The 576,716-nt window shown below is 46.8% G+C and overlaps 1 protein-coding gene across 1 annotated transcript in view; it reads left to right on the top strand.

Annotated features, from left to right (window-relative positions):
• Positions 1-5,213, top strand: part of CCL28 (C-C motif chemokine ligand 28) — a 17,531-nt gene extending 12,318 nt beyond the window's left edge. The window contains exon 3 of the mRNA XM_085631215.1: positions 4,642-5,213. Within this exon, the coding sequence (XP_085487341.1) occupies positions 4,642-4,831 (190 nt within the window). The 3' untranslated portion in view covers positions 4,832-5,213. The remainder of the gene's footprint in view (positions 1-4,641) is intronic.
• Positions 5,214-576,716: the final 571,503 nt, after the last annotated feature.

The raw sequence follows: 576,716 nt of genomic DNA, 5'->3' as shown, positions 1-576,716 counted from the left end.
TATCTTGATTGTTATTTTTTGTTCAGAAATGCAAGGTTGACCAATGTTTTAAAGGTAATCACACTTGCCTTTATAACATTTTGTGTTTAGCTATTGTGACCGATTTTACCGTTTGGCTCCCATACCATGTCTTCTATAAGCTAGTACACAATCTCAGTGTTACTGTATTAATACAGTCTTGCAACACATTCTTCTATATACAATATCATTGACCCTTAACAATTGAACTTTTCATACCATATGTGGGGCAGATTTACAAGAAAGTGAAGCATCGGTAGAGATGCGTCACTTTCCCTGCACCACCCTGAGAAACCCTTGCGCCACAGTGGATGCACCGTATTTACAATAGGGGGCACCATGGCGCAAGAATTAACAGATGCATCAGAAAATCTGACGCATCTGCTGGCGCAAAAGCCACTCATTGCTGGAGTTGTGTCGCAAGCACAACGGAACTCCAGCAATGCATGGGGAGGCCTATTCTCATTGTGCTGCGTCACTCCTTGCGCCTGCTGCAAGCAGGCGTAAGGTTTTGACGCAGTGGCATCCTAGAAGTGGCCCAGTGAAATCATGTAGATTTCACTTTGTCACTTTTACGAGGCTCTTTATGTGAGAATGCCCACACTGCATACATTATACCTGACGTAGGTATAATGTGACGCAGGGCTTTACAACGTGACGCAACTCCCTAGATGTGTCACGTTGTAAAGGGGCCGCATTTTTACGCCGCCGCTGTGTCAAAAAAAGTGACGCAACGGCGACCCTAAAATGACGCAAGGGGCTTGTAAATCTGTCCCAGAGTTTTTGTCACGTAGTGGGTGTTGCAGTTCATCTTGTTTTCTGACCTCCATGCCATGCGTGATGCAGGAATCCTGGCCTGTAGGGTGTACCTCCTGCCTGAGGTCTGGACTCAGGCGGTTCTGACACACATTTATCCTGTTTTTTGAGCTATGCTCATCACCTGTCTTATAGACTAAGGGGCATATTATCAAGACAGGCGATAAAATTATCGCTGCTTTAGCGGCAGAAAACTGCCGCTAAAACGGCGATAATGGGCTTGATAATATGCTCTATGGAATTCCAATTGAAGCTCAGGTTAGATGTCCTTCACATCTAACATGGGCTTCAATTGGAATTCCATAGAGCATATTGTCAAGCCCATTATCGCCGTTTTAGCGGCCATAATTTTATCTCCTGTCTTGACAAAATATGCCCCTAATATCTTTACTGTTTCACAGACCTGAGGAGCGACAGTAGCGCCACGCTTCCATCTCACCTGTCTTCAGTTGTGCCGTCTGACCGCCACTTATCACAACTGGACTCATGTTTTTGCACTGTGGCCCAAGGCAAACACCTCAATTCTATTACATGACACTTCCCCACCACACTTCACTGATACTATCTGACATGTACCTCAAGCTCCTTTGCACATTTCTCTACACCACAAATGCAAGACCCCATGGTACTAAAAACACACCTAGTAAACCACAATTCCACATATACATTTTGATAGTGATTTAGTGTTATGCGTACATTCGAAATCATGTTAATATAGCAACCATCAATAATCCTTTTAATGCAGGAAGCTGTACCCACCTCCTCCCACGTGTGCGGCTGTACTCTGTGCCTTCACATACGTATCAGCAGTTTCCTGGTTGTCGTTGTAGCTCGCTCGCTTTTGCAGCTGCCAGTAATACCGCCTTTCCTGCCAAAGAACACACCTGATCTCCGTGTTCTCAACAAAACTTTCCACTCCCTCCTCCTGGACAGGGAAGTTCTTGCTGATTTTATTTCTGTGTAGAGCAGACACTGTCATCAGTAAACACATAACTCTTTAAAGTGGCAGCCCTTTTTTGACTGCTACATATGAATTCATGGAACAGTGCTGTGTCACTCACTCAAGACAGTCAATATTCGTATCAGACCAGGCAGTCACTGTACTAGAGATTCTTCAGTCATAGGGGGCATGGAACAACCCATTTTGTTTGTGTGTGAGTAATATTAAAGATGAGAGGGCTTGTGTACCGAGGTTGTGTTAGAAAGGGGGCAGGTATAGAGGGGGCGTACAACAGTTCAAGTGTTTACATGCTCACATATTCAGATTGCAGGTTAAATGATGTAGCAAAGCCACGCATACATAGAGCTCTACTACTTTTCACAACAGAGCAGACTGACCATTAAGAGTCGTGGGGGCATATCAGCAACAGACGGCGATAAATATCGCAAAGCGCGCTTAGTGCTTTAATATTTATCGTTGTCGTTCTCTGGAATTTATCGCCCGGTTAGCGCGCTATCATCAACGCGTATCACTGAGGCGATCAAAAATCCTGCAAAAGCGGCAATATGCGGGAATATCGCTGGAAATCCAGCTATATTCCCGCAGCGATAGGGGAAAGCTTGATGATAGGGAGATGTGGATTCAGCCATAGAATCCACCTCCCATGATATGCATAGCTAAGTCAGTTTTTTTGCAGACGTTAGCTCACGGCAGTAATCGTGGTTGCCTGGACGCAACGCGGGCATTGGTAATAGGGAGAACTTGTCTTTGCAACTCTTTCCCTTTACTGTTAGTGAGGAACGCCTACTTTGCATGTCATTAGCGATAAATATCACTGACATGCAAAGCGCCATGAAAACGGGCGCTATTGCCAGTGAACTGTCGCTAACAACTGTTAGCGACAGCTTGCTAATAGGGCGATAAAAATATTGCTGCTTTAGCGGCAAAAAGTGCCGCTAAAGCTGCAATATTGCCCTTGATAATATGCCCCCACATTGGTGCAGTTAAGGGTCTCCTAGCAGTGAATGGCTCAATAGTAAGCGCACATTCAGGTGTCCACTGTTGCTGGTTTTTGACTGGACATTTTTTTTTTTATTCAACGATAAATGGAAGCAAATTAAAGGGCACATTTACAAAGTTCTAAAGATCCAAAAAGGGGGGAAGACAGCCAATGAACTGCACATGAAATGTGATCTGCTTGGTTTGTATGGCTGTCCCTGGACCATATTTAGCTTGCCTGGGAGAACCACACGAAACACCCACAATCCACATATTTTTCTGGTTCACTGGCAGAGCGAGTTAGGGGGGCATATTATCTAGGGCAGGCGATAATTATCGCCGAGCGCGCTTAGCGCGCTTTTCTTTATCGCAGGCTATCGCTGGAATATCTCGCCAAGCTAGCGCTGCATTACCAATGCTCAGCACTATGGCGATAAATATTCCAGCGATAGCGGGGCAAATGGCCAAACATCACCTACAAAACGGCGATGATCTTGGTGATAAGGCCCTGTGGCCTTAACCCCATAATCCACCTCCCATGTGAGGTATACCTAACACAGGAATTTAGCAGACGTTAAATTCCTGCGTTAGGCCAGAGGTAGCGTGATTATTATCATCGCTACCTTTCCTTGCTAATATCATGAAGCTGCCTTCGCGATATTTTCCCATGTTGTTTCTGTCAACCACGCCTACTTTGCATCTCATTATCGATGTGTAGCGAGTGGTGACAGAAACGGGAGATAAATCAAGGATACACGTGCTAGCGTGTCCTTGTTTATAATGCGATAGAATTATCACCGCTTTTCATCCGAAAACGGGCGCTAAAATCTATTGCCAGCCCTAGACAATATGCCCCAGGGTGTCTTCTAAAGCCCAATTGCACTCCACAGGTGGAAGGAAAAAATGGCAAATTTCACCTGTTTTCCGATTCCAAATGTTTTTTAGCTCAACTCCAACTGCGCTCACAAGCCACCATCTTTCAGCAGTCTGCCCTTGTCCCCCTCTCTGTCCAGCTTCCTCCCTCTGATTACACTCCATGGACCCTAGCCCAAATCCATTCTTTGTCTCCCAAACAGAATTCATGCGGCAGAATTCCAGTTCAATTGTACCTTCTTCAACACTAATCAGACCCACAAAAAAACAGTAATACGTTCATTTAATTATTATAGAGCAGTAATTGATCCTGTTCTTGATCAATTACTGCTCTATCAGTTATGGACTGATCACTTTGCTGTCCGTCAGTCCTAGAGGCAACTATAACGCCAGTGAACATTAGCAATATACCTAGGTAACAATTACAACCAAATAAGTCACAACTGACCACGGCGCCTGGTCACAATTCAAACACTTACCCCAAATATTCCAGGAGAGGTGCTGGAATAGTAATTAATTGAATAATGGAATGTTAGGATGAAAGGAGTAAAGAAACACAAATACACACGCACACACACATATTTTGTTTTAGCGTTTGAAAGAAAAGAAGATACAGTTTATTACAGGCTAAATATCCTGTGGACATGATTGCAGGCCACCCATATCACCTGGATCTACCCATCCATTCTATTGCTGCTTTTCTCCCCACTGTCCTATCAAGTGCTGGCAGCCTTATGAATGCCTGAATTACTACTATGCGCCCTGGATGATTGGGAAGACGGATTCCCCCTGAATGAGTAGATGAGACAGATTCCTCACATGAATGAGTCCTTTACAAATTATAATTTGTTGGCGAATGACCAAAAACTATTAGAACAGAGGATTTATGGCGACACCTATTACTGGTACTCCCTCAGATGACGCAATACAGTTGATCCAATGGAAGGTTTCCAGAATGATATATGGTCGATAACACTGTGTTTTGTATTTCACAGGCTACACACAAAGTACAAAAGTCTGTGCGCAAATCCAAACAACAAAAATGTCAAGAGATGGATGAAAAAGAAATGCAAAGGTGACAAGATAAATAACCACAGCGCTTCGAAAAATGGTAAAAAGAGAAGAAAGAATGGAAGGAAAGTAAAACGTGTTGGGAAGAAAAGAAGACGTTGCTGTAGGCAGTAGGACTGCTGGTCATGAACACTGTCCGGGACAAGACGTGTTTGCCGCACAAATAATAGGTCTGCGAATTGGTCAGGACAACCAGCTGTGGGATTCTGTTCGTATACTGTTCCAAATATAGAGATTTTGGTCATACTTTTTTTTTTTTAAAAACACAGGTGTCTGCTCTATTCTGCTAAGGTGTCGTAAATTGGTCAGCACAACCAGCTGTGGGATTCTGTTCGTATACTGTTCCAAATATAGAGATTTTTGTCATACTTTTTTTTAAAAAAAACACAGGTGTCTGCTCTATTCTGCTAAGGTGTCGTAAATTGGTCAGCACAACCAGCTGTGGAATTATGTTCGTATACTGTTCCAAATATATAGATTTTTGTCATACAAAAAGCACAGGTGTCTGCTCTATTCTGCTGAGGTGTCGTCTATATTTTCATGTGTGCTTGGTTGTAGAGGAACACAGACACTTCGATCACCATCCACAATGGAGTATCCGATTGGCTGCTTCTATTTGCTGTCATTTGACACCCTTTCACCATCATGCCACCTCATTGGCCAGTTTGAGTAGCTACTTCTCTTCTATGGATGAATACACGTGTGAAGTGTGAACCTAGCTGCAAAGCAATAGAGCCCTGTATATGTGTGTGGAAGAGGGAAACAAAGCCAACATAGCGGAAGTGGGGTGTCTCTTCAAGCATCATAAGAGTCTGGGGTGTAGCAAAGCTATATATATATGCAAAGTGTTTCATAAAAGCTCCCAAGATGCTACAGACGAGCCTATTTTAAAAAATATATCACAATGGACATAACGTTGCTACGAATCAAGGGGTGTAGCTTGGTCATTAAAACATTTTTTGGGAGTGAGGGGCATCAGATTTCCCGGCAATCATGCTGGTAAATAATGTTTAAATACATTATACGACAAGCAGGGTGCATGGGAGAGGCTTAAGCAGGGCACAAGTCCGAAAAAAAGAAGTGGAGTGACGGACCAAGTTAGGCAGTATGCAAGTGACATCATGACGCGTGCCATCAAAGCACATGACAAAAGAGAAAGGACAGGGGAACCCTACTCACTAACGGAACCAGGGTAATGGTTATATAAAGGGAAACAACGGTTCCTGTGGACTCATAAAAAATGATTCAAGCAATATAATTTGCACAATCGCAATAAAAAGAGGGTAGAATAACGTCAGAGGGCAAGGAACCACCAACACATTTGTACAATTATGACTTGCTTTATAAACACAACAGACTTATTATATACATTGTTTAAATTTACAATAGAACAGATATTTGTGCACTGTGTCCCAAAGTGAAAAATGGAACCTAATCGTAAGTGACAGGGTGTATATTTATATACAAGATTTCCATAAATCTTAAAAGGCGACCATTCTTGTATAATTTCTTTGCAAACAGCAACTGTATATAATAATACGCGCTGGGCAATGGTTCGCTCTTTCGGCTTGTCGACGGCGTTTCGACCCTCTATCAGTACGGGGTCTCCTCAGGACTAGTGATGCAGGGACATCTGGATTGCTTAATGCGCAGCCTTGTGAACTAGTGATGTGCCACAAGTGAGAAGTGAAAGGGTATTACTCACAAGAGGACCCGTCCGGGTACTCAGTGTGAGGAAAGGCTGGCAGTCAGGGGTACGGTTTGGCCGACCGGCTCTTTACATCAACTCGCTATAGCCATAGCGGTATGGTAAATCCCTGGTAAATTCTGGAAACAGTGACAACGCACTGTGTAGGTCTGGATGATATTCTGTGCGCGAAGAATCACAGCATATATTCAACAAAATATGCCTAAAAAAAAGTTGTCTCCTGCAAAGCATATCATGTAACCTGCAGATCACAGATTTTTATTTTATGTAGATAGGTGAGTGGATTACTGCTTTGAACACGGAGATCCTTTTGTGACTTGCAGTTAATAAATTGTAATCCTTCTAGTAGACCACAGTGAGCTATAAAGGGTATTTGACTTCTACACCTTGTAACCCTGATTGTCTCATGTAACACATCTTGCACATTGATTTACACAGTTACATGATTTATTTGGAATGGATAAAGTGTATGTTATGTAAAGCGCTTTAACACTCCGCATTGGGATGAGCAGCGCTATAAAATAAATAAAATAGTGCTATTTAAATTGTTATTTGTGTAAATACGGGGACAGACCAACCCATCTGACTTTCTTACAGTGCATGCATCTCCTATATACAGGGACTGAACAAAGTCAAAAGCATGCCTCCCTTAAGTACCAGTGATGAGTTAAGCTGTGTGCTTTTGTTTCCTTGCCAGTGCATTTGCATTTGTGAGGTTCCAGGACACCTCCAGTCCCATACTAGATCAAAGGAGGCCTGATGGCCCCTTAACTTCTGCCTTTATCTTTGCCTAGCTGCAGCTGGGGGTGAAACAAAAGCTCCCTGACTGCCTGCACGTTGCTGCTGGGAATGGAAAGCAGACAATGTGCAGGCGCTGCTGAACGTGTCCCGGTGTCAGAAAATTACACCGGGGCAAGTTCAGCATATTTCTGGGCCCAACTTCTTGGCAGGGTACACAGCATTCACCCTGTGAAAATAGTGGGTGGATGACGTGTACCTGCGTGTACCCCCGACTCGTACCCTGGGCTTAAGGGACAGTGGAAAGAGAGAGGAATGCAAACCGGTAGAAGTACTAAGTGAGAGAAACAATATTTTATAAAATAACATATTTTAGGACTTTCAAAACAGAGATGAGAGAGTGTGTGATTTTGACAGAGTGCTTATGCAAAAATCTGACGTGAAATCTGACCGACACCTCAACATACCAGTCTGAGAGCAACTGTACCCAACTATTCATCAGAAAATGCATTTAAGGGGGGGTTTAACACCCCAAACACCCCCCTGAAGCTATGCCCCTGTGCAAATCATCCCTACCACATGAATATCAAATGAACTGTTAACGAAAAACAGCCCTAATTCACTCTCACTTGAACATGCAACATAACTACTGCTCTTAAATGAGTCTTAATAAGCAACCTAGGGTCCATATTTACTAAGGCTTGCAAAATTGCTGAGAGTATTAAAAAAATATTTACTTTACAGGACAAAATGTATTTTGCACTGGGAAGGGTACGCTTCCACTACAAAAACCATGCTGGATAGCGCACACTGAACTGTGCTCGGCTGTGCGTCATGGAAGGCATCCTCTTAGAGCACCAGCATGGGGGTGAGGGGGTGACGGCAGCAGCATCACTTATTAGTAAATATGGTGCTGCAAGGTGTTTTCTTCCTTGTGCAACACAGTGCAGCAAGTTTAGTTGCTGCACTCCGCTGGACTGCATGAATAAATGGTAAATCTGCCCCCTTTCTGCAATGCAATAATCCGCATTATGGGACGGGTGTTGGATTGCGTCAAGAAATACTAAAGGCAGCCTCAGTTGTTTTCATCTCTCCGCCAGTCTAGTGCACTGGGTAACTGGATCAGCTTCCCAGTCACCATTAAAAGGCTTCTGTCTTGATGGAGTGCACATGCTCTTGTTCTTTGGTACGTTTTCCAGAGTTTTGCTTACTTGACAGTGAAGTTCTACCCATTGCAAGGCACATAGGGGCAGTGGCGGTTGGTGAACTTTCAAATAGGTGAGCCATAAATGCGTACACGGAATGGTCCGGAGCGAGCATAGCAACGTGAGTTTGGGGTGCCTTCTCCCCTAAGAAAGTAGATGCCACACAGCGCATTTATGCCTTTTTAAAATAAATTATTTAACACCTCTAGGAATTAACAAATGGGTCTACGGAAGAACCGCCCAGACTGCAAGATCTGAAACTGTGCTTGTGACTGGCTTGTCCATCATAAAATAGAGCTAACAGAGGTAATTCAACTGCTAGTAGAGGGCAGTGTCTGTGTTGCAGCCTTTTGACGTTTTGAAAATGTGCCTGTGCAGTGTCAGTAGCGGCTGCTTGATCTTTGTCCGTGCACAATGAGGAGGGACGGAGAATATTAGAAGGTGCATCCAGTTCATGCCCTGTGCATACAGGACCACAATGTTTCCCTGATTTACAGAACACAAATGCGCAGTGGCTCAGAAGGGCCACCCTCCGCCCTGATGTAAGCAAGAACATGGAGCCTCCCAGCCATGGAATGAAGAGGCCAGCTCACACTCAAAGGCAGCGGTGCCCTGTTGCACTATTGTTAGCTTCTCCCATTATGTAGAAGCAGAGCGCCAAAGTTTCCCATTTCCAGCTTGTCTGTTTCATAGTAATTACTTCGCATTCCGATATTTGTGTTGATGATTTCACAACAGATCGAGCACAAATGCCTAATAGGAAAAAAAAGCCAGTCACGCAACTATCGGAAAATGTGAAAGCTCTTTAAATAATGCAGCTGTTTCATCGGTTTAGCAGGCTCCACACGTGCAGCGTAGTCTCTGGAGTGTTTGGGCCTCAGGCCCACATGCAGACAAATGATGGACACAGACGCTGGCTTGATAGTTAGTTAACTGGCCCAGAGCACGTGCGCTTGGCCCCTTTTATTGCCAGGGTCACCTGACTGGTGACACCTGTGGTGGGTGGGTGTTCAGTGTGTCTTACTGATCGGAGGATCACTACATCCCTCCCAAACTTTAATAAAGGTCAAAAGACAAAGAAGTCCGAACCTGTGGGAGGGAACACAAATTATAAACAAAATATAAGTCAGTGATAATGACTTCCACGTAGTCTCTTCGCTGATGGTCAACTGCCGGCGAGGGTATCCTTGCGGCCAGGACCACTCTGTCTCCTTGGCACGATGTCCGGGTGTTCCGTGGATGTGCTCTTTTGGACTTGCACCGTGGAAGTGTGCTTTACAGTCTCTTTCTTCCTGTACTGCCGTCAGTGAAAAGTGTAGATGGACTGATGGTGGATCATTGGTGTGTTACTTTCCACTGTATGGTCCTGGTAGAGGTGTTTTCTCCAACTGGTGGTTGTCTTCTAACAGAATTCACAGTTGCAGGATATCCCTCTCACGGATACCACTCTCTCGTGGGTGTCCCCTCTCACTGGACGACCCGGAGGCCCTTTGTTGCCAGGCTTCCACTGGACCGGTGGACTGCCGCCTTGTCGCTCCAACCGCGTTAGAGGAGTCACTACGGGTCCTCTCTCCGTGTCCGAAGCTCCACCTGAAAAGGGTGTTGTGGCACTTGGCCCTTCGCGCGCTACCTCTGTTCTCTCAGGATCTCCAGAGCAAGCTTCAACAGTCCATCTCTCGTTTCGGGACCCGCTGACACCAGTGTCCCTGAGGCCTCTGCCCCTTGGATATCCACGGTCCTATGTCCGTTCCATCCCAGAGGTGGTTGTTACCAACGGACCGGCCTGCTCGCCTCTGTCGTCCCCGGGTGACCTTCGGGTTTGCACATAGACGTGTACTCCCAGTGGTGCTGAGGTTTTCCAGGTACTGTGTTCGAATGTCCATGCACCTTCTCACTTTCCTCTTTGGGTGTTCCCCTTCCGGTGTGTGTTGTGTTGACCTGTCACGCACACCTCTTTGCTCTTCTCCTTTCCTCTTCGTTTATTCCCCTTCTGGTGTGTGTTGTGTTGATCTGTCACGCACACCTCTTTGCTCTTCTCCTCTCCTTCTCTTCTTCCTTCATCGTGGCGTCGTGCCACTCAGGATCTGTCTTTTCCTTTCTTTGCAACGGGGTCCAGTCTTGTCACCTTCTTGCTCGTCTTTACCAGGCTTCTCCGTGTAGCGTGCACTCTACACGTTTCCCTCTGGTCTTCTCCCAGCACTAGGACACTGTCTTCTTTTCACTCTGTGACTGGACCGGTTGTCGCGACCTTCTTTCTCACGATTACTTCTGATTTCAAAGTGATGTTGTTGGACCTCTCGTCCGTTTGTTTCTGGTCCTCTTCGCGGACCTCTCCTGGGGTCCTCTTCATTGACGTCCCCTCAGTCTTCCTCGTCACTCCCGGTCTGACCTCTTGACAGGTCAGTGTGCTCTCTGACCTCTTGTAGGTCGGCAACCTCCTTGCGACCATCTGACAGGTCGACTTCTTCCTTGCGACCAACTGGCTGGTCGGCTTCTTCCTTGCGACCATCTGGTTGGTCGGCTTCTCCTTTGCGACCAACGGGCTGGTCGGCTTCTTCCTTGCGACCATCTGGCTGGTCGGCGTCTTCCTTGCGACCATCTGATTGGTCGGCTTCTTCCTCCTTGCGACCAACGTTCACTTTTGAGACTTGCAGCTTTGGGCTGTTGTCTTGGCTTCTGCTCAGTGTCTGCGTGCAGTGCTCTACTGTCCTCCTTCCTGCTGCAGGGATCATTTCCCGCCAGTGGGCATCACTGCATTCCTTCACGCTTGTCTCAATGTCCTCTACCTCCAATGTTCCTTGCTTGCCAGTGTCCTGCACACTCCTCGCTGGGGTGGGTGCAATATTGCTTTCAGGGTTCCTTTGCTGCGTTGGGGTATCTGGCTCTCTCGCTCTTAACCTTGAAACTGGTGCAGCATGCAGGCAGTCTTTCTGGGCATCATCCTTTTGTAATGACTTATGCCTGGGTAATCTTCCTTATTTATATAGACAAAACTGTTTCTTTTGTGTCTTTCCCTGCTGCTGCAGCGACAACCTGTGGCCACCAGGTACCTTCTGTCTCCGCTATGTTCAGGGCTCCCTTCTCGCTGTTGGTGAGTTCTGCAGCTCCTTTTCCTGCGCTGCCTTTCATCTTGGACGCTCTTCAGGGTTCTCGTGACACCATGAGCGTGCTCTCTTTCTCTTTTCCTCTCCTGGAGGGAATTGGTTGCTTCTACCCTCAGGCAGGCTGCAGTTCCCTTGTTGCAGGCCTGTGCTTTCATTCCGCTGTCACCTTGTGCGGCTCCTCTTTTTTCCTGGCACACTTTTGGGCTGCAGCAGTTACCCCTGTGCTGCATCCCTTTTTTCTTTTTCTGGTATACTGTTGCCTACTAGCTTATACGATTTAGTGCAGTCCTTGCTGTATACTATTTCTGTTACCCTGTCTTTTGTGTAATATTGTCAGTGGTTGCCATATTTTCCCTTATCTTTATTTTACCTACTGACTGTCTATATGTGCCACTTTCTTTGCTCTGGAAAAACACGAGACTTGCTGCCTCACTCCCTCTTGCATGTCTGTCCATGATGGCAATTACTGTCATTTAATAGTGCAGTACCGCCACAGAAGGCCACTAGATGGCAGTGTAATACTTATATCCACATTCCAGCAGTTTTGCAACATGCTGGGGCCCTCGCGCTGTCTCTTTTTTTCCTGAGTGTGCTGGCATCAGGATTGTCTGTGACCTCGGCTGCTCCTCATGACTGTCCCCACAGGGCACAGGCACACTTAAACCAGGTGGGCTCTTTTCACACTTTGTCCATTCTCTGTTTAGTTTGTGGAAATGCCATTTGTTTGTGTCCACACGATCGGGGCACTTCTCTTCTGCAATTGCTCACAGGCACTGCAGTGCTCCTATCGGTCAGGGTAGCTTCCACCGCTGCTGGCCTCCCTTTATCGTCTCTTGGTGAGTGTCTGCAGTAAAGGCCGTTATTTCTACTGCCGGGGCTGCATGAGATCCGGGCAATCTTCTAGCGCGGCCCCTGGGAATAATGCCACACTTCCGTAGCTCTCCGCCCCACACTCCAGGTGTCTCTTCGCTCCTCAGCAGCGCTGGCCGCATATCGCCATTTAGTCTCCTCCGCCCCTCGCAGCAGGCCCTCTCTCCCCATGGGCTGTGTGGGGGCTAGACACTGGAGACTGCGGGGTCTCTGGCGGGCACAGCCTGTCTTTCTTTCCCCTTATCACCCTCACCGCAGCGGCCTCCTATTGTTCACACACTGCGTGGGGTTGGTGGGGGGCAGGAGCGATCACCGGACTCTGGGCAGCGTGGTTACGGGACACTGTCCCCCTTTTAGTTGCGGGTAGGCTACACTTCACTAACGGCCTCGGTGGGTCAATGGCAGATGCATGCCACGGCTCTTTGGCTTCCTTTCCACGCCCCAGAGTCGCTCACCTTCGGCCCGGCTGGAGCTCTCTTTCACGCAGGACGGCTCCGCTTGTCTCTTCCACGCCCCCGGGACTCTTCACATGCCCGCAGACTTTCGGGCGTACAGCGCCTCGTCCCAAGGGGAAAAGCGCATTTTGCCACAGGCGCTTCAGGAGCGGGGTGGGCTCCCGAACACCTTCACACGCTGGGAGCTCTTCATCTGCCCCACGGGCTTTCGGGCGCGTTCCGCGCAGGCTTCAGGGGGTGCCCTCGACACGGACAGCTCTCTCCCCCTTTTCACCGCTGCTGCACGCATGGCCAGCTCTCCCCCTCACCACCTTCCAAAAGGCGGCTGCACATGCGGGATTAGCCCGCTCGTCGCCATTGTAGTGTTTGGGCCTCAGGCCCACATGCAGACAAATGATGAATGCAGACCCTGGCTTGATAGTTAGTTAACTGGCCCAGAGCACGTGCGCTCGGCCCCTTTTATTGCCAGGGTCACTTGTCTGGTGACACCTGTGGTGGGTGGGTGTTCAGTGTGTCTTACAGCATGCTGGAACACTATACTGCTGATCGGAGGATCACTACATCCTCCGTATGTCTTTCACTCGCACAGAGGCAGAGCTGTATCTAAGCAGAGCAAGGAGCCTTCCATCTATCAATGCATCCTTTTCTACACTATTATCCACACAAGCACTTTGAAAGCTGCTGAACAGAAACCCGATGATTTTTCAGTCACAGCGACTGACTTTACGATGAAAATGGAGAGCCATCACTTTGGCCATGGTGTGGTTCGGATGAGTTGCCCTACTAGTTTTGCCTTTTCCACGGCAAACAGCTATTTTGGAAGAGGATCGGGTATTGCCTCTTCTTGGCACTCTGGCTCTTGTCCCAACACCCCCCACCCCACAGGCCTTCAGATTACAAATGTATTAATAGAAACATACATACACTCCCAGGCACCCATACAGAGACATTAACACTGACATTCATGCACAGTCCCAGGCACGCAGACACACATGCACACACACACTCCTCCAAAACGAGACTGTGGAAGACATCTCACCTGGGCCAGGCCTCTTGGATGTGAGCTGGCATGTGCTTTGAGAAAAGCCTACGATTACCCTAACTCGGGCAAGCAGCCAGGCCCAAGAGCTTACACCCAATCAGTCTGTCACGGCCGGCATGACTTGCGGGTGTGGGGATCGGGGGGGAATGGGGGTAATTTTAAATAAATAAAAACTTACCTTTGGCGATCCAGTCCCGCGTCGGTCCTTCTTGTAGGAAGCAGCTGCAGGTAGCCTCCCTCCCCTCCCCTAAGCCAATCACAACGCTGCCATTGCAGCGTTGTGATTGGCTAGGACACCTGCACAGACATCTATGGGGAGGCCGTTTTCTCCATGCAGGCTGCATGCAGCCTACATCGAGAAAACGGGAGAGTGTTCATGACAGGTTTGGACGGCCCCGGGGCCAACCAAACAGTCAGCGTCCACAACATTGGGCAAGCGACTCCTCCTGAACCCAACCAACAAAACCCTTCTTCTGCTTCCTCGCAGTGTGAAAAGCGGAAACATAAAATGGCAGCTATACCATTTTATGTTTCTGCTTCTCGCACTGCGAGAAAGCAGTGGGGCGATGCTCAGACGCCTCTGTGGAGGAGCTGTCCCTGCATAGGGGCATATTTACAAGGAGTTAACGCCACAAGAACGTAACTTTATCCAACGTTCTGGTGGCATTAACTACTTCGCCTTATTTACAAGGCAGCATTAACCCACTTTACGAGGCTTAACGCCGTTTTGTAATTATTGCCCCTGTTCATGCAGCACTTAGCGTGAAAGAGGCGTGAAATGGGTGTTGCATTGGGCATTCCGCTGCTACACCCATTGCTTTTTGATGCTACCCCAGATTTACAAGGTCTGGGGGAGCACCAAAAATACAGCCAGGGAATATCTGGTCTTTAGAAGGCAATATAAGAAGAAATGCTTTATTTCTCCTCGTACTTTGCTCTTTCCACAGGTGTTCCTTCCTGCACATAAACAATTGCCCCTGCAGAACAGGCACCCTAGCAAAATGCCGCTACGGTGCCTGCACTGGCGCTAGGCAGCTTTTTTACCACTAGCGCTATTGTTAACACAGGAGTGCGCTGTATTCTTGTGAATATGGTGCATCCCTGCATTTTGAAACTGACGGAGTGCGGCGTTACCAAATTTGGTGTAACACCCCGCTCCGCCAGTTTCTTGTAAATATGCCCCATAATCTGTGTGAACATTTTCAACCTAATGCCAACACTCACTGTGCAGGTTAGATGGGCTGATGGCAGGGTACACAGCAGGGGCTAATCTCCAAGCATGTTGTGGCTGCAGCTTCAAAATTGTAAGAACCTATTTATTAAGCGACTTTGCACCAAATCACAGCGTGATTCTCTGTTGAGTGTATGACAGTATTTATGCCATGTTGGTTGGTATCTGTGGAATATCGAGGCAAGCAAAAAGCATGAAAAGAACAGCCTTTTCCCATAATCAAACAGGACAAACACGAAGTGAAGTACCCGGGCTCTCGATTACTATGAGTGAAATAGATCAGGCGTACTTTTTAGGTCTCGCCTGACCCAGCGCATGCGCTGGTCTGGCGAGACTTATTGAGAGGGCTCCAAAAAGTGCTACCAGGCCAGCCTAGAGCTACAGTGCCGCTTTGATGTTTGATCGCAATCACTTTCACTTTCGCATAGCCAATAGATCTCGCTTTTGGGACCTTATAAGTATTTAGTTATGCAACTGTGGCATGGCTAAACACTTATAAGGTCCCAAAGGAAGGCGAGACCTATTGGCTATGCCAATGCTTGTTTCGATTGTATGCAGAGTCAGAGTAAGGTAACAGCCACGTATGCTTGTTGAACACCAGTTTGGGAATGCACCTAATGCTTTGGCTGCTTCCTCAATGGAGTCACATGACAAGAAAGCACTGTATTGTTCGCAGTGTGAGACAATCTTGGCATTCTTACAGAAGAATGCCACAGCGCCATGAGCATGGAATAGGGGGGATTTACAGCCAGGCCAAGTCTTTCCCTGGCAAAAGCCTGATACAAGAGACAGTTATAGCTCTCCTTAGTGCCTAGAGAGGTCAGTGAATATGAGGATGAGTAGGAGCTACTTGGAGATCCAAGTGAGTGATTACAAATTGTGTTGATGTCCATGGCTGGGTCTATCGACGCAGACATGTCAGGTTGACAAACTGAAGAGGGGTCTGTCACAGAAAGAGGGCTGCATCAAAGTTTATAAAAACACCCTGTAGGGGCAGGAGGAATTTGAGGGAACCAGCTTTTGGGGCCAGGTTGTGGCATTAGCTGTGATAAATACCTCTTCTTTGAAAAATGGGACAGCTGTGCATTAAAATCTATAGATAAATGTTGCAGCACGTGTGCGAGCTCTGAAAAGTGTGGGGCCCGGAGAATCGTGAGCTCTCTGTACCCCATCCCTTCTGGCGGGCCTACTTCGACTCACCAAATAGTAAATTCCTCTTTCTCTGCCCTCTACGAGTGTCTCAAAACTAAGACCCAAGCGCGACTCGCTTTAGGAATCCACTCTTGGTGTCAGTTACATCAACACAGATGTCCAGCGTATAACTTGCATTAAAAGTCCATAATTTTAAGGGTACTGTATGATTATTTGGTACCTTAAGAAACCGCTTAAGTATGTAAGGCGAAAATGACCTATTTCTTTGGGTTCCGCCCACCTAAAGTACCTCAAGCGACAAAAACACCTCTTCTATCACGCTCCGGTCCAAGTAAAACTTCTCACGGGGATAATATGGGTATGAAATTCCAGTCTTCCGAATGCTGGAAAACAACGCGCGGGGTGTATGCCTCCGGCGAAAGATAAATATGGCCAAGTCTGAACTGGGGTGGCGGAGTGAGCTAAAGAATGATGATGGATTAAACCCAGATCAGTTGACTGGGGGTGAGTGCTTGCAATGTTCAACACTCCGTCCATCATCCCCTTTGGTTATGCTTTTCATTGGCATCCTAGCCAACCCCCTCATGCGTATTCTAATTAATCCAGACCAAGTGATATTTATCCTGCATAGACAGTGCAGGGACAATATTATATATAGATATAGATACGGTCAAGCGCTCTAAGGGGGAAGTATGCTCCTAGTGGTCAACACGAAGAAAGCGTTTGGCATGGTGCATTGGCCCTATCTTGCAGCGGCTTTGAAGCAATTTGGATTCAGAAGCAGATTTAGTGGATGGATACTGAGCGGATATGAGGCCCCGTGGGCCATGGTGAAGGTTAATGGAGTCTGATTAGATCTCTTTGCAGGAGGACACGGCAGGGTATCTATTGTCCTCCATGCTGTTTGCACCCTATTTGAACCCCTTTGCACTACCAGTGCACAATGATCTGAACATTACAGGGATACATTTGCAAGTGCTCCCTGTGAAAAGTGTAATGGTAATTGGTTGTCCATGATTGGTATGTTTGCCTTACTAGTAAAGTCCCTAGTAAAGTGCACTATGTGTGCCAGGGCTGGTAATGCAAATGCTACTAGTGGGCCTGCAGCACTAATTGTGCTACCCACACAAGTAGCCTTAAAGAGAGAACTCAGGCCTGCCATTGCAGTGCCTGTGCGCAGTTTGTTAAACTGCCATGTTGTCCTGACAAGTGCACCCACTTTCCAGGCCTTCCTCTTCCCTTTCTATGCACATCAGACACCCATATGGTAGGTCCAAGGTACTCCCCTGGGCAGGATGCAGTGCATGTGAAAGGTAGGACATGTACTAAGGTGTGTGTCATGTCCTGACAGTGAAATAATCTCCATTTAGTTTTTCACTGTTGAGAGGCCATCTTGCCTATAGGATAGAATGGGGAGGCTGTGTAATATGCTTTCCAGCTTATCTTCCCAAAGGCTTAGGATGGAGAGGTGAAGTTTAGTGTGCCTGAACTCACAATGTAATAACACATCTTTTTATGAGGCTGGTTTTTGCATTGTGTGTTTAGAAGCCACACTTTTAGAAGTGGCTGAGTTTTTTGTTCTAACATTTCTGTGTGTCTCTGCCTGGTTGTGGATTGACTGTCTGGATTTGAAAGTGAAAGGATCTGGGGAATGTCTTGACCCAGGGGAGGAGGTGAGACACCAACAGGCTGACCTGCATCTGGAGTGTAGGGGGGAGGAGTAGTCCCTAGAGGTGAAGAGGCCTGGGTTGCTGCCATAAAACAATGGTCCCATCTCCTGCTGAATGATTGAGAATCCAGACCCCCACTAATCAAAGGAAGAAGGTGTCATTTGCAGAGAGGCACCCATAAGTGGTTTGAACAGGGGTCTGTGCCCCCCTGAACACAAAGACTTCAGAGACATTTAGGGGTATAACCATGAGAGCTGAAGCCCCTGAACTTTGGAGAAATGGATTGATCAAGACTGTAAAGGATTGAACCTACTTCCTGGTCAAGAGGAACCTCTGCCAAGGAAGAAACAGCTGAAGAGACTGAAGGAAAGGACTGACCCTTGCTGTGTGCTCTGGTGGGGCTGGCCTGCAGTTTGCTGCTTTAACCAAGGAGAGGCTAAAGGGACTTTGCTGTGTGCTGTGTCCCCCTGCTTCAAATGACTTTGCTGTGTGCTGTGTCTGGAAGTAACTTATCCCTAAGGGTCCGAGATGAGCTGGCTCCCTGTTGCCAAAACTCAGGAACACTAATGTTTCCAGGAGAGTCTCAGAGGCGCTGTGTGCATGTGCTTTTTGCAGCCTGAGACCCTCGTAAGAATTGCCCTGTGATCGTGGGCACCTGGAGTCCAAGCGAGTCTCAGCGATGCTGTGTGAGTGTGCTTTTTGCAGCCTAAACCCTTTGTGAGGATTGTCCTGTGATCGTGCACCCGGAGTCCGAGTGAGTCTCAGTGACGCTGTGTACATGTGCTATGTGCAGCCTCAGACCTTCATGAGGATTGCCCTGTTATCGTGCACCCGGAGTTCAAATGAGTCTCAGCGACGCTGTCTGTGTGTGCTTCGTTCACACTCAGACCTTTGTGAGGAGTGCCCTGTGACCGTGAACAACCAAAGCTCAAGTGAGTCTCAGCGACGCTGTGTGCGTGTGCCCTGTTGCAGCCTGAGATCTTCGTAGCACCAGCGGCCCGGACCGGCAGCCCCAGAGGAGCTGAGCTGCCAGCCCGAGCTCGCGGTTGCCAGAGCAGGACCCCAAACCAACCCCATCGAGGGAGGGCCTGAGTTCCACCTGCCCAGAAGCCACATTGATTGCATCGGAGGCCCAAGTCACGGGAAGAGGAGAGGAGAGCGAGGTCACACCCCCCAGGTAACGTGTGTCACCACCTGGGGCGGGGTGCGGGCTCGGAGAGAGACGCTCTCGGCCTCTCCCATTCCTGCAGCACGAGCCTCTGCTTCGGCTCGTATCGCAGCCCGTACTTGCCAAGGAGTGGCAGTCCCGGGCCGGAGTGCTGAGCTGCTCTTTGGTTTACGCCATACCTGTGTGGGGGCATTGTTAGAACTGGGGGTCTCTAATTGGCAGAGGTAGGTACCTTTGACCAAATAGGGATCCTTGCTTCTAAGTCAGTGAAAGGGGATTACACTACTGGATAACCCCTGCTCACGCCCTTGGTAGCTTGGCACAAGCAGACAGGCTTATCTCAGAAGCAGTGTGTTAAGCATTTGTGAACACATACAGTAATACAGTGAAACCACTACAGATGGACATCACACAGGTTTTATAAAAATATGTATTTTTTATATAGACTTAACACAAGACCACAAACGACAAAAATCCACAATATTGTACTCAAAATTGACTTAAAAGATGGTAGAAGTAACTTAGTTCAAGTTGATGGTAAAGGCGACACAGTTCTCACAAAAGTACCTGGATGCGTAACGCAAAATAAACAAAAGGCTCGCAGCGTTGGAGATGCGTTGGTTCCTTGCTTCGGGGGAGACGATGCGTCACGCCTCAATGCTTGCGCAGAGTGGGGGATGCGTCTTGATCCTTACCGGAGAGTAGGTGATGCTGCAGCCCGGTTGCGATGCGGCAAGATGGCGTCTCGATGCGATGCGACAATCCGGTGCGATAAGATGGTGCCCTTGATGCAACGATGTTGAGACGATGTGGGCACGCCCTGGCAGCCTTCCTGCGACTCTGTACTCTGGAGCCGAGACAGGCCCTGCGACACGCTTCTCCGATGATGCAACGGCGACCCTCGCGGTTGCAACGCACTTCTCCGGTGAAGCGACAGCAGAAAGCTGCGACGAAGGCACGCTTCTGGGAGATGCAGCGGCGGCACGCTTCTCTGGCGATGCGATGACTACAGCTGCATCGGCGACACGCTTCTTCTTGTTGCGTCACGCTTCCAGCTCCCAGTGACACGCAGGCTTCTGCAGATAGAATTCCCAGCAAGGAAATTCAGGGGGGAGCTGGTGGTGAAGTCTGTTGTCCCTGAGACTTCAGCAGGAGGCAAGCACAAGTTCAAACCCGTGGAGAAATATTCTGCAAGATGATGAAGTACACACAAAAGTTTCTTCTCCTCTCCTTGGCACTGAAGACACCACTGTAGGCCAACCCAGCAACACAGCACATTGGCAGGGGGGCAGTCCACTCCTACAGCTTTCTTTGGTTCTTCTCCTTGGCAGAGGTTTCTTCTTGTTGTTCCAGAAGTGATCTAAAGTCTTGGGGTCTGGGTCCCCATATTTATGCTACTTTTCTCTTTGTTCTCTGAAGGCAGAGAGGCCTTTGCCTAGTCCAAACCAGTTCTGGTCAGTCCTGGAGAACTTTGTCGACAATGCTCCTTCTTTCCTTTCAGGGTGCAGGGCAGAAACATCAGACACACCACAGGAGGTAGAGCCAGCATTGTGGAGGGAAGGCACAGCCCTATTCAGGTCCCAGGTGCAACACCTCCCACCCATCTACATGCAGATCTTTCTATTCAGCCCTGTTCTAACTCACCCTCTCTCCTGGAATCCCCCAGCCCCCGTCACTCACAGAACCAGACACACAATACACAACCTAGCAGAGGCAGCTTGGATAGATAAGCAAGAAAATACCTACTTTCTAAAAGTGGTATTTTCAAACACAGAATGTTAAAACCAACTTCACTAAAAGATGTATTTTATCATTCTGAGTTCAGGCATGCTAAACTCGAATTTCTACCTAGTTCCCTGAGTCATTTAGGATTATAAGATGTAATAATCAAACTGCCCATTCTGGCCTATGGGGAACAGGTAGCCTTGCAATAGTGAAAAAACGAAAATGGCTGTAATTCACTATTAGGACATGCCACACACACTAGGGCAAGTCCTACCTTATACGTACAATGCACCCTGCCCTAGGGCCTACCATAGGGGTGTCTGATATGAAGATAAGGGAAGATTTAGGGACTGGCAAGTGGGTGCACTTGGTCAGTCAGCATGGCAGTACCAGACTGCACATAGGCTCTGCAATGGCAGACCTGAGACACAGTTTACAAGCTGCTTCTGTGGGTGGCACGACCAGTGCTGCAAGCCCACCAGCAGCATTTGACTTACAAGCCCTGGGCACACATGGTGCACCGTTCTAGGGTCTGACAAGTAAATCAAATAACCCAATCATGGAGTCACTATCAATACATCAATTTAACATAGGGAGCACTTTAGCACTGTGGCACTGAATAGCAGTGGCACAGTGCCCAAAGCATCTAAACAAGCAAAACATATCAAAAACAGAGGAGGCAATCAGAAAAAATGGAAGGGAGACTCACACCAATGGTACCAGGTCTAACAGGCATCTATTGACAGAAGCTGACCGCGAGTCAGTACGAGTGGCGGAGAGACCGCCTAAGGCACCATGATCGGTGCATTGCATTGTATTATTTCCGCATTACGAACTACCTGATTGTCGTATTACGCATTGCATTATTTCTGCATTACGAACTACCTGATTATTGCATTACGCATTGCATTATTTCTGCATTACGAACTGCCTGATTGTTGCATTACGCATTGCACTATTTTTGCATAACGAACGACCTGATTGTTGCATTACGCATTGCGTTAGGTTGCATAATGAACGACCTGATTGTTGCGTTACTCATTGCATTATTTTGGCATTACGAGCTGCTTGATTATTGCATAACGAACTACATTATTTTTACATAGCAAAGTGCTTGATTGTTGCATAACGAACTGCATTATTTTTACATTACAAAGTGCCCGATTATAGCATAACTAAGTGCATTATTTTTACATTGCAAAGTGCCTGATTCCAGCATTACGAACTGCATAGCATTGCATTAGGACTGCAGTGGATCATTTAGAATTGCTTATTAATATTGCCAGAACTTACAAGGGCTGGCTGGCCTAACAACTGGCCAGGAGGAATATTAAAAATATACATATGTTCGATTTATATCGTGTGGTCTCATCATATATCTTTGTATATAAATGTATACTCGTTTTTATGAAACTCGTGTGGAATCCATTTGTGGTGTCATCATTGGGTTACTGAGAGCATGGTTGCAAATACTTTACACACTTGCCTTGAAGATAAGTCAGGCTGCTTGTGCCAACCCAGGGTGTGAGTGGGGGCTATCTGAGAAGGTGTCCTTCCTTTCTCCGACGTGGAAGCAAGGGTCCCTATTTGGCCTAAGGTACCTACCTCAGCCAACTAGCGACCCCCAGGTCTAACAAAGAATAATGCAATCCTCAATGCTAGTAATCAGGCAGTTAGTAATGCAAGAATAATGCAATCCTCAATGCACGTAATCAGGCAGTTCGTAATGCAAGAATATTACAATCCTCAATGTACGTAATCAGGCAGTTCGTAATGCAAGTAAAACGCACTCCTTAATGCAAATAATAAGGCAGTTCGTAATGCGAGAATAATTCAATCCTCAATGCACTTAATCAGGCAGTTCATAATGCAAGTATAGCACAATCCCTAATGCAAGTCATAAGGCAGTTCGTACTGCAGGACTAATACCAGGCAAATCGACGCAATTAGCGTGAGCACCACTAGGCCCCAACCACAGACAACAGTCCTGACCTCCTGAGGGTGGCCCCGGTACTGCCGGGCAGGTCCAGGCCGCTCGAGGACTCAGCGCGCCTAACGTGATGCCGCGGGAGAGAGACGGGAGCACTCCTGTACTCCTCCTGCACGCCTCCCCAGGCCATACACGCTTGAGGCTCCCGACCGGAATCCAAGCCTTACCTGGGGGATGTGCTGCCTCACTCTCTCTTTCTCCCTGCACGTCGGACGTCCTGCTGGGCGCTCCCGATGACGACGCAGCTCCGATGCAAGGCGACTCTGTAGCCGGACAGGTTACAATGCTGCCTTCTCGATTGCTGGCAATCTTGGGCAGATTCCTCTTGCAAACAACGATCACGATTACCTCATGACTTCCTTGGCTGTACGAAATCCTTTAGCACGTTTTGGCTCAAACCAGTGGCGGCTATCTTGATCCGTAGCCTCAGTTACGATGACAGTTCGGGCCACAAACAGCTACACAGCAGCATGGACGATGATTCGCGTTGCGGGGGCACTGCAGTCACAGGGCACTTTCCAACCAGCACCAAGGACCCCACGGCAGTCTCAGGCTGCACACACACACACACACACAAAGCATCACTGAGACTCGGTTGGGCTTCGGGCCACACAGTCCCCGGGCAATGCTTACGAAGGTCTCAGGCTTCAAAAAGCACACGCACACAGCGTCGCTGAGACACACTTGGAAACTTTGATGTTCCTGAGTTTCCACAACAGGGAGCCAGCTCTCCTCGGGCCCTTGGAGACAAGTTACTGTGGGATACAGCACACAGTAAAGTCCTTTCAAGCAGGGGGACACATCACACAGCAAAGTCCCTTAGCCTCTTCTTAGTTAAATCAGCAAACTGCAGGCCAGCCCCACAACACACAGCAAGGGTCAGTCCTTCTCTTCAGACTCTTCAGCTGTTCTTCCTTGGCAGAGGTTCCTGTTGACCACAAAGTAGTTTCAATCCTTTTCAGTCCACCAATCAGGGGTTTCAGCTCTCATAGTTATACCCCTAAATCTCTTTGAAGTCTTTGTGTTCAGGAGGCACTGACCCCTGTCCAAACCAGTTCTGGGTGTCTCCCTGCCAGTGACACCATCTTCCTTTGACAGTGGGGTTCTGGTTCTTCAATCACTCAGCAGGATGTGGAGCCATTCTTTTATGGCATCAGCCCAGGCCTCTTCACATCCAGGGGGCTACTCCCCCCCCCTACACTCAAAATGCAGGTCAGCCTGCTGCTGTCTCACCTACTCCTCCCCTGGGTCAAGACATTATCCAGATCCTATCACATTCAAATCCAGACAGTCAATCCACAACCAGGCAGAGACACACAGAATTGTTAGAACAAAAAACCCAGCTACTTCTAAAAGTGTGGTTTCTAAACACAGAATTCAAAAACCACCTTCACAAAAAGATGTGTTATTAAATTGTGAGTTCAGGCACACTAAACTTCACCTCTCCATCTTAAGCCTATGGGAAGATAGGCTGGAAACATATTACACAGCCTTCCCCATTCGGACTATGGGCAAGATGGCCTTGCAACAGTGACAAACGAAATGGAGAGTATTTCACTGTTAGGACATTGTACACACCTCAGTGCATGTCCTACCTTTCACAGACACTGTACCCTGCCCAGGGGGGTACCTTGGGCCTACTATAGGGGTGTCTGATGTGCATGGAAAGGGAAGGGTAAGGCCTGGCAAGTGGGTGCACTTGTCAGGACAACATGGCAGTTAGCAAACTGCACACAGGCACTGCAGTGCCAGGCCTGAGTTCTCTCTTTAGGGCTACTTGTGTGGATGGCACAATTAGTGCTGCAGGCCCACTAGTAGCATTTGCATTACCAGCCCTGGCACACATAGTGCACTTTACAAGGGACTTTACCAGTAAGACAAACATACCAATTTTGGACAACCAATTACCATAACACTTTATACAGGGAGCACTTGCACTTTGACACTGATCAGCAGTGGCAAAGTGCCCAAAGCATCTAAGCCAGTAAAAAGCAATCCATCACAGCATCAAAAATAGAGAAGGCAGAGGCAAAAAGTCAGGGGTACCCAGGCCAAGAAATGCCAGGTCTAACACTCAAAAAAGGAACAAGGAGACCCTGAAGGTCTAAAAGGACCAAGGGTGGACGTATGCTAAAGAAAACAGTGGTCCCATACAAGTTAAATTAATACAATATCACAATTTAGTAATCTTGAAACACTGGCCCACACTCAATGTAGGCAGCCTAAATTTAGTGTGGGCTGCCTACATTCAGTGTGGGCCAGTGTTTCAAGATGCATATCTCTCTTGTTTGGCCTCTACCTTGCCCCGAGCGTAATATATCACACTGTCATGCCTCTTGCGTTATTTTCTATCATAAACTGCAATTTTCTCCAATCTGGCACCCTACACCTCGGTAACCAAATTGTTACCCTTTTTAACCATGCATGAGCTTGCCTCCCTGTTATACTTTGTAATCCTATACTTTTTAATCTAATTCCTTGCTCCTTTTTCTCCACACCCTTTTCCCCAATACCTTCCTTACCTTTATGCTTATCCAGGCAACTTCCCAGGCACTTGTTTTATCGCTTAATCCTGATGAGATCCCTACACCTAAATTGGGATCGAAACGTCGTTGACACATACATCTTCAACTCTACACTATAATTTGTATCTAATTGTGGAGTATGAGATGTAACTCTAATTGTGACTTTTTGTTTACCTACATTTTCACAAATTGAAAAGTCACTTTATAAGTCACTTGCCTGCGGTAAGGAAATCGGCTGATTTACCTTTACCTTCTCACCTCTTGCTCACTCACTTTTTTTGTATATTATCTCTGCGTTGAACTTAATTGTTAATTAAACTCTTTATTTTTCATTGATACATTCGTAATGCCAATTTTGATTACTAAATTGTGATATTGTATTAATTTAACTTGTATGGGATCACTGTTCTCTTTAGGTCTAACACTCAACCATGCAGAAATTCTCAATTACCGCTCCCTTTTACTCCAGATGAAGTCCGACCTCTCTCAATGGATGAACTTTAGCCTTTCCTGACTTGACTGCATAGCGGCACTGAAAATGACAATACTCCCCAGAGTCCTTTACCTATTCCAAGCCCTCCCACTCATGTCCCCACCAGGCATACTCAAGCAGTTGCATGCCCAGCTCTTCCACTTTGTGTGGAATGGTAAATGACCACTCATGCTCTGCACTCTAGTCTGCTGACCAGCAGTAGACGGGAGACTGGGGGTCCCAAACCTTCTCCGGTACTTTCAATCCACACATCTTTGTTTCCTGATGGAGTGGCATCGGAGCGAATTGGAGAAGCATTGGTGCTACATGGGCAGGGCGGTATCTTGAGTGCCCATGCGGAAACTCCTGTGGCTGCCACGAAAGCAGCCTTTTTTGCGGCCTGTTGCACACAGATTAATTACCCCCTTTGAGAAGTGGCTTCTCATGAAAGACAGTGAGAAACAACTAGTATCCAAGATTTTTACCATCCTCGGCCAGGCCACTTCAGAAGAAAAATCCTCAGCACAACTGCTCTGGAAGCGAGAACTGGGGCACCCTTGAAGAAAGAAAAATCTTTTTAGGGGCTCACTGATACACCTGGTCCTATAACCCAACAAAGAAGAGATTAGCACGGAAGCTGTAATATCAAAAAGAAGTATTTATTAACCTCACATGAGGGAGACTGCGTCAATACGGTACCCTCAGGCCACTGTAGGAGGCAGTCTAAGGAGTGCAGAGAACAGGGGCCTTTTATACCCACACAGGGGCTCAAAAGGAGGCGGTACAAGTACACATGGGAAGAGTTACACACATAGATGGTCATACAGAAAATGCACAGTCAACAAGTAGGAGGAGTAATGAGTTGCTGACATCAGCTAGAACTGCCTGACAGTTACAGTTTAAGGCAGGTGCAGGAGCAGCTACAGACTCTTCTGAGCATGTGCAAGGCTCTGGCTCAGTGCTGAAAGAGTTAACTAAACTAGATGACACAAGCAGAATACAAGGGCAGTCAACAGTGAAGAGGGAGAAAGCACATGGCGAGCACATGGCCAACTAAAATGGCAGCCACAAACAAAATGGCTTCAGCAGATGCTAAAAGCTATTGCAGCTAGTTTCCACACCCTGTTATTCCACAGGAATGGAGAGATATACATTATCGAGCACAACACAAAGCGTGCAATGCAGCTAGCAATGAAACGGCCATAAAAATAGCCACATACTGCTATCTCACACCCGCCAGACTGTATCAAAGCAATCGGGCACGCGGTGCGACCTGCTGTACGGGATGTGGAGCCACAGGCACTTTATTACACATACTATGGTCTTGCCCCAAACTGTTTTGTTATTGGGAGGAAGTCTTGATGGACATTGACACACACATGGACACACAGCGACCCCGTTTTCCCACATACATTGTGCTTGGTCTCCTCAATCCTTTAACCTACACACTGAAATCCAAACCTGGGCGTCAAACAAGCTTAGCTTTGGGGACGAATCTCCAGGCCATTCTCTCTTACTGGGGGACAGACAAAATCCTTACACATACCTACTGGTTGCACAGATGATGGCTGGTCCTAGGCATGGAAAAAACTAATGCTGCCAGTAGACACCACCCTGACTCGTATCAGGAATTGTAGGGCTCATTTATTTCACTCCTATCCAAGGAATTCAATGAGTTGACCTATCCTTAAGATAGCGAGTCCTACGCTTAATCCCTGAGGGGTGCGCAGATGCAACGTGGGAGGCCTCCGGGGTTGCACTCTCTACGAGCGAACCACGCACCTAAATAAGCTTTCTAATGGGCCATAATTAACCCATGAGCGAGTACAAGGGGAGGGGGAAGGGGTAGGATATGTTTGTACTTTGTTTTGTAAAGTTCCTTTTTTTTGTTTTCCTCATGAAGTTGTTCTATGCATGGGGTCAGCATACTTCTTTTGTGATGTGCTCTAAAGCAATAAAAACAGAATTGAACCATAAAACAAAGCGCTTGCTCTGTGTGTATGGCTCTTGCTTTGTGCGTTTCTTCATGTTTGCGGTTTCACAAAGTAAGACATGCAAAAATAATTGTAGATATATAACAATGTTTAATTTTTTTGTATAATTATGTATGTTGAGTTTGGTATTGTAAGAGGCTTTTTAAATAACACTAGCAACAGTAAATATTTTAACTAGAACAGTTACTGGTCACCCATCTCTGCAGCACGAGTGGATGGTTTAATAAGGGGCTTCTGATGGTCCAACACTTCATAGTTCTCTCTCAAAGGATGGCTTCCCTCAATCCACAGTTTATTGCATTCTCATGCAAAACAGAGCTTTTGGAAGGAATTCCGCAAATATATAGGGCAAATAGTTCCACTGTGAACCCAATGCTGTTTATTTAATAGCAAGTAGATTGGGGTTCAGAGTACTGTATGGAAACTGCTGGAATCCTTTCGCTCTAACAGAACCCAAACTGTCGCCATGGGAGAATTCTCCTCCAGACCTTTCGCCCTGCCATGTGGAGTGCCTCAGGTCTCCTCGTTGAGCGCGACGCTCTTTAATACTAATGTATCATCACCGGCCCCTCTTATTGAATCCTTTGGTTTCTCCTTAACCTCCTATGCCGATGACACCCAAATTGTGGTTTCATTATTGCCAGGGATGTTGATGGAAACAGCAATACGTCATAATGAGTGCATGTCAGCTGTAGGGGGCTGGATGGCTCAGAACTGTCTTAAGTTAAATTCCGGTAAAACTGAAGTGGTATTATTTGGTAACGACCCTAATTTTTGGACGCCGGCCTGGTGGCCGGTTTCTCTGGGCCCCATTCCTGCCCCGTGGAATAAAGCAAAAAACCTAGGGGTTTGGATTGACAACAATTTTAAAGACCAGGTGAACGCGGTTATATCTTCCACCTCCTACACGCTCAGGGCATGCAGGAAAATAATACCCTTTTTACCCAAAGACAGTATACAAACAGTAATTACTTCACTAGCCTTGTCAAGGCTAAACGGGGAACAACCTTTACAACGCAACTTTTACAACGCACTACACTTACAACGCATTTTTTATAACGCTAAATCCATTACAACGCACTACACTTACAACGCATGACACTACAACGCATTTTTAAAAACTACCTTTACAACGCATTCCATTACAACGCCTACCATTACAACGCATAATATTACACTACACTATCCAACACTTATCCTACTGTTGCACCCCCTGGAGATAGAATAGTAATTTTTACCCCTATACTATCCAACACTTACCCTACTGTTGCACCCCCTGGAGTTAGAATAGTAATTTTTACCCCTATACTATCCAACACTTACCCTACTGTTGCACCCCCTGGAGTTAGAATAGCAATTTTTACCCCTATACTATCCAACACTTACCCTACTGTTGCACCCCCTGGAGTTAGAATAGTAATTTTTACCCCTATACTATCCAACACTTACCCTACTGTTGCACCCCCTGGAGTTAGAATAGTAATTTTTACCCCTATACTATCCAACACTTACCCTACTGTTGCACCCCCTGGAGTTAGAATAGTAATTTTTACCCCTATACTATCCAACACTTACCCTACTGTTGCACCCCCTGGAGTTAGAATAGTAATTTTTACCCCTATACTATCCAACACTTACCCTACTGTTGCACCCCCTGGAGTTAGAATAGTAATTTTTACCCCTATACTATCCAACACTTACCCTACTGTTGCACCCCCTGGAGTTAGAATAGCAATTTTTACCCCTATACTATCCAACACTTACCCTACTGTTGCACCCCCTGGAGTTAGAATAGCAATTTTTACCCCTATACTATCCAACACTTACCCTACTGTTGCACCCCCTGGAGTTAGAATAGTAATTTTTACCCCTATACTATCCAACACTTACCCTACTGTTGCACCCCCTGGAGTTAGAATAGTAATTTTTACCCCTATACTATCTAATACTTACCTTAAATGCAATTTAATATTATGCGTTGTAATGGTATGCGTTGTAAAGGTAGTTTTTAAAAATGCGTTGTAGTGTCATGCGTTGTAAGTGTAGTGCGTTGTAATAGATTTTGCGTTGTAAAAAATGCGTTGTAAGTGCATGCGTTGTAAAAGTGTGCGTTGTAACGTCATACATCCAGGCTAAACTACTGAAACGGGCTATATCTTTCCCTGGAAGAGGGCCTCCTGCACAAACTACAACTTCTTCAAAATGCAGCTGCTAGACTGCTCACCGGTACATCAAAATTTGCCTCCATATCAGCCCAGATCAAAAAACTCCACTGGCTGCCAATTCGAAAGAGGATACAGTTCAAGGCTCTGTGCATTGTTCACAAAGCCCTACAGGGAACTGGCGCAGTGTTCTTGAAAAATAAATTTTAATGGTATATACCAAAAAGAGTGCTGCGGTTATCGGAAGCAAAACTAATATTAGTACCCAAAGTGCGCAGGGCCAGTTGGGGAGGCAGAAGCTTTGTAGCACGTGCAACGGAGGCATGTAATGACCTGCCGCTGCAGCTTAGGTCCATGACAAATCTACTCTATTTCAGAAAGGCTTTAAAAACACTTGGCTCTTTTCCGCCTAAATATCTGCGTACCATCCTCTCCTCTCAGGCCTCAAAAGGACTTTGCAGCGCCAGGACACCTATGGATAACAGTGCGCTCTATAATTAGCAATAACATAACATAAGACGTCATTGCAATTTCCCCAGCTCTATGATGGCTTCATTGTATTATGGAATGTTTGGTATCTAAACAGGGCCAGCTTTAACACTGGTGGAGCCCTGTGCAACAATGTCTGTTAGCGCCCCCCATGCCCACCTCTGCCATGGATTCCCACACTAGCACACTTTTTACAGTGCACCTCAAATCTCCAAAACCACTGTCTCTGTCTCTCAGATTCATTTAGTTTTATAGCACCACTCATACCGGTTTAAGGTGTCCGAGCACTTTACATCACACACACATTGCACAGAGACAATCATATGGGTGTAAATCGGTGTATAGGAAATTTGACATCAGACAGGACTACAAGGTGTAGTGTAGGAGTGACATGCCATCGATACTCATAGGCAATATAGTTTAAGAGTCCTCATTCTGGAAAAGCGCATATTCAGAATTTAAAACATAACACCATTGTTAAGGGTTCTCTTTAATAATAAGAATTGTTTTTCCCCCAAATGAACTCTTTTGGGAAGATTAGGATAATAACAGACTGTGCAAAAAAACATATAGCTCTAACAGATACCTTGCAGTTTGCATGCAGCTCTTTGATAACAGTTAATAACTTAATGTTCTATATTAGGATTTTGACTTATAAACTACAACTAACAAAAAGAGCTTTTTTACTGAAGCAGTAACTCACTGACCTATTTACATTATATGCACTTTGTGATCTGCATGGTACACCTTCTTAGCAGCAGGCATTATAACCCTCTGTGCAACCTTAGGATGAGTCAAAACTTCCAGTAGACAAACCTGCGGTCTCTTTTCAGGAAGATGATTAATCACTGGAGTTATCTTGAGATTTTAATTGATGCCTGAACATTGCTGGAGGCAAGGAATGCAGCAGCAGGTGCTTTTTAAATGTTAATATACTTGTAAAAATGATGCCCCACCCCCTAACTAACTGTTAGTAGGTTTCAGGGGACTCCCTAAAACCTACTAACAGTTAGTGTGGTCCCAACTGGTCTAAGGCAGCCTGTCACCACCAGACAGAGTTCCGAACTCAAGGGGTGAGCACCAGCGCGTTTAGAGGTTGAGAACAAAGCCTGTCCTGGGCAAACGTGTTCACACACCCCCCCGGTCAGGAAGTGCCATCTGTGGCGGCAAGCTTCAAATGCTTTGCCGCCTTTGAAATGCAACACTGGCCTCTCCTGTTAAAAGAAGCAGGCCCCCCTCTTGTCCTCACCCCTTTTGGCGGGAAAAACAAGTGAAAACACCAAGTTAGAATAGGAAGTGTTCACCCCCTGCCAACTCCACCCCTCAGGTGTTGGAGTCGAGGTGAAGCACATTTTTCAGTGTCCACCATCTTGAGGATGGTGGGACTTCACCAATCAAGGCTAGGGCTATGTCCCCCTTCCCACAGGAGGTGGGCATAATAGAGGGTGTGGACACCCCAGGCAAGGGGCCCGTTGGCCACTACCCTTCACTCCCTCACAAATGCCCCTAAATTTAGTATCTAGGTGGCATCCCCGGACCCTGAACTTAGATTCCATGAACACAACAAAAAGATGACTGAAGAAACGCTGTTAGACTGAGAATTGCAGACCTTGTGGTGGACTTTTGGGCGCAAACTCCTGCCTGCTGCCACAGAACTCAACGACTCCGACGACGGAGGCTGACTTCGGTGGTCCTCCTTGATCGTATTCCATGACTTTGGATTAATTGTGAGGCTGACTACAACGGCCTCATTTACAACAGACAAAAGAGGATTCTCGAGCTCTACTAAAATAGATAAACATCTTTAACACGGATTGTCGTGTATTCTCTACATTACGGACGTCAATAGTACACATTACGCCAATAAGACTGTCCCCCCCACTTCCCCTCACAGGGTGCCCGGCTGGACCCCATGTGAGTACCTCTCTCAGAATACACTTCCTTGTAGTGTGCACTTTACACTCTGACAGTTCACTCACACTTTTCATGTGTCCTTCCATGTTAGGTCCTGAAGAGACGGTGGGGTCGAAATGCTGTCGTCAACATTTTTAAAAAGAACCATTACCCAGCCACTGCCATTGTACTAGAAGGCTGTGACTAACTATTAAATATTTATGCTATGGTCGTTTTTGTATTCTTGAAACCTATTTTTATGTCAAAAATTGTCACTAATTTGATATGTAGGTTCTATGTTCACTTGGGACACCACACACCTTTCTTGATTAATTTGATTATGCATTTACATAAACAGCTAATACTCGTGTTTTGTTGTATATGGTTTCTTTTTTCTCTATCCGACATCTCTTTACCCATGAATACTGCCATTGAGCTAACTACTACCATATATTACTCACATTGTCCACAGGAGCCACTGTTCCTGGTTATATGTTGAGGGAGTTGAGGCCTTTGCGTCGTAGACATTTAAAGGAGCAGAGAGTAGATATGGCGTGAGTGAAAAAGAGACATGCTGGTGGGCCATTTAACATTTTAAGAAGTATGTATGGGACACTACTTTTGAGCTTAGAGTAGGCCACACACCATTGGTTGATATTTGCTCCACGAAGGGAGGTAGAAGTGCCACGCCCAGATTAGTCAAGTGGTCTTACTACCTGCAGGAATTTTTATTCTCCTTGAACGTTCATGGCAATAAAACATGAATTAATGCCTCTTGTTTCCCTCATATACTCATCAGTGAGGAAGAAGATATTGGTAATGAAATGGTAGAAATTGCCAATTAGTTGGTTCCAAATGAAGATGCCTATTGCCATGGGGTGATTGACGAAGATGAATGGAGAGAAAATGTCAATCAGGATGTGGTGTTGAGGGAGGTTATTGTGTAAGTAATGGGTGCCCTAAGTGGTGTTAAATAATGACAAGTCAATTTGGCGGGGGGGGGGGGGGGGGTTAACGGTAAACCGGTGTGTGTTGTAACATAGAGGCAAATTACTTTCAGGGGACCTCAGTGAAAGGTTAGTGAAATGGATGCATGAGGGTCAAGTAAGCCTTTGTCTGCCATGACAAGGAAGGCAGGATGCAATTTCTGGGGCCAGCATTAGACTGGTGATCAAAAGGTGTGTTCAAAAGGGTTTGTCTTGCACCATATGCGATAACATAACACCAATAAATCACAGGAGACACCTATTTTGGCAAGTAAATGTCCTCAGAGTACCTGGCAAATGGCTGGTTTGAATATCTGTGGAGCATTTGATGATCGAGGAGTGAATGTTAAGTGTGCGTTAGTAATGGTGGATTACATTTGCGAGTGAACGCTATATCTTCAGAATCTGTGAAAGAGTTCCTCCACTTCACACGAGGTAGAAGAGTTTCTTTTGGAACATGGAGAGTGCCATGCTCAAATATTGCTCTGGATGGATGATCAGGGATGACTAGAAAGGTCACGATCTGTACGAGTTGAATGAGAGGGTGCATCATCACCAGGAGAAATATTGCTGTAGACATAAGGAACAACTGGGTATGGATGAGCAGATTCGATGCGAATGACTGGGTGAGAACCACATTGGGCAAGTTCGCCGGGAAATGGTAATCCAAGTGCTGTAGACCTAAGGAGTATCAGGTTGATGGGGAAACCTGTTGTACTCGAAAATGGTAGTGTTTGAAATGCTGGCAAAGTCACGCAATGTAACCCGAAACAGTTGAGTGGGGAGATGAAGGATTAGTTAAATTAGTTGTATCGTCGTAGTGTTATGTAATCAGTACACCACATGCTGAATACATGATCATGTTCTGTTTTTTTATTAATGTATTTACCTAGCTGTAAAGGTGGGTGGGTTGTGTTTATAATGACATGTTCTTCATTTGATTTCATCTGACATAGTCTAGGATAGTATGGTGAGGGGATGGAAAATTCTAAAGGTGGCTGTTGCTGCTGGCTGGTAAGGGGATGGATGAACATGAGGTATGTTCTTGAATAAAAACAGCTTTTAGAAACCCCCAAGGCATGGAGTACCTCATTAAGATGCCTTTGAGAGCAAGGACATTCCAGAGCCGTTTGATTCTGCTATATGAGAGGTATTTGGGTCTTTAGCATATATGATATAAGTCCTCAAGCTTCCTCTTCCAAAACCTTAGAAATGGTTTGAACGTCATGGATAGTAAGTCCAATCCCATGCAATAGGAACGAATGTATGTCGTCATCCCGCAGTCTTTTTCCCCGCAGGGAATCACAACGAAGTCGTTACAACGACCGCGTTGTGATTCCGCATACCATTTGTCCGCAAGTCGGAACAACGACTTGCGGAGGGGGGGCGCTGGATGTTGGAATAGTATAATTTACTATTCCAACTCCAGTCTGTACGGACACTAGGGAAGGTGTTGGATTTTCAATCTAACACCTTCCCCCCACCTCCGCAAGCCGTTGTTCCGACTTGCGGAGTAATGGTATGAGGAATCACAACGAGGTTGTAACAACCGCGTTGTGATTCCCAGCGGGGAAAAAGATTTGTGGTAAACGTTGTTTACTATTGGGAACAGGATGGCAAAGATATTGGCAGTTTCTAAGATAGGTCAGGTAGTCTTTTAGGGCCAGGACGTCTGTTGGGAGGGTGATGCATGGCAGGGAGAGGGTAGTTGGGGTAATAGATTCCTGACCAGTTTCTGGGCCGGGCCTAGATTCTAGAAAGAAAGTTCTGTACTGTTGGATGGGATGACTGCAGTAATACAGGTCTCGTGAGGGTACCTGGAATGAATAGTCTTCCTCTGCACCAGGTAAGGTGTTGAGGCATGCCACACTTACTTTTGCCTACAAAGACACTGCCATTTCCGGGTTCACAAGCCATGCCACGATTAGTGTTAGCATGATGGATGGCAGCAAGCTCTGAATGGGGAGGTGGAAGCCAGTATTTTTAAGGGGTCTCAGGAAAGTAACATTGTCACTCTCATTCTGGACTTTTACTGGCGGACTGGGATATGGATCCACTCACTGAGGTAGCGATAATGGCAGGCTTCAGTAAGGCACTCCAGCATGGATGTAAGAGCATGGGAACAGAAACTGCTGAGATAGCAAATCAATTGGCTGCAGTACTGTAGAACCACATCATCATTCAGAGGCAATTCAAGAGCCGCAGGAGAGACAGGAGGGTTCGGGAACAACACTTAGGCAAATTAATAAAGGCCCTCTGTCGACAGATGAATGGACCCCAGAGAGATGGGAAGGCAGCAGGAGAGCTCTCAGTGCGTTTTTCAATACTGGTGGCTCAGCATTTGGCACAGGACTGACACATTTGCTGGGCAGCTGAGGGAAAGAAGGGAGCAAACCAATCAGTTGCTGTATTATGTTAAAAATTCCTTTAACATAAGCATGACCATGATACAAACATGCAAGGTTGAGGAGAACACATTTTGGAGCCATCACTCGCCCTGTTTTGTCTCGCCACAGTCAGTCAGGGGCACTTATAGAATCCTGCTTGATCCCTGCATGGCTGTTTTCATTCTCAGGTGCCTGTACCCGCAACACAGATAATCTATAGGTGTAGGGACAGGGAAAACAACAGTTCATACTACGTTCACAGCAATTTTATGTTTCGGAGACTGTGGAACTGATAAGGCCGGATTCTTGCCTACCTGGTTATCTCCAAGAATCCTCCCAGGTCGCCAGGATATTTTTATCTGCCAAATAGCGTAGAGGGGATAAACACAATTATCAAAATATATCTACCACAATTAGACCTCATTTGGAAAAGACCACTGACTCTGAATCTAAAACTTGTAAGATTTTATTACAACCAAAAATAACTGAACATACAAACACCTCAAAACAAGGTGCAAAAGATAAATGGGCACCAGTACAAAAGCGAGCCTACGCAAAATTCTCATTCGGCTTAACACAAAGAGAATCACCGACTCCAAAATCATCAAAAAGGCAATTGTAAGGCCAATGTCTAAATTGGGAATCATTAGTCAAGAAGGAAAAGAAAAACGTTAATCTGTCCCTACACTAATTCTAAGGTGACATCCCTACTTAGCATTCCCATCCCAGGCAAGAGAATCAAGGAAATTGTGTCAGAAGTGAAGACTCCCTTAAGAAGTACATTCACTTAGTCAGGGCTCGTTCTCAGATGCTCCTTCTAGCTTCCCGTCTGAACCTCATCTGCTCAACCCACGGGGCACTGTCCCTAATACAAAACCCCAAAATCACAGAACACGCCCTTCGGCACACCTCTTCAGCCAGGTCTTCTCTCAGTAGTTTTCCACAAAGTTGTCTTGCATCCAACGACGGTTAGCTTGACCTTGGGTCCCAGGCACATTGCGCAGCAAATGTATCTATCTCACATTCCAATGCACTCCCCTGTTGGCTTCTCACAGCATCCTAACTCCTAAAACAAAGATCTATTCTCTCTAACAAGCTAAATGTCCTTGCACCTGCAACAGAAACATGGGAACGAGAAAAGCCATTTCACATCTTTAAGATTTTACATTTCCCTGCAACCCAAAGCCTTTACCAAGGGAATCATTTTCGGCCTACAACATTAGCTAACATAAGGAATGCACAGGCCTTCTCTTTTGACATATATGTGATCAGGCCTTTACACATTAAACACTCTATTAAAACACACTCTAAACATTCGTTCATTATTTTCATATACGTGAATAAGCAACCTACATGTAAAACTTTAACATGGCACACGTGTTGCAGCGTGGAACATCAAATTCCCCCTTCGCCACAGACCAAATATCTCAACAGCAAATTCACTCAAAGACATTCATTGGTGGAGCCCATGACACCAATACTCACACTCAGTTGATCTGTTTTCCTAGAGGAATAAGCTTCCAAACGCTGACATGAAAGGAATATCTATACCTTACTCTAAATACATTGACTTCAACCTTAAGATATTCCTCTCATAAGGAGATGAATCATTTAGTTGTTCTCTATGGTTTAGTGATAATCATTTATCTACACTTTACATACTAAACTAAATACTCTTCTTTAAATAATCAACACAACACATTTGTCAATTAATCAAATATTCTTTATCTAAGAAATATTGCAAAAATCGTTAGAAATCATCACCAGCATTGCAGAAAATCATATTTACCTAATCTGGCTAAAAGTCGTCTTCTAAGTCAGTCAGGTCGAGGAAATAATTTTTCAGCAAAGTTAGGCCGCAATTCAGTCTCTCAAAGATTCAGGATAACAGCTGTCCAGCAGTGTCACCGTCCTCTCCGTCAGCATAACGTCAGGAAATCGAGTTTGTCAAAGAAGAGCGTTAGCGTTAGCAATTTGTTCAATTCCCTACCTACTGTTATAATAAAAATAATGTCAAAAAGTATCAAGATCGGGGTTTAGGAAGTCCTGATTGGTCGACTTGGGGTCGTGAGGTGAAGTTCTCAGGGTGTCTGTGAGATTAACTCATCGCACTTGCTGGTTCCGGGTTTTAAATCGGTCATTGTCTTTGGTACTGGCAACGTTCCCCGAGAGACCTTGAAGGGTACATGTTCTCCCGGGGTCAGGTCCAGGCCACTGCTGCTGCCGGTGACGCATGCGCACTTCACCAAGAACCTCGTGTTTGTCAGGGCAGTCACGTTCAACGTCTCGTTCAGCCATCTTGTCTAGGCCGAAATGGTCAACTTAAGCAAAAGAAACACAAAAAACGTAATTAAAACATAGAAATGGCTAATAAAATGTTATCCCTTTGCTAATACCCATATGTGTGTGTATTTATCTAGCAGAAAGCAACACTCAAAGCGGTTTATACTCACTTAATAAAGCACAAATCACAAATACATCACCAAAGCAACATATATCATGCAATTTTCTAATGTTCTACTATTAGTATGCGTACACAAGTTAGTTTAAAATTAATATAGCCATACAAATTGCAATTCCCACGTGCAATTCTTTTGTTAGTATGATTGATAAGTCTTTCACTGCAAACCAATTAATAAAATTACTATTAGTAAATTATTCAGATTAATATAAACATGCAGAATGGGGGGGGGTATACAAAATTTTGAACTACCCGCTCCATCAATCCCCCCTTTAGTGATTATATCACCACACTAAACAAAAATGTTGTATCCCTTTTACGGAATTCTAAATTGATTTCTTGTTTCATTCATATTTCAGTTTCCCCTGTTTCTTCTCTTTTTGCTGTTTTATACATGCTATCCTTGAACTCTTCTAGTTCTATTTCTTCAAATTCTCTTTCTTGTCTCTTATCCCTTCTCCTTAAGTTTTCTCTTTTTATTCTTTTCTGGTTTTTATTCTTTCTACAACAAATACAACCTAGTCTAATTATTAATACTAAGGAAATCACACATGTTAATGGAAATAATATTTTGTCTATAAATGTACTACCAAGTTTTACTACAAAGTCTTTAATAGCTGATATTTTCTTACCAATCTTCTCCCAGACACCTTCAACCTCCAGTGGTACAATTTCGTCATGCAATTCTGTAATATTTTTTATATACATTTTCAAATCCCTACTTTCGTCAGGAATGTAAGTACAACAGTGTTGAACTTTCAGCATTCCACAAACTCCACCCTCTTTTGCCAATAAAATATCAAGGACAAGTCGATTTTGCATTAACATAGCACGCATGGCAACCATTTCAGTATTTACCAATAAGAATCCTCCAGCGGTACTTGTTGACAAGCGATCCACTACTGTTGAAAGTTTTCTAATTTTATTTGCATTCAGAGATATTCCCACTGCGGGTATCAGTGCTCCAAAAATGTCGCCCACAATTTCAGTCCAAGATTCTCTTTTACCACGCGCTAAATAACTACCTAAGCTATGTACACCATCTTCTCCTCTATCCATGTGAAAAATCTTTGGAAAAACAAGGCCAACATAACATGTGCCATACCAATGGTCTGGGAAATGATAATATGCCCTGTTCCCACAAATGAAATACAGTCCTGGAAAGACTGGATCTCTTCCACCTTTAAATCCCCATCCTCCCATGATTCGGTATGTATCATGGCACTCACTATTCCCTACAAAATAATTGTCATACGTCGTCTGATTCCTTCTTATACACAACTTTCCTTTCTGAGGCCAATCTAAAGCCATAGTTGTACTCATTTCTCCTTTCAAGTGTTTCTCCGTTTCTACATCCCAAACCGTTTTCTCCACTTTCCCTTCTGAAACCTTTCTTTGCATTTTCAATCTCCTTTCTTCAACCATATCCAAAAAATTTCTTCTTTTCTTTCTTTAAACTGCAAGTCAAGTTATTTCTAAAAATATATTCTAATGTTAGTTCTTTAGTTTCTAAGAAAAAATCACCTAATACCTTTGCAGGTTTTACCTTGTTTAGTTTGTTAATTGCTGGAACTTGTGAAAATATAGTATCTACATCTCAAAAATAATACTCTAATTTACCTGTTTGATAAAATAAGCTAGCTATTACACTACATGTTATTCCATAGGTTACTGGAAGGTGATGATAAGTCACTCCTTCAGATACAGATGCAGGTAATTGCATACATACGTAGCAATCCCTTACGTCCATAGTCTTTACATATTCATACAACAATTTAGAAAATACATTGTTAGAAAAAAATCTGTTATTGACCTGTCTTTATGTAAATAGTTCTTATCTATTCTAGTTGGAACTACCTTTTGATTTTCCCTATATTAGTTATGTTATCACTATGTCCTTCTAATGTATCTACAGTAACTTTAAATGAAATTAGTAGAGCGAGAATACTCCAAAGAAGCATTAATAATCCTGTACAACAGCAACACATTTTGCACCATTTTCTAAGGAGGGTACATCTACTTTTGCTACTTTCTTTCTTTGCCATCTTAACTAAATGAGCCGTGTCTTTTGATTTAGCCTCTTCTACTTCCCAACTAGTTTCTAACCCAAGGCTTCTAAACACCTACGTGGTTCTACCAGTTTTTGTCTTTTTCAATGTTTTATTATCTTTCCATCAGTAATTTTCTTGTCTCATTCAGTTTGGCATCTCATCATCTTTCACCTTCCCTTCGTTTTCAGCATACAGGTTGTCCTAAACATCCGCTTCTTCTCCAATATCGGACAAGCTAACTCTCAGGATTTCAGATTCTTCGTCCTCCTCAACCACTTCCGGTACAACCACCTCTGGATTTCCTTGGCTATCCGCCTCTTCTTTTACTTCAGGCAGGGCCACCTATGTCCATTCCGGTGATTTCTACTTCTGGTTAGGTTTCCTTATTCTTTTGCTTTCTTTAACCACGGTTTGTTCTTCTCCTTTCGATTTCTCCTGACTCGTTACTTCATTCACCTGTTCAGCCCTTGGCGAATTTACACGTGTCAATCGATATCTCAGTCTTTTTATTTGGTCACACCTCATCCTTTGCTGTTCTTTTCAATTTACTCCCTTTATCATTCTTTTCAGTTCTCCAAGCTTTCTTTCCCAGAACTCGGCCTTATGGTATTTCATCTTCGCTTTCTGTTATATTGCATTATTGTTATATGCACGGGCTATAACCAGCGCGTGGCAGCTGATGCCCACGAGCTCTCCTGCGCGAGAGCATCCTTGTTCTTTCCCCACTCCTATTGGCTGCCCCAACATTCCACCTTCCCTTGTGTTTTCTGCCCCAACTCCCAACGGACATTTTGTGATCGTGCTTCCATGATTGGCACACCGCACATCGTGTGGGGCTGTTATGATTAAAGCTTATGAACCTACATGTACGACTCTGCCTCCTTGTAACACTTTCCTCCGAAACTGTTTCAACTTGCTTTTTGCCTTCGACAATTTCTTTTTCCACCACTTCTTTTGTTTTCCCTACTTCTGTCCCTCCTCGGATCTCCGACACGCAATCTTCCTGCTGACTACTTGTCCCTGCTTCTAACTGGATGTTGGAGTTCCCTACACCACCTCGGGGTTCTTCCGCAATAATCTTTCCCTCTCTCTCTGTATCTGGCACCTGTCCATCTAAAGGTGTTGTTTCAGGTGGAATTGCTCTCAATCTTTCATCTGGCACTTCTTCTCATGGATTTCTTTTATTGTCTTTCTAATGTCCTTTTCTTTGTTCTTCCCTTGTTTTTTCTTGGAAGAGTGTGCTCTTTATTCTGTCTCTGAGTCTGAACTGGTATCAGAAATCTGTAACCTTCTCCTCAGGGAATTACTTCTGGGGACCAAAGTTAAACTCGGCTCTGTCTCCCCCCTTTCAGGGTTTTCTTTTTCTTTGTCTTTTGGCTCTCCGTCATCCGACTCAGTACTGGATTCAGATTCATCAAAATACTCCTTTTCTTTACAGTCAACTGGATTTGGAATTCTCAAAGTATGACTTGCATGGATCCAGTTCTTTAATCCTGCACACTTCACAGCGGTTGTTGTGGTCAAGATGACTTGCCTTGGTTTTCCCGACCTAGGAACCAAACAGTTTCTTCTTCTGTGTACTTTTATCCTTACCCAGTCCCCTGGGCTTAGATCATGGGCTGGCTTCTTTTCAAGGGTGGTGGCATCCGCTCCAACCTGATGAAACACAGAATGAACTGCGTCAGCCAGGCTTTTAAAGTATTCCAACACCATGTCATCAGTTATTGTCATCAGCTTGTTGACTGGTATAAACACATGTCGCATGGCACGTCCCATGATGATCTCATGCGGACTTAAACCAGTGCTTCTGTCTGGAATTGATCTAATAGTCATGAGTACTAGAGGCAAGACATCGGGCCATTTCATACCAGTGGCTAAACACATTTTCCCTATCCTGTTTTTGATAGTACCATTCATTTGTTCGACTACACCAGAAGCCTCTGGTCGGTAGGCACAATGCAGTTTTTGTCGTACATTCAATGCTTCACAAATCAGTTTTATGATCTCATTATGAAAATGTCCTCCTCTGTCTGATTCAATTGTTACTGGAAACCCAAATCTAGGGATAAATTCCCTCAACAGTAATTTTGCCACTGTCATTCCATCATTTCTTCTTGTTGGGAACGCCTCTACCCACCTGGAGAATAGGCATACCATCACCAAAACATACCTCAACCTGTTACAAGGAGGCATCTCAATGAAATCTACTTGCATTCTGGTGAAAGGCCCTCCCTCTCGACCTATTGTTCCTAGACTTACTACTGTCTTTCTTCCTGGATTGTACTGCTGAAAAATTAAACATCTTTGACAAATACTCTCTGCTACAAGTCTGAACTTGGCATTATACCAGGTTTGTTTAAAGGACCTAATCATGGCGTCTCTCCCTATATGTCCCTGTCCATGATACATCCGTGCCATAGCAGACATCATGCTATCAGGCATAACTGGTCTTCTATCTCGATAGACCCACACATGATCCTTCTCTCTTGGTGCACATCCTGCTTTTACCCACTGTTTTATTTCTTCCTCTCCTGCTTCTTTCTGCAATTGTCTTACTTCTTCCCGCAATTGTCTTACTTCTTCCCATGTTCCCACAGTGTTAGTAAACATTGGGAAACAAGAAATCAATTCCCTTTCCTTTGCCCGATTGATTGAATTCTGATTTCATGCACAGTATTGCGCCATATCGTTCGCGAACTTATTTCCAGTGGCAATGTAATCACCACTGCGACTATGGGCAGCACATTTCACCACAGCCAATTGCCTAGGCAACTGTATTGCCTCAAGCAACTTTCCAACCACTTCAGCATTCTTAATAGGAGTTCCACTTGAGGTTAGGAAACCTCTTTGCAGCCAAATTTGGCCAAAATCAAGGACCACTCCATAGCCGTACTGGCTATCAGTTATCACAGTCACTCTCACACTTTTCCCAATCTTACATGCTCTGGTCAGGGCTACAAGTTCAGCTACTTGGGCCGATCTTACTCCTTTCAAGTAGGATGCTTCCATCACTGCTGCAACTGTACATACCGCATATGCTGCACTCAACACTCCATCATCTGTCCTCAAACAAGATCCATCAACAAACATGACATAATCACTTTCTGGCAAGGGTTCATATTTTATGTCAGGTCGTGGTTTTGTACAGAAATCAAGTACATCCAAACAATCATGATCTGCTTCATCTCTTACCTCCACATGCTCTACATCTGGCAACAGCGTTGAAGGATTCACATTCACACATCTCACAAGATTCACATTTGTTGCACCCAAAATGACCTTTTCATACTTAGTCAGTTGGCTGTGCGTCATATACTGAGTACGACTCCTTGTTAAAAGAATCGCCACATCATGAGGTACAAACACTTTCACTGGATATCCCATCACAATTCCCTCACTCTGTTTCAAACTTCGACATGTAGCAGCTACTGCTTTCAGACACCCAGGAAGGGCTACAGCTACTGGGTCCAACATGGATGAAAAATACGCAATTGGTTTCCTCAGTTTTCCATCCTTCTGTACTAGAACAGAAAGTGCACATCCATTTCTCTCACTGCAATACAACTCAAACTCCTTGTCATAGTCAGGCATTCCTAATGCAGGTGCTTCACACAATCCTTCTCGCAATCTTTTGAATGCTGCCAACTCCTCTTTGTTCAAATCAATTGGATCTCTCACATCACTTCTTGTCAATCGTACCAAAGGCTTTGCAATCAAGGAAAAGTTGCTTATCCACTGACGACAATATCCAACCATTCCCAGAAACATTCTCACTCCTCTTTGGGTCATTGGTGTACTCATTTTTTTTTATGATCCTGATTCTGTCTATGGTTATTTTCCTGTGTCCTTTCTCAATGCTATGTCCCAAATATTGGACCTCTTTCTTGCAAAATTGTAATTTTGATGGTGACACTTTTAGTTCTCCTTCTGCCAAATGATTCAGCAAGGCTACTGTGTCGACCTCACAAGCTTCACGAGTTTTCGATGCCACAAGCAGGTCATCGATATATTGTACTAGTACTGAGTTCTCAGGCATTTCTAGACTTTCCAAAGACCTTTTCAATAGCTGATTAAATATTGAGGGGCTTTCTGTATACCCCTGTGGAATTCGGCACCACGCCAAAATACGCTCACCGAACGAAATGCAAAAATTTGGTGACTGTCATGGTGCAATGGAATAGAAAAGAAAGCATGGCACAGATCAATCACTGTATACCATTCTGCGTCATGAGGGATCTGATATAAAATCACAGATGGATTCGGTACAATGTGACAACATGGTACAACAATTTTGTTTATCTTTCTCAGATCTTGTACTATCCTAAACTTCCCAATAGGCTTCTTTAGTCCCATTATTGGTGAATTACATGGGCTACTCATTATTTCTCTCAAAATTCCTTGTTTTATCATTTTCTCGATCACTGGAGTAACTCTTTCAATTATTTCAGGTGTCAATTTATACTGTGGGATATTTGGATAACATACTCCTTCTTTTACAGTTATTTTTACTGGATCTACATTACTCATCAATCCTATGTCTTCTCCTGTGAAATCCCATACTTCTGCTTTTACAGATTGTTTTCATTCTTTTGGTTATTCGCCAGGGTTAAATACAGCATAGGTTCCTGTAACCTCTTTCTCTCTGTTTGCCGTTGTCATTTTATACAGCACACCGTCATCTGGTGTTTCAAAAGCTATTCCATCTGGAGTACAAAATATGGTGCAATTCATCTTGCACAATAAATCTCTACCTAACAAGTTCACAGGACTGGTATCGCACACTACGAATCGGTGCATTTCAGAAAATTTCCCTATACTAACTTTCACTGGTTCTGTGTAAGGTAAGTTTTAATCTGTCTGTTGGATACAACAACTACTTGGATCGTTTCATCCGAGAGAGGAAGATTCTTGACATCAGCTGATCTGACAGTCGATCGAGTAGCACCAGTATCAACTAGGAAAGTAATATTTTCATTATTAACTTTTCCATCTACAAATGGGCCTGTCTGGTCTACTTCTAGAGTTGCGCCAAGTACGCACTCTTCTTCCTCCCTTCGGCACCGCCAATAACCCTTTTCTGAATCACTTTTATCGCGTTGCAGCCAATACTGCGAAGCAGCGCTAGCGCGTTGCGGCTTATTTACCTGTTCTTCGTTGTAGAATCCATTCTCCTTACTATACTTCTGGCAATTTTTGTTCTGTGGAAAAGGTGGTTTTGGCACCTGATTCTGTTGTGTTACACCCTGCTGTTGTCGTTGCTGTTGACCACTCACCTCATTCTGCACCTGTGGACTCAATGATGTATTTTGATCGTTAGTACTTGGAGGAAAATTTACACTCAGATTTCCAATGCCCTATCCTACCGCAATTATGACACGGAAATTTCTTTTTAGCTTCCTCAATATTCCCTTTATTTTTCCCAGGATTAAATTTCTGTTTTGACCCAGCTTGTTCCGCTAATTGTGCTTCCTGTCTCTCTGCTACCTTTACTTGTCCCCACATAGCCTTCAATTTCATCACTGAAATATTAAGCATGTCTCAATACTTCATCTATTTTCTTATTTTGCCAATCTACTGTATGCTGTTTTATCATTTCACTAATTTCTGGACGAAGACCATATACAAATCTGTATAAGAAATGACTCAAATCCTTGTCACTTAAATTTTCATCTCCACTGAATTGTTTAAAGGCTCAAATTAACCTCTCATAATAGGCATGTACTGACTCTTTGTTTTCCTGATGTGTTCTGTCAATTTTTACCCAATCTGTCTCTTTAGGAGGTACCGTGTTTTTCAAAAATGCCATATTTCTTCATTACCTCGGGGTCTGGAGCTCCTTTTTTTGGATCCCTGGTACTATTATGTCGAACAAGCTATTCAGACCAATCCACAATACTTTGGATAGTTTCACAAATCTGTCGACTTGTCTATACCACTCGACGGGTTTTTCACGCAGTCGAGGGAAGTCATTCGTAAATGACAAACTATCCTGTCTAGTCCATGGGACATGAACATATCCTCCTCCTGGAATCTCTCTCATAGGGCATTCTGTCACAAGTTTCTCTTTTTCTCTCACAGGGTAAACTGAAAACGTTTTGTCTGAAACTTTGTCTCGTTTACGATACCATCTGCTTTTCCATTTGTCCACATCTCCCCATTTTCTCAACAAAATAATTATCTCTTTTATCTGACCTATTCGTCCTGTGGTATTCATGTTTTCAATGTCAATACCCATTTCATTTGCCACTTCTTCTAGTCTTTCATGAAGACTTTTTGCTCTCCATGTTACGCTTTTACACATAAATAACAACTCCTCATCTTGGTAAGTTTTTTACTTTTCTGTCGGGATAGTGCCTACTATTAATTCTTCCAGTACCATTCGTAATTTGGCTACATCTATTGACTGGGATTCTATGTCTTTCTTTTGCAAGCTTCTCAACGATTCACTCAACTCCTCTGTAGATGGTCCGACTGGCTTTTCTACATTTCCTTGTCTAAAATCTTTCTGCGTTTCTGTCATTTTCTCTATCATCGTCATGCGCTTTTCTGCACAATTTTGACTTAAACACGGGTTATTTGAAAAATGTGTTCAATCATACTCATTGTCTGTCTCCACGGATTCTCATTCTGACTCATTCTTGGTTGTTCAACCGGTTTGTTACCTTTATAACAATGTTTGCTATCTTTCTGTTTATCAAAAATGGGCATTACTGGACCTATTGTTACTGGAACAGTAACCGCTTCCAGATGTTTAGTCAATTCTCTTATTTTCTCGGTTAATTCTAGGGTTGTTTTTGCTAGTTCTGCTGAATTTTCTCCATCTAATTTACCTCCGGACTTCTTTTCTACCTCTCTGATGGAATTGTTTCTTCCCAAATCTTGGAACTCTGGTTCCGATTTTATGATTCGTACTGTTTCTTTCATTGGGGCACTTGGGGTTAATATTTCTGGTTCTGGTCGATATGGTGGTGGATTCTTATAGAACTTATCATCAAGAACATCATCCTCTGATTCATTCATTCCATACCCTCTTGATTCCACATTATGCCTCTTTTCTACACATTTTGTTCTTACGGGAAACAAACCCTCAGCCATACTCGCATTCCGCCATCTTCTCATTCGATCATCATGCCATTTCTCTGTCGTTCTCGGTCATGCATCTCGTCTTCCCACTCCGTCAATGCCTCAAATTGTGTTGGTCTAGGTCTTGGTTCTAAATTCATCATTTTCTCTCTCAAATTTCTCAAAACTAAATTAAGTGAACCATGCTCTGGAAAAGCCAACACTCCGTCTTTCTCAGTATACTTGACCCAGTTATCCAACCAAATACAAGTGTGATATCCATATTTCCCAACCATAAAGGATGCAGGGGTTTTCTGTGGAGGAAGTAACTGTCCTTCCCTAATTACAATTGTCTTGTCCTTCTTAAACCATTCCTTAATTCTACCAAACCATGACTTTTTCTCCTTTTCTGGTGGATCGTAATACATTTTCCCTTCTTTCGTGTCTCACTAGTCTCTCCTTACAACTGTACCACTATTCTGTCCAATCGTAGCGCGACTCACACTAACGCACCAATCCAGAGCGTTTACGTCACTGTCACAATTCTCAAATTCCAGCGCGACTCACACTAACGCATCAATAGGGAGCGTTTACGTCACCCTGTATTTCTCCACTCCTAGCGCGGCGCACACTAACGCACCAATCCGGAGCGTTTTATGGTTCTGACCGACTGTCCAATCCCAGCGCGGTCGTTCTGACGTCAGCAGCCGCTGTGGCAGCTCCTGCTCCTGTCTACCCCTCCTAAACAAAATCCGCTCTGTAAGTTTTGTTTCGAAATTCTACAATTCTGTTAGTAACAACATAAAAACGCCACCATTGTCCGCTTCGCTAACCAAAGGATTGCAATAGACCTTTCTCACGAGAATTCCGTCTTTCCCGAGAGCAGCGCTTACCTCTGACCTACTACAGAATCGTTACTTCCGTTGATAAAGAAGCACACTCTCTACCTTACCCTTCTAACAAGCATTAGCTAACCGTTTCTCCAGAATTAAGACACATAGTTGGAGACCAAATGCTCCTGAGAAATAAAACTAGAGTTTAACAATTAACCCGAATGCCCTTACATTCACGCACATTCACACCAGAAAATGTAGTACATTCACACAAAATCCTGTCTTTCCCGAGAACAGCGAACAGTCTGTCCTACTACAGAATTATGACATTCGTTAACAAAGCAGCGCTTCCCTCTCCTTTGTCCTTCTAACAAGCTCAGAGAATACCTATTACCTTTCCAGTGATAAGCGTTATCGGAATGCCATTTGGATCCCTGGTACCTAAGACCAGAATTTCACAGGTAACCTTCCCTATCATACACACTTCTCTCACACAGAAAAGGTCTCTAATGGCAACACACGGCGATGTCACCGAATCGAACCCAGACAATGCGTCGTACAACTTCAATTGTCACACGTTTCTCCTGTGTACCTACAGGATAACAACAATTCTGTCTTTCCCGAGAGCGGCGCTTTCCTCTGCTCTACTACGGAACCGTTACAAACTTCCGACTTCCTACATCCCAGAAGCCGTGCAAACAACATAAAACTCAACACGACTCAACATAGAGTGTTAGTACATAAACCAATATCAATATTCAATAATCAATAAGCTATTTACAAGCAATAATCACCGACCAAAACAATAAAAACCATCATACTGCTACCAGAAAAACTGTTGCAGCGTGGAACATAAAATTCCCCCTTCGCCACAGACCAAATATCTCAACAGCAAATTCACTCAAAGACATTCATTGGTGGGGCCCATGACACCAATACTCACACTCAGTTGATCTGTTTTCCTAGAGGAATAAGCTTCCAAACGCTGACATGAAAGGAATATCTATACCTTACTCTAAATACATTGACTTCAACCTTAAGATATTCCTCTCATAAGGAGATGAATCATTTAGTTGTTCTCTATGGTTTAGTGATAATCATTTATCTACACTTTACATACTAAACTAAATACTCTTCTTTAGATAATCAACACAACACATTTGTCAATTAATCAAATATTCTTTATCTAAGAAATATTGCAAAAATCGTTAGAAATCATCACCAGCATTGCAGAACATCATATTTACCTAATCTGGCTAAAAGGCGTCTTCTAAGTCAGTCAGGTCGAGGAAATAATTTTTCAGCAAAATTAGGCCGCAATTCAGTCTCTCAAAGATTCAGGATAACAGCTGTCCAGCAGTGTCACCGTCCTCTCCGTCAGCATAACGTCAGGAAATCGAGTTTGTCAAAGAAGAGCGTTAGCATTAGCAATTTGTTCAATTCCCTACCTAAAAATAATGTCAAAAAGTATCAAGATCGGGGTTTAGGAAGTCCTGATTGGTCGACTTGGGGTCGTGAGGTGAAGTTCTCAGGGTGTCTGTGAGATGAACTCATGGCACTTGCTGGTTCCGGGTTTTAAATCGGTAATTGTCTTTGGTACTGGCGACGTTCACGGAGAGCCACTGCTGGTGGCGGTGACGCATGCGCACTTCACAAAGAACCCCCTTTTTTTGTCAGTGCAGTCACGTTCAACGTCTCGTTCGGCCATCTTGTCTAGGCCGAAATGGTCAACTTAAGCAAAAGAAACACAAAAACGTAATTAAAACATAGAAATGGCTAATAAAATGTTATCCCTTCGCTAATACCCATATGTGTGTGTATTTATCTAGCAGAAAGCAACACTCAAAGCGGTTTATACTCACTTAATAAAGCACAAATCACAAATACATAACCAAAGCAACATATATCATGCAATTTTCTAATTTTCTACTATTAGTATGCGTCCACAGGTTAGTTTAGAATTAATATAGCCATGCAAATTGCAATACCCACCTGTAATTCTTTTGTTAGTATGATTGATAAGTCTTTCACTGCAAACCAATTAATAAAATTACTATTAGTAAATTATTCAGATTAATATAAACATGCAGAATGGGGGGTATACAAAATTTTGAACTACCCGCTCCATCACACGTTTAGCCTAATACATTGCATTGTACGAAAACTAATGATTATTCATTGTGTTGAATACATTAACTTGCAACGTTGATCCTCACAAAAGCATTATTACATTTCTAATCACCTCTAGGTTAAACGATTACATCAATACATTTCTATGACACTTCTAAACATACATTGATTAATATGCGGGTGCTGGCTAACGGTGAATATGATGCACCCCTACAAATTTCAGAATCTTATGATGCTCTATCAGTTCCCCCCTTTGATGACAAATGTCATCACACCATCACAACCACATTCCCTTGGAGAAAGAACCAACCTAAACAGTGCTTGTTGCCATTCTACTCTGTCGGAACCTCTCCATTCTCTTAAGATTTTGATATTGACTGTCCTGCAGTCTAGCCATTCGCCTCTCACTCGCTCTAAGAGCTCTTTCAACTCTGTTTCCTCTGTACCACTTACAGGCTCTAATGAGACCCCACAAGCAGATCACACAAACCACAACAATAATAAGAGGCTTCAAAACAAATGCAAGGAATCCTTTTCCCAAGCTCGCAAACCAACTTCCCACACGACCGAATCCTTTACCAATCTTCTCCCACACACCCTCTTCAGTCAAATCCGCAATCTCTTGGTGAATCGTGGTAATGTTCTCAACATATTTCTCCAGATCCTTGCTGTTATTTGGAATGTACGTGCAACATTCCTGAACTTTCAACAATTTACAGACTCCACCCTCTTTTGCCAATAAAACGTCTAAAGCAAGACGATTTTGCAAAACCATAGTTCTTATCGACAACATCTCTCCATCTACCAACAACAAAGACCTTGCCGTATTCATTGACAACTCATCAACCACAGTCGCCAACTTTCCTATCTTCACATCATTCAAAACCACACCCAAACTTGGTATCATTGCTCCAAAGATATCACCGATCACTGTTCCTGCACTTGCAGCTCTCCGCACTTTAGAATGATGCCCAGCCTCCAAAAGATTTAAGTCTTCTGTATGATAAATCTTCGGAAAAATAATAGCCAAGTAACATGTACCATACCAATTCACAGGCAACCTCACATAGGCATTCCTTCCGCACACAAAATACAAAGTTGGAATCACTTGCACCAGACCATGCAAAAAGTTCTTAGCTGAGTCCTCCATGGTAAAGATATGATCGCAAGTACTCTGTCCTACCGGGACTTTTTCATAATAAGTCTGAGGACGTCTCACACACAACTTCCCCTTTTGCGTCTGATCTAGCGCTATGGGTCCATAACTCCCCTTAGATCTATGCGATCTCTCCTCATCAGTCCAATCTACTGGACTCTCTCCTGTATTCCGTGTCTGGGTTAGTTTTCTATATCTATCCTCTATCTGGCCAATAAACTTCTTTTCCGTTTCCGACAATAAACACGTTAGATTATATCGGTGAGCATAAACCGCATCCAAACTCAAAGTCGGTATGAAATACTTCCGAAGTCTGTCCTCTGACTTATAATAGTCGTACTTATTCAAATGCTTATATGCCGGTACTTCAGGAAGTATTGCATCATAATTGGAAAAGAAATATTTAAATTGTCTTCTCTCATAAAAGATGCTAAGCAATAAGCTGCAAGAAATCCCATAGGTTAATGGAAGGTGATGGTATCTAATACCCTCATCTACGGAAGAAGGTAGCTGCATGCACACATAGCAATCTTTCGCATCCATTGCATCAACATACTCATACAACAGCTTCGCATAGGCATTAAGCTTAAAGTCACTTCTAGACAAATCTATATGAAACCTACGACTCTCTTCAAGTATCAAAGCTCTTTGAGCTCCTATAGTAACCTCTTTCTGGCTAGAGGTGGTAGGTGTAGGTGTCCCTTGTACCACCCTCTCCTGCTCATGAGAAACGATATATGAGGCTACCACTATCACAACTATAGCAGCTATCACTACCCCTAAAAGTGTACCTATCACTAATTTAGCTCTACGATGGGTTTTTCCAGCATCTGCCATCTTTGCAAAGTTCTCAGAATTTCAGTTCAACAGCAACATGTAAAAGTCTCTTTTCTCATTCGAGTATTGCTTGTCAAACCAGTTCACACAACGCCTTGAAGCTGGAAGTCCCCTAGCAATTTTCAGTTCCTTATTTACACAGTCCACAAAAAGACTTCCTTAGCCCTCTTTCAGTGTCCTGACGGAAAGTCCCTAAATTTATTCTTCTTCCACTCGGGCCTAGGTTATCTTCTTCTTTTGGACCTTTATTTACAACAAAGGGTTTTACTTTTAGTCCAGAATGATATTCGCTCCCAACAGCTCTAAAACTCCCTGCAAAATCTCAAGACGAAGGATAACCAACTCCTGATGTGGTGGTACAATAGCAAAAGTTGGAAAAACCAGCGTCTCCAGAATCAACTCATGAACTTTACTCAGAAGCGGTGGATTCGGAATATTGAGGGTCAGTATTCCTTCGATTTCCAATCCAGGAACTCTCAGCAACACTTCTATTTTCAAGTTCGGAGAATTGCTGATCAACGTCAGGGATCTCAGCCTCCCTGTGCTCGGTATGCCTGGCATCAGTCACAGCGTATGTCCACTCTGGTGAGGCGTACCTTTGACACAGCACTCTTGCTCTCCTGGACCTTCTCAGATGAACTCGAGCTTGCTCTTCATCACTTTTTCAGACGTTTCAGAAACTGGGGAAAGATCTCTTCCCGGTGCCAATCTCAAGTTTACCCGTCTCTGGTTCATGGGCCAAACTCTCTCTGCTTCAGTGGCACTTCTGCTCTCCCTTCAAGTACCCTGTGCACTACTTCCTTCTTCAGCAGAATTTGACTCTACTCCACCCACAGCAACACTTTCTCCGTCTGAGACAAATTCGGGGCTTCGATTTGCACAACCCCTTTCAGCTCGGTCTAGTGCACAACCAACTGCATCAGCAACCCTCGCAGCTTGGCTTGCCCTCTCAGATGGCTCTGCCACCTCAGCTGGATTTTCATTCACAAGAGGGGCTGTATCTTCCAAGGGTGCTGGAACTCTGCGGGTATGGGAGGCATGCACCCAGTTCGGCAGTCCCCCACACTTCACTGCCGTGTTCGTAACCAGTATTACCTGGTACGGACCACGCCAACGAGCATCCAGCCAACTCTTCCTTACGTGTTTATGCACAAGTACCCAATCCCCTGGGCATAGGTCGTGGCACAGGTCACTCGCGGCTGGAACAACTGCTGATTGCAACTGCTGAGACACAGAACGGACTACGTCAGCCAGGCCCTTACAGTAGTCGAGAATCAAGTCATCAGTGATGTTAATCATAGCAGTAGCAGGTATTGCTGGTAATCGCATTGCTCTCTCCATGAGTATCTCATGAGGTGACAACCCAGTCCTCCTATCGGGAACACTACGGCGGCTCATGAGAACTAAGGGTAGTGCGTCAGGCCATTTCAGTGATGTCGAAGAACACACTTTTGCCATCCGTGCTTTCAAAGTCCCATTAACTTGTTCAACAATCCCAGAAGCCTCTGGTCGATAACTGCAATGCAATCTCTGATCCACATTTAAGGCAGCACAGAGCAACTTCATGATCTCACTATGGAAATGAGTCCCTCTGTCTGACTCCAAAGAGGTCGGAAAACCAAACCTCGGGATAAGCTCTCTGAGTAACAGTTTAGCTGCAGTGAGTGTGTTACATCTATGTGTTGGGTAAGCCTCCACCCATCTTGAAAAGACACATACCACAACTAAGATGAACCTCAGCCCATTGCACTTTGGCATCTCAATGAAATCAAACTGCATCCTATTGAAAGGCCCTCCTGACCTCCCAATGTGGCCCAAAGTCACAGCAGTTCTCTTTCCTGCATTCATCTGCTGGCATGTAACACACCTCTGACACACAGCTTCAGCTACTGCACGGAACTTCGGATTGTACCAGGTCTGTCGAAACACTTGCATCATCGCGTCTCTGCCAAGATGTACAGCACCATGTTTCAGTTGTGCCATTGGGTTCAACAAATATTCTGGCAACACAGCTCGTCCATCGTTCGAAATCCATACATCCACATCTCCCTTTTCACATCCAGCTCGTATCCAACTGTCTCGCTCCTGATCAGTAACTTCATCCTGCACCCGTTTTAGCTCCTCCCATGTATCAGCCATGGTCAACATCATGCTGAGATCGGTTCTTTCTTGGCTCTTTTCTACAAGCCCTTCAGTAAATATACATTCATATTCTGCACAAAACTGGGCAACTTCATCCGTGTAGCTATTACCCCGCGACATAAAATCGTTCCCCTTGCTGTGCGCAGAATATTTGACAACCGCGATTTCCTCTGGACATTGCAATGCTTCCAACAACTGTCTCACATATTCCCCATTTCTGATGGGCGAACCAGAAGATGTCATGAACCCTCTCTGTGACGATAACTGCCCAAAATCATGAACGACACCAAACCCATACTGGCTATCGGTGTAGATCGTTACCCGAATCTGATCAGCAGCCAAACAGGCACGGGTCAAAGCAATAAGTTCAGTCACCTGTGCGGAGTGTACTCCTTCTAGACAAGCGGCTTCAACCACTCCTGTGATGGTACATACAGCAAACGCTGCTCTCAGTCGACCAGCACTGTCTCTTAAACATGAACCGTCCACGAAGAAAATTACATCAGGGTCTGTGAGCGGCTCATCAACAATGTCTGGTCTCGGTTTGGTGCACAATTCAGTCACATCGAGACAATTATGGTCCTCACAATCTTCATCATCTACCTTTGGAATATGCAATAACATAGCAGGATTTAAAACAGAACACCTCTTCAAAGTCACGTTCTCTGTGCAAGTATAACTTGCTCGTAATGAGTCAATCGATTGTTTGTGAGGTGCTGTGTTTTAGTCCTTGTCATCAACAGTTCAACAGAATGTGGTACATAGACTGTAAGCGGATGACCCATTACAATGCTCTCACATCTTTCAATACTGACACCTGTTGCCGCAACAGATTTGAGACATCCGGGCAATGCAGACGCTACTGGATCCAAAGTAGCTGAGAAGTAGGCAACTGGTCTACGGACACCTCCATGACTCTGAGTCAAGACTGCCAATGCGCAACCTTCCCTTTCACAGCAGAATAAGGCAAATGCCTTATTGTAATCAGGCATCCCCAAAGCTTGGACACAGCACAAGTCTTCTCTCAGCCTCAAAAAGGATCTCAAACAGTCTTCGTCCCATGGTACCGGATCACTGACATCCTTACGCGTCAGCCGTTGTAAAGGCTTTGCTCCGAAGGAGAAATTGGGAATCCATTGGCGACAGTAGCCAACCATCTCCAAGAACATTCTGACTTCTCTCTGAGTGGTAGGCACAGGCATGTTCATAATAGCCTCAATACGGTCTGGTGACACCTTTCTCCTGCCTTTCTAAATTCTGTGACCCAAATACTGCACTTCACTCAGGCAGTACTGTAGTTTGCTCGGAGATACCTTGTGTCCATTCTCTGCCAGATAAATCGGTAGGGCAATTGTATAGATCCTGCAAGCGTCTTCAGTCTCCGACGCAACGAGCAGATCGTCGATGTATTGCACCAGAACAGAGTTCTGCGGCAACACAAGACCTTCAAGATTCTTCTTCAAGATCTGATTGAAGATAGCTGGGCTCTCCGTATACCCCTGTGGGATACGACACCACGTTAACACATGATTCTCCAGCCAAAAAGCAAAAAGAAATTGGCTTTCCTCATGTAGAGGAATCGAGAAGAAGGCTTGACACAAGTCAATCACTGTGAACCATTCAGCTTCACATGGGATCTGAAACAGAATCACAGACGGATTCGGTACCACTGGACAACATGGAACGACTATCTCGTTAATCTTTCGCAGGTCTTGTATGATCCTGAACTTCCCACTTGGTTTCTGCAGTCCCATGATAGGTGAATTGCATGGGCTACCCATGATCTCCTTTAGAATTCCCTGCTTGATCATCGACTTGATTACAGGTTTGATCCCTGCAATAGTTTCAGGTGACAAATTATATTGGGGCGTCCTAGGGAACTCTACATTTGGCTTAACCTGGATTTTCACTGGGTCTACACCCTTGACCAATCCGATCTCTTCTCCACTGAGGTCCCAAACATCAATTGACACGGAATCCCTCAAGTCTAGTGGGAGTTCTTCCACTGTCAATGCTGGATACATCTCTATGCACACACGCTGATTCGCAACTTTGAAGGTCGCATCATCATCCCTCGTCTGTTCTTCTACTCCCTTTGGGGTACAATAAATGGTGCAATTCAGCTTGCACAACAGATCTCTACCTAACAGGCAAACTGGACTGGAGTCGCACACCACAAACTGGTGCTGATCTCTGAAATGTCCTATCTTCACTGGAACTAGCTCGGTCAATGGGCTAGTCATTTTCTTATTTGCTACACCAACGACTTGGATTGATTGTCCAGAGAGGGGTAGGTCAGGGACGACTGCAGATCGTACAGTAGACCGAATAGCACCGGTGTCAACCAAAAAGGTTGTAGGGTGACCATCAATGTCTGCTTCCACAAATGGTTCCCTCTGATCTACTTCTAAGACTGCTCCAAGCGCGCAGTCCTCTTCCCCTCTCAAGCACGGTCGTGCCAACGGATCTGGGCTGTATTCCTCACTCCCTTCAAACATGGGCATCTGTAGGTAAGTTCGGACTCCCTGTTGCATATTCGGTATCCTAGGTGGTTGAGGAACCTGCATCTGCGGAACACCAGACACCCCCTTTGACCATCTTCGGTCGAGTCACTGTAGGGACCATGTCCACCACAGGAACCTGAACTACCTCCCCTTCTTGCTGTATCTGATTTAACGGGTTCAAAGGACACTCTAGTGTCCGATCTGGTGACAAAGATGACACGCAGTGGTCTTTTTCAATATCGCCACATCCATTCCTGCCTTAGGATCAATTGACTTTGGTCTTCCCTGACCTTGAGCATTCTGATTTCCTCCTTGATGGTTTCCCTGTTTTCTTCCTAAAGTCCCTCCATTAGGCTGTCCCTGGGCTGTTTGCATCTGAACAAGCATCAATTTGTCTTTCAACTTCCTGTGTTTTGATTCTATCTCATCACTACAGTACCTAGCATACCGTAGAATCTCATCCACTGGCTTATTCTGCCAACAAATCAAATGCTGCTGTATCATGAGACTAACTTCTGGCCTCAATCCCAACACAAATTTCGAAACAAACTTTCCCATGTCCTTCGTGTCTAGCACGTCTAATCCACTGTACTGTTTAAACGTCTGCAAAAGTCTCTCATAAAACTCATGCACCGTCTCTTTTGGTTCTTGCATCGTTCGATCTATCTTCACCCAATCAATGTCCTGAGGTGAGATTTTCGACTTTAACCATGTAATCACCTGCTCAAACTTTTTCATTACTATGGGCGACGGACCGTTAGAGATTGGGTCCCTGTCAGGCTCCAAGGTTGGCCACTCAACAGCAATTTTACATGCTGACCATAAATCACTCAGAACCACAATGTCAAATAATGTGTTCAAATCAACCCACAACACCTTTGAGATTTTGACAAACCGATCAACTTGCTTGTACCATTCCAAGGGCTTTTCCCTTAACTGGGGAAAGTCATTTGTAAATGCAGCCAAATCACCCCTACTCTACGGTACATGCACATATCCCCAATTCTGTACCTCTCGTAACGGGAAATTCCCTATCTCCGTCATCCCTCCACCTGGGGGTGGTGTCTCTCCTATCGTTCTCCTCGAACTTTTCTTCTTGGACCATCTTTCTTCCCACTTATCAAGCATGATCCATGCACGCATTGCTATGATCAAATCCTTGATATGAGTTCTCAAACCCATGATTCTCTTTTCTTCCAATTCCTGATCACTATACTGCAATCTATGACTTCCTTGCAATGATTTCGTTTTGGACAAGTCCACATCATACCTTTTGGCCAATTCTGACAACTTCTCATGTGCAGTTGGTGCCTTGCGAGTCACATCCTTCGCTACAAAGAGTAACTCATCTTGTTCGTACATACATGTTCTCTCAAGAGGCAAATTCCCACATATGATCTCATCTACCTCTGCCTTTAGCCTCACAAGATCTAACTTTTTCCCCTTCAGGGCTCCCTTCAGTACTTCCCTACAAGCTGCATCATCCCTTTCATCTTAATCACCTTCCCGTTCCTGAGATCTACTCTCTTCTGATATACTCATAGGAACTGAACGATTCACTATTGTGCCTCGTTTACTTTCTGCTGTTCTCACACTCTGATTCTGATTCCTCACCGGTGGTGCCCACATCCGCAAATCTTATCTTGACTCGGCCAAAGACCCCGGCCTCACTAGTCTCGCCTCTGCCTCTCCCCTAGAGGAGACTGCTGTAGCTGACAATGGCGTACTCCATTCTATATCATTCTTGATCTGGGTCGTAAACAGAAACAATGGGTCCGATGGTGACCGGTACCTTCAGAGCATCCTGTAACCGCGCACTTCTCCCAACCTCTGTGCTGGCTACAGGCTGGTTTCTAGTACTCTCAGCTCCTATCGAGATCTTCCCTTCTATTCTCACTTCCGATTGAGTCAGTACTCCACTATTCCCTTCTGACTGAGCCGATTTTCCTTCGCAAAGATCGGGATTGTATGGAGGTGGTCTCTCAGACAACAGCCTCTCTAGTAGACTATCATCTGTATCACTGTCATCATCATCATCTACACTCTTTACCTTTGAGCCATCAGTTTTCACCAGTAAGGGATATAACCTTTCTCCCTCTATTGTTTGCACTCTCCACCTTTTCTCTTCTGCATCCCATCTTGCATCCTGAAATGCCTTAATTGACTTTTTCACCCTCTCCTGACCATGATCTCTTTTCCTATCATGCGCTGCTCTAATCCATGCATGCAATGCTTCAAATTGGGTTGGTCTCGGCAAGGGTCGTAATGCCGCCATCACAGGTTTCAACTGATACAATACTTCCAATCTAAATGAGCCATATCGCGGGAAAGCTAACTCTCCTTCATTCTGGGTAATTTTCTGCCAATTTTCAAGCCAAATTATAGTATGCAACCCTACATTTCTTGCCATAAAATGCACTGGAGTATCTTCGGGAGGGGCCTCTTCTCTCCCACGAGTAACCACATGTTTGTCACCTCTGCACAATTCTCGGAAAACTTTAAAAAACTTCATGATGAACGAATTTCAATCGCACACAATGTTTTCGTTTACTTCCTGATGTCAAAACCCACCAATAACAGCGCGACTCACACCAACCGACCTATCGCAGCGCGGCACCTTCTGACGTCACTCTTCCTCCGCTCGCAGCAGTTCCCCTCCTTCACAGCTCACGTCTCACCCTTGCATTTGTCCCATTCATATCATACGCTGAAATAACCGTTTGTCCCAAACAAGTTACTTCTCTGACTGTCCGTCCACAGTCTCTCGAAGTTGTCGACCTCGGTTGGCAACTGTCTGTCCACGTCTGGCCAGACGATCACCTCTGATAGGTTACAAATACTCAAATTCCACGTACAACAACCCACGACCAGCGTCGGTTTCTCACACACTCACACATTCGCTCCCCCTATCTCGGTCCAGGTGATCGATGACGTCTCAGGATCCCCTTTCAGTGGTCAACAAAATCTACCTTGGGTGTCTTCTACACCACAATCGCTTAAGCTACTCGTCGAGCATAAGACTTTCCCGGGCTGCGCGCGCTCACAGCCTGATCTCACAATCACTCAACATTCACCCCAACTCCGCAAGACATCACACAACAAAACAACACCGCAATCTACAAGCGTCTCACCCTATTCATACTCACTCCTCCACAAACTGCTGCTTTCCGCCGCACCGCTACTCTCCATCAATCTCCATCAGCCGCCGTTGTCCGCTGCTCGCCATCCGATGAGTCACCATCACTTGACTTCTATGGGCCTCAAGGATCTCTTATCTTCCTGATCTAGATCTCCCCTCGCTATCGGAAATAACCATCCTACTCTGCTACCAACTGATTAGGCCGGATTCTTGCCTACCTGGTTATCTCCAAGAATCCTCCCAGGTCGCCAGGATCTTTTTATCTGCCAAATAGCATAGAGGGGATAAACACAATTATCAAAATATATCTACCACATTTAGACCTCATTTGGAAAAGACCACTGACTCCGAATCTAAAATTTTTAAGATTTTATTACAACCAAAAACATACAAACACCTCAACACAAGGTGCAAAAGATAAATGGGCACTAGTACAAAAGCGAGCCTACGCAAAATTCTAATTCGGCTTAACACAAAGAGAATCACCGACTCGAAAATCATCAAAAAGGCAATTGTAAGGCCAATGTCTAAATTGGGAATCATTAGTCAAGAAGGAAAAGAAAAACGTTAATCTGTCCCTACACTAATTCTAAGGTGACATCCCTACTTAGCATTCCCATCCCAGGCAAGAGAATCAAGGAAAAGGTGTCAGAAGTGAAGACTCCCTTAAGAAGTACATTCACTTAGTCAGGGCTCGTTCTCAGATGTCCTTCTAGCTTCCCGTCTGAACCTCATCTGCTCAACCCACGGGGCACTGTCCCTAATACAAAACTCCAAAATCACAGAACACGCCCTTCGGCACACCTCTTCAGCCAGGTCTTCTCTCGGTAGTTTTCCACAAAGTTGTCTTGCATCCAACGACGGTTAGCTTGACCTTGGGTCCCAGGCACCTTGCGCAGCAAATGTATCTATCTCACATTCCAATGCACTCCCTGTTAGAATCCGGGTTCTCTGGTTGGCACAGGTAGGTACTTGTGTCACGCAGGGAACCTTTCCTCTAGTCAGGGTAAGGGGGTACACTCCTAAAATAACCCCTGCTCACCCTCTAGGTAGCTTGGCGCGAGCAGACAAGGCTTATCTCAGAGCGTTATAGGTTAAGCATTTGTGAACACATACAGTAACCCAGTGACAACACTACAAATGGACACCACACAGGTTTTATATTAAAAATAAGGATTCTTTATATAGAGTTACCACAAGACCATTAAACGACAAATATACACAATACTGTTACTTTAGATGGTAGAATTTTGCTTAGTTCTCTTAAGTTCTTAAATGCGACACTTTAAGTCAATGTACCTTTTAGATGCGACACGCAGGGCAACGAAAGTGTTGCAACTATGTTGATGCAATGTTGATGCGATTAAGTTTTTGGTGCAAAGAAATAAAGACGTGAAGATCTTCCAGATGCGTTACGCTTCTCCGATGTTGCGAGAAGACTCGACTCGATGCGTCAGCTACAGCGGCGTCACCCTTTACGCGATGCGACGACAGCGGCCTTGGCAGCGGCACTCTTCTCCGACGTTTGCGAGACGCTTTTGCTCGATGCGATGTTTGCAGCGGCGACACCCCTTTACGCAATGCGATGACAGCAGCTCCTACAGTGGCACGCTTCTCCGGGGATGCGAGGCGCTTTTCTTGAAGCGGTGCAATGCGACAGCTACGATGGCTGCGATGGCGACACGCTTCTTCCTCGATGCGAGACTCTTCTCTTGATGCAGTGCGATGCGTCAGCTACGATGGCTGTGATGGCGACACGCTTCTTCGGCGTTTCGAGACACTTCCTGGATGATGCGAGACGCTTCCGCTCGATGCGATGCTGCAGCGGCGACACACTTTACGAGATGCGACGACGACAGCTCCGACGGCGCCACGCTTCTCCTCCTTGAGTCGCGCTTCCAGCTCCTTGCGACACGCAGTCCCTCAGAAGGCCCAACAACAGCAGCAGGCACTTCCGAAGAACTCTGGGGAGCTGGGGGGTAAAGTCTGTTGTTCCTGAGACTTCAGCAGGAGGCAAGCTCTATTCCAAGTCCTTGGAGATCTTTTTAAGCACAAGTTGAAATAAAGTCTTTTGTAGTCTTTCTCCTCTCCTTCAGCAGCAAGGCAACCACTGCAGGCCAATCCCCCTGGTCAGGGACAGTACTCCTCCTTACAGCTTTCCCAGTTCCTTCCCCTCAGGCAGAGGTTCTTCTTGTCAAGCAGGATCTAATTTCTTGGGAGCAGGGTCCCAATACTTATACCCCTAATTCCTTTGTTCCTCTGGGGTAGAGGGGCTTTGCCCAGTCCAAACCAGTTCCTGAGCACTTTGTTGACATGACTCTGACTTTCTATTCAGGGTGCAGGACAGAGACATCAGCCACTCCACAGGAGGTGGAGCCAGCATTGTGGTGGCAGAGCACTGCCCTATTCAGAGTCCAGGTGCACTCCTCCCACCCATCTGGATGTCAATCTCTCTATTCACCACCAGGCTACCTAGCCCTGCCCCTCTGGGTTTTCCCAGCCCTCTCACTCACACAAACTAGACAGGCAGATACACATCATAGCAGAGGCGGGCTGAAATGGTTAGGCAAGCAAATATCAACTTTCTAAAAGTGGTATTTGCAAACACAGAATATTAAAATAAACTTTACTAAAAGATTCATTTTATTATTCTGAGTTCAGGCATACTAAACTCGATTTTCTACCATGTTCCCTGGGTCTGTTAGGATCATAGGATGTAACAATTCTAACAGCCCATTCTGGCCTATGGGAACAGGTAGCCTTGCAATAGTGAAAAATGAAAATGGCTGTAATTCACTATTAGGACATGCCACACACATCAGGGCTTGTCCTACCTAATGCTTACAATGCACCCTGCCCTTGGGCCTACCATAGGGGTGACTAATATGAAGTTAAGGGAAGGTTTAGGGACTGGGAAGTGGGTGCACTTGCCCAGTCAGCATGACAGTACCAGACTGCACGCAGGTTCTGCAATGGCAGACCTTAGACACATTTTACTAGGCCGCTTCTGTGGGTGGCACAACCAGTGCTGCAAGCCCACCAGCAGCATTTGTATTTACAAGCCCTGGGCATTCCTGGTGCACTTTACTGGGGTCTGACAGTAAACCAAATAAGCCAATCATGGAATCCAACCAACATATACATTTTAAATAGGGAGCACTTGCACTGTGGCACTGGTTGGCAGTGGCACAGTGCTCTGAGCAGCTAACACCAGCAAAACACATGAGGCACAGCGACAAAAAGTGGAAGGGAGACTCACGCCAAGGTGCCAGGTCTAACACGTTTCCCCTCCAGCTGAAATGTGGGGAGAACTACCCTACCCCAGGGAGTTCCTCATCACTAAGGCGGAAAAATCTGGACAGACCGTCAGCATTGGCGTGATCTGTACCAGGGCGATGTTCCACCGTGAAATCCATACCCTGTAGGGAAATGGACCACCTCAACAGCTTTGGATTCTCACCCCTCATATGCATCAACCATCTGAGGGGCCTGTGGTCTGTCTGAACCCGGAAGTGAGACCCAAACAGGTAGGATCTTAGCTTCTTCAGCGCCCAGACCACAGCAAATGCCTCACGCTCAATAGCACTCCATCCCTGTTCCCGTGGAAGTAACCTCCTGCTAAGGAAGGCTACAGGTTGATCTAGGCCTTCTTCATTAATCTGTGAAAGAACAGCGCCCACACCATGCTCTGAAGCGTCTGTCTGAACGATAAACTCTTTGGAGAAGTTGGGAGCCAAGAGCACGGCGCCGTGCACATAGCAGCATTCAGGGCCTCAAAAGCTTTCTGACAGGTGTCAGTCCAAACCACTTTTCTGGGCTGCTTCCTAGAAGTCAGCGCTGTCAAGGGGGCAACAATGTTGCCATACCCCTTGACAAACCTCCTGTAGTACCCGGTGAGACCTAGGAAGGCTCTCACCGCTGTCTGGCATTTTGGGCGACTCCCAATTCAGGATGGTTTCTATCTTGGGTTTAAGGGGCGCCACCTGGCCGCTCCCAACCTGGTGCCCCAAGTACACCACAGAACCCTGTCCGATCTGGCACTTACTCGCCTTGATCGTGAGGCCTGCCCTCCGCAGCGCCATCAACACTTCCCAGAGGTGACGCAGGTGTTCTTCCCAAGTGGAGCTGAACACTGCGATGTCATCCAGGTAGGCAGCACTGAACAAATCCAGTCCAGCTAACACCTGGTTGTCCAACCTCTGGAAGGTGGCAGGGGCATTCTTCATCCCAAAGGGCATAACCCGGAACTGGTAGTGCCCATCTGGGGTGGAAAATGCTGACCTCTCTTTGACCCCATCGGTCAAGGCGATCTGCCAGTACCCAGACGTTAAATCAAACGTGCTGAGGTAGTTGGCAGCCCCTAGCCGATCTATGAGCTCACCAGCTCTGGGGATGGGGTGTGCATCAGTCCTGGTGACTGAATTGAGTCCACACAGAACCGGAGTTTGGGTGTGGCTCCCGGCGCTGCAGCCTTTGGGACCAAGACCACTGGGCTGGCCCAAGGACTGCTGGAGGACTCAATTACCCGAGTGCAAACATCTTGGAGACCTCCTCCTTGATGCATGCCCTCACCCTGTCAGTCACCCTGTAGGCCTTGTGCCTCACAGGTGTACTATCCCCAGTGTCCACATCATGGATGCACCAATCAGTGACACCGGGAACCAGGGAAAACAGATCAGAAAATTGTCCCAGCAGCTGGCGACAATCATACTGTTGCTCAGGGGTCAGGGCGGAAGAGAGGATGACACCATCCACTGACCCATCTTGCTCCTGGGCTGACAGGAGGTCAGGAAGAGGCTCGGTCTCCTCTTCCATCCCAGTATCTGTTGCCAAGAGCATGCCCACTTGGGACCTCTCCAAGTGGGGCTCGAGGCGGTTGACATGAAGGACCCATAAGGGGATCCTTGGAGACTGCAAGTCCACCAAATAGGTAACTGGACTCTTGCGCTCCACAACCTCAAAGGGACCGGTCCACTTACCCTGGAGTGCACAAGGCTCCACAGGGGCCAAGACCCACACCTTTTGTCCAGGCTGAAGCTCTACCAGAGTGGCATTCTGGTCGTACCATCGCTTCATCTCCTCCTGGCTGGCTTCCAGATTTGCCTCAGCAAGTTGCCTGAATCGCCTAGTCTGATTCCTGAAGGCCAGCATGTAGCTATATACATTCTGGGGAGGTTTCCTGGGAGATTGCTCCCAGCCTTCCTTGACCAGACTTAGAGGTCCTCTCACTGGGTGGCCATACAGGAGCTCAAAGGGGCTGAACCCTAGAACCTTCTGTGGCACCTCACGGTACGCAAAGAGAAGGCATGGCAAGAGGACGTCCCACTTACGCCTCATGGGTTCTTCCAGACCCATTATCATGCCCTTGTGGGTATGGTTGAATCTCTCAACCAACCCGTTTCCTTGGGGGTGGTAAGGTGTGGTGAACTTGTAGGTTACACCACACTCTTGCCAAAGGGATTTCATATATTTGGATATGAAATTGGTACCCCAGTCAGACACCACCTCTAGAGGGAATCCAACTCTGGAGAAAATTCCCATCAATGCACGTCCCACCACGGGGGCCGTCACTGTCCTCAGAGGGATGGCTTCTGGGTACTGGGTGGCATGGTCCACCAGGACCAGGATAAACCTGTTGCCCATGGCTGTCCGGGGGTCCAGTGGCCCCACAATGTCAATCCCCACTCACTGGAATGGGGTACCGACCACAGGGAATGGCTGGAGAGGAGCCTTCTGCATCCTCCCACTCTTTCCACTTGCCTGGCAAGTCTGACAGGTCCTGCAGTGAGTGTCTGAACTCCTGCGCATTTGAGGCCAATACAAAGTGGGTGACAAGCCTTTCAAAGGTCTTGTCCTGCCCCAAATGAGCTGCCAATGGCACATCGTGAGCCAGCCCCAGTAGGAAGGCTCTGAAGTCCTGGGGTACCACCAGCGCACGGGCTGACCCAGGCTCAGCAACCTTAGGCTCTGTATATAGGAGGTCGTTCTCCCAGTAAATGAAATATGACCCAGACTGATCACCTGCGGCCTGGTCTGCAGCCTGCTGCCGCATACCCACAAGAGAAGGGCATTCTTTCTGTGCCTTACAAAAGTCCTCCCTGGAGGGGCCTCCTTCCTGTTGCCAATGGGTCAGCTCAGGCAGGTCCCCCAGTTAAGCTATCTGTACCCCGGTAGGCTCCAGGGCATCCCCCTCAAGGTCTGCTTCCTCCTGGGCCATGGGAACTTCAGGGGCCGGTTTCCCGCGCCCCCTGCCTCTTCTCTCTAAGGCCGGTCCCTGGGCCTCCCTCTCAGGCTCCAGGACCTCTTGAGCACCTCTACTTGCTGCCATGGACCGTGTGGTGACACACGCCCAATCCGGCATACCCAACATCTCCAGGTGAGCACTCCGCTCCACCTTTGCCCAAGGTGAGCTCTCCAAGTTGTTCCCTAACAGACAGTCTACAGGCATGCCGGGCCTCACATCTACCTGAAGTGTACCAGAGCCCCCCCCCCCACACTCAAAGGGAACCTGAGCCACCTTGCAGTGACTCTCTGTGTTGTCAGTGGCAACAACTGGATAGAATGCTCCTGGGACCACATGCTCTTGAGACACCAGGTGACACTTGACAGCTGTCACACTGGCTCCAGTATCTCTGAGAGCTTCCACCCTACGGCCATTAATGGTCACCCACTGCCTGTATTTCTTAGTGTTATCAGGCAGATGGGTTTGGGGGACCATCTCACAGTCTCCTAACGAGACAAGGGACATCTCTGCGGGACCCCACCCACCTTGGACTGCCATCTCCTCCCCCAAGGCTACAGTAGCCATCTACCGGGGCGGAGCACCAGTGGGTGCTGGTTTACCATACAAAGGACACTTTAAATCAGAGGAAAAATGCCCTATGGTACCACACTTGTAACATTTTATGGGCCCCTTTTGAACAGGTGGACCTGTCGGGCCCCGGTCGGTTTCTGGGGTGGGGGAGGCTGAGAACCTTTCCCTTGGTTCCCTTGGGGATTACTTTGGGGCCTCCTTGGGAACTCCCTCTGTTTACCCTTGTCCCCCCCACTCTTCTGCTGGGGACCCTGCCCACCTTTAGCGGAGTCTCCCACTGGACCCTTGTGGACCCTGGTACTGACCCAGCGGTCTGCCTCCTCAGCAAGCTTCCTAGGGTTAGTCAGCCTACTATCAATCAGGTGCTGGCGTAGCTCAGGAAAACAATTACTGGACAAGTGCTCCCATGCCATTAAATCAAGCAGCCCTTGAAAATCATCAACCTTGCTACCCTTCACCCAACCATCCAGTGCTCTGCAAAAAAAGTTACATACTCAACATACGTACTGTTTGGAATCTTGGTGCAAGCCCTGAACCTTTGCCTATACAACTCAGGGGTCAACCCATACCTAGTCATCAAAGCTGCCTTCATATGGGGATAAGAATTATAATCATCTGAAGGCAAGTCTAGCTGTGTGTCCCGCCCCTCACTAAGGAACCGTCCCCACAACCCCGCTCCCCAATTCTTCTCAGGGACCCGGTGGGAAGGCACGGCTACTTCATAGGCTTTGAACCACTGTCCTATGTCATCATTTAAAAAAAAATCTTTTACCACATCTTTGGGTATGTACACCCTTGATTCTACCTGCACTGACGGTGTGCCGCCACCAGAGGGAGCAATTTCTAAACTCTGGGCTTTCAGCTCCAACTCCCTCAAAACCTTTTCATGTTCATACTGTAGCTTTTTTTCTTCTAGGGCTAACTTTCTACTTTGCATTTCAAATTCTAACTGCCCACTTAACTTGAGCTTGGTCAGCTCCAATCCATGCATCCTACACTCTTTTCTATCTGCCAGTTCTTCTGGAGATAGACTTTTACCAGAAACACTGCTACCGGCAGGGGAAGGGGTTCTCCTTCCTCTTGGACCCACTGGCCGATCCAGCTGCTCCTCTGCATTATCATTATCAGTGGCATTCCTTGCTTCTACCCAGGCCCTCAGCGCCTTGTAGAACTCTGCCTTATGTTTGCATCCAGTAGTAGAAACATTAAATTTCTTGCAGAAGAATTTCAGCTGCCTGGCAGTGTAGCTATCCAATTTCTCTTCTTCCCATTCAAATTCAGTATTAACAGAGACTATGGATGCTGCTTTCTCCGCCATGGTTAAGCTTGGCAGTACTCAAAAATAGAAAGTCCCAAAAAGAATCTACCAACAAGTATTGGTTGCGTTAAGGTCTGCACTCACTAAGTAGTGTTCACCAATCACTGTACATGAGTCACAAATGCAAGTCCAGAATTCTCACCGCTGACCACCAATGTTAGAATCCGGGTTCTCTGGTTGGCACAGGTAGGTACTTGTGTCACGCAGGGAACCTTTCCTCTAGTCAGGGTAAGGGGGTACACTCCTAAAATAACCCCTGCTCACCCTCTAGGTAGCTTGGCGCGAGCAGACAAGGCTTATCTCAGAGCGTTATAGGTTAAGCATTTGCGAACACATACAGTAACTCAGTGACAACACTACAAATGGACACCACACAGGTTTTATATTAAAAATAAGGATTCTTTATATAGAGTTACCACAAGACCATTAAACGACAAAAATACACAATACTGTTACTTTAGATGGTAGAATTTTGCTTAGTTCTCTTAGGTTCTTAAATGCGACACTTTAAGCCAATGTACCCTTTAGATGCGACACGCAGGGCAAGTGTTGCAACGATGTTGATGCGATGAAGTTTTTGGTGCAAAGAAATAAAGACGTGAAGATCTTCCAGTTTCGTTGCGCTTCTCCGATGTTGCGAGAAGACTCGACTCGATGTGTCAGCTACAGCGGCGTCACCCTTTACGCGATGCGACGACAGAGGCTCCGACGGCGGCACGATTCTCCGGGGATGCGAGGCGCTTTTCTTGATGCGGTGGAATGCGACAGCTACGATGGCTGCGATGGCGACACGCTTCTTCCTCGATGCGAGACTCTTCTCTTGATGCGGTGCGATGCGTCAGCTACGATGGCTGCGATGGCGACACGCTTCTTCGGTGTTGCGAGACACTTCATGGAGGATGCGAGACGCTTCCGCTCGATGCGATGCTGCAGCGGCGACACACTTTATGAGATGCGACGACAACAGCTCCGACGGCGGCACGCTTCTCCTCCTTGAGTCGCGCTTCCTGCTCCTTGCGACACGCAGTCCCTCAGAAGGCCCAACAACAGGAGCAGGCACTTCCGAAGAACTCTGGGGAGCTGGGGGGTGAAGTCTGTTGTTCCTGAGACTTCAGCAGGAGGCAAGCTCTATTCCAAGCCCTTGGAGATCTTTTTAAGCACAAGTTGAAATAAAGTCTTTTGTAGTCTTTCTCCTCTCCATCAGCAGCAAGGCAACCACTGCAGGCCAATCCCCCTGGTCAGGGACAGTACTCCTCCTTACAGCTTTCCCAGTTCCTTCTCCTCAGGCAGAGGTTCTTCTTGTCAAGCAGGATCTAATTTCTTGGGAGCAGGGTCCCAATACTTATACCCCTAATTCCTCTGGGGTAGAGGGACCTTTACCCAGTCCAAACCAGTTCCTGAGCACTTTGTTGACATGACTCTGACTTTCTATTCAGGGTGCAGGGCAGAGACATCAGCCGCTCCACAGGAGGTGGAGCCAGCATTGTGGTGGCAGAGCACAGCCCTATTCAGAGTCCAGGTGCACTCCTCCCACCCATCTGGATGTCAATCTCTCTATTCACCACCAGGCTACCTAGCCCTGCCCCTCTGGGTTTCCCCTGCCCTGTCACTCACACAAACCAGACAGGCAGATACACATCATAGCAGAGGCGGGCTGAAATCGTTAGGCAAGCAAATATCAACTTTCTAAAAGTGGTATTTGCAAACACAGAATATTAAAATAAACTTTACTAAAAGATGTATTTTATTATTCTGAGTTCAGGCATACTAAACTCGATTTTCTACCATGTTCCCTGGGTCTGTTAGGATCATAGGATGTAACAATTCTAACAGCCCATTCTGGCCTATGGGAACAGGTAGCCTTGCAATAGTGAAAAACGAAAATGGCTGTAATTCACTATTAGGACATGCCACACACATCAGGGTTTGTCCTACCTTATGCTTACAATGCACCCTGTCCTTGGGCCTACCATAGGGGTGACTAATATGAAGTTAAGGGAAGGTTTAGGGACTGGGAAGTGGGTGCACTTGCCCAGTCAGCATGACAGTACCAGACTACACGCAGGTTCTGCAATGGCAGACCTTAGACACATTTTACTAGGCCGCTTCTGTGGGTGGCACAACCAGTGCTGCAAGCCCACCAGCAGCATTTGTATTTACAAGCCCTGGCACTCCTGGTGCACTTTACTGGGGTCTGACAGTAAACCAAATAAGCCAATCATGGAATCCAACCAACATATACATTTTAAATAGGGAGCACTTGCACTGCAGCACTGGTTGCCAGTGGCACAGTGCTCTGAGCAGCTAACACCAGCAAAACACATGAGGCACAGCGACAAAAAGTGGAAGGGAGACTCACGCCAAGGTGCCAGGTCTAATACTCCCCTGTTGGCTTCTCACAGCATCCTAACTCCTAAAACAAAGATCTATTCTCTCTAACAAGCTAAATGTCCTTGCACCTGCAACAGAAACATGGGAACGAGAAAAGCCATTTCACATCTTTAAGATTTTACATTTCCCTGCAACCCAAAGCCTTTACCAAGGCAATCATTTTCAGCCTACAACATTAGCTAACATAAGGAATGAACAGGCCTTCTCTTTTGACATATATGTGATCAGGTCTTTACACATTAAACACTCTATTAAAACACACTCTAAGCATTAGTTCATTATTTTCATATACGTGAATAAGCAACCTACACGTAAAACTTTAACCTGGCACACGTTTAGCCTAATACATTGCATTGTACGAAAACTAATGATTATTCATTGTGTTGAATACATTCACGATAACTTGCAACGTTGATCTTCACAAAAGCATTATTACATTTCTAATCACCTCTAGGTTAAACGATTACATCAATACATTTCTATGACACTTCTAAACATACATTGATTAATATGCGGGTGCTGGCTAACAGTGAATATGATGCACCCCTACAAATTTCAGAATCTTATGACGCTCTATCAGAGCTGTCTTACCCAACTCACCAGCAAATGCATTACCTCAGGATATTTCACCATGGGATGAATGGTAGGCATTACAATTAACAATGGCAATTTTACATGTCAACATAAGAGCTTCTAACAAGTTTTTCACATGCACCCTATACTTTATAGGAGTTTTGGCAGAAGTAGGGAAAACCCTCTGAGTCCAAAATAGTCCACAATCATGGGTCAAGGCAAGAACATATTTAGCATTAGTAAAAACAGTGGCAATTTTATGGAAAAGCCAAAATACATGCATGTTTGACAACAACAAGATTGGCTACTTGAACAGAGCGGACATGAGGCGATTGCCAGCTCTCTATCACAATGTAAAAACAGCATATCCAGCAACAATGATTTGAACATCATTTCTGAGGCAGGATCCATCCATTATTGAGAATACTGTATAGGGGCATTGGAGAGATCAATCCTGGGTTTAGTGGCATGTTCGGTAACAAGTAAACAATCATGAGGTTCACAGTCCTTGACATTGCACATCAGAGAAGCTGGGTACAATCCCGGGCATCGGACTAGTGTAACGCGACAGGCAGAGATTAACAGTATTTAAAATTGGGACAGTCATGCAGTAGAGAAATGCTGAGCTTTAGTGATAATCCGCAGAATCCTGTAGTGGCTTAACCAGAGTTACAAGCTCCAAAATGTTGTCTATAACATAGAACTGTGACCAACTGCCTACACGCTCATGTGAGAGAGTTGACACAGAGCAGGAAGTGGTGATGGTGCGCGACGCAGGCGCAGATGACAAGGGTAACAGAGCTGCAACAACAAGGCAGTGTAGAGGGTCGCAGAAGCAGCTGGGGTGCATGTGCTCCCTCAAGGCACAGACCCGCAAGGACTATGACCTAGGTGCTAGGCTGCTGTCTCCACTCTCTGACCTCTCCACTTTAACCCTTGTGAAGCTTCAGGCGTCATGGATTGGGTGCCACTGGTGAGGTTGGGGATGCAACAGTGACTGCTTAGGGTGAGTTTAGAGGCTGCGGCCCTGTATGGTGGAAGTCCCAGGTGGCCTTTAAGGTGTGGTGGTCCTAGTGGGGCTTGCTGCTTTATCAGCCTGCACCAGGAGCTCTTTTGTAGGTCCTTTGGAATCCTTGATAGCCGCTAACAAACTTTGTAATGGGGGCTCTCCTTGCCTTGAGAATGTCAGCGGAGTGTGTCTGCGTAGCTGGGGTGCCCTGGTGGCAAGGATTACCATGAGCTCCAATTAAGTTAATTTGTTTTTGAAGGTATCTTTGTGGCTTTCACCTGTAAAGAGCAATGTATAAGTAAGGTGTTTCTAAAGAGTTCTAAATGTTGACAGAACGCAAGCCCCTTCAAAACCATTATAGTGAGTGAGAGTGCATGCTCGCTGTTATCTTGTTCTGTGTGAATTAGCGTAGGAGAACTTCAAGGCAGTTTACTTCAATATTAATCAGAGGCTCGTGAGGATGTACCTTACTTATTGTTTGATATTGACATAAGGAAAACTTGCTACTTACAAAGTTCTTGGCCACACATAGTGGTTTATCAGTCTTTTGGTTGCTTCTACTGAAGAGTTAACAGCAGAATAAAAGAACTATAATATCATGGTCAAACAGAACAAAAAAGAATATGCAACCATGAAAGCAACATTCTGGAAAACAATAAAGGGCCTCTTTATGAGCCCTTGCGTCACTTTTGCGACGCCAGTACATCAATTTTTGTGACGTACCAGCTGCATAAAAACTACACCTATTTACAAAGTGACGCATCTAGGTAGATGCGTCACTTTGTAAACCCCTGCGCCACATTATACCTGCGCCAGGAATAATGTATGCAGGGTGGGCGTTCCGACGCAAGTAACCCTCGTAGAAGTGACGCAGTGAATTATATGAGATTTCACTGCGCCACTTCTAAGACGCAAATGCATCAATATCCTACACCTGCCTCACAGCAGGCGTAAGACTGACGCAGGCACATTTGAAGCGACTTGCCATTGTGAAATGACCCATTGCTGGATTTGCATCACTTTTGTGGCACACTCCAGCAATGTGTCATTTTTGCGCCTACAGATACGTCAGAAATACTAACTCCTTGCGACATGATGCGTCATACTGTAAATATGATGCATCCAGCATGTCGCAAGGAGGGCGCAATGAAAAGTGACGCATCACTGTTTTCACGCAGCGACGCGTCACTTTTTATAAATGAGGCCCTAACTCTCTGGCAGAGCCTTTTCAGGAAACAAATTATAAAAGGAATGCCTGGATGGAAGTATTATAAGGACCCTGAGGTCAAAGATCATCGAAAGGAAATCAAGTAAGAATGAAAAAAGAAATTGAGAAGCAGGCTATTATGCATTTTATTTAATTTATTTTATTTTTATTTCGCCAGTTTTATATAGCGCGAACAAGACCCTTGCGGGTATCAGAGCACTTTACAGGGCAAATACAGGTGATTGACATATACATGTAAATACAATGAATAATGTCCATACAGTACTGGTAACTATTAGAGACTAGCATGTGTGTACAAGAGTGTATAAGAAAGTTCAGGTGAATTTGGACGAATCGATTTCACTTCTGTTTTTTAAAAAGGCCGCAGACGGATTGAGTCTCGTTTCTGGGGGCAAGGCGTTCCAAATCCTAGGAGCCATTCCTGAGAAGGTACAATTGTATGTTTTCTTCTTGGAGAAACATTGTGGTTTAAGTAGCAGATTATGCAAACTCCTCGTAGATCTGTTACCACCCGATAGTACTAGTTTCTCCACTAGGTATCTCTGGGTTTTTTGGTGCAATGACTTATGTGTTATACAGGTGATTTTCAAATGGATTCTGGCCTCGAAAGGTAACCATTTGAGGGCACGAAGGTCTGGAGAAATGTGGCAGTTTCTTTTGGAGCCAATGATGAGTTTAGCGGATGTATTGATTGAGGCTCTTAGAGGAGCGGTCGTTGATCTGGGATGGCCGCAGAGAGCGATACTTCCATAGTCCAATCTGGGAATTACTAGAGTTTGAACTGCCTGTTTAAAGTAATTTGCAGCTATGAAGGGTTTCAGTCTTCTCAGGGTACTCACCTGAAAATGTGCTCCTTTAGTTGCAGCGCTGATGTGCTTCTGCATATTTAGCACATTGTCCAGGGTCATTCCTAGAGATTTAGCGGAATCAATGATGAGCGGTTGACCGTCGAGTGCAGTTAGGTGCTTCATCCACTCGCGGATAATGGTTGTTTGGTTGGGGGGAGCGATTAAGAGGAATTCTGTTTTTAGTGTGTTTAGTTTCAAATGGTTCTTTGCCAGCCAGGTCTGTGTTTTTTGGAGCGTTGAGTTAAGGGACTTGATGTCTTCAAGAGAGTGGACCTTAATGTAGAGTTGTGTGTCGTCGGCATACATGCGATATTGGATATTTGAGGAGTTGAGAAGTTCCGTGAGTGGTTCCATAAACAGATTGAAGAGTGTTGGGGAGAGGGAAGATCCCTGGGGTACTCCCAAAGTGACTAGGGGTGCGGTTAGCTAAAGATTGGTTGATTTTGAATCTTTGAGTTCAATTTTGGAGGAAGGAAGTGAACCAGTTTAACACCGTTCCAGATAGACCCATTCTATGCTTCAAGAGGTCTAGTAGGTTGTCGTCTTTGACTGTATCGAAGGCTGAGGATAAGTCAAGTTGGATTAGCAAACAGGCTTTTTATTTATTCAATATTTGGAGGGCGTCATCTATTATGTGGGTCATGGCTGATTTGGTACTGTGCCCTGATCGAAAGCCTGATTGGAATTGATCGAGCATGTTGAAGTGATCTATGTGGTTACTAAGCTGCATGTGGACACATTTTTCGAGTAGCTTGGCCAGGGTCGGGGTGTTAGATATTGGGCGATAGTTATTCAGGTCTGACGGATCTGCTGATGGTTTCTTTAAGATGGGGGATACCTGACCAGCTTTGGGGATGTCTGGGATGGTTCCTTGCTGAAGAGAGGTATTAATAATCCTGGTCCATAGGGGCACTAGCAGTGGAATGAAGTCCTTTAAGTGTGTTGCTGGGAGAGGGTCTGTAAAATGATTGGCGGGATTCAGAGCCATGAGCGTGTTTAAGATAGTTTCTTCGCTGTAGAAGTTGAAGGTGGACCAGGAAGCGCTGTTCTTGAGGTCGAGCTTTGCATAGCAGTTAAGCGGGGTCCCTGTAGTGGTCAGTGAGGAGTTCATGTATGGGTCGGTCTGTGATAATAGATCGTTAAGTAGGTCTGTCTTTAAGTTTTCAGTCTTTGTTGTGAAAAAGGAGGCAAGTTCCTCGCAATTGGGGAGTATTTCAGGATTACCTTGGGGGGAGTGGGAGACACTCTTAGATTGAGCTTTGATTATTTCAAATAGTTTTTTGGGGCAATTCTTAGCTTGGTCTAATTGTTTAGATGTGAAGTCAGCGTTTGATCGTCTAATCTTTCTGTAATAGAAATTTCTGGTGCTTCTTAGTAATTTGAGGTGGGCAGCGGATGGAGCAGCTCTCCATTGTCTTTCAATTGCTCTCAATGATCTTCTGTCTTCATTAAGCCTACCACCATACCAGGGGTTTGAGTCTTTTGTGGTGAATCTTTTCATTTGTAGGGGAGCTAAGTTGTCAAGTACTCCGTTCATAGAGTGGAAGTAGTGATTGGTTAGATGATGTACATGGTTCAATCCATCCGGTAGGGGCGTGAAGATGTGGCTAGCGGTTGCGAGTGCGGCAGGATTGATGTTTTCTAGGTTGCTCTTCCAGATTTTTGTTCTTGTAGGTTGGACAGAGAGTGGTTTAACTATTTCCTTGATTAGGAAAGTGATTATGTGATGGTTGGACCAGTCGCAGGGCAGAATCGATTCCAGCTTGGTAGAGTCTGCTTTGGAAATTACTAGATCAAGGGTTGAACCTTTTTTGTGGGTGGGGCTATCACAGATTTGGGACAAGTTGAGGTCGAACAGGAAAGCTTTGAGGCTATTGACCTCTGCATATCAGAAAAAGCATTAATGAACAAGAGCATGGCTGTGATCAATGAAGGTATTAGGTGTGAAAGAAGTATAAGGTCGATAGCTGGTAGCACTCTAGTAAATGTATTTCAGAGGATGGAAATAAATAGAGAAAAATTGCTTGAGAACAATGTTGATCAAGGAATTAGAATTGATTCTGTAACAAGTACTAACACAACAATTATTAAGAATTCATCTTGGTCCCGTTCCCAGAAAATAATTGGTAACGAGAAAATGTAATGTAACTCAGAAACTCTTATGACAAGCTATTGCTGGCAACAGTAACAATATTACAAAGAGCCTTATACAAAAAGCAGAATATGTTGTGAGATCAGTCTGAAAGAAATTAGGGAGACCCTGAGGAGCACCCTTTCTTACCTCCTAATGCGCCATTGTCCTCCTCCGAACCTTCCTGTGTTCCCGATGGACCTGTAAAAGACATAAAAAGAAACTAAGATCTCGAAACTAAAAACAGACTATCCTTATCCTCCGCAGGCGGGAGGAGGAGTTGAGTCAGGTAGATAATCCCGCGGTCCTCGAGGAGGAGAAAATGAGCCCACCAGTCGCAGAGAAGAGGGGCTGGAAGTCCAGGATCGTTGCAACTGCGAGGTGAACCTGGAAGACACGGAAAGCGAGGATCCTGTGGTCGAGTGGCTGGATTCGCCAAAAAGCAACTTCCACGGCAAGCAAAGGACAGAAGATACCGGCCTGATGAGACTCCTGAGGAATGGAGTGAGTAAGGGTGAACCCGTACAAGCCCGCCGCAACGCTGGAGAGTTGCTGCAGATGCTGTATGTGGGCCAGGGAAGGAGCCAAACGGGGGTGGGTCGTGTTGATCACGGTAAAGCTTGGAGGTCAGGGAGGGGTCGAAGTCTTTCTCTCTGTTTCTCTTTTTCTTTTCGTATTTTTTCTTATATTTCAACACCCTATTTATCAACCTCTAAACTTGTGAGTATAGGCATGCTCTAAGAGAAATTCCTTTCTGCTAAAAAATGTGATTACTTTTGTGTAAACGCCACCAGGGAAATGGTTATACCTGAAATTAAGGGTGGTGACAGAAATTGGTTGACCATAGCTACGGCTAATTAGACGTACCTATATACCCTATATAAAAGGTTGTTACATTACGATATTATTTCTCTTAAATGGGAATGATCCCAGTATGAAATAGGGAATAAGTGAACAGGGATTTTCTCTGTAATACTCTTTCTTTTCCTTGACCTACGCCCCTTCTTAATCTTAGGTTAAGACTCACTAAACGGCAAACAGTCAGAGCCCCACAATCCCACGGGTGTGCTGAAGGTACCGGTCTTTACAAAGGCTGAAGGAAGTACTTTTCACTTACCGCTCCTTTGTTTTCTTATTTTTTTAGCCTTTGTGTGATACCCTCCAGGGCGAAGTAGATGACCTAGAAGAGAGAGAAGAAAGGAGAATTGAAGGAGACTACCTCCCATAAAAATGGATATCTAGAAAATATCAGTGTTGTCCTGTTTAAACGGTCCCACAAATAAAATACACCATCATTAAGAAACACATTTAGCCTCCTCACTTCTTTTTCCACCCATCCCTCCTACAATCAGTAAAAGAACTATCAGAAATAAAGAAGGGTTTAAACTTTCCAGGGAATATAGGCTCAAGGACAGAAGAATGAGTGGCAGAATGTTGTCTGACAGACTTAAGGAAGTCACAAATATGTAATCAAGATTAAACGACCCATGAAGATGAAAGCAATTTAAGGGAAAAGGACTAGACAGATTCTGAAGCCTGGCCTATGAGTGGAAAGAATTTCATTGCACAAGCAGTAATACATTCAAACAGAAAGGATCGTTTAGTCCCCTTCAATATAAACTCAAAATATCAATTTAAGAATGATCCCCGCAAAATTAAGAAAAAGGAATGAGAGGTTCTACATATTTGGAGGTATTGAATAGTGCAAATGGTGAGAGAACTCTTCTAAAAAACATGGCAGTGCGACACCTGAACCAAACTTTGATTATAATAGAGTCAATGACAAATCATTCTTGGAAATTAATTCAGGTGAGTTATCTAGAAAAAGAACCACTCGAGATGCATTTCTGTTCAATAGCTTTACAGAAAGTAGAACTCTTTGGAAAAAAAGTCAGCTCCAGCCCTGTAGCAATTTATAATATCAGGATGACAACTCTTCAAAATATATCACTACCAAACCAAGGATTCATTTCTCTCCCCTATTATTCTGAATCACTTGTTGAAAATTGTTATACATCTTTGAAATGTATAAGATCTCCTATACCCAATAGAGAATCTGTAAAAGAAATGATTAGTCATCTCAAGCTATAATTAAACCATTCATTGGGTTTTCAATGTTGTTGACAATTTAAAATATACTAAGATCTATATTGAAACATCTGAGTAGAACAGTGAATAATTCTGACAATAACATCTATTTTCTAACATCAATATTTAGTAGATCTTTTGCAGTGTTGGTTGTGTCTTAGGTTGGAGATTTTCAGGTATCTCAGTCAGCGACTGACTGATCAATGGTGATTTCCCATGAATAGATGTGCTTACCGCTATAGGTTCTAATCCTGTGTGCAATCTCAGTGCGGGCTGTGGGATGATAACTTGCGCTGAAGGGGCATGCACATGGGCAGAGATGGGTGTCGTTTTCTGTCCCTGCATATCCTGCGCACCCTGTAAGTGCATTTCACCTTCCACTCTTCCTGATTTGGCTGCGGCGTGCTAGTAGGTTTTCCCCTTATCGTGGGGGGCCTACCGAAGAGAGGATATTGTTTTGAACTTGCCAAACTATCATTCTCTCTGCTCGGTACATGTTCTACTCCACCTCTTTCTTCCCCAACCACAGCCAACATACTTAAATCGGCCGAGAGGTCAGATAGGGTCTCCTCATCTTCATCATCCTCCTCCAACGTTTTATCAAAGTCACTCTGGTCAGGTACTTTATTTTTCTCAGCCAATGCTAGCGCTTTAACTTTTAAGTCCATTCTCTGCTGGGCATTCCTTCTTCCCCTCTTAGCACCTTTAGCTGGCATTGATGGTGATTGCAATGGTGATTGGCCAGTTTTAAAAAAAATCCTTTCCTGACCCAGCCTTAGGTTGTTTACTCCGCAATTTTGCCGCTGCTTTTAAGACTACCGACATTCTCTTCTATTTTCCTTAGGCCGCAGCAAAGAGTAAAGTAGATGACTATGAGCAGCAGACTGCACGCACGTAGCACGCACGTAGCAATGGGCACAAGGCACAAGGCAATAACAAGCAACAGTGCAATAAGGTGTGTCAAAAATTATAGAACTACTAATAGTCGGCGTAGGAGATTAACAAATGAGAGTCTCTCTTTTCTTCCTTTGGGCACTACTAGATATAATGTCCAGGTAACAGCTGGGGGACGAGTGGGTCTTTGGGGGGTTTTAAATGCTTTGTCTCCCCTTGTTTTCCCTTAAATCTTGGGGGTGTATATTGGTATACACCGGCGTATTTGGTGTGCTGGGCTGGCCTTAAGCTGAGTCTCTCTTATCCTCCAGTAAAATATTCAGGGCAGCCAGTCAGTCAGTCAATCACAAGCACACGCAGATCACTTGGCACACCGTTGGCACTGTGTATCGGTGACGCTTACCGCCTGCTGCTCGTTTTTCACCACTTCAAATGTACACGAGCTCCGCTCTGCTCTGCTCGGTACCGGCACCGGTGTCTCACAGTTGCCTTTCCCCCATACCTCACTTCGTCCCCCAGCTCGTCCCATCTTCCGTACTCCGTTTTTTTCCCCCCTCTTGCCTCTCATGCGCCTCTCACGCGCTCGTTCGCGTTAGTGGGCTTGACAACCCAAGAGCGCTTCGGTAATCGGAGCACAACAGCGTAACAACACTATTGCGGCCATTCCTCTCCTCTCCTCTCATGGGCGTGGGCGGGGCATCAGTGAATCAGGTGACGGCGGCGCGTGTGGGTCACGTCCGTCTCCGCATCACCCAATCTCCCCATCAACCAACACTGCAAAAGACATCGCAAATGGAAGCTGGTAAAGAGATATGTTTAGTTGAGGGCAACTCTATGACTGAAGAATTACAATCAGAGCCGGAAAGGGAAGTAGAAAAAGAAAAGGGGGTGCTCCTTGCCTCAAGAGTTAACACAACCCTGGGTAAAAGAGTAGAGCAAGACACTTTAATACAAGAAATGCTCACAACTATTTTACAGGAAATATGAGACCTCAAGGCTTCACAAGCATTTGAAATATCTCAGCTGCATAATAAGCTAACAAAGATGGAGGAAAGTCTAGGTAGTTTACCAAGAAGGGTTACTGAGGTGGAGGTTCGTATCTCAGCCCTGGAAGACAACATCGTCACTATGCAAAAAGATCTCCAGGTGTTGAATAAGAGCAAGAGCCAGATGGAATTGAAGCTTCAAGATTTAGAGAATTATAACAGGAGATCTAACCTGCGCCTAGTGGGGATAGCGGAGGGATTGGAAGGTACGGAAGTGGTGAAATGGACTGAATCCCTGTTGAAAAAGGTAATACCTGATCTACAAGGAGACCTCACAATTACGAGAGCTCATAGGGTACCTGCACATAAACCCGTAAATCCTAAATACCCTCGAACTATCCTAATAAATTTCTCTGATTATAGAATAAAAGAACAGATCTTAAATACGGCAATATCAAGGAGATCATTCAATACCAATGACATTAAAAGTTTTAAAATCTTCTCTGACATGTCAGCAGCTTCTGCTCATAGACGTAAGGATTTTGTCAAAATGATTGACTCTTTTAAAGCTAAAGGAGCACAGGCGACGATTGTGCAGCAATCCAAATTGAAAGTCATAGCCGAAGGAAAACTGATTATCTTCACCGAGATACTTGAAGCTCAAAATCTTTTGGATGATCTCACAATTGCATGAAGGGGAAATATTTATATATATATATTTTTTTTTGAGGGGTGGGTGTGAAGTGAATCAGGGGACGCAACAGGATGCAACAAGATGCCATCCAATAGGAAGGGGGAGGAAGAGGGAAGGATAGTGGGACGGGTTAGGGTTCCTCTTTTTGTGGGAAGGGTGGGATGGGGGGAGGGTGATGGGGGTGAAGCAGCCAGAAAAAGAGAGTTCATGGACGGAATTTTTTTTTTTATGATTTGATTTTTTGAATACATTTAGGAAAAGGATACATAATTCTGTTAGGAAATGATGCTGTTTTATATAGCTGTTATGTTGCACATATTGCACATATTGCACATTGGATATTGGACTTGATTGCACTTTAGTGTTATATTACACATATTGCACATACTGCGCATATTGCACATTGGATACTGGACTTTATTGCACTTTATCGCACTTTAGGGTTTTCTATAATTGATATAATCGTGCTGTACTATATTATATTGTTTTGAGTAGTCTAATAGCTACCTGATTTGCATTTTAATAGCCTTTTGCACAATTGTTACAAGTGTTACAAGTGTTACAAACTGTACTGTAATATGCAGTCTTAGATGTGCGATTTGCACTTTATTGTATGATTTACACAATGGCATAATTGCACAATCCTTATATTAGATATGGCAGACTTACGTAATTTGCACTATTTAATGACTTATTTAAATGACCTGTAGTTTTGCATATAACTTAGCCTATTTTGGTTTTATCAGGAGAAGAGAGCTAACGATTAAGCAGTTATTTATTGATGTAGCTGGCATATTTTTATTACAATTTTTGTTTAGAAAAGTATTTTCTGTACATATAGTGCATATCACACTTTAGTTGAGATTTCATCGGACGCATGGATAAAGCAGGCTACATTATGAATAGGAATAAACTGTCAGTTTTATCATTGAATGTCAATGGTTTAAATAATAGGCGTAAAACTGGTGCTATAGAAATTTGGTTAAAAAGTCATCACCCAGATGTAATTTTTTTACAAGAGACACATTTTCGAACTTCAGTAGATGCTAGTAAGATGTTTAAAAACTGGGCAGGTTTCTATTGCTCGGCTGTGTCAGGGACAGCTCAGAAGGGTGTGAGCATCTATATAGGCAAGCATGTTCAATTTCATATTGAAGCATCTCATTCGGATATGAGTAGCAGATGGACATTTTTACATGGGAAAATAAATCACACAAGCGTGATACTTGCTACAATCTATGCACCAGTTGTAGATGATCCACTCCCCATTTTACAGTTAAAACAAGCATTGACAGGTATACCTGGTCAGATTATATGGGGTGGGGATTTTAATTATTTGCAAAACCCTGTGGTGGATTCTACTAAAAAAGATCGAAGGCAGAATAAACCACAAGTATGTACTGCATTATTGAGTTGTAAAACAGATTTAGATATTTTAGACCATTGGCGTTTTAATAATTCGAGTAAACGCGAGTACTCTTGCTACTCAGCAAGGTATAACTCATCATCAAGGCTTGATTTCTTTCTAACCTCCCATAATCTGGAAGTTAGTAAATACGAGCATATAGCAAATGCCTTCTCAGATCACGTACTCATTAAAATGGAAGTTCTTCTAGGGAAGAAAGATGAACAAGTATTAAAAAGGTGGTATTTTAATAAATTTAACTCAGCAGATGAGCAATGGTGTGCAGATTTAGGGAAAGAGATTGGCTCGTTCTTCTCTATAAATAAAGATTCTGCCCCAATCAATATAATATGGGATGCTTTTAAGGCTACATTGAGAGGCATAATTACCTCAAAGGAGATACCAAAACAAAAAGCTAAGAAGGAGGAGAGCATGGCAATAGAAAATAGTCTAGCGTATGCAAATCAGGAATACTTTAGAAATAGGACTTTAAATAATAGGCAAGAAGTACAAAATGCAAAAACAAGAATGAGGGAATTTTATTATGACTTAGGGGATAGGGCAAGCAGGCTATATCTTCAGACAAGCTATGAAGATAGTGAGTATACGGGAAGACTGCTAGCTTGGCAAGTAAAAGAAGAACAAGTTCGAAACAGAATCGAATGTATTCAGGACAAAATAACTAAAACTTGCGTAAAAACTACGCCATTAATAGGCGAGGTGTTTCTCAGACATTATAAAGACATATATCAGACAACTCAGCAGGTCTCCTCAGAGATAATTGAAGAATTTCTGCGGGAACTCCCAATTCCAACGTTGGAAAATAATTTTAAAGAGCTGCTGCTAGCCGAATTTACAAAGGAAGAACTAGACGCGGTTATCAGCTCTTTGCCTAATTGCAAAGCCACTGGAGAGGACGGCATCCCTGCAGAATTTTTTAAAGCATTTTCTACTGTACTTTGCCCCGAATTTTTAAAACTTGCAAATTATTTATTACAAGGGGGTGACCCACCTGCATCTTTTCGTACGGCAGTAGTGGTCAGTATTCTAAAAAAAGATAAAGATAGTGAAAATGTGAACTCCTATAGACCGATAAGTCTTTTAAATACTGATTATAAAATGTTTACTAAACTCCTTGCTAATAGGTTAAATAAGATGGTGGGATCACTTATTGGGACAGATCAGTGCAGCTTTGTAGCAGGGAGACAGCTGTATAATAATACAAACTTTTTATTAGAGGCACTAGATATTTTTAATATTAATAAGGTTAAAGCACAGATTTGGTTTTTAGACGCCGAAAAGGCATTCGATCTAGTTTCTTGGAATTGTCTTTTTACAATTTTAGAAAATGTTGGCTTCCCAAATGAGATTATTTTTCTATTGAAACAACTTTATACAAATTCTCAGGCCCAAATTTTAATCAACTCTGTTAATATAGGGATATGCCAAATAAATAGAGGCACCAGACAGGGTTGTCCCCTCTCCCTAATTTTATTCGCCCTATTCATAGAACCATTAGCAATTGCAATCAGGGAAAAAAGAGCCCATACGGTTCCGGTTCAAGGAATGACAAACATAAAATTGTATGCTGATGACATTGTCCTCTTCCTGAACCCAAAGATAAATACCCAGATGGAAGTTATGAGTATCTTTGCAGAGTTTGAAAAGATAGGGGGCTATAAAATTAATAAGTCTAAAACTGAAATTATATTATGTAATTGTGAAGTGAATTCTCTTTTATTGGAATTTAGACAGATATATAATACCCGTCCAAAGAGTTACTTAGGAATTTATGTAACTCAGCGAGTAGAAGATCTTTACTCCCTAAATTATATTCCATTGTTAGAAAAGGTACAGTCTCACTTAAAACGATGGAATCAGTTGCCATTGTCAATAATCGGGCGAGTCGCACTGATTAGAATGTCTATTCTTCCACTTTTCAATTTTCTTTTTAGTGCGGCTCCCTGTGCAATACAGAACACTTTTTTTAGAGAGATAGACAGTATGTTTTCCACTTTTCTATGGATAAATAAGGTGCCAAGATTAGCTCTTGGCACTTTAAATTCCCCTTTCGCTGATGGAAGTTTATCCCTTCCAAATATTAGAAATTATTATTATGCGACATTTGCACATCACAGTTTTAGATTTTTCTTTTTAGATCCTCAAGAGGTGGATAATTTATTTATGAATAAGATCCTAAGGGACTGCAATATAATAGATCCAACAAGAGTGACTAAATATCCTAAAAAAGTCCGGTATAAGACCCTACAATGGCTATTTAGACAAAAAACCCAGCTATTAACACATTACGATATTTTACGAATTAATATTTCAACTAGGCTTTCAAACATACACATGGGGGAAACACGTCTTTTAGAGAATAATATACTAAAACTCTGGGAAGAAAACGGATATGTCCAAATCCAGGATTTTATTCGGGGGAATTGTTGGAAAAACTGGGTGGAAATCGAAGCAGGTCTCCAACATTCAAATACAATTTTGAAATGGTCATTTATTAAATTGAAATCCATATTGGAAAACTTAGATATGAATAGCTTGTGTTATAAAATAAGTATTAGTGAAGCCCTTAATTCCCCCACACAACGGAAAATTAGCAATTGGATTAAGATCTTTGATGATAATAAATCTCTATCACTATACGAAAAAGTTAGGGATAGATGGAAGAAAAGAGAAGATATGCAGATTCTTAAATCAACCTGGAATAGGCTTAACAAACTTAATACAGCCATTTTCAGAGGAGCAAACTTTAAACGCATGCAATATTATACGAAATGGTTGATATATAGAACGCCCTCTTTTCTTCATAAAATATACCCGCAAATAGAAGATAAATGCTTTCGTTGTACAGAGAAAGGAACCTGGACACATATCATCTGAGAATGCCCCAAAATCCAGAGTTTTTGGGAGGAGATCGAGAAATATCTTAAATTTATAATCGACCCGGGTATTCTATTTGACAAATCGACAGTGGTTTTGGGCTGCTCTCCCGATACCTCTGTGCATGAGGAAGGTTTGTTTGTTGCAGTTTCAATAGCAAGATCTCTAATTCTGCAAGCATGGAGAACAGAGAAGATACCAACTTTTAATGCATGGAGGGCAAAGCTGTCTAGAATACAAAAACTGGAAAAAAAATATGCATAAAGATCAGGAACTGTAAGAAAATATAAGAAATATTGGAGTATGTCTGAGACATAGAATAACATCTTGTAGGGGATATAAAAGGAGAGAATATATATTCGAGTATATGTTCGGTCACAGCACTCTGCACTTTAGATTATGTTGATTTTTTGCACTATTGCACTTTAAATTACTAGGTCCTTTTCCTGTATTATTGACGTATTGTGACTGCATTATTGAGTATTTTTTTTTTCCTATATGAATATTTATCATAATGTAATACATTGAATTTTGGATTCAATTAATTTTCAGTTTTTTCTTCTCAATATTTTGAAATATGTATTGATATATGATGTTATTGTATGTTGATTAAGTCTATGAACTCTCAATAAAAATATATTTAAAAAAATAAATAAAATACTTAGTAGATCTTAAGTATCAAAATCTGAATGAAGAAGTTGACCATCGAAGGTCTGATGTATATGAGAGAGAATGTAGAACTGAGATTCCAGTAAAGGGTTGTGGAGAATCTCATATTCTAGGGATTAATGAGAGTGTGAGCAATTCTCCAGAGGGATTAATGGACAATAAGGTTCGGGAGAAAGCTAATGCAACAAAGAGATACATGAGCTAATGGACAGTGATTTCAGTGGGAAATAGTAGAAAAATATAAAATTTTATTTAAGAAAACAAGACTGTGTGCAGAGAAGAGGAACAAGCAGTTTCAACATGGGCAAAGAAAATCTCCAAGGGCTCTTACTCTAAGGCATAAAATAAGAGCAAAAATTGATAAGAATATCAGAGAAGCATTCGTATTTTAAAAGGTTGAAAGAGACTCCCTTAAAAAGACATAGGAAGCAATATAGGCAAGCAATAAGGTGGTTGAATTAGGAACCAAAAGATAGAAAATGGTCTGAAGGTATTAGCGCTCTCAGGGAAAGAAATTGAAAGCATTTTGGATCTGATAGGAAAACGCTGGTAAATAGAAAAAGAGTGGATGCTAATCCAGTTGATAAGGAGACTGGGATAAAATATATTTCTAGAATATACAGTATAAATTCATGCTCAATTTATATGGATCTCAAAGTAGTATCAGCCCAAAGAGAGAAAATCAAAATATTTGTTTACAATAAGTTCTCTTTCCATTAATCAAATAAATTGAGGATATTATCACGAATCACAAATCCTCAAGAGTACAAGGTCCAGTTGGCCTCTCATCAAATATTCTGAAGGCTAACCCTAAGTGATGGGTCCAAGTATTGGCACCTTTGTATGAGGCAGTGATGAGACTACATAAAAGACCAGACTCATGGAGAGGCAGTATTAGAGTCTCAATATATAAAAAGTAGACAGGGTACAACCAAACAGTTATCAAAGGATGGCATTGATGGATCTGCATGGGAAAATTTAAGAAAAAATCTACTAAATCATCTGGAAGAACTGATCAAAAGGTCTAAATTATCACAACAACCCAAATGTGATTTTGGAAAGATCATTCAACTACTTACTGTCGAAAAGTGGGTTTCTGTTGCAGTAACCCCCCACTTTTTGCCAGACTACTGATGCACTTTTTCTTGGTGTGCCTTGGGTGCCTGCCAATCAGGTTCCCAGGGCCTGTGTTCTTTCCCCAAAACTAACCCAATTGGCAACTCTGGCCACAGGTCAGCCCCTGGTAAATGGTACCAGAGGTACCCAGGGCACTGTGACCAGGGAAGATCTCCAAGGGCTGCAGCACTTTTTGTGCCACCCTTACAGGCCCTGTACCTTTACACACACACACTGCCTTTGCAGGCTGCGTATTTTGGTGCAGAACAAAGTGAAGAGTCGACGTGGCATACATCCCTGTGTGCCATGCCTACAACCACTGTCCTGGAATAGATCAGTCACCCCTCTAGCTGGGTGCCCTATGCCAGTGGTGAGGGTACAGGTGCATGAGCCCTGTACCCCTACAGTGTCTAAGTCCATTCTTAGACATTGTAAGTGCAGTGCTGCAAGTAAGAGTATATGGTGCTGGGAGCTTGTCATTACGAACTCCACAGCACCATAATGGCTACACTGAAAACTGAGAAGTTTGGTATCAAACTTCTCAGCACATTAAACCCACACTGATGCCAGTGTGGGATTTAATGAAAAATGCACACAGAGGGCATCTCAGAGATGCCCCCTGAAAACTAACCCACCACTAGTGTCCAGGCTGAGTAGCTGCTTTCAGCTGCCACCTCCAGACAAGTTTCTGGACCCCTGCGTCGAGAGCCTGCTGTTCTCTGGGGCCTGAAACAATGCACATCCTGGGATGAGGTGCCGAGCCTCCTCCCCCAGGATGGGCAGGGTTCACGAAGGGGAAGCTTCAAAGGCATGCCGCCTTTGTGAGCCTCCCCAGACCATTTGCTGCTTTCAGCAACTGGTCCCCACTGGTTCTACCCCCCACTTTGGGCGGGAGAACCGGCGGGAAAAATAAGTGAGGGAGAGAGGAGTGCCCACCTCTGCAAACTCCACCCCTCAGGTGGGGGAGGCGAGGTGAAGCACAACTCCGAGTCCCTGCCACCTTGAGGACGGGGGACCCAACCAACCAGGGACAGGCTCCTGCACCCCTCCCACTGGAGGTTGGCACAATAGGGGGTGTACCCACCCCAGGGAAGGGACCCCTTGGTCCCTGCCCTTTACCTACTTGTAATGCCCCTAAATTTAGTATTTAGGGGGCACCCTGAACCTTGCTTCCTCAGATTGAGAAATGACAAGAAGAAAAGAATAAGAAGGACAGAACAGCTGTACAGCCAGCTAATAAGAGGAAGACGCCCACTGACATGGCCCCAGCCCTACAGGCCTGCCTATCCTCGAACCTGCTCCAACAAAATCCCGCTGTGTCCTGCAGACAGCAACCTCGAAAACCCCGGAGGACCTGCCTGTCATCACTTCCAAAGACTGCTTCTCCCGTGAACACCGGATTTGTTCAACTGCAACCTCTGGCAGCAGCCGGAGACCGCAAATCCAGCCCACTCTGTGCTGCCGAACCTGGCCCTAACTCGAGTGGACAAACACCACGAGGAGGTCACCCCGGTGATCCTAAACTAAGATCCGGCGGCCCCTGACCTGCCTCAAGCCTCCAGCCGACGCTTGCAGACTAAATCCAGAAGGCCCCCCTGACTGGGACCCAGAGCTGGTAAGAAGATACGACCCCAAAAAGCACCCCTGCACCCGACGCCCCACAGCCTTGTGTGCCCAAACCAATGGTGCCTAACCACCCCTAACTTACCTCTCGAAGTGGTGGTCGCACCCAGAAGTCCTTCGTCTCCCTGCCTGTAGTGCTTTTGCAAACAGGAGGTTCTCTATTGAAAAAAACAGGGCACCCGACCTCGAAACAGCACCCTGGACCCGCCCGCCCTAGTGCCGCTGAGGGTGCACCTTTTGTGCTACTTTGTTTCCCCATTTGCCCTGACCTAAACCCTAGGAGCTTTGCTCCCGCAACCCAGTGGCCTGCTTGCCAGCAGCCACCAACCAGAGGCCCCCTGTCCCCCACTGGATAACATTGGGCCTTAACACTCTGCACCTGGCCTCCCTAGTGCCGCTGAGGGTGTAACAAGAGTGCATCACTGACCCTGGGGGACCCCTGAGTCTAACCCCAGAACCTTAAGTCCCACAGTCGAAAACTTACCTGTGAACCGATAACCTGTTTTTCCTTCATAGGATAACATTGACAATTTTCTTGTGGAACTTTCTTTCAAAATCGCACGAATAACAAAACGTATTTAATTACCTGTTTGCAGGAAATGTCCCAGTGTTGAATCTAGGTATCCAGCACTTAGTTAGAAAAGTAACGTAAAAAGTAACTTACCTGTAATTTACTGGAAAAGCCGATTCATTTCAATGTACTGTATTCGCTAAGTATTGCAACCTACTGCATCCTCTGTAAATCAAACAAAGTACAATTCGTATTGCATTTTTAAACTTTTCTACATTCAGCAACTAATACTGTAAAGTATTTAACGCTTACCTGTGCCAGGCTTGCTTGGTTCTAAAATAAAATAAAACAACAGTATATATTTTTATACAAAAACAATTGGCCTAGAGTTCAGTTCTTGAATGTGTGAATTCATTTGCATCAAATGCTTAACACTGTCCTCTGATACTGCCTTACGACTCGACCACTCTACCACAAATAGAGAGTAAGGTTCTATCTAACTTTAACCTCTGCCTACCTCTGGGGTCACCTGGACTCTATACACACTATACCTCATTTTGGTGTAGTATATATAGAGCGAGTTTTCTACACTTACAAATGCATTTTTTTAAACTACTCACAGAGAAATATGCCATAACCGTAGGAAAAGATTATGGGGAAAAATTGACTAGTGGGGGATACCAACAGACCTGCTGAAACTGATGCGAATCCAATTTGGTAGTAACAGTACATTATCAAAGAAAATCCCAAAGGGTTCAAATAAGGATGTATCCTTGCTCCTTTACTATTTTCTATATAAATCTACTGCTGATTCTCCTCAAATATCAAATAGAACCACTAATTTTCTCTAAAACCAGGCGATGAAAGTGTACCTAGGACTATTTGATACAGGTTACACTACTTTAATAAATCTTAAACCCTTAGATTTGCAAAGAGTGTTATATGAATTACAAAGTACTGTAAAATGAATGACTTTACAATAAATATATATCTAAAATGAAAGTTATTATTTTCATGAAAAATATATATATTTTTTTTAAACTGAGTGGACACTCAACTCGCAGAATCTGAAAACTGTCAATGGATATAAATATCTGGGGGGGATTTTTAGAAGCGATCTCAATTTTAAGAAAAGTACAGATGTGGTAGAGATGGGGAAAAATCAGTAGTAGAAGCACTAAAAAGGATGGATTATGAGCTTGGAGGTAGATCCATGTAGGTACTTAAGGAAACCTACAACCTGAGAATTGAAAACCTGCTTTTATATAGAAGTGAGTTCCTGGAAAAAATAAGATCTCACTCAAAACTAGTCCATTGAAAAGGGTGTTTGGAAGGAGTGGTTAGAGCTCCTAGCGGACTCTGTGAATTGCCCTTTAAGATGCATACTAAGCTTGCCGAATCTATTACATAAATATCATCAAAGAGCAGTGAATTATTGGTACCCCATTACAAGAGATAGCAAGGGATGGTTGAGGTATATGATCAAAGTCTTCCTACATAATTCCAATCATGTTCTGTGGTACAACAACATAAAACCAAAACAAAGTATTCTGATACTAGATTCTGTAGGCTCAGCAAGCCCAAGTTCTTTTCCAACAGTAAATTGGAGGAAATTTGTAATGTGTTTGATAAAAGTAAATTGTGTGGAAAAAGATTGATAGAGATGTGTGATTTCACCAAAATAAGCCCACACTATCACCACAAAATATAATGGTAACTTGCAACTATATTTGAAACACATAGATTCGAGACTCTAGAAGGTGGATGATAAGATTAAGATTGGGACAAGTTCTCACAAACGTTAAATGGAAGATGAAAAAAACCTTGTAATAATGATATGCCAGATGCTTGTCTATCTTGCTCGTTCTGGAATTCTGCTGTTATTACATTGCTGCACTTGATAGTATTTTGCACACATTTGTCTAAGGCTAGGAAAGTATTAAAACTTATAGTTTTGAGATGTTAGCAGATACTCAAAGTCAACCAAATGATTTGTATTATTATGTGATGTGAACCATTTGCATTACGTTATAAATTGGGGACATTTTTAAATATTGTAATATAAAGATTCTCAGAATAATAATTTTAATTTGAATAATGAATTCTCAAAGTACTTAATGTTTGTATTGCCTGATTAGCATAAATTAAAACAATAAATCAAAACTTGAAACATTGTCTTAATATCTTGCCATCCTCAAGAAAGCGCATATCAGAGAAATGGTATTTGGGCATGGTAACATACGAATGGCTTTGATGAGATCTTCAGACAGATCGCAGAGATTGTATGACCTAAGTATCAAACATGGAGGAAAAAAACGATATTTTCATTTTCAAAGTATGTCAGCTTTTAGCCAGTTCACTGGGCACATATATGGACTAGAGTGTTGAGATCTGTTTTAATGGCTTGGGAAAAAATGCAAGGAAAGTCTAAAGCCCGTGGGGAGTGTATACCATGTTATCTGGTCTCAGCTGCGTTGGAATACAAAGAGATTTCAAATCTCTTCACTGATGGGAATGGAGAAGACAATGGTGCATAAGTAAACAACTTTAAATCATTTTGCGGAGATTGAAATACATGATAGGATAATAGCAGGCTTAAGTACTACGAGGAAACTGGGTATTACAACACTCTTTATCACCTGTAGATCTTGTATGAAGTGATAACAACCTTTCAACGACACCTTTTGTATCAAGGGAATTGAGGTGTTACATGTTTAGAGTAAACACTCATACTCTTTGTTTAATTAGCGCTATATTGACGGGTCGAATTCCAGCTATGGGGTCCATGAAGAAGAGGATATTGTGGAATGCAAGATAATTTCTTCATGAGATTAACCTTAATTTATACAGGGTCAGCAGAGACTACACAACCAACATCACTTTCATTTTCGGACTATAAAAATCATTTTGTATCACACAATTCTATATGTCCACCATCATTGTCTGATTCACACAGAACAGCCAATTCTCTATTTTCATTGTAGGCACATTACGGTACACCCCGTCACTGGAACAATAAACCGTACAATTCAATTTGCATAACAGATCTCAACCTAGGAGGTTTGAAGTCAAAGTTGGGCTTAAATGTTGAAGAATTAAAGATCTAAAATTGAATGAAACAGGGTCAAGAACTTGATGGAGAACCTTCATAATGGAAATGCCAACTGCTTCAATAGACAAGACCACAAGAGGCAAGGAAGCGACTTCATGGGTTTGCAGTGCTGACCACCTGGCACCGGTCTCAGTACGACAGAAGGTGGATTTACTATTTGTGAGAAAGGGCCTCTTTTTGCATGGTCACCCCCATTTTTGTGTGAACTGACACTGCTGATATTTTAATACTGACAATGCTAACCAAGCTCTAGTGCATATGCCGTGACCCCTAAAACATGTCAAAAGTGGCTTACTTCTAATAATTTAACTTTCCTATAAGTCCATAGTATACGGTGCCCAAAATACAACTCATAGCATTGAAAGTTAAATTTCACCTATGAACCCCCGCTGTGTCATGCACAAATGTGACCAGGCAAACATGACTCCAGGGCCGCCACTGCAGCCTGCCAGCTGCAATTTAAACTTGCACCCTGTCCTGTCAAATAAACCTTTTTGACAGGAGAAAACCTTCCTTTAAGATATGAATAAGTCATCTCTACGTAGGCCTTGCAGCCTGCAAGGTGGGTCTATAGTAATGAAAAGTAACACATGTAGAAATATAAACTTAATGTGCTACTTCTTTATCGTCCTCAGGGTCCCAGAGCTGGGTTTTTTGAAACAATAGGCACCCTCCATGAAGAAGGCATGTGTTCAGAAACATTTGTGGTTCTAGGGGATTTTAATTTTTTCCTGGAGGACTCCAGGGACCTGGGCACGTTCAACCTCGAAAAAGTAATGGAGACTGGGGAATTGAAACAACAGGTGGAAGGTCCTACGCATCATAAGGGGCATACCCTGGATGGGATATATTCTAATAACCCCGATCTGTCTAGATATGAGGTTCTTCCTTTGACCTGGTCAGACCACAGGACTGTTATCTTTGAGTTGCATGACACAAAAGCCCTTAAATCTAGTCCTATGCCCACTAAGACATTGGAAAAAAGATCATGGAAGGACTTAGATGAGGCCCTGCTTGAAGATGAACTTAAGAGTTCTTTCCTTCCACTCCCGTCGGATATAGACAAAGCCGTGTTGGGGTATTCAGACTTGCTAGACAAAGCCTGTACAAAACTAGTCCCTGTAAAAAGGTGGACTCCCAGGCGAGCTAAACCCTCATCTCCCTGGTATTTCGATAAACTTAAAACCCAGAAGCTGGCATGTAAAAAACTTGAACGGGTTTAGAGGAAGGAATATAAAAACTCGGATAAAGCAATTTATAAACATAGTCTTAAATGTTATAAAGAACTGGTGCTGGAATCGAAAAATAATTTCTACCCCTGCAAAATCCTTCAAGCAAAGTCCAATGCAAAATAATTATTTAAAATGGTCAAAAAATTGGCTCTACCAAACACTCCTAAGATTACAAGTAGCCCAGATTTGTGCAATAAACTGGCAACTTGTTTCCAACAGAAGGTAGAGGGCATCTATTCCACTTTTTCGGCAGGCCGGAATGGAATTGGGACCCCTTCTCACAGTGACAGTCAGTTAGGACTCAATACTGGGCCTATCTTCGATCAGTTTCTCCCCTTAGAAAGCTCAGAAATTCTTTAGCTTTTGAACTCCATCAGCTCAGGTTCTCCTATAGACCCTTGCCCGGTCTCGATTGCGAAAACAGTCCCGGAGGTTAAAGTATCTGCTTTACACCCTCTGATCAATAACATCTTGGTCTCGGGGTGTTTTCCTAAGGAATAGCTTCTATTCTCCCCTTATTGAAAAAGCACACTATGGACCCCACAGACCCTAGTAATTATAGGCCTATCTCGCGGCTTCCAATGCCAACGAAAATTATTGAGAAGGCTAAGAACATCCAGCTTAGCTCCTATCTTCGAACTAATCAAATACTTGATCCAACACAATATGGTTTTAGAGCTGAACATAATACAGAATTGGCTCTAATTAAGTCCATAGATGAAGTTAGGGAGGCATTGGATGGTGGTGGGAAGGCTGTATTGATCTTGCTAGATCTGTCGGCAACCTTTCACACGGTCCACCATATGGTTTTGATGGACCGTTTGTCGGAGGTGGGAGTACAAGGTGTGGCTTGGAAATTGCTACATTCCTTTCTCTCCGATAGATCCCAGACCGTCGATCTGGACAACTATAAATCTAACCCCTTCTGCCTTCCTTGTGGGGTCCCTCAGGGGTCCTCACTGAGCCTCACCCTTTTCAATATTTATATGATATCGCTGGCAGGCCTTATAAAATCTCATGGCTTTCAGCTAACCTCATATGCGGATGACACTCAAATAGTGTTATCATTTAAGGACGGTGAGGAAAAAGAAACGGAAGTGCGCTTTCAGGACTGTATGAAAGAGATAGCTGGATGGATGGCCTCAAATTGCGTAAATCTAAGTTCCTCCAAAACCGAGATTATTGTCTTTGGAAATAATCCCCATGTCTGGACAACTGACTGTTGGCCAGCAGACCTGGGCAACTGCCCCTCCCCTTCGCCGAAAGCTAAGAACTTGGGAGTTACTGTTGACTGCAGATTGATATTCTGTGATCTTATAAGCACCGTGGTATCCGCCTGTTTCCTGTGGTTACGAATTTTAAGGAAAATTAAACCTTACCTTTCAGAAGGAAATTTCAGGACGGTGGTCACTGTGCTTGTTATGTCAAGATTGGATTACTGTAATGGCATTCTTTTGAATGCCCGCAAACATCTGGTCAACATGGCTGCAGATGGCTCAAAATGCGGCTGCTAGGCTGTTGTCTGGCATCCCTAAATTTGTCTCGGTGAAAAAAGAATTAACTAGGTTACATTGGCTTCCCGTGAAGCATAGGGTATGCTTTAAGCCCCTATGCACAGTTTTTAAGGCCCTCAATGGGATAGGTCAACAACACTTGAAGGACAAGCTCAAGTGGTACGTCCCTCTGGGTCCTGACGCCCTTGGTTAAAAAGGCCAGCTGGGGTGGCAGGAGCTTTATTACATGTGCATCTAAGGCATGGAATGATCTGCCTTTCCACTTGAGAAATGCCTCTAGTCTTCTTCTTTTTAGGAAGGGTCTGAAGACCTGGCTATTTACCCAATGACCTCCTCCCTCTTCCGGCTAGGCAGTACATAGCGCCAGGACACCCCAGGGTAACCGTCGCGATCAACAAATTTTATTAATATAACATAACATAGTGACTGGCACCCAAAAGTTAGTTTTGCTGTTGCCAGGCTGGTTGGCCCAATACAGGGAAGCAGAATTCAACATTAGTTCTGCTATTTCTGGATTGAGACCAGATAGAAATATAATAAAACCACTATTTATAATATTTATTAAAAGCTCAACTCATTGGCAAGGTTGGATTTTTGATAAATATTAAGGAAACATACCTTTTAGAAAGTTACCTTTTATCTGCCTGAGCTCCTAGAGGCTAATTTACATTAGTTCTCTAGTAGTGGTCTAGTGGGTGCTTAGTCCCAATGAGGTATGAAACTTGCTCCCAGAGAAGAGACAATGGGCTGGGTGTATGGATGTGTTTTGTACCACTGGCAGGAAGACCAGTTTGGCTGTGCTTTACTTCAAAGGGACCTCCCTTTTCATATCAGCACAAGCCCGTTCATTTGTCCTCCCAGTCAGACAGACACCAAACCCAGTGAGGGGAAAAATGCCCCCTGGACTAGTTAGGAGTGACCACAAAGGACTGGACCTCTGGGTAGGCACATACACTCTGCACAAGGAGAGAAGGGTTTCTCCTTATTGGATGTAGTGAGTGACCAGCACTGTGGGATGGTTTGCAATAGGGCACATGGGAACTGCTATAACTGTTGTCCTAGGGAACATCTACCCTATCTGTTAGGGAGGGGACCACAAGCTAGCGCCAGGCATAAACATGGCACAGCAAAACACCCTCTTCAGAGCACTGCTGGACCAGAGGAAGATCTGAAAAGGACTAGACCTGCTGTCTGTGTCTTGAGGGGAGCCCTACAGGACTGGATATACTCCCTCTTGTACCCAAGATAAAAATGTAGACTTCAACTGTCACTTGGCCGGCCTCATGTTTGACTATAGGGACACAAAAAGCTACAAGAGACCTTTTCCTGCAAACTACAGCTGACCAGTACCTATTGGACCTGACCTGGACCCAGCTGGGGGCTTGGTTGGAGGGAGATTTGACTCCCAAGTGCTGTTTCTGAGGCCCTGGGATCTTTGGCTGGATCTAACTGGATGTCTCCTAACAACTCTGAAAACCTTGGACTTCAAGATCTCCTGAGTACCAGGACCAACTTACCAAGAAGATACATCCAAGACGCGACCTTCCTGGCCTGAAGACACAGATTTCCCCCACTCAGAACTTCTCAGCAGCAAATCCATTTGAGCAGTACCTCAGCAAGATTGTATCCAGCCTCGTTGACACAGCCTGCAGCCTTTGCTCGCTGGAGGATTCCAAGCTCCGAAAAAGAAACTAAGTCCAAAGTTAGAAATCATGACTAGGTGAAAGTGCCAAAAGTATCTGGACAGAGAGAAGACATCCCTGGGCGCAAAGATCAATAGCTTCACTGGGACCTCGTCCTGGTTTAGGGATTACATTTTAATTTTCCCTTCTGACTTAGCATCTTTCCAAGGTAGTGGTTTGAAGATATTTATCACTAACACGATAAAATGCAATAAACACATTTAATATAGTGATGGAGCAGGTAAAGCAAAATGTTGTATACCTCCTCTATTTTGCATGAAAATACTAATCACTTAACCAACTTATAGAATCATTTGAATTAACGGCTTGATGTGATTATATTAATCAACCATTTGCACTTTTAGAAAACAACAATTACACGTGGGGCTCATTGCTATTTGCATGGCAGAATAAAACTAATGACTACGCCTATTAATAATAGTACGTGTGGTAATAGGATACCGCATGATTTATGTCGCTTTTGTGATGTTTGCATTCCCGATTTGGACCGAAGGGTGAGTTTATTGCTTTAAATGTCGCTAAAAGCTAGGAAAATACTAATATATAAAGGGATTAGTGAGGGTTTAACATTAGAATCTTAATTTCTGTGTATTAATTACTCTTTTGTGTTTGTTTTGCTTTTGTTGGCATTTGGGCCTACCCAAAACATGGCATCCAAAATGGAGTTCAGAAGTGACCACCGTCTCGTGAGCGCGATGTCTACTGCGCAGACTCGGATGGCTCCGTAGACCTCCAGGCAACCTCAAGTCAGAGCACAGTGTTCCTGGTCAAGGATAGGAACATGGAGGACTGCCAAACTTCAGTCAGTAAAAAACTGGTCTAAATGAACAATAGTCACATACAAGCAAGATTCTACAATGTTGCATGAGGATGACATGGACAGAGGAAGTGAACCAGCAAAATCTATGAGAACCCAAGCTAATGGGAAAATTCGACGATATTGCAAACTTCATCAAATGGACCAATCACATGCTTCCTTAGTCTAAGAAATGTTTCCTGTTATCCCAAATGTTATTATAAAAAGGGTAGTAGAATAGGGAGGAGCTAGCTACCTTCTTTCTCTCGATGACCGCACACCCCTATCGACCCCACAGGAGATGACAGATGCTTGCACGATTCCTGGTCCTTTGGAGATCTTTGGGACTGTGACGTGCTGAGCAAAGAACTTTCCGGACTTTGATCCTTGGCCTGCTTTATTTGGACAATTGAACAGCTAAATTCGGTTTATGCAGAGTCAATTGAATTAGAAAAGACCCGCTAGCAAGAATAGGTAAATATAAAATGTCATGCGATTTGTACTGATTGATTAAAATTCTAAACTTCGATTGACCAAAATGCTAATATTAATTGCAAACAATATTTAGATAAACAAATAATTGATTAACAGAAATTACGAGTTTGTGGTTTTTCAGAAAAAAGAGATTAGAGGATTCTGAAGCTTAAATGTGTTTTAGCTGGTTCTAAATCACCAACAACCAGTCCAACTAATTGGTCCGTCGACCAAGTGGTGGAGTGCCTTGATGTTAAGTTTAGGATCCTATAGGAAGTGATGCAAATGTATATTCTGTAATATAAATTTTCGTCCCTGTTGGTAATAAGGTACTCCCCACATGTCCAGCGCGTAATTATCATCCCCCCTGTGTGCAGACTCGTGAGAGAAAAGTATGAGTGTTGGTGTTATGGGCCCCACCAATGACTGCGTGTGTGAATGAGTTAGAGTGACTTCGGGTCTGCGACGCAGGGAGGATAGTTGTAAATTTGCCCTTTCCCGGTTTTGCGCTGGATCAGATTTTCTGGTAGCAAATTAATGGTTATTTATTGTTAGTTTGGTGATTATTGCTTATTCGATTTTCGATTTTTGATTATTGATTGTAGATGTTTGGATGAGTATTTATTTATGTACTAACATTCTATGTTGAGTCGCGTTGCGTTCTATGTTGTTTTGAATACTTCTGGTATGTAGGAAGTCACATGGTGAATTGTTTGTTGCCCTGTAGGTACACGGGGAAAACGTGTGACGATTGGAGTTGCACGACGCATTGTCTGGGTTCGATTTGGTAACATCGCCGTGTGTTATCAGTAGGGACATTTCGTATGAAAGAGGTGTATGGGTAGCGAAGGCCACCTGTGAAATTTTGGTCTTAAGTAACAGGAGTCCATTGTGAGCTCTGATTACGCTTATCACTGGAAAGGTAATAGGTGTTCCCTAAGCTTGTAAGAAGGATAAAGTAGAGGGAAGTGCTACTTTATTAACAAATGAAATAATTCTGTAGTAGGGCAGAGGTAAGCGCTGCTCTCGGGAAAGACAGGATTCTGTGTGAATGAACTACAATTTCCGTATGAATGTGTGTAAATGAAATAGCATTCGGCTTAATTGTGAAACTCTGGTCTTAATTATCAGGAGCAGCGTAGTCTCCAACAGGTGTTTTATCTCCAGAGAAACGGTTAGCTAATGCTTGCTAGAAGGGAAAGGTAGAGGGAAGTGCTACTTTATCGGCGAATGTAATAATTCCGTAGTAGGGCAGAGGTAAGCGCTGTTCTCGTGAAAGACGAATTCTTGTGAAAAAGGTCAAGACTATCTCTTTTGTTAGTGAAACAGATAATGGTGGTGTTTTATGCCGTTACTAACAGATTTTGAGTAAAGAAAGTGTAAGAGAAAGTTTGCTAATAAATTTTGCCAAGGAGTGTCAGCAGAAGCAGTAGCGAGAAAAGCTGACCGCGCTGGGATTGGCCAGCCATTAAAGTGACATGGACGCTCCGGATTGGTGCGTTAGTGTACGCCGCGCTAGGAGTGGAGAATTTCAGGGTGACGAAAATGCTCCGGATTGGTGCGTTAGTGTAAATCGCACTGGGATTGGAGATTAGCAAAAGTGACATAGACGCTCCGAATTGGTGCGTTAGTGTGAGTCGCGCTACGATTGGATAAGACAACAGAAAAGTCGTCAGAAAAATCTAGCGATACTAAGAAGAAGAAAATTATGTATTACAATCCAGCAGAGAAAGGGAAAAAGTCCTGGTTCGGAAAGATTAAGAATTTATTTAAGAAGGACAAACCGATTGTGACTAGAGAGGGACAGTTGCTTCTTCCACCGAAATCGCCCGCATCCTTCATGGTTGCGAAATATGGGTATCATACATGTATTTGGCTAGACAATTGGGCAAAGTATACAAAAGATGATGCAGTTTTAGCATTTCCAGAACATGGTTCATTCAAGTTAGCGGTATTAAGGAATTTAAGAGAAAGAATGATGAGATTAGAACCGAGACCTAGACCTACTCAATTTGAAGCATTGACAGAATGGGAAGATGAGATGTATGAAAGAGAACGACAGCGGAGTGGCTGAAGGTATAAATTCATGTTTGGTAGACCATGTGGACAAGAGAATCATGATGACAGAATGAGGAGATGGCGAAGTGCAAATATGACTGATGGGATGTTCCCTATGAGAAATGTTGAAGAAACTAGTAGTAGAAAATGTACAGAGAAGAAAAATAATACAGGATCAGAAGGTAACAAGTATGGTGTACATGAGTCGGAGGATGATGTACTGGAGGACATGTTTTATAAAAATCCTCCCCCGTATCAACCTAATTCCATGTTATTGACACCAAGTGCCCCAATAAAAGAGACCCCACAAAATATAAAATTTGAGTCAATGCCACTTGAGGTAGGGAGGAATAATCCCTTTAGAGAATCAGAAAAATACAACCTGGTAAAATGACAAATGAAAACTCAGCTGAATTAGCCAGAACCACTTTAGAGTTAACTGAAAAAATTAGAAAATTGACTAAAAATATGGAAGCTGTAACTGTTCCTGTAACAATAGGACCCTTAATGCCTATTTTTGATAAGCAGAAGGATAGTGAGCATTGTCTAACGATCCCTTACAACAGTAATAAGCAAGCTGGATCAGAAAAAAGAGATTCAGGAGAGAATCCATGGACACAAGTGACAGGAACTTCTTGGTTAAGTACTCCTAAAAATATGACAGTGAATCAGAGCCTAGCAAATAAAGCAATAATGACGACAGAGTCAGTACCAGGATCACCGAGAAGTGAAACAATTCCTGTAGGTCCCACTTCTGATGAATTAAGCGAATGGTTAATAAGCTTACAGCAAAAAGATGCAGAACCTCGACCTTTAGATGTGGCAAAATTAAAAATAGTCTTAGAAGAGTTAATAGTAGGGACTATTCCCACAGAAAAATTAAAAGCATATCAGGATGAAGAACTAATGTTTCTATGCAAAAGTATAACATGGAGAGTAAGAAATGTACATGAAAAATTGGAAGAAGTAGCAAGTTAAATGGGTATTGACTTTGAAAAAATAAAGTCATTACAGAAACCATACAGAGTAGACTTTGCTGAAAAGGACATTGAGAATCTGAATACAGCAAGAAGAATAACTCAAATTAAAGAAGTAATTGTTTCACTGAGAAAATGGGGCGATGTAGACAAATGGAAAAGTAGGTGGTTTCGGAAACGAGACGATGCAACAGACAAAACGTTTGCAGCTTTCCCAGTAAGAGAAAAAGAAAAGGTGGTAACTGAATGTCCCATGAGGGAGATTCCAGGGAGAGGCTATGTACATGTCCCCTGGACCAGACAACACATTTTATCATTCACCAATGACTTTCCTCGCTTGCGCGAGAAGCCGGTTGAATGGTACAGGCAGGTAGACAGGTTTGTAAAATTATCAAAAGTACTATGGATTGATTTGAATAGTTTATTTGACATAATTGTGCCAGCAGACCTATGGGCAGAATGTAAAATTACAATAGGTTGGCCTACTCAAGAATACACTAGGGGTCCAAAAACAGGTGCTCCTGATCCAGAAGTAATGAGAAAATATGAACAGGTAGTTACCTTTCTGAAAAATAAAGTGCCTCCTAAAGAAACTGATTGGGTAAAAATTGATAGAACTCACCAAGAAGTAAAAGAATCTATACATGCCTATTATGAAAGATTATTGTTGGCTTTTAAACAACACAGTGGTGATGAAAATTTGAGTGAGAAGGATTTGAGTCATTTTGTATATCGATTTGTGTATGGGTTGCGTCCTGAAGTAAGCGAAATGATTAAGCAGCATACAGTGGATTTGCAAAATAAAAAGATAGATGAAGTACTGAGACATGCTAAATATTTTAGTTATGAAGATTGAAGCCAAGCAGCGTAAATTAAAAGAAAAAGCCATGTGGGCTCAAGTAAAAGTGGCAGAAAGACAGGAAGCCCAACTGATTGAACAAGCAAATAGTACGAGCATGAAACAAAAACCCAATATTGGGAAAGGGAAAGGACAGATTAGTATAGAAGAAGCCAAAAAGAAGTGGCCATGTCATAATTGCGGAAGGCTAGGACATTGGAGAACCAAGTGTAAATTTCCCCCAAGTGCTAATGGCGATAATGCATCATTGAATGCACAAGGGCAGAATGAGGTGAGTTGTAAACCGCAGCGACAGCAGCAGGTTGTTGCCCAACAGTGTCAGGTGCCAATACCGCTTTTTCCACAGAGTGTAAATACTCAGAAATACAGTAATGAGACAGGATTCTACAACGAAAAACAGGTAACTAAGCTGCCGCGCGCTAGTGCTGTTTTGCAGTATTGGCTACAACGCGATGAGAGTGAGTCAGAAGATAGCTATTGGCGGTGCCGAGGGTAGGAAGAAGAGTGCGTACTTGGCGCAACTCTGGAAGTAGACCAGACAGGCCCTTTTGTGGATGGAAAGATAAATGATGAAAACATTACTTTCCTAGTAGATACTGGTGCTACTCGTTCAACTGTTAGGTCAGCTGATGTCAAAAATCTTCCTCTCTCGGATGAAACAATCCAAGTAGTTAGAGTATCCAACAGACAGATAAAAACGTATCTTACTGAACCAGTTAAGGTTAAAATAGGGACATTTTCCGAAATGCACCGTTTTGTCGTGGGCAAGTCAAGCCCTGTAAATTTGTTAGGGAGAGACTTGCTGTGCAAAATGAACTGCACAATTTTCTGTACTCCTGATGGCATAGCTTTTGAGACTCCTGATGAGGATGTATTGTATAAAATGACTATAGCTAATATGGAACCTGAAATTACTGAGGCATTTGCTGTATTTAACCCAGAGGAATTGCCTCAAGAATTGAAGAAAACAGTGAAAACGGAGGTATGGGTTTTCACAGGAGAAGATGTAGGATTAATGAAAAATGTAGATCCCGTAAAAATTTCTGTAAAAGAAGGAGTAAGTTACCCAAATATTCGACAATACAAATTGACACCCGAAATAATTGCAGGAGTTACCCCTATAATAGACAGAATGATTGAACAAGGTATTTTGAGGGAAATAATGAGCAGTCCATGTAACTCACCAATTATGGGTCTGAAAAAGCCTAACGGAACTTTCAGGATAGTACAAGACCTGAGGAAAGTGAATAAAATCGTTGTATCATGCTGTCCCATTGTACCAAATCCTTCTATGATTTTATATCAGATTCCTCATGATGCAGAATGGTACACAGTGATTGATTTGTGTCATGCTTTCTTTTCCATTCCTTTGCACCCTGACAGCCAACAGATTTTTGTGTTCCGGTTTGGCGAACGTACTTTGGCATGGTGCCGAATCCCACAGGGATATACAGAGAGTCCCTCAATATTTAATCAGATCCTGAAAAAGTCCCGACAAGATTTAAAAATGCCCGAAAGTTCGGTACTGGTCCAATATATCGATGACCTACTTGTTGCATCGAGAACTCGAGAAGCTTGTGTAGTGGATACTGTTGCATTGCTGAATCATTTGGCAGATGGAGGACTTAAAGTATCCCCATCAAAATTACAATTCTGTCAGAAAGAAGTACAATATTTAGGCCATAAAATTGAAAAAGGGCTAAGAAAAGTAACTGCAGATAGAATCAGGGTAATACAAGGAATGAGAGCCCCAATGACTCAGAGAGAAGTGAGAATATTTCTTGGAATGGTTGGATATTGCCGTCAGTGGATTAGTAATTTCCAATTGATTGCAAAACCTCTAGTACGCTTAACAAAGAGTGATGTAAAAGACCCCATTGAATTAAATAACGAAGAGTTGAAGGCTTTTAAACAATTGAGAGATGGTTTGTGTGAAGCCCCAGCTCTTGGCATGCCTGACTATGAGAAAGAATTTGAACTCTATTGCAGCGAAAGAAATGGATGTGCACTTTCTGTATTAATACAGAAACACGGGAAATTGAGAAGACTAATTGCATATTTTTCAGCTATGTTAGACCCTGTAGCTGTAGCATTGCCTGGTTGTTTGAAAGCTGTAGCAGCAACTTGTAAGCGTCTAGAACAGAGTGAAGGAATTGTGATGGGATGTCCTGTGAGAGTGTTTGTGCCTCATGATGTGGCAATCCTTTTAACTAGGAGCTGCACCCAGTTTATGACACACAGTCGTCTAACTAAATATGAGAAAGTCATATTAGGTGCAACAAATGTGAGCCTTGTGAGATGTCTGAATGTGAACCCTTCAACACTGTTACCTGATGCTGATAATGTGGAAGTCAGCGATGATGTGGATCATGACTGTTTGGAAGTGCTTGATTTTTGTACCAAGCCACGTCCTGATATAAAAGATGTACCTTTGCCAGAAAGTGACTACGTAATGTTTGTGGATGGATCATGCCTGAGAACGGACGAAGGGAATTTTAAGTGCAGCATATGCAGTATGTACGGTAGCAGCTGTACTGGAAGCATCTTGTCTGAAAGGAGTGAAATCAGCCCAATTTGCTGAACGTTTTGCATTAACAAGAGCATGGAAGTTGGGAAAGAATCTGAGAGTGACTGTAATAACCGATAGTCAGTATGGCTTTGGTGTGGTGCATGACTTTGGGCAAGTTTGGTCCCAAAGAGGATTTTTGACATCAAGTGGAACTCCTATAAGAAATGCTGAAGTGGTTGGAAAGTTGCTTGAGGCGATACAGCTGCCTAAGCAATTGGCAGTAGTAAAATGTGCTGCACACTCGAAGTCTGCTGATTATATATCAGCGGGTTACAAGTTTGCTAATGACATTGCACAATATTGTGCACGAAATCAGAATTCGGTGAATCGTGGTAGGGAAAAAGAAATTAATTCATGTCCCTTGCTGTTTACTAACACTGTGAATACATGGGAAGAAGTGAGGCAGTTACAAGAAGAAGCAGGAGATGAGGAAAGGAGACAGTGGGTAAAAGCAGGATGTGCACCACGGGAGACAGATTATGTGTGGGTTTATCGGGATGGAAGACCAGTCATGCCTGATAGCATGGTTTCTACCATAGCACAAATGTATCATGGACAAGAACATGTAGGAAGAGATGCTATGATCAGACTTTTTAAACAGACATGGTATAATGCAAAAATCAGACTTGTAGCTGAAAGCCTTTGTCAAAGATGCCTTATATGTCAGCAATACAATCCCGGAAGAAAAACAGTGGTAAGTCTAGGAACGATAGGACGAGAAGGAGGGCCTTTCACGAGAATGCAGATTGACTTCATTGAAATGCCCCCCTGCAATAGGTTGAGGTATGTTCTAGTGTGGAAATATGGATTTTTCTGGTCAGTTATGTCCCCTATCTTGGACCCCAACGGTTCTATGTGCATGTTACAAGTACATGTATGTTCCCTCCAGTTCCAGTTATGAAGACGCAAACACATGTGTGTCCACCGTCAACATGTCCTCTGTCAGATCCGCCATGAATAGGCCGGATATTCCATTCCTAAGTATGAAAAGCCACCGGCTTTATATGGTTTACCTATGCCATTTTACAGTCCAGGCAAGTAGGCCCTGATTCTGTCATCAAACTCTTCTTGCCTTCTGGCTCTGAAAACTCCAGTCTGAGCCTGCAACCGTGACCATGAACTTTGTCCCATTCTCTGCGCGGCTCACGAAGCCTGACATCAGCCTATTCTCTGCCAAGAACTGTATTTCACCTTCGAGTTATCTGCTTCACCCCTCAGCCAATGCATTTCTGCCTAGTGGTTTAAGTAAACATTCTTCCAGCTACCGAGCAAAGGGCTCGGCTTCTCTGTCTTTATGCAAGTAATTCATAGCCCTGTTACCATGGAATATTCCTACCCCCTCGCATTTAGTGTAGACACTTAGACGCTTGTACACGCACACACAGTCAGTATGGAATAGATTCCGTCCGAGAGTCCTTCTTTTGTGGATAACATAGTTCTTTAAACATAGGATGTTAGATATGATTTGGGATTAGGTTGACTTGACCCCCCAGACTTTTCGTCTCCACATGTAGAGCTAAATGTCAAGTCCCCTTCAACCCCTAGTTGCACGTCAATCACACGTCATGCTGCTGCGCGCGCATCGATGCCAAGTATTATCTTATAGATCCACCTATATGTGACATCATAACCAATTATGTTCCTTTTTACTCCTTATTACACCCATTTTCGGTTACGCATATGAATCGTCATTTTCCTTATCAATTGTTACGCCTACTGCATTCGCTTCATTGTAATGTATGTACTATAAAAGTCATTTCTTGTCAATAAAGTATGTACTTCACTTCCTGAACCTCCGTGGTGATGGAACTTGGAGCAACCGATTATAATCGTTCATTGGAATAAAGCCCATTCCGAACCTCTAATATCACGGATTCTGCCTCTCATTTTTACTGAGCTGTTTTATTATGTTTCCGTATCAAATTAAGTCCCGGTAAAGGAATTTTATTTACCACATGAATGGCGCCCGAATAGGGACACTTTCTCATCTCACGCGCCGGCGGTGAGTTGCAGGCCCGGTCTCCTGCCACAGCTGGACGGACAATAACGCGTACCAGCAGGATTTCCTGTATCTCCCTCCGGTCAAGCGGGGGCGACTGAGGCTGCGATCAACACCCAGACGAGGCGGTGAGAAGTGCGAAGTATCCCGACCAGAGCCTAGCTGAGAGAGCAAGATCCGAGGTATACAGAGGCCCACCAGTTCGAAGTCGAGTCCAGTTTCCGACGAGTCGAGTCGAGTCCAGTCCGGTCCAAGTTCAGTCTCCGAGGCCTTCCGTTTCCGAAGCTACCCGGTGAGTACCATTACTGGGGAGGCATTTCTGACGTGCACATAGGTTGTGCCGGTCAAGACGGGTTTGGGTACACAAATCCGGTCTGCACTGTTTTAGCAGTGTATATGTACTGTTTAGCAGTATATCAAGTATTCCGAAGTATCTAGTTATTGTCAAAGAATTATGCTTGGTGATTAGTTATGCAGACGATCATCATTGTTGGTTATTTTAAAAGTTAAAAAAATGTTTAATGTTTAATGTTTAATGTGTTAAACGTCCTGCATATTGTGGTATGAATGGTCGTTCATTATTGTGCTTTTGTACTAAGTGTGTTCAAGATTAAGTATCAGATCAGTTCTCAATATGCCGCTCTTTTCGAAATTAAGACAGATCACTACAAGAAAAGGGGTACTCGAAGAAGCCGTTCCTATTCCTCCTAGGGACACTCCAGGGTACTTCATGTATCATAAACATGGCTTAGACGCTATATTATTTCTTGATTTATGGGTAGACTACACCAAGGAATTACCAGAAAGTCAGAGGTGGCCCGCAGCGGGGACCTGGGATGCAGAGTGCATCATGAAAGTCGAGGAAGAGTTATGGAAAAGGAAAGTCAGACAGTCACAGAAAGACGCCGTTGAGTTATGGCGTAAAGAATCTCATAGACGTACAGAAAAAGCACGTAGACAGGAGGAGAAGAGTAAAGAGAATTCCAATAAAGTTCGAGAAAATCTATTAATTGAGGAAGGTATCCGAGTGAACTCAGAACAAGTAGACAGGCAAAGGAATGCCCTTATGAATGGTATGTATCCCCTTCTGGCCGAAGGATTACCTAAAGCTACTCCAGAAACACCGAAAGACTTGCCGCCCCCATTATTTCCAATAAAGGTACATCCTAAGGGGCATCCTAGAACCGCAGAAGATGTTTTTCTTTCTTCATATTTAGATGATGCAGCTCCCGAGTATGCTAATACCGCCCCACATAGACCGCATACCAGGGAGGTTCAGCGCCAAGACCCAGTACCCGTATCCCTACAGCAACAGATCGTGTCACAAGTTCCGGCAAGCACATCTGTTTCTACATCTGTTCCTACAGCTGCTTCTATAGCTGTGTCCACACCTATAGTTGCTGTGTCACGTTCAACGAATCCTTTCACACCCGACACCCCAGATGGGGCTGCGGGAGGTGCTAGCAACATTTTTTCTACGCCACCCAGAATAAATAAACTTACTTTTCAAGAGTCAGCACATTCACGTACCCCCAAACTCATAAATGCCCGTACGCTTAAGGAACTTCTTGTAGATTGTAGATATGACCCTGTGCCCGGCAAAGAGGACGAAATGACCCTAGCATCATTACGTATCAGACGAGCCGCAGTGTATTTAGGGAAATTACCAGGAATGACTGCGCATCTAGATAAAATATACCATTTTGTCCAAACAGGGCGAGATCCAGAATGTATTAACAGAGCTATGGAATACCAGAAAGTGGAGATACAGGGGGAACTGTTACGTTTCCTCATAAATTGTGTGATCAGAAATGAAGACCGATCGGGGGTAGACCCGGAAGCAATGCAAATTCTTACCCGATGGAGCCAGAATATATCAGAAGGTAGACATGATAAACAAAATTGTATATTAGCCATGTGCCGAAAGATCCGTAAAGAAATAGAACGCCTACACGAAGAAAGATTAGCGGTAGACGAGTTCGAACAAAACGAGGAGGAAAGGTCAGGACTGCCCGCAGGACAGTCAGACACCATAGCCTATGTAGGTAAAGGAAGATCTTGTAATAGTAATAGATGTCCTATTGACCCGATACGTCCGATATGTCCAGATAATAACAGGAATTTCCAAATACCTATAATTAACATCAGGTCTAACGAGCATTCGTTCCAAGCCGCCGACAAACTACTCCGAGAACGAAGGGGTTATCATTTCCTCGATTCTATGGATGAACAAGATTTAGCTAGGGCAGCTGTCCATTGGGTTGACAGTCCCGGAAAATATAGTGATGAAACAGTAGCACGCGCATTCTTGAATCTCACCCCAGATGAACAGCGGTTAGCTGGGATTTATATGATTCAACAACTCATTATACTATATCAGAGTCAGCATTCGGACCCTGGTCCCTTACCCGATATATTGACTGAATTGCTTATGAATAGATGAAAAGGTTCAGGTACTAAATTAATTAAAGAAATTCTAGAATCAAGAAAGCAGTATATTCTTTTTGTATGTTCAGACCGTGTCTCATTGCCCATCAAGGAAAGAACCACGTATTACATGGATAGACAGAATCCTTTACGAGAAGTGCACCCAATAAAAGGCGAGGACAATGAGTTTAAGCGCGTATTTGTATATACGCCCATATCAAAAATAGAATTGTTAGAAATGAAGAAAGTGGTACCCAGTCATGACAAAGATCCAGCGGGTTTTCACCGAGAAATTAAAGACATGTTACTCATGGGAGAGTATACCTATCCCGACATTATGACAATATTAAAGGTATTGATGCCTGCTGGCATTTATGAGAAACTCAGGGAAAAAGAGTGGGAGGTAGGAGACCAAAAGATAGAATGGTCAGTATTAGAAGCAGAAGAAAAGGCCCGAACTGCAGGAGCAGGACTTGGGGATAAAACTAAAGCACTACCAGGTTTATTAGTACAGGTACTGCCACGTTTATTAACTACGAAAAAGGAAGATTGGGGTACAATTTCAGCCTGTAAACAGAAGCAAGATGAAGACACTAGTGATTACTATGCCCGATTTGAAAAATGTTTTGGTATAAATAGTGGCCTAAAAGCAAGTAGCGAATCATACCCACATCTGTTTGTAACAAAATTAGTAGAAAATGCTCTGCCCCAAGTAAAGAATAGAGTATTAAAATTCGAGAGTACCTGGCAAGGTAACACTCCATCACAAATGTTACAAATGTTACAGTACCATCACAATAGAATTAGAGAGGAACAAGAACATGAACACAGACGCATGAAAGACACAAAAATGAAAATGTTAGTTTCTCAGACAGTTCCAGCTGAAGGACATAAAAAGGGTATGACACATTCCGGTGACTCAGCCGGACCTGTAAAAGGGACATGCAATTATTGTAAAAAGCCAGGTCATTACGTACACGATTGTCCAGTTTTGAAACATAATATCACCATAGGTAAAACACAAGAAAGACCACGGCCACCTAGACAGGACCAGAATGAACAAGGAGCTCCGCAGCATGCACAGTCCATGCCAGCTTCACAACAGTCTATACAGTTTGTGCCAGCTGCACCAGCGCTGCCTGTTGCTGCCACACAAACCACGACACGACAACTGTACCAGACCGCACAATACGACTATCCTGATTATCAACGATACGCATGAACCAGCCTAGAGAGGGAAGTTGACTTACCCCTTATCGAGATCCCTGTAGATCAAGAAGGACCTTATGTACATAGTGAATTATTAGGCCAAGACAGAAAATTTTTACTCGATACAGGGGCAAGTCGAACGACCATAAAACGTAGTGAAGTTCCAGGGGCACCCCTCTCAGGCTCACAGAATATTTCCCTTGGTTTTTCAGGAAAACCTATTGTTAATGAAGTGTCACAACCTCTCCCACTTACGATAGGACCTTTGACCCGAACTACCGATTTATTGCTTACTAAATCATGTCCAGAAAATCTGTTAGGAATAAAAACACTGAAAGCTCTAGGAGCTATAATATGTTGTTCTCCGGAAGGAGTAAGGTTGTTTTTACGTGATTTTAAAGGTCATTATGTGTCTAGAGACATGGATCCCCGACTGCAGACTTTACCTACACATCTATGGGCACAAGGCCCTACTGATGTTGGATGCATGAATATTACACCATATCGAGTCACATTAAAGGCAGGAGTGGTGCTACCACGAATGCGACAATACAAGTTACCACCAGATGCTGTAGTGGCTTTACTACAAATCATTGACAAGCTCATTGCCCAAGGAGTAGTTGTAGAAACAGACTCCAATGTATGTAATTCACCGATAATTCCGATTCTTAAACGAACAGATCCAAAGGCCCCGCCAGTATATCGATTGGTTATTGATCTGCGCGAATTAAACAAATGCATTGTGCCACAATTTCCTGTGGTCCCAGATATCTCGTCATTACTGACAGCTATTGATTCCGAAGCGACATTCTTTACTGTAATCGATCTCAAGAATGCCTTTTTCAGCGTCCCAATAGATCCGGAAAGCCAATATTTGTTCGGATTTAGTTTAAATGGACGTAGCTTTAAATTCTCACGCGCACCTCAAGGATTTACAGAAAGCCCCAGCATCTATAGCCAAGCACTGAAACGAGAACTTGACAGTATCCACATGCCAGTTAACACTGCCTTGCTTCAATATGTCGATGATCTGTTGATCACCGCGAGAAGTGAACCGGAATGTGAAAAAGCATCACTGACAGTTTTACAATTTCTAGCCGAAAAGGGGCACAAGGTGTCCCCTTCTAAGCTGCAATTCTGTGTCCAGCGAGTTATTTATCTTGGACACTCGCTGTCCAAGGAGGGAAGGCAGCTTACACCCGACCGCATTCAGTTAATAGCTAACATGCCAATACCCAAGACACAAAAGGAGGTGCGGGCTTTCATAGGCCTCACTTCATACTGTAGACAGTGGATCCCTCAATATGCATTTCTAGCAAAATCACTCATTCAGTTGACAACACAGGAGGCAGCCACATCGACTGTTCTCCCTTGGACCCAGGAACATACACAAGCTTTTGAAAGCCTAAAGAAAGCTTTATGTCAAGCACCTGTTTTAGCAACGCCATGTTACAGAAAACAGTTTACACTCTTTGTTACAGAACGCGAAGGTACTGCCTTGTCAGTACTCACACAGGAACAAGCAGGAGCACACAAACCATGTGCTTATTTTTCTAGTACATTAGATCCCGTAGCCCAGGCTTTGCCTGCGTGTCTAAAATCAGTGGCAGCGACAGCTTTAGCAATCAGACAAAGCGATGCCATAGTGTTAGGACATCCATTGACAGTTCAAGTACCACACGCAGTAGAGGTTCTTGTAAATAGAACGCAAACACAACACCTGACTATAGCGCGACTTACAGGGTACGAACTTACATTGTTTCAGCCACACATAGAAATCAGACGCTGTAACACATTGAATCCTGCCACACTTTTGCCAGTAACCGGAACAGACCCACTAGCCCATGACTGTATTGAAGTTATTACAATAATGACGAAACCCAGACAAGACTTAACCGATGTCCCATTGTCAGACCCAGACCTGACATTGTATGTAGATGGTTCATGTATGAGAACAAATACAGGAGAGTTGGTGGCTGCTTACGCAGTCACAACAGATACTGAAGTCATTGAAACTAATCGTATAAATACTTTGTCAGCTCAAGCCGCAGAGCTTATTGCTCTGACACAAGCCTGTATTCAAGCCACAAATAAAAAAGTCAACATATACACTGATTCACGTTATGCATTCGGAGTTGTACATGACTTCGGCGTGCTGTGGCGAGAGAGAGGTTATTTAACTTCCCACGGTGCCCACATTCAGCACGGACCCCTCATTCATGCCTTATTAGATGCAATACATCTACCTACTGCAATATCAATTATGAAATGTAAGGCTCATACGAAGGTTACTGATATCATTTCTCAAGGCAATGATCTAGCCGACAGAACAGCTAAACAGACTGCTCAAACCCAAACATCCGACATGACAAAGACAATAGTCCCGATGCCGACACATTGTATGACAGTTAAAGATCCTACCCTTGACGTAATTGACATCCAGACACATGCTACACCAGACGAAATAAAGAAATGGACTGAATTAGGAGGGATCCAAACGGACCAAGGATGGATGATGAAGGAAAAGTCTGTATGGTTCCTTCCTGATTCAATGGTCCAAGTTATAATTAACACTATACATAGTCCAGCACATCTAGGAGAAAAAGCTATGCTAGATAGCATTCAACACATTTGGTTCAATAAACATTTACGAGCAGCAGCCAAACAAAAGGTCCGTACCTGTATGATCTGTTGCCAGTTCAACCCAGGAAAAAGTGTTCCCGTAGAACAAGGTGGATTTTATCCTCCTAATCACCCTTTTGAAGTACTCCAAATGGACTATATCCAGATGGAACGATGTCGAGGATTCAAATATGTTCTCGTAGTTGTCTGCGCTCTGTCCCGTTGGACGGAGGCATACCCGGTTTCAGATTACACTGCCCCGACTACTGCCAAACAGTTGGTTCGAGAATTCTTCCCACGATACGGTTTACCACGTGTTGTTCACTCAGATAACGGCCAGCCGTTCTCATCCGAATTAATGAAACATGTCTCACTTCTGTTAGGTTATCAGTGGAAATTCCACTGTGTCCGACACCCCGAGGCAGCAGGCCTCGTAGAAAGACATAACCAAATACTGAAAATCAGATTGTCCAAAATATGCAGAGAGAAAGGTGTCGACTGGGTAGTAGCGTTACCCGTTGCACTCTTTTACATGAGAATGGTAGCACACTCTCGAACAGGGCTATCCCCGTATGAGGTGATCTTCGGCAGACCACCAAATATGTGGGGGACGCCCATACCACGCAAAATAACTGATATTGACTGTAATATGCTGACAGATTACCTGGCTTCCTTGATGTCTGCACTACAATCTTGTCGTTCACAGGTAGCTGCAGCCTTTCCCGACAACACTGAGGTGAAACCCCATGACGTAGTTCCGGGGGACCTCGTCCTTGTGAGGAATTTCGACCGAAAGACTCAGCTGGAGCCCAGGTGGAAGACACCCAAGTTGGTCCTGCTGACCACAAGGACAGCCGTGAAGATTGAAGGCAGGAAAGGATGGATTCATTCAAGTCATATCAAGAAATTTCATGGACTTCCTGCAGATGTAAACAGCCCACCTCGTGTGTCTTCACCCATTGACTCAAAACTTCCTTTTGTTGAACAGAGCAACTCTGAACACTATAAACTAAAGCTTAGGCCCAACCAGTCGAGCAATTTGATTGTTTAAGTCCTCTCCAAGGTGAAGCGGTTGAATTGTCTCTGACATGTATCCCTTGGACCTGAGTAGAGAAAGCACCCGGAAAATGTTGAAACGACAGGCGTATTGTAAATCACTGCATAGCCACTGCATAGTGACATTATTAATCTTGTTTTTCTTAAGTCTTTTAATAATTACTGCAAGTATATTGTTGCACATATATTACCCTATTGCCAGAAATGTTTACAATATTACTGCTGAACATTCTTTTAGTGACCTACCGCCACATGAATTGTCTTATAGACTTGCGCTGCGCAATAACACTTTCATTAGTATGTTACATCATTCCCATCAGACTAGTAATGCAACTAATTGTTGGGTGTGTGGCCGACTCCCTCCCTATCAGAATTATGAAGGAGTCCTGCCTTTCTTTCCACATCCGTTTACACATAATGGCTCCTGTGGAGCATGGTTTAGTTTAATCAATTCCATAGACTCAGACACAGCAGTTTACCAAGATCATTGGGTATGGGGAAACCTGAACCTAGTTTTACTCAAGGTCTGCTACCCTGACAAGGAGGGTCGCCCCAAAAGAACAGGAACTGATCTAGAAAATGAAGTATATGGATTAGGTAATTTTACACCTAATCTCATGATTCTGAATGTCGAATCCGAAGTTGAACTAATTTTGCCCACCATGTCAGTATTCCCAGTAAAGGGTGAATTGTGTGTAAGAAAGGTTGGTTCCATACATATGGGCCATAGTAAATGCACTACTATAGTAGAATTCAGTGATCAAGGCAAATCTTCATTTAGAGCTTATCGCCACTCCTACTTTATATGTGGTCAGACTGCATATATGCGTCTACCTCTAGATTGGGATGGTACCTGCTACATTGCATTCCTTTTGCCACCTGTTTTCCTAGCTCCTCCTGATTATTATAGAAATATTCATTTAGTACACAACAGAGAGCGGAGAGATCTCCCAATTGTCGATTACACTGAAACAGCATGGGAAAAATACACAGATTTCAATAAAGGCATCTTTCCCTATATAGGTACTGTTACTAATAGTAAGCTGATACGTAGATTAACTAGAACCCTTGAAGCGGTAGTGAATGAAACTATTTCCGCCTTAGGCAATTTAACAGAAGAGCAGTCTGCTATGCGGATTGTTGTGCTTCAAAATCGTCTTGTCCTTGACGTCATCCTGGCTGATAGGGGCGGAGCTTGTAGGGTCATCGGATCAAGCTGCTGCGTATTCATACCAGAAAATTCGCCATCTGTATATAAAGCTATAACTCGCCTTCATAAGATTGTAAGCCAGATACACCAGAACCCAGGCACTTGGACTTGGTCCGGTTGGTTTTGGAGTGTGATATCAGCTTGGGGATGGAGAGTTCTATCCTTTCTAGGTATTGGCCTTCTCATACTATTCAGTTGCTGTCTATGCCTGCAATGTGGACCAGCGATTTGTGGTCTGTGTGCCACATCGTGCATTCCACATCAAGATTTTCATTCAAGATCCCGGAAGAAGAAAGAAGAACAAATGATGCTATATGAACAGATCAATGGATTAATGAAGATTGATATCTCTTGACGGGCAAGTAGGGGACAAGGAGGGAATGTGGAAATATGGATTTTTCTGGTCAGTTATGTCCCCTATCTTGGACCCCAACGGTTCTATGTGCATGTTACAAGTACATGTATGTTCCCTCCAGTTCCAGTTATGAAGACGCAAACACATGTGTGTCCACCGTCAACATGTCCTCTGTCAGATCCGCCATGAATAGGCCGGATATTCCATTCCTAAGTATGAAAAGCCACCGGCTTTATATGGTTTACCTATGCCATTTTACAGTCCAGGCAAGTAGGCCCTGATTCTGTCATCAAACTCTTCTTGCCTTCTGGCTCTGAAAACTCCAGTCTGAGCCTGCAACCGTGACCATGAACTTTGTCCCATTCTCTGCGCGGCTCACGAAGCCTGACATCAGCCTATTCTCTGCCAAGAACTGTATTTCACCTTCGAGTTATCTGCTTCACCCCTCAGCCAATGCATTCCTGCCTAGTGGTTTAAGTAAACATTCTTCCAGCTACCGAGCAAAGGGCTCGGCTTCTCTGTCTTTATGCAAGTAATTCATAGCCCTGTTACCATGGAATATTCCTACCCCCTCGCATTTAGTGTAGACACTTAGACGCTTGTACACGCACACACAGTCAGTATGGAATAGATTCTGTCCGAGAGTCCTTCTTTTGTGGATAACATAGTTCTTTAAACATAGGATGTTAGATATGATTTGGGATTAGGTTGACTTGACCCCCCAGACTTTTCGTCTCCACATGTAGAGCTAAATGTCAAGTCCCCTTCAACCCCTAGTTGCACGTCAATCACACGTCATGCTGCTGCGCGCGCATCGATGCCAAGTATTATCTTATAGATCCACCTATATGTGACATCATAACCAATTATGTTCCTTTTTACTCCTTATTACACCCATTTTCGGTTACGCATATGAATCGTCATTTTCCTTATCAATTGTTACGCCTACTGCATTCGCTTCATTGTAATGTATGTACTATAAAAGTCATTTCTTGTCAATAAAGTATGTACTTCACTTCCTGAACCTCCGTGGTGATGGAACTTGGAGCAACCGATTATAATCGTTCATTGGAATAAAGCCCATTCCGAACCTCTAATATCACGGATTCTGCCTCTCATTTTTACTGAGCTGTTTTATTATGTTTCCGTATCAAATTAAGTCCCGGTAAAGGAATTTTATTTACCACACTAGTGATAGTTTGTCTGTTCTCTCAATGGGTGGAAGCATACCCAACTGGAAGAAGTGATGGAATTACAGTAGCAAAGCTATTATTGAGAGAGTTCATTCCCAGATTTGGTTTTCCAGTCATGATCGAGTCAGATAGAGGAAAACATTTCCATAATGAAATCATGAAATTAATTTGTGAAGCATTGAATGTACAACAGAAACTGCATTGTGCCTATCACCCAGGGGCTTCTGGTGTGGTGGAACAAGTAAATGGCACCATTAAAAACAGATTGGGAAAAATGTGTTTGGCCACAGGATTGAAATGGCCTGATGTCTTGCCTCTTGTACTCATAACTATTAGATCTATTCTGGATAGGAATACTGGCTTGAGTCCTCATGAGATACCGATGGGGAGAGCAATGAGACATGTTTTGATTCCTGTCAACAAACTATTGCCTATATCTGATGACTTGGTGTTGGATTATTGCAAGGGGTTGGCTGATTCCGTTCATTCTGTGTTTCATCTGGTTGGATCGGATGCAACCACTCTTGAAAAGAAGCCAGCTCATGATCTGAGCCCAGGTGACTGGGTAAGAATAAAAGTGCATAGAAGAAGAAATTGGCTGGTTCCAAGGTGGGGTAAACCACGTCAGGTGATCCTGACCACGACGACAGCTGTAAAATGTGCAGGAGTGAAGAATTGGATTCATGCTAGTCATACCTTGCGAATTCCAAATCCAGTGGATAACAGAGAAGAAGAATACTTTGAAGAATCTGATACAAGTTCCGAATCAGATACAGAAGAAACAAGAGCAAGACCAACTCCTGAAAGGGGGGAGTCAGAACCAAGTCCAGTTATAGCACCAGAGAATCTACCATTAAGAAGGAAATTGCAAATTTCTGACCCTAGCTCAGAGTCAGACACTGAACCAGTACAAGTACATAAGAGTGTAAACAAAAACAGTGAAGAGTCTGTCAAAGAAATTCTTGATTAAGAAGCTCCGCATGAAAAAACAAGAGAAATTCCACCTGAAATAACAGAAGCAGATGGTAAGGTACCAGATACAGAGAGAGAGAGGGAAAGATTGTTGCAGAAGATCCCAGAGGAGGTGTAGGGAAACCATACATCCAGGTAGAAGAAGGGACAGTTAGTAAGCAGGAAGATTGTGTGGAAGAAACACAAGGAGGGACAGAGGTAGATAAGAAAAAGGAAGTGGTGGAAAGAAAGACTATTGAAATTAAAAGTCAAGTTGGAACTGAATCTGAAGACAGTGACGAAGAAGTACCAGAAGGTCGAGTCCAGAGAAAAAGAGCATGGAGAACTGAGAGAAATGAAAAGGAAAATAAGTTGAAAAGGCCAGCAAAGGATGAAGGTTGGCCAAACAAGATAAAGAGATTGAGGTACAGATTGACACGAGTAAAATCATCCAGAGCTGAACAAGTGAATGAGGTGTCTAGCCAAGAGAAATCAAAATACGTTGAACAGACACCATCAGAGGAAAACAAACGGACTAGAAAAATCTAACAAGAAGTATAAGTCACCAGAATGGTCGTATGTGGCACTTCCTGAAGTGCCAGAGGAAGCTGACAGCCAAGGAGATCTAGGGGTAACTATACCAGAAGTGGTTGAGGACGACGAAGAATCGTAAATCCTGAGAGTTATCTTGTCCGACATCGGGGAAGAGACAGATGTTCAGGAAATTCTGAATCAAGATTGTGAGAGTAGAGTGAAAGACGATCAAATGCCAAACTGAGGAGACAAAAGTGCTCCAGAAGATAAACTTGAAAATTACCGAATAAAAAGACATAACCGAAAAGAACCAAGTAGGTGCTTAGAGCCTTGGGTTTAGACAAAACTAGTTGTGAAGTGGATGAGGCTAAGTCAAAAGACACTGATCATTTTCCGAAATGGCAAACACAGAAAGTAGAAAATCTACGTGTGTTCCTTCGAAGATGGTGCAAAATGTGTTGTTGTTGTACAGGATTACTAATGCTTCTGTGGAGTGCGTCTACTTTAATGGTTTCATTTAAAGTTGCATTAGAAACAATAGAAGGTCATAGTGAGAATAAGACTGATGTAGAAAAGATTCAGAATATTTATCAGACTCAAATAGATAGAAATTATTTACATATAGATAGGTCCATAACTGATTTTTCTAACAATGTTTCCTTGAAATTATTGTATGAATACGTAAAAACAATGGATGTAAGAGACTGCTATGTATGCATGCAGTTGCCTGCATCAGTGTTGGAGGGAATGACGTACCATCACCTTCCAGTGGCATATGGAATAACATGTAGTGTATTAGCAAGTTTGTTTTACGAAACAGGGAAACTAGAATATTCTTTTTCAGATGTAGATAACATATTTTCACAAGTACCTGTAGTCCATAAATTAAATAAAGTAAAACCTGGTTACGTGTTAGGTGAATTCTTCTTAGAAACTAGAGAACTAACATTAGAATCAGTATTCAAAATTAATCTCACTTGTAGTCTGAAAAGAGAAGAAAAGACTTTCTTAGATATGGTAGAAGAGAGGAGAATAAAAATGCAGAAGAAGGTACCTGAGGGAAAAGAAGAAAATACAGTTTGGGATGTTGAAAGAGAAAAACATTTGAAAGGAGAAACTAGTCCAGCAATGGCTTTAGATTGGCCTCAGAAAGGGAAATTGTGTATTAGAAGAAATCAAACTGTGTATGATAACTATTTCATAGGTGCAAGTGATTGCCATGATACTTATAGAATCATGGGTGGATGGGGATTTAAAGGAGGAAATGATCCGGTATTCCCTGGATTATATTTTATTTGCGGGAACAAAGCTAATTATCGATTACCTGACCATTGGTATGGCTCATGTTACCTAGGCCTGGTTTTTCCAAGGATATTTCATGTGGGAAGGGGAAAAGAAGATGCACATGAGATAGGTAGACAACTAGCACGTAGGAGAAGAGAATCTTGGGCAGAAATTGTAGGAGACATTTTTGGAGCATTGAAACCAGCAGTTGGAATATCTCTGAATGCACATAAAATTAGAAAATTATCAACAGTAGTGGATCGTTTGTCAACAAGCACTGCAGGAGGATTTTTATTAGTAAACACAGAAATGGTTGCCATGCGAGCCATGGTGATGCAAAATCACACTTGCCCTTGATATAATTTTGGCAAAAGAGGGTGGAGTCTGTGGAATGCTGAAGGTTCAACATTGTTGTACTTATATTCCTGACGAAAGTCAAGATTTAAAGACATACATAAAAAATATAACTGATTTGCATGAGGAGATTGTTCCACTGGAGGTTGAAGGTGTTTGGGAAAAGATTGGGAAAAAGTTTTCTACTATTAAGGATTTTCTACTAAAATTAAGTAGTACCTTTATTGGTAAGATTTTAATTCCAATAACATGTGTGATAATTCTAGTATTCATTCTGAGACTAGGATGCTTATGTAGCAAGAGAAAAAAATTACAAAAACATATAAAAAGAGAAACTACAAAGAAAAGGGAGAAAGAAAGAAAAGAAAGAGAAATGGAAGAGGTAGAATTAGAAGAATGGAAAGAGAATGTGTATAAGAAAACAAGAGAGGAAGAGACAGGGGAAACAATTATGTGATTTTAAAAAACAAAAAGAGAACTGAATTCATTTCAATTGCAAATGTTATCAAAATTTGAAGGTGTTTGTGGTGATATTAAAAATCATCAAAGGGGGGATTGATGGAGCAGGTAAAGCAAAATTTTGTATACCTCCTCTATTTTGCATGAAAATACTAATCACTTAACCGACTTATAGAATAATTTGAATTAACGGCTTGATGTGATTATATTAATCAACCATTTGCAATTTTAGTAAACAACAATTACACGTGGGACTCATTGCTATTTGCATGGCAGAATAACACTAATAACTATATTTTGTATGCCTATTAATCATAGTCCGTGTGGTAATAGGATACCGCATGATTTTTGTCGCTTTTGTGATGTTTGCGTTCCCGATTTGGACCGAAGGGTGAGTTTATTGCTTTAAATGTCGCTAAAAGCTAGGAAAATACTAATACATAAAGGGATGAGTGAGGGTTTAACATTAGAATCTTCATTTCTGTGTATTAATTACTCTTTTGTGTTTGTTTAGCTTAAGTTGGCATTTGGGCCTACCAAAACATGGCATCCAAAATGGAGTTCAGAAGTGGCCACCGTCTCTTGAGTGTGATGTCTACTGCGCAGACTCGGATGGCTCCGTAGACCTCCAGGCAACCTCAAGTCAGAGCACAGTGTTCCTGGTCAAGGATAGGAACATGGAGGACTGCCAAACTTCAGTCAGTAAAAAACTGGTCTAAATGAACAATAGTCACATACAAGCAAGATTCTACAATGTTTCATAAGGATGACATGGACAGAGGAAGCGAACCAGCAAAATCTATGAGAACCCAAGCTAATGGGAAAATTCGACGATATTGCAAACTTCATCAAATGGACCAATCACATGCTTCCTTAGTCTAAGAAATGTTTCCTGTTATCCCAAATTTTATTATAAAAAGGGTAGTAGAATAGGGAGGAGCTAGCTACCTTCTTTCTCTTGATGACCGCACAGCCCTATCGACCCCACAGGCGATGACAGATGCTTGCACGATTCCTGGTCCTTTGGAGATCTTTGGGACTGTGACGTGCTGAGCAAAGAACTTTCCGGACTTTGAGCCTTGGCCTGCTTTATTTGGACAATTGAACAGCTAAATTTGGTTTATGCAGAGCCAATTGAATTAGAAAAGCCCCGCTAGCAAGAATAGGTAAATATAAAATGTCATGCGATTTGTACTGATTGATTAAAATTCTAAACTTCGATTGACCAAAATGCTAATATTAATTGCAAACAATATTTAGATAAACAAATAATTGATTAACAGAAATTACTAGTTTGTAGGTTTTTCAGAAAAAAGAGATTAGAGGATTCTGAAGCTTAAATGTGTTTTAGCTGGTTCTAAATCACCATCAACCAGTCCAACTAATTGGTCCGTCGACCAAGTGGTGGAGTGACTTGATGTTAAGGTTAGGATCCTATAGGAGGTGATGCAAATGTATATTCTGTAATATAAATTTTCTTCCCTTTTGGTAATAAGGTACCCCCCACATGTCCAACGTGTAATTATCATCCCCCCTGTGTGCAGATTCGTGACAGAAAAGTATGAGTGTTGGTGTTATGGGTCCTACCAATGATTGCGTGTGTGAATGAGTTAGAGTGAAGTCGGGTCTACGACGCAGGGAGGATAGTTGTAAATTTGCCCTTTCCCGGTGTTGCGCTGGATCAGAATATAGTTAGACATTGTTGTTCTGCAGTTTGCACAGTTAGTGTCAGGGACAGATACTAAAACGCAATGTCCTTGCTTTATTTTGTGCTTGTAGGAGATGACTCTTTTACCCAGCCTAAGTAAAGCATATTTTCTGCATTTCTTGCAGAATGAGATACGGCTGATGTTTTATTATTTAAACGGCATCCATTTTTAATTCAGGGGAGAGGCACTTCGCGCCGGAGATATCATGGATGCTGTGGAGAGCTGTGAATGAGATGCAGTCCTGATACACATTTTAGGAAGGAAGATAGAGGTACAGGCAGACGTGTATGAGCGTGCGCACCGAGACGGAGTGCATTAGTTAATTACTGAGACCGATATCCTGAGACATGGCACCATGGTATGAGGTTAGATCATTCTAATTGGGTCTGGCAAAAGGGTGCTCCCACAATGCTCTCACCAGTGTAGGAGTATTAGTTTTTTAATTTTAGGAATAATCAACATAGTCGATTTAATTGTATTTTTCACCCTTTTAATAATGCTTATAACATTGATATGTCTCATCTGTCTAACAATCACAGTTTCTGTTTTAATTACAAGGATTAGATCTTTTCAATAAACCTTTGAAAATGTATTTGTCTCTTTGTGAAACCTTGGACATGCAAAAGTGACTTACAAAAGGGTTAGATCTGTTTCCATGGATACCTTGGGAATAAGGGTGGTCATGTTTGAGGTTGCTGACAGCATCCATAAATCTGATGGTTTAGGAGTTTAGATGCAGTACTGTAAGCTAGCCGGACCAACATCTACTGATGATATAAAATACTCTGTCCCTGTATTATGAAGGTTTGTCGATCATTTCACAGACCTACTAAATTTGTAGGAACTGTGTGACAGTCCAATGCCTATCTGATGTTGTGGAACCCTCCTCAGATACAGCCTGCTGTCTTGCCCCGTTGAAGGATTTTGACTTCCATTTTCGAGACAGAGTCCAACCTGCTCAGTGTATCTGATCCGTACTCCATCACAAGCAGCCTGAAATTGCTCCTAGCATGACCAGTTGACCCGCTTAGGTGCTTAGTGATTTCTGGCACTGTGTTTTACCTACATCTTATGAACCTCTGATTAACCTTATTGGATTTTTGTAGTTTTTGTGTCATTTTGTTGATTAAATTAGTGTTAGACGTGGATCTTTTGGCGTGTTTCCCCTGAATTTTTTGCTTTCTGACCCCCCGGTTTTAACTCTGTTTTTACTGGCGTAGTGTTTCTGCGCACTTTTCTCACTGCTGATCAGTGGCAAAGTGCAAGTGCTCCTGTGGTAAATGGTGTTATGGATTGGTGTTTCCATGATTGGATATTTGATTTACTTGTTAGTCCCTCGTATAGTGCACTGAGTGTACCAGGGCCTGTGAATCAAATGCTACTAGTGGGCCTGCAGCAATGGTAGCCCTGATAAGGTAACTCAGACCCGCCATTACGGAGTCTGCGCGCAGTTTGTAACTGCCATGTCAACTGTGCCAGTGCGCACACTTGCCAGTCCCTCACCTTCCCTTTTCTTACATGTCAGCTATCCCTAAGGTAGGCCCAAGGTTCCTCTGTGGGCAGGGTGCAGTGTATGTGAAAGGTAGGACATGCCCTGGTGTGTGTGGCATGTCCTGATAGCAAATTACTGCCAATTTCGTTTTTCGCTATTGCAAGACTACCTGTTCCCCATAGGACAGAATGTTTATAACCTCTTATAAACATAACTGGCCCGGGTAATTAGGTAGGAAGATAAAGTTTAGTATGCCTGAACTCAGAATCTAAAGATGCATCTTTTAGTGAAGGTGATTTTTACATTCAGTGTTTGAAAATACCACTTTTAGAAAGTAGGTATTTTCTTGCTCAGTCATCCCGTGTGACTCTGCAGAAATGTGGATTGCCAGTCTGGGTTTTGGATGACAGGTGGCTGGGGAGTAGGAGTGGCTCCAGATAGTCTAGGTGGGTCAAGAAAGGGCTGAATAGACCTGGGCTGTAATTGGGGAAGGGGAAGGAGTTTTCCTTGCACCTCAAACGGCCCGGTCTGCCTTTGACCAGGGCGTCTCCGCCTCCTGCCAGGAAGTCACACCAGAGAAGGCAGAACTGGTTCTGGCTGGGCACAGACACTCTCTGCCTAAGGGATCAAAGGATTTGGGGATATAAATACTGGGGCCCAGACCCCTGAACTTTAGAACCCTTTTGGATCAAGAAGTCTGCCAAGAAGAAGAGCTGGAGAAGCTGTTAGGAGGAACTGCCACATTGCTGTGTGCGTAGCTGTGTTGGCCTGCAGTGGCTGCTTCTGTCTTGGGCAGTGAAAGGACAGGACTGAACTTTCTGCAATCTACTTTGTGAGTTTCTCCAAGGGCTTGAGGTAGAGCTTGCCCCCTGTTCAAGAACTCTCAGGAACAGCAAAGACTTCAAGCTTGGTATCCCTGACGACGACGCTCCACGCCGAAATCTACACCGGTGCTTGCACCGTGGTTCAATGGCACCACTTGTAAAATTACACAATGCACCGCCCACATCCTGCACCACAGCCTTGGCCTACCGACGCCAGCGCCATCAACTCCAGTTCGTCAGCCGACGACAGTGCTTCAGCAATGACGACGCTGCTGCTTGCACCGTGACCTGCCAGCACCGTGACGAGCACCGCATTCCCTTTGCACCGCGACCCTGGTCTCACTGACGAACGCCATCTGATGCCGCCACCAAGCGCTGCTTCCACCGTGTCGTGAGGGCATCGCACGCTGCACCGCTGCACTTCGCACCGCAGCACCTGGCGCCTGCCAACGCTCCTGACTTCAACAGAGAGGAGTTCAATCTGCAACGTGTGTGACTTTGAGGGCCCGACAACTCTTGCACCGACCTCCGGAACCAACGCCTGCGGACACCGTGATTTCGGAAGCTCAACGAGAGGTTGCCGATGCCCTGAATTTCTAAAGGTACTGTTTGCGGGTCTTCCCGATACCATAGCTGGCCCGTGACAGCGCTGTCAGCCAGAACTGTTTGGATTTGTTTGCTCACGACACCGTGATAGCCCCGGACAGAGCTATCGACATCAAAGAACTGTTTTTCAAGCATATTTTGATAACCAAAGATTTTTAAGTACTGTATTGTGGATTTTTATAGTTTTTGGTCTCGTCTTACGTATATAAAAATATTGGATTTTTTCTAAACTGGTGTAGTGTCCTTTTGTTGTGCTTACACTGTATTACTGTTGGTTATGTGCAAATACTTTACACACTGCCTCTAAGATAAGCCTGACTGCTCGTGCCAAGCTACCAAGGGGGTGAGCAGGGCTTATTTTAGGAGTGTAACTCCCTTATCCTGACTAGAGTGGTGATTTCTGCCTGGCTTTGGCACATGCCCTAGCCTACCAAAAATCCAATTTATAACGATTAGTCTCTATTTTTATAAACTGGTGAGGTTTTAATTGTGTTTTGTTGACCTTTTAGGACTTTCAAATGCTTTACGAGTTTTCTCTAAACTAAGCCTGTCTGCTCTGTGCCATAGCTTCCAGTGGCTGAGCTTAGGTTTAAATTACTGAAACCTTTAACTAGACCTAATAAGATAAGGCCTTTCTCTTACTCTACCTCTAACAGATTTTTGAACCGATTGCATCTGTAAAACCACTCAATACAGACAGTATGTAATTTTTCCTGCATCTTATACAATAATCCCTGCACAAAAGCAGCGCCTACAGCTTCCTGAGCACATTCGCAGGTTGAGAAACGCCTGAATAGCATTTAAAAACATATTTTCTATATCTAGGTAATCAGCAGGGAACTCTCCTTTATCCTACTGACAGTTTGAAATCTTATCCAGTCGGTTTTGTCTGAACACACATCCATCTCCTCATTCAACAATCCATCTTTAGCTGCAGCCAAAGCAATGTCACACAGGTGCATGTGGTGGCCAATCTCACTTTTCCTTCAATGGACCTCTCACCTCACTCGGCATCTCCTACCTCAGCAACTGGTTCACAGTAACACAATTAGGTTCACAACATTCAAGGACTACCTGTAACTCCTCTCAGCTTCTTAAAAGATTTTTGTGAATCTTAGGAAACTGTTTCTTGAGGTTGATTACATTTGTAGGGGACAATGAAGACAGGGAAGGTCAGTCTCTCGTCCAGACCTGGATATTCTCTCAGGGCAAGGTAGGCATCTAGGGATTTTCCCCGGGATTCCTCATCAACATCATTAGAGGATGGCGCGTGTGGTCCTTCTCACAGAATTTGTATGGATTCTCTAGCGAGCTGGCTCACAGTACATCTCAGTCTATCCAGCGCAATAGTCAGATTGTGGGGCTCAGTCTCGCTGGGACTGAGCTAATATAGGGTCTAGATCGAGAATGAGGAGTCAGTGCCCTACAAGCCGTCCTGTAATGCTTCACCGCCAATCACACTGCCTGTCACTGGTCTAGTTGTGCCTGCTCATGCATTGTCTTCTTGTGGCCCCGGTGCCAACTGGACAGCCCCTCTGCCACGTGTCTGAGTGCTCCAACTCGAGCTCCTCTAGTGTCACATGGCAGCGTGGCATAACCAAACATGTCTAGTATATTTTCTGTCTTTCTTTCTTTCTTCAGGTTCAGATTTATCAGCATTAATTTGGTGAAATAAATAAGCAAGAGGCGTGGCACTAGGGTATAAGACCCAACTCTGTCCCTCAAATAGCTTCTTTAGTATTGGAATCGTCCATGGGTCTTCACACTTTTGTGACACGCGCTTTCCTGTATGTGTTTCCTCATACCAATTCAGGAAAATGTTATTTTTAGAATCCTTCAGTCTTCTGGTTAAGTTGTTTAAGCATTCTAAATAAAAGGTACCTTCCACTGTAAAGGGCTTCTTTCCCTCTCCTCCAGTGAGTCCCACCCCATACTTCGAACATCTGAACATGCTTTTTCCATACTGGTGGCACATAGCATGAATGGGAGTCTCTTTTGCATCCCCAATCAATCCTTCCTCTCCCAGACACTCACTGGTGGGAACTGGTGTCTGCCAGCGCTGGGCTGCAGCTCTTCTTTGGAGGAAGGAAGGGTAAAAGGGAAAACAGGGAGGTCACGGACCTCACAGTCATTGGTTGGACTATTGTAAAGGGAGCTTGAACATTATCTCCCACTCATGCCCACTGCCCCCTTGCTTCAGAAACGTCCTGGGCTTAGCAGTGAAGCTTCCAGAAACATGCACATTCATCCTTCGAGGGTCTGCCCTAGGGTATCTTCCGCTTTCCTGCACAATGTTTAGAGCCTACGTGCTCTATACTGTGTTTGCCGTCACACTCTCCTAAATGCCAGGGCTCTTCTCAGCCTAGCTGCCCGACTCAGCTTGACTCATCGTCTCCTACCCAGGCAGCATTTCACATTTCCTTAACACGCCCTACAAGCAAGGATATAAACATTGGCAGATTTACCATTTCATAATTTTAACAGCACAAACCCTGTCTGACCTGATTGGCCGGTGAAGTGCTGGGCCCCGTTCTACCCCAGTTCCCCAGGAGAAATCTTTCCCTTCCCTTACCTATGGTGCCTCGGCCGTTGTGCTGGGTCCAGTCCTGCTCTCTTCCCACCTCATCTTTTCGGCAAAGGCACCAGATTGTCAAAGATAAAACAGACTACTCATGCGTGTCTGTGAAATCTGCCCACCTCTATTCAACAAAACAAGCAAAGTGTGATATTGCTATTGAAAGTGGCAGCATTTCTCCTCCTCTGGCGGTTAGCGTCTAATACCATTCCCTCTCTGATTTGCATGCTTTTTGATCACATAAACTTCAAATAAGAGTACACATGACAGAAACTGACACTCAGATAGCAGGTGCACATCTTTCTCATTAGAATTACAAATCAAGACCTTCAAAAAGATACAAGAAGTTGAGAGAGTCTTTGTGAATTCTCGCTTATCAATGCCAACCACAAGTGTAAAGCTAAATATGTCTGATATAGGCAAACAAAATGGTGGGAAATGAATCAACATTGTGTTATGTTAAACTGATTTGAATAGCGCACTAATCACCCGGCACTGATCACCCGGCATCCAGCCACTTCTGAAGGTGCACAGGTTGGATGTCCCCAAGGTGGTTATAAGAAGAGCCAGGTCTTCAGCTTTTTGTGAAACTTAGGAAGTGAGGCGGAGGCTCCGATGTGTTGAGGGAGGTCGTTCCATGTCTCGGTGCGATGTAGCATAATGAGCTGCCTCCAGTTTTGATTTTGCAGATGTGAGAATGTGTGTGAGTGAGAGTGAGGCACAGCATAGGTGTCTGGTGGGTTGGTGAAAGTGTCTGCAGCTATTCAGGTATTCTGGTCTTGTGTTGTGTAGAACTTTGTATGCGTTAGATTGGCTACGCTTGTGAATGGGGAACCAGTGAAACTCCTTGAGGTGCAGTGTGGGAGGTTGAGTACGAGTCTTGCAGCTGTGTTTTGGATGGTCTATGTAGGAGTTATTTGGAGATTCCGGCATGGAGAGTGGTGCCATGGTCAAGCCTGCTGGTGATGAGTGCTTGCGTGGCGGTCCTTCTGGTGTTCTGAGGCAACTATTTTAAGTTCTTTCATAGCATGCATAGGATGGGAAAGCAGGAGGTATACACTGTGTTGACTTGAACTGTCACGTAGAGCTCATTGTCTAGGATGATCCCTAGATTTCTCACATGGTCTGTGGGTGTTTTGTTCCTAGCTCCAACGGAGACCAGGTGGAGTTCCATAGGGAAGTCTTGTTGCCGAAGGCCAGTACTTCTGTTTTGTCAAAGCTGAGCTGCAAGCAGTTGGTTCGCATCCTGTCTGCTACCATGGTCATGCAGTTGGTGAAGTTCGTCCTGGTGGTGGTTGTCTTACCCATAAGGGAGCAGATGAGTTGGGTGTCATCGGCTTAGGACATGATGGTGATTTCTTGGGATCGGATGATGTTGGCGAGCAGTGTCATGTAAATGTTGAAAAGGGCTGGGTTGAGGGACTATCCCTGTGGGACTCCCCATTTCAATCTCTTGGTATGATGTGAAGGGTGACAGTCTGACTGCTTGAAATGGGGGTCTCTAGTTGGCAATGGTTTGCATATTTGTCCATGTAGGGACCCTTCTTCCCAGTCAGGGTAAGGGAGTTACACTGCTAAAATAACCCCTGCTCACCCCCTCGGCAGCTTGGCACGAGCAGTCAGGCTTATCTCAGAGGCAGTGTGTGAAGCATTTGCACATAACCAACAGTAATACAGTGAAAACATTACAAAAGAACACCACACCAGTTTTGAAAAATACCCAATATTTTTTATATCCCCAAAACAAGACCAAAACGATAAGAGTCCAATATACAGTACTTAAAAATATGTAGTTTGCAAGATACCCTTTAAAATTGCAGAAATATCTCAAAAACACAGTTCTTCCGAGTTGTAAGTTCCATCCGGGGCTACCGCCATACTGAAAACAACAGATTCCAACAGTGACATCTGACCCCGTCGGTTGGGGGTGTTGCCAGACTCGTAAACAATACCTTGTTGAGGCCGACACGTTGGTGAGAGCCGGTTGTTACAACCGTTACGGTTACGATTAGAAGTGAAGCGGTGCAGCATACAGTGCCCTCAAGGTGCGGTGCAGGCAGTGGCTCAGTGACGGCCGTTCACCGGCATTGGTGAGGCCAGGGCTACAATGCGGAGTGAGGTGGTGCTGGCAGGTCACGGTGCAAGCAACAGAGCTGGCTAGCGGGAGCTTGCGTAGGTCGTCCCAGAATGAGGTGTGGGACGCGTCAGTGCATCATGAGACTTAAAAGCAGTGCCCCCGCCACAATGCGGTCATGGTTGTCAAAAACAGCAGGGAGCAAAATTGTCGGTGAGAACAGGGTGGCGAAGTTAAGCAAGGGGGTGCGGTGCCCACAGGTCACGTTGCAAGCAGCGGCTCGGTGGTGGTGGTGGCGGTTGTCATTGGCGGTGAGATCAGTGTTGCAGTGCGAGATGCGGCGGTGCCTTCTGCTGTGCCTTCAGGACACAGAGCCAGCGATGGTGTTGGTGATGAAGTTGGTTGCTTTTCCCTTCTCTGTGGCAACTAAAACAACAGTTCCAGTGCGGTGCCTAGCGGTTGGTGAAGTCTTTGCAGTCCCTGAGAATTCAGAACAGGAGGCAAGCTCCTCTTCAGGCCCTTGGAGATACTCAGCACAAGTGAAGAGAGTTCAGACCAGTCCTTTCACTGCCCAAGACAGAAGCAGCAACTGGAGGCTAACTCAACAATGCAACAACACAGCAAAGGGGCAGTACTCCTCCTGGCAGCTCTTCCAGCTCTTCTTCCTGACAGATTCCTTGTTTCCAGCGAGTTCTAAAGTTCTGGGGCATTGGCCCCAATATTTATACTCTAAATTCCTTTGTTCTCTCAGGCAGAGAGTGTCTGTGCTTAGTTCAAACCAGTTCTGTCCTCTCTGGCCCAGCTTCCCGGCAGGAGACAGCATTGTCCAAGGAAGACCAGGCCCATTCAGGTGCAAGGAAATCTCTTCCCACTACTCTAAATGCAGCCCAGATCTATTCAGCCCAGCCCTGACTCATCCAGGAAAGGAAGGACACACCCCACCCCCCCCATTGGCTGTCTGAAAAGAATGCACATCCTCAGCCCCTGTCACTCCAGATCCAGACAGTAAATACACAAACGCAGCAGAAGCACACAGGATGGCTAATCAAGAAGAGACCTACTATCTAAAAGTGGTATTTTCAATCACTTAACATAAAAATCATCTTTACTAAAAGATGCATTTTTACATTCTGAGACTAGGGGCTTACAAGTAAATCATATACGCCAATCATGGAAACACCAATCCATAATAACAATTTACAACGGAAGCTCTTGCACTTTAACACTGAACCGCAGTGAGAAAATGCGCAGAGACACTAAAACAGCAAAAACAGAGTCAAAACTGGGAGTTCAGAAAGCAAAAACACAGGGGAAACATGGCTAAGCTGCCAGGTCTAACAATGACGCTTTGGGTTTTCCTGTGAGGAAGGGACAGATCCATTTGAGAGCAGATCCTTGTATACCAATCTTGAGGAATCTTCTGATGAAGGTGTTATGAGAGACAGTGCCGAAGGCTACAGAGAGCTAGAGCAGGATGAGGGCTGCTGATTCTCCTTGGTTTAGAATGATTAGAAAGTCGTCAGTGGCCACAATGACTGCTGTTTAGGTGCTGTGGTCCTTTCTGAATCCTGATGGAGTGTTATCTAGGAGATGGTTGAAGTTCAGGGAGGATAGTGAGTTGCTTCTTGATGCCTTCCCAATCACTTTGGGTGGATAGGGGAGCAGGGAGAAGTTGCTCAGTTGATTCAAATCAGCTCTGGGCTTCTTGAGGATGACGTTGATTTCTGCAATTTTCCATTCATCTTCAAAAGTGGCAGACGTGTTAATGAGGTGAGACAGGGTGATGCTGATTGGTGATGTTCCCAGGTTGTAGATGTAGTAGGGGCATGAGTCCTTTGGGGCCCCTGAGAGAATGGTCCGCATTATTGCCGCTGTGTTGATTTTTTAGGTCTTGGCTATACGGGGCATGCACTATCTTGAAGAGACATGTTGTGTTTAATCTGTGGGCTTCAACCTACCCACAAGCTTCTCATGTGCTCGCTCCATCATCTGTCTCGTATTCTTTCTCACAATTTGTCCCTGTCATGCATGGCCATGCCTCTCCTGTGTTTATCCTTCCACCAAGAGCATGGACCAAGTAGTCGTAAACATCCACTGCTCCTGGTTTTACAACCAATTAAGACCTACTTTTTCTTTCTTTTTCAGCACTCTACATAGTGCTTGTGCTTTTACCAGCTCCAGCTCCATCTCCTCCCACCCACACTTAATCTCCATCCACATATCACCTCCTCCCCGTCACTGCTTTTCCTGTCATTGCTGCTTTTTGGTTCCCCCAATTCTTTCCTTCCATCGCTGCTTGCTCCCTCGCATCTCCTAGTGCTTGCCCCGTCTGCAAATCACCCCTCCCAATCATTGCTTTTCCTTTCGTTGCTGCTTTTTATTTCCCCCACTTCCTCCCTCCCATCTCTGCTTGCCCCATCCACAAATGACCCTCTCCCTCGACCCCGTCACTGCTTTAAACCCCCATTGTAGACTGCTTCCTTCTAGTGAGTGGTGGTGTTCTGCCTTTTAATGTCCTGTTACTTAATAACTTATGTGCTGATTGGAGCATGTGTGCCCGGCTGCTATTACTTGGCACACATGTAGTCTCTGTATTTTTCCACACAAGTGGGTAGTAGGTGCGTGTGCATGTTTACACGATATGTGGTCGTTCGGCAAAGGTGCTTATAGTTACAAAATCAGGTTTGCGTTACCACAGGGCTTGTCAGAGCTTCTAAAGTACCTGTATCTTCTGCTGTAATTGCATAGCCATGTTTCTCCTGTGCAAAATGATCGAACTGTTTATCTCACGTTGCTGGCTCTCATTTCATAGGGTGGGACTCTATTCCTTCAAATTTCTTTCATCTAAACACTTTCTTACTTTTTCTGCAATTACCGGTGAAGTGTTTACATGCACCATTGTTGTTTAATTTGAATTTTATTCAAAGGAGCCAGGCTAACTCTTGATGTCATTAAAGTCTGCCTGCTCCTCAGTGTCCATGGCAAAAGTAGTGCTTATAATGTGGTTGACAATGCTATATATTTCCTCATGTTCATTATTGTAAACTGTGATGTTGTATAGCGCCAACACCACACGTAGATAGTGGAGCGCTTTATATTAGAACCAGTTACTTTTTTTGTGCATTTGTATACCGCCAACACCACCTGAAGGTATTGGAGTGCTTCAAATTAGCACCACTTCCTTTACACAAGGACACATTAATTTTTGTAGGCACGTGGAGATTAAAGGCCTGATTTAGATGTTAGCAGACGCTCAGCAACCCCGCTGTTGCCAGAATCTAAGGAAGGCTTCTGTGTCACTTGTCTCCCTATGTGTGTTAACATTTGCTATTGCTGCGTGCATTTTTACATTTCTCTTACATGCAATTGTTTATGTGTCATGCATAAGTGTTCATCTGTCAACGTATCATGGTAAAATGTACACACCTGTATTGACGCTTAAAAAAAATATTCATTTCATGGTAGCGGTTGTGGGTGTTGTGCTTGTAGTGCCTGTGGGTGTACATTCAATACTGTATTATGTTGATGTGCAGTGTCCATGTAAAAAAGGGCATGGCACATTACCTATACATACATTATGACACAATCACTTCATCAAAACTCCACCGCCAGGACACTGCCAACACAACAAGAACATCTAAATCAGCTCGGCACTGGCCTGACAGTGACCGAGTACTGTAAGCCAGCAGAGAAGATCGCCGCCCATTGGCAACCTGTCTATTGTCGCTACATCGAAATGCAGTAGGCAGACCACCATCAGCTTGATGGAGTACTTGGAACTGCCGCCTCTGTGCGGCGCAGGTAGTACAGCCAAGATTTAAATCTGGCCCTAAGTGATTTGCCCATAATCAAGGATGTTAAGCTGATGCTGAAACTCAAACCCGAATTTGCAGCTCCATAGTTAGCAGCTGTGGCCCTTACGCCACATCCTCTCCCAAGAGGATGCCACATCATCTCCCTAGCCTCTGCTCCACATTTTGTGATTATATCCCAATCACCTAATCTCCCTGAGATAGCCCGCTTTTGCTGTTGGTTGCACGTCCAGCTCCCACCCCTCACTGCTTGCCCAGCTGAAGTCAGTTTCACAGATCACTTCCTCCCCAACTCTGCTTTTCACATTTTTTGTGTGCAGTTTTGAATAGCGCCAACACCACCCAAAGGTATTGGAGCACTTTATATTAGCACCAGTTACTTTACACAAGGACACATTCATTTTTGTAGGCACAGAGAGATTAAGTGATTTGCCCAGCTCTATCGTAGGCAACTGTGGCCCTCACACTACATCCTTTCTCAAAAGAGCTGAAACTCATTCCCGGTTTCTCAGCTCCACAGTCAGCGTCTGTAGCCCTTATGCCACATCTTCTCCCAAGAGGACGTCGCATCGTCTCCTTAGCCTATGCCTCAGGTCCACCTTTTGTGATTACAGTCAAATCACTCAATCTCCCCTTGGCAGACCGCATTTGCTGTTGGTTGCCCATCCACCTCCCGCCCTTCACTGCTTGCCCCACTCAACTCCGTTGTACAGATCTCCTCCTCCCGACTCTGCTTTTCACTTGTTTTTGTGCACGTTTGAATAGCCCCAACATTACTCGAAGGTATAGGAGCACTTTACATTAACACTAGTTACTTTTCATGAGGACACCATAAATGTAGGCAAATCCTGTAGTCTCCTCATGGTAGCCTGCATTCGCTGTTTGTTGCCTGTCAACCTCCCACCCGTCATTGCTTGCCCACAAAGAACTCCAGTTGTAAAGATCCCCTCTTACCTCATCTCTTCTTTTTTCACATTTGATTTTTGTGCAGTTTTACATAGCGCCTACACCGCCCGAAGGTATTGGAGTGCTTTACATTTTTTGTGTGCAGTTTTATAGAGCGCCAAACTCCATCCAAAGGTATTGGAGTGCTTTACTTTAGCACCAGTTACTTTACACAAGGACACATTCATATTTGTAGGCACGGGGAGATTAAGTGGTTTGTCCTGAATCAAGGATGTTAAGCCAACGCTGAAACTCAAACCCAGTTTCCCAGCTTCGTAGTCGGCAGCAGTGGCCCTTACGCTACATCCTCTCCCCAAAGAACGCTATATCGTCTCTCTAACCTCGGCCTTAGTTCCTCGTTTTGTGATTACAGCCAAATCACGTAATCTCTCCATGCCTGCCTGCATTTGCTGGTGGTTGCCCGTCCACCTTCAACCATCGGTGCTTGCCCCCGCTCAACTCCGTTGCACAGATCCCCTGCTCCACCAACTCTGTTTTTCACATTTGTTTTTGAAGTTTTATGTAGCGCCAACACCACCCGAAGGTAGTAGAACACTTTACATTAACACCAGTTAATTTTTTCGGGGCAGTTTTATGTAGCACCAGCACCATCCGAAGGTGTTGGAGTGCTTTACATTAGGACCAGTTACTTTACACAAAGATACAGTCATTTTTGTAGGCATAGTGATATTAAGGGCCTGATTTAGAACGTGTCGGTCTTACCACCATCCCACCGAGAGGGTGGTCCCAAGTACTCTTCATGAGTGGTCTTTCGCCCACTGCATTGCAGGCTGACTCGCTGTCCGCGTCAACAGTGTTCCTGCCGCGGTCGTGGCCCACCGGTTCCTACATGACGGACTCCAATGCTGGCGAACAGTACTCCGTTGCCGTCAGGACGGCATGTTCCTGGAAAGCAGATTTAGATTTTACATTTGTGCCGTGGTCTCCTATCGGCGGTACTCTGACGGATGGAGTCCGTTGTGGTACACGCTCCTCAGTGCACCCTCACTGCAGCCATTGGAAGGATGCTAGTAGAACACACCTCATGTCCGTTGGCCAAATGGAAACACCTGTATACCACACTATAAAACACACCCCATTTCAGACTATCATCCTTTCCCATTCCAGCTCCACCACAACATTTACTCCCAGAACGTTTTAACAGTCAAGTGAGGTGATCTTGTTACTTTTCCCTTCTTTTGTCCATTTATTTTCTCTCATTTTTCCTTGTGTTTAATTAATTTAAGTTCATTATATTTATTTTCACAATGCCAGGCTCCAAAAATCCTCATTTTACTGAGGGAGAATTGTCAGTCATAAAGGATGAAATCATAAGGGTAGAGCCACAATTGTTTGGAACCAAAGTCCAAAATACCCCCATCACAGAAAAGGCAAATGTGGTCCACAATAGTCGACAGAGTACAGGGTAACCTAGACAACTGAAATGGGACTAAAGGCAGGAATAAGATGGGATGGGAGGGATGTATCGAGCCCCCAGGTATGCCCACTTCTGTATATAGTTGCGTTTGACTGTATCGATCTTTAAGGCTGTACGTTGTGGGGACGACCTATAACTTGCTTTCATCTCGAGGAGGAGAATGCACGTATGTAGTATTCACTGTGTTGATGGTATACATGGATGTAAACACTTGATGTATTAATTAGCAACTGGCACGTTGTTTGTAATGTTTATGACATTTTTTGGAAATACCAATAACATTTATAAAAAAAAAAAATAGTCGACAGAGTGAATCCTGTAACAGGCAACCTGCACACACAGAAGAAAATTACAAAGAGGTGGAATGACCTGTGGGAGCGGGTGCGTTTCCTGGCCTCAAAGCATCTCACGGACGCCAACGAGACTGGTGGTAATTATCTCAGGCCCCCGCTACGACTACGACTACCACAATGCCCTGTTCTGTTTCTCAATAGAAAATTGCTATCACATATTGCTAATTCACTCTTGTTAAAAACAGAATTGAGCATATGGTAAAATGGCATGTAGTGATCAATCTCTATTCAATGCTCTCTTCTAAAAATGGTTTGTGTTGTTTTCTGAATGTTGTCCTGTTCTTCTCAGCCTATTGAATTGATGTCATGAGTTTCACAAATTGAACTGTGTTGACACAAAAAGTTTAAGGTATTTGAAACTACTATGCTGGATATTAATGGTACTTACAAAAATGTACTTTGCACTAAATATCGTCCTTTGGGGCCCATTATAACACAAGTTATTAATGCTAGTTGTATGGCCTCTATGCCAAAGACATGGGAGGAATCCATCATCGTCCCAATCTTCAAAAAAGAGGGCCGAGATGATCCCGGGTGTTACAGGCCTATCTCCTTATTAGATTCTATGGTCAAGGTAGCAGGACGGGTTATCTTGGACGACTGCAAGCCTGCGCAGATGAGAACTCGGTCCTATCCGATATACAATATGGCTCTAGAGAAGGATTGGGGACGATTGAGCAGAATTTAAATTTAGCCTTACTGGTGGGTAAATATATGAGAGTCAAGAAAGGCCGTCTTTATCTGGCATTTGTTGACCTTACTGCGGCCTTCGACGTCATGATAGGCTGTGGGAGGTTCTCGGGGTTGTTGGGGTTGATCCTCATATTACTCTTTTTATAAGGCGCCTGAATAGTGGTGCTCACACCTGCTTTTCCCGTTAAGAGGGGGGCTCGGCAAGGTTGTGTGCTGGCCCCCTTCCTTTTTAACTTGTATGTTAATGGATTGTGCTAAGCACTCCTTAGGACCAATCAAGATTTTCCCTCTGTGAATGGACGTCCTATACCTGCTCTCCTCTACGCGGATGATGCAGTATTAATATTTCTAAGACTTTTACAATGAGCTGTGGCCATGGGGCTCAGAGGATGAAAAGCATGTTTGTGAACAGGCAAAAATTAGTACAGACTTTGGGCCCGATTCACAGAACTAACTTAAGACAAAATCCTAAACTTACTACTTATGGTATTCACAGAAGTTAGGATTTTGTCCTAAGTTTGACTTAAGACAAACTTAAGACAGACTTAAGACAAACTTAAGACAAACTTAAGACAAACTTAAGACAGACTTAAGACAGACTTAAGACAGACTTAAGACAGACTTAAGACAAACTTAAGACACACTTAAGACAAAATCCTAACTTCTGTGAATACCAAAAGTAGTAAGTTTAGGATTTTGTCTTAAGTTAGTTCTGTGAATCGGGCCCAAAGAGTTTTTCTAACCTCGGTATTTTATTCAATAAAGGCAATTTGTGGGCTCAAGCAATTCTTGCAAAAAAACTGGTACTTATTAAGACAACAGCCGCCCTGGCAACTTTCTCAAGAAATCTAGGTAGGAAGCCGCCAGGTGAGCTCATCCAAATCTACAAGGCCAAATGTACCGCAAATGCAATGTACGGGGCGGGAGTATGGGGTTTTGTTAATACTCTCCCTATACAAACTTTGGAAAACTCTTTTTTAAGATATATTTTATCGGTGCCAGCCAGCTCACCTTCTCATGCCTGTTACGATGAGCTGGGTCTTCCTTTTATCTCTGATCTTATTAAATTAGAACCAATTCTGCTGTTGCACAGGATCTGGTCAAAGGACCAGCCAAAGCTAAATAGGGAGATCTTACAGGACTGCCTAAAACTGGAAGGGGTTTTAAAGATTCCCTGGGTAAAGTATGTGTGTGATTTTATGAACGCTATTCGGCACCCAGAATACTTTACTGACCCTAGGTCTATACAAGCAATCTCCAGAAAGGCCCTAAGAAGGGAGGGTCTTAAGCTATTGGTTACAATAAGAATGACAGGAGAAATCTTAAAACCTAGTGTAAGGCAACATCAGTTAATTATAGCCACCTCTTATATAGAACCTTACCTTACATTTGTACCTGGCGGTTTTGACAGGCGGCTATTAACTTGGTTCAGGCTGGACATCGTCCATAGGCTCGTGACATCCCCAAAAATCAATGACTGGTCAAAGGAATTGCCTTTATGTCTGTGTGACAATCATTCAACTCAGTCAGACATTCACTTGGTTTTATTCTGCAAATTTTATGCAGCTTTGAGGAAAGCATGGATTTTATCATTTTTAAAACAACAGGGATTGCGGCAATGCCGCCCTGCATTAATTAGGCTACAGTTCTTGGAGAGCAAACAAACTGCCTGGTGTTTAGCTATGTTCTTTAAGAAGGCACTCCTCCAAAGGAAATCCATTATGATGGATGAATTACAGCAGAACAGGTACTTGATATTTTAATGGTTTTATTACTGTAGCTTCAATATTAACTGACATTTTAATATCATTATAGGATTGATGTTTTTATAATGTGTGTAATTTTGTGATAATATGTATCTTTTTCTTTTTATGTGCTTTTATGATTGTTAAAACAGCAGTCGAATAAAACTTTCCTTGACTTGACTTGACTTGACTTTGAACTGTTCACGTGGTGACTAATGCCAAACATCCATTCTAGTTGTGGAAATGTCTGCTTTGGAGTCAGGTAGGCCTTGGAATTGTCAATTACACATGTCACTTCTCCACTATGTTGGGCTGAGTGGTTGGGAGATGTTAGGTCTACTTCCTAATCACTTTGTTAACATTTCAGGACATCTTATTACCTGTGTATTTGAAGTTGTACTGTTTAAAATTGCTAAAACGTTAGGATAATATGTGCTATACCACTGAAAGCTATCATCACAATAATCTCTTCCTATTTTGTCTTCTGTATATTTACATTGTTTGCCTCAAAAGAATGTGCAATAAATACTATTACTAATAAAAAAAAATCTCAATTTCACAATAGGTCCAACTGGCAGAGTATGCGAGCAGGAATCTACCACTGAAGAACCTCCACTCCAGTCCAGGATCAAGCAGTCAGTGAGGACAACACTCCTGGGAAATGGAGGATGATGAGGAGCCTGGTCCATCTGGTCAGTATAGGCAGATGTCTCCAGTGGCACTTACTGCACCCACACCAACACCTCCCACCCCAGCTGTAAGACCTCAGCAAACCAAAGACTCCACTTCCTGTGTTCCTACCACTGTGACACCGATCGTGTGCTCCCCAGTCCTGGACGGTTTTGAGGCCCTAGCACCATCAACTCCAGCCCACCCCGGAAACAGTCGGATGGGGCACACTGGGTCAAGGGCGCAGGGTAGTGGGGTTAAGGGTCCTGGGGTGGTGTTTGTGGGCTACTGGGGTAACCATCACCCAGACCGCTATTGACTGAATCTCGGGAGCCCACATCACAGAAAAATGTAGGAAGCCCCTGTATGATAGCTGATTACTCATGCTTGGGCTAGATGTAGTACAGTCGTGTGACCCTGACAAATAAAATGTCAAAAAAACACTTTTTTTCTTTCATTTCTTGTATCAATACAGGTCAATGCCCATCAAAGGTGGGACATCTGGAAGGCCATTGCCAGGAAGGTGCGGACCCTGGGAGTCAAGTGATGCAGCATTCACTGCCAGAAAAGGTGGGGTGGGAGGACCAATGACGCTGGACCTGAAAGTCAGCTGAAGTTCAGCTTGGCCAGTCATCCCAATGCGAGAGGTGCATGCACCACACCATGACCCCTTAATGGTCTGCATTCTTGCAGTGGCCAATCTAGCGCTTGATGGGAAGTTGTGAGCACAACAGCAGCAACAAGGGGGTAAGTTCTGACATGTTACATGACTAATTTTTAGTTACAGCCAGGATTTTTCCCATCAACATTAATGGTGACTCATGTTCAACGCACAGGAAGAGTACTTGAAGGTGTACGTTTTGCACAATGTGTATGATGATGTGCTTTGTCGATTGATATGTTGGCAGGGATCCTACCTGATTCCTGTTCACACCAATGGACTATTCTGTGCAGGCCCATGGCTTCCTAAACTCCACATATACATCATGTTGTTTGATGTCATGAGGGTCAGTAGTACCAAACAAGTCAATAGTGTTTATTGTGCCAGGTGTGATGGTCCTTCATTATTGCTGATGATGTAATGGTAGACAGTATTAATGGCTAAATGTAGGAATTAAAACATATCCAAATTGTATTTTGCATCAGAAATACTGTTTCATACAAGTTCACAGTGACACATTAGCAAGCATAAGCCAGTCTGTTTTTTGACAAATAATTGTGATAGCACACCGTTTTTGTGGAAACACAGACAGGAATGTGTAGACATTGGTGACAGAACAACATATAGCCTAAAGCATTTCTCAATGTCCTTTGTCCTATCCACATTATGAAGCAAAGATGGAGATAAATGTCACACTTAAAGGGATTTTGCAAGATGGAAAGTTCCTTGACATATATGTAGGAATACCTCATCAGGAAAACTCTAAATCAGGCCAAACTCATGACTCATTAGGCAACTGTTGAAATACATCAAGGTGTAATATGTTCATATTGGGATTTATATGTGTATGTCTGAGGTAAGTATTATACAGGAACTAGTGTATATACAAATAACTGTGATGTTCATAAAAAGTTTCACAACAAACTTCACATAACATATTTAGGAGTAAAATGTAAAAATGTTTCTACTGTGTACTGAAGTCTATTAGGAATGTTTCAATGGCTATGTATTTACTTATGCTGTAGAAGTAAGTTGTCAATCCAACCAAATCTTTGTTTCGAACTGTCTTCAACAGCCTAGGTATCTACATCGTATGTGATACATTGCTAAGCTAAGTTTTGACAATTGGCATATACTTTAGTGACTTGGAGTAAGTGTTATCATTGTGAAATGCCCAAGCAAAGGAAACCTGCTTTCAGTTTATGGTGATATTGGTACAACAATGCAGTATTTGTTGACACACATTTATTCATGTTTCACTTTATGAGAATGATCAGTTTGCAGATTTTAGGGCCTTGTGAACACACCGTAAAAAGATATTTTTGGTTGATATCCTTTTTGTGATATCAAGTCACTCTTCTAAACTACAAAGGCCGACCATTTAGAGGAGTGAAACTGTTCCTGGAGATACATAATTATGGATAAGTGGCAATATAATAGATAATATAGAAGCTGTCATGGGGTATGACATAACTGTGACCAAATGTTTTCTGATAATGTTGTGTACATGCATGAGCTTATGCTAATGTTGAAGCAAAGTTTGAAAGTCTTGAAGCAGGTGAAATCTGAAAACTTGGAAACTGGTTTGTGATCAAAGGTCATGATCAGATCTGTTTACCCAGATTTAATAAAACAATTGAATATGCTATTTCAGCATTATCCGGGGCAGGCGAAGGAGTAGCTGCCAACATCGGCTGTGAAGCAGCTGGCCACAGTGGTTCTGGTGCCATCTCCGAGAGACCCAGCGAGCCGGAGGGTGATGGGAGTACAATGAAGGCCACTAGCGACTCTACATCTTCTTCGTGGGCCTCCTCTAGCGAGCACTCCTTAATGAGGGTGGGCCCTACTGCATCTATTACAGCTGCATCCTTGTTCACCACCTTGAATAACATCTCCACCCTCCCTCTTGCGCCCCCCAAATTGGCAAAGGCCCGCCCAAAGAGGTGGCTTCTCTTTTGCTCCAGGCACCTTACCCCCTGTCCTCCTGGCTGCGCTGAGTGAGGAGGCTATTGACCTCCTCAGGAATATTTTTGTAGGTCAGACTACACTACCAAATGCATCCAGGGGCTTGGCTGTCACTTACAACAAATTGTATCCTACCTGGAAGGCAGTCACAGTGCTATGTCTGGCCTACAGAGGTCTTTTAAAGGTCTAGCCTCCTTACTGGCCGCAGCTTCCCAACCATCTCAACCTTGTGCACCACCTCCTGCCCCATCCCCATCCAAATTCCCAATTCTCAGACCTTTCCCAAGCGCAATCATAGCTTTGCACGCACCCACTCACACAGACACTAGCAGCATACAACACACAAACACAAAAAAACACAGGTGGGCATCCAAACAGATAGACATCACCAACTGCACTGCCACAGACACTCCACCGACCCCCACACACACAGACACCACCCCCACACACACATACACCACCCCCACCACAAGCACTGCCACAGACACCATACCCACCACCATATACCCAAACAACACAACCACCACCTTCACAACACTGACACCCACCACCACACACACAGACATAATGACCACACATCACCACGACACCCAGCACCTCCACAGCACACACACCCACCACCACACACAAATACACCACAACCATACCCAGCACCTCCACAGCACACACACCCAAAAACAGAATCGCCCACACTCAACCATATAACACACACCAACAAAGCAAGATGCACCCAAACGTTCATAACATACACAAGAACCACAGACACCTGCACCCTCAACAGACACATGCCCAACAGACATTTCCACTCACTCTACCTCCCAACCCCAACTTCCTCCTGTACAGCCTACCTATTTTCCCACTGAAAGTCTTATGTACGCCCTTGAGCTCTGCCAGACCCGAAGTCACCCCTCCCAAATGCACACCTACCCCTTCCACCCCAACCCATCCTTTGCACATCCCAAACCACCCCTCAAAAGACTAAAACCACTACCTCCCAAGCTACCCCTAAAAAAAGCAAAGACCCTCATCCCAAAACCAAGTCCACCCCTCCAGAACCAAGTCCACCCCTACCAAACCCAAGACCACACCGCCTAAACCCGAACCCTGACCCCCCTCCCAAGTAACATCTTTGAGGTGACTGCTCTGCCCACTAGATGCCCCTTTCCGGGGAGATTCACCTGCCAATGCAATTAGAGGCAAGCTGAGGCACTCCTATGCACAGGAAACCCTTTGGACTGGTATTTGCCTTGTTTCAAACTAGTTGAGAGAGTTATCCCGTTGTGATTAAATCTTAATTTTTCTTTTCACCAAGTTGTCGTGGCGTTGTTATTCCTTTGCAATTGCTTGATTCCTAGCAATGTTTCAATGTAAAATGTGTATTACATATTTTTCTTTAGCATGATGGCAGGAACTACTACATAGGTTTTAAATATCTTCTATGTTAGGTGCATTCACTGGTTCGCATGGTATAATGGTAATTTGAATTTAGGTGCAGCCATTCAACAGAGTAGTGTACACTTGCACCAACAAATAGATATTGAGATATTATTTGACAATATTTCACTACAGGTGTGTTTGTTTCACCTAGATTACTCATTAGTATGCACACATATGCATTGTACCTTGTTATATAGTGTGGAAATTGCAATTGTTTACGATACAGAACTTTCACTACAGAGGAGTAAATGTTACATAGGACTGTCATTGATGTTCCAGGTAATCTATAAGGTGAGGGTTACAGCTTCTCTACTGCAATTTTTACATGTTGTTACATTGCACTCCTCCCAATGATGTGTGATGCATATTTTTTTATTGGGACAATTTTCGTACTGTATTTACATACCCCTATAAGGTGTGTTTTAGATTCTTGACTTGATAATTGTTTTGTGCAAGTGTACTTTTTAGGTTGAGCATTCGAGACCTCTTGTATATACTTTAGTAAATACTTATATGTATATGTACTTTGTGGGCTCTGGAGACCAGCCCTAGGACTTGTCTGCTTCCACTTAGGGACTTTTTTCTGTTCAATTGCCTCTATTTAATAGTCTTGATAGAAAACAAACAGTAGTGGTCAGTAAAATACGAGAATTGCTATCTACTTGTTCAACTGGGTTAGACTTGGCATCTTTTGGCGTGTTTCCCCTGAGTTTTGCTTTCTGACCTCCGGGTTTTGACTCTGTTTTTGCTGGCTTAGTGTCTCTGCGCACTTTCTCACTGCTGATCAGTGTTAAAGTGCAAGTGCTCCTGTTGTAAATTGTGTTATGGATTGGTGTTTCCATGAGTGGCATATTTGATTTACTTGTCATCCCAATAAAGTGCACTGAGTATGCCAGGGCCTGTAAATCAAATGCTGTTAGTGGGCTACAACACTGGATTGTGCTACCCATGCAAACAGCCTGTAAATGTAACTCAGGACTGCCATTGCAGAGCCTGTGTACAGTCTGGGACTGCCATGTCGACTTGGCAAGTGTACCCACTTGCCAGGCCCTACCCTTTCCTTTTCTTACATGTCAGTCACCCCTAAGGTAGGCCCTAGGTACCCCTGTAGGCAGGGTGCAGTGTATGTGAAAGGTAGGACATGCCCTGGTGTGTGTGGCAGGTCCTGAAAGTGAATTGCTGCCAAATTCGTTTTTCACTATTGCAAAGCTACCTGTTCCCATAGGACAGAATGGGGAGTTTGTTTATCACATCTTATAAACATAACTGCCCCTCGGGAACTAGGAAGAGAAATAAAGTTTAGTATGCCTGAACTCAGAATCTAAAGATGCATATTTTAGTGAAGGTGATTTTTACATTCTGTGTTGGAAAATACCACTTTTAGAAAGTAGGTATTTTTTTGCTCAGCCATCCAGTAGGCCTCTGCTCGGTTTGTGGATTGACTGTCTAGGTTTTGGATGACAGGGGCTGCGGAGGAGCAGTGGCTCCAGATAGTCTAGGTGGGTCAGGAAAGTGCTGAATATACCTGTGCTGCATTTAGAGTAGGGGGAGGAGATTTCATTTCACCTGAATGGACCAGGTCTGCTTCTGACAATGCCGTCTCCACCTCCTGCCAGGAAGCCCCACCAGAGAGGGAAGAACTGGTTCTGGATGGGCACAGACGATCTCTGCCTGAGAGGACAAAGGATTTTGGGCTATAAAAAGTGGGGCCCAAATCCCTGAACTTTAGAACTCTTTTGGAGCAAGAAGACTGCCAAGAAGAAGAGCTGAAGAAGCGGTTAGGAGGAGCTACCACTTTGCTGGGGACTTTGCTGTTGGCCTGCAGTGGCTGCTTCTGTCTTGGGCAGTGAAAGGACTGGACTGAACTTTCTGCAATCTATTTTTGTGAGTTTCTCCAAGGGCTTGAGGCAGAGCTTGCCCCCTGTTCAAGAAGTCTCAGGAACTGCAAAGATTTCAAGTACTTCTGTAATCAGCACTTGGGACTGTGTGTTTTGTGCTGCAACAGAAGAAAAAGCAACCAGACGCCGTTGCCGACTCCGTGTCCTGATGGCACCGCAGACGCCACTATCGCAACGCCGCTCCGCGACCCTGGTCTCACCGAGGAAACCTGCTGACACCTCCACCGAGCTGCTGCTCACACCGCGACCTGTGGGCATTGCACTCTGCATCGCCTCGCTTTAAAACTCCGCCTTGGTATCCCCGATGACGCCGCTACATGCCGACATCAACACCGCTGCCTGCCCCGTGGTTTGAGGGCACTGCACATAAGGTTACACGACGCACCGCCCTCTTCCCGCAATGCAGCCTTGGCCTACCAACGCCCGCGCCATCGACTCCAGTTCATCAGCCGACGACATCGCTTCAGCAACGACGACGACGCTGCTTTCGCCTACTTGGACAAAGGTGCAAGTCTTTGCCAACTAGAGATGCCCATTTCTAACAAACTGCATCTATTTAACTGTGTCGATAGAAAATGACCAGTAGAGGTCATTAAAATACCAGAATTACTTTCTCCTGAGGGACTTTCTTTTTTTAATTTTTCTGGCAACTTCTTCTATTTTACTTTCTTAGGATAGGATAGGATAGCCACTTGTAAAGCGCAAACGAATGCCGAAGCGTCTTGGCACTGGTGGGTAGAGAGAGGACACCTCCATGATTAACACCGGGACACATCGAAAAGCCGTGTTTTTAACAGTTTTCTGAAAACTTGATGACTGTCTGTTAGTTTCAGAGAGGCAGGAAGTTTGTTCCAGAGACTGGTGGCATGAAAAGAGAAGGCTCTGCCGCCCCATCTGACTTTCCTGACACGATTTAGCCTAAGGAGGGATTGAGAGGAGGACCTAAGTGCCCGACCTGGAGAGTAGGGAACAAAAAGATTCCGAACCTCCTTTGCTCCCCCCCCAAACACAGCCTTGTGTACTAAGCATAGAGCCTTAAAATCTATGCGTTGCTGGACTGGGAGCCAATGAAGTGCCTTGATTCCCTCAGCGATAGAATGAGCTCTGGGAACATCTAGCAAAAGTCTAGCTGCCGCATTCTGCAAGACCTGCAGTCTCCTCATCAAGGTCTTGTTGATTCCTAATAGCAATGCATTACAGTAATCCATTCTGGACAGCACTAAAGCTACCACCATATTCCTACGAAGGTCCAGTTTAATAAAAGGGAAAATCTTCCGCAGTGTCCTTATTAGATAGGAGCAGGAAGAGGCCAGAGTACTAACATGCGCAGAAAAATTAAGCTGATTATCAAACACCACTCCCAGGTTTCTGACCTTAGGCACGGGACAAGGGCATTTGCCAGCCTCCGCTGGCCACCAGGAACCACTCCACACGGGTTTTCCCTGGCCAAACTCAATTATCTCCGTTTTCTCCGTATTAATTTTGAGAATATTCTCTCGCATCCAGCTCGTGATTTCTGCCATACAGCTGTGAAACTTAGTGGCCGTATCGTTGGCTTGGTTCCCAGCGGACACAATAATCTGAGAATCGTCAGCATAGGAGATGATCGTGAAGCCATGTGCCCTAATGAGCTTTGCCAAGGGGGCAACATAGATGTTAAAGAGCGTGGGAGATAAGGCAGAGCCCTGTGGCACTCTGCACGGTAAGTGGAAAGGGTCGGACTGCAAACCATCCCACGACAAGCTCTGCTCCCTACCCTCCAGAAAAGAGGCTAATAGGGCCAATGCAGTACCCTGGACACCAAACTCCTGCAGCCTCCGAATCAGCACCGTATGATTCACGGTGTCGAAGGCAGCTGAGAGATCCAACATCACCAGGACTGCCCGACCTCCCCCGTTGACTATAGTACGCACATTTTCTGCTGCCATCAGAAGTGCTGACTCTGTAGAGTGCTGGGCGCAGAAACCGTGCTGAGAAGAGTCAAGCAGATTGTGGGCCACCAGGTATGCAGTAAGGGAGCGATTAAGCTCCCTCTCCAGAATCTTGGCCGCCATAGGCAGTGCGGCAATTGGACAATAGTTTTTTAAGACTTGAGGGTCTAGTGTAGGTTTTTTGAGTAGAGGCTTGATTATAGCTTTCTTCCAGCTCGAGGGGTAGCAGCCAGATTGCATTGCTATATTCATTAGCTGGGATAGCTCCTCCGCAATCACCTCAGCAGCAAGATGGAAGACTGATGGTGGACACGGATCCAAAGGAGATCCTGAGTTGATTGAGGTGATCAACCTAGGTGTTTCCTCGACCGTAATGGGGGCAAACTCACTAAGAACCATATTACCCCTAGGGCTGAAATCCTGCCCCTGATTGCTCCGCTCTGAGCTAGGCGAGCTGGGAGGCATGCTACTAAATTCATTATAGATGGTCTGAACCTTCTCCTGGAAATATGCCGCCAACTTTTGGCAAGTTTCCAGGTCAGGTCGGTAGGAGTTGTCCTGCGGAGGTTTAGCAAGAGCTGTTATGGTCTTAAAAAGCTCCTTAGCTGAGTTACCAGCCTCGCTGATTTTAAATTCAAAATAAGCACTTTTGGCTGCCACTATTGCTTGCCTATAGGCTGCAAGAGTGCAATTATAGTGTGCTTTGCCCTCAACGCTATAATCCTTTCTCCACAACCGCTCAGCCCTTCTGCATGTACTCTTCAGTATCTTAAGTTTGTTGTTGTACCAAGGCACGGATAGTTTAGTTCTTCTGGAACCCAGTGGCTTCTGAGGAGCTACTCTCTCCATCGCGGCCGCCAGCCAGTCCTTAAAGGCTATCGCCGCCTCCGAGATATCATTAGTGTAGGAGGGTCGTGAGCCACCCAGAATAGGGAGCAGTTTATCAGCGGTCACCTGAGACCATGGTCTGATCATGTGTTTCTCTGCCCTATGGCCTGAGTGAGAGACCGATATTCTGGTCCTAATAGTAAAATTCACTGCCTTGTGATCAGACCAGGGAAATGGCATAATATTAGTCACCTTCAGGTCCATGTTATTGATAAAAATGCCATCTAAAGTATGTCCCAAACTATGAGTGGGACTTGAGATTACTTGGTTAAAATCGAGTGCGGCTAGGTTGGCAATTAACACCGCCACCTCTGACTGCTCCATACATTCTAGATGATAATTAAAATCACCAAGGATCATAAAAGGATGGTGATCTATCCGGGATTCTAATAAATGCATAAGCATTATAGGGAAAGTGGATTTGGGGCCTGGCGGACGATAGACTAGAATTCCTTGAAATTTGTACATATTAGCTACATAGATGATGAAATACATTGCTTCCGCGGGGAGATCAAGATAGGTTTCCACACGAATTTTTAACAGCTTTGAATGAACAACCGCTATTCCCCCCCCTTTCTTGTCCAGTCTATCCTGGAAGGAAACAACATAACCACTGGGTAAGGCAATGTTCCAGTCCGGACTGGATGTATTGTCCGCCCAGGTTTCAGTTAAAAAAATTACATCATACGCCCCATTCTCAATAAGGTCATAGATTTGGTAACAGGGTTTATGAAGTGACCGAACGTTCAACAAAACACAGTTTAACATCTGGGGCGGTATAGTCCTCCTCAAAGGAGGGGTCATTACTCCTTGCTTGTTTGCTACCTCTCCTCCATGCTGCCTATCGGGCAGGATCCCCCCACCAGCCTCCTTACGATGCTCCCAAAACTGGCCAGAACAATTGGGACAGGTTCTTATCCCCAAAGCCTCCCAACAGAGATCCCAGTCATGGGGCCTGCATCTAGAGGTATTCAAAGCTAACAGCTCACCTCTGCTGTATAAGTCTGGGGACCAAGGGGCAGGGGTCCTGGCGCTGGGCGTGGATCGGGCGCGGACGGAGGCAGACGGGCTTGCCTTTGGCACGCCTACGGCGCGCCTCCGGCGCGCCCGCTGCGCGGCCATCCCAGCGCCGTTTTAATTTTGGAACTAGCCACGCCCCCCAGCTGACGCGTCGAACCCAGGTGCAATGCTTCTTGATAAACAACGACCAGCAGAGGTCAGTAAAATACCAGAATCACTTTAGCATTCTCTAGATTCTAGTCTGTAGAAACTGTCTCCACGAGCACCCGTAGACAATAATATTCTTTTCAAATCTTGTATTTTTAGTGATGTGACCACCGAAGTGCTGTGATTTGAACGAAATCCAGATTGGGAGGGGTCTAGAAGGTTGTTCTTCTCCAGGTGAGCAGGGAGTTGGAGTTTTATTGCTTTCCCTACCACTTTGGCTGGAAAAGTAAGTAGCGAGATGGGGTAGTAGTCTTTTAGGTCTGTGGGGGTCTGCTGTGGTGTTTTTTGAGGAGCGGTTTGATTTCTGCATGTTTTCATCCTTCAGGGAAAGAGGCAGATGTGATGGAAGCATTGATGATCGTGGTGAGCTCCTTGCTGAAGGTGGTTTGTCCTAGGTTGCACATGTGGTAGGGGCAAGGATCTGAAGCCAAGATGTTTGTTCCAAAGTCACATAAACTTCACTTTCCCTATTATTGACAGACTATCTGAAATATATTACAATTAGCCAATCTCTTGGTAGTTGCATTTCCTAATCCTCAAAACCCTGCCCACTAAAGAACCCTGGGTTGACTTCACCTTCAATCTAGTATGAGGATAAGAAAAAGCTGTGAGCTGCCTGCAGTTGGCACTTGCAGAATGACCGCAAGTGATCAACCAATTCAGGCAGCCTGATGTAATCTCTGCATTTTGCCTGCTTATGCACCCCTTTTTGCTTTGAGTATATTAATTTATTGGTGCATGGTCACATTTTCAATTATAAACACATATTGCATTTACTATTGTTAGCATTCATATATTGTGTAATGTTAATTTCAGTAGATTTTGATAATTCTGGAATTTTGTATATACGTAATTCATATAGTCAATAGTGTTTCATATAAGCAGAAATAGGTGAAAGGTGCATGTTGATAGTTATTTTTGATAACATTCAATAAGAAGTTTAATATGGGTATGTTATCTTTACTTTAGATCACTTACATAGACTAACTCTTACAACACATTTTTTAAGCAGCATGTCGTTTACATCTTCCAACATTTACAAGGCATTTAAACGAACTGCAGTTAGTGTAACATACAATTTTTAGAAGTTCAGTATAAAAATGTTTCATTAAAATTGTAATTCTAAGATAGAATCCTTTGGCCTTCTTACTGAGTTTATTTTAAATTATAATAATGTGTTTAAATAGTGTGAGATCGGGCTCCCCACAGGACGCTCTCCCGGCCAAAATATTAAAACAATTAGACCCCCTCACTCATCCCCCCATCATTAAATTACTCAACGCTTCTCTGAGCGAGGCCCATGTCCCACAACCTTGGAAACACGCCATGGTTGTACCGTTATTAAAAAAACAGGGTGCAGATCCTTCAAATCCTGCTAACTTTCGCCCTATATCTTTGTTGCCAATTTTCTCAAAGATATTGGAGAGACATATAAATTCTCAGCTCTCCAAACTGGTTGAAAACACTGGATTTCTCCATCCTTCTCAGTCGGGCTTTCGGCCTAGGCACTCAACCGAGACAGCCCTCCTGGGGGTGACAGAGAGTCTTAGGCACGGTGTCGATCAGGGAAACACCATGGCGCTCATCCTGCTGGATTTGAGCGCAGCTTTCGACACCGTGTCACATTCCATCCTCATTGACTCTCTGAAATCTCTAGGTGTGGCAGGCCAGGCCTTGGCCTGGCTGGCGTCTTTCCTTAGTGACCGAAGCTTCCAAGTGTTTTCTTCTAAAGCTGCCTCCGCCATTTGTCCTTCCACCCGTGGCGTCCCCCAGGGCTCAATTCTTAGCCCTTTATTATTTAATATTTATGTTAAACCCTTGGCAACCATAGTCGAACAAGCTGGGCTAACCCTGTTTTCCTACGCAGATGACACCCAGATTGTCTTCTCCTTGTCAGGGAGAGACGTAACAACATCTCCGCACTCAAGTCGGGCCTCACTCTTGTGGCCGACTGGATGCGGAGAAATTGTCTCAAGCTGAATGGGGAGAAGACCGAGGTGGTCATTCTGGGACAGAACAAACATCTTTGGGGTCCTCGCCATTGGCCCATCGAACTGGGAAATGCGCCTACACCATCTACGGCAGTTCGCAACCTGGGCGTCATTACTGACGACAGGCTAACTATGAGACAACAGGCTACTAAGGTCTCAGCCATCTGCTTTTCAACCTTGCGATGGCTTCACAAGATTTTGTGGATGCTCCCCCTCTCCTCTCGCAGAACTGTAGTCCAGGCACTTGTAACATCACGCCTGGACTATGGCAACATTCTCTATTTGGGCGCAGATAAAGCTACTATACATGTGCTGCAGGTGGTGCAAAATGCGGCCGCGCGCCTGCTAAAGAATGTCCCCAGACGCACCTCAGCCACTGCCGCTTTGCGTGACCTCCATTGGTTGAGCATCCCAGAACGCGTTAAATTCAAGGCACTCTGCTATATGTTCAAGGCTAAGCAGGGTAGCGCCCCAGTATATGTTCAGGGGCTGGTAAAACCCTATAGACCCCTGCGCTCATTAAGGTCATCGGACATTGGCAATTTCACAGTACCAAGATGGAAGCTGGCAAAAATGGGAGGCCGCTCCTTTTCCACTCTTGGTCCTAAATACTGGAACTCCCTCCCATTGGCATTAAAATCTGAGACCAACTTACTCCGCTTCCGTAAGGCTTTGAAGACCCTGCTCTTTACTAAGCGTGACCAATAGTCGGCAGAGGCCTTGAGTCAAGGTGACATTCTCTTTTCTTCTACAGTCTATCCCTGGCGCCGGGAAACCCATTGTGGGTAGCTGTGCGCGGTACAAGCTTAAATAAATAAATAAAGGTAGCAGAATAAATAATGGATTAGAAGTTATTAACCTCCAGAATCAATAGATGGCAGTGTGGTGTTAACATATTTCTCACACACCGAAAAACATGCTCTTTCTGAAATCCATGATAGACTGACAGAGTGGGTGAATTTATAAATGTGTGCATAAATTATTGGGTAGATCTATTAATTATTGTAAAATATATAAAAAGTATTTTAAGTATAAATAGAAATTTTAATTAAGCAATATTATCCTAAAAACAAGTAATTTCTAAAAAAAAAAAACTTAATATTAATTACATTCATGGTTAATATGCTAATCTATAAATGGCATTTTAGAATGGGCTATATTTGTTTAAAGAATGTATTAAATTATTTCTAAATAGTTGAAATATATAACATTCCACGCTGTAATAGACTGTGTTGTAAATGTTTACATTACATTAAATTAAAATGCATAGTTACTCTTGGCGTTGATAAAAACACTGTGCATTTGAATGTGTGGTTTTTGTTTTCATTGTAATGACTGAAATCATATTGTTGGAAATGGTCCTTTCTATTGTGTTTCCCTCAAAATGTTGCTTTTGTTTATCCCTGTTTTCTGCTGATATATGCACTAGCGTTAGGACTTTAAGTGCTTTTGACACTTACATTCTGTGCCAAAGCACTGTTCTTGTCATATACATACTGGTGATTAGTGTATACATGATTGGCTGATTTGAGTTAACTGTAAGTTCCTTGTCTAGGGGTGAGACATCAATCAGTCGATTAAGCATTTGTAAAGCACGCTACTTAGCCGTTATGGTCTCAAGGCGCTGGGGGGAGGGGGAAGAGGAAGCAGCTACTGATCGAACAGCTAGGTCTTGAGAAGTCTCCTGAAGGTCAGCAGGTCCTGGGTCTGTCTCAGGTGGGTGGGGAGGTTGTTCCATGTCTTGGCGGAGAGGTGGGAGAATGATCTGCCGCCAGTGGTTGTTTGGCGGATGCGTGGGACGGTGGCGAGGGCGAGGTCTGCGGAGCGAAGCTGGCGTTTTGGGATGTAGAAGGTGAGTCGATCGTTGAGGTATGCTGGTCCGGTGTTGTGGAGTGCTTTGTGCATGTGGGTGAGGAGCTTGAAGGTGATCCTCTTGTTGACTGGGAGCCAGTGCAGGTCTCTCAGGTGGGCGGTGATGTGGTTGCGGCGGGGGATTCCGAGGATGAGGCGTGCGTTTTGTATGCGTTGGAGTCTTTTCTGGAGTTTGGCCATGATTCCTGCGTAGAGGGCGTTGCCGTAGTCCAGACGGCTGCTGACGAGGGCTTGGCTAATCGTCTTTCTGATTTCAGTGGGGATCCATCCGTAGATCTTGCAGAGCATGCATGGGGTGTTGAAACAGGAGGAGGAGAAGGCGTTGACTTGCTGGGTCTTTCAGAGCGAGCAGTTCAGGATGAACCCCAGGTTGCGTGCGTGGTTGGTGGGTGTGGGTGCAGCTCCCAGGGTGGTAGGCCACCAAGAGTCGTCCCATGCGGAGGGGGTGGAGCTGAGGGTGAGGACCTCTGTCTTGTCAGAGTTCAGTTTCAGGAGGCTGGTCTAGATCCACTCTGCGACGTCCTTCATTCCCTCATGGAGGTTGGATTTGGCAGTGGCTGGGTCCTTGGTGAGGGAGAGGATTAGCTGGGTGTCGTCGGCCTACAAGATGATGTTATCTGGGTATACCTACGGCATGGAACTCAAATGCTCCTCCGTGGGCCTGCAGCACTGATTGTGCCACCCAAGGAGGTAGCTTTTCAAACATGATACAGGTTTGCCCTGGTGGGGCCTTTGTGTTCAGGTTACTGTTACTCGGGTTGCCATTTAAAAAGCTATTTGCAAAGGTTCTGCTTGTCTCTCACTACATTGTAGTACTACCTGGGGGCAGGGTGCGGTGTCAGAAAGAGTTATGGCATGTGCGCATGTGCACCACATGCACTGGTCGTGAATGGCACCGAATGGTGTGTTCAGTACAGTAGCGCCTGCTTCTCACTTTGAATGGACATGAGGGATCCGTGGAAAGGCTATTGAGCTGTATTTCCTATGTGCAGAATAGTAGCAGTATAGTGTTTGATATCGATTAGTTAGTAATGCAAAACCTCTCCGGTGGTGCGAGTGGATTCGACAATACTACTATGGAAATACCACTTTGGGAATGTGGGCATTTCTGTGTTTGTGGCTCTGTGTGCCTGTCAGTCTGTCTCCAATCCACAGCTGGGTGCTGGGGGACAGCTACCTCTGTGTGACATAAACTAGGGTCTCAAAAGAAAATGGAGACCTCTGACTCTGAGAGGCTTTCCTCGGATTGTTAAGAGGGGGTTGGATTTGGCACCTGCATTTCAAGACGCAAGGTCTTGGCCCCATTAAAGATATTGATCAATCTTCCTGGGGTAGGATGGTAGACAAGACAAAATTAAGAGAGGGCCCGTCATTTCAAAGGTGGCCTTTCAAACTGATCTCATCTTCAAAGACCATTGTGGGTATAACTGCTGGGGTTCTGCCTTCAGGAGTTAGAGACAGTTTGGGGATTGGGACCATACTACACTAGTTTGACAGTGGGACATCGCAAGGGGAACTATGGGGGCAGGGAGGGACTGCAACTGGATTATTTTCACACTTGTGGTGGCCTGGGGCTTGTGGTGTTCTAGGAAGGGGACTATCACTTGGTGGATTTTGCCTGGATGTTGAAGGAATGCAACTAATTGCCAACTGTCGTGGCCTGGGTCCCTAAGCACTCGCCAAGGGCCGGTTGGATGGCCTCCTGTCTACGAGATCCCAGGGACATAAAGGATCACCTCGTTTCCATGAGATGGCAAGGATCACACATGGTGCAGCAGAAATGGGTGGAAGTGATAGTCAGTTGGGGCAAGGACCATCTGATGTTTGCTGTAATCACACTGTGCAGAGGAGTGTGCTCATAACAATCATCATCCTACCCGGGTGTGCCATAGCGTGAGGAGTTCGAGGAGTGTGGGGATGTTTGCTGAGTCTGAGGGACCTGAGTGCACAACCTTAAACCTGTGCTAGCTCGCACTCTGCAGCATGTGATGTCCGAGGTGTGCTGAGGGGAGAATGCCAAGTCTGCTCTACCCAAGCTGGCAGCATAGACTGTCTCCAGCCTCCTGATAGGGAGGACGACAGTGCCTGACATCACGGCCTCAGTCCGAGGTCGCCGGAGGGGAAACAATTCTCAATATTGGAAGTCGCCAGCTTCCAGTATCACAGTCTTTTGCCTATGGGGGAAAGTGATCCCGCACTCATGAAGGCACTGCTGGGTGTCTGATGACCTATTCTGGAGGGACGAGAAGACGTAACTGTTTCCTTCCACTTTGTGGAGAGGTGTGGCTCACTGGTTAGAGGCGGCAGATCCGTAAGCAGAGAATCGGCCAGGGACCAGGGTTCAATTCCCGACGCGGCAGGGTCATGGACCAGGGTCAAAACGGACTCGATAATTCTCGCCTCGGTACCTACTCTAACCAGGAACACACACGGCAACTCTGGGCATTAGCTTGCCTCATCTCCACAACGGCCCCCCACATTCGCAGGGGATGCCTGGTTTCACCTTGGAGATACCCTGGAGGGACCATCTCACAGGGATAGCCAGGACGGGTTCCCCAGCGGTCAACAGCGCCAGGACGCCTCAGGGCAGCAGTGCGCTTTACAAGACACATACATTTACACATACATTTACTTTGGGTGGTCTCAACAATCTAATCAAAGTGTTGCCAGCGGGTGCAATATGTATCGTTGTCTGGTGTAGTTTGAGGGGCAGGGTCACAAGGCGTATTCAGAACCTGTGATTTCTTGACCATTACAACTGTATGGGTATGTGATATTTGGAATGTCGTGTTTTATGCTAATGTGTTAACAGGACAATGAAATACCTCTGAGCAGCCTGCATATATGTTTCTGTCGCTTTTGATGTGGGAGTGATTGCTTGGATCAAGTACACACATGGGTTTAAGGTGTTACGAGGCTGAGGGGATAAATGGACAAGTGAATATCTAAGACAAGTGCATATATGTTCATGCCGTTCTGCTGTTAATGGTAGAGTTTGACAATTGCAAATAACTGTAAAATATATATCTAATGGGTTTGTTGTTTTGATGTCAATGTGTGTGTAAACAAAGACCAGTGATTTATACATACAGTGTGGAGTTTTTTTGTAGCGTACAAAGGGGATATGTACAATGAAGTGGCGGAGCGTGTCGTTAGTCTCCTTGGTTTAACGACATGCTCCGCCATTTCAGAAACGCACAACTGCACCATTTTTACAAGAATGTAGTGCAGCCTCGAGTTTCCCCCTGCGATGGCGCTAAGTTTAACAACTTAGCGCCAACGCAGGCACCCTTGCACCAGGGTGCAAGGGTGTCTGCATGCAGGGGAGGATTGTTTATGTGTAGGAAGGTGTCCCTTCCTGCACATAAACAATCCAAAAATGCTATTCTGTCACTTCCATGTGTGCTGCTTTATGCCGCACACATGAAAGTGACAGAATTGCATTTTTTAAAGGTTTGTTTATGTACAGGAAGGGACAATAAACAAACCATGGCATTGCACTTTTTCCATGTGTGCTACACAAGGCAGCACACATAGAAAAAGTAAAAACGAGGAGAAATAATGCATTTCTCCTCGTTTCGTCAAATTAAGACCAGGGTTTTCCTAGTCTTAATTTTGACGCTGCCTCCTATGTACACCACCCTTGATCATAGGGAGCAGTGCCAAATACAATGGGTGTTGCGGTGGAACACCCACCGCAAAACCCACTGCACGACCCTTTCATGCTAACCGTAGCGTGAAAGCGTGCATTATGTATAGGGCAGCGTTAAGCCCCGTTAAGTGGCTTAACGCTGCCCTGTACATAAGGCAAGGCCCCTATCACCACGGGAACGTCACAAAAAGTGATGTTCCCATGGCGATAGGGGTTGTATATATGCCCCACAGTGTGTTGCTCAGATGGTGTTGTGCCAATACTTTACACTTTAACCCTGAGGATGGGCCTGACTGCCCTGTGCCAAGCTATCAAAGGGTGAGCACAGGTTATCAGATAAGTGTATCATACTCATACTATCTAGGATGGTGGATTCATCCTGGCTTCGATGTGTCCCAACCAGCCAATAAACAGCTGGGTTTAACACATATGTTGATTGTTGTTTTTGTTAACATTAAATAGGAGGCCTAAGTCTGTGCTGCCAAAGGGTCCAGAGAGCCCAAAGCTTGGGCTGTATTTTGCAAAATCTTTTTAAAAAGTATCATGCCAAAAGGACATCTCATCAGGAAACTCAGGAGGTAACTCAAGAAAATGTACCACATGTACCACTAGATGCCCTAGATACCTAAATACGACTTTTGAAGCCTGCACACATGAGGTCTTGTTGCCAGAGAATGGTCTTATTGTCTGTACCAAAATATGCACTATATGATAGAAGGGGTCTTTTAGATCCACACAATTGCAGGAATAAGCATAAGTGTATTTTTTAGCCCATCCTAATGTCTGGGTATTGACAGCACCTATTGCTTACAATATACATAAGGTGAGTTTTGGGTCCATCCCTTTCAACCTTTGGTGTTAGTTCAACCAAATTATTTCAGGAATTGGCTCTACACTTTTTTCAATTATGTCTTGGCTCAGTCTAGTGTAATATTCATCTATTATCGAATGCTGTTGCCTGTTCAGGTGTATTCCTGCACCACCACTGAAGTTTTTGCATCAAATTATATGAAGGACTACCATACAACTGTTGCCCTCTCCACCACTGCCAAAGGCTTCCTCCAATTTGTCTTGCTCTGTTCCTCATCTGTTCTTCCTCTCCTTCCAGTGTAAACTCTCTTATTTCCCTCACCCACCACCCTCTCGTCTATCCCTCATCACCAGTCCCCTTTTCCTGTGTGAACTCCTCATTCACCTCACCCACCACCTCTCGCATCTCCTGCCCCAACCCTCATTTTCCTGTACGCTCCATGTGTCCTGTCCACTAACGTCTTGTATTTGCCTGTGCATGTGCTTCTTGTTCCCTCTGCCTGTTCTCCCCTCCCAGTGACTTCTTAATACAATTAGAGCAAGGTTCAGGCTGGTTCAATTACGAATAATTCACAGATCCTATTCCACCAGTATACTCATGTTTAAGCTGGGGCGCATTCCTACAGAACAATGTCAGAGGGGATGTAATCAAAGAGGCACCTTCTTCCATACGGTGTGGGAGTGCCCGGTCATCCAGCGCTACTGGTGGAAGGTGATACACATAATATCAGAGGTGGTGGAACAGGAGGTTTCTCTTGAAGCCCGGTGGCATGCACTATGTGTATCAGGGGAACCAGCATGGCCTAAATAACAGAAAATATGGCTATTACTGTCCGCAATGGTGGCCAAACGGAACATTGCCAGGGCTTGGGGGGCCGTTGAAAAGACAGTATACGAGAGCAGGTGTTGTCCCAAGAAATGGGGAAAAGTATGGCAACAGTGGGAATCCTATAGGGGCAACTGGGAGATACCTGGAAGCTTGTAAAAGGAAGGGTGGGGGAATGATTCTGGTGCTAGATTGAGATCCTCATGGCAAAGTGTATAGTGTAATTTACGAATATGGACTACTGATCATGCACAACTGTACTGAGGATGTGCAGATTATGTGACTCATGATAATGCAATATATTGATATATATTAATATATAATGCTGACGTTTGTTTAATAAAAAGATTTAAAAAAGAATAATAATACTACTGGGACCGGGTAGTTTTTCAGAGGAACAAAAAGTGGGAGATACTTTCAGCGCTTGGACGCTTTCGGGCAGCAATCGCGCTTAACAAGTACTGTTACAATTACAATTGTCTTCAATACTGTCCTTTTTCAGGTTTCAGTTACAGAGAGGTTTTATCTGTCTATTGTTTAAATAACGTTAGTAAACCATACCAAACAGTTGTATTTTATATTGTATTCTCCTATTCCATTACTGTATATTCTTTGTATACTTATTCAGTGGTATCATCCGTGCTTTCCCTTCCCTTGTTTCCCCTGTTTCCCTACTCACTAGGTGGGTTTCAACGTTCCACGGTCAGTTGTAGTTGAAGCTTTGACAGTTACTGTGGTAACTGCTGTGCTAACTGCCGGACGCTGTCTTGGAATAAACACGTATTTATCCCTTTCAAGTACTCAGAAGTGTATGATTCATTTAAACACAAACACTTGTAGTATATTACGTGGTTCACTCTCATGTGCTCGCTTCTTAATCAATTGCTTTCCTTCCTTCTTAATTGGATGACTTGTGTACCACCATAGCGCACATTCATGGAATATATTTCCTCTTAGAGCACTTCATGAGAGTGCATGTGTTTTCTTGCTCTCTCTTTCGTGTGCTGCTTCCTCTCCACAAATACACCCCCACCACAGCATTTTATGTTGCTCCCTGTTCTACCCAACTCAGTTAATTCACTGTTTTACTTCACTGCACATTTATTACTTATATTTCCTGCCTGCATCCACCGCAAACTACTCCCTTGCTCCGACGCTCACTTCCTGTTGCTCCCACCTCTACGTTGGCTTTCCCCCCACCTGCACCTGTTGCTCCCCCACCTCTATCTTCCTGCTGCATTTTTGTCCATTTTTTCGGGAGCTCAGCAGCTGCCATTTGATACTGGGCTGCTCGTTTTTCAAAATGCATTTTTTAGACAAGGAAAATCCTTTTTTTTTACTGCTACGAGTGGCGTCTGCCATCTTGGAATAGTAAATAAAACAAGCATTTGCAATGCAATCGGTCTCGCTTTTGGGAACCTATATGATTTAGCTATGCAGCACATTAGCCTGGGTGCTGAACATCTACTGTTATTTAACATGGAGGGAGAGTAAGCACCAAACTGCTTGATACGCCAGGAATGAGAACACATGGAGAGAAATATTGCCTTTCAGTGGGAAATGGTATAGTCCAAAGCTCTGTTTTTAATATAAAATCAGGGCCTTCGGTGGTCATATCACTGAAAATACAAGATTTGAAACAAATATTTTTGTCTACGGGTGCTCGTGGAAGACAATTTCTATGGACTGGAAACTAGAGCATGCTAAAGTGATTCTGGTATTTTACTGACCTCTGCTGGTCGTTTTTTATCAAGACAAAGAGAGGCAGTTGAACAGAAAAAAAAAGTCCTTAAGCGGAAGCAGACAAGCCCTAGGGCTGATCTCCAGAGCCCACATAGTACATACACTTATAAGTTTATAATAAGTATATACTAAGGTATATACAAGAGGTCTCGAACGCTCGCGCTAAACACACAAAGGGGAAAGGAGGAGGATGAGAAAGACTTAAGTACCGTCACAAAGGGAGACAGCAGGAACCAGCAAGAGGAATAAACAAGCCAAGGGTGTTAGGTACTGGATTAAAGAGGCCTGGGGTGGTTTCAATTCTAGAGAGCCCTGGTATTCGGGCTTTCTGAAAACTACACACCAGGGGGAGTCCAGCAGGGTATGGTTTGTGTGGATCCCCCTATGTTTTCCTACCCAGAATGCTCTGCAAACCTCAAACGTAGCTGAAAAACACATTTTCCACATATTGTTTGGTGGAATCACCCTGCCGGCACAAATGTCCTACGCCACAGCGTTCCTTTTAGTCTCCCGAGTAAAATGATACCTCACTTGTGTGGGTGGGGCAAGGGTCTGTGACTGGGGAAGAGCCCAAAACGTAGGGATTTAGGGTTAAGCACAGAAAATTCTAAGCGCTACATTTAAAAAAAAATACATTTTTAGCCAATTCTGCATTGGACATCCACACAAGTGAGGTATCATTTTACTCGGGACACTAAGGAAAATGCTGTGGAGTAGGACATTTATGCCGGCACGGTTATTCCACAAAAACAAATGTGGAAAATGTGTTTTTTACCTGCTAAATTTGAGGTTTGCAGAGGATTCTGGGTAGGGAAACATTGGGGGATCCACGCAAGTCATACCTCATTGGACTCCCCCGGGTATCTAGTTTTCAGAAATGTGTGGGTTTGGTAGGTTTCCCTAGATCGCGGCGAGCCCGGGGCCAAAAAACCAGGTACCCGCCAAAACCAGGTAGTTTTGTTATAGGTAATTCTGAAGTCTCCACAGTACAATTTGGGCCATTTCCTGTTGCAGCCACTATGCCTACCCACACATGTGAGGTACCATTTTTATCGGGAGACCTGGAGGAACACTGGGTAGTAGGAAATTTGTGTCTGCCCATTGATCCTACAACTTTCCCACACAGAAATGTGAGAAAAAAAATATTTTTTCAGCAAGATTTGAGGTTTGCAGGGGATTCTGGGTAGGGAAATGTTGGGGGACCCACGCAAGCTATACCTTGCTAGACTCCCCCGGGTGTCTGGTTTTCATAAATGTGTGGGTTTGGTAGGTTTCCCTAGATGACCGCCGAGCCCGGGGCCAAAAACTCATGGGACCCCCTTGCAAAAGCAGGTTGTTTTGTGATAGGTAATTTTGATGTCGCCTCAATAGGACTTTGGGCCCTTGCATCTTGCGGGTACTTGACCCACCCACTCGAGTAAGGTACCATTTTTATCGGGAGACTTGGGGGAACGCTGGGTGGTAGGAAATTTGTGGATCCACGCAGATTACAGAAATTTCCCACACAGAAATTTGAGAAAAAAGTGATCTTTTCAGCTAAATTTGAGGTTTGCAGGGGATTCTGGGTGGGGAAATGTTGGGGGACCCACGCAAGCCATGCCTTGCTGGACTCCCCCAGGTGTCTAGTTTTCAGAAATGTGTGGGTTTGGTAGGCTTCCCTAGATGGCCGCTGACCCCGGGGCCAAAAACTCATGGGACCCCCCTTGCAAAAGCAGGGTGTTTTGTGATAGGTAATTTTGATGTCGCCTCAATAGGTTTTGGGCCCTTGCCTGTCGCGGGTACTTGACCCACCCACACAAGTAAGGTACCATTTTTCTCGGAAGGCTTTGGGGAATGCGGGGTGGGTGGAATTTTGTGGATCCACACAGATTCCAGAACTTTCCAACACTGAAATGTGAGGAAAATTATTATTATTTTTTTTTACAAATTTAGAGGTTTGCAAGGGAATCTGGGTAACAGAACCTGGTGAGAGCCAGACAAGCCACCCCATCCTGGATTTCACTGGGTGTCTAGTTTTAAAAAATGTATAGGTTTGCTAGGTTTCCCTAGGTGCCAGAAGACCTAGGGTTCAAAATCTACAGTTAGGCACTTTGCAAAAAAAGGGTCCAATTTCACTGTGAAAATGTGGTGTGTCCACGTTGCATTTTGGGCCGTTTCCTGTCGCGGGCACTAGGCCTACCCACACAAGTGAGGTACCATTTTTCTCGGAAGACTTTGGGGAACGCGGGGTGGGTGTAATTTTGTGGATCCACGCGGATTCCATAACTTTCCACCACAGAAATGTGAGGAAAATGTGTTTTTTTGGACACATTGTTAGGTTTGCAAGGGAATCTGGGTAACAGAACCTGGTGAGAGCCAGTCAAGCCACCCATCCTGGATTCCCATGGGTGTCTAGTTTTCAAAAATATATAGGTTTGCTAGGTTTCCCTAGGTGCTGGCAGAGTTAGGGTTCAAAATCAACAGCTAGGCACTTTGTAAAAAAAGGGTCAGTATTCACGGTGAAAATGTGGTGTGACCCCGTTGTGTTTTGGGCCTTTTTCTGTCCCAGGCACTAGGCCTACCCACACAAGTAAGGTTCCATTTTTCTTGAAAGATTTTGGGAAATGCGGGGTAGGTGAAATTTTGTGGATCCACGCAGATTCCAGGACTTTCCACCACAGAAATGTGAGGAACATGTGCTTTTTTTGCAAATGTTTAGGTTTGCAAGGGATTCTGGGTAATAGAACCTGGTGAGAGCCAGTCAAGTCACCCTATCCTGGAATCCCCTGGATGTCTAGTTTTCAAAAATGTATAGGTTAGCTAGATTTCCCTAGGTGCCGGCAGAGCTAGGTTTCAAAATCTACAAGTAGGCAATTTGCAAAAAAGGGTCAGTTTTCACTGTAAAAATAAAGTGTGTCCACGTTGCGTTTTGAGCCATTTCCTGTCGCGGGCACGAGGTCTACCCACACAAGTGAGGTACCATTTTTATTGGGAGACTTAGGGTAACACAGAATTGTAGAGCAACTGTTATTACCTATTGACTTTCGATGCATTTCTGCCTTCCACATGAAAGACAATGTGTAAAAAAGAAGTAATTTTGAAAAATGACCTATAATTCTCTTGCTAGTATGGGTACTCACAATTTCAGAAATGTGCAAATATCTACTGTTTCTAAACTCTATATTTTGTTCCAATCTCAGAAATACATAGGTGTCTTTCATGCCGATTTTTCCATGTATATATTTTCCCAAATTAATTGCTATACACCCAGTACATAATAAAAAACCATTGCAAGACCTGCTCAGTTATTGGCTCTGGGTTCGTTGGGTTCTCGGTGAACCTACAAGTCCTATATATCCCCACAACCAGAAAGGTCCAGCGGATGTAACGGTATATTGCTTTCTACACAAATGACCCCTTGCTGAATTCAGAATGTTGTCTACTTTTGTAAAATGTATAGCTTTCCAGGATCCATTATTGCTTTTATACCCATTTCTACCATTAACTGGAAGGAGGTTGAAAGCACAAAAAAAGCAAAAATAGACTATGTCTCAGAAAAATGTCAAAACTGTGTAAACTTTTTTGGTTTTCTGACAAAAATCTGCTTGTCCCTGAAAGCTGGGAAAATGGTGATTTCAGCCCCACAACCCCTTTGTTGATACCTTTTGCAGGAAAAAAAACAGACGCTTTCATCTGTAGCCTTTTTTTCCAATTTTCCAAAAAAAACAAAATGTTGCTATATTTTGGCTAATTTCTGGGTCCTCTCCAGGTGAATCCACAAATTCTGGGTAGCTTTAGAATCCCCATGATGTTGGAAGATAAGGACGCAAATTTGGAGTGGATATCTTATGTGGTCAAAAGGTTACAGGGGCATAAGCGCGAACTACCCCAAATAGCCAAAGTAAAGTTTAGCACAGGGGGAAAAGGCCTAGCAGCGAATGGGTTAAGGCAGTTTCTTCACATTTTGCACAGGGAGGGAAGGCCATAGTGTTAGACCTTGCCTCTGTAGATTGGTCTCCCCTAACCTTTTTAGCTGCCAACCTCATGTTTTGACCTTGATTAGCTAGCTTAGGACTTAGGCGCGTTTGGCACTGCTGTGCAGTGTCAAAGCGCTGGGCTCATCATGTACATACTGCATAGCAGTGTATGTATGATTGGCTGATTTGTGTTAGCTGTAAGTTCCTACTCATGGGATAACACCTATACCAAGGGGGATGTCTCACGATTATGCCTACGTGAGCCTGCCCTACTGGTTGTGCCCTCCATGGAGATAACTCATCGATTGGGCCACAGGTTTTTTCTGGTGGGACATGTGTGCACTGGTCACTGTTATTTGGCTTGGCATTTACAAAACTGTGTGCCACGGTTCTGCATGTCTCCGGTTGTATCGAAGTTCTCCCTGTTCACAGGGTGCTGTATTCTGAAGCGATTGGGCAGGTGTGTGTAAGTGTTACCTGCAAGAGTTATGAATGACACCACATGGTGTGTTCGGCACTATGGGGCCTGCTTTTTGCATTGGATTAGCATGAGGGGATGGAGGGAAGGGCTGTCTAGCATTTTTCCTATGGGCAGAATAGTAACAGTATGATGTTTGGCATCTATGTGTTTGTAATGGCAAATCCTCTCTGGTAGTGAGAGTCGGTTCGACTTTACGGTGATGCAAATGCAAAAGTGGGCATTTCGATGTGCATGGTTCTGTGTACCTGGCGGCCTGTTTCCTAATTCACAACTGGGTGCTGGGGGGATAGCCACATCTGTACAGTCCTTAGAGAGGGCCATAAACTAGGGGTTCACAGGAAACTTCAGACATCTGACTCTGAGGGGCCTTTCTGGGATGGGTATGTGGGTGTGGAATCGGCATCTGCACTCCAAGGGGCAGAGTCCTGGCTCCACTAAAGATTGAGATAAAACCTTCCCGAGTAGGATGGCTGACAGGACAAAATTTACAGAGGGCCTGTGCATTTCAAAGGTGGCCTTTTGAACTGATTGTATCTTCAAAGTCCATGGTGGGTATAACTACTGAGGCTTCGGCTTCCGAAAGTAGAGACACTTTTGGATTTGGAACCATACTACACTGTTTCGATACTGGGACATTGACATGAGGAATCAATAGGGCAGGAGGGACTGCAACTGGACTATCAGCAGACTTCTGGTGGCTTGAGCTTGTCGTGCTCCAAGACGGGGACTATCACTTGGTGGATTTTGCCTGGACATTGCTGGCACTCTCCGATGGCCGGTGAACAAGGTCTCCTGTCCACAAGATCCCAGGGACACAAAGGATGTCACTGTCTCCACAAGATCTTAAGGACCGAACTAGGGGATATATTTACAAGAACTGCCGCTAAGCAGTTTTCACGCTGTTTAGTGGCAATTTCTTTACCACTGCAGATCGCTAAATCCTAACGCTATGTTTGTGATGTATTTACAATATGTTGCTGCATGGCGTTAGGATCAGCTAGCGGCCATGAAAAATGAAGCTAACTACGCCAAGGCGATAAAAAAATTCATGTTAGTGTGTAAAAAGTGCCAGCCAGCCAAATAGCGGTAAAAAAGTTAATGCTAGTCAGCCCAACATCAGTTTTTAGCATCTAGATGCAAAAAGTGCTTACAATTACACCACTGAGGAAATAAAACAATTACCTGAATGGAGAATGGAGCAGCCAGGACCAAATAAAGCACAGGACAACAACCCCGCCGACACCCCCAATAGCCAGGATGACCAGCCAGAGTCCCAGGGAAAAAGGAAAAGAAAGCACAGATTCAGTCAGGAGGAGAATGAGATCCTGATTGCGGAGGTGACGGAGCATCAATACCAGCCCTTCGTCACCTCCAAGGTGTCATTGGGGACCAAAAATGCTATATGGCAGTGCATTGTCAACAAGGTGAACTCCATCGCAGAAGTCAAGAGGACAGTGACGGACTGCAAGAAGTGCTAGCATAATTGCCAAGTGCAAAACTAAGCCGAAACTGGTGAGCAATCGACAGGCAGCATTGCAGACCGGAGGTAGCAGTACTGTGTAGTTAATTTTTGTGGTGCAAACAGTTAAGAGTTGAATTGACAACTCATGTACTTTGTGACTTTTTTATTTGGGCTATCAAAACTTCACACTAACATGTAATGCAGTTAATACAATAATACTAAGGGGTATTTAACCTGTATTTGTACCATTAGTTTTAGCTGTTGCATGCCTGGCAACAGTTTATGGCCATGGCATGTGACATATGTTGTGTATGTGGTTTTCATTGGTCAGATGTCTTTGGTTCAAAATGTGTCTGGGCTCTCAACATGCAAACCTTCACAGATGCATGCTGCACCATACTTCATAACGTTTGTTTGGCATTGCATGCAATGGCACAAGTTACACTGTTTTCCATATGTTGTATGTGTTACTACATATATGGCAAGTACTTACCCCATCCAGTAAGGTGTCTACAACTGTCATGGGGTTAAGACACACACACACATTTGTGTCAACCAAGCCTGTGTTACTTGTGTCAAAGATTTGGGGGCATTCATACAAGACACAAATGCCAATGGTACATCAGTTTGGTTTATATTCTTGTTAACCTTGATTTATGGCACCTTGTTCATATTTGACTTACCACAGTAGTCTTCTACAGTAAAGGGGTGGGCAATTGTTGTGGGGTTGGATGTTCCACCACAACATTCATAGCTTTTGCTGCGGCTCCAGATTCACATATCCGGGGCTGTGTCAAATTTGACACCTCTTAAAATGCAATGTTAGACAAGCAAGACTTGGCATTAGGGAGGCGCAACCAGGAGGAATGTTTTAATTTCTCGTAGTTTTTTCCTTTTTCTATGTGTGCAGCATTCTGCAGCACACATAGAAAGAGGAAATCGCCTCTTATTATTGATTTTGTGCAGGAAGATGTCCTTTCCTGCACAAAATCAATCAGCCCCTCAACGCAGGCACCCTTGCACCATAGTGCAAGGGTGCCTGCGTTGACGCATGGCAGCCCATTGTGCGCCAGTGCTGGGGAAAAGGGCAGGAATGCACCCTATCTTATACATATGGCACATTCCTACCCTTTTCTTCTGACACAGGGCAGAGCAGAAAGATTTCTTGCGGCTGTGCCCTGCACTAAAACCTCATAAATTATGCCCCTATTATACAAGTGTGTTAGCGTCATTTTTAAGATCTCGTAATTTCAAGTGGAAAGGAACTGCCGCTAATGTGACTGATCAGCAGTTTTTCTTTTTTAGTGACGTACAAGGAAATCCTTGTAAATATCGTATTCTGTGTTTTGCTGGAGTTTTTTCACGGGAACGCCTACCTTGCATCTCATTTTTGGTAAGTCGCGCAAAGGCGAAGTGGCGCTGCGAAAAATTTCTGTGAACGCTTAAAACATGCCACTAACTGGTCTTTGCGGCAACTTTTAAATATGGCGATTAAAAAAAGCCAAACCAAAGGAAATGATGGACGGAGTGTTGAACATTGCAAGCAATCACCCCCAGTCAACTGATCTGGGTTTAATCCATCACCGTTCTTTAGCCCACTCTGCCACCCCAGTTCAGACATGGCCATATGCAAATCAGTCTGACCCTGTGCCTCATGGGAACAGTCCAGCCTAAACTGCCAAGCCATGTCTTCCCTGGACCGGAAACAAGCTTCCTAGGACCAGTTTCTGTCATTTCAGCCGTCTTCAGCCAGGCTTGCTTGAATCCAGTGGCAAAGTGAGCAAGAGACTCACGTCTGAGCATACCCTGCCAACTTATGGCGAACAAAGTATAAACCAAAGGAAATGATGGACGGAGTGTTGAACATTGCAAGCACTCACCCCCAGTCAACTGATCTGGGTTTAATCCATCACCGTTCTTTAGCCCACTCTGCCACCCCAGTTCAGACATGGATTAAAAAAAGCCACCATAGTGTCAAATCCTTGTAAATATCCCCCTAGCTGCGGCAGAGACAGGTGGAAGTGATCATGGTTGGGACAAGGACCGTCCTGAGATACACCATCATCTCGCTGTGCAAGAGGAGTGCATGCACCAAGATCAGAAGCCTTCTGTGGTACCGGGACATGAGAAGTTTGAGGAGTGCGGGGGAAAATCGCAGACTCATTCTTGCAACCAAGCGGACCTGTGCTTGCTTGTGCTCCAGAGCGTGTGGTGTCCGAGGGATGTTGAGGGGAGTTGAGCAGGAAGCTAAAACTGCCTTCAGTCTCCAGATCAAGGACAACAGTACCTGACATCATGGCCTCTGTCCAAGGTCGTTGGCGCCCTCTCCCTTGATCCACACTACAGGGTGCTTTGTTTCGGAGAACATCGAGATGAGACCCGTGGCATTTCGTGTGTCTTGTGGGCATCAGGTCACACCTTCGCTTGAGGGAAAAAACATTGCTCCAGGTGGGAATCGCCCCAGCTTGCTGGGCCACAACCTTTTGTCTACAGGGGCGATAGAGATCCTGCACTTGTGCAGGCAGCGTAGAGCACCTGAAGGTCTAATCCGAATGGACAAAACTAAGAAACTGTTTCTTTCGGTGTTAGGTGGTTCTGACTGTCTAGTCACAGAGGCACCAGTGCTGGAGCGGGTAGTACAACATTTTGTATACCCCCCCCATTTCTGCATGTTTATATTAATCTGAATAATCTATTAATTGTAATATTATTAATTTGTTTGAAGTGATAACTCACCAATTATAATAACGAAAGAATTACACGTGGGATTTGCATTTGCACGGCTGAATTAACTGTATACTAATATATGTGCGCATACTAATGGTAGAAAATTAGAATATTGCATGATATATGTTGCTTTTGTGACGTAATTGTAAGTTGCACCAGATGACATCACTGGGTGAATATAAACACTTTGAATGTTGCTTTCATGCTAGATAATTACTTACACATAGGGGAATTAGTGAGGGTTTAACATTTAATTAGCCATTTCAATATTTTAATTACGTTTTGTGTTTGTTTTGCCTAAGTTGACCATTTGGGCCTAAGAAAAATGGCTGACCGAGACACACGATGCGACTACTACCGTTTCACGAGGTTTAGGGTGAAGTGCGCCTGCCCCACCTCCAGCAACAAGTGGCCTCGTCCTGACCCCAGGCAAGATGTACCCATCAAGGTCACACTGGGAGAATCGCCCAATTCACGAAATAAAGGACTGTCTTTAAAACGGGAACCAGCAAGTGTGATGACTTAACCTAACGGACTATGTGAGAACTTTACCGAATGACCCCAAACCAGTCAATCAGGACTGCCTAAAACTGATTTTTGTTACATTTTGACGTTAGTTTCATTATACAAGTTGATAGACAAAGCAAATTAGGAACTTACTATTTGAGAGAACCTTTCTTTTCCTGATGTTATGCTGATGGAGAGGACGGTGACACTGCTGGACAGCTGTTATCCTGAATCTTTGAAAGACTGAATTGCTGCCTGACTTTGATGAATAAAAGACTTTTCCATGACTTGATTGACTTAAAGGACGTCTAATAGCAAGATTAGGTAAATATGATGTTCGGTGATTTGGTTTATGACTTATTGAAATTGAAATTGATTAGATAAACAAAATTATTATTCTAACGAACAAATGTGTTGGGTGATTTATTTGGAGAAATTAGAATAAGATTTAAATGTAGATTAAAGAATTGAGTCACCAAATAGCCAATATCAACTAACGAATTCATCGACTAAATGGAGGGAATATCTCGAGGTTCTGAGTTTAATAAACGTACTTAATGTATGTTCAAGTAGATTAGGTTCTTTAGTTGAAAAGGTATTCCTTTCATGTCAACGTTTGGACAATTTATCTCTCCCGTGAGAACGGATCAATAAAGTGTGAGTATTGGTGTTATGGGCCCCACCAATGAATGTATTGAGTGAATGTGCTAGTGTGATATTTGATCTGTGACGAAGGGAGGATTTAAAATTCCACGCTGCATCAGTTTTTCTGATAGCAGAATGATGGTTGTTATTGTTTTGGTTTGGTGATTATAGCTTGTAAATTGCTTATTGATTATTGGTTATTGATTGATATTGGTTTATGTATTAACACTCTATGTTGAGTCGTGTCGAGTTCTATGTTGTTTGCACGGCTTCTGGGATGCAGGAAGTCGGAAGTTTGTGATGGTTCCATAGTAGAGCAGAGGTAAGCGCTGCTCTCGGGAAAGACGGAATTGTTGTTGCCCTGTAGGTACACAGGGAAAAACGTGTAACGATTGAAGTTGCATGACGCATTGTCTGGGTTCGATACGGTGACATCGTCGTGTGTTGCCATTAGAAATAACTCCTGTATGAAAAAAGTGTATGGTAGCGAAGGTCACCTGTGAAGTTTTGGTCTTAGGTACCAGGAGTCCAAATGGCACTCCGATAACGCTTATCACTAGAAAGGTAATAGGTGCTCCCTAAGCTTGTTAGAAGGATAAAAGTAGAGGGAAGTGCTACTTTATCAACGTGTGTAATAATGCTGTAGTAGGACAGACTGTTCGCTGTTCTCGGGAAAGACAGTATTCTGTGTGAATGTACTACATTTTCTCGTGTGAAAGTGCGTGAATGTGAAGGCATTCCGGTTAATTGTGAAACTCTAGTTTTATTTCTCAGGAACATTGGGTCTCCAACTAAGTGTCTTAAAATCTGGAGAAACGTTTAGCTAATGCTTGTTAGAAGGGTAAGGTAGAGGGATGTGCTACTTTATCAACGGAAGTAACGATTTCGTAGTAGGGCAGAGGTAAGCGCTGCTCTCGGGAAAGACGGAATTCTCGTGAGAAAGGTCTATTGCTATTCCTTGGTTAGCGAAGCGGACAATGGTGGTGTTTTTGTGTTGTTACTAACAGAATTGTAAATTTGAAACAAAACTTACCGAGTGAATTTTGTAAAGGAGGGGTAGACAGGAGCAGGAGCTGCGGCAGTGGCTGCCGACGTCAGAACGACCGCGCTGGGATTGTCCAGTCAGTTGGAAACGTAGAACGCTCCTGATTGGTGCATTAGTGTACGCCCGCTAGGATTGGAGAATTACAGAGTGACGTAGACGCTCCGGATTGGTGCGTTAGTGTGAGTCGCGCTGGGATTGGAGAATTACAGAGTGACGTGGACGTTCCGGATTGGTGCGTTAGTGTAAGTCGCGCTTCAATTGGTCAGAAAAGCGGTACGGTCAAGAGGCGAGACTAGTGAAACACAAAAAGACAGAAAAGATGTATTACGATCCACCAGAAAAGGAGAAGAAGTCCTGGTTCGGTAGAATTAAAAAATGGTTTAAGAAGGACAAACCGATTGTAACTAGGGAAGGACAATTACTTCCTCCACCGAAAACCCCGCATCCTTTATGGTTGCGAAATATGGATATCACACCAGTATTTGGTTAGACAATTGGGTCAAGTATACTGAGAATGACGGAGTTTTGGCTTTTCCAGAACATGGTTCATTTAATTTGGCAGTTTTGAGAAATTTAAGAGAGAAAATGATGAAATTAGAACCAAGACCTAGACCGACACAATTTGAAGCATTGACAGAATGGGAAGATGAGATGCATGATCGAGAAAGACAGAGAAGTGGCGGAAGGTATAGGTACATGTTTGGTAGATCATACGGACATGAGAATCATGATGATCGAATGGGAAGGTGGCGGAATGCGAGTATGACTGAGGGTTTGTTTCCAGTAAGAACTGCAGGAGAAAATGAAGGAAGAAAAGGCACAGAAAAGAGACTAAGGTGTCGATCACGATCCTGTAAAAACCGGGTACGAACCGTCGGACGGAGCATATTCTCCGTCCGATGCGTACCCGGTCGTAACAATATACAAACATGGAAGTACGATTCGCACGGAAATACCATTTCCGTACGAATCGTACAAAACCCCGACCGACGAAAATAAACATACAAATGTGATCCGGGAAAGCGCCGACGTGACGTCGGGACGCACGCCGCCTGCCATTCACGAACCAGGAAGTACGATTCGCACCGACGTCATCCCGCACGGACAATATTTTCCGGCAGCCAAAAACTGCCGGGAAATCAGGACGACGCGAACAAGGAGTACCTGCACGCGACGGACAGACATGGACCCGAACCTACGTGTCATCCCGGCCCTCATAGCAGTCGACCTCCTCTACAGGTTACGACGCAGACGCCGCAGAAGGTCAGAACAACAAAGGGAGGGGAGAAAGGGGGGGGGGGGGCAGGAGCAGGGGCAGGCCACAAAACCCCCACCAAAGTCACACAGCACACATGCCCTGGACATACCTGACCTCCAGGCCCTGGTCACTAAGAGGGGGTGGGGGCGTGTCCAGCAAAGGCAGCGTCCGCCACAACGGAAGTGCTTGACGGGCAGGAGAGGTGGGTGCCTAACACTCCCAGCAGTGCCCTGACACAGGAGGGGTGGGTGCAGAGTCCTCCCAGCAGTGCCCAGTCATAAGAGGGGTGTGTGCAGAGTCCTCCCAGCAGTGCCCAGTCACAAGAGGGGTGTGTGCAGAGGCCTCCCAGCAGTGCCCGGACACAGGAGGGGTGGGTGCAGAGTCCTCCCAGCAGTGCCCAGTCACAAGAGGGGTGTGTGCAGAGTCCTCCCAGCAGTGCCCAGCCTCTGCACACACCCCTCTTGTGCAGAATCCTCCCAGCAGTGCCCAGACATAGGAGGGGTGGGTGCAGAGTCCTCCTAGCAGTGCCCAGTCACAAGAGGGGTGTGTGCAGAGTCCTCCCAGCAGTGCCCAGACACAGGAGGGGTGGGTGCCTAACACTCCCAGCAGTGCCCTGACACAGGAGGGGTGGGTGCAGAGTCCTCCCAGCAGTGCCCAGTCATAAGAGGGGTGTGTGCAGAGTCCTCCCAGCAGTGCCCAGTCACAAGAGGGGTGTGTGCAGAGGCCTCCCAGCAGTGCCCGGACACAGGAGGGGTGGGTGCCTAACACTCCCAGCAGTGCCCAGACACAGGAGGGGTGGGTGCCTAACACTCACAGTAGTGCCCCTGCAAAGAAAAGGGTGGAGTACCCATAGATCCAATGCCCACAAATGTCAGTCAGGTGCACAAAGATCCTGCAGTACATGTACCACATGTGTGCGAGGCTGGGAGTATACACATGCATAGCGCCAAAAAGAAAACATGTACACATGAAGTCATGGCAACAGTCTACATACACAAGTACAGTGACCACCAAGGACGCCACGAATGATGCAGGTGGAGACATCGCTCAGCATGCATGGCCCAAGTCTAACGAGTCCGTCACACACCCAGCCAATTTAGACACAGCTCAGCACCACATATTGGAAAGACCCTGCAGGGAAGATGTCAGGTTACACAGAGGAAGGAACACACCTTGGGACGATGTCACCATGCAGTAACTGCTTACATGAACAAAGTTATGTAGCCAACAGCTTGTGATGGCACACAGATACCAGGATCCACCCTATGACCAGCACAAGACTACAATTCCCACACACCCAACACATAATCACCACCCAAAACAATGGGGCAGGTCGACCAACAGCAATACCAGACAGACAGTAGTGTACTAAGGAAAAATAAATTGCTTTATTCAGCATCCAAAAATCTGTTTGTCCCTTGAAAGTTCAAAATGTACAATGCCCATAGGGCAATCCAAAGTTCAAATCCAGGTGGGGGACACAGTGGGACGCGTGTCCCCTAGCTTGCCTGCACAGTTAGACTCCTTCGTCTTCCAGAGCGGGGAGGGCATCATGTGGGGGGGAAGGACCAGGCACCGCAGGGACATGAGGGCGAAGGGTAGGCGTCGTGGGTGCAGGGATGGAGGACTCCACCACAGGGGGTGGGGCAGGGCCAAAGGCGGAGGCCAGGATGGCGCTGCACACCTTAGCAAGGTCCTCCAGCGACTCCCCTGCACCCGAAGGAACCACAGGCCCCAAGGAGGGGGGGGGGCGGAGGGATGGGTCGCAGCGCCACTGGGGGAGGGTGTGGACAGGGGGGGGACTCAACCACCCTGACCGGGGACTCCCTTGACCGCTTGCGGGGTGGTGTCACTGTGGGGCTCAGGGACAGAGCGGCCATGAAGGAGTCTTTGCCGGATATGTGGCCAGGAGAGCTGAGGGGAGGGGATTTGGAGGGAGTGGATTTGGTGGAATGCGGACTCCCACTCTGGCTGCGTGGCTTACGTTTGCCCCCGACCCAGTGGGTGTGCCTACTTCACCCTGTGTGTGCGTGCCAGGAGGTGTGCGTTTGACCTTCCCTGCTGGTGTGGTGCCTGTGTCTGTTGTGGTGGGAGCATGCTGACGTCTGGGTGTACGTGGGACAGGCATGGGAGTGGGAAGTGTGGATGGGTCAGGGGTAGGGGGTTGGACGTAGCGCTGCAGGAGACCCACTGCTGCAGTCAGTGTCGAGTCTATCGACCTCAGCAAGCTGCGTTGGTCAGCCTGCGATGAATGAATGCCCTCCAAGTATGCCTCCATGTTGTGCAGCACTTGGCTGTGGCCATGGAGGACATTAAGGATCGCAGCCTGACCAACCTGCAACTGCCGCTGGATGTCCACAGACTCGGCATTGGCGGCAGCAGTGGAGACAGGGGCAGGGGGTGCGGTGCCTGGCAGGAAGGAGACATGTGGTGACTGGGCACGCTGGGAAGGGACACGAGCAAGTGGGAGGCGGCTGATGGCAATGGAGGGGGCGGGGAGAGATGTTGTGCCGCTGTCAGCTGCTGGTGCAGCCTCCGCCCACTCGGAGAGATCATCCTCGGACCCGTCAGCTTCATATTCTGTCGTGCCAGTGGACAGGTCCTCGGCCTCACTCTCCTCCGCCTCAGTTCCACTCGATGTGCCAGGCACGATGTCACCGCTGGCACTGGTCCTCGGTCCCTCCGCTCCGTCTGTGCTCATGTCTCCCTCCGTGTCCCCCGACGATGCTGTGGGCAAGGTGAAGAGACAGCAATTAATCATACACCTGTATACATATGTCACATGAGTCCAATCTACATAGTTTACAGTGCATAGCCTGAAAAGAAAGATCAGTAACATCTACAAAACAAGGTACAGATGTAGGCCATGCAACACACAGTTGGTTGACCCACCATGCCACTTAAAAACTATGGAGAGCATGACACAATAGCAAATGACATGAAATGGAGTTTGACAGAGGAGCCAGGCCCTGGGGACAATCCAGCACTGCATCTGCACCACACAGCGTTGCCGAAAATAGGGATGAGCAGGGACCATATCCATGAACTTGAGGCACATGCTGCATAGGTAATACTGAAAACATGCCCACCATGACTGGCTCACTGCACCTTGAGTGTATGTGCAGACAAACATCACACACTGGCCAGACCTAGCAAGGAGATATCAGGTTTTGACATGTAGGCTTTGCCCGCACCAACCACCCCCTACATGAGACAATTTGTTGAGACACAGGAAGCACTTACATCTCTTAGTCTGGGTGAAATACACATGGGCTGGATAAATGCAAGATTGGACACAAAATACCCAAGGTGCCCCTGTCCAAATAATCATGTACAAATGGTCATCATCAGATGATTGTAACAAGACACACAGGCACTGGCCACCGTGAGTATGAACAAGGAAAATCAGGTCAGGCTGTACAGTGGACACTTGTACTACATTTTACGTCAATATACATGGTGCCAGGGGACAATGGCACAGAGCACAACCTATGCTGTAGACACTGAGAGTGTCCACATTTTGTGATGACACACATGACACCTAGGAAAATATGCCCCAGGGGACAGTAGTGGCCACACAACTCCATGGTCATGAATGGGAATGACTGCAACACACGCCACCATCCCTGCACTATGCGTATCGCACACTCATGCACATCATGTCACAGGCCACAACATAGGACATGCGTGCTGTAAGGCATGACACTTGAGAGACTAACTCCCATGTCTGGACTCAGCATCAGTGCCAACTGACATGGAACCCACAAGTACTGAACTGGACAGGGCACAGGCAAGGTCCCAAAACCTGTTACACACCACCCCCACACATGATGCTACAGGCATAGTTCACGTGGAGAAAGTGCCAGCCTACATAACCTTGTGAAGGAGTGACTACACACAGACCAGGGAACACATTGCAAGGAGGGGAAGGGAGGCATGAGAGCACCGCTATACTGTGGGTAACAGGATCTGCACAGCACCTTTAAACCCTGGCAGTGTATCCATGCAACTGTGCACTTACAAATGCTGGTGATACACAACAAACACACATGTACCTACCCCCTTCCTGCTGCTGCTTCTCCTGTAAGCGCCTGTCCAAGTCTGGAAATACCACCGCCAGCACACGCTTGTGGATGTGGGTCAGACGGCGGCGCCCGCGGTTCTTATGGGTCTCAGGTGAGTCCCCCAGCAGGACCCGTGCGATCCTCCGCGTCCAGCACCGGATATCCTGCCAGCGTTTCCTCACCTGGGCCAGGCGCCGCTTGCGACTGTCCGTCATCCTCACGGCACTGACGGCGCTCTCCAGATCTGCTTCTTGGCAGAGGCGCCTACCTGTGAGGATGAACAAGTGACACTACATCAATACACCTGGCACATGTCAGAGAGACACATATTAGAACAAATTTGCTGTTTACAACAAGGCATAGTATGCATCCAACGCATTGCACCTTTGTCATAGGGACATGATCCTCTGGGGAAGGGCAAAAGCAGTACCTGCCATTGAAAGTACACAGATGGAATGAGGGCAACGACACAATCAATGATCCAGGCTCACACTGTGCATCACAAGCTACACCAGGATAATGTGCAGCACCTCTAAGCAGTCACATGCCACAGGCCACTGACGCTACCTCAGCAGAGTACACAGACACACACAGGCACAGGACATTCACCTGCCATTGCCAAATGCAGCGACAAACCTCACTCTGCACATGTGCCACTAGACGGGGGGGGCTCACAGGTGTGGGGCTGGCTCTGCACGTCAGACACACAGCACTGCTCCCTGCTCACATCACATGGGCAGGGTATATCCATCCCTCATGCAGCCCGGGTGCCACACTCCACATATGCACCCACCCACATGACAGGGGACTTACACACACACCGATGTCCAGGGTACGAACACATCATGTGGACTCTCTCAGCACAGGTACACAGAACTAACACACATCTGTGGGTACAGTCACCTGTCACACTGGGCTGACCACATAATAAAATGAGGACTGTAGAGACTACATTCCCAGGAGGACAAGACAGGCAGAATGTGGCTTGCACCATGCAGTGATTGTCACAGTAAACACAATGCAAGTGAGGACGGCAGACATGCACCACAGCATGCTCTGGCTGGGAGACATCAGGCATTCCCCCCCCTGGACCCCCCCTACAGTACATAGCATGTGTGTCACACCTGGACACAATGCCAGAAGTCACAGTCACAAACAAGGGACACAGTCTGTGCTAGTAGACTCTGCACTCACCTGATACCCTGGTCGCCCACACAGCAGGGGGTACTGTGGGAGGATCACATCCAGCAATGCCAGGTTCTCCTCCAGGGTGAAAGGCTGTGCCCTCTCCACAGACCTTGACATGGTTCCAGGGAATCAGTAGCAGCAGCTGGGTCGTAGAATCCAAAGATGTGCAGGCAAGTGCTCCCTCATGGGACCTGGCTGCCTTATATCTGCCTTGCTGGCCTGTTTCATGCACAGGAGTACAGAGTGATTGGTCACTCACATTTGCATCCTATGTTTCCTCCAATCCCTTCAAACCTAGCACAGTCAGTGGGTTCTTATTGTGTTTTTTCTTGAGCATGATGTCAACTCCAGAACCACATTGCAACAAAGTAGATTCATTCAAACTGACTACTGCTGTGCACCTGCTGAAAAAAATTAAAATTTTAAACATGGTCTCCATGACAACCAGCATGCATGTAGGCCTTTATACTTGTCCCTCATGTGTCCCCTATGTAATTTGGAGTTTCACACACAGGTACGGTGCGTACCGGGGCCCTAGGGCACCCCAAATGCATAGCAACGGCCCGTACATGCGTGTGTACGGTCCGTATCACCATGGGAGTGCTGCCGTATGCGTACCCATAGTGATAGTGAGCGTACGCACACATGTACGGTCCGTACCACTATGGGTACGCATACGCGAGCACACCCATAGTGATAGTGAGCGTACAGGCGTGTGTACGGTCCGTACCACTATGGGTGTTCTCGCGTATGCGTACCCATAGTGGTACGGACCGTACACGCGTGCGTACGCTCACTATCACTATGGGTACGCATACACGAGCACACCCATAGTGATAGTGAGCGTACAGGCGTGTGTACGGTCCGTATCACTATGGGTGTTCTCGCGTATGCGTACCCATAGTGGTACGGACCGTACACACGTGCGTACGCTCACTATCACTATGGGTATGCATACGGCAGCACTCCCATGGTGATAGGGAACGTACACAGGCCCTCTGAGCGAATGTACGGTGCCTTTCACACATCACAGTGGTGACAGGCAGCACACAGGAAGGAATAGAGCTAACATACTTGTCCATGGATGGACATCAAGGCATTGTCTGGGCAGTACTACATGTGTGGGGCACAGGTGTGAAAGGCTGTGATGTGGCACATTACTCCTGAGTCGAGAAGGCACCAGATGTATGATGAGTTGTGTACAGATGTTATGTGTGACGGTGCAATGTGTGCCAGGCATGCCCTTAACTCCTTTGACATGTGTGCATGTCGTACTGCACACTTGGGATGAGCGTCACTGGCATGGCACAGTCAACAACACACGCAAGTGTCCCCTGATGCCCGCTACAGGGGTTACCACAACAGACATGTGACTACCCACGGTGCACGATGTGTCTATGTCATGTATGTGTGGGGTGTTCCCATTAGCTTGATGTTGGTGCTCCCTCAAAAGCATCAGCTGTTGCAGCAACCAACATGTGTCTGTGTGTAGATGGACATGGCACACTGCTACGCACACCAGGCCACATGTGGTATCGGATGTGAGGTGCGTATGTATGCATGGGACACGGAGTAGCGTAACAAGGACATGTCTGCATCCTCTCAATGAATGTGTGGTGAGTCATTACATGTACACCTTATTGGCAAGGTGTGTGGGCTGTCCTAATGTAATGTCATGTGACCTGTGGCTCTAGTGTTCCGCTACCAAATCGACATCCTACTTCTGCTGATGTGTTGATGTATGTCACTCCTGTGTTGCGTCTGGCTGTTCACTTACACTGGGACACAGCTAATCCCATGCCATGGCATGTGGAGGTTTACAATCTCCGTGTGTAGCTGGGTCTTGGTAGGAGTGTCACCTGGCAGCCATACGTGTCCAGGGCATGTGGCACATACCTGACTCCGTATGTCGCATATGTGTATTGACAGATTAACATGTGCTCAGTACAAATAAATTGTTGTTGTAGTGCACTCACTCTTCCTTGTCACTTCCAAATTACTGCAGAGCGCTGCCTCTTCCCCGACCAATTCCGGACTTGGCTGACATGCGGGAGAATGACTGTATCCGGTGCTACCGCTACCCCCAACCGTTGATTGAGGAGTTGACGGCGAGGCTGGCACAACACCTGCAACCGCTGCACAGGTATCCTATGGCACTGACACCCAAGCTGAAGGTAATGGCAGCCCTACATTTTCTTGCCACGGGTACCTTTCAATATACCATAGCTCATGTTGGTGGCATGTCCCAGAGCATGTTCAGCCGTGTGCTGCATGATTTCTTAGAGGCCATGTTGCTTCACCTGGATGAGTTCATCCATTTCCCAACCCCTGAACTGTTGACTGGGGTCAAGCGTGGATTCTATACCCTGGGAGGGATGCCCCATGTCATTGGGTCCATAGATGGGACACATGTGGCTTTGATACCACAACAGGCACAGGAGGTAGCGTACAGGAATCGCAAGCACTACCCCTCCATCAATGCCCTTGTGGTGTGTCTGTCCAACATGGTGATTTCACATGTCTGTGCTCGTTTTCCAGGATCAGCACACGATGCCTACATCATGAGGCGTAGCAGGGTGCCTGAAATGATGACGCAGCTGCGCAACGAACGAGCATGTGTTGTTGGTGGGTACACTCTGTCTGTCCTGTATTTTGCGTAGACTTCCAGCACGACTGCTTCTCCTGTCCTACTTATGTCCATGTTGTTTCCATGTAGGGGACGCTGGCTATCCCAACATGCCATGGCTGATCACACCTCTCCGCAACCCCATCACGCCGGCCCAGCTCCGCTACAACACCGCCCATGGCCGGACAAGGCGAGTGATAGAGAGGACATTTGGCCTCCTGAAGAGCCGATTCAGATGCCTCCACAAGACCGGCGGCGCCCTCCCATATGCCCCTGCGAAGGTCTGCAAAATCTTCATGGTCTGCTGCATGCTGCACAACATGGCAGTTGAGAAAGCTGTGCCACTCATCCTGGATCAAGATGATCAGGACCATCCACCCGTGGAGGACGAAGGTCTTGGCAATGGGGCTAGTGATGTGGAGGATGTGGTTCCGCAAGAGGACATCCGGAGTCGGCTCATACGCGACTTCTTTGCTTAGTGGTGAGTACCAGTGTCTGTGTGTGCACGCATTGGTCCCCGTGTGGCATGTGTTGCGATGTGTGTGTCCATCTGCATGTATGCCACGTGAGTCAGAGGTGTGTGTGGATGTGTCACTGGAGTGATGGTGCCAGTGATGAGTGTATTTCCCCAGTCAGAATTGTGACCTAGCATGTTGTCATCCTAACATGTGTCGAGTACATGCACATGCAAGTGGCTGTGCTTTTTGTGGCTGACTTCTTGTGTGTCTCTCATCCCCAGGTACTTGCGCATGCCGTCTGCTGGTTGCATTGTTGTGGCACTGCTATTCCTCATGGACACGTCATCGTGTGCTGACTCAGCGTTACACGCACGGACAAGTTTGGAAGTCTCCTTAGGGTAAGGGATGCATCAGGGGTGTATTGGGTGTGGCAGTTGTTTACGATGTGTGCACACTGCCCCTGTCGATGTTCCTCTGCAGACATGTCGCATCACCATGGGACACATGACATGCAGCTGGGTACACCTGAATAGATGGTCAGACTTGTTGACAGTCATCTGTGATGGGATTGTGGATTGTGATAATGGCATCAATGTGTGTTACACTGCCCTCGGACACATACGGTTTGCATTGGCTTGACATGGTGTGGGACTTCCACATCAGAGGATCAATGGTGTATGGCAGCCTCTCCGTGAGCAGCAGGGGGTGTTTAGCTGTTAGCCGACACTTGTGTGCCAGTTCCATGGCTATCACGCATTTGTGCTGCAGAAGGGGGATTCCAGTGTTGGACCCACATGTTACTCCACATGACCTGTTTATGTGTACTCCGAGCTGCCTCTGCATTCCCGAATACATGAATAATAAAGGTGTCCCTATGCCTCCAAGGTGCCTATTCTCAGTCAATGCGGGTGTGTTGCCACGGTGCATCCGGCATGTCTGGCATGGTTTTCCGTGATAGTGGCTATGTGTCTATGTGTAGAGTAGCAAGATGCAAGCTGTTTGTGTGGGATTAGACTGTGTATTGTGCATGATGTCCATGACTGTGTGGGTATTGTGACATGTGCCATCCCCATGCATCCAACGTTGGCCAGGCCACCATTCTCTTCATCCACCTGACTCAAGCTTGCAGGACATGGTTCTGCAACCTGTCCACACATACCTGGGTGCCCCACAGGACACTCCACATGATCCCTGACCTCTGCGCATGGCTGTCGTGTAACTTTTTATTTTGGTTGGGGTACGTGGGGGGGGGAGGGGTATGACATGAGGGGCTTTCCGGGTGTGTGGAATCCAAAGTTCACTAGGGGAGTTGGTGTCCTTGCCATTGGAAATCCTCAGAGTCCATGCCACAGTCTTTGTCAACATTGGTCAGACAGTGACCAGCAAGTCCATGTTATATTATGTTAATGTTATGTTAAAATATTTGTACCGTGCACTTTCACCATCGGTTTCTTGGCGCTGGCCTGGCACCTGGCCCACTGGACCAGCAAGTCCATGTGGCAGGGAATGTCTTTTGCTGCTGTGCTGCTGTTGGTCCAGTGGGCCAGGTGCCAGGCCAGGTGTCCTGGGAGATGGTGCTGTTGCGCTGACCCTCACGGTCTTTTCCGTGGACGACCCGCCCTCCTGCGGGGACCCTCAGAAGCAGGGCGTGACGATGTTTGGGATGCTCCGTCGGATGTCTCCTCCTCCTCCTCATCCCTCCCTGTGGGTGGTGATGTTCTACGCCTGGTGGCACAGGGAGGGTTGCCCATGTTGTCGGCTATCCGACGGAGTGAACGGTTAATTCCCGTGAGCACCGTCACGAGCTCAGCCTGTCTGTCCTCCATCCGCCCTTGGTGTCGCAGTAGACAGGCATGTTGCTCCACATGTTGCTGGGCCTGCTGGGTCTTGATCTCCTCGAGGACAGACACAACCTGGGCCATGCCCGTGGTGTCCTGCCGGTATGTGTCCAGGATGTTTCTGACATGGGAATATACCAGTTCCGCAGCCAACTGGTCAGGCTCGCGCCTCCGCCGTCCTCCACTCCCACCACCCCTGCCCACTTGCACCTGGCCTGCCCTTGTGGGCACATCGGGTCTCCGGGACCCCTGAAGGGTGGCATTGGCATTGTCGCCTGCCTCCTCCTGGGTGCCCGGTACACCGTGTCCCTCCTGGCCAGCCTGGCTGCATTGTGGTGGTGGGGCAGGGATCAATCAATCAATCAATCAATCAAGCATTTGTATAGCGCACTACTCACCCAGAGGGTCTCAAGGCGCTGGGGGAGGGAGGTCCGCTACTGCTCGAACAGCCAGGTCTTGAGCTGCTTCCTGAAGGCGAGGTGGTCCTGGGTCAGGCGGAGGTGGGTCGGGAGGGAGTTCCAAGTTTTGGCGGCGAGGTAGGAGAAGGACCGTCCCCCTGTAGTGGCTCTTTGGATGCGGGGGACGGCGGCAAGGGCGTGGCCGGTCGATCGAAGCTGGCGTTTGGGTGCGTAGAAGTTGAGGCGGTTGTTGAGGTATCCTGGGCCTTGGTTGTGTAGGGCTTTGTGTGCGTGGGTGAGGAGTCGGAAGGTGATTCTCTTGTTGACCGGGAGCCAGTGCAGGTCTCTCAGGTGTCCGGAGATGTGGCTGCGACGGGGGATGTCCAGGATGAGTCGTGCTGAGGCGTTCTGGATCCGCTGGAGTCTCTTCTGGAGTTTGCCGGCGGTTCCGGCGTAGAGGGAGTTGCCGTAGTCCAGACGGCTGGTGACGAGGGCCTGGGTGACCGTCTTCCTGGTCTCAGTGGGGATCCACCGGAAGATCTTGCGTAGCATGCGCAGGATGTTGAAGCATGACGAGGAGACGGCGTTGACTTGTCTGGTCATGGAGAGGGAGGAGTCCAGGATGAAGCCCAGGTTGCGTGCGTGGTCTGTTGGTTTGGGTGCGCTGCCTAGGGCGGGGGGCCACCATGAGTCGTCCCAGGCGGAGGGTGAGGACCCCAGGATGAGGACTTCCGTCTTGTCCGAGTTCAGTTTCAGGCGGCTGTTCTTCATTCATTCGGCTACCTCTTTCATCCCTGCGTGAAGGTTGGCTCTGGCGGTGGCGGGGTCGTTGGTGAGGGAGAGGATCAACTGGGTGTCGTCGGCGTAGGAGATGATGTTGAGGTTGTGCTGGCATGCGATGTCTGCGAGAGGGCTCATGTAGACGTTGAAGAGGGTTGGACTGAGCGAGGAGCCTTGAGGAACGCCGCAGATGACTTCGGTGGCTTCGGAGCTGAACGGGGGGAGGCGGACTCTCTGTGTCCTTCCTGCGAGGAAAGAGGTGATCCACTCCAATGCCTTTTCCTGGATTCCGACGTTGCTGAGACGCTGCACTAGTGTACGGTGGCAGACAGTGTCGAAGGCCGCGGAGAGGTCTAGGAGGATGAGGGCTGCTGTTTCTCCGTTGTCAAGCAGTGTTCGGATGTCATCGGTGGCTGCGATCAGGGCGGTCTCGGTGCTGTGGTTGGCCCGGAAGCCCGACTGCGAGAGGTCGAGGGAGCCGTTCGTCTCGAGGAAGGCGGCCAGCTGTTTGTTGACGGTCTTCTCGATGACTTTTGCAGGGAACGGGAGCAGTGAGATGGGACGGTAGTTCTTGAGGTCGGTGGGGTCGGCTGATGGCTTCTTTAGTAGAGCGCTGAGTTCGGCGTGCTTCCAGCTCTCCGGGAAGGTAGCGGTCTCGAAGGAGGTGTTGATAATGTCCCGCAGGTGGGGTGCGATGACAGCGTCGGCCTTATTGAAGACGTGGTGAGGGCAGGGGTCGGTAGGAGATCCGGAGTGGATGGAGTTCATCGTGCGGACGGTGTCTTCGGTGCTGACCGGGGTCCAGGCGCGGAGGGTGGTGGTGGGGGGCGGTGGTTCGGCCGTGGCGTGCATTGGTTGAGTGCTGAAGCTGTTGTGTATGTCAGCGATCTTGTTGTGGAAGAAGGAGGCGAGGGAGTTGCAGAGGTCTTGCGAAGGGGTGATGTCGTTGTTTCCGGCGTTGGGGTTGGAGAGCTCTTTGACGATGTTGAAGAGTTCCTTGCTGTTGTGTGCGTTGTTGTCCAGTCGTTCCTTGAATGCGGTTTTCTTGGTGGCGTGGATGAGTTGGTGGTGTTTTCGGGTGGCGAGCTTGAGGGCAGTCATGTTGTCTGGTGTCGGGTCTCTGCGCCATGTTCTCTCGAGGGTGCGGCAGTTCTTCTTGGAGCTCTTGAGTTCGTCGGTGAACCATGGGGCTTTCTTGCTAGCGGGTCTGCTAGGCGGGGTCTTCAGAGGGGCGAGGTCGTCTGCGCAGTTGCTGATCCACTTCGCGAGGTTGATGGCCGCCTGGCTTGGGTTTGTTGCGCTGGTGGGAGGGTTCATGCTCAGGGAGGTCGCGAGCTGGTCGGCTGTGATCTTGTTCCAGCTTCTGCGTGCAACCTGTTGCTGGTGGTGGTGGACCGTGGTCCTTCTGAAGCTGAAGTGGACGCAGCTGTGGTCCGTCCAGTGGAGTCCGGTGGCGTGGCTGAAGGCGATGTCCTTGCTGGATGAGAAGACGGGGTCGAGTGTGTGTCCGGCGTAGTGGGTGGGGGTGGTGACCAGCTGCTTGAGTCCCAGGTTGGCGAGGTTGTCCAGCAGGGTGGTGCTGTTTAGGCCTGGGCGGCAAATTACGTTCCGCTCGCGGAATTTGCGGAATTTGGGTAATTTCGCGTTCCGCGGAGAACGCGAAATTACCCTAAATTCTGCGTTCCGCAACTTCGTGAAATTTTTTGCTTGTTCGCGTACACAAAATGCGTGTTCGCGAGATATTTCTCCCCGAGCACGCAAACAGCAATTGTGAACAGGGAAAACCATCGCGAACAAGCAATTCCGCGTGTTCGCGGAATTTCTGCGTGTTCGCGGAGATTTTTTACCGTTTCGCGGAGATTTGCGTAACGCGATTACGCAAATTCCGCCCACCCCTAGTGCTGTTGCGGTCGTTGTTGTTCTCCAGGTGGAAGTTGAGGTCCCCGAGGAGGATGTAGTCAGCGGAGGGGAGGGCGTGCGGGCTGATGAAGTTGGCGATGTCTTCGCTGAATTGTGTACGTGGTCCCGGGGGTCTGTAGATGAGGGTGCCTCTGAGGGTGGTCTTGGGGTTGATGTGGACCTGGAAGTGCAGGTGCTCGGCGGGTGCGATGGTGTCGTCGGTGTTGGTCGTGATGCGTGATGCGGATGTGATGGGTGTCTCCTGGGATGTGGCAGGAGTGGGGGTGGTGGTTGGCCCAGTTGTACCTGACGCAGGTGCTGCAGGTGGTTGGACACCAGAGGGGCCAGGTTGGTCGGGTTCGGGTTCGTCCACAGAGTGGTGAGAGTCGTCGCTGCCGGTGGGTCCATCATCCCACCGAGCCGGGTCCTGTGAGTCTTCCCCCCCAGTGTTGGGGGGTGATCCACGACGTTGACCTGTGTGTGAGAGAGACAATGTTAATTTTGTTCCATGCAACATCCATGTTTCATTCGTTTCTAAGTTGGCACATTTCCTCTGGGAAGTTGGATATGTCTTGCATTCCACTCACAGTGCACTTGTGCATGGGTATGTCCCTTGGCCACAGCTTTTGCGACTTTACCTATGTGTGGCACAGTCTTACTTGCTGCGTCAATTGTGACTGCAGTCAGCAGTGGAGTGAGCAGGTGTGGCGAGCCATGCATTGGCGCCTTCCATGTTGCACTGTACGTGGGCACATGGAGTTGTTCCACACACTTAGATAATGCAGGTAGCTGTCGTTGTGCTCGTGCACAGGTTGAGACATGGCCCTGTGTTTTGCCATGGAGAAGAGGGGGGGTTCAGGCACTGGCCACCCTTGTCTACATGCACGCAGTCCACCTGCTGACGAGCAGACATTCCCACACCCCCCAAGGCTGAATTGGTCTCCCTGTGTGTCCCTTTCTCACTCCCTCTCTGTCCCCCTCTCCCTCCCTCTGTGTGTCAGCCTCCTCCCTCTGTCCGTCTCCCTGTGTCTCCCTCCCTCTCTCTCCCCCTCTCCCTCCCTCTGTGTGTCACCCTCTGTCACCTCAGCCCAGCTTCCTAGGCACACACTTTTTGCAGATCTTTGAATGGCCCTTGGCTTGTTGATGTGAGTTTGTTTCTGATCTCCAGGCACCCATTGGGTGTAGTGTCTGTGTCTGCGCTGCTGCTGTGGTGGTGTGTGCTGCCACTCTTTCACAGTGTTGGCTGTTCATTAGCTGCTGTCATGTGCAAAAACGTGCCGTCACCCCCATGTGTTAATGCAAGGCGTCCGCCATTTGCTGGCAAGTCTTTCCTGTGTGGGGACACACTGTTTGTCTGGCTGTGACCTAGGCCATATGGGCAGAGGGCATTGTTGTCTGCTTCTGAGTTGCACTATGTGATTTTTGGGGCCCACACTCCCGCCATCCGGCTTACCGTGTCTTGTGTTGGTGTTTTCTGTGGCCTGTGACTTTGCATTGTCCAGCTGGGTGCATGGGGCATGGTGGCGCCAGTGGCATGTGCGTGTTCATGGAGTGTGGTTGAGTCATGCGATAGCTTGGGGTGGTTGCATGCCTGATTGTGAGTTTGGTTGTGCATGACGTTCCCCCCATGTGAGGTGAGTTGTTTGTGTATTCACCCGGGTCTCGGAGTCCTTCTAATCCGTCCACTGACACCACCGGCAGTATGGCCATCACCCTCTCCTCCCAGGGATGGTAGTGTACGGGTCTGCGGGGCGGCCCTCCTCCAGTGACGTTGGCCTGGTTGTGGTCGTCGGTCATTTTGGCTCGGACCCTCCTCTGCAGATCGTACCACCTGGCTTGGCATTCATGCCTGGTCCTTCTGGTGGCCGCAACAGCATTCACAGCATCGACATTCCTCTGCCACATGGCTGTTTTTTCGGACATGCAGGTCTGTCTGACCAATGTTCCAAAGAGGTGTGGCTCGACTCTGAGGATTTCGTCGACAAGGACCTCCAACTCTCGGCTAGTGAACTTTGGATTCTTGTTAGTGGGCATGGTGAGGGGTGTGGGTGTGGATGATTGGGGGGGTGTGTGTGGATGGTTGTGGGTGTGTGTGTGTGGTTGTGCAGGTGTGTGTGTGAATGTGATGAGGGGGTGTTTGTGAAGGTGTGTGTGTGAAGGTGTGCAAGTGTAAGGTGTAGTAAAGGTTCAAGTATGGTGCTGTAGGTTGTCTGTGGGGTCTGGCAGCAGTGAGTCTGTTGCAAAGGCTCATGGTTTGTGTCTGTGGGCCCTTTGTATTGGTCCATTGGTGGGTGTGGCTGTGTTTGAAGTTTGGGTGGGTGTGTTATAAGGAGTGGTTGTGTTTTGGGCCTCTGTTTGGGATTTTGGCAGTTGCAGGTCAGTGAATGTGTTGTTTTTGTGCTTGTTGGACATGTTTTGTGGCTTTGTGCCATTCGAATGGTATATTCTTGTGTTGTTTTGCTTTGTCCTGGTTGTGTACGTGCGTTTTTAGCGTGTGTACGGTGTGTACTTCGGGAATTTTGTTGTACAGTGCTGTCCTTGTTTCTGGCTTGGTACGACTCGTACATGCGCGATGTTGTGTGAAGGTGCTGGTGTTGGGGCCTGGGGTGCACTCCGTACTTAGAATGTTGGGGTGGGGGTATGCTCCATACGTACGCGTGTCGTACATACACGGTTGGGGTGGGGGTACGGTCCGTACATACACGGTTGGGGTGGGGGTACGCTCCATACGTACGCGGGTGAGGGTACGGGTCGTACATACACGGTTGGGGTGGGGGTACGGTCCGTACATACACGGTTGGGGTGGGGGTACACTCCATGCATACGTGGGTGAGGGTACAGGCCGTACATACACGGTTGGGGTGGGGGTATGCTCCATACGTACGCGGGTGAGGGTACGGGTCGTACATACACGGTTGGGGTGGGGGTACGGTCCGTACATACACAGTTGGGGTGGGGGTACGCTCCATACGTATGCGGGTGAGGGTACGGGTCGTACATACACTGTTGGGGTGGGGGTACGCTCCATACGTACGCGGGTGAGGGTACGGGTCGTACATACACGTTTGGGGTGGGGGTACGGTCCGTACATACACAGTTGGGGTGGGGGTACGCTCCATGCATACGCGGGTGAGGGTACGTGTCGTACTTACACGGTTGGGGTGGGGGTACGGTCCGTACATACACGGTTGGGGTGGGGGTGCGCTCCATACGTACGCGGGTGAGGGTACGGGTCGTACATACACGGTTGGGGTGGGGGTACGCTCCATGCATACGCGGGTGAGGATACGGGTCGTACATACACTGTTGGGGTGGGGGTACGCTCCATGCATATGTGGGTGAGGGTACGTGTCGTACATACACGGTTGGGGTGGGGGTACAGTCCGTACATACACGGTTGGGGTGGGGGTACGCTCCATACATACGCGGGTGAGGGTACGGGTCGTACATACACGGTTGGGGTGGGGGGACGCTCCATACATACGCGGGTGAGGGTACGGGTTGTACATACATGGTTGGGGTGGGGGTACGGGTCGTACATACACTGTTGGGGTGGGGGTACGCTCCATACATTCACGGGTGGGGGTACATCTCGTACATACACGGGTGTACATACACGGGTGGGGATTCGACTCGTACATAGGAGGGCTGGGGGGAGTGTTGGGCGCGTATGCGGGCACATGTCTCCATGGTTGCTATGGGAGTTCGGTGCGGACGGTGTTTTTTCCATACGGTTGTAACATCGGACGCACGGGATGGATCTTACTTGCGCGGTCGGACTTCACTTTTCACATTTGTACGGTAAATCGTCCGGGGACGTGTCGGACACATTTTCCGACCCGAGGACGTGTGGGGAATTATTCCCAATGCGATTCGTATGGACTTTTTCACATGCGAATCGTAGTTGGCAGTTTGTACGGCACTTGTACGATTCGTACGGTAAAAAGACCGGATACGAGTCGTACGGGGAATTTTTTTACAGGATCGTAATCGGCACCATAATGGGGAAACGAGAGAGTATGGAGTGAATGAATCAGAGGACGATGTTCTTGATGACATGTTCTATAAAAATCCACCCCATATTGGCCAGAACCAGAAATATTACCACCAAGTGCCCCAATGAAAGAAACTTTACGAATCATAAAATCGGAACCAGAGTTCCAGGATTCGGGAAAAAACAATTCCATTAGAGAGGTAGAAAGGAAGTCCGGAAGTAGAATAAATGGTGAAAATTCTGCTGAACTAGCAAAGACAACCTTAGAATTAACAGAGAAAATAAGAGAATTAACCCCAAATCTGGAAGCTGTAACAGTTCCAGTAATGATAGGTCCAGTAATGCCTTTTTTTGATAAACAAAAAGATGGCGAACATTGTTTAACGGTCCCTTATAAAAGCAATAAACAGGTTGAACAACCAAAACCAAGTCAAAATGACAATCCATGGAGACAGACAATAAGTATGATTGAACCAAATGTTTCAAATAATCCGTTTGTAGGCCAGAATTGTGCAGAAAGACGTATAGCAACAGTGGAGTCAATATTAGAAACACAAAAGGATTCAGGACAAGGTAATGTAGAGAAGTCAGCAGGACCATCTACAGAGGAATTAAGTGAATGGTTGAGAAGCTTGCAGAAGAAAGGCAAAGGTGCCGATCACGATCCTGTAAAAACCGGGTACGAACCGTCGGACGGAGCAAATTCTCCGTCCGACGCGTACCCGGTCGTCAAAATGTACAAACATGGAATTACGATTCGCACGGAAACACCATTTCCGTACGAATCGTACAAAACCCCGACCGACGAAAATAAACATACAAATGCGATCCGGGAAAGCGCCGACGTGAAGTCGGGACGCACGCAGCCTGCCATTTACGAACCAGGAATTACGATTCGCACCGACGTCATCCCGCACGGTGAATATTTTCCGGCTGCCAAAAACTGCCGGGAAATCAGGACGACGCGAACAAGGAGTACCTGTACGCGACGGACAGACATGGACCCGAACCTACGTGTTATCCCGGCCCTCATAGCAGTCGACCTCCTCTACAGGTTCCGACGCAGACGCCGCAGAAGGTCAGAACAACTAAGGGAGGGGGGAAAGGGGGGGAAAGGGGGGGAAAGGGGAGGGGGCAGGGCCAGGGGCAGGCCACAAAACCACCACCAATGTCACACAGTACACATGCCCTGGACATACCTGACCCCCATGCCCTGGTCACTACGAGGGGGTGGGGGCGTGTCCAGCAAAGCCAGCGTCCGCCACAAAGGAAGTGCCTGACGACGCGAACCGGCAACACAACTATACAGGTACGTCCCGTACCCACGCCTCAAGAGCGTGGGTACGAGTCGTACCACGCCCACACCTACGTCACCCCAACAATGGCGGGACGGCTGTACCCACGTGGCAAAGGCCTGGGTACGGGTCGCACAAGCATCACATAGCGTGGGGACGGATATGTACGGACCGTACCCCCACCACCGTATGCATGGAGCGTACCCCCAACCCCAACAGTGTAAGTACGACCCGTACCCTCACCCCCGTACGTATACGTCCCACCCCAACAGTGTAAGTACGACCCGTACCTTCACCCGCGTACTTATGGAGCGTACCCCCACCCCAACAGTGTAAGTACGACCCGTACCCTCACCCGCGTACGTATGGACCGTACCCCCCACCCCAAACGTGTAAGTACGACCCGTACCCTCACCCGCGTACGTATGGAGCATACCCCCACCCCAACAGTGTAAGTACGACCCGTACCCTCACCCGCGTACGTATGGAGCGTACCCCCCACCCCAACAGTGTAAGTACGACCCGTACCCTCACCCCCGTACGTATACGTCCCACCCCAACAGTGTAAGTACGACCCGTACCCTCACCCGCGTACGTATGGAGCATACCCCCACCCCAACAGTGTAAGTACGACCCGTACCCTCACCCGCGTACGTATGGAGCATACCCCCACCCCAACAGTGTAAGTACGACCCGTACCCCACCCGCGTACGTATGGAGCGTACTCCCACCACAACAGTGTAAGTACGACCCGTACCCTCACCCGCGTACGTATGGAGCGTACTCCCACCACAACAGTGTAAGTACGACCCGTACCCCACCCGCGTATGTATGGAGCGTACTCCCACCCCAACAGTGTAAGTACGACCCGTACCCCACCCGCGTACGTATGGAGCGTACTCCCACCACAACAGTGTAAGTACGACCTGTACCCTCACCCGCATACGTATGGAGCGTACTCCCACCACAACAGTGTAAGTACGACCCGTACCCCACCCGCGTACGTATGGAGCGTACTCCCACCCCAACAGTGTAAGTACGACCCGTACCCCACCCGCGTACGTATGGAGCCTACTCCCACCGCAACAGTGTAAGTACGAAACTTACCCCCATAGAGCGAACCTACACACGTGTATGTACTAAGCGTACATATTGTTAAATAGGAGGGGTGTGTGCCTATCACTCCCAGCAGTGCCCAGAGTCAGGAGGGGTGTGTGCAGACTGCAGAGTCCTCCCAGCAGTGCCCAGAGGCAGGAGGGGTGTGTGCCTATCACTCCCAGCAGTGCCCAGAGGCAGGAGGGGTGTGTGCCTATCACTCCCAGCAGTGCCCAGAGGCAGGAGGGGTGTGTGCAGAGTCCTCCCAGCAGTGCCCAGAGTCAGGAGGGGTGGGTGCAGAGTCCTCCCAGCAGTGCCCAGTCGCAGGAGGGATGGGTGCAGAGTCCTCCCAGCAGTGCCCAGAGGCAGGAGGGCTGTGTGCAGAGTCCTCCCAGCAGTGCCCAGAGGCAGGAGGGGTGTGTGCCTATCACTCCCAGCAGTGCCCAGAGGCAGGAGGGGTGTGTGCCTATCACTCCCAGCAGTGCCCAGAGTCAGGAGGGGTGTGTGCAGAGTCCTCCCAGCAGTGCCCAGAGGCAGGAGGGGTGGGTGCCTATCACTCCCAGCAGTGCCCAAGAGGCAGGAGGGGTGGGTGCCTAACACTCACAGCAGTGCCCATGGAACGCAAAGGGTGGAGTAGCCACAGATACCATGGCCACAAATTCCAGTCAGGTGCACAAAGACCCTGCAGTACATGTACCACATGTGTGCGAGGCTGGGAGTATACACATGCATAGCGCAGAAAAGAAAACATGTCCACATGAAGTCATGTCAATAGTCCCCATACACAAGTACAATGACTATCAAGAATGGCACAAATGATGCAGGTGGAGACATCGCTCAGCATCCATGTGCAAAGTAGAAGGAGTCCGTCACACACCCAGCTAATGTACACACAGCTCAGCGCTAAATATTGGGGAACACCCTGCAGGGAAGATGTCAGGGTACACAGAGGAAGGAATACACCTTTGGACAATTTCACCATGCAGCAACTGCTTACATGAACACAGAAACCTAGCTAACACCGTGTGATGGCACACAGATCCCAGGGTCCCCCCTATGACCAGCACACTACTACATTTCCCACACACCCAACACATGAACACCACCCAAAACCATGTAGCAGCCCCACCAACAGCAATACCAGCAAAGCAGTAGTGTTCCAAGGGGAAAAAAATAAATTGCTTTATTCAGCATGAACCAAAAAATCTTGTATGTAGGAAGTTCAATATTTACAAAGCCCATAGGGCAGTCCAGAAGTCACAGCTGGATGGGGGACACAGTGGGATGCGTGTCCCCTAGCTTGCCTGCACAGTTACATTCCGTCGTCTTCCACAGGGGTGAGGGCATCATGTGGGGGGGAAGAAACAGGCACCGCAGGGACAGGAGGGTGAAGGGTAGGCGTCGTGGGTGCAGGGATGGAGGACTCCACCACAGGGGGTGGGGCAGGGCCAAAGGCGGAGGCCAGGATCTCGCTGCACACCTTAGCAAGGTCCACCAGGGAATCCCATGCACCCGAAGGAACCACAGGCCCCAAGGAGGGGGGGGGGGTCAGAGGGAGGGGTCGCAGCGCCACTGGGGGAGGGTGTAGACAGGGGGGGGAATCAACCACCCTGACCGAGGACTTCCTTGACCGCTTGCGTGGTGGTGTCACTGTGGGGCTCAGGGACAGAGCGGCCATGAAGGAGTCTTTGGGGGAGATGTGGCCAGGAGAGCTGAGGGGAGGGGATTTGGAGGGAGTGGATTGGGTGGAATGCGGACTCCCACTCTGGCTGCGTGTCACACGTTTGCCCCCCGACCCAGTGGGTGTGCCTACTTCACCCTGTGTGTGCGTGTCAGGAGGTGTGCGGTGGACCTTCCCTGCTGGTGTGGTGCCTGTGTGTGTTATGGTGGGTGCATGCTGACGTCTGGGAGTACGTGGGACAGGCATGGGAGTGGGAAGTGTGGATGGGGCAGGGGTAGGGGGTGGGACGTAGCGCTGCAGGAGACCCACTGCTGCAGTCAGTGTCGAGTCTATCGACCTCAGCAAGCTGCGTTGGTCAGCCTGCGATGAATGAATGCCCTCCAAGTATGCCTCCATGTTGTGCAGCACTTGGCTGTGGCCATGGAGGACATTAAGGATCGCAGCCTGACCAACCTGCAACTGCCGCTGGATGTCCACAGACTCAGCATTGGCGGCAGCAGTGGAGACAGGGGCAGGGGGTGCGGTGCCTGGCAGGAAGGAGACATGTGGTGACCGGGCACGTTGGGAAGGGACACGAGCAAGTGGGAGGCGGCTGATGGCAATGGAGGGGGCGAGGCGAGATGTAGTGCCGCTGTCAGCTGCTGGTGCAGCCGCCGCCCACTCGGAGAGATCATCCTCGGACCCGTCAGCTTCATACTCCGTTGTGCCAGTCGACAGGTCCCCGGCTTCACTCTCCTCCGCCTCAGTCCCACTTGATGTGCCAGCCCCGATGTCACCGCTGGCACTGGTGCTCGGTCCCACTGCTCCGTCTGTGCCCATGTCTCCCTCCGTGTCCCCCGACGATGCTGTGGGCAGGGTGAAGAGACAGAAATTAATCATACACCTGTATACATATGTCACATGAGTCCAATCTACATAGGTCACAGTGCATAGCCTGAAACAAAAGAAGAGTAACATCTACAAAACAAGGTACATATGTAGGGCATGCAAGACACAGTTGTTTGACCCACCATGCCACCGAAAAACTATGGAGAGCATGACACAATAGCAAATGAGATGGAATGGAATTTTGACTGAGGAGCAAGGCCCTGGGGACAATCCAGCACTGCATCTGCACCACACAGCGTGGCAGGAATTAGGGATGAGCAGGGACCATATCCAGGAACAAGAGGCACATGCAGCCTAGGTTATACTGAAAACATGCCCACCATGACTGGCCCACTGCACCTTGAGTGCATGTCCAGACAAACATCACACACTGGCCAGTCCTAGCAAGGAGATATCAGGTTGTGACATGAAGGCCATGCCCGCACCACCCACCCCCTACATGAGACTATTATTTGGAGACACAGGAAGCACTTACATCCCTTAGTCTGGGTGAAATACACATGGGATGCAACAAATCAAGGTTGCACACAAAATACCCAAGGTGCGCCTGTCCAAATAATCATGTACGAATGGGCATCATCAGATGATTGTAACAAGACACACAGGCAATGTCCACCGTGAGTATGAACAAGGAATATCAGGTCAGGCTGTACAGTGGACACTTGTACTACATTTCACGTCAATATACATTTGGCCAGGGGACAATGGCACAGAGCACAACCTATGCTGTAGACACAGAGATTATCGACATATTCGGATTACACACATGATACCTAGGAAAATATGCCCCTGGGGACAGTAGTGGCCACACAACTCCATGCTCCTGAATGGGAATGACTGCAACACACGCTACCATCCCCGCACTATGCGTACCGCACACTCATGCACATCATGTCACAGGCCACCACATAGGACATGCGTGCTGTAAGGCATAACACTTGAGAGACTAACTCCCATGTCTGGACTCAGCATTAGTGCCAACTGACATGGAACCCACAAGACCAGAACTGGACAGGGCACAGGCAAGGTCCCAAAACCTGTTACACACCACCCCCACACATGATGCTGCAGGCATTGTACACGTGGAGAAGGTGCCAGGCTACATAACCTTGTGACGGAGTGACTTCACACAGACCAGGGAACACATTGCAAGGAGGGGAAGGGAGGCAGGAGAGCACTGCAATACTGTGGGTAACAGGATCTGCACAGCACCATTAAACCCTGGCAGTGCATCCATGGAACAGTGCACTTACAAATGCTGGTGAAACACAACAAACACACATGTACCTACCCCCTTCCTGCTGCTGCATCTCCTGTAAGCGCCTGTCCAAGTCTGGAAATACCACCGCCAGCACACGCTTGTGGATGTGGGAGAGACGGCGGCGCCCGCGGTTCTTATGGCTCTCAGGTGAGTCCCCCAGCAGGACCCGTGCGATCCTCCGCGTCCAGCACCAGATATCCTGCCAGCGTTTCCTCACCTGTGACAGGCGCCGCTTCCGACCATCCGCACTCCTCACGGCACTGACGGCGGTCAGCCAGATCTGCTCCTTGGCAGAGGCGCCTACCTGTGAGGATGTACAAGTGACACTACATCAATACACCTGCAACATGTCACAGAGACACATATGAGAACAAATTAGCTGGTTACAACAAGGCATGTCATGCAGCCAACGCATTGCACCTTTGCCATAGGGACATACTCCTCTGGGGAAGGGCAAAAGCAGTATGTGCCAGTGAAAGTACACAGGTGGAATGAGGGCAAAGACACAAGCAATTATAAAGGCTCACACTGTGCATCACACCCACCCCTCCTGTCTCTGGGCACTGCTGGGAGGACTCTGCACACACCCCTCCTGACTCTGGGCACTGCTGGGAGTGATAGGCACCCACCCCTCCTGTCTATGGGCACTGGTGGGAGGACTCTGCACACACCCCTCCTGACTCTGGGCACTGCTGGGAGTGATAGGCACACACCCCTCCTGCCTCTGGGCACTGCTGGGAGTGATAGGCACACACCTCTCCTGTCTCTGGGCACTGCTGGGAGGACTCTGCACACACCCCTCCTGACTCTGGGCACTGCTAGGAGTGATAGGCACACACCCCTCCTGCCTCTGGGCACTGCTGGGAGTGATAGGCACACACCCCTCCTGACTCTGGGCACTGCTGGGAGTGATAGGCACACACCCCTCCTGACTCTGGGCACTGCTGGGAGGACTCTGCACACACCCCTCCTGACTCTGGGCACTGCTGGGAGTGATAGGCACCCACCCCTCCTGTCTCTGGGCACTGCTGGGAGGACTCTGCACACACCCCTCCTGACTCTGGGCACTGCTGGGAGTGATAGACACCCACCCCTCCTGACTCTGGGCACTGCTGGGAGGACTCTGCACACACCCCTCCTGACTCGGGGCACTACTGGGAGGACTCTGCACACACCCCTCCTGACTCTGGGCACTGCTGGGAGTGATAGGCACCCACCCCTCCTGACTCTGGGCACTGCTGGGAGGACTCTGCACACACCCCTCCTGACTCTGGGCACTGCTGGGAGTGATAGGCACACACCCCTCCTATGTCTGGGCACTGCTGGGAGACTTCAGGCATTCTCCCCCCCTGGGACCCCCCTACAGTACATAGCATGTGTGTCACACCTGGACACAATGGCAGAAGTCACAGTCACAAAAAAGGGACACAGTCTGTGCTAGTAGCCTCTGCACTCACCTGATACCCTGGTCACCCATACAGCAGGGGGTACTGTGGGAGGATCACATCCAGCAATGCCAGGTTCTCCTCCAGAGTGAATGGCTGTGACCTCTCCACAGACCTTGACATGGTTCCAGGGAATCAGGAGCAGCAGCAGTGTGGTAGAATCGAAATATGTGCAGGCAAGTGCTCCCTCATGGGACCTGGCTGCCTTATATCTGCCTTGCTGGCCTGTTTCATGCACAGGAGTACAGAGTGATTGGTCACTCACATTTGCATCCTATGTTTCCTCCAATCCCTTCAAACCTAGCACAGTCAGTGGGTTCTTATTGTGTTTTTTTCTTCAGCATGATGTCAACCCCACAAACACATTGCAACAAAGTAGATTCATTCCAACTGACTTCTGCTGTGCACCTTCCAGAACAAATTCAAACTTAAAACTTGGTCTCCATGACAACCAGCATGCATGTAGGCCTTAATACTTGTCCCTCATATGTCCCCTTTGTAAAAATGAGCTTCACACACAGGTACGGTGCGTTCCGGGGCCCTAGGGCACCCCAAATGCATAGCAACGGCCCGTACAGGCGTGTGTACGGGCCGTACCACTATGAGTACGCATACTCAAGAACACCCATAGTGGTACGGCCCGTACACGCGTGCGTACGTTCACTATCACTATGGGTGTCCTCGCGTATGCGTACTCGTAGTGGTACGGGCCGTACACGCGTGCGTACGTCCACTATCACTATGGGTGTCCTCGCGTATGCGTACTCGTAGTGGTACGGCCCGTACACACGCCTGTACGCTCACTATCACTACGAGTACGCATACGCGAGGACACCCATAGTGATAGTGAACGTACAGGCGTGTGTACGGGCCGTACCACTACGAGTACGCATACGCGAGGACACCCATTGTGATAGTGAACGTACAGGCGTGTGTACGGGCCGTACCACTACGAGTACGCATACGCGAGGACACCCATAGTGATAGTGAACGTACAGGCGTGTGTACGGGCCGTACCACTACGAGTACGCATACGCGAGGACACCCATTGTGATAGTGAACGTACGCACGCGTGTACGGGCCGTACCACTATGGGTGTTATTGCGTATGCGTACTTACTGACCGTGCACATGCCTGTATGCTCACCATCACTATGGGTACACATACGGCAGCACTCCCATAGTGATATGGGAACGTACACAGGCCCTCTTAGCAGCAGTAATGGTTTTCACACATCACAGTGGTGACAGGCAGCACACAGGAAGGAATAGGGCTGACATACTTGTCCATGGATGGACATCAAGGCATTGTCTGGCCAGTACTACATGTGTGGGGCACAGGTGTGACAGGCTGTGATGTGGCACATTACTCCTGAGTCGAGAAGGCACCAGATGTATGATGAGATGTGTACACATGTAATGAGTGACGGTGCAATGTGTGCCAGGCATGCCCTTGACTCCTTTGACATGTGTGCATGTCGTACTGCACACTTGTGATGAGCGTCACTGGCATGGCACGGACACCAACACACGGAAGTGTCCCCTGATGCCCGGTACAGGGGTTACCACACCTGACATGTCACTACTCACGGTGCACGATGTGACTATGTCATGTATGTGTGGGGGGTTCCCATTAGGTTGATGTTGGAGCTCCCTCAATAGCTGCAGCTGTTGCAGCAACCAACATGTGTCTGTGTGTAGATTGACATTGCACACTGTTCCGCACACCATGCCACATGTGGTATCGGATGTGAGGTGCGTATGTATGCATGGGACACGGAGTAGCGTAACAAGGACATGTCTGCATCCTCTCTATGAATGTGTGGTGAGTCATGACATGTACACCTTCATGGCAAGGTGTGTGGGCTGTCCTAGTGTAATGTCATGTGACCTGTGGCTCTAGTGTTCCGCTACCAGTCTCTGCAATCGACATCCTACTTCTGCTGATGTGTGGATGTATGTCACTCCTGTCTTGCGTCTGGCTGTTCACTTGCACTGGGACACAGCTAATCCCATGCCATGGCATGTGGAGGTTCACAATCTCCGTGTGTAGCTGGGTCTTGGTAGGAGTGTCACCTGGCAGCCATACATGTCCAGGGCATGTGGCACATACCTGACTCCGTATGTAGCATATGTGTATAGACAGATTAACATGTGCTCAGTACAAATTAATTGTTGTTGTGGTGCACTCACTCTTCCTTGTCACTTCCAAATTACTGCAGAGCGCTGCCTCTTCCCCGAGCAATTCCGGACTTGGCTGCCATGCGGGAGAATGACTGTATCCGGTGCTACCGCTTCCCCCAATGGTTGATTCTGGATTTGACGGCGAGACTGGCACCACACCTGCAACCGCTGCACAGGTATCCTACGGCACTGACACCCAAGCTGAAGGTAATGGCAGCCCTACATTTTCTAGCCACGGGTACCTTTCAAAATACCATAGCTCATGTTGGTGGCATGTCCCAGAGCATGTTCTGCAGTGTGCTGCATGATTTCTTAGAGGCCATGTTGATTCACCTGGATGACTTCATCCATTTTCCTACCCCTGAAATGATGACTGGGGTCAAGCGTGGATTCTATGCCCTGGGAGGGATGCCCCATGTCATTGGGTCCATAGATGGGACACATGTGGCTTTGGTACCACCACAGGCACAGGAGGTAGCGTACCGGAATCGCAAGCACTACCACTCCATCAATGCCCTTGTGGTGTGTCTGTCCAACATGGTGATTTCACATGTCTGTGCTCATTTTCCAGGATCAGCACACGATGCCTACATCATGAGGCGTAGCAGGGTGCCTGAGATGATGACGCAGCTGCCCAACGAACGAGCATGTGTTGTTGGTGGGTACAGTCTGTCTGTCCTGTATTTTGCGTCGACTTCCAGCACGACCGCTTCTCCTGTCCTGCTTATGTCCATGTGGTTTCCATGTAGGGGACGCTGGCTATCCCAACATGCCATGGCTGATCACACCTCTCCGCAACCTCATCACGCCGGCCCAGCTCCGCTACAACACCGCCCATGGCCGGACAAGGCGAGTGATAGAGAGGACGTTTGGCCTCCTGAAGAGCCGATTCAGGTGCCTACACAAGACCGGCGGCGCCCTCCCATATGCCCCGGCGAAGGTCTGCAAAATCTTCATGGTCTGCTGCATGCTGCACAACATGGCAGTTGAGAAAGCTGTGCCACTCATCCTGGTTCAAGATGACCAGGACCATCCACCCGTGGAGGACGAAGGGCTTGGCAATGGGGCTAGTGATGTGGAGGATGTGGAGCCGCAAGAGGACATCCGGACTCGGCTCATACGCGACTTCTTTGCTTAGTGGTGAGTACCAGTGTCTGAGTGTGCACGCATTGGTCCCCGTGTGGCATGTGTTGCGATGTGTGCCTCCACCTGCATGTATGGCACGTGAGTCAGAGGTGTGTGTGGGTGTGTCACTGGAGTGATGGTGCCAGTGATGGTTGTATTTCCCCAGTCATAATTGTGACCTAGCATGTTGTCAATCATACATGTGTCGAGTACATGCACATGCAAGTGGCTGTGCTTTTTGTGGCTGACTTCTTGTGTGTCTCTCTTCCCCAGGTACTTGCGCATGCCGTCTGCTGCTTGCATTGTTGTGGCACTGCTATTCCTCATGGACACGTCATCGTGTGCTGACTCAGCGTTACAGGCACGGACACGTTTGGAAGTTTCCTTAGGGTAAGGGATGCATCAGGGGTGTATTGGGTGTTGCAGTTGTTCACGATGTATGCACACTGCCCCTGTCGATGTTTGGTTCCTCTGCAGACATGTTGCATCACCATGGTACACATTACATGCAGCTGGGTACACCTGAATAGATGGTCAGACTTGTTGACAGTCATCTGTGATGGGATAGTGGATTGTGATGATGGCATCAATGTGTGTAACACTGCCCTCGGACACATACGGTTTGCATTGGCTTGACATGCTGTGGGACTTCCACATCAGCGGATCAATGGTGTATGGCAGGCTCTCCGTGAGCAGCTGGGGGTGTTTAGCTGTTAGCCGACACTTGTGTGCCAGTTCCATGGCTGTCACGCATTTGTGCTGCAGAAGGGGGGTGTCAGTGTTGGACCCACATGTTACTCCACATGACCTGTGTATGTGTACTCCGAGTTGACTCTGCAATCCCGAATACATGACTAATAAAGGTGTCCCTATGCCTCCAAGGTGCCTCTTCTCAGTCAATGCTGGTGTGTTGCCACGGTGCCTCCGGCATGTCTGGCTTGGTTTTCCCTGATAGTGGCTATGTGTCTATGTGTAGAGTAGCAAGATGCAAGCTGTGTGTGTGGGATTAGACTGTGTATTGTGCATGATGTCCATGACTGTGTGGGTATTGTGACATGTGCCATCCCCATGCATCCAACGTTGGCCAGGCCCCCATTCTCTGCATCCACCGGAATCAAGCTTGCAGGACATGGTTCAGCCACCTGTCTACACATACCTGGGTGCCCCCCAGGACACTCGACATGATCCCTGACCTCTGCGCATGACTGTTGCTGTACTCAATATGTCTGTCGGCACGGTTGTGCGGCCACCCCCTCAGCTGGTTTGGCCTATCACGGGTGTGTATGGTGCTCCATGTCTGTCTTGCCTAATACAATGTGACCCGTGTGTACTGTGCCAGACTCAGGCCCCAGGGTGTGGATGGTTGAAGTCAAATGAGAACTCAGGCATGGTTAGACTTTACAAGACACATGTAAGGTAATAATGCAACCAGCAGGCATCTTCTCTTCATGGTGTGACTTTTTATTTTAGTGGGGGGGTGGGAGGGGTATGACATGAGGGACTTTCCGGGTGTTTGGAATCCAAAGTTCAGTAGGGGAGTTGGTGTCCTTGCCATTGGAAATCCTCAGAGTCCATGCCACAGTCTTTGTCAACATTGGTCAGACAGTGACCAGCAAGGCCATGTGGCAGAGAATGTCTTTTGATGCTGTGCTGCTGTTGCTCCAGTGGGCCAGGTGCCAGGCCAGGTGTCCTGGGAGATGGTGCTGTAGCGCTGACCCTCACGGTCTTTTCCGTGGACGACCCGCCCTTCTGCGGGGACCCTCAGAAGCAGGCCGTGACGATGTTTGGGATGCTCCATCGGATGTTTCCTCCTCCTCCTCCTGATCCCTCCCTGTGGGTGGTGATGTTCTACGCCTACTGGCACAGGGAGGGTTGCCCATGTTGTCGGCCATCCGACGGAGTGTACTGTGAATTCCCGTGAACACCGTCACGAGCTCAGCCTGTCTGTCCTCCATCCTCCGTTGGTGTTGCATTAGACAGGCATGTTGCTCCGCATGTTGCTGGGCCTGCTGGGTCTTGATCTCATCGAGGGTCCCCTTCATATCGTTGAGGGTGGACACAACCTGGGCCATGCCCGTGGTGTCCTGCCGGTATGTGTCCAGGATGTTTCGGACATGGGAATATACCGGTTCCCCAGCCAACTGGTCAGGCTGGCGCCTCCGCCGTCCTCCACTCCCACCACCCCTGCCCACTTGCGCCTGGCCTGCCGTTGTGGGCACATCGGGTCTCCGGGACCCCTGAGGGATGGCATTTGCGGTGTTGCCTGCCTCCTCCTGGGTGCCCGGAGAACCTTGTCCCTCCTGGACAGACTGGCTGCTTTGTGGTGGTGGGGCAGGGATCCTGGGTGTCTCCTGGGATGTGGCAGGAGTGGGGGTGGTGGTTGGCCCCATTGTACCTGACGCAGGTGCTGCAGGTCGTTGGACACCAGAGGGGCCAGGTTGGTCGGGGTCGTCCACAGAGTGGTGAGAGTCGTCGCTGCCGGTGGGATCGGCCTCCCGCAGAGCTGGGTCCTGTGAGTCTTCCCCCCCAGTGTTGGGGGGTGAACCATGAGGTTGACCTGTGTGTGAGAGAGACAATGTTAATTTTGTTCCATGCAACATCCATGTTTCATTAGTTTCAAAGTTGGAACATTTCCTCTGGGAATTTGGATCTGTCTTGCATTCCACTCATAGTGCACTTGTGCATGGGTGTGTCCCTTGGGCACAGCTTTGGCGACTTTAACTATGTGTGGCACAGTCTTACTTGCTGCGTCAAGTGTGACTGCAGTCAGCAGTGGAGTGGGCAGGTGTGGCGAGGCGTGCATTGGCGCCTTCCGTGTTGCACTGTACGTGGGCACATGAAGTTGTTCCACACACTTCAATGATGCAGGTAGCTGTCGTTGTGCTCGTGCACAGGTTGTGACATGGCCCTGTGTTTTGCCATGGAGGAGAGGGGGGGTGCTGGCACTGGCCACCCTTGTCTACATGCACGCAGTCCACCTGCTGATGAGCAGACATTCCCACACACCACAAGGCTGATTTGCTCTCCCTGTGTCTCCCTCCCTCTCTGTCCCCCTCTCCCTCCCTCTGTGTGTCGGCCTCCTCCCTCTGTCCGTCTTCCTGTGTCTCCCTCCCTCTCTGTCCCCTTCTCCCTCCGTCTGTGTTTACAGCCTCCTCCCTCTGTCCGTCTTCCTGTGTCTCCCTCCCTCTCTGTCCCCCTCTCCCTCCCTCTGTGTGTCGGCCTCCTCCCTCTGTCTGTCTTCCTGTGTCTCCCTCCCTCTCTGTCCCCCTCTCCCTCCCTCTCTGTCCCCCTCTCCCTCCCTCTGTGTGTCAGCCTCCTCCCTCTGTCCGTCTTCCTGTGTCTCCCTCCCTCTCTGTCCCCCTCTCCCTCCGTCTGTGTGTCAGCCTCCTCCCTCTGTCCATCTTCCTGTGTCTCCCTCCCTCTCTGTCCCCCTCTCCCTCCCTCTGTGTGTCGGCCTCCTCCCTCTGTCCGTCTTCCTGTGTCTCCCTCCCTCTCTGTCCCACTCTCCCTCCCTCTGTGTGTCGGCCTCCTCCCTCTGTCCGTCTTCCTGTGTCTCCCTCCCTCTCTGTCCCACTCTCCCTCCCTCTCTGTCCCCCTCTCCCTCCCTCTGTGTGTCAGCCTCCTCCCTCTGTCCGTCTTCCTGTGTCTCCCTCCCTCTCTGTCCCCCTCTCCCTCCCTCTCTGTCCCCCTCTCCCTCCCTCTGTGTGTCAGCCTCCTCCCTCTGTCCGTCTTCCTGTGTCTCCCTCCCTCCCTGTCCCCCTCTCCCTCCCTCTGTGTGTCACCCTCTGTCACCTCAGCCCAGCTTCCTGGGCACACACTGTTAGCAGATCTTTGAATGGCCCTTGGCTTGTTGATGTGAGTTTGTTTCTGATCTCCAGGCAGCCATTGGGTGTAGTGTCTGTGTCTGCGCTGCTGCTGTGGTGGTGTGTGCTGCCACTCTTTCACAGTGTTGGCTGTTCATTAGCTGCTGTCATGTGCAAAACAGTGCCTTCACCCCCATGTGTTAATGCAAGGCGTCCGCCATTTGCTGGCGAGTCTTTCCTGTGTGGGGACACACTGTTTGTCTGGCTGTGACCTAGGCCATATGGGCAGAGGGCATTGTTGTCTGCTTCTGAGTTGCACTATGTGATTTTTTGGGCACACCCTCCCGCCATCCGGGTTACCGTGTCATGTGTTGGTGTCTTCTGTGGCCTGTGACTTGACATTGTCCAGCTGGGTGCATGGGGCATGGTGGCGGCAGTGGCATGTGCGTGTTCATGGAGTGTGGTTGAGTCATGCGATAGCTTGGGGTGGTTGCGTGCCTGTTTGTGAGTTTGGTTGTGGATGACGTTCCCCCATGTGAGGTGCGTTGTTTGTGTACTCACCCGGGTCTCGGAGTCCTCCTAATCCTTCGACTGCCTCCACCGGCAGTATGGCCATCACCCTCTCCTCCCAGGGATGGTAGTGTACGGGTCTGCGGGACGGCCCTCCTCCAGTGACGTTGGCCTGGTTGTGTTCATCCGTCATCTTGGCTCGGATCCTCCTCCGCAGATCGTACCACCTGGCTTGGCATTCCTGCTTGTTCCTTCTGGTGTCCGCAACAGCATTCACAGCATCGACGATGGTCTGCCACATGGCTGTTTTTGCTGAAATGCTGGTCTGTCTGACCAATGTTCCAAAGAGGTGTGGCTCGACTCTGAGGATTTCATCGACAAGGACCTCCAACTCTCGGTTACTGAACTTTGGATTCTTGTTAGTGGGCATGGTGAGGGGTGTGGGTGTGGATGGTGGGGGGGGTGTGTGGATGGTTGTGGGTGTGTGGGTGTGGTTGTGCAGGTGTGTGTGTGAATGTGATGAGGGGGTGTTTGTGAAGGTGTGTGTGTGAAGGTGTGCAAGTGTAAGGTGTAGTAAAGTTTCTAGTTTGGTGCTGTAGGTTGTCTGTGGGGTCTGGCAGCAGTGAGTCTGTTGCAAAGGCTCATGGTTTGTGTGTGTGGGCCCTTTTTATTGGTCCATTGGTGGGTGTGGCTGTGTTTGAAGTTTGGGTGGGTGTGTTATAAGGAGTGGTGGTGTTTTGGGCCTCTGTTTGTTTTTGGCAGTTGCAGGTCAGTGAATGTGTTGTTTTAGTGGTTGTTGGACATGTTTAGTGGCTTTGTGCCATTCGAATGGTGTATTCTTGTGTTGTTTTGGTTTGTCCTGGTTGTGTACGTGCGTTTTTAGCGTGTGTACGGTGTGTACATGGGCCATTTTGTTGTACAGTGCTGTCCTTGTGTGTGGCTTGGTACGACTCGTACATGCGGTTGTGATGTTGGGGCCTGGGGTGCGCTCCGTACTTAGAATGTTGTGGTGGGGGTACGCTCCATGCATACGCGGGTGGGGGTACGACTCTGACGTACAGGGGTGTACATACACGGGGGTACGACACGTACAGGGGTGTACATACACGGGGGGTACGAAACGTACACGGGTGTACATACACGGGGGGTACAACACGTACAGGGGTGTACATACACGGAGGGGTGCGACACGTACAGGGGTGTACATACACGGGGGTACGACACGTACACGGGTGTACATACAGGGGGGGTACAACACGTACACGGGTGTACATACACGGGGGTACGACACGTACACGGGTGTACATACACGGGGGGTACGACACGTACACGGGTGTACATACACGGGGGTACGACACGTACAGGGGTGTACATACACGGAAGGGTGCGACACGTACAGGGGTGTACATACACGGGGGTACGACACGTACACGGGTGTACATACAGGGGGGGTACAACACGTACACGGGTGTACATACACGGGGGGTATGACACGTACACGGGTGTACATACATGGGGGGTACGACACGTACACGGGTGTACATACACGGGGGTACGACACGTACAGGGGTGTACATACACGGGGGGTATGACACATACAGGGGTGTACATAGACGGGGGTACGACACATACAGGGGTGTACATACACGGGGGTACGACACGTACACGGGTGTACTTACACGGGGGTACGACACGTACAGGGGTGTACATACACGGGGGGTACGACACGTACAGGGGTGTACATACACGGGGGGTACGACACGTACACGGGTGTACATACACGGGGGGTACGACACGTACGTACGAGGGCTGGGGGGGGTCGGCGCGTACGTATGGGGGCTGGGGGGGGGTCGGTGCGTATGCGGGCACATGTCTCCATGGTTGCTATGGGTGTTCAGTGCGGACGGTGTTTTTTCCATACGGTTGTAACTTCTGACGCACGGGATGGATCGTGATTCCGCGGTCGGACTTCACTTTTCACATTTGTACGGAGATTCGTCCGAGGACGTGTCGGACACATTTTCCGACCCGAGGACGTGTGGGGAATTATTCCCAATGCGATTCGTATGGTCTTTTTCCCATGCGAATCGTAATTGGCAGTTTGTACGGCACTTGTACGATTCGTACGGTAAAAAGACCCGATACGAGTCGTACGGGGAAAATTTTTAACGGATCGTAATTGGCACCAAAGAATCTCAGTCAATAGATGTGGCCAAACTACGAATGGTACTGGAAGAGTTAATAGTAGGAACTATCCCTACGGAGAAGTTAAAAACCTACCAGGATGAGGAGTTGTTATTTCTGTGTAAAAGCATAACTTGGAGAGCAAAAAGTCTCCATGAAAGATTAGAAGAAGTAGCAAATGAAATGGGTATAGATATTGAAAAGGTAAAAGCCCTACAGAAAGCATATCGAATAGATTTCACTGAAAAGGACATTGAAAATATGAATACCACAGGACGAATGAGTCAGATTAAGGAAATAATTATTTTGTTGAGAAAATGGGGAGATGTGGACAAATGGAAAAGTAGATGGTATCAAAAACGAGATGATGCTTCAGATAAAACCTTTTCAGCTTTCCCTGTTAGAGAAAAAGAGAAGGTAGTAACAGAATGCCCTATGAGAGAAATTCCAGGAGCATGATATGTACATGTCCCATGGACTAGGCAAGATATTTTGTCACTCACCAATGACTTCCCTCGACTACGTGAAAAACCCGTCGAGTGGTATAGACAGGTAGACAGATTTGTGAAATTGTCCAAAGTATTATGGATTGATCTAAACAGCCTGTTTGACATAATAGTACCAGCAGATCTATGGACAGAGTGCAAAATAATGATAGATTGGCCAACACAAGAATACCCAAGGAATCCAAGAACAGGGGCTCCAGACCCCGAGGTAATGAAGAAATACGAACAGGTTATTGCCTTTCTGAAGAATAAGGTTCCACCTAAAGAGACAGATTGGGTAAAAATTGACAGAACACATCAGGAAAGCAAAGAGTCAGTACATGCAAATTATGAGAGGCTGATTTTGGCCTTTAAACAGTATAGTGGAGATGAAAATCTGAGTGAAAAGGATCTAAGTCATTTTGTATACAGGTTCGTATATGGTCTTCATCCAGAAATTAGTGAGATGATAAAACAGCATACTGTAGACAGGCAGAATAAGAAAATAGACAAAGTATTGAGACATGCTAAATATTTCAGTGATGAGATTGAAGCTAAACAGAGAAACTTGAAAGAAAAGGCTATGTGGGCACAAGTGAAGGTAGCAGAGAGGCAGGAAGCACAATTAGCAGAACAAGCGAATAATACAGGATCAAGACAAAAATTTTGTCCTGGGAAAGGTAAAGGAAATATAGAGGAAGCTAAGAAGAATTTCCCGTGTCATAATTGCGCTAGGATAGGGCATTGGAAATCCGAGTGTAAATTTCCCCCAAGTACTAACGATGAAAATGCATCATTGAATCCACAGGTGTAGAATGAGGTGAGTGGTCAACCGCAGCGACAGCAGCAGGTTGTTACCCAACAGAATAAGGTGCCAAAACCGCCTTTTCCACAGATCAAAAATTCCCAGAGGTATAGTAGTGAAACGGGATTCTACAACGGAGAACAGGTATATAAACCGCCGCGCGCTAGCGCTGTTTCGCAGTATTGGCTGCAACGCAATGAGAGTGATTCAGAAGAAAGTTATTGACGGTGCCGAAGGGAGGAAGAAGAGTGCGTACTTGGCGCAACTCTAGAAGTAGACCAGTCAGGCCCATTTGTAGATGGAGAGATTAATGATGAAAGCATTACTTTCCTAGTTGATACTGGTGCTACTCGATCAACTGTCAGATCAGCTGATGTTAAGAATCTTCCTCTCTCGGATGAAACGATCCAAGTAGTTGGTGTTTCCAACAGGCAGATTAAAACTTACCTTACAGACCCAGTGAAAGTTAGCATAGGGAAATTTTCTGAAATGCACCGCTTTGTTGTGTGCGATACCAGTCCTGTGAATCTGTTAGGTAGAGATTTGTCGTGCAAAATAAACTGCACTATATTTTGTACCCCGGATGGGATAGCATTTGAAACCCCAAATGAAGATGTGCTGTATAAAATGACAATGACAAACAGGGAAAATAAGGTAATTGAAACCTATGCTGTATTTAACCCTGATGAATTACCTAAAGAATTAAAACAATCTGTTAAGGCAGAAGTTTGGGATTTCACAGGAGAAGACGTGGGATTAATGAGGAATGTAGATCCAGTAAAAATAACAGTAAAAGAAGGAGTAAGTTATCCAAATGTCCCTCAATATAAATTGACACCTGAAATAATTGAAGGAGTAACTCCTGTGATTGAAAAAATTATAAAACAAGGTATTTTGAGAGAAATAATGAGTAGTCCATGTAATTCACCAATAATGGGACTGAAGAAGCCTAGTGGGAAGTTCAGGATAGTACAAGATCTGAGAAAGATAAACAAAATTGTTGTGTCATGTTGTCCCATTGTACCAAATCCATCTGTGATTCTATATCAGATTCCCCATGACGCAGAATAGTATACAGTAATTGATCTATGCCATGCTTTCTTTTCCATCCCATGACAGTCAGCAAATTTTTGCATTTCGTTTCAGCGAGCGTATTTTGGCTTGGTGTCGAATTCCACAGGGGTATACAGAAAGCCCCTCAATATTTAATCAGCTATTGAAGAAGTCTTTGGAAAGTCTAGAAATGCCCGAAAATTCAGTCTTAGTCCAGTACATCGACGACCTTCTTGTGGCGTCAAAAACCTGTGAGGCTTGTGAACTTGACACGATAGCCTTGCTGAATCATTTGGCGGATGGAAGTCTTAAAGTGTCACCATCAAAACTACAATTTTGCAAGAAAGAAGTACAATATTTAGGACATCACATTGAAAAAGGACTGAGAAAAATAACGATAGATAGAATCAGGATCATAAAAAGAATGAGTTCACCCATGACCCAAAGAGAGGTGAGAATGTTTCTGGGAATGGTTGGATATTGTCGTCAATGGATTAGCAATTTTTCATTGATTGCAAAGCCTTTGGTGCGATTGACAAGAAGTGATGTGAAAGATCCCATTGATTTGACCAAAGAAGAATTGGCAGCATTCAAAAGATTGAGAGATGGGTTGTGTGAAGCACCTGTATTAGGTATGCCTGACTATGAAAAGGAGTTTGAGTTGTATTGCAGTGAGAGAAATGGATGTGCGCTCTCTGTGCTAATACAGAAGCATGGAAAACTGAGGAGACCAATTGCATATTTTTCATCAATGTTGGACCCAGTAGCTGTGGCCTTACTTGGGTGTTTGAAAGCAGTAGCTGCTACATGCCGAAGTTTGGAACAGAGTGAGGGAATTGTGATGGGATATCCTGTGAAAGTGTTTGTACCTCATGATGTGGCAATCCTTTTAACAAGGAGTCGCACTCAGTATATGACACATAGTCGGCTGACTAAGTATGAGAAAGTTACACTAGGTGCCACAAATGTAAGTCTTGTGAGATGTTTGAATGTAAATCCTTCAACATTACTGCCTGATGCTGAGAATGTGGAAGTCAGAGATGAAGCAGATCATGACTGTCTGGATGTACTTGATTTCTGTACAAAACCTCGACCTGACATAAAGGATGTACCCTTACCAGAAAGTGATTTTGTTCTGTTTGTGGATGGGTCTTGTTTGAGAACAGATGATGGAGTGTTAAGTGCAGCCTATGCGGTATGTACGGTTGCAGCAGTAATGGAAGCATCATATTTGAAAGGAGTAAAATCGGCACAAATAGCTGAACTTGTCGCTTTGACTAGAGCATGTAAGATTGGAAAGAGTGTGAGATTGACTGTGATGACTGACAGCCAGTATGGATTCAGAGTCGTACATGACTTCGGTCAAATATGGCTGCAGAGAGGCTTATTGACATTGAGTGGAACTCCCATTAAGAATGCTGAAGTGGTTGGAAAATTGCTTGAGGCGATCCAGTTGCCTAGGCAATTGGCTGTTGTGAAGTGTGCCGCCCATAGTCAAAGTGGTGATTATATCGCCACTGGCAACAAATACGCGAATGACATGGCACAATACTGTGCACGAAATCAGAATTCCATTAATCGGGCTAAGGAAAGAGAGGTGATTTCTTGCTCTTTGATGTTTACTAACACTGTGGGAACATGGGAAGAAGTAAGACAATTGCAGGAAGAGGCAGGAGAAGAGGAAATGAAGCAGTGGGTAAAAGCAGGATGTGCACCCAGAGAGAAAGATCATGTGTGGGTCTATCGAGATGGAAGACCAGTCATGCCTGATAGCATGATGTCTGCCATGGCACGGATGTATCATGGTCAGGGACACATAGGGAGAGATGCTATGGTCAGGTCATTTAAGCAAACCTGGTATAATGCAAAATTCAGACTTGTAGCAGAAAGTCTTTGTCAGAGATGTCTAATATGTCAGCAATACAATCCAGGAAGAAAGACAGTAGTGAGTCTAGGAACAATAGGTCGAGAAGGAGGGCCTTGTACCAGAATGCAAGTGTATTTCATTGAGATGCCTCCCTGTAACAGACTGAGGTATGTTTTGGTTATGGTCTGTCTGTTTTCTAGATGGGTAGAGGCATTCCCAACAAGAAGAAATGATGGCATGACAGTGGCAAAATTACTTTTGAGGGAATTCATCCCTAGATTTGGGTTCCCAGTGACAATTGAATCAGACCGAGGAGGACATTTTCATAATGAGATCATAAAACTGATTTGTGAAGCATTGAATGTACAACAAAAACGACATTGTGCCTACCAACCAGAGGCTTCTGGTGTGGTGGAACAGATGAATGGTACTATCAAAAACAGGATAGGGAAAAATGTGTTTAGCCACAGGTATGAAATGGCCTGATGTCTTGCCTCTGATACTTATGACTATTAGATCAATTCCAGATAGAACTACAGGGTTAAGCCCCCATGAAATCATCATGGGACGAGCCATGCGGCACGTGTTTATACCAGTCAACAAGCTGATGACTATAACTGATGACATGGTGTTGGAATACTGTAAAAGCCTGGCTGACGCAGTTCATTCTGTGTTTCATCAGATTGGAGCGGATGCCACCACCCTTGAAAAGAAGCCAGCCCATGATCTAAGTCCAGGGGACTGGGTGAGAATAAAAGTACACAGAAGAATAAACTGTTTGGTCCCAAGGTGGGGAAAGCCAAGACAAGTCATCTTGACTACAACAGCTGTTAAGTGTGCTGGATTGAAAAACTGGATATATGCAAGCCATACCTTGAGAATTCCAAATACATTAGACGGCAAGGAGAAGGAGTATTTTGAGGAATCAAAATCCAGTACTGAGTCAGATGACGAAGAGCCAAAAACAAAAGAAAACCCTGAAAGGGGGGAAGCAGAACAAAGTCTAACACATGTTCCAAGAAGTATTTCCCTGAGAAGGAGGTTACAGATTTCTGATACCAGTTCAAACTCAGAGACTGAACAAGGAGCGAAGTGTTCAAAGGGAAAACGAGAGAAAACCAAAGAAAAAGACAATGAAGAGACAATAAAAGAGATTCATGAGAAGGAAGTGCCAGATGAAATATTGAGAGAAATTCCACCTGAAACAACACGTTTAGATGGACAGGTGCAAGATACATAGAGAGAGAGAGAGAGAGAGTGAAAAATTATTGCAGAAGACCCCCGAGGAGGTGTAGGGAACTCCAACATCCAGTTAGAAACATGGACAAGTAGTCAGCAGGAAGATTGTGTGACGGAGATTCAAGGAAGGATAGAAGTAGGGAAAACAAAAGAAGTGGTGGAAAAAGAAACTGTTGGAAGTAAAAAGCAAGTTGAAACAGACTCAGAAGAAAGCGAAGATGAAATACCTGAAGGTCGAGTTCTAAGAAAGAGAGCTTGGAGAACTGAAAAGAATGATAAAGGGAGTAGATTGAAAAGAGCAGCAAAAGATGATGTTTGGCCGAATAAAATAAAAAGGTTGAGATACCGACTGACATGAGTAACTTCACCAAGAGCTGAACAGGTGAATGGAGTGACAAGTCAGGTGAAATCAAAAGACGAAGAAACCACTGAAATTAAAGAGAGCAAAAGAACCAGAAAACCTAACCAGAAGTATAAATCACCTGAATGGACGTATGTGGCCCTGCCTGAAGTAAAAGAAGAGGCGGTTAGCCAAGGAAATCCAGAGGTGGTTGTACCAGAAGTGGTTGAGGAAGACGAAGAATCGGAAATCCTGAGAGTTTTCTTGTCTGATATTGGAGAAGAAACGGATGTTCAGGACATTCTGTATACCGATCATGAAGGAAAAGTGAAGAATGATGAAATGCCAAACTGAATGAGACAAGAAAACAACTGATAGAAAGACAATAAAATACCGAAAAAGACAAAAACTGGTAGAACCAAGTAGGTGCTTAGAGCCTTGGGTTAGAAAACTAGTTGTGAAGTAGAAGAGGCTAAGTCAAAAGACACAGTCCATTTTAGCAAAGATGGCAAACATAGATAGTAGAAAAGGTAGATGTAGATTTTTGAAGAGATGGTGTAAAATGTGTTGTTGTTGTACAGGATTATTAATGCTTCTATGGAGTGTACTTGCTCTCCTGATCTCATTTAAGGTTACTATAGATACATTAGAAGGACATAGTGAAAACATAACTAATATAGGGAAGATTCAAAAAGTAGTTCCGACTAGAATAGATAAAAACTATTTACATAAAGACAGGTATATAACTAATTTTTCTAATAATGTGTTTTCGAAATTGTTGTATGAATATGTAAAAACAATGGATGTAAGGGACTGCTATGTCTGTTTGCAGTTACCTGCTTCTGTATCGGAGGGAGTAACTTATCATCACATTCCAGTAACTTATGGAATAACATGTAGTGTAATAGCTAGTTTATTTTATCAGACAGGAAAATTAGAATATTATTTTTCAGATGTAGATACTATATTTTCACAAGTACCGTCAATTAACAAGTTAAATAAGGTAAAACCTGCAAAGGTGTTAGGTGAATTTTTCTTAGAGACTAAAGAACTAACATTAGAATACATATTTTTTTAAAATTTGACCTGCAGTTTAAAGAAAGAGGAAAATACATTTTTAGATATGGTTGAAGAAAGGAGACTGAAAATGCAAAGAAAGGCTTCAGAAGGAAAGGTGGAGAAAACAGTATGGGATGTAGAGATGGAAAAACACTTGAAAGGGGAAACGAGTCCAACTATGGCTTTAGATTGGCCTCAGAAAGGGAAATTGTGTATTAGAAGGAATCAAACTGCATATGATAATTATTTTGTAGGGAAAAGCGAGTGCCATGATATATACCGAATCATGGGTGGATGGGGATTTAAAGGTGGAAAAGATCCAGTTTTTCCTGGACTATATTTTATTTGTGGTAACAGGGCATATTATCGTTTGCCAGACCATTGGTATGGCACATGTTATGTAGGCCTGGTTTTTCCGAAGATTTTTCACATGGATAGAGGAGAAGATGGTGTACATAACTTAGGTAGCAATTTAGTACGTAGTAAGAGAGAATCTTGGGCAGAAATTGTAGGTGATATTTTTGGAGCATTGATAGCGGCAGTGGGAATATCTCCGAATGCAAACAAAATTAGAAGACTTTCAACAGTAGTGGATCGCTTGTCAACAAGCACCGCTGGAGGATTTTTATTGGTAAACACTGAAATGGTTGCCATGCGTGCTATGGTAATGCAAAATCGACTTGCCCTTGATATATTATTGCCGAAAGAGGGTGGAGTCTGTGGAATGCTGAAAGTTCAACATTGTTGTACTTACATTCCTGACGAAAGAAAAGATTTGAAAATTTATATTAAAAATATTACAGAATTGCATGACGAGATTTCACCACTGGAGGTTGAAGGTGTATGGGAAAAGATTGGAAGGAAGATATCAGCTATTAAACATTTCTTAGTAAATTTAGGTAGTACCTTTTTAGGTAAGATATTATTTCCATTAACATGTGTGATTTTTATAGTACTAATGATAAGATTAGGGTGTATCTGTTGTAAAAAGAATAAAAACCAGAAAATGTCAAAAAGAGAAAATTTGAGGAGAAAAGACACAAAACAAGAGAGAGAATTTGATGAGATAGAATTGGAGGAAATTAGGGAAAGTATGTACAAATCATCAAAAAGAGAAGAGACAGGGGAAACTGAATTATGAATAAAAACAAGAAATCACTTTGAAATTCCGTAAAAGGGATACAAAAGTTTGCTGGTGTGGTGATATAATCACCAAAGGGGGGATTGCTGGAGCGGGTAGTACAACATTTTGTATACCCCCCCCCCATTTCTGCATGTTTATATTAATCTGAATAATCTATTAATTGTAATATTATTAATTTGTTTGAAGTGATAACTCACCAATTATAATAACGAAAGAATTACACGTGGGATTTGCATTTGCACGGCTGAATTAACTGTATACTAATATATGTAATGGTAGAAAATTGGAATATTGCATGATATATGTTGCTTTTGTGACGTAATTGTAAGTTGCACCAGATGACATCACTGGGTGAATATAAACGCTTTGAATGTTGCTATCATGCTAGATAATTACTTACACATAGGGGAATTAGTGAGGGTTTAACATTTTATTAGCCATTTCAATGTTTTAATTACGTTTTGTGTTTGTTTTGCTTAAGTTGACCATTTGGGCCTTGGAAAAATGGCTGACCGAGACACACGACGCGACTACTACCCGTTCACGAGGTTTAGGGTGAAGTGCGCCTGCGCCACCGCCAGCAACAAGTGGCCTCGTCCTGACCCCAGGCAAGATGTACCCATCAAGGTCACACTGGGAGAATCGCCAAATTCACGAAACAAATGACTGTCTTTAAAACGGGAACCAGCAAGTGTGATGACTTAACCTAACGGACTATGTGAGAACTTTACCAAATGACCCCAAACCAGCCAATCAGGACTGCCTAAAACTGATTTTTGTTACATTTTGCCATTAGTGTCATTATAAAAGTTGATAGACAAAGCAAATTAGGAACTTACTCTTTGAGAGAACCTTTCTTTTCCTGACGTTATGCTGACGGAGAGGACGGTGACACTGCTGGGCAGCTGTTATCCTGAATCTTTGAAAGACTGAATTGCTGCCTGACTTTGATGAATAAAAGACTTTTCCATGAATTGATTGACTTAAAGGATGTCTAATAGCCAGATTAGGTAAATATGATGTTCGGTGATTTGGTTTATGACTTATTGAAATTGAAATTGATTAGATAAACGAAATAATTATTCTAACGAACAAATGTGTTGGGTGATTTATTTAGAGAAATTAGAATAAGATTTAAATATAGATTAAAGAATTGAGTCACCAAATATCCAATATCAACTAACTGATTCATCGACTAAATGGAGGGAATATCTGGAGGTTCTGAGTTTAACAAAGGTACTTAATGTATGTTCAAGTAGATTAGGTTCTTTAGTTGAAAAGGTATTCCTTTCATGTCAGCGTTTGGACAATTTATCTCTCCCGTGAGAACGGATCAATAAAGTGTGAGTATTGGTGTTATGGGACCCACCAATTAATGTATTTAGTGAATGTGCTAGTGTGATATTTGATCTGTGACGAAGGGAGGATTTAAAATTCCACGCTGCATCACCAGCAGGGGCAACGTGTATCGTTGGCTTTTAGAGTTGAAGGCCAGAGGGTCTGGGTCACGAGGTGTAGTCAGAGACTGGTGACCGTTTGACCTTTCTGCAATGAAAAGTCCAACAATTGCATATAACTGTAAAGTGTGTATGCAATGGGGCTTATGTACAAGCTCATTGCACCGCCGGTGCATCACTTATTTAGACGCACAGGCAGTGCAGTGTGCCTACCCATATTTACAAGACCACATAAAACCACATTGCGTGGCTTTCATGGCCTTGTAAATATGAGTCCCTTTCATGCATACCACTGCCTGAAAGGGGCGTTCAATGGGTGTTCCCACGCAACATCCATGAAACCTGCACATTCCCAGATTTACAAGCTTTTGTAAACTTAGACATGCATCAGATTCATATGCCTCCCCAGTGGAGGCGTAAGGGAGGCGCAGCGAGGAGAAATTCATTTATTTTTACTTGTTTTTTCCTTTTTCTATATATACTGCATTATGCAGCTCACATAGAAAGATGAAAGCACCTCTCTTGAGAGTCTTTGTGCAGGTAGGTGTTCCTTCCTGCACAAAAACAATATCTCCTGCAACGCAGACACCTTTGTGCCATGGTGCAAGGGTGCCTGCATTGGTGCATGGCAGCCCATTGTCACCAGGGCAGGGTAAAAGGACATGAATGCACCGTATTTTGTAGATATGGGGTATTCCTGCCCTTTTCTTTTGACGCATGGCAGCTCAGCAGGAAGGCCTGCTGCACTGCTTTGCTTCAAAAGTTTGTAAATGAAGCCTGCTCCAGCGCAAAGGGCAAATTTACATATTCTCCCTATGTCACAGTATCGTAATCACAACAACTCATTCATACACTCATTCACTGGTGGGGCCCGTAACACCAACACGCACTTGTCACATTCGAATCCGTACACAGGAGAAAAAACGCTGGACAGGTGGGTACCTTATTACCTATCAGGATTAAATTTCTTTATATTATATACATTATATACATGTGCACCTATAGAATCCTGACCTTAACATCAAGGCACTCCACCACTTGGTCGACGGACCAATTAGTTGGACTGGTTGATGGTGAATTAGAACCATCTAAAACACAATTAAAGCCTAGGAAACATTTGATAAATTTCGGTACTCAATTAAAGAATCACAAACTCATTTCTTTTTTTTTTTTTCTTTTTTTTTTTTGTTTGAAACCGTTTATTGCAATCTCAAATATATACAAGTATGGGCCTACAACCTTCCGGCCGGCCGCTAGAGTGACAGGAGCATATGACATACATACAAAAAAGGGCTCTTGGCGTTGCAGAGAGGTAAATCAGGAGGTATCAACGACGTGGGCCACATGACTCCGAGCCCGCAATACGGTTTCATTTTATAAGAACACAACAACACAAAAAAACCACACCCGCAAGGCAACCCGCAATCCGAAGTGATAGCACGTGCTCCTTAAGTGGGGGACCCCAACCATCCACAAGAATCTAAAGATGGGAACGGCAAGAGAACAAGGACTGGGGGACCCTGTGCCCGGGGCCGGGGGAGGGGGTCAACTAGGGGGACGGAGCTGGCGAGGCAGCCGGCAGCAGCGGTGGCTCACAAATACCCCCGCGGTAGGCGTTCCAGGGGCCCCAAACTTTCACCCACGCCCCAGGCTTACCTCTCGCCACGTACACCACCTTTTCTCGGAACATGCACCAATCCATGTGTTCTTTCCAGGCCGACACCGCCGGGGGCCTCTGGGACCCCCACAGCTGCGCGATGTCACGCTTAGCTATCATATATCCCAGAGTCACCCACCGTGTCTGCGGAGCCGAGTAGTCAGTTGGTTCCCACACATTCAGCAAGCATCTCCTCGCTTCAGGCAACAGCGCGACACGCGTAACCACTCGCAGGACCTCATGCACACCACGCCAGAATCGCTCCACCTTCGGGCATTCCCACAGAATATGCAAAAAAGTCACCAAAGCACCACACCCACGCTTACACAGCCCATCCTCGGCATAGCCCATACGCAGAAGCCTTGGCCCCGTCATGTAAACCCGGTGGAGGATCTTTAGCTGGACGAAGCGAAGGCGGGCCGGTATGGCCACCTCCTTCGGAGAGGCCACCGCGGAAATCCAGTCCTCGTCGTCCAACTCCAGCCCATCGGCAACCCAGGCCTCGCGGAGGCCAGTCAGCAGGCCCGATCGATCATTAATCAGTTTTTTGTATATGAGGGAGATCGTGCTGTCCGGAACATGGCCATCCAGCACTCTATCCTCCAGGGGGGATGACTCCGGAATGGAGGCGACGTCTGGGAAGACGGAGCGCAGTGCGTGGCGGACCTGCAAGTACCGAAAGTATTCACTGCCCTGCAGCTGAAACTCCGTCTGCAGCATCTCGAATGTTTTAAATCCCCCCCTCGTCCAGAGGTCCCCCACTGTACTGATGCCGATCGTGTCCCACTTCTCGAAGCCCTTCGAGGTCCACAGGGAGCCCAACCTCTCAGACGCATATAGCGGAGACGCCCGGGTCAAACGGTCCTTCCACCCCATAGCTGCGTTAGCCGCGTGCCATACTCGCACCATGACACGCGTGGGTCCCGTCAGGCGGGGGTCGGGCGCGCCAGAGTAGAGCGCTCGATTGTAGTCGCCACCAGGCAGGAGCATCTTGTCCATTTCAAATGCCGGGTTTAAGGCGGGCCCGTAAAGGCCGTAATTAATTGCAGCTAGCTGGGAGGCCCAGTAATACCGTTTAATATCCGGGAGGGCAACCCCCCAGTCGTACCACGGGAGCGTCAACTTCGCCAAGGCAATACGCGGCCTCCCGTCCCAGAACAAGCGACGCTGTAGACCCTCCACCTCACGGAAGTAGCGCGCCGGGACCAAGTCCATAGTGTTCTGGAGAGCGTACAGGAAGCGTGGCAACGACATCATCTTGAACAATGCCGCCCGGCCGAGCGGCGAAAGCGGCAGGCGCCGCCAACGCGCGACGTCCTCCTTCAGGCGCTGGAGGGGGGGAAGCAAATTCCGCTCGTAGCGGGCCTCCGGGTCCAGAGTGATGTAGATACCCAGGTACCGGAACCCCTGAGAGGCAATCTGGATCGGACAGTCCCGCGGGAGGACGGGAGCCTCCCCGGAAAGCACATACACACATGATTTAGCCCAGTTGATGACAAGGCCTGAGTTGCGGCCGAATGAGCGCAAAACATCAACCAGGACAATCAATGATTTACGCGGGAGGCGAGGTACAAAAGGATATCGTCAGCGTATAGGGACACGCGGTCCTCATACTCGGGGGTCCAACGGAGACCACGGATGGAAGGGTGCCACCGCAGCCACTCCGCCAAGGGCTCCAAGGCCAGTGCAAACAGGAGAGGCGACAAGGGGCAACCCTGTCGCGTGCCTCGTCCCAGCGCGAATGGGGCCGAAACTCGTCCATTCACCACCACCTGCGCCAATGGGCCCGAGTACAACAATTTGACCCAGCTGATGAATCCCGGTCCAAATCCAAATTTCGCCAGCATCGCCCAAATGTATGGCCACTCGACTGTATCAAACGCCATGGTGGCGTCTAAGGACGCCAAGATGGCCGGCTCCCGCACAAACGGAACACGCGCGAGCACCCCGTGCAGGCGCCGCAGATTAAGGGCCGTGTTGCGATGGGGTATAAAGCCGGACTGGTCCTGGTGGACAAGATCGCCCACCACGCCGACCAGCCGGTTGGCGAGCACCTTGGCGAGGATTTTGGGCTCCGCATTCAAGAGCGAGATAGGCCTATAGGATGTGACCCGTTCTCGGGGTCTCCCCTCCTTGTGGATCACTACGATTGTAGCCAGACGCTGGTCCGGCGGGAGGGAGCCCCGCGAGTGGGCCGCCAGGAACATCGCGCGAAGGTGGGGTGCCAGCACATCCGGTCGCAGCTTATACAGCTCGATAGGGATACCGTTTGGGCCCATGGCCTTGCCAGATGCGACCGAGCGTATTGCAAGGGCAATTTCATCCGGGGTGGGAGCAGCCTCCAACGACTCCCTGTCCTCCACCGAAAGGGAGGGCAGCGCGATGTCCCGAAGCAGGGCATGGGAATCCTCCTCCGAGCAGGGAGAAACCGGGGAATACACCTCGCGGAAATAATCCGCGAAGCAGGAGACAATGTCTTCTGGCTCGGTGACACGTACACCATCCACTCTCTCGATCAGCGGGACCACACGATTCGCTCTCTCCTTTTTATCCAACCACGCAATCAATTTACCAGCCTTATCACCCACATCATACAGTCGCCCCTGTTGCTCTCTACTGAGGCCCCTGGCCGCCTCCGTGACGAGGGCCCTATAGGCCGCCTGCTTAAGGTGTAGAACATGTAGTGCGGCATCCGTCACCCCACTCCCCAGGTCACCCTCTAGTTCAGTAATTTCGGCTTCCACCCGGGTCACCTCCTCCTGCTCGCGCCTCCGGGCATGGGAGATAAAAGAGAGGGCCTCCCCTCTAGGAACTGTCTTGAAGGCTTCCCAAAGGGAGATAGCCGAAGGGACAGACCCCACATTCTCCTCAAAATACCGCTGCAAGGATTTAATCAAGTCGGCACGAATAGTGGGGTCGCGCAGGTACCATGCATTGATTGGAGCTACCCTGCCCTCCCCCCTCGGGAAGACATCAAAATGCAACAGGAGCGGGGAGTGATCTGAAATACCCCGCGCCAGTTGGCGCACCTCTCCCACCCTCCCAGCATAGGCCGCAGGGACAAGGACATGATCAAGCCGCGAGAGGCTACCATGGGCACCCGAATGAAAGGTGTACTGCAGCTGCGCGGGATGTTTTAGTCGCCAGCAGTCTACCAATCCCAATGTATCTAAGAGGCCGGGCAGCCACGCCTGTGCCCGGGGGAGGTCCCTAGGGGGGTAACGATCCATAGTCCCAGAAGCCACCGCATTGAAGTCTCCCCCAACCACCAGAAGCCCCCCCGGGAGGTCAAGGAGGAGGCGCCCCAGATCCGCAAAAGTGGAAGATTGTAACCCCGGTGGGACGTACACTGATACAAAAACAACTACTTTGCCCTCCATTCTCCCCACCAAGACCGTGTAACGTCCCCTCTCATCATGGCGCACCTCATCTATTTCCAGCGGGAGCGAGTTCTTAACCATGATGCCCACCCCCCGCGAGCCCGACGTGAAGCCCGAGTGGGCCACCAAGCGATAGCCCCGCCGATTCATGGCATGAAAGGAATTACCAATAAGGTGTGTCTCCTGCAGAAAGACCACATCTGAAGAAATTCGTTTCAGATACTGCAGGACCACACCTCGCTTAATCCTATCCCCCAGTCCATTAACGTTCCACGACAACAGAGTCAAATCCCTACCCCCCATCACATACAGAAGCCATCATTTGTCCCCCCAAGAGCACCTCAAAAACACCAACACAATAAAGGGTTTGCCTTGCGGTAAAAACGAACAACACCCCACCCCAACCCACCCGTCCCAACAGAACTCCCCCCTCCCTGCACCCCTGCATGAGCCCAGACAGCCCCCCCAAAGTGCAGTGTGCCTGTCGCCCCATAGGTGAAAAAAACTAACTAGTCCCCCAGAGGAGGAGGGAAAGCCCCCAAGAGACCCCGCACGACCTCCACAGGAGGGGAAAATACACGAGCAGTCAATGATAATAATAATAGTGTCCCGAGCAAGGCCTACTATTTGGCCCTCAGTCCTGATCCGGCGGGCCCTCCCCACCAACCGCACCCCCCCACACCCCCCGGCCCCGATCCCCGGGCAAAGTGTCCAACCAGTCCCCGGCCGCCTCGGGACGATCAAAGAAGTGCGTGCGGCCATCCACCTCTACCCTCAGCTTGGCTGGAAAAAGCATTGCGTACTTAAGGTTCAGGTCCCGTAGACGACGTTTAACTCCGAGAAAACTCAGTCTCTGCTTTTGGACCGCCGGAGTAAAGTCAGGATAGAAATTGACGTCCATGTTGTCGAGTCTGACCGGTCCTTGTAGCCTAGAAGTCTGCAGGATAGCGTCCCTGTCTCGAAAATTGAAAATCCGGGCAATGAGAGGCCTCGGCGGGGCTCCGGCCTTAGGTCTTCCTCCGGGGACCCTGTGGGCACGTTCCACCGCAAAGAGTTTACTCAGCCCCCGGGGCTGGAGATGGGTGAGAATCAAGTCCTCCACAAACAGATCCGCCGCCTCCTCCTCTCGTCCCTCCGGCACCCCAATAATGCGGACATTGTTCCTCCGGGCCCGACCCTCGGAATCCTCCAGTCGACGATCCATCAGGGCGCTCGCCTGGCCAAGCCGGCGCACCTCCTTTTGGAGGGCCGCCACGTCCGTAGTGAGGCCCGAGGTAGTGTGGGCCAAAGAGTCGACCCGGTCATTCGTTTTGGACAAATCGGCCCTTACCAGGCCCACATCCACGAGGACCGAGTCTATCTTCTGCGCCAGAGTGTCAAAGCACTGGTCCACCGAGGCCTTCATTTCGGCGATGGCGCCCATGACGTCTCGGAGGGTCAGATCCGCGGGCAGAGCAGGAGCATCAGTCGGGCCCGCAGGGGACGTACGCGACGCCTCAGGAGATCCCTTCTGGAGGGTGTAGCGGTCCATGTTGTTGGACTGGTGGGCCGTGCCACGGCGGGTCGATTTCACCTTTGCCCGGTCGCCATCTTGCTTTGTGGACATGGTTGCAGTCCCCAAATCGTGCCAATCTCCTCGAAGGGGCCGACAAACCGGGCTCCGGGGGGGGGGGCGACCACAGGTCCGCAGGCCGGATCACAGACGGCGGGTCGGCCGGGCACCCGGGCAAGGCCACACCACCGCACACCGCTCCGCAACCCTACCTCGCCCGTCAGCAAGGAGGGCGCAAAAGCGAAAGTGAAAGTGCGGGGTACGCGAGTCGCCCAGCCTTGCCCGCCGCTGTTATTCACTTTGTCTCCGGATCGCCCCACTACTCCAATCCGGGGGGCCGGCGTGGAGAGGGCCGAAAACCTCAATCGGTGCTCCCGCCGGTGTCCGAGGTCCGATTTGGAAACGGAAAACGGGTGTCACCTCAGCTCGGGCTCACAGACACAGTCCCCTCATCTAGGACAGGATATAGTCAGGATTAATGCAGGAGGTCGCGGAGGTCCTCGGGAGCCTCGCACCTACGTGGCCATCTTGGTTGCGCGCTAGGCTCCTCCCCACAAACTCATTTCTTATTAATCCAAATTTGTTTATCTAATAATAATTTGCTCTGCATTAGCATTTAGGCACTACAGATGATGGTTAGTAATGTCTCACTTCAAACTAATTAGTACGAGTTAATTTTAGAATGATTACGTAATTAATTTCATGCAAAATAGAGGAGGTATACAACATTTGTTTTACCTGCACCATCAAGCCCCATGTGTGTTTCGTTTTGAATTCAATAGAGAAGTTTGGCAATTTCATATAACTGTATAGTGTATATACAATGTGTATCTCGTTTTGATTTCAGTGTGTGTGTAATACAAATACATGTTTTTTTATACATATGGCGTGGAGCCTTTTTGTGGCGAACGCAGTGTGTTGCGAGGGGGGTATTGTGCCAGCGCTTTACACTCGAGCCCTGAGTATAAGCCTGACTGCTCGGTGCCAAGCTACCAGAGAGTGAGCACAGGCGTACGGACAAGTATGTCGTACTAATTCTATTTGGTACGGTGGGTTCTGATTGGCTTTGATGTCTTAGACAGCCCGAAACCGCTGGGTCTAACACATACTATATATGACTCCCCTTTACTCCTTTGCCTCAACCTAGCAGTTATAAGCATGAACAGATGATTTTGGGGTCCACACATCATAACATTATAAATGGGTAGTTGTGAGAACCGGGGGTGTTTTCATCTTGGGGTTCTCTGCGATATAATAGACAACTCATATAACACTCTTGTCAATTTGTTGTAACACAGAACACCTCGTGAAAAACATCTCCTTACCTCACCGTTGCCCATTTAAATGACATGTTACAGGTGGCTCTGGTAGACAACCTCAAACTGAATTCCAATCCTGCAACTCCCTGCTCTGATGTAGCAATATTTGTTAACAAAAGCTGTTACTCACTGTTGCTACGGAATTCCAGACTGCTCAGGCTGGGCTCTCTCAGAGCTTGTCAGCGCTGCATGAAAAAAACACAGGGGCAGATTTATGTTGCACTTGCGCCACTTTTGCGCCGCCGTTGCGTCACTTTTGTGACGCAGCAGCGGCCCAAATCCTGCGCCATGGTGCGGGGTATTTACAACGTGACGCATCTGGGAGATGCGTCACGTTGTAAAGCCCTGCGCCACATGTAGGCGTTCCAGGGCATGTGGGGGCGTTCCGGCGCAGGAACGCCTCCTAAAAGTGGCTGAGTGAAATCTACAAGATTTCACTCAGTCACTTTTGAGCCCATGCTGCGTCAAAACCCTGCGCCTGCTTGAAGCAGGCGTAAGGATTGACGCAGCATTGTGCAGATAGGGCCCCCCAGAGCCTTGCTGGAGCTGCGTCGCGCTTGCGACGCAACTCCAGCAATGCGCCACTTTTACGGCACAGATGCGTGACGCATCTGTGCCATTTTTGCCCCATGGTGCGCCGCATTATAAATGCGGCGCATTCATGATGGCGGAGCTGGGGCGCAAAATAACTGGCGCATCCCTGCTGATATGCAGGGATGCGCCAGTTATTATAAATCTGCCCCGCAGTGCCCAGTTTTTGGAGCAGAGGGAACAGAGAATTGTAGGGGGTGGGTGGTAGGAGGCCATGTATTTTTTCTTTACATCTTGGAGATAGAAGAGAGGCCGTATTATGTATGGCTCATTCATTACTCTCCCGCCCCTGCATAGTAGTTGAAAGCAAGGGCACAAGATTTGTGGGCCATATATAGGAAAAAATTATTTATGTGTAAAACATGAACCATGGGTATCTTTTGCACCCCGTGTTTCTGAGTAACATCATAGAAAACTCAAGCTTCATTCTCGTTGTCTATTTCTTGTCACTCAGAATCCCCTGAGTGAAAAATATGCCCACAACTCACAGTTTCCCAACTATTATTCTACATGGTTGTTTCAATCTTTATGGAGTAACGTGTATGCATTTGTAGAGGGGCCTGGATGACTCTTAAGGAACAACACAAATTCAGCAAGCAGAAACTCAAGCACACAGAGTCACAGCGACAACACCATTGAGTCAATATATTGGAAAATGTGAAGCGGAGAGCATTTACTTAAAAGTAATATCAGGTGAGAGCCTGTGTAGTTACTGAGCAGTGAGCCTGATATATGATTTTTGTCTGATAAAGTTTTTAAAACATCATCACTTAACTGAGTTTTACCGTTCAGGTCATGTTCCTTATATAGATGCTGAAATTCAATTTTTCAAAAAAAGTGTTAGAAGAATGTATTATATTATTGACCTTCTTTTATGTGCTTGTGGATCAGATGCCATCCCAGTACGGTTTTATCAAGACAGATGTATTTAGGAACAAGTTTGGAAAGAAGACACCTAGTGGTAAACATTGATAAACTAAATTATTGTTATAAATTAGCCTTTGCTAGATTGAAGTTTACGAGAAAGCTGTAGGTTGTGGTAAAGTGTGGGCTATTTCAGATGAATTTGTTGTGATAGCTCTATGTTAGATCGAGATTTAACGCAATGTTATCAGCTGGGGCTCGAAGGACCCACCTCAAGAGTTTTGCTGAATATATGGCTAAACAAAATCTCCACAGCACAAAATAAAAGCTCTAACTTAAAATGACACAAGAAACAAATGTTGGAAAGGCACAGAACAACAAACCAAGGATGGTTCAATAATCAAATGCTAAAGGAAATAAGTGTTTGATGTGAAAATCCCATTTGCACATCAGAATGTTTAATTTGCACATTTACTTGTTTGCCAACGGGCGTGCAAATGATGGTGCAATCAATCTACATATTACTAGGTTGGTTCGCAAATTGTGCATGTGCAGTGGTCTCAGAATGACCTACTTATTGAAGGGTAAATGAGCAGGTCGCGATTTACAACCCTCTGTGAGTGACCGTGTTTGTTTTTGTTAGAGGGCTTGTGGGAACCCCAACGTTGCTCAACTTCTTGTTATTTTCGGCCGGCCGAGGCCCAGGCAGGCATTAGGAGATCACCGACAATGCTGGGTGGGACTGGGTCCCCCAACAGGCACCATCAACATTACGGCGCGGGAGGTGACGTCACCCTCCTGACGTCTGTAAAGGAGGCCCTGCACTCCTGCAGAGCGGGCCGCGCGCGGGCATGCCCGAAACAGCCCAGGCCCGTCTGCGCTTGTCTGCGGCCGATTTAGGCTGGGCAACCCCCCTTCATCCTTGGATCCCGGCTATTTTTACTACACCGATTGTATGAGACCACAAGACCTGCTAACTGCTCCTGGAAATAAGATACGGCCATTTAACACTTGCTATGCAGTAAAACTGTTTACTGATGTGCTGGTTCACATACTGGTTAAATATTGTGGAACCACCGGTACAATAGGTTGAAATAGGAATCAATCTAAGCATTCCAAGCCGAGAAGATTTGGTAACCTTGGCTGTCTTAAGGAATTGCAAGCACTAATAAATGAGAACAAGTCATTGGGACAATACTTCAAGGAAATTCTTACGTTTTATGCTTGTATTCAACCTGGCTTGTTTTAGCATTATCGTTTTTTATATAAATTATACCAGTGGAATTAGGTGGATTTTCAATTCCTCTTCTACTCTGTAAATTTTAATAGACATTTTACCTTGCACTTGCACTTTATCTTCCTATTACTGCACATACCTACCTATAAGGCCCTAAAAACGGTAAAGAAGACGACACCGGCTAAAAACACTGGGGCATATTAACAAGCCAGGCGATAAAATTATCGCCGCTTTAGAGGCAGAAAACTGCCGCTAAAATGGCGATAATGGGCTTGATAATATGCTCTATGGAATTCCAATTGAAGCCCATGTTAAATGTGAAGGACATTTAACCTGAGCTTCAATTGGAATTCCATAGAGCATATTATCAAGCCCATTATCGCCGTTTTAGCGGCAGTTTTCTGCCGCTAAAGCGGCGATAATTTTATCGCCTGGCTTGTTAATATGCCCCAGTGTAACTAATACTCCGTGTGCTACTATTGATTTATTCCTCATACGTGCAGTTAGTGCAATATCGGATGAGATAGATAGGACTGAGCATCGCCTGTCTATTGGTGTAGGTATGGTGGTAGAAGGGCAATCAGGAGATGGCAGTGGATTAATATCAGAAGGTGGTGTCATATTGGAGGTGCCAACCCTTACTCAGAGCCAGAGAGCTCTGGAAGCCCAGAAACAATACTAGAGCTAGAGTCACAAACACAACCTGATCCACTTTATCTACGTATGACGAATGGCTCACCTACCCCAAAGAGAAAGAGAGGGGGTAAGAAAGTAGTGGAGGGTGGTAACATAAGTATGAAATGTCCCACCACGAAATCTGACCCACGGCCTGTTATCGTAGTCACCAAAAGTACAATGGAACAAGATAAGTCCTTAAGTAGACAAATGGCACAAATCACAGCAACTATTATATCCAAAATAGAGGAGCTGTTAATTCCGATTATTGATAAACTGAATAAACTATCTAATGAAGTATCTAAGATTAGGGGATCATTCAAAAATATAAGTATCAGCAATGAGAAGGGTATAACAAGGGTGTTACAAACAACTGTCTTCCCAGGAAAGGCAACTTGTAAAGAGACGGAAAGGGAACTTCCAAGAAGTCTGAATGATCCAGTAAACTTAGGGAATAAAACCTGGAGATCGACCCCAGTAAATAATTCTATCCCAAGGCAGCAGACAGTAGCTAGCCACGTGGAACAAGTTAGTATACAAAGGTACGGCCCAGAACAGCTAATTTTTTTAGAAGCAATGGAAAGGGAAGATTTCAGGTCCAATAAGGGTAGCACCGAAGTACCCGTAAACTTACCCCCGGAATGCTGCCCTTATGTGGCAGTCATGGCTAACGTCCCCCCACTGCACCCAGGACAGAAGGTGACTTACGATAGTTTAAAGAATAGAGTGGTACACTGGCTAGTTATGAACTGTGGATATCCGGTGGCAGGAGCTGATCAAATTCTTCTCACACAAAGAGTGAGCTGGAATGGCACCTTACGGAAGACCCACAAAGGAGATTGTATTATTATCAATTTTAAAAATCCTAGTTGGGCAAGAAACGCTCTAGAGAGAGCAGGCCCACCCAGCCAGTATGACCAGTATATATCCCTTTTACCCCTTGGCTTTTTCTATAGGCATCTAAGGATGACTCAATATAGGAGAGATGAGCCTAGCCAACTACGAATGCCCCTTGATATGAAGACTCATTGCCAATACACTCTACCGGTCTTGAATAGTTATCGTGGTTTTGAGCACTTTGCATGATATCGATTGACAAAAGGGTGACTTTTCCCCCAGTATTGATATCTACATGGCTGGAGCTGGGATAGTAGACTACTGTGTGGACCCACAAGTTGTATTTGCTCTCCCTGATAGTGCCCCGATGGATAATATAACTGGCGAGAGTATGCCTATAGATACAAATAGTATACCTAGGGATACCGTAAGCTACTGCGAGACCTTTACTGATGTTTTGGGATTAGAATAAAAAAAGGGCTACAGAATAGCGACTTGGAATATTGTCGGTTTTATGAACAAACGAGATTCACTAGGATGGCAAGCTTTTATTAATGAGCTAGATTTGATTTGCCTGCAGGAAACCTGGTGTCCTGATCAAATATACATAGAAGGATTTTCCTCATACTGGTTGCAGGCCTTACCATCCCCCGCCGGAAGAGCAAAAGGAGGGCTTCTGATTCTTATTTCCAACAAACTACCGGCATGCGTTAAAAGAGCTGTCACAATTGGAGCACATTCTCAGATTGTATGGTTGCACCCTAAAGAACGGAGGGATGTGGTTGTGATTAACTACTATAATAATGTGTTTGATGCTACCAGGAGTAACATTGTAGTTGAACTGGATAAAGGGCTTGATACACTCTTAGGCTTAATAACTAATAATATGGTACTCATATGGGTTGGAGATTTTAACACCCAAAAATGCCCACTGTCCGTAACACAAGTTTGTGGGCTTAAGAATGACCAAGGGGATGACTGTATAGATTTCCCACATAATGTATATGGGGAATCCTTAAACTCAATGATTGCCAAATATGATTTAGAACTACTGCAGTGTGCTCGGGATACTGATGGTAATCCGATACCAACCTTTACTGGTAGAAATGCTGCATCGATTATTGACCATGTTTTAGTTTCATCTAGTATTACCTACATGTGTGCCACCCCGCAGGTCGCCCAGCTATCACTGAGTGATCACAATTGCATTATTATGACATTCCAATTTTGGGGTACTAGAAGGCCATTGTGCCATAGTTTTATAACCAACATTGCTCCATAATGGGATCCGTATTAAATGGAAGGGTGTGGATCCCCAAAAAGCTTTGCAGGATATTGTCCTAAAATGCAATAAAGAGATTAATTACTGTTTAAATGGGGAGGTAGACCCCAGCATGCTGATCGATAACTGTGTCAAAATCAATAACAGTATTGATAAAATTCTAATGGCTCCTCGCAAGGAAGGAAGTAGGAAAAGGAAGGGGTGGTTTGATCACACCTGCACTGGGGCACTAAAGCAACTGAAACAAGCCTTATATTGTAAAACAAGAGACAATTAATTAATCAAAAATGTAAGACTTAATTACAAATCTGTCCTTGAGATGAAAAAAAGGGAGTTGCAGGAGTTAGCGTGAGATAAATTATCCTTGGCAGCAGACACAGCAAATGATAAGCTATTCTGGATGAAATAGCCAGATTATTCTGCAGTAAGGTGGAGGCTATTTTCGCCACATTTAATGGCCCTACAACAGATGGAAAACTAGGTGTCGGAGAGAGATATAAATCCCGGTCAGGTTTTCATTTGAGTTTTGATGAGTTTGCACCTTTACTAATCAGAGAGACTCATAAGTTACTGATGTCTACTAAATCAGGCTCTCCTCATGATCCCTGTCCGGTGGCGGTTTTAAAGTTAGCCCCAGAACCGATTGCTATAACGCTGACCGCTATGATGAATGCCATGTTCAAGGAAGGACATTTTCCTATAGCCTGGTAAACCGCATCAATTTTGCCTCTACTCAAGAAACCCAATCTGGACCTGAAGGATCCCAATAACTTTCGATCTATCTTGCGTATTCCTCTGCCAGCTAAATTGGTAGAGAAAAGTATGAACGCACAACTAACAACATACTTACGAGAAGCACAAGTATTGGATCCAACTCAACACGAGTTCAGAGCGGGGCATAGTACGGAGTCCGCTCTTCTAAAATCTACAGAGGAAATTAGGGCCGTACTAGATCAGGGAGGCAAAGCCGCAATGATCATGCTGTACTTGTCCGCGGCCTTCGACATGGTCCATCATGATTTGTTGATGGACCGGTTGTGGGGATGTGAAGTCCAAGGTAAAGCGTGGGAACTTTTGGACTCCTTCCTTTCGGACAGAAAGAAAACAGTGTCACTTGGCACATTCTGTTCTAAACCATTTTCATTGCCCTGCGGGGTTCCGCAGGGCTCTTCTCTTAGCCCGACACTTTTTAATGTTTATGTTTCCTCTATTGCACCCCTGATCAGGTCATTTGGATTTGCTCTGACATCATATGCAGATGACACTCAGATTGTGGTGTCTCTGCTACCAGGGCAAGAGAGGGTGACCGAATTACGATTTCATGACTACATGGAAGCAGTGGGTAAATGGATGTCCCAAAACTGCTTAAAACTTAACTCGGGTAAGACTGAGGTTATTCTGTTTGGCAATGCTCCCAAGTTTTGGACCCCAAGTTGGTGGTCAGCTTCGCTGGGGGTACTTCCAATATCCCACCAGGAAAGTGAAAAACTTGGGAGTCCTGATCGTCGATAAGCTTCAGCTCGAAGACCAAGTTAATTCAGTTGTTTCGGCTACCACATTTGCTCTGAGAACTTGCAAGAAAATTTTACAGTATCTACCAATGGAAAATCAACGTACAGTAGTGACCGCATTAACTATGACGAGGCTAGATTATTGTAACAGCCTCTACCTTAACATTCAGGAACGACTGTTGCATAGACTTCAACTTCTACAGAATTCGGCCGCTAGACTGCTTACAGGGATGGCTAAATTCACCTCTGTCACTGGTGACATCAGAAGACTTCACTGGTTACCCATTAAGAAATGGGTGCTGTTTAAATCACTCTGTACTGTTTTTAAAGCTCTTCACGAGACCGGTCCAGAGCATCTGAAGCAGCAGTTTCAGTGGTATGTTCCCAATAGACCACTCCGCTCTTTAGGAGCTAAATTGGCAGCAGTTCCTATCTTTAGAAAAGCCGGCTGGGGAGGTAGGAGTTTTCGGGTGGGGGCAGCCAAAGCTTGGAATGCCCTCCCATTTCAGCTTCGAAATAGTATGGATCTTTTGGCTTTCAGGAAAGCCTTAAAAACTTGGCTGTTTAGTGTTTAATCTGTGGCCTCTTTTTTGTGAGTTCTTTGGGAGGTTTTTTGTAGGTAGCGCCAGGACACCTTCGGGTAACAGTTTGCGCTTTAGAAATACTATAACATAACATAACATTCTGGGAAACAGTGAATATGCATTTTTTAAAGAATGACATGCTCCCCGAATTGTTATCCCACGTTACATGCAAAGGCTGGGTGTCGCATTTTACAAGTATTTTTAATCTGCCGTGACCCGAGGCATGTCCAGTACAAAATCCTATTCAGAGCTAGTGGTATGTCATACCCCTAAATATTACAGTGGAAGAAGTGCAGGAAGGATTGAAAGGAAGTAGGGGAGGTAAAGCCCCGGGCCCAGATGGTGTCCCTGTAGATGTTTACAAAGCTGCTGTAGACCTATGGGGACCAATCCTTACGAGAGTTTTTAACTTAGTCATGACTGAGCATATACCCCCTTTGTGGGGTCAATCAGTAATTGTGATGAGTAAAGTTTTATTAGTGCGCCTGGAGGAATGGGTAAATGGAAATGATATACTTACCCCAGTGCAATATGGCTTCAGGAAAGGATTAGGGACTACAGAAGAATGTATTAATTTGGAAATGTTAATTGGAAAATATACGGCAGCTAAAGATGGGAGACTATACCTATGCTTTGCAGATCTTAGTAGTGCCTTTGATTTAGTTGACCATACAATCCTTTGGCCTACCTTACTTAATCTTGGTGCCCCTAAAAGAATTTTTTTTTTCTGCTAGACTATATGAAAGGTTATCATGCAAAGTAAGATACGGATAACCGGGCGAGTGCACTCCAAATTTTGATGTAAAACGAGGAATTCGCCACGGTTATGTTCTTGCTGCACTCCTTTTCTCATTGTTTATAAATTAGGTTGATATAGTGCTGCAGGATGAGAAGGTAGATTGCCGCAAATATTGGGTAATCCCACACCTGTTTTATTATATACGCTGACGATGCAGTACTACTTTCCAGAACCCCGGTTGGCCTACAACGATTAATTGACAAATTTAGTACGTTCATAGTTGCACGGAAACTGTTAATTAACAAAACACAAACGTTTACAGTGATATGTGGCCCCAAACCAAAGAAATGGGAAACCTTTTATATTGACAGCACCCCGGTACAAACTGTCAATTCGTTTAGCTACTTAGAGGTAATCTATTCGGGTAATGGGAAATGGGATCTGGAACTATCTAATGTTCGTTCCAAGATGACCAAAAGTGCTCATGGAGTTTTTAGATTTGCATCCAAATTAGGTAACCGCCCTGTAAAGGAAATGCGGACGATATATAAGTCACGATGTGTTGCTATTGCCTGATATGGTGCACGGGTCTCGGGTTATAGTTGTTGCTCAATTTTGCAATAAGAACACAACACCTTTTTAAAACGTCTCCTAAGTCTTCCGCCTTCAGCATCTACTGAATTAATACATCGGGAGGTGGATCTGACATACCTAGCAGATTTGACTATTATTAAACTATTATTACAGATTGTTTACTCCATGAAAAAAAATCATACATACCATGGCTAAAATATATTAATGACATGTACAGTAAATTATTTAATATACAGATTTTTGTTAACCCAGGGCAGGTGGCTTCTTTAAGCAAACAGGAGATTAAGGACTTCATTTCTGGCATTCAAACGAGAAACCCGTAGGAAAGCTATAGAGAAACCATCGAGTTTTATATTGTACACAACATTTGAAGCCGAGATGATTAAATCAGTGTGACTAAATCTTCACATCGATATGTACTGACTAGACTGAGACTAGGCATAGTGCATCATCCAGTCACCTTTCCCGTTATGAAAATGTGCCCTCTAGATTGTACACCCTGTGATGAGTTCTCTAAAGAAAGCAGAGTGCACTTTATGCTCTTTTGTAAGTTCTACTTGTATTTTAGGCGGTGGGCGGAATTTGCGTAATCGCGTTACGCAAATCTCCGCGAAACGGTAAAAAATCTCCGCGAACACGCAGAAATTCCGCGAACACGCGGAATTGCTTGTTCGCGATGCTTTTTTCCTGTTCACAATCGCTGTTTGCATGCTCGGGGAGAAATATCTCGCAAACACGCATTTTGAGAACGCGAACAAGCAAAAAATTTCGCGAAGTCGCGGAAAGCAGAATTTTGGGCAATTTCGCGTTCTCCGCGGACCGTGAAATTACCCAAATTCCGCAAATTCCGCGAGCGGAGCGGAATTTGCCGCCCAGGCCTAGTTTTTATCTGAAACCACTTTTTCTAAATTATAATGTGAGATCATACCATGCTGCTATGAATCTGCTTGTTGCACTGAATGATCCTGAAATATGTTTTTTTTATTTCTTTTTATTGAACAATCCAATCAACAAATGAACACATCAAGTGACATCCTGGTAAATCTTCAATGTTTCTAAGTGACATACCAAACCATACAGCATCTGTACAATGAAAGAATTTAGGGGATCATGGGGACTCAAGCACTTCCGCTTCCACCTGACAGGTTGGCGGTTCACAAATATCACCCCTATAATGATTCCAGGCCTCCCAGACCCTGCTCCACTTCCTCGGACAAGCCCTTGCAGAATAAACTGATCTCTCCCTAAACATACACCAGTCCAAGTCCTCCATCTATTTCCCAATCCGTGGCGGCTGGCTGGCACCCCACAGTTGGGCAATGTTCCGTTTCGCGATCATAAAAGCCAACGTTGCCCACTGCACCTTGTATGTGTTTAGGTCTGTGGGCTCCCAGACATTCAGGAGGCATCTGTGGGCCTCTGGCTGAAGATCTGTGCCCAGGACCGCCCGTAGTGTGTGGTGAACGTCTCCCCAATATGTTTGTACCCTTCGACAGTGCCACAGTATATGCATAAACGTCCCAAGTTCCCCGCATCCCCTCTTACACTCTCCGCCCTCTGAATGACCAATCCGGATCATACAGGGTCCCGTGACATATGGCCTGTGTAGTATCTTAAGCTGCACCAACCTCAGCCTCATTTGGATTGGCACCACCCGTGGGGAAGAAACCGCCTCCCGCCAGTCCTCATCATCCAGTTACAGGCCATCCTCAGACCAGTGGCGTCTGACAGTTACTAACGGGTCCTCCATGTTGTTTATCAGCTTCTTATATATTAAGGAGATGGTCTTCTCGGGAAGATGCCCATCTAGCACTCTGTCCTCGAGGGGAGAGGCGTCTGGGAGTGTCGTGCCCCTAGGGATGTGTGCGTGTAGCTCATGTCGGACCTGGAGGTAGCATAAGTACTCGCTATCGTTCAATTGGTACTGCAGCTTTAGAGCATTCAATGTTTGCATTGTCCCCCCCAGACATCTTTAATGTGTGTGATCCCAATGAGGTCCCACCTGTCAGACCCCTTAGATTTCCCCAGACTTCCCAGCTTCTCCGAATTCAAAAGTGGGGTGGCAAGAGAGTATTTCCCCTCCCACTTAAGGTGCCTGTTGGCCGCGTGCCACACATGGACGGCAAGCGCCGTAGGTCCTGTGAGCGGATATCTGCGGGCCCGGCATACAGCGCCCTTCTGTAGTTTTCCCCGGGTATCTGCCATCGGTCCATAGCATACCCCAGATCGCCTGGGGGTCCGTATATCACATGATTCACCGCCGCCAGCTGGGAGGCCCAATAATATTTCTTTAAGTCCTGCAAGCCTATTCCCCCGTCGTACCAGGGAAGGGTAAGTTTAGATAAGGCAATGCGAGGTTTAACATTCCAGAGCAATTGTCTCTGGAGAGCCTCTATTTATTTGAAGTAGGACACGGGAACCAAATCCATCGCGTTCTGGAGAGCGTATAGGAACCGGGGCAATGCCATCATTTTAAAAAGTACTGCCCTGCCTAGCAAGGAGAGTGGGAGAGCCTTCCAGCGCGCCACGTCACTTCTAAATCTTGACAGGGGGGCACAGGTTGTTAGTGTAGCGGAGCCTCGAGTCCAGTGTTATATAGACGCCGAGGTATTTGAAACCGTCAGTAGCAATTTGTATCGGGCAACGACTGGCTGGTCACCCCTGAGAACATATAGCACTGATTTAGACCAATTCACCGCGAAGCCCGAATACCTCCCGAAAATTGCTAACACATCCAAAAAGCAGATCAGGGATCCCCTCGGGTTGGTAAGGTAGAGCAGAATATCATCTGCATAAAGCGATATTTTGTCTTTCCACTCCAATGTCCATCGCATTCCACGTATAGTCCTGACATACCCTTGCAGCCAGCGGCTCCAAGGCCAGGGCGAAGAGTAATGGAGATAGGGGACATCCCTGTCTGGTGCCCCTGCAGAGATGGAAATCAGGGGATCTGTGATTGTTCACAACTACCCGGGCCATTGGAGCAGAATAGAGAAGGCGTATCCAGCTCATAAATTCCGTGCCAAAACCCAGTTTGTCCAGTACTGCAAAAAGATAGGGCCATTCAACTCTATCGAACGCCATAGTGGCGTCCAATGACACAAGGGCCGCTGGCTCCTGAATTGTCAGGGTCCTACCCAGCACATCGTGCAGCCTTCGCAAATTAAGCGCCTTATTGCAGTGTGGCATAAAGCCCGATTGATCCGGGTGGATCAAGGTGGTAATGACTTTGGTCAATCTCATTGCCAGGAGCTTTGCCAGGACTTTAGGTTCCACGTTTAGCAGCGAGATGGGCCTGTATGACGAGCAGCTGGTCTTAGGCTTGCCATCCCTATAGATGCCCACTATATTAGCCACTCGCTGATCATATGGCAGCTGCCCCTCGTTCTTGCTTTCCACAAACATAGAACATAGAAATGGCGCCAGTCTACCAGACCCCAGTTTATAAAGTTCTATGGGGATACCGTTTGGCCCCAAGGCTTTCCCAGAGTGCACTCCTCTGATGGCCTGCGTCACTTCATCATCCGTGAGCGGGGAGTCCAAGTAATCCCGGTTTTCTTCCGATAACGTGGGCATTTGAATATCCCTGACCATTTCCCTGTTGTCCGTTTCTGTGTGGACACTCGCCGAACTACACACCCCACGGTAGTAGTCTGCAAATGCGTCGGCTATAGCTTGCGGGTCTGTGATGATACTGGAGTCTTCCCCCCGTAGCTCCGGCACCAACCTCGACGCCCAATCCCTCCTTTCCAGCCATGCAATCAATTTCCTTGCCTTGTCACCGTGCTCATATAATGTACTCTGAGTCTCTCCGTTTTGTGCCCTAGCGCAGTCCCTAGCTAAATTACTAAACTCGTCCTGACTCAGTTTCAAACGGTGAAGGCCCTCAGGAGTCACTGCACGAGATGTCTCCCTTTCCAGCTGTAGCACTTCTTCTTCAGCATTTACCAAATCAGCCTGTCGCTCCCTCTTTCTCCCTGTGATCAGAGATACTGCCTCTCCCCGGATAACAGTCTTATACGCCTCCCACAAGATCTGTGGCTTTAAGTATGCTGTTCTTCGTTGTGGGGTCTCTCAGGTGCCATGGACTAATAGGGGCTATTCTGCCCGTGTTCACCTGATCAAATGCCATTAGGAGCCAAATTGGGGAGTGGTCCGAGACACCCCTCCCAAGGTGTCGCACCTACCGAAGGGCGTGTGCCTGGGCAGCTGGGACCAAAACGTAGTCTATTCTAGACAAGCTATGGTGTGCACTTGATACATGTGTATAGTGCGTGGCACATGTGTTGCGTACTCGCCAGCCATCTAACAGCCCCATTGTGTCCAGAAATTCTGGGAGCCACCTCTCCGCCGGTCTCAGCATTCTAGCGGGGTGATGGTCCAGCTCCCCGTCCATCACTGCATTAAAATCGCCCCCGAACACCAGGAGCCCAAGGGTAGGGTTAAGAAGATAGAACACAGGTCTTTAAACGTCTCCGACTGTAGGCCCGGTGGTACATAAATGGAGACAAAGGTAACCGTTTCCCCTTCCCACATCCCTGATATACCGATATACCTCTCCCATTGATCGGACCAGGTAGCCTGAGTAGTCAGGGGAAATTAGGTTTTCACCAGTATGCCGACTCCCCTGGACCATGTAGTAAAACCTGCGTGTGTCACCAGCTTGTAGCCACCTCTGTGGAGGGCCAAGCACCTATTCCCAATCAGATGCGTCTCCTGTAAGAGTACCACATCTGGCGAATGACGTCTGATAAACTGGTTAACCATCCCCCTCTTTATTTTGTCACCCAAGTCGTTCACATTCCAGCTCAGCACTCTGATCCCCGATCCCGTTCTATCGCTCGTCATTTAACTGGTTTAGGAGCGTTATGTACACCTTGCTGTCACCTGATGGTGCAAACCTCACTAAACCTACAAACTTTCCCCAGAACAGTGAGCTCCTGAAAACAGGGATCTCCACGAACCCCATAATCCTCCCCCTCCCTGCACCCCTGCTCACGGCTTACGCCCATCCCCAACTCGCAGTGTGCCTGTCGCCCCACACTCTAAAGAACTAGTTAACTAAAGGTAGTAATGAGGAGGAAGCCGATGTCCTGTCTTTCCCCTCCCAGCCCAAATCCAAACAGTCTCTCCGGAGCAGTCTCAGTCCAAGGGTATCACAGAGTCTATCAATTTAAGTAGGGGAAGTAGCCGTGGGTCAAACCCCGCTACCTAGCAGTGCTTCGGAGTCCCGTGACTCGAGCGGTCTCCTTTAGTCCCGCTCCTGCTGTGCGTTTTCTCCCAGTCGATCTCGCCCCTCCAGGCCTCCCAGGGGACGGCTGTCAATCCAGTCCAATGCTACCTCCGGGTTATCGAAGAACCAGGCCCTCCCCTCGGCCTCCACCCTTAATCGTGCTGGAAACATCCTGGCATACTTCAGCCCTTTATCTCTTAGTTTTTTCTTCACCGCAAGAAAATTCCGGCATTGTTTCTGAACAGTTTGTGTGAAGTCAGGGAAAAATGAGAGGGTGGCATTTTCATACCTTAGGGGGGCCCCATATCGAGCTGCCTGCAGAATCGCATCTCTGTCTCTGAAGTTCAACACCCTCGCAATCATTGGGCGCAGGGGCGCTCCCGTCCTGGGCCGCCCTCCCGGCACCCTGTGCGCACGTTCAATGGTGAAAAAGTTCCCCAGACCCTTAGGCTTAAGGTGATTGAGGATAAGGTCCTCTACGAATAGGTCCGGTGCTTCGGCCCTCATAATCGTCCAGCTTCCGTTCATTCAGGTCACGAGAAGTTTTGAGGTCTCTCACTTCTTGTTGGAGCAACGCCACATCGTCAGTTAAGCTGGTAGTCTTGATATCCAGTGACCTGACTTTTTCATTTACTTTCGTGAGGTCCGCCCGGATGAGGTTGACCTCTATGGAGACCATGCCCAATTTGTTGTCAAGCGACTCCATTTTCTGTCCCAATGATGACTTAATCCCATCTATGGCTGCCATGACGTCCAGAAGCGTTGGCTTGACCGTAGGGCCCGATGAGTCTCCCCCTGTCGACTGAGCCTGTCTTGAATCTGTAGGGGAGCCCCTTGGCATTGTATAGCGGTCCAATTTATTTGTCTGGACCTGCCTTACTCCTTTAGAGGTTTGCGATTGGTGTCTGTCATTCTCTGGTTTGGTCGCCATCAGGGACGCTATGCCACGTGTGCGCCGGCACTCCGTCCTCCAACGGGCGCGACGATGTGCCCTGGCCGGTCCGGCCCCTTCAGCAGACCACTCTGCTCCATGTATGCCTTAACGTGTCAGGTAAGCCCAGTCACGAGCCTCGGCGATCCCACAGTCAATGCAATGGCGTGCAGCCTCCGGTGCCCGAGGAGTAGCCTGAGTGTGGTAGGTCCGGTGTCCACCGTGGGCCGCAACACCGCCACCCCGCGATAGCGCTCCCTCGAAGGCCACACTGCCACGGTGTTTTCAGGCCGACCGATGGTCACCGGGGGCTCCACCAGAGATCACTGACCCCCGGAGCCTAGAGACCCACCACGGGGCCATCCGGCAATCCACTGCCCCTGGCAATCCGCACTGGCACAGTTAATCGCCCCACGGGGTGCGTCCTATGTGTCACCAGGATATAGGAAGGGGGGGCCCCCGTCAAACAAGTCTCTGCCCCCCACGCACCCCCGAGCCCCCAGTACCTCTGGTGCCCCCCTCTGGGCCTCGCCGCCTCTTCGCTGTCCTCGTACCGACTGCTGCCCGGTGCTTCACTTGGTTCGTCCCGGTCCACAGTTCACCGCTGCCGCGCAGAGAATCACATGCGAGGGGACGGAGGGAGCCTCTTCAACATGCCCCCACTCGTCCGTCCCGCTGCTGAGGATCGTCGCAGCGGCAGTGCTCTACAGGAAGGCCGGACCGGTGACTTCCGGTTTGTGTCTCCGCTGTTGTGCGCTTTGGGCCCTGCCACGGCCCTCACTCAAGCCCCTGGCTCCAGAGGCAGACTCAGGCCGCACACCCCAGGCGTCGTATCTCCGGCCGCCGGTGTCACAGCGGGGCCGGAGTTGTTGTCGGGAGCTCCGCTTCACCTCCCCTACTAAGCTGTGTGCTCCGTGATCAGGATGATGAGCAGGATAATAGGACTGGGGGACGGGCGCCTCGGAGCCGAGGTATTACACGGCCATCTTGGGCTGGTACATGGCTCCTCCCTGGAATATGTTTTTATGTTGCGTCATACATTTTAAAAGCAATTAATGTATAGAAAAGTATTGTCCCTGTTAACTAATTATGAAATTTGTTACTTTGCTGTGCTATAGATTTTTAAAGTATGTTATTTATTCTGTAACTGATTTTATGGTTGTTTTACAACCCGAATAAATTATATTGAACTGAACTGAACTCACCTTGTTGAATGGTGAATGAGCAGGTTGCGATTTACAACCCTCTGTGAGTGACTGTGATTTTTTTTCCATTGCAGCCATGTCCTTTAACGCAGGGGCGGCCTTAGGCATGTGCAAGCTGTGCCCCTGCACAGGGCCACCAAACCCCAGGGGCCACCACGAGGAATCGGATACAATACATATTCGTGGCGGCCCCTGGCAGGGATTTGGCGCATGAACGACTGAGGCGTGCTAAATCTAATGTGATGCACGCTGAATGGTTGTTCTTATACTCTTTTCCTTTCTAACCCAGTCTCGTCTTTGTGTGGGGTCGGCCTTGTTTCGGGCTCTTCTGGTAGGTCTTGTGCTTGTTTAGAACTTTTTTTTCAGGAGAATCGAGCTTGTTTTAATAGTCCAGACCTGGCACCTCCGGAGGCTCGCATGCGCGCGCATGCGCAGTGCCCGCGAGTCCTGCAGCGAAGGGGTTACAGAAGCACCATGCATCACTGGCGGCAGGAGGGGTGGCAGCACCCGTGCCCGGCGTGCAGCGAGCAGCACCGAGACCGGCCGAGGCCATGCACCGGCGCGCCTAGAGACCCTGGGCAAGAAAAGCTGCCTTGCAGAGGATAGCATGCCAGTGTGCAACCTTTGGTGCCAGCTGCGAGGTGAGCAGCCCGAGGGTCAGGGCATGGGGAGGGGGAGTGAGGAGGTCAGCGTGCGCCACTGCAGAGTGAACCCGAGAGAAGGTGAGCCATTGGACGAGGGTGTGGGGAGCCCTGGGGAGGAGGGCAGATCAGGCATAGGAATGTATCCCAGCCCGTGGGGGTGAGGAGCCGGGGGCGTGGGGAAGGTTGGGTGAGGATGTTATTGTAGATGGTGTGTGCTTTGGGTCTGGGTGGAGGAAAGCCATGTGAGGTGGCGAGCTGGAGGTATTTTGGTGGTCATGGGAAGGGAGGGCATGATGAATCGTGAGAGAGAGCCTCTCTCTCACGATTCATCTCGGAGAGGGCGCGGGTCGGAGAGGTGGTCACCGTGCGCCAGGGGTAGGGAGTGGTACAGATCGGCACTGTATGTTGAGGGAAATGTGAGTCAGGAGTGCAGGGGCGGTGTTTACTTGTGGCTGAGGGGAGGCATGGTGACTTTCGGAGGTGTAACTTGGGAGGCACGGTCGTATTGGGGGGAAGAGGAGAGCAGGGTACGAGGTGTTAGACGTAATGTTAAGGATTCATTAAAATGATTACAATTACTTATCAACAATCATGAAAACAGAGTATGAAGCTGATACTTGTGATCTAATGAGTGGATCTGCCTGCACAAATCTTTTAAAACATCGAGTGTTCGAATGTACTTGACATTTGGTTATGTCTGTTTATATGGTGTTGAGGCAGACATGAAATGCAAGCACCTTTGGATGGACGCCTGGAATAGGATGGCAGTGCCTACCCATGTTAACTCAATCTAATGCCCTTTTGCAGAGACCTTGGTAGGAGACTGGCTTCTTGATCATTTCTTTAATTACATTCCAGTGCTTGTCATATGACTAGCAGAGAAAACTAGTTTAACTAGTCCTCAGTTTGCAATTGGTGAAGCAGCCTTCTCTGTCCATACTAGGGGCATAGTTACCATTGGTTCAGCAAGTACAGTGGTACTGAGACCCAAAACCCTCAGGGGCCCATTGAACCCTGATAATTGCTATATTTTACTTCCTGAGCAGCAGCCAAAGGGGCCATTTTCCTTGCTTATGCCACGGCCCATGGGGTCGTTGGTACGCTGTGCTAGTGATTCGTACGTCTGCTTGAAAGTTGTCTCCTGACTGGATGTTCCTTGCACAATAATTTTGCTTCAGTGAACCTCTAGTGCCTTTTCATAGCCTTAGGACTCACTGTAATTAATCCTTGTTTAATAGGTGCTCTGTAAAGCGAGCAGAACTGGTTGCTGGAATATGGCACTATACAAGAAACCTTAATTAAATATATTGTATTTTGTCTTTTGACAATGTGGTAAAGTGGACGAGTCTTTGGTTACCTGTAGGCTGTCTTCAGGATCAGTTAGTGACGTACTGAGACAGGTCTCTGTGTGCCATGATTTCAAGGTAGCTTACTCTCTTCCTGCTAAGGTCACTTCCCAAATAGATCATGAACTATTCTTCAGGCTCTACTGTTCTCAGTGGACTGAGAAAACAGACCTTGTATGCCAAGTCACATGATCTACCCTATAGTTTTATAACACTCTTCAAATAAACCTTCCATATGTGGCTAGTCCTCATAATGTGTCATACATGTAGTGGGAAGGGTAATTACTATCAATCAGTCAGGGTTTGTAAAGCTCAGCTGCTTCACACATAGGGGACTCGAGGCGGTGTGGGATTCATGCTGCTGGATCATGCTGCTTGTTGGTTGAACAGCGAGGTCTTGTGGTCCTTCCTGAACTGCTGGAGCGATGGTGAGGCTCTGAGGTGCAGGGGGAGGGTTTTCAGGTCTTCACTGCCAGGTGGGAGAAGTAGCGGCCTCCACTGTTTTATCAGCGGCTGCATTGGGTGGCTGCTAGGGAGATGGTTCTGGAACATATTTTCCTGGTAGGTTGGTGGAAATTCACTTGTTCATTAAGGTATGCTGGTCCCTCATTGTGTAGTCCAGGGAAGACATGGCTTGGCAGTTCGGGCTGGACTGTTCCCATGAGGCACAGGGTCAAGGCTGATTTGCATATGGCCATGTCTGAACTGGGGTGGTGTGGTGAGCAAAAAAACGATGGATTTAGGCCCAGATCTCTGTACTGGGGTGAATGTATGACATTGTTCTGCATTCTGTCCATCAACTGTTGTTTTTGCAAGAAAATAAAAATGACACATCAAAATCTTTCAGCAGCCGCCACTGCTGATTGTCTTCTTTTTTTCCCTACCCACTGCTAGCCTCGCCCGCTGCATTGCAAGCAAAATGAAGAGAATTCAAGTACACAAATCTGGTTATTCGAAACGAAAGAGAAAGGTGGCTCAGCAGGCTTTCGTAGTGTCACAGGAAGGAGCAATCCTGAACTTTATCACCCAAGGGAAACCTAAAGATGAAGAATCCTCTGGCCAGAGTACTGCTGATGCACTAGGTAAAACAGGCGCTGACGACCATAAAGAACAAAAAAATGATGATATCCATGAGCAGAATGATACTCATGAGCAGACCAATGAAAATGAACAAGGTGACTCTGAAATTGATACAAACATGCAGCAATTACCAACTCAGGATGAGGATTATTACAAAAGACCCTCAGACAGAGAAACTGAAACATCATTCATCGGTCCATCAACATCTGGCATTCTGAAGGAGGTTCAGAGTTTACAGACGGATGATGCTGGTATTGAAGAGGAAGCCAAAGAGCAAGACCATGTTACAGACCCGTGTTCTGAATATGATTTATGTGATTGGAGGGATCCTACTTTGTGGCCGAACTCTCTTACAGACGCGCAACGTGTTTTTCTTGTTGAAAGGGGTCCCTCCAGAGACCCAGATTCTAAAACAAAGTATCCAAGTGATGAGCACTCAAAAAGTAAACGTCGTTTTTCTGTTACCATGTTACGGATCATCTAACGCCTTTTCTGGACGTTTTATTAAAACACGTTCCTGAGCTCCGCCCCGCCCGGACCCCCTCTTCCGGGGCCCCCTACCTGCTCTCCCTGCACAGGGCCAATATGAGCCTAGAGCCGCCCCTGTTTAACGGGACCAGTGCTGTTCTTAATTGAATATGTCCTGTTTGGGAAGACATCAGGTCGAGTATGTAGTGATCATTTAGACCATTTCCTGCTACCCCGATACCGCCAGACATGATTGCCAGAGAAGAAGCTGTTCCACAGGCCTACCCCAACTTTCCTTGCCTGAAATTGCACCACTGTGTACTCACTTTATGTTTGTACCTCTAAAAGCTCTTTTAATGTAGTCTACAGAAGAGGTGGAGGTAGAGAGGATATTGTCACTGTCGACACTCCTTGATGGCTGTTGATACTCCCGCCTTTCAGTCATCACAGAGGGCATCCACCTGCCCTGACTGTTGCATTCCACCACTTGCCTTTTGCCATAAATCAATTGCCAGATAATGAAGAAATGCAATTACAATATGTGAAACAAATTTGAAAAGTATAAGGCTGCTAATTTGCATCAGCATGAGAGAGACTTCAATTCTGAAGCCAGCGGTGGCTCCTCCTCTGGGATATTAACCCTGAACCCCTCCAGTTAGTAGTGAGGCACCATCGAATAATTTTAAAAAATACCAAATCCGCAGGTATTCTGCATAGTCAATGCCGTTTCCTCCCCAGTGTGGCCTGAGGGACAGTGTTAACTTTAAGGCAATGCATGGCCAATCCTAGTGATTGACAATGCAGCCTTGTCTGAAGTCCAAAGCACGTGTCAAGTTGAACAGGTCTTGGACTGCGACAAACCTGACATACACACTTCGAACATATGCTTTGTTAAGGAACCAGTGGGGAATACAGCTCGGCCCCTCTGGTGTCCCTCATAGCGCTGGGTTTACATGACCGAACCAATCCTTACTTTGCTCTCATGCAGTTTTTACTATAAAATGCCTGAGAGCAAAGCCTGGATTGGTGCTGGGCATGCATGCTTCTAAGGCAGCGTGCTGAGAGCAGGGGTGGGATGATTAAAGGGCATTACCAAGTCCTGTGCTCTTTTACATTTCAATCCAGAGTGATTGGCCATGCCTCTTTACCAATATTTCAATGACGATACTTTTCACCTTTTCCCATCAGGCACAGCGCAGTTACACCCTTGTGCACGAATGGAAGGGAGAATAGCAGCCGCCTCTTCTAATATATGTTCTGCAGGCTTCTTATAACACTAACTGAATGAGAAAGTGCATCAGGTCTTCCAAAATCCACAGTCAGCAAACTCAGGGCAGCAGAACAAATACCAGGTACAAACACCCGCTCACTTATTGTGATCTCCAGGGCGCTGCTGACCAGACTCCGAGAGGCCATGCCGGAACATCTGGCGGTGCCCCCTATAATAATCACTAGACCTCTCGCGCACATGGAATAAGCGCTGCGGCCGTAATAAATGCCCCGGGACACTCGTTATCGTCTCTGCGTGGTCCCGACTGCCTTTCGCGGGCCACGCCCCTTTATTTATCATGAGCGCGTGACGTCACACGCCAGCGCTAGCGCAACACCTCCGACGCGGGTAGACTGCACCGCTACCTCGCGTCGGAGAACACTACATTCCTTCTAACCTTTATTGAACAACAAACAAACATTGATCGTGTAGATCTGTTACCAGTCACTAGAATTCCAGTCCCAGGTCCGTCACACCATGAAATCTGCCAGCCGGGAGGATGGAGCCGGATTTCTACTCAGGCCATATCTGGAGGGCTGTCCCCGTGATGACGGCAAAGATGGGGTCATCCCCTGCGAGACTTCGCTTCCAGGGAATCTCACCGGGGATCTGGCAAAACTCCGACTGGTGTTCCCGGCAATGAAGGGGCGCCCTGGTCGGATCGATTCTCATCTTCGGTGGGGGTCGTCCCTTGATCACCTTCTGGGCTTTCATCCACTGGCGGATGATGTGGTCTGGCGTCCAGGTGTTCTGACAATTGCAGGTCCGGAGATCCAGCATGCACCTTTTTGAAGAAAGAGATGTTGCATGTGACTTCCTCTGTTCCTCTTCTTGCTGTTATCATGGTTCCGGTTCGGCAGACGACTGTCCAGGGCCTATGTTCAAATGGGAGTCGCAATTTGCTCCCAGGGTACCTGTCCTTGATATAGACTCTGTCTCTCACTTGAATGGCTGACATTCGGGCTCCTCGGTCGGCGCTGGCCTGGTCATTGGAGTTGGTCCTGTTGGCTAGGACCTTTCCGGCGTCAATCTGAGACGGGGTCCAGCTTGGGTGATGCGGGATGGTGTCTCGCACTACTCGGCCCATGCTTGCCGGTCCTGGGGCTGTCTCTGTCGTGAGATGGGGCGTCAAACGGTATTCTCTCAGGAAACTATAAATGGCTCTCTTGAGCGGTGATCCATCGGCATGTGCGATGCGTATTACTTTGTTGAGAGTACGCATGAACCTCTCTACTTCCCCATTTGCTTGAGGCCAGCGCGGGGTCACTTTCCGGTGTTGATTCCCCCAAGCCTTGAGATAGGCAGCAAACTCTTGCCCTTGGAAGGGCGGGCCGTTGTCTGTTTTCACCACTTCGAATATTCCGTGGGTGGCGATGGTCTTTTTGAATTTTGTAATGACCTCCGCGGCTGTCTGACTTCCCACGACCTCGACCTCTGGGTACTTCGTGTAGTCATCGATGATCACTAGGGCATAGCGTCCATCGGGGAGTTGCCCAAAGTCTGCACTCACCCGCTCCCATGGCCGTTGGGGGTTTTCTTTGGTGATGACAGGGTGAGGGTGATCCGGTTGACCCGACGCCTGGCACCACGGGCATGTTCTAACTGTTTGCTCAACCAGTGGGTCCATCCCTGGGAACCATACTTTGGCCCTCAGCCGACTCTTCATCTTCACCATGCCTTGATGTCCCCGGTGTGCGAGGTCCACCGCTTGTTGAGCCAGACTTGATGGGATCACCAGTCGCGGGCCTCGGAGCAGACATCCACTGTTGTCAAATGAGAGTTCATCCTTGACCCGCACAAGTGTCTCCAGGACGGTCTTTGCTTGCGGCGTTCGCCTGGCCATGGTGGACTGAATGGGGCGCCAGTCCGCCGTTAGGACCAGTTGCAGGCATTAATCCCACCGGGTGGCTTCTACGATCGTCCCCAGGCTCATGGGAAGTGGTCGGGATCTTTCCGATACGAGCCGGACATATTCTTCCGTGTCTTCGGCGTCCTCTTCTTCTGCTTTGGTGGCCACTCTGGTATGCCTCGAAAGGTAGTCTGCTGGATTGGATGAGCCTGGTTTGTATTCCACTCGATAGTCATACTCCTGTAGTTGAAGGATCCATTTTTCAATCCTCGGCGGAGGCTTAGACGCTGACGCTTGAAACAGGGGAATGAGGGGTTTGTGGTCTGTGGACACTGTGAAAGGATGGGCGTACACGTAGATGTGGAAATGTCGACAGGCCCAGTGGATGGCGATCGCTTCTCGCTCTATCTGGGAATATCTCTGTTCTGTGTCCGTCAGGGAACGGCTCGCATATGCTATTGGGGCCCACTCTCCATTTCCTTGCAATTGTGTGAGCACCGCTCCTAGCCCATATGGGCTGGCGTCCACAGCGACGTTGGTGGATCGGGCCGGGTCAAAGTATGATAGTGTTGTGTCTGCCGACAGGGCAGCCTTGGTATCTTTGAAGGCTTGTTCCTGTTCGGGGCCCCATTGCCAAGTAGTGGTGGATTTCGTCAGTTCCCTGAGGGGCTTAGTGAGGTAGGACAAGTCCGAGACAAACCGCCCACAGAAGTTCACCATCCCTAGGAAACTCCTTATTTCCGAAATGTTGGAAGGTGCCGGGGCTTCCTGTACGTCTCTCACCTTGTCGGGGTCCGGGGCAACTCCTTGGTCGGAGAATGTGTATCCAAAGAAACTGATCTTTCTCTTTAGGAACTGGCACTTCTCTCTGTGTAGGGTCAGTCCTGATTCTTTGATCCTCTGGAGGACCCCGCGAAGTCTCCGGTGGTGATCTTCTATCGACGATGCGTATACAAGTAGATCGTCGCTTACGTTCAAAACCCCTGGTAGCCCGCTAAGGACTTCACGGATGGTGTTTTGGAATACCTCCGCCACACTTGAGATCCCGAAATTGAGGCGTCGGTAGCGCCTGAGGCCGACATGCGTAGAGAATGTGATGATGTAGCGAGAGTCCGGGTGTAGCAGCAGTTGGTGATATCTGGACCGGAGGTCCATCTTCGAGAACCATTTTGCGCCGTTCAGTTCTCCCAAGATGTCGTCAATGGTGGGGGTTAGGTGACGTTCCCTTTTCACCGCGGCGTTTGGGAGTCGCATGTCAACGCAGATGCGGACCTGCCCCGGCTGTTTCGGTTTCCATGCCACTAAGATCGGGGACACCCACGGGGTGGGTCCACTGACCTTTTCTATAATCCCTTGCTTCTCCAGTGCCTCCAGCTCTTCTTCGACCTTCTTGCGCAAGTGGAACGCAATGCGCCTCTGCCTCAGCGCCACCGGTTGGACTGACCTGTCAATGTGGAGAGAGACTTCTTTCCCTTTCAGGCATCCGACGCCTTTGAAGATGTCTTCGAACTCCTCCATGATAGCCTCCAGTTCTTCCTCTTGTATCGCCATGGCGAATGATATCAGCCTCAGCTCTTCTGCTGATTGTCCGCTTATCAGCATACCGCTTCCTTCTGGAGTCACGTACACTGTGGTGGGGATCTTGAGGTCTTGGTATCTCATCTCCGTCTTGAAACACCCCAGGAGCGGGATTGGGTGTCTTTTGTCCTTAGGCGAATACCCTGATCCTTGCTTCGCATAATGGTGGACGTGGGCTTAGTTGATTGTACACATTGGCAACCATTAGCTCGATCGAAGCCCCAGTGTCTATGGTGGCTCTCACGTCCTGGTGGTGGATCTTGATTCTGCACCTTGGAAGTCATCGTCTCTTCCGTCGTGGCTGATCTACTGCGAATACGTAGTGGGCCGGGTAGTCTCCCGCGTCATCATCCATGTCTTTACTGTCCCGCTCTTCAGCCACTGTCTGAGTTGCCTCCTTCCATGATTTCGTAGACCGGCATACCGCCGCAAAATGGTTCATCCACCCGCAGGCACTGCACCTCTTCCCTCTCGCCGGGCAGTCTTGCATGCGATGGGGTGTGCCTCCGCAGTGGCCGCATCCCTTTTTCCTTTCTTGCTGTTTTCTCCCTGTGTTTTGGCGCGCTTTGGGCCTCACCACGTTCGTTGTTTCCACTGTGTTGACTTGCTCCGTCTTGACGGGGCGGTGGAGAGCCGCCTCCATGTGTGATGCTCTGGCTTGCGACAGTTCTTTTGACCGGCCCAGGGTGAGGATGTCCGCTAGAGATTTGCCATCTTCCTGAAGAATGTTAACTCTGAGTTTGGACGAGTAGCACCCTTGTATGATTTGACCTCGGATTTCTTCCTGTTCGTCCCGAAATCCGCACGTGCTGGCCAGTTCTTTCAGGCGCCCGTGGAACGCGTCTAGCGATTCCTCTGCCTCTTCCTTGGCCTGGCGAAAGATGAATCTTTCGTAGTCCCTGTTTGCCATCGGCTCGAAGTGCGCATTTAGGGCGTTGAGAAGCGTGACGTACGTTTTGGGTGTGGCCTTCACCAGGGTCTTGTAAATGCGATGGATGTCTTTGCCTCCGAGGTGGAGGAGTAGGGCTCTGCGCCTGTCCCGGGCAATGCCCGCCCCTTCGAAGTAGATCTGGAGGCGATCGGTCCAGTCTCTCCATTGCAGGGCAAGGGATGAGGGGGCCCCGTCCACCACAAAAGGCTCAATGGCGGGGATCAACACCATCTTGGCGCAGCCGCAATCACCTCTCGCAGCACGTGCGCTGCTTGCATCCTGGGCACAACAGCAGTCGCCCGGCCGAGGGCGATAAAAGTGCTGTCAGGGTCCTCTCCTGTGGCCTGTATGGCCTATGCCTCACCGTAGGTCCTTCCCCCAAACTGGATGCTGGGCACACTCCTTCATGGGCTCCACCCGGTGCGTGGGACAAACCTCCCTTTCCGCCAGGCACTCTTCGGGGTTGCAGGGTTGCACTGGGATGCAGCAGACTCACGTGGGGGCACACAGCAGGTCAGCACCTCGTGGGTCCAGGGCTGTGACCAAAGGTTCACTGGTCACCATGTAAATTTAAGCTCATTAGACTGCTCTGCATGTGGTCGTTTCTGCCCCTCATCGCCAGTGTAATAATCACTAGACCGCTCGCGCACATGGAATAAGTGCTGCGGCCGAAATAAATGCCCCGGGACACTCGTTATCGTCTCTGCGTTGTCCCGACTGCCTTTCGCGGGCCACGCCCCTTTATTTATAGTAAGCGCGTGACGTCACACGCCAGCGCTAGCGCAACACCTCCGACGCGGGTAGACTGCACCGCTACCTCGCGTCGGAGAACACTACACCCCCCAAGTTCACAGGACTGTGAGAGTGCTAACGGGGTCGCTGTGTGCAGCGGTATCCGCGCGGGTGGGTGTGTCTATGTGATGGGTGTGGTTGGGGGGCACTGTTTAGAAGAAAGTAAAGGGCCGCCAGCTATGCCTGGACCTTGACACCTATGTACTCTGTAATTGCATCGGGGACGAGGGCGTGTATACCCATGTTTAGTGATGTTTTCGCAAACAAAGCACATTCAATTATTCAATTAAAGAACAGCACAGGTCCCGTTATTGGACATGGCTGCTATTAAAAAAAAACAGTAGCTCACAGAGGTTTGGAAATCATGATCTGCTTATTTACCATTCAATAAGCAGGTCATTGTAAGACCCCAGGCCCATGGACAATTTGCAAAGCGGACTATTAATATGTAGATTGCACCATAATTTGCAGACCCATTGGCAAACAAGTGTGTGCGTAAATGACACTTTTTGATTTACGAATGAGGTTTTCACATCACGCCCTTATTTCCGTTAGCATTTGATCATTGAACCATCCTGGGATTGTTGTTCTGTGCCTTTGCAACCTTTGTTACTTGTGCCACTTTTATTTTGGGCTGTGGAGATTTATTTTAGCCATATTTTCAGCAAAGTACGTGAGGTGGGTCCTTCGAGCCACAGCTGATAACAGTGCGTTAAGTCTCCATCTAACATATAGCTAACACAACAGATTCATCTCAAATGGCCCACACTTTACCACAACCTGCTGTTTTCTCCTAAGCTTCAATCTAGCAAAGGCTCAATTATAAAAATAATTTATATCATCAATGTTTACCACAAGGTGTCTTTCTTTTCAGACTTTTTCCCAAATCCATCTGCCTTGATAACACAACACTGGGATGGCATCTGATCCACGGGCAACTTAATAAAATTAATTCTTATAACACTTGTGTTTCAAAAATGTAATTTCAACAGCTGTACGTGAATGGAAAAAATCAGTTGAGTGATGATGTTTTAAAAACTTCATGAGACAAACACCATATGTCAGGCTCACTGATCAGGATTTGCACATGCTCTCGCCTGACATTACTTTTAAGTATTTGCTCTTCGCTCCACATCTTTCCGATTTATTGACTCAGTGGTGTTGTCGCCTTCACTCTGTGCGCTTGAGTTTCTGCTTGCTGAATTTGTGTCATTCCTTAAGAGTAAGGCAGGCCACTCTACAAATGCAAACACCTTACTCCATAAAACCTGAAACAAGCACAGCATAATAGATGGGTGACTGTGAGTTGCAGGCATGCTTTTCACGGAGGGTTTCTGAGGGACAACATATAGACAATCAGAATGAAGCTTGAGTTGTCTATGATGTCACTCAGGAACCCGAGGTGAAGAACATACCCATAATACATTTTTACCCATAAATAAATATATCTTATGTATGCCCCCCATATATGCTGCACTTGCTTTCAACCACTATGCAGGAGCATATGAGTAATGAGTGAGCCATACAAAACATGGCCTCTCTTTCATCGCCATAATGTAAAAAAAAAATACCTGGCCTCCTGCCACCCACCCCCCACCATTCTCTGTGCTCTCTGCTCCAAAAACAGTGCTTTGGGGTTTTTAGAGCTGCGCTGACACTCTCTTAGAGAGCCTAGCCAGAGCAAGACCAAATTAGAGTGGTGCACCACTCAAATATTATTTCTCAATAAATCCTGTAGGCTTATTTGGTTGTGTTAGTGAGTCCTTTATTCAAAATGTCATCCAATAGTAACAAGTTCCAGCCAACGCGTTTCGTTCATTAGAATGAACTTCTTCAGGGCAATCTATGGTGTGTGGACGGTGAGGAACGGAGGTCCATGAGTCCCCAGATATCGTCTCACAGATACGTATCAAGCTTATTCCTGTGTGCTGTATAGTTTAGCTGGGTGGGCGCAAATTATGCAAAAGCAAGGGCCTCCCTGATAAGGGCCAGAGAATAGAGATTCTGAGGTGCAGAACGTTAAATGCATCCTCTTCGAATCCTGGAATTTATTTATGATTATGGTAGCAACAATGAGTAGGAGCTTTTGTTAACAACTATTGCTACCTTATACCAGGGAATTGCAGGATTTGAATTCAGATATGCACGCTAGTGGTTGTCTATCAGAGCTATATATTACATATAGAATATAGGGGCAAATTATCAAGACAGGTGATAAAATTATCGCCGTTTTAGCAGCAGAAAACTGCCGCTAAAACGGCGATAATGGGCTTGATAATATGCTCTATGGAATTCCAATTGAAGCTCAGGTTAGATGTCCTTCACATCTAACATGGGCTTCAATTGGAATTCCATAGAGCATATTATCAAGCCCATTATCGCCGCTTTAGCGGCAATTTTCGGCCGCTAAAACGGCGATAATTGTATCGCCTGTCCTGATAATATGCCCCATAGATGGGCAACAGTGAGGTAAGGAGCTGTTTTTCATGAGGCGTTCAGAGTGACATCAAATAGACAAGAGTGTAGTATGAGTTGTCTATGATGTCACTCAGTCAGAACCCCAAGATGAAAACATCCCCGTAACTTATGATTATCCATGTATAATTTTATGTGTGGACCCGAAAACCATCTGCCCATGTTTATAACTGTTAGGCTGCGGCAAAGGAGTAAAGTGGCAGCCATATCTACTATGGCCTCTCCTCCCTGTCCGAAATGTGAAGAAACTGCCATCTCTAACCAATCTCCACCACCTTCCATGCCTTCCTCCCCCGCTACACTCAATTTACCAACTTGGGCAAGATCAAGGCTGATTCGGCCATGCTGGAATTCCACTCGTAACTTGTAGTTCAGCATATATTTAACATTTTTACAGTCAAGTCACTGAGCTGTCAAGCAGGGTTAACCACAGAGCTATCCCATACCAATATTGTTTGTGCAAGTAAAACAAATATTTACAAAATGTGAGCTGCCCACGACGCTGGAACCTGAGAGGAATAATTAAAGAGGGCATCTCTGTACATGAGACGGAAATCTGGTTATTAATATAGGCTCAGTCACAGATTGGAGCGCTCCAGTTGGTGGCTCTGACGCTTCCCACACGCTACAATTAATTTATAAATTTTTAGAGCAATGAATAACTCATGATTTTCATAATTCAAGGGGTTCTAATTAAAGGTGTATACAAAACAAGAATTTTACTTCTTCTATGTCAAGATCAGGGCGAAATTATATGATGGGCAATAAAAAAGATGCAGACAATGGAGTGAACAAGGTTTATTGAAAAAGTGCAAAAAGAAATGCAAAATAAAACAGCACCGAGATGACACAATGATACCGTAAGAATAGCACACCTTAGCAGTATCGCCGCTGAATGATTTATCACTCAGCTATTTTAGGATATTAATTTCGTTAAGCGAAATGTATAATTCAAGGTGCATTATACTAGCATGTTGCATTGAACCTGGTAGCTTAGAGCCAACCTTCGACTACACATAACGGGAGCCACAAACAAGCTTGAGATGTGTGACGATTCACCGTCCACGATGCCTCAACTTAATGCCACCGCCTAATGGCCTTTTTGACCTGCACTTAAATTCCAGTTTCAGAACCATGCTTTTTAGGTGCTAGTCGCCAGGGGTGCTCAGGTACAGGCAGTGACATTTCCAAGTGGTGGGGGTAAATGTTAGGGATGAATTTTGCGTAGCAAGGGAACTAGCTCGACTAGCATAAGGGCAGTTAGAAGTGGTTTTACCCCTGAATAAATTTGAAAAAAATAGCGGCAAGTGGCGCATTTCAAAACTAATTGTAATAACTAATTTTGAGGGAAAGAAGGAAGGTATAGAAAGCAATTCTGAACGTGAAGTCTTGAAATACTTAGAAACATTAATGATTACCCATAGATTAGTGCATTAAACATATTAAACTGTTAATTAAGATTTCAATAGTACCATTTGTAATTATCTTACCTGCACACACTGCGGTCCCTGCACTGCCTCTGGCTGGTGAGGTGCTGCCCAGGCCAGATTCTAGATGAACCTGACCCAGCCCAACTGTCCTTCATCAACTCATAAAATCCTAATTAACAGCCCTGCTTGATAAGTGACTGACTCAGCTACTGACACAGGAAAGTGACATGCATGTGACTCCTTCCCAGTCCCCTCTGCCCGGCCTAACATGGGAGCAATGCACTTTCCTCTATGCCCGTTGGCAGGGCCAGCCTTTACTCCAGCAGCACCCTGGGTGAAACAAACATTGGCACATCTTATAAATCAAAGCCCGCACCTCAGATTTTCTTTTTGGCAATTTTATACAAGGGGAACTCGGCCCGGGGGCATTGGAGAACTTTACAAGAGCACCTGTTACATTACACCAAGTCAGATTCATGTTTTTTGGACACAGGGAGATTTCGTTTTGCCCCAGAATCACTGGATGTTGAGATGACACTGAACTTGGATCCCCAGTTCTAAAGTTAGCCACATCTTTTCCATTTGCTGTACATAAACCAGCATCAGTGCAAACTCTTCTGTATCTCCGAAAACTACTGTCAGCAACAGTGTGAGTGTCACAACCAACGCAATGGGACGGTAGAGCACAAACAGCGGTGTACGCTTCTCTGGCACACACACAAACATTGGCAAATACAATGCAGGGGGCAGCAACCGGTGGACATGGCCTCTGTAAAGAAATGTGTCTCAAAATGTATTTGCAACCTGCGTGTTCCAAACTGCTATCTACCATGGGCTCTGGAAGACTGTCCGTCTCTCAGATGGAGATATGTAATGTTATTTTTGTCATTTTTAGAAGGGAGGGGGAGGGGCTGTGCCTAGCATAGCACCTCTGGGCAATAATGCCCGCTCCGTGGTGGCTGGCTGGAGACTCCTGTCTGTGTATCACGCATACAGCGTGAACCCTTGCAGCAGTAATAGAATGGAGCCCACTGCCCTGCCTGTTGCAAACATCCGACTTCACCTCTAGGCATTCGCGCACAACCTCTAGTGATGCAAGTTGTTTCTTAAATATTAGAGGAGAGACTAACCCGACTGAGCCTATGGGAGGGTTCTTTGAGTCAGTGTTACCCAACCAGCAGATTCCAGACTCGCAGCATCGCTTCTCTTTCAGCACAGGGCTCAGCTCTGCCAAGGCGCCTCAATGCAAGATGTAAGGGCCTCTGATATTCGGTACCAGGGGGTGAATACACAGCTCTGAAAATGCACATCAGTGCTAAGCTGTGACAGTCCCTACTGCTCTTGTACTGATGGTCGACAGATAGCTTTGCCAGGGCACCTCAATGCCAAGATGCAAGGGCCCAGGGGCACAACCAGACCCGAACTTGGGGAGGGGGGGCGGCTAACACTTCCAGCCAGGGCTGGCCCTAGCACTGGTCAAACACGGTGCAACATTTTCTTTTGGCGCCCCTCCCCATTTCCTCCTTGCCCATACATTCCCTCACTACCACTCACCAACAATGCACCTTGTCTCTCTATAGCACCTTTCTGACAAACATTTCATTTTTTTATAGCGCTACTCATAGTACACTCATACATTTCTGTGATCTGCATGGTACACGTTCTTTGTAGCAGGCGCATTAACCCTCTGCGCTGTGTGGGTGGCAGGAGTGCCCATGTGAGTGCACGGTGAGCGATGCGACAGTGTCAGCGTAGGGTAAGATAAGTGACTGGTGGGTGAGTGAGGTGGCCATATGATTTTGGGTGCAGATGTAAGTGCGCAGTGGGATGAATGAATGCATGGTTAGTGATGGGCTTGTTTGAGTGAAATTGCAGATAGAGCAGTGAGGGGGACAGGTGGGTGAAGTGTCACATGAGTGCAGGGTGAGTAGTGTGCTCGTGTGATTACAGTGTGAGGTACAGGGTGAACAGCGCAAGTGCATTGTGAGTGCAGAGTGATAGCTGTCATTGCAGGGTGAGCGGGTGAATGGTGTGAGTGCATGGTGATCAGTGTGAGTGCATTGTGATCGCTGTGAGTGCAGGGTGAGCGTGAAAGCAAAGGGCGAGAATGAGGAGTGAGTTGTATGAATGCAGGGTGCATTCCCAAACACCTGAAGTAACTCAGCATGCTATTGATGGCAGCATAGAGTTTCAGATACAAGTTAAACTATTGCTATTATGCTGGGCTTTAAGTGGGATGAAAAAACTGAGGAATGTAGGAAGCTGGGTTTCTGTTGCGGTAACCCCCCTCACTTTTTGCTAGATTTCTGATGCACTTTGACTTGATGTGCCCTGGGTCCCTGTCAATCAGGTTTCCAGGGCCTGTGTTGTTTCCCAAAACTGTACCTTTGTACCCCCAATTGGCATCACTCTGGCCACAAGTAAGTCCCTTGTAAAATGGTACCATGGGTACCAAGGGTACTGTGACCAGGGATGGCCTTTAAGTGCTGCAGCACATATTGAGTCACCCTTGGAGGTCCTGTACCTTAACACACACACACACACTGCCATTGCAGGCTATATGTTTTGGTGCAGAGAAAAGTGAAGAGTTGCCAATGACACATTCCTGTGTGTTTTGCCTGAAACCCACTGCCTATGGTATAGGTAGACACCCCTCTAGCTGTTTGCAGAATACCACTTGTGAGGGTACAGTAGCATGAGCACTGTATCCCTACAGTGGCTAAGTCCATTGTTAGACATTGTGAGTGCAGTAAAGCCATAAAGAGTATATGGTCTGGGAGTTTGTCATTACGGACTCCACAGTATCATAATGGCATTACTGACTTCGGGGAAGTTTGGGAGCAAACCTCTCAGCATAATAAACCCGCAGTGATGCCAATGTGGGATTTATTATACAATGCACTCAGAGGGCATCTTAGAGATGCCCCCTGAAAAACAACCAGCCTCTTGGGGGTTCCCTGACTGGTACACACCAGCCTGCCACCACAAGACATGTTTCTGGACCCCTGGGGTGGGAGCCTTCTCTCCTTGAGCCCTGAAACAAAGCCTTTCCTGGGCGGAGGTGTTCACACTTCCCCCAGGCCAGGAAGAGCCATTTGTGGCAGGGGATCTTCAAAGGCCTTGCTGCCTTTGTAACACGACCCCCAGACTCTCCTGCTATCAGGATCAGGCCCCCTTCCTGTCTCCCCTCCTTTTCTGTGGGAAGACAGGCGGGAAAAATGTGCACAGCCCAGAAGGTGTGCCCACCTCTGCCAATCCCATCCCTCAGGTGGGGGAGACAAGGTGAAGCCCACTCTTCAGTGCTCGCCATCTTGCAGATAGCAGGCACTCTCCAATCAGGATTAGGGATTGTGCCCTCTCCCCCACGTGGGGTGAGCACACCAAGGGTGAAGTCACCCTAAAGGTCAGTAGCCAATCGAGACCCCTAAAACGTCCCCTAAATTCAGTATTTAGGGGGCAGCCCTGAACCAAGAAGATAGATTCCCACAACCTAAGAAGAAGGACAAAAGAAGAAGCCCAGCAGAGGAGACTGCAGAGAAGAACTGACTTGGACCCAGCCCCAACGGTCCGTCTGCAGTTACCAGAAATCCTGCACCAAAACCCACCTTGTCCTACAGCCAGTGACCTCCAGAACCCTTGGGAGGACTCACTGCCTTCAACAAAGACCGGATCTCCTGGAACAGCAGCTCTGTTCAAAACAAACTCCCAAGACAGACTCTGAGTCTGCTGAGGACAAAGAAACCCAACACCTGGAACCACCACTGCACCTGAAACCTATGGCCCGAATCTGAGTGACCCACCAATCCCAGCAAGGTCCCCCAGGGCTCCAGAGTCCGAGTCCACTGTGGGTTGACCCCTCCAGGATTCCCCGATGTCTCCTGCAGCCTCTGCATGGAGAACCTCTCAACCAGGAGTGGCCCGGTGAGGTGAAATCCAACCTCCAAAGACACCCCTGCATCCAGCCGCCCTGCGACCTGGAGAAGAGAACTCAAGGGAACCTACATCCCTGAGCACTCCAACTTACCTGTCCAGCTGTTGGTTCCTCCCGTAAGTCTTCCTGGACCGAGCCTGCAGCCAAAAACCAAAACCGGCAATCCCCATTGACAACAACAGGGCACCCGACGCCAAAACAGCACCATGCACCCGGCTGCCCCTGTGCCGCTGTGGGTGCACCTTGGGTGGTAAATCATACCCCCCTTTGCCCTGAGCCTAACACCAGGAGCTTTGCTCCCACAACCTTGTGGCCTGCTTGTGAGCAGCCACCAACCGGAGGCCCCCATCCCCATTGGATAACATTGGGCCTCAGCACTCTGCACGCGGCTGCCCTAGTGCCGCTGAGGGTGTTCTGAGAGTGCATCCTCAACCCTGGGGGAACCCTGGTTCTAACCCCAGAATACAAACTCCCGCAAACCAGTACTTACCTGCAAACCGATAACTTAATTTCCTCCCATAGGATTGCATTGCCTGCTTTTCCTTGAAAATTATTCTAAGTGTGGAGTTGGTTTATATGAAACATTGAAAAACTGCATATGTGTAAAAACTGAATTACTTACCTTTTGTCTAAGAAATGTCTCAGTGTGATATCTAGGCAAAAGTAACTTAAAAAGTAATCTAAAACGTAACGTGTACAGTAATCTGTAAAGTAACTGAAAAGTAATTTCGAACTGTTGACTTACCTGTAAATCAACCAGCTGCATTTGAACCTGCATTCAACTGTAAATCACTGCATAAGATTTTGCAAAGTATTATCTCACTTACCTGCACCAGGTCTGGCATGGTTTTAGAAATAAAATAACGAAATAATATTTGTATATGAACAAGTTGGTCTGAGTTCAGTCTTTGAGTGTGTGACTTCATTTCTTGCCTCAGTGTGTAAAATAAATGCTTAACACTACCATCTGATAAAGCCTTACTGCTCGCCCACACTACCACAAAGAGAGAGTAAGGTGCTATCTACTTTTACCTCTGCCTACATTGGGGTTCAACTGGACTCTATACCTCATTTTGGTATAGTATATACAGAGCCAGCTTCCTACAGGGGGTCTCTCCAAAGGGGCGTTATAATTAAGGGTTTGGCTTAAAACATTTATGCTAAAAATCTGTGCTCAGCATAATGTGCCGCCCGACTGGCATTTCGCTGTTTCTGTTATTGCCTCCACATAAGTAACATTACACCTACAACAAGCCAGGACTATTGGAATTTGTCAAAGGTTATTATTTGCATAAAATAAATATACTACATGCATACATACAACTATGGCTTTGTTGTATATAAGATTGAAAATGCTTTAGTTCTTGTGCAAGATGTTGTGGCATAATGGCTAGAGCTGCCACCTTTGGAGCTGAGGAAGCAGGTTTGAGTATCAGCGTCGGCTCAACATCCTGTGTTTCTGGGAAAATCACTTAATCGCCTGTAGCTACCAAAAAAATTAATGTAGATGTCCTTTTTGGTGTTCATTTAAAGCACTAGAAATACAGAACTCCCTCCAAAAAGTTACATCAAAACAGTAAACTGCTGCAGAGTTAAGATTTTTTTTTCCAGTCTGTGTGTGAGGGTGAAAATGGAGTGCCCGATAGGGACCCGTCTTGGCGCTGCTTTTATGAACTGCTGGTGGTGAGAACCGGCAGGACCTGGCCCACTTAAACGCCTGCTGTTATGGCATTAATCAGGGATCAAGGGTGAGGAAATAAATAATGTGCTGATCCTGCAACAAACTTCCAGTCTTATTATTAGGGTTGCCAGCTCATTATTTTGATGTCCCAGTCGGTACAAAAATAAGCAGTCACCTAAAGCCGTATTTCAGCACTTATCTGTGCATACTTCGAACAGCAAATATAAATAGAAAGCACTTTTAATTGTGTTGTAGGGCTGCCTGAATGATCCATGACTAATAATTAAAGGGAACAAAGACAGAGAAGTCACATTACAAATGAATACATACTTTTTTATTTATAAACCTATTTAGTGTCAAGACAAGGTTTGTACAGGCTCTTTAAACAACACATGGCTTACACTTTTCTTTTGGCAACCCTACTTTATATTCCTTTTCATAAAAGGCATTCTCACAATACGGCAGGAAATTTAAAAATACAAATGTAAGGAATAGGCAGTGCGGGGGCCCAGGGGTACTGGAACCAAGAAAAAAACTAAGCCTCGCTAACCAGTTTACAAAGGTATGTAAATATGCAAATGATCTTTAAAGACCTGTGAAAAACGGGCGTGCCGGAGATAGGACTCCGTGCCGCCGAGCCCACAGCAGCCTGGGCGTCGCTCGCCTGCAAGGGCCTCTGATATTCTGTACCGGGGGTGGCGGGAGTGAATACACAGCTCTGACAATGCACATCAATGCCACGCTGCAACAGCCCCTGCTGCTCTTGTACCGACGGTCCACAGACAGCTCTGCCAGAGCACCTCAATGCTGAGCAGCATCAACGCTTTCTACTCCTGCAGTGATACCCACACGCGGCTCAGCTGATGCCCCTCAATGCTGAGTGGTACAGCTGTGTTGTAAACATATCTTTGCCAAAGTTCCCCAATACGGAACTGGAGCAATCCCTGGTTAATAAATCTTCCATCTGTATATTAATCTCCAAACAGCAGTTCTTCTTAAATAAGATATAATTTATTGGCAACACGGCAATGACATCCAGCCACGATGAGCTCCAGATGCAACTGAAGCCACAGGATGGAACACACAACTAACACTCCATCAGAACATAGAACCAAATACAAAGATACACACAGCGCATGCCAGATTGCTGGGCCCCGGGGGAAGCAGAGTAGCAGACTAGTCTTCCCCCGGGGTCTTTCGCGCAGGGGTAGGACCAGGCAGGGTCAAGGGGTGGAGTTAGGGGGTGGGTGGGGAAGGTGACTTCCTCTTCCTGCGCTTGGCATCATCGGGAGGGATTTAGCGAAGGGTGTAGGGAGACCTCACGAGTAGGGTAGACCTTTCCTGCGTGGGAGGAGAGCCTGTCGTGCGCGGTGTACCTACGAGGCGGGGTGTATCGACAGTGAGAGCTTCGCGGCAACAGTCGGTATGGAGAGCGCATTGGCCGATGAGGTGAGGCGGGCCTTGCTATTGCTGGGGCACGCCGGGCGAGAGGATCTCCTCCGGCCCGGTGTGCTTCGGGAGGCATGGGTGGGGTTTAAGCGGACCTGAGGGCTGTTTCGGCGGGGGTGGCGGCGGCAGTATTTGCATGTCAGGAGGAGCCGCCGCCGCCCGTGTCTTCCGCGCTTGGGAGGGGGCGGGGCACACGACGTGCACTGTCGGCTCGCGGTGGCCGGCGTAAGAGCCTGCCTCCGCGGCTGCATTTCCCTCCACTAGAATTCCAGGCACAGGGGGCGGGGGGGCGCGCGTCCTCGGAGGCTGCCACTGGGGAGCTGCTAATTTCGGCAAGTGGCCCTGCAAGACGGTCGGAGGTCGCGGTAGAGGGGGGGCGCGCCCCACACGGTTCAGGAGGCACGGAGGGGGGCGGGCGGGCCCCACACAGTTCAGGTGGCAGTAGGGCATACTTGTCATGAGGCAGGAGTGGTGGAGGGGGGTGGGGGCTCACAGGTAACGGCTGTAGGGGCTGGGGCTAGCGCAGGGGGGGCAGTTGGGGGCAAAAGTCTCTCGGAGGACGCTCCCATCGACCTCTCTAGGGGGTCCAGGGCATCCACCCCGGTACTGGCGGTTTGCGGTTCGGGGGTGCAGGGTACGGTGGTCTCAGGGGGGTCGGGTGGGGGGATATTGGCCGGGAGTTGGCACCACAGACTGGGTTTTTGCCGCCTGGACGGGGGTTTCAGGGCTACTGCCCCCAACCCTCCCGAGTTGGGAGACATTGGCGTGGGACGACCGGATTCACGAACAGCACATTTTGGCGAAGCGGGCGGAGCAGAGTGCGCACAGGGCTGGAGCGGTCTGGGAAGAGGAGATTGAGGGCCCCCCTACTACCACGTCGGAGGAGGAGAGGTGGGCAGAGCAGGAGGAGTTGGTTAGTGCAAAGAGAGGCAGGTCTAAGGGAGAGGAGAACTGCAGAGGGCCGCAGGCGCAGGTAGGGACGGCTGGGATGGCTTTAAGGCCTGATGGTGCCGGGGCCCACTCAGGTTGGAGCGACCTGAGGGCTAGGGGGGATCTAAGTCGGCGGATGTCGGCAGAGTGCGGGGGTGCACGTGGGGGCACAAGACGGCCCCATGTCGCCGTCAGGAAGCAGCAGGGCGGTCCGCAGCGGCCATCCCTCCGGCGTGGGAGCAGGCAACGGCGTCGTGTGCGACGGGGGGTCATGGGGCATGTGCAGTGAGTGGCAAAGGTGTGAAAAGAGCTGTGAGAGAGGTGTTGTGGGCACCTGTGGAGTTGGAGCCTGAGGTTAAGTTGGACTATGAGAGTGAGGAGCTTGAGGACGGGGAGGTGAGGGATGACGATGACGGACCGGGCACGGGGAAGGGCAATTGAGACCTTGGTGTATTACAGGTGCAGCGGCAACCATCTGGGAAGGAGAAAGTGGAGACACACAAGGCTTCCACCTCCAGAGGCCGGCCCAGAGAGCGACACTCATCACTAGCAGGTGAGGGTTCTTGGTGGGCAGCATGGGACGGTGGCCCGAAAGGGGTGAGGAAGAAGGCGTGTAGGTCGATCGGGGTAGGAGAGGGTTCAGTGAGGGAGGTTATTGGGGTGCCGAAGGGCAGGCCCACGCTGGTGGACAAGCAGGTAGGAGGTAAGTCAGTGACCACGGCGGGGGTGCAGACAGACAAGGTGGACGGGAAGGATGACAAGGGGGACAAGTCGGAGGACAAACATCAGAAGAAGCTGCTCTACATGGGCTTGGCCATGCCACTGGGGTCGCATCTGTCGGACAAAATTAAGAGTAGGATATGGAAACACGAATATGTGGACGTGTTTAAATTATTACACCGGGAAGTGCAGGCCAAGGAAGGCTCTAAGGAGGAGGAATGGGAGTTGACTAGGCGGCCCAGGGTACCGGTGAACATGGAAAACTGGACATCGGCGTTTCTCGTTTAAGCTAGCATATACTGCGAGAAACATCTGGACAGGGCCATAGCGTTGCTGAAGTACATGGACATTATCAGGAAGGCCCAAATGCAATTTGGGGGGTTCGCATGGCTAAGTTATGACGAAGAGTTTAGGACTAGGGTTAGTGCGAATCCGGACAAGCACTGGGGGGAAGTGGATCAAGAACTGTGGATGCAGTGGATGGCGTCAACGCATTCCTCGGCATCGACTCACACGGCTAGTGGTTTGCTGGTCACGTATCGGTCCTTTCAGCTGCGTCCCGCCCAAAGTGAGGCGGGGGGAACGCCGCCAGTACAGGTAGTGCAGGACAGGCCACCAAGCCAGGCAGCTACTGTTGTAGGGATTCTGCGTATGCACAGAACTATGCGCAGGAAACCAGAACCTTAGAGAATTGTGGTGTACCAGAAACTCCCCTCAGAACTAAGAACCCCTTATCCGACTAGCTTAGTGTCACATTCGTTATCCGAGATTTAGCTCGGCGGTCCCAATGTATAGACAACCCAGAACATGCGACTTAGTTATTCTCAGGAATGGTGGGAACCCGAAATACCCGTTTGCACATATATATCAGTCCACAACAGAATAACTAAGACACAGTAAAGTTTAAAGAATTTATTCATAAACCTCGAGTCCTGTTATACAGTACTTTGGCTAACATAAGCAGACAAATGGTTAAGATCATTAGCATTGTTACAATACCATAGAAAATGAAAGGAGCGATCATATTAATAATGACAGTTGAAAACAACCACCCTCCTTTCTCTAGCAACTAATAAAATATTATTAGACTATTAGAAGGTCTCATAGGCTTGCATAGGGGACCCCATACCGTATAGATCAGCTTAGGTGTATCACATCACAGGATCAGCTCAGTGTTCTCTGCTTCAGCTCTTCTATCGAATGCTGTAACAAAATGCTGCGCTGTAATATTAAAGCCTACGACTTTCTGGTATTTGCAGCTGCGTGCATGTTATGACTAAACAGTGGTACGATCACCCTGAACACAATCAGCTGGCACCGTCTAGTGTCCTAGAACAGTTCTTTACTCGATGTACAGACCAAGGGCACTAGCAACTGTTAAGGATGTATAAATAACATTCACTTGAGACAAGAGTGAGTCTGCATTTCTCAAATGAATAACATGTAACAACAGTGTCGGGTGCAAAGGCAGCAAAAGCAGCAAGATGGTTGTCTAACGACTAACGTGATTGAGCTAACTTAGCACTGTAAATAGGGAGTGGCCTAAAACCACGTGACACTACAATGCTGGGGCCTATTGGAGCTATAACAGGGGCTACTGTTCCCGGTATCCGTGCAAGTTCAAGCATGAATGCTCCAAGTGTGGGGGGAAACATGCCCTTACGCAATGCCTTACCCTGGCCACCTCTTCAGAGCAGTGGAGAAACTCGAAAGGTAGGGGTCAGACTGAACAGAAGGGCCCCAACACCGGTTAAGGTAGAGGCGATGGTCCCGTGGCTCTCCCTTTACCCGGACAGGGAAGCAGCGTTGAAGATTCAGTGGAGTTTTACGGAGGGTTTTCGGGTAGGCTATCAAGGTCCCAGATTGAAGAGGTGGGCCGACAATCTTAAATCAGCCAAAGAATTGCCGGGGGTAGTGGCAGCCAAACTGCAATAGGAGGTGGAAGAGGGGAGGATTGCGGGCCCATTCTATGACTGGCCAATGGATGACTTGATTATTTCCCCGTTGGGGGTGGTGCCGAAAAAGGAGGAGGGTGAGTTTCGCATGATACGTCACCTTTCTTGGCCGGAGGGACAGTCTGTGAATGATTTCATTGCGGAGGAAGATTCACGTGTGCTTTACACGTCGGTGGATGATGCGATCCGCCTTGTACGGGTGTGTGGGCCGGGGACGGAACTGGCAAAATGCGATGTGAAGTCGGCTTTCCGCCTGCTGCCTATACACCCCGCGGATTTCTCACTATTAGGAATGCAGTTTGGAGGGGCCATTTTCGTGGACAAAGTTCTGCCCATGGGATGTAAGATCTCCTGCTCGTTGTTTGAAATGTTTAGCACTTTCTTGCAGTGGGCGTTTACGCAGCCTAGTGGGCATCGGTACGTCACTCACTATCTGGATGATTTCCTGTTCCTAGGGAAGGCGCCCTCAGGGCTCTGGCATGGTTCCAAGAGTTGTCGCGGCAATTTGGAGTACCGTTGGCCCCTGAGAAGACAGGTGGGCCGTGCTGTATCTAGACATTCTTGGGCATTGAGCTGGATTCCACCCAGTGGACAGCTCGGCTCCCGGCCGCGAAGGTGTCGGAAATTCAGGCGTGCCTCCTATGGGTGATCGGAGAGAAGAGGATTGCTTTGAGGGCTGTGCAACAACTGCTGGGTTTCTTGAACTTCGCGTGCAGGGTGGTCAGGGCCGGACGGACGTTCTGCAGGCGGCTCGGCATGGCCATGTCGGGGGCGGTTCTTCCACACCACAGGGTCCGGATCTCCATGGGGGTGCGGGCGGATTTGAGGACATGGCTGACGTTCCTGACTGATTTCAATGGGGTGTCCTTGGACTTTGTGGACGAAAGGATGGCTTGGCAAGTACAAATTTACTCTGATACGGCCGGGGCAGCTGGTTTTGGAATTTTCTGGGATGGTAGGTGGTGCGCGGAGACTTGGCCGGATCACTGGATGAAACATAGGAGGAGCATTGCGATTTTGGAATTCTTTTCCTTGCTTGTGGCTCTTGAATTGTGGGGTCCCGAGTTTCAGAACAGGGCGGTGTTTTTCCATGTTGACAACATGACTGTGGTCGAGTTGGTCAACCGACAGAGGGCAAGGGACCTGAGAGTGCTGTGCTTGCTGAGAAGTTTCATGTTGAAATGTTTACGTTTGAATGTGGTTTTTTGAGCCAAGCATGTTCCTGGAGCGAATAATGACATTGTGGATGCTTTGTCTCGTTCGCAGTGGCAGCGGTTCCGGCAATTGGCACCAGGAGCGGATCTGTACAAGACCGTGCTGCTGGATGGCATCTGTATTAATACTTGACAAGGGGAACCCGTGAGGTAGGAAGGACCCAGGGTACTTGCTAGTTTGAAAAACAGGAGGTCCTTCAAAAACAATACAATATGCGATAAATATAGACCAGAATCGGCTCTATATAATTTGTACAATGCTCAGCCGGACATTGAGGTTTTAATGATCAATAAAAGTAATTTTTAGACATACGTTAGAATGTAGAGTGGGACACAGTCCTGTGTCCTTACACACTAAACAAAAGGTACAAACAGTCAAACATATAGAACATTTATCAGGCTGAAGAGAGAAGCTTGTGGCCAATACGAGATACAAGGGCAAGCTTTCATGAAAGTACAATGTCATGCACAATTTTAACATATGCGTTTAACATGCATGTTTGTACATGGGGTCGACGACGTTTCGATCTATTCAAACAATACATAGATCATCATCAGGACTAGAGAGAATAAAAGCCTGAAAGTACAAATCCTGTGAAATTGGAAGGGGGAGAGAATAAGGGAGAAAAGAGAGTTACATTAAAAACCTAAAATTCCCATCTCCAGCCCCGGGGGCTGAGTAAATTCTTTGCGGTGGAACGTGCCCACAGGGTTCCCGGAGGAAGACCTAAGGCCGGAGCCCCTCCGAGGCCTCTCATTGCCCGGATTTTCAACTTTCGGGACAGAGACGCTATCCTTCAGGCTTCTAGGCAACAAGGACCAGTCAGACTTGACAATATGGACGTAAACTTTTATCCTGATTTCACCCCAGCGGTCCAGAAGCAGAGACTGAGCTTTCTCGGAGTCAAACGTCGTCTACGGGACTTGAACCTCAAGTATGCGATGCTTTTTCCAGCCAAGTTGCGGGTGGAGGTGGATGGCCGCACGCACTTTTTTGATCGTCCCGAGGCGGCCGGGGACTGGTTGGACTCCTTGCCCGGGGATCGGGGCCGGGGGGGTGGGGGGGGCGCGGTTGGAGGGGAGGGCTCGCCGGATCAGGACTGAGGGATTAATAGTAGGCCTCGCTCTGGACAACATTGTCTTCTTTTTTGACTGTTCGTTAAGTCTCCCTCCTGTGGAGGTGGTACGGGGTCTCTTGGGGGCTCTCCCTCCTCCTCTGGGGGACTAGTTAGTTTAATCATTCATGGGGCGACAGGCACACTGCACTTTGGGGGGGCTGTTTGGGCTCATGCAGGGGTGCAGGGAGGGGGGAGTTCTGTTGGGATGGGTGGGTTGGGGTGGGGTGTTGTTCGTTTTTACCGCAAGGCAAACCCTTTATTGTATTGGTGTTTTTAAGGTGCTCTCCGGGGGACGGATGATGGCTTCTGTATGTGATGGGGGGTAGGGACCTGACTTTATTGTCCTGGAACATTAACGGACTGGGGGATAGGATTAAGCGAGGTGTGGTCCTGCAGTATTTGAAACGACTTTCGCCAGATGTGGTCTTTCTGCAGGAGACACACCTTATTGGTAATTCCTTTTGTGCCATGAATCGACGTGGCTATCGTTTGGTGGCCCACTCGGGCTTCACGTCGGGCTCACGGGGGGTGGGCATCATGGTGAAGAACTCGCTCCCGTTGGAAATAGACGAGGTGCGCCATGATGAGAGGGGACGCTACACTGTCTTAGTGGGGAGAATGGAGGGTAAAGTAGTGGTCTTTGTATCAGTGTATGTCCCACCGGGGTTACAGTCTACGACTTTTGCAGACTTAGGGCGCCTCCTCCTTGACCTTCCGGGGGGGCTTCTGGTGGTTGGGGGGGACTTCAATGCGGTGGTTTCTGGGACCGTGGATCGTCACCCCCCTAGGGACCTCCCCCGGGCGCAGGCGTGGCTGTCCGGCTTCTTAGATACACTGGGATTGGTGGACTGCTGGCGCTTAAAACATCCCACGCAGCTGCAGTACACTTTCCACTCGGGTGCCCATGGTAGCCTCTCACGGCTTGATTATGTCCTTGTCCCTGCGGCCTATGTTGGGAGGGTAGGAGAGGTGCGCCATTTGGCGCGGGGTATTTCAGATCACTCCCCGCTCCTGTTGCACGTTGATGTCTTCCCGAGGGGGGAGGGCAGGGTAGCTCCAATCAATGCCTGGTATCTGCGCGACCCCACTATTCGCGCTGATTTGATTAAATCCTTGCAGCGGTATTTCGATGAGAATGTGGGGTCCGTCCCTTCGGCTATCTCCCTGTGGGAAGCCTTCAAAACAGTTCTTAGAGGGGAGGCCCTCTCCTTTATTTCCCACGCCCGGAGGCGCGAGCAGGAGGAGGTGACCCGGGTGGAGGCCGAAATCGCTGACTTGGAGGGTGATCTAGAGGGTGGGGTGACGGACGCTACACTACATGTCCTACAACTTAAGCAGGCGGCCTACAGGGCCCTCGTCACGGAGGCGGCCAGGGGCCTCTATAGAGAGCAGCAGGGGCGACTGTATGATGTGGGTGATAAGGCTGGTAAACTGCTTGCATGGTTGGATAAAAAGGAGAGAGCGAGTCGTGTGGTCCCGCTGATTGAGAGGATGGATGGTGTGCGTGTCACCGAGCCAGAAGATATTGTCTCTTGTTTCGTGGATTATTTCCGCGAGGTGTATTCCCCGGTTTCTCCCTGCTCGGAGGAGGATTCCCATGCCCTGCTTAGGGATATCGCGCTGCCTTCCCTTTCGGTGGAGGACAGGGTGTCGTTAGATGCCGCTCCTACCTCCGACGAAATTGCCCTCGCCATACGCTCGGTCGCATCCGGCAAGGCCACGGGCCCGAACGGCATCCCTATCGAGTTGTATAAGCTGCGACCGGATGTACTGGCACCCCACCTCCGTGTGATGTTCCTGGCGGCCCACTCGCTGGGCTCCCTCCCGCCGGACCAACGTCTGGCTACAATCGTGGTGATCCACAAGGAAGGGAGACCTCGAGACCGGGTTACATCCTACCGGCCTATCTCGCTCTTGAATGCGGAGCCCAAAATCCTCGCCAAGGTGCTAGCCAACCGGCTGGTCGGCGTGGTGGGCGATTTGGTCCACCAAGACCAGTCCGGCTTTATTCCCCATCGCAACACGGCCCTTAATCTGCGGCGCTTGCACGGGGTGCTCGCGCGTGTCCCGTTTGTGCGGGAGCCGGCCATATTGGCGTCCTTAGACGCCACCATGGCGTTTGACACGCTCGAGTGGCCATATATCTGGGCTATGCTGGCGAAGTTTGGATTTGGCCCGGGGTTCATCAGCTGGGTCAAATTGTTGTATTCGGGCCCATTGGCGCAGGTGGTGGTGAATGGAAGAGTATCGGTCCCATTCGAGCTGGGACGGGGCACGCGACAGGGCTGTCCCTTGTCGCCGCTCCTGTTCGCGCTGGCCTTGGAACCCCTGGCGGAGTGGCTGCGGTGGCACCCTTCCATCCGTGGTCTCCGTTGGACCCCCGAGTATGAGGACCGCGTGTCCCTATACGCTGACGATATCCTTTTGTATCTAGCCTCCCCGCGTAAATCACTGGTTGGCCTGGTTGATGTTTTGCGCTCATTCGGCCGCAACTCAGGCCTTGTCATCAACTGGGCTAAATCATGTGTGTATGTGCTTTCCGGGGAGGCTCCCGTCCTCCCGCGGGGCTGTCCGATCCAGATTGCCTCGCAGGGGTTTCGGTACCTGGGGGTTTACATTACTCTGGACCCGGAGGCCCGCTACGAGCGGAATTTGCTTCCCCCCTCCAGCGCTTGAAGGAGGACGTCGCGCGCTGGCGGCGCCTGCCGCTTTCGCCGCTCGGCCGGGCGGCATTGTTTAAGATGATGTCGTTGCCACGCTTCCTGTACGCTCTCCAGAATACTATGGATTTAGTCCCGGCGCGCTACTTCCGTGAGGTGGAGAGTCTACAGCGCCGCCTGTTCTGGGACGGGAGGCCGCGTATTGCCCTGGCGAAGTTGACGCTCCCATGGTACGACGGGGGGATTGCCCTCCCGGATATTAAACGTTATTACTGGGCCTCCCAGCTAGCTGCAATTAATCATGGCCTTTACGGGCCCGCCTTAAACCCGGCATTTGAAATGGACAAGATGCTCCTGCCTGGTGGCGACTATAATCGAGCGCTCTACTCTGGCGCGCCCGGACCCCGCCTGACGGGACCTACGCGTGTCATGGTACAAGTATGGCACGCGGCTAACGCAGCTATGGAGTGGAAGGACTGTTTGACCCGGGCATCACCGTTGTACGCATCTGAGAGGTTGGGCTCCCTGTGGACCTCGAAGGGCTTCGAGAAGTGGGACACGATCGGCATCAGTAAAGTGGGGGACCTCTGGACGAGGGGGGGATTTAAAACATTCGAGACGCTGCAGACGGAGTTTCAGCTGCAGGGCAGTGAATACTTTCGGTACTTGCAGGTCCGTCACGCGCTGGGCTCAGTCTTCCCAGACGTCGCCTCCATCCCGGAGTCTTCCCCCCTGGAGGATAGAGTGCTGGATGGCCACGTTCCGGACAGCACGATCTCCCTCATTTACAAAAAATTGATTAATGATCGCTCGGGCTTGCTGACTGGCCTCCGCGAGGCTTGGGTTGCCGACGGGCTGGAGTTGGACGACGAAGACTGGATTTCCGCGGTGGCCTCTCCGAAGGAGGTGGCCATACCGGCTCGCCTTCGCTTCGTCCAGCTTCAGATACTCCATCGGGTTTACATGACGGGGCCAAGGCTTCTGCGTATGGGCTATGCTGAGGATGGGTTGTGTAAGCGTGGGTGTGGTGCTTTGGCGACTTTTTTGCATATTTTGTGGGAATGCCCGAAGGTGGAGCGATTCTGGCGTGGTGTGCATGAGGTCCTGCGAGTGGTTACGCATGTCACGCTGCTGCCTGAAGCGAGGAGATGCCTGCTGAATGTGTGGGAACCAACTGACTACTCGGTTCCGCAGACGCGATGGGTGACTCTGGGATATATGATAGCTAAACGTGACATTGCTCAACTGTGGGGATCCCAGAGGCCCCCGGCGGTGTCGGCCTGGAAAGAACACATGGATTGGTGCATGTTCCGAGAAAAGGTGGTGTATGTGGCGAGGGGTAAGCCTGGGGCATGGGTGAAAGTATGGGGCCCCTGGAACGCCTACCGCGGGGGTATCTGCGCGCCACCACTGCTGCCTGCGGCCTCACCAGCCCCGTCCCCTTAGTTGACTCCTTTCCCTAGCCCCGAGCACGGAGTTCCCCCAGTCCTCGATCTGTTCCCCTTCCCCTCTTTAGACTCCTGTGGATGGCTGGGGTCCCCCATTCGGGGAGCACGTGCTGTTACTTTCGATTGCGGGTTGCCTTGCGGGTGCGGTTTTTGTGTTGTGTGTATAAAATGAAACCGTATTGTGGGGTCAGAGTGATGTGGCCCACGACGCTGATACCTCCTGATTCTGCTTCTCTGCACCGCCCAGTGTTTTTGTATGTATGTCATATGCTCCTGTCATTCTAGCGGCCGGCCGGAAGGTTGTAGGCCCATACTTGTATATTCTTGAGATTGCAATAAACGGTTTCAAAAAAAAAAAAAAACTAAAATTACTGAGAATAATCAATAATGCCAGTGGTCATGCACGACATGCCATCAGTGAGGTACAAACCAGGGGGGCTGGTTGTTGGAGCGAAGGATATCGATTAATTCAATTTGTGAACATAAGGGAGAATTAACAATGAAATTTAACCGGATGATCGAGGCAAAACCACAGTAATTCGACTGTGAAACGACGGAGAGCGTGTAAACATGTGCAATAGGATGGTAATAGTCCGCAGTGGAGCGTGTGATAGACCGCAAGGTGGTATAGTTGTGCGGTGAACTAGTGCGCGATTGAGCTAGCGAACCGTCAAGAATGTGGGGAGTATGGAGGGTGGGCCGGTCAACGTAGTGACAGAGAGCGCAATGACGGCGAGAACCTAACCAGAATCGGAGACGAACAATTCCTAGAATTAATTAACCCAGGTCCAGTTGAGGAAGTGGGTGCGGGGATCCAACAGCCAGGAGAATTCCATGTATTGGCACAGCTGAAAACTAAGGACGGGAGCAATTACGAGAGATCACAACAATAAAAAGAAGGCGGAATGAAGGATTGGGAAGGGGGTCTCACCACTTGTTCGCCGTGGCGTGTGGAGGGAGCTAGAGGATTATTCAGCTTCCCAGCGTAGCGGCTTGACAATCCAAGGTCCGCCTGAGGAAAAGCGCATTGCGGGAATTAGAGGAGAAGGGAGCCGGGCCGTGGAGAAGGGGTGAACGCGCCGCTCAAGCACTTACCAGCAACAAGGTGAACTGCACGATCGCAAGTTGGCGGTGACGGGCTATGCTTGGTGGTTAAGACAAACCCAGAAGACACGTGACAACCCAGCCTTGGTCATGTGACAGGATGTGCAGGGTGTGCTGGGACGGGATTTCGTGTGTGGAATAACGGCGGACATGTTGGGTCAGTGTTAGTGATTAGGAAGCGATGAAGGTAATAGAAAAAAGCAGTACATTGTTAGGTTTGAACAATACAGATAATTTTACAATTGTTACAGGCAAAGAGCAGCAATTAAGTTACAGACTCACTAAATGAGAGACAGCCAGTCCTCATTCCTGTTGAGACCATTGCGGATTGTGTCAAGCTGAATAATAAGTTTCAACTCCTCTTTATTGAGGATTTGCGCCAGAGCGCCACCTCTTGGTGGCAGCTTGATGATTCGTAGAACAGTCCATTTAATCTCATTGTCCTGGTGATTAGCCTGTTTGAAATGTTCAACCAGTGGTGCGTTAGGGACATTACAGCGAATCCTGCTGCGGTGTTGTCCGATCCTTGTTTTGATCTTCTGGGTAGTCTGACCAATATAGTTCTTGTTGCATGGACACTGAATCAGATAAATCACATTACATGTGTTGCAGTTCGAGAATCCATTAGAGTTAATGACAATGTTGCCAAAAGAGAAAGTTTTACCTTCTAATGTAAGGTCACATAAATTACAATGACCACATTTTGCGTGACCAACCAACAGCGTGAGACCCCAATGTGCATTAAGGGTTGTTGGAGGTGTCTTTTTGGGGATTGCAGCGCGCACTAGGTGGTCTTTTAAATTGCGATTTTTACGGAAGGCAAATAATGGTCTTTCCAGATTAAGGCTGCCCGCATTCAGTATGGGCCAATGTTTCAGAACAGATTTACGCACATGGTTGGAGATGACCGAAAAGGTGGTAACACATACAATTCTTTTGGTCTCCTGGCTGTTGGATCCCCGCACCCACTTCCTCAACTGGACCTGGGTTAATTAATTCTAGGAATTGTTCGTCTCCGATTCTGGTTAGGTTCTCGCCGTCATTGCGCTCTCTGTCACTACGTTGACTGGCCCACCCTCCATACTCCCCACATTCTTGACGGTTCGCTAGCTCAATCGCGCACTAGTTCACCGCACAACTATACCACCTTGCGGTCTATCACACGCTCCACTGCGGACTATTACCATCCTATTGCACATGTTTACACGCTCTCCATCGTTTCACAGTCGAATTACTGTGGTTTTGCCTCGATCATCCGGTTAAATTTCATTGTTAATTCTCCCTTATGTTCACAAATTGAATTAATCGATATCCTTCGCTCCAACAACCAGCCCCCCTGGTTTGTACCTCACTGATGGCATGTCGTGCATGACCACTGGCATTATTGATTATTCTCAGTAATTTTAGGTTTTTAATGTAACTCTCTTTTCTCCCTTATTCTCTCCCCCTTCCAATTTCACAGGATTTGTACTTTCAGGCTTTTATTCTCTCTAGTCCTGATGATGATCTATGTATTGTTTGAATAGATCGAAACGTCGTCGACCCCATGTACAAACATGCATGTTAAACGCATATGTTAAAATTGTGCATGACATTGTACTTTCATGAAAGCTTGCCCTTGTATCTCGTATTGGCCACAAGCTTCTCTCTTCAGCCTGATAAATGTTCTATATGTTTGACTGTTTGTACCTTTTGTTTAGTGTGTAAGGACACAGGACTGTGTCCCACTCTACATTCTAACGTATGTCTAAAAATTACTTTTATTGATCATTAAAACCTCAATGTCCGGCTGGGCATTGTACAAATTATATAGAGCCGATTCTGGTCTATATTTATCGCATATTGTATTGTTTTTGAAGGACCTCCTGTTTTTCAAACTAGCTGGATGGCATCTGGGCCTTGGGGGAGTGAGGGTGATAGGCCTAGTTGAGAACTCTATTGCTGCTACCACCAGGCGGACCTACAGACTGGCGTGGGCTGAGTTTGGATCCTTTATGGGATGGCGCGAGGATTCTGCTTTTGGGGAATGCTCATCAGTGGAGCAAGGAGTGTTGCAGTTTGTATTGCATTGCATTGACAAGGGGCTGTCGGTTTCGACTATTTCAGGGAAATTGGCAGGAGTGTCGTTCTATTGCTGTTTGTTTTTTGGTTTTGACCCTACGAAAGATGTGATTTGAAGTAGGGTGCTCAGAGGTTGGGGCAGGGAGAGAACGGGGGGGGAGGGTTCTGCAGGAGGCCATAACGTTTGAAGTGTTGGTCAGGTTGGTTGCGGTTCTGCCGCTCTGTTGTTATGATGAGTTTGAGGTTCGAATTTTCCGTTTGTGCATGATTTGGATATTTTTTGGGGCATTTCGGGTCTCTGAGTTGTTGGGCACGCAGGCGTTGGCTGGTAGGCGGTATGAGGAGATCAGGTTGGATACCGGGCGACTGGGGATTTGGTTGGGTCAGTCCAAAACAGATCAGTTGGGGCGGGGTAAGTGGGTTTGGTTGAGCGAGAATGGTTGTGGGGGGGTGTACCCGGTGGCTGAATGGAGGTCGTTTGTGCTTTTCACGCAGGCTGTGAGTGGCAAGATATTTTGTCACATGTCAGGTGTGAGGGTGACGGCGGGGCAGTTGTTGGCGGTGCTGCGTATGGCTTTGGGGCGCTTGGACTTGGAGCCAGCGGGTTTTTGGGACACACTTGTTCCGTATTGGGGCAGCGACAGCGGTGGCTCGGCTGGGGTGGTCCTGGGATAGGATTCGGCAGATTGGGAGATGGAAGTCCTGGTGCTGTGAGCGGTATGTTCGGAAGTGAAGGGTCTGGGTGTGCAGAGCTGGGGCATTGGAGGATGAGATGGCTGGTTTAATACGTGTTTCTAAGGCCACCCACCCACCCTGCAGTTTTAGGGGTTGGGGAAGGGGTTGGCAAAGCGTGCCAGTTTAGGTCAGGCTGCGGGGTTGGCGGTACTTTGGAGGGGTGGGGAGAGTCATAAGCGGGCACACCCATCCCTCAGGAGGGAAGAGTGAACGAGGTGGGGGTAATGGAGGCATGAGTGTAATGGCAGATGATATCGGGGAGGATACTAGGAGGTTTGTGAAATGGATGAGGAACGGAAGGGGCATGGAGTGGTACGAAATGTGAGTTTGGAGTGGGTGAAAGGAGTGAAGGGTTGAAGAGTGATGTGGGGAGTTGTTATTGATGTAATGTTGTTTTGGTTATTGTTTACTGTTATGCAGCCTGGTTCTAATAAATGGCCTTTTACGCTTAAGACAACAGCGTGGTCTGTTTATTGCGCGAGATGTAAGGCTGTGTAAATAATATGATTGAAAGCACAATACATATATGTAAACGCAGGATGTAACACTGGTGTAACTGTGATGGTATCTACAAGGAGCTCTGCTGATGTACCTCAGTGCTTAACAACCATTACTGCGCCTGTATGGGTCATCACTCACATCGAACTGTGGCCTCAGCAACCCGTGTTCCAATACTGACTCTCGCGCACAGCTCTGCCAGGGCACCTCCGGGTTGGTTTCAATGTGTGGACACCGGGACCCACACAGCTCTGACAAGGCCACTTGGTCCTGATCGGCAGCACTTGAATCTTTTTTCAGTACAAGCACATATTATCTAATCATATACGAAGTACTTTCTTCAATGTTTGTAAAGCACTCCAAAAGTATGAAGTCGGAGCTGTTTAAGGAAATAAATAATCAAAAATAGGAGAAAGTTCCAGACAGCAGCACCCCGACAGCCACATTTTTCAGTGGACTTTGCACCCCATCCCGTGAGATACAATCCTTTACCCGAGATCCCCTGGCGGAGATCTGTTGCCCTTGAGGTTTGGGTGGGCGGACCCGGGTGTGTCATATTCCTTATGACCACAGACAGCGAGAGTGACAGTCAGGTGTCTTTCAGGCTCACGTTGGGGTGCATAAACTTCAAAATGCCCCTGTCTCACTTGCACTGAGCCTTGCCAATGGACTGGGATAGGATAACAGATCCTGGGGTGGCCGTGTGGGACATTCCCAGCTTGGTATGAACCCAGGGACACAGACCCTCTAGTGGGACCCCACACCGGTGTAGCAAAAGGGGTGGGTGGGGGGTTCGGTCCGGCCTCCCCTGCTCGTACCTGCCGACTGGGAAATCGCCAGCACCCCCCTTCACTGCAGCTGGTGCAGGCGATTCCGCCTCGGGTGGCCATAGGCCTCGCTATGCCACTGGGGCTCCAGCAGACTCTGAGGACCCTCCAGGGTGCCGACCATGAGTATGAAGTGGGCCCCTATCCAGCGGACCTCGTTCATACATAATATCCAAGCCCCCTTAAGCACACTGCGCTTCCCTTTTATGTTCTCCCTATAATATGTCCTGAAAATTTGAATGGACTTAAGAAATCGTTCTTCAGATGTGACGTCAGATTCTTCATAAGGTGAATATGCTCGATTGATCGTTACATGTCTTACAATGGTCATCTGTTCAAAGAGAGTAATATTTGAGGGTGCAGTTGAGAATACTAAACAGTATCTGCCATCTTTAAACTACAGCAGAATCTGTCTTCAGAAGTCTTTTGAAATCATGGGAATTCTTAGACATTGTGTGAAACCTTTTATTCTGTATTGTTTCCTGGTGGTTCTTTGAGACATTGTCACGCACTGCCAACATTTCCACATGTCTCAAAAACTTCCCATTGTCAATGATTTAGAGCACCTGTGTTCAGCTTAGGTCAAGTATGGCCGGACCAATGAATGCTTTTCAGGATATCCACCTAAGACAAATATTCAACAAAACAAGAAATTCTGGGGCATATTTACAAGCCCCTATCGCCACCACAACAACACTTTTCTCTATGTTGTGGTGGTGATAGCGGTTTCGTCTTATTCAAAAGGCGGCGTTAGGCCACTTAACGTGGATTAACGCCGCCTTGTGAATAAGGCACCCTTTCACGCTATACTTAGCATGAAAGGGGCGGACAATGGGTGTTGTGGTGGGCGTTCCACCGCAACACCCATTGATTTTGATGCTGCCCCATATTTACAAGGGTGGCGTAAATATGGGGCAGTGCTAAAATTAAGATCAGGGAAGACCTGGTCTTACCCTGGTGCAACAAGGAGAAATGATTAATTTCTCCTCGTTTTTGCTGTTTCTATGTGTGCTGCATTGTGCAGCACACATAGAAACAGCAAAACGCCATTGATTGTTTATATGCAGGAGAGTATCCCTTCCTGCAAATAAACAATAATTAAAAAATAAAATTAAGTTTTGCAACTCCTATGTGTGCTGCATTAAGCATCACACATAGAAGTTTCAAAACGCGATTACAGATTGTTTATGTGCAGGAAGGGACACCTTCCTGCACATCAGCTTGTTTATGTGCAGGTAGGGACACTTTCCTGCACATAAACAATCATTCCCCTCAAGGCAGGCACCCGTGCACTATGGTGCAAGGGTGCTTGCGTTGGCACCAGCGCAGGGAGAAACACAAGGCTGCACCGTATTCTTGTAAATACGGTGCAGCCCTGCATTTCAGAAGTGGCAGAGCACAGCGTTGTTGGAGAGTAGGATCTGCTTCACATGGGTACCCCCACTTTTTGCTGGTGTTTCACTGTTTTTCGACCTTAGTCTGGCTGTGGCCCTGCTAATCAGGACCACAGCCTAACTGCTTCCTCTCTAAAATGGTTTCCATGTACATTAGGTACATATCTAATTGGATTCTGGAGTGCCCTATAAGCCCCTAGTATATGGTATACTATGTACCTAGGGCATAGGTACCTCAGAGGCCAACCAGGGGCTGCAGCATATATTATGCCACTCCTGGGAAGCACTCCAAAATGGCACCACAGGTCTGCTACTGCAGCCTGGGTAAGGGTGTGCTTGCACCCCTTACTGTGGTATAGGCTACCTATATCACTACCATATACAGACACATATAAACCTATAAGCCACTCCTATGGCAGGCCTTGACAATCCTGAAGGCAGAGTGATTGGTTTTATGTGAGAGGGTGCCCAAGCATGAGCTGAGCCCCTATGCAGCTTTCGGAAATACTTCCTTATGGCTGTTCTGCGATACAGCCGTACTATATACTCTTAAGTGCATTATAACCTCGCGGTAAATGCTAACTTTGGAATGGCTGCATCAAAACATGCCGTGTTTGGTGTCAAATGCTTTGGAATACTACCCCCCCGCCAGTCCTGATGGCGGGGGTAGCATTCCACCCTTCTAGAGGGAGAGACATGTTCACACTGGCTAAACCCGGTAGGACTTTCCTGAGCCCTGGCATCACAAAATGGATGCCTCTGCCACAGACACGGGTCTGGCCTCCTGCTGCTGACCGAAACTCCGGCAGGGGAGGCCTGAACAATAGGTTTCCTGTCGAAGGGAGGTGTGACCAACTCCCCAGACAGGCTGATGTGTATTGGGGCTGGGCGGGAGCACTCTCTGGTGCTTTGAAGTCCTGCACTGGGGGCACGTTTGCTGTCCCTGTGCAAAGCCCAGTTCAAACCGGTTGCAGGGGTTACCTGTCCCTGCTCTGGTGCAAAACTGGACAAAGGAAATGGGTGTAACCACCCCTCTTTCCTGGCCCACCCATAGGTGGGGCCTTAGAGTTAGTCCATCCCTTAAACTTACTATAAGATTACCCTGGACGAAACTCTGCAACGTACATCCTGGACCTTCGACGTTCTATCCTGACTAGAAGACTGAAGAGATCTCCCTTGGGGTCAAGGAGTGACTCCCCTGCTTGGCAGGCACCAAAGAAGCAACTGACCGGTCTGCAATTCTGAAGCTCCCGCTGGACGCCGACTCTCTGCATCCCCAGAGGTGGATTTCCAGACTTCCCTGAGGCTACCCTGAGTTCACAGCAAAGCTGGGGCCCGTGGCTATCGTGGGTGACGTTGAACCATGACCCCTGGACACCGTGAACTTTTGCAGCAACACTATCTTCCTGGTCGTCCTTGAAGTTGTGCTTTGGGCTCCGAGTAGCCCCAGCCTTGAGCACCTCCTGCACCGAAGATTGTTGGCCTCCACTCCACGAGTGACCCGTGGGCCAGCTTCCAGTGCGACCGCTCGAGGCTCCTTCGCGATCACTAGCCCATTGGCTAGCAGGTCCCCACGAAGGTGACTCCTTTTCTGATTGGGCTTACCTGGTTGCTCCAGACGTGCCCCGACCCTCGCTGGGTGAGTCCCTCAGACCTTGCTGGTCTGCACTGCAGTCCTTTCTCTAAATTCCAGTGACTTGCCGTTGCCAAGGCTTGTTGGGTCCATTCTGGTCGCCGACACCGCAGCACTCGACAGACTTTGTGGGACAGCTCGAATCCGGCTCATGGACTTCGTCGAGGCCTCCTGGCTGAAGAGTCAAGACACCCATCAACTCACCTGAAGCACCAGACATCTGTGGGCATTGGTCCATCCTGCCCTAGGTCACTGGCAAGTGACCCAGACTCTGTCCCCTCTGCTTTCAGGTACCTTACATCCTAGATCCAGGCTTGGATCTCTCCGGACACTTCTCATCACGGCAGCAGCAGTTCTTTGCAGGCTCCCATTGAATGCGACGATGCGACCCGACACCAAAAGACACCTATGCACCCGGCTTCCCTGGGTGAGGTAACTCGAGTACTCTGGTGCTCACGTGGGTGCTAGCCCTAGAACTTCTTAAGTCCAAAAGGTTTGGTCCCGACTCGATTAGAAGTGTCCCTAATCTTTAAATTTCCAACCGTGACATTGCCCATAGAAGATAACGGGAACCAGCGGTTGTGTTTACACACTGCATAGTCCCCGTGGGTCCCCTGTGTCACTACCTTGGGTGGTTCCTTGGGGTCCCAGCGATTCTACAGGCTATAGGCCTAGTGTCTATTCCAGTCGTGGTTCTTATACCACTTTTTTGGTATATGGTTTTGTACGCCCCTAGGGCCCAAACGTGTATTTGTGCTATTACTGATGATTGCTCTCTTGTAACTTGAGTACTTCGAACTCCAGTCTCATAAAGAGACTAGAGGGGTGTGTGTTAACCTAAATACATATATTTTAAATATATACCTGGTGTGGTTGTCCTTTCATTTGATCATTCAAGAAATTATAGACTGGTAAAACAAGCTGCTTTACATTCCTTCAAGACTTAGCCTGAAGGCTGCTCTCCATAGCTACCACTAGGAAAGCTTTCAATAAAGGTTGTCTTTAACCTATCACCATAAGGGGTTGTTTGGACTGATACAGGGTGCCGACTAGAACCAGTGGACAGCATATATCAGGCTACCTTCTCACAAGCGTTAAGCCAAGGAGGCTAAAGCCGCACTCTGCCACTTCCTTGTAAATATGCCCCTCTGTTTGTCTTTGTGGAGTTACTTATGTAGCATCTATACCCTACCCCTTACCATTTGGAAGGAGTGGTTGGTAAAGGATAGCTTTAAAGCATGACTTAGAAGCATTTCTTGGGATTAAATGTTTCTTCTCAGTATTATAGGACCTTCTAGTACCATGGTATCCAGCACTTACCTAGGGGGATATTCACAAGGATCTATCGCCGAGTTAACGGCACTTTATCGCAGCCAAAGTTGCGATAGATTTATCGACCCATTCGCAAGCTGGGGTTAACAGCCCACAGCACCAGTTTACCCGCGATAGCAGCCACAAAAAACATCGCAACAGAAGACCCCCGCAACTATCGCTAATGAGATGCAGTGTAGGCGTTCCCGTGCCAAAAGCAGCGATAACACCACTTCACAACATTCACAACGATCAGACAGAACTGCGACAAGAACACAAAACAGGCGATAAGGCGCGTTAGCACCAGGAAAATAACACCTGCTCTGACCTGGTGCAAAGACGGACCACAGCCTGCACCAAAAAAGGGAGCACAGCCCACAGCCACACCGGAAGGGCAACAGATGCCATGGAGCCACTGGTCATGCGGCCCGGACACCCAAGAGGGACACAACACCCACCGCCACCACCCCAGGAACCCAACCCCCACCGGAACACCCCCCCCCGGACCACCACAGAGGCAGCACAGACAAAGACAGCGTGCCCCCAGGAAACGCACCAGCCACACAGACCCAACACCTGACAATGTCATTGCCCACTACAGGCTCAAAAGGACAACCATCGTATGCATCCTGACCAACAACGCCCAACAGGGTGACGGCACTAACACAGCGGACAACCAACATCCCACCCCATGCAAAGCTGCTGGCTGTGCTGCACCTGTTGGTCCCTGGTACCCCCAACCAACACCCGCCAGAGTCGGAGGAGTCACACAGACAGCCACATCCAAGTCCCTCACACCTGTCCTGGACATCACCAACACCCTGGTACCCCAGTCCCTATATGTCCAACACAATGCGCGGGATCCACTGGACACCAAGCAGGGACCATACGCCATAGCTGGATGCACGCATGTGTTGGGGGTAATCCACAGCACACATGTCATATCTGTGCCCCTTGCCGACACTGCACACAATCACCGCAACAGAAAGCACACGTCTCACATCAATGTGCAGGCAACAACCGAACACCTTGGAACCTCCACCAATGTCGCCTCCAAATACCGAGCCAGTGTGCATGATTCCTCCATCCTCCGACAGTCCATCAGCAACCAGCCTTCCCAGGATGGCACCAAGGGAAATGCACAGCCCCTTGGCAAGTTCCAAATGAACACCCCACTCACCTCAACTCCACAACCATGCAAATCACAACTCTGGCAATGCACACGTCACAAAATCAAAACCAACAGGCAGGACAACATGCCCACCCACCAGACACAACAGAACAACTCACAATGGTAACCTGGGCAAGCCGTGAACATGAGCCATCAACGGCATGGCACCTCAGCCACACAATAGCCGAATGTGGGGAGAGGTGGCAACCAGGCATGTGTGAAGGAGGCAGGAGAACCATGATTGGGAAAGTACACAATGCCAAGAGTGGTGGAGATGTGCTGGACAGACCGCAGTATGCAGAACACACCCATATCCATGGCGACATACACCTCTGGTGTAAGGAGTGTAGAGGACAGTGGACGCAACCATGTCACCATGGCCAGTGGGGGAGTTTGCGGAAATGTTGCATGTTACATCCCCCCCGTAAGCGTGAGCGGAGTGGGATGGCCTGGCGTGTACCAGGCCAGCGTAGGTGTGGGAACAAAAAGCACGTAGCCCTGGGCGTGGTCCTCTTCCAGAAAGCCCAATGTCTCTGCCAGGGTGGCGCCACTCACCACGCCATGAGGCTGATGCTGGCCTCGTGAGTGGAGTTGCCTGCGATCCTGTGCGCCTGCTGTAACCCAGCGCGCTGGACCCCGAACCCGTCAGGCCCGCCCCTGCGCAGCCAGGCCACACTGATCACCTGCCGACACCGGCGTGTGTCAATGAGGGCCCAACACGTGCCTGCACAAGCTCCAACCCCGAGGCCCGCGACCTTGGCAGCCTCCTCAGACCATCACAGCCTCCACGACACAAGCCCGCTTTACTCCTTTCTCGTTGACGTACTCTACTGCCATCTCCGGAACTGAGTCTTGATTACACCATAGCAGTGAACAATATTTAAGGCAGAGTTCATGTCACTGCACTCCCTTCGATGCAGTGCCACCAAGTCTGTGCATAGCATTACAACCACACGTATCTCTGGGCATACGCGGACTATTGGCCTCGCCTATGCTGCGGAACGAGTAGGTCACAGAATTCGAACTGAACATCGATTATTCAAAGGCAGAATACATATCATCGCACGCATGGAGGGGCATAAGAGGATGACGCATTGCAGTCCGGAGGGAACAGGATCATTGTTACTGAGGTGATCGAACACTACTGACAACTGCCCTGGTGTCACTAACTCTGTGTATCGCGAGCCAACGACAGGTGGGTGTGGGCCACTGCTGACCGCTGCCTCCAGCCTACACTGCGGTCCAGTAGGTCACAGAGTCTTGATTTAGCGATGGCAGTGTCCATATCAGTGTACCGGCATCATCGCAGACTGCATCCCCTCTCAGCACCGGTGTCACTAAGTCTGTTACCCGACATTCATGGACACTCTCTGGTCGTACATTGGTGGCGTCTGAGGCTATGGACCAGGGGCTAGTTTTCATCCTCGTAGCTGAGACCGAATTGTTGGTGAAAACGAGGCTGTCACTTTCCACTCCTCCATTTGCTGCTTCCGTATAACATCAGACCTTCCGCATCATGCCCTGGAGGACACCTTCCTCTGTCCCCCGCAAGCCTCCGCCACATTCACCTTGGACATCAATGAGGAACCGCTCACTGCGCGTGGACCTACCTCAGTGCACCGCAAGTCACCGTCCCGTGGCAGGGTGCCTGTGCCGGCCGCTGTGCATCCGGGGCCACTAACTCTGTGCTGGTCAGGTCCGGGACCCCTTCTTCTGAGATATTGGATGGCCACTGAGGTGATGGCCTTAGGGTAATCAACGCCATGTGTCTGTGGCCCTGCGCTGTCTGCTGCCTTCAGCCTCAACTGCGGTCCACCAGGGCTCACACATCAAATCGAGTCCTGACTGGCCCGGACGTTGCATCACCTCAGGAGCCACCACCGCCAGGACCACCTCCAACCGCCATCTGCCAGATTCAAAATGGTGGTCCTGACATACTTATGGAGTTGATCACACCTGTCGTGGATGCCATCATCAGTCGGATACCCTGCTCAGCACTCCAGGTGCCACTGACTCAATGCACCCGCAAGCCATCGTCCGTTACTGATTGAGTTTTGTGTTGTTGAGAGGTTGCGCAGCAATGTCACCTTAAGCAGTGTTGGAGACCGGGGACGTTGATGAGGAAGATGATGCAGGTCTGACACACCCCACTGCATCTGCATCAGGAATGTCTTGAAGGGACACAATCCGCGACTTTTTCTTCACATGGGCGCGCTCAGCTGTAGTGCCCCTACCTCAGTGCACTGCAACTCACGGACACTTCTGTTTGCATGTTGTGTGTCCTCTGGACTTTCTCTGGATCCCTCCTTATTGCTCAGCAGTTGACTCTGTTATGCAGGTATTTTCAGTTTCCGTTGCACTGGTGTCCACTGTTCAAGTGGTTGCCAGCACCAAGCACTCCGTGCGGGCTGGCTTACACTCACCCCACACACATCCAGCACAGGCGTCACTGTACATGTGGCCCTGCCAATAAAGGGGCCGGGCTCATGTGCCCATTGCCAGTACAACATGATGTTGACGTGTGTCCCTGTGATCTTGTTGCATGCATGAGGGCCCTGGGCCCTGCGACATTACATTGTGCTGTGTACATCGGATGCAGACATGTCCCCGCAGGCAGCGGGTTGGAGCTTGGACAAGTAGCTGTGTCGTCACCCACTCAATTCGTAAGGGGAGTGGCAAGGGCCGTCGTACGTAGAGCCAACTTGGGTGTGTGACTGCTATTTGCGCGCCCCTGGGCATGGTTCTGTACTGTGAATGTGCATCTGCATGTGTCTCTATGGCAGTGTGGGTCTCCTTTGTGGGGTGTAGGTGGTCCCTGAAGGGTGATAGGCACCAACGTGTGATCGAGTTCGCCTTCCATGGGTTCGGACCCCACCCACACCTGTTGGGCCACCTCCTTTTGGCGTGCTGACACATGGCATTGGGGTGTCCTATGTGGGTGGGTGAAGTGTCGTGAGCCAGATGTGCTTGCGGGTGCTTCCTGCTGTGTGGTCTGTTGCAGGCTCTGTGTTCACCTCTGAGTAGCTTGGCTGCCTGGGTTGCATGGGATATCCATGGGCTGTTGTAGGGCGTTGGTGTCCACGGTGTGGTGGTCCTCTCTGGCATCACAGATGTGTTGGCTTCTGTGCTCTGCTGGAGGTGTTGTGTGCCCCTCTGCAATGAGAAGGGGAGATGCATGTTGACATTGTGCTGACATGTATGTTGGCGCATTGTTCTGGTTTACATGCAGACTGTATGGTAATGTACATTGTGACTGTTTGGGAGGTGCTGGATTCTTCTGCGGGACAGTGTACATTTGGACTACATGACGGATGTGAGATTGTACGCTTACATTTGCATTTCACAGTTTCCAGCTCTGTCAGATGTAGTAGGCATGTTTCTGTGCATGTGAAGAGCAAGTTGTTTTCTCTGTTCTGCAGTGTCGGCTATGCGCATTGTACCACGTTGCCGTCAATGTGGGTGTGCTGTTCTTGCTATGTGTGGGTGCTGCAGTGTGCCAAGGGGATCAGGGACATGATCCTGGGTAATTGTGGGTGTGCAGTGTGCTACACCTCGTTGTGCATGTGTGCCATTGCACCCATTTCCCCCGTCCCCCCAGTACCTGTTCGTTACTCTCCCTGTTGATGTTATGTCAGGTCCTCTCGAGCTGTGTCTGTACTCCCTACTCCTTGAACCGTCGCTACACTGAAGACTTTGGCCTCGGTTTCTTCCAGCTCCTCCTGTGGCGCTGGACTGCCACCTCCTGTCGCCGTTGTTGCCTTCCTGTTGGCACCGGGTTTGTGCCTGGTTTAGGTTGTCACGTCATGCAGGCGCCTCTTGGCCTCCTTGATTGGTCTCCTCGGCACTCCGACTGCATTCCAGGTGGTCTGCTTGTGGGACAGTTGCTCCGTGACGCTGGTCTTGTTTCCCTGCGGACTGCACCCCGTCTTCCTCTCCCTCTTCTCCTTGGCCATCCCCGACCCCGTTGTTCCTTGCTGGTGGTCTGTGGGGGTTGTGGGGTTCTCGTTGGGTCAGGGTGCATCCATGTTGCTACGTGCTTTGGCTTGTTTCTGGTGTGTTGACTCTATGGTTTTTATGGTGCACCTTCCCGCCAGACGTGTGGGATTTGCAGGCCTGTGGCTGGTTTTTGCTACTTTTTGTACCGCGATTGGCCTCATTGCATGATTTTTTGTTTACGCGTTTCGCATTTTTAAGACGTGGCGTTTAATTTTGCCCTTGCATTTTAACACGTTATCTGGTGACTATCGCGTGCTACCACCGCGTTGTGAATACTTGGTTGGCATGGCGCAATTTTACCGCGATGGGCTGCGATGTTGAGAGTTGCGTTAGGCTACTCTTGCGGCAGTTATCACACATTCTTGTGAATGTATCCCTTAGTGTTAACAGGTGGCCTAGTCACTGTAATGTTGATATTCTCAAAGATAAGCAAACTACTTGTACGCCTGTGTGAAGTCTACACAAATGTATTTAGCAGCTCAATGTGATATTGCTCTGCAAAGTGGCAGCATCTCCCCTCCATTTGTGGTGTGAATCTAATGCCAATCCCAACCCAATTAGCATGAGATACACATATTTGAATTGTAAGCTTACTGACTCGTAAATCCTCGTTTAACAATGCCCGGCATGAGAGTGAGGCAGTGCAAGCTACTTACATGACGGACAAACAAAATGGCAGCAAATTAATCAAAATGGCATCAGTCATTACAATGGTTTAAAAGAAATTTAATGCAATTTCTCAGTCTCAATGGCATTTGCTCGTTTTCTGGGACTAGTAGTAGCAGTGATTTCCTACTGATCTTTTTCTGCAACAGTATGTTTCCTCTTGGACTGAAGAGGAACCTGTTGCTACTGTTGCAGAGGGTTATTGTAATTGTATCTATATAGCGCTAACTACCCCATATGAGACATTGAAGAATTTTCAGTGAGTAGCACTCTACTCCAGAACCCAAAATAATTAGTGGTGGGGAAATATGAGTATAGTATTAGTATTTGTGTAGGGAGGTACAAGGTAATTTGAGCGGAGGACATGTACGTCTGTTAGTTGGCTTGAATAGAGTAATGGAGAGATAATAGCAGGAAGAAAACCAGAAGTGTTAATTGGGAGATCATAGTAGTAAGTTGAGGTTTGGGATAAGTAAAGGGGGGATGGGGAGGGAACAGCCTGTAGAAAGGGATTAGGGAGAAAGAGAATCAGAGTAGAAAAATTAGGTTTGGGATTACTGATATTAAGATGCCTGACCTGCTGTCAATCCGAAAACTTGTTCACATGTCTGGCCCTCTGGTGTTGCAGGTGCCTGATATGTGGCCAATACAGAAGCTTGTGCCATTGGCCTGCTAGTGGATCAGAAACTTGTGAGCATGTTTCACTAGAGCACGTGTAGAAGCTGTGCACATGCCTGACTTACTGTCTGCGTAGAAGCTTGTGCACAATCTATGGCCTACTATTGTTACAGAAACTTTTACATATTCTTAACTTGCTGTCAGCGTAAAAGCTTGTGCATGCACCTGTCAATGTAATAGCTTGTGCACAGCTGCAGGCAATTGTTTGGTCAAGAGATTATGAAACTACCTGACCCAGTGTTGATGTAGAAGTTTGTCCCTCTTCCCACTGTCGGTAGGAAGTTAGTGCACATACCTGACTTGGCGCTGTTGGCAGAAAGGTTGTGCATATGCTAGATCCAGTATTAATGCAGAAGCGTGTTCCTCTGTCCTACATTGGTAGAACGTTTGTGCAAATGTCTGATCCATTGTTGATATAGAGACTTGCTTTATTCATCAACAGTGTAGAAAACATGGACCTTTTCTATCAATATGGAGAGATTTATCCACATTTTCTGAAATTTTTCTTGGTGATCTGGGCATTATTTAGAACATATTCATCTATCACCACTTTGTATCACAGTGCCGATTTACCCATTTTCTGGTCTGCTATAGCTCAGCAGCCCCTAGACCCTATTTAATAGTTAGTTGTTGACCTCACACAGATAGTAACCCAATGAACCATGGTGCAAGAATGATTTTTGGTAATCTTGGGCATTGGCTCACAGATGGTAGCTTCACATCAAGACCTAGCTAAAGGAATCCGGGTCCTATCTGATTTCCATCATGCCAACCACTGTGGCTGTTGGCAGTCCATAGCAAAAGGGGTTTGCATGCTTGTTCTACAAACAGCACACTTTCAATATCACTGTCAATATTATTGTGAAAGAATAAGATTGTTCAGGTTGAGGATACAAAACAATTAGTGATTTTTTTCTAATTTGTGAATACCCCAGCCCACTAAAAAAAGACAGATGGCAACTGAGATAAACCAATTCCAGAAGTTATTACTCATTCTTAATATTTCCTTCTACCATTGATGTTTTAGCCCGAGGATTGGATCACACCTGGTGGTTGTCCTTCCTTTCTATGGTGCACAATATTATTAGATGAGGGTAAATACTAGCCTATCCTTCACCCTTCTATCTGGTAAGGTGCTTCTTTAGTATATCTTTATCAATCTCGGCCACACCTTTCTGCTTCCCTCTAAACTGTCTAGCCCCTCACATCATCTGAGCCCTTCAACTTTTATAACAAGCCTTGGAGGGAGATGAAAATCTCCACACAACAAGGGGCGCCTACAGACTGAGCATTGTGCAGATCTACTTAGCATATCTAGTTAACTTTGAGGACTGTACTGGAATGATCTCCTACCCTCTTTCATTCAGTAAAGGTGGGGCTTTATATTTAAGACTTGGCACCACAGCTGTTTGCTAGAGCTCATGAAAAACAAGTAAAAAGCAATGTATATTCAAGTTATACTTATCCTTCCCACCTCCAAACCCCACCTATCCTAACTGTAAATGGCTCTGATACCCGCCTGGGTCACGTTCGTGCTATATAAAACTTTCTAAATAAATGTCTCCCTACCTTTGCTGTTCTTCTTTCTTATTGCAACTTGACTGGACAGCAGTCGTGTCTCACCTAAACAGTAGCTCTAATGCTCATAATTGATAGAGGCGTTATTATTGTACACCATCTGTCAAATACAGTAGGAACAGGCTTTGTCTGGTGTATCCCCATGACAAATACAGTATAAAACAGTTTTTACATGGTGAACTCTGAAAAAAATACACTAGGAGGGGATTTTACATTGTGACCTCGCTGAAAAAAGTCAATATAATGGGTTTTACACTGTGAACTATGACAAAGGAAACAGGAAGGAGATTTTCACTGCAAACTTCATGTAAAAACAATAACACCATAAGAAGCGAATTTACATTGTTTAACATTAAAAGACCTTAATACACAGATGTCTAGTTCAAGAGCGTCAACAGTCTTCTGGTTTTCATTGTGTTTGTAATTTTACATTTAGCATGTAGTTGTGGATTTTGTGGAGTTCTGGCATTCTAATCCACACAAAATCCTATGGATTGCTCTCTTTCTCTTTTGTGAGAGTCACTGCAGCTTTCAACACTGTCTCCCACCACACACTATTTGATCAACTGGGCTATGTCGAAATCACAGGCAACGCACTCAGATGGATGGTATCCTTTCTCGCACAGAATCTGTCTCCCTCCCTTCACCTCACAACCCAAGTAAGCCGTCTGCGGCATCCTTCATCCCAACCCTATTCAGCATCTACATGACACCAATTGCAGGCGTCGTCAGAATCCATAACATCACATCATCCCCTACGCTGATGACACCCAGCTCGTCCTCTCGCTCTTGGCAGACCCCACCTTGACGAAGACTAACTTCCACAAATGAATGAGGAACATCTCAACCTGGATGAAGAACAACTGCCTGAAGCTTAACATGGAAAACACTGAAGTTCTGATATCCCGCAGAGACACCTCCCTCTGGAATGACTCCTGATGACTATCGGAACTCGGACCCACCCTAATGCTGAAAGACCACACCTCCAACCTTGGCATTATCCTGGACAGCAGCCTCTTCATGAAACATCAGGTCAATGTCGTCTCCTCAGCGTGCTTTCACATCCTCTGCATGCTCCGCAAGGTCTTTAAGTGGCTCCCCATCAGTACCAGGAAAACGGTAACACAGGCCCTCATCACCAGCTGGCTGAACTACGGCAATATGCTCTATGCAGGCCACACCACTGAACTCATGAAAAGACTCTAGACGATCCAGAACGCAGCAATCAGATTAATACCCAACCTGCCCAAGAGTACCCACATCACCCAGCACCTGAAAGACTTCCACTTGCTTGTTATCCAACAAATATGCTAATTCAAGCCTCTGACCCACGCCTACAAAGCCCTCCACAACCAAGGACCAGCCTACATGAACCACAGCCTGAATTTTCCACCGACCTCCTAGGAACCTCCGTTCCACTTCACTCCACTCCCCTCACCCTCGCACAGATACCACGCATCTGCCAGAGCCACATTGGAGGACGCTCCTTCTCCCACCTCGCCGCCAAGTCTGGGAGTACACTTCCCCTCCACCTCTCCATCGTCTTGAGTCCCTTCCTAAAGAGTCAGGAAGGGACTCAGACCTAACTTTTCGACTAATTCCCGCAGCACAGCGCTTGGATACTGTCTCAGGTGATAAGCTGAGCTATATAAGTATCTGATTGGATGATAGATTGATATGAAGGTGCTAGAAACTGCTGAGATGCCAAAGGCAGAGTCCTAGAGTAGAGAATGAGCATCTGCATGCACTACAGAGTCCAGAGGGTGGAGACTGTGACTTTGTTCACTGATGCATCTTGCGATCCGTAAGGGTCCTATAGGTTTCATGATACCAGTAAAAGTCGCCAATTGGAATCCAGTTAACCCGTGTGATCCCCTAAACTAGTTTCTACATTTCACTTGAACTGTAATGGAGGTGCATTGTTATTCAACAATGCACCAGAAGAAAATAGCCCTGCTGCAGTCCATATCACCCTGATGCCCCTACTGTAGCAGAGCAAGACCCGATGGCTGCAGTGCCAACCAATGTTAATAAAACAGTTAATATTGTGTTATGGCGTTTGTTCCAACAACAGGGCCGATGCAACATGGCATGATAAATTGTGGATGCCCTGCTCCTACGATGGGTGCAGTATCTAAACATGGACTTGTGGGTGGTGTGTTTTGCAGTAAACAAACAACCTGCTGAGTCACTAGAGTGTGCTCCTTCCCTCTCCTCCAGAAGTGATTGTTTTATATGTTGTTTTGACTGCTGCCTGGCTTCCTCCAGAGTAATCATTCCTTTTCTTTTTTTTGCTCAGATACCCCATTGGGGTTTCTTCATCTCAAATACCAATGACAGAGGTGGTTTAAGTGTATGCTGTTCTATGCTGGTTTTGCTCTTTTGTGCATACATGAGTATGCGATGTAGTCTTTGACATGTGCACAGTACGGTGCTCCTGTATGGTGGTGAACAAGCTACTGCCATAAAGCTCTCTGTACCACACATGTGCTGTGCTGTACACGTGCAGTATGCACCCTATTAACAAACTGCACTTTGTAGTACGTTTAGTAGTACTACAAAAGTATTACTCAAGTATTATAATACGCTGTTTACAAACTAAGTGAGGTGACCTTTGGACCCTGCCACTCCTGTCTTTTCTGTGCAGAGATATCCACTCTGGTTGTTAAGATCGCCACGCACGTACGCATATGCTTTGGTATTAAATCTAGCAGCTACAGATGGAGTTGCTCTAAAATGGGGAATACTTCTGCCTAAATGGGCGAGATTTAGGGATAGGCAAGTTAGTGTTAAGGGAGAAGTCAGGAAGGGTGTAGTGAGGGACAAGCATCCACCCACAGAAGAGACAGACCACTAGAATTCACAAATTGCACTTCTAAAGTTACTGTAGACAAAAAGGACACAACACAGTAATAAAAGTACTGAAGCGCACCCTTGGAAAAAGTACAACACCACACCAACCACTGATATTGCAAGAAACTCTTATAGAAAATAATTGTGCCATCAAATAGCTATAGGAATATTTTGGAAAATAAAGGAGCATTATTTTTTGGTAGGATACAATAATTGTTTTTACTTTTAATCAAATCGTATTTAATTTTATAACAAGGTTTTGTACTGAGATGCATCAACAGAATAGCGCACCAGTTTATCGATATGCCGCAATCACTGGTAGAAAGGCAAAGGGGCAAGGGGAGTGTATACCTTTGCCCATTTCCCATATGGGCTAGGTGCCATTGACTGCACTCATATGAAACTTCAGCCTCCTCACCCCACAACAGACCTTTTCCATTACAGAAACCACTGGCACACCATCAATGTTCAATCTGTCTGCAATGCCAGGAGGTGATGCCTTCTTTACTCGAAGCACACAAAACAGTAACATTTGCCATCAGTCACGGACTGGCTACTGCTGGGTTGCTGGGGAATTCGATGACATGTAGCTCATTGGTAAGTAACAACATCTCACTTACACTAGGGCCACCTGTGCAACTGCAAGGTAGCATTTTAAACATACTCATTAGTCAGTACAACACAATACACACTCATTACCTGACACCCCCTGCGTTTAAGAAGGCATGATGTATTACATTTAGAATAGAGCCCCCTTTTAAGAAATCTCACATGCCTTTGTCACAGGTTATGCCGGGTATGGTTTCTCTCCACATTTCCTCATAAACTACAAACATCCAACCACGCTACTTCAACAGAGGGCACACATGCACACCAGAGCCATTATTGAACACACATTTGGATTCCTTAAGTCGCAATTCAGATGGCTTGACCATACAGGTGGTGGTGGTATACTCTGCAGAAGTTGTGTGCAAGATTAGTGTTGCACAACATCACCATGCAAATGGGGCTTACATATAGACCTTGGTCCTTATCTTACCCAAATACAGGAACCCAGTGTGGGGCACCGAATAGAGGTAAGGGCATATGGAAAGCAGTGTTTACATCGCATGCTATTACAACGTGGTTGTTACAATGACCGTGCTGTTATAATGCTAACCATTACAACGCAAGTAGTCTCTATGACTTGCTGTAGGGGGCGCTCTAAAATAAGGAATAGTATAATTTACTATTCCAACACCTTCCCTACTGTTGCACACGCTGGGGTTGGAATAGTAAATTATACTATTTTGCAGTCCAGCGCACCCCCTACAGCAATTCGTAGAAACAACTTGAGATGTAATGGTATGCATTGTGACAATGAGGTCGTTGTAACGACTGCGTTGTAATCGCATGCAATGTACCGCATGCACTGTAACATCGCATTTTCAGGGCATACTGGTGCAGGATAAACTAGTTAACTGTTTTTTTAGCTGCTAGTTTGGTTGCTGCATTGATGTGGTTGGGCAGTTTTTTGTCAATGATGAATGATAGACTACCACACTACCGATATATACAATCTGAGGCAAGAATGTTTAATTCATATGGTGTCATAAACAAACATGCAATGCTTTAGTAAAAACATAATCTGTAAGTTCATTTTATATAACACTCAAAATCTTGTCATTAACAACACTTATGTACAAGCATGCTATAGAACATACAAACTCCAATAAATGGCAAACACAAACTTTTGAGGACCCCTAAATTATTTTTGGGATTTGTCTACATGCAGGGGTCTCCCTCATGTATGATGAGGTTTCTCCTCCACATACGGAGTGTTCCCTCCCGCATACGGAGTCTCTGCTACACATTTTGACAGTGCTGCTCCATGTGTGGCTTAAAGATCTCCAAAGTCGGGGTGCAGATCTCCAGTTAAATAAAAAAACAACAGGAACGTACTTACAGGAAGAAAAAGTCTGCCCTTTTGCGGTCATTCTGAGCCATCATTTTACCACAAAAGCATCCTCCTCCATCCTGCTGCTCCTTTCTTCATTATTCAAAACACCCCCAATGCCTCAGAGATAAGCTGGGAGAGACCCTCAATTGACTCTTGTAGAATTATAGCTTATTTGCTAATGGGTCCTCCAAAGGTAGCCTCGACTTTAGGGAGGAGCAAAGACCCACATGAGCAATGCAGCACAGGCACAAATTAGGAGGGACATCAACATGCGCATCAGTACAGTATCTGTCAACACCGGCGAGGGATGAAATGCCGGAAAGGCTGGGAGAAGCTTTGTTGGTGGGCCTGAATTAAGACCCAGGACATTCTCGGTTTGTCCTCCCAGCTACATCCTCGGTACCCTCACATGACACTGAGGTGCAGGATGGCCCTGAAAGCAGCCTGGCTGATCCTCTATGCTCAGCTGCAAGCTGAGCAGAAGTAGGAGAGCAAGTGTATAATCATTTAAGAACAGATAATCGTGTCCACTTGTGAATGCTGTCTACGCTTTGTTCTAGCATTCAATGTGGTATTTAACCTGTGTTATTTATGAAGTTAATAAAGTTTACAAATGCTAACATAAGTGTAAATTCTACCTTTTGTTTGGATTTACTAATCAACTTATATGATGTTAATATTTTGGACATCTAGGTGCCGATTCCGATCCGTTAAAAATATTCCCCGTACGCATTGTATCCGGACTTTTTTACGTACGAATCGTACAAGTCCCATACAAACTGGCAAGTACGATTCGTATGTTAAAAAATCCATACGAATCGCATTGGGAAAATTCCCCGACACTTCCTCGGGTCGGAAAAAGTGTCCGACACGTCCCCGGACAGTTTTACGTACGAATCGGTAAACTGAAGTCCGAGCGCGCAAGTACGATCCGTCCCGTCCGTCCGAATGCACAACCATATGGAAAAAACACCGTACAGAGCGAACTCCCATAGCAACCATGGAGACGTCCAAACATGTGCCCGCATACGTGCCGATCACCCCCCCAGCCCACCCCCCCAAGTACGCGTTGTACCCCCAGCCCCCCCCATGTACGCGCCGTACCCCCACCCCACCCCCGTAGGCACGGATCGTACCCCCACCCGTAGGTATGGAGCGTACCCCCACCCTGTGTAGGTACGGAGCGTACCCCCACCCCCGTAGGTACGGAGCGTACCCCCACCCCAGCCTGTAGGTATGGAGCGTACCCCACTACCGTAGGTACGGAGCGTACCCCCACCCCCGTAGGTACGGTGCGGACCCCCAGCGCGTAGCGCTGGGGGTCCGCACCGTACCTACGGGGATGGGGGTACGCTCCATACCTATGGGGTGGGGGTACGCACCGTCCATAGGGGGGGTGGGGGTATGCACCGTCCATACGGGGGGCTGGGGGAACGCACCGTCCATACGGGGGGCTAGGGGTACGGCACGTACATACAGGGGGCTGAGTGTACGGCGCGTACATACGGGGGGCAGGGGGTACTGCGCATACATACGGGGGGCTGGGGGTATGTGCTGGGGGATGGTGCTTACATACGGGGGCTGGGGGTACGCACCATCCATACGGGGGTGGGGGTACACACCGTACCCCCAGCACCCCGTACGTACGCGCCGTACCCCCAGCCCCCCGTATGTACGTGCCGTACCCTCGGTTCCCGTATGTACGGCATGTACCCCCAGGCCCCTACACCCTGCCCGTGCCTGTACGCACCCTACCCCAGGCCCCTACACCAGCACCCTCACCCAGCATTGCGCATGTACGAGTCGTACCAAGCCATAGCAAATGTGAGCAGTGTACAACAACATGGCCGATGTACGCACCTTACAGACGCGAAAAACACACGTACTGAACCAGGACACTGCAAAACACCACAAGGAGAGTCAATTCGAATCGCACAACACCACAAAACACGTCCAACAAGCCCAAATACATCCAATACACTTACCTGCAACAGCCAAACAGGTAAACAGAGGCCCAAAACACAACCACTCCTTATAACACACCCACCCAAAGTTCAAACACAGCCACACCCACAAATGGACCAATAAAATGAGCCCACACACACAAACCATCAGCCTTTGCAACAGACCCACTGTTGCCAGACCCCACAGACAACCCACAGCACCATACTTGAACCTTGACTACACCTTAAACTTGCACACCTTCACACAACCACCTTCACAAACACCCCTCATCACATTCACACACACACCTTCACAACCACACACACACACCCACAACCATCCACACCCACACCCCACACCATGCCCACAGACAAGAATCCAAAGTTCACAACAGCGGAGCTGGAGATCCTTGTCAACGAAATCATCAGAGTCGAGCCACAGCTCTTTGGAACATTGGTCAGACAGACCAGCGTAGCAGCAAAATCAGCCATGTGGCAGAGGATCGTCGAGAGGGTGAATGCTGTTGCGCCCATCAGAAGGACCAGGCATGAATGCCAAGCCAGGTGGTACGATCTGCGGAGGACGGTCCGCCGCAAAATGACTGACGAATATAACCAGGGGAACATCACTGGAGGTGGCCCGCCCCGCAGACCGGTACACTACCATCCCTGGGAGGAGAAGGTGATGCGCACGCTGCCGCCGGTGGGAGTGCACGGAGTAGAAGGAGTCGCCGAGCCTGGTGAGTACACAAACAACTCACCTCACATGGGGGAACCGCATGAACAACCCAACTCCCAATAATGCACGCAACTACCCCAAAGCCATCACCGGACACAACCACACTCCAAAAACACGCACATGCCACTAGCGGCTCCATGCCCCATGCACCAAGCAAGGCCATGCCAAGTCACAGGCCACACAAAACCCCAACACAAGACAGGATGTCCGTGATGCCGGGAGGGTGGGCCTCCAAAAAAACATTGTGCAACTCAGAAGCAGACACCAATGCCCTCAGCCCATATGGCCTAGGGCAGAGCTATACAAACAGTGTGTCCCAACACTGTACTGTGTCGCCTGCAAATGGTGGCCGCGTCGCAGGATGACATGGGTATGAAGGCCCGATTTGCACATAACAGCAGCTAATGAAGAGGCATCACTGTGAAAGAGTGTCAGCACACACCGCCGCAGCAGCGCAGACTCAGAGACACTCTGCCCAATGGGGGCCGGGAGAGTCTAAACAAAGCCACATGAACAAGCCAATGGCCGTTGAAAGACCTGCAAAGTGTGTGTGCCCAGGAAGCTGGGCTGAGATGACAGAGGGTGACAGAGAGACGGAGGGAGAGGGAGAGAGAGGGAGGGAGACAGAGGGCGACAGAGGGCGACAGAGGAGGGAGACAGAGGGAGACAAAATCACCCTTGGGTGGTATGGGCATGTCCGCTCGTCAGCAGGTGGACTGTGTGCATGTTGACAAGGTCTGGCAGTGCGTGAAACACCCCTTTTTCGTTTGGAAATCACTGGGCCATGTGTCAAACTGTGCACGAGTAGATCCTTGCTGCAGGCACAAACCTAACCTTACACCCAGTATACCCACTCACTGTGTTTGTTAGAACCCAGTCACAAATGCATAAGTTACCTACCTGCATTCTCCAATAGATATGAAAAAGTACCATTTGGCCACGTACAGTGCAACACGTAAGCCGGTTCTGCATCGCTCGCTACGCACGCTCGCTACACTGCTCACTGCGTTAAAAAATGATGCAACAACAAAGAGTGTGTCACACATAGGAAAAGTGTTGAAAGCTGTGGCCAAGGGACATACCCATGGACCATGCACAATGCACAGGGACTTGCCAAGTACAGACAAGGTAGATGACCCTTGGCCCTGCTGTAGACAGCACAAGGCAATCCTGTGACCACTGTACACTCAAACACCAACTCCACATGCCACCTACCTACCACAGGAACTCACATTCACTGTCATGCCAGCATGCACCATGAGGGGATAGACACATCACCTGGTAGACCCAATGACAAATCACACCACACCCAACAGCATGCCCGGTCACACACACCCCCCCTTACACAAGCACACACCCCCGGGGCAGCCAACGCAAATTGGCACTCCCACAATGGATATGTGACACAACAAGACCAATCCATAGCCAAATAAGCATCCCCACACTCATTAGACAGGCCAAATAACCAGGAGTACATATCAATCTGTCCCCCGCAACATACCCATCCACAAGTGCACTGTGAGAGGAATGCTAGACATATCCAACTACCCAGAGGAACTGTGCCAACTTGAATATGTATGAAACATGGATGTCGCATGAAACACCATTAACATTACTCCGGGCACCCAGGAGGAGGCAGGCGACCCCGCAAATGCCATCCCTCAGGGGTCCCGGAGACCCGATGTGCCCACAACGGCAGGCCTGATTCAAGTGGGCAGGGGTGGTGGGAGTGGAGGACGGTGGAGGCGCGAACCTGACCAGACAGCTGAGGAACCCGTTATGTCACACGTCCGCAACATCCTGGACACATACCAGCGTGACACCAGGGGCATCAGTCAGGTAGTGGAGACCCTCAATGAGATTAAGAACCTGCAGGCCGAGCAATATGCCAGTCAACAGCAACACCAAGGACGGATGGAGGCAAGACTGGCTGAGCTCGTGGCGGTGCAAACGGACATGAGCCGTTCACTCCGTCGGATTGCCGAAAACATGGGCAACCCTCCCTGTGCCACCAGGCGAAGATCACCACCAGCCACAGGGAGGGATCAGGAGGAGGAGGATTCGTCCGACGGAGCATCACAGACATCGTCACAGCCTGCTTCTGAGGGTCCCCGGAGGAAGGTGGGTCGTCCACGCAAAAGACCGTGAGAGTCAGCGGACCATCACCATCTCCCAGGTCACCTGGCCTGGCACCTGGCCCTCTGGCGCAACAGCAGCACCTCATCCAATGACATTCTCTGCCACATGGACTTGCTGGTCACTGTCTGACCAATGTTGACAAAGACTGTGGCATGGACTCTGATGACTTCCAATGGCAAGGATCCCAACTCCCCCTGTGAACTTTGGATTACAGACACCCGGTGAGCACCTCTTTACATCCCCCCAAACACGTACCCCACCACTAATAAAAATTCACGAGATGATGCCGCCATTTTGCATTATTCCATAACATGTGTGTGTTGAAAAGTCAAACCATGCCTGAGTTTTGAAGTAACCATGCATACCCTGGGGTCTGAGTCTGGCACAGGACACACATGGGTCACAATGTATCATCCAATACAGACATGGAGCACCATACTCACCCGTGATGGGCCCAACCAGCTAGGGGGTGCCTGCACAACTGTGCGGACAGACCTATTTCGAAGAGCAACAGTCATGCGCAGAGGTCAGGGATCATGTGGAGTGTCCTGGGGTGGGAGTCCCAGGTATGTGTAGCCAGGTGGGAGAACTATGTCCTGCATGCTGGAGTCAGGTGGATGTGGAGAATGGTGGCCAGGCCAAGGTTGGATGCATGGAGATGGCACAATGGGGTCTTGGATGACAGTGCCACAAGGTTGTGTTGGGGTCGTGGTCGTGGGCTGCTTCCTGAGATAGGGCGTGGATTGCGAAGGTCATCCTGCAGCTGACAGTGATCCATTGCAGCTATCTCTGTTGAACGGTGATGTGGCTGGGTCGCCAGATGTTGAAGCAGAGCTGTGCAGATGCACCCTGGATGTGGACAAGTATCATGGGAGTTGTAACGTACTTCTCCGTAGAGTGCAGGGTAGGATTAGACAAGGATGTTGTAGTTGACCTGGGGGATAATCTGTCTTGCCTTGAGGTGGATCGAACTGTGGATCTTGTGCATAATGCAGAGTGTGCTGAAGCCTGAGGTACAGATGCTGGTGATCAGCATAGCACATGTGAGCAAGCAATCCATGATGCACACCAGCTTGTGTGCGTGGACACTGTGTGCCTGTGCAGGGCCCTTGCGGGTGGGACACAAGCAGTTGACCCAGCTGTAAGGGGACAATCCGCAGATGAACACCTCAGTCGTGTACAAGTCCAGCATCAGGTGGCCGATGGTCAGCCATCTGCCAATGGATACCACGCATTATTCAATATGAGAACTGGCAAGGACTGCGTCTTTGGGGAGGGTGAGGAGCACCTGGCTGGCAATGGGACACCAGATGATGATGAGATGCAGTGCGCATGTCATGGTGTAGAGGGGGATCCTGGACACATTGTAGACTGACACGCTGAGACATGATACCTGTGCCATGTGTCCCACAACGACACCATACTACATGCAGAGGCCTGGAGTACCACTCCCATGGCCATGTTGGGGTACAGAGCCGCTGGGGAGTAGGAGGGACATGACCTGGTTGGTGTGACAGGGCCTGGAAGGCGTGCCAGCGCTGTGTAGGCAGTTGGAGTTGCACACTCATTATGCAAAGGTGTTGTGTGGGCGATGAGTGCATGCCTGAGTGCATGCAACGGATGTATTGGATGGACAATGCTTGGTGGGTGGCCTCAACATCATGGTGTAGCGTGATGTGGCACATGCAAGGACATGAGGCACGTGCAATGTGCACGTAGCATGTGCAGACGGTCCAGCCTTTGCCACCGCAACTGTGTCACACACAAGCAGATTACACCAAAATGAATGGGTGGAGGGAGGAAGGGGGGTACGTCTTAGAGGCGTGCGTGTGAGGGCAAATATAGAAACTCTGTGTGCCCTTGCTGCAGGGCCTGCAGCAGCAGGCGCCATGTCCTGAAAACCATGCCACAAGGTCCACACAAACACAAGCATGTCAGAAAGGACTACTGCAAAAGGTGTATGATAAGGAAGGAGTGTCTGGTTCAACATGGCACACACACAGACAATGGATGCACATGCAGCAAAGTGGCCGTTGTGGGGACTGAGATGCCAAAATACCTACACAGCCATGTACATCATGCATAGGCTTTCCTGTTTTCAGTTTCTATTTTTGGTAAATTCTGGTGGGGTTCTTTCAGTGTTTTCAAGTGATTTCAATACCTTAAAAAAACAGTGGTTATCAGTGGTTACACATTTTCACGCCATTAAAAACAACAGAAACAGTGTTTTTCCGGTGTTTATGGAAAGTTTTGCTTTTATTATTGCTTGCTTTCTGCACTGATAGTGCATGGTATATTGACAGTGTACATACAGTGTGTATGAGGTCCAAATACATATTTGAAAATCAAACTTACTTTAGTACACCATACAATATTTCTTCAGTGAGTCTTTGGTCATGTGCGCTCACTCTTTCCTTCCCATGTAAACTTTTATCTGTGAAAAGGCCCTCTCAACATTGGCACTTGAGAAGGGCAACGCCAAAACAGCCAGTACACAATTTGCTAACTCTGGCCACTGGCATAGCTTTCTATGCCAATACTAGTGCATCTGAAGATTGCGATGCTCTGGGCAGGTTCTGCAACATTTGCGTTGAACTTGGTGATTATGCCCTCAGAGTTATTGAAGCGGTCCAAAATGAAGCAGCACTTTTGAAACTACAGAGAAAATTCCCCTTTACGGAAGAGATCTAGAACTTGTAGAGAGTACCAAAGTGATGTTTCATTGACTTCAAATGCCATGGTTGGTGAAGGGACATTTCTATGCATCTTTGCAAGCCATTTCTCATACATTATAAAATAAAAGTTCCTTAGCTGCTCTTCAACATTTCTTTGCTTACCAAGTGGCAAGCACTCTAACATGGAACATGTTGCAGTTCCGAAGTCACTAAGTGTGTCGCCCAGCCTTCTCTCAAGGAGATGTTTCACATCTACACCAAATATGCTGAACACTTGGCAGACAAGGGTGTTTTCAGATGCTAGTTTTTTATTATGTCCACTACAGCAGTTATTTTTTCCTGTAAAAATCTAAAGAATGCAGTAGAGTGTACTTTTTTTTCACATCACTATCAATATGCGACCAAAGATCCTCACATTTCTTGCCTTTGGCATCATCACTGCCACATGGATAATATAGCATTCATAGTCCCTTGGACTGAGAACCATCAGATAAGTGACACAGTTGGGATGACTCTTTCTTTGATGCCACACAAAGTACAGAATGAGAAATATTTGCATTTTTGTTCCAGTGCATAACAAAACAGTGATTCAGAATGGACCAAAAAGTCAATAGCATTCTTCATTAACTGTGAAGATTTTCAAGATGCTTTCAGTATACCATCTAACAAGTGCCAAGGATCTCTTAAAGGGTGGCACTTCAGTTCAGGTATCGATTTTGGCAGGTCATCATACAACTTTTTCATATACGTAGCTGAATCACTGCAAATACAAACAATATCACTCCAATCTTTGCAGAACTTGGAAAGAACCTTTTTGCAGTGGCAATACAAGTGCCACTGCATTCCATGTTTTCTAAAAGTCTGGTGTCACGTTTTCACCGCTATCCCAGATGCTTACTGATAGCACTTTTTTCACATATACTAGTCACTGTACCTTGCGTTGAATGTTTAAAGCCTGGGGTGTTGGCAATTCACCTACTATCAATACTGAATCCCTAGAAACTGGGGGTGGATGTATCAAGGGCTTTTACCCACTCTCTGTGGCTAAGTGTGTTGGTACATATTGGGATAGATTATTATGAAACCAGCCATTTTCCTATCACTGAAAGAATAAAACAAAGACAAAATATCAAACATGATTTTGAAATTTCCTGATTCTTTACAGTGTATAAAATAATTAAACAAGACCTAAACATGCTTCTAAACCCTGCATCTTTAGACCAAAGACCACAAAACTGAAAAAAGCAAAAGGAAGTAGAAACAATATTTTAGTGACATTCCTGAACAACAAAACTCAAGCAGAATAATATTAGCCCAGTCTTTCTTGCTTCCTGCTTGTATAACAAGGTTACATTGTAATTGGCCCCTTCAGGAAGAAAAAAATTACTCTTTCACGCTCCTTTTCCTTTCTTTGAATGGCATTTAGTTTGTGGTTGAGCAGGTGTTTTTTCAGTGTTTATATGTTTACACTGGTGAGGGCTATTTCCCTTTCGGTGGGGTTTTATCAGTTATTATAGGTTTAAACCTAAAACCGGACAGCCTAATCATGCACAATACATATCATAATCCCTGACAAACAGCTTGCATCTTGCTACTCTACACATAGACTCATATGCACAATCTGTGATAACTATGCCAGACATGCCGCATGCGCATTGACAGAGATGAGGCACCTTGGAGGCTGAGGGACACATTTATTAGTCATGTTTGCCGGAAGGCAAATGCATCTATATTAACAGATGCACAGGTCACGTGGATGAACATGTGGGACCTACACTGGCACCCCCGTTTGCACCACAGATGCAGGAAATCCATAGAACTGGCACACAAGTGACGGGTTTGAGGCAAACACCCCGTGCTGCTCACGGAGAGGCTGCTATTCACCATTGAGCCTCTAATGGGGATGTCCCACACTATGTCAACCCGGTGCATCCCGTATGTTTCCCAGGGCAGTGTTACACACATTGATGCCTTCATCCCAATCCACAATCACATTACAGATGACTGTCACCAAGTGTGACTATCAATTCAGGTGAATCCAGCTCCATGTCATGTGCCCCATGGTGATTCTACATGTATGCAAAGTAACCAAACATGAACAGGAGCAGTGCACACACATTCCAAACAAATAGCACACCCAAAAAGCCGTGCTGCATTCCTTACCCTAAGGAGAATTTTCGACATGTCCGTGCATGTTACGCTGATTCAGCACACATTGCTGTATTCATGAGGAATAGCAGGAGCACAACAATGCCACCAGCAGACAGCATGCGCAAATACCTGGGGATGAGAGACACACAAGAAGTGAGCCAAAAGAAGCACATCCGCATGCATGGGCATGTACTCGACACGTACAAGGTTGTCAACATGCTAGGTGAAAATAGTGTCTCAGCAAAGACATTCTTTTATTACACCATCACTCGAGTGACACATCCAAACACACCTCTGACTCACTTGCCATACATGCAGATGGACCCACACATTGCAAAACATGCCACACAAGGCTCAATGCGTGCACACTCAGACACTGCAACTCACCATTAAGCAAAGAAGTTGCGTATGAGCCGACTCCGGATGTCCTCTTCCTCCTCAACATCACTTGCCTCGTCACCAAGCCCCTCATCCTCCACGGGTGGATGTTCCTGCTCATCTGGATCCAGGATGAGTGGCACAGCTTTCTCCACTGCCATGTTGTGGAGCATGCAGCACACGAGGAAGATTTTGCAGACCTTCACCGGTGCATATGGGAGTGCGCCGCCGGTCTTGTGGAGGCACCGGAATCGGCTCTTCAGGAGGCCAAAGGTCCTCTCTATCACTCGCCTGGTCTGCCCATGGGCGTTGTTGTACCGGTGATCGCCAGCCGTTCTGGGGTTGCGGAGAGGCGTGATCAGCCATGGCATGTTGGGATAGCCAGAGTCCCCTACATGGCAACATCATGGACAGAAGTGGGTCAGGAGAAGCAGTAAGAAAGAAAGATGACGCTAAATACAGGAGTAACAGAGTATACCCACCAACAAGACATGCTCGTTCGTTGCGCAGCTGCAGCATCATTTCAGGCACCCTGCTACGCCTCATGATGTAGGCATCGTGTGCTGATCCTGGAAAACGAGCACAGACATGGGAAATCACCATGTTAGCAAGACACACCACAAGGGCATTAATGGAGTGGTATTGTTTGCGGTTGCGAAGGCTACCTCCTGTGCCTGTGGTGGTACCAAAGCCACATGTGTCCCATCAATAGATTTACATAGATAGTCACCCTTGACACCTGTCAACTGCTCAGGAGTTGGGAAATGAATAAACTCATCCAGGTGAACCAACATGGCCTCTAAAAAATCATGCAGGACACGGCTGAACAAGGTCTGGGACATGCCACCAACATGAGCTATGGTATATTGAAACATACCCGTGGCAAAGAAATGTAGGGCTTCCATCACCTTCATCATGGGTGTCAGTGCAGTAGGATACCTGTGTAGCGGTTGGAGGTGTGGTGCCAGCCTTGCTGTCAAGTTCTCAATCAACCGTTGGGTAAAGCGGTAGCGGCGTATACAGTCACGTTCCCTCAGGGCAGCCAAGTCTGGCATTGGTCGGAGGAGAGGCGGAGCCCTGCAGTAATTTGGAAGGGCCAACGAAGAGTGAGTACAGTACAACAACAATGTCAATGTACTGAGCACATGTTAAACAGCCAATACACATATGCTACATACAGAGTCAGGTCTGTGCAATATATCCTGGACACGTATGCCAGGCAGGTGACACTCCTACCAAGAGCCAGCTACAAACGTGGATTCTCAAGCTCAACATGACATGGCATGAAACTAGCTGTGGGCCAGTGTAAGTGAACAGGCAGACGCATTACAGGAGTGACAGACATCCACATATGTGCAGAAGAAGGATGTTTATCATACAGACAGGTTGCGGAACACTAGAGGCACAGGTCACATGTCCCTGAAAAAAGGACAGACCACACACCTTGCCATGAAGGGGTACATGTCAAGACTGATCACACATACATTGATACTACGCAAATATGTCCTTGTCTCGCAAGTCCATGTTCGATGCATACGTACACACGTTACGTCTGATTCCACATGTGTCCTGGTGTGCATAATAGTGTGCCATGCCCATCCACACACAGGCACATGTTGGATGCAGCAACTGCAGATGCATTTGACGGAACACCAACAGCAAGCTTATGGGAACACATGACACACACATGACATACTCACATCGTGCAACGCCGGTAGTCACATGTCAGGTGTAATTATCCGTGTACCTGGCATCAGGGGACAGTTGCGGGTGTTGGCGACTGTGCCATGCCAGTGACGCATTGCTCAACAAGTCTGTACTACATGCACACATGTCAAAGGTGTGAAGGGGACGTGTGGCACATAGTGCACCATCACACATGACATGTGTACACAGCTCATCACACATCTATTGGGTTCAAACATGAGGAGATTTGTGCCACATCACAGCCTGACACACCTAGGCCCGAGACATGTAGGACTGCACTGACAATGACTTGATGTCCAGCCTTGGCCAAGTATGACAGCTCAATTCCTTTCTGTGTGCCGCCTGTCACCAGTGTAAGGTGTGAAACGCACCGTACACACGCTCTGAGGGCGTGTGTAGGGTCTGTATCACTATGGTTGTGTTGCCGTAGGCGTACGGCATAGTGATACGGGCCGTACACGCGTGTGTAGGGTCCGTATCACTATGGTAGTGTAGCCGTACGCATACGCCATAGTGATACGGTTCGTACACGCGTGTGTAGGGTCCGTATCACTATGGTAGTGTAGCCGTACGCGTACGCCATAGGGATACGGGCCATACACGCGTGTGTAGGGTCCGTATCACTATGGTAGTGTAGCCGTACGCGTACGCCATAGGGATACAGGCCATACACGCGTGTGTAGGGTCCGTATCACTATGGTAGTGTAGACGTACGCGTACGCCATAGGGATACGGTCCGTACACGCGTGTGTAGGGTCCGTATCACTATGGTAGTGTAGCCGTACGCGTACGCCATACTGATACGGTCTGAACACGCGTGTACGGACCGGATCCCTATGGCGTACGCGTACGGCAACACTACCATAGTGATACAGACCCTATACACGGGTGTACGGCCCGTATCCCTATGGCCTACGCCTACGGCAACACTACCATAGTGATACGGACCCTATACACGCGTGTACGGCCCGTATCACTGGAGTAGTGGTGGCCTAGGGGCATGGAACGCACCGTACCTGTGTGTGTATAGTGAAATTACATAGGGGACACATGAGGGACAAGTATAAGGGCCTAAATGCATGCTGGTTGTCATGGAGACCGAGTTTCCAGTTCAAATTATTCATCAGGTGGCCACCAAAAGTCGGTTGGAGACAATATACAATGTTGGCAAGTGGTTGTTGACTTGACATCATGCTCAAATTTTGAATCATGCAAAGGCCCTCACTGGGGAAGGTTTAAAGGGATTGGAGGAAACGTAGGATGCAAATGAGACTGACCAATCACTCTGTACTCCTGTAAATGAAGCAGGCCAGCAAGGCAAATATAAGGCAGCCAGGTCCCATGAGAGAGCACTTGCCTGCACAACCTTTCATTCCACACCACTGCTGCTGCTTGTGATTCCTCTGGCACCATGTCCAGGTCTGTGGAGAGGGCCCAGCCATTCACCCTGGAGGAGAATTTGGCATTGCTGGATGTCATCCTCCCACAGTACCCCAGCCTGTATGGGAGACCAGGGGAGCAGGTGAGTGCTGACTCCACTAGCTTAGACTGTGCCCCTTTTTTGTGACTGTCACTTCTGGCATTGTGTCCAGGTGTGACAGGCATGCAATTTTCTTTAGAGTGGGTCCCAGGGGGGGGAATGGCTCATGTCTCCCATGCAGAGGATGTTGTAGTGCATGTCTGCACTCCTCACTTGCATAGTGCTTACTGTGACAATCACTGCATGGTGCATGCCACACTCAGCCTGGCTAATCCTCTTGGGAATGTTGTTCCTACAGTCCTGATGTGATTCTGTGTTCCCCCCAGTGTGACAGGTGACTGTACCCACAGATGTGTGTGAGTTGAGTGTACCTGTGGTGAGAGTGTTCAAATGATGTGTTCGTCCCCTGGACATTGGTGTGTGTGTAAGTCCCCTGTCATGTGGGTGAGTGTCTATGTGGAGTGTTGCAGCCCAGATGCATGAGGGATGCATATACCCTACCCATCTGATGTGAGCAGGGAGCAGTGCTGTGTGTCTGACATGCTGGGCTAGCCCAACACCTGTGACACCCCCCCAGTCAAGTGGCACATGTGCAGAGTGAGGTTTGTACCCGCAGTTGCCAATGGCAGGTGATTGTCCTGTGCCTGTGTGTGTCTGTGTACTCTGCTGAGGTTGCGTCAGTGGCCTGGGGCATGTGACTGCTTTGAGGTGCTGCACATAATCCTGGTGTAGCTTGTGATGCACATTGTGAGCCAGGATCATTGATTGTGTGGCACCCCTCATTCCACCTGTGTACTTTCAATGCCACGTAGTGCATTTGGCCTTCCCCAGAGGATAATGTCCCTATGACAAAGGTGCAATGAGTTGGCTGCATACTATGCCCTGTTCACACCAGCCAAATTGTTCAAATGTGTCTCTCTGTGACATGTAGCAGGTGTATTGATGTTGTCTCACTTTGTCATCCTCACAGGTAGGCGCCTATGCCAAGGGGGAGATCTGGAAGGAGGCCGTCAGGTCGGTGGAGGGACGAAATCGGCGCCTGGCCCAGGTGAGGAAACGCTGGCAGGATATCCGGTGCTGGACCAGGAGGATCGCCCGGGTCCTGCTGGGGGACTCACCAGAAGGTCATAAGAACCATGGGCGCCGCCGCCTCGCCCACATAATGAAGCGTGTCCTGGCGGTGGTCTTCCCAGAGATGGATAGGCGCTTACGGGAGAAGCAGCAGCAGGAAGGGGGTAGGTACATGTGTGTTTGTTGTGTGTCACCAGCTTTTGGAAGTGCCCAGTCACATGGATACACTGCCAGGGTTTATATGTGCAGTCCATATCATGTTCCCCCAAGTCAACCCGTGCTGTTCTTCCTCCCTTCCCCTCCTTGACATGTGTACCCTGGTCTGTATGTAGTCACTCTTGCACAAGGTTATCTAGGCTGCCAGTTAATCCAAGTGCCCAATGCTTGCAGCATCATGTGTGGGGGTGGTGTGTGACATGTGTTGGGACCTTGCCTGTGCCCTGGCCAGTTCAGTCATTGTGGGGTCCATGTTAGTTGCCTCTGATGCAGAGTCCCAACATAGGAGTGTGTCTTACAAGTGTACTGCCTTACAGCATGCATGACCAATGTTGTGCCCTCAGACATGATGTGCATGAGTGGGAGATGTGCATAGTGCAGGGACGGTCGCTTCTGTTGCTGTCATATCCATACAGGACCATGGAGGAGTGTGGCCACTACAGTCCCCTGGGGCACCTTTTCCTAGGTATCATGTGTGTCATCCAACAATGTGGACATTCTCTGTGTCTTCAGCAGGCTCTGTGGCATTGTACCCTGGCCTAATTTGTATTTACGTAAAGTGTGCTACATGTGTCCACTGTACAGGGTGACCCAATTTGGCTTGTGCATACTCACAGTGGCCAGTGCCTGTGTGTCTTGGTACAACTATCTGATGATGGTTGTTTGTCAATTATATGTGTGGACAGGTGCACGAGGGGTACTTTGTGTACACTCAGGATTTATTGAAGGGCATGTTTGTAATCCCCGAGTAGGAGGTGTAAGTACTTCCTCTGTCTCATTTACATTGTCTCAGGTAGGGGGGGTTTGTGCGGGAAGGCCTACATGTCCAAACCTTATGTCTCCTTGCCAGGTCTGGCCTGTGTGTGATGATTGTCTGAACATACACTCAACATGCAGTGACCCAGTCATGTTGGGCATGGTTTAATGTATTTGCTAAGCAGCATGTGCCAAAAGTTAGGAGACATGGTTCCTGCTCATCCCTTTTTTGGCAACGGTGTGTGGTCCAGATGCTGTGCTCGACTGTACCCAGAGACTGGCTCCTCTGTCTAATTTGATATCAAGTTATTTGCTGTTGTGTCATGCTCTCCATTGTTTCCCAGTGGCATGGTGGGTCAACCAACTGTGTGGTGCAGGGCCAACATATGTGCGTTGTATTGTAGATGTTACTCATGTTGTTTTTCATGCTATGCACTGTGACCTATGTAGTTTTGAATCATGTGTCATATGTATACAGGTGTCCGATTTTTCCTGTCTCTTCACCTTGTCCACAGCATTGTCGGGGGAAACCGAGGGAGACACTGGCACGGACCTTGAGGAGGGATCCAGCACCGGCTCCACCAGTGCTGGCGAGTCTGGCGCAGCGAGTGGCACGGAGGCCGAGGGGAGTGAGGCGGAGGACCTGTCCAGTCCCACCACCAACTATGACGCTGACGGGTCCGAGGCTGAGCTCCCAGAGGGGGTGGAGGCTGCTCCCAGAGCTGAAAGCAGCACTCCATCTCTCGCCGCCCCCTCCATTCCCATCACCGGCCTCCCACTTGCTCGGGTCCCTTCCGTTCATGCTAGGCGCCAACATGTCTCCTTCGTGCCAGGCACCGCACCCCCTGCCCGTGTTTCCCCTGCTGCCGTCAATGCCGAGTCTGTGGACATTCTGCGGCAGTTGCAGGTTGGTCAGACATTGCAGCTTAATGTCCTCCATGGCCACACCAGACTGCTGACACAGATGGTGTCGTACATGGAGGGCATGTCAGCAGCGATGTCTGACCAACGGAGGTTGCTGAGGTCCATAGACTCGTCACTGACTGCAGCAGTGGGTCTCCTGCAGCGCTCCGTCCCCCCCTACCCCTGCACCATCCACACTTCCCACTCCCATGCCTGTCCCACGCACACCGAGACATCCCCATGCACGCACCCCACCGGACACAGGCAGCACACCACCAGGGAAGGGCAAGCGCACACCTCATGTCATGCACACACAGGGGGAAGTAGGCACACCCACTGGGTCGGGGGGCAAACGGCAGCCACGCAGCCACAGTGGGAGTCTGCCGTCCTCACGACCCACTTCCTCCAAAACCACTCCCCTTAGCTCTGCTTCCCAACAGTCGGACAAAGAGTCATTCACTGCCAGTGTGTCCCTCAGCCCCAGTGTGACAACACCCCGCAAGCGGTGGAGGCAGTACCCGCCCCGGGTAGTTGAGTCCCCCCCCTGTCCACACCCTCCCCCAGTAGCGCTGCAACCCATCCCTCCGATCCCCCCCCTCCTTGGGGCCTGTGGTTCCTTCGGGTGCAGGGGAGACGCTGGGAGAGCTTGCGACTGTGTGCAGCGTCATCCTAACCACCACCTTTGGCACTACCCCACCCCCTGTGGTGGAGTCGTCCGTCCCTGCACCCACAACACCAACCCTTGCCCCTCCTGTCCCTGCGGTGCCTGGTCCTTCCCCCCCACATGATGCCCCCCCTTCTGTGGATGATATGGAACAGTGAACTGGGCAGGCAAGCTAGGGGAGACGCGTCCCAAAGTGTCCCCCACCAGGACTTCGCACATGGCCTGGCCTATGGGCCCTGTATATAGTGGACATTTATTTTGCGATAATTTTTTATGCTGAACAAAGCATTTTATTTTCCATTTGCACACTAATGCTTTTCTGGTCTTGCTGTTGGTGGTGCTGCTCCATGATTTGGGGTGGTGATAATGTGTTAGGTGTCTGGGAAATGTTGTAGTATGCTGCTCATGGGGTGGACCCTGGTATCTGCGTGCCATCACAAGGTCTCTGCAAGTAATCTTTGGTCATGTAAGCTCTTACTGTATGGTGACATTGTCCCAAGGTGTGTTCCTTCCTCTGTGGACCCTGACATCTTCCCTGCAGGGTGTTTCCCAATTGTTGTGCTGAGCTGTGTCTACATTTCCTGGGTGTGTGACGGATCCCTTCAACTTTGGCCATGCATGCTCAGTAATGTCTCCACCTGCATCATTTGTGGCATCCTTGGTGGTCACTGTACTTGTGTATGGAGTATATTGACCTGACTTCATGTGGACATGTTCCATTTTCCGCATTATGCATGTGTGTACTCCCAGCCTCGCACACATGTGTTACGTGTTCTGCAGGGTATTTGGTCACCTGACTGACAATTGTGGGCATTGTATCTGTGGGTACTCCACCCTTTTCCTTCCATGGGAGGCAACAACTAGTTGGCTGCCCCAGCACCTGTACATTCCTATCAGTCCTGAAATGTGCGTGACAGTGTGTGTTCCCTTTGGGTCTCTTGGTTTAGTAGGGTGGCACATGAATATACAGTCTTGTTGCATGCTCTCAGTGTGTGTATTGTGCTGCCAGGGGTGGGTATGCATGTGTCATTTGTCATCACACCCACATGTGGTGTGTCATGCAGTGGGGGATGGACATCCACCCTCATGGGAGTAGGACACTGCTGTCAGTGATGTGTTGGCATGCCACTCTCAATATAGTCGCACTTTGTGTATGCCTTCATGCACCCATGGAGTTTTGCTAATTGCTGGGAGGACTCTGCACCCACCCCTCCTATGTCTGGGCACTGCTGGAAGGACTCTGCACCCACCCCTCCTATCTCTGGGCACTGCTGGGAGTGTTAGGCACCCACCCCTCCTATGTCTGGGCACTGCTGGGAGTGATAGGCACCCACCCCTCCTATGTCTGGGCACAGCTGGGAGGACTCTGCACCCACCCCTCCTATGTCTGGGCACTGCTGGGAGTGTTAGGCACCCACCCCTCCTATGTCTGGGCACTGCTGGGAGTGATAGGCACCCACCCCTCCTATGTCTGGGCACAGCTGGGAGGACTCTGCACCCACCCCTCCTATGTCTTGGCACTGCTGGGAGTGTTAGGCACCCACCACTCCTATGTCTGGGCACTGCTGGGAGTGATAGGCACCCACCCCTCCTATGTCTGGGCACTGCTGGGAGGACTCTGCACCCACCCCTCCTATGTCTGGGCACTGCTGGGAGGACTCTGCACCCACCCCTCATATGTCTGGGCACTGCTGGGAGTGATAGGCACCCACCCCTCCTATGTCTGGGCACTGCTGGGAGTGTTAGGCACCCACCCCTCCTATGTCTGGGCACTGCTGGGAGTGTTAGGCACCCACCCCTCCTATGTCTGAGCACTGCTGGGAGGACTGTGCACTCACCCCTCCTATGTCTGGGCACTGCTGGGAGTGATAGGCACCCACCCCTCCTATGTCTGGGCACTGCTGGGAGGACTCTGCACCCACCCCTCCGATGTCTGGGCACTGCTGGCAGTGTTAGGCACCCCCAGCAGTGTTAGGTACGCTCTTAAGGCGTGGGTACGGTGCGTACCACAATTGTTGTGTTGATGGTTCGCGTCCATGTCCACTTCCGTTGTGGCGGACGCAGGCCTTGGTAGACACGCCCCCACCCTGGAAGTGACCAGGCCCTGGGGGTCAGGTATGTACAGGGCATGTATGATTTTGAACTGGGTGGGGGTTATGTTTCCTGCCCCTGCCCCCTCCTTTGCCCCTGGGTGTTGTTCTGACCTTCTGCGGCATCTGCATCGGTTCCTGTACACCAGGTCGACTGCTATGAGGGCCGGTATGACACGTAGGTTGGGGTACATGGCTGTCCGTCGCGTACAGGTGCTCCTTCTGCGCGTCGTCCTGATTTCCCGGCAGTTTTTGGCTGCCGTAAAATATTGTCCGTGCGGAGTGACGTGGGCACGAATCGTACTTGCTGGTTCGTGAAACGCTGCCTGACTCCGTCCGGACGTCACGTCCGCGGTGTCCCAGATCAGAATTGTGGGTATTTTTTGTCGGTCGGTGGTTTTTACGAATCGTACGGAAATGGTGTTTCCGTACGAATCGTACTTGCATGTTTGTATGGTGTTTTTCCAGGGTACGAGTCGGACGGAGAAAACGCTCCGTCCGACGGTTCGTACCCGGGTTTTAACGGATCGGAATCGACACCCTAATATTTCCATTTTGACCAACTTTATTTAGGTGATGCTGACAGTGGGTACTTTTACCTTATCTCCCGCACATCGAGATTGGGACAGCTCTCAGTAACTATCAAGGCCAATCAAAGAAGCCAAGAAAGTAGCCATCACCACCCACATCGACTCTGCGGCCAATCACACAATGGAACTCTTCAAAATAGTTAAAGAATACTCCAACCTCACATCCATAGAGAACACCATCCACCCCTCCCAAGAACTCAAGTGACACCCTCTCAGACTACTTCCACAGAAAGGTCACCAACATCTACAACAATTTCAAACTATAACCCGCCAACCTCAACCCCAACGACCTCAACCAACCAACGAACATCAACCAAACCATTACCACCTGGTCTCCACTCACCACCCTGACCACCTCAGTTATCAGGTCTTCCATACACTTTGGGGCGCCTACCGACCTCTGGCCCGCCACCTATACAACCTCGCAATCAACCCAATAGGCATGCAACTCACCAGCATCCTCAACACCTCCATCTCCACAACAACCTACCCGCACAGATAGAAACATGTAGACGTCAGGTTACTCTTAAAGACAGCCTCTGTCGACCGCAGCGATCTCTAAAATGATCGACCAATCTCCCTGCTCCTATACCTAGTCAAAGTACTCAAGAAAGCCATCAACCAGCAGCTCACCAAATTCCTGGAACAAAACCACCAACTGGACAACTCACAATCAGAATTCCGTACAAACCACAGCACTGAGGCCGAGCTGCTCACCCCCACAGAAGACATCAGAACACTCCTTGACCACGGAGAAACTGCAGCTCTCATCCTCCTCAACCTCTCAGTGGCGTTCAACACCATCTCCCACAACACCCTTATCAACAGACTCTACAACATTGGCATACAGCAACACGCCATCAAGTTCATCACCTCCTTCTTTACAGGACGCACACAGAGCCTCCAACTGCCTCCCTTCACCTCCACACCCAAAGACATCATATGCAGCGTACCACAAGGATCATCCATCAGCCCCACCCTGATTAACATCTACATTACCCCCCGGCAGACGTCATCAGATCCCACGGACTCAACATAATCTGCTACTCAGATGACACTCAACTGATCCTCTCACTCACCGAGGACCCCAACAATGCCAAATCCACCTTCTGCAATGCCATGACCAACGTAGACAAATAGATAAGAGACTACTGCCTCCAACTCAATTTTGACACGTCCGCATTGGACCACAGCTGGTGGCCTGCAGAACTCGGACCTACAACCACACCGACCGACCATGCACACAACCTCGTCATCATCCTCAACAGCCAACTGACCATGAAACAACAAGTAAACACAGTTGCCTCCTCCTGCTTCCACAGAATCTTCAGATGGATCCCAAACAACACCAGCAAGACCATCCCTCATGACCTTGTCATCAGTCGCCTTAACTACAGCAACGCCCTCCACACTGGTATATCCATCCAGCTCATCAGAAGACTCCAGACCATACGGAACGCTGTAGCCAGACTAATCCTGGACCTCCTCACATGAACCCCCATCACCCCCACCTGAGAGACCCCCACTGGCTCCCCATCCAGAAGAGATGCCAGTTCAAGATCCTCATGCATGCCTACTAAGTCCTCCATGACCTATGAACATTCCTACATCACCATCGACTGAACTTTCGCCAACCATCCAGACACCTGCGCTCTTCTTCATTCGCCCTCGGACACTCCCCCTGCATCCTTCTCAGCCGCAGCAGTGGCCGCTTCTTCTCCTACATCGCTGCCAAGACCTTGAACGACCTTCCCATAGAGCTCCGTATAGCCCTATTGCTAGCAGAAATCCAAGAGAGACTCAAGACCTGGCTCTTTGGCGGAGACACAGTTCCCAGATCCCCCTACGGGTGACAATGATTCACTTTACAAATGCTGTTTGATTGATTGATAGGGATATAATACCCCTTTTAACTAAAGTTGATTTGGTATGCAGTATTGAACATATGAATTCAAAAATGTCTTTCTTTTTTTTTTTGCATCCTTTTCAGCAACCAGGCTGGCCAACCATCATTGGAGCAGGATCTGGTGCACAGAAGAAGATTCTCGACTGCATGGTTGTGTTGTTATGTTAGGCGCAAGACTCACCCTGGGGAATCTCGGCGCTATACCTAGTAGTCTGCTGAGGGGGGGGTATGAGAGGAAAGACACGACAGCAGAAATAGAACCCTAAGTGATCAGAACAAAAAGGTTTTCAGTTGTTTCCTAAATATAGTAAGGGAGGGGCAAGTACGTATGGAAATAGGAAGCATGTTCCAGTAGCGTGGCGCAAGATATGTGAAGGCCCTCCCCCCAGAACGAGTGAGGTGGATTCGGGGGGTCTTCAGGAGCTCAAGAGAATTAGACCTTAGGTTGAGAGTGGTGGTCTGTTTAGTGGGTCTATTTGCCAGATATTTGGGACCTTTACCGTTTAAGGCCTTATAAGTAAGGCAACAGGTCTTAAAGTGTGCTCGTTTCGCAATCGGGAGCCAATGAAGGTCTAGAAACAGAGGGGCTGAAGGAGAGCCTGCTGGACGATTTAGGATCATTCGCGCAGCGGTATTTTGGATGACCTGTAGCTTCATTAGCAGCGTTGGGCCAAGTTCTGCCAGCAGAGCGTTGCCGTAATCGAGGCGACAGATCACCATGGCCTGGACTAGTGTTCTGAGGTGCGGGATAGGCAGATAGGGGAGGATCTTCCATACAAGCCGAAGGCTAAAATAGCAGGAGCTGGAAATTGCTGCTACATGTTCCTTCATAGAGAGTGCCTGGTCAAGTTTAAACCCCAAGTTTTTCACTACTTGTTTAGGAGCAGGTGCGGTACCCAGCTCTCGCGGCCACCACTCCTGGGACCAAAAAAGAGGAGCTTTCCCAATTAACAGGATTTCCGTTTTACTTGGGTTCAATTGGAGATAATTCTCGGTCATCCAATTGGAAATGGTAAGCATTCCAGCTGCGAAGCGTAGATGTTCTGAAGTTGCTTTTGGGTTAATTTTGAAAATAGGCTGGGTGTCGTCCACGTATGAGATTATCTCAAACCCGCATGACTCTGCTATTTTAGCTAAAGGGGACATGTACAGATTAAACTAGGTGGGGTTGAGACATGAGCCCTGGGGAACGCCTTTGTCCAAACAGCATTTGTCTGAGCGATACGGTCCCAGCATGATTGTTTGGTTTCTGTCAGAGAGAAAATTCTGTAACCATTTTAGGGCTTGATCTTGAATGCCGCAGGAACGCAATCTCTCCGACAGCTTGGAGTGGGCAATAGTGTCAAGTGCTGCGGAGAGATCCAGGAGAACCAGAATGGCTGATCCTCCGGCATCCATTTCTTGCCTCAGTGAGTCGGTCACTGCCAGGATTGCAGTTTCGGTACTGAAACGTGGACGAAAACCTGATTGCGAAGGGTCTAAAAAATTGCTGGATTCAAGGTAGTGACTCAGCTGTCTATTTATGGCCGATTCGAGTAGTTTACCCAACAAGGGCAGTAGCGATATGGGGCGGTAATTGCAGAGTACGTGGGGGTCCACCGTCTGTTTTTTCAGGATGGGTCGGACAAAAGCTTCCTTCCAGATGGAAGGAATTATGCCCGAACTGATGGAACTGTTGAAGATTCCTTGAATTTCCGGAGCGCAACATGAGGCTATGAGGGCCATAGTTCTAGGGGGGCACATGTCACTAGGGGAACCAGATTTTGCCGAGGATAGCAAAGTATTGACTTGCGTTATAGAGAGGGGTTCAAATTGTTTGAGATTACCAAGGGTCCTCTGGTTAGTTACGGCGGAACTCGTGAGGGAGGTTGTGGTCTGGGCTAATGGGGAGGGGAAATTAGCATATATCAAGTTAATTTTATCCTGAAAGCGGGTCGCAAGGGAATTACAGAGTTCCTGTGACTCCATTTGTGGCAATCTACAGGCTTGGGGGGAAACAAAGTCTTTGACTATGTTGAATAGAGTTTTCGAATAGTTAGTGGCTTGATCAATTTGTTTTACAATAAAAGATTTCCTTGCTATTTTTATGTTTCGATTATATTTAGATAAGGATTGTTTATAGGTGTGTATGTCCAAAGGGGTTTTAGTGGTTCTCCAGCGTCTCTCCAAGACTTTACACCTGGATTTCTCCGCGCTAAGCTCCCCTGTAAACCAGGGGGCTGATTGTCGCTGTTTGGAGGGACGGAATTTTTTCACGGGTATTAGGGAATCAAAAACCGAAGTTAGTCTGGTGGTAAAATTCTTCAGCCGTCCCGAGACATTTAAGTCTGCCAATGTAACTGCCTGTGACTGTGAGTTGTAGGCAGCCTCGAAGGCTTCTAAGGATAGGTTGTTCCAAGGTCTGCGTAATTGAATTGAACGTGCTTCAGCTCCCGGTAGTACATTGGTATACTGCCGTCGAGTGGAGAAGGGGACCATGAAGTGATCAGACCATGTTAAGGGGAGGGGGGGAAACCCGCATAAATGCCCAATATGGGTGAAGATTAGGTCTAGAGCGTGGCCTGCCCTATGCGTGGGGGCAGTTGAAAGTAGGGAGAGACCGATTTGGTTTAGGCTATTTAAGAGGTTGCTCATCTCTGGGTTCACTAAATCTTCGCCGTGGAAATTGAAGTCCCCAAGCAAAATAAAATTGCTGGATGCTAGAGTTTGCAGGGCGATCAGCTCGACTAGTTCATTTGAAAAGCGGGTCCTGGGCCCAGGGGGCGATAAATCAAGGTCCCGTTCCAGCTATCAGATGGTGATCTAGTGAGCTTAAAAGAGCCTAGTTCAAAACTAGCCATGCTATGTGTGGCAGTCCATTGGACGTTTAGGTGATTTTTAAAGGCTATTGCGATCCCGCCCCCCTGTTTCCCCTGTCTATCCAAGTGGATGAATTTATAGCCATCAGGGATTGCTAGATTAATCTGGGTGCGATTCGAGGAATCTAGCCAGTGTTCTGTAAAAAAACACAATTCCGGGGAATGAGAGCTGATCATGTCCCAGATTTCGATGGGGTGCTTGGCTAGGGATCTAACATTGCAAAGGATAAATTTTGGGCTGCGTTGGCCTGAATCCGACAGGTCAACCCCCTTTGGCCAGTCCAGAGTGTTTAGCTTGCAGTGAAAGGAACAAGTCTTGCATGCCACAGGTCCTTTAAGATTAAGAAGAAAGGTATTAGGGCAGTTAGACATGGTAGTGAACTGTGAGGCTTTTCACTTTCTAAAATCCAGTAATGCCTTGGGGGGGTAAATTATCCGTGTCGGGAGAGGAGTGGAACATCTGATTTGGGCAGCACTTCCAGGCTTGGGGCTTGTAAGGGCGCGGACGGGCGCATATGGGCTTGCCTTGTGCGTGCCTTCAGCGGAACCCGCGGCGCGCCCGCTGCACGCGTCCGCTAAGTGTGCGCTCAGGAGTAGGCATTTATGTCGATGGGGTCTTAACAATTAGCCCCCTGCCCGCTTGTACCAAAATGGCGGCCGTCCCAAGCAGGAAGTCGGGTCTCTGCCCCCGGTTGACCAGGAGCGTGGCACCCAGGAGGCAACACAGTAAAGCGACTGCGTAAGTGCAAATGAGCAAATATTTAAAAAGTTAAAAGAATTAGCATCAGCAAGCGATTTAAACACAGCGAAAATACCATCTCTGGCGCGTGTTTCCCGGCTTCCGCCTCAGGAAATACTAGGTACTGCGCGTGCGCTCAGGCGTAGGCATTTATGTCGATGGGGTCTTAACAACTAGCCCGCCGCCCGCTTGTACCACCAAAATGGCATAACAGCCAACCATCACCAGCTAGGAGGGAGGAAGCACACACAAGCAGGGAGAGAGCATGGAGACAAAAAGTATTAGTCACCAAAGGTCTCTGTGCAGAGGCTGTAGAGCCAACTGTGGGGCAAGAAGTGTGGACATCACCAGCCAGGATGAGTCATACATTGGTGCCCCCTGTTGGCCTTGAGGAAGACCAACCAGAGTGCTGAAGAGCAGGCCCCACTGCAATCTGGTCCTGCACCCACTCCCTTCTTTACTCCAGAGCACCCCAACAATATTGTGGCCTCCAGTTCCACCCTGAGACAAGCACTCATCTCCTCCTCCAAATGCCCGCCCATAACAAAACCAGTAGTTCAGGTACACTTTCTCCCCGACACCTTAGAGCCCTCATGTGTAGGCCACTCCCTTACCCCAGATTATGTATTATTGGCTACTCTCAAGAAGGTCCTGAGGTCCATTATAGAGGCTCAGGGATCGATCTCTCAGGATATCCTGGACTTAATTGGAGAGGTCAGGATATTCAGAGTCAGACATTAGACGTCTCCAAACTTTATGTTGTCTCATGATCTCCTTGGTAGTAGGTCTAACATTTTGTCTGCCTCCCCAACCTGCCCCCACCTCCCGTTGTCCGAATCTCCCAGTTAATCTGTCATGTTTGTTTCTCCTGCTACCCCTGTGTTTCCTTCTTTGTGTGCGGTGTCTGGTCCTGCCACAGCCAACCATTTAACTTCCAGGTCAAAGAAGGACTTTAACATTGCTGTGGTAAAAAGTGAAACAGGTTGGTGAGGAACGTTTGCCCCAACCAAGGAACTTGACTCTGACACCCCCTCTGGTTTGTTGGTATGACTTTACTATTGTTTTGGACAGTGGACTCCATTTAACAAATAATGATTATTTTTTTTTTTTCTTTTTTTTTTTGAAACAAAATTTAAAAAATATACAGAGATGGGCCTACAACCTTCAGGCCGGCCGCTAGCAAGTAAGAGGAGCATTGGATACAAACAATAGCGCGTATGCCGCGGCAAAGGGAAATGCACAGGAGTTAGAAGCGGTGGTAGCCACACCATCCGGGCACACATAACGGTTTCATTTTAATATAAATAACAACAAAAGAACAAATCCACAAGGCAACCCACAATCGGAAACAGCAGCATGTGCTCCCCTAGCGGGGGGGGACCCTACCAATCCATAGGAGTAGCAAGGGGGGGGAAAAAGGGCAAGACTGGGATTAGGTGGACTCAGTGCCCGGGACCGGGGAGATAAACTGGCTAAGGGGATGGGGCCGGTGACGGATCGGGCAATAACGGCGGGGTACAGATTCCCCCCGCGGTAGGCGTTCCAGGGGCCCCATACGTTCACCCATGTCCCAGGCTTACCTCTCGCAGCATACACCACCTTTTCCCGAAACATGCACCAATCCATGTTATCCTTCCATGCCGAGACAGTCGGCGACTTCTGGGAACCCCACAGTTGAGCTATGTCGCGTTTGGCCACCATATATCCCAGAGTCACCCACCGCGTCTGTGGTACCGAGTAGTCGGTTGGCTCCCACACATTCAACAGGCATCTCCTCGCTTCGGGCAGCAGCGACACACGCGTAACCACCCGCAGGACCTCATGCACACCACGCCAGAATCGCTCCACCTCCGGGCATTCCCACAAAATATGGAAAAAGGTCCCCAAAGAACCACACCCACGCTTACACAGCCCGTCTACAGCATATCCCATACGCAGTAGCCTTGGCCCCGTGACATAGACCCTATGGAGTACCTTGAGCTGGACGAAGCGAAGGCGGGCCGGTATGGCCACCTCTTTCGGGGAGGCCACCGCCGATACCCAGTCCTCGTCTTCCAGCTCCAATCCATCGGCCACCCATGCCTCACGAAGGTTAGTCAGCAGTCCCGAGCGGTCATTGATAAGTTTTTTATAGATCAATGAAATCGTGCTGTCCGGTACATGTCCATCTAGCACTCTATCCTCCAGAGGGGAATACTCCGGGATGGAGGCATGATGGATCTGCATATACCGAAAGAACTCCCTGTCCTGCAACTGGAATTCTGTCCGTAGCATCTCGAACGTTTTGAATCCCCCCCTAATCCAGAGATCACCCACCCTGCTGATGCCTATCATGTCCCACTTTTCAAAGCCCTTCGAGGTCCACAGGGAGCCCAACTGCTCAGATGCGTATAGTGGCGACGCCCGGGTCAAACGACCTTTCCACCCCATCGCCACATTAGCCACGTGCCACACTCGTACCAAGACACGCGTGGGGCCCGTCAGACGTGCGTCAAGCGAGCCGGAGTACAGCGCTCGGTTATAATCACCACCCGGCAGTAAAATCTTATCCATTTCAAAGGCCGGGTTTAGAGCGGGCCCGTACAGGCCGTGATTAATCGCAGCCAGCTGGGAGGCCCAATAATACCGTTTGATATCCGGGAGGGCGATCCCCCCGTCATACCACGGGAGCGTCAGCTTCGCCAAGGCGATACGCGGTCTACCCTCCCAGAGCAGTCGGCGCTGCAAACTCTCCACCTCGCGAAAGTAGCGCGCCGGGACGACGTCCATTGTGTTCTGCAGAGCGTACAGGAAACGCGGCAGTGACATCATCTTAAACAATGCCGCCCGGCCGAGCGGCGAGAGCGGCAAGCGCCTCCAACGCGCAACATCCTCCTTCAGGCGCTGGAGGGGGGGAAGCAAGTTCTGACTATATCGGGCCTCCGCGTCCAGGGTAATGAAGACACCCAGGTACCGGAATCCCCGCGGGGCGATCTGGATAGGACAGCCCCGCGGAAGGATAGGGTCCTCCCCAGAGAGAACATAGACGCACGATTTAGCCCAGTTGATGACAAGGCCGGAGTTAAGACCAAATGAATGCAATACATCAACCAGCACTATCAGTGATTTACGTGGGGAAGCCAGGTACAGGAGGATATCGTCAGTGTATAGAGATACGCGGTCCTCATACTCGGGGGTCCAGCGGAGACCACGAATAGAAGGTTCCCACCGCAGCCACTCCGCCAGGGGCTCCAAAGCGAACGCGAAAAGGAGCGGCGATAACGGGCAGCCCTGCCGCGTGCCCCTGCCCAGCTCGAACGAGGCCGATACTCTACCGTTGACCACGACCTGTGCCAGCGGGCCAGAGTACAACAATTTTACCCAACTGATGAATCCTGGGCCAAACCCAAACTTCGCGAGCGTCGCCCAAATATAGGGCCATTCAAGCGTGTCAAACGCCATAGTGGCGTCCAAGGACGCCAAAACGGCCGGCTCTCGTAGGAACGGGACACGTGCGAGCACCCCATGCAAACGCCGCAGGTTAAGCGCTGTATTGCAATGAGGGATGAAGCCGGACTGATCCTGGTGAATCAAGTCACACACGACGCCGACCAGCCGATTGGCCAACACCTTGGCGAGGATTTTGGGCTCTGCATTCAATAACGAAATAGGCCGATAGGATGTGACCCGGTCCCGTGGCCTCCCCTCCTTATGGATTACCACGATAGTAGCTAGACGCTGGTCAAGCGGGAGGGAACCCGCCGAGTGGGCCGCGAGGAACATAGCACGGAGATGTGGTGCCAGCGTATCCGGTCGCAATTTATACAACTCGATGGGAAGACCATTAGGGCCCATGGCCTTGCCGGAAGCGACCGATCGTATGGCGAGGGCAATTTCTTCGGAAGTTGGAGCAGCGTCCAACGACACTCTGTCCTCCTCCGAAAGGGAAGGCAGCGCGATATCCCTGAGCAGGGCGTGGGAATCCTCTTCAGAGCGGGAGGACACCGGGGAATACACCCCACGGAAATAGTCTGCAAAGCAGGCGACAATTTCTTCTGGTTCAGTGACACACACACCATTCTGTTTCTCAATCAACGGGACAACTCGACTCGCTCTCTCCTTTTTGTCCAACCATGCAATCAATTTACCAGCCTTATCACCCACATCATACAGTCTCCCCTGTTGCTCTCTACTGAGGCCCCTGGCCGCCTCCGTGACGAGGGCCTTATAAGCCGATTGCTTGAGTCGAAGAACATGTAATTTGTCATGCATCACCCCACATTCTAGATCACCCTCCAACTCGGTTATCTCCGCTTCAATACGAGTCACCTCCTCCCGCTCGCGCCTCCGGGAATGGGAAATAAGGGACAAGGCCTCTCCCTTGAGTACCGTCTTGAACGCCTCCCACAATGAGATCGCCGATGACACAGACCCCACATTCTCGTCAAAGTAGCGCTTAAGGGATTTAACCAGCTCTGCGCGAATGGTGGGGTCACGCAGGTACCAGGGATTAATCGGGACCACCCTACCCTCTCCCCTCGGAAGAATATCAAAGTGCAACAAGAGTGGAGAGTGGTCCGAAATACCCCGTGCCAAATGGCGCACCTCCCCTATCCTCCCAACGTGCGCCGCCGGAATCAGGACATAATCTAGTCGTGAGAGACTACCATGCGCCCCTGAATGGAAGGTGTACTGCAGCTGCGTGGGATGTTTCAAACGCCAACAATCCACCAGCCCCAAGGTATCCAAGAGGCCAGACAACCATGCCTGGAAACCACAGCATTAAAATCCCCCCCCACCACTAGAATCCCCTCCGGAAGGCCAAGGAGGAGGCGCCCCAGATCCGCAAAGGTGGTCGTCTGCAGCCCCGGCGGGACATAGACAGACACAAAAACGACCACTCTGCCCTCCATTCTACCCACCAAAACCGTGTAACGTCCCCTGTCGTCATGGTGCACCTCATCAAACTCCAACGGGAGCGAGTTCTTAACCATAATGCCCACACCCCTTGAACCAGACGTGAAGCCCGAATGGGCCACAAGGCGGTAGCCCCGTCTATTCATGGCACAAAAGGAGTTGCCAATGAGGTGTGTCTCCTGCAGAAAAACTATATCGGGCGAAATTCGCTTCAAGAACTGCAGGACCACACCTCGTTTTATCCTGTCCCCCAATCCATTAACATTCCAGGACAACAAGCTCAGTCCCCTACCCCCCATCATAAACAGAAGCCATCACTCGTCCCCCAGAGAGCACTTTAGAAATGATACAACAATGCTTTTGCCTTGTGGTAGAAACGAACAACACCCCACCCCAACCCACCCACCCCAACAAAACTCCCCCCTCCCTGCACCCCTGCATGAGCCCAGACAGCCCCCCCAACTTGCAGTGTGCCTGTCGCCCCTATATAGTGAAACTAGCTAGACCCCCTAGAGGAGGAAAGAGTACCCCTTCTAGACCCCACACAACCTCCAAGGGAGGGGAAAGAACAAAGACAGAAGCTTTGGTCGAAAGTGGCATCATAGTCGTCCAGAGTGAGGTCCAATATCAACCCCTCAGTCCCGATCCAGTGGGCCGTCTCCTCCCGCCGCCCCCCCCCCCACCATCTCAAGCACTACCCCCAGACAGAGTGTCCAGCCAGTCCCCGGCCGCTTCGGGACGATCAAAAAAGTGCGTGCGACCATCCACCTCTACCCGCAGCTTGGCCGGGAAGAGCATGGCGTATTTTAAGTTCATGTCCCGGAGCCGGCGCTTAACACCCAGGAAACTCAGTCTCTGTTTCTGGACCGCTTGAGTGAAATCGGGATAAAAGTTCACCTCCATATTTTCCAGCTTCATCGGCCCTTGCAGTCTGGAGGCTTGCAAGATCGCGTCCCTGTCCCGAAAGTTAAAAATCCGGGCAATGAGAGGCCGCGGAGGGGCTCCGACCTTCGGCCTTCCCCCGGGAACTCTGTGGGCCCTCTCCACTGCAAAGAATTTACTCAGTCCCCGAGGCTGGAGATGGGTAACGATCAGGTCCTCTACAAAAAGATCCGCCGCCGCTTCCTCCCGTCCCTCGGGTACTCCAATGATGCGGATGTTATTCCTCCGGCCCGACTCTCAGAATCTTCCAGGCGCCGATCCATAAGCACACTCGCCTGACGAAGTCGGTGCACCTCCGTTTGGAGGGCCGCCACCTCAGTCGTGAGGCCCGACGCGGTGTGGGCCAAAGAATCGACCCGGTCGTTGGTCTTGGAGAGATCAGCCCTCACCAGGTTGACATCCACTAGGATCGCGTCGATTTTATGGGCTAAGGTGTCAAACCGCTGGCCCACCGAGGCCTTCATCTCAGCAATGGCGCCCATGACGTCTTGCAGAGTCAACTCTGTGGGCAAATCCGGGGCATCCGGAGGGCACTCAGAGGACTTGTGCGGTCCACCGGGGGATCCTTTCGGGAGGGTGTAGCGGTCCATGATGTTGGCCTGATGTGCGGCGCCACGCCGGGTCGACTTGGCCTTCAACCGATCGCCATCTTGTTTCGTGGCCATCGTCGCGGGTCTCACCCCCTCACCAGCCACGCAGTAAAAGGCAAGCAATCAAGGCCACGGGCTCCGGGGGGTCACCCCAGGACGGCGGAGCGGGCCACAGCAGGCAGGCAGGCTGGGTCACCCAGCGAGGCCACCCCAACACTAAGAGCGCCGCGATCCCACTTGCAAAGACGGCAAGGGGGCGCGAAAGTGAAAGTGCGGGGTACGTGACTCGCCAGGCCCAGCCCGCCGTTGTTGTTCACTTTGCCACCGGGTCGCCCCCAAACGCGAATCCGGGGTCAGGAGCGAAGGAGGCCGCAAACTTCAATCGGTGCTCACTCCGGCACCCGAGGTCCGATTCGAGAACGGGAAACGGGTACCACCTCGGCTCAGGCTCACCGACACAGTCCCCTCAACCGATGCAGGATGAAGACAGGATAAACGTAGGAGGTCGCGGAGGTCCTCGGGAGCCTCGCACCTACGCGGCCATCTTGGTTGCGCGCTAGGCTCCTCCCCCAATAATGATTATTTTTAAGGATTTTTTTTCTCTTTAGGAATACTTTGTACATAGACTTAATCCCTTGAAATTTCCTGACGTGTTTTTATTAGTTGTCCACTCTCTTCCAAGTTTACATTTCCACTCTCAAACAAGACTCCATTTAATGAAATGTTACCCTATCCCACGGACAGTTTATATTGTTATATTGTTATTTTGATTTGTTTATGAAATTATATATAAAAATATCACAAAAATGAAATGTTTGCTTCTTTCTTGTTTTTTTAAAGATGCTTGCAATATCATATTGAAATGTTTTCATGCAATACATTTTGAAGGTAGATATAGAACATAATGTAAATATCACTTTCCTATGTAATACCTTCAACATCAAACATTCAACACAGACAAAATATAGACAAGTTTTTTTTAATTAAAGGATGTTCGGTGAGTGCGTTAGGGATAGAGTAGTGGAATTTAACAAAACAAAAGCCATTTTGGGGCCTTATCCTACTACATTGCCTAAGCAATACTGGTGGTGAGATTGTTTGAAAGTATTCTTGACTTGTGGTTGGTTGAGTTCATGGTGTTTGAGTTGGTGGCGTTAATTGTGTTGAAGGTTGAGGTGGGGGAGGTAGAGGTGGTGCCGGTGGTTGGGGCAATAGAGTTTGCTTGGTAGGTTGTGTGTCCATTCTAGTTTGAGGTGCCTCTCTAGAATCTCTCACTAGCTATGAACACTTTCATGGCATTTTTTGCTTATTGTCTCTATCATCTTCCTGGCCAAGGGTCATTATCTTGCACCGTCTTCCCTCAAACTTTGAAGATGCTCTCAGTGCGTTCAGTACATCTTGGTAACATTTTATAATCCAAGGCACAGGTCAGTCTGTCAATCATCTGAGGGAGTCCTTTATCCTTAAGATTGAAAGCTATCGCATTGAGAGTAGCTCCCACTGCATTAATAACCTCCAAACATTATGCTGTTGTTGGATTATATTATCCTCCCAGAGAGCAGGATTAGACTATGCCAACCCCCCTGCATGAGTGGCCATCTGACATGGTCAGCAGGTAGAACATCACGGTCAGGGATGCCATCTGGGTGGTTGTGGTGTGGAGAATGATGAATGGGGGGAGTCTGTTCCTCACAAGGGGTGTTCTCTGCCTCAGATGCTGAGCGAAGACCGATGTGCCTTTAGGGGAGGAGTACATATGTGATTGTACAGAGGTACCTGTTAGTTGAGGGCTGTGTGTAGGTGAGTTTTGCTTAGGTGCAACAAGCATCAGTGGCAAATTAGATAAAGGCTGGGGAATACCAATCCTAGGAAACTAATTTTGGAGAAAGATACTGCACAGTCATGTAGTAGTCTTGGAGATGACTGTGTGGGAGCAACAATGTCCTCCTTTTTGTCCAGGTCTTCCTCCTCTTTGACCATTTCCTGCTTCTCCTTCCCATCTTCTTCTTGCGCAGTGTTTTCGGCTGAGATAGTTGCATGGAGGAGGATTAAATTATCTCCTTGGATTGCCCATCGTCCTTTGCAGTATATCCAGTAGCTGCAAGAAGAAGTTGTAAACAGTTGAAATACATCACCCAAGCTAGGGGTCAACTGAACGTCCATGGAGGAAGGTCCGAGGAACCCCTGTTGTCTCACTTACATCAAGGTGTGTTACTCACAATTAGCCTAATGTTCGCAGCTCTTCCACCCGACGAGAGTTGACCAGAGAACCTGAGAGCAACGGTAGTTGCAAGTATTTTTTTTCTAGATCGAAAGTTTTATGCGAGTGGTGTATACTTTAATAGGATCCATTGCATGTCCTGATGAGTGCTCTGGACTCTAGGAGCCGCCTTTGCAGAAACATGTCGCCACTTTAGAGGGGTTGGGGTATTAGTTCCCCTAATCTCCATGCCCAGTTTAAATACCGAGTGGTACTCTGCTAAATACAATTCATGGTTCACTGAAAGACTATCGACACCCAAAATATCCCATACCACAATATCGAGTTATAAATATCGATGTAAAAAATATCAACACCCTATATTTATAAATGTAAGTAAATAAATATTGAGGAAACAAACATCGATGTCATTAATATAGTCGTACAAAATATCGTTTTTATATATATATAAAATAACTATTAAATATATTAAATATTAATTTTAAAAAAATAGATTCAATATACATTTTAACAAATTTAAAAATAAATGTAATTTACAAAAGTTAAATACACATATATAATAATTAATATATATATTGACTTTATAACAATTAAACTAATAATTTTAATGTATTTTATCATTTTAAAATTATAAAAAAATATAACAAATATATATATATATATATATATATAAATTCACTTAAAAAACCATAGGTTTCACACATGTTATAGTTAGCTGGACATTTCCCTCGTAAAAAAACAATGAAATTCCCCCGTTATAGTTAGTGCAGGCAACTATAACTCACGCGACCGCAATCCTCTGCTGATGACGTCAGATATTACATCACTGTATTTAGACACCTATTTACCCATGTCTTCTTCCATTAATCTTTAGCTATACATATATTACAAATATTTATTTTTCAGAAAGACACATATTTAATCAGTGATGTAATATCTGACGTCATCAGCAGAGGATTGCGGTCGCGTGAGTTATAGTTGCCTGCACTAACTATAACGGTGGAATTTCATTGGTTTTTTACAAGGGAAATGTCCAGCTAACTATAACATGTGTGAAACCTATGGTTTTTTAAGTGAATTTGCAAGGTTTTTTAAATGCTAATTCCTAACTATAACGTGTGTGAAACCTATGGTTTTTTAAGTGAATTTGTATGTTTTTTTAAATGCTAAGTTATGTATTTATTAATATTTTTTTTTTTCAGGTTCTTCACCGTGCGCTAACCGTGCGCGCACCGTGCGCTACGCGCACCGTGCGCGCGCTGTGGGCTAATTGTGACTCAATGGTGGAGAAGTGTGGCTCAATGATTAGAGCGGCAGACCCTGATGCAGAGGTCTAGCCTGGGACCAGGGTTCAATTCCCCGCCTCGGCGGGTCTTGGGCTCAAAAATTCCACGGACCTGATAATTCTCGCCTCGGTGCCATTCCAATCATGGAGTCCCACTCTGCAACTCTGGGCAATAGCTTGCTTAATCTCCACAACGGCCCCCACAACGCTAAGGATGCCTGGCCTCCACCTTGGGGGTGCCCAGGAGTGGACGCCTCACAGGGAAAGCCAGGATGGGTTACACAGCGGTATTCGTACAAGCGCCTTGAGACCCTTGCGGGTGAGTAGTGCGCTATACAAGTATCAATTTACATTTACATTTTACATTTACATGTTGCGCACCGAGCACCCATGATGCGTTGTGCGTGCCGTGCTCGCACCCCGTGCTTTTTCGAAAAAAAAATGATTGTTTTTTTCATCCTTGGGGGTCCTTCAATGACCCCCTGACAAAGGCTAGGGGGTCAGGAACTGTCCACCCTGCCCCCTTTTCACATTCTCCACCTTTGTTTTTAACTGCCTCAGACTGCGAGAGACAAAATGGCGGCCGACACTTCCTGATTTCGACCGACTGGAATGTTTACTGTCATGTAACCACCAATCAGAATTTCGCTCGCGCACGGCAGCGTGCGCGTACGGTATGCTTACCGTACGTGCACGGTGCGCGCTTATAGATATATATGTACTTTTAACTGAAATATTCTCAGGAACTACTGAACAGATTGACCCCAGATATTCAAAAGGCACATCCCAGACCTGAGGACTACCTCTCTGCCAAATTTCAAGTAATTCTGTTGGTCCCTATGGAAAAATGCATGGGGAAAAGGCGTTTTGGGACCCCCCTTTTTTCTCGGCCCCCGCTTGACTAATCACCCCGAGACTTTCAGGGTAGGAGCGGAGCGCCCCACCTATTTTGAAAAATTCGCGAGGATTCGTCAACCGGCGCCAAAGTTATTCAAAATAGAATTTTCAGATTTCCTATGGAAACAAGGTCCTAACTATAACTATCTACTGGCGACCGCCAGTAGATAATATATATATATATATATATATATATATATATAGGTGCCGATTCCGAACCGTTCAAAAAAATTACCGTACGACTCGTATCTGTATTTTTTTACGTACGAATCGTACAAGTCCCGTACAACCGGTGAAGTACGATTCGTATGTAAAAAAATACATACGAATCGTATCGGGAAAAGGTCTACGAGACGTCCCTGGACAGTTTTACGTACGAGTCGTAAAACTGAAGTCCGAGCGCACAAGTCCGATCCGTACCAGCGTTCCGAATACACAAGCGTATGGAAAACGTCCCGTACAGAGCGAACGTTGTACGACCCCTACCCCGGGTACACTTGTGCCCGGGGTATGAGTTGTACGGCCCCCCAGCCTCCCCCCACCCGCGTATGTCTGCACCGTACCCCCCACCCGCGTATGTCCGCACCGTACCCCCCACCCGCATATGTCCGCACCGTACCCCCCACCCGCGTATGTCCGCACCGTACCCCAGGCGTACCCCAATCCTCGTATCTGTACGGTCCGTACATACGCGAGGATTGGGGTACATCTGGGGTATGGTGCGGACATACGCGGGTGGGGGATACGGTGCAGACATACGCGGCTGGGGGGTACGGTGCGGACATACGCACCGTTCATACGCACTGTTGGCCTATGTACGGTGCGTACCCCAACAGCGCGTATGTACGCACCGTACATATGCAATGTTGGGGTACGCACCATACATGATGACACGTACGATGTGGTTGATGGCGTGTACGTCACGTACCGGGCCCCCTTTTCATCGTGCATCGCAGCGTACTTAGCTTTTCCAGGATTTTTTGGCTCCCGTAAAAAAATAGCCGTGCGGAGTGCTGTAGGTACGAATCGTTCTTGCTGGTCCGTAAAACGCTGCCTGACTCCGTGCGGACGTCGCGTACGTGCAGTCCAGGATCACAATAGTAGGTATTTTTTAGCTGTACGGTGTTTTTTATGATTCGTACGGAAATGGTATTTCTGTACAAATCGTACTTGCTGGTCTGTAAGGTGGATATCCCGGGTACGAATCGTACGGAGAATACGTTCTGTACGACCATTCGTACCCGGGTTTTACAGGATCGGAATCGGCACCATAGTAATAACAATTTTTTTTTTTTAAACATTCTAATTAAAACATTAAACTATTTAAAAATCTTTAAACTTAGTAAAAATTATTTTCCAATTAACAAATATTAATAATTTAAATTATTATAATTTCAAATAAACTAAACGTAATAACTTAAATTATAACAATACGAAATTAATTATAACATTAAATACGTATGCTATTCCCATTACAATTTAAAAAAACTATGCAAACTATTAAAATAAATATATAAACAATTTACCACCCCCATTTAGCACAACACATACATAATAACACTGGATAAAAATAAAATTTACAAATCTCCCTCCAATAAATGCAACAGTAGTAAAAGTGATAAATTACACATAGAAATATTTACAGCATCCATTCGAGCCAATACAACACCAAGGAAACTATTAAAGAGCAGAGGGGGAAAATTTAATATTCCCACTCCAGTCAGTGCAACAGTAGGGAAAGTGTTGGATTGCGGAGGGGTAAAACTTACTATTTCCACTCCAATGAGTGCAACAGTAGGGAAAGTGTTGGATAGCGGGGGAGGGTTATAAATTACTATTCCCACTCCAATGACTGCAACAGTAGGGAAAGTGCTGCATAGCAGAGGGGTAAAAATCACTATTCACACTCCAATGAGTGCAGCAGTCGTGAAAGTGTTGGATAGCGGAGGGGTATAAATGACTATTCCCACTCCAATGACTGCAACAGTAGGGAAAGTGTTGGATAGCGGAGGTATAAAATGTACTATTCCCACTCCAGTCAGTGCAACAGTAGGAAAAGTGTTGGATTGCGGAGGGATAAAAATTACTATTCTCACTCCAATTAGTGCAACAGTAGGGAAAGTGTTGGATAGCGGAAGGGTAAAAATTACTAGTCCCACTCCAGTGAGTGCCACAGTAGGGAAAGTGTTGGACTGCAGGGGGGTAAAATGTACTATTCCCACTCCAGTGAGTTCAATATTTAAAAAAATATATATATCATCAACAAAATATAAATATTGAAAACAACTAAATAAATAAAACATATGTAAATATGTTAAAAATGAAAAAACAAATATATTTAATATTAAAAATTAAAAACAATAAAACATATTATAATGTTAAAAACATATCACAAATACCAACATATTATAATAAATAAAATAAAAATTCAAACAAATAAATATTTTTATTTAGAAAATATTTATTAACAAAAACATTAATTATTACATACATTTACTTTCTCTACTTCCTATCCTATAACACCACACAATTAACAACGCAGATGTAAAATAAAAAAAGATGTTTGCATAATTAACATAATTATCAATTAAACAAATATTATTAATTAAAAACAACTTAAAACACATACACATTAATTAACTTCCCACCCTTTACCACTATAATCCCCACAACCCACAACTAAAACTAAACTGTGAAATAACACAATTACATTTATAAAGTAAGTAAAATTAATTTACTTCCCATCCTTTACCCTATGAACACAAAACCCACACACAAACAAATTAAACAATTACTTTAATTAATTAATTTATTTTAATTATCAACTAATTATTAATTAATTAATTAAAATAAATTACTTCCCACCCTTTACACCTATAAACCCCAAAACCCACACCTAAAATTAATTATACCATTTTCGTATTTAACTGTCAATTAATTAATTAATATTAATAAACAACAAATTAATTAAAAATAAATAACTTCCCAACTTTTACCCTTATAAACCCAAAACCCATATCCCCCAAAAATATAATTAATTAACAAAATTAATGATCAATTATTTATTATTAATTATCAACTAATTATTACTTAATTAAAAATCAATTACTTCCCACCCCCTACCCCTATAAACCCCACAACCTGCATCTAAAAACAAATTACACAATTACCATAATTACCAATCAATTAATATTAATTAACAATCAATTAATAATTAATTCGAAATAAATTACTTCGGACCTTATATCTATAAACCGCACAACCCACACATAAAATTTACAAAAAGAAATTACAAATACAATGAACACTATATAATCTCAATTAAATAAATATTAATAAATAAAAAATAATCATTAATTTATTATAATTAAAATACTTCCACTGTATTCCCTTATAAACCCGCAACCTACTACGGAACTAAAAATGCAAAATGTAATTAAATAAAATTAATAACTACTAAACATTTAACACATATATTAAAAAACATAACCTATACTTATACAAAAAATACATCGCATACATTTAAAATATATACTAAAGTACATAACACTAATAACAAAAATTGATATTTTAAACAACTATATTTTTGCTAACGATATTAATGACGTCTATGTTTTTGAAAACGATATTTCTTACCTTAAATTCGATATTCTTTTTTTTCTTTTTATTATAACAGAGCAGTGAACACATCTTTACATTACCGTTGTTGAAAACACAACCATGCATTATTACATTGTGTCATATGTTGGCATTATTAATCACCTCTGGGCCACGACCCTCTTTGCCTATACATATTCTAATGTTAGCTTCAATTGGTCTCTGAATTAATCAAGGAGAGTATTGTTTCACCCACTGAGGGCGTACATGGATTCCCTCTATATTCATTCCATTTATTCCAAATATTCCCATTTTTTCGGGCACCCTGTTTTCACATAGATTAATTTCTATGCCAACATACACCATTCCATATCCCTCTTCCAGTATCGGAGCGTGGGCAGGGGGGCATCCCCCCAGTGACGAGCTATATTGCATTTTGCCAACATGAGACCCAGGGTTACCCAGGTTTGGTCTACTCGCCCCAGGTTTGTATCTTCCCACACATTCAGGAGGCACCATTTAGGCAAAAGCGTAAGTTTTTCACCCACAACTCTAGACATCCATGATACTGATACGGAATCTCCTGACATGTCCATAATATATGGTAAAACGATCCCACCGCCCACACCTTCTATTACAGGTTGCGTCTGCCCTACGACCGATCTTCACAAGTGTAGTGCAGGAGATGTACACTCTGGGGGCGATTCCGATCTCGGTCGGAAGGGCACCGAATCGGGTTCAGCCGTAGTGGATCCGATTCCGATGCTTCTTTTCCGACTGGTCTGTACACGGGTCCGGACGACGAAGTACGATGCGAAGATGCACGAATTCTCCGAGCGACTCGTTCTCGGCTCCGAGCCGATCCGTCCGACTCGGTCGCACACAAACCGACGCGCACAATGGAGACGATTCCCGACCAAACGAGTACGATGCACGAATCGGACAGCTCGACCGAGTCAGAGTGTCCGGCTTGCAAGAGCTTCAGGAGTCGGACTTCGGAGGTCCGCGTCAGACCCCCCGACACCCGCAGTCGTACGACTCGCACACAAGGGGACAACCATGGGTCTCCCCCAAACAGGCATGTACGGCGCGGATGGCACCGACGTATGCCCACTGTTCGAGACGTACCCATACAGTCAATGGGAGCGCATGTACACTGGAGTCCGACCGAACCGAGTCCGACAGCATACGTGCGCATCGGACTCGCTCGGTTGGACTGTAGGGGTCCGGCTCAGTCGGAAAACACTCCGGATCTGACTTGGTCGGAGATCTTTCTGACCTGGATCGGAGTCGGCCCCTTAGTGTATGTTTTTGCGCTGGACTAGTCTGAAATGGGCCCTGATGGGATCCTCCGTAGGGGAGGCTAAAGCTTCTGGCCAGTCTTCCTCTTGTAAGTCTGTTATGTCTTGACCCCAGCGGTCTTTCAAGTGTCTGGTAAGTTGGTAATCAGTTTTCGGTATGTGAGCAAGATTGCCTTTCGAGGCATGTGCTCCTCGAGGAGTCTACATTCCAGAGGTGGTGACTTAAATTCGATATTCTTGACCACGTTATTCTTGCTGTCGATATGTCTGTGTCACGATATTTACAACTCGATATTTGTGTAAGTCAACATTTCCAACTCGGTATTCTATCTGAATACCAAAATTCACACCAGGTTACCACACTAGTTTTGAACCTGTTTTATGGCTCTCTGGCTTGAAAAGTGACTCTCTGATCTCAGGGTATTGCCCCGCTCTACATCAAACCAGGGTTTTGGAGAGCATGGGGTTGGCCAGTGATGAAGCATGGCAGCTTGTATGTGTGTGTGAGGACATCCCGTCAACTTCTTTTGTGTGTCAAACTGAGATTAGACAGAAGGGCAAGAAGCTAGTAGATAGAGACTGTGAAACAACCTGTGTTGAGTGTTTAAAGTATGCTTTTATAGATGACTCGAGTGGACTTTTTGTGAAAGGGATACCTAAAGTCCAACAATCAGTGATGAGTGTTTAAGGACACCTTCCCTCTTTAGGTGCAGCCGGACCACCACTGTTTGTCCAAAGGTTTCAGACCAAGATCTCTCTGCCGGACATAATGGGCTTAGTTCCATAGGGGCTTCCATAGGTGGATATCTCTGTATAGAGACTAGTTATGATATGGCTAGAATTTGGAGTATAAATCAAATGGGTCAGAGCCCCCTGTGTAGAGCGTTCATCCAGCTGGGGCTGGAGACATGCCTATACTGTATATTTTGGTTTAAAGTATAGAAGACTATCTAGGATAAACACCTCCACTAGTTTTTTTAACTGAGCTAGAGCCATGAACTTCCCATTACAACATACGCCCTTAAAACTGGAAAATTACAAGTGATTAAGCTGGGAGTGTTCCTTAGGTTTAGTAGTCACCGGTAACCATGGATTGTTTAATAGTGGAATTTCAGGCGAGCACAGGAGGGACAGCATTAGAATATTAGCCGCCATGCCCATACCGTGCAGGCCACTATATCCACCTGCTGGATGGGCCACTTTGCAGGGCCCTTCACAACTGTAACCAGTAGGCAAAGTGCAGCGGTCTCTCTTTCCTCTTCAATGTGTGGTAGCTCAGACATTGGGTGATACCAGTATCGGGCAAAATGTGATTGTGCCACACAATATTAAAGCTCAATGTAAGGAATCGCCAAACCTCTGCCAATGTATGGGTGTATCAAGGCCTCCCAGGTAACTCGTAGTTGCCCACTGGTCTATACTAATCTGGTCAGAAGGGACCACGTACTGAAAAAAAATGATTGAAAGCACAGGGTGAGATATTTCTAAACATATACAGTATTGATGCGGGAAACCCCTACATTTGTACCGCCCCAAATATTACCTCAATAACTCGCCCACGAATTGATGAATTGGAGAAGGTGTTAAACCTCAATTTAATGAGGCAATGTATCTATGAGATAAGGCACCACAAAATATATTAAGTAAATTAAGCAAGGACAGACTGAATAATTTAGTTATAGAGTGGAATAGGAATTTTAAGGATTTATTTAAAAAAATCAAAAGCAGCGGTACAGAGATTATAAATACAAAATGCATAAAGTCATTGTCATGAAGGCTCTCATTAAATAGGCCAATACAGTATAATGAGAGATTCAGAAAAATTCTAAGTCCTGATTGAGCAGAAAAATCAATGGAGAAATGGGCAGCACCCCTAGCATCAGAAAGTCTTCAGGGCAGTTCTACTTCACCCCCAAGATCAGGGCTTTAAATCCAGATCTCTTTCATAAAAAAACAATTAATTATGCAGAGTCATCATGGTGTGAGCAAAAGAATTACATCCTCAGTTCTCAACTCAATAGTTCTTTATTCGGTGGTTAAAAACCATCATAAAAGAGTACATTATAATACAATTTTTTAAAAAAGCATTAAATCAATATACAAGAACATTGAATGAGACTATAAGCATAAAATTCATTATCACTGTACAAACATCATAAAAAAACCTGATCGCTATTAGAAAATGGGGAATCCTATAAGGTCGTTAACAGAACTATCCTCTAGTTATCCTGAGTCTTAGTGCAAATTTCAGGAAACTGATAACAGAGCATAAGGTTAGTGGGTCACTGGCCCTTTGTAAAAAGATCAGTGCATCTTTAGCATGGATAAACCTAGACTTTTTTAAAATCTCCTTTAAAAATCTGCGTCTTGGGGTTGCATACCAGGGGCATAGAAGTACAAAATGAAGGGTGTCCTGCGGAGACTTATTGTCGCAACCGCAGGCACCCTTCTGCTCAATTGAATGACTAAAACCAGCTGGTTCAGCTAGTAAAAAAGGTAAAAAATTGAGCCTAAAACGTGCCATTAAAAACCTGTCTTGGGCATTATACACAACACATAGGTAAGGTTCAATCCCGTCATTAGTTTCGAGTCTGCTGTGAGTGATCACTGAGGGTTTAGCCCCTTCCACAATGGATCTGACAAGAGATCTTTGGTCCCAAAAATTTCTCTTAAGGGTCTTCTTGTCCTGTAGGGTAATCCTTGACGGGTTTAGGTACAAATCATTACGGCCCATACTATCCAGGCTAGATTTCACGTAATTCAGCCATGGGATGTTTAGGCTTTTATCCCTCCCTAGACAATCTGTTAGGATCTGTCTGCTTAGTACAGCTTCCGGGTTACACCAAATTTTTAACCACGCCAGGATTGGTCTGAGTTTAATCAGATCCTCTAGATAGGGTCTTCCCAGTTCTCTGTGTGCGATAAAAGCAGGTGTGCAATTAGGGACTTTTAGGATTGAGCGAAAAATTTTGTTTTCTTCCCTCTGCAGTGGGTCAAGGTTTATAAAACCCCATACTTCTGAACCATACGTGACTCTAGAACAACACATCGAGCTATACAGGTTCATTGATTATTCCGGGGACCAGCGCCCAACTCTCCTCCCATATCCTGCTATTGCCCCTGTTGATGCCGCCAATTTGCCGCATCTTTCCTGTACCAGTGGTGCAAATTTCAGGCCCTCATCGAACAGCACACCTAGATATGAGAAAGATTGCGCCCTGTCTAGCGTGTGATTCCCGATTTTATAAGTAAAGCTGGTCCGGGGTTTGTGACCTGCTGTCATCACATACGATTTTTTTAAATTGACAGACAGGTCTAGCGCACCCATAAATTCAACAAACCCGTCGATTAAAATCTGAAGACTTTTAGGGGTGCGTGCCAAAAGGACCGCGTCGTCTGCATACAGCAGCACCGGGATGTTGCGTGTACCTACCCTTGGACAGTCTGTTTTTAAATTAATTAAAAATTGTTCTAAACTATTTATATATATGGAAAATAAAAAAGGGGCCAGTATGCAACCCTGCCTGACACCACTAGTGCATTTAAAAGGATCAGTCAACCCCCTATCCATGTTATAACGCACTCTGGCAGAGGTCTCTCTGTGCAGTTTCCTCAGCGTGCAAATAATACCCGGGTCAACCCCTAAATGACTCAACATTAACCAGAGCTTGTTCCTATTTACGTGGTCAAAAGCCGCAGCCAAATCCATAAATCCCAAGTAAATGGCTTCTTTACTAGCTTTTGTATATTTGGCGACCAACATATAGAGGGTCAGGCATTGGTCGGTAGTGGACCTACCTGACCGAAAGCCATACTGAACATCCGAGATAATATTATTATCCTCAGCCCAATCGATCAGTCTGTTCAGTATGACTCTTCCTAAAATTTTAGCCGGAACGTCTATCAGGGAGATTGGGCGATAACATTGGGGGTTATCTCTGTTACCCTTCTTAAAAATGGGTACTATAATGGCTGACGACCAGGACCTAGGCAAGCCCGCCATAATAGCAGCATTTATTACTCTTTGGTTAAAATGGGGGCCCATAATTCCACGTTACTCAAAAACAGGTCCGGGGGGGTCCCATCAGGACCCGGGGCTTTGTTTTTAGTTAGTCCCTCTATGCCCAAAACTATTTCTTCCAGCGTGAACTCTAGGAAATGTCCCTGCGTAGCCACCCACCTCTCCTCTATACTGTCCCCCTCCCCATGGTTATACAAGCCCTCAAAATACGCTGTCCACTGTTCCGGGAGGATGTTTGTGGCAGCTGAGGGAGATGCTTTGTCCTGAAAACAAGGGGTATTTATTATTTTCCAAAATTCCGTTATATCCCTATTTTCAGAGGCCTCCCTCAAAGCCGCCCACGCTTCCCCCTGCAGCGCGACTTTCCTTCTTATAAGTTCCTTCTTGTAATTTAGTCTGCACATGTGGACTTTTGGTAGGTCCCTGGGTTTACTGCTGAGGGCTTTTTTTAAATCCCTCAGAGCTCGTGTACAGTCCCCATCAAACCATCTCGGGAAATTTGGGGTGGTCTTTGCTGGAGCCTTGGTGCGCAACAATCCGTCCACCAGTTTGGTTAATTGGCCAAAAGCGTGGGTTAAACTAGCCCCCTCAACTGACAAGTCTAGACATTTATCAATACATGATTTGCCTTTATCCATTAAGGACCGGTAAAATCTTTCGCCATCTAATTTCGCCCACCTGAGTCTTCTTCCTTGGTCTATTGCTCTCTCGGCAATGTCCTCAGCTGGGGTCCACTTTCGTTTAGGCAGATAGAAAAACTCCATAACCAAGGGATTATGGTCGCTAAAGGGGCTCCACTCAATTCCCACAGTGATAATACGGTGCTTTAGGCATCTGGGGACAAAAATATAGTCAATAAAGGAAGAGCACCCTCTGCCTTTAAAGGTGGGTGGAAGAGTGCCATCTTGCCCCAGTGGAATTAAGTCAATCGTCTGCTCCAGATCATGAGAGGAAATGAGCTTTCCTAATTCTACACCGTTCAATGAATGGCTAAAATGAGGACCTTTTTCTACTGGGCAATTTGACCAATTAGCGTTAATGGGAAACAATAGGGGGCATAAATGACAGTTCATGTCACCCACTACTATTGTCAGTGGGGTCGCAGCGCCATTAGCAGGTGCCAGCTCTTGACTCAATCTATGGTCTAGTTCGCCCAAAGTGGGACTACCATTTCCTAGGGGGCCAGTGTTGTACACATTAAACAGCACTAGCCTTACCCCTTTATTCCTAAACCTTAGAGCTTGAATATTCCAAGCAAACCAATCTGGACTGGACCAGGAGCCTTCAATATTTAAGTCAACGTATATTGACAGACCTCCTTTAGCACGACCTGAGGAGGTTTTTTGTGCAGGTATGAAGAAGCATTTGTATCCTGTCAGGTGAAATTGGGAGTTATCTGTGGCCCAGGTTTCTTGCAGGCAAATTATGTGGAAATGAGCAATATATTGCTGCCAGTCCACATTTCCAAATTTGCCTGCCAAGCCAGCTATGTTCCATGAGATTATTCTCAATCCCTCTTCCACTCTTTTGACAGGCCCTGTCCCAGACATCCCTTGAAAATTGATCGGTAACCCAGTTTTGGGGCTATGAGGTAACTTCTGAGAGTTCTTGCCCTGCTGTGTTTGATTTAGGGCTAATCCTCGTAATCCTGGGGGTGTGTGTGGGCGTCCCCTCAACGTGTAATAAGGGGCTTTCAAGATATGTGATGAGCTCCTGCGCCTGCCCACCTCTGGGAGTACCTGGCTAACCTCCTTCGCCGGAAGGGGAGTAGCCAATGTCCCCCCTCTATTATCTAAACCTCCCCCTGCCAGGGACTCCCGACCAGTTTCTATGTTAATGGTATCCTGTTTTGGTGAGGTATGCTGGGACATTAGTCAGTCGTTCTCATCTAGCGATCTTTTTTTTTTTTTTTTTGAAACCGTTTATTACAGGTCTTAAAAGTATACAAGTATGGGCCCACAACCTTCCGGCCGGCCGCTAGCAATGATGGGAACATACGACATACATTTATGGAACACGTGGTATTACAGGAGGAGCATTTCTCCGTAGGCAACAATGTCAAAGCCACATCATCCAGGCCCCATTATGCGGTTTCATTTTAAATTAAGAACAACAAAAATTAAAACCACACCCACAAGGCAACCCACAATCAAAAATAGCAGCACGTGCTCCCCAAGAGGGGGGATCCCAACTATACACAGAAGTGTGAGGAGGGGGAAGAGAACAAAGCGAGGACTGGGGGAACCCAATGCCCGGCAGCGGGGGAATGAGTCGGCTAAGGGGATGGGGCTGGCGAGGCAGCAGGCAGCAGCGGTGGTGCGCAGATACCCCCTCGGTAGGCGTTCCAGGGGCCCCATACTTTCACCCATGTCCCAGGCTTACCCCTCGCCACATACACCACCTTTTCGCGAAACATGCACCAGTCCATGTGTTCTTTCCAGGCCGAGACCGTCGGGGGCCTCTGGGATCCCCACAGTTGAGCAATATCACGCTTGGCTATCATATATCCCAGAGTCACCCACCACGTCTGCGGCGCCGAGTAATCAGTCGGTTCCCACACATTCAACAGGCATCTCCTCGCTTCAGGCAACAGCGCCACATGCGTAACCAGTCGCAGCACCTCATGTACACCACGCCAGAACCCCTCTACCTCCGGGCACTCCCACAAAATATGCATAAAGGTCCCCAAAGCACCACACCCACGCTTACACAACCCATCTCCAGCATAGCCCATACGCAGAAGCTTTGGCCCCGTCATGTAGACCCAGTGAAGTATCTTGAGCTGGACGAAGCGAAGGCGAGCCGGTATGGCCACCTCCTTCGGGGAGGCCACCGCGGAGGTCCAGTCCTCGTCGTCCAACTCCAGCCCGTCGGCAACCCAAGCCGCACGAAGGGCAGTCAACAGGCCCGAGCGGTCGTTTATGAGCTTTTTATATATAAGTGAGATCGTGCTGTCCGGGACGTGCCCATCCAGCATTCTATCCTCCAGGGGGGAATATTCCGGGATGGAGGCAACGTCCGAAAAGACGGAGCCCAGCGCATGACGGACCTGCAAATACCGAAAGTATTCACTGCCCTGCAACTGAAACTCCGTCTGCAGCATATCGAACGTTTTAAATCCTCCCCTCGTCCAAAGATCCCCCACTTTACTGATACCTATTATGTCCCACTTCTCGAAGCCCTTAGAGGTCCACAGGGAACCTAACCGCTCAGACGCGTATAGCGGTGATGCCCGGGTCAAACGGTCCTTCCACCCCATAGCTGCATTGGCCGCGTGCCAGACTTGCACCATGACACGTGTGGGGCCCGTCAGACGAGCGTCGGGCGCGCTAGAATAGAGCGCTCGATTGTAGTCGCCACCTGGCAGGAGCATCTTGTCCATTTCAAATGCCGGGTTTAAGGCAGGGCCCGTAGAGGCCATGGTTAATGGCAGCGAGCTGGGAGGCCCAATAGTACCGTTTAATATCCGGGAGGGCAATCCCCCCGTCAAACCATGGGAGCGTCAGCTTAGCCAGAGCAATGCGCGGCCTCCCGTCCCAGAACAGGCGGCGTTGCAGACTCTCCACCTCACGGAAGTAGCGCGCCGGGACCAAGTCCATAGTGTTCTGCAAAGCGTACAGAAAACGCGGCAGAGACATCATCTTGAACAATGCCGCCCGGGCGAGCCGCGAAAGCGGCAGGCGCCGCCAGCGTGCGACATCTACCCGCAGACGCTGGAGGGGGGGAAGCAGATTTCGTTCATACCGGGCCTCCGGGTCCAGAGTAACGAAGACACCCAGGTACCGAAATCCCTGCGGGGCGATCTGGATCGGACAGCCCCGCGGGAGAATAGGAGCCTCCCCAGAGAGAACATACACACACGATTTAGCCCAGTTGATGACGAGACCGGAGTTACGACCAAACGAGTGTAAAACATCAACTAGCACTATAAGTGATTTACGTGGGGAGGCTAGGTACAGAAGGATGTCATCAGCGTATAGGGATACGCGGTCCTCATACTCGGGGGTCCAACGGAGACCGCGGATGGTCATCTAGCGATCTTAATGGGTTAAATCTATTTGCCCAACCTGGGTATAATCTTTCTCTGGTTCCTGCCAGTCCATGGGAACCATGTGGTGCCCTATTTGGGAGGGAGTATAAGCCCTCCCCTCTTCTCCATATTACGTTATGCCCTTCAAAAGTTTCCTGCTGTCTCGGATAAAAATAACTAAGGGGCAGCGGCCTTATGACACTCGGACGGTCAGTAAAGCCATATCTGGTAATATGTTCAACCACCCCTCTGTCCTTAAAATTTGCGATGATACAATTGCCTTCTATATTTTTATGTGTATGTCCAATCCAGTTCACTCTCCTAACCAATAGGATTTCCCCATCCAAATTGGGTACTAGTGGTCTGTTTAGAGTCAGCCAGTGGGTAAGTTTATTCTTTAACTCCTGATGTGTTTCGCTCTGACCTGGCTTTAATTCCGGGGTCCCAGCGAACACCACTACGAGTGGACATGACTCCGGTGGCAAATTTATTGTAGGCAATGCGGCATTGGGGTTAGATATTACAGGCCTTTCTGTGTGATGTGCTAATCGCGTTATGGGGGCCAAAGGCAGTTGGGGCAGCCTTTCCTGCTGGTGTACGCCTAATTCAGTGGTGGTGTCTGAACCTCCATCACTACAGTCTATGGCCTTCTGCCCTTGCAGGTGCGAGACCGGGGCTTTATGTATCTGTGCGGTTGTTGTATAAACAGCCCCTTTAGTGCTATTATTTGTCTCCCTGTGTGGAGATACATTAATAACAGACGTAATAGGAGTGATAGGCAGGCTCCTTATATCCCCTCCAATACCGGCATTTTTCTCCCTATTTTTAAGTTCGCTCATGATCCTATCCAATCGGCTTGTCAGTGGTTTTAATTGATTCACAATAAAAATTTCTAATTGAGATTGTAAATCCAACGTAATTTGCGACAGCCATGTTGGAGGCTCTGAGGAAAAAGATGTCTGTACTGCTCGGACAACCCCGGCATTTCTACTAATCGTAGGGTGAGTCAAAAGGTGAGAGGGGCTATCTATGCTTTTTTTGGGCTTCTGCTTCCTGGGGCCGCCCTTCTTTTTCTTTTGTGTGGAGGCGCTTTTGGTTATGCCTCTAGTCTCCCTGGACATACTGGCGGATAGTTGGGCGCAAGGAATATCCTGCTCACTTGTCTCTAGTGGTACGGGGGTGCGAGTAACATGACCTCCTGGTCATCATCAAAGGAGCCTCTAGATGAGTCAGGAGCTAAGTGCGTGGAGAGACGCCTTTCTGTTCGCTCGATTTCGCTCGATACCACCCCTAATGCCCTTTTGAGCATAAGATCTATTGCTGTGGGCTGCATAATAACCGGGAGTGGTGAACAGGGAAGTGAGTTTTGCGCCTGAAGGGCAAATGGCGATGTCATCTTTGCCCTTTTTGATCGTGTCCCCGTTTTTCCTGCCATATATCTAGCGCCTGATGGCCCTGCCCTTAAAAATATGTTGGGGAAAATAAAGCACCCTCCTTCAGGCCAGTCCTGCACCAAGTCCCTCGTTTAGTGAGGCCGTTTGCACCCCACCAGCCTTATTACCACTTACCCCGAACACAAAACTAACACAGAAATTGACCCAGTGTTAATCTTTTAGGTACCAATACAATGATCTACCTGTACCCCCTGAGTCACAAGCCGCTTCCAGCGCAAACAGGAATCAGTATCAATAGTCAAGGGGGGTGGCCCAGCCCGGCCTCCTCCGGCCCCGGACGGCCACAGACGGTCCCGCCCTTGTCCCGGGCTTCTCCCGGCGGCGCCCGCGTGCGTCCCGCGCAGCGGCAGGCGGCGAAGAGTAAATAGGCGTGGTCTGATAGGCGGGTGGGCGGGCAGCAGCGCACCTGAGATCACGCACGGACTCCTGGTCAGTGAAGTCCCGTGCACAGCCTGACCTCCCTCGCGGCAACACCCAGGTACCTCCCGCGGCTCCTCCAGACACAGCAGCGTTGGTGGCAATTCGCAGCCTCTCGTGGCGATGCGGGACCCGCGCCAGCGGGTTCCGCGAGCTTCTTTGAAGGGATGTGGGCGGAAGGGCGGGCAGCAACGCACCTGAGATCACGCACGGACTCCTGGTCAGTGGAGTCCCGTGCACAGCCTGACCTCCCTTGCGGCAACACCCAGGTTCCTCCCGCGACTCCTCCAGACACAGCAGCGTTGGTGGCAATTCGCAGCCTCTCGTGGCGATGCGGGACCCGCGCCAGCGGGTTCCGTGAGCTTCTTTGAAGGGATGTGGGCGGAAGGGCGGGCAGCAACGCACCTGAGATCACGCACGGACTCCTGGTCAGTGGAGTCCCGTGCACAGCCTGACCTCCCTTGCGGCAACACCCAGGTTCCTCCCGCGGCTCCTCCAGACACAGCAGCGTTGGTGACAATTCGCAGCCTCTCGTGGCGATGCGGGACCCGCGCCAGCGGGTTCCGCGAGCTTCTTTGAAGGGATGTGGGCGGAAGGGCGGGCAGCAACGCACCTGAGATCACGCACGGACTCCTGGTCAGTGGAGTCCCGTGCACAGCCTGACCTCCCTTGCGGCAACACCCAGGTTCCTCCCGCGGCTCCTCCAGACACAGCAGCGTTGGTGGCAATTCGCAGCCTCTCGTGGCGATGCGGGACCCCTCAGGACATCCTCAGTTAATCAGAGCACACTTTTAAGAAACATCATATTGCCTAAGCATCTAAGCACTATCCCACTACATGAATATTGATTCTTCCTGCAATGCTAGTGTCATTTGGAGATGGCAGAACAAACTAGTGACATGAACAGCAAACTATTTTGAACAAATGAGGCACAGTGAGCTAACAGAAGGTTCTTGGGTAAAGAAATATTTCTGTATATGTGATGGGCAGTTTTTACCGGGCACAGCAAGAACAACCCAGGAGTGAAGTTTGCCCAGAAACATAGGGGGGGAGGGGGGGGGGAGGGGGAAATGTTTCCGATTTAGCAACAATCACTGGTTAAAATACATTATATGAGATGCAGGGCATGAGGAGGGCTTAAGAAGCAGTGGAAAGTGAGAGGAGTGCGGATTGTTAGGGGTACTTAAAATGCAATCATTTTGTAAAAGAAACCATTTTAAGACCTTTAAAGCAGAGATAAGAGTGGGTGTGTGTTTTGTCTGTGTGTGTCTGTAAAAATCCCAAGTACAATCCAACAAACAGCTCACAATACCCAATTAAAGCACCTTTACCCAACAGTTTATAAGACAATGTATTTATTGGGGGTGTGACATCCCAAACATTCCCCCGAAGCTACTCCCCTGACAACGTCAATGGAAATAAACAAACATGACTGGGTGCTGCAGAAATAATGAACAGTCTACATTCAGGAGACATCGGTTTTAAACAAGATGGTGCCTAGGGCTAAATTAAGGCCTGGTTAACAAGAGCATGGAAAACATACTTCTATATGTCATAAGAAATTAATTTCAAGCGCATTAGCATCATGTCAGAGTCCAAATGCAAATTCAAAAGTAAATCCAGATTCCACACGCCGTGTATAATGCACAAAATATGAAATGCACACAAACATTCACAGTATGACCATCTTTTTGATCTACCACCGACAAGGTGAGCTGTATCTTCCTCTCCAGCTCATCTTGAAATTTCGTAATCATAGTCCCATAATTATCCCGGATAACATTCTCTGTGAATTCAAATGCCCAAGTACTGCACAGATTCTTCCTTCCTTTGCAGCTAGAAATCGAGCCGTTTTGGGGCTTTTTAGAGTAAGGGGGAAGATTTCTGATTTGTTCCAGTTTATTTGGAGTCTAGAGATCCACCCATAGCTGGACTGACCATACTAAATTGGACGTTTCCCCTAGAGGCTGGATGGGTGGGGGCCGGTTTTTCAGCAGTGGGGGGCGGTATTGTTACTGGGGGCTGGTTTTGCAGCAGTGCTGCAATATATATATATATTTTTTGCATATTTATATAGCGTGAACTCGACCCGAAGGTATTGGAGCGCTTTACATGAGCACCGTATTTACATTACACATTCAGGCACTGGGAGATTAATTGATTTCCCCAGAATCACAGGATGTGGACGCGGCCTCGAGGCTCGAACCCTGGTTTTCTGCACCAAAGTCGGCAGTTTAAGCCGATGGACCACATCCTCAAGTAAGAAAAGCTGCAGTGCTCCACACTTGCGCACCCTACGTCTGATCTGACAAAATTGCCAGGGCTGCTTTGAGTTCCCAGTTGGGCCCTGGATCCACCCACCCCCATCATAATATCCCCCTGACTACTGGGTATCGGCTCCTGTAAGGATGTTTCATGTAAGGATGGGTGTCGTTCTTGTAAAGTGACACTATTAGCTGACTCCCCCCTCATCGGTCGATCCCTCCCTGTTTAGCATTCTCAGTGGAAGCATGTAAGTGGCTCTATCACAATTGCAATGAGTATAAGCAATAAGGGGCATACTGTTTAGTAGCCTGTCAATGGAAATTCCCCTGGAAGTGAACCCATTTGTAGTGTTGTTTGGTTTTGCCACAGTGGGCCCGCACTTCACTTTAGCAATGGTCCCACCAAAGCTAAACGTGCAGAGTGAGTAGTGACTATAAATAAAAGAGGCGCGCTTTCTAATAGAACTGAGCAAGGCAACCCCTTGAGTGTGTCTGAGTCTTTATATGTGGCTCCGCACTGGAGTCAGAGTCCCTGCAGGGCACAACATCAATTAACTCTCACCAACCCAGTTGGAGCCTTATATAGCAGTGCAGCACATTGAACAAACTCCTTTCCCATCTCCAGACACTGGAGCACAGTGAACAGGTAATTCCATGCCAAAGAGGCAGTGGCGGCTTGTAGTTAACAATGGGCGGGGTGGCGAGGGAAGGTTAGAGAAGGAAGAAAAATGTACCTGCTCGTCACTGTCACCAGCCGCAAGCAGCCTTTTCTTCGTTCTCGCTTTGCTGGCTCCCGGCAGCACCCAGGCTTCCCTAAGCCAATCACGACGCTACTGTCGCCATGACAGCAGCATTGTGAGTGGTCTGAGCACCGTGCGCAGATGGAGACTGAGAGCCTGCGCATGTTCTCCACCGGGCTGTGCATTACAGCCCAGTGGACTGGAGAACATGCAAAGTGCGCATGACTGCCAAGATGGCCTCACTATTCCCTCAAGATCTTTGTGCAAAAAGTTATCATCAATAAAGGATGATATGAGGAACACTGAGTTGGCAGGAACCTGACTTTGGCAGTCTGATTATGAGCGCCTCCCGCATTGTAGGGAGGAGAGTGCTCATGCTTAATTTGAGCCAGTGGTTTCAGGCGAGGCCCACCAGTACTTATTTTGGGAACCAGCACTTATTTTTCCTCAACAGACTTTGATTCAGAGCAAGAGAGAGAAAAAATCAAGAGGGGTAAAGAGGGATGGACAGATAGTTGGAAAATAGTGACAAACGGAGAAAGCAGGGGTTAAGAAGCACCAGCAAGAGGGAGATAAAGAGCCAGAAGGTGTCTGGTGGTGAATTAAAGAATCATGAGTGGAGTAAACTTTAGTATTTTGCATCCCGGTAGGCAAAGAGCGAGGACTCCCATCTTATCCCCTGAAGGTGGCACTCCTAAACGGAAAGGTCAAGGATTGAATGAACACATTGACTAACATCAGCTGAGAGGCAAGGTATTGAATAGACATAGAGCCTGGACTTTCTTTTAGTCCCATAATAGTCTGACTTCATCAACAGAGAGGCAGTGGACTAAAAGTGCACAGAGGGTGGGATCTGCCCAGAGAGGCTAAGGCTTGTCTGGGCAGTGAGCTGGGGCCAGAACTGACCTTAGAGTGTTGCCCACCTCAACAATGAAGGCAAGGATGGAATGGGCATTGATCACAATCCTAACCTTCTCATCTTTTAGAGTGTAGGTGTACCTCAACATGTAGGCCAGCTTATTAATATGCAATGGGCAAAACTTGATATCCTACTGTTCCATGAGTTGAGGCTTGGATCTGTCAACGGAAAGCCAAGGAACGAATAGACGCATAGGCAGCGCTACCCTTTCATCTCTTATCAGGGTGATTTCTCTCAACAGAGCATCCAGACTTCCCTCTTATTCATTGGACAGTAGCCCACCTGAGTAATGCAGTACTGAGACCTAAACAAAATCTAAACTGCATTCTTTCACCTTTTGAGCAGAAGATAGTTTTACTGTACCATTGAGAAGCCTACATTGCTGTGGAAATCTTTAAGCTCCATAGCTCTTTTACCGGTATCCCAAATGGGCACCCTAAATTATCCTTATTAAGAAGCATGCTTTTATTAATATGGATAAAACTGTGCATCACAACTCAGCTGTAATACCGGGACACGTGATGCAAAGAACCCGTGCCTGCTAATCACTGAAACATTCAGCTTGTTTTAACATGCCTTGACTCCAACCAGTCTGAAACTGATGTGCCACGTGCTGGCACCACACCATCTTGCTTCACCTCCACCCTTTAAGGATGCACACCGGCAAACAGGTTGGGTTCTCTGAGGTAGGGCGTGGATCATTATCTGGCAAGCAGTCAAGGTGATGGCTGAAATGAGGGTAGAACAATCCCAGCTGGGACTGTGCTGAACTTTCACGGTTTGATTGCTAGGATGTCTTTCTGAGTTAATAAGTGACTCAATTCCACTAGATCTGACTAATAACTGAAAACACAAGCCAGGCCTATTTGCTTTGCCAGTGCTTGTCCCTGTTGTGGGCTGCATCTCCCTACTTAGTGAAGGGAGACCTGCCAGGATTATTACACATTTCGGCAGAAACATGGCCTGTCAGGTGTATGTGTGAAAGCTTCTGATAGTACCTGCCGGCTGCTCTTATGGGTGCGGAAGTACTGCTGGTAGAGCAAGTCTGGTAGTGTGTGAGGAGGTTAAGAATGGGTCCAGTAGGTGGAGTATTGGCCTGCTGCAGCACAATATAGTATCCTATGAGCACAGCTGTATACCCCACAAATCAGTCCATCTATTCAAAATATCCTGCGCCCTGAGGATTTATATCCTTCACGAGAACCAAATGATTTATGAGGAAGCTTCATGAGCCGGCATGCTTGCCCAGAGCCCGTGGAAGTGGCTCTGAGGTTAGAGAGGTCGCGGAGCTTGTGTGGTCAGTGGTGAATCACTTGGAGGCCCTGCAGTGACTCGGAAGGTTCACCTCCACCACTCATCTGAGTCTGCTGTGCTGCTGATGAGTCTCCCTTGTTGCCTGTGACTGCCATGCCCATTAGGGGGCAAGTCTTTGGTAGAGAACTGTCATGGCAAGAAGACATATGCCAAAGGCCTCTGGCCGGCTAATATTGAGCTCTCCAGTCATGAGGGACCATCTTCATGGTGAGGAGACTGAGTGGGTAACTGACTGATTCCCATGTGCCTACTGTCTGGCTCCAAATTATTCATGGCTGGGCACAGATGGGCTGCTGGACCATCTGATCTGGTGCAAGCTTTTATACCACCTAAAAAATGAGACTAGCTTTGTCATTCCACACAATATGCACCATTTAACATCATTGCAATGAAAGAGGCACTAGTTTCTAAAGCTTTTCTGAAGCATTGACAGTACTGCTACTCTTGGGTAACTTCTGGGATGCATGCCTAGAGGTTAGCTGGCAAGAGCCTGAAATGTGAGTGGGCTAGACCAGTGGTGCAACTACTTCTGATTGATGACGGTACTGATGCCGGTCAGCATACATGCTAAACCAGACCTTTTGCGAGAGGCCTCAATGCTGGGCCTGTAGAGAGAAAGAAAAAAAAGTTCTCTCACTTTTCTGCTGTTCCTCTGTGCTTGATACGTCTTTATAGTATGTCAAGGTATATGGTTCCAACACATAAGATTCCAATTTCTTTAAGGTCATCTCTGTTTATAACTGGCTAAATGCACGAACACCCGCCTGGGGAGAGATTTCAAAATGGTCACTGACTCTTTACTTGAAAGATCTAAAACAACTTACACAGCCACCAGGGAGAGGTGATAATCTGTCAAAGTGGTAGACTGGGATCAAGGTGTGATTTGAAGCTGACCACGATAGAGCTCTGGTTATATACTCTGGTTAAAGGAGAGGATGTAGCCTTAAGGCTAAAGCCAACGCCCTCAAAGCTGGAGAACCGAGTTCGATTCTTGGCAGGGACGCTCAACGTCCTGTGGTTCTGGGCAAATTACTTAATCTCCCCGTTCCTAACAAAAATGAATGTGTCCTTCTGTAACAAAACTGGTGCTCACGTAAAGCGCTCTGATACCCGATGTCTCGGGTCTAGTTAGCCCTATATACAAATATGGGGGAAAAAATATGCAAGTGGATTGGGACTGGTGAAAGTCTGGAAGTCGAAAAGTTCCAAAAGGTTTTTAAGTCTGATTTGTCTGATTACAAAATTTTCAGTATCATTTGGAATTTGTGAATGGGAAGTGTAATGTACATGCCGATTGCATGTCAAGATTGTCTTTACCTTCTGTGGGTCAAGAGAAAAATGACAAGGAGGATTGCGAAGTAGCTTTCACCTTAAGAGATATCAATTTGATTGGTACCACTTGTCCTATTGTTCAGGAGGAAAATGGATAGAAGAAATGGAAAGAGATACCGGGCTTAGGAGAGTTTTGGATTGTACATTGCATGGGTGGCCTGAGGAAAGGAGGATGTCAGGTGATCTCATGGGCTATTTCAAGGTGTGAGAAGAGTTGGCAGTAGAAAATGGCATTGTGGTTAGAGGGGATAGATTTATTCCCCCATTCAATTTGAGGAACAAGATTATACATATGGCTCATGAAAGTCACATGGGAATTTCAGGTACTAGAAGGAGAGTCAAGGAAAACTTTTGGTGGCCTGGTGTTGATATGTGTGCTGAACGTAAGGGCTTGTGATCAGTGTGCAATCAGTGACAAATCAGCCAGAGCCTTATGCACTGACCTGCAATCTATTGAGATTTCTGAAGGTTCGTGGCGTAAGTTAGGGTTGGTCATTATTGGCCCTTTTGCTGTTTTGACTAGGCAGGAGTCGTATGGATTAGTACTTATTGATTACTATTTTAAGTGGCCGGAGGTCAAGATGGTGAAGGAGGTAATGTCTGAGGGGGTGATCCAGTTGTTGGACGAAGTTTTTGCAGGGAGGGAATTCTCCAACAAGTGGTTACTGACAATGGTCAATGGTCGCCAATTTATCAGTAAGAGGATTATCTTGCCAGGTGTGGAGTGACATATAGGAGGATTGCTGTCTTCCATCCAGAAGCCAATGGTCAAGCAGAATGGTTAAAGAAGCAATTCAACTGTCTATCAAGGGAAGTATTATTTGGAGAAATGCTTTGCAGTCTATGTTGTTGGCATATAGAACCTCACCAAATTCTGTTACTTCGGTAAGTAATTTTGAATTATTGAGGGGACGTAAACCGGGGTTGAGGTTAGTACCTTGGTGGTTAAAAATGAAACAAGACAAAATGGGTGATGATGCTGAAGTGGATTTCAATGAAATTCGATGCAAAATGGAAGAATACAAATTTACAATGAAACCGAATTTGAGATGCAAAAAAGGGCCTGTAAGTATGCAGAAAGTAGAAGTTGGTGATGTAGTACATATCAAAGGGTCTAGGCCAGATGGTAAAGGGTGCAGCATCTGGTCAGACCCTATTTGTGTTACTCAAATCTTTTCGAAATGTTGTGCATATCGCGGGAGGAAGTGTCTGGAATGTTAAAAGAGTTTCTTTATTAAAGGTGTCAATTGGCATTCAACAATCTTACCTGATACCTTCTACATGAATGTGCATTTCGCTCATGGAATAAAAGAGCAGTATCAATTTTATTGAAGTCTCCAGTCATTCTTGCCGTTCTTGGAAGCTTCTAATACCAGCATTTTCTCTACAGTCATCATGAGAACTCTTGAATCACTGCAATAATGTACTTTGATTGCAACTATTTGGGACACATAGGTGCCGATTCCGATCCGTTAAAAATATTCCCCGTACGAATCGTATCCGGATTTTTTTACGTACGAATCGTACAAGTCCCGAACAAACTGGCAAGTACGATTCGTATGTTAAAAACTCCATACGAATCGCATTGGGAAAATTCCCTGACACGTCCTCGGGTCGGAAAAAGTGTCCGACACGTCCCCGGACAGTTTTACGTACGAATCGGTAAACTGAAGTCCGAGCGTGCAAGTACGATCCGTCCGTCCGAATGCACAACCGTATGGAAAAAACACCGTACGGAGCGAACTCCCATAGCAACCATGGAGATGTCCAAACATGTGCCCGCATACGCGCCGAACACCCCCCCAGCCCACCCCCCCAAGTACGCGCCGTACCCCCAGCCCCCCCATGTACGCGTCGTACCCCCACCCCACCCCCGTAGGCACGGAGCGTACCCCCACCCCCGTAGGTACGAAGCATACCCCCACCCCACCCCATAGGTACGAAGCGTACCCCCACCCCCGTATGTACGGTGCGGACCCCCAGCGCGTAGCGCTGGGCAGTCTGCACCGTACCTATGGGGGTGGGGGTATGCTCCATACCTACGGGGTGGGGGTATGCACCGTCCATAGGGGGGGCTGGGGGTACGGCACATACATACGGGGGGCTGGGTGTACGGCGCGTACATACGGGGGGCTGGGGGTACTGCGCGTACATACAGGGGGCTGGGGGTATGTGCTGGGGGACGGTGCTTACATACGGGGGCTGGGGGTACGCACCGTCCATACGGAGGTGGGGGTACGCACCGTCCATACAGGGGTGGGGGTACACACCGTAGTCCCAGCACCCCGTATGTACGCGCCATACCCCAGGCCCCTACACCCTGCCCGTGCCTGTACGCACCCCACCCCAGGCCCCTACACCAGCACCCTCACCCAGCATTGCGCATGTACGAGTCGTACCAAGCCATAGCAAATGTGAGCACTGTACAACAACATGGCCGATATACGCACCTTACAGACGCGAAAAACACATGTACTGAACCAGGACACTGCAAAACACCACAAGGAGAGTCAATTTGAATCGCACAACACCACAAAACACGTCCAACAAGCCCAAATACATCCAATACATCCAATACACTGACCTGCAACAGCCAAACAGGCAAACAGGTAAACAGAGGCCCAAAACACAACCACTCCTTAAAACACACACCCAAAGTTCAAACACAGCGACACCCACAAATGGACCAATAAAAAGGGCCCACACACACAAACCATGAGCCTTTGCAACAGTCCCACTGCTGCCAGACCCCACAGACAACCCACAGCACCATACTTGAACCTTGACTACACCTTACACTTGCACACCTTCACACAACCACCTTCACAAACACCCCCTCATCACATTCACACACACACCTTCACAACCACACACACACACCCAAAACCCTCCACAACCACACCCCACACCATGCCCACAGACAAGAATTCAAAGTTTACAACAGCGGAGCTGGAGATCCTTGTCAACGAAATCATCAGAGTCGAGCCACAGCTGTTGGAACATTGGTCAGACAGACCAGCGTAGCAGCAAAATCAACCATGTGGCAGAGGATCGTCGAGAGGGTGAATGCTGTTGCGCCCATCATAAGGACCAGGCATGAATGCCAAGCCTGGTGGTACTATCAGCGGAGGACGGTCCGCCGCAAAATGAATGACGAATATAACCAGGGGAACATCACTGGAGGTGGCCCGCCCCGCAGACCGGTACACTACCATCCCTGGGAGGAGAAGGTGATGCGCACGCTGCCGCCGGTGGGAGTACACGGAGTAGAAGGAGTCGCCGAGCCTGGTGAGTACACAAACAACTCACCTCACATGGGGGGAACCGCATCAACAACCCAACTCCCAATAATGCACGCAACTACCCCAAAGCCATCACCAGACACAACCACACTCCAAACACGCACATGCCACTAGCGGCTCCATGCCCCATGCACCAAGCAAGGCCATGCCAAGTCACAGGCCACATAAAACACCAACACAAGACAGGATGTCCATGATCCCGGGAGGGTGGGCCTCCAAAAAAACATTGTGCAACTCAGAAGCAGACACCAATGCCCTCAGCCCATATGGCCTAGGGCAGAGCTATACAAACAGTGTGTCCCGACACTGTACTGTGTCGCCTGCAAATGGTGGCCGCGTCGCAGGATGACATGGGTATGAAGGCCCAATTTGCACATACCAGCAGCTAATGAAGAGGCATCACTGTGAAAGAGTGTCAGCACACACCGCTGCAGCAGCGCAGACTCAGAGACACTCTGCCCAATGGGGGCCGGGAGATTCTAAACAAAGCCACAAGAACAAGCCAATGGCCTTTGAAAGACCTGCAAAGTGTGTGTGCCCAGGAAGCTGGGCTGAGGTGACAGAGGGTGACAGACAGACGGAGGGAGAGGGAGAGAGAGGGAGGGAGACAGAGGGCAACAGAGGGCAACAGAGGGAGACAGACAGAGGGAGGAGGGTGACAGAGGGAGGGAGAGAGGGAGACAGAGGGAGACAAAATCACCCTTGGGTGCTGTGGGCATGTCTGCTCGTCAGCAGGTGGACTGTGTGCATGTTGACAAGTTCTGGCAGTGCGTGAAACACCCCTTTTTCGTTTGGAAATCACTGGGCCATGTGTCAAACTGTGCACGAGTAGATCCTTGCTGCAGGCACAAACCTAACCTTACACCCAGTATGCAGCCAGCCTGACCAGGAGGGACAAGGTACTCCGGGCACCCAGGAGGAGGCAGGCGACCCCGCAAATGCCATCCCTCAGGGGTCCCGGAGACCCGATGTGCCCACAACGGCAGGCCAGGCTCAAGTGGGCAGGGGTGGTGGGAGTGGAGGACGGCGGAGGCGCGAACCTGACCAGACAGCTGAGGAACCCGTTATGTCACACATCCGCAACATCCTGGACACATACCGGCGTGACACCAGGGGCATCAGCCGGGTAGTGGAGACCCTCAATGAGATTAAGAACCTGCAGGCCGAGCAATATGCCAGTCAACAGCAACACCAAGGACGGATGGAGGCAAGACTGGCTGAGCTCGTGGCGGTGCAAACGGACATGAGCCGTTCACTCCGTCGGCTTGCCGAAAACATGGGCAACCCTCCCTGTGCCACCAGGCGAAGATCACCACCAGCCACAGGGAGGGATCAGGAGGAGGAAGATTCGTCCGACGGAGCATCACAGACATCGTCACGGCCTGCTTCTGAGGGTCCCCGGAGGAAGGTGGGTCGTCCACGCAAAAGACCGTGAGAGTCAGCGGACCATCACCATCTCCCAGGTCACCTGGCCTGGCACCTGGCCCTCTGGCGCAACAGCAGCACCTCATCCAATGACATTCTCTGCCACATGGACTTGCTGGTCACTGTCTGACCAATGTTGACAAAGACTGTGGCATGGACTGTAAATGTACATGTAAATGTAAATGTACAGATATTTATATAGCGCAAATCACCAACCGGTCTCTAAGCGCTTGCTTAGGGAACCCGTCCTGGTATTCCCCTGTGAGATAACCCAGCAGGGCATCCACAAGGTGAAAGCCAGGCATCCCGCCGCGAGGACCCATTGTGGAGATTAAGCAAGCTATTGCCCAGAGTCGCAGAGTGTGAACCCATGAATCGAGTATGCACTGGAGCGAGAATTATCGAGTCCATGGACAATTTATGGACTCAAGACCCAGCCGAGCCGGGAATTGAACCCTGGTCCTGGGCTGACCTCTGCTTCCAGGTCTGCCTACTCTAACCAGTGAGCCACACTTCTCCACCTTCTTCTTTACATCCCCCCAAACACGTACCCCACCACTAATAAAGATCATAAAAATCACGAGATAAAGCCGTCATTTTGCATTATTCCATAACATGTGTGTGTTGGAAAGTCAAACCATGCCTGAGTTTTGAAGTAACTCCAACCATGCATACCCTGGGGTCTGAGTCTGGCACAGGACACACATGGGTCACAATGTATCATCCAATACAGACATGGAGCACCATACTCACCCGTGATGGGCCCAACCAGCTGAGGGGGTGCCTGCACAACTGTGCGGACAGACCTATTTCGAAGAGCAACAGTCATGCGCAGAGGTCAGGGATCATGTGGAGTGTCCTGGGGTGGGAGTCCTAGGTATGTGTAGCCAGGTGGGAGAACTATGTCCTGCATGCTGGAGTCAGGTGGATGTGGAGAATGGTGGCCAGGCCAAGGTTGGATGCATGGAGATGGCACAATGGGGTCTTGGATGACAGTGCCACAAGGTTGTGTTGTGGTCGTGGGCTGCATCCTGAGTGTGGGCGTGGATTGTGATGGTCATCCTGCAGCTGACAGTGATCCATTGCAGCTATCTCTGTTGGACGGTGATGTGGCTGGGTCGCCGGATGTTGAAGCAGAGCTGTGCAGATGCACCCTGGATGTGGACAAGTATCATGGGAGTTGTAACGTACTTCTCGGTAGAGTGCAGGGTAGGATAAGACACGGATGTTGTAGTTGACCTGGGGATGGTCTGTCTTGCCTTGAGGTGGATCGAACTGTGGATCTTGTGCATAATGCAGAGTGTGCTGAAGCCTGAGGTACAGAGCCTGGTGATCAGCATAGCACATGTGAGCAAGCAATCCATGATGCACACCAGCTCGTGTGCGTGGACACTGTGTGCCTGTGCAGGGCCCTTGCGGGTGGGACACAAGCAGTTGACCCAGCTGTAAGGTGACAATCCGCAGATGAACACCTCAGTCGTGTACAAGTCCAGCATCAGGTGGCCGATGTTCAGCCATCTGCCAATGGATATCATGCATTATTCAATATGAGAACTGGCAAGGACTGCGTCTTTGGGGAGGGTGAGGAGCACCAGGCTGGCAATGGGACACCAGATGATGATGAGATGCAGTGCGCATGTCATGGTGTAGAGGGGGATCCTGGACACATTGTAGACTGACACGCTGAGACATGATACCTGTGCCATGTGTCCCACAACGACACCATACTACATGCAGAGGCCTGGAGTACCACTCCCATGGCCTTGTTGGGGTACAGAGCCGGTGGGGAGTAGGAGGGACATGACCTGGTTGGTGTGACAGGGCCTGGAAGGCGTGCCAGCGCTGTGTAGGCAGTTGGAGTTGCACACTCATTATGCAAAGGTGTTGTGTGGGCGATGAGTGCATGCCTGAGTGCATGCAACAGATGTATTGGATGGACATTGCTTGGTGGGTGGCCTCAACATCATGGTGTAGCGTGAAGAGGCACATGCAAGGACATGAGGCACATGCAATGTGCACGTAGCATGTGCAGACGGTCCAGCCGTTGCCACTGCAACTGTGTCACACACATGCAGATTACACCAAAATGAATGGGTGGAGGGAGGAAGGGGGGTGCGTCTTAGAGGCGTGTGTGTGAGGGAAAATATAGAAACTCTGTGTGCCCTTGCTGCAGGGCCTGCAGCAGCAGGCGCCATGTCCTGAAAACCATGCCACAAGTTGCACACAAACACAAGCATGTCAGAAAGGACTACTGCAAAAGGTGTATGATAAGGAAGGAGTGTCTGGTTCAACATAACACACACACAGACAATGGATGCACATGCAGCAAAGTGGCCGTTGTGGGGACTGAGATGCCAAAATACCTACACAGCCATGTACATCATGCACAATACATATCATAATCCCTGACACACAGCTTGCATCTTGCTACTCTACACATAGACTCATATGCACAATCTGTGATAACTATGCCAGACATGCCGCATGCACAGTGGCAAGAGACCTGCATTGACAGAGATGAGGCACCTTGGAGGCTGAGGGACACCTTTATTAGTCATGTTTGCCGGAAGGCAAATGCATCTATATTAACAGATGCACAGGTCACGTGGATGAACATGTGGGACCTACACTGGCACCCCCCTTTGCACCACAGATGCAGGAAATCCATAGAACTGGCACACAAGTGACGGGTTTGAGGCAAACACCCCGTGCTGCTCACGGAGAGGCTGCTATTCACCATTGAGCCTCTAATGGGGATGTCCCACACTATGTCAACCCGGTGCATCCCGTATGTTTCCGAGGGCAGTGTTACACACATTGATGCCTTCATCACAATCCACAATCACATTACAGATGACTGTCACCAAGTGTGACTATCAATTCAGGTGAATCCAGCTCCATGTCATGTGCCCCATGGTGATTCTACATGTATGCAAAGTAACCAAACATGAACAGGAGCAGTGCACACACATTCCAAACAAATAGCACACCCAAAAAGCCGTGCTGCATCCCTTACCCTAAGGAGAATTTTCGACATGTCCGTGCATGTTACTCTGATTCAGCACACGTTGCTGTATTCATAAGGAATAGCAGGAGCACAACAATGCCACCAGCAGACAGCATGTGCAAATACCTGGGGATGAGAGACACACAAGAAGTGAGCCAAAAGAAGCACATCCGCATGCCTGTGCATGTACTCGACACGTATAAGGTTGTCAACATGCTAGGTGAAAATAGTGTCTCAGGAAAGACATTCTTTTATTACACCAGCACTCGAGTGACACATCCAAACACACCTCTGACTCACTTGCCATACATGCAGATGGACCCACACATTGCAACACATGCAACACAAGGCTCAATGCGTGCACACTCAGACACTGCAACTCACCACTAAGCAAAGAAGTTGCGTATGAGCCGACTCCGGATGTCCTCTTCCTCCTCCTCCTCAACATCACTTGCCTCGTCACCAAGCCCCTCATCCTCCACGGGTGGATGTTCCTGCTCATCCGGATCCAGGATGAGTGGCACAGCTTTCTCCACTGCCATGTTGTGCAGCATGCAGCACACGAGGAAGATTTTGCAGACCTTCACCGGTGCATATGGGAGTGCGCCGCCAGTCTTGTGGAGGCACCGGAATCGGCTCTTCAGGAGGCCAAAGGTCCTCTCTATCACTCGCCTGGTCTGCCCATGGGCGTTGTTGTACCGGTGATCGCCAGCCGTTCTGGGGTTGCGGAGAGGCGTGATCAGCCATGGCATGTTGGGATAGCCAGAGTCCCCTACATGGAAACATCATGGACAGAAGTGGGTCAGGAGAAGCAGTAAGACAGAAAGATGACGCTAAATACAGGAGTAACAGAGTATACCCACCAACAAGACATTCTCGTTCGTTGCGCAGCTGCAGCATCATTTCAGGCACCCTGCTACGCCTCATGATGTAGGCATCGTGTGCTGATCCTGGAAAACGAGCACAGACATGGGATATCACCATGTTAGCAAGACACACCACAAGGACATTAATGGAGTGGTAATGTTTACGGTTGCGAAAGGCTACCTCCTGTGCCTGTGGTGGTACCAAAGCCACATGTGTCCCATCAATAGACCTAATGACATGGGGCATCCCTCCCAGGGCATAGAAGTCACCCTTGACACCTGTCAACTGCTCAGGAGTTGGGAAATGAATAAACTCATCCAGGTGAACCAACATGGCCTCTAAAAAATCATGCAGGACACGGCTGAACATGGTCTGGGACATGCCACCAACATGAGCTATGGTATATTGAAACGTACCCGTGGCAAAGAAATGTAGGGCTGCCATCACCTTCATCATGGGTGTCAGTGCAGTAGGATATCTGTGTAGCGGTTGGAGGTGTGGTGCCAGCCTTGCTGTCTAGTTCACAATCAACCGTTGGGTGAAGTGGTAGCAGCGTATACAGTCACGTTCCCTCAGGGCAGCCAAGTCTGGCATTGGTCGGGGGAGAGGCGGAGCCCTGCAGTAATTTGGAAGGGACAACGAAGAGTGAGTACAGTACAACAACAATGTCAATGTACTGAGCACATGTTAAACAGCCAATACACATATGCTACATACAGAGTCAGGTCTGTGCAATATATCCTGGACACGTATGCCAGGCAGGTGACACTCCTACCAAGAGCCAGCTAGAAACGTGGATTCTCAAGGTCAACATTACATGGCATGAAACTAGCTGTGGGCCAGTGTAAGTGAACAGGCAGATGCATTACAGGAGTGACAGACATCCGCATATGTGCAGAATAAGGATGTTTATCATACAGACAGGTTGCGGAACACTAGAGGCACAGGTCACATGTCCTTGAAAAAAGGACAGACCACACACCTTGCCATGAAGGGGTACATGTCAAGACAGATCACACATACATTGAGACTACGCACATATGTCCTTGTCTCGCAAGTCCATGTTCGATGCATACATACACACGTTACGTCTGATTCCACATGTGTCCTGGTGTGCATAATGGTGTGCCATGCCCATCTACACACAGACACATCTTGGATGCAGCAACTGCAGATGCATTTGACGGAACACCAACAGCAAGCTCATGGGAACACATGACACACACATGACATACTCACATCGTGCAACGCCGGTAGTCACATGTCAGGTGTAATTATCCGTGTACCTGGCATCAGGGGACAGATGCGGGTGTTTGTGACTGTGCCATGCCAGTGATGCATTGCTCAACAAGTCTGTACTACATGCACACATGTCAAATGTGTGAAGGGGATGTGTGGCACATAGTGCACCATCACACATGACATGTGTACACAGCTCATCACACATCTATTGGGTTCAAACATGAGGCGATATGTGCCACATCACAGCCTGACACACCTAGTCCCGAGACATGTAGGACTGCACTGACAATGACTTGATGTCCAGCCTTGGCCAAGTATGACAGCTCAATTCCTTTACTTTTAAGCTGTGAAACGCACCGTACACACGCTCTGAGGGCGTGTGTAGGGTCCGTATCACTATGGTAGTTTAGCCGTACGCGTACGCCATAGTGATACGGTCCGTACACACGTGTGTAGGGTCCGGATCACTATGGTAGTGTAGCCGTACGCGTACGCCATAGTGATACGGTTCGTACATCACCATAGTGATACGGACCCTATACACGCGTATACGGCCCGTATCCCCATGGCGTATGCCTACGGCAACACTACCATAGTGATACGGACCCTACACACGCGTGTACGGACCGTATCACTGGAGTAGTGGTGCCCTAGGGGCGTGGAACGCACCGTACCTGTACCTGTACCTGTGTGTGTATAGTGAAATTACATAGGGGACACATGAGGGACAAGTATAAGGGCCTAAATGCATGCTGGTTGTCATGGAGACCGAGTTTCCAGTTCAAATTATTCATCAGGTGGCCAGCAAAAGTCGGTTGGAGACAATATACAATGTTGCCAAGTGGTTGTTGACTTGACATCTTGCTCAAATTTTGAATCATGCAAAGGCCCTCACTGGGGAAGGTTTAAAGGGATTGGAGGAAACGTAGGATGCAAATGAGACTGACCAATCACTATGTACTCCTGTAAATGAAGCAGGCCAGCAAGGCAAATATAAGGCAGCCAGGTCCCATGAGAGAGCACTTGCCTGCACAACCTTTCATTCCACACCACTGCTGCTGCTTGTGATTCCTCTGGCACCATGTCCAGGTCTGTGGAGAGGGCCCAGCCATTCACCCTGGAGGAGAATGTGGCATTGCTGGATGTCATCCTCCCACAGTACCCCAGCCTGTATGGGAGACCAGGGCAGCAGGTGAGTGCTGACTCCACTAGCTTAGACTGTGCCCCTTTTTTGTGACTGTCACTTCTGGCATTGTGTCCAGGTGTGACAGACATGCAATGTTCTTTAGAGTGGGTCCCAGGGGGGGGATCAGCTCATGTCTCCCATGCAGAGGATGCTGTAGTGCATGTCTGCACTCTTCACTTGCATAGTGCTTACTCTGACAATCACTGCATGGTGCATGCCACACTCAGCCTGGCTAATCCTCTTGGGAATGTTGTTTCTACAGTCCTGATGTAATTCTGTGTTCCCCCCAGTGTGACAGGTGACTGTACCCACAGATGTGTGTGAGTTGAGTGTACCTGTGGTGAGAGTGTCCAAATGATGTGTTCGTCCCCTGGACATTGGTGTGTGTGTAAGTCCCCTGTCATGTGGGTGAGTGTCTATGTGGAGTGTTGCAGCCCAGATGCATGAGGGATGCATATACCCTACCCATCTCATTTGAGCAGGGAGCAGTGCTGTGTGTCTGACGTGCTGGGCTAGCCCAACACCTGTGACACCCCCCAGTCAAGTGGCACATGTGCAGAGTGAGGTTTGTACCCGCAGTTGCCAATGGCAGGTGATTGTCCTGTGCCTGTGTGTGTCTGTGTACTCTGCTGAGGTTGTGTCAGTGGCCTGGGGCATGTGACTGCTTTGAGGTGCTGCACATAATCCTGGTGTAGCTTGTGATGCACATTGTGAGCCAGGATCATTGATTGTGTGGCACCCCTCATTCCACCTGTGTACTTTCAATGCCACGTAGTGCATTTGGCCTTCCCCAGAGGATAATGTCCCTATGACAAAGGTGCAATGAGTTGGCTGCATACTATGCCCTGTTCACACCAGCCAAATTGTTCAAATGTGTCTCTCTGTGACATGTAGCAGGTGTATTGATGTTGTCTCACTTTGTCATCCTCACAGGTAGGCGCCTATGCCAAGGGGGAGATCTGGAAGGAGGCCGTCAGGGCCGTGAGGTCGGTGGAGGGACGAAAGCGGCGCCTGGCCCAGGTGAGGAAACGTTGGCAGGATATCCGGTGCTGGACCAGGAGGATCGCCCGGGTCCTGCTGGGGGACTCACCAGAAGGTCATAAGAACCATGGGTGCCGCCGCCTCACCCACATAATGAAGCGTGTCCTGGCGGTGGTCTTCCCAGAGATGGATAGGCGCTTACGGGAGAAGCAGCAGCAGGAAGGGGGTAGGTACATGTGTGTTTGTTGTGTGTCACCAGCTTTTGGAAGTGCCCAGTCACATGGATACACTGCCAGGGTTTATATGTGCAGTGCATATCCTGTTCCCCCAAGTCAACCCGTGCTGTTCTTCCTCCCTTGCCCTCCTTGACATGTCTACCCTGGTCTCTGTGTAGTCACTCTTGCACAAGGTTATCTAGGCTGCCAGCTAATCCAAGTGCCCAATGCTTGCAGCATCATGTGTGGGGGTGGTGTGTGACATGTGTTGGGACCTTGCCTGTGCCCTGGCCAGTTCAGTCATTGTGGGGTCCATGTTAGTTGCCACTGATGCAGAGTCCCAACATAGGAGTGTGTCTTACAAGTGTACTGCCTTACAGCATGCATGACCAATGTTGTGCCCTCAGACATGATGTGCATGAGTGGGAGATGTACATAGTGCAGGGACGGTCGCTTCTGTTGCTGTCATATCCATACAGGACCATGGAGGAGTGTGGCCACTACAGTCCCCTGGGGCACCTTTTCCTAGGTATCATGTGTGTCATCCAACAATGTGGACATTCTCTGTGTCTTCAGCATAGGTTGGGCTCTGTGGCATAGTACCCTGGCCTAATTTGTATTTACGTAAAGTGTGCTACATGTGTCCACTGTACAGGGTGACCCAATTTGGCTTGTGCATACTCACAGTGGCCAGTGCCTGTGTGTCTTGGTACAACTATCTGATGATGGTTGTTTGTCAATTATTTGTGTGGACAGGCGCACGAGGGGTACTTTGTGTACACTCAGGATTTATTGAAGGGCATGTTTGTAATCCCCGAGTAGGAGGTGTAAGTAGTTCCTCTATCTCAATCACATTGGGCCCGATTCACAGAACTAACTTAAGACAAAATCCTAAACTTACTACCATTTTGGTATTCACAGAAGGCACTTACTCATTTTGGTATTCACAGAAGGCACTTACTCATTTCGGTATTCACAGAAGTTAGGAGTCCTAACTTTAGGACTCCTAAATGCCTTCTGTGAATACCGAAAGTCTTAAAGTTAGGATTTTTCGCAGTTTAGTAGTAGTATAGTTAGGACTCCTAACTTTAGGACTCCTAAATGCCTTCTGTGAATACCGAAAGTCTTAAAATTAGGATTTTCCTCAATTTAGTAGTCCTAAGTTTAGACTTAGGACTACTAAATTGAGAAAAATCCTAATTTTAAGACTTTCGGTATTCACAGAAGGCATTTAGGAGTCCTAAAGTTAGGAGTCCTAACTATACTACTACTAAACTGAGAAAAATCCTAATTTTAAGGCTTTCGGTAGTCACAGAAGGCATTTAGGAGTCCTAAAGTTAGGAGTCCTAAATTTAGGACTACTAAATTGAGAAAAATCCTAATTTTAAGATTTTCGGTATTCACAGAAGGCATTTAGGAGTCCTAAAGTTAGGAGTCCTAACTATACTACTACTAAACTGAGAAAAATCCTAATTTTAAGACTTTCGGTATTCACAGAAGGCATTTAGGAGTCCTAAAGTTAGGACTCCTAACTTCTGTGAATACCGAAATGAGTAAGTGCCTTCTGTGAATACCAAAATGAGTAAGTGCCTTCTGTGAATACCAAAATGGTAGTAAGTTTAGGATTTTGTCTTAAGTTAGTTCTGTGAATCGGGCCCATTGTCTCAGGTAGGGGGGGTGTTTGTGCAGGAAAGACCTACATGTCCAAATCTTATGTCTCCTTGCCAGGTCTGGCCTGTGTGTGATGATTGTCTGAACATACACTCAACATGCAGTAACCCAGTCATGTTGGGCATGGTTTAATGTATTTGCTAAGCAGCATATGCCAAAAGTTAGGAGACATGGTTCCTGCTCATCCCTTTTTTGGCAACGGTGTGTGGTCCAGATGCTGTGCTCGACTGTCCCCAGAGACTGGCTCCTCTGTCTAATTTGATATCAAGTTATTTGCTGTTGTGTCATGCTCTCCATTGTTTCCCAGTGGCATGGTGGGTCAACCAACTGTGTGGTGCAGGGCCTACATATGTGCGTAGTATTGTAGATGTTACTCATGTTGTATTTCATGCTATGCACTGTGACCTATGTAGTTTGAATCATGTGTCATATGTATACAGGTGTCTGATTTGTCCTGTCTCTTTACCTTGCCCACAGCATCGTCGGGGGAAACCGAGGGAGACACTGGCACGGACCTTGAGGAGGGATCCAGCCCCGGTGCCACCAGTGCTGGCGAGTCTGGTGCAGCGAGTGGCACGGAGGCCGAGGGGAGTGAGGCGGAGGACGGTCCAGTCCCACCACCGACTATGACGCTGACGGGTCCGAGGCTGAGCTCCCAGAGGGGGCGGAGGCTGCTCCCAGAGCTGAAAGCAGCACTCCATCTCTCGCCGCCCCCTCCATTCCCATCACCGGTCTCCCACTTGCTCGGGTCCCTTCCGTTCGTGCTAGGCGCCAACATGTCTCCTTCATGCCAGGCACCGCACCCCCTGCCCCTGTCTCCCCTGCTGCCGTCAATGCCGAGTCTGTGGACATTCTGCGGCAGTTGCAGGTTGGTCAGACATCGCAGCTTAATGTCCTCCATGGCCACACCAGACTGCTGACACAGATGGTGTCGTACATGGAGGGCATGTCAGCAGCGATGTCTGACCAACGGAGGTTGCTGAGGTCCATAGACTCGTCACTGACTGCAGCAGTGGGTCTCCTGCAGCGCTCCGTCCCCTCCCCACCCCTGCACCATCCACACTTCCCACTCCCATGCTTGTCCCAAGCACACCCAGACGTCCCCATGCACGCACCCCACCAGACACAGGCAGCACATCACCAGGGAAGGGCAAGCGCACACCTCCTGTCACGCACACACAGGGGGAAGGAGGCACACCCACTGGGTCGGGGGGCAAACGGCAGACACGCAGCCACAGTGGGAGTCCGCAGTCCTCACGACCCACTTCCTCCAAAACCACTCCCCTTAGCTCTCCTGCCCAACAGTCGGACAAAGAGTCATTCACTGCCAGTGTGTCCCTCAGCCCCAGTGTGGCACCACCCCGCAAGCGGCGGAGGCAGTGCCGGCCAGGGTAGTTGAGTCCCCCCCCTGTCCACACCCTCCCCCAGTAGCGCTGCAACCCATCCCTCCGACCCCCCCCCCCCTCCTTGGGGCCTGTGGTTCATTCGGGTGCAGGGGAGACGCTGGAAGAGCTTGCAACCGTGTGCAGCGCCCTGCCAACCACCACCTTTGGCGCTGCCCCACCCCCTGTGGTGGAGTTGTCCGTCCCTGCACCCACAACACCTACCCTTGCCCCTCCTGTCCCTGCGGTGCCTGGTCCTTCCCCCCACATGATGCCCCCCCTTCTGTGGATGGTATGGAAGAGTGAACTGTGCAGGCAAGCTAGGGGAGATGCGTCCCAAAGTGTCCCCCACCAGGACTTCGAACATGGCCTGGCCTAAGGGCCCTGTATATAGTGGACATTTCTTTTGCTATAATTTTTTATGCTGAATAAAGCATTTTGGTTTTCATTTGCACACGAATGCTTTTCTGGTCTTGCTGTTGGTGGTGCTGCTCCATGATTTGGGGTGGTGATAATGTGTTAGGTGTCTGGGAAATGTTGTAGTGTGCTGCTCATGGGGTGGACCCTGGTATCTGTGTGCCATCACAAGGTATCTGCAAATAATCTTTGGTCATGTAAGCTCTTACTGTATGGTGACATTGTCCCAAGGTGTGTTCCTTCCTCTGTGGACCCTGACATCTTCCCTGCAGGGTGTTTCCCAATTGTTGTGCTGAGCTCTGTCTACATTTCCTGGGTGTGTGACGGATCCCTTCAAATTTGGCCATGCATGTTCAACAATGTCTCCACCTGCATCATTTGTGGCATCCTTGGTGGTCACTGTACTTGTGTATGGAGTATATTGACATGACTTCATGTGGACATGTTCCCTTTTACGCACTATGCATGTGTGTACTCCCAGCCTTGCACACATGTGTTACGTGTTCTGCAGGGTCTTTGGGCACCTGTCTGACAATTGTGGGCATTGTATCTGTGGGTACTCCACCCTTTTCCTTCCATGGGAGGCAACAACTTGTTGGCTGCCCCAGCACCTGTACATTCCTATCAGTCCTGGAATGTGCGTGACAGTGTGTGTTCCCTTTGGGTCTCTTAGTTTAGTAGGGTGGCACATGAATATACAGTCTTGTTGCATGCTCTCAGTGTGTGTATTGTGCTGCCAGCGCCAGGGGTGGGTAAGCATGTGTCATTTGTCATCACACCCACATGTGGTGTGTCATGCAGTGGGGGATGGACATCCACCCTCATGAGAGTAGGACACTGCTGTCAGTGATGTGTTGGCATGCCACTCTCAATATAGTCGCACTTTGTGTATGACTTCATGCACCCATGGAATTTTGCTAATTGTAGGATGGTGTACACACCACCATGTCTCTGTCCACTGCTGGGAGGACTCTGCACCCACCCCTCCTGTGTCTGGGCACTGCTGGGAGGACTCTGCACCCACCCCTCCTAAGTCTGGGCACTGCTGGGAGGACTCTGCACCCACCCCTCCTGTGTCTGGGCACTGCTGGGAGGACTCTGCACCCACCCCTCCTATGTCTGGGCACTGCTGGGAGGACTCTGCACCCACCCCTCCTGTGTCTGTGCACTGCTGGGAGTGATAGGCACCCACCCCTCCTATGTCTGGGCACTGCTGGGAGGACTCTGCACCCACCCCTCCTGTGTCTGGGCACTGCTGGGAGGACTCTGCACCCACCCCTCCTGTGTCTGGGCACTGCTGGGAGGACTCTGCACCCACCCCTCCTGTGTCTGGGCACTGCTGGGAGTGATAGGCACCCACCCCTCCTATGTCTGGGCACTGCTGGGAGGACTCTGCACCCACCCCTCCTGTGTCTGGGCACTGCTGGGAGGACTCTGCACCCACCCCTCCTTTGTCTGGGCACTGCTGGGAGGACTCTGCACCCACCCCTCCTGTGTCTGGGCACTGCTGGGAGGACTCTGCACCCACCCCTCCTATGTCTGGGCACTGCTGGGAGTGATAGGCACTCACCCCTCCTGTGTCTGGCAACTGCTGGGAGGACTCTGCACCCACCCCTCATATGTCTGGCTGCCCCAGCACCTGTACATTCCTATCAGTCCTGGAATGTGCGTGACAGTGTGTGTTCCCTTTGAGTCTCTTAGTTTAGTAGGGTGGCACATGAATATACAGTCTTGTTGCATGCTCTCAGTATGTGTATTGTGCTGCCAGCACCAGGGGTGGGTAAGCATGTGTCATTTTATCATCACACCCACATGTGGTGTGTCATGCAGTGGGGGATGGACATCCACCCTCATGGGAGTAGGACACTGCTGTCAGTGATGTGTTGGCATGCCACTCTCAATATAGTCGCACTTTGTGTATGCCTTCATGCACCCATGGAGTTTTGCTAATTGTAGGATGGTGTACACACCACCATGTCTCTGTCCACTGCTGGGAGGACTCTGCACCCACCCCTCCTGTGTCTGGGCACTGCTGGGAGGACTCTGCACCCACCCCTCCTGTGTCTGGGCACTGCTGGGAGGACTCTGCACCCACCCCTCCTGTGTCTGGGCACTGCTGGGAGTGATAGGCACCCACCCCTCCTATGTCTGGCCACTGCTGGGAGGACTCTGCACCCACCCCTCCTGTTTCTGGGCACTGCTGGGAGGACTCTGCACCCACCCCTCCTGTGTCTGGGCACTGCTGGGAGGACTCTGCACCCACCCCTCCTGTGTCTGGGCACTGCTGGGAGTGATAGGCACCCACCCCTCCTATGTCTGGCCACTGCTGGGAGGACTCTGCACCCACCCCTCCTGTTTCTGGGCACTGCTGGGAGGACTCTGCACCCACCCCTCCTTTGTCTGGGCACTGCTGGGAGGACTCTGCACCCACCCCTCCTGTGTCTGGGCACTGCTGGGAGGACTCTGCACCCACCCCTCCTCTGTCTGGGCACTGCTGGGAGTGATAGGCACCCACCCCTCCTGTGTCTGGGCACTGCTGGGAGTGATAGGCACCTACCCCTCCTATGTCTGGGCACTGCTGGGAGGACTCTGCACCCACACCTCCTGTGTCTGGGCACTGCTGGAAGGTCTCTGCACCCACCCCTCCTGTGTCTGGGCACTGCTGGGAGGACTCTGTACCCACCCCTCATATGTCTGGGCACTGCTGGGGCTGATGTCCACACACCCCTATGTGTCTGTCCACTGGCGTGGTACGACCCGTACCCACGTCTTTAAGGGATGGGTATGGGCCGTACCCCTACGTCACCCCAACAATGGCGGTACGGCCCGTACCCACGTCCCAAAGGCATGGGTACAGACCGTACCGCCATTGTTGGGGTGACGTAGGGGTGGGTGTGGTACGACCCGTATCCATGCCTTTGGGACGTGGGTACGGGCCGTACCGCCATTGTTGGGGTGCCGTAGGGGTACGGCCCGTACCCACGCCTTAAGAGCGTGGGTACGGGTCGTACCACGCCCACCCCTACGTCACCCCAACAATGGCGGTACGGCCCGTACCCACGTCCCAAAGGCATGGGTACGGGCCGTACCGCCATTGTTGGGGTGACGTAGGGGTGGGCGTGGTACGACCCGTACCCACGTCCTTAAGGGATGGGTATGGGCCGTACCCCTACATCAGTCTCCTGTAATATGACGTTTTTCTTGTGCACTTTCTTCCACTTTTTTTTCCCAGTTGTAGGCATAACCTGATCAAAAATCAAAGCAATTTAATAATACTGTTAATAATTCTCAACACTTTCCTTAATATCTTTTGGCAACCTACATAGGAAATCAGCAGTCACTCTTTTCCTGGAAAATACTGGACTTCATAAATTAAATCTTGCAACCTAATAGACAATCTCACAATTTTAGAAGACACATTAACCATACCTTCAGTAGTCAATAATTTAATGAAGAGTTTGTGATCACTGTGTAACAAAATGCTTTAGTGCCCAAACACAATCTAGCGTTTCCTTCTCAACTACTGAGTTCTTTTCCTCGGCCAGATATAGAGTTCATGTTAGAGCATGTGATGCATTTTATGAATTTTAGGGCATCCTATAATTTAATATTGGAAATCCAAAAGGTTTCTAATTTTATCCCTAAGTACATTCTGAATTTCTTTTTGCATAATCTTTCCAATATCTTCACCTTCATCAATAATCAAGATAGGGTCCGGATTGTTAGGGTTTCATGTAAGTTACCTTGATAATACCAACCTGATGCAGAGCAGCCCATTTTTGCAATATACAACTTGCCTAATAGTTTACAGTTTTTATATCTAAAAACAAACGTTCTCTATCACAACATTTCTATTCCCTAACTGGTAAATCCTTCAGGGCGTATATCAGCTTAAATTAACCTATCACAATTTATTTTTAGAAAGACTTACCGCCAAACTTCCTCATTAACAATAGTGCATGGGCATCCCAATTTAGCATACATTTGAATATCAACTCCCCCAAAACGCATCGCACGCAATGGTTTTCTCTTTTAAATATCAAAGCAAATGACCCTGGCATCTGTAATATTATAACTCTGGTTATATTTGTTCTCCTTAGACTTTCTATCATCAACACACTTGACCTTATTCTTATTTTTCTGTCTGCACACCATGGAAAAATGATCTATTACATTGCCTTTGGTGCATTACTGTAAGCTAACTGTGATTTACTGTTCCAAACATCTGAGGTCTTCTCTTGATTGGTCCTTACGGTTTGGATTATTCTTCTGAAACTTAAAATGGTTTGCATCCTTCCTTTATACTTCCCCCAGCACTTCATCATGAAATTCTTTATATGCACATTTTACTGCTTTAGCACTTCTGCAAGAAGAATATTTTTGAGCTCCGAATCCTCACTTACTCATATTCTCTCTTGGATAGTTTTATCCCTAGTATGACTACCGGATCTCTAATAAGACATTCCTGAAGAGTTCCAAATTTACAATCTAAGGACAATTTCTTATAGGTAGAAACATATTTTTCAATAGTTTCATTCTCTACCTGCTTTCTCTGGAAAAATGTACATCTCATAATCTCTATTCATATGTTATGAGCAAAATAAGTATCAAAATCAGTAATAGTTTAATAAAACACATTAACATTCTCCCTTCTGAATCCTTAGATATATGTTCATAGATTTGTAACTCTTCTGGTCCGAAAGAGTGTCAAAATATTCTTTTCTTTTGGTCTGCCGATATTTTTCCTTCTTCGTTAATAGTTGACAAGTAATTAAGGCAGTACGCAGTTCAAACATGGGTTCTTATCACCAGGCCAGAATGCTTGAGGAGGAGATAATGAGAAATGTTGAGTTGTATTGACAATAATAAAGCTGAAACATAGTGGATTAGTTCAGTGTCCCAACTTCACCATAAGGGACTAGTTCACTGTTCACACTTCACCACTGTGACAGTAGTTTTACCCAAAAAATGGAAAGGTTCACACAAATGTGAAAGAGTAAAGAGTAAATTCCTTCAGGTAGCTGCCAGCCAAATAACATGTAAAAAATCACCTTGTAATCCTAAAATGCTCCAGCCTCAAAATGCGCTGGTATATTTCTTTTTTTTCTCTCCCCCTAAAACGTGTCATAAATCGTTGCTCTTTTTCTTAAGTACTATATCACCATACTGTAGAGATACGCTCTAGTGTTTCCAGCGCCCGGTGCAGGCTGGGAAGAGGCGTGGCTTCGCGCGCTCTCGGCCGGCACTCGGCGCGAACGGAGCCAGCAGACAGGAGTGTTCCCAGCGCTCGGTCTCGTGATATAAATAAATAAATCATTACAATAACGACGGTGCGTGGGTCATTTGTGAAGTACACCAGTACTCTTACAATGGCGACGAGGATTGGATAAGACCAGGGAAACCCAGGCGCCTCGTGTGGAGAGACCGAGCGTGGCAGAGGGGCACCGGCACCACCGGCAGGTGGGGAGGACAGTCCGGAGAGCTACAGGCACCCAGACGTGCAGCTCACTGAAGGAACCACGAGCAGAGCAGCCGAATACGAGCAGAGGTGAGAGCCACAGGAGGGGACCCCATAAGCAAGGTGAGACCGGGCCGGACAGTAGTGGCAATTAACCACGGCGCAGGGAGCGCCCACGCAAGGGCCCACCCCTGGGAGAAGCATCACCGGCAGCACAGAAACCAAAGGCCTAGAAGTGCTCCAAGCGACGCGAGAAGCAGGAGGAGGGGCTAGGCAGCAACGAAACAGCACAGGGTGCTGCCTGAAGTGCACCAGACCCCACGAAAGAAGTGCGCGACAGACCTGGCGACCCCGGGGCCGTCGAAGAGGGTGCGAGGCAGCCTTTCGCCCACGCAAGCAGGCAGCTCGGGAGAGAGACAGGCTCCAGGGAGTCCACCAGAGACGGACGACAGGGGAAGCGCAGCCCAAGGCGATAGAGGCAGGATGTGCGCGCAAACGACGTCCCTCACCAACTTAGTGCCCTTCCTACCCAAAAGAGGAGATCCGGCGATGCCCTGGGAAGACTGGAAACGGTACTTCCTGAACTATATTGAAGCCTTAGAAGAAGAAGGCAAGGGGGAGTTCTCGAGTGCAAGGAAAAAGAAAATACTACTGCACAACTTAGGTCCAGAGGGCATCAGGGTATACGACAGCTTAGTGAAGGAGACCAGACCGGCAGCGGACACAGAAGTATTCCAACACGCACTGGAAGACCTAGACGCGCACTACAGGCCCGTGGTGTGCACGGCCATAGACAGGTGCAATTTCTTCCAGGGAAAACAGAACAAGGGAGAGTCCGTAGATGAGTATGTCGCAGCATTACAGAAGATGGCGATAACCTGTAAATTCGGCACGCTTCACGACGAACTCATCAGGGACCAGATCATCATGCACACAACCAACACGGCCATACAGGAGAAACTATGGGTCAACGGGGATGCCCCGCTAAAGGAAGTGGTAGCGTTAGTGAAGAAAGCTGAATTATCTAGATGGTGCGCAGAAGCGGCCAAAAGAGAGGGCAGCGAACGAACGCCAGTCTGCAGGGTAGCAGCCAGAGGCAGGCCAGACGCTCCGAAACAGCAGACACCAAGCGGCACGAGGTACCAGAAGAGGTTTCCTCAGAAGACCATGAAGAACCAGAAGCCACAGGGCGAACGGAATTCAATGTGCTACAGGTGCGGCAGCCAATCACATCAAGGAAACGACAAAGTCTGTCCTGCGTTTCGCGCCAAATGCGCATATTGCAACTTAATGGGGCACTACGAAAGGGTATGCAGGCACAAGAATCAGAAGGGGAGGGTGAACCCCAAGAAGAAGAAGACGAAGAGGACGAAGTCCTATGCATCGATGATCAAGTATTGGGAGTGAATTGCACAAGAACCAAGAAACCAGAGCTACGGATGAAGATTGGAGGTGTACAAGTGCACGTAGTGGCGGACTTGGGCTCCCCATACACGATCATCCAAAGAGCCAAATGGGAAAATGAATTCGCTCCCACAGTCGGGGGCAAACTACTACCTACAGACATTCACCCAGTCACGTTCACTGGAGAGCCCATACCCATGGTAGGGTATCGGAAGTTGACGTTCGAGTTCGAAGGACATAGAGCAGACGGGAAGCTGTACGTAGCAGAGAACGGACCCTCGGTACTTGGGTGGATAGACCAAGGGAACCTGGGGATACAAATCAACCCAGGAGGCTCCAAACAAGTACTGCTAATAGACCCTAACCAAATGAAAGGTGAGGGCAAGTGGACGGAGGAATATCCCGAGGTGTTTAAAGGAGTCATAGGGAAGATGACAAAATTCACACACAAAATACGACTCAAGGAGGGAGCGAAACCAGTGAGCCATAACGCCCGAAACATTCCGTTCAGAAGCAGGGAGGCAGTCCAAGAAGAATTGAGACGGCTAGAAGCTAACGGAGTCATAGAAGCGATCGAGAGTGCAGATTGGCTGGCACCACTGGTGGTGGCCCAGAAACCAAATGGGAAGGTGCGACTATGTGTGGACCTGAGGGAGCTCAATAAGAACATTTTAGTAGATAAATTCCCTCTGCCCAGGATAAACGAGATGTTAGCGATGACCAAGGGGGTAAAGTGGTTCTCCACCACAGACCTCACCTCAGCATATCACCAAATCGCATTGCATGCTACCTGCAACCACCTGACGTCGTTCATCACACCATTTGGGTGTTATAAGTTCCTAAGGATGCCGTTCGGCCTAGCGTCGGCGGCAGCAGTGTTCCAAAAACTGATGCACAAGTTGTTTCAAAGGGTGGAAGGTGTCCAGTACTTTCAGGACGACATCCTAGTCATGGGGAAATCATAGGAAGACCATGACAAGAAGCTACACACTGTACTAGCGATCCTAGCGCAAAATGGACTAATGGCAGAAGGGCAGAAGTGCAGGTTTGGAGTCGACTAGGTGACCTACCTGGGTCACGAGATCAGCGGAAGAGGTATAGAACCGAAAAGGGCAAACATGGCGGCCATAAAGGATGCACCCACACCGACGAGAAAGGAAGATGTCCGTTCCTTCTTAGGCATGGCTGAGTTCTACAGCAAGTTTGTCCCACATTTCGCGACCAAAACGCACCACATAAGGCAACTCCTGAAAGAAAAGAACGTATTCAAGTGGACGCAGGAGGAGCAACAGGAATTCGAGAGCGTAAAACAAGACATCTGCACGGCTATTCCCCTGGAAGGGTTCGATCAAGAAGCTTTTTCTATCCTAACCACTGATGCCAGTGACAAGGGCCTGGGGGCAGTCCTGATGCAGAAAGGCCGAGGTGGAGAAGTCACTACCGTCAGCTTCGCGTCAAGAGCTCTAGCGGCGAACAAAGAAAAATTCAGTGTCATAGAGAAGGAGATGTTGGCTACAGTGTGGGCCATGGAAAGATTCATAAAGTACTTGTGGGCTTGAAGTTTCTACTCCGCACCGATCACAAGCCACTAGTGAAAGTATTGACCTCGAGCGGACATGCACACGCGATACCGCGCATTGCAAAAAGGAGCATGCGGCTTTTGGACTACGTATATGAGGTGGAGTACATCTCCGGTTCCAAAAACAAGGTAGCAGACTTCCTAAGCAGGGCAGCCGCCATGGAGCCTGCAGGAGAGCGAGAACGTCCGGAATGGGAGGAGTACATGGTAGCAGTCACGCAGGACCACGAAGGAGCTGTCAGCACACAGGATTGGGAAAAAGCGTACACAGCGGACGAAACTATAAACATTGTTAAAAGCTATGTGACACAAGGGTGGCCTGACAAAAGGCATCTAGACAGCGAGCTGAGGAAGTACTGGGAGATCCGAGAAGAACTGTCCATAGGAGACAATCTGGTGTTCCTACTGAGAGGGGACACAGTAGTTCCTCCGACTTCACTTGTGAACCATCTTCTAACCATCCTACACGAGGGGCACCAGGAATCATGAAAACTAAAGCGAGAGCGAAGCAGGCATACTGGTGGCCAGCCATGGATGCACAAGTAGAAAGACACGTCAGGATATGTGAACAGTGCAACAGGGCTGACAAGACGCAAATCTTATTACGACCACCACTGGGAAAATTCCCAGAGATGTCAAGCCCCTGGGAAACACTGTCTGTGGACATCCTGGGTCCGATCCTAAACGCGGAAGGAGTACCCAAGTACCTCAGAGTGGCACTGGACAGATACTCTAAATGGCCAGAGGTAGATATATGCGAGAGTGCCGACACGGAGACAGTGCTAGCATTCCTAACAGCTACGTTCCTGAGAGAAGGAATACCCAAAGTAATAACGTGTGACAACGGTCCACAATTCGTCTCAGAACGATGGAACGCCTACATGTCCAGGAACGGAATTGAAGTCAAACACACCCCAATCTACCACCCGGAGGGGAACGGACTTGCAGAAAGGTTCAATCGGGTGATAATGGGATCCATGCAAGCAGCTACCAGCACGGGGCTGCAGTGGGAGAAGGAACTCCAACGCATGCTCTGGGCGTACCGCATCACTCCGACCAACACAGGGTATAGTCCGTTCAAGATACTAAGAGGGCGAGACCCTTTTACGAAGGACAATGTGGCGTGGAAACATCTTATAGTACAAAGCAAATGGTCACCAGCGGTGGTGAGGCGTAACCTAAACAAAGCGCAGGCAGTATACACAGAGTACTATAACAAACGCCGAAACACCAAAGGTGTGACCCTGGAGAAGGGAGAATGGGTAAGAGTAAAGCATGCCACGCTAAAAAGAAAGGGAGAAAGTAAATTCAGCCCGCCGCTGCAGGTGATAAAAGCATACACCAGGTCAGCCTTATTGAGTGACGGAAAGGTATGGTCGCAAGACAGAATGGCGAAATGCAACATGATCATAAAGTGGGAAGATCCGGAGGACAGAAGAACACCGAGCCAGGCAATGGACGACGAACCGGGAGGAGAGGAATGGCAAGCGGCGGAGGAACCAACCCCAACACCCCAAGGGGAAGGAGGGGAAAGTCCGAGCCGGAAGACGTTAAGTAAAAGCAGAGAAGGTGCAAGGAGCAGGCAAGATCGCTTCATGGAAACAGGGATTCAGGTAAAAGAAGAACAAGGAGAAGGTGCAACCGAAGGAGAATCCCCTACTAGTAGGGAAAAGGAGGTACCCGAGAAAGGACAGAACTGTACGAGATCAGGCAGAGAGATCAAGATGCCAAGAAGGTTTGAGGACTATGAAACGGACACCAAGTAAGACTAAATATGAGGAGCTACAGTTGGTTTTGGTAAATTGCAATAAAGGGGGGAGATATGTAGAGATACGCTCTAGTGTTTCCAGCGCCCGGTGCAGGCTGGGAAGAGGCGTGGCTTCGCGCGCTCTCGGCTGGCACTCGGCGCGAACGGAGCCAGCAGACGGGAGTGTTCCCGGCGCTCGGTCTCGTGATATAAATAAATAAATCATTACAATAACGACAGTGCGTGGGTAATTTGTGAAGTACACCAGTGCTCTTACACATACTCCAAAAAAACATGCTTGTACATTGCATACGTTAAAGGACTACTTGCCAAGTTACGTTGTAGAGCGTCTCTTCGACGATGCATATTGTTGAGAATTGCAATATTCCTAGAAAGATGGCGGCACGCTGAGTGTCTCTAATGTGACTTTGTCTCACGTTACGTTGCAGCGCATTTCTTGAATGTGCATGCTGCATACTGAATGCAAAGCTCAATATTGCTCATGGTTGGAGTCGGGGGTACTCGCTGGTGGATGGCTTCCACCCACTCTTTTCACAGGGTGGACCTGCCAAGAAGTTGAGCCCCACTCTAAAATATGCTAAACTCGTCCCAGTGTAAGTTTGAGACACCGGGATTCATTCAGCAGCGCCTGCTCGCTATCTGCTTTCCTTTCAAGCAGCAACGTGCAGACGGGTTGGGGGGTTTTGTCATTTGAGACTCCAGCTGGGCCATAACAAAGGTAGAACTTAAGGGCCCATTTGGCCTTCTTTGTCTGAGTATCCAGGCTGGGGGCTGCCTGTAGCCTCACACCTACATGTAAATGCAGAGGAAGGGAAACAAAAGCAGCAGCTTGTTAACACTTCAAAGGTGCATAAGAGAGGCACGATTTTGACTTTGTTCAGACCCCCATATATAATAGTTTAGTTTTAGTTTAGTTTTATCCATTTATAGAGCGCTTGGTTACACCTAACGGTGTGTCCCCGCGCTAAGAAATCTGAGAGGGAGCTGTTCTAAGGGCGGGACTGAGGTCATAAGACTAAGGGAATTCTGTCTTTCTGTAAAGCCAGGTTTTAAGGTATTTGCGGAAAACTGTCTCCGATGTCTCTGCTCTTAAGTGTATCGCAGAGTGTTCCAAGTTTTTGCCGCCCTATATCTGAAAGAGCGAGCTCCTAGTCTGGCCTTGTATATCCTAGGTACTGTAACCAAGGCCTTGCCTAAAGACCGCAGATTCCGGTCCGGAGTGTATTCTGTTAGTAGAGACTGAAGGTATTTTGGGCTAGTCTTCCTGAGGATACGGTGGCCGTAACATAAAGTCTTAAAAATGATCCTTTCCTCCACTGGTAACCAATGTAGTTTCTTTAGGGCAATCCTTGAATTCGCTCTTCTAGGTAGACCAAGTACAAGTCGAGCGGCAGCATTCTGTACCCGCTGCAATTTGACTAGTCCCTCTTTGGTGGTGCCTAGGTAGAGGATATTGCCATAGTCCAGTTGAGAGGTTATAGTAGCATGGACAATAGTTTTTCTGGCATCAGAAGGCAAAAGGTCTAGGATCTTGCGTAGGATTTTTATTATTCCATAGCATTTGCCAACTACCCTGTAGATCTGGTTACTGAAATTTAATTCAGAGTCAAAGTAGATTCCTAAGTTCTTAACTTCTGTTTTTGGGTTGGGCAATTGTCCTGAGGAATCTGGCCACCAGGCAGAGGACCAGATGGTAGGTGACCTGCCTGCACTGGTGACCTGCCTGCACTGGACTGCACTAGGTGACCTGCACTGTAAGAATGTCAGATGCATTACTGTGTCCCAGTGCAAAATAACAATTTAAATACCAGTATTTGTTATTTGTATTACAGTGCTATTCATCCTAATGTAGGGTGCCAGATCACTCTACAGCAAACATACATATTATATTGTCAATAAATCGCACACGTTTGTAAATCATTGTACAGGATGTGTTACATTAGGCAGTGAGGGTTACTGGGTGTAGAAGTCACATATCATCCATCAAAGCTCACTGTGCTATACTAGAAGGATTACAATGCAACTGCATGTAACAAAATGATCTCTGTGTTCAAAGCAGTAACCTACTTACCTATCTACATAAAATAAAATCTGCCATCTGCATGTTACATGATGTGCTTTGCTGGAGGCGCATTAACCCTGTATACTACTTTAACTCAAAACAAGGACTAGACAAAAACAGATCTTTCCATCAAATGTGTTACCCACCAGGCAGCTAAAGCAATCACATCTACATGGAAATGTGCTGCCTGGTGGGGTAGGCTGGCAGCAGAGTTCGTTTGTCAATCCGTGGATTGATGTCACTTCCTGTGATGTCACTTTCTGTGATGTCACTTCCTACAATGCCACGCACCGTGATGTCACTTCCTGTGATACTACCTAACTTGGAGAGTCCCCCCACTTCTTTTTTTAGGACTTGTGCCCTGATGTTGCTCATCTAGAACAATGCCTCCGCCAAGCCTGAGGAGGCCAGGATCACGGACAGAGCTGCAACCAATTAACACGGGCCAAAAGTCAGGCGTTGACAACACTTGAAAGATGCAAGATGCAACGATCTCCTGCCAGGGAGGTAAGAGGAGTAATGATAAGAAATATATACTTTACCAGACCGCAAGAAAGGCCAAAGAATGAATGAAAAGTAGATTCCTGAAGAATCCTCAACAATAACGATGCGAACAGGATGGAGACTTCCTTCAGTTTCCACATACAGTTCTTTAAGCTTAAACTATATCCAAAATTCCACGTAGGTTCGTGTAAGTTATTCAGAAACTCGTCACCAATTTGTAATGTCAGAATCCACCAAAAACCGAAGCATTGTAAGATTTATTCCAGCACTGAACCACCACACCATGAGCACAGCTACAGCAGAACTGCTTGCTCCTCAACATCTTCCAGGGAATCGCCCCCAGGAGTTCCAACTTCAAGAGATAATAGTAGTTCTGGAACCCTGAGAGAATGCCAAGCACACAGAATCAAGTATAACCATAACACAATCTGTATATGAACCAATCCTACAAGCCTTTAAAAAGATGATCTGTCATGTGGCTAACGCTTATCCTGCTTTTTTGTGCATTCAGAGGTTATCCTGACGTACTCTATTCTTTACTTCTAGCGGCCTTTTCCACGCAGCCCATGGGTTTTTGGATTCTATTTATGTCATTATACATACATTTAATAAGATATATTTACCGGGCACATTTCCACTAAAAACCTGCATACCCAGATGGAAAAACACTAAGAGTAACGACTAAATATGTGATTGTGCTAGGGGAGATAAAGAAAACATCATGCATTTTATGCTATTCTGTCCAAAATTGCCCGGATAAAATGGCTTACTTCCGTATTTAATGCTCATGATATATTGCATGAGGCGAATGCTTTCGCTTTGTTATAGGATGGATGAACCTACTACCTACCGTGCAGTCATGTATATTTGGAGTGCTTAGATTATGACTGGTAAACTCAAGAGTGAGTGAAAACCAGGCTGATCCTAGTTTGTTTATTACTTTTCAGCACTGATGAGTATTTGTTGTAGTGTCTTATGCATTATGCAATTTATCCTGCTGGTCAAACAAGATTTGCTGCTTATCATTGAGTAGGCTGAGCGTCGGAAGTTATAAATGGACCGAACTTGATATCCTTATTATTATATATTTTTGTTTAATTAACAGTTTTTTTATTTGCATGTTTTAACAACACAGCAATGCACACCCCACTCCCTACCTCCACCCTCTATCCCTCAGCAGTATAGCAAAATCAACAAAGTGATCTGTATCTGCCGTTCGGATTCTGCATCACCTCTCAGTCCATAGTAGTCCCACCATTTGCCCCACAACTAGGCATGTTTCCATGGACAAATCCATGCAGTGTAGTTGGTCTCCTCCAACTTGGAACACCAGTTCATTGGTTACCACCATTCTGAGATCGCAGATGGAATTGGGGAGCTCCACTTCCGTGCAGTGTTGCGCTCGGCCAGGGCAGATACAATACCCACCAATATCTGCTCACCCCTGTAACCTCCTATATGTTCTAGGATTCCCCGTAGACCCGTGCAAGTGTTCTAGCTATGCGCTTCCAGAATGGCACAATATCAGGGCACCACTGCCAGACCATGTGAAAGAAGTCTGGGCGGTGCCCCGGAAGCTTTTGGGCAGGGGAAGCCTTCCCGCCCGACAGAAGTGGCGGGTTGGGGTGAGTTACGTCATGTGTAAATAGTTTTGTTGAATGAGTCACAGCCTGGTTGGTATTACAACCTCCCTGAGGTCATATGTGGATCTCGCCAGCCTGCGTAAACGAGTTCCCTGACCCAGAGCTCCCATTTCTGCTTCCAACCTATCTGGCGTGTTGTGTATGAGGGATCGGTATACTTTGGACACGCTGCCGTGGCCATTTCTGCCCATCTGCAAGCCCGCCTCTAGCGGACTGTATTCTGGAAGATCTGCAAGGCCTGTACAGTGAGCGGCAGGTGCATGGCGGGCCTGAAGGTATTTGTGAAACTGTGTGTCGAAGCTGAAATTGTGTCTGCAGTTGAGCAAAGGTCTTCATTTCAGCGCAACTCCATACATCACGCAGGGACATGATACTGATCTTGTCCCACTGACCGAAACCCTGCAGCTGGACCATGTGGGGCAGCCAAAGCCCCCTCCACTGAGGTGTCTGTTGCGTGAGCTTGTGATCCGAATTCGTGAAGAGGAGCTCCGCTCCCCAGCCCAGTAGTACCACTTTTGTGGATTCCAACGTGTGGGCAGGAATGGGTTTCCCTATATGTATCCTAGGACACTGTCCCGACATAGCGGGACCTGTTCGGCACACTAGGCTGGATCTCTCCAGCCCCCATTCACCCAGCCATTAATGGCCAGAAGATGTGATGCCTCATAGTAGAGATTGACATCAGCCAGCTTATTCCCCCATCGAAAGCTGAGTGGCGGCATTTATCCAATGTGATATGCTGTGAGCACCCGTGCTATAAGAAAGACCGAATTAACACATTAAGCTGTTTAAACCAATTATTGGGGATCAGGAGCATAAGGTTTTGCAGGGCGTAAAGATATTTGGGGAGTAACAACATTTCGAATAGGGCCACTCTACCCAGCATGTTCAGCAGGAGGCCAGATCAGGATTGTAGCACTCTTTTGGTGTTCGTGATCAGGGAGTCAAGTTAAGGTCATGTGCCCAGTCCAGTAAGATGTATATGTGGAACCGCAGGTATTTAAAACACAAACATTGGCGGGGATTGTGCCCAGCTAAATCACTATTGCTGTGTCACCCTTAAATGGGACCATAGGAGACTTTTGCCAGTTCAGGCGGAGGCCTCCTCAAAAAACCCCAGAATGTGGAGGACCCGAGGGCTGACTGCTGTGCCTGGGTTAGCAAGAGCAGCACATCATCAGCATATAAAGCAATCTTGTCCTCCATACCCTTGATCGACCCCCACACCTGAGCATTGTGCCGGATAATTGTAGCGATGAGAGAGCAGGCACCCCTGCCTAGTGCCTCTACGGATAGAAACGGGGCTAGTACTCCATTTATAAGGACCTGAATGGAAGGTTCCCTGTAAAGAAGTTGCATATGCCTACTGTACCTTGGGCCTAAGCACGTGTGGTGTGGGACCTGGTTCAAAAATGGACCAGTCCACAGTTTCAAAAGCTTTCTCAAAATCGATCAACAGGAGCGTGCTTGGATCAGTTATCTCGTGCCGACGAGTGAGCGCAATGTTGACTCGTCTAATACAGTGACAAGTTCCTCGAATGAGCATGAAGCTGCATTGATCAGCATGAATGAGATGGGGCAGCACTCGCAGGAGTCTGTTTGCCAGCACTGTAGGGAAAATCATGAGTTCTGCGTCGATCAGCAAGGTGGGCCAGTATGAGGCACAGGTGTCGGCTATTTGCCCCTTTTTGGGGTCACATCCAGCTCTGGGGGAAAGCAGCCCCGTTGTTATGCTTCAGAGTAGAGGTTCACCAAGTGAGGCGTAAGCACGGAGCGAAAGCACCAATAGTACTCCACTAGGAACCCATTAGTATCTGGGGTCCTACCAGTGTTTAAGTCTTGTATGGCCGTCTCAATTTCATCTGTCGTAATGGCTGACTACATCTGCTCTTTGGGGAGCTATGAGTCCAGTCAAGGTTATGTCTTGGGGAAGTGGGCTGGCGCACTACTGCTCAGTTCAAGAATGACGGGAGTCTAGTAATAGACAGTGAACGCTTCTGCCATGTCCTCAGTATTGGTAACATAATGTCCTGCAGCGTTCCTGACACCGGAAATTATACGCGACCTCATCCACCCGTAGCCAGCCAGTAGAGGAGTTTCCCATTTTTGTTGTGGTGTTCGTATACGATTTCGGTGGATGCTCTCCAATACTGGTGGGCTTTGTCAAGTGCTAACAGTACCCGCTCGACTTTGAGTTATGCCTATGCATCCCCTCAGGGTCTCCCGCGGAGCAGCATTTCTCTAGTTTTAGTATTCGAGTTTCCAGGTGAGCGAGCTCCTCAAATTTGAGCATTTCCGGCTTGCGAAGGAAATATTTGGTGATTCCCCCTAGTCGTGGCTCTGCTGGCTGCCCCAAGTGACCCAGAGGAGATCACTGACCCCAAGTTAATCTCAAAATACAGTTTGAGTTCCATCCAAATGTGTTTCAGAAGCTGCTCATCAGTAAGACACCAGGGATTGAGCTGCCACATTGGGCGTCTAGATCAGGCTGGGGCCCCGAGATTAACAATCACTGGGGAGTGGTCAGAAATACCTCTGGGAAGTCTATGTGCTGCGTCAGTTGGTGCCTAGAAGATGGGCCTCCTGCAGCATCAAGACTGCAGGGTGGGCTCTTTTGGTTTAACAGAGGATTGTAGTGTCCTTGATCCCCTCCAGCAGGCCGCTGACATTTCATGTAATTTCTTGAAAGCTAGCCATTCTGATGGGTAGGTGGTCTAGGCCGAAGGTCGTAGCAGGGGCACAAGACTCTCTCCCTACTGAGGTGCGTGTGTGTGCAAGATAGTGGCGGATGAGTGTGCTGCCCGGTGTCTACAGCAGAACTAACAAACCAAAAATCAACAGAAAACCATAAAGCATGCAATACCTCCCAACTCTCCCACCCCTCCACTTCTTCCACCCCAGAATCATGTCACTCCCAACATAGTCCCATAATCACAATTTAACAACTCTATGATGAACTATGGTGAAAGGGCACCATCTGGGACCCAAGATTTGAGCCAACCATCAAGAAATTCCTAGGTTTGCTAGGCTTAGACCCTGTCAGGTAATCCAATGAAGGGGAGATTGTTTGCTTCAAGATCTATTTCGTCTTCGACCCAGGCTTCAAGGGAACAGGTGGTAGTATTCAGGTTGGTCATAGACTTTTTAGGATGGATGACTTTGTCTTCAAGTTAGCAGATCCTCCCTTGGGCCTTGATCACTCTGCCCACAACATTCTGTTGGTCCTCTCTCAGGAGAGCCTCGTTCATCCCCACTTGCCTAATTTTCGATTCAACCACCTCTCGTGAGTCTGAATAGCTTGGAGGATGGCAAAATCCCAAACCAAGGGATCCAGAGAAGTCCCCAGCCATCGCCCTGACTTGAGAGACTCTCCCTCTGTATCTGCGGCACTGGCAGAAGTCCCAGAAAAGCCGGCGGGGGACTGGGGTTGGTGTTAACTTTAACTGGCTTCGCTGCCTGTCCGGTGGTGAGACCGCCTGGCTGGCTTGCCCCACTAATCCTGGCGGGACAGCACAAGCAGCCGGGGCTTCCATGCTCTTCAACTCCCAGCGTCATCCAGCGAACCCCGCAGCTATGCTTTGTGTGGACCCTGTAGCTTATTCGGGGACCAGATTCAGCACAAGTGGGCCTACTGTGCAAGGGAAACAGGAAGATACTCCAAGCAGCCAAGAAGAGGTTGGAAACGCAGAGCTGCTGGGAGCTCAGTGGCAGGGGGCACAGACAGGCCCAGGCCGATGGAAAATGCTGCTCCATTGGGCTCAGTTCAGCTCGCTCGTTGCGGGTTTAGAGGGCTCCCAGGGAGTCCTACAGCAGCAACTTAGGTGTGACCGGGACCCAAACAACGGGTTAAGGGGCCTCCGTGGCCACACCGAGCAGGACTAGACCATACCCTGAACCGCTGCTAGGCTCTGCTCAGGGGGCGAACGCCATCATGGCAAGTCTTAACTCCGTCCAGCATCCGCTGGAGTCCACACCCAATGTGACCCTCCTCAGTTCTGGCTAACCACCTGAGGGTCCTGGAGATGAAATCAGCTGTTAGCAGCCAAAGATGGAAGAAAGGGGCAGTTTTTCGAATCAGGATGGCGAAGGAGGTCTCAAGCGTTTCTAAAACGCGTCCGCCATCTTGTCTCCCTGGGCACGCCCCCCCCTTGATATTTAATGAACACCTGATTTTCACTGATTGTATTGTAGTTTAGCACTGGTTCTTATTTATAGAACTCTTTTATAATGTGTTAAGATGATTTTAATGTTATACAATGCACATTGTTAAGGCTTATGCTGAGAACAATAACTATATAAATAGAATGTTTTTTATTTCAACATTAAAAAAATAAGACATATAAAAGTAACCATACCCCTAACCAGTAATTGTTCAAGTATTTATCCCTAAGAGTAAAACAAGATTATCATTGACTGATAAAAGAGCAAAATGGTAAAGAAAAAAATAGTAAAAAGAAAAGAAGAAAACAATCTCATCTAATTAGCAATCAGGGAGAGTTGGAATTGGCCGTCTCTGCGGGTCACCCCCAAACTTCTTGCCTTCACCCCTCCTGTGTTTTTTAACCTGTTTTCTTTTACTTTCAGGACTCTGGGCATTTTACTGCTGCTAACCGGTGCCAAGGTGATTGGGTTCTCTTTAAAACATGGTAAAATTCGCTTACACCTAATTGACACATTTAATTAACTTATAAGCCCCTAGTAAAGTGGTACAACATGTACCCAGAGCCTGTAAATTAAATGGTACTAGTGGGCCTGCAGCACCTATTTTGCCACCCACTTAAATAGCCCTTTTAAAACATGTCCCAGGCCCACCATTGCAGCATGTGTGCAGTTTTAAACTGACAATTCAACCTGGCACAATAAACCTCTTCTCAGGCCTAAAACTTCCTTTTCAATACAAATAAGTCACCCTTAGGTTAGGTGCTAAAACAGCCCATAGAGCAGGGTGCATAGTATTTAAAAAGTTGGACATGTACTTTAAGGTGTTACATGTCCAGGAAAAACTCTTTGTTCTTCACAACTGCAAGGCTTACCTCTCCCACAGGATAACATTCAGCTATCTTATTTCATTTAGTAAGTGATCACTTTTGTTTGGGAACAGGTAGACCTTTGGTGTCAGCAGCCTGTGTCCTGGGTCACATGACTAGGTGTATTTGGCAGTTGGCATTTGTGCATTTTTCCCAGACAGTACCACAATGGGGAACTAGATGTTGGCAGGATGCGCCACCCTGACAGGATGGGTGAGGGCGGAGCTGTCACCTACCACACTTGCATATCAAAGGAGCTGCCTTAGAACACTCACAAAGGACTTCACACTAGCCTTTTGTCACCCCAGATATCCTGGGAACAGGGCAGGGAGGAAGGAAATTCCAGATTCACCTGTGGGGAAAAACTCCGGAAGTTTCTTCTACTTCAAAGCTGGCACCAGGTATAAACATTGGACCCTGAGACCCACTCTTCATTACATTCCAGGACCTATGGATAATACAGAAGAGGGATTGCATGCTGCCAAAGGACTGCTTGAGGCCTGCTCTGCTGTCTGAGTAGGAAGGCTAGACCTGCTCCATTCATGCCAGGAAGAGTCACTCCAAGGGTCAGGTGACTGATCTATTGTTCTGAGTTGCAGGCACACAACAAGCTCCAAAGGCCTCCTGGCAACTGCCCAGCTAGCCCGTTGCACTGGACCTGCCTGAACCTGCAACTGGACCTGCCTGAGCTCTACTGGCCTCTGTAAGATTGAGTCCCTAAATCCCAAGAGACGCCTCCACAGGTCCTGGGCCCTTAGTTGGCATCAGAGTTCACTTCTCTGAAGAAGGAGAAATCCTGAAGTTTTGAGCTCTTCATGTGCGTGTACGGGCCTGTTCGCACAGAGATTTTGACCCTCTGGTGGACCAGCCTCTACACGTCTCATCGACTGCCAACGACGACCGGTAACCCGAGATCTGCACTTCGTGCTACAGAATCGACAGCCTGCCATGACCGCCAATGCGAAGCTACAGCAACGACCGTCCATGACATCCGTAAGGATCTTCATGCTACTGCCATGGCCATCCATGATGCCCGGCCTGCTCTTCGCGCTACAGTGACACCCATTCGTGACCCTCTCCCTGCTTCTCATGGCCTCCTCTACCACGAACTGGACTCTTCGCCCATGATTTTATGATTGTAACTTTTTCAGGGGGACTGACCTGGTCCCTGTAATTGGCCTGCGCTCCATCGCAGTTGACCTAAACTTGCACCAGATAACTGCAAGTGGTGCTTTGTGCTGTTAGGTGCTATATTTTCATAAATCTTTGAAACTGCAAATCTCCGATTCTACTGATTGGATTTTTGTGGTTCTGGAGTCTAACAATTTATAAAAATTTGACTCAATTGTTTTAAAATGGGTGTGGGATTTCTTTGTGTTGTGTTCTCACTTTATTACTGTTAATGTGCTGCATGCATACTTTACACATTGCCTCTAAGTTAAGCGTGACTCTTGGTATGCAAAGCAACCAGAGGGTTAAGCACAGGTTAATTTAGTGACTATTTTTGGTTAACCCTGATATGGGTTGTGGTTGTTCGATTGCATAGGGTTTCATCCCCCTCAACCAATAACCCAGTTTCTCACAGGGAAGGATCATGGACAGATCATAATTGTAATAATGCCTTTACCCCATAGAACAAAATCTATTAGCCCTGAGCTTTCATTTGCCTTCTAAGCAATACAATTTTAAACAGACATCATCATACACGCCCCACTACAACCATTTCAACCAGCATCACGCACTGAAGCATTGAAAAATGAGAGCAAATGGCTACAAAACCCTGATGAGTGATGAGTGTTTTAATGAATTTTCCAAAGTCACTTGGCCCAATTGACTTAACAATTGCACTTATTAATCAACATACAGAGCACAAATACCTGCGTCTATGACAGTAAGCTATAAATCTTTTTACTTCCACTGTTGCGGGGATTCCGCACATACACAGACTTATGCTCAGGAAAAAAAGACCTAGGTGTGTAGGGGCTGAGCCTTCCTACCACCTCAGTACCCAAAATCCCCAAACCGACTAGCTATAGTGTCTCATTCATTCTCCTATACAATCACAAAGCTACAAATGATTATACAACCCAGAACACAACACTCCTGACTCTCTCAGGAATCGCAGTAGCAAAACATACCCTTTCGCTCACTTACTCATACTTGTCCACAATAAGAATTGACAGAGTCACTGTTATAGTTCAAAATGTTTATTTCAACTATAGTGCTCTATAATGCAGTATACGAGCCACTACCAGGAGCATAACGCATAAACCTAATACGGTTAGCATTGTTGCAATTCCATTGATTATAAATGGGGATGTCATCGTATACAGACAGTGAATAAAGGACCATCAGGCCTAACTACCCTCCCATTGGCTAGAAGAAGTTTTATTATATAAAAGAAGATCTCTGTGCTTTGTCAGCGGACCCCATACCTTAGTGCCTAGATGGTATTTCTACACCATAGGAACAGCATAGCTCTTCAAGTGTTTGTTAGAACAGCATGCATTCCCACAATATCAAAGCATGGGTTTCCAGCAATAGCAGCTGTGTTCGCATGTTTTGTCTAGGTGCTAGGGACTAACCAGAACAGAATAACAAGGGGCATTGTTTTTTGACCTTGCACATAGTGTTCAGACTAAACTCCAGGAACAGGCAGAGATCGCTGAAAGTAGACGGTTCTCAGGTGAGAGGCACAAACAGAGTCTTGCAAAATAAAGACATGTAGTAACGTGCTCAAAAGCAGCATCATGCCAGCAGAACTCATGCTAACTTAGCAATGTGGACAATGACCCTAGTGGTCATATGACACCCTCCCCTTGGTAAGGCCGTAGTATATAGACAAAAGACGCAAACAGCGCAAGCAGAGTCTAAACGCGATTGAAGAAGCCAAATTAGAAAATTTTAAAAAAACCTAATTTGTTTAGATAATTGTTGTTCATTGAGAATGGGATTAGTTTGGAGTCGGATAATCCATCAAAGTATGTGAATTTAAGAATGCAATCGGTTCCAAAAGGTCATCGCTGTAGTTCCTAGCAAAAAGGGATGCCATCCAATCAAGTAGCTGAAAGAAGCACACATGCTCCTCATAATCAACCTCCAAAAGCATATCCGGGCAACTTGCGTGATATTCGATGAAACTTTGTTGTAAGAAGTTCTGTGCAGCCCACAAATATTCCACTCAGTCAACACTCCAAGTGCAGCCGCACGCGCCATACAGCTATCCTGAGAGCAGGCCTGGTCATGGGCCTTAATGGACCCATCTACCGGTCATAATAAGGGTCAGTGCATGACCAATGCCCAAGAGAAAGGGCACCACTGACACTAGAACACAGGTTGCATGCAAGTGAAGAAGGCAAAGCGAAGAGTTAGTCCATAACTCACGCTAAGCGTCGCTGATGGCAAGCATCCAAAAAGTTCTTGCATTCAGTCACGGTACAGCTGGAATTGGCCTGGTCTGTGCATTACCACATGATCCACAGCCATTGCGTAGCAGGAGCAGAAGAATCAGGATTCCACCAGCTAGCACCAGTAATAATGGGGACCCTCCAAAGATGCTCGAAAAAATAGAATGAATAAATGCTGGAATTACTCCAAAGATCGTCTAATAAGAGGTCACAAAGCCGGATCCCACAAGCTTAAAAAAATGAGCAAGGCCTTCTGTGTCAGACGCATTAAATATTTGATGTATCAGCTCCCCAAAATGAAGTGGGAGGTTTGTGTTAAGCAGTGACTGAATCTCACTAGATTTTCTAGCCCCCTGCAATTCGAAGGTCTCTTGAGCTGAAGTGAGAGCCACTTCTTGTTGGAATAACAGTGCTTTGAGTCTGCTTAATTTATTGAAATCTGTTTTCAAAGTCGGAATGGCAAGCCAAATGGAAATATCTACATTCCCATGCAGGGGTGGAAAAAGCACATTGCTACAACAAGTAACACGTTACGAAACTGTTACTATATACGGGATACCTGCCCGTAAACCACAGCAGTCGTGGTTATTCAAAATAAGATAACTGCTGTTAGAAAGCAACATGAGAGCGGGAATTATTGCTCAGACAGGAGTTCCTTTACAAAAACAAGCAAGATTAGGTGCGGACAAATTACAAACGCCGTGCAATCTAACATGTTTATAAACTAGGGAATGTCCTACTGTGGAATCGCAGCCATCCCCTGTTACGAAAACTTCCTTATCCAACCGTTGACAGCTGTAGGTGAAAGGAAGGGACAATAATTGATGGAGAAACGTACTTCCCAGGGGTTCAAAGCGTCCAATTGGGAAATGTCTCATTCAAAATTTTTACATTGAAATAGCGAAAAAGGCAGAGAGATAACGCCTTGAATTAACCATACAGCTGAATCGGTCCCGGATACAGAAAACTGCAAGTGTTCTAACGGTTCAATGTTTAATAGCGTGTATGTAGCATCTTTCATGGACATAAACCTCTGTTTATCAGTTAGATTAAATGGTAAAAACAAAGCAGAAGCGTTCAAATAATCCCATGGTACTTTTCCCATTTTGAGAGTTTGTAACGTCGAAGGAGATTGCATCACAGATCATAATTGGTTTTGACCATGATATAACACAGATACATCACTTTGAACAATATCACTAACAGATGAAACAATACTATCTAAGGTATAAATGTGGGAAGACAATGTATTTATGCTACTGTCGACTAATGATAGGACTTTTTCTAAATTTGTTTTGTCAATTTGGCGCAGATGGAACGCTGCTTCCATCTTTGAAAGTTTCCATAACTCATAGATGAATCTCTTTGTCCTGGGAATTATAGGACCTAAGATAAAATTAGCCAAATCAATGTTGCTCGACAAGTGAGACAGGTGTTTTTTTATCCACGACAGAGTAGTGTTCCAACCATTGTTGGCACAATTTTCCCACCGAATATGTGGTGACAGAGTGTGAATGTGGGTAATGGGGATCAGGTCTAGTTTTTGTGAAACTGCTCGTTGCGTTCTGAAAACGCATTTGACATGTATTTGAACTGGTTTGCCACAAGAAGCATCCCTAGGGATCAACATCAGAGATATTGAAACTGTTATTTTGAAGCTGCGTTTGTAATACATCAATGGTATAATTTATGTGTTTACACCGATTATATTACTCAGCCAATATTGGAATGGATGAAATATTTAGATTCTTGGCCGTAGCGAGGCCAAAACAAGTAATTTGGTGCACTGTATCGTTCAAAAATAATATTTGAGTTGAAATTAGGCACACCCGATACAAAGCTTTGATTCTCTGGACCTACCACGCTTTAGTGCCCCAAATCGATTTCAAATCAATGGTATCTTTCCAGTGATCATAAACCTGTAAGGCCAATTCAGTCCTAAATTAATTTGAATATATTAATTTCGTATGTGTGAGAATAAATATAGTTTGAGATGGCAATGTCAATTTAAAGAAATAATATTCTGGATTGGACGTGTTGTATCCAGGGAAGTAGGTGAACTTATCTCGAAGTGTTTTAGAACTCCCCTGTAACGGAGTTGGACAATGTTCCCACTGCGTGTAATTAAAAACAGGTCTTAACATATTTTTGTGTAAGTAATGATGGCCATAGTGTGGATAACAAAATAAATCAGCATAATTGGCAGAATTTAAATATAAATCTTCAGAATCAAATGCAGCATTATACTTTAAATCTGAAAACAACGGATATACCGCTTGTACATCCCAATCATCAGAATGTATGTCCTGTGTTACAACATCTCCTAATGAAACGCAAAATACGTATGGTAACTTGAAGACCTCCGTCCGACCATGGGTTTAGAATGCTACTTTATTCCAAACAATGCCATCTGCAACAGGAAAAGCTGAAATGTTCACAAGGGCTTGAACACGTTTCATTATGTGGGACGATGTATGTGGAGCCAGAATTCCGTCGACCAATTTTACAGCAGAGCGTTCTGGCAAATAATGACCATTGATGAGCAAGAAAAATACTGTCACAAATCCAAGTGACATGAAAAGGAAAATCAGGATAAGCACCAACCAGATATAGGTCCAGGGTGGGACCAGGTAAGTCTTTTTGGACAAAGTGATAAAAATACTTGTTTTTGTCAGTGAAAGTGCCACAGAGGATGACGAGGAGAAAGAGTCATAGGAGAAGCTCGTACGGTCTCCAAAATAACCGCGTGCACCCATGTTCATTAACGGTGGCATTAATCAGCTTGATGTTGTAAAGAACTGTTGTTTACTCCAACGTGGGACTCATCCGCAGGGTAAGCATACTCGATGTCTGCATTGGAAGAGGACGAAGGCAAAACAGGCAAAAGGTTAGCTTCCATTTCACCCTCAACTACACGGGCATTAGTCGAAGAGGCTGAAGGCACCGGATTCAAAGAATCAAATCAAATCAAATCAAATCAAAACCACTTTATTCGATTATTTAAAATCATAAAAGTATACAGTACATTAAAAAACAGTTGAAAACATTTTCATTGTTAATAAGCAGTTAATCACAGGCAATAAACTTATAAAAACGAATTAATTTCCTCCAGTAAAACTGCATGTCTATTCCTCCTACTCCTAATAGATGCAACGAGAAAGCTAGCAACACCAAACATGGTTACAGGGGATTCCATTAATTGTAAAAACAGTAATGCAGGTTTAGTCTGTATAAAGGCTTTCTCTTTCAGTATTGGGAAAATAAACCTTTTTCTTGCTTCAAGATACAGTGGGCAAAAAAACATAAAGTGCATGGTATCTTGGGGAGAAAAGTTATCACATTTACAAGGAGTCATGTCTTCCGGCCTGAACCAACCCTGTGAATCACTTAGTACTAGGTGAATCTGATTAAAACGAAATTTTGTCAGTAACCATCTATGAAAGGAATTCATAACTGTTGACAAATAAGGTTGTATGGCCAAGGACAAAATAAGCAAGAAGTGAGCCCTGACTGAAGGTTTACTTAACTCCTGGGCTTCTCGCTCGGCTTCACTATGCTTAATATAATTTAATCTGACCCACTTTAAGTCAGCTTTACATAAGCCTTCAGGATTGGTAAATATCTCTGGGCGCCCTAATTGCTTAGTTGACGTTTTAATGTAGGACAGCCACTGGATTTCCTTAGTGTTGTCAAGTTTAATACAATCCTTCAAGATTTTATGATTTAGCGTGAGATTCGGATTTGTCCAAATTCTGATCCATAACAGGATTGGGGCAATTTTTATTATGTCCAAAATGTAGCCAATCCCCAGCTCTAGATGGACTGAATGGGTCGCAGCAGATTGAGGGAGGCCGAGTAAGGCACGTAAAAAATTATTTTCTTCTCTTTGTATGTGATCAGCTTTAATGTACCCCCATATTGCAGCCCCATACCTAGCAATTGAAATAGTTTTAGCTTGATAAATAGCTAAGATAGCCTCACAGGGCTTTCCTCCCAGTCATTTCACAAAACCCAATATTGCAGCAGAGGAATTTCTCACAGCATTTACCTTTGTCGAGAGTTGTGGTACCCAGGATCCTATTTCATCGAAAACAACTCCCAGGTATGTAAACACTTTCACTCTGGAAATTACTTCCCCGCCACAGTAAAAGGTTTTAACATGGTTTTTTCCCTTACCTAATGACATAATGTGCGATTTACCATTATTGACCACAAGATCCAATGATTTCATAAAATCCCCAAAGGAATCTAGTAATCTTTGTAAACCGAGAGGAGTCCGTGCCAATAAAACTGCGTCATCCGCGTAGAGGAGTACAGGGATGGGTGTTCCTCCCATACGCGGAATATCAGGAGTAGCTGTTAGCAGATTATCTTCCAGAGAGTTTATATACAGCGTGAATAACATTGGGGCAAGGATGCAGCCTTGGCGCACCCCTCTTCCAGATTTAAAGCTAGCGGTACATTTCCCCTCCTGAGTCATCCTTATTGAAGCTCTCAGGTCTTTGTGTAGATCGGCCAAGAAATACACAAGGGGCCGGTCAAGACCCAGTTCCAAAAGCATAGACCATAGCTTTGACCTGTTAACCAGGTCAAAAGCCGTGGACAGATCCATGAAACCTAGAAAGATCGAGCCCCCTACAGCTTTCGTGTATTTGAATATGATTAAATGTAAGTTAAGACATTGGTCCTCTGTACCCCTCCCAGATCTAAAGCCATACTGGGCGTTGGTTATTATACCTTTCTCTGTGGCCCAGTTCGTTATCCTAGCTAAAATAACCTTTCCTAAGATTTTAATTGAGGAGTCCAGCAAGGATATAGGCCTATAGCATCTGGGATCTCCCCTTTGACCCTTCTTAAACACAGGGATTATGATTGAACGGGACCATGACTTCGGGAAAGCTGTAGCAGCCGCAGTGTTAAAAACGTCCATCAATATTTTGGCCCAGTACTTAATGTTAGCCTTGAACATATCAGAGGGCACTCCATCAGGGCCTGGCGCCTTGCGCCCAGCCGTTCCCTCGATTGCTTTCTCCACCTCCTCTATGTTAAAGCTAACCGATGTCGTAGGAGGATTAGAAATTGGTGTCTCAAAGGCTTCCAGCTCTAAGTTACTTCCATAAATTTTTTCAAAGTGGCATAACCAGTCCTCCTCTGAGATGTTAAGTTCTAATACAGAGTTCTGGGTGCCAGATAACAAAGGAGTATTAATAATTGCCCAAAACTTAGAACTATCTTTCAAGATAGCATTGTCCATTAGAGCTGCCCACGCATCTTGTTTAATTTCCTTTTTCCGAGCCTGTATTGCTTTTGCGTACTCTTTCCTAAGCTGTGTAACTAGCCATTTATTCCTAGGACTATCATTAAGAGCCTTTTTAAGTAAACTATGAGCTTTAGTACAATTATGGTTGAACCAACCAAATGCAGGTTTATTTTTAACAGCTCGGCTATTAATTGTAAGGTCCTTGGCCACTTGAGAGCAAATAGCTTCATAGGATGCTATTACATCCCCACCATAATGAAGCGGGTCTGAACAAATATTTAAATCCGGGCCAACCTTTGTTATAATAGAGTGTAGAAAATCTTCGGGGGTAACCTTGCTCCAATTTAACCTCCTCCCCTGATCTTTAGCTTTTACATCAACTGTAACTGGTGGCAAGACAGTATTGTCCATGAGGGAAAAACCGTTAACCAAAACAATTGCCACCGGGTTGTGGTCACTAAAAGAAGAGCGGATGGCATTATAAAAAATCACGTATCTTAAAAGTTCTGGGGATAAAAATATATGATCTATGATGGATTCACAATCCCTAGCATTATACGTAGGAACACGGTTACTCTTATCGAAGAACCCTGCCTCATACAACTCATTATTAGACAAGAGAATCTCCAATGCTTCCCCCTTAGAGCTATGTTCAAAATGCTGAGGGGATGTGAAATCTGGGCCATCATTATCTCTATAATGGCAATTTAGATTACATAAGTGCACATTAAAATCTCCCATCAGGATATAATGACAAAAAGTGGTATGATTTACCTTATAGGTTTCTAAAAAGTTTGACAGACTATGGATATGCTCATTAGGGAACTCCCCTTGCTGTGAATTGGATTCAAAGAAATAGTCACACTATTCATAATCGGCCAGACGGTGTAGCTTGACATTGTCGACTGAAATGCATCTGTTTTCTTTGCGACCAGGAAAAGTGGTAGTACACTGTATGAGTTCCCTTCAATCCAAGAACTGGGACTGGTGCACGATAAGAGGGACCAAATTCTCTCTTGTTCTCCAGTTTTTCTTGTACCAGATCACCAATCTTAGGAAACCAGCTGTGAACCGGAATCAGCATTGCCGTTTCATTGGAAGAGGGTAAATGTTCTGTTGCGTAGCTGTCACTGGTCTTTTGGAGGTCCTGTAACATAGTACAATGGTTATCTACTGCAAATGTTATCAGCCGCCGCCACAACGTCTAGACCATCAAGGTCTGGCCCAAACATTTTAATGCCAGAGAGCATTTCGTATGGGGTCTGCCCACCCAGAAATCTTCTTGGGAGATTATTAAGTGCACGTTGAAATCCATACAAATGGGCCAGCCAGTTCCTGCCAGTACTTAAGACTCTACCTGTCAAAGACTGCTTTAAGTCACGGATCATTCGCACCACTATAGAATTGCCCTCAGGCCTGTATGGAGACGAAAACTGCACCAGCACCCCAAAGACTTCATCGCATCCTTGTACGCCTGAGAGGCGAACACTGGACCTTGGTCTGAATGGAAGGTGCCACAGGAAAACGTCCCGACAAAGACACGCAAATCCCTAATGACATTTTGAGCATCAGCACTGCGTTGTGGCCAAACCCAAAGGAATCTAGTGCACGGATCAACTGCAACAAAAATATATTTATACGCAGTATCAGAAGACAATGGACCGCAGTGATCAAGTTATACACAGCCAAATGGCTGATTTGAGATATATAGCTGTGTTTGTGGTGGTCGTGAAACCGTAAATGGTTTGATTTGCTGACAAATGTCACAAGAAAGCACATAATTAAGGGTTGGTTTATATAAACCACACCACCAATAACGTTGCTGTAAAAAAGACACAGACACCACGGCATGCGCAGAAGCCATTCCCGGTGTGCGACAATGATCAAAGGAAGCCTCTGGGCCATGTTGGGAATCAGCCAATCCCCAACTGACGGAATGGTAGCATAAGGAACATGTTCGGGAAATAAATAATAAGAATACTTTGAAGGGAAGCCCTGCGGGTAGGCAGTCCCATCCTTCGTTGCAGCTATAGCTGCCAAAATTTCAATATCTATCTTAGTCATGGATCTTGTAACTGCTGCAACAGAACACGTGGCTATTGCAGATTTTGCTGCCTCATCAGCCAAAGAATTACCAACAGCATGTGCTCCCACACGCTGATGGCCAAGGGTATGTATAACCTGTGTGAGTGGCAGACGTTCTTTAAGTTCCGCCACTCGAACCCAAAGCCGCCACTCGAACCCAAAGCACTTTATGCTTTATTGCGCTGCCCTTAGTGTCTCGATATTCATTCTGAGACCAAAAAACACAAGTTGTCATTATAAGACTGGACACAATAGAAAGAATCGCATACAACAAGAGTATTCACATTAGGATCAGAAAACTCGAGAGCCAGAATAAGAGCACGCAGCTCCTCCAATTGCGCCGTACAGTCCCCCAGTGCCTGGGTATGTACAATGGAAGACTTGAATTCACCATTCACGATCGAACCAGCCACAATAGCGCAAGCCGCAGAATAGGCATATTTAGACCCAAAGGCCAGTTGAGCCGAGCCATTGGTGTAAATTATACATTTGTATTCATCCAAAAGAAGCAATGACAATGGAGGAGGATGAACATGATCATACTGTAAAAACTCCTGCGTCTGAAGTGCCAGGTCAAAGATAAACATGACATCAGCCAATGTCAAGGAAGTAGCCCATTGTATCCAACTCGTAACACTCGCCTTAGTCACTGCCTCTAAAGCAGGGATAGGTGAAACCATCAGAATGTGTTTCCCCTGCGCCAGCGAGCGTTCTTTCAGAATTGCCATTTGGACCGCAGTTAAAATCTTTTCAACATTCGAAAAATATATTTCCACTGAGGTGTACAAATGTGATTTCTATGCAATAGGTACAGTGTCACCTTCGTTGAACGTCAGGTAAGTGAAACCAACCCTTCCAGGTACAATACGTATGACCAGATTCGTGGAATTATCACGCGTCACTATGTAGTTAGTCGCTAGCAGATCTGACTGCAAAGATTGGAGAATAGAGGTGTGTTCCGGAAGCCAGCAGGCAGAATAATATGTTGGTTGTATCAACGCATTAAAGCGGTTTGATACGCTGGGCATAATCAGGGATGTATGTCCTCCCGAAATTTAAAAATCCTAGCCAAGACTGAAGCTTCTTCAGTGTAGACGGAGGTTGCAATTGTCCACATTTCTCCAGAAAGTGGGGGCCAACCCCCTACCTTCATTATTGTGCTTGTAGCCCAAAAAGAGCACCGCCAAACAAGCACTGTGCGATTTAGCAAAATTGAATTTGTATCAGTAGTCGGCAAACAATAGAATAATGCGGTCGACTTGGACAGGATGCGGTATCAGTTCGTCGTCTGTCAGATAAATATCATTAAACGTACGAGTATGCATCTGGATCTATGCTGTGTAGCAAAGACACAATACGTGCAGCAAAAGCCCCATAGGCGAGCGGCAAAATCTTTTTTGATTTCCGACGGCGCTAAATGCTGTCAGGTCACGGCTCTCAGGGGCCAAGTTATGACTGTGAAAACCATTGGAAATATCCAATGTTGTTTTGTATTATTTATGAACAAGGTTGGTCACTAATGCAGAGCTGTGTGTATTCTGTACCGCAAATGTATGACAATGACTATTCAAATTTTGAGAATCCAATACAATGCGAAAGGAACCGTCCAGTTTCGATCCCTGAAAAAAAAAGTTTATTCATCGGTGATACACAGGATTCAATCACTGCTTGATATTCCAATTGAGTCAGAATGTCACAAACGTGAGCTTTAACCTCGCATCTGATTGGATATTGTGGTTGTGGCATAGACCGTAATGGTATCTCAGGCACCGGCGAATCTGTATCCCAGCCCACCTGATTACGGTACACTGCTGGGACAAGGGCCAATGCCCACTCAGATGCGTAAGCCCGTTTAGCTTCCTCAGATACATCATGTGAAAAACTTGGAAGTGTCATGTTTTACCCTCTAGAAGCGGCCAGCACAAACGGTGGGGGCCAATATGCCTCTGCCAGCAAAATGTCATACGAGGAGGTTAGAATTTCCAAGAAAACCACTGTAATTGTACTCTGTATATCACCTTCAGTTTGTAAGACAATTTCATAAAGTCTATCCCGGGGTGCAACTTGAGTATCTGCTGTGTCTACAGTAATAAAGGTATCAGTTGCTCTCGCCTCCAGAAAGGGACTATGCACTATGGTAACCTTCACCGCGCTGTTAAGCAGTCACTGCCCATGTCCAGTCGAGAAGTAGCGTTCTCACCGTCTGTGGCATACTTCGCTGTTAAATCTGCAACTTTTTTCTTTTGATACGGTGGTCGAAAACGTGGTAGTCCCTCCTGTTTCACTTTTACACCACATTGTCGAGGTTGATCCCGTCCCTGTTGGGTGGATGCCCCTTTGATGCAATCCTGGCGCTCCCCACCACCGACTTGAGAGTCCGATGTGTCCTGTAAAGAACGAGGAGCGCTGATCAGGGACTTGAAATCTATCAGGAGTCTTAATTTTTGTGCAGACGCACAAATCATAAGTTCGCTCAGAATAATCAAGTGTCGGTTTACCAGCATGTGAACCTTGCTTTTGTTGTTGCTGCCCTGTTTTTTATTTCTCCATCCTTATCAGTCTGGGCTTTTTGTTGAGGTTGAGTTTGAGTAAAAGGCTTAATTCCCAGACTATTGCCCGCTAAGGTTTTATAAGCTTTAGCAATAATCTTTGGCAATTCGCTGTCCGCATCAGCAACAGCCTCCAAGCGTTGTGCCACTTGTAAACTTACTGCTTCACCCTTCACATTTGCTAGGGTCTTATCACAAACAATATCAAACACCCACACTAGTCTCTTCCCAACTCCAGGGCCGCTTCGGCCCCATGTACATCTTGCAAAAACAAATGCTCATCTTGAACACGTTTTATCACGGAGGGGAGAATGGTCGTTGAGGGCAAGCCAAAACACATTGAAAATACCGCTGCAAACACTCTACCCCAAGTGTTACAATCAGCTAACTCGGGAACAAGGCCTTTGGTAAACTTATGGTGAGAATCCTGTGCTTCTCCACAGGTGTTGTGTTTGGAACAACAGCCTTGAGTTGCCCACATTTTTCAGCAAGCCAATAAGGAAGCTCGTCCTTATTTTGTGGATGCTTGCCCATCACAGAATTAATCATGATAGGACTAATAACTACACCACCGGGCCCCGGTGGCTGTGCAGCAACTCCAGGTGGTCCCACTTGCATGTTGAGCGACATGAACTGTGTAACAGCTCTATGTACACGTATTAACAATGTATGTAATACGCGTAGCTCTGCAACAGTAATGGTTAGATAATTTGGATGTTGGGTATACCCAGCCAAAATGGGCCATGAGGCTCCATCAAACGATAAGGAGCCTAAACGGACCACTGTCATAGGGAGAGGAAGGGCGCCATTAACGGAACTTCAAGAGATCGATAAGGTCGATTTTTCCGCGGGAGCGCGGTGGCAGTATATTCGTGAAAGAAATTATCATTGCCATCCACTCCCGGAAAGGTGACCCACAAGTAAAATACCTCGAAGCGATGTTCAGTATTTGCTTCGACAACAAAGATAAGATCAGCACCGGCATTTGGGACTCCATATTGAGTCAAATAAGTGGTAACTGGTGGGCGGTTAAAAGAAGATAACAACTTACAAGCGGCAGTGCAAATATTGCCTATAGAAAGAAAAAGACCTTTTAAAATTCAAGCTTGAAAAACCTATAAATCTCAATATAGGAGGCTACTCCGTCACAACTGTCTCCGGAAACCGATGTGAAGGGATTATGGACAAGCACAAGCACTACTTAGGAGTCTCGCAGACAAGTACCAGACCAAACGTTGTGCGCCATGTTGCGGGGATTCTGCACACACACAGAACTATGCACAGGAAAATAGGACCTCGGTGTGTAGGGGCTGAGGCTTCCTACCACCTTATTACCCAAAATCGACTAGCTTTAGTGTCTCATTCGTTCTCCTATAAAATCACGAAGCTACAACTCTCTCAGGAATCGCGCTACTAAGACATACCCTTTCACTCACTCACTCATAGATTAAACAAAACCATTTAAAATAGGGTCCAAGGGATATATATTTTAAAGACCCACACCTGATTTTATCCCCAGCACCAACTGAATGTATAACACACGAAACACAGGGGGTCTAACAGCCAAATTTGAGAGGCTACACTGTCGATATTGAGTCAACAAGATCCCAAAATATCTTTATCGCACACACATAACGTATTAATAAAGATAAAGAAGGAAAAAAGGCTAATACTACATGCATAGAGGAGACCGCTACATCATCGATTATTTGTAAAATGGCTGATTAATCCACAACAGATTGTAAAGGGTTTCCATCAAATTAGACTCAATGATCAGTCCTATCATTTGGCCAAACCCATGTGCAGATGAGGCTGGTCCCCTGATCAGTGGGACACTCAGCTCCGCACCTTATTGTTGTATCAGGATTTGGTCCACCAAATACACAAACCGTCCATGATGACTGATCTTTTGATGGTAAAGTAAGAAGAAATAGTGCAAGTCTCAGATGGGAGCTTGAGGTACCGACGGAAAGTGCGGGGCCTCTTAGTACCTGAGCAGTGTCCAGGTGAGGTGAGGTCTATTGCCCTACCACAAAGGAATTCACAGTAATCATTGTGAATCGGAGGATTAATGTCCATGGTTGTTACAGGTTGTACCGTTTCAAACCAGTTTTATTATAATTTGTTTTTGGTGATGGTGGTGAATTCTATATTTCACTATTAGGAGTGCAACTATTTTACGAGCAGAGGCCCTGACGAATGCCAAGGGATTAAATACCCGTTAGGCAGAAACATGTTGGCCCTTATGTAGACAGATAATTGTCACTGTCTTCTTTTGCACTGTTCTATTTTTTAATTAGGAGGCGTGTCCAGTCCGTAGAATAAAGTATTTAGAAGGAGGACATTCCATCCTATTTTAAATCACTTTTTTGTTCGTTGCACTATTTCTTCTTACTTTACCATCAAACCAGCCTCATTTGCGCATGAGTTTGGCCAAATGATAGGACTGATCATTGAGTCTAATTTGATGGAAACCCTTTACAATCTGTTGTGGATTAATCAGCCATTTTACGAATAATCGATGATGTACCGGTCTCCTCTATGCATGTAGTGTTAGCCTTTTTTCCTTCTTTATCTTTATTAATACGTTATGTGTGTGCGATAAAGATATTTTGAGATCTTGTTGACTCAGTATCGACAGTGTAGCCTCTCAAATTTGGCTGTTAGACCCCCTGTGTTTCGTGTGTTATACACTCACTCACTCATACCTGCCTACAATAAGAATTGACAGTCACTGTTATAGTTAAAAATATTTATTTTATCTTTAGTGCTCTACAATGCAGTATACGAGCCACTACCAGCAGTATACACCATAAACCTAATACAGTTAGCATTGTTGCAATTCCATAGATTATAAATGGGGATGTCATCGTATACAGACTGTGAACAAAAGGACCATAAGACCTAATCACCCTCCCCTTGGCTAGAAGAAGTTTTATTATATAAAAGAAGATCTCTGGGCTTTGTCAGCAGACGCCATACCTTAGTGGCTAGATGGTAGCTCTTCTCCCTGGAAAGGAACCTCTCCAAGTGTTTTTTACAACAACATACATTCCCATAACATCAAAGCACGAGTTCCCAGCAATAGCAGCTGTGTTAGTACGTTTCGTCTAGGTGCTAGGGACTGACCAGAACAGAATAACAAGGGGCATTGTTTATCGACCTTGCACATAGTGTTCAGACTAAATTCCAGGAACAGGCAGAGAACGCTGAAAGTAGACGCTTCTCATGTGAAAGGCACAGAGTCTTACAAAATAAAGACATGTAGTAACGTGCTCAAAAGCAGCATCATGCCAGCAGAACTCATGCTAACTTAGCAATGTCGACAATGACCCTAACGGCCATATGACACCACGTAAAATATGCAGGAATAAATCAAATGCGAGCAGTCGAGAGAGGTTGTTTCATTGCTTGGTTAGCCTTATATGAAAATCCTCAAACATTTGAGTTTGCAGCATTCACAAACTCCCCTCCCACTAATGAGAATATGTTAAAGCTATATTTGTTAAAGTAGGTGTTTTGTAGAGCTTTATGATGTAGTCTTTTATTCACTAGGAAGCTACCTATACTTCAGAATTTCATAATATTTTAGATTTTATATAATTTTATAAAAAGACACCTCTATATGGAATTTGCCCTAATTTTGAGACTTTGCCTCTTTATGTCTGTCTGGGTGTCATTGCACACAGCTGCAGACCCTTCAAACTACCCTCTCCCTCAACATGTAGCCTTTTGGTGCCCACATTCTCTTTTTATGACAGAGCCTACACCTTGCAGTTCCTATCTTTGCCCCTACCTTTGCCCCTCTGTCTGCCGCCACACCTGCAGCTCTCTGGATCTCTGTCCCTTGCAGAGCAGAGGTGTACTCAGAACCAAAAGCTGCCCTGGCAAAAATGCTCAAACCAGCTCCTCTCCCTTCGTCTCCTCGCGCAGTCTCTCTCTTTCCATCCATCCATTCTCTCTTTCTCCTCTCTTTCTCCCTCTGTGATTATTTTATCTTAACCTTCCACCTCCATCCCTCTCCTTCTCTCTCTCTCTTGATGCCTTCATATGCTGGCTGCAGTTAACCTTGGAGAGCTGTGGAAAGTGACACAGGCACCAGTAAGTGCCCGGGGCATTCAAACCCACCTCCAAGGCTCCAGCCCACCAGTGAAGTGCCCAGTGGAACAAAAGGCCTGTTCAGCCCTGGGGATAGGCAGCATTGGCACTGATGTGCAGACAGGAGAATGTGCAACAGATCCTGCTGCACCCTGTTCATGGAGCCGTGGTCAACACCCAAGTAGGAAGAGATGCCGGCTTTTGCTCTGAGAAATAGCTGAAGAACCATGGTTTGCTGGATCACTATGGGCCTTTGTTGCATATGAACTAGAGGATCTGTTAGCAGCATCAGCCCTTTTCACCTTTGTCTTTACACCACTCTTTCCCATTTCCATATTGCCTCCAGGGAGAGGTTTCCGTGCCCAGCATTCTACCTAGTACGTCTGTCGTCAGAAACGTCTGTTTGCTTCCAAAAAGTAGATGTCTTTTATCCAAATGGAGGTATATTTCCCCAGCGTACTTGTTCACTCTCTAAGCAGGCACATCCTATGAAAGAGTAGGTGTCTGCTCTGAACAAGCATTGGCCAAACCAATAGGTCTGGAGCCAACTCATGTAAACCCAGACATTCACAAATGCTATTTGCATGTACTACAGACACAAATCATCCATGGCAGATTAAAGCCAGCCCTATTGGCTTTGCCAGTACGGAGAAAATGTAGCAAAAAAAGATCACTTTCTGTCTAGGATGCATTTAATTAATTGAAATTGACTGTGATGTGCCCGAGTTGACTTCTCTCTGCCAATAATGTTTGACACACATTTTGCATTTGTGACACTTGGATTGGTTTAGTAGAAAAACACCTTGCTGACACAGAACACTCCATGAGAATTCTACCACACTGCCTTGGCATTTGGTGCAAGGCCTCTCACATGCGTAATACAAATGTGTTTTATTATTACATCAATATGGTGACACAAACAATGGTCACCCGATTACACTCTCGACCAGAGGCAAGGATGCCATTTTTTATATATAGCCTTTTGTTTCCTAACATAATCATAGGAGACACTTCTGCTGATCATGAGGGATCCCTGCATGCTGAAGCTTTCGCCCAGCAGCTGACTTACATCTCCGTGAGGGGTGTCCAGTTCGTGGCCAAGACGGGGTTGTACACTCTTACCTACCAGGTAAGGGGATTAGATCATCCAGACGGGAGTTTTCTTGGCAGACCATACATTCACACCCTAGGCACATAGGTTAGGGTTAGCATCGTAGGGATGCACTCAATTATTATAATCTTTAATATGTGATCAAGCTCCCCCCGAGGAGCGAAACGCGTCATGGCAGGCACTGCTCCTGTGATATTTTTTGTTTAATAAATTGCCACTGCTTCACCCACCTATGTCTTGTGGGAGTCCGTGATTTGTCGTTGGAGTCTGGAGGTCCGTGCCTGTGGTTCCGCCGAAATGGAATAAGTGTGGACAGGACGTTTTCCATAATCTTTAATATGTATGCATATATAACTTGCCTCAACAAGGTGGTGGAACTCTTCTTTTTATTCTCTGAGTTGACACTCATTATGACTTTTATCTGCTTGTCTATTAATCATCGCAGCATATATTTTGTATAAGAATCACACTGGTTCAATAAATATTGAAAGCGCCCCTTTGTGTATTCTTTGTATATTCTTTGCCAGAACTGGTTGCTGCCTGTTCAGGTTTAGGGGGTTAACCAGGGCACTGTGAACCAGCTGGTCCTAGGGACAGTATATCCTACAGGTGTGCACGGAATCAGTCTGTCACCATCCTACGTTCATGGCATCAGCAAATGCGCAGTTCCTACTGATTGGTGGAAACTACACGACAAGTTTTTAGGTGTAATATAGTCCCTCATTCATAGCAATTAAATGAATGACTTCCAGGGAGGTGGAAAGATACACCAAACAGCCAAGAGCATGAGGGGAGTGATAAATATTCTTCTGGGTGGATCCAAAGCTCACTAGGTATTTGTTAAACAATTTGTAACAATATGTCAAGTCTTAGCTAAACAGCAGTGTTCATCTTGTTTCCCCTTCTACACCCAGGTACTCGGCCACAGTTCTTTTTGCCCTGCTTGGCACTCTAAGCTGGTAACTTGATTGATCTTTAAAATATCTTGATACAAAATTCTAGAGCCCTGCTTGGTGTGTGGATGCCCTCAGACAATATTTGTACACTGTGGATGACGGAAAACCTGAAACCGTAATATCAGGGTTAAATAGCATAGTGCATTTAGAAACCAATGCATTTAAAAGCTGGAATGTTTGTGACTTTATAGCTGCGTTACGTGTTTTGTTTTTTGTTTACACATTCATCATTCATTCCATAGCAATGAGTGGGTCCTCGATACATGCAATTGTTTCGGTGTACACCCTAGGAGAGGAAAACTAGTATTAGTGATATGTTTCAATCCCACCTTTTTCCTTACTAGTGGCCCTAAAGTTTTGAACCGGTGCAACACCGAGTCTGGGATTGTACCGCACCTGGTGAGCGCACATGCAAATCCCTTTCAAACAGGCTGGCACCTGTTTGCCTCTCTAGGGCATAGTTACTCAGACTATGGTCTGGCTGCACAATTACCAATGACCTACTTTTTAGTATGCGGAAAACCAAAGAATGAACACAAACTCCAGCTGTTTGTAAATGGCCCCTAGCATTCGTTTTGATCTAACTTCACAACACAGGATTTTCACTTCAAATGTCATCATCGGGGCCACTAAGTCATTATTGCCAAACTGTGTAACTTGCATAATTAAAAAAAATATATTCACACATCATTTGGCATATTCACTGGTGATAGGGAGCATACAAAAATACAGCGAAATGTTCTGTGACTGTTGACAGCTTCTACTAAGGTGCCCTGCTTAGTCTTTCTCTACTGGGAATCGACGATTGCACATGATGCCTTTCACTGGAGAGAGAAGCTGGATATGCTATTGCCGCGTTGTATCTGTTCTGTAAGAGAGCAAAGCTCTAACAATGCTGATATGACGAAAACCTGTAGTATTATAGAATGTGTGGCTGAGAACACTCCAGATAAGTCAGTTTACCCTGGCTCTTTGGAGTGGATCGACGCAAGGTTGTGTTTCTCCATTAAAGCTCCAGTTGGAACCTTACCCCGTATCCTGAGGTTCCCCCAAACTGTACTTACAACATTTTGGCAACGATTCGGTTCCTGGAAAATACAACCTGGCGATTCCTGGCGATTTATGGAGATTCCTGGCAATTCCTGGATGATTTGAGGTAGAATAAGGAGGAAGTTTCCTACGGCCATCCCTCTCCATTTATTTGAACCCAACTGGGGAGTCCTTGTTGTAATTTATTCATATGCAATGTCACGCGCTGATGCCAGAGCGTGACAGTAACTGTTCAGGCTCTCCTGCGCGAGAGCACCCGTTGTCTCCTACCCCTTCCTATTGGCTCTCCAACATTCCATCTGCCCTCTCCTATCCTTCCCTGCTATCAACTGTCATACCCACTGCGTCTGCTTCATTTCCACAAGTGGCAACAAGCGGACCTTCCATCTTCAGCCCCACTGCGGTGTGCTTCATGTCACAAAGATACCTGCTTCAGGCTGCTGCTTTTAAAGGTGCAAGATTACTTGGCTGCGGTGCATTTGGACGCCAAGGAGGTGGTCAGGACATCTCAACCTGCGCCTCCCAGCTGTTCTACAGTTCTGTGGGTCCTGTCGTGTTCCTGTGTCCATTGTTGCTGTGCTCACGGAGGAATTCGAGCTGTCATGCGGTGAGATCAGCGCTGTTTTTATGCGTGTGAAGGCTTTGATTTGTGCTGTGTCCTTCATCGGGTCTCGACAGTTTTGCTTCCGCATTCTGTTTTCTGCCTGCCCTTTCGCTCACACGGTGCGCAGTTGGAATCCTGTCAGTAACACTCCCGCCTCTCTCCTGCAAGCTGTGTTTCCCTCACATAGCGTATGACTAAATTGAAACGCACACGTACGGCGCCATCTTGTTTACTTCAATTTCACCTCTACGCTGGAATTCTTGTGCATTGTCAGACTCAGTTATGCGCACACGGTACTATTTAAGAGTGCGTTTCCTCACACAGTGACACTCACACTTTCAACATAATTCCATTAAATCCTGTGTGTAGTTCGGCGCCCACAGTGACACTTCAGTAAATTAAGCTGTTTTTTTTCTCGTGACAAGCTCCTCATTTCTTATTCTCAAATTTCATCACTATGCTCACTGTTTATGTGCGTTGCCTATTTCAGTGATGCGCACACTTACAATTCTACGGTGTGTTTCCTTCCCACAGTGACACACACACTTACACCAATTGGAACTCATTTTCACTTGGTTCATTCAAATAATTTCAACAATTGAAATTTCTGTGCGCTACCTGTCACAATTGTGCGTTATCATTCACGGTGACGCGCACACCTTGATCAGCTATCACATTTCATTGCGCATACTGAACCTTTTCTGTTGCTAATAATGTGTGCCTTAAGCTCGTTGAACCTTTCACAACCTCAAGCCTTTCTTCCACTCAAAGGTGAACCATGCATGCCATGGAAAGAGTGGAAGGAATATTTCTGTAACTATATTGAAACTGTGGAAGACGAAGATTTTACTCCTGTGAAGAAAAAGAAAGTACTGTAGTGATGATTGCTATCTATATACGTACAATGCTAAGTTAGCACAACCGCGTTAGATGTTAGAAAGCCATCTTGCCGCTTTTGCTGCTTTTGCACACAACACTGTAGTTACATGTTATTAATTGAGAAATGCTTGCTCGACTTTGCTTCACATGAGAACTGTCTGTTGTTCACATCCCAAACAGTGAGCAGCGACCTTGGTCTGAACATTGTGTAAAGAAACAGTCTGGGTCGCTAGACGGTGCATGTTGTTGGGTTCAGGTTGATCGGCCCTCTATTTAGCCATAACACGCACGCAGCTGCAAATACCTGAAAGTCGGGTGCTTTTAATATTGCAGTGTTGCATGTTTTTCATCACATTCGGAAGAAGAGCTTTCCCAGGAGCAGAGTCTAGCTGATCCTGTGATGTGATCCCACTAAGCTGATCTTTACGGTATGGGGTTCCCCATTCAAGCCTAGAGACCTTTTATTAGTCTAATAATAATAATATTAGTTTATTAGCGAAAGGAAGGTGGCTGATATCCACTGTCATTTTAGTATGATTACTCCTTTCATTTTCTATGGTATTGTAACTATGCTGATGGTTTTGATCTTAATCATTTGTCTGCTTATGTTAGCCAAAGTACTGCATCTTAGGACACGAGGTTTATAAAATAAACTCTTTAAACTTTACCGTGTCTCTGTTTATTCTGTTGTGGACTGATATGAGAATAATTACGAACAGGTATTTCTGATTCCCACCATTCCTGAGAATACCCTAGGTCGCTTGTTCTGGGTTGTCTATACATTGGGACCGCCGAGATAAAACTCGGATAACGAATGGGACACTGATGCTGGTCGGATAAGGGGTTCTGGGTTCTGAGGTGAGTTTTTGGTACACCACAATTCACTGAGGTCCTGGTTTCCTGTGCATAGTTCTGTGCATAAGCAGAATCCCTGCAACATGGCGCACCTAACGTTTGGTCTATTGATTTGAAACGCCTTAGTAGTGCTTATATTAGTCCACAACACCCTCACTCTGGTTTCCGGTTGACGGGAGTGATGGTCTAACCTACCTGTGTTTCGACTCATAGGTTCATTCAAGCTTGATCATTAAAAAGGTTATTTTTACTGAACCCCAGTGCTACTATTGATATTGTTGATACTCTTTAGTGTGTCCTAATGGCGGTCGAGATAGCCGCGCATAGTCGTGCACCTCTACGCCGTCATTTGACGACGTACGGGGTGCCAGATGATGGGATGGCTGTTATTTTTGTGGTGAGCGCTGATGCGTCTTACCCGTATGAGTTGTTTTACTCTTGGGTGACTTTTCCGGCGGTGGATGACGATGATACGTTTCATTCCTTTACTGCCACACAGCTACCGGCGGTCTATACCCCGTATAGGACACAAGAAATTTCAATCTCTGCCTGGCAGCATACCATTTGGTTTAATGGCGCCCTTCCCCATGCGGTTGCACCGGCATGAATGGGTCCGTTGTCTATTGCAGGGGCCACATGGACGGTGCTGGCCGGTTTTACGCCTCATCCCCGCTATCTCACGGTGGCGGTGGCTGAGTTGCGGGTACTACACACTGCCCTGATTACAGTTCATAGGGCTTTAGTGCAGTACGTGTCACGCAACGTACAGGTGGGGGCACCTGCTGTTGCGGGACAACCAACGGACCACAACGCGGTGGTTATTAGTCCTGTTATGGTTAATTCGGTAATGGGCAAGCGCCCCCAAAGTAAGGATGATTTTCCTTATTGTCTTGCTGAGAAATTTGACCAACTGTAGGCGGTTTTTCCGCATACCACTCCTGTGGAGAAACACAGGATACTCACCATTAGTTTGCCGAAAGACTTAGTCCCAGATATGGCTGATTGCACAAACTGGGGCAAGGTCTTTGCCGCGACCTACTCGAAGTGCTTCGGCACTCCGTCTATGTCTGTACTACCCTCCGTCATCAAACGTGTTCAAGAGAATCACGGTGCGGAGGCTGCTGTTGAATTAGGAATGAGGCTTGTCGGAGGGTTCAATGTGGTGGCTTCCATGGTAATGGGCAACCTCAAACACGATGCCATGCAGCTCCAAGTACTAAATAAGCTGGACAGCTTGGATGAACTCGACAAGACCAAGGATGTTTTCTAAAATAATTGCGCAAGCCTATAGGCAGGTGGGCCGTAGTGCGTTGGGTGTTAAACCAGCCGTAATAATTCCTGATATAGTACAGCAAACTAAGGTGAGCTCGTCAACTAAAGACGAACGCCCTAATTTTCCTAAACAAAGTTGGCGAGCAAAGAAACAGGGGAAACAGAAACAGAAACAGGGGTCTCGTCCTGCCTCGCCCGTGCAGTCGTCCAGCGAACGCACATATGATCTGCGCGATCGATCTCGTATTAAGTCACCTGATAGATTTCAGGTTTCTGAACAACGCACTCCTCGTTCTTCACAGGAAACATCGGCTGCACAATCCGGTGGCGGAGACCGTGGGAAAGGAAGGGGTGCCCAAAGTCGTGAGCAACCCTGCCAGACTGACGGCAAAGGCAAGCAGGACGAGTCTGCACGTCAACAACCCCCGTTTCAGAAGAAGAAAGTTGCTGCGCTAACAGCGAGGTATGCCACAGATGGTGCGGACGCAGCTTCAGAACCTGAGATGGGCACTAACGCTGCTCAAACTGTCCTCTCTTAGTAGTGAGTGGACGGCATTTACCTCGGGTGGCAAACAAAAACATTTCAGAAGATTACCGATGGGCTATAAAAACAGCCCTGGTGTCTTCGCCGCTCGCGTGGTCTCTCTGTTAGAGAGCATAGACCCTGATGCGTACTCGTATGTGGATGATATTTATCTCACAGATGACGAGTTGGGACCGCATCTCCGTCGCGTTGATCGCATTATTGTTTTGTTTGCAGACTTCGGTTACAAATTCAACTTTGCGAAGTCTCACATTGGGGAATATACAGTGTTGTTCTTGGGATACGAACTCAACAATGAAGGTCGAGGATTGGCTCCGCACTTCCTAGAGAAATGCGCATGCCTACGTGCCCCTACGACACTGAAGAAATTACAATCTCTGCTGGGCTTTCTGAATTTCGGTCGAATTTACATTCCAGATTATGCCCAGCGTATCAAGCTGCTTTATGCCTTGGTACAACCTACTTTTTCCAAATCATGTTGGCTGCCGGAGCATTCAGCTATATTGCAATCATTGCAAGCTGACCATCTTGCTTCAAAATACTTACTGACGCGTGATAACCACACTAACCTGGTAATAAGAATTGTGCCAGGCGCAGTGGGTTTCATGTACTTAACGTTTAATGAGGGCGACACTGTCCCCATTGCCTACAAATCACACTTGTACACTACGGCTGAACTGCGATTTTCCGCTCTCGAGAAAATTCTGACGGCAGTACAGATGGCGATTGTTAGATCTGGGGGTCTCTAGTTGGCAGAGGTAAGTACCTTAGACCAAATAGGGACCCTTGCTTCTAGTCAGGGTACAGGGACACACACTGTAGATAACCCCTGCTCACCCTCTAGGTAGCTTGGCTCGAGCAGACAGGCTTATCCCCAAGGCAATGTGTAAAGTATTTGCAAGTAACAACCACAATGACCCCCCAGTACACCACAAATGCAGACCACACAGGTGAGTATATTAAAAATATAGCTTTATCTAGTTTCAGCAATAAAAATCAACTACCATAGCATTGCACATTAGTTTCCGGTTCTCTTCAGCTTTCTCTGGTTGCTAGGAAAATAAAAAGATAGTCTCTAGTCTCTTGTGGGAATTAGTATTTGAAAAGAATAAGTTTGTAGGCTCTCAGTACTTAAAACACGTTTCTCCAGCTGTGCCCTGCGCTTATAACCGAAGCGCTCCTCTCAGGCTGCTCTTCTCGTTTGTAATCACAAGATTGCACCATGGGCGGCAGTCCCCGGGCCCCACGCGCTATGCGGGACGTTCGGGGATTGAGATGTGACTTAAAAATGCCCCTACAGTTAACGAGGTTCCCGGCAAGGTTCCTCCTCCCGGCACAGACTCACCAGGATGCGGGCAGGGGCGCAATGACTCGGCGCTTCGGAGCAACTTTTCCGGTGCAGGGTTTCTGCAGCTCTCGAGCGATGGGCCAATCAGGTCGCGACTCCCTCGACGAGCCCCGAGTGACGATGTCAGATGCTACCGGGAGTCAGCCACTCGCAGCGAGGCTCCTCCGGCCAAGCCCCCACCAGCAATACACGTGCCGATGAGCACGTCGGTCTTCTCAACGCGGCAGCCGGTTTCAGGCAAAGATCAGCGCGGCGCTCTCAAGCGAAGCAGAGAGCAGCCAGCGCACTTCACGGAGCAGATGTTTAAAAACAGCCCACGATCTCTACGGTACACAGCAGCCCAGGGGGACACAGCAGAGTCTTGAAGTCTTGGCAACCTTTCTGTCCCTGGGTTGCAAAACAGGAGGCCAGCTCTTCTCGGGCCCTTGGAGATTCAAAGTTGAAGAAACAGCACACAGCAAAGTCTTGTTAGGTCAAGTAGGCAGGGTCACAGCACACAGGAAGGTCCCTTCTCCTCCTCAGCTTCAGTTGCACAGCAGGACAGGTCAGCCCTTAGAGCACACAGCAAGGCAATCTTCCTTCAGTCCTTCAGCAGTACGTCTTCCAGCAGAGGTTCCTCTTGATTGTAGAATCTGATTTTCTGTTGTCAGGGGTCCTTTACTTATACCCCTAAAAGTCTTTGAAGTCTTTGTGCAAGTGGGTCCTGAGCCTGGTCTGATCCAGTTCTGGGTGTTGCTGGAGCACTTTGTTTTCCTGGCTTCTTCTTTCCTTTCACAGTGAGGGGCAGAGTCGTCAGCCGCCCAGCAGGAGGTGGAGCCAGCAATGTGGCAGGCAGGCACAGCCCTTTTCACTCCCAGGTGCTATCTCCTCCCTCCACTCTACTTGCAAATGCAGTCATTCAGCAAAGGGCTGACTCATCCAACCTCCTGGGGGCTCCCCAGCCCCTGTCACTCTCAAACCAGACAGTCAATCCACAAGCATGCCCAGGCACACAGAAGGGTCAGACAAGAGAACAGCTACTCTCTAAAAAGTACTGTTCTCCAACTCAGGATTTAAAAACAACCTCTCCTAAAAGATGTGTTATTAAATGCTGAGCTCAGGGATATCAAACACTCATGTCTTATCTTGTTCCTATGAGAAGATAGGCTGATGGCCATTGGCACCAGCCTCCCCCATGTTAGCCTATGGAGCAAGATAACCTTGCAGCAGTGAACACACAAAATGGCCGCTGTTCACTACCAGAGCATGGTACCTGCACTAGTACATGCTCTACCTTTTACATACACTGCACCCTGCCCAGGGGGGTACCTTGGGCCTTCCATAGGGATGACTGATGTGCACAAAAAGGGAAGGGTTAGGCCCGGCCAGTGTGGACACTGGCCAGGAGGAGATGGCAGTCCAGGGACTGCAGGCAGGCCTGCGGTGGCAGGCCTGAGACACCATTTTAGGGCTACGCATGTGGGTGGCGCAATCAGCGCTGCAGGCCCACTAGTAGCATCTGTCATCACCAGCCCTGGCACACACAGTGCACTTTACTAGGGACTTCTTGGTGATACAAATATGCCAATCAGGTATATCCAATCAATATGATATTTTATACAGAGAGCATATGCACTTTAGCACTGATCAGCAGTGGTAAAGTGCCCAGAGTCCTATTGCCAACAACCACAGGTCAGAAAAACTAGAGGAGGAAGAAGCAACAAGTTTGGGGATAACCCTTCAAAAAGGGCCAGTTCCAACACAACCCCTTTCCAGCCTAAAGCCAGGGTAGACCAAGCGATACCTCGATGGGATTCCCTGCTTAGGGCGATAGAACACGGAAACTGGCCCAAACAGCAGAGCACTATTCCTGTTCTACACCTTCCTGAACCCGGTTGGATCTCTTCATCCATACTCTCAGGGTCCACCAAGCCAACCCATGTGGAACCCTTCTCTTCACCTGTGGACACCACCCGTGCAGCACCTAGCCTTAACTGGCTCACAGGTGTGTCCCAACAGACAGACAGCAGGTCGCAGTGACCACTGACAGTGGTCAGGGATGAGACCCAGGTCTTATGCCTCTCAGGGCCCTCAAATCCCTGCGGCGTCAGAGGGTGGGGGGCAGTAGCCCCAGGTGCTTGGCACCCTTTGTCCACTCCCTTCCCTGTCAGGTCGGGTCTGACAACCTGACACTGACCCACCAGCCCCGGGCCTGTATCCGGTGGCTGGACAGGAGGCTGGGGTGGGCCTTTCCATACCCGGTCCTCCTCTTCCTTGGGGCTCTGTACCCTCCCAACTGGAGCGGTACCCCCTTCTAGAATAGTCAGGGCACCTGGGACAGGTGTCCTGCACCATTCGCCCACCAGTTCAGGGGTTCTATCCTGCAACTGGGATTCCAGGTCAGGGGGGACACCCCGGACCTGGCCCTCCAACCTATGGTCTAAACCCTTCAGGTGAACCGGGGTCAGAGGCGAGGACTTCCTCCCTCTGCACCCCCTTCCAGAATGCTGCACCCTCCCCACTGGAGTGGTACCCCTGGAGGCCAAACCGGTCAGGACACTTACAGATGTCCTTCCCTCCAGGTCAGGCAGATCCTGAACCTGGCCTCCCAACCCAGGGATTAAACCCTGCGGCTGCACACCTGCCTGGCATGCCAGGACTTCTGGGGACTCACACAGTATCTCCCCGAGGGTGACACATGACTCATGTGTCTCGTGACAGTCTGCCTGGCGCAGGTCTCCCGGCCCCTGTCCACCGGACAGTGCGCGAAGATCCCCCAGGACAGAAGTGGTGTTACCATGGTCACACCTAGGGGACTCAGCCCTTCTGGCTGGTCCCTGACCCACTGGTTCTCCCACTGGGGAACACATCCCCCTCTCACCCCTCAGTCTGGACTTCTGCACCCTCCCAACTGGAGCGGTACCGCCAGACACCAGAACCACTGGAGCTCTGTTTACAGAGGCTCCAGGTTCTCCTGACACTAGGAGATCCTCCTCAAATGGCCTACTAGCACTGTCTAGGCCCCCAACCTGGTGTTCCCTTAAGGAACCCTCCAGGCCCTGAGACTGGGTTTCGGGCACCTGGGGACCCACAGTCCCACACTCACCCCTTCTCCACTGAGACAGGACGTGAGCCCCTACACCCCTCCCACTACACTGGGACCTAACTGGGCTACACTGAACCTCTTCCACCTCACAGGTCTGGAAGATATATGTGCCACTTATTTTGGGATCACTCCCCAATGCCTCTTCAGACCCTCTGGCATCCAACCAAAGGTCTGCCTCCAACGCAAGGTCTCTGGAACCAGAGAACTCACACTCCACCGGGTGTTGGCATAGCTCTGGAAAACAGGGACTTAAAATATGCTCTCCAACAAATGAATCATACAGCCCCCCACAGTTGTTAACCAAGCTACCTTTTGCCTCACCCTCCAGTGCCTCACACAAGTACCCCCACACCACTCTCCTGAGATTGGCAAGACAGTATCTGACTGTCTCTGTCACACAACTCACACTCTGGGCGGTCTTCACACTCACACACCAAGGTGTCTACCATGGGGGAACCCCTCTCCCTCTCATCTAGGGTCAGTAGAGTGTCCCTCCCACCACTAGGAATATGGTCCCCTGTGCCAGTTCCCCAATCTACTTCAGGGACACTGCACCCCACTGGAACTACATCATAAACCTGAACCCCCTGGTGTATGTCAACCCCCTCCTTCAAGTCAGGTGCCACATCTCTGGGTGTTTGTACCTTTCTCTCAGCACTAGAAACCACAATGTTGCTGCCACCATCTGAGCTGGACTCCACCTCCAACTCAACAAAGCTCACTTCTTGAGCTACCCATTTTTCCTCTTCAGCTGAGACACTCATGGCTTCAAGCCTCTCAAGCTCCAAATCAAGCTCCCTCATCCTCAACTCATGAGCCAACTGGAGTTTTCTCTCTTCCAAAGCGAGAGCATTCCTCCGCCTTCTCCTCACTGTCAAGGCGCAGTTTCCTCTCTTCTGCTTGAGCTTTGAGCTTAAAAAGTTCAATCTCATGGGCCCTAATCCTCTGATTTTCCTCCAGCTCCTCTGGAGAAAGGCCCCTACTGGAATGGGTGCTGCCCGCCCTAGAAGGCGGCACATTTACTGGCAAATCATTGGATCCAAATCCATGCTCCTGTGTACCATCCTCTCCAGTAGCATCTTCTGTTACAACATTTTTGGCCTCCCACCAGGCCCTTAGAGCTTTCTGTAGCTCTTCCTTGTTAGCGCTGCCATTCATTGGGCATCCAAGCTGCTTGCAGAATTGCTTCAGCTGCTCCTTTTTGTATGTGAGCAACTCCTTTACTTCAAATTGCAATTCCATCTCCTTGCCTACTCCATTCAGAGACATGATGCTTCCTAGGTCTTCCAAAAATAGGTTTCAAATTTTGTGCAATATGTAGCTGCTAACTAGACTAGTGATGTACAAAGAATCACTGCAGGTCAACTGCAAATACTGGTTCTAATCCGCACCGCTGACCACCAATGGTAGATCTGGGGGGTCTCTAGTTGGCAGAGGTAAGTACCTTAGACCAAATAGGGACCCTTGCTTCTAGTCAGGGTACAGGGACACACACTGTAGATAACCCCTGCTCACCCTCTAGGTAGCTTGGCTCGAGCAGACAGGCTTATCCCCAAGGCAATGTGTAAAGTATTTGCAAGTAACAACCACAATGACCCCCCAGTACACCACAAATGCAGACCACACAGGTGAGTATATTAAAAATATAGCTTTATCTAGTTTCAGCAATAAAAATCAACTACCATAGCATCGCACATTAGTTTCCGGTTCTCTTCAGCTTTCTCTGGTTGCTAGGAAAATAAAAAGATAGTCTCTAGTCTCTTGTGGGAATTAGTATTCGAAAAGAATAAGTTTGTAGGCTCTCAGTACTTAAAACACGTTTCTCCAGCTGTGCCCTGCACTTATAACTGAAGCGCTCCTCTCAGGCTGCTCTTCTCGTTTGTAATCACAAGATTGCACCATGGGCAGCAGTCCCCGGGCCCCACGCGCTATGCGGGACGTTCGGGAATTGAGATGTGACTTAAAAATGCCCCTACAGTTAACGAGGTTCCCGGCAAGGTTCCTCCTCCCGTCACAGACTCAACGGGATGCGGGCAGGGACGCGATGACTCGGCGCTTCGGAGCAACTTTTCCGGTGCAGGGTTTCTGCAGCTCTCAAACGATGGGCCAATCAGGTCGTGACTCCCTCGACGAGCCCCCAGTGACGATGTCAGATGCTACCGGGAGTCAGCCACTCGCAGCGCGGCTCCTCCGGCCAAGCCCCCACCAGCAATACACGTGCCGATGAGCACGTCGGTCTTCTCAACGCGGCAGCCGGTTTCAGGCAAAGATCAGCGCGGCGCTCTCAAGCGAAGCAGAGAGCAGCCAGCGCACTTCACGGGGCAGATGTTTAAAAACAGCCCACGATCTCTGCGGTACACAGCAGCCCAGGGGGACACAGCAGAGTCTTGAAGTCTTGGCAACCTTTCTGTCCCTGGGTTGCAAAACAGGAGGCCAGCTCTTCTCGGGCCCTTGGAGATTCAAAGTTGAAGACACAGCACACAGCAAAGTCTTGTTAGGTCAAGTAGGCAGGGTCACAGCACACAGCAAGGTCCCTTCTCCTCCTCAGCTTCAGTTGCACAGCAGGACAGGTCAGCCCTTAGAGCACACAGCAAGGCAATCTTCCTTCAGTCCTTCAGCGGTCCGTCTTCCAGCAGAGGTTCCTCTTGATTGTAGAATCTGATTTTCTGTTGTCAGGGGTCCTTTACTTATACCCCTAAAAGTCTTTGAAGTCTTTGTGCAAGTGGGTCCTGAGCCCGGTCTGATCCAGTTCTGGGTGTTGCTGGAGCACTTTGTTTTCCTGGCTTCTTCTTTCCTTTCACAGTGAGGGGCAGGGTCATCAGCCGCCCAGCAGGAGGTGGAGCCAGCAGTGTGGCAGGCAGGCACAGCCCTATTCACTCCCAGGTGCTATCTCCTCCCTCCACTCTACTTGCAAATGCAGTCATTCAGCAAAGGGCTGACTCATCCAACCTCCTGGGGGCTCCCCAGCCCCTGTCACTCTCAAACCAGACAGTCAATCCACAAGCATGCCCAGGCACACAGAAGGGTCAGACAAGAGAACAGCTACTCTATAAAAAGTACTGTTCTCCAACTCAGGATTTAAAAACAACCTCTCCTAAAAGATGTGTTATTAAATGCTGAGCTCAGGGATATCAAACACTCGTGTCTTATCTTGTTCCTATGAGAAGATAGGCTGATGGCCATTGGCACCAGCCTCCCCCATGTTAGCCTATGGAGCAAGATAACCTTGCAGCAGTGAACACACAAAATGGCCGCTGTTCACTACCAGAGCATGGTACCTGCACTAGTACATGCTCTACCTTTTACATACACTGCACCCTGCCCAGGGGGGTACCTTGGGCCTTCCATAGGGATGACTGATGTGCACAAAAAGGGAAGGGTTAGGCCCGGCCAGTGTGGACACTGGCCAGGAGGACATGGCAGTCCAGGGACTGCAGGCAGGCCTGCGGTGGCAGGCCTGAGACACCATTTTAGGGCTACTCATGTGGGTGGCACAATCAGCGCTGCAGGCCCACTAGTAGCATCTGTCATCACCAGCCCTGGCACACACAGTGCACTGTACTAGGGACTTCATGGTGATACAAATATGCCAATCAGGTATATCCAATCACTATGATATTTTATACAGAGAGCATATGCACTTTAGCACTGATCAGCAGTGGTAAAGTGCCCAGAGTCCTATTGCCAACAACCACAGGTCAGAAAAACTAGAGGAGGAAGAAGCAAAAAGTTTGGGGATAACCCTGCAAAAAGGGCCAGTTCCAACAGCGATTCTGAAAGAGCGAGCGCTATCGCGAGGCAAACGCATGTTGGTGGTAACACCATATCCTGTCCTTGAGGCGGTGACGAAAGCAAGTGTACCTAATTCTAAGGCTTTGCATCCAAGGTGGATACAATGGGCCACTTCCTTGACATCGCCTGACGTCACATATATCTTTGACGCGGCACTTCAGACTCAGGAGTTTTTGCAGTATGAATTCGTTCATCCAGCTCCTCTGTCTTTGCGCCCGCTCGAGGATAACCATTGTGTCATTTACACTGACGGTTCTGCGCAACCGGCTACTGGATCGAAGCATGCCTATTCAGCGGCCTGCGCAATTGTGGTCGGTACTTTCGTGAATTCCATTCCGATGTCGTGCATACGCAGTCATTGGGTGATTGTACCGCACAGTTGGTGGAGCTTCGTGCTCTGGTGCTTGCACTAGAGTTTGCTGATCCCTGAGTCACTACTCTTATAGTGAATGACTCATTTTATTGTGTCCAATCTTACAACGACAATCTACATTTTTGGTCTCAGAATGACTACCATGATTCCAAAGGTAGCACGATTAAGCATAAAACGCTTTGGGTTTGAGTGGCAGAACTTAAAGAACATCTGCCTCTCGTGAATGTTATTCACACTCTTGGTCACCAACGAGCTGGTGTCCATGCTGTCGGCAACAGCCTAGATGACGAGGCAGCAAAAACAGCAGTGGCGACATACTTAGTAGCAGCAGTTACAAGATCCAAAAGTAAGATCAATGATGACATCTTGGCAGCTATTGCTGCTACAGAGAAGGGAACAAAATATCCAAGAGGTTTCCTTTCTCGTTACCATTATCGCTTAAGTCCCGATAACGTCCCATTAGTGAGGATTAACGACGTTGGTGACAGATTGATTCCCAACGCGGACTGCAGACCATCTTTGATATTAGCAGCTCACGAGGGCATGGCGTCCGCGCATGCCGGCGTTGCAGCTACTGTATCTCTGTTACAACAACGTTACTGGTGGTGCGGTTTATATAAACAAGCGCGTGCTTATGTTCTTAATTGTGACATTTGCCAGCAGATAAAACCTTCCACTGCGGCGCGCCCACCACAAACTCAGTCGTACATATCTAATAAACCACTGGGTTGTGTTTATGTAGATCATTGCGGTCCATTTACCTCTGATACTGCGTACAAATACATCTTGGTTGCAGTGGATTCATGCACATGTTTTCTGTGGGTGTGGCCACAAAGGAGTGCTGATGCCCATACTGTCATCAAGGATTTGCGTGTCTTTGTTGGAAGTTTTGCATGTGGTACCTTTCATTCTGATCAGGGCCCTGCGTTCGCCTCTAAGGCGTACAAAGAAGCCATGAGAAATTTGGGGGTCAAAGTCAAATTTTTGTCTCCATACCGACATGAGGGTAATAGTGTAGTGGAGCGGATGAACCGTGATTTAAAGCAATCTTTGACAGCCAGGGTTTTAGGTACTGGTCGGAACTGGCTAGCTCACTTATATGACGTACAACGTGCACTTAATAATCTCCCTAGAAGGTCTCTGGGTGGGCATACCCCATACATGATGCTCTTTGGCATACGAATGTTTGTCCCGGACCTTGATGGTCTAGACATGGTGGCGTCGGCCGCACCCTTTGACGTAGATGATCACTGTGCTGTATTGCAGAATCTTCAAGAAGCCGGAGACAGTCTAGCGAAGGAACACGTACTTTCCACATCTGATGCTGCGCTTCTGATTCCGGTAGTCGGCTGGCTACCTCGAGTTGGTGATCTGGTCCGTGAGAAGGTGGAGAACAAGAAGGTGTTCGGCCCCTCTTATCGTGCACCATTTCCGGTGCTTGGAGTACAGGGTACACATACAGTCATTTTACCTCCACTTCCTGGTCGAAAGGATAACAGGTACATCTCTATTGACAATGTCAAGCTACAGCGATTCTTCTTAGTATGACACCGGCAGTGTCTTGCCCTTCGATGCTGAGAAATTCGGTTGTAGCCCCAGCTTCTAACACCTTGCTTGATGTTGCCATCGAGATGCATACAGTTACTGGTCCTTTATTGTCAACGACACCTGGTGGTCTACCTGAAGATAATGAGTATGCTTATCCTGCGGATGTCCAGTTGCCTGTTTTACAATCCACCACAGTTACCCAGTCACAATACTCTTTTGACACTAATTCAATGACTTCCATTGCCCCGTCCAAAGTTTCAATTTTTGTTGCCTGGTTCAAAAGACATTTTTTAATTTCCCCTTGGACTTACATTTGGCTGGTGCTCATATGTATTTTTTTGTTTATGTCCATTGGCTTTGTGGTAGTGTTTTTTAGACTTATCAATGGACACTACCTGAAAGAACGCTCTACAATTCAACAAAGTGATGGAACTTTGGCCCCCCACTCCTCATCACATATCATGAAAAGGGACCAGACTTTTGTGAACATTACTGCCTGGCCTGTACGTGATGGGATCGCTTGGGATGCTGTAAAATTTCAAATTCATGGCCCCACTGAAGTAATCAATGTTCCGAATGTATTTCGTGTTTCTATGGGTGATGTAGTTGAGCAGAACATCCACTCGGATGATTGGGATGTACAAGCTATAGAAGCACTGTTTTCTGATTTGAAATATTATGCTGCATTTGATGCTGAAGATTTGTATTTAGATACTGCTAATTATGATGAGCAATTCTGCTATCAACATTATGGCACACATTTCCTACACAAAGCAAATACGTTTAGAAATTTCATAAATTATACACCATGGGAACACTGTCCCGCCCCTAGGCTGGGCAGCTCCACCACGTTAGCGGACAAATTCACATATTGTTCTGATTTCAGTGTGTCAAATCCGGCCTCCTTTTATTTTAAGGTTGCGGCTGAGTCTGCTTCTAAAGTTAGACTGACACACACCAAATTGTTGTATTCCAAGTCCTTTATGGACAAGTTGGCAATTGGAGGATATGATCTGTGGAAAGCTACTATTGATCTTAAATCAGTTTGGGGTTCTAAACCGTGGCAGGTACAGGGAACAGAAGCTTTGCATCGTGCCTGCCTCATCCCGAACCACATGTTATTTTTGAATTTGTCAATTTTTCAGACCACCTGTTTTGGATTGGCTACTTCTAAAAAATTAAATTCTCCCTCCATTCCGGATCTGGGTGCTTATCCTAATTGGGGTAATCATACGGATCTGTCCGTTGCAACGTTGCAGTCATACATTTCCAACACATCCTTCAAGATTTCTGAATTGAATCCGGAAGGGTGGTTGGTGTGGCAAACGAGCTCAGATTCCTGTCAACATCGGTTTCTGGATTTAGCACCGGGGTATACACAAGTTCGTGTAGACCCCCGTTTTGAATTTTCTCACTCTGTAACTACCTACTCAGTAGGACAGTTATGCCAATCTTGGCTGCAACATTCCACCTTAGCATCTGTTAAACTTCATTTATCACAATTGAACGACAAAATAGATTTGAATGATTTTGTTAAGGGTCCTGCGGTTGGCAGGTCCAAAAGATAGGTATATGCTATTTACAACGAAGTTTGGAAGCTATCACAGATTGAAGCTGCATCCAGATTACGAGCTATTGACCAGGCCAATATGGAAAAGGTATTGGCGGTAATAGATAATAGCATTAACACCCTTTCTTCCAGAATTTATACCTTAGATAATATTGTTTCATATGTGGTTGACATTGTGCAGGATGATTTGTCTGTTTTGTATCATGGTCAGAATCAATTGCGTCCCATTATGCAGTTTGCATGGACATTACAAACGTTAAAGGCTGGGAAAGTCCCTTGGGATTACATGAATACTTCATCTTTGTTCCTCCCTTTTAATTTAACTGCGAAACAACAATTTATGTCCATGAAGGATGCGACATATTCATTGCTGCACATTGAAAAGTTAGAACCTTTACCCGTCTCTGTTGCCGAATTAAACTCCGCTGTGTGGCTTATCCACAGGTTGATAACGTTACCATTCCCCCTGTTTAAGTTCAGTTTGTGCATGAAACATTATGCCCTTGGCAGATATGAAAAACTTGGTACTGCCTTCCTGCACAAAGTTTGGTCACTCCCCTTCACGTATAGATGTGTGAGAGACGGAAAAGAGGTATACTTAAAAGGTGAAGAGTGCACTTCCACTCCGGATCACTCTGTAGTGTGTAGGCACATTCAATTGCATGGTGCATGTAATGTGCACGCTCCTAATTTAGCATGCGTCCTGAAAGGGATCCCTGTGCCAGTTATAACACCGTCTTTTACGCGGCTTGCTAACGGTAGTTATTTGCTATTACATAATGAAGCTTGCTGTGGGATGTTAGTGGGAATTCCCTACATAGTGACTGTATCACAGAGAGTAGTCTGCTGTAATAACGTCCTTTTCCCACCCCCGCATGGACGGCTCGATGTATCCATCTGGCCTTCCATTCCAACCTTGAAAGCAGAGTTCAACAAGATGAGCAGAATAAGGGCTCTATTGTCTCAAAAAGAAGTTGCGTTGACTTCATCCCGGGAAACATTTGTCCTTCACGTAGCAAACACGCGCACAGAGGTGCAAGCGCTTTTGAATACTGATCTCCCACTTCATTTTGGGGCCCTGATTCAGACTATCTTTAATGCCTCGTCAACAAGTGGCCTGGCTCATTTTTTTAAAATTGTGGGCTCCGGCCTCGTGACCTCCTTTCAAACTATCTTTGGTGTGATCCCGGCATTTTTTCATTCTATTTTTTCCAGCGTCTCCGGAGGTCTCCCTTTGCTTCTCGCCCTCGTAGCTGGGGTACTTTTGTTGATCTGCGCAATACGCTATGGATGCACAACTTGCGTCACACAACAGCAGGTCCCGGCTGCTCCATCTTCGTAACCGGATGCTTGAATACTATGGCACTTTACCACTGGCGACCTTAAGCATAGCCTATGGATTGTCCTTCCGGTTTCCCTACTTTACTTGTGTGCAGCCTGTCTTTCATTGCCTAGATTGTCCATTGCAATGGGCTCTGGATTTGTGCCTGTCGAACTCGGTGTCTCCTGCCCCGGATTATGATCGGCTAATGAGCCCCTTAGTGGCTCATGATTTGGACTGTTCTGGCGTCAGGATTATGGCCTGTGGAGCAGCACATGGAGTCCTTGGGAATTGGGACATCGGAACGGCTGCAGCTGAATTCTTAGCGAGAAGTTATCTTGAAGAACACACCAGTAGTCCTCAAATGGTGCTGGAGGCTCCGGTTGTCGAGGAACATGAGTGTTCCTTCCCCTTGCTGAACTGGATGGCAGATAATTTTGCAGAACGTTCCAATGATTTCCTCTTGGAAGCTGTTGCAACTTATTGTCCTTATACATTGATGGATTGACTTTTTTGCCCCTTCATTTCGTCATACGTCCTTCAATGATGTTTTTTTCCTTTAAATGGGTTTTTTCAATCGTTTTTTATTTTTTCTTTGTTTTTTTTTTTCTTCGAACTTTTTCACTTACCTTATATGGACTTACAATTTATGCCCTTGGTTCCGTTTTATCGAACTTGAACTCTGCGTTCTTGCAAGTGCGCCCCTACTGGTTAGTGGTCCGATCAAGGGGGGGTGTACTGATGGTTGCTATCTATATACGTACAATGCTAAGTTAGCACAACCGCTTTAGATGTTAGAAAGCCATCTTGCCGCTTTTGCTGCTTTTGCACACGACACTGTAGTTACATGTTATTAATTGAGAAATGCTTGCTCGACTTTGCTTCACATGAGAACTGTCTGTTGTTCACATCCCAAACAGTGAGCAGCGACCTTGGTCTGAACATTGTGTAAAGAAACAGTCTGGGTCGCTAGACGGTGCATGTTGTTGGGTTCAAGTTGATCGGCCCACTATTTAGCTATAACACGCACGCAGCTGCAAATACCTGAAAGTCGGGTGCTTTTAATATTGCAGTGTTGCATGTTTTTCATTACATTCGGAAGAAGAGCTTTCCCAGGAGCAGAGTCTAGCTGATCCTGTGATGTGATCCCACTAAGCTGATCTTTACGGTATGGGGTTCCCCATTCAAGCCTAGAGACCTTTTATTAGTCTAATAATAATAATATTAGTTTATTTGCGAAAGGAAGGTGGCTGATATCCACTGTCATTTTAGTATGATTACTCCTTTCATTTTCTATGGTATTGTAACTATGCTGATGGTTTTGATCTTAATCATTTGTCTGCTTATGTTAGCCAAAGTACTGCATCTTAGGACACGAGGTTTATAAAATAAACTCTTTAAACTTTACCGTGTCTCTGTTTATTCTGTTGTGGACTGATATGAGAATAATTACAAACAGGTATTTCTGATTCCCACCATTCCTGAGAATACCCTAAGTCGCTCGTTCTGGGTTGTCTATACATAGGGACCGCCGAGATAAAACTCGGATAACGAATGGGACACTGATGCTGGTCGGATAAGGGGTTCTGGGTTCTGAGGTGAGTTTTTGGTACACCACAATTCACTGAGGTCCTGGTTTCCTGTGCATAGTTCTGTGCATAAGCAGAATCCCTGCAACAGTACTATTGTATTGTTTGGGTCCAGGAGGTTTAGAAACATGCAATAGAATTGAGAAGAAAGTCAGGGAGGGTGATGATGTTTTTCAGCATGCTTTGGATGATTTGGATGCACACTTTTCACCTATAGTATGTGTTGCTGTCGACCGCTATACATTTTCAAGAAGGAATCAGGGCAAAGACGAGAGCATTGATGAATACGTCTCCACTTTAAACACTTTAGCTTTGACTTGCAAATTTTGGCAATTACAAGAAGAATTCATACGTGACCAGATAATTATGCATGTCAGTAACTCCAACATCCAAGACAAACTTTGGGTAAATGGCGAGTCACCTTTGAAAGAAGTGGTCCCCTTAGTCAAAAAAGCAGAACTTACTGGCAGATGTGCTAAAGTCGTTCTTGATGAGCCCAATGTGGTGAAGGCAGTCAATACATCCAATGCTAGCAAATTAAGGTCAAAAGGAAGTTCTCACCAGAATCCTGGTGAAACTTACAAGAAAAGTGAAAGCCCACCAAGAAAAAGCACGAAAAAGTCAAGAAATACAATGATGACACTGAACGAAGATGCTATCGTTGTGGGTCTTCCTCCCACTTTGCAGACTTAAAAAGTGCCACAGCAAATTTCAAAAGGGCACGTCGTGCGGGTTAATAGGTCACTTCGCTAAAGTATGCAACAGAAAATTCTTGAGATGAAGCAAGCCTGTGAAACACATCCAAGATGGAGATGACTCCAAATCTGAGGATTCAGACAGTTCGAAGTCTGACGAGATTAACTATGTGTTCACCATTGAATATGACATACTAGAACTCGCTCCCACCAGGATCAAAAATCCCATGTATGAAATAAGAATAGGCGGGGTGTCTATGAGCATAATGGCTCCCTGTTCACAATTGTCAACGAAAATGTATGGAAGCAGCAATTTGTGGGTAGAATTGGTGCTTCACTTGAAAAATCCAACGTAATTGCCAGGAGTTACATAGGAGATAATATCGAATTCTTGGGCACTCGTGAACTGGAATTCGAATTCAAAAACAGGAAGGCGTTCTGCAAACTCTTTATAGTTAAAAAAGGTCCTTCTGTCTTGGGTTGGTGCGATCAGGCCGGTCTAGGTATCATTCTCAACTCCAATAGTGTTGACCCTGTTATGTCCATTGATGACACATGCTAAAGCTCCCTTCATAAAGACTACCCTAAGGTATTCTCTGGTAAAGTGGGCCTTCTCAACAGTTTCCAACACAAAATTGAGCTTAAAGACTCTGCCTCCCCATGCATACACAAAGTTAGACATCTACCCATGTCAGTCAGGTGATGTCCATATGGAACTTAACAGACTGGTCAACGACTGAATAATTGAAAAGGTTGAATCCGCAGAGTGGGTTTCTCCCCTTGTGGTCGTCAAACGCCCCAATGGAAAAATGTGACTCTGCATAGATCTCAGAGACCTAAATAAGAATATAATTGTTGATCAGTACCCTTTGCCTCGCATTTGTGAAATGTCCAATGCTACAAAAGACATGCATGTATTTTCCATCATAGATTTAAAATCTGCATACCACCAGGTACCTTTACACATGGATAGCAGAAAGTACACCACATTCATTACGCCATTTGGCTGTTATCGTTTCACGAGGGTACCATTTGGACTGGCCTCGGCCGCAGCGCTTTTCTAAAGAGTCATGTCATCCATCTTTGAGGGCGTTGCTGGCGTGAGGTTCTTCCAAGATGATATCTTGGTCATGGGCAGCAGCCAAATGGAACATGACACACGCCTCAAGCAGGTATTAGAAAATTTTAAAAGGCATGGTTTAACAGTCCAATTAGACAAATGCACATTTTCTCAGAAAAAAAGTAGTTTACCTGGGTCACACGATCCGTCATGAAGGTATTAAACCCAAGCAAGGTTTAGTGGATGCCATCCTTAAAGCTCCCTTTCCTTCCAGCAAAGAGGATGTGAGAGCCTTCCTTGGTCTAACCGAATACTACTCGAAGTTCATTCGTAACTTTTCAGAAAAAACGTACACTTTAAGGCAATTACTCAAAAACAAGACTAAATTTATGTGGTCTATGGAATACCAGAACACTTTCAGTTCCATCAAAAAGGAAATCAGCGATGCACCTTTTCTCAAAGGTTTTGACCCCAAAGTAGAAATCTTTGTCACAACTGACGCCAGCAACAAAGGACTCTGGCTGTGCTAGCTCAGAAGGATGCTGACAACAAGGAATGGATAGTGGCATTCGCGTCGAGATCACTCACCTCGGCTGAGGAGAGGTACTCGGTGATTGAACGCGAGATGCTTGCCTGTTCTTGGGCTCTTAACTATTTTAGAGCATATATTTGGGGATTCAATATACGTTTGCGCACTGATCACAAACCATTGATAACGATCCTCTCTGCCTCCGGCCTGCAGAATGCTTCCCCCAGGCTTAGCAAGATGTCTGTCAAACTCCTAGACTACAACTATACAGTCGAATACTGTAGAGCAGGTTACCCCTATCCCACGACGAAGTCATAAAGGACCAAGAAGATGCTGAGAAAGTTGCATTACTGTTCGACTCAGACCTTGATGGAATCTCGGCAGAGGAGTGGAAAAGACATATGCCAAAAGATCCCACCCTACTGACATTGTGCAAATATATCAACAGCTCCTGGCCTGAGAAAAAGCGTCTTGATGAAAATACCAAGGTCTATTGGGAAATAAGAAATGAACTAAGTCTGGAAAACGGGGGTTGTACAGAATAGGTAAAGCCATAGCCCCCATTACACTCAGAAATAGAATTCTCAGCTTATGCCATATAGGTCACCTTGGTATCTCAAAAACCAAACAAAGAGTCAGATGCAATTATTGGTGGCCCGGAATCGATAAGCAGATTGAAATCCTAATTAGAGATTGCATGAACTGCAATGACTCGGACAAGAGTCTGAAAACTTCCAGGGTTCCTCTGTCTCCCCTCAAATCTCCCACAATGCCATGGGAGAGGATAGGTTTGTTCATCACCGGACCGAATGTCGACTGAAAGCAAAGGGGCCTGACTCATGGCGAGGGTCATTTTTACACCCAATTTTCAAGAGAGGAGACAATACAGACCCAAAAAACTATAGATTAATCGCCCTCTTGGATATCGAAGGAAAAGCCTATGCTAGCACCTTACTGAATGAATTAAACACATGGATTAAAGAGAACGAAATCCTCCCACCCTACCAGACCGGATTCCGTAAAGGTTGCTCCACAACCGATAACATTGTGGCCATGTCGTATCTAATTCAGCAAGCAAATGGCAGAAACAACAAACCAGTTTTTGCTTGCTTTGTTGACTATTCAGCAGCCTTTGATGGGATGCCCCGACACAAGCTTTGGGTCAAATTGCGTAACTGGCACATCCCTGTAGGTCTCCTCAACGCCATTATCTCATTATACAGTAATACCTGGATTAAAGTGAAGTTAGCTGATAATACCACAACGAAGAAGTGCTTGACAAACCGAGGACTAAAACAGGGATGTGTACTTGCCCCTACATTGTTTAACCTATATACCGCAGACCTGGGGAAGAACCTTCACAATGCCAGCTTGATAACTCCTAAAATTGGAACTAACAAACTCCAAATATTACAATACGCAGATGATTTAGTGGTAATGGACCACACAAAAATTGGGCTACAAAGGGGCCTAGACGCCCTCAATAATTATAACGAAATAAATGAGCTTGTCATCAACGCTCAAAAAACAAAAGTAGTCATTTGTGGCAATCTCCCTAAAAAAGCCTTACTAAAATGGCACGTGGGCAAAGAAATTATTGCCACTGCAAAATCTTACAACTACTTCGGGTGCTGGTTAAGTGAAACAGGCAAAGCAACTTTACATCTCCACAAAATGAAGGCCAGGGCACAGTCAACAACTTATGCCCTATGCAAGCTAAATGAGTTAATGCATAGTCCAACAACAGTCCCTATCAGAAAAGTAATACAAGCCAAAATTAGGGCAATGGCAGGCTATGCACAGCAGGCATTCCCGGGAAAAATGGAAGCAATGTTGGACAAAGTACAATGCCTGGCCTACAAACGCATCTTCAAACTGCCCAAATACACTCGCAACAGCCTAATTCGTTTGGAATTCGGACTGAACCAACAAAGCAAAGAATGTTTGGGAATGCACGCCAAATACTACTATCAAGTTCTGACAGCCCCACCCGGAAGTTTAAAAAGCATGCTGAAGCCTATTTATGGAGGATCAGTCAACCCGTGGCAATGCTATATGGAAAAAGCAGTGGCAACTCTGAGTTTGGCAATTGAAAATTGGGACAAAGAATCTATAAATTATCTGGCCATTAAAAACTCAATTAACAAACAATGTTACCAACTGTCCCATACAAACGACCTAGCGGCACATGTCACGAAAATAGGTTCTCTTGGGCTGTCAACATCATATGCAGGGCACAAAATCCAGCCCTACCTCAAGCAAGCCTTGGGAAGGAAAGCACTCAAAAACATTGTATGGGCCAGACTAGTGCCCCTCCCAATCAAAGAACTAAATCCTGGGTGGAAGTCCCTTGAACATATAATCAAATGTAGAATTTGCAATTTCAAACATGAATCCCTACTACACCTGATCTGTTGTTGTCTCGGTATGCATTAGCTCCGTCAGATCCTTTTAAAACAAATATGGCTGCGTAACGGGGCTCGGACAGTAAAAGAAGCTGCCTCGGCACTTTTCTCCTGTACGCTACCGGAAGACTTGGCCAGGTTTGGGAGATACATGGCCCCGCTTCGACTCAGGCTTATGGTGGAAGAGGGGCCAGGCAACACGAAAGACAATCTGGTTCATTAAACAATTAGTCTCCAGACGTCATTTTTAACTATTAAACTATAGAACCTGCATTAAACTTGCATTGGCAAATCTCTTGCCGTTTTTATGTTTTAATAATGTATGTAAACACATTTTACAGGGTTCTTTTTACTCTCTTTTAATCTGTTTGTAAATTATATTGCAAATGGTTTTAAGTAACTGTGCAATAAATAAAATTAATTAATTAATTAATTAATTCATTCATTCACATCACCGGACCCATTGAAGGCTTTGATGGAGTGATCAAGTATATTCTGGTGGTCATGGATCACTTCTCCAAATGGCCTGTAATAAAAATTGTATCAAGTACTGAGAGTTCTTCGGTCATCTCATTGCTAGACAAGCTATTCCTGAGTGAGGGATTACCCAAATTCTTGCTCACAGATAATGGTCCTCAATTCTCCTCTGTGGCATTTAAATCATTCTTAGAAAGAAATTGTATCACCCACCTCACCACCTCACTCTACCATCCCGAAGGTAACGGTCTCGTGGAACAATTCAATCGACTCATTAAAGGGCATATACAACTATCCCGGAATGCCAACCTCAACTGGGAAGAGGAAATATTCAAACTCATTTGGGCATTTAGGATTTCCCCATGTGCCAGCACTAATGAGGCAACCTTTGTCCTTAAGAGAAGCAGACAACCCCTTAGCAAAGACCTAGGTTGGTTGCCAGCTTCCAAACAGATTGAGTGGTCTCCTGAAACCATCAGAAACAACATAGAAAAGGCGCAAAGGTGCTATAAAGATTGGTACGACTCCAGACATGGTGTCAAAGAGCATTCTTTCTAGATAGGTGATCTTGTCAAAGTTCGCCTTGAAAGGAAAACCAGGAAGGGAGATAGCAGATTCACTGCTCCCTTGCACATCAGCAAACTGTACAACAACGCTGCCAGGCTCAGTGATGGAAAAGTTTGGCACATGAACAGATTGGCCAAATGTCATTCTATTGGAAAAGAGCTGAACCAATATCAGTCCCATAGTGCCATCAGAGATGGGTCAAGTCTATCCCAACCCAACAGTACCTGTAAAGATGTGTGGGTTGATTACGATTAACCTGAAGGGGGCCACAGTTCCATGCACTATAACAATAGGGGGCGTCTCACTAATGAAGATGTACAAGATCACAGTCCTTCACCCACCGCTGACTCCACAGAGTGTCACACATCGGACCAGTTTGAGGATATCAGCCTGCGCGCTCCTGAGTTTGATCGGAGTGGCATTGGTGATTCACATTCTGATTCTGATGTCGCTTCTGACAGTCAGGGTCTCAGGGGTAGGTTTGGAAGGACCAATAGCTATCCCCATTCAGACACTGAGGTCATGTCATCACGGCCTCAGAGGAAGGTTTGGCAGAACCATCAACAAACCCAAACGCTTTGATGATTTTGTTTGTGAATAATTGTTAAACATGCAAGAGAGGAAGATGGGTTGTAATTTATTCATATGCAATGTCACGCGCTGCTGCCAGCGCGTGACAGTAACTGTTCAGGCTCGCCTGCGCGAGAGCACCCTTTGTCTCCTACCCCTTCCTATTGGCTCTCCAACATTCCATCTGCCCTCTCCTCTCCTTCCCTGCTATCAACTGTCATAACTAGTTTGTAGCCCTGACTTCTAATCGCACTGCTTGTGGGGCTGTATGGAATAAACTCAGAATCTTACCCACTGCGTCTGCTTCATTTCCACAGTCCTCAACCTCAAGATATTGTTGGCGGTCACTGGTGCAGTGTGGAGCAACTCACCATTTAAATTGAAGATGCTCGAGCTCCGGCGTGTGGACGAATACTCAGTTTGGTGGAGTTGGTTTGTGACGGAGGCCCAGTCCTCGTCTTGCTTAAGCGAGATCCTGGTTCTGACATTTGCGGTGCAGCCACTTTCGTGCTTACATCATTGAACCACGACGCAGCCTACGCACTGTGGCGCCATCTTGCGAGTGCCAAGAAGAGCTCATCCCTTCTAGTTTGTCTACGTGGGATAATGCGATAAAGTGACACGTAACGACGATACGCTGAAGTGCCGCCTTCTTCAGTAGCTGGTCATCCTTCGTAGCGGCAGCAAGTACAGACACGCACGATGTGATCTGCACACTATTGCGGTGTTACTAGAGGAATCTTCCAGTTGTATCCCTTCTTTGACACAAGTTCTCAGGCTCCTGTGGGTGAAGTGCTGCTTCGTAGTAGTAAGCGCATTGAAAGCCATGTAAAGTGCAAACATGCTCACGGTGATATGCACATCATAGTACATTTTTTAAACATCTAGTATCTCAATACGTGTGCAGTTCCATGTTCACAGTGATTTGCACACCATATATTTGTTCTTGTTGTTTTCTCGATCTCATGTGTATTTTTGGCAAATACTGTTCCACTTATCTTGCAGTGTATTGGTGCTTACCGCACCGCTAACAGGATTGTGTAATACATTTTTTGTTGTTGTTGATGTTCACACTTATAGTACTTTTGAGGTATATTAACACTGCAGTTTGGGAGTTGCTTGCTCTACTCTTATACAGTCATTTACATTTTTGTTTGGCTCATCTCTTACCATGGCTATGCAGTCTAATAAAATTATGCCACCTGTATTTTTACCTCAGCCTGGCACACCAGCTATCCTGCTAGGAAAAAGGCTTTACTGTTGAGTTCTTTAGATTGTGAAGGGCAACACCTTTTTAAGTACTTGCCGGTGGCAGTCGGACCTAATGGTCAACCTATGGCCAATGTTTATAAAGAGGCACTTAAGAGGTCGGAAACAAGATTTGCAAAAGAGGTTAACTAGGTGATGACAAGATATACATTTTATACCCAGCCTCAAGCTGAACATGAATCTGTAGACGAGTTTGTAACCAGACTGTGAGAACTGTCAGTCAAGTGTCGCTTTGGCACGATGACTGAGGAGCTAATCCGTGACCAACTAACAGTATAGCATCGAGAAAAGAGAATCCAAGAAAGGTTATGGGCTGCAAAAGATCCATCTTTGGAGGAGGCGGTGGACATTACTAAGGTCATTGGAGAATCTCACAAGTGTATGAAAGAATTAAGTAAAATAGAGAAAACTAATGGTGAAGTTGCCAGTATAGAGCGTTGTTTGCGTGAGGGTGTGTGGTGTAAAAACAAATGTCAAGGAGACACCAGGTACACCTTCAAGGGGTAAGGGGATAGAATGTGTGTACTGTGGGAGTACATATAATATGGCAGACTCAAAGAGGTGTTTTGTTGTTGATCAGGCTTGTAGGAAATGTGGTCGGAAGGGTCTCTATGCGCGTATGTGCAGGCAAGGACGTAACATTGACAAGGACAGGAACTGATCGAAAGTAAACGTTACTCAAGGGGGAGAAGAACTAATGTGCAGAGATAGGATATTGGTGGTATAAGAAACAGCAGAAGTTGAGGATGAGGCAAGGAGGACGAAGAGACCCACGGCTATGTTTGAAGTGTGTGGCTTAGGTGTTGAGCTTATTATTGACTCTGGATCCATGTATACGATAATCACAGAAGTTTTTAAAGATAAACTTGGTTGCTTAAGGGGATTGTGCTAAAGCAGGATGCTAAACCAATACAACACAAACTTAGAAGGATGCCAATTTCGGTGAGAGATGGGGTCAAGGAAATGTTGCGTGACATGTTGAAGGGAGGAGTGATAGAACCAGTGGAGGCCTCATCCCGGATTTCTGCGTTGGTTATTACTCAAAAAGCTGATAGACCTATAGTTGGCATGTAATACCGCCCCTGGGATATTGGTGTATTATGTCGGGATGGATGCGACTGTTCTTGTATGGTGATGCTCTGGGGTAGGTTTGAGTGCGACGGGGGGTGGGTTATGGGGTTTCTTTTGGCTTTGGCTGTGAGCATGTTTCAACAAATGATTGCAAGCATATTTTAGGATATGGAGAATTTTGTCTACTTTCAAGACAAAATTAAAATTTCCGGAAAACAGTGGAACAACACAATGTCATACTAAGACAGGTTTTGAGGAAACTGGAAGATCCTGGCATGACTGTGAGCCGTGTAGATTTTTGACAAAACAAGTTGAGTACTTAGGCTACACGATATGTAGTGGGGGAATGAGGCCCAAGCACTGCTTATTAGAGGCCATAAGATCTGCTCCCTGCCCCAAAGACAAATACCAATCGAAATCTGTTCTAGATCTTATTAAATATTATTCCAAATTTGGGGGGCGCTAGAGGGCGCACGGCGGAATGGCTGGCTACTGAGGCAGCACCGCCGGTCAGGTTCGATTAGTGGCCAAAAAGACCGGTATGCGGATCTCTGAGTGTAAAAAACCCGTGAGCGCATCGGAAGCAATGGCGCACAGAATGCGGGTGTGGTGAGACCGGCCACACTCCGTTAACGCTGATTTCAATCTCCTAAAGGTTTCCCTGCGTAGCGAAGAGAAAGCGGCACAAGATGGCGGCGTCCTACGGCGTGACCGCTCCACTGCCAATCCAGCTCCTGACCTCTTAGCGGTGCGTACTGCGCTAAATTCTTGCTCCTGAATAAGCGAATCCACGGGGAGCAGCTGCCACTTCAGCCTTCAACTGCGTGCAGTGAATCTGCATGCCAGGCGCGACTGCTCGCTGAGTAGTGGAAAGCATGAAATACCAGCACAAAATGGCGGCCCCCTACTAACGGTGCGGCCGCTACCGCTGATCTCTGCCATTAAGCAGCGCAGTCTGTTAGTGCAGGGCGGCATAGGAGCCCTGTGGAAGTACAGGCCGGGACACCGTTAGGCGACTGAGCCCCCTCTAATGTAGGGATCATCACTGTATTTACCTCTGACACCTGATTTGCTTGGTAAAGTATGCGGGCTGCTGAAAGAATATCTCTGGAGAGAATTATTTCAAACACACAGCTGAGAAGTGGGCTTCACCGGGACAAGTACCGTCTGTACGTCATTGAAACTGTGGGATTTGGCAGGTGCTGGTCCCCCTGAGATTGCGTGGTGGATACTAGATCGTACAATGGCTGTACCCCAATTACTGGACTGTGCTTTGTGGCCTAGAGATAGCGGATCACTAGGAGGTGCGTGTAACATTGGGGCGCTGTCGCCTATGGAGACCCTGTGACCTGCTAATAGCGGACTGCAGTTCCTACTGGATGTTGGGCGCCGCTGCGGTGGTGGTCTAAGCCAGTGGCAGTACGATAAAGGCTGGGACTCACATCTGCTGTCATCGGAGGCCGGTGCTGTGTGACGCATATTATTGCGAGATCTATCTGGGTGGCGTTGAGGACTGGGGGTGCAAGAAGCCGCGTAGTGGAGCAAAGGAAAAGCTGCATCCCCACCGGTGGTGATAAAAAGCATCAGGTATCGCCATCTTTAGGGCTTGCTACTATCGTCATGGGAAAGCCGGACAAGCAGCAGTCAAAACTCTCATTTGAAACAAAGCGCCAAACCAAAGGCGCACCGGCGCTCTCGGATACCGAATTGGAAGGGGGAACTGAGACGAGTAACGCAATGAAGCAAGTTCTCAAGGCGATACAACAAAGCTTACAGGACATAAATGGTAAACTGGATTCCCTCACGCATCCACAACGCGCAAGTGCACGGATATGGAGAAAGTGGTGGAGGCCCTTAAAAACAAGGTGGAGGATTTGGAGGCGAGGTCCCGTCGCAATAACATCAGAATCGCGGTAATTCCAGAATCCACAAATACGGGGCGGATGGAGACCTATGTGGAGGATATGCTTCGAGAGGTGTTTGGTGCTAATCAGTTCTCGACGGTCCTCATAGTGGAACGCGTCCATAGGTCCCTGGCTCCAAGACCCCCACCAGGCGCCACGCCGAGACCTATAGTTGCCCGGATCCTGAATTATAGGGATCGTGATGCCATATTGCGTATGGCACGTGACAAGCAGCAGGTAACGTACCAGGGCAACGCTTTGGCGTTCTATCCGGACTTTACCATGACGGTCCAATTAGCGCGTAAGGAATTTAATCCGGCAAAAAAAAAAACGAGAGAAATAGGTGTGGAGTACGCAATGCTTTATCCAGCTCGGCTGAAGGTGACGCACGATGGGCGCGCTACGGTTCTCCACTCTCCAAAGGCAGCGCAAGATTTTATTAAGAAGTTGATTGGCCAACTCCGGGAGCGAAAGCAAGCTGTGCAGACCCAAGATTCTGAATGAGGTCAGCCGTCACACGATTCACGAGACATGAGCTATGACTGTGCGATGTATGCGATACGGCCAGCTTGAGCTGTAGATGTAATGCGCTGATTGGCCTGTACATTGCACTGATACCACCTGTAAGGTCTGTATGATTCTGATGCCCACCAGAGGGACTTCCTGGATTTTGCAAAAATGGAAGAGTTAAGGTTGAGTGGTCCGCCACTAGACAATATATTCCTGTTAGGTGCACAGAGACACTGCATAAAATGGGGGGTAATACACATACCATGTATATTGGAAACTGTGCTCATGGTTATGATGTTGCTATATTATTGGAGTAATTTGCCATGCCTCTGGATCCCTGCTGTGACTGGTTGCTCTCTATTTAGGGTAAAAAAAAAAAAAACGTTATTAACTGTATCACACTAGGCAACTGGTTACGAATCTTTACCCTATGGCATATAACATTCAGATACATATGGTGACGCGGCGTTATCATGTTACTTGATAACTATTGGACAGAATTACATCTGCATGTATAACGTACATCTGACCACATCCACTTTGTTGGATGGAGTTGTGTGCTCTTAGCGGTACCCCCAGGCGGGCGTTCCCCACAAAGTGGTTTTGTTATGTTGTTTTTTACACTAGGGGTTTGTCTTTGGCATGGTTGGGGTGCTGAAGTGGGTGGGGGGGCGGGGTTGGAAACTGTTATACAGATTGTTGTACTTGAGAAACATCGCGGATATCCAGCTGAACTGTCACATGATTGTAGTTGCCAGCTTTTCATTAGGTAACATACGATGTACAAGAAGGGAAAATGGTACCTGTTTTTAGGATATATTTCACTATTTAACGATGTCCGAAACTAGGCTACGGCCTGCTCATTTAATATGATTACTTGGAATGTTAGAGGGATCAACAACCCGAAAAAAATCAGGCAAATATTTGCTTACCTTGACAGACTAAACATTGACATAGCATTTCTTCAGGAAACGCATATCGCTCCTAGCTCTACTAATCATTTTGGGCGCAAATTGGTGGAGGCAATATATAGATCTTCATACTCCTCTTACTCCAGAGGGGTCATCATATTGATCAAAAAGGGGACACAACTCCAAGTAGATAGTACATTACAGGATGAACTAGAGCGCTATGTTATTATCACAGTGCGGCTACGTGGTCAGCGTATAGCGTTCATCAACACCTATGACCCAAACGTGGACGACCCAGACTTCTATCATGCAATTTGGCGTAAAATAAATGACTTGTCGGACATGGCTATATTCTGGGGTGGAGACTTTAATGCTGCTCAGTGTGATAAATTGGACAGATCAAACGCATCTAAAGAACCACATCGGAGAGCTGTGGAGGTATTGCACAATATTATGAGTGAAGTGAGTCTCCATGACATTTGGAGAATTCGCAATCCGGGTAGAAGGGAAGCAACACACACCACAGCAGCTTATAATAGCTGGTCTCGTATAGACTACTGGTCGGGAACTAGCGAGGTACTGTTGTGGACGTGAGCTGTGAGTCACCTGCCCAGAACGTTATCTGACCATAATCCAGTGTTGCTATCTATAAACATACCACACTATATACCGCCCCCGTACACTTGGAGATTTAACTCAAAAGCACTGTCGGACTCAGTGTACACTGATGCTATCAGTAAGGCTATCACTGAATATTTTCAGTTGAATAAACTCAATACAGAGGATCCTGGCTTACTCTGGGAAGCTTTTGAAACGACAATCAGGGGAGTATGTATTAGTACTAGCGCTGGTATTTTAAAGGACATAGGTCAACAGCTTAGCAAACGGGAAGACATCCTACAAACACTAGAGCGGGAATACGAAAGCACACAAAGTGTAAAAATATTAGGTGACATTCGGGTCGTGCTCTCGGAATATCACACATACGCAGAGGACGAACTGAAGTATATTACATAACGCCAGATAGCGCGGTCATATGGGGAGGGGGTAGGCCGGGAAGGGTATTGGCATCCAAGATATGCGAGGGTCGTCCACCACAGGCCGTACTACTGATCAGGGATATGCAGGGGGAGTTACAGCAAGCTGCGCAGGGGATATTGTGTGAATTTATGAGAACATATGGGGAATTATATGCTGTGCGGAATACTGCCACGGTCTGAGGTCATTGACTACTTGGAGGATGTGGCGATAGCTTGGCTATCTGATACACATAGGGATTATCTGTCCTTGCCCATCACAGTGGAGGAGGTCACGGAAATTATTAAATCACTTCCCAATGGAAAAGCCCCTGGCCCTGACGGGTTCACCTGTGAATTTTATAAGGCTTTTGCAGATCAACTGGCGCCTCATCTGGTTGAAATGTATGGTGATGCGCACGACAAATAATTGCTACCGCCCACGTTGAGAGAAGCCGTGCTCGTCACCCTTTTAAAACCAAACAAAGATCCAGAGTGTTGCGAATCCTACAGGCCGCTGTCTCTCATAAATGTTGATACTAAGACATTGGCCAAAATTCTAGCCACCAGGTTACAACCCCTAATGACCAGACTGGTATTACCAGATCAATCTGGGTTTATCCCAACCAGAACAACTACCCACAACACCAGAACATTATTTGCGTTATCACATTACTTAATTCCCAGCACCAAAGCCGCTGCGGTTCTATTAGATGCTGCAAAAGCATTTGATTCTATTGAATGGCCCTATTTACACACTGTGTTACGTCGAATGGGATTCCCACAATTTTTTTTACGATGGGTGCAGACATTATATACTGAATCTACGGCACGAATTAAAGTTAACAACTATGTATCAGATGCCATTCCTATAGCAAGGGGGACGAGGCAAGGTTGCCCACTGTCACCATTGCTATTTGTGTTAGCACTTGAGCCACTTGCTTGTAAGATAAGGCAGGGCCATCATTATTCGGCACTCCAATTTCCGCAGCGTCCATGCATATATCGCTTTATGCGGATGACAGGATGCTATATGTGCGTGACCCGGAGACAAATTTGGCCCCTCTGCTGAGGGAGTATATTCGTTTTGGTCATCACTCAGGGTTTCAAATTAATTGGTCCAAATCCCTCATAATACAGTTAAAGGATTCAACGCTTCCACACCAAACCGAATTCCCTCTAGAATGGCAATCAGACCCAGTTAAGTATCTGGGTGTATGGTTTCACCGGGATCCGGAGGTGGTGATAAGTAATAACTATGGCAGGGCGATTGACGCCATGGAGGATAAAATAGGAAGATGGATCCAATTACCTTTAACGTTAGCTGATCGTCTGGCAATTGTTAAAATGGTTGTCTTACCTAAATTCTTATACATTTTCAATAACATCCCGATCACTCCCCCAACAGTGATTTTTAAACGACTGTCAACAATGGTAACACGACTGATTTGGGCCGGTAAGCAGGCCCGCATTAAACTGCATACACTTACACTACAATACTCACGTGGTGGGTTTACGGTCCCATACTTTTTGCTTTACTTTTTGTGTGCTCAAGCGCAATTTGCACACTATTGGTATCATACTGTCTCGTATGTCACACATGTAGCCATTGAAGAAGGCGACGCGCTCCCTATACCATTATCGGCTATCATAAATCATCGTAGGCCCCCTCTTCATAATCGTGATATAAACACTATAGACACGACAAATGCTGCCTGGCGTAGAATGGGGAAATTAGCGGGCAAACTCCCGTTATATGCTCCGGCACTACCACTGTCACACCACCCAGAACTGTCTGTTACTCAAGAAAAGGTGGGCCAGAACTTGCTGAAACAGGTGGACATAGAAAAAATAGGGGACCTTTACCACAATGGTGTTTTTAGGGCGCTCACCGGCCTTACATATATCAGTAATCAAACGCTGTTGTTCTGATTCACATATTATAGACTGCAAAACGCGATCAAAAAACTATATCCCTCTTATCCTGCAGAGCCGTTACAGCTGTCAGCATTACAGTGGGTGCTTACTACACCTAACAATGCACACATGGTCTCTAACTTATATGTTAAACTGCAGGAGGATATAGCTGACACGACGGCTCAGGCGCTGGGGAAGTGGAATGAGGTTCTAGATGTTCAACTTACAGACGAGGAATGGACCACGGCATGCGCTCTAACTGGCATGCTCACGCCAAACGGCAATTTGCGTATGGTACATTATAAATACCTACATCAAACGTACTATACACCAGCCAGGTTATGTGCATATGGCCTACGAACAGATGCGAAATGTAAACGCTGTAAAGGCGGATGAGGCTGATTTTATACATCTTGCATGGTCTTGTGCGGCAGTGAATGAGTACTGGCTAAACGTTACGAAGGCATTGGGGAAAATGGTGGGCACAAATATTGAATGTACCGTTCGCACCTGCTTGTTAGGCCTCGTTCAAGATGTACGCGCTCGTAAGCGCAAATTCTGTGTAGTCGCTCTATTACTAGCAAAGCGTAGAATCTCATTGTGCTGGGATAGTAAGGTAACTCCAACGCTTCGACAGTGGCTTCAAGTTCTGACGTATTGTAGAGATGCCTTACAAACATACACGGAGGAGTTGCCCACTGGCGCCAAACCTAGAGACTACTGGACATACTTAATTGACTTTTTACAAACGCACCCAATGGATTAGTTTTGCATCGTAGTATACCTGGAGTGTATGTTGATTACTGGTAACTTGTCAGCTATGTCATCACTGGATGATGGATGTTGTTGTGCTACAGTCTGAGGGTTTATTTTCTTTGGTTTGTATATTGTATACTTTTGAAATACCAATAAATAAATATAAAAAAATATATATTATTCCAAATTTTGGAAAAATGTTGCTGATAAAACAGGAAATGTGAGGAAACTTTTGCGCAAGGGGAACAAATTAAGTGGGGAAAAGAACAGCAAAGTTGTTTTGAGAATATTAAGGAAGAGGTATGTGAAACGGGGATTCTTGCGACATTTGACATCAAGCGCAAGTCTATCCTTACCGTTGATGTTAGTGCCACCGGCATTGGAGTAGTTCTGTTACAAAAACATGATGAGACAGAAAGGACAGTGGCTTTCGCTTCAAGCACCCTCACACAAGCAGAGAGGAACTATTCCATAATCAAACGAGAGACCCTAGCAGCAGCATAGGGTGCGGAATATTTTCAAGTGTATTTGTGGGGAGCAAGGTTTGTTTCAACAGCAGATCATAAGCCATTGATCAAACTTTTATCTGCTGGAGGGGCTGGTAAAGGGTCAGCAAAGCTTGCTAAATATGCATCAAAATTACAAGAATGCCTTTATGATGTTGAGTTTGTACATGGATGGAAGAATGTGCAGGCTGATTGTCTGCCACGGATGTCATTGGATTGGGAGGCAGTGGATGGGCCGGCTGTGAAGAACTTGGATGCTGAAGGTACAGTAGCGACTGTTCAAGCTGTGGTACAGTGTGGCTTAAGTGCTTTTACTAGGTAGGAAGGCTCGGATGAGGTGTTGAAGGAGGTGATGGTTATGATAAGAAAGAGGCTGTGAGGAAAACACTGTTTCTATGTCAGCTAGGCCTTTCTGGAAGGTGTTAGATGAATTGTCGGTAAGTGGCCTGAACATAGTCATGAGGGGTGATCGTTTTGTGCCGCCTTTAGGGTTAAGGTTTCGCATATTTTAAGTTGGGGCACAAGGGGCACTTAGATCTGGGTATGACGAGTAGGAGACTTAAAGAAGAATTTTGGTGCCTGGGTCTGGATGCTCAAGTCAAGAGGTGGGTGGGAAATTGTAACATTTTCAAGCAAAGTGAGAAGAGATTGAGAGTTGGCAGAGCATGGGAGGGCATATTGAAGATCCAGGTGTACCTTCGCACACCATATGCTTAGATTTTATAGGCCCCATGTCGGAGTTGCCATTTGAGATGAAGTTTGCTGTAGTTATAGTAGATATCCATTCAAGGTGGTTGATTGTGAAATTTATGAAATGCAAAATACAATTTAGTTCCTGACTCTGTTAGGGCCGGTGTGTGCCTAGACCTTTTGACGGTTCTAAAATTATAAATTATCTCAAACTTAACTTACTTAAAGGGGCTTTCACACAGTTCTTCTCATACACTGGTAAAATGTGATTTCATATACATTTCTCTTCTGCTAACCACACTGTACGGCATGGGGCAGTGGGTCAATCCACTACTGCTAAATTCACAGTGACTGATAGCATTCTGCTCTGTCAAAGGGAGCACATGAGCACACAAGGGGATTCCCTGCAGTACCAGGGACTGCTATGGCAATGTATGCTTTTTAGGACTCATAAATATTTTTGAATTTAGTTAATTTGTTTTTTCTATGGGCGAAGGACCAGCAATTCCTCCAATAAAAAAAAGTTTTACCATGGCAAAACAAGCATTGACAATGCCTTAAATGCCTATTGGCATTGGCAATGCTTGTTCTTAATGTTGCTATTCCATAGTCATGGGGGCCTTGAGGGGCCATGCACCCCCATGATCATGCCCGCCCTCTTCCCACTTGCCTCCTAAATGAAACTGACAGCAAGCGGTCGAAGTGAAGAGAAAGGAAAGCCATGCTCATAATAATACTTCCTTCAGCTCTGGATATGTTCAGTATGCAAGTCAAAATTAGGAACCTGCACTGCACTGAAGGATTATCATAATGCTGCATGAGTCACTATAATGTACACATTAGTGAAATGCATGTTTTACTTGTCATCTCTTCCTTTTTAGGTTGAAGCTTACCAGACAGCGCAGCTGTGTGGTTTGCTAACGACATCTTGGGAACATTCGGAAAGATTGCCTGGGAATGCATTCCGCCCATTGCATACCATTGGCTTTGTGGTTTGTAACGCATACTTGCTTGCTTTCTATTTGTTGGCTCTATTTCTTTAGACTGTCCAGCATGAGTTTGTCCCTTCTGTTGCCCAAACCCTATTTAATGTATACTTCCACCAGTGCTCGATTTCTGTAAACAGGCCTTTAAATCATTTTCTTCTTATCTTGTCACGTTTGCTTTACATTCAAAGACAGAGGCCAAATGTCAGGCTCTGTCTTCCTGGAAGCTTGTTGTTTATTTTCTTTCTCTGACTTCAGAGTGAGAGGATTTATGTGACAATCAGGCTGGATACTGGGGGTGTGCTTGATGAAGGCTGTACAATGTTATTTTTAGGTCTTGCCCAGCCAGCACTTGCGCCATGTCTTCAAGATGCGCTGTATTCAAAATATGGGCTTGGAGGACCACCCATCTTTTCAATTGGTTCCTCTTTCTGACCTTTGGAAATGCTGTTTTTTTTTTTGGGTGGATACGCTTAGTAGTCCCTCCTTTTGGACTTTTGTATCCTCCCATGAAGACTGCCCCTGTTACATGTGTTCTTACTCGTGAGGCTATGTAAAGAACTTGAAGAGCACTTTTTTTTTGATGGCCTGCCTCTGCTCGTTAAGTGTTCTGTTTACTTGGCTTCATTTGCCCTGCCTTCACTTAATCTCCCTGTGCAGTCCCTCCCACTCCCTCACCTCTCCCATAACACTGCTTCTCCGCCCCCACCACCCCATCGATATTGCTACTTATTTATTTTTTCATTTAAACTATGCGTTTCAGACTTTTATCTACTGTGCCCTCTCTCTCCACCCCCTCATCCCTCCCACAACACTACTTGCCCGCCCCCACCACCCCTCCAAGATCGCTGGGATTGCAGTCTTTGTTTAATTTAAATGAGTTCATTTTTCATTACAATTAGTATATTTGTATAGCGCGGGTGGGGGTAGGATAAGTAATTTGTCCACATTCACAAGATGTTGAGCCCACGCCGGGGCTCGAACAGGGATCCCTAGCGCCCGAGTCTGCAGCTCTGACCGCTGTGCCACATCCTTTCACTGTGGGGATCCATGTTGGAGTCCCCTTTGTCGACACAGCAGTGCCTCAACTATGCTGCTCTTACGTCAGGGGACTTGTGCGGATGCACACCTTTTATTAGCACGGCACCTGCTGCTTCAACAAAGGGCTGCACACTTGTTTATTTAAATTAATGCTTCTTATACTTAATTGCCCTGTGCCGTCTCTCACCCACCCCCTCATCCCTCCCACAACACTACTTGCCTGACGCACAACCCCTCCAAAATCGCTGAGATCACTGTTTTTTTATTATTTAAATTAATACATTTACATACTGCAGGTGAAAATAAGTAATTTGACCAAATTCACAGGATATTGAGTGGACACCGAGGCTCGAACATGGATCCTCTGCGTCTGGTATGTATTCCCTCCTCTTTCTCGCGCTATGGATTACAGGTTTGTAACAAACCGGGTTTGTTTGTTGAAAACAAGAAATCTTTGGAGACATGGACACAAATTTCCAATAGATGCAGCCGGGATTGGATGCTCCTCATTATTGAAACAGTGCATTAATTGTTTGTGATAGAGAAAGAAGCAGTAGACAAATTAGAGGCAGAACTAAGGGGTAACACAGCTCTGGAAGAAGCAAAGAGGAAACTTGAGGAGATAAATAGGGATGTGGAAGGCTACAGAGACTACCTCATTAATAAGAAAACCGATAAACTCAAAAAGGACATGGGAAGATTTAGTTATGAATTGACTTACCCATATCTGAAAGAAGATTATTATCAACAGAGAAATGATCAGAGATGGGAAAGACCTGCTAATAGACCGGTGTATAATAGAGGAGGAAGGAAAAAAGTTACCTTTTCCGATACATCGGGTTCAAGCAGTGAGGATGAGAATAATCATAGAGAAGACAGAGGTAATCCCAAAGAATATGTTTTTTTTTAGATCAGAGACCAAGACGGGGGCAGAGATACAATGGGAACCACTTGAGGGGTCAACAAACACGGGGCCCTCTTCCTCCACAACAAGAGTATCTGCGGACGAGGAATCAGAGATACTGGCATCAGACCGAGCCCCAGTAATCAATCTGTCAAGCAGAATACTCACCGAGACAGAAATTAGTGTCTTAGGAAAGGGTTTTAGTTTTGTTCCCTCTACCCGAGTTAATATATATCAACTGGAAAAGGATCTTCGATCCTTTTTCAGAAAGGTGAGACTTAAAAGATTTGAGGGTCGTCCCACAAGAGAATCTATAAATAGGTCTGGTTTGAAACCGAAATCCTCATTTACCCCATCATTGGCGATGGTGGGTAAGAATCTTGAGACCTTTGAGAAGGTTGTTGAAAGTGGTGTCCATAAAATCCTATCTGAAACTATAGGCCCATGACACACAATATGCGTAAGGAAGAAAGGGATGCCATTATGTCATTAAAAGAGGACCTCACCTTGATGATAAAACCTGCGGATAAAGGCGGGGGGTAGTTGTTTTTAACACCTTTGACTATGATGCTAGGATGCAGGAGATGCTGAATGTTGTGGAACATTATGAACGGATTCAGAGGAGTAAGCTCATTATTTTAGCTAAGGACTGTTTAAAGTTACTCACTGAGGCCAAGGATAACGGTTGGATATATGAAGATGAATTTAGATTTTTAAATAATATAGAACCTAGGATACCGGCACTGTATGGTCTGCCGAAGTTACACAAAAGTAGTGAAAATCCTCCTATGAGGCCTATAGCTAGCAGTATTGATTCACTGATGGAACCCTTAAGTAAATATATTGACCACTTTCTACACCCATTGGTGAGTGGTCTTAAATCATATGTGAGGGATCCCTCTCACATTATTTCACTTTTGGAAGGGAAACCGTTCAATGGAGGGACTCAGTGTCTGGTTATTCTGGACATTGAGTTTCTCTATTCGAACATCCCTCAGGAGGCTACAGTAGAAGGAGTTCATAGAGCCCTGAATTATTTAGATCTAGAGGAAGTAAACAAAGATTTTATAGTAAAAAGTGCCAGAATGGTTCTGATGAATAATGTTTTCCTATTCAAGGACCAACTTTTTAAACTTAAAAGAAGGGGACCAGCATGGAGGATACCTGTGCCCCAAGGCCAGCGTGTCTCTATGTAGGGGAATTCGAAAAGAAGCATATACATAACAAACTCGCACCCTTCCTCAAAAATGTGGCGGGCTGCTACCGCTACATAAACGATATCTTTTTTTATTTGGGAGGGTTAAGTGGAACAACTACAGGATTTCTTGATATGGTTAAATATGGGGCACCCCAATTTGAATTTACATCACAGTACAGTAGATCCAAAGTTGAATTCCTGGATATTTCTATCAAGGAAAAGGAGGGGGTCTTGGAGGTGGAATTGTATACGAAACCGATGGCGAAGAACACCTTGCTTCACTATTCAAGCTTCCACCCCAAGTCCCAAAGGGATGATATCCCTTTTAGTCAATTTCTCCGAATACGGAGAAATTGCTCAGCTATTAAAGATTTTTATAAGCATGCTGAGGTGCTGAGAAAAATTACCCCAAGAAATTAATATCACATTCATGTAAGTGAGCTAGGTACTATGACAGAGAGGCTATGCTGAACAAAACTGGAAAAAAGAAAACAGTGATGGAAAAGATAGTTATTGTAAGCAAGCAATAGGATCAAAAATGTGATTAACAGCAACTGGCACATTGTGAATGATGAAGAGGAGATGAAACTAGATAGAACCTTGTTTGCATTTAAAAGGAATAGGAATTTGAAGAACGAGTTAGTACATACCTATAGGGAGGAAGTAGGTAGTATGCAGAGAATATTACATAACAGGCCAGCTATTGTTAACGTAAGTTGTGGCACGTGTAATGTATGTGCCCAATGTATCATCTCGAAGAGTTTGGATCATAATGGCTGCCATATAGTTTCTAGGCTAATTTTAGGAGCAATAATGTAGTGTATCTCCTACATTGCCCATGTGGCAAGGGCTACGTGGGTGAGACCAGTAGGGAATTCCGCATAATGCTCCAGGAACTTAGATCTGCCATTAGAACCAAAAAAACAAATGCCCCCTTGGTAGCAAATGTTTCTGAAGTGGGATATAGTGACCTGGATATAACTTGGTTTATTCTGGAGAGATTAACTATTGGGAAGCGAGGGGGCAATATAGATCTCAAACATAAAGCCAGGGAGCAGTGGTATATTTCGAGGCTTAATACAGTTAGAAACGGCCTTAACTCCAAAGAAGAATGGGAGCCCTTGGTTGGTGCTGTTTAAATTTATATTCAAGTGTATAGTTTGAGGATATTGTAAATATATTGAATGATCCTAGTATCTGTATTAGGCTTCCATGTGAATGGAATTGTTACAAGGTATGCCTGGGTAAGGTGGGTTTCTACCTAGGTTCGATAAGGGTAGCTGTAAAGGAAAAGGATTAGATATGCTGCGCCACTTTTGTAATAGGGTGAAAGAGTACAGTGAAAAGGAAAAAGATTAGGTATGCTGTGCCACCATTGTAATGGGGAGAAGAAGTACCATGTAATTTAAATGTTACGCGGATTAGGCTGAGGTAAATAGGAGGAGGATAATGTACTGGCAATATATGATAGATAAGATGAGACTGTTTAAACAGAACTCTGAGTGGTTCTTAATACAATGAAAATTGTCAGTGTTTAATATAGATGTAAAAGAAAGGCTAAGATGGCCGCCGCGTTGGAGCGGGTGTATTCCTGGTAGACCGATGGAAATGAGCTGCTTCTGACGTAGGTGGTCACGGGGACGCGGGAGGATAATAAAAAAGCCTGTTTACTGCCAAGGCCACGGAAATCTTTTTTGAAGCGGCGGTATTAAGACCCCGTCCGTATTTTCATTTAAACGAGGTAGAGAATACCACAGGGAGCTAGTTTTTCAGTGGGGTCTAGGCCCTTGGGCTTATACGAGCAGAAATGGGAGGCGGGCTGACTGAGTTTTTTTAACGCTAGATAGTACAGAAATGCAATAGCATGAGGATATTGAACTTGGTAATTTAAATGCAAGCTGACCTCTATATGTTGCACCACTGAATATGCAGTCTTGTGAAATCTGGCAGAACAGTGTCAAGAAGTGTCCTTGAGCACCAATTGTTCTGAAGACTTGTGTGGGTGAGAATATTTAGCATGGAGCGTGCTTCTATTTTAAGAAGTCAAAAACAACAGTTGATGGACAGAATGCAGAACAATGTCATACATTCACCCCAGTACAGAAATCTGGGCCTAAATCCATTGTTTTTTTGCTCACCATGCCATTCCAGTTTGTACCCAGCCAAATGCAAATCAGTCTTGACCATGTGCCTCATGGGAACAGTCCAGCCCGAACTGCCAAGCCAGGTCCTACCTGGACTGGAAACAAGCATCCTAAGACCGGTTTCGGAGTTTCACCCCTCTTCAGCCAGGATAGCTTGATTCCAGTGGCATGGAGCGCACGGGACCCACGTCTGGGCATACCTGTCTCACTCGGGGTGACAAAAGCAAATGGCCATGTCTGAACTGGGGTGGTGGAGTGAGCTAAAGAATGATGATGGATTAAACCCAGATCAGTTGACTGTGGGTGAGTGTTTGATTTGCTCAAGCGCTCCGTCCGTCATCCCCTTTGGTATCGCTTTGTTCACCCTACGTTGGCAGGGTATGCCCAGACGTGGGTCGCTTGCTCACTTTGCCACTGGATTCAAGATAGCCTGGCTGATGAGGGTTATGAACCCGAAACCGGTCCCAGGATGCTTGTTTCCGGTCCAGGGAAGACATTGCTTGGCAGTTCGGGCTGGACTGTTCCCATGAGGGACATGGTCAGACTGATTTGCATATGGCCATGTCTGAACTGGGGTGGTGGAGTGAGCTACAGAATGATGATGGATTAAACCCAGATCAGTTGACTGGGGGTGAGTGTTTGATTTGCTCAAGCGCTCCGTCCATCATCCCCTTTGGTATCGCTTTTTTCGCCTTAAGATGGCAGGGTATGCCCAGACGTGGGTCCCTTGCTCACTTTGCCACTGGATTCAAGATAGCCTGGCTGATGAGGGTTATGAACCCGAAACCGGTCCCAGGATGCTTGTATCCGGTCCAGGGAAGACATGGCTTGGCAGTTCGGGCGGACTGTTCCCATGAGGCACAGGGTCAGACTGATTTGCATATGGCCATGTCTGAACTGGGGTGGTGGAGTGAGCTACAGAATGATGATGGATTAAACCCAGATCAGTTGACTGGGGGTGAGTGTTGATTTGCTCAAGCGCTCCGTCCGTCATCCCCTTTGGTATCGCTTTGTTCACCCTAAGTTGACAGGGTATGCCCAGACGTGGGTCCCTTGCTCACTTTGCCACTGGATTCAAGATAGCCTGGCTGATGAGGGTTATGAACCCGAAACTGGTCCCAGGATGCTTCTTTCCTGTCCAGGGAAGACAAGGCTTGGCAGTTCGGGCTGGACTGTTCCCATGAAACACAGGGTCAGACTGATTTGCATATGGCCATGTCTGAACTGGGGTGTTGGAGTGAGCTAAAGAATGATGATGGATTAAAGCCAGATCAGTTGACTGGGGGTGAGTATTTGATTTGCTCAAGCGCTCAGTCCGTCATCCCCTTTGGTATCGCTTTGTTCCCCTAAGTTGGCAGGGTATGCCCAGACGTGGGTCCCTTGCTCACTTTCCCTCTGGATTCAAGATAGTCTGGCTGATGGGGGTTATGAACCCGACACCGGTCCCAGGATCCTTGTTTCCGGTCCATGGAAGACATGGCTTGGCGGTTCGGGCTGGACTGTTCCCATGAGGCACACGGTCAGACTGATTTGCATATGGCCATGTCTGAAATTGGGTGGTGGAGTGAGCTAAAGAATGATGATGGATTAAACCCAGATCAGTTGACTGGGGGTGAGTGTTTGATTTGCTCAAGCGCTCCGTCCGTCATCCCCTTTGATATCGCTTTGTTTGCCCTAAGTTGGCAGGGTATGCCAAGACGTGGGTACCTTGCTCACTTTGCCACTGGATTCAAGATAGCCTGGCTGATGAGGGTTATGAACCCGAAACCAGTCCCAGGATGCTTGTTTCCAGTCCAGGGAAGACATGGCTTGGCAATTCGGGCTGGAATGCTCCCATGAGGCACAGGGTCAGACTGATTTGCATATGGCCATGTCTGAACTGGGGTGGTGGAGTGAGCTAAAGAATGATGATGGATTAAACCCAGATCAGTTGACTGGGGGTGAGTGTTTGATTTGCTCAAGCGCTGCGTCCGTCATCCCCTTTGCTATCGCTTTGTGTGCCCTAATTTGGCAGCGTATGCCCAGACGTGGGTCCCTTGCTCACTTTGCCACTGGATTCAAGATAGCCTGGCTGATGAGGGTTATGAACCCAAAACCGGTCCCAGGATGCTTGTTTCCTGTCCAGGGAAGACATGGCTTGGAAGTTCGGGCTGGACTGTTCACATGAGGCACACAGTCAGACTGATTTGCATATAGCCATGTCTGAACTGGGGTGGTGGAGTGAGCTAAAGAATGATGATGGATTAAACCCAGATCAGTTGACTGGGAGTGAGTGTTTGATTTCCTCAAGCGCTCCGTCCGTCATCCCCTTTGGTATCGCTTTGTTCGCCCTAACTTGGCAGGGTATGCCCAGACGTGGGTCCCTTGCTCACTTTGCCACTGGATTCAAGATAGCCTGGCTGATGAGGGTTATGAACCTGAAACCGGTCCCAGGATGCTTGTTTCCGGTCCAGGGAAGACATGACTTGGCAGTTCGGGCTGGACTGTTCCCATGAGGCACAGGGTCAGACTGATTTGCATATGGCCATGTCTGAACTGGGGTGGTGGAGTGAGCTACAGAATGATGATGGATTAAACCCAGATCAGTTGACTGGGGGTGAGTGTTTGATTTGCTCAAGCGCTCCGTCCATCATCCCTTTTGGTATCGCTTTGTTCGCCTTAAGTTGGCAGAGTATGCTCAGACGTGGGTCCCTTGCTCACTTTGCCACTGGATTCAAGATAGCCTGGCTGATGAGGGTTATGAACCCGAAACCGGTCCCAGGATGCTTGTTTCCAGTCCAGGGAAGACATGGCTTGGCAATTCGGGCTGGAATGCTCCCATGAGGCACAGGGTCAGACTGATTTGCATGTGGCCATGTCTGAACTGGGGTGGTGGAGTGAGCTAAAGAATGATGATGGATTAAACCCAGATCAGTTGACTGTGGGTGAGTGTTTGATTTGCTCAAGCGTTCCGTCCGTCATCCCCTTTGGTATCGCTTTGTTCACCCTACGTTGGCAGGGTATGCCCAGACAAGGGTCGCTTGCTCACTTTGCCACTGGATTCAAGATAGCCTGGCTGATGAGGGTTATGAACCCGAAACCGGTCCCAGGATGCTTGTTTCCGGTCCAGGGAAGACATCGCTTGGCAGTTCGGGCTGGACTGTTCCCAGGAGGCAAAGGGTCAGACTGATTTGCATATGGCCATGTCTGAACTGGGGTGGTGGAGCGAGCTACAGAATGATGATGGATTAAACCCAGATCAGTTGACTGGGGGTGAGTGTTTGATTTGCTCAAGCGCTCCGTCCGTCATCCCCTTTGGTATCGTTTTGTTCACCATAAGTTGACAGGGTATGCCCAGACGTGGGTCCCTTGCTCACTTTGCCACTGGATTCAAGATAGCCTGGGTGATGAGGGTTATGAACCCGAAACTGGTCCCAGGATGCTTCTTTCCTGTCCAGGGAAGACAAGGCTTGGCAGTTCGGGCTGGACTGTTCCCATGAAACACAGGGTCAGACTGATTTGCATATGGCCATGTCTGAACTGGGGTGTTGGAGTGAGCTAAAGAATGATGATGGATTAAAGCCAGATCAGTTGACTGGGGGTGAGTATTTGATTTGCTCAAGCGCTCAGTCCGTCATCCCCTTTGGTATCGCTTTGTTCCCCTAAGTTGGCAGGGTATGCCCAGACGTGGGTCCCTTGCTCACTTTTCCTCTGGATTCAAGATAGTCTGGCTGATGGGGGTTATGAACCCGACACCGGTCCCAGGATCCTTGTTTCCGGTCCAGGGAAGACATGGCTTGGCGGTTCGGGCTGGACTGTTCCCATGAGGCACACGGTCAGACTGATTTGCATATGGCCATGTCTGAAATGGGGTGGTGGAGTGAGCTAAAGAATGATGATGGATTAAACCCAGATCAGTTGACTGGGGGTGAGTGTTTGATTTGCTCAAGCGCTCCGTCCGTCATCCCCTTTGCTATCGCTTTGTGTGCCATAATTTGGCAGGGTATGCCCAGACGTGGGTCCCTTGCTCACTTTGCCACTGGATTCAAGATAGCCTGGCTGATGAGGGTTATGAACCCGAAACCGGTCCCAGGATGCTTGTTTCCTGTCCAGGGAAGACATGGCTTGGAAGTTCGGGCTGGAATGCTCCCATGAGGCACAGGGTCAGACTGATTTGCATATGGCCATGTCTGAACTGGGGTGGTGGAGTGAGCTAAAGAATGATGATGGATTAAACCCAGATCAGTTGACTGGGGGTGAGTGTTTGATTTGCTCAAGCGCTGCGTCCGTCATCCCCTTTGCTATCGCTTTGTGTGCCCTAATTTGGCAGGGTATGCCCAGACGTGGGTCCCTTGCTCACTTTGCCACTGGATTCAAGATAGCCTGGCTGATGAGGGTTATGAACCCGAAACCGGTCCCAGGATGCTTGTTTCCTGTCCAGGGAAGACATGGCTTGGAAGTTCGGGCTGGACTGTTCATATGAGGCACAGAGTCAGACTGATTTTCATATAGCCATGTCTGAACTGGGGTGGTGGAGTGAGCTAAAGAATGATGATGGATTAAACCCAGATCAGTTGACTGGGAGTGAGTGTTTGATTTCCTCAAGCGCTCCGTCCGTCATCCCCTTTGGTATCGCTTTGTTCGCCCTAACTTGGCAGGGTATGCCCAGACATGGGTCCCTTGCTCACTTTGCCACTGGATTCAAGATAGCCTGGCTGATGAGGGTTATGAACCTGAAACCGGTCCCAGGATGCTTGTTTCCGGTCCAGGGAAGACATGGCTTGGCAGTTCGGGCTGGACTGTTCCCATGAGGCACAGGGTCAGACTGATTTGCATATGGCCATGTCTGAACTGGGGTGGTGGAGTGAGCTACAGAATGATAATGGATTAAACCCAGATCAGTTGACTGGGGGTGAGTGTTTGATTTGCTCAAGCGCTCCGTCCATCATCCCTTTTGGTATCGCTTTGTTCGCCTTAAGTTGGCAGAGTATGCTCAGACGTGGGTCCCTTGCTCACTTTGCCACTGGATTCAAGATAGCCTGGCTGATGAGGGTTATGAACCCGAAACCGGTCCCAGGATGCTTGTTTCCAGTCCAGGGAAGACATGGCTTGGCAATTCGGGCTGGAATGCTCCCATGAGGCACAGGGTCAGACTGATTTGCATGTGGCCATGTCTGAACTGGGGTGGTGGAGTGAGCTGAAGAATGATGATGGATTAAACCCAGATCAGTTGACTGTGGGTGAGTGTTTGATTTGCTCAAGCGCTGCGTCCGTCATCCCCTTTGGTATCGCTTTGTTCACCCTACGTTGGCAGGGTATGCCCAGACAAGGGTCGCTTGCTCACTTTGCCACTGGATTCAAGATAGCCTGGCTGATGAGGGTTATGAACCCGAAACCGGTCCCAGGATGCTTGTTTCCGGTCCAGGGAAGACATCGCTTGGCAGTTCGGGCTGGACTGTTCCCATGAGGCAAAGGGTCAGACTGATTTGCATATGGCCATGTCTGAACTGGGGTAGTGGAGCGAGCTACAGAATGATGATGGATTAAACCCAGATCAGTTGACTGAGGGTGAGTGTTTGATTTGCTCAAGCGCTCCGTCATCCCCTTTGGTATCGTTTTGTTCACCCTAAGTTGACAGGGTATGCCCAGACGTGGGTCCCTTGCTCACTTTGCCACTGGATTCAAGATAGCCTGGCTGATGAGGGTTATGAACCCGAAACTGGTCCCAGGATGCTTCTTTCCTGTCCAGGGAAGACAAGGCTTGGCAGTTCGGGCTGGACTGTTCCCATGAAACACAGGGTCAGACTGATTTGCATATGGCCATGTCTGAACTGGGGTGTTGGAGTGAGCTAAAGAATGATGATGGATTAAAGCCAGATCAGTTGACTGGGGGTGAGTATTTGATTTGCTCAAGCGCTCAGTCCGTCATCCCCTTTGGTATCGCTTTGTTCCCCTAAGTTGGCAGGGTATGCCCAGACGTGGGTCCCTTGCTCACTTTTCCTCTGGATTCAAGATAGTCTGGCTGATGGGGGTTATGAACCCGACACCGGTCCCAGGATCCTTGTTTCCGGTCCAGGGAAGACATGGCTTGGCGGTTCGGGCTGGACTGTTCCCATGAGGCACACGGTCAGACTGATTTGCATATGGCCATGTCTGAAATGGGGTGGTGGAGTGAGCTAAAGAATGATGATGGATTAAACCCAGATCAGTTGAATGGGGGTGAGTGTTTGATTTGCTCAAGCGCTCCGTCCGTCATCCCCTTTGCTATCGCTTTGTGTGCCCTAATTTGGCAGGGTATGCCCAGACGTGGGTCCCTTGCTCACTTTGCCACTGGATTCAAGATAGCCTGGCTGATGAGGGTTATGAACCCGAAACCGGTCCCAGGATGCTTGTTTCCTGTCCAGGGAAGACATGGCTTGGAAGTTCGGGCTGGAATGCTCCCATGAGGCACAGGGTCAGACTGATTTGCATATGGCCATGTCTGAACTGGGGTGGTGGAGTGAGCTAAAGAATGATGATGGATTAAACCCAGATCAGTTGACTGGGGGTGAGTGTTTGATTTGCTCAAGCGCTGCGTCCGTCATCCCCTTTGCTATCGCTTTGTGTGCCCTAATTTGGCAGGGTATGCCCAGACGTGGGTCCCTTGCTCACTTTGCCACTGGATTCAAGATAGCCTGGCTGATGAGGGTTATGAACCCGAAACCGGTCCCAGGATGCTTGTTTCCTGTCCAGGGAAGACATGGCTTGGAAGTTCGGGCTGGACTGTTCATATGAGGCACAGAGTCAGACTGATTTTCATATAGCCATGTCTGAACTGGGGTGGTGGAGTGAGCTAAAGAATGATGATGGATTAAACCCAGATCAGTTGACTGGGAGTGAGTGTTTGATTTCCTCAAGCGCTCCGTCCGTCATCCCCTTTGGTATCGCTTTGTTCGCCCTAACTTGGCAGGGTATGCCCAGACATGGGTCCCTTGCTCACTTTGCCACTGGATTCAAGATAGCCTGGCTGATGAGGGTTATGAACCTGAAACCGGTCCCAGGATGCTTGTTTCCGGTCCAGGGAAGACATGGCTTGGCAGTTCGGGCTGGACTGTTCCCATGAGGCACAGGGTCAGACTGATTTGCATATGGCCATGTCTGAACTGGGGTGGTGGAGTGAGCTACAGAATGATAATGGATTAAACCCAGATCAGTTGACTGGGGGTGAGTGTTTGATTTGCTCAAGCGCTCCGTCCATCATCCCTTTTGGTATCGCTTTGTTCGCCTTAAGTTGGCAGAGTATGCTCAGACGTGGGTCCCTTGCTCACTTTGCCACTGGATTCAAGATAGCCTGGCTGATGAGGGTTATGAACCCGAAACCGGTCCCAGGATGCTTGTTTCCAGTCCAGGGAAGACATGGCTTGGCAATTCGGGCTGGAATGCTCCCATGAGGCACAGGGTCAGACTGATTTGCATGTGGCCATGTCTGAACTGGGGTGGTGGAGTGAGCTGAAGAATGATGATGGATTAAACCCAGATCAGTTGACTGTGGGTGAGTGTTTGATTTGCTCAAGCGCTGCGTCCGTCATCCCCTTTGGTATCGCTTTGTTCACCCTACGTTGGCAGGGTATGCCCAGACAAGGGTCGCTTGCTCACTTTGCCACTGGATTCAAGATAGCCTGGCTGATGAGGGTTATGAACCCGAAACCGGTCCCAGGATGCTTGTTTCCGGTCCAGGGAAGACATCGCTTGGCAGTTCGGGCTGGACTGTTCCCATGAGGCAAAGGGTCAGACTGATTTGCATATGGCCATGTCTGAACTGGGGTAGTGGAGCGAGCTACAGAATGATGATGGATTAAACCCAGATCAGTTGACTGAGGGTGAGTGTTTGATTTGCTCAAGCGCTCCGTCCGTCATCCCCTTTGGTATCGTTTTGTTCACCCTAAGTTGACAGGGTATGCCCAGACGTGGGTCCCTTGCTCACTTTGCCACTGGATTCAAGATAGCCTGGCTGATGAGGGTTATGAACCCGAAACTGGTCCCAGGATGCTTCTTTCCTGTCCAGGGAAGACGAGGCTTGGCAGTTCGGGCTGGACTGTTCCAATGAAACACAGGGTCAGACTGATTTGCATATGGCCATGTCTGAACTGGGGTGTTGGAGTGAGCTAAAGAATGATGATGGATTAAAGCCAGATCAGTTGACTGGGGGTGAGTATTTGATTTGCTCAAGCGCTCAGTCCGTCATCCCCTTTGGTATCGCTTTGTTCCCCTAAGTTGGCAGGGTATGCCCAGACGTGAGTCCCTTGCTCACTTTCCATCTGGATTCAAGATAGTCTGGCTGATGGGGGTTATGAACCCAACACCGGTCCCAGGATCCTTGTTTCTGGTCCAGGGAAGACATGGCTTGGCGGTTCGGGCTGGACTGTTCCCATGAGGCACACGGTCAGACTGATTTGCATATGGCTATGTCTGAAATGGGGTGGTGGAGTGAGCTAAAGAATGATGATGGATTAAACCCAGATCAGTTGACTGGGGGTGAGTGTTTGATTTGATCAAGCGCTGCGTCCGTCATCCCCTTTGCTATCGCTTTGTGTGCCCTAATTTGGCAGGGTATGCCCAGACGTGGGTCCCTTGCTCACTTTAACACTGGATTCAAGATAGCCTGGCTGATGAGGGTTATGAACCCGAAACCGGTCCCAGGATGCTTGTTTCCTGTCCAGGGAAGACATGGCTTGGAAGTTCGGGCTGCACTGTTCACATGAGGCACAGGGTCAGACTGATTTGCATATAGCCATGTCTGAACTGGGGTGGTGGAGTGAGCTAAAGAATGATGATGGATTAAACCCAGATCAGTTGACTGGGAGTGAGTGTTTGATTTGCTCAAGCGCTTCGTCCGTCATCCCCTTTGGTATCGCTTTGTTCGCCCTAACTTGGCTGGGAATGCCCAGACGTGGGTCCCTTGCTCACTTTGCCACTGGATTCAAGATAGCCTGGCTGATGAGGGTTATGAACCTGAAACCGGTCCCAGGATGCTTGTTTCCGGTCCAGGGAAGACATGGCTTGGCAGTTCGGGCTGGACTGTTCCCATGAGGCACAGGGTCAGACTGATTTGAATATGGCCATGTCTGAACTGGGGTGGTGGAGTGAGCTACAGAATGATGATGGATTAAACCCAGATCAGTTGACTGGGGGTGAGTGTTTGATTTGCTCAAGCGCTCCGTCCATCATCCCTTTTGGTATCGCTTTGTTCGCCTTAAGTTGGCAGAGTATGCTCAGACGTGGGTCCCTTGCTCACTTTGCCACTGGATTCAAGATAGCCTGGCTGATGAGGGTTATGAACCAGAAACCGGTCCCAGGATGCTTGTTTCCGGTCCAGGAAAGACATGGCTTGGCAGTTCGGGTTGGACTGTTCCCATGAGGCACACGGTCAGACTGATTTGCATATGGCCATGTCTGAAATGGGGTGGTGGAGTGAGCTAAAGAATGATGATGGATTAAACCCAGATCAGTTGACTGGGGGTGAGTGTTTGATTTTGTTCAAGCGCTCCGTCTGTCATCCCCTTTGATATCGCTTTGTTTGCCCTATGTTGACAGGGTATGCCCAGACGTGGGTCCCTTGCTCACTTTGCCACTGGATTCAAGATAGCCTGGCTGATGAGGGTTATGAACCAGAAACCGGTCCCAGGATGCTTGTTTCCAGTCCAGGGAAGACATGGCTTGGCAATTCGGGCTGGAATGCTCCCATGAGGCACAGGGTCAGACTGATTTGCATATGGCCATGTCTGAACTGGGGTGGTGGAGTGAGCTAAAGAATGATGATGGATTAAACGCAGATCAGTTGACTGGGGGTGAGTGTTTGATTTGCTCAAGCGCTGCGTCCGACATCCCCTTTGGTATCGCTTTGTGTGCACTAAGTTGGCAGGGTATGCCCAGACGTGGGTCCCTTGCTCAGTTTGCCACTGGATTCAAGATAGCCTGGCTGATGAGGGTTATGAACCCGAAACCAGTCCCAGGATGCTTGTTTCCGGTCCAGGGAAGACATGGCTTGGCAGTTCGGGCTGGATTGTTCCCATGAGGCACAGGGTCAGACTGATTTGCATATAGCCATGTCTGAACTGGGGTGGTGGAGTGAGCTAAAGAATGATGATGGATTAAACCCAGATCAGTTGACTGGGGGTGAGTGTTTGATTTGCTCAAGCTCTCCGTCCATCATCCCCTTTGGTATCGCTTTGTTTGTCTTAAGTTGGCAGGGTATGCCCAGACGTGGGTCCCTTGCTCACTTTGCCACTGGATTCAAGATAGCCTGGCTGATGAGGGTTATGAACCCGAAACCGGTCCCAGGATGCTTGTATCCGGTCCAGGGAAGACATGGCTTGGCAGTTCGGGTGGACTGTTCCCATGAGGCACAGGGTCAGACTGATTTGCATATGGCCATGTCTGAACTGGGGTGGTGGAGTGAGCTACAGAATGATGATGGATTAAACCCAGATCAGTTGACTGGGGGTGAGTGTTTGATTTGCTCAGGGGCTCCGTCCGTCATCCCCTTTGGTATCGCTTTGTTCACCCAAAGTTGACAGGGTATGCCCAGACGTGGGTCCCTTGCTCACTTTGCCACTGGATTCAAGATAGCCTGGCTGATGAGGGTTATGAACCCGAAACCGGTCCCAAAATGCTTCTTTCTGGTCCACGGAAGAAAAGGCTTGGCAGTTCGGGCTGGACTGTTCCCATGAAGCACAGGGTCAGACTGATTTGCATATGGCCATGTCTGAACTGGTTGGAGTGAGCTAAAGAATGATGATGGATTAAACCCAGATCAGTTGACTGGGGGTGAGTATTTGATTTGCTCAAGCGCTCAGTCCGTCACCCCCTTTGGTATCGCTTTGTTCACCTTAAGTTGGCAGGGTATGCCCAGACGTGGGTCCCTTGCTCACTTTGCCACTGGATTCAAGATAGCCTGGCTGATGAGGGTTATGAATCCGAAACCGGTCCCAGGATGCTTGTTTCCAGTCCAGGGAAGACATAGCTTGGCAGTTTGTGCTGGACTGTTCCCATGAGGCACAGGGTCAGACTGATTTGCATATGGCCATGTCTGAAATGGGGTGGTGGAGTGAGCTAAAGAATGATGATGAATTGAACCCAGATCAGTTGACTGGGGGTGAGTGTTTGATTTGCTCAAGCGCTCCATCCGTCATCCCCTTTGGTATTGCTTTGTTCACCCTAAGTTGGCAGGGTATTCCCAGACGTGGGTCCCTTGCTCACTTTGCCACTGGATTCAAGATAGCCTGGCTGATGGGGGTTATGAACCCGAAACCGGTCCCATGATGCTTGTTTCCGGTCCAGGGAAGACATGGCTTGGCAGTTCGGGCTGGACTGTTCCCATGAGGCACAGGGTCAGACTGATTTGCCTATGGCCATGTCTGAACTGGGGTGGTGGAGTGAGCTAAAGAATGATGATGGATTAAACCCAGATCAGTTGACTGGGGGTGAGTGTTTGATTTGCTCAAGCGCTCCGTCCGTCATCCCCTTTGGTATCGCTTTGTTCCCCTAAGTTGGCAGGGTATGCCCAGACGTGGGTCCCTTGCTCACTTTCCCTCTGGATTCAAGTTAGTCTGGCTGAGGAGGGTTATGAACCCGAAACCGGTCCCAGGATGCTTGTTTCCGGTCCAGGGAAGACATGGCTTGGCAGTTCTGGCTGGACTGTTCCCATGAGGCACACGGTCAGACTGATTTGCATATGGCCATGTCTGAAATGAGGTGGTGGAGTGAGCTAAAGAATGATGATGGATTAAACCCAGATCGTTGACTGGGAGTGAGTGTTTGATTTGCTCAAGCGCTCCGTCCGTCATCCCCTTTGATATCGCTTTGTTAGCCCTAAGTTGGCAGGGTATGCCCAGACGTGGGTCCCTTGCTCACTTTGCCACTGGATTCAAGATAGCCTGGCTGATGAGGGTTATGAACCCGAAACCGGTCCCAGGATGCTTGTTTCCAGTCCAGGGAAGACATGGCTTGGTAATTCAGGCTGGAATGCTCCCATGAGGCACAGGGTCAGACTGATTTGCATATGGCCATGTCTGAACTGGGTTGGTGGAGTGAGATAAAGAATGATGATGGATTAAACCCAGATCAGTTGACTGGGGGTGAGTGTTTGATTTGCTCAAGCGCTCCGTCTGTCATCCCCTTTGGTATCGCTTTGTTCCCCTAAGTTGGCAGGGTATGCCCAGACGTGGGTCCCTTGCTCACTTGACCACTGGATTCAAGATAGCCTGGCTGGGGGAGGAGCCAAGATGGCGACCGGGACGGCAGCGTAGACTCCCGGCTCCGTGAACCTCCGCATCCCGCACGGATATCCTGCCTGAGATCCTCAACCTGTGCTACGTGGTCGTGTTTCTGAAGGAGAGGGGCTCCCGACTGTGTGACTCCGAGGTTTCTAGCTGTGCCATCGCCGGAGAAAATTGCATCTGAACTTTGCGGCCTGTGCGGCCCTGGAGCCGGGACATCGAGTGGACGCCGTGGCCGGGTGGCAGTGCGACAACAGCGGCCGGTGGTGACTGGGTGGAGTCGGCCCACCGGAGTGGTGCCAAACTCGGCCTACATTTCGGCGTGGTCACTTCCACTGCCCAGCGTAGCTGACCGAGTGCATGACCGGGGGTGCAAATCTTAGATCCTCCGGTGACTGCCCCTGCCTTGCTGTTGAGCTGCCAGGCCGCCGTCCGTATCCTGCCCCGATCATTGCGGGCCGCCCCCGGATTTCTACGGGAGCTGGTCCGTGGTGGGGACGACTGTTGCCCGTGACCACGGATAGTTTTTTTGCCTGCCCCCGGAACCCGGTCACCCGCGACGTGGACATCGCGACGCTTGTCCCGGGGTCCCGGCCCCGGTGAGGGTCGGGCATACTTGGCGGCCATCTTGGGTCGATGAAGCCTACCATCCTGTCCGCTGGGCCGCAGCGGGCCTGTGAGCGTAAGATTTTTGGGAGTGTGGCGGCGAGATCACAGAGAGCTGAGCTGGGGTACGGTGACCTCCTCGAGGCTCTTGGTACTCTTCACTCCTCCTTGGTTCATGGTTTTGTGATCTTGGGGAGTAAGCTCGATGGTGTGGCGTCGGGGTTGGGGCAGTGGCGGCCCGCCTGTCTGCACGAACACAGAGTCTACCCACACCACGCGCAGGAGGACGCTGTGGCTGCCACCCCTGAGGTTAGTACACGACTGGACGCCCCGGCCAGTATGCTACAGTGTGTTCGACCTTCTGAGGGCCTGATCTGTCCCGGAGGCGTTGGACCTGAGTGGGATGTGGTGGCCTCGTCCCGTGCATGCCCTCCTGCGACCCAGAGACAACTCCAGCAACTAATGTCGGCTTTGGCTGCTTCTGCCTTCCTGAACCTTGCGTGCAGTGCAGATCCTAGGGCAGCACTGGGAAGCCTGTTTCCTCACGCGGCGGACTGTGTTGATGCTCAGAGACTTCCACCCCACCTGTGTGCGTCGCTTCTCTGTCGTTGTTGGACATTCCTCTGCCTAGGAACATTGGGTATGGTGCTGGGTCGAGGGGTTGGCATGGGCAGAATTCCACAGAGTGGTCAGGGATGAGGCTGCCCCCTCGGGGGTGGTCGCCTAGTGGACGGGCGGGCTTGAGGTGGTGTGCTCTCCTGACATGGCTACTGGCACAATAGGGGCATAATGCTCCCCATCGTGGTTTGAGAAGATTGTTTTTGTGCTGTTCCTTGTTCACTTTAGGGGAACCTTACCGTGCGGGAGGGAGAAGCCGGGGGTCTGTTATGAAGGCCCTCCTCCAGTTTATAAACACTTTCTCTACCCCCCCGCCTGGAGGGGGTCTTTTCCTACTTCTATTTCCCTATTCTTCTACATTTCGGGTCTGGTTCCAGGGCGACAGGCACACTGCTGGGGGGGGGGGGCCGTACTCATCTGCAGAGGTGCAGGGTGGGGGGTTGGGGGAGGGGATTCTGTATTCTTTCATCCTTTTTTCCATGGCCTCCTTTTTTCTTCTCTGATTCTTTTTGTTTTTCTTTTTCTGGGATCAGCGTGATACACCTCCTTTTGCTATGCCTCGTTGCCGTTCCATGTGTTCACAACTTCCGGGGTGTTCTTGGGGAGTTCTGGCGGGGGATTGCGGGCGCAACTGTATACTATGTTTTTCCCCATCCTGATGTTCTTGTGTTTGCGCCATTGACCGAATAGATTGCTGTAAATCGCTAACGTTCATTACTCTGCATATCCGTGATCGTTGTCTAAAATTGCTTGTCACCTGATCCTTCTGCCTTGTTTCATTATAAAATGAAAACCTCTTTCTCCTGGTGCCCTACTTACGCTGTTCACAGTATTAGCAGTATGATTTTGCTCCCCGAAGTGCTGCCTGTGTTTATACTTGTCGTTATTGCTATGCTTGCTTAGCGGCCAGCCCTGGGGGGTTGTAGGCCCATACTTGTTCTTATTGAACTGTCAATAAAGGTTTTAAAAAAAAAAAAAAAGATAGCCTGGCTGATGAGTGTGATGAACCCAAAACCGGTCCCAGGATGCTTGTTTCCCTTCCAGGGAAGACATGGCTTGGCAGTTCGGGCTGGACTGTTCCCATGAGGCACAGGGTCAGACTGATTTGCATTTGGCCATGTCTGAACTGGGGTGGTGGAGTGAGCTACAGAATGATGATGGATTAAACCCAGATCAGTTGACTGAGGGTGAGTGTTTGATTTGCTCAAGCGCTCCGTCCATCATCCCCTTTGGTATCGCATTGTTTGTCTTAAGTTGGCAGGGCATGCCCAGACGTGGGTCCCTTGCTCACTTTGCCACTGGATTCAAGATAGCCTGGCTGATGAGGGTTATGAACCCGAAACCGGTCCCAGGATGCTTGTTTCCGGTCCAGGGAAGACATGGCTTGGCAGTTCGGGCTGGACTGTTCCCATGAGGCACAGGGTCAGACTGATTTGCATATGGCTATGTCTGAATTGGGGTGGTGGAGTGAGCTAAAGAATGATGATGGATTAAACCCAGATCAGTTGACTTGGGGTGAGTGTTTGATTTGCTCAAGTGCTCCGTCTGTCATCCCCTTTGGTAGCATAAAAGATTTCCCCACACTAGGTACAACAGGGTAGTGAAGTGATGACTAGCGTTGTAAGCAGATGTAGAAGGAATTGTGGCGAGTAATAACAGAAAGGGAACAATAAATGTAGAGGTTTTTCCTGTGTTTCTGTCAGGAATCCCCTCCCGCACATGGATTCCCTCCCACGATGCCACTTCCGTGAACCTGGTGCGCTTGGAGGAGAGCGGACTACAACTCCCAGAATTCCCTCCGGCAACAATTGCCTTTTGCCACTCAAGAGTTCTGGTTACATAACACCAAGGGAAACGCCTAGTTTTCATGTTATGCAACTCAAGAGTTCTGGTTGCATAACACCAAGGGGAACGCCTAGTTTTCATGTTATGCAACTCAAGAGTTCTGGTTACATAACACCAAGGGTAACGCCTAGTTTTCCTGTTATGCAACTCAAAAGTCATGGTTATACAACGCCGAGAGTACTACTTAAGGAGAAGATCACTGGGACTCGGCGTCGGATATTCTGATCTTTGCCGGAGTACCTGGTTGAGGTACACGGACCCGTTGGTGAGTTGAGCGGCGGAAGGAACATTCTAAGGAGCGGAGGAGAGGTGCTGGCGTGTGCTTCCTGCCCATGTCCTGTCCCGTTCTGAGAGCCGTATTCAACGTCATTGGGCACAAGTCGCGTTGGTAGAGCCGAAGCTCCCAACGGCCTGACAATTTGGAGAAAACGAGGTTGGTGCGAGCCAAAGCTCCCAACCCTCGTTCCTTGGGTAAACACACGCTTAGAGCTAAGACGCTATCCAGGAGGTGTTTCCGCGTCTTAGCCATCGACACTCGTAGGAGAACTGGGATAGGTAGAGCGGCTGCTCCCATCCATTCTCTGCGCCACCTTGGGTATCATCACTTAAACCCGGATACAAGAGACGCACACCAGGAGGTGTTCCCAGCGTCTTTGTGTTGTGGCAGCACTCTGGGGGATACTGGTAGAGCGGCTGTTCCCAGGTGGTAGAGAGCCCGGCCGGGTGACTCCCACGTGCCCCCCGTAGATTCCACAACCTTGGAACTACCCTTCACAGCGGTCGAGTGGCATTGTCGGCCACTGCTTAGCACTGTGCCCTCCGTTGGAGCATACCGGGTCCGGTGTGCATGCGGAGGACGGTTAGACGAGCTGTGAATGGGTATCGTACTTTAACTGGTGATTCCAGTACCGGTATTCTTTGTTGTCTGTAGTTGTTTATCTGTTTATTAAATCATCCTTAAACCTCCATTTCTCTGGTCCGTCGTCTGTTTGTCCCAACCCCGTGAAAGCCAGGACGTTACAGTTTCAGATTTTTTATGAAATGTGGAAGCAACCGGAGATACTTGAGAGTGCCCTTAAAAGGAGAAAGTGACAGAGATTCTTGTATATAGCTACATACGAAGGGGCTTCATACTTATTCCTGGATTATTATCTCTGAGGTAAAGAGAGTGGTGTTTATAGAATAATAATAATATGCTGCTTATCAAATCGAGTATGATAGGACACAATATTAAGTTAGTTTTCTTTACTATTTTCTCAATATAGAGGCTTATACCGGCTTCAGCTGCCACCAAGTTTTTTTTTGTTTTTGTTTTTTTTATTCAGCAAAAGCAGATTTCATTATTATTACATGAAAACAAATCCTTTTACAAAACAAATACAAAACTGAGACAAATTCATTACAATTTTTAAATATAGCCTTCAATCATAGCCAACCTGTAATTGGTGCCCATAGTTGCTCCCCAAATGTCTTTCTTCTATAACCTTTCAGTTTATATACAGCCATTTCCATATTATACAAAGCAAGAATCCTAGCCCTCCATTCAAAAAATTGGGGTGGGTCCTGGCTCAACCACGGCGAAGTTATACAAAGACGCATCACAGCCATACATAAAAATAAAAAGCCCTTTTGTGGTGCTAGCCGTTTGTTAGGTATTGTGTCAAATTCGATGCCAAGCAATACCAATCCTGCGTTAAGGAAAACCGGAATTGCCAAGGAAAAATTCAAAAAAATGTTGTAGATCACGCAGGAAAGGGGCTAAAGACGGACAAAAAAACCATATGTGCGGCATCAGCTGCAATCGCACCGCACCGGGGACACCTATCCCCCCTTCCGGTCTTCCATTTAGCTATCTTAGCGGGAGTATAGTATAAGTCAAAAATCGCCATATAGCACTGGCTCCTAAAACTCCCAGTCAACAGTATTAGATTAGCCATTTCCAGAAATTCCTGTAGATCTATATTCGAAACCTCAAGCCTATTTTCCCATTTTTGTTCCTGTATCAAAAGTTCATCTTGCTGCCCCCGACTAGCTTCTTGATACATTAGCACCAGCTTACCCCTACGCATTATTACCTCAAGAATGGGTATTCCCTCAAGTGAGCAGATGCCCTTTGTAATAGCTTAATCTAGAAAGCTCCGCAGCTGTAAATATTTGAAAAAATCGCCCTTATCAAGAGCAAATTTCTCCCTCAAAGAGACATACGTCCTAATTTGACTATATTCACAAAGATCCCCAATAGTCCTAATACCGTCAGCACGCCACTTTCTCGCGACGGAATCCTGAAAGACTGTAGAAAAAGTCCCTAGTAGGCCGATCGGAGTATAATGATTAAAATCCCTTATCTTAAACAGCGCACGTGTCTTTTTCCATACAGAAAAAGCAGCCATCAAGATTTTAAATCTAGTTTTCCTATAGTAGCTCGGTTCAATAATCCTGACAAATAGATACCGAGCTTCTGAACCCATAGTTAATTCATGAATGGAAGGAGAAGTGGCCGTGTCCCATGCAGCCCTTTCTCCAAAAATCAAGACCCCAATGTGCTGAAGCAGTGATATATAATAATAAAGACGGAAATTAGGGATAGACCACCCCCCACGACTTCTAGGTAAATAGAGCCATCTCATGGCTCTTCTCGCCCTTTTATAGCTCCATATAAACCGGGAGCACATCCTTTCTATTCTCACAAATAAAGAGTTGGAAAACCATAACGGAATAGCTCGGAATAAATACAAGAATTTTGGAAAAATTTGCATTTTAATAACATTACTTCTACCATAAAGTGACAAATGCAGGTGGTCTAATTTCTCCAAAATTTTAATAGAAGCCATAACAGTAGGTTCAGCATTTAAAGCAGGGATGTCCTCTACTTTCGCGGAAAGTTTAATGCCCAGATATACTGCCTCATCAACTATTTTAGAATCAGATGGGCGGTCCCCTGGCTGAATGTAAAATCTGAGTTTTGGCTAAGTTCAATTTATAGCCTGAGAACCCGGAAAATTCCTTAGTCCAAATCTCAATTCTATTTAAAGCACTAGCCACATCCCTTGTGAGGACTGCCAAGTCATCAGCGTAGGCTAGTAATTTAACATCATGTTGCTGGGGTTTAACTGAAGCAATTAGTGCATCATGTTCCAATTTAAAAATTAGCGGCTCTATATATAAAGCGAAGAGAAAGGGCGAGCAAGGGCAGCCCTGTCTAGTGCCCCTGAACACTCTGAGCTCCTCAGATTCCTCCCCTGAGACCCGGATTGTGGTGGTTGGTTTCCGATATAGGGCCTGGATAGCCGTCAGAAAATCAGGAGGGAATCCCTTCCATACAAGAACCGACCACAGAAAATCCCAGGAGACCCTGTTGAATGCCTTCTCGGCATCCAACAGGGCCACCCCCATCTGGGAATCCGTCGCCTGTGCCCAGTCTAATAGAGATATGACACGCCTTATATGATCAGTAGTGCCCCTACCGGCAATAAAGCCGTACTGGCGTACTGAAACTATTGAGGTAATGACTCTAGCAATTCTCCTAGCAAGTAGTTTGGAATATATTTTGCTATCCGAATTTATTAGAGATATAGGTCGATATGACCCTAGCTGAAGGCCATCCTTCCCCTTCTTCTTAAAAACCACAATCCTCGTTTTAGACCATGAGTCCGGAGGGGAACCTTCAAAAGCACACAGAAACAGATTCATTAACTCTACCCTAAACATAATGTAAAACTCAAGTGGGATTTTGTCAGGGCCCATCGCTTTGCCGCGCGAAAGCGAAAGAAGAGCCGCCTCCACTTCTTCCCATGTAATCGCCTCCGACAGAATATCTCTCTGTACAGCTGTTAATGAAGAGGACACAATCCCTGCTAAATAACTATCCGCCTTATCTGTCTTTTCATCAGAGTATAGATCCTCATAGTAGGCCTGAAAGGCCTTCCGGACCCCTTGGGGAGATTCCTGAATTATTCCCTGATTACCTTTAATTTTAGTAATTTTGTTTTGTACCTCTTTTTGACGAAGTCGGTTAGCGAGAACTCTGCCAGTCTGCTCCCCATACTCATAGCACTCCCTCTTATGGAGCTAGAATTTAGCAGCGGCCTCATCAGCAAACTGCTGGTAAACTACAGATTTTTTAATAGCGAGCTTTCTCAACACCTGATTCAAATCCGCTCCTTCTTTTACTTTTTTGTCCAAATCGCGTTCCACAATACTAAGGATCCAAAATACGCTTTTCCATGTTTTTCTTCAAATTTGTACGCTTTTGTGCAGCGAAGCTCAGGGTCTCACCCCTGAGTCCCGCCTTAAAAGCGTCCCAGACCATCCCTCCTGCAGCAGAGTTCCTGTTTATCTGAAAAAAGCAGGATATCCAATCCCTAATACGATTGCAGTACTCCAAGTCTAAGAGCAATTTTCTATCAAAGGTCCACTCAAAATTGCGGGAAATAAACATGTCAAACTCAATCTCTAAAATTAAGGGGTTATGGTCTGAAATAAACCTTGGCAGAGAGCGTATAGACACCTTACCCAGCAAAAAATAAGAGACAAGAAAATAATCCAGTCGGACCAGCTTTTTGTGAGGGGCTGAAAAAAACGTATAACCTGGCTGACCAGCATTAAGCCTACACCAGACCTCACAAAGTCCATGATCCAGAATCAATCTACGCACACTTTTATAGACTCTTGGCTTCCTGCCATAATATACCTGCCTATCAATGACATCAAAATCACCATCAAAATGTATATTTAGGTCCCCACAAATTATAAGGGGTTGAGGCCAAAGAGACAGTTCCAGATTGATCTTATCAAAAAATTCAGAATCGTCCAGATTAGGACCATATACGGTACATATTGTAAATATCTTGTTATTGAAGATAACTTCTGAAATTACCCACCGTCCCCACTTATCCTCCTTAGATTTCCTGAGCGTTAATACCGCCTTTTTACATAAAATAGCGACGCCCCTAGAATTAATTGACTGATGTGACCATGCAACCAGATCCATGCCCAGCGTTTTGAGCCAGCACTTATTTGACCATGAAATATGTGTCTCTTGCAAGCAAAGAAGATCCCAGGACAATGCCTGGATTACCTTGGCCAAAACTCGCCGCTTATTAGGATTATTCAAACCACATATATTAAGAGTGCAAACTACAAGTTTACCTATTGTATAGATACGTTTGTTATTCCACATAGACCATCACCGTTTCTCAAGAGCTATCCCCCTCTATCCCCCTCTTGCCATTCTCACTCTTTGCAAAATTACGGCCACAAGAAGATAATAAAGTGCGGAAATTTAGTTTCAGATTAAGGCTATGAGCAAAAACATAATAGCATAAAGTGATCGCCCCATACCAACATAAAAAGAAATCATGCAGTGCCGAATTTCTCACCCTCAGCTCCCCCCTTAACCTACCCCCCCTTAACCTACCCCCCAATACAACCAACCTCTACCCCTAGTAGCCCCCCTCCCCCACCCAAACCCACCCTACCAACCCCATAAGGCAATGGGACCATTGTCCCTTGTGAGGCAGAGTCGGGCACCCAGACCCCCCACTCCTCGTCTCAAAACATCAATAATAGACCTGCTTGTCATATCGTAGATCAGGCATAAATCAATCAGATATAAACAGAGAGAAAAGTCAAAGCACAAAAACCATCATGACGAGTCTGAACACCCTAGTCCAACTTTTCTAAGGTTTGTAGGTCTGCAAGAATTCCTTGGCAGACAGTTCATCAAAAAACATCTGTGATCGTCCTTTGGCAATAATCTTCAGCTTAGCCGGGTTCTGAAGAAAAACCTGTACTCCTTTTACCTGGAACTGTGGAATCAACTACCGCAACCTCCAGCGAAGGTCAACTGTAGATTGACAAAAATCAGGTCTGACAAAAAAATCGCAGTCCTTCGCATGGGCCTTCTTTTTGGGTCGTGCCAGGTCATAGAGAGCCTCACGGGCCAAAAAATTATTTAGTGAGATAAGAATTGCCCGAGGAAGAGATGTAGACTGGTCTGCCTTCTTTCTCTCTTTAGCTGGAAAACGGTGCGCCCTCTGTACCTCTGTCTGCCAATCCCAGTGTGAGAGCTCAGGAAAAGCCTCACCCAGCAGCTCAACTACAAACTTGCGTGGATCCGTACCTTCTTTGCCTTCAGCAACCCCCAAAATTCTGAGGTTATTGCACCTTGAGCGATTTTCTAAGTCGGATAATTACCACCAAGTTTTGGGTGTGGAAGATAAAGGGGTATTGATTTATGAATTTCTTGGTCTTTAGTATTTACTCCCCCATAACATGATACCCATAGGTTTTCTGAGTTATTTTCAGAGTACTTGTCACTTCAAAGCCCACGGGTTGTCCAACAAAAAGGGAGGTTAATATATACCCCCTAAGGTGTATATACAAGGTTGTAGAAAAGGTTTGTGAATGCTGCCATCCGCCTTTGGGGCCAGATATTGTGATCTATGCATGACGAGATATGGATGTGTGAATATGTAGCACCCTCATATGGGTTATAATGGAAATTTGAGGGAGGTAAATATAGACCCCCTGCCTTCAGAGCAATGTCAGTCCTGCTAAAACTAAGCATCTTAGAAAGTTTGTAGTTGTGGTTTTTAGACCAGGTGAAGATGTTCCTCTCTGTATGAATGAGTATGCTTTAATGTATATCACCAGGATATAGACATTGAAATTGCATGATCAAGGGCTAACTGTTTTTGTTTGTTTTAGTTTTTTTTATAATTATGTACAGATTCGTGTTTGTGTCTGGGAGATATCGTCTCTTGTCCTGAAGAAGGTTCTGGTTAAACGACAATACCCACCGAAACGCGTCGATGCTTACTGAAAAAGGCATCTCTTAGACTGTGTGGACATTTGCTGAAACTAATAATGTATATGTATAAAATCTAAATGTGCAGGTAAATGATCCTGGTCTGACGATTTTGCCTTGTTTCTGACTAGAAGGATTACTTCTTGCTTGTTCTCCCAATATTGCACTGATTTGTTAGTGTTTTTTAACTTTTCTCCTATATTAATTCCTATGTATGATGTTTTTTACTTGATGTCAAAAAAGTTTTTAAATGCTCGATGAAAATATTTTCTATGTGTGACCTCGTTTGGTCATTTTTAAATAATATATTAGTATTTTGATGTGTTGAGCACTTGGCCCTTTGATGGTGTCATTTTCTGGTGATATGTAGATGTGATTGTCTGTTTGAGTTAAGGTGTTTGAGTTACCCAATGGGGATTATTTTTATGACTGAAGCAGCGCTGGGTGCCCAGACATGGCTCCAGTTAGGAATGCGCTCTCTCAGCGAGTTTATTGAGCTCACCACGTTTCGAAAGCTCTGCGGTGGCAGTTGCCAGACCTGATCGCAGCAGCCAATCAGGTACCTCTCCTCTTGTGGTATCCTGATGACCAGAGGTCCTCAAGCCATCTGCAATGTAGACTTTAATCCAGCCACTCAATACAAAGTCTCCATTGTTTCCCCAAATCCATTCTTACTTTCCAAGGCACTCAATCTGAAAATGTCGCAAGACTATTGTGCAAGGTAAGTATCTTCACCTCTGTTTCAACAACAAACGCTACTTAAATACCATGGCTTGTTTAACCCCTTCGCTGCCAGGCCTTTTCCCCTCCTGTGCCACGCCCTTTTTTGGCTATTTGGGGTAGTGCGCGCTGAGGCCCCTGTAACTTTTTGACCACATAAGGTATCCACGCCAAATTTGCGTCCTTTTCTTCCAACATCATGGGGATTCTGAAGGTACTCAGGGTTTGTGGATGCCCCTGGAGGAGTCACAGAAATGAGCCAAAATACAGCAAAATTTAGTTTTTGGGGGGGAAAATGTGAAAAACGGGCTGCAAATGAAAGCTTCTGGGTTTTTCCCTGCAAGTGTTATCAAAAAAGGATTTATGGGGCTTAAATCACCATTTTCCCAGCTTTTAGGGGATACCAGACTTTTGTCAGAAACCCAAATTGTTTTACACAATTTTGGCATTTTTCTGGGACATAGCCTATTTTTGCTATTTTTTGTGCTTTCGACCTCCTTCCAGTTAATGGTAGAAATGGGTACAAAAGCAATAATGGATCCTGGAAAGCTATACATTTTAGAGAAGTAGACAAAATTCAGAATTCAGCAAGGGGTCATTTGTGTAGATCCATCAAGGTTTTTTTATAGAAACTAACAGTTAAATATAGGATAAATTGAAAATTTGTTGAATAAAAAAGACTTTTGTGTCAACGTTTTCACCTGTAACTTCTTCTAATTATGACAGCTCTTTGAAAGCAATATACCGTTACATCCGCTGGACAATTCTGGTTGTGAGGATATATAGGACTTGTAGGTTCACCAAGAACCCGACAAACCCAGAGCCAAAAACTGAGCAGCAACTTACAACGTTTTTTTATTATGTACCGGGTATATAGTAATTATTCTGTAAAAATGTGTACATGGAAAAATCGGTATGAAAGACACCTAAGTATTTCTGAAATGGGAACAAAATATAGAGTTTAGAAACAGTAGATATTTGCACATTTCCGAAATTGGGAATACTCATACTAGCATGAGAATTATCAGTCATTTTTTAGAATGACTTCTTTTTTACACAATGTCTTTCATTTGGAAGGCAGAAATGCATCGAAAGTCAATAGGTAATAACAGTTCCTTTACAAATCTGAATTACCCTAAGTCTCCCGATAAAAATGGTACCTCACTTGTAGGGGTAGGCATAGTGCCCACAACAGGAAATGGCTCAAAACCCAACGTGAACACACCACATTTTCACAATGCAAAATTACCCTTTTTTTGCAAAGTGCCTAGCTGTAGTTTTTTAACCCTAGCTCTGCCTACCACCAGGTTCTGTTACCCAGAATCCCTTGCAAACCTAAAAAATTGCCAAAAAAACACTTTTTCCCCACATTTAACTGGTGGAAAGTTCTGGAATCTGCGTGGATCCACAAATTTCCACCCACCCTGCGTTCCCCAAAGTCTTCCGTGAAAAATGGTACCTTACTTGTGTGGGTCAGCCTAGTGCCCGCGACAGGAAACGGCGCAAAACATAACATGGACACACCTCAATTTCGTAGCGAAAAATTACCCTTTTTTGGCTAAGTGCCTAGCTGTAGTTTTTGAACCATAGCTCTGCCGGCACCTAGGGAAACCTAGCAAATCTATACATTTTTGAAAACTAGACACCCAGGGGAATCCAGGATGGGGTGACTTGACTGCCTCCCACCAGGTTCTGTTACCCAGAATCCCTTGCAATCCTCAAAAATTGCCACAAAAAAAACATTTTCCCCATATTTCTGTGGTGGAAAGTTCTGGAATCTACTTGGATCCCCACATTTCCACCCACCCAGTGTTCCCCAAAGTCTTCCGAGAAAAATGGTACCTCACTTGTGTGGGTCGGCCTAGTGCCCGCGACAGGAAACGGCGCAAAATGCAACGTGGACACACCTCAATTTCGCTGTGAAAAATGACCCTTTTTTGGCAAAGTGCCTAGCTGTAGTTTTTGAACCATAGCTCTGCCGGCACCTAGGGAAACCTAGCAAACCTATACATTTTTTAAAACTAGACACCCAGGGGAATCCAGGATGGGGTGACTTGACTGCCTCCCACCAGGTTCTGTTACCCAGAATTCCTTGCAAACCTAAAAAATTGCCCATAAAAACGCATTTTCCACACATTTCTCTGGTGGAAAGTGCTTGAATCTGCGTGGATCCACAAATTTCCACCCACCCCGGGTTCCCCAAAGTCTTCCGAGAAAAATGGTACCTCACTTGTGTGGGTCAGCCTAGTGCACGCGACAGGTAACGGCGCAAAACGCATCGTGGACACACCTCAATTTCGCAGTTTAAAATGAACTTTTTTTGACAAAGTGCCTAGCTGTAGTTTTTTAACCCTAGCTCTGCCGGCATCCAAGGGAAACCTACAAAACCCACACATTTCTGAAAATTAGACCCCCTGGGGATTCCAGGGAGGTATGGCTTGTGTGGATCCCCCAACGTTTCCTTACCCAGAATGCCCTGCAAACCTCAAATTTAGCTGAAAAAATCACCTTTTTCACACATTTTTGTGTGGGAAAGTTGTGGCGTCACCGGGCTGATACAAATTTCCTACCACCCAGCGTTCCCCCGGGTCTCCCGATAAAAACGGTGCCTCACTCGTGTGGGAGGCCCAAGTACCCGCGACAGGCAAGGGCCCAAAACGTAGTGAGGCGACATGAAAATTGTCTATCTCAAAACGACCTGGTTTTGAAAGGGGGGTCACTTGGGTTTTTGGCCCGGTGCTCGGCGGCCACCTAGGGAAACCTACCAAACCCACACATTTCTGAAAACTAGACACCCGGGGGATTCCAGGGAGGTATGGCTTGCGTGGATCCCCCAACGTTTCCTTACCCAGAATGCCCTGCAAACCTCAAATTTAGCTGAAAAAATCACCTTTTTCACACATTTTTGTGTGGGAAAGTTGTGGCGTCACCGGGCTGATACAAATTTCCTACCACCCAGCGTTCCCCCGGGTCTCCCGGTAAAAACGGTGCCTCACTCGTGTGGGAGGCCCAAGTACCAGTGACAGGCAAGGGCCCAAAACGTAGTGAGGCGACATGAAAATTGCCTATCTCAAAACGACCTGGTTTTGCAAGGGGGGTCACTTGGGTTTTTGGCCCGGTGCTCAGCGGCCACCTAGGGAAACCTACCAAACCCACACATTTCTGAAACTAGACACCCGGGGGATTCCAGGGAGGTATGGCTTGCGTGGATCCCCCAACGTTTCCTTACCCAGAATGCCCTGCAAACCTCAAATTTAGCTGAAAAAATCACCTTTTTCACACATTTTTGTGTGGGAAAGTTGTGGCATCACCGGGCTGACACAAATTTCCTACCACCCAGCGTTCCCCCGGGTCTCCCGATAAAAACGGTGCCTCACTCGTGTGGGAGGCCCAAGTAGCCGCGACAGGCAAGGGTCCAAAACGTAGTGCGCCTCAACAGGCAAGGGTCCTAAACGTAGTATGCCTCACTACGTTTTGGACCCTTGCCCGTGGCGGGTCCTTAGGCCTTCCACACGAGTTAGGCACCGTTTTTATCGGAAGACCTGGGGGACCGCTGGGTGGTAGGAAATTTGTGTCAGCCCGGTGATGCCACAACTTTCCCACACAAACATGTGTGAAAAAGGTGATTTTTTCAGCTAAATTTGAGGTTTGCAGGGCATTCTGGGTAAGGAAACGTTGGGGGATCCACGCAAGCCATACCTCCCTGGAATCCCCCGGGTGTCTAGTTTTCAAAAATGTGTGGGTTTGGTAGGTTTCCCTAGGTGGCTGCCGAGCACCGGGCCAAAAACCCAAGTGACCCCCCTTGCAAAACCAGGTCGTTTTGAGATAGGTAATTTTCATGTCGCCTCACTACGTTGTGGGCCCTTGCCTGTCGCTGGTACTTGGGCCCCCCACACGAGTGAGGCACTTTTTTTATCCGGAGACACGGGGGAACGCTGGGTGGTAGGAAATTTGTGTCAGCCTGGTGATGCCACAACTTTCCCACACAAAAATGTGTGAAAAAGGTGATTTTTTCAGCTAAATTTGAGGTTTGCAAGGCATTCTGGGTAAGGAAACGTTGGGGGATCCACGCAAGCCATACCTCCCTGGAATCCCCAGGTATCTAGTTTTCAGAAATGTGTGGGTTTGGTAGGTTTCCCTAGGTGGCCGCCGAGCACCGGGCCAAAAACCCAAGTGACCCCCCTTGCAAAACCAGGTTGTTTTGAGATAGGCAATTTTCATGTCGCCTCACTACGTTGTGGGCCCTTGCCTGTTGCGGGTACTTGGGCCTCCCACACGAGTGAGGCACCGTTTTTATCGGGAGACCCGGGGGAACGCTGGGTAGTAGGAAATGTGTGTCAGCCCGGTGATGCCACAACTTTCCCACACAAAAATGTGTGAAAAAGGTGATTTTTTCAGCTAAATTTGAGGTTTGCAGGGCATTCTGGATAAGGAAACTTTGAGGGATCCACGCAAGCCATACCTCCCTGGAATCCCCCGGGTGTCTAGTTTTCAGAAATGTGTCGGTTTGGTAGGTTCCCCTAGGTGGCCGCTGAGCACCGGGCCAAAAACTCAAGTGACCCCCCTTGCAAAACCAGGTCGTTTTGAGATAGGCAATTTTCATGTCGCCTCACTACGTTGTGGGCCCTTGCCTGTCGCGGGTACTTGGGCCTCCCACACGAGTGAGGCACCGTTTTTATCGGGAGACCCGGGGGAACGCTGGGTAGTAGGAAATTTGTGTCAGCCCGGTGATGCCACAACTTTCCCACACAAAAATGTGTGAAAAAGGTGATTTTTTCAGCTAAATTTGAGGTTTGCAGGGCATTCTGGGTAAGGAAACTTTGGGGGATCCACGCAAGCCATACCTCCCTGGAATCCCCCGGGTGTCTAGTTTTCAGAAATGTGTCGGTTTGGTAGGTTCCCCTAGGTGGCAGCTGAGCACCGGGCCAAAAACCCAGGTGACCCCCCTTGCAAAACCAGGTCGTTATGAGGTAGGCAATTTTCATGTCGCCTCACTACGTTGTGGGCCCTTGCCTGTCGCTGGTACTTGAGCCTCCCACACGAGTGAGGCACCGTTTTTATCAGGAGACCCGGGGGAACACTGGCTGGTAGGAAATTTGTGTCAGCCCGGTGATGCCACAACTTTCCCACATGAAAATGTGTGAAAAAGGTGATTTTTTCAGCTAAATTTGAGGTTTGCAGGGCATTCTGGGTGAGGACACGTTGGGGGATCCACGCAAGCCATACCTCCCTGGAATCCCCCGGGTGTCTAGTTTTCAGAAATGTGTGTGTTTGGTAGGTTTCCCTAGGTGGCCGCCGAGCACCGGGCCAAAAACCCAAGTGACCCCCCTTGCAAAACCAGGTCGTTTTGAGTTAGGCAAATTTCATGTTGCCTCTCTACGTTTTGGGCCCTTGCCTGTCGCGGGTACTTGGGCCTCCCACACGAGTGAGGCACTGTTTTTATCAGGAGACCCGGGGGAACGCTGGGTGGTAGAAAATTTGTGTCAGCCTGGTGATGCCACAACTTTCCCCCACAAAAATGTGTGAAAAAGGTGATTTTTTTCAGCTAAATTTGAGGTTTGCAGGGCATTCTGGGTAAGGAAACGTTGGGGGATCCACGCAAGCCATACCTCCCTGTAATCCCCCGGGTGTCTAGTTTTCAGAAATGTGTGGGTTTGGTAGGTTTCCCTAGATGGCCGTCAAGCCCGGGGCCAAAAACTCATGGGACCCCCTTTGCAAAACCAGGTTGTTTTGTGATAGGTAATTTTGATGTCTCCTCAATAGGTTTTGGGACCTTGCCTGACGCGGGCACTAGGCCTACCCACGCAAGTGAGGTACCATTTTTCTCTGAAGACTTTGGGGAACTCAGGGTGGGTGGAATTTTGTGGACCCACGCAGATTCCAGAACTTTCCACCACAGAAATGTGAGGAAAATGTGTTATTTTGGACACATTTTTAGGTTTGCAATGGATTCTGGGTAACAGAACCTGGTGAGAGCCAGTGAAGTCACCCCATCCTGGATTCCCCTAGGTGTCTAGTTTTCAAAAATGTACAGGTTTGCTAGGTTTGCCTACGTGCCAACTGCGCTAGGGCCCAAAATCCACAGGTATGCACATTGCTAAAAAAACATTCAGAGCCCAGTGGGCTTTCTGCCGCCCTGGGGGGGAATCGGGGAAGGGGGTTTCATCCCAATATGCCCCTAAAGGGGCAGAAATACTGTGGCTATTTTTTGTGGGGGTGGGGGCATTGGTATGACCATTTTGGGCAGCCCCCACGCATAAAAAAAGCCTGCATACTCGCTGGCACCTAGTGGGCTTTCTGCTTCCCCCAGGGGGCAGATCAGGGGCCACTGCCACCATCTGCCCTCCCGGGGGGGCAGAAAGATTGGAATTTCTCTGGGGGTGGGGTGGGGTATTGTCATGCCCATTTTGGGGAGCCCCTACCCCTACACTAATAAAACAAAAAAAATCAATGGTTTCTAGTGGGCATTCTGCGCCCCCCAGAGGGTCCAGATTGGGGGCTGCAGCTCCCATCTGCCTCCTGGGGGGCAGAAAGACTGTCATTTTTGTGGGGGGGGTGGGGGCATTGGCGTGCCCGTTTCGGGCAGCCCACACCCTAAAAACAATTGTGCAAAAAAAATCCCTGGTGGATAGTGGGCTTTCTGCCCCTCTGGGGGTGCAGATTGGGGGCTACTGCCCCATCTGTCCCCCGGGGGGGGCAGAAAGGCTGTAATGGTGGTGGGGGGGTGGGGGCATTGGCGTGCCGTTTCGGGCAACCCCCACCCTAAAAAAAAGATGAAAACAAATCCCTGGTGTATAGTGGGCTTTCTGCCCCCCGAAGGGGCAGATTAGGGGCCAATGCCCCATCTGCCCCCCGGGGGGAGCAGAAAGACTGTAGTAATTGGGGGGTGGGGTGAGGGCATGGGCAGCCCCCACCCCTATTTTTTTTTTTAATTCCCTGGTGTCTAGAGGGCTTTTTGCCCCCCCGGGGGGGTAGATTAGCGGCCAATGCCCCATCTCCCCCCCAGGGGGGGCAGAAAGGCTGTAATGGTGGCGGGTGGGTGGGGGCATTGGCGTGCGCGTTGCGGGCAGCCCCCACCCTAAAAAAAACTAAACACTAAGCCCTGGTTTTTAGTGGCCTTTCTGCCCCCCGAAGGGGCAGATTAGGGGCCAATGCCCCATCTGCCCCCCGGGGGGCAGAAAGACTGTAGTATTTTTTTTTTAATTCCCTGGTGTCTAGTGGGCTGTTTGCCCCCCGGGGGGCAGATTGGGGGCTACTGCCCCCATCTGCCCCCCAGGAGGGGCAAAAAGACTAAATGTTGCCAAAATTAATTGGGGGGAGCAAAGGCCCTTGCCCAAGGGGCCACTCCCCCCTCCCTGGTGTCTAGTGGGTGGATCCCTGCTTGGGGATCGCCCTCCTGTAGTGATCCCCAAGCAGGGATCCACTGGGGAGGGGTACCATTGGAAAGGGGAGATTCTCCCCTTTCCAACGATACCTCTCCCGTCTTTCTACGTGCTCAGGGGGCTGAGATAGCCCCCTGAGCACGTAGAAAGTGAAACTGAAATGAGCCTCTTGGCTCATTTCAGTTTCACTTTCACTGTAATGACGTCGGCGCGACGTGCGCGCCGATCGTCATTACAGTGAAAGGGGGGGTCCTCGGGAGCTGGGGAAGCTCTTCCCCAGCTCCCGAGGCTATTTTGAATGAAAGGGAATCCCTCTGGTGCCCGCACCAGAGGAATTCCCCAGGGAATGCCTCATGACATGCTGGACACGTCATGGGCACAGCGCAACTGTGCTCCATGACGTGTCCAGCACGTCATGGGCACAGAAGGGGTTAAACTGTTCTTTTAGATATGTTCAGTCAGCATAAATTACAAAACGGTATGCTATCTATTGTACTTGCAGCTTTTGGTAAAAGCTTTTTCCTTTAAGGTATGACTGGAGAGTCCCTGTAAAAAATGCAGCAATAAGCAAAAAAACTGAAAACAACTCTTTACCATACCAGCCATTAGGTTGCTAGTCGTAAAAAATCAAAGTTTAGGTGAAAACAACCATTCATCTAATAACACTCTATCAGCAACTAGCGCAGCAGAAAAACAATGGGACATCCAATAAATGTCCTTCTGATGTTTATTTTTTTCTACATAGGAGTTAATGCCTCAGAGTGCACTTGTAGGACTTGCCGATCATGTACCGGGTTACAGAGAATCGGTCAGTGCTGTATTGATGGTAGCGGGTAATTCTAGTATATTGGGTAAATCAGTCAAGGAATGTGGATATTGGGCATCTGGGTATGGGTAACCCGGTCCTGAGGATGACCTGAATTTCTTACGGGTTGAAATGCCATCGACCACTCAGCGCATCCTTGGGTGTACTCTTGGTTTCTTTAAAAGTTAAACTTGTTAGGAATATATACTGTTTTGTAACAATTCCCCAAATTATTCATTTCTGCGCCATTTTTGGCTGATACTGCACTTTATTTCATGTGTCACCTGCGCCATTCACCTTCTACATCAGCATGTTTGTGTACACCAATTTTTGGGTTATACTTGCATAAAATGTAATTTAGTGCTGATATATCTACAACTTCTTAAATACAGACCAATTTATTTGTTTCACCCTAATTATTGTGGTCTCCCCCCTTTTTTCATTTGCACTACAATTGACATTGTTGCATTGTTACATATTCAAATTTGGCATCATCACTTTAAGCTCTGTACTACCGTCCATCATCTACCCATCTATTGCCAAAGCCACATTCCCAGACACCTGGAAACACACAGTTGTCACCCCTCTCCTCAAGAAACCCGGAAGACCCGGAAATCCTCAGCAACTATTGACCCATCTCTCTACTTCCATTTCCCTGAAAAAGCCATCAACAGCCATCTTTCTCAATACATCGAACAACACTAACTCCTTGACATCTCACAATCAGGATTTTGCAGCAACCATAGCACCGAGACTGCCCTCATCGCTTCAACAGACGACAACTTTCGCACCACCATGGACCAAGAACACTCTTCAGCCCTAATTCTGCTCAACCTCTCCACTGCTTTCGGCATGGTCTCCCATCACACACTCATCACCAGAGTCCACGACGCAGGAATCCATGGACCAGCCCTCAAATTAATTAGCTCCTTCCTGTCTGAGAAGAACGCAACGTGTTTACCTTCAAACCCAGAGACGTCATCTGTGGAGCCACACAGTGATTATCCCTCAGCACCACCCTCTTAAACATTTTCCTTGCATCACCCTCCTAAACATTTTCCTTGCACCCCTTGCCAAGATCAGCCGCTCCCACGGACTTTAAATGCTTAAATGCTAAGTGACGGAAGTTGCCACCTGGATGTGCACTAAGTGCCTAATACTCAATGCCGAAAAAATGATAATCCTAATTTTCAGACACAACAACTCCAACTGGGACACCACTTGGTGGCCCACTAAATTAAGAGCCACTCCGACTCCCACCGACAGGTCTCGAAACCTGGGAATCATCCTGGACACCAAACTCTCCATGAGACCCCAAATCAACACCATCACATCCGCCTGCTTCAACATCCTCCGCATGCTCAGAAAGATCTTCAAAAGCCTCCCCCGGGACACCAGAAAGACCGTCACCCAGGCTTTGATCACGAGCAGGTTAGACTACGGCAATGCACTCTACTATGGAATACCCGCCCACCTCACGTACAAGCCCCAAACCATCTAGAACACCACCACCAGACTAGTTCTCAACCTGCCCCGCCGCACCCACATCATGCCTCACCTCCAGGAACTCCACTGGCTCGCCGTCCAGCAATGCTGCCACTTCAAGATACTGAGCCTCGCCTACAAAGTGCTGCATCAGAATGGACCCGCCTACCTCAAACGCCATCTGCGCTTCCACCAGCCAACCCACAACCTCCGATCTGCCTTGCCGTCCCTCGCACACATTCCCCACATTCGCAGAAAGACAGAAGGCCGCTCATTCACCTATCTAGAAGCAAAGACCTGGAATGCCCTTCTCCAGGACATCAGAACAGCCATCTTGCTCTCAAAATTCCGCAAGAGACTCAAGTCCTGGCTCTTCGACTTATGCTCCAGACCATCAGCACCTGCTCAGCCCTAGAGGCCCTCATGGGTGATAAGTCCACGCTCTACAAATCCTTTTATATTACATTACCACTGCAAACTATGTCACTATACTCTACTCTGAAAGAACAAGTGTTCAACCAGGATTTCAATTCAAAACAAGACTTCTAATACAGTAATGGATTTTGTACTGAATGAAAGAACGAATCAAACCTGTTCTCTCAATAAAAATACATCCAACAATAGTGAAGATAATTCAATTTTATATTTTAGAACATTCTTGCAAGAGACTGATCCTTATGTTGTATACAAACGAACAGGTGCTCCAAGTGCTGCGCAGTGAAAAGTGAAAATCAGTTAGCCATAACAAATTAAATGAAAACACTACAAAAAGGCATAAGTATTTACAATTTGTACAAATAGCCCAAGTCCTTGGTCTTACAGATTGAAACAATTTCAAACACATGAGAACATTAGAGATTGGGTATCCAGCAGTGAATGAAATAAGTGGGCATATAAGACGTTGACGTTTCGACCTCTAATTGGACAAATCCTCTGGAGTTTCATCAGGACAAACATATGGTAGTTATCTATAAGAAAAGGTATACAGAGGGTCAGTCTTTTCTCAGTAGAAAAACTGACTGAGCAAGAGCTGAACAAATCAAAGAATGTCTTATCTAACCCGACAAATCAAAGGCAAGTTCCAATGAGAGATAAACCCACTAACATTTCTTTCTGTGAGAATGAAGAAACATCCATGCAATTAGTCGGGGGTGATGATTCCTCATTCAAGAAAAAATTGTTCTGATGTTATCTATTCTTTTTGTTGTATCTCAAGTTAGGTCTCACTTATTAGGGGTATGCACATGGTAAATTCTGGTGGTTGGCTACATTCCTTATATACAGACAAGTGTACTTTGTTGTTCTAATTGGAGCCTTCTTTGATCCTTCGATTTTTACATGACTGCCACTCTGCACATTACCCGAGTGGTTTGTCCCATGTCGCCCTGAAGAAGGTATCACCTCATCCTTGGTGTTTCACCAAAACGTGCGTCAGCGCTACTTTTCTGTTATAAATGGAACCAGAAAAAAGCATGTCTTAATATGTTTACGACTATGATGTGCAGCATATTATCTTCTTTACTTTTGTGAAGCTGTCTATCAAAACGCATCATTACTTGCAAATAAAGTATGACCGATTTGGCAACCTCTTGTTTGATTTTATCTATGCTGTGTTGTATATGCAAAAGAATGGGGGATGATTGATTTGTATGTATTTGCTATTTTAGTATGAATGGTGGTTGGGTGGCTGTATTTAAATATACTATGTTATGTAATTATTGTTTGAAGTATAGAATCACATTATTGGTTACATTGCCTGTATCTTAAGTTACTGTTTTTCTCTGTATGTTGTATTGGTGATTAATCAAAATAAAAAACATAATCTTCTTTATAAACTATATGAGTTATACCCTATTATATACTTGGGGGAGATTTGAGTTTCTTTCTTTTTGTGCTTGTGTTTTTCCCTCTGGGTCTCTCTCCCAAATGTCTTACAGGGGTCCTCTGTTTGTTAATATCTTAATTCTTCCGACACCTGTATACCTACCCTCTCAGGTGGCGATCACGATCCGGTAAAAAAATTCCCCGTACGACTCGTATCCGGTCTTTTTACCGTACGAATCGCACAAGTGCCGTACAAACTGCCAATTACGATTCGCATGGTAAAAAGTCCATACGAATCGCATTGGGAAGTATTCCCCACACGTCCTCGGGTCGGAAAATGTGTCCGACACGTCCACGGACGATTTACCTTACAAATGTGAAAAGTGAAGTCCGACCGAGGAATTACGATCCATCCCGTGCGTCCGCTGTTACAACCGTATGGAAAAAACACCGTCCGCACCGAACTCCCATAGCAACCATGGAGACATGTGCCCGCATACGTGCCGACCCCCCCCAGCCCCCGTACGTTCGAGTCGTACCCCCCGTGTATGTACACCCTTGTACGTGTCGGGGGTACGCACCGTACATACACGGGTGGGGGTACGACTCGAACGTACACGGGTGTACATGCACGGGGGGGTTCGACACGTACACGGGTGTACATACACGGGGGGGTTCGACACGTACACGGGTGTACATACACGGGGGGGTTCGACACGTACAAGGGTGTGCATACACGGGGGGGTTCGACACGTACAAGGGTGTACATACACGGGGGGGTTCGACACGTACAAGGGTGTACATACACGGGGGGTACGACTCGAACGTACGGGGGCTGGGGGGGGCGGCGTGTACGTACGGGGGCTGGGGGGGATACGGCGCGTACCGGGCCACCTACTCTGGTTGTTTCGCGACGTACTTCGCTTTTCCGGCACTTTTTTGGTGCCGTGAAAATATTGCCGTCCGGACTGCTGTCGGTTCGAATCGTGGTTCCTGGGTCGTGAAACGCTGCCTGACAGCGTCCCGACGTCACGTCGCAGCATTCCCGGAGCACATTCGTATGTATATTTTCGTCGGTCGGTGTTTTTTATGATTCGTACGGAAATGGTGTTTCCGTGCGAATCGTAATTCCATGTTTGTGAAGTTTTACGACCGGGTACGAGTCGGACGGAGAAAACGCTCCGACCGACGGTTCGTACCCGGTTTTTGCCGGATCGTAATCGGCACCTATATCTATATAATTTTACAAATACACACCTAAAATGCAATCATTCTGTTTAGATAGGAGCTCCAATATCCACATTAGGATAGCTATGAACAGACAGATCACAATGGAATTCCATATTACTGTGCCTGTAACAATGTAATCAAATCCAGTATCTCATTCTATTATTTTTCAATTTTGGATAGTGCCAGTACAGGTGGGCAAGTATACCTGACTCTCTCAAATGCCATAGGCAGCTTGAATATGAATCAAAACATAGAATGTTTAGTTGGGCTGAAACATTGCATAAATCATCATTTTAGATCTATTAGTGAAAAGGAATATCCTTTTCTCCTGATACTCCAAGTTTAGGCTAAGAATTCATCCCACTTGTCTTTCAGAAACTGAATTCTGTAAAAGTGGCTACTATTTTCAATCTATTTTAATAAGAATAGATATGAAAGTCATGCAAATATGAAGTTAAACATTACAACTAATTAGCCACATGTTACAATATTCTTTCTCTACAGTTACATTAAGTACAAGATTGAAACACAAAATGTAATGCACAACAGTAAAATCTTCCGCATATGGTATCTTCTCTTTTTTAATTCCTGATGGGTACCATAGAAGACCACTTGACATGGGGTAAAGTGATGGGGAACATAGAAGATGAATTGAAATGAAGGAAAAGTGAAAAAGGGGCTGAATATCCTATAGAATGTACAGTGCGTATCAGAGTAATTTCTAAGCATATGAATCATTAAAAGACTGGCCCGCATCCATTGCTTTACATTGAAATATAGAAGTGCAAATACTCTCTATTGCTCCTGAGAAGTCCTGGCATTGCAGCAGTGTTGAGAAGTGCAGTTACTCGCCCTTTCACATTTTTCACATTAAAAAGTGCAGGTACTCAGTACGGGACAGTACCTGCCTATTTAAAGTATTGTCCATGTCACTGTCAATATCTGACATTCTCATAGCACATAGAGAATTTTGTTGTTCAAATAGTGAAAAATTAAACTCCTAACTCACTACTCATCTTTAGGATTTCATTTCCTGTTTGCCATTCTCAGGCATCTGTGCAATCACACAAGCTGAGTACTGAAAAAGGGATATATTTTAAACAAAATTAAATGAACAAGATGCTTTCCTCGTGGGTACTTCCCTAATCCATCAGTATGTTTATACTTTTAAAATCCATATATTTGAATGATAGTAATATTAAGCATATGCTTCGAGGTGCATCACTCACTCAAGACTCAGTTATTGAAAGCAAAGCACAGTTGAACAAGTAACTGGGACTAAACATTGTCAATTATGACTAGCCTAAGATATGGTGGGGCGTTGGTGCAGTACAAGGTTGAATTTGCTCTATAGTAGACACACTAAAACGTATTACAGACAATGTCAAGCTCTGTGAGAATGTTTTGATTTTCCTTGTCAGAACATTTATGTTGTTGAGTTTGTGGGAAGAAAATATTGGCATTCAGCCATCTTTTGTGGTTTTATGATATTTTCTTTTTACAGATATTGTTCTGAAGCAATTAAAATGATCTTTGGACATAATGTACTCAAATTACAGATGATAGTCATTGTTACTGATATATGGACTAATAGTTATTTCCTCAAATGGGTAACTTGTGTGTTTTTAACTGAAAGTAAATTATTTGGGATAGATACTATTAATTTACAATCACATAGTATGGGAGTGTTCTGTATCCGAATCAAATGCTATGTATTCTGTGATAATGATCAAAGCATGTCCATGATCTAGCTAAAATTAGACAAATCATGGTGGAAAACATAATTTTATCACACAGGAGGGTCTAAGGAGGTTTAGAGACCTAAAAAGGTTTAACTCCCCTACATGATAGATAAAACACACAACGGAACCCTTAGGTCTATGAGCATTCAGCGTCTGGCTTAAGACCTAACCATCATGGAGTGTCCACAGGTGGCTTGACTAACTTCCTCGTATCGTAATGCCTAGTCCACCTGCTTCAGCCTGTGACTCAGAAGGGTGTTGTGGCTTTCTTCAGGACCTATAAATGAGTGCTGCTGCTCAAGAGTGCTACAATCAAAAGACAAAAAACATATTGACGATAAATACAAAACCAACCAGTGATCCATTGGGACATCAGACGGGGAAGGATTCACTGTCGGTAACCTGTGGAACACACATGTAAAAAGAGTTTTTTTCACAGAAATTGTATAATTGAATGAGCAAGGTTAGGGTACAAACGCTAGGAAAAACAAGTTACAATGAGAAGGTGTTAATGACCAATCTCAAATGTAGAAAGGCCAAAACTAATTTTTGTATGCTTCCATTATTAACTCCCTATTAGTACACAGGTGTTGGGTGATGTAGCAGTGGAGTGGAAGGCTGAGGATTAGTCTGGAGGAGGCGTTCTAGACATTCAGGATTTTACAGGTAAGGTTCTTGTTGATTCCGGCGTGGAGAGCGTTGCTGTAGTCAAGTCTGCTGCTCATGGGTGATGGTCTTTCCGTGTTTGGGGGGCATCCATTTGAAGGTCTTTTGTAGGAGTCGGAGGGTGTGGAAACAGGAGGAAGAGACAGCGTTGATTTGGCAGTCCGTTTTGAGTTCGGAGTCCAGGATGGTTCTGGGGTTGCGTGCGTAGTCCGTGGGGGTCGGTGGACTCCCAAGGGTGGGGGGCCACCAGGTGTCGTTCCAGGCATCGGGGTGTGGGCCCATGATGAGTACTTCGGTTTTGTCTGTGTTGAGTTGTAGGCAGCTGCTCTTTATCCACTTAGCGACTGCTTCCATTCCTTCTTGAAAGTTATGTTTGGATACGTTGGGTTCGTTGGATAGGGAGAGGATGAGTTGGGTGTCGTCTGCGTAGGATTCAATGTTGAGTTCGTGGGATCTGATGATGGGGGCGACCGGGGCCATGTAGATGTTGAACAGGCTGGGGCTGATGGAGGATCCTTGGGGAACTCCGCAGGTGATCGGTGTGGGATCTGAGAGGAAGTGGGGGGAGTCTGACACGCTGACCCGTTATGCAACACTTAGAAAAAGGTGGGAACGCATGCTAGGTCAACCAAGGCTCATTTATATACCCCTGTATTGCTGGCACATAATGCGTGATGTAACTCAGTCACACGAAGTGTCAGTCTAGAGAGCTATGTGAAACACAAGGCAAACCAGTGTTCCCCTGGGAGCCGTTCGTGTAACAAGCACCTTGCATTATCAATAAACTGAATACAGCCCATTACACAAAGTGTGATAATAAAATTAATTTTATAATAACGGCAAAGCACATTGGCACAATATGCGTTTGACTACCTTGTGACAGAAAACGGGAACGCCACTTGCCACAGCAAGGAACAGAAACCTTGTGTGAGGCGGTAAGTGAGATTGTAATGCCGTGCTGTGATTGGTGTGGTGGAGGCTAATTGGGACAAGGGAAAATCGTTGCCCTGTCATGAGGGGCTGATGGGATATATAGTCCCTTCAGGAAAGCTGTCCAAAATGAAACATATGCTCGCTAAACTAACAAGCTGATAGGTTGTATTATGTGCCACTCAGAGTCAGCTGCTCAACTATTAAATTTACATACTTGTAGATATTTGAGCCCGTGAAGATGTATACTAGAAATTGATTACCCGCTTGTATTTAGTTATATGTATGTATTACCAAGTGCATTGTAAAGAAATTGGGAATGTAGTCCCTTAATGACTGCTTATCTGCTCGTTTTCGTTTGTATGCTCATATTTACTAAATGTATTATGCCCATGGTAATTTACTGGAGCAGTATAGATGGAGGGCAGCCATGCAGACCCTGCCAATATTCCAAGTTCTACCTAGCAAATGCAATTTGGCAGGTGTTCCATGGGTACTGTAGTCTCAGACAGTGTACAGGATGGGGAGATGAGTTTGGGGTTTTTGTATAATACCCATACTGGCCATATACTGAAAATATTGTGTGTCCAAGCTACAGAACACTATGCGGCGGATGGTTAAGTCTGTAAATGAACTTACCAAGCGGGTGACAGATACAGAGGAACGAATATCAAGTACCGAAGACATACTTACTAAGCAACAAACCGCGATAGAGACTTTACAGGCTACCCGAGAGGATATTGAATGGAAGATGACGGATCTGGAAAACCGCGCACGGCGCAATAACCTGCGCGTTCTTGGAATTCCAGAGATGAAAGAAGGGAAAGATGCCCGAAAGTTCTTCATCGAGACTTTCACTGAAGCCTTCCCAGAGCTAGCCGAATGGCAGTGGGAGAAGGAGATCACCAGGGCACATAGATATCTATTTGTATTGCGTAAGACCCGCGGGGAATCAAATCCCTCGACAGGCTTGAAAGTTTTTCCATGAGCGATACTAATCTGCATAAATAACTTTTTTTGAGAGAAGCATTATACGATTTGGCCCGCCCTGATAAGCGGCGTAAGGGTTCCGGATGTGATTTTTTTTGTTAGGCCAGACTATTGTTCAGCTACTGTGACCTTAAGATGGCAATTTCGACAATTATTTCAGCCATTTCAAGCTAAGGGTGCGCAGGTATTCCTCCTGAATCCTGCTAAACTCAAGGTGATTTATAAGAGTCAGGCTAAATATTTCACCTCGGAATCTCAAGCGCAAGCATATTTGAAGTCTATCGCTACTAAAGAAGGTCCACCCTGAAGGTGAAAAAAAAAACAAAAAAACATGGTGGGAAGTAAATTGTTTGGAATAGGAAGAAAAAAAGAGGAGAGGGAGGGAAAAAAAAAAAAAAGCATAATTAGTTAGTTAGTTAAAACACTATCTCATTTTGAGATGTATAGGGTGCACTATATATCAGAGGTGAATTAAATACTGGAGGGAGGAGCTGTAGTATTAACCTGCACCAATAGGACTTCTACGGCTTCCTAAATGCTGTTTAAATTTCTATGGTCTGTTTTTTTTTTTTTTTGACTTTTTGTATTGGATATTTATTTTTTATCAAGGTAGAAAAACTGGTTTGACTAAAAGAGCGACACTGTTTAAAAAAGTTAGGATGACTATGTAATTAATAGTATTTAAGGTATAAAGGGATAAAGTGCCGGTCTATGAGATGTTTTTATTACAGGGTGGAAAATATGTTTTTGTAATGTGTTGTTTAAGTAAAAACAGATTATAGATAAATGTAGGAAGATGGCAACAACCTGGCGGATCCTCTGTCGAGGTGGATCTCGCACACTCGCATCACTAAGGACTATCTGGCACATGCATCAACAATGCCATTTGCGATTCCTTATTAGCGAAAAATAAGGATTCGCTAATAAGGAATAGCAAAATGCTATGCATGTAGGAATCGCTATTCAAATAGCGATTCCTTAACTTTCCTTAATTGCGACTAGCAAATTGCGAGTAGCAATTAAGGAATGCCGTCCCATTCATTCCTATGGGCCTCCTGGCCCATAGGAATGAATTGTAGATTGCATGAGCAATTTGCGAGTACCAGTAGGTACTCGCAAATTGCTCATGCAATTTCAAGGGTGCAAGGGTGTCAAAATGACACCCTATTGCACCCCTGAAATTGATATGTGCACATATGTTGCACACACACATGCTCTAAGGGCATGTGTGTGCGCAACATGACACTTTGAAAAATGCACAAAAGTGCATTTTTCAAAGTATTTGCAAATTACCATGAAGTTCAACTTCATGGTAATTTGCTCCCCCTATTAGCGAAATCGCTAATTTTTTTACTTTAATGCATTGCATTTAAGGAATCTCAATTTGAGATTCCTTAAATGCAATCGCAATTTAAGGAATCGCTATTTAAAGATTCCTTAAATTGCGATTTTTGCATTTGAGATGATGCATCCCAAATGCAAAAATACCGGGAGCAAAGGGTCAGATTCTGAGAATCTGCCCGTTTGCGACCGGTTTTTGTGTTGATGCATGTGGGCCTATGTCCTTTTGCTCACAAGGGGTGGCTGAAGTAGGAAGGGGGAGGGAGGAAGGGAGGGTGGCCTCGGTTCGGGGCCAGAGGGTGGGTCAGAGTGGGATGGTTGAAAAGGGGAAAACAGGGACCACGGGTATAATTTCTATTGATTGTATGAAAACAATGCAGGACAGGGGGCAGAGTGTTTCTATTTTTTTTAGAGCTAGATCCAGAGCAGATGGCAGCTAGAAAATTAAGAATAGGTACTCTAAATGTGAGAGGCTTCAATCCTCTAAATAAAAGGCAACGTGTTGCTCGGGAATTGCAGTGGCTTAACTGCGATATTATTGCATTGCAGGAGACACATCTTGCATGGTCTAAGCGAAAGCATTTAAGCGATCTTGGGTATAGTGTGCTGGAGTGCGCTAAGCAGTCTATTACAACGCGGGGGTTGCTATATTAGCTAAGAGAAATCTAATTGAAGGCGGTCGAGTCTTAGAGGATAATGCTGGAAGGTGGGCAATTACGGAATGTAATGTAGGAACTTTTAAATGCACTGTCTGCTCCATCTATGGTTCTAATTTCGATGAGGCAGCAGTCCTGGAATATTTGAATGTTGAATTGGCAACCTGGCCCGCTCCTGTAATTCTCTGTGGTGATTTGAATATTAATCTTCATCCTGGAACATTAGGTAGTGATCAATATAGTTCCGTAGGCAGGAAACCAAAGTTATACAGGGCATTAAGCTCACTGGTGAAAGCACATGGACTAACTGATGCTTGGGCCTATCTCAGGAAGACCGAGCCCGGTTATACTTTTTTCTCGGCTCCTCACCAAAAACTATTCCGCCTTGATTACTTTTTAGTTACACATAAGCTGCTTCACGATGCACAAATACAGATCTATCCCCGAGCGGCGTCTGATCATGGGCCAGTAGTACTGTCCATCCGGGCTTTATTTCCACCTTGCAAACCCCGTGATTTTTCTTTTGATCGCAAGTTGCCGCTGGATGTTAAATTTCAAGAAAATATGAGCGAGTGGATTTGTGAGTTTTTTAATTCAAATAGGGGAAGCGCAGGAGTTGGGACAGTCTGGGATACGTTTAAAGCAGCTTTTAGGGGGGAGGTGTTTAGTTATGGATTGTATGCTCAAAAACAGATTCGAAAAAAGCTACAGGAGCTTTATCAGGATCTAGGCAAGGTTGAGGAGCTGCTGACTCAAGACATTGCTTATAACAGGGATACCTATAATACATCAGCCGCGGTGACGCGATCCAAGGCCAAGGTTAACAACTATTGGAGTAAGGAAGCAGCAAAGACTTTCGAGGTTAAGAGACAGATGCTGTATGAATACGGGGAGGCAAGTGGGAGGTGTCTAGCCCAGAGAATGAGGAACAGGGAAACTGCTCAACGAATTAAAAGTATGAAAAACGAGGCTGGGCAATATGAAGAAACCGAGAGTGGAATCTTAGAAGTCTTTAGAAGTTTTTATGCTCGTTTATATGCAGTAGAAGAATATGACAGTAATAGAGCTGTATTCTTTCTTGGGCAAAATCTTGGGCCAAAATTGGATCAAGGACTGGCAGACATATTGGAGGCCCCTATAGAGATGTTTGAACTAGAAGCGGCTCTTAAAGCATTACCAGCAGGTAAGGCTTCGGGTCCTGATAAGCTCCCGCTTGAAGTATATAAGACTTTTTTTCAAGCTTTAAAATGGGACATTGTTAGAACTGGCGATTTCTGGTTGGCTAGGGCTTGCGCCAAAGCCAGGCAGAAACCACCACTCTAGTCAGGGCAAGGAAGTTACACGCCAAAGACAACCCCTGCTCACCCCCTTGGTAGCTTGGCACGAGCAGTCAGGCTTATCTCTGAGGCAAGGTGTAAAGCGTTTGCGCGCGCACCCAGCAACAACACCCAAGGCCCACCACAAAGGAAACTCCACACAAGGTATTCTATAAAAATAGCCTTTGTATTATACAAAACACATTAGATAAAAACACACACTTTACAATGTGCCAACAGGCACGGGCAGAATTTAGAAGGGATTATATGTACAGGGGACAGGGCCACATGGACCACTGTCAGGGATTAGCACTTTTTAGAAATAGCCCTTAGAACATAGGAATAAAATTACTGTAGCACAAAATAACATATAGCACACAACCAGTAACCACTGGTAACATGTAAGTACCACCTACGCAACCCTAACCACCTTAGGAGAATGTCACGCAGGGAACTAGGACCTCACTAGCACCACCTGTACTAGGAGAAAACAAACAACCACCTAAGTATCACAATACCTGTAGGGGTAAACGCACATTACACATGATGCCTAAAACATTCAGAGGTGTAGGGAAGGAAAACACATGATGCATCAAATACATTCAGCGGTGTAAATCAAGGAAAACACATGATGCATAAAAACATTCAGAGGTGTAGGGAAGGAAAACACATGATGCATCAAATACATTCAGCGGTGTAAATCAAGGAAAACACATGATGCATAAAAACATTCAGAGAAGTAAGGAAGGAAAACACATGATGCATAGAAATACATTCAGCGGTGTAAAGCAAGGCACATGACGCATTAAGTACATTCAGAGGTGCAGGGTAGGAACCTTAGCGAGAAACTCACATACGCCACCACCTGTGGCAGTCCCTAGGCCAACTGGCCTTGTTGGGACCAGGACGCTCTGTCCCAGTCAAGCTGCGCCTGCTGCGCAAGCCAAAAGCGTAAGGATCCCAACCTAAACGTTGCAGCTGCCCACTAAGTGCCGGGCAGCTGGAGGAATGAGCGTGGCACCACTGTGCCCTCTTGGGACAAATATGTCACACGTGGGAGCCTCGTGGGCTCGATAACAACACTGCGCAGGGCTGGAGCCACCTAGGCTCTGGGACTAACTGGGCCCCGTTGGAGCCTGTTAGGGCTCTACAACAAATCAGGCCCGTGGGAGTCCCTCTGGACTCTATCCCAATTATACCCCAAAACGTCGGAGCGGCCCGCTGCCTTCCGGGGCCGCTCCTCTCACAACCAGAACTGTCCCCGTATGGTGGAGCCTCTCTGGGGCTCGAGCAATTCCCAGCGCGTTGGAGCCTCACCGGCTCTGCACGAAGACTGCCCCCGACGTTGGAGTCCCGCACGGGGGACTCAATGCGGACAGGAACCACCCCGAGCCCTCTCCTTACCGGGACTTCGCCGCGGGGACTCATCTCCTCTGGAGACGGCACTCTCTGCTGCTTCGGGGGCTGCGGGGCTCTCTCCTCACTCACGAGAGCCCCGCTCCGGCTTCCTTCGTTTCGTGGGTCACGGCGTCCCCCGGGGCACACGCAGGAGCGCGGGGTGTGCTCCCGCCTGCTTCCTGCTTAAACCACGCCCCCGTCCCAACACGAACTGCCTGACTTCCTGCGGGAGCCCGGCTGCGGCGGTGAACTCTCTTCAGCGGCAAGTGGGGTGGGCACCCGCGATCAATGACGAAAAGGGCAGAACAACGGGGTAGGCACCCGCGGTGAAATTAAAACAACTAAGCGGGGTGGGCACCCGCCAACGAAGGTGCCGATGCGGGGTAGGCTCCCCCACAATGCAGCTTCGCGCTGCCGGCCCCCAGCAGTCTTCTTGGGGCAAAAAACACAGCGCTCTGCACCACAAAGGGGGCGCTTTCAAGGCGCTAGGATGGGGTCCCACAGGAGGCGCTCCTAGTGCTGCCAGTAAAAGAAAAGCGCTTCCAGGCGCTTTGGGGAGCAAACAAGTCCAGCAAAAGTCTTCAGAAGCAGGGGGGCAAAGACTGGGCCCAGGGGCCAGCTCACAGGGCCCTCCAGCAGGGAGGCAGTCCCCAGTGGCGGTCTCTCCTGGCGCCCAGCAGCAGCAGGCCCCCCTCAAGTTGGATCAGCAAGAGAACAAATTGTAAGGGGACACAGCCCCTTTTTATACAGTACAAGTCTTTGTCTGAAGGTGCAGGGAAGGGGCGAACCAGTTACAACAGGTTCCTGAGCACTTTGTTTTGCTCAGCCCCTCTCCCTATTCACTGGGCAGGCCAGGGTCATCAGACGCACCACAGGGGCCGGAGCCAGCATTGTGTGGGGAAAGCCCTGTCCTATTCAGGACCCAGGTGTACTCCTCCCCAGCCATCAGTATGCTAAACTCCCCATTCACCACTGGGTGACTCCTCCTGACCCTGGGGATTTCCCTAGTCCGTCACATGACCTCCACCAGCCAATCGCCAGACAAGCCACACATTTTACACTGCACACCGAAGTGCCCACTTCTAGAAGTGGCACTTCCACACTAGGTACATGCACGCCGCACACATCATCGCGCAGCATTCAATCACACGAGTCCGCACATACCAAACTCGGGCCTGCACACCCCACGCATCAGGAACTACCAGGACACATACATTCCCCCATGCATTCCTATGGGAGGGCAGGCCAACCTCACAACACGCACGCACTTTACCCTGGGACACAGCGGTAAAGTGCGCAGAAACCAAAAATCACTACACCAAGTCAACAATAAAAAGCAAAAAGTACCGGGGTGAACCGGCCAGAAGGGCCAGGTCCAACACAACCCCCTTCCAGCCAAAACGCAGGGCAGACCAATCACCACCGTGATGGTCTTCCCTGCTTTGGGCGATAAAACACGGACGCAGGCCCGCAACGGCAGGGACACTCTCCGGTTTTACGCCACTCTGAACCCACGTGGTTCCCTCTGGAAAAACCCGGCGGACCAACTGGGCTACCCCACTGGTACTCCTCAGCTGTCCGCGGCCAGGACCAGGCCCTGGGCCATCTAGGCGCCACTGGTCCTTGCCTAACCACAGAGTGGGGGGTAGTAACCCCTGGCACATAGTGACCATTTTCCACTCTTCCCCTCATCAGGGCTGTTCTAAACATCCACTGATCTTCCAGCCTAGGGTCTGTACCCTCAAGCTGACCAACAGTCACGGGCGAGGCTCTCCTCCCCCTACCTCTCCTTCTAGGGTTCCGTCCTCTCCTCCTCTGAGAGGCACCCTCAGAAATCAACTTTCCCACCAGCTCAGGACCTCTCCCTGAGAACTGGTCTCCCAACCTAGGGTTTAACCCCTCAGGTTGCACCAGGGTCAGAGGTGGGCTCTCCCACCCTCTGCACCCCCTTCCAGAGTCCTGCTCCCTACCAACTGGGGCGGTACCTCTGGAAGAAGAACCGGTCAGGACACTGGTTACAGTCGTCCTACCCTGCAGGTCAGGCTGATCCTGAACCTGGCCTCCCAACCTCTGGTCTAGAACCTTCGGTTGCATACTTGCCTGGCACTCCAGGACTTCTGGGGACTCACACAGTATCCCCCCAAGAGTAACATATGCCTCATATGTTGCATGACAGTCTGCCTGGCGCAGATCTCCCGCCCCCTGTCCACCTGACAGTGCGCAAAGATCCCCCAGGACAGACGTGTAGTCGCCATGGTCACCTCTAGGAGACCCAGCCCTCCCGTCTGGTCCCTCACCCACTGGCTCCTCCACCGGGGAACACAGCCCCATGCCACCCCTCTCGCTGGACTTCCGTACCCTCCCTACTGGAGCGGTACTGCCTGACACCAGAACCACTGGAGCTCTATTTACAGAGACTCCAGGTTCGCCATACACTAGGCGATCCTCCTCAAGTGGCCTAACAGGACAGCCTAGGCCCCCAACCTGGTGTTCCCTGAAGAAACCATCCAGGTTCTGAGACTGGGTTTCGGGCCTCAGGGGACTCAAAGTCACCCGCTCACTCCTACTCCACTGAGATAGGCCGTGAGCCCCTACACCCCTCTCGCTACTCTGGGACCTAGCTGGGCTACTCTGAGCCTCCACCCCCATCCAGTACGGGAAGATACCTGAGCCACTGCTGTTGGAAGTACTCTCCCATACCTCATCAGGACCTTGGGCACTCTCCCAACGGTCTGCTTCCTCTGCCAGCTCCCATGGGCAAAAAGTGCCATACCTCAACAGGTGCTGGCGCAACCCGTGATAACAACTACCGAGCAGCTGCTCTTTGATAATCAGAGCATACAGTCCGTCAAAATCCCGTTTCGTGTTTACCCTTAACCAATCATCCAGTGCATCCTCACATTCACCCACAAACGTGTCCCAAGACTGGTGAGGCAGTTTCTTACTGCCCCTGAATTTCAACCTACATTCCTCCTCTTGGAAAACAGGTACCATACTCTGGGAATGGGGAATGGGACTCTCTGCACTGGTCTCTCTATTGCTGCCACCACTGGACTCAACCCTCCCTGGGGAGCCCAGAAAATTAAAACTGCGCTCAGGGGACAACTTACCCTCCAGAGCTAACCTCTCCCTGGCGAGGACCCTCTCAGCCTCCGCCATCCTCTCCTCCACCCCCAGCTGCGCTATCTCCTTGGCATGCTCTAACCTGAGCTTCTCCATGGCCAGCTGATGCTCCCTTTCCTCCCTCCTATCTATCCACTCCTCTGGGGACAGGGAAAGGGATGGGGTGCTGCTCCTGACACTGGGCCCAGCAAGGGACTCCCTATCTATGGGGTCTTCACTCTCTACTGGCGTTCCTGTCAGGTAATCTTCCTCCTCTTCAGATTCCTCAGGGCTCCCCTCAGACCCACCACCCTCTCGGCGTGCGGCCCGGGCCCTATCCTCCTCACTGCGCTCACGTTCCCATTCATCCTTCTGCCAATTGATCAAGTTTTCCCTGAGTTTTGACTGGGAGTCTGACATACTCACTGCTATGTCTCTCTCCTCACAAAAATCAACCAACTCCCCCATACTGTATCTAAACAGCCCACAGAAATTAAAACCAGACTCCATTTTGGCAAGACGCTCAGGGACACGTGCAACACAAGGGACCTAGGTATCTGAGCTAACACAGGAGTACACGATTCACAAAGGACACCTTTAGGAGAAGAAATAATGGAACTCAAAAACAATAATCCCCAAAACATGTGATTATCTAATGCAGAGTTTTGTGGTGCAGCCAGTCGCCGCTGCGGTACAGCGCAAACGCAAGTCCAAATCCCACCGCTGATCACCAATGTTAGAACTGGCGATTTCTGGTTGGCTAAGGCTTGCGCCAAAGCCAGGCAGAAACCATCACTCTAGTCAGGGCAAGGAAGTTACACGCCAAAGGCAACCCCTGCTCACCCCCTTGGTAGCTTGGCACGAGCAGTCAGGCTTATCTCTGAGGCAAGGTGTAAAGCGTTTGCGCGCGCACCCAGCAACAACACCCAAGGCCCACCACAAAGGAAACTCCACACAAGGTATTCTATAAAAATAGCCTTTGTATTATACAAAACACATTAGATAAAAACACACACTTTACAATGTGCCACCAGGCACGGGCAGAATTTACAAGGGATTATATGTACAGGGGACAGGGCCACATGGACCACTGTCAGGAATTAGCACTTTTTAGAAATAGCACTTAGAACATAGGAATAAAATTACTGTAGCACAAAATAACATATAGCACACAACCAGTAACCACTGGTAACATGTAAGTACCACCTACGCAACCCTAACCACCTTAGGAGAATGTCACGCAGGGAACTAGGACCTCACTAGCACCACCTGTACTAGGAGAAAACAAACAACCACCTAAGTATCACAATACCTGTAGGGGTAAACGCACATTACACATGATGCCTAAAACATTCAGAGGTGTAAGGAAGGAAAACACATGATGCATAGAAATACATTCAGCGGTGTAAAGCAAGGCACATGACGCATAAAGTACATTCAGAGGTGCAGGGTAGGAACCTTAGCGAGAAACTCACATACGCCACCACCTGTGGCAGTCCCTAGGCCAACTGGCCTTGTCGGGGCCAGGACGCTCTGTCCCAGTCAAGCTGCGCCTGCTGCGCAAGCCAAAAGCGTAAGGATCCCAACCTAAACGTTGCAGCTGCCCACTAAGTGCTGGGCAGCTGGAGGAATGAGCTTGGCACCACTGTGCCCTCTTGGGACAAATATGTCACACGTGGGAGCCTCGTGGGCTCGATAACAACACTGCGCAGGGCTGGAGCCACCTAGGCTCTGGGACTAACTGGGCCCCGTTGGAGCCTGTTAGGGCTCTACAACAAATCAGGCCCGTGGGAGTCCCTCTGGACTCTATCCCAATTATACCCCAAAACGTCGGAGCGGCCCGCTGCCTTCTGGGGCCGCTCCTCTCACAACCAGAACTGTCCCCGTATGGTGGAGCCTCTCTGGGGCTCGAGCAATTCCCAGCGCGTTGGAGCCTCACCGGCTCTGCACGAAGACTGCCCCCGACGTTGGAGTCCCGCACGGGGGACTCAATGCGGACAGGAACCACCCCGAGCCCTCTCCTTACCGGGACTTCGCCGCGGGGACTCAGCTCCTCTGGAGGCGGCACTCTCTGCTGCTTCGGGGGCTGCGGGCCTCTCTCCTCACTCACGAGAGCCCCGCTCCGGCTTCCTTTGTTTCGTGGGTCACAGCGTCCCCAGGGGCACACGCAGGAGCGCGGGGTTGGCTCCCGCCTGCTTCCTGCTTAAACCACGCCCCCGTCCCAACACGAACTGCCTGACTTCCTGCGGGAGCCCGGCTGCGGCGGTGAACTCTCTTCAGCGGCAAGTGGGGTGGGCACCCGCGATCAATGACGAAAAGGGCAGAACAGCGGGGTAGGCACCCGCGGTGAAATTAAAACAACTAAGCGGGGTGGGCACCCGCCAACGAAGGTGCCGATGCGGGGTAGGCTCCCCCACGATGCAGCTTCGTGCTGCCGGCCCCCAGCAGTCTTCTAGGGGCAAAAAACACAGCGCTCTGTACCACAAAGGGGGCGCTTTCAAGGCGCTAGGATGGGGTCCCACAGGAGGCGCTCCTAGTGCTGCCAGTAAAATAAAAGCGCTTCCAGGCGCTTTGGGGAGCAAACAAGTCCAGCAAAAGTCTTCAGAAGCAGGGGGGCAAAGACTGGGCCCAGGGGCCAGCTCACAGGGCCCTCCAGCAGGGAGGCAGTCCCCAGTGGCGGTCTCTCCTGGCGCCCAGCAGCAGCAGGCCCCCCCTCAAGTTGGATCAGCAAGAGAACAAATTGTAAGGGGACACAGCCCCTTTTTATACAGTAAAAGTCTTTGTCTGAAGGTACAGGGAAGGGGCGAACCAGTTACAACAGGTTCCTGAGCACTTTGTTTTGCTCAGCCCCTCTCCCTATTCACTGGGCAGGCCAGGGTCATCAGACGCACCACAGAGGCCGGAGCCAGCATTGTGTGGGGAAAGCCCTGTCCTATTCAGGACCCAGGTGTACTCCTCCCCAGCCATCAGTATGCTAAACTCCCCATTCACCACTGGGTGACTCCTCCTGACCCTGGGGATTTCCCTAGTCCGTCACATGACCTCCACCAGCCAATCGCCAGACAAGCCACACATTTTACACTGCACACCGAAGTGCCCACTTCTAGAAGTGGCACTTCCACACTAGGTACATGCACGCCGCACACATCATCGCGCAGCATTCAATCACACGAGTCCGCACATACCAAACTCGGGCCTGCACACCCCACGCATCAGGAACTACCAGGACACATACATTCCCCCATGCATTCCTATGGGAGGGCAGGCCAACCTCACAACACGCACGCACTTTACCCTGGGACACAGCGGTAAAGTGCGCAGAAACCAAACATCACTACACCAAGTCAACAATAAAAAGCAAAAAGTACCGGGGTGAACCGGCCAGAAAGGCCAGGTCCAACAGATATGTTAGCTACATTCCGAATGGCTCAGCAAGGGGAGTATCCTATAACATGGGGTGAAGCGAGTATAGCTGTGTTTAGGAAAAAGGAAAAACCGGCAGATTTACCTGGCTCATATCGGCCTATTTCATTATTAAATACAGACTGGAAAGTATATTCTAAGATTTTAGCTACTAGACTATCAGAAGTGATAACCCCTCTGGTCTCTATTTATCAACATGGGTTTATCCCAAAGCGTGGCACAACTGATCATGTTAACCGGGTTATTACTTTAATTGATCATGCAAATGTGTCAGGGAATCCACTGAGCCTTATACTACTGGATGCAGAGAAGGCCTTCGATCAAGTATCGTGGGCCTTCTTATGGGACTTGATGAAGCTACAGGGATTCGGGCCAAATTTTATCAAATCAATACAGGTGCTCTATCAACAACCTAGCGCACGGATTAATGTAATGGGACTTCAATCCGCAGTGGTATTAATTCAACGAGGGTCTAGGCAGGGATGTCCATGTTCCCCACTGCTGTTTGCTCTGTATATAGATCCCTTTTTAAAAATGATCGAGTTGAGCAGTAGGGTACCTCCAGTTAGGATACAATCACAGCAGTACCGTGTATTGGCGTATGCTGATGATGTCGCAGTGCTCTCACCAAGACCGTCTATGGCTATGCCCGAAATTGAAAATCTTGCAAAGATATACGGAGCGGTATCGGGATATAAATTAAACACTGCTAAGACTCAAATACTTTGTATGAATATCAAGTCTTATGTTGATCCACGAGTCCTAGATGAGGTTACCTATTTGGGAGTACAGATTCGTGCTGGTGCTTCAACTACGGTAGAGGTTAACTGGCAGAATCTGATACATGGGGTCCATAAACAGTTGGATCAGTTAGAATGTTTACATCTGACACTGGTTGGCAGATGCAACATCTTGAAAATGATGGTATTGCCTAAGGTGCTGTACCTTTATAGATGCCTACCATTAGAGATTACTTGTGCACGTATATCACAGCTGCAAGCAATATGTATGAGGTTTATTTGGTCTCAGGGGAAAGAGCGACGGGCTAAGAAATATATGATGCTGCCTAGGGCAGTGGGTGGCTGGGCAGTCCCTGATTTCCTTTTGTACTATTATGTATGTATGTTGCAGCGAATGAATGTTTTACTAACTGGTCAGGCACCTGTGGAGCCAGCACTACAACCCTCTATATATTCTCTGCTTTTCGGGACTGACGCTAGGAACCGTCTTTTTATTGACACAGATTGGAATTATTACAAGCGCACTAGGTTTAAGGTGATAGCCGCCGCATATAAGGTTTGGAAGGTAATAAGGAAGCAATATAATATTCGTAACGTGTCTATCTATACCCCTTTAATTGCACCGGTATTGCACCCCAGTATATGCTGGGATTACATAGTAGTTAATTGGCGTTCAAGAGGTTTAATAACAGTGGGAGATGTATATACACCAGACGGGTTAAAATCCTTCTCCCAACTGAAGGAACAATATTTGTTACCCACTTCGCACTTCTTTAAGTATCTTCAGTTGCGTGAGTATTTTGTTAAAATAAATATTGTGAATGTGTCTAATCCTCTTATCGAGGCAAATAAAAAGTGCTCTCGCATAGGAGTATTATATAATATAATTATCGAGACAATGTCCAACGATTTGGAAACTCATCGTACGAGATGGAAAGAAAGATTGGGGTGCCCTGAAATACCGTTGGAGCTCTCGATTGAATTGGCTAGCCGTTTATTTATGTCTGCCAATCTTAAGGCACAGCATTACAAGACTCTGTTTTATCTTTATTGCACGCCTGATAAAATTGCAAAGTGGGGAGGAGATCCAGATGAAAAGTGTTTTAGATGTAATACTTTACACGCTGATGTAGAACATATTTTTGCTACCTGTGCTAAACTATCAGAATTGCTCAGACATATAAACAGGTTCTTGTCTGAGATTCTCGGTGTCTCTATACAATTATCAATTAGTGAGATTTTACTGGGTATAGATATAGGTGGAGCACGCACAGATCCTAGTAAGGAAGTTAGGTATCTGATATTTATGGCAGCAGCAGTGCTTAGGATGTGTACTGCCTCAGTGTGGTTACAAATTGATGCCCCCCCATTTGAGATGTGGAGAACTCGTTTCTCGTTTACGTACAATATGGAATATAACCTATATACTGTTAAGGGGAGGCGGAAAAAGGCATTGGGGCAGTTGATTTGGGGTGCTGTTTGTGTATATATGGATAAGTAGGATGGTTTTGAGTTATTTGGTGTACCTATCAATTATCTGGTTTTATCTTTTTTGTTTTTTCTTTTTTTTTGTACTGAACGATATAATGGAATTTTTTTTTTTGTATCAGTTATACCAGCCGTTATACAGCCTGAAATCTGCCGAATATTATAGTAATTCAAATTTTGTGAATTGATCCTGCATTGTATAACAAATTGAATGGTGGTTTATGTTTCTTTTTTTTTGCTTGTACCCGTGATCTCTATTCAATAAAGAAATTTAAATAAAAAAAAATATATATTGTGTGTCCTATGTGGAGTGACCACTACGTGTATATTCGTACGTCTGGGATACAGTTATATACGCTCAACATAGACTCCTTGGAGATGGTTCCTTTGTCAAGCATATGGATGGAGAGTATAGGAATGGGACCCATTCCAAAACGTACTGGGCAGGTACCAGTTGGTGTATCTGTGTGAAGTCTTGCTGGAGCGGGTTATGCAAAATTTTGTATACCCACCCCATTTTGCATGTCGTTTTATTAATTAGATTAATTGATTAATTATAATCGTACTAATGGTTTGGAGTGATGTGAAAATAACTAACCAACCTTATTAATGACCGAAATACACGTGGGATTTGCATCTGCATGGCCTAATTAATGACGTGAACTAAATTTCGTATGCATACTAATGATAGATAATTAGAATGTTGCATGAGATTTGTTGCTTTGGTGATGTAATTGTGATTCATGCTTTATTTAGTAAGTATAAACCGCATTAAGTGTTGCTTTTGGCTAGATAAATAAACACACATATGGGTATTAGCGAGGGAATAACATTTAATTAGTCATTTCTATGTATTAATTACGTTTTTGTGTTTCTTTGCTTAAGTTGACCATTTTGACCCACCGAAAGATGGCTGACTTTGGTGCCTAACCCGACTGCCAACGCTGAACAAGGCTTGGGTGAAGTGTGCCTGCGCTGATAACAGATACACAGTGGCCTGGACCTGACCCCAGATGAACATGTACCTTTCAAGGACAGTCTGGGACGCCGTCCAAGTATTACAAACAAAGACTGCTGTGTGAACCGGAAATGACAAGGGTCATAACCCAAAAGACACTTTCGTGAGAAACCAAAAGGATGATCCCTGATCGTCCAATCAGTGAACTCGGATGCCCAAACTTTGATACATTGTGATATTGATTCTACTATAAATTATGATAGAATAGATAGGTGTTCAGCGCGCTTTTCGATTTCCTGATGATATGCTGACGGAGAGGATGGTGACACTGCAGGACAGCTGTTAGCCTGAATCTTTGACGGACTGAATTAATGCCCAAAATCCTGATGAACTTATCCTGCTAAAATTGATGGGAATAGATTAGCGAGTCTGCAAAATTTGACATAGAGGACGACTTTAGCCAGAATAGGTAAATATGAATAGCAACTTGATCAAATGAATGATTTAATCTGCAATATTAATATAAAATTTGGATTTGAACATTTACAGAAATCAGTTGGGTTGTTTATTCATTGAAATGTGTTAATGAAGAGGTTAATTGGAGTATTAGTATTTCACTTAAAACCGCAACTAACAGATCCGTCCTGGTTATGAGGGTAATACCAAATGTGGAATCTAGGGCCTAATGAGTATGAGAAGGGTTTGTAGGTCTGTTGCTCATTAGGGTAAAGTGGTATCTTCCTCCCTCATTATCCAGCGCTTGGAAGAATAATCGCCTCTCACACGGACTAATGGTAAATGTGTGTTGGTGTTATGGGCCCCACCAGCGAATGTATGGATAGTGTGCGTGTGTGAGATCTTTTGGTCTGTGACAGTAGGGAGGGATTTTGCACTCCGCGCTGGAACAGTTTTTCTGGTAGCAGTATGATGGTTTGTTATTGATTGGTTAAGTGATTATTGTTTGTACATTGCTTATTGATTTTGGTTATTGATTGGTATTGATTTATGTACTAACACTCTATGTTGAGTTGTGTTGAGTTTAATGTTGTTGGTACGGCTTATGGGAATGTAGGAAGTCGGAAGTTTGTAACAGTTCCGTAGTAGAGCAGAGGTAAGCGCTGCTCTCGGGAAAGACGGAATTGTTGTTACCCTGTAGGTACACAGGGGAAACATGTGACAATTGAAGTTGCACGGCGCATTGTCTGGGTTCGATTCGGTGACATCGTCGTGTGTTGCCATTAGAAGACATTTTCTGTGTGAGAGAAGTGTGTATGATAAAGAAGGTTACCTGTGAAGTTCTGGTCTTAGGTACCAGGGATCCAACTGGCATTCCGATAACGCTTATCACTGGAAAGGTAATAGGTACTCTCTGAGTTTGTTAGAAGGACAAAGGAGAGGTAAGCGCTGCTTTGTTAACGTATGTCATAATTCTGTAGTAGGACAGACTGTTCGCTGTTCTCGGGAAAGACAGGATTCTGTGTGAATGTACTACATTTTCTGGTGTGAACGAGTGTGAATGCAAAGGCATTTGGGTTGATTGCGAAACTTTGGGTTTATTTCTCAGGAGCATTGGGTCTCCAACTATGTGTCTTAAATACTGGAGAAATAATTAGCTAATGCTTGTTAGAAGGGTGAAGTAGAGGGATGTGCTACTTTATCAACGGAAGTAATGATTCCGTAGTAGGGCAGGGGTAAGCGCTGCTCTCGGGAAAGACGGAATTCTTGTGAGAAAGGTATTTTTGCTGTTCTTTGGTTAGCGAAGCGGACAATGGAGATGTTTCTATGTTTTTACTAACAGAAGTGTAGAAATTGAAACAAAAACGTACTGAGCGGATTTGTAAAGGAGGGGTAGACAGAAGCAGGAGCTGCCGCAGCGGCTGCTGACGTCAGAACGACCACGCTGGGATTGGACAGTCGGTCAGAACTGTGAAACGCGCCGGATGGGTGCGTTATTGTACGCAGCGATAGGATTGAAGAAGAAACAGGGTGACGTAGACGCTCCTTATTGGTGCGTTAGTGTGAGGCGCGCTAGGATTCGAGGACTGTGACAGTGACGTGGACGCTCTGAATAGGTGCGTTAGTGTGAAGTCGCGCTGTGATTGGATAGATTAGCGGTACAGTTGTAAAGAGGGACTAGCGTTGCGCGAAAGACAAGAAAATGTATTACGACCCACCACAGAGAAGGAGAACCTGGTTAGGGAGAATTAAGAAGTGGTTTAAGAAAGACAAACCAGTTAAGACTAGGGAAGGACAGTTACTTCCTCCACCGAAAACCCCTGCATCCTTTCTGATTACGAAATATGGGTATCATACTTGTATTTGGTTGGATAACTGGGTGAGATACACCAAGGACGACGGAGTATTAGCTTTCCCAGAGCATGGTTCATTTAATTTGGCTGTTTTAAGAAAATTGAGGGAAAGGATGATGAATTTGGAACCAAGACCTAGACCGACACAGTTTGAGGCTTTGACAGAATGGGAAGACGAAATGCATGAACGAGAAATGCAAAGAAGTGTTAGAGGATATAGGTACTGGTTTGGAAGGCCATATGGACACGAAACGCATAGTGATCGAATAAAAAGATGGCGAGATGCGAGTATGACTGAGGGTGTGTTCCCTGTAAGAACTGTAGGGGAGAATGAAGGTCTAAAGTGTGTAGAAAAGAGGCATAATTTAGAGTCAAGAGGGTATGGAGCGAATGAGTCTGAGGATGATGTTCTGGATGATATGTTTTATAAAAATCCACCACCGTATGGTAACTGAGAAAATAAGAGAATTGACCAAGAATCTAGAAGCAGTAACTGTTCCAGTAACGATAGGTCCTGTTATGCCCATTTTTGAAAAACAGAAGGACAGTGAGCATTGTTTGACAGTCCCTTACAGAAATAGTAACCCTGTAGAACAACCAAGAGTGAGACAGAATGAGAATCCATGGAGACAGACTATGAGTGTAATGGAACCAAATTTTACAAATAATCGATTTGTAGGTCAGAATTGTGCAGAAAGACGTATGACAATGATGGAGACAGTGTCAGAAACACAAAATGATTTTGGACCCGGAAGTGTAGAAAAACCAGTAGGACCGTCAACAGACGAGTTAAGTGAATGGTTGAGAAGCTTGCAGAAGAAAGACAAAGAATCCCAATCAATTAATGTGGCCAAGTTACGAATTGTATTGGAAGAATTAATCGTAGGGACTACCCGACAGGAGAATTGAAAACCTAGCAGGATGAAGAATTATTATTTCTGTGTAAAAGTGCAACCTGGAGAGCGAAAAACTTACATGAAAGGTTAGAAGAAGTAGCAAATGAGATGGGCATTGATATTGAAAAGGTAAAAGCCTTACAGAAACCATATCAAGTAGAATTCACTGAAAAGGACATTGAGAATATGAACACCACAGGAATAATAGGTCAAATTAAGGACATAATCATTTTGCTGAGAAAATGGGGAGACGTGGATAAATGGAGAAGCAGGTGGTATAGAAAACGCGATGATGCCTCAGATAAGACATTTTCAGCCTTTCCTGTGAGAGAAAAGGAGAAGGTAGTGACAGAGTGCTCTATGAGAGAGATTCCAGGAGGAGGATATGTACATGTTCCATGGACAAGAAAGGATATTTTGTCATTTACGAATGACTTCCCTCGACTACGCGAAAAGCCCGTCGAGTGGTACAGACAGGTAGACAGATTTGTAAAACTGTCTAAAGTACTATGGATTGATTTGAATAGTCTGTTTGACATAATAGTACCAGCAAACCTATGGTCAGAGTGTAAGTTGATGATAAATTGGCCAACCAAGGAATATCCAAGGGATCCTAAAACAGGAGCACCAGACCCCGAGGTAATGAAGAAATATGAGCAGGTTATGGTATTTTTCAAAAATAAAGTGCCCCCTAAAGAAACAGACTGGGTAAAAATTGATCGAACACACCAGGAAAGTAAAGAGTCAGTACATGCATACTCTGAGAGGCTAATACAAGCTTTTAAGCAGTTTAGCGGAGACGAGTATCTGAGTGAAAAGGATTTGAGCCATTTTGTATACAGATTTGTATATGGTCTACGACCAGAAATTGGTGATATGATTAAACAGCATACGGTAGATTAGCAAAACAAGAAAATAGATGAAGTATTGAGACATGTTAAATACTTCAGTGATGAAATCGAAGCAAAACAGCGGAAGTTAAAGAAGAAGGCAATGTGGGCACAGGTAAAGGTAGCGGAGAGACAGGAAGCACAATTGGTGGAACAAGCAGGGACCAAGCCAAAATTTAATAATGGGAAGTACAAAGGGAACATTGAAGAAGCTAAGAAGAAATTTCTGTGTCATAATTGTGGCAGGATAGGGCATTGGAAATCAGAGTGTAAGTTTCCCCTGAGTACTAACAATGAAAATCCATCATTGAACCCACAGGTGCAGCATGAGGTGAGTGGGCAACTGCAGCAACAGCAGCAAGTTGTTCCCCCACAGAATCAGGTGCCAAAGCCACCTTTTCCACAGAGCAGAAACACACAGAAGTATAGTAGTGAATCGGGATTCTACAATGAAGAACAGGTAAATAAGCTGCCACGGGCTAGCGCTGTCTCGCAGTATTGGCTGCAAGGCGATGAGAGTGACGCAGAAGAGAGTTATTGACGGTGCCGAAGGGAGGAAGAAGGGTGCGTACTTGGCGCAACTCTAGAAGCAGACCAGACAGGACCTTTTGTAGATGGGAGGGTTAATGTTGAAAATATTACTTTCCTAGTGGATACTGGTGCTACTCGATCAACTGTTAGATCAGCTGACGTTAAGAATCTTCCTCTCTCGGATGAAACGATCCAAGTAGTTGGTGTGTCCAACAGGCAAATTAAGGCCTGTCTTACTGAACCAGTGAAAGTCAGCATAGGGAAATTCTCAGAAATGCACCGCTTTGTGGTGTGTGACACCAGTCCTGTGAATTTATTAGGTAGGGACCTGTTGTACAAAATGAATTGCAATATATTTTGTACTCCGGATGGAATAGCTTTTGAAACACCAGATGAAGATGTATTGTATAAGATGACCCTAGCTAACAGAGAAAGTGGAGTTACTGAAACATATGCTGTATTCAACCCTGATGAATTACCAAAAGAACTAAGAAACTCTGTAAAAGCAGAGGTTTGGGATTTCACTGGAGAGGATGTAGGACTAATGAGAAATGTAGATCCAGTTAAAATAACTGTAAAAGAAGGAGTAACGTATCCAAATGTTCCACAGTACAGATTGACACCAGAAATAATTGAAGGTGTGACTCCTATAATAGAGAAATTGATCAGACAAGGAATCTTGAGAAATAATGAGTAGTCCATGTAATTCACCGATAATGGGACTGAAAACACCTAATGGGAAATTCAGGATAGTGCAAGATTTGAGAAAGGTGAATAAAATGGTGGTATCATGTTGTCCCACTGTACCAAATCCATCAGTGATTTTATATCAGATTCCGCATGATGCAGAATAGTACACAGTAATTGATCTGTGTCATGCTTTCTTTTCCATCCCATTGCACCATGACAGTCAGCAAATTTTTGCATTTCGTTTTGGTGAGCGTATTTTGGCATGGTGCCGAATCCCACAGGGGTATACAGAGAGCTCCTCAATATTCAATCAGTTGTTAAAGAGATCTTTGGAGAGTCTAGAAATGCCAGAAAGCTCTGTATTGGTCCAATATATTGAAGACCTTTTAGTTGCGTCAAAAACACGTGAAGCCTGTGAGGCAGATACAATAGCCTTGCTGAATCATTTGGCAGATGGAGGACTTAAAGTGTAACCTGCAAAACTACAGTTTTGTAAAAAGGAAGTGCAGTATCTGGGACACAACATTGAGAAAGGACTAAGGAAAATAACAATAGCCAGAATCAGAATAATAAAAGGAATGAGAGCTCCCATGACTCAAAGAGAAGTAAGAATGTTTTTGGGAATGGTAGGGTACTGCCGTCAGTGGATAGGGAACTTTTCCTTGATCGCAAAGCCTTTGGTGCGATTAACGAGAAGTGATGTAAAAGATCCCCTTGAATTAAACAAAGAAGAATTGGCAGCATTTAGACAATTGAGAGATGGTTTGTGTGAAGCACCTGCATTAGGCATGCCTGACTATGAAAAGGAATTCGAGTTGTATTGTAGTGAGAGGAATGGATGTGCACTTTCGGTGTTGACCCAGAAACACGGAAAAATGAGAAGACCAATTGCATATTTTTCATCAATGCTAGATCCAGTAGCTGTAGGTTTACCTGGATGTCTGAAAGCAGTGGCTGCAACATGTCGAAATTTGGAGCAGAGTGAAGGAATTGTGATGGGATATCCTTTGAAAGTGTTTGTACCCCATGATGTTGCGATTCTGTTGACAAGGAGTCGTACTCAGTATATGACACATAGTCGGCTAACTAAGTATGAAAAGGTCATATTGGGTGCAACTAATGTGAGTCTTGCGAGATGTGTGAATGTGAATCGCGCAACATTGTTGCCTGATAGTGAGATTGTGGAGGTAAGAGATGAAGTTGATCATGATTGTCTGGATGTACTTGATTTTTGTACTAAACCACGACCAGACATAAAAGATGTACCTTTGCCAGAAAGTGATTTTGTGATGTTCGTTGATGGGTCATGTTTGAGAACTGATGAAGGAGTGCTGAGTGCAGCATATGCAGTATGCACAGTCGCAGCAGTAATTGAAGCCTCATATTTAAAAGGAGTGAAATCAGCCCAGGTAGCTGAACTTGTGGCTTTGACTAGAGCATGCAGGTTTGGGAAGAGTGTGAGAGTGACTGTGATAACTGACAGCTAGTATGGCTTTGGAGTTGTCCACGACTTCGGCCAACTATGGCTACAAAGAGGTTTCCTGACCTCGAGTGGAACTCCTATTAAGAATGCAGAAGTGGTTGGAAAGTTGCTTGAGGCGATACAGCTGCCTAAACAATTGGCTGTTGTAAAATGTGCTGCACATAGGCAAGATGGTGATTATATTGCCACTGGGAACAGGTATGCCAATGACATGGCACAGTATTGTGCACGGAATCAGAATTCGGTCAATCGGGCTAAGGAAAGACAAATGTCTTCTTGCTCATTGATGTTCACTAACATTGTGGGACCTTGGGAAGAGGTAAAATAATAGCAGGATGAGGCAGGAGATGAGGAAATGAGACAGTGGGTAAAAGCAGGATGTGCCCCAAGGGAAAAGGATCATGTGTGGGTCTATGGAGATGGAAGACCAGTTATGCCTGATAGCATGATGTCTACCATGGCACTGATGTATCATGGCCAGGGACATATTGGACGAGATGCTATGATCAGGTAATTTAAGCAGACCTGGTACAATGCATAATTCAGACTTGTGGCAGAAAGTCTTTGTCAGAGATGTTTAATATGTCAGCAGTACAATCCTGGAAGGAAGACAGTAGTGAGTCTGGGAACAATAGGTCGAGAAGGAGGGCCTTTCACCAGAATGCAAGTAGATTTCATTGAGATGCCTCCCTGTAACAGATTGAGGTATGTTTTGGTAGTGGTCTGCTTATTCTCCAGGTGGGTGGAAGCATTCCCAACAAGAAGAAATGATGGGTTGACAGTAGCCAGCTACTGCTGAGAGAATTCATCCCCAGGTTCGGGTTCCCAGTGACAATTGAGTCAGACCAAGGAGGACATTTCCATGATGAGATTGTAGGATTAATTTGTGAAGCATTGAATGTACAACAAAAACTACAATGTGCCTACCGACCAGAGGCTTCTGGTGTGGTTGAACAGATGAATGGTACTATCAAAAATAGAATAGGGAAAATGTGTTTGGCCACAGGTATGAAATGGCCTGATGTCTTGCCTCTAGTACTCATGACAATCAGGGCCATTCCAGACAGAACTACAGGATTGAGTCCTCATGAAATAATCATGGGACGTGCAATGAGACATGTGTTTATACCAGTTAACAAGCTGATGACAATTTCTGATGACATGGTGTTGGAATACTGTAAAGGCCTGGCTGACGCAGTTCATTCTGTGTTTCATCAGGTTGGACCAGATGCCACCACACTTGAAAAGAAGCAAGCCCATGATCTGAGCCCAGGTGATTGGGTAAGGATAAAAGTCCACAGAAGAAGAAATTGTCTGGTTCCAAGGTGGGGAAAACCACGACAAGTCATTTTGACCACGACAACAGCTGTGAAGTGTGCTGGACTGAAAAACTGGATCCATGCCAGTCATACATTGAGAATTCCAAATCCAGTGGACAGCACAGGAAAAGAATACTTTGATGATTCAGAATCAAGCACTGAATCAGATGACGAAGGGTCAAAGACACAAGGAAACTCTGAAAGGGGGGAAACAGAACAAAGATCAGCTTTAGTTCCCAGAAGTGTCGCTCTGAGAAGAAGATTGCAGATTTCCGAATCTAGTGATTCTGGAAACGAGCAAGAAACGCAGGGTTCCAAGAAGGAACACAGGAAGAAAAGAAGAAAGAGTACTAAAGACGCAACAAAAGAAATTCGAGAAAAGGAAGTACCAGATGAGAGACTGAGAGAAATTCCACCTGAGGTAACAAATCTAAGTGAACAAGGGACAGGTACAGAGAGAGAGGGACAGATTTCTGCAGAAGACCCCCGAGGAGGTGTAGGGAACTGCAACATCGAGTTAGGTGAAGGGACAAGTAGCCAGCAGGAAGATTGCGTGCCGGAGACCCGAGGAGGGACAGAATTAGGGAAAACAAAACAAGTGGTGGAAGAAGAAGTTGCTGAAAAGACAAAGCAAGTTGAGACAGAATCTGAAGAGATTGAAAATGAAATACCTGAAAGTCGAGTTCTGAGAAAGAGAGCTTGGAGGAATGAAAAGAATGGCAAAGGAAGTAAAGTAAAAAGAGTTGCAAGAGATGATGTTTGGCCCAATAAAATAAGGAAACTGAGATACAGACTGATACGAGTGAATTCACCAAGAGCTGAACAGGTGAATGAAGTGACAAGTCAAGAAAAATCAAAAGAAGACGAATTAACTGAAGACAAAGAGAGTAGAAGAACAAGGAAACCTAACCAGAAGTATAAGTCACCAGAATGTACGTACGTGGCTCTGCTTAAACAGGGAGAAGAGGCAGATAGTCAAGGAAATCCAGAGGAGACTGTACTGAAAGTGGTTGAGGATGAAATAGAATCGGAAATCCTGAGAGTTCTCTTGTCCGACATTGGAGAAGAAGAAACGGAAGTTCAGGAAAATCCATATTTGGAAGACGAGAGGAGAGTGAAGAGCGATGAGATGCCAAACTGAATAAGTTAAGAAAACTATTGATGAAGAAAACAAGATATTGAAGTAAAAATAGTGACTGGTAGAACCAAATAGGCGTTAGAACCTTAGGTTAGAAAACTAGTTGTGAAGTAAAAGAGGCTAAGTCAAAAGACACGGTCCATTTTAACAAGATGGCTAACATAGAAAGTAGTAAAGGTAGATGTACATTCATGAAAAGATGGTGTAATATGTGTTGTTGTTGTACAGGATTATTAATGCTTTTATGGAGCATCCTTGCTCTTGTCATTTCTTTTAAGGCTACTATAGGTACATTAGAAGGACATAGTGAGAACAAAAGTAATATAGGGAAAATTCCAAAGGTAGTTCCAACTAGAATAGATAAAAATTATTTGCATAAAGACAGGTCAATAACAGATTTTTCTAATAATGTGATTTCAAAATTATTGTACGAATATGTGAAGACAATGGACGTACGGGACTGCTACGTATGTATGCAGTTACCTGCATCTGTTTCTGAGGGAGTGACATATCATCACCTTCCAGCAACGTATGGTATAACATGTAGTTTAATAGCTAGTTTGTGTTATGAGACAGGGAAATTAGAATATTATTTTTCAGATGTAGATAACATTTTTGCGCAAGTGCCTTCTTATAATAAATTGAACAAAGTAAAGCCTGCTAAGGTATTAGGTGAATTCTTTTTAGAAACTAAGGAACTAACATTAGAGTATATTTTTAGAAACAATTTAACATGCAGATTGAAGAAGGAGGAAAAGACATTCCTAGACATGGTTTTAGGAAAGGAGATTGAAAATGCAAAGGAAAACAGCAGAAGGGAAAGTGGAGAAAACAATCTGGGATATAGAGAAAGAAAAACATTTGAAAGGAGAAGCTAGTCCAACAATAGCTTTAGATTGGCCTCAGAAAGGGACATTTTGCATTTGAAGAAATCAAACAGTGTATGATAATTATTTTTTAGGTAATAGTGAGTGCCATGATACATATCGAATCATGGGTGGATGGGGATTCAAAGGTGGAAGAGATCCAGTCTTTCCTGGATTATATTTTATTTGTGGGAACAGGGCATATTATCGTTTGCCAGACCATTGGTATGGCACATGTTACGTAGGCCTGGTCTTTCCAAAAATCTTTCATATGGATAGAGGAGAAGATGGTGTACATAGCTTAAGTAATCATTTAGCTAGGTCCAAGAGAGAATCTTGGGCAGAAATTGTAGGTGATATAATTTTCAAGCATTGATACCAGCAGTGGGAAGAACTCTGAATGCAAACAAAATTAGAAAATTGTCAACAGTAGTGGATCGCTTGTCGACAAACACCGCTGGATGATTTTTATTGGTTAATACTGAAATGGTTGTCTTGCGTGCTCTGGTAATGCAAAATCGACTTGCCCTTGATATTTTATTGGCAAAAGAGGGTGGAATGCTGAAAATTCAACATTGTTGTACTTACATTCCTGAAGAAAGCAAAGATCTGAAAACTTATATTAAGAATATTACTGAATTGCATGATGAACTTGCGCCACTGGAGGTTGAAAGTGTTTGGGATAGAATTGGAAAGAAAATAGCTGCTATTAAGAATTTCTTAGTAAAAATAGGTAGTACACTTATAGGTAAAATATTGTTTCCATTAACATGTGTAATCTGCATAGTTTTAATGATAAGATTATGTTGTATGTGCTGTAGAAACAAGAAAAATAAGAAAAGAATAAAAAGAGAAAATTCAAAAAGAAAAGATAAGAAACAAGAAAGAGAAATTGAAGAAATAGAATTGGAGGAGTGGAAGGAGAGTATGTATGAATCAGTAAAAAGAGAAGATGTAGGTGAAACTGAATTATGATTAAGAGCAAGAAAACATTTTAAAGATTCCGTAAAGGCAGAACAAAATTTTGGGTGGTGTGGTGATAAAATCACCAAAGGGGGGATTGCTGGAGCGGGTTATGCAAAATTTTGTATACCCACCCCATTTTGCATGTCGTTTTAATAATTAGATTAATTGATTAATTATAATCGTACTAATGGTTTGGAGTGATGTGAAAATAACTATCCAACCTTATTAATGACCGAAATACAAGTGGGATTTGCATCTGCATGGCCTAATTAATGACGTGAACTAAATTTCGTACGCATACTAATGATAGATAATTAGAATGTTGCATGAGATATGTTGCTTTGGTGATGTAATTGTGATTTGTGCTTTATTTAGTAAGTATAAACCGCATTGAGTGTTGCTTTTGGCTAGATAAATACACACACATATGGGTATTAGCGAGGGAATAACATTTAATTAGTCATTTCTATGTATTAATTACGTTTTTGTGTTTCTTTGCTTAAGTTGACCATTTTGACCCGCCGAAAGATGGCTGACTTTGGTGCCTAACCCGACTGCCAATGCTGATCAAGGCTTGGGTGAAGTGCGCCTGCGCTGATAACAGATACACAGTGGCCTGGACCTGACCCCAGATGAACATGTACCTTTCAAGGACAGGCTGGGACGTCAGCATAACGTCAGGAAATCGAGAAAGGCCAGAAACGAACCCGCACCAACCTCTCTATTCTACCATAATTTATAGTAAAAATCATTGACAAATTGTATCAAAACCGGGTCTTCAAATGTTCTGATTGGTCAATCAAAATCGTCTGACAGGATTCCCACCAAAATAAAGTCTCTGAGGTCATTATTCTCGTTTGTTCCAGTTTTTAGAAGCACATTATTGTTCTTTCAGAAAAGCTGGCTTGTGTCCCAGGGTAACCTTGAAGGGTACAGTCTGGTTAGGGTCATGACGAGGCCACTGTAGCTGGCGTCAGCGCAGGCGCACTTCACCCAAGTCTTGTTCGGCGCCGGCAGTCGGGTTAGGCACCAAAGGCAGCCATTTTACGATAGGCCCAAATGGTCAACTTAAGCAAAAGAAACACAAAACGTAATTAATACATAGAAATGACTAAATAAATGTTATTCCCTCACTAATACCCATATGTGTGTGCATTTATCTAGCATTAAGCAACACTCAAGCGGGTTTATACTTACAAAATAAAGCACAAATCACAAATACATCACAAAAGCGATATTTATCATGCAATATTCTACTTGTCTATCATTAGTATGCGTACATAATTTAGTTTACAATTTAATAAAGTCATGCAAAGCAATCCCACGTGTATTTCAGTCATTAATAAGGTTGATTAGTTAATTCCACTTCAATCCATTAGTTCGATTACAATTAATTAATTCATCTAATTAGTAAACATGCAAAGTGGGGTGGGTATACAAAATTTTTGCATTACCCGCTCCAGCAATCCCCCCTTTGGTGATTTTATCACCATACCACCCAAAAATGTTGTCCTGTCTTTACGGAATCTTTAAAATGTTTTCTTGCTCTTAATCATAATTCAGTTTCACCTACGTCTTCTCTTTTTTCTGATTCGTACATACTCTCTTTCCACTCCTCCAATTCTATCTCCTCAATTTCCCTTTCTTGTTTCTTATCTTTTCCTTTTGATTTTTCGCTTTTTAATCTTTTCTTGTTTTTATTATTCTTACAACAAATACAACCTAATCTTATCACTAAAATTATGCAAATTACACATGTTAATGGAAACAATATTTTGCCTACAACTGTACTACCAAGCTTTACTAAGAAATTTTTAATAGCAGCTATTTTCTTTCCAATCTTTTCCCAAACACCTTCAACCTCCAGTGGTACTATTTCATCATGCAATTCAGTAATATTCTTAATATAAATTTTCAAATCTTTGCTTTCGTCAGGAATGTAAGTACAACAATGTTGAACCTTCAGCATTCCACAGACTCCACCCTCTTTTGCCAATAATATATCAAGGGCAAGTCGATTTTGCATTACCATAGCATGCATGGCAACCATTTCAGTGTTTACCAATAAAAATCCTCCAGCGGTGCTTGTTGACAAGCGATCCACTACTGTTGATAATTTTCTAATTTTGTTTGCATTCAGAGTTATTCCCACTGCTGGTATCAATGCTTCAAAAATGTCACCTACAATTTCTGCCCAAGATTCTCTCTTACGCCTCGCTAAATGATTACTTAAACTATGTACACCATTTTCTCCTCTATCCATAGGAAAGTTTTTCGGAAAGACCAGGCCTACGTAACATGTGCCATACCAATGGTCTGGCAAACGATAATATGCCCTGTTCCCACAAATAAAATATAATCCAGGAAAGACTGGATCTTTACCACCTTTAAATCCCCATCCACCCATGATTCGGTATGTATCATGGCACTCGCTATTACCTAGCAAATGATTATCATAAACAGTTTGATTCCTTCGAATGCAAAATTTCCCTTTCTGAGGCCAATGTAAAGCTATAGTTGGGCTAGCTTCTCCTTTCAAATGTTTTTCTTTTTCTATATCCCAGACTGTTTTCTCCACTTTCCCTTCTGCTGCCTTTCTTTTCATTTTCAATCTCCTTTCTTCAACCATGTCTAAGAATGTCTTTTCCTCCTTCTTCAAACTGCATGTCAAATTGTTTCTAAAAATATACTCTAATGTGAGTTCTTTAGTTTCTAAGAAAAATTCACCTAATACCCTATCAGGTTTTACTTTGTTTAATTTATTATAAGAAGGCACTTGCGCAAAAATGTTATCTACATCTGAAAAATAATATTCTAATTTCCCTGTCTGATAAAATAAACTAGCTATTACACTACATGTTATTCCATACGTTGCCAGGAGGTGATGATAAGTCACTCCTTCAGAAACAGATGCAGGTAACTGCATACATACGTAGCAGTCCCGTATGTCCATTGTCTTTACATATTCATACAATAATTTTGAAAACACGTTATTAGAAAAATCTGTTATTGACCTGTCTTTATGCAAATAATTATTATCTATTCTAGTTGGAACTACCTTTGGAATTTTCCCTATATTAGTTTTGTTCTCACTATGTCCTTCTAATGTATCTATAGTGATCTTAAAAGAAATTACAAGAGCAAGGATGCTCCATAAAAGCATTAATAATCCTGTACAACAGCAACACATTTTACACCATCTTTTCATGAATGTACATCTACCTTTGCTACTATCTATGTTAGCCATCTTTGTTAAAATGGACCGTGTCTTTTGACTTAGCCTCTTTCACTTCATAACTAGTTTTCTAACCTAAGGCTCTAACGCCTATTTGGTTCTACCAGCCTCTATCTTTTGATTTAATTTCTTGTTCTCTTCATCAACAGCTTTCTTGATTTATTCACATTGGCATCTCATCATTCTTCACTTTCCTCTCGTCATCCAAATACAGAATTTCCTGAACTTCAGTTTCTTCTTCCCCAATGTCGGACAAGAGAACTCTCAGGATTTACGATTCTACTTCTTCTTCAACCACTTTCAGTACAGCCTCCTCTGGATTTCCTTGACTATCTGCCTCTTCTCCCTTTTCAGGCAGAGCCACGTACGTCCATTCCGGTGACTTATACTTCTGGTTAGGTTTCCTTGTTCTTTTACTCTCTTTATCCTCAGTTATTTCGTCTTCTTTTGATTTTTCTTGACTTGTCACTTCATTCACCTGTTCAGCTCTTGGTGAATTCACTTGTGTCAGTCGATATCTCAGTTTCCTTATTTTATTGGGCCAAACGTCATCTCTTGCAACTCTTTTTACTTTACTCCCTTTGTCGTTCTTTTCATTCCTCCAAGCTCTCTTTCTTAGAACTCGACCTTCAGGTATTTCATTTTCACTTTCTTCAGACTCTGTCTCAACTTGCTTTGTCTTTTCAACGACTTCTTTTTCTACCGCTTGTTTTGTTTTCCCTACTTCTGTCCCTCCTCGAATCTCCGACATGCAATCTTCCTGCTGGCTACTTGTCCCTTGACCTAACTGGATGTTGCAGTTCCCTACACCTCCTCGTGGGTCTTCCGCAGAAATCTGTCCCTCTCTCTCTGTACATGTCCCTTGTTCACTTATATTTGTTATTTCAGGTGGAATTTCTCTAAGTCTCTCAGCTGGTACTTCCTTTTCACGAATTTCTTTTATTGTTTCTTCAGTACTCTTTCCTCTTTTCTTTCTGTGTTCTTTTTTAGAACCCTGCACTTCTTGCTCGTTTCCAGAATCGCAGGATTCAGAAATCTGCAATCTTCTTCTCAGAGAGCTACTTCTGGGGACCAAAGCTAAACTTGGTTCCATTTCCCCCCTTTCAGAGTTTTCTCGTGTCTTTGACCCTTCGTCATCTGACTCAGTACTTGATTCTGATTCATCAAAATATTCTTTTCCTGGTCTGTCCACTAGATTCGGAATTCTCAATGTGTGACTTGCATGGGTCCAGTTTTTCAGTCCAGCACACTTCACAGCTGTTGTCGTGGTCAGAATGACTTGTCTTGGTTTTCCCCACCGTGGAACCAAACAATTTCTTCTTCTGTGGACTTTTATGCTTACCAAGTCCCCTGGGCTCAGTTCATGGGCTGGCTTCTTTTCAAGTGTGGTGGCATCTGCTCCAACCTGATGAAACACAGAATGAACTGCGTCAGCCAGACCTTTACAGTATTCCAACACCATCTCATCAGTTATAGTCATCAGCTTGTTGACTGGTATAAACACATGTCTCATCGCACGTCCCATGATTATTTCATGAGGACTCAATCCTGTAGTTCTGTCTGGAGTTGATCTAATAGTCATGAGTACCAGAGGCAAGACATTAGGCCATTTCATACCTGTGGCCAAACACATTTTCCCTATTCTATTTTTGATAGTACCATTCATCTGTTCAACCACACCAAAAGCCTCTGGTCGGTAGGCACAATGTAGTTTTTGTTGTACATTCAACGCTTCACAAATTAATCCTACAATCTCATTATGGAAATGCCCTCCTCGGTCTGACTCAATTGTCACTGGGAACCCGAACCTAGGGATGAACTCTCTCAGCAGTAGCTTGGCCACTGTCATCCTATCATTTCTCCTTATTGGGAATGCTTCCACCCACCTAGAGAATAGGCAGACCACAACCAAAACATACCTCAGTCTGTTACAGGGAGGCATCTCAATGAAATCTACTTGCATTCTGGTGAAAGGCCCTCCTTCTCGACCTATTGTTCCCAGACTCACTACTGTCTTTCTCCCAGGACTGTATTGCTGGCATATTAGGCATCTTTGACAAAGACTTTCTGCTACAAGTCTGAATTTTGCATTGTACCAGGTCTGCTTAAATGACCTGATCATGGCATCTCTCCCTATATGTCCCTGGCCATGATACATCCGTGTCATGGTAGACATCATGCTATCAGGCATAACTGGTCTTCCATCTCGATAGACCCACACATGATCCTTTTCCCTTGGGGCACATCCTGCTTTTACCCACTGTCTCATTTCATCATCTCCTGCCTCTTCCTGCAATTGTCTTACCTCTTCCCAAGTTCCTACAATGTTAGTAAACATCAATGAGCAAGAAGACATTTCTCTTTCCTTAGCCCGATTGACCAAATTCTGATTTCGTGCACAATACTGTGCCATGTCATTGGCGTACCTATTTCCTGTGGCGATATAATCACCACCTTGACTATAAACAGCACATTTTACAACAGCTAGTTGTCTAGGCAGCTGTATCGCCTCAAGCAATTTTCCAACCACTTCAGCATTCTTAATAGGAGTTCCACTCGAGGTCAGGAAACCTCTTTGTAGGCATAGTTGGCCAAAGTCATGGACCACTCCAAAGCCATACTGGCTGTCAGTTATCACAGTCACTCTCATACTCCTCCCAATCTTGCATGCTCTAGTCAAAGCCACGAGTTCTGCTACTTGGGCTGATTTTACCCTTTCAGATAGGACGCTTCTATTACTGCTGCAACTGTGCATACTGCATATGCTGCATTCAGCACTCCTTCGTCTGTTCTCAAACATGACCCGTCAACGGACATCACAAAATCACTTTCGGGCAAAGGTACATCTTTTATATCTGGTCGTGGTTTTGTACAAAAGTCAAGCACATCCAATCAATCATGATCTACCTCATCTCTTACTTCCACAACCTCAGCATCAGGCAACAAGGTTGCAGGATTTACATTCAAACATCTTGCAAGAGTCACATTAGTTGCACCCAATATGACCTTTTCATACTTAGTCAGCCGACTGTGTGTCATATACTGAGTACGACTCCTTCTTAACAGGATCGCTACATCATGAGGTACAAACACTTTCAATGGATATCCCATCACAATTCCTTCACTCTGCTCCAAACTTCGACATGTTGCAGCCACTGCTTTCAAACATCCATGTAAAGCTACCGCTACTGGATCAAGCATTGATGAAAAATATGCAATTGGTCTTCTCAGTTTTCCATGCTTCTGGATCAACACAGAAAGTGCACATCCATTTCTCTCACTGCAATACAGCTCAAATTATTTCTCATAGTCAGGCATACCTATTGCAGGTGCTTCACACAACCCATCTCTCAAGTGTCTGAACGCTGCCAATTTCTCCTTGTTTAATTCAATGGGATCTTTCACATCACTTCTCGTTAATCGCACCAAAGGTTTTGCGATCAAGGAGAAGTTTCTAATCCCCTGACGACAGTATCCAACCATTACCAAAAACATTCTCACCTCTCTTTGAAACATGGGAGATCTCATTCCTTTTATTATTCTGATTCTGTCTATGGTTATTTTCCTTAGTCCTTTCTCAATGTTATGTCCCTAATACTGTACTTCTTTCTTACAAAACTGTAGTTTCGATGGTGACACTTTAAGTCCTCCATCTGCCAAATGATTCAGCAAGGCTATTGTATCTACCTCACAAGCTTCACGTGTTTTTGACGCCACCAAAAGGTCATCAATGTATTGAACTAATACAGAGCTTTCAGGCATTTCTAGACTCTCCAAATACTTCTTTAATAGCTGATTGAATATTGAGGGGCTTTCTGTATACCCCTGTGGGATTCGGCACCATGCCAAAATACGCTCACCAAAACGAAATGCAAAAATTTGCTGACTGTCGTGGTGCAATGGGATGGAAAAGAAAGCATGACACAGATCATTCACCGTATACCATTCTGCATCACGGGGAATCTGATATAAAATCACTGATGGATTTGGTACAATGGGACAACATGATACCACAATTTTATTCACCTTTCTCAGATCTTGCACTATCCTGAATTTCCCATTAGGCTTTTTCAGTCCCATTATCGGTGAATTACATGGACTACTCATTATTTCTCTCAAAATTCCTTGCCTGATCATTTTTTCTATTACAGGAGTTACTCCTTCAATTATTTCAGGTGTCAATTTGTATTGCGGAACATTTGGATATGTTACTCCTTCCTTTACTGTTATTTTAATTGGATCTACATTTCTCATTAGTCCTACATCTTCTCCAGTGAAATCCCAAACTTCTGCTTTTACAGATTGTCTCAATTCTTTAGGTAATTCATCAGGGTTGAATACAGCATATGTTTCAGTAACTTCATTTTCTCTGTTAGCTATTGTCATTTTATACAATACATCATCATCTGGTGTTTCAAAAGCTATTCCATCCGGAGTACAAAATATAGTGCAATTCATTTTGCACAACAGGTCCCTAGCTAATAAATTCACAGGACTGGTGTCACACACCACAAAGCGGTGCATTTCTGAGAATTTCCCTATGCTGACTTTCACTGGTTCAGTAAGATAGGCCTTAATTTGCCTGTTGGACACACCAACTACTTGGATCGTTTCATCCGAGAGAGGAAGATTCTTAACATCAGCTGATCTAACAGTTGATCGAGTAGCACCAGTATCCACTAGGAAAGTAATATTTTCATCATTAACCTTCCCATCTACAAAAGGTCCTGTCTGGTCTACTTATAGAGTTGCGCCAAGTACGCACTCTCCTTCCTCCCTTCGGCACCGTCAATAGCTCTCTTCTGAGTCACTCTCATCGCATTACAGCCAATACTGCGAGACAGCGCTAGCGCGTGGCAGCTTATTTACCTGTTCTTCATTGTATAATCCCGATTCACTACTATACTTCTGTGTGTTTCTGCTCTGTGGAAAAGGCGGTTTTGGCACCTGATTCTGTGGGGAACAACTTGCTGCTGCTGCTGCAGTTGACCACTCACCTCATGCTGCACTTGTGGGTTCAATGATGGATTTTCATTGTTAGTACTCGGGGGAAACTTACACTCGGATTTCCAATGCCCTATCCTGCCGCAATTATGACATGGAAATTTCTTTTTAGCTTCTTCAATATTCCCTTTATACTTCCCAAGATTACATTTTGGCTTTGACCCTGCTTGTTCCACTAATTGTGCTTCTTGTCTCTCCGCTACCTTTACCTGTGCCCATATTGCCTTCTCTTTTAGTTTTCGCTGTTTTGCTTCAATTTCATCACTGAAGTATTTACCATGTCTCAATACTTCATCTATTTTCTTGTTTTGCCAATCTACTGTATGCTGTTTAATCATTTCACCAATTTCTGGACGTAAACCATATACAAATCTGTATACAAAATGTCTCAAATCCTTTTCACTCAGATTCTCATCTCCGCTAAACTGCTTAAAAGCTAGTATTAGCCTCTCATAGTATGCATGTACTGATTCTTTACTTTCCTGGTGTGTTCGATCAATCTTTACCCAATCTGTCTCTTTAGGGGGCACTCAAAAATACCATAACCTGATTTAGGATCCCTAGGATATTCCTGGGTTGGCCAATTAATCATAAGTTTGCACTCTGTCCATAGATCTGCTGGTACAATTATGTCAAACAGACTATTCAAATCAATCCATAACACTTTAGACAATTTCACAAATCTGTCTACCTGCCTGTAACACTCAACAGGCTTCTCACGCAGTCGAGGGAAATCATTCGTAAAAGACAAAATATCCTGTCTTGTCCATGGGACATGTACATATCCTCCTCCTGGAATCTCTCTCATAGGGCATTCTGTCACTACCTTCTCCTTTTCTCTTACAAGAAATGCTGAAAATGTCTTATCTGAGGCATCATCGCATTTTCTATACCACCTGCTTCTCCATTTATCCACGTCTCCCCATTTTCTCAGCAAAATGATTATGTCCTTAATTTGACCTATTCGTCCTGTGGTGTTCATATTCTCAATATCCTTTTCGGTGAATTCTACTCGATATGGTTTCTGTAAGGCTTTTACTTTTTCAATATCAATGCCCATCTGCTTTGCCACTTCTTCTAACCTTTCATGTAAGTTTTTTGCTCTCCAGATCACACTTTTGCACAAAAATATTAATTCTTCATCCTGATAGGTTTTCAATTTTTCTGTTGGGATAGTCCCTACTATTAATTCTTCCAATACCATTCATAACTTGGCCACATCAATTGATTGGATTCTTTGTCTTTCCTCTGCAAGCTTCTTAACCATTCACTTAACTCTTCTGTCAATGGTCCTACTGGTTTTTCTACACTTCCGTGTCCAAAATCTTTTTGTGTTTCTGACACTGTCTCTATCATTGTTATATGTCTCTCTGCACAATTCTGATCTACAAATGGATTATTTGAAAAGTTTGGTTCCATTACACTCATAGTCTGCCTCCATGGATTCTCATTCTGACTCACTCTTGGTTGTTCTACTGGTTTATTACTTCTATAAGGGTCAAACAATGCTCACTGTCCTTCTGTTTGTCAAAAATAGGCATTACTGGACCTATTGTTACTGGAACATTTACCGCTTCTAGATTCTTAGTCAATTCTCTTATTTTCTCAGTTAATTCCAGGGTCGTTTTCGCCAATTCTACAGAATTTTCTCCATCTGTTTTTTCTTCCGACCTCTTTTCTACTTCTCTAGTAGCACTGTTTTTACTAAAATTTAGGGATTCTGGTTCCGATTTTATAATTGGCATTGTTTCTCTCATTGGGGCACTTGGAGTTAATATTTCTGGTTCTGGTCGATACGGTGGTGGATTTTTACAGAACATATCATCAAGAACATCATCCTCAGACTCATTCACTCCATTTCCCCTCGACTCCACATTATGCCTCTTTTCTACACACTTTCGTCCTTCATTCCCCCCTACAGTTCTTACAGGGAACACACCCTCTGACATGCTCGCATCCCGCCATCTTCTCATTCGATCATTATGCGTTTCATGTCCGTATGGTCTTCCAAACAGGTACCTATATCCTCTACCATTTCTTTGTCTCTCTCATTCATCCATTTCGTCTTCCCATTCCGTCAAAGCCTCAAACTGCGTCGGGCTAGGTCTTGGTTCTAAATTCATCATTTTCTCTCTCAAGTTTCTCAAAACAGCCAAATTAAATGAACCATGCTCTGGAAAAGTTAATACTCCGTCTTTCTTCGTGTATCTCACCCAGTTATCTAACCAAAAACAAGTACGATACCCATATTTCGCAATCATAAAGGATGCGGGGGTTTTCGGTGGAGGAAGTAACTGTCCTTCCCTAGTTTTAACTGGTTTGTCCTTTTTAAACCACTTCTTGATTCTTCCTAACCATGTTCTTTTCTCTTTTTCTGGTGGATCGGAATACATTTTCTTTGCCTTTCGCGTATCGCTAGTCTATCCAATCACAGCGCGACTCACACTAACGCACAAATTCAGAGCGTCTACGTCACTGTCACAATCCTCAAATCCCAGCACGACTCACACTAACGCACCAATAAGGAGCGTCTACGTCACCCTGTATTTCTCCACTCCTAGCGCGGCGTACACTAACGCACCAATCCGGAGCGTTTCACAGTTCTGACCGACTGTCCAATCCCAGCGCGGTCGTTCTGACATCAGCAGCCGCTGCGGCAGCTCCTGCTCCTGAATACCCCTCCTTTACAAGTCTGCTCCGTAAGTTTTTGTTTCAATTTCTACACTTCTGTTAGTAACAAGATAGAAACATCTCCATTGTCCACTTCGCTAACCAAAGAACAGCAAAAGACCTTTCTCACGAGAATTCCGTCTTTCCCGAGAGCAGCGCTTACCTCTGCCCTACTACGGAATCATTACTTCCGTTGATAAAGTAGCACATCCCTCTACTTCACCCTTCTATCAAGCATTAGCTAATTGTTTCTCTAGTATTTAAGACACATAGTTGGAGACCCAATGCTCCGGAGAAATAAACCCAGAGTTTCGCAATTAACCCGAATGCCTTTACATTCATGCTGGTTCACACAAGAAAATGTAGTACATTCACACAGAATCCTGTCTTTCCCGAGAACAGCAAACAGTCTGTTCTACTACAGAATTATGACATACGTTAACAAAGCAGTGCTTACCTCTCCTTTGCCCTTCTAACAAGCTCAGTGAGTACCTATTACCTTTCCAGTGATAAGCGTTATCGGAATGCCAGTTGGATCCCTGGTACCTAAGACCAGAACTTCACAGGTAACCTTCGCTATCATACACTCTTCTCTCACACAGAAAATTTCTCTAATGGCAACACACGACGATGCTACCGAATCGAAACCAGACAATGCGTCGTGCAACTTCAATTGTCACACGTTTCCCCTGTGTACCTACAGGGCAACGACAATTGCATCTTTCCCGAGAGCAGCGCTTACCTCTGCTCTACTACAGAACTGTTACAAACTTCCGACTTCCTACATCCCAGAAGCCGTGCAAACAACATATAACTCAACGTAACTCAACATAGAGTGTTAGTACATAAATCAATACCAATCAATAACCAAAAATCAATAAGCAATGTACAAGCAATAATCACCAAACCAAAACAATAACGACCATCATCCTGCTACCAGAAAAACTGCTCCAGCGTGGAGTGCAAAATCCCTCCCTCCGTCAAAGACCAAAGATCTCACATACATACACTATCCATACGTTCGCTGGTGGGGCCCATAACACCAACATTCATTCTTCATTAATCCGTGTTTCTTGGGAGCCGATTATCTTCCAGACGCTGGCATGAAAGGAAATACCACTTTACCCTAATGAGTGACAAATCTACACAACCTTCTGATACTCATTAGGCCCTGAACTTTACCTTTAGTATTCCTCTCATAAATCGGGATGGATCAGTTGGTTGCAGGTTTAGATTAATTTCTAATCCTCTAATTAACCTTTTCATTAATAAATTTTCAATGAATACACAACCCAACTCACTTCTGTAGTTAATCAATTTCAATCTTTATCTAAATAATGCAAATTAAATCATTCATTTAATCAAGTTGCCATTCATATTTACCTATTCTGGCTAATTGTCGTCCTCTATGTCAAATCTGGCAGTCTCGCAAATCTATGCCCATCAAATTTAGTAATTCAGTTCATTAGGAGTTTGGGCATTAATTTAGTCCGTCAACGATTCAGGCAAACAGCTGTCCTGCAGTGTCACCGTCCTCTCCGTCAGCATAACGTCAGGAAATCGAGAAAGGCCCGAAACGAACCCGCACCAACCTCTCTATTCTACCATAATTTATAGTAAAAATCATTGACAAATTGTATCAAAACCGGGTCTTCAAATGTTCTGATTGGTCAATCAAAATCGTCTGGCAGGATTCCCACCAAAATAAAGTCTCTGAGGTCATTATTCTCGTTTGTTCCGGTTTTTAGAAGCACATTATTGTTCTTTCAGAAAAGCTGGCTTGTGTCCCAGGGTAACCTTGAAGGGTACAGTCTGGTTAGGGTCATGACGAGGCCACTGTAGCTGGCGTCAGCGCAGGCGCACTTCACCCAAGCCTTGTTCAGCGCCGGCAGTCGGGTTAGGCACCAAAGGCAGCCATTTTACGATAGGCCCAAGTGGTCAACTTAAACAAAAGAAACACAAAACGTAATTAATACATAGAAATGACTAAATAAATGTTATTCCCTTACTAATACCCATATGTGTGAGCATTTATCTAGCATTAAGCAACACTCAAGCGGGTTTATACTTACAAAATAAAGCACAAATCACAAATACATCACAAAAGCGACATTTATCATGCAATATTCTACTTGTCTATCATTAGTATGCGTACATAATTTAGTTTACGATTTAATAAAGTCATGCAAAGCAATCCCACGTGTATTTCAGTCATTAATAAGGTTGATTAGTTAATTCCACTTCAATCCATTAATTCGATTACAATTAATTAATTAATCTAATTAGTAAACATGCACTGTAAGACCCACGGGGGATGGTGTCCCTTCACTCGTGACAAGCCCCAAAGTATTGCTTGTCTGGTGGTGTCAGGTGCTCTTTTTCTTGTGTGCACCAATGTATCTTTCAAATTGTTGCTTCACTTGAAGGCAAAGAATGGGTGCTGTAGCGATCTCTCACTCTTGTTAAGAATGTGCTAGTTCTTACACACTGTTTTCTTGATCAAATTGGGAAGTGCACAGAACGTGTTTACACATACCAATCTTCCAGAGGGTTCTTTTGGTTATTGAATGTCCACTAGAGCATCACGATTGTTGTTCTGTGCTCTCTTTGCTGATTTTCTTATCAGTGAGGGTGGCAGCGACGGCCCGTGTAGGGCGTTTTACCGGGGCGGTGACGTGGCGCAGAGGAGGGGCAGGGTGGGGGGGTTGCAAAATGCGGCATACGGCCGATTTCAGGTAAGTTACGAAAAAAATTAATAAAACAAATTTCGTTGCGCGTGCTGCATCGCATTTGGCGATGCAGCGCGCGCAACAAAATTCGTTTTATTAATTTTTGAATCCGCGGGAAGGAAAGCGTCCGCACGTCGCTATGATCCGGAAAGGATTGTAAAGCGACTCCCCCTTGCCCCGGATGCGCTTTTGTATCAGGAAACAGGCGGGGAAGACTCGCTATCACCCGGAAACGGCCAACGGCCTTCTGGGATTTGCAGTGCAGTGCAGTGCAGGAAGATACCGGGCCTTTCATTCCTCTGCCCTTTCACACGGGGAGGAAGTACGCGGTGACTGCGTCCCTGTCTACCTCTCTGTAAGTGAAGGAGCGCGACAATACCCGTAAGGGTTTCAAGGCGCTGGGGGTGGACGGGGGGGGTGCTGCTGCTACTGGTCGAAGAGCCAGGTCTTGAGTTGTCTCCTGAAGGTCAGCAGGTCTTCGGTTTGTCGTAGGTACAAGGGGAGGGTGTTCCAGGTCCTGGCAGCGCGGTGGGAGAAGGACCTGCCTCCGGAGGTTGTTCTACGAATGCACGGGACCGTGGCCAGGGCGTGGTCAGCAGAGCGGAGTTTCCTGTTGGGTACGTAGAAGGAGAGTGGATTGTTGAGATAGGCTGGTCCAGTTTAGTGGAGTGCCTTGTGTGCGTGGTTAAGGAGCTTGAAGGAGATTCATTTCCCTACCTGATTCTCTCTTGCCACGCAACCGGAGGAGGTGTTGTCTTTTGCCTGGTGTGCGGCGAGGTCACGCTGTTTAGCGCCGCTTCGCTGCTGCTTGTTGCCTACAACTCCCATCACCCTCTGCGGCAGGCCCGGAAGCCGCCGGTCCCTCATCCGCGCCTGGAGGCGCTTAAAGATCAGCTGTGCCGCTGACAGAGCGGGCGAGTCATTTCCCTACCTGATTCTCTCTTGCCACGCAACCGGAGGAGGTGTTGTCTTTTGCCTGGTGTGCGGCGAGGTCACGCTGTTTAGCGCCGCTTCGCTGCTGCTTGTTGCCTACAACTCCCATCACCCTCTGCGGCAGGCCCGGAAGCCGCCGGTCCCTCATCCGCGCCTGGAGGCGCTTAAAGATCAGCTGTGCCACCGCATCGCGGGTCCGCGCGCGGGTCGGCGCCGGGAGGAGCCCGGGACAAGGGCGGGACCGTCTGTGGCCGTCCAGGGCCGACCAGGCCGGGCTGGGCCCCCCCTTGACATCAGGCGCCAGAAGTAAGTCGTCGCAGATATAGACTCTGGATCACTGTCATTTGGGTAAACTGTGACTGTCGTCATTTATTGACCTGTCTGGTTCCGTGCCAAATGGCTGGAAAGGGGAATCGTCTCACGGCCCCCTCCACAGTAGCCGGGACTATGGACCAATTCATTACACGTGCTGTCTCGGTATTGGAACATGAGATAGCCATCACTGAAAGACGCCTTTCGTTAGATCTCTTGCTTGGTAGGCGCTCTTCATTGGGTCCGCTAGCTCTCGTCAAATCACCAAACATTCCCAGAGAGCAGCAGCGGGAGGAGGTATTATTACTTTCTACGTCTGATTCATCTCAGCACCTGTTATCTCCACCCGGGAGGCCGATAAATCTCCCAGTTATTACGGATGTAGTGCCAGAGGAGGAAGTTGCATCTTCACCCGTTCCCAATGTCCCCCGCCCTCAGACTAGAGCAGGGGCTAGATCTACTACATCCACCAGTGCAGTCATCCAGAAAAGGAAAAGGGGAGGGGTTAAGGATGGTGGTAGGCAGGCGAAAATACCCAAAGCATCTAAAAACACGGTACTCCCTGACACCTTAAGTACTAGTGCCCACCACTCCACGACCGAAACGAGTTCACTTGCTCCCCCTCCACCTGATACTAACAACATAATCTCTCAGCTAGAACGTATAGTACGATCCTTAATTTCTCCATTATTGGAAAGGATCGAAAAGGTTGTAACAAAAGTTGATAGATTGGAACAATCCATCTTGGATAATTTTTGTCCGCTAAAGAATGTTGTTAAGCTGTGTACTAGGGATATACCTAAAACTAATTGTACCCATGGAGCAAATTCTACTCTTGTCGTTCCATCCTCACCTGGCATACCCCCCGCCCCTGTTCTTACTACTACAGGTACTGGTTCAGCCACAGATCTTTCTATGCCACCTCTAAATACTCAACATCTACCACGGCGGGAGGGAGCGCTACAAAATAGTCAGTCCTTGAGGCGGGAGGGTTGGTCAAGCAAAGTACCCTCGGGCACTAACACCACGAATTTAGAAAGACCGAGCACGACTGTTGATATACCCCCCCTATGTAATGCAATCAGGCCACTCCCGACTCAAATACATTTACCACAAGAATCCTTTCCCTACGTTGTGGTATTAACGGGTGTTCCCGAACTCCCTAATAACAAAAATGAATCCTTTGAGCAACTAAAAAATAAAGTAAGTCATTGGCTTAACATCCATAGACCAATTCCGAATGAACAGAATGGTCGGATTCTTTTTGTTAGAAGGGTCCAATGGATAGGCTCCCAACCTAAAAACACTCAGGGAGATTGCATCATTGTCAATTTCAAAGACCCACGCCTCCCTAGGTTTATTACTGAACACACATCCTATGGTCCTAGATCTGGCATAGAGGCCCACAACTTAAACTTTTTTTTTTTATACTCGAGGTTTTCGTCACTGACAATTGCATAGTACGACATCCCCCTTACCTCTCATGACACTGAGGGCAAACAATAGCATACCCACAGATGCCCAGGTGGTCATTCCCCTGGCCCGGATAGGATCACATACAACACCCAGAGCCCTATTGACGTCTCCATCCGGTTTGAGCGAGAGGGCAAATGTACCTAGCCAGACTATTGTGCACCATACCACACGGCCTAGTAACTATTCTGGCACTCTTTTGTCGTGGAACCTGGCTGGTATTAAGACTAAATTTGACTCACCCGAATGGGTTAGCTTTGTTAACAACTATGATGTCTGCCTACTGCAGGAAACATGGTCCCCCGAGGCTCGGTTTATGCCGGGATACTTGAACTTTTATGTTCCAGCAACCAAAGGCCCCAAAGGCCGTCCCTCCGGTGGACTAATCATTTGGGCTCGCCAGGATCTATTTTCACGTGCTGTTGCGATCGACACTGGGTCCCCGGATATCCAATTAGTGAGACTAACTCTTGACCATAAGGGCACTTTGGATATTTACAATATTTATCTTCGGGGCACGAAAGGGAAAAAGTCAAGGGAGTTGGACATTTTAACCACACTCATCGAATCTAACTCGTGCCAGAGGGACCTGATTGTAGCCGGGGATTTCAATGTTACTTTCGAACCCCTTCTAGACTCTGATTCGGAATGGGGGTTTGACCCCGACGAGGACCGACAATGGGGTATCCCAGTACTTTCGTTACCCCCCATCAAAAGGTGGTCCACGGCAGCAGTTCAGGCAAATGCATTTTGCCTTGAAAGCGGCCTACGGGCACTGAACGGCAGAACAAAAGGAGACAAGCTGGGAGCATTCACCTTCGACAATGGCCGTTCAGTCAGCAGGATTGATTATGTCCTTTGTTGTTTGAGGCTGTGGCGCCACCCTATAGACATGGTGGTGGAGAAAAGATTAGAGAGTGACCACAACCCCATTTGTGTTTCCCATTGCTGGTGGGGTACACCCCGCTCACTGATCAAGGAACCAACCTTGGATCCCTTGGCGTGTGTGCCATCAAACGATATGCGGAGGCTAAAATGGACCCTAGTAAAGACCAACGCCTCAGTAATGGTCCATATTGATACTACCCTCTCTGCAATTAATGCGAATCTCGAGGAAATTTTGAAAATTAAAGATCAAAATGTGCAAGCAACTAGAATACATGAGTCATTCTTCGAGGGTCTACGTGCTTTCTTTTTTAAGCAATCAAGAAAGGGCACCATGCCACCGTCTAAGCAACCTAGGTGGTACGACAAACAATGTAAAAGTGCAAGAGGCACCTTGGCCCAAGCCCTTTCTAGTGGGAGTATACCACTCATTCAATCTGCTAGATCTGCTTATAAGAAAAGCCTCGCCCTAGCAAAAAGAAAATGGGACGTTCTGTTCTGGCTTGACTTGAAGGAGGCTTGCTACGCCCGGGACACCAGATTATTCTGGAATGTGTTAAAGTGGGGCAGAGGGGGCTCGCCTGAAAACCCCACAAACCATGTCACTCAAGAAGATTGGTTGGGGTACTTCAAACCTCAATATGCACGAGACCCCCATTATAGAAACGTGGGCTCAATTCCATATGTCTTTTATCCGTCCGGGCCCTTTTGTTCTAATGACGTTTTAGTTGCCTTGTCTTGTGTAGCCGCAGGGCGGGCCCCTGGTTTGGATGGTGTTCCATCTGACCTTTTTCTCGATAACAAAGCTTCCTGGAGCAAGTACATCACCCTAATTGCGAACGCTGTGGCTGAAGGTGCCCCAGTACCTAAATCCTGGGGGGGTGCCATTATAATTCCAATATTCAAAAAGGGTGACAAAACCCTCCCAGGGAATTACAGGCCCATCAGCCTAATTGACACAATTCAAAAAGTCATTGGGAGGATGGTACTGAATGAGGTACTCATCTGGATCGAAGCTAATAAGATCCTTTCTAATCTCCAAGCGGGCTTTCGCAAATTCACCAGCACTGTGGACCAGGTGTTTCGCTTTAAGCAATTGCTTTGGAAGGTTGTCGAACTAGGCAAAGGCAGTCTCTACGTCACCTTTGTGGATTTAAGAGCAGCCTTTGACCTTGTCCCTCGAGAGCAACTCTGGAGGGTCCTTGAAAAGCTCGGTCTACCCCTGGAGCTCTTGACTCTAATTAGGAGACTGCACGAGCCTAACTTCGCAAAAATACAATGGGGTGGCCCGGGGGAAACAACCCCCGAGTTTCCTGTCGAGCGAGGTGTGCGTCAAGGATGCGCCATGGCCCCTACATTTTTTTCTTTGTATATCAACGGAGTAGTTGATTATATGCTTCAAGCTAACACCGACGCTCCTAAGTTGGCAGGAGCCCCTACACCGATACTAATGTTTGCCGACGACACCCTTATAGTGTCTAAAACACCGTGCGGCATGCAAAGGGCTCTGTCAATTTTTGAAAATTTTTGCAAAGATTATGGCTTGGAGGTCAATGTGTCAAAGACTAAGCTTATGACATTCAACCCACATCCAAGCTACAGAGCTGGCAAGCTCATAATGAACGGCCAAATTCTGGAGGAGGTAACAAACTTTCCCTACCTGGGCATTTATGTCTCCCATAATAATCGGTGGCATAGACATTTGGAATTGTCCACGTTGAAATTCACCCAGATCACGGGTGCGCTGGTTAAAGAGCATAAAAAATCTCTTACTAAACCTGTTAAACCAGTGTTACAAGTATATGAGGCAAAGGCCCTAAACTCAGTCCTGTATGGGGCAGAGCTCTGGGGTTTTGACTCATTAACACCCCTAACAGCCGTTGAAAATAAATTTTTTCGTTACATTATTGGCTTACCACAAAGTACGCCAATGGTCCCATTGCGTTACGATCTAGGTAGAAAGGCCATCAAGGACTTGGCCAGTCTCCGTCCGGTTTTATACTGGAGGAGACTTTGGACTACACCGGAGCTCCAATCTTACGCATTGGGTATCATGGACGTAATTCAGGTTGACAAGTTCCACAAGATTGGGTGGTTAAGGAATCTTCGTGAATCTTTAAAAGCTCTGGGGTTGGAAGACCTATGGAACGACCCAGTTGGCGCTGAGTTTCCAGCCAAAAAGCTATTGAAAACATTATATTGGGAACAGGTAAGTCACAGGGTGTGGGGTACCTTTTCTGCCCCCACGATGACCAGCCGTTTTTTAGAGGCAAAGGTCTTACCTTTCTTAGAACCTTTTTGGGATTTGATCACTTCGCCAAGTGATAGGAAACTCTTCTTCCAACTTAGAGCAGGCTCCCTCCTACTTAGGGTTCTAACTTGCGGGTGGTTTGGTGCAACTATAAGCACCTGCCCTGTTTGTGGTGCTAAAGAAGAAACCATCGCCCACTTCTTGTTTGTTTGCCCTGCATATGCTACCCCAAGACGTTACTGGCTCTCTCCTTTATGCAAACTACTGGGCACAAGGAGATCTGCCGTAGCCATCAGAATCTTACTTACAAGCACTTTACCATTCCACTCAATAGTCTTAGCCAAATACTTGGGGTGGGCATGGTCTCTCAGACTAAAAGCCCTCCGGTGCAGTGAAAAGACACATATGTAGGGCCTCAAATATCACCATTATTTGTCTATTAACTCTATTTTTATCATTGTTTTATTACTGATGCGTAATGTATATCATCTTGTCTGCTTCAATGTTTAATATCTCTCTTACTTAAAACTTTTATCTATTTATTGGAAACATTTTATATTACCTAGTGACTGCGTCATTTGATAACTGTGTTTTTGTTTGTGTCTTGTATGAATTATCTTAATTTGAATAAAGACTATGATGATGATGATGATTCTCCTGTCGATGGGGAGCCAGTGCAGGTTCCTCAGGTGGGGGTGATATGGTCACGGGACGTCGAGGACCAGGCGTGCAGAGGCGTTCTGGATTCTCTGCAGTCCGTTGATGAGCTTGGATGAGGCTCCGGCGTAGAGGGCGTTTCCATAGTCGAGTCTGCTGCTGACTAGGGCCTGGGTGACTGTTTTCCTCGTGTTTGTCGGGATCCATCTGTAGATCTTGCGGAGCATGCGGAGGGTGTTGAAGCAGGTGGAGGAGCCTGCGTTGACTTGCTTGGTCATGGTGAGTTTTGAGTCTTTGATGATTCCCAGGTGGGAATTCCTATTGAAAACTTCAAATAAATAAGATACAGGAATGGGTAGAAGATGGAAATATTCAGCAATTGATTTCTCAATTAATCAAACAATATAATATTATTGTATTAACACAGATAAGAAAGAGTCAATTTGTAGGTCGAGCCTAGGCAGCACATGCGCAGCTCTGCGAGTCATGATGTATTCTAGACTGTGGCTTGAAGCACCTCCCATCTTTTCCATTCGTTCCTGTTCATGCCCTTCATTAAATACCTGCTTTTGTGTGGTCAGCATTCTTAATTAGTACCGCCTTTTGGTGTTTCGGACCCTCCGAGCAGTCTGCCCCTGTTACATGGGGTGTTACTCTTTTTCAATTTAGGTTCCTTCGTGCGCCCAGTTTTTTGGGGGGTCTGCCTTGAGCAAAAGTTTGTGCGTTTCCACTCCTAATAAATTTTTCATCAACAGCTGCTCTTCACATGTGCGAACGCTTGTAAATTGATTGCAGCTCTTTCTCTACCCCTTTGCTACCCCCACGCATGTAGACTTAGACACTTGATTCCAACAACAAGCAGTAGCACTTGAGCCAAGTATATAAACAGAGGTATTGATATCACTTCCTGATTTTCTGCTCGTACATCGTGGGAACTTTCGTTTTATCCGGAAAGAAAGCAAACAAGATTTTTATTTAGAATAGAGAACTACAAGCAGCCTGTTTTTCCTTCAAAACTTTCCCCCAAGATCACATTTCTCTGTTGGCTCCCCGAAACCCTCCCACCACCTCCTGCTGGTCGACTTCACTTAATCACCCATAAAGACATAGTTCTAATGTGAGCAGGTGTCGGCGAGCTGTTTTTATAATTACGTTTTTTTTTCTAAAGGAAGCATCTGTAGCTGTTTGAACTGCACAAAATGTGTTCATTTATATACTTTTGGACACCTGACAGCTTTTCTTTTATCAGCACAGCAGCACCTTCAGGGACGCCGCGCTTCAGATCATTGTCTTCTTTACTCACCGGCTCTGCAGGGATGGGGCATGGCTACTTAATTTACATTCCTCCTTCTACTACGAGGAGCAGCCTCAGGGAACACCACCGCCTCTTCCTTTTAGAGGCGATTGGCGCCTCACCCCAGGTAACAGCAGAGAAGGCTGGGCCGGGCGACACAGGGAAAGTGATAACATGGGGATTTGTCTATGTTTGTTTCACCCTCTGTTTGTAGCCAGCGACAATGATGATGGTTTCAGTACCCCCAGTTACATCGTCATGATGACTCCGTCACCAGAAATCTTTCTGCAGCCATCCTTTTCATGTGTAATGGGGAGATAGCCTCATGCAGTCTATAAACTGCCTTCAGTGACGCAACCACTTCCCCTAACGTTCACCTTTGAGGTTCTTTTTCACTCAAGCCCTACATCACAGATTATCCCCTCAGATTTCATTACACAATGTGCAACATAGCTATCTACAGAATACTTCACCACGCCAGATGACAAAAATATCATCTATATACTCCTTTCACATAATAATGTGTGAACTGTAAGGATTGTCTGGTTCCAGGCCTTGTTCCATTTCAAAAGCATGCATGTACATATTCGCCAGACTGGGGGTGAATGTACTGCCCATAGAAGATCCGGACGTCTGAAGGTACAGGCACTCTTCAAAGCAAAAGAAATTCTCTTTCATTGCCAAAGTGGCACATTCCATGATGAAGGCGATAGGAGTGAGTGCATCCATATTGTCTTGGAGTAAGGTCTCAACGGTGTTGTGGGTCCTGTCCTGAGGAATGCAGATGTATAGTGACTCAATGTTGAATGACCCCAAGAAGTAAGTGAATCCTTCACCCTCTGAGGTCCCATGGGATCACTGGATGGTTTTGTATTTATTGTCAATATGTGTTTTGTCTTTTCAGATGAGCAATCTTGAGCAGCGTGAAGGCTCATAGGCCCAAGGGTTCCGTTGCGTATTGGAAAACATAATTTACCAACATCTCCATTAATCTAGAAGAATTTCAGATATCGGCCAATGTGATAAGCTGATAGCGTTTCTAGTAAGCTTCGAACAAGAATATAAATTTTAATGGCAAATCACACTGGTTTCATCATGCTCAAATGGCTATCTCAACTCCATATGCGGCTACAAATTGGGCTACCCGGTACCCAAAATGGTACATACCGACTTTCCCAACTATTTAGTGTAAACATGATAATTTCAGGAAGACTGTGCTGTCTTCAAAGTTCTGAGATCTTGCTCCTGGGGGCTCTGGCCTTCACAAAACATTGGTATAAAGGCTCAATCATTTGATGGTTGTGCTCTTAATGTTTGGGATGCTTTTCCCCATGCACCAAAAACCTATACCCGCATTATAGTCTTTAGGTAACATTTCTGTTTAACCTGCATGATTATATGCAGTAATTATTCCTACAAATTTTTCTTTACCAAGAGTACACTATTTTTATTGACTTAAGTCTCAAAACATGACCAAATATTTATATTATTGTTTTACACTTTCTGCTAACCAGATTTTAGGATGTCTCAAATATTTCGCTCACATTTTTTATTTGTTGCAGTGTACATTTTCTGCTCTTATTTTGGTTACATGTTGTTATTATATCTGTGCAGGTTGATTGTATATAATTCTGAAACCTCGAACTTAATTTTCATTAAAAAACAAATCACCCTATATATTGAGACACTTCCATTAATTGTATTTGATTATTTAATTTCTTGTTAATGGCTTGCATTCTTTCAACCCCCCCTTGAGGCCACTCTACCACAGTAAAAGCAAAAAGGTCCGGGGAAGGAAAGACATTACCAAATAAGTGACATGGTGTGTGGGAGAGATGAACCTGCCTTTAAAGGGAACACGTTAGGCGGTGAGTTCAACACAGGTATGAACACTGGCATGTTGCATACATCTGTGGTCTTCCTGCAGTGAAAAGTTCTAGAACCCAAACCACCTGAATTTTCAATCCTACCTACATTTTTTATTGAATAGTTGTTTTTTGCCTCTTTCCGTATTCAGTTAAATTTATATTTTCTGCTCTATTGACAACTACAAATAAATAAAATATTGGAAGGGCTAGAAGATGGAAATATTCAGCAATGGATTTCTCAATTAATCAAACAATATATTATTATTGTATTGACACAGATAAGAAATAGTCAATTTGTAGGTCGAGCCTAGACAGCGCATGCGCAGCTCTGCGAGTCATGCCGTATTCTAGACTGTCGCCTGAAGCACCTCCCATCTTTTCCATTCGTTCCTGTTCATGCCCTTCATAAATGCCTGCTTTTGTTTGGTCAGCATTCTTAATTAGTACCGCCTTTTGGTGTTTCGGACCCTCCGAGCAGTCTGCCCCTGTTACATGTGGTGTTACTCTTTTTCAATTTAGGTTCCTTCGTGCGCCCAGTTTATTTTTTGGGGTCTGCCTTGGGCTTATGTTCACAAAGGTTTGTGCGTTTCCCCTCCTAATACATTTTTTAGCAACAGCTGCTCTTCACATGTGCGAACGCTTGTTAATTTATTGCAGCTCTTTCTCTAACCCTTTGCTACTCCCACGCACGTAGACTTAGACACTTGATTCCAACAACAAGCAGTAGCACTTGAGCCAAGTACATTAACAGAGGTATTGATATCACTTCCTGATTTTCTGCTCGTACATCGTAGGAACTTTTGTTTTATCTGGAAAGAAAGCAAACAAGATTTTTATTTAGAATAGAGAACTACAAGCAGCCTGTTTTTCCTTCAAAACTTTCCCCTAAGATCACATTTCTATGTTGGCTCCCCGAAACCCTCCCACCACCTCCTCCTGGTCGACTTCACTTTATCACCCATAAAGACATAGTTCTAATGTGAGCTGGTGTCTGCGAGCTGTTTTTATAATTACGTTTTTTTTTCTAAAGGAAGCATCTGTAGCTGTTTGAACTGCACAAAATGTGTTCATTTATATACTTTTGGACACCTGACAGCTTTTATTTTATCAGCACAGCAGCCCCTTCAGGGACGCCGCGCTTCAGATCATTGTCTTCTTTACTCACCGGCTCTGCAGGGATGGGGCATGGCTACTTCATTTACATTCCTCCTTCTACTGCGAGGAACAGCCTCAGGGAACACCACCGCCTCTTCCTTCTAGAGGGGAATGGCGCCTCACCCCAGGTAACAGCAGAGAAGGCAGGGCCGGGCTACACAGGGAAAGTGATGACATGGGGATTTGTCTATGTTTGTTTCACCCTCTGTTTGTAGCCAGCGACAATGATGATGGTTTCAGTACCCCCAGTTACATCGTCATGATGACTCCGTCACCAGAAACCTTTCTGCAGCCATCATTTTCATGTGTATTGGGGAGATAGCCTCATGCAGGCTATAAACTGCCTTCAGTGACGCACCCACTTCCCCTGACATTCACCTTTGAGGTTCTTTTTCACTCAAGCCCTACAGCGCAAATTCTCCCCTCAGATTTCATTACACAATGTGCAACATAGCTATTGACAGAATACTTCACCACGCCAGATGACAAAAATATCATCTATATACTCCTTCCATATAATAATGTGTGAGCAGTAAGGATTGTCTGGTACCAGGACTTGTTCCATTTAAAAGCATGCATGTACATATTCGCCAGACTGGAGGTGAATGTCCTGCCCATAGAAGTTCCGGACGTCAGAAGGTACAGGCACTCTTCAAAGCAAAAGAAATTCTCTTTCATTGCCAAAGTGGCACATTCCATGATGAAGGCGATAGGAGTGAGTGCATCCAGATTGTCTTGGAGTAAGGTCTCAACGGTGTTGTGGGTCTGGTCCTGAGGAATGCAGATGTATAGTGACTCAATGTTGAATGACCCCAAGAAGTAAGTGAATCCTTCACCCTCTGAGGTCCCATGGGATCACTGGATGGTTTTGTATTTATCGTCAATATGTGTTTTGTCTTTTCAGATGAGCAATCTTGAGCAGCATCAGTCACTTATAGATCCTGAAGAAAGCAGCGAGACCCTTCTGGGTCACAGGCTGAAACATGTCGACCTTTTTTGTGACACTAAAGCGGGTTTCATCATTCCTGCAGTACTTTGTTGTTTTTAATCCTAGACCGGAAACACCCAAATAAAGTTGTTGTCGAGCCACGTAGTTAGTTATAAACATCACTCTAACTTGCTCTGCTGTCCTCACCACCCGAGTTCATCAACTGGGTTTTTAGTACACCTCTCAGTACAAAAACATCCCTGAGCTCCTCTCTCTCAGTGAAGGGGTTGTAGCCTGTATCGTGACCAGGCATCACAATATGAGGAGGTTCCCAATGACGAGCATGTCACCTGCGGTGGGTGAGGAAAACCGTCCTATAAAAGGGACACTCCATGGCGGTTAGGTCCTAAGCTAGCGTGAAGGCTCATAGGCCCAAGGGTTCCGTTGTGTGTTGGAAAACATAATTTACCAACATCTTCTATAATCTAGAAGAATTTCAGATATCGGCGAATGTGATAAGCTGATAGCGTTTCTAGAAAGCCTCGGCCAAGAAAATTAATTTTAATGGCAAATCACACTGGTTTCATCATGCTCAAAAGGCTATCTCAAGTCCATATGCGGCTTCAAATTGGGCTACCCCGTACCCAAAATGGTACATACTGACTTTCCCAACTATTTCGTGCAAAAATGATAATTTCAGGAAGACTGTGCTGTCTTCAAAGTTCTGAGATCTTGCTCCTGGGGCTCTGGCCTTCACAAAACATTGGTATAATGGCTCAATCATTTGCTGGTTCTGCTCTTAATGTTTGGAATGCTGTTCTACAGGCACCAAAAACCTGTACCCGCATTATAGTCTTTAGGTAACATTTCTGTTTAACCTGCATGATTATATTCAGTAAATATTCCTACACTCTCTAAACCATCCTGACAAATTCTTCTTTACCGAGAGTACACTATTTTTATTGACTTGACTCCTAAAATTTGTCCTAATATTTATATTATTGTTTTACACTTTCTGCTAACCATATTTTAGGATGTCTCAAATATTTCGTTCACATCTTTCTTTGCTGTAGTGTACATTTTCTGCTCTTATTTTGGTTACATGTTGTTATTATATCTTTGCAGGTTGATTGTATATAATTTTTAAACCTCGAACTTAATCTTCATTAAAAAAATCACCCAGTGTATAGAGACACTCCCATTCATTTTGATTATTACATTTCTTGGTGATGGCTTGCAATAATTCAGCCCTCCCTTGTGGCCACTCTACCACGGGAAACAGCGTTTACAACGCTGCTGTTACCACGCAGGTAGGTAACAACGCGGTCGTTACAGCGACCGCGTTGTTACCACGCGTGACTTTACATCGCAAGTCGTTTCTATGACTTGCGCTAGGTGGCGTGCAACACCAGGGAATGTTTTGGATTTTAAATCCAACACATTACCTGCTGTTGCGCAAAACTGGAGTAGGGGGTAGTAATTTATACTATTTGTAAGTCCAGCACGCCATCTAGCGCAAGTCATAGAAACGACTTGCGATGTAAAGCCACGCGTGGTAACAACGCGGTCGTTGTAACGACCGCATTGTAACCTACTGCGTGGTAATAGCACGCGTAGTAAGGTGCTCTATTCCTCTACCACAGTAAAAGCAAAATGGTCTGGAAAAGGAAAGGCATTACCAAATAAAGGACATGGTGTGTGGGAGAGATGAACATGCCTTTAAAAGGAACACGTTAGACAGTGAGTTCAATGCAGGTAAGAACACTGGCATGTTGCATACATCTGTGGTCTTCCTGCAGTGAAACGTTCTAGAACCCAAATCACCTGAATTTTCAATCCTACTTAAATTTTTTATTGAAGAGTTGTTTTTTTGCCTCTTTCTGTATTAAGTTATATGTATATTTTCTGCTCTCTTGAAAACTACAAATAAATAAAATACAGGAATGGCTAGAAGATGCAAATATTCAGTAATTGATTTCTCAATTACTCAAACAATATATTATTATTATATCGACACAGATCAGAAAGAGTCGATTTGTAGGTCGAGCCTAGGCAGCCCATGCGCGGCTCTGCGAGTCATGCTGTATTCTAGACTGTGGCTTAAAGCACCTCCACTCTTTTCCATTCGTTCCTGTTCGTGCCCTTCACAAATGTCTGCTTTTGTTTGGTTGCAAAAGAAATAATTGATGGACGGAATGCTGGACAATGCAAACATTCACTCCCAGTCACAAGGATCTGGGTTAAATCCATCATTGTTTTGCTCACCACACCACCCCAGTTTGGACCCAGCCATATGCAAATCAGTCTTGACCATGTTCCTTGTAGGAACAGTCCAGCCCGAACTGCCAAACCAGGTCCTCCATGGACCGGAAACAAGCATCCTGGGACGGGTCTCAGGGCATCACCCTTCTTCAGCCAGGCTAGCTTGAATCCAGTGGTGTAGTGAGCACGGTACCCACGTCTTGGCATACCCTTCCCACTTAGGGCGACATATACAAAAGAAACAATTGATGGACGGAATGCTGGATCTGGGTTCAATCCATCATTCTTTTGCTCACCACACCACCCCAGTTTAGACCCAGCCATATGCAAATCAGTCTTGACCCTGTTCCTTGTGGGAACATTCTAGCCCGAACTGCCAAGCCAGGTCCTCCCTGGACCGGAAACAAGCATCCTGGGACCGGTTTCAGGGCATCACCCTTCTTCAGCCAGGCTAGCTTGAATCCAGTGGTGTAGTGAGCACGGGACCCACGTCTAGGCATACCCTTCCCACTTAGGGCAACATTTGCAAAAGAAACAATTGATGGACGGAATGCTGGACGATGCAAACATTAACCTCCAGTCACAAGGATCTGGGTTAAATCCATCATTCTTTTGCTCACCACACCACCCCAGCTTGGACCCAGCCATATGCAAATCAGTCTTGACCCTGTTCCTTGTGGGAACATTCTAGCCCGAACTGCCAAGCCAGGTCCTCCCTGGACTGGAAACAAGCATCCTGGGACCGGTTTCAGGGCATCACCCTTCTTCAGCCAGGCTAGCTTGAATCCAGTGGTGTAGTGAGCACGGGACCCACGTCTGGGCATACCCTTCCCACTTAGGGCGACATATGCAAAATAAACAATTGATGGACAGAATGCTGGAGAATGCAAACATTCACCCCCAGTCACAATGATCTGGGTTAAATCCATCATTCTTTTGCTAACCATACCAATACAGTTTGGCACAGCCATATGCAAATCAGTCTTGACTGACCCTGGGCGGTGAACTACGCTACGCTCAGGAGTTTGCGTAGTTTCGGTAACTTCGCGGTTCGCGTAGAACGCGCAGTTACCGAATACTACGCAATCTGCAACGTAGCTAAGCTGTTTTTCTTCTTCGCGCGCTCAATATGTGTTCTCACGTGCGCGTTAACGACTTACTGTGATTCTGCATTCGCCAACAAGATTTCCTATCCGTTCGCGTGCGCCACGAGATTTGGAATCCGGCAGCACGATCCCGCGAGAGTGTGCGAACGCGAACACGTCATTCGGACGTGCGATCTGACTTCCGGCGGCAGTGTTGGTAAGATCGCGATCCCGAACACGCAGAAACTACAATCTGGCGAAGAATATCTCTCAAGCATCATAAAACCTTCTTGAAAATGATCATTTTGCTAAAAAAAAACTCCTCAGATTGGTATTTTTTTTTAAACTTTTTTTTTCAAGAGGAGGGAAGTGCCCCTGAGTCTCCAACTTCCTGTTTCTGTCCAGCAGGCTCCTCACAGTGCTTTGCCCATGTGCTGTTCACTTTCATTTGGATTTGGAGCTGGAAGGATCACTTCTTGTGTCTGTCTGCTGCATCATATCATTGGATTGGATTTGAGGACTTTTGGGGCCCGATTCACAGAACAAACTTAAGACTAAATCCTAAACTTAGTACCATTCTGGTATTTACAGAATGCACCTAGTACTTCTGCTATTCACAGAATGAACTTAGTACTTTTGCTATTCACAGAATGAACTTAGTACTTTTGCTATTCACAGAATGGATTTACGACTCCTAAACTTACGTCCGCACTCGGGCCGGAAATTCCGGCCCGGAGGCGGAGCTTCCGGGCCGGAGGCGGGGCTTCCGGGCCGGAGGCGGGGCTTCCGGGCCGGAGGCGGGGCTTCCGGGCCGGAGGCGGAGCTTCCGGGCCGGAGGCGGAGCTTCCGGCCCGGAGGTGGGGATTCCAGCCGATTTAGCTATGGCCGAAATCCCCACCTCTGGGCCGGAAGCTCCGCCTCCGGCCCGGAAGCCCCGCCTCCGGGCCGGAAGCTCCGCCTCCGGGCCGGAATTTCCGGCCCGAGTGCGGACGTAAGTTTAGGAGTCGTAAATCCATTCTGTGAATAGCAAAAGTACTAAGTTCATTCTGTGAATAGCAAAAGTACTAAGTTCATTCTGTGAATAGCAGAAGTACTAGGTGCATTCTGTGAATACCAGAATGGTACTAAGTTTAGGATTTAGTCTTAAGTTTGTTCTGTGAATCGGGCCCTTGGATTTGAGTTTTTACAAGTAAGTTAGAGAATTGGTGTACTTGTTTGTTTGATTGGGGCTTGTTTGTACCTACATTTTTGGGGATTTTCATCGTTTTTAAAATTTATTGGTGTGGGTGGCCTGTAGTTTCAGTAGGGGCCTAGTTGTTTTTCTTTGAAATTTCAGCCAGTAGGCCCAGAGGTACACATGGGTGCATGTTTCTGTGGTGTCTGTTGAATTCAAACATCATGTAGGGCATGGATGGCATTGGATTGAATTGCTAAATATGGCTTTTGGGATGTATTTCACTTTTTGGGTGTGTGTGTTAATAAATAAATAAATACCTTTGTTGGATGTGTGTGTGTGTGCTTGCTGTGTAACTTTCCAACCTTTCGTAGCCCTGTTGATTTTCTTTTTTGCATTTTTGTATTAAAGCTGTGTTGTTTAGCAGGCCTCCTTTGTCTGGTCATATATAGGCCTGCTTGAGTTCATTCTTTTCCATGGCCTGTTGTGACTGTGAGTGGCCATGTGGCTTGGGGCCATTTTGTGGTGGTAGTTTAGTAGTGTGCTGCTTTTTCCATATAGGCCTGCATGTCTTTTCTTTGTTCCCCTTGGCTTATGCTTGTTGTTGTTCTGGCCTGACCATGTCGGTGGCGGCCATTTTGTGAAGGCAGGCAGTGTTCTTTTGCCATAGGCTTGCATTGTCTGTCTTCCATTTCTTTTTGCTGTGGGTGGCTAGCGGCCATTTTGTGGAGCCATCTAGGCATTGTGCTTTTGCCATAGGCCTGCATTCATTGTCTGTCTTCACTTTCTTGTTATTGTGGGTGGCCTGGCCAGGTGGCTGGTGGCCATTTTGTGGAGTAAGGCAGTGTGCTTGCTTTTGCCATAGGCGTCCAAGCTTGTGGCCTAGTCTGCCAGGAGGCCCAGAGTTAGTCATCATGTTTGCATAAAACAGTTTCTGTGTTGTCTGTTGAATTTTAACATCATTTAGGGCATGGATGGCATTGGATTGAATTGCAAAATGGGGTTTTTGGGATGGTATTTTTGTTTTTTGCTGTGTGGTAAATAAATAGGCCTTTTAATCCAGTAGGTTACCCTGGGCGTTCAGCTTGCGTAGTTTTGGCAACTCCGCACTGCGCGACAAGGCGGACTTACACTTTTTTTCTTCTTCGCACGCTCAATATGCGTGCTTGCGCGCGCGATAACGACCTTTTGTGAAGATCGCGATGCCGAACACGCAGAATGTGCAATCTGGCAATGAATGTCTCTCGAGCAGCATAAAACCTTCTCGAAAATAATGATTTTGTTCATTTTGCTCAAAATACTCCTCAGGTTGTCATTTGGCTGTATTTTTTGAGCAAGGAGTCGTTTTTCTTTTTTTACAATTTTTTTAAAGAAGAAGGAAGTTCTCGAGAGTCTCCAACTTCCTGATCCTGTCCTTTGTCTTCACTTTCTTGTTATTGTGGGTGGCCTGACCATGTGAGTGGCGGCCATTTTGTGAAGCCAGGCATTGTGATTTTGCCATAGACCTGCATTGTCTGTCTTGTCTTCCTTTTCTTGTTGTTGTGGGTGGCCTGGCCATGTGATGGCGGCCATTTTGTGGGACCAGCCACTGTGCTTTTGCCATAGGCCTCCAAGCTTGTGGCCTAGCTTGCCAGTAGGCCCAGAGGTACTCATCAATCATCATGGGTGCATGAAACAACTGTTTTTGTGTTGTCTGTTGAATTTAAACATCATTTAGGGCTTGGATGGCATTGGATTGAATTGTAAAATGTAGTTTTTGGGGGGGTTCACTTTCTGGGTGTGTGTTAGGCCTTTTCATCCAGTAGGCCCAGAGGTACTCCTGGGTGCATGAAACAACTGTTTCTGTGGTGTCTGTTAAATTTCATTTAGGGCATGGATGGCATTAGATTAAATTGCAAAATGTGGGGGTTTTTTTGGGGTGTATTTCACTTTTTGGGTGTGTTAAATAAATGCCTTTTTTGCATGTATATGTGTTGTTGTTGTGGTCGTTGTGTAACTTTCCAACCCCTTTTTAGCCATGTGGATTTTCGTTTTTGCATTAAAGCTGTGTTGTTTATCAGGCATCCTTTGTCTGGCCATATAGGCCTGCTTGAGTTCATTGTTTGCCGTGCCTTGTGCCTGTAAGTGACCATGTGGCTGTGGGCCATTTTGTGGTTGTAGTTAGTAGTGTGCTGTTTTTGCCACATAGGCCTGCGTGTCTTTCCATTGTTCCTCTTGTCTTACTGCTTTCAAATCCATCCCCATTGCCAGCTGCAGCTCCCTGATGCTGCATCCATCCCACGTGATGCACAAATTTAGGCCAAACAGGCTCCACTACATTTTTGTTTTTGTTCTTTGCTATTCTTATTCTTCCTGAGTGTACACAGTACACCAGGAAAGCCCTGGCCTTGTTGTAAAAGTCTCATAAATGGCTACACTGTTGTTGTTCACTGTGTTACAAAAATTTAATAATTGTGACCACCACACACTAAAGTTATATATTATATTAGTTTGATTGTACTATTAGTAATTTAAGCACAACAAATTCCATGTTTGACTGATGTCCTTCTGTTTTTTTTTCTTTTAGGTGCACAAAAGACTGAGTAGGAGGTGTGTCATCAGCGCCCGTTGTACTGCCAGACAGACGTCCTGTTGCTGTACACGACGTGACGTGTGACCTGATCAGACATCTCTGCAACTTGTGCAACTGAGTGCTGCTGACATCTGATGAAGATGGCCCCAAAGAAAGCAGGTACCAGGTCCTTCAGTACCAAGAAAGTTACTATTGAGAAGAAGGAACAGAAGAAGGAAGTAACACTTAAGTCTGGTGTACCGCCAAAAACCTTTTTTGGGAAACCAAAAATGACGCCTGCAGCAGCGCTGTCCGGGGGGCAAGCTGGGGGCAGCACCTCTGCATCAGTGGGCCCAACCCACCAACCCAGGCCCAAACACATGAGTGTGGAAGAGGTAGCCAGCCTAATGGTGTAAACCAGTGATGCTGAGCCTGAGATACTCTTATCGCTATCTCAAAGTAGTACCCAATCAACGCAGGAGGAAACACAGCAGATAAGTGGTCAACAACAACAGCCGGAACCACCGCCCGCAATAGTAGTTGTTGTTCCTCCCGCAGTAGGGGCAATTCAGGAAATTGAGCCTCATGCAGAGGAAGAAGAAGAGGAAGCCACTCATTCAGAAGATCCATTGTATTCCAAATCCCCAGCAAAGAAAAGGAGGGTTAGTCCATCAATTTCTTTGCCAGGCACCCCTTCTGATTGATGATCTAGATACCACTTGAAAGCCACAAACTGAGTCTGAGAGGGAGACACGTCCCAAGAAAGCCTTACACTTATGGAGGTCGATGTAGAACAGCAGGATGATGATGAGCCAGTCATCACGAACATCACTCCCGGCCCCGAGGAGATGGAGACCAACATTATTACCCTATCCAAAATCGCTGCGAGGGATGTAGCACGCATACCTCCAACACAGGTAACACCAACACGACCTACAGCTTCCATATTTGCATTAGCAAAGGCCCGGCAGTGACCTACATCCAGCACAACCACCACCTCAGTAGAAGTAGGTAGTGGTACAGCACAGAGTCAAATTCAACGCACACCCTCCAGTTCCTCCGGCATTGGAAGTGGCACCTCCAGCAGGAGACAAAAGTTAAGCTCCCCAGTTTGGGACTTCTTTACGGTTAGCGAAAAGGAGGAGACCATTGCTATATGCTCCTTTTGTAATACCTCTGTTAGTCGGGGTAAGCTTGGTACAAGCTATGGTACCGGAGACCAAATAACCCATCTGAAAAAACACCCCTTGATCAACTGGGAGGACTACCTTCGTGGCACAAAAACTGCAACCATTGGTGTTAGTGGGGATAAACAAGTAGAAGATCCGATCACGGTGGAAGAGGAAGGACAGGGAGACAGTCTCTCTGGTAGTGGTACACAAAGTAGCCCTGTCCACAGCAGTGCAGTGTTATCGCCCACATCCTCAGCAACATCTCAGTGGCACAAAAGTAAGAGTCAGCCTGAGACAGCAAGGAGTACCGCAAGGAAAAAAAGTGCGTTGTTGGTCAAAGAGAAAGGAAAACCATGCAGCCTACCATTATCAGCATGTTTAGGGAAGAGGGGCAGTATGAACGCAACCACCCAAAAGCACGTTTGTACAATGCGTAGCTGGCTAAAATGTTAGCACTGGACCTTCTCCCTTTTTCTTTTGTTGAAGGGGTGGGTTTTCTGGAATTTGTGACAGCCATCTGCCCAAAATGGCAGGTTCCAAGACGCTACTACTTTGCCAGAGTTGCTGTTCCCCTAACAAAAATAAACTATGTAAAAAAATCCCACACCTGACCCACCCCTCTCCCTTAACCCCATCCAAAACGAGAAAGTCCAAAGGTAATCAATGTCCATAATAAAGCCCAACGACCAATTCCCACCCACCAAAAAAAAGATTAAAAAAGGGGATATCAAACAGGGTCTCTACTCAGTCTTTAACTTAGCGGCAGGTTCTTCTGTTTTCACTCTCCAGGACCTTGACTCTCTTCTTCAGCTCCTCTACCACCTCCTCCAGTCGCGCATTCCAGAGGAGCATGCGGTGCGCATATGCCCTGCAGTTACATCCACGGGGGGGCAGCAGTAGTGCTTAAAGAGGTTGTGTGGCAGCAGGCGGCTGCCTGACCGCGGCGCCATACCACTGGAGGGGCCTGGCTGGGGCCCGGGGCATTGGAGGAGACTGCAGCTGCTGCCGCCTCCTCCTCCTCCTCCTCCTCCTCCACCAGAACCACTAGCCGGTGCAGATGGCCTCCAGCTTCTGGCGCCGGGCCATGGCTGCCAACTCCTTCCTCGTTGGTTTTGGAGGATCTATATCAAGAAAGAAAAAAGAATATTTTACCAATACTCTTAGCAAAACAGTAACACAAAATTTATTCAACACATAGTGGCATAGTAGCAGTAGCACTAGCAAGCACAGTACATAACATTTGTGGTATGTATCTATCCTCCCACTTCCTCGGCCTCTAACATTTGTGGGAGTTTCAGGCATTATACTAGCACTATGGCACAGTACACCAGTCTTCTTTTTCTCTTTAGTTTAGCAAAATTACATTACCTTGTTGTAGCCGGCATGCCAGCTCAGTCAGCCTGCGCCCAAGACAAACATACTCGAGTCTGATTCATGATGCAGACTCACATTAGTTCTATTTACTACTGTCTGCAGGTGGGGAAGCTCGTATTTTTCTATTATGGGTGGCACTGGCCATACTCTCTCTGTTACATCAAGGGCAATTGCTCAATTTCACTTTCACCCTGCCCTGACTACTACAAAAAGGTAGATTATATATCTGATCCAATTATCATTGCTTATATATGGGACGACATGAGGTACTTTATTTTGATTGATTGTGTAACCAACAGATAGGCCACCCCACATGGCAGGCTGGCTGACAGTAAAATTAACATAGGTAGGGAGTGGTCCTCGGAGTCGAGGAAGGCACTGATAACTACATACATACACAATATATATATATGATGTGCATGCAAACTACTGTGAGTCAAGGGAGTATTCTGAAAATACAACTTATATTCCCCTCGGCTTTGCTACTGTGGCGCGGTTTCTTTTACATTCTCTTCAAAGTAAGACTCTGGTCCGCATCCAGTGACAGTCTCCACCCATGCTATCTATGATGAATACTTGCAGGCATCCATCCAAAGTAAACGTCTATCATTCTTCTTAATCTCTCAACAAACCTTAGTCTGTTTCACCAACAACCACCCATGCGTCCTTCCTTGCTTGCCTTGGTTTGAGTTTGACCCAAACACCGCTGACGATTTTTACTATCCTATCCACCTATACGGTGTGGGTACCCAGGCAGGCATCTTTTATTTCACCTTCCACCCATCCTTCAACAACCTATGCATCTGATTCCTATCAGCCACCTATGCATGCTTCCAACCTATCCTCTGCCAGTCATATTACATCTCGCCTATCCTTCCTCCTTCCACCATTCTTTCCCTTTTTGTTCAACACATCCATCAAGGTCATCTGATCTGACTTTTATTCTTCTCCATAAAACTTTCACAGCTGAGTTGGAGTCAGATAGAAGAGGCCATTGGTTACTCAACTCACGCTGCTAATGCTATTGCTAATGCCATTGCTAAGTAAAGGGTGTCTTCTTCAACCGTTGTCTAATGTTCACTACAACTTCATACTTACTAAGTCTCAACAGTACAGTGAGTGTACAGTACATCCTTCCCGCCAGTGTAATGTCAATAGTAAGGAATATAACTTACCACCGCCCGCCGCTGCTGCTGGCTCACCCCCTGTAGTAGCTCCTGCAGGTGCTGCTGCCGCATCTCCTGCTCCCTCTGGAATGGCCGCATCGCTGCTGGCCCTGGCACTGGTGGTCGGTAGTATGCCTAGAAAAAACATTACACATTTTTAGATGCCATATATACACCTCCCCCTATTTATTCTTTTTCACTAGCAAGATTGGAAAAAAAGTTAATACATACAATGATATATACAACATACATCACTAGTCCAAATCGTGTACTAGAGTAGAGTAGACACTCGTAGTGTTATGGTCCCTAGGGTCATTCTAGTCTTCTCTACTATTTGCAAAGTTAGCCTGAGCCATGCAACCATTTTAGCTTCATGTCTTTTGCGCATGTGACATTACCTCGCAGCTTGTTGTGGAAGAGTGACGCCTTTGAGCCCACATGAGCTCATACAAGCCACTTTGTTATGGAGTTCTGGTCAGTCTGTATTGCTTAGCCATAACATGCTACACTTGTTGGCATGACTGAGAGATGCTTGCATTATACTATCTAACGTGCACCATTTTCTCATAACAAGCGAAAGATTCCCTTCTACGAACCAGAGCTTTGCAGAACCAGTACTTCTACGTTCTAAGGTGAGGGGTCCCCCAGAATTCGCACAGAGATCATTTGTCTTCAATGGACTTGTAACAATGTTTATTGCTTTAATCTTATGCATTTTGCTGTTGGAGCTGGCTCGTATAGTATACTGAATTGAATTGTAGAACAACGTACAGAGCTTGTTAGTTGAAAATAAACCTTTGGTGTGGTGGACTTACACGAGTGAGTGAGCGAAAGGGTGTTTTTATGTTCTGGGTTGTCTAATCATTGGGACTCTTCGGGGGGGTTCGGGGACTTAATGAGAGAGTATAGCTAGTCGGTCAGAGGATTGTGGGTTCTAACTGAGGTGTGAGGAAGGTCCAACCTCCCATCACCAACATCCTATTTTCTTGTGCATAGTTCTGTATGTGGCTGTGCAGAATCCCCACACCAGTAGTAGTATATCCTATCGAAAATAGTCAAATATCTGGTTGGGCATTTTGTTGGTGGGAATTGTCGAAAAGCCTCAAGAAAGATTAAGAAGACCAGAAGAGGACAACCCAAACGACTGGACTCCGTGGCTAGAGCTATTGGTGAATCTGAGTTTTATTTAAAACCTTTTAAATTAAGAGTGGCCAACTGGGGAAGCTTAGCTACAGACAGACTAATAGTAGTAGTACAGAGAGTCATAGGCTCATAGCAGAGGCAGTTAGAGGCAGGGATAACAACAAGAATTTAGAAACAGTCTAGATCAAAGAAGATTTGGAAAAAAATAGAATTAGGAAACAGAAATAATAATTCGGAAAAAATAAGGTGCAGTAAAAGTTAGGGAAATATATTTATTAATATTAACCACTGGATAACTTACTGGGGGAAGCAGCAGAGCCCTCGGTAGAGGAGCGGTCCTGGCCCTGGGAGGCATTTTGATCTTCTTCTTGTCCCGCCGCCTGTGGCTGTGACCCCGTCTTCTTGCCCATGGGTGCTGATCATGTAAGATATCACAAAGAAAGAGACAAACATTAATGATTGGTGTACTGTGAAACAAATAAAAAATTTAAAAAACGCTCAAAAAACATTTTAGGAAACAACAATTGCAATAAAATTGACCTATCTCATCACATCAACTAGTAGTATTATTGCGGGATTCACGGACCGTCTACTTATTATTTATGAACACTAATCCAGTGTTCCATTCTGTTTCCAGAATACTAACTAAGCCTATGTACCACCTGACCTAGCCCACATATTCCAGACGGGCCAATTGTTCAATAAGTCTGCATTTAAATTGTAGCCCTCAAAAATGCATAGGTGGAGGACACATGCATAAATTTGTGCATACATCAAATTGTTGGTTGGTTGCGTCTGATGTTCTGCTAGCGAACCTGCTAAGCCTTACCACTCACTAAACAAACTACAAAAGGTTCTACTAAGGACTGGGGTAAGCAGCACTCAGTGACAGAGAGGATGCGTCACGCAGACCTCTAAAAAATTACCAACTAATACTAACTAAACCCATCAATCCATCAACCACTATCTCTTCTTAGTGACAGGAGGACAAAGGAAGGACTAGAGTCTCTCTAGCAATAGCATTACCTGACTTAAGTTCTCTAAGTAAACTCTTACATAATCAGCCCAAACCAGCGCAAAGTTGCAAACAAGTAAGAATAGCGCCGAGCACCTGTGTCCTACAATCACAGAAGATTTTGAAACGTAATTTACCTGCAATGTAAGTAGCAGTATTCTTGCTATTTGGAAAAAAAAATACACAATACTTATACTACTAGTATATTAGCTACTCACCAAGCCCCACGACCTCGACACCTAGCAGGTCCAGCAGGTCCTGCTCCCGGTCCAAGATGTCTGACCACCGGTGGGCCAGCTGGTTATGGGTGCACCGGACCCCTGATTGTCGAAACACTGAACAGCGCACCTTCGCTCACAAGCGGTGACGCTCCTGGGTCGGGTACCTGGAGCCAGACCTGCTGCCAAGGTCAAGGGGAGGTGGTGCTGCACAAAAACAACAAGGACGGCCACCTCCGCCTCTCCAAAAAGCTCCCAGGCCTGCACCCCTGCAGGGTGCAGTCTGCCACAAGGCAGGCGGCTCTTGGGCGCAGGCGCCTTGCCCTTGGAGCGCCCGTCAGTATCTTTAGGCATGATTCTGGGGTGAGCGGGAGGCGGAAAAGAACATTTAGAAGGGAAAAATAAATTTAGGGGAAGAAGTAGGAGCTTAAAGAAGTAAGTAATATAAAAAAGTAGAAAAGTGAAAAAAACGCAGTAAAAGAAGATATAAAATGCAAAATATAGACTTCGGGACAGAGAGGGATAGATAATAAATAAAATAGATCAGTAAAACAGTGTTAAAACCTAAGGATGGCAAAGATAGAGGGAGGATAGAAAAGCAGGCCCCAGAACCATATCATAGAGTGAAAGAACAAGATGGGCGCGCCCATCTTGACCGCGTGGGTAAGTTTGCGCGATATTTCCCCGCGAGCACGCAAAATGTGTCGCGAACACGTAAAACACGTTCCCGAACATGAAATGCTCATCAAGAACACACGATACGCGACCCGGAAAAGGAAATAAGGCATCGCGAATGATCGGGACAAGTGAAAAACAAGATGACCGCGCCCATAGGCGACCGCATGGGTAAGTTTGCGAGATACTATACCCCGAGCACGCAAACAGACTCCCGAACACGCAATACGTGTTCGCGAGCAAGAAAAACGCATCACGAACGGGCGGGAGAAGCAACTACGCACGCTTCTTCAGCTAGGCTAGCTTGAATCCAGTGGTATAGTGAGCACCGGACCCACATCTGGGCATACCCTTCCCACTTAGGGTGACATATGCAAAAGAAACAATTGATGGACGGAATGCTGGACAATGCAAACATTCACCCCGTCACAAGGAGCTGGGTTAAATCCATCATTCTTTTGCTCACCACACCACCCCAGTTTGGACTCAGCCATATGCAAATCAGTCTTGACCCTGTTCCTTGTGGGAACAGTCCAGCCCGAACTGTCAAGCCAGGTCCTCCCTGGACCAGAAACAAGCATCCTGGGACCGGTTTTAGGGCATCACCCTTCCTCAGCCAGGCTAGCTTGAATCCAGTGGTGTAGACAGCACGGGACCCACGTCTAGGCATACCCTTCCCACTTAGGCGACATATGCAAAGGAAACAATTGATGGAAGGAATGCTGTACAATGCAAACATTCACCCCCAGTCACAAGGATCTGGATTAAATACATCATTCTTTTGCTCACCACACCACCCCAGTTTGGACCCAGCCATATGCAAATCAGTCTTGACCCTGTTCCTTGTGGGAACAGTCCTACCCGCTGAATTAGTCCCCCCTTTTGGTGTTCCGGACCCTCTCAGCAGTCTGCCCCTGTTACATGTGGTGTTACTCTTTTTTAAGTTAGGTTCCTTTGTGCGCCCAGTTCATTTTTTGGGGTCTGCCTTGGGCTTATGTTCACAAAAGTTTGTACGTTTCCCTTCCTAATAAATTTTTTTATCAACAGCTGCTCTTCACATGTGCGAACGCTTGTTAATTGATTGCAGCTCTTGCTCTAACCCTTTGCTACCCACACGCACGTAGACTTAGACACTTGATTCCAACAACAAGCAGTAGCACTAGAGCCAAGTACCTTAACAGAGGCATTGATGTCACTTCCTGAATTTCTGCTCGTAGATTGTGGGAACTTTCGTTTCATCCCGAAAGAAAGCGAACAAGATTTTTATGTAGAATAGAGAAGTACACGCACCCTGTTTTTCCTTCAAAACTTTCCCCCAAGATCACATTTCTTTTTTTGCTCCCAGAAACCTCCCCACCACCACCTCCTGCTGGTCGACTTCACTTAATCACCCCTACAGACATAGTTCTAATGTGAAAACCAAAGGAAATGATGGACGGAGTGTTGAACATTGCAAGCACTCACCCCCAGTCAACTGATCTGGGTTTAATCCATCACCGTTCTTTAGCCCACTCTGCCACCCCAGTTCAGACATGGCCATATGCAAATCAGTCTGACCCTGTGCCTCATGGGAACAGTCCAGCCCGAACTGGCCAGCCATGTCTTCCCTGGACCAGAAACAAGCTTCCTAGGACCGGTTTCTGGCATTTCAGCCGTCTTCAGCCAGGCTTGCTTAATTCCAGTGGCAAAGTGAGCAAGGGACTCACGTCTGAGCATACCCTGCCAACTTATGGCGAACAAAGCAAAAACCAAAGGATTAAACCCAGATCAGTTGACTGCTTGCAATGTTCAACACTCCGTCCATCATTTGGTTTTTGCTTTGTTCGCCATAAGTTGGCAGGGTATGCTCAGACGTGAGTCCCTTGCTCACTTTGCCACTGGATTCAAGCAAGCCTGGCTGAAGACGGCTGAAATGCCAGAAACCGGTCCTGGGAAGCTTGTTTCCGGTCCAGGGAAGACATGGCTTGGCAGTTCGGGCTGGACTGTTCCCATGAGGCACAGGGTCAGACTGATTTGCATATGGCCATGTCTGAACTGGGGTGGCAGAGTGGGCTAAAGAACGGTGATGGATTAAACCCAGATCAGTTGACTGGGGGTGAGTGATTGCAATGTTCAACACTCCGTCCATCATTTCCTTTGATTTTTGCTTTGTTCGCCATCAGTTGGCAGGGTATGCTCAGACATGAGTCCCTTGCTCACTTTGCCACTGGATTCAAGCAAGCCTGGCTGAAGATGGCTGCAATGCCAGAAACCGGTCCTAGGAAGCTTGTTTCCGGTCCAGGGAAGACATGGCTTGGCAGTTCGGGCTGGACTGTTCCCATGAGGCACAGGGTCAGACTGATTTGCATATGGCCATGTCTGAACTGGGGTGGCAGAGTGGGCTAAAGAACGGGGATGGATTAAACCCAGATCAGTTGACTGGGGGTGAGTGCTTGCAATGTTCAACACTCCGTCCATCATTTCCTTTGGTTTTTGCATAGTTCTAATGTGAGCATGTATTTGCGAGCAATTTTTATAATTACGTTTTTTCTTTCTTTTTTTTTAAAGGAAACATCTGTAGCTGTTTCAACTGCACACATTGTGTTCATTTATATACTTTTGGACACCTGACAGCTTTTATTTTATCAGCACAGCAGCCCCTTCAGGGACGCCGCGCTTCAGATCATTGTCTTCTTTTCTCACCGGCTCTGCAGGGATGGGGCATGGCTACTTCATTTACATTCCTCCTTCTACTGCGAGGAGCAGCCTCAGGGAACACCACCGCCTCTGCCTTTTAGAGGGGAATGGCGCCTCACCCCAGGTAACTGCAGAGAAGGCCGCGCTACACAGGGAAAGTGATGACATGGGGATTTGTCTCTGTTTGTTTCACCCTCTGTTTGTAGCCAGCGAAATGATGATGGTTTCAGTACCCCCAGTTACATCGTCATGATGACTCCGTCACCAGAAATCTTTCTGCAGCCATCATTTTCATGTGTAATGGGGAGATAGCCTCATGCAGTCTACACAGTTCCTTCAGTGATAAGCACCCCCTTCCTCTGACATTCACCTTCGAGGTTCTTTTTCACTCATGCCCTACAGCGCAGGTTCTCCCCTCAGTGTTCATTATACAATGTGCCACATCACCATCTACAGGCGACTTATTTAACTTTCAGAGCGGCTACAAAGGATGCTGCAGTCACAAAAAACATAAAGCAAGATATGGGGGACAGCGGAGCACAAACACGAGTCTCAAAGGTGTTTTGGGGAGATTGTTGCACAAAGGTCCTGCATCTGAAAGAATCTTTTTAATTGAAATGGGTCCGTTTTATGTTCTTATATATAATTTTTCTGCCTCACTGTTTCTCCCTGTGTCTTTTTATTTTCCCTTTGTTCTCCTGTCCCTTTGCACAGGAAAATGCATTTTCCGACTGCCGACCTTTGAGTTCTGCCTGATTGGGTAAGAAAAAAAAAAACATCGCAGACTCAAAGAACAAAAGCTGTGGACAAGTTTTAAAATTTGATCTATGTTCATTTTTGACCTCCCTCCTGCCTGAATTAGCCCCAACCTATTTCAGTGCCTGGAATAACAGTAGTCCCAGGCTAAACCACAATTATCATGAGCTAATCACAAAACTCTCCCTTTTTATGGCTGTCTGCGACCGTATCACTTTTTAATAAAAAGCCTTGTGTAGATTGATTTCCTAAAATTAACGATTCTCGATTTGTATCAACATGATGACATTCCTAATCTGAATGTACGCATACATACTGCTTGGCTCTCCTGCTCTGCCCTTCTATGGCGCTGTAAACAAGAGGCTAGTGCCCTAAAAACATGCCTCTCCGGAATTCTGAAGTCCTACATGGGCAAGCTCCATAACACTAGGGTAAAAGACATTGCCATTTGCAATGCCAATAGCCCTACCTCCAAAAAATGCGAGACCGATTGCATTTCTAATGCTTGTCTTTCTTTCTACAAATATATTGCCTCAGATACAACTCAGAATTTATGCATCTGGCTTTAATTATCATACCAAATAAAATATTTGTGAATTCTGGGAACAAAAAATATTGCTCAATACTTTGAGCTACCTCATACCTACCAAGTTACTTTGAATTTGCAGGGGTCTTCCGCAAAATGTGTTTCTTGCCTTCAGATGCAATGTCAGGCTTGCCTAACATTGTCGTGTCGGTGGAGGATTTCATCTCGTGTCCCTGCTGGACGATGTGCAACTCCTTCTTCCAGTTTCTGAAGAGTTCATAATGCACAGCATTGATGGTGGGAGGTTCACTGTCCCTTTATTGTCATGTGATTCGTGGAACGTCCCAATCACAGCCTGTCAGGAAGGACCTTTTATCACACCAAACACGTCAGCACCGCGCAAGGAACTCCTCGCCGCAAGTAGCTCTCTGTAACGGAAACGCTGGGGCAGACTTATGCACAAAGCCTGTAAACCTTTATGCACGTCTGAAGGCAACACATTCAAATTGCAGCTGTCGGCATAGTGTCTGTCGGAGGTTGACAAAATCAATATTGAAGTATGTAAATGGTAGTAAGAATCTCTTTTAAAAATACACTTTAGTTTCTGCATATGAAAGAAACATGCAACACGTTAAACAAATTTGAGACGGGGACTACCTAATTCGAAATATACCAGCTGATTTTCCTCTGAGAACTACTACATCTCCTATGTAACTCTGCATAAGATATTTCACCTTTGCCTCATTTGCTCCTTCTGTTACATTACATATTGGGAGATAAAGGGGGGGGAGCCGACACCAGACCACTCACTGTGTGTGAAAAAGGCCGCTCGCCGGCCACTCCCCCCGCCTCCCAATCCGCCCGGGGGAGCAGACCTCGCCGTGCTCGGCTGCCCCCCAAGCCCCCATTGGGAGATAAAGGGGGGGGGGAGGAGCAAGCCAACACCAGACCACTTACTGTGTGTGAAAAAGGCCGCTTTATTGAAACAGGTGCATATCACAACTTTAAACCCTTGGCAACTGCCTTCCAAAACTAAAAACCTCACTATACAAGAATTTCCTGACCCCTTGTTCCTCCCCCCACCCCTACGATCCCCACATCAGATCCCCCCACCCCACGAAATACAACATAACATTCCATAACCATACTCTTCCCATTCCTACAAAAATGTAGCATTTCCAAATCCTAAACCCCCCTGACCCTAATCCCTACCTGCCTTTGTGCTACTGTAACTAACCAACCTCTAATCTAAACTTATCCTACCTGGTTACCCTTTCCCTGCTCCTGCTCCCAAACTACCAACATATACCAAAAAACTACAGCCAATCCTGGCCAACTGTCAACCACCCCGCCACCCAGAAAAAGGCGGGAGTGTAGGCGAAGACGCCGCCTCCCCCCTTTTTCTGCCCCACACAACACCAGACGAACTCACTTCTCAACGCCTATAAACACCCAGCAACCTGCCCAATACCTCTCTCAATTCTAATAGGTACAAATCCATCCCCATCCGTGATAAATGGACCCCGTCATCTCTGAAGAATTCCGGGGTGTCATATCTAATCTCTTTATGCGCGATCCTGCAAATCCACGTCTGCCTACAAAACCTTACCATTTCCGTGTTCAACTTACGCCTGGCCTTGTCCACCGCACCCGGGTTCACGGCCCCTCTCCAGACCCTGCGAAGAACAAACTCTGTCCATACAATAGAACAACCAGCCCACCGAGCGTTAATTAAAGCCAAATCCCTCTTCATGCAACGCATCAGTGCCAAGCCCGTCTCCCTGACCATGTCGTTTTTGCCTAAGTGAAGAACCAAAACATCAGGGCACCTACCAGCCACCAAAATCCCGTTGAGAACCTGCAATAGCTCACTCCACCGCATACCGCCCCTGCCACGCCAACCCACGGAAAACAGATCTTTATTAAACCCCAAATTTTCCCCAAAATAGCTCGAGCGGGCCTGGAACTGCGCCCGTTTCACAAAAGAATGGCCGACGATCCAAATGGACATCTCCCTGGCGAGGGGAACCATCACCGAACCTGCAACGAGAAACATGAGTGAACAGCAGGAAAAGAAAAACAAACGCGCTATAACCCCCCAGGTACGCTGCGCACATAACGTTGATAACAGTCCGAAGACCACCTGCCCAGCCTCATAATGTCCCCTCGCTCCCAGCCTCAAGAGTGAGCTTCTGAAGCTGCCCCAATCTGAAACGAATGCGTCCCAAAATCCTTCCCATCGATCCCCAGCCTGCCCAATGGTTTCTGCAGTACCGCTAAAAGCTGCGAAGCCTTGACACACCGCCCATCCCCATGCCGAAAGACCAAACCCCCCCACAGCCCCAGAAGAAGACCTCCACCTCAAGCCCCACTGAACAGGACAAATCTGCAGCGCCAACCCCTTTGCCAATGAAACCCATCTGCCCCTGCCCCTCTGATCTGTCTCAGCCTTCCTGAGCCAAATGTGAACGCTGTCAGCACTAAAAGAAACCTCCCTCCAAGACAACCCCTGCTCCACTTTAGTCCCCAACAACTCCGAGACCCGAAAAGCCCCGAAAAACATCCAGGACATCAGTGTGGAGAAAAGTATCACCTCCCCCATGTCATACCAAAGACCAGGCAACACCCCAGTCACCCCCTGCAATAGCTCCCATGATAAAGGATTACGCACCCGGGATGCGCGCCCACATTCCCGCGCCCAACCCTCCAATATCCATGCCCCAAGTTCCCCCACGGAGGGGGCATAGCCCCACAATAGCTTCCCGACTAAAGCAATTCCCGCTAGCTTGCCTGCTATCGTCACTTTAGTAAGACCCTTCTCCACCAAGTCCAAGATAAACTGAATAACATCTTCCTGCCTAGCCGCTAACGAGGCCCGCCGCCGTGCACCAGAACGTAAGAAATCCCCCATGCTGATCGATACGCGGCTTTCGTGGAGTGGGCTAAGGAACCTAGAACCAGTTGCAACATCCTGTGTTGCCTACGTACCACAGCTGGTGCGGCATTCTGGTCGGGGTCCTGTCCGCGTCCTTGGCGAGCCCGCGGAAGCTCCCCCACTGCGAACGAGACAAAGCATCCGCAATGTCATTGTCCACCCCTGGAACATGCACCGCGCGAAAAGCAATATCATGCTTCAAACAGCCCAGCACGAAGACCCTCAACAACTTCAGAACCTGCTCGTCTCTTGCCGACTGGCGATTTACAATATGCACCACTGCCATATTATCAATTCGGAAAGTGACTTTCTTATGCGCCAAGAGTTCCCCCCAACATGTGATTGCCACCACCAGAGGGAAAAATTCCAAGAAAGCAATGCTCCTGCCCCCTTCCAACCACTCCTCAGGCCACTGCTCGGCACACCACCGCCCTTGCCAGTACAAACCAAATCCAGTATTCCCTGCCGCATCCGAAAAAATTTGAACATCCCACAGCATGTCAGCTTCCCTCGACAAAGGAACGCCATTGAAATGTCGCAAGAAAAACTGCCACATCCTCAAATCCTCCGGCACTCCCGCTGACAGTCGTACGTGATGATGCAGAGGCCGCTGCCCCGCCAGCGCCCTACACAGTCGCCTACAAAAAGTCTGCCCTACTCTGACCACCCTACAGGCAAAATTGAGGTGACCCAACAGTACTTGTATGTCCTTCACCGTGACCTTTTGTTTTGCCAACATGGTTTCCAGCAGTCCCAACATTTGCTGCTTTTTATCCACCAGAAGACGTGCCTCCATCAACCGTGAATCCAATTCAATTCCCAAAAAAGAAAGAACAATGCTGGGTCCCATCGTCTTCTCGGGAGCCAACGGCACGCCTAGTTCCCTCATAATGTCATTGAAACTGTCCAGAGCTGTCTGGCAGTCCGTGGAGCCTGAGGTGCCTACAAAAAGGAAGTCATCCAGGTAGTGCGTAACTCCTTGGTGACCCATGCGTTCCGTAAACAACCATTGTAGGAACGTGCTAAAACACTCAAAAAGCTCGCATGACATAGAGCAGCCCATCGGCAATGCATTGTCCACATACCAGTGACCGCCAAACTGTATCCTTCAGGCCACGACAAGTGTTGAATGAGCCGAAACTGACCTTGCTTTTTTTTAGGCACCACACCAATGGGTGACACAATCAAATTAAGTAAAGGCCAATCATGAAAGGGACCCGCCATGCGACCCTCACGCACTTCCTTATCAAGCTTGTCTTGCACTACCTGAGAGTGCTCTCTTGCCGATTTTAGATTGTCCGACCACCTCCTCACCCTAGGCCCCTCGTACCCGAGTCTGAAACCCTCCTGAAACCCCAGCCGCAACCGCTCCGCAGCCTCCCTCTCCGGATACCCCCGCAAGGCTGCCAACAAGTTCTCCACATTAACCGGAGTACGAGCCCTTGGACCCAGGCCCCTTTGCCCTTCGCCCCCCTCCCATCTGCTGCTGCTGCTGCTGACCCCCTGCCTTAAAACCTCCCGACTGCCACTGCTGTGAGCCCTGCGCCGGCCCCTGGCCACCCCAACAGTTGACCAAAGCATGTCTTGTCTTCCTCCACACCCGGAGCACTCGTGTCGGAAACGGCAATACTCCCTGGTGCAAAACCCTTTGTTGAAATCCCAGCAAGCCCCTTTTGCCCCCAACTGACCTCTGCCTGCTCCCCCCACATCCCCCACGGGTGGGGCCACCTCTAAAGGGCCGATACATGAGCAGGAGCCCGCTAGCCATAAAAATAGTTTTACCAGACCCCGCTAGCCCCATCGTATGTTGCCACAAATCAGAATCAAGTTCTCCCCATTTTGCCTCCGGGTCCCACGCCATGCGTGCCTGGAATTCCTCATCGTACTGTGCCCAGGCGTAGCCACCACCCGTAATTTGCGCCTTCCTGATGACGTCCATGTATTTAAACATGGCCACCGACTGGTCCGGGAATTTTTCACAATATACGCTAGAGTATATGAGAAAAGCCGCCGTCCAATTTTCTATCGCCAACGGCACCTTTGGCCTTTTTGCCAACTCGAATTCCTCCTCCTTGGAACCCTCCTTTGCCCTCACCTCCCTATGGAGGAGTTTGAGCATCTCCACATATTCCCCTTTCCAAATCTTCTCTTTGGTGGATAACATCAGATGCGCACCCAAAGGTTTAGTAACCCCCATATATGGCAACAGTTTTATTTTCACCTCTTTACTCTCCAACTTTGTCTCCCCCTCCCCTGTCTGAGCCTCCCTCCTCATCTTCTTGTCCGTCATGCTCTCCACATCTTTGACCTTCTTACCTGACCCGTCAACCGCATCCTTACCTGAAACCTCAGTTCCTACCCCAACGCCCACCACGTAAGCACCTTTATTTAACCTACCCCCCTTCAGCCCCACCCACTCCCATGGACACCATCACTGGACGCCCGAGCAAAGATCTTTTACCTGGCGCCAATGACTCCGACCTCCGCTCCACCCTGCGTCCTGGCTGCGGGTCCGATCTGTCCTCCCATCTTGATGTCCGACCCGTGGGCAATGCTCGGCATCGTGACACCTGGAAAATACTAGACACAACATTACTCGACCCCCCTCTCCCTCCGTGTCAACATCTCGCACCTCTCCCTCTTCGATACTATCCTCCTCATAATCTAACTCCTCCTGCCTCACGCCCCCAGCGCTCCCCGCTGGAGGCGCAGAATGAACCCTTTGAGACAAACACAGCTCCTCGCCAGTGTTACTCCTTCGACTGCGTTGTCCCCAGGGGCGCTGCGACCCCGTGGGTGTCAGGGCCGGCGGGCCTACTTGTGCCTGCCATGCCGGGATCCCGCGCCGGTACTGGGTACGCCGCCCGAGGCTCCACCCTCCCTTCTCCTTGGTGCCAAGGGGCGGCTCCCAGCCCTACCAAGTCTGGCACCCCACGACGATCTGGGCGTTGTTCCACTGCCTGCAACAAAAAAGGATGGTCTGGTGTGCTGGGCCTACCTCTCTTCTCTTTACCATCCCAACCCCTCTTACTTGCCACCCCCAACGTGCACGCAACCCAATCCCGCCCCAGCGTGCTCAAATCTAAAACCTCCTCTGCGTCCCTCACCGCCCCCTCCCCCTCACTCCACTCCAACCCCCCCGCCCCAGACCCCCCCGAAAACTCGGCCCCGCACCTCCTCCTCCAATGCACCCCCCCACCCACTGTGCCGGACAATCCCCAACCCCCCCCTCCAACCTCTGGGCGCACCCCCAAGCCAGACCCGTCCTGCCCCCCCACCCCATGAGCCCCAGCCACCCCCTCTGCTCAAGACGGAAAAATGTCCAATCCCACCCAGTCACGTTAACTCCCTTCCGACAAGCAACAGGGAAACCCCTCCTACAGCCTCCCCATCCAACCCCCCAACAGCCCCCACACCGCCCCCCAGGCCTGACTGCTCCCCAACCCCCACCACACCCTCCCAGTGAGCCTGTCCCCAAATACTAAACCCCCTACTCTCTCCCCCTGCCGCTGAAAGCACTTCCCCCTCCACCAGCCTCTCCCCCCCAACCTGGCCTACTGCCTGTCCTGTGGTTTCTAAAAACTGTGGGCTGATCTCCCTAAACGGGGCTGCTCTCCTAACATGTGAGCGCCCCCTTTCTTGACGTGTATGCGGAGGGGAGTCACGCGCTGGACTCCTCCTCTGATCCCCAAGCCTTGCCTCCTTGAATACCGCGGAACCCTTTCCCCCCCGCCCCGCCTCTCCAAAATCCCCCGGGCAGCGCGCGCCTTCCGCACGCTGCCCCGCTGTGCCTCTGCCTCAGCTGACATCAGGGCCGCTCCTCCAACCGAGTGGCCCGCTGCCAAGCCCGCTCGCACCTGATTCCCCCCCCGGGCCACTCTTCTAACATACGAGCGGCACCCAGCAACCAGCCTGCCCGGCGGGGAGACGCGGGACGCGCTCCCCGTCCGAGTCACTTCCGAGGCAGCCCTACCCACGGCATGACTCTCCTCCCCCGCGACTCCACCCACCACTGACCCCAGATTCGGGGCCGCGCTCCGACCCAAAGCGCGGCCCCCACCGCTCACCTGCATTTTGTCCGCCTTCTTAGGGGGCGAGCAGGCCGCGGCAGCGGCCGCCACCCCAGCAGACGCCCGCCTCACCGGGCGCGGAAGCACGGCAGCAGCGGGGATCAGAAGATCCATCCGCCCCGCCTCCCGCAGTAACCGCATCGCCTCCTGAACACGAACATCACCACCATCCATGACTATATGTCAAAATGCCAAGCCTGCCAAAACACCAAGAAATTATGCACTAACTGACAAAAACCTAAGCTTATGACAGTGCTCCCAGCCACCAGGTCACCAAACCTAAAATGGTGGCTGGGGAGGCGCGAAACAGACTTGTATACCCCTTGGGCTATTTTTACAAATATTGGGCTACAATTGGGCTAGTCACAATTGTAGCCCAAAAAACTACAAAATGGCCGCTCGCCGGCCACTCCCCCCCCCTCCCAATCCGCCCGGGGGGCAGACCTCGCTGTGCTCGGCTGCCCCCCAAACCCCCATTCTGATAGCATCTGTCGGAGCATTTTAAGCCAAGCAAGCATCTTCTTTGCAGCAGCTTCCTGTGTTTAAGTAATTCCTTTACTGCCGCGTGATTGCACCCAAGAGAGTTCTCTTTGTATGTGCTGAAGCGTATTCATCTGAATTATTATGCCTTACCTGAAGCAAAGTTCATGCACTGTTTTATTTATTTGAAATACAAGATTTAATATCAGGGTCGTACTGGGACTGACAGTAAGCCCGAGCAACTAAAATAAAAGTGGCCCTTGTAGCGTCCTACCCCAGCCCAGGTACATACAAAATGAGCATGTCAGAAACGGAGCTTGGTACTACACGTCTTCCTTTCTCAGTGTGTAACCGTTAAGTGAGCATTCTACAGCATGAATTCTGTCACCCACACACTTACATCCCTGTTCTACGGAGTCTGTCAGGAACCAAAAGGGTCTCGTCATCTCTAACTCACAAGACACTACATCTCCCCCTTTGTTACGCTGAAAGTACCAATAATACATATATACATTACAACTCTTCAATAAGTCGTTTTGGTGCTCAAATAAATTGCCACGATCTGGATATGTGAGGGTGTGGAAATACCAGAGACGTATCCATGACTGGCATTGGTGACAGAGACATTGGTACAGTCACCATGTGTCCTTTACTAGTCACAACCCTCAACGGGTCATCATCAAAAGGAGCGTCAGACTTGCATTTCTGTTTCTGTCTGACAGTCTCCTCTGTTGAACACAGTGCTCCGAGCACATTATCCACATCGGTCTTCATCTGATGTTTGTGAGATGAGTCAGTTTTGAGAAGTTTATCAATGTCAATAGATCTCTCATTGGTCCATTGTGGCACTATAGTGCCTATGGCTCTCCCAAAAATTAAGGTGGCAGGGCTTTCACCTCTGGTAGAATGTGGAGTTGACCTGTATGCACGAAGCGCAGACTGAAGAACTGATTTGAGTTCAAGCTTTTCCAGCACAGCGTGCTGAACGGTATTCTTGAGGGTGCTCATAAATCTTGTGACCACACCATGCGCCTGTGGCCAGAGAGGTGTGCTTTTCTGATGCTTGACATTTAGATGAGTGAGGAAAGCTTTAAATTCTGGACTACTGAAAGGCAGGCCATTGTCTGATTTCAAAATCGAAGAAACACCCCATATTGCAAAGATACTTTCTAATCTCTCAATGACTCATGAGTAGTTGACAACAGATCTCCTACAGGGGGAAAACAGGAATATTCATCAACAATTACTAGTAGATAAAGTCCATTGTCAAGGGGTCCAAAGAAATTAATTGCAATCGCCCATTCTTGCTTTGGAAGATCAGAAATGTTTAAGGGATGTCAGGTTATCTTAGATGACAAACTGCTGCACAAATGACTTGCTTTTAACCCTTTTTCAACTCTTTCATCTAGACAAGGGAACCACACTCAGCCCCATAGAGCTTGTTTCGTGGCAACAACTCCACGGCGTCCCTCATGAGCCAGTTCAATAACTTGTCTCAGGCTCTTGGGTATGGCAATTCTCTACCCTCATAAGATGATGCTTCTCAGGTAACTGCACATTTTTTTATTTTTTGTATTCAAGGTCATCATGAAGAGGTTGATTATGTTTTCACCACAATTGGTGTGTAATAATGTATTTAAGTATCAGCAAATCCCTGTCAGTACTCGTGGCAGCAATTTGTTCTACTCATATGGCAGCAGGGGTACTGGACTTCACAAAGAAGTTATCATAAGCATCAGCCACTTTAGAAGTAGTGCCACGATCTTGTGGAGGGTGTTTTTTTTGTTTCTTTATGTTTTGGGGAATGGTAGAGATTTTGCTCTTGTGGAGGGTGTTTTTGTTGTTTCCTTATGTTTTTGTTCTTTTGACTTTACGAATTTAGGAGTAATTGTGGGGTTGATTTCTGGTTGGGGACCTGGAGGGGTGGGGCCGGTAGAGGCATACCTGGGAGCCAATCCACGGGCCATGGATGGTCTGTTTACCTTGAGTGGTAGGTGGTGGGCAGGGTGGGGTCAGGTGGGGATGTGTGGGGGGAGGGAGAGGAAGTGGGAGGGAAGGGAGGAGGGGTTGGGATCTAGTTGGGGTGGAGTGGATCACAGCTGGTCTTTTCAGAGGGAAGGGGAGAAGCAGGGGCATCAAGTTATATTGCCTTAAAGGTAAAAGAACAGAGAGCAGTTTATTTTTGAAACAATATCTACAGAACTTTGTGGAGCTGGGTAGGTTCTTCAAAAAGGACTAGGAGGTTTAATGGAGGGTCAGTCTAGTTGGTTGATATCAAGACAAGTTAATGGCTAAGCTCCATATTGCGACTATAAATATATGTGGTCTTAATGATGGTGGCAAGTGATGGAGGGTAACGGCGGATCTAAAAGCTCTTAGAACCGATTTTTAGTGTTTACAAGAAACTCATAATTTCAAATGTGACGGTGTTGGAGATATTGGGTTTAAAATTAATTGCTAGCACCACGCTGAGCACAAAAACAAAGGGGGTTGCACTATTAGTACGAAGAAGGGTGGAAGAATGTGCCTGTATCAAAGCGATAGATATGGATGCTGGGCTATTGTTGAGTTGCGATATGGTAATGGGTCTTTTACTTTATGCATAGAGTATGGAGCGGTCCTCGATGATCCTGTTATGTCTGATTTGTTTAGCAATAAAATTGCCAATCTGGCCCGCCCTCTACATCATTTGTGGGGATTTTAATCTTAATGGATCAGGAAGTCAGCAATCGTATATATCGGGTAATAATACAAAGCAGAAACCACAGGTGTTTAAAAAAAGGGATGGGTCTGTCAGATGCATGGGAGGAGTTAAGGGTGCCTGATTTAGGCTAATCTTATTATTTGCCTCCCCGTGAGACCTTTGCCAGATTTGATTATTTTTTCCTGTCACCTGAGTTATTAAGGGCCCACCAGATCTAATTATATCTCGGAGTAATGTTGGATCATAATCCTTTAGGTATCGAACTAGTATGGATGGGATCACTAGGAATACCAGGAGTTGGACTTTTGAAATAAATGTATTGGCAGATCTCTGTAATATCGCCCATATGAACAAATGGATTCCTGAATTTCTAGATTCAAATAGGGTAAGTGCCCCATTGAGAGTGGTCTGGGATGCCTTCAATAGAGGAATAAGAGGGGAAACCAAGAGGTATAGTTTGAACTAGCAGAAGCAGGAGAAATTATTGCTAAAACAACTACATCAAGATCTTACTAAAGCAGAGACTTTGCTTATCACTGCAATAAGGGGAGGAGGAATTCATGTTGAAGTGGCCCAGCAGCAAATATCTAGAGCTAAAGCTAAAATTAATGAAGTTACAGCTAAAAAAAAGTTGAAATGTACCTTGTCAGGAGGCAGGAGGGCTATGAATACAGTGAAATGATGGGACATCTATTAGCGGTATGCACTCGACAGAAGGTGGCTGTAGGCTATATTTGGGAAATAGGAGACATGGGTGGCAAAATGGTCTTGGTTCCTGACGGCATACGGGAAGGATTCAGAGAGCATTTGCAAGATTATATTGGGCTCAACCTCAAGTGGACGAACAGAGGATGGAGCAAGTGATGGCCTCTATGTCTTTAGGAAGATTAACTCAGGGGGAACAGGGTTTGCTAGGTGCAATATTTACGGCTGTTGAATTGAGAGCATCCCTGAAAGATTTACCTTCAGGGAAAGCATGTGGGACATATTTATTCCCATTAGAGTTTTATAAAGTGTTCTGTTAAGCTTTAATTTCAGATATGATATAACTCTTTATGCAGGTGCAAAGGGGGGCATGGCTCCTGAATCTTGGTTGAGTGCCAATAATGTGGTTTTCCTAAAGAAAGATGAAGCACCGGTTGATCCAGAATCTCATCACCCTATAACATTGATAAATAGTGACATGAAGCTCTAATCTAAGATGCTGACCATTCGGTTGAGCCAAATTATAGCTAAGGTGATATCGGTGAACCAGCATGGATTTATACCAGGTCGGAGTACCACGGATCATATCCGTCATGTGATTACGCTATTTGATGTAGCCGAGGTTGCTAATGAACCTATGGCTGCCGCCTTGTTGGATGCCGAAAAATCACATGGGCGTATCTCTGGGAATTTATGAGAAGGATGGGATTCGGGATGAGCTTCATAAAAACAATACAAGCACTCTATAAAATCCAGTTGCCCGGCTGCAAATCATGGGTGATCAATCAGGAATAATTTGCATTGAGAGAGGAATGAGACAGTGTTGTCCCTGCTCTCCTTTGCTATTTGCGATAGACATAGACCCTTTTATTCATAAATTGTAGGCTAATTTAGCCATAGTTTCTGTTAAATATCATGGCTGGAAGACAAAGGTTTTGGCCTATGCAGATGATATCTTGGTTGTTTCTGCAGACCCAGCGACTACTTTGCAAATGGTAGAGGACAAGGCAGCAGAGTTCGTGAAATTTTTGGGTTATTGTCTTAATAGACATAAAACGCAATTAGTGGTGAATCAATTCATTGCTAGTCAGGATTTAAGAGTGGTAGAACAGGCGGTCTATCTGGGAAATTAGTGCAAAGGTACATCAGGTGGTCAAGAACAATATTGGACTGATATTAGTTAAGGCTGAACAGGATTTTGAGAGATGGCACAATCTTCACCTGTCTATTGTAGACCGTAGCAATATAGTAAATATGTTGTTTCTGCCAAAGATTGTATACCTTTTAAGGCCTATTCTGCTGGACTTTGAAAATGATTGGTATATAGAATTGGATACCTTGGTTTCTAGATTCATGTGGTCCTACCGTAAAACAAGGAGGGCGATTACATTTCTGGCATTATCTAGAGAGGGGGCTCTCCCGTATTTTAAACCCTATCAGTTAGTTGCCACTCTGCAATATATGAGGGTTCCTGTGAGTAATTGGGAGGAAGTGCCAGAATCTATACGGTTTGACCATCGATTTATGACCAACAATCGGATCTAAAGCTAACAGATGTATATTAAGGTTGTTAGAACCCAGCTATTACAAGAGAGTTAGATTTAAGGTGTTGAGGTGGCTTATATAAACTGGGCGGATCTTAGGAAGAAATTTGGAATTGCGAGATGGAATTGATAAACTTTATTACAAAAGAATCCCTCATTTCCGAGAATATTTCATGATGCCTGCCAAACCAAATGGGATAAATTGGGTCCATGTAAACTGAGGGATCTCTTCCAAGATTAGAGGTTTGCATCATTTGAGGAATTAAGGGTTAACTTTGATTTAAATCATAGGAACTTTTTTTAATATTTGCAAATTTGAAGTTCTCTGTATAAAAGAAACGGTGGGCGGTGGGTTTTAAGGAGATACAATTTTTGTATCTTCTGCTTGGGGAAGAAAAACTCTCTATTAGCACAATATATGGTAAATTATGTGATTTGGTACCAGACAGTCTCGAGAAGCACAATGCTAAATGGCAGCTAAAACTTGGAGTAGATGATTTTACTTATTATGATTCTTTCTAGCTAAGTCGTACAGTATTGGGCTCTATGGGGTTTCAAGCACAGCGCTACAAGAGAGTTTTTGATTTATATTTCACCGAAGATCGTAAAGTGTGGGGATGGAGGGTGTAAACTGTCCATGCTGTAGGCCCACGTGGTGGATCTGGTTTAGATGTTTGGTATATGTCCTGTGTTAGATATAATGAGATTGCAGATTTCCAAACTCCTAGGAGACATTTATCATACTAATGTGGATTTGACTCCTCGAGTGATGCTATTGGGTGTGGATACATATTTGGATTTAATGGTAGGGGAGTCTCTGATGTTCAAAGCAATGGCACTATTTAAAATCTGTATCACCTCAACATGGTTAGAACCACAAGTACCATCCTTTCAACAATTGCAAGGAAGATTTGTTTCTATTTTCAATTTGAGATGGCATTCTATAAAAGTAAGGGTAAAAAAGCCAGGCGAAAGGGGAGGAAAATCTGGGGTCCCCTTGTGGAATGGTTTTGTTCCCGGGAAGAGAGCTGAATTTTAATTGGGAGGGATCCTAAGTCATAATTAAGGATGGTTTATTTGAGGGGGAAAATGGAACATATGATGGAGGCAAACTATCTGGTTCTTATTGTAGCTGCACCTTTTCCAGTCGCTTTACTGTATATTAATATGAATTTAGTGTAACATTTGTTTTATATCTATTCTATGGGTTTAATAAATGATGATATAATATAGAGAGCAATCTCTTCATAACATATGTTTTGTTTCTCTTTTTTTTAGCTTCTTAAAACCTTCCCAGATTATGCGATTATGAAATATGTAAAAGCATTAATAAAGATTAATAAAATAAAAAAGTAGTGCCATGACACTGTACTGGCACACGTGAGAAGTAGTCAGCAGTGTTTTGATCTTTTCCTAGACAATGCACAATCTTATAATCATAGTCCTGCAATCACAACCTCTACCCCTCAATGCGAGTGGGCGTCTTGGCTTTAGGGTTGCTGAAAATGGTCAGCAGTGCTTGGTGGTCAGTGACAACTGTGAAATGCTGTCCAAACAGGAACACATGAAAATGTTCACAAATCCACAGCACAGCAAGGCTTTCTTTTTCAGGTTGTGAATTAGCACATTCTGTTGATGACAAACTTCTGCTAGCATAAGCCACTATGTGCCTTGGGACATTGGGATGTCCAGCGTCCTGGGCAAGGGCAAGGATGGCACTCAACCCCACTCTGCTTGCATCAACAACCTCGGTCTACAATTTTAGATCAAAGTATGCCATTTCACTGGCGTTCTCAATTACATGCTTGATTTTCTTGAATCTTTACTCAGATTCACTTGACCATTGAATCTGAACATTTTGTTTTGTTAAGTCTCTCAATGGGGCACTGACAGTGGCAAAGTCATGTATATACCTTGAATAGTAACTGACCCTACCAAGTAATGATCTCAGCATAGATACATCTTATGGGGGAGAAGTGGATGACAAAGCCTGTACTTTGTTTGGATCCGTCATTCTCCCATCAGAAAAGAAATGACCAAAAAACTTGAATTTAGTTTGATGTAATCCGTGGCGGGCAGTGGCACGGCAGCGCTGCAACAGCGACGGTCTGTAAGGCTCATTGGAGAGTCTTACATGCAGACCGCCACACTGACAGCGCTGTCTGCAAGTTCCTGCACGATGTGGCATGCACCATGTGGTGCATCCGCACCGTGCAGGAAATGGGGTGTATATATACAGGGGAGCACAATATGTGACCTCCTGATTGCACCCTTAGGCTCTGGTGAGGCAGGGGACACTGTTATGGCCCCTTTTGCTAACCATTTACCATCCTTTTCATTGCGGTCGCACTGCCATGAAAAGGGTAGTGGTGAGACAACTCAAAATATGCTCTGCAGTTCCGGCTGTGGCACCACCAGCATATTCTTCCTAGAGAAAGACTGCTGGCCCAGCAGGATCCTTGATACCGGCGGTCTTGTGGCGACCTGACCGCTGCAGTTCTAATGCTCCGAGGGGTCCCGCAGTGTGGCGGTCGTTGGCCGCCACTGCAACTATGGCGGTAAGGCCCATAGGTTCTGTTCAGCTGCGTAATCATGCCAGCAATGTGCGGCCCTGGATTTCATTCTCTTTCGATCGCTTGGCGCATATCCACACAGATGCACACAACTCCTCCATTATCCTTTTTCAGCACTACCACGATGGGTGATACCCATGGCTTCGGGCCAGTGGATTGATCAATGATGTTGTGATTTACTAGTATCTTAAGTTCTTTCTCAACAGCTCATGTAAATGAAATGCAATTCAACTATGTCTTTGCGCAGCAGGACGGATTTATGTGAAGTTGCACTTTCGTGGCATAAGTCTTCCTAGTCCATGAAACAAAGATGGAAACCGATTCACTATCTCATGCTAGGCATTGACATTGTGGTTTACAGAAATCAGCACCATGTCAGCAGCAGTACTTAAACTGAGTAAACATGCGTTCAATGAAGTGCCTGGCAAAACATGAATTGGCACTTGTAGTTTCATATTTTTATGCATCACAGTTGCTATGAATAAACCTTGAATTTGCAGTGACCTCAATCCAGCCCACTTATACACTTTGGTTTTCAATGGATTTAAACGGGGCACAAGAGACAGTTCATTGTACTTTTCAACTGGCATAATATATATCAATGTGCCACTGTCTATGAATAAATGTATGGCGCACCCATTCACTTTCGGTGTGATCTTGGGACATTGCCCAAATGAACTGCACACTTTCACTTGTGAACCTAGCTCTGACCAACATTTGTCCTTGCACGGAGCTAATCCTATATGTGCATGTCGTCCAGCATGCAAAATTGATATGACACACCCATCTTACTGTCACTTGACAATGATGGTGACAAACTTTTAGATTAAGAATTTGACTATAATCGACGTTGTTCAGTTTCTACTTGTCCCAACTGATGTTGCCGCTTGGCCTTATGGGCGTGGGTAGACCATTGTGGTTGAAACTTTCTGGCATCCATTTTGTTTTCTCGATGTGACACACTTGATCTTGCCACCTTTTTGTTTTTTTGTTGTGACGCATTTGATCTTTCCCTCGCTTTGCAAACCATAACAAAATGGTTCGCTTTCCTACAGCCTTTTCATAACTATCCATTGCTGGTACATTTATCTTGATGTGGAAAGGAAAATCTACATCGAAAACACAACTTCTTTTCCTTTGGAGACATTACTTTTTGGGCTTCTACCTTGTATTTTGACTTCATCATTGAACTCTTGAACTTGCAGTGTTTTATGAGCCACTCAAGTCTTTCTACAAACTCATCCATCGTTTCACCAGCTCTCTGCCTTTCCTGACTGAAAATGTATCTTTCATAGTTGACATTCGGCATTGGATTGAAATTGGTGTTTAACGCTTCTTTGATTTGACGGTACGTCACTTCATCACCTTGTGGTATTTTCCTTATTACTTCATTTACTCCTTCACCGGCTAAATTCTTTAGATATTTAATGATCTTTTGTCATTTGCTTCATTTAGCGCTTTGGCGTTATCGAAGGGAGGCGGTGGGTTCAAGAAGGTGGCAGTGCTATATCATTCACCGAAAGATTTCACAATTCCGACCGGTGCTCATGGCCATGCAGCTGGTCCAACGTGATTCACCAGCCCCGTAAGCACAACCCCTTCACTTCTGCTTGGGTTGCAGCACCTGGTGCTGAGGTGGGATGACTCTCTTTACTGATGTTCTGAGGTAAGCATGATCGTATTCTCTATATCTCTTATCACCACCTCTAATGTTAATTTGCGTTTACCTGCTTCTGCTCACAGTGTTCTCTTGCATCTGACTGTTGAGGCGTGTTACGTTTTCCATCCCTGGTTGTCATTGCCTTTAGCGTTTCTTTGTATCAGAAATGTTCCTGCTTTTAGCGCTTCCTTGCACTCAGCTAGCACTGCCTTTAGCGCTCCACTGTACCTGGTTGTCACTGCTTTTACTGTACTGTATGAATGAGAGCTTTGTTTCTCTTTGTGGCACAGTTCCTCTTGTCTCAACTTTACCAGCAAATCTCTAGCCAACAACATACTTTCTGTAAGGCTTTCACTTTCTTCACAGGCCTTTCTCTGGTTGGAGTGGTGATTTGACTACCCACACACCCACAGTCGATTTACACTTTGACTGAGGCACACGTGGCACACACGAGTCATTTGTAGGACCATGGCAAACTCTAAGTGAGAGTCTATGGGTCACTGGGTTTATGTAACCAGTTGAAGTGTCCTACCCCAGTCCGGGTACAAGCAAATGATCACGCCACCCACGGAAATTGGTATTACGTGTCTTTATTTCTCAGCGTGTAACCATTAACAGAACATTCTGTATCATGAATTATATTACCCACACTCACGCATGTACGTCACTGCTCTATGGAGTCAATCAGGAACCAAACGGGTCCCATCATCTCTAACTCACAAGACACTAAAGCCCTCATTAGTGAATTAGATTGCTAAAAAAGAGCCCTATGTTTGTAAACCAGTGCAGTTTTTAACTTGCAAAAGACACGCTGTATAAGTGTTTTGCAAGGTATGAAAGAAGACTGCGTGCATTTAAGCTTGCTGCAGGCAATGTTTGTTTTAAAATTCAGGAGATCAACAAAAATTGGCCCAGTAGTCCATAGAACAGGCCCACCAACAGCCAAAAAAAGACCCACACACTGTCCATGGAGCACTGCCTGACTGGCCTGTAGGCCAGACGGAAAAATATTACCTCGTGGCAACTCCTTCACAAAGAGGTTAAAGTTTTCCAAATGATGGTTATAATTCTAATGATCAGTCTTCATTTCAAATGAAGAAAACGTGTTATAGAAAACCATTATGAAATAAGCATTTGCTAAGTCAAGAGGTCTGGCATTGCTTGTTTAGTTTTATTTGTGCTTTTGAATATTGTTTTGGGAGCAGAAGGGTGCTTTCCAGTATTAAACAGAAATTGGAAAAATGTAAAAATATTTTTTTTGTCTCACAAAGTACACATCTGCCATAGTCGTCTCTGGCACTGAAGGGAACTACTTTGTGTGTGGATGTGCTCCTTATGAAAGGGAAGAAGCCACCACTCACAGTAAAAAAGAGCTAATAGTTAAAGCAGGCTGATCCACTACCCTATAGCTGTATGCTGTAGGGATGGGAAGAAAATGTGAATGGCAAAGTAACAGAATAATGGATGAAGAGAGCTGGGTGAAAGCCCTTTCAAGTAAGTATATTATTCATATAATTTTATTAAAATCAAAAGGTTTTGGCTAACGTCAGTGCTAAAAATACACAGGTTTACTTTAGCATTGGATAAGTGTCTGTTATGGACTAACTTGTTTTTGAGTGTCCACCCACACATCCTCAGGGAAAGTTATAGAGATTATTTAAGCAGTCTTAATTAGTGTGTGGCTAATCATCAGTTGCTGCAAATGCTGGCGGGTACATTCCCATATGAAGAACAAACTGTGCGTGTAATGGTGTGGCTGACGCATCCGGGACACTAGGGCTAATCTCAGATTGCGCAGTACCTGAAGAGGTAAGGTAATTGTATGTGCGATGATTGGATGGCAGAGCTGCATCATCGTGAATGACTGAGTAGTGGTGTATGAGGCTGGCTGGGGCTATGTAGGAATCTTATGTAACCATATTAGATGTAGAGGAACTGCAGCATTGCCTGAGAAAGTCCTAGGAAACACCTTGTTAGAAATGGGGGTCTCTAGTTGGCAATGGTTTGCACCTTTGTCCAAACGGGAACCCTTCCTTCTAGTTAGGATAAGCGTGACACACTACTGAAATAACCCCTGCTCACCACCTTGGTAGCTTGGCACGAGCAGTCAGGCTTATCTCAGGGGCAGTGTGTAAAGCATTTGCACATAAGATACGGTAATACAGTAAATGCACTACAAAAGGACACCACACCGGTTTTAGAAAAATAACAAATATTTATCTGTGCAAACAAAACCAAAATGATAAAAGACCAACATACAGTAATCAAAAATATGCACTTTGCAACAATAACTTTAATATGCAGTTCCTTGAAGCCAGTAGCTCGGTCCGGGACTATGGCAGTGCTGAAAACAATAGAATCCAGTTCCGGCTCACTGCATTGGTGCGGACCGGCATTAGTGTCAGCAGACTCGTAAACTAACCATGTTGGTGCAGGCCGATTGTGGCAACCGTTGCAGTTGTGATGTGAAGCATAGCGGTGCGGTGTCCTCAAGTTGTAGTGCAGGCAGCGGCTTGGTGATGGTCGTCTAGCAGCATTGGTGAGACCAGGGCTGCGGTGCGTAGTGAGGTGGTGCTTGTAGCAGTGCTGACAGGTCACAGGGCAAGCTGCAGTGTCAGTTGATGGGAGCTGGCGTCGGTCAGCCCAGTCTGTGGTGTGGGATGGGGCAGTGCGTCTTGTGACTTACTAGCAGTGCCCCCAAACCATAGTGCTGTCACAAGTATCATGGTCAGCGTGAAGTGATGTCGTTGGTGAGACCAGGGTGGCAGAGCTAAGCGAGGTGGTGCGGAGTGCGGTGCCCACAGGTCGCGGTGCATGCAGCGGCTTGGTGGCAGCAGCAGTCATCGCC

The sequence above is a fragment of the Triturus cristatus genome, chromosome 2_1 (genome assembly GCF_964204655.1).
Source record: "Triturus cristatus chromosome 2_1, aTriCri1.1, whole genome shotgun sequence".
Classification (NCBI taxonomy): domain Eukaryota; kingdom Metazoa; phylum Chordata; class Amphibia; order Caudata; family Salamandridae; genus Triturus; species Triturus cristatus.
Note: the sequence above shows the minus strand (reverse complement) of the source record. Positions and strands in the feature narration are given on the sequence as shown.